The 481,780-nt window shown below is 30.1% G+C and overlaps 15 protein-coding genes and 2 long non-coding RNA genes across 46 annotated transcripts; 7 read left to right on the top strand and 10 right to left on the bottom strand.

The window, feature by feature from the left end:
- Window positions 1-3,133: 3,133 nt before the first annotated feature.
- Window positions 3,134-8,408, bottom strand: spn-F (C2H2-type zinc binding domain-containing protein spindle-F). Its single transcript, XM_088200564.1, has 2 exons — window positions 7,626-8,408; window positions 3,134-7,561 (listed from the first exon to the last, which is right to left on the bottom strand). Exons 1-2 carry the CDS (start codon window positions 8,341-8,343, stop codon window positions 7,227-7,229), a joined length of 1,053 nt encoding a protein of 350 aa, XP_088056690.1. The 5' UTR covers window positions 8,344-8,408; the 3' UTR covers window positions 3,134-7,226.
- A 3,021-nt stretch (window positions 8,409-11,429) lies between these two features.
- Window positions 11,430-53,908, top strand: LOC148227892 (uncharacterized). Of its 22 annotated transcripts, none has more exons than XM_088200532.1 (16): window positions 11,430-11,530; window positions 11,584-11,649; window positions 43,021-43,151; window positions 43,211-44,000; window positions 47,291-47,320; window positions 47,614-47,971; window positions 48,037-48,187; window positions 48,418-48,524; window positions 50,056-50,220; window positions 50,901-51,107; window positions 51,185-51,340; window positions 51,406-51,582; window positions 52,012-52,332; window positions 52,401-52,580; window positions 52,648-52,776; window positions 52,852-53,908. In XM_088200532.1, the coding sequence occupies exons 3-16, from the start codon at window positions 43,051-43,053 to the stop codon at window positions 53,019-53,021; spliced, it is 3,042 nt and encodes a 1,013-aa protein (XP_088056658.1). In that variant the 5' UTR covers window positions 11,430-11,530; window positions 11,584-11,649; window positions 43,021-43,050; the 3' UTR covers window positions 53,022-53,908. The 22 variants fall into 22 exon arrangements, with proteins under 22 accessions (XP_088056658.1, XP_088056667.1, XP_088056659.1 ...); XM_088200541.1 differs by having other exon boundaries at window positions 11,577-11,649; window positions 52,401-52,550; XM_088200533.1 differs by having other exon boundaries at window positions 11,577-11,649.
- Window positions 23,596-25,300, bottom strand: LOC148227893 (uncharacterized). Its single transcript, XR_015811718.1, has 2 exons — window positions 25,208-25,300; window positions 23,596-25,130 (listed from the first exon to the last, which is right to left on the bottom strand). It is a non-coding gene; the product is annotated as an uncharacterized LOC148227893 (long non-coding RNA).
- A 466-nt stretch (window positions 53,909-54,374) lies between the features above and the next one.
- On the bottom strand, window positions 54,375-56,976 carry Ipp (inositol polyphosphate 1-phosphatase). Its single transcript, XM_088200556.1, has 3 exons — window positions 56,396-56,976; window positions 55,384-55,540; window positions 54,375-55,320 (listed from the first exon to the last, which is right to left on the bottom strand). Exons 1-3 carry the CDS (start codon window positions 56,868-56,870, stop codon window positions 54,816-54,818), a joined length of 1,137 nt encoding a protein of 378 aa, XP_088056682.1. The 5' UTR covers window positions 56,871-56,976; the 3' UTR covers window positions 54,375-54,815.
- On the top strand, window positions 54,402-67,769 carry LOC148227890 (beta-alanine transporter). 2 transcript variants are annotated; one of them, XM_088200555.1, is made up of 9 exons: window positions 54,402-54,478; window positions 61,797-62,133; window positions 63,252-63,334; window positions 63,390-63,558; window positions 63,969-64,295; window positions 64,361-64,582; window positions 66,724-66,935; window positions 67,006-67,193; window positions 67,256-67,769. In XM_088200555.1, the coding sequence occupies exons 2-9, from the start codon at window positions 61,904-61,906 to the stop codon at window positions 67,514-67,516; spliced, it is 1,692 nt and encodes a 563-aa protein (XP_088056681.1). In that variant the 5' UTR covers window positions 54,402-54,478; window positions 61,797-61,903; the 3' UTR covers window positions 67,517-67,769. The 2 variants fall into 2 exon arrangements, with proteins under 2 accessions (XP_088056681.1, XP_088056680.1); XM_088200554.1 differs by lacking the exon at window positions 54,402-54,478 and adding an exon at window positions 61,459-61,508.
- On the bottom strand, window positions 67,517-68,768 carry LOC148227889 (RNA-binding motif protein, X-linked 2). The gene is made up of 5 exons (XM_088200557.1): window positions 68,613-68,768; window positions 68,390-68,542; window positions 68,102-68,231; window positions 67,767-68,039; window positions 67,517-67,703 (listed from the first exon to the last, which is right to left on the bottom strand). The coding sequence occupies exons 1-5, from the start codon at window positions 68,624-68,626 to the stop codon at window positions 67,569-67,571; spliced, it is 705 nt and encodes a 234-aa protein (XP_088056683.1). The 5' UTR covers window positions 68,627-68,768; the 3' UTR covers window positions 67,517-67,568.
- A 4,633-nt stretch (window positions 68,769-73,401) lies between these two features.
- LOC148227885 (acetylcholine receptor subunit alpha-like) lies at window positions 73,402-372,879 on the bottom strand. Of its 5 annotated transcripts, none has more exons than XM_088200522.1 (10): window positions 372,565-372,879; window positions 249,431-249,585; window positions 204,592-204,772; window positions 182,393-182,508; window positions 170,780-170,948; window positions 149,956-150,092; window positions 83,313-83,459; window positions 75,123-75,278; window positions 74,711-74,966; window positions 73,402-74,137 (listed from the first exon to the last, which is right to left on the bottom strand). In XM_088200522.1, exons 1-10 carry the CDS (start codon window positions 372,760-372,762, stop codon window positions 73,946-73,948), a joined length of 1,707 nt encoding a protein of 568 aa, XP_088056648.1. In that variant the 5' UTR covers window positions 372,763-372,879; the 3' UTR covers window positions 73,402-73,945. The 5 variants fall into 5 exon arrangements, with proteins under 5 accessions (XP_088056648.1, XP_088056649.1, XP_088056650.1 ...); XM_088200523.1 differs by lacking the exon at window positions 372,565-372,879 and adding an exon at window positions 364,078-364,378; XM_088200524.1 differs by lacking the exons at window positions 249,431-249,585; window positions 372,565-372,879 and adding an exon at window positions 196,551-196,731 and having other exon boundaries at window positions 204,592-204,711.
- LOC148227888 (caspase-1-like) lies at window positions 98,876-101,921 on the top strand. Of its 2 annotated transcripts, none has more exons than XM_088200529.1 (6): window positions 98,876-98,925; window positions 99,598-99,914; window positions 99,988-100,163; window positions 100,989-101,139; window positions 101,213-101,439; window positions 101,566-101,921. In XM_088200529.1, the coding sequence occupies exons 2-6, from the start codon at window positions 99,608-99,610 to the stop codon at window positions 101,791-101,793; spliced, it is 1,089 nt and encodes a 362-aa protein (XP_088056655.1). In that variant the 5' UTR covers window positions 98,876-98,925; window positions 99,598-99,607; the 3' UTR covers window positions 101,794-101,921. The 2 variants fall into 2 exon arrangements, with proteins under 2 accessions (XP_088056655.1, XP_088056656.1); XM_088200530.1 differs by lacking the exon at window positions 98,876-98,925 and adding an exon at window positions 98,949-99,074.
- On the top strand, window positions 106,618-110,294 carry LOC148227887 (caspase-7-like). Of its 2 annotated transcripts, none has more exons than XM_088200528.1 (6): window positions 106,618-106,662; window positions 107,347-107,666; window positions 107,743-107,915; window positions 108,742-108,883; window positions 108,957-109,180; window positions 109,308-110,294. In XM_088200528.1, the coding sequence occupies exons 1-6, from the start codon at window positions 106,655-106,657 to the stop codon at window positions 109,533-109,535; spliced, it is 1,095 nt and encodes a 364-aa protein (XP_088056654.1). In that variant the 5' UTR covers window positions 106,618-106,654; the 3' UTR covers window positions 109,536-110,294. The 2 variants fall into 2 exon arrangements, with proteins under 2 accessions (XP_088056654.1, XP_088056653.1); XM_088200527.1 differs by having other exon boundaries at window positions 107,740-107,915.
- On the top strand, window positions 245,702-246,667 carry LOC148227886 (uncharacterized). Its single transcript, XM_088200531.1, has 3 exons — window positions 245,702-245,793; window positions 245,854-246,372; window positions 246,437-246,667. Exons 1-3 carry the CDS (start codon window positions 245,752-245,754, stop codon window positions 246,548-246,550), a joined length of 675 nt encoding a protein of 224 aa, XP_088056657.1. The 5' UTR covers window positions 245,702-245,751; the 3' UTR covers window positions 246,551-246,667.
- A 10,051-nt stretch (window positions 372,880-382,930) lies between the features above and the next one.
- ball (nucleosomal histone kinase 1) lies at window positions 382,931-387,510 on the bottom strand. Its single transcript, XM_088199629.1, has 6 exons — window positions 387,281-387,510; window positions 387,141-387,210; window positions 386,265-386,461; window positions 384,671-384,887; window positions 384,420-384,599; window positions 382,931-383,817 (listed from the first exon to the last, which is right to left on the bottom strand). Exons 1-6 carry the CDS (start codon window positions 387,473-387,475, stop codon window positions 383,126-383,128), a joined length of 1,551 nt encoding a protein of 516 aa, XP_088055755.1. The 5' UTR covers window positions 387,476-387,510; the 3' UTR covers window positions 382,931-383,125.
- Window positions 386,015-387,706, top strand: LOC148227883 (uncharacterized). Its single transcript, XR_015811602.1, has 2 exons — window positions 386,015-386,148; window positions 386,226-387,706. It is a non-coding gene; the product is annotated as an uncharacterized LOC148227883 (long non-coding RNA).
- A 983-nt stretch (window positions 387,707-388,689) lies between these two features.
- spn-A (RAD51 recombinase homolog spn-A) lies at window positions 388,690-390,240 on the top strand. Its single transcript, XM_088199993.1, has 5 exons — window positions 388,690-389,044; window positions 389,107-389,454; window positions 389,512-389,720; window positions 389,784-389,913; window positions 389,982-390,240. The coding sequence occupies exons 1-5, from the start codon at window positions 388,958-388,960 to the stop codon at window positions 390,225-390,227; spliced, it is 1,020 nt and encodes a 339-aa protein (XP_088056119.1). The 5' UTR covers window positions 388,690-388,957; the 3' UTR covers window positions 390,228-390,240.
- A 2,191-nt stretch (window positions 390,241-392,431) lies between these two features.
- On the bottom strand, window positions 392,432-395,555 carry LOC148227881 (NAD-dependent protein deacetylase sirtuin-2-like). 2 transcript variants are annotated; one of them, XM_088199992.1, is made up of 7 exons: window positions 395,336-395,555; window positions 394,977-395,258; window positions 394,333-394,539; window positions 394,119-394,268; window positions 393,863-394,055; window positions 393,512-393,737; window positions 392,432-393,440 (listed from the first exon to the last, which is right to left on the bottom strand). In XM_088199992.1, exons 1-7 carry the CDS (start codon window positions 395,355-395,357, stop codon window positions 393,327-393,329), a joined length of 1,194 nt encoding a protein of 397 aa, XP_088056118.1. In that variant the 5' UTR covers window positions 395,358-395,555; the 3' UTR covers window positions 392,432-393,326. The 2 variants fall into 2 exon arrangements, with proteins under 2 accessions (XP_088056118.1, XP_088056117.1); XM_088199991.1 differs by having other exon boundaries at window positions 394,977-395,261; window positions 395,336-395,410.
- Window positions 395,556-396,680: 1,125 nt separating this feature from the next.
- Task7 (TWIK-related acid-sensitive K[+] channel 7) lies at window positions 396,681-400,456 on the bottom strand. Its single transcript, XM_088199127.1, has 7 exons — window positions 399,993-400,456; window positions 399,705-399,922; window positions 398,982-399,156; window positions 398,455-398,561; window positions 398,263-398,381; window positions 397,996-398,146; window positions 396,681-397,882 (listed from the first exon to the last, which is right to left on the bottom strand). Exons 1-7 carry the CDS (start codon window positions 400,159-400,161, stop codon window positions 397,724-397,726), a joined length of 1,098 nt encoding a protein of 365 aa, XP_088055253.1. The 5' UTR covers window positions 400,162-400,456; the 3' UTR covers window positions 396,681-397,723.
- Window positions 400,457-402,285: 1,829 nt separating this feature from the next.
- TTLL15 (tubulin tyrosine ligase-like 15) lies at window positions 402,286-407,322 on the bottom strand. The gene is made up of 6 exons (XM_088199126.1): window positions 407,136-407,322; window positions 406,348-407,066; window positions 406,113-406,275; window positions 403,056-403,142; window positions 402,564-402,995; window positions 402,286-402,492 (listed from the first exon to the last, which is right to left on the bottom strand). Exons 1-6 carry the CDS (start codon window positions 407,139-407,141, stop codon window positions 402,379-402,381), a joined length of 1,521 nt encoding a protein of 506 aa, XP_088055252.1. The 5' UTR covers window positions 407,142-407,322; the 3' UTR covers window positions 402,286-402,378.
- Window positions 407,323-410,328: 3,006 nt separating this feature from the next.
- On the bottom strand, window positions 410,329-476,664 carry amon (prohormone processing protease amontillado). Its single transcript, XM_088199962.1, has 14 exons — window positions 476,212-476,664; window positions 432,658-432,762; window positions 431,058-431,301; window positions 430,184-430,221; window positions 425,615-425,691; window positions 417,225-417,313; window positions 415,319-415,494; window positions 414,375-414,487; window positions 412,757-412,957; window positions 412,620-412,695; window positions 412,396-412,553; window positions 412,168-412,332; window positions 411,981-412,098; window positions 410,329-410,861 (listed from the first exon to the last, which is right to left on the bottom strand). Exons 1-14 carry the CDS (start codon window positions 476,380-476,382, stop codon window positions 410,700-410,702), a joined length of 1,893 nt encoding a protein of 630 aa, XP_088056088.1. The 5' UTR covers window positions 476,383-476,664; the 3' UTR covers window positions 410,329-410,699.
- Between the last annotated feature and the right edge of the window lie 5,116 nt (window positions 476,665-481,780).

Here is a 481,780-nt window from a genome sequence, read left to right as displayed (position 1 = left end):
CGATCAGAGGAACTAGGAAGACTCCAGCTGGATCAGTTGAAATTCCAAGTGGAGCCAAGATATCAGAGGACAGCCCCCCAGCCACCAAGCCAGAAGCCACATTCAGAGCCGTCAGCGAGCTGTCAGAGGTAAAAGAGTTGATGAGTTCGCTTATCGGACTCAAAAAACGGTTAGCAAATTGCAAATCGCAATTTGAAAAAATGGAAATCCTATTGGACTTCCTCGATAAATTAGATTAAATCTAATGGGTTTAAGCGTGGTCTTCTGGAATTCCAATGGGATTCGCCGGAAGGTGGACGAAATGATGCAGATGGTTCACAACTTGGGCGTGGATATTATAATGTTAACCGAAACCCGTCTAAAGCCGGAACATAATTTTAAAGTCGCTGGTTTTAACTGTTACCGTAACGATAGGCCTAGTGGAATCGGTGGAGGGGTCGCGATTCTTATTCGAAACGAAATCAAACACCACGAGGTGAGCATTCCCGAGACCGAGTGCCTCGAAGCGGTAGCTGTTTCGATAATTGTCGACAATAAAAAACTATTATTAATCTCAGCATACTACCCTAAACAAGGAGGACCATTTCGAAGTGATATTCGTAAAATTATCGCCTCTGGCGAACGCGTAATTGTGGCCGGTGATTTTAACGCAAGACACTCGCTGTGGAACTGCGATCGCGCAAACCAAAACGGAAATACTTTACTAGATATTTTAGGAAAACGCGATATACATGTAGAATTTCCAAACTCGCACACCTTTTATCGCAATGGTAGGCCGTCAACGCTTGACATAGCGATTTGCAAAAACTTCCCAGGCATGGCGCTTGAAACCTTGCAACAATTATCGTCAGATCACTTACCGGTTAAATTTACAATTGGTATCAATGCTGAGAAAATAGATAGAAGTTATTATGTTTTTTCAGAAGCCGACTGGCCCGGTTTTAAAGAGCATGTAAATAACAGCTTACACGTCAACGCGTCCTTGTTCTTTCGTAACAAAATCCAAATAGATGCCGGGATAAAACAATTTACCGAATCGATATGTGACGCTGTAGCTGCTCATACTCCGCGTCGGCCCTTAGACACGTTTAAATTAAAATTAACGTCAGAAATTAAGGAATTAATCGCGACAAAAAATCGTCTTCGAAAGCGCTGGCAAAAGAGCAGAGACAAGGAGTTGAAATCCCAGGTAAATTCTCTCACAGCAGCGATCGCGCGTCAAATCTCAAGTTTAAAAAATCATTCGTGGTCGCGTAAACTCGAAACCGCAAATACGCAGGATAATAGCATTTGGCGTTTATCAAAAGCCGTCCGTCGGAAAAATTGCAACATTCCACCGCTAGTTACCGCTAATGGCGATAAAGCTACGACCGACGTAGAAAAAGCCGAAATCCTCGCGAACAATTTCGAAAAATCACACGGTTTGACTAAAAACATGAAACATGCAGAAACGGATCGCTACGTCATGCAGTCCGTAGAAAATTTTCGCGAACTTGAAATTTTAGAAGAAATTCCTCTTAAGGATCTACTGATTAAACCTTATGAAATCTGCCAAGCAGCTCATAGGTGTAAGATTAGGAAAGCCCCGGGAGCTGATAAAATAGAAAATATCGTATTAAGGTACTTGCCTCAGAAGGCGCAGATTTATCTTTGCAAAATTTTAAACGGCTGTCTTAAAATTGGTTACTTTCCCGTGGCTTGGAAATCTGCCACCATTTTTCCAATTTCAAAAGCCAGGAAGGACCCCACGCAAGCTTCTAGCTACAGACCAATTAGTCTGTTATCAACTCTCAGTAAAATCTTCGAGGGTCTCATTTTAAAAAGGATTTTACCTACGATAAATAAAACAATACCAAATTTCCAATTCGGTTTTAGATCCGGCCATTCGACCGCACACCAACTCACTCGAGTTGTCGAATTTATTTCGAAAAAATTTAATATCCGTAAGGATACCGGCATGGCTCTTTTGGACATCGAGAAGGCTTTTGACACAGTTTGGCACGATGGATTAATATATAAACTTCTTAAAGCTTAAACACCACTTCCACTCGTCCGTATAATCGACGACTATCTACGTGATAGAACATTTACGGTCACCATAAAAGGTGAAAATTCAAACCCAAGAAAAGTCCCGATGGGAGTTCCGCAAGGCAGTATTCTCGGCCCTCATCTATTCTCCGTATATATTCATGACGTTCCCGTGCCACAAAATTGTCAACTCGCGCTATATGCGGATGACCTAGCGATCTATACCTGCTCATCAAGCAGAAAAATAATTGCCAGAAGACTGGAATTTGGCTTGCAAAAACTGCGAAATTTTTACAGTAAGTGGAAAATTAAAATAAATGATTCAAAAACAGAAACCATCATGTTCTCTCGCAGATCAAAAGCGGCCATGCCATCACGTATTGTAATGAATGGTGAGGCGATTCCTTGGGCAAGATCAGTAAAATACCTAGGTCTCCACTTAGATTCCCGTCTTAACTGGAAAAGACAATTAGAGAACATCAGACAAAAAGGTCTTTCAGCAATTTCAGCTCTAGCTCCCATATTTAGAAGAAGAAGTGGTCTCAGTAGTAAAAACAAACTCTTGTTGTATAAAACTATGATACGACCACTACTTACTTATGGCGCTCCCGTGTGGTCCAGTTTATCTAATAGCTCCTACAGAAAAATAGGCGTAATTCAAAATAAGTGTTTGAGAATTTCAGTAAATGCCCACCCCAGGATTAGCCTCAACCAACTTCACTTCAGAAGTGAACGTATGGAGACCATAAAGGACTTTTGCCATAGACAGACCTTTAACTTCTATAGGAATTTAAAAAACAATAAGAGCACCAACACCTGTCTCACTGATATTGGCAAATACAACCTTAATGACCTACCGTTTAGGTATAAACATAAACTACCTAAACATATCTTAAGAGATGAACCGTCCGAGAAGTTCAACCATCTGCGTCCAGGTGATTACTGCTGTGATACCTGTAAGTCCCCGGAGAGTGTAGGGGCGCCAACTGTTCGATTTCGAATTCGTGCCGGAGGCGCTCGCCGCTAACTTCGGCACTCACGATTAAACCTTTATTATATGTAAACCTCTTAAGGCGGGTACATCAACTTTCCGTTATTGAATATATTTTTGTTATTGTTAATTAGTTGTAAGCTGTTAATTTGTTAGATTGCTCGTCTAAGATTGGTGTGAAAGTTACTTTTAAATTTTTTAATTTATAATATAAAAATAAAATTCGCAAAGAGGTTTTTGTCAACTTTTCCTCTATAAATAAATGTAATAACATTGTAAAGTTAAACATAGATTATCTTGATTTTGTAGACTTGATTTCGTAATTAAGGAAATAACTAAGGTTAGGTATTTAATATTGTGTAATTGGATATTTATGTTTTTGAAAACATGTATACGAATTATGAAAATAAAGACCTTGTAAAATTAAAAAAAAAATTTTTAATGTGCCGTTATGCATTTCACCATGTTTTGATATATTTCATAAGAAATAATTTTTATTCATTTAAATATTGTAATTAAATGTAATAATTTGGAACATTTCTTAAAAGAAAAAAATTTCAAAACACAAGACGAGATAAAATCGGCCCTTTCGTCCTTTTTCGACTCTAAAGCTACAGAATTTTATAAGAAATGAATCTTTGATTAACAAACTAGATGGTGCAGTCATCGAAAATCATGGAAATTATTTTGTATAGATTAAATAAATAATTAAAAAAATGTGTCAATACCTATGGGTACCCCTAATATTAATACGTAAGAATTTAAAAGAAAAATGTTAAAAATCCCAAAATAAATAATTTAGGCACGAAAGGGTTAATTTATTCAGATCGCCACACAGTATACGATTTGACTAATCTAGGTGGACAAAAGTCTAAAATTATAATGTTCAGATATTGCTTTTTTTTAATATTACTATACCCTTGAATGTTCCCTACAACCGGTAACGTACTCCAAAACAGTTTTTGAGTCGCGATCCCTTCAATAAAAATGGACAAAGTTACCGTTTTGGATCTAGGTAGCCGCGATTAGCCGCTTAGTGCAGCTGTGAACATTGACGTTTGTGCTTGGCTTACTGTGTTTTGTGTGATTAAAGTACTTTTTAGTGATGGATTCTTCAACTAGAGGTAATTATCAAACTATCATTGCATTTTAATCCACCAAAATATTCGTGAATACTTAGGAATACTGTCTTAAAATATACCATTTTCAAAACAACAAAAAAAACACAAAAATTAACTTTGGATGGTCTTAAAGTATGTAGTCAAGTTGAGTCAAGGCATGATAAAGCTCTAAACGTATTCTCGCATCATTATAGTTTTTTAAGAACATAATTATTTTGTGCGATTATGTGCGATTCTAAAGATTTTTAATTTGTTTCATTATAAGTGCCCAAATTTCACGAAAGTTATTATTTGACTTTTGGCGTTCTATCCCTTCCAAAGGCAGATTAAACAAAGTTATTATGTTTGTAAAGTCAAGATTTGTTGATTTGCTCCTTACACAAGATCAGGAGAAGCCCTTATGGACCTTTCTGAAAAAAGAATGTGAGAAGATTCGTGTGAAATGGCTTCGTACGATTAGACTTATTTTTAAGTGTCTATGAAAAATGGTTAAATTAAGAAGTAGTGTTTTATATGTTCCACGAATAGTCACCGAAACCAAGTTTCAGTATTGGTAAACCGAAAAAGCGTTTTTAAGATAGTTGTACAAAAACGAAAAAGCGCAAAATTCAATTGGAAAAATATAACGATGCACAGCTATTTTTTGCTGCACAATTAAGTGTGCGAGCCAGTGGAAAATGAGACGTTGCTAATTTAATGGAGGAAGTATCTACAGTTTTACCAAAACGAGCTACTGGTTATAAAAAAGCTCGGAGATGAATTAGCGTGAAAAAATAACAACGGTCTTACACCCCGGAAGAAGCGTTGGCTTTATTTATTGCAAACAATTTCACTGTGCAAATGTATGCTGAAGAAGAAGAAGGATGAAATAAAGGGTAAATTCAAAGAAATCAGTCTCATAGTAGACAAAGTTAAACCAGATTTTGGTACGAGCAACGATGGGAACACCGCAAGGGCGTTTTTCACGATTTTAAAGCAACGGCTCGTATCACCAGTATCAAAGAAAATTTAATTTATCTACTATTCTTACAGTCATAGCGTCTGGCTATAAAATGGACCCGGAAAAATATTGTTTGGAAACACGAGACTTATATATCATCCTATACCAGTGGTATAACATGCCAGCTACATTGCATAAGATCCTGATACACGGAGCAGAAATAATAGAACAAATGTCTGAAGAGGCTTCAAAGGGCAAAAACAAAGAAATTAGGAAGGTCAAATTAGGTCACACATTAAAAACTTCTCGTGTTCGCACAAATTATGATTTATTTAAATATTTAATAATGTCGTCTGATCCTTACATTTATTTGTTACGGAAACTGCCTAAGAAAAGCAGCATAAAACATTTTGCTCACATAAAAACTTTGTTAAAATCCAAATAAATTTAGTAGGATTAACAAAATTGTGTTTTATTTGCTGCCACATCTCTAAATTGTAATTTGAGACCATTTAAAATCCTATACGTTTGATTCTGAGTTTTGTCCAGCTAGATTGGTCAAATCGTACACTGTGCGCCATTTTAAAGTTAATCATCGCTATAGTTTAGTAGATCCTGACACTTTAGTTCACTCAAACCATCGTGAGTAATAAACGACATAATGGAGCAATGTGCCATTATTAAAAATCGTATTCGACTGAGTATATTTGGAGACAGCAATTTGGACAATTTTGTTCACAATATATAGTTAAACCCCCGAATCCGCAATGAGAGTGACAATAATTGGCGGGTATGCATTACGATCATGGGTTAGCGGGTGAGAGATCCAACGACGCCCGCCATTTCAGACCATTTCAGAGCAGTAGCCAACCTGACCAACGACGCGACAACTATCCAAATTATATACCTTGTAACAATATATTTGCTGTGCGTGTAATGTTTCTTTATGTGTATATCTGTGTTTTAGTATTTATCATACATCAGAAGATTTGTAATCGAATATTAAAATATATCCATAGTATAAGATCTTGCATAGCGATCCCGTGTCGAAAAATATTATTTATAATTTATATATATTATCTTGCTATCAAGTTTATAGTAATGTGACAACCAGCAACAACAAACAGTTGTAAACTCTTCTTCCACATAAGAGCGTGTTTTATCAAAAAGAAAAATTTTGATTATTATTAAATCCAGTTTCTGAATTTTTATTACAGGATGAGTAAATACTTATGGTACATATTAAAATAGTCTCAGTGTAAAAACCAGGACCGTGGAGTCGGAGTCGTGGTGTTTTGGCCGGAGTCGGATTCATGAAAAATGAGCGACTCCGACCAACCGCTGAATCTGAAGACGATTTTGAATAATATCTCAATGAATAAGAAGAAATAAAACGTCCTCGTTTGAGTCCTAATATAGTAGACGAAGGGAACTCTACTTCAAAATTTGAAAATGAATTTGACGATGCATTGAAAATAGTGGAAAAAATTGATCGAGCTTATAATTTAAATGTTAAAATGGCAATACAGCGGTATCCAGAAAACGTAAAAGATTCAATGTTGACCGTTACATCATTGCCGCCAACCCAAGTATGCGTAAAGCGGTTATTTTCCACTTTTAAAATCCTCAATTCTGATTTGAGAGCTTCTACGAATACAGATTTAATAGAAGCAATGTTGTTTTTAAGAATAAATTCAAAGAAATAATTAATAAAGTTTGATCTTGTTTTATTTTCATGCCTATAACATGAAAAATTTGACTATTTGCAAAGGTAGGAAAACAACCTGATAAAATTAAACTTTTTTGAGTCGGAGTGGAGTCGTGTTGTTAGTAAATATCGGAATTGGAGTCGTGTTTTTTTTAACGACTCAATGTAAAAACATGATTCTGCGTAATTATACCTGAAGATAATTAATTTTAGGTGCATAATAAGTTTTGATTACTTCATATTACTGACAATACTATGAAAAATGTTTGTTAATTGATATAATTAGAATGTAGTCATATCTTTAAAACAATTAATAAATTATCGATCATATTCAATGTTGAATAAGACACAGGGACTTTATAAGTATTAAATTGTATTTGATGAAATTCTCGGTAGGGACTAGACTTATGCATTTACCGCTATATAAATTAAAAAAGGTCAATTAAAATTAGTGTTAATGGAATTGACGTCCTGAAAAGAGTTGTCTTGTAAGGAGGCCGCGCCGTCTTCGGTTATGAAGTGACTCTCGACGTGAAGCTCGAACTCTTGGAATGGAAGGAATTGGAAGCGAACGCCGCACATGGGACAAATTTTGCCTACCGGTATGCACTTTTTAGATTCGTTCTCCTTGACTATTTGCTTATGCCACGGCGAATTGGCGCTCTGGTCGAACACGTCGCTGACGTCCTTGATAGAATCGTTTTGAACCTCTTCTCTGCTCGATTCCACGGTTGGATTTCCTAGTTTATTACAAGTCGGACAGAGACTTTTTTCTGGAAAACAACAAACAATACATTATAATGGATTTAGGACGATATGGAATATGCCGAGGCTTACCTGTTTGTAAATCTAAATGAGTCATATATTTTTTTAAATGGATCTGCTGTTGAATAGCCGCTCTTTTGATCTCGTTCATCTTTTCCAGCTGCTTCTTTATCTCGGCCAGCGAGTCGTTGTTGCACGTTGTCGCATCGACGTTGCCGTTGCCGTTGCCGGTGGGACTCTTGGATTCGCCCATCTGCATCTCGACCATTTGCTCGTACTGATCGACGTATTCGCTCTTTTCGATCAAGAAGCTGTCGATCAACTTGAGCGACATTTCTTCCAGGCTGTTCTTGATCTCCTTTCCGTTCTCTTCGATTTCGTTGATCCTTTTGAAATTAGACGGGTACGTGAACGTCTGAGACCTGGCCAAGTTGGGTACGGGGTATTCTATTCGCTTGGGAAGCTCTTCGCTCAAGTGAGACAGCCTCGTCCACAGCTTCTTGTTTTCGTCGGACACGAGCAGAACGTGCTGGGCCAGCTGCGACTTCTCCCTCGTCAACTGGCTTACCGTTTCTCGGAGCTTTTCCGCGTCCGTCTCGCTCCCCTTACTCTTGTTCGCTTGTCCGCACTGCGCGTTCAGTTGCAGGTTCTCTTTCTCCAGGGCGTTGATCCTGATCTGCAGCAGACAGCATCTCTCTTTCACCGTTTGCAAGGCGATCCTGGTCACGTTTTGCGTCAAGGTCAGCTCCGACTCGTCGACGCTGGAACCCTTTTTCAGTTTGTACTCCATTTTGCACCGCCACTATCTCGATCGATCGGCGCGGCGTCAACCAACGGGCGAAGCGGCTGTAGAGTGATTTTCTTTTCGCCGCGTTACTCCTAAAACAGTTTTGGCTTCAACACCTTATTTTATTGTATATTATTCATTACAAATCATTCACATTAAATCATTTTTTTTAAATATTACATAAATAAAATGTTTCTTATTTATTATTTCTCACTCCAATAAATCTGTTTATTTTTAACTTTTCAACCTTTTCATTTAATTTTGCTCATAAATGCACGCCACAACTTTCAATTTTTATCCAAAAACCAAAACACAAAATTAATAATATCGTATAATAGGAGTTGACAACCAATTACATACCTTATGTATACTGTTGCGACCTATTTATCAGGACTGTGGAGTCCGGCTCCGAATTAAAACTTTCGGTAAGAAAATCCTAAAATATTAAATTTATTTTTAATTATTAAATTTATTTATTTTGATGTAAATAACAACAGGAAAGAAAGAACAAAAAATTTTTTTTTTTTTTTTGCTTACTCACATACTTAATTTAATCAATAATATTTTGGGGGTCGAGTCGTTGGTGCTGGAGCTCGTGCGTTCTAGGCGGCTGATTAGATGTCCTCGAGAGAAGTCCGGTGGATAGCGTGGTCGGCGAAAAAGGCCATGGTAGTGGCAGCGACGGGTCGACGGAGACGGCGGCGAGGGCGTCAGCGGAGACAGTAGTCGAGTCGATGCAATGTAATCGGGCCAATTGTCTCTCGGAGTTTCTGTCCGTCTATTTATATATCGTACGGGAATTGTAACAACTTATTGTTACCTGTCGCCACAATATATTCCAATATATATATATATATATATATATATATATATATATATATATATATATATATATATATATATATATATATATAATAATTTAGATTTTGTTATGGCCAAATCTTGCCGGCACTCTGGTTGCACTGGCGTAACGGATTTTTCTCTCGACTGGGAACCTACGGCTAGCTCGTACGTGGTTGCGGGCTCGCGCCCTTTATATTTATAAACAACATGTAACTGTGATTTCAAATCGTTCAATAAAACACTACTGCAGCGGCTCAATCAGTGTCTAATTGCCCGTCGCCAAAATACGTTGTTTTTATTTATTTTGTGCGAAATGGGCCGAAATAGTTATTTTTGTAGCCGGATGTAACTACGAAAAACCTTGAAATGAGCACTGCCGCTTCAACAAGAACGAGCGAGATAACAAATATTCTTATGCGCATGTATCGCTTCTCCCTCGTATACATCTGTATACTTAAACAATGTATTCACAAAAAGAATGACGATGTACTATTGTAGTGCGAATTTTTAATATATCAATTGACAGAAAACTGTCTCTCAATTTTTCAAAGGGACTTTTTGAAAATTGAAGATGAACTGCCAGTCTTCTTCTTCTACTTCATTAGAAAGTGATAGTCTTGCTGGAACGAAGCCAAAGAAAACAGCGCAAACGTGGTTTGTTTGACATTATGTTATTATAATTTGTTTGGATTATTTTCTTCTTATTAGCTAAAATTTATTTTTTATTTATTTTAATATATAATTCTGCTTTTATAAAATATGGATATACGAATATCATACGTGATGGAGTATTTCTTCTCAAATGCGTCAATTGTCATCGAATGTTCTCAAATAATTCGACGAAACCTTCATTATCTAAAAACCTCCTGTTCATCCTAGATTGGTAAACGAAGACACCGATTTCTTTAACCAGGAATATATTTCAATTAGAAATAATTTAAATACAAGTAAATCTCATATGATTAAACTATCATATATCCTTTCGAACAGAATTGCTAAATGAAAAGTTTCATACCGAATGGGATTAGATTTAGTAAAACCCTCAATTTTAGACGCTATTGGTGTAGTTTTGCCGAGCCTTCTTTAACATACAATTTTTTTGCTTGCCCTTCCGACTTTTAAAGTTTCACAGCGCGATAAAACTTTTTCATTTGCCATTGAAATTGAATTAATCAATTGATTAAAAGCAAGTCGATTATTTGCCCTTCAAATTATGCCTATGTTTGATGAACTAGTTATAAATAATAAAATAATGCATCTGATGTGTAAAGAGGATATTGTTTGATTCTGTACAAAAGGAAGTTAACTGTGCAACGACTTCTATGCATCAGACACGAAAACTAAAAAAATAATATCTAATAAAAATCACGGCCGTGATAAAAAAAATATTATCGAAAAGTAATCAAGTTAGGTTTACTCGTTTTATGAATTTGCAACTGTATTTTGAAAATAATGTTAATGTCGTCTGTTGGTTTTGATCAGCAAATGCTTTTAAAGCATGTTCAGCTAGATATTTTTGTGGAGAGGGGAAGTACTGTCCGGTCGAGATAACAAAAATATCATCGGAAACTAATCTGATATTCACTGTACGGTGACGGCGACTACACTGATTGCCATGGCACTGTCGCGATACTGATCTGTAAATCGACCTTAAATGTCACTATTCATCCTACCTTCTCAAGTGTACAGATTTCCTACCGTTGTTTCTGTCGTGCAACTCCAGACCATAACGCTTCCGCCACTAATTTGACTTTGGGTACTACGCAATCAGCTAGATATTCTTCTCCGACTCTTCGACGTAGTGTATTACACCAAGAGTGTACAAATGTTAAAAAAGTAGGATTATTTTGCGAAATTATTCCATTAGAATCTTTTTAATAAATTTAGTTTTAAATACTATTTTTATTGTAACCAATATTAGTTTAAAATTAGTTAATCTTCACCCAATCTTAAAAATATCGTTTCAGTGAAATCATATCGGAATATATTTTCACCGGTTGATATACATATACATATACATATGTATTTATACCAGTATAAATATAATTTATCTGGCAGGCGCTAGTAAAATGATATGATTTCGACTTTTCCATATACTTATCATTGTTTATTTACATGCGATGTATAAATATTACAATGAATGTAATTAATAAAAATATAATTTTTGAGAAAATACAATTTTTATTATTATTGGCCATAACGGCCGTAAACAGTGGCCATGAACGCACGGCTGACGTGTTTGGGTCAGTTCGTCGCGAAAGCTGTCGCAGTCGCGTCAGAAACGTCCAGAGCGTTCGAAGCGTCATTCTTTGTTGTTTATTCATTCGACTGACTGATCGAACGAAACGCGATCAAACAACCCGTTGGACGCCAAAATGCGGGAGTTACTTTAGTTTTTCCACAAGACTATGCTAATTAGTGTCAACAAGGAGCATCAATTGAAGCTCTTTATTGCATCTCCGAACTGTAAGTACATATAATTCAATATTTACATTTGCATCTTTGTGTTTATTTATCGAACAAAGGGAACATGTTTGCTACGTTTTGCTATCTACAATATATAAACAAACATATCTTCAGTAAACATATTTTTAGATAATATATTTGATTATTAGTATGAGTAATGCTAATGTTTTATCTTGAAATACGGGATTCAATTATAGAGGTATTTATTATCAGGTCATTAGTTCATAGTTGTTTATAAAAGCTTAATTTAAAAATGACCCGCATGTCCGTTTTGATGGATAATAAAATAGGGAGGGGGTAATACCGAACGTCATTTGTTAGTCGTTTTAAGTCGATTCTCACGAAGATAAATCATGAATGATACGTAATAATAATGCATAGTCCTATACCTATACTGAATGGCTCCGTTAGTCAAAGTCCAAGTGCAAATGACGCGCGCGCGTTTTAATGCTAATTCACAATTTGTGAAACAATTGTTCCAAACGACTTTTTAAATCGGAGATTTGTGCCAAAAATTGCCCATATGCTAAATATTACAATTAGGCGTTAACTTTTAGCGTTAACTTATAGCGTTAAAACGACTCACAATATCAATTTAATCAATTTTATTCATTTACAACAAGGATTCACAACCGGTATCTTCATGGCGAATTAAAGCTAGATTAACCTTAAGGGTCCACAGTAGTGAAAAGCAAAATAAAATCTCCTTCCTGTGATGTACATGTCGTTTTAATTGGTACGCGACAACAGGGACATAATTTAAGGGAGGGGAAGATGTGGGGCATTCCCCCTCTTAAATTTGGCATTTAATGAAATATTATGAATTTTAATGAAATTGAAATTTAAAAAAAGGCCAAATTTTACCACACCCCCCTGGAAAAAGCTGAAAAAGAAATTCTCAGGTTATCCCTTAAGAAAATCTAAAATAAACAACCCCTTTTCTGGCCAAATTCAACACCCCTTGAATTTAGCCAGAAAAATGCATGTAATTTAATTAATACTAAAAAAGCTAGAAAAAGCTGAAATTCTCGGGTTATCCTTCAAAGAAAATCTAAAAAAACAGTTAAATTTATTATTTGCAATATTATTATAAAAGTCATAGTATGAACGCTTGATTACTGAGCGTACCCATTACCAAGTTGACTGTACGATTTTATTGCTTTTTACATGCTTCATTCAATATTCATAAATATTATAATTGCCTCCTGAGTATTGAACTGAACTCAATCAATATCTATAGATATTTTTCACTCATAATTTGCCGTTTAATTTCGTTCAAAAAAGCTAACTTTAATTTAATATTTTGTACGACAAAATTAAAAATATTAGTGATATATAATATGTTAAGTAGCACACATCCTACAAAAATTCTATGAACATCACCGATTTTTTTACAAAAACATATCCTGTGTCGTTACCCTCGTTTTAAAAAATATTATTCATTGGTGAGCTATTAAAAACCATATTTATGTCATTCAAAGAAGTGTGTAAAAAATATAATAAAAATGTTAGTTTAGTTTTATAAAATAGCTTTTTGATAGCAGATATTTATATCTTCAAAACCTACAGTAAATAACGAATTGTGCAGTGAGCGATTTTATGATATTTTTTAATAAATAATAAAGTTTTAGCAAAAATGAAAAAAAAGAGACAGTAACTAGTCGGTTCACGGACATCTAATTTAATAATTAATAAAATAAATTGATGAATCGTGTACGATTTTTGCAGCCTTTTGGTTAGAAAAGTTGCTTGTTGGGTTGAGCACATTGTGAGTAACATCAATAGCCAATTTATTAGCAAGGCAAATGAAAGATCTTCATTGATTTAAATCTAGGTTTTCCTAAGACGCTCTATGTCAAATTATAACAAATGCACTTTGCGAAATAGCGAATGATTTGTATAATTGAAGGTTTACTTGAAATATTTGCAATAAGTAACCATTTTTAGAGGCATATGCAAAAGAAAGTTATTGGTTTGCACCACATTCAATTAAAAATGGAAAGTACTTAGCGTCCACAGCGAACCCACTAAGAACCACTAGCCTTACAAATTCAAAGAGTCAATGATTTGTAATGGTCTGCATAGAACAGCAACACACAAAAATATTTCAATGAAGTTGAGAAAACGTTGACAATGTACAATCAAAAGTGAAATCGATTAAATTGTGGTAAAAATATGCGCAGAATGGGCCTGTAAAAATGCAGGGTGTTCGAAGCCTGTAATCATTCAATGTATTATTCGCCAGTAGGTACTTTGTGGACAACATCTCAATTTATCATGTGTTATTGAACCAGTTGTGTCAGCGGTGAACTTAATCGTCGTCAGTTCCGAGAATTTTTTTTATCAGAATTGGAAGCCGAATATCACGACTTCCTTTACCATACAACAGTTAAATAACTCAGTCATGATAAAGTTTTTTTTAACATATAGGAGCGATATTTTTTTATTGGAAATTAGCTTTTGCTACAATTGTAGGATTTATGAACGAATTTAATTTAAAACTACAATTAAAAAAAGGGTTTATATATGAAACTTTAACTGTGGTCATTTCGACGACAACTGACGCTGATTGAGTCACTGCTTATGTTAGGCTGTTTTATGTGTTTCCTATGGTGTCAAAATTTTGAAAATAAGTTAAATTTCTATTCCCATAAAAAATTGCGGCTGATATATTTTCTTAGCTCTAGCAGCGTTTTTGTGCACAATATGTTTCAAATTTTAAAAATCCTATTGATTGTAGCATTACTTCATCTTCATTTGGAAGTGATTAATCTGCATTGTGATGAAGTACATAAAATTTCAATTTCAGGTCATCATTAACAGATGACCATTTGCAATAAATTTTGATGTATATGATAGTTTGTTAGAATGTTATCTCAAAAATAAGTGTAGCACATACATTAGCAAAGCTTATTACTAGAGACACGTATTTTGAGCAAATTACGATGGATGCCAAAATTCATAATAGATAATAATGCCAAAGCCAAGAAGATGCCAAAATTATAATTTATAAAGAAATTTTTTTGAGACTTTAATTTTTCTCTCTGGCCTGCCGAGCCTAAAATATTTACGATCTGGCCTTTTACAAAAGGAATTTGCCAACCCCTGGTATAGGGTATAAAAACATATACATATATATGGTTGGGCATCGATTTTTAACTACATAAACTAGATATTTTTTTCATAAAACTAATCTAACGAAGTTTTTTGAAACCATAGGAATATATTTTCTGTTGAGTTTATAACTGATGTTTCCATTATACTTTAATGTTGAATGAACTTATCAATATAAGTTATAAACATGGTGATTTAAAAACATATTTATAAAACACTGTATTGCTAATGAGAGTAAACTGCTATCATTTTAATTTTCGCTTACAAAATTGATAAAAACATGTAAATAATTTTATAGATAAAAAATAATTATTTTTATGAATCATCCATCGTTGGCATATCTTTGTATGTATTATAATTAAGTTTCAGACATTTTTATATATTTAAGAATATTGGAAATATTATCTGAAAGATATACTATTATCCACCGAGGGTGACAATTCCATGCCTGGTCTAAATTATTTATTGAAATAATTAAAGGATACATATCTGGCCTAGTAGTAACATTCTTAATTCCATGCGAATGAAATTAGAAAATCTTGTGCGTTGAAGTAATATTTTTGAATTTAGGTAAAATGCACAATCAAAGATTGTATTTTAAAAGCCAAATGCGTCAAGTACTAGAGCGATACGTAATCTTATTCGAGTAATCTAAAAACTGCCTTCTACGGCCGTAATAATCTCGGTGGAAGCTGACGACCTTCGATACAATGAGAAAAACTAGACAAGCTGTCACGAGTTTTATTTTTTCCGATAATTTCTGCTGAGCACTTGCGAATATTACTGCAGAATATGTCGCTTCGAACCAGCTGGTCCTTGCTGGCGTGGGTGGTTCTCAAAATACTCGTTTGTATTGCAATGCTGCATCGCAAATCGAACCGTTCTGGAGTCAGTGACCAGCCCCTCGACAGTACACAATGGAAGTGACTTAAAATAGTCCTCAGGATTGTCGCTCTGGAAGAGTTCAGTCCTCAACACCTTTTTTTATTGGATTTCTTGTACGAAATATAAAGCTAAATATTGTCACCGAGAAATCACTTATCATCTGATTGTGCAACTACTATATTTTAGCAATATTTTTATTGATTGTTTACTTTATTATTGATTGAAATTTGGCATGATTAAGTGTGTTAGTGTGTCGCGGTATTATGGACTTCAAACTTTCAACGGGTGAGAGTCCTTTCCAATGAGTCACACCGATCGAAACCTTACATTTCTCGGAACGTACTTTCATTCCAAACTGTTCAAGCGAAGCATGTCTCTCGACTTTATTATTAGATGCAGCTAATATCTATTCACGTAATAAGAAAAACAGCTCAGCATTTCAAAATAAACGTCATTAGAAAATGTGATAATATGATAGGAAGTGTTTTATGGGTTTATTTGTAGTTTGGAACCACAATCAATGGAAACTTGTATTACGATGTCTTTGTGGTGAAAATTTTGTAGTGACTAGATGTGTATTTTTAGACAATGAGCTAATTTCTCTTATGCTATCTATATGTAACTGTAGCTACATTAATGTAGCTCTCAGTTTATGAATATATTTACCTTTACCTGCGGCCTATTCCTAGTTATTCGTATTCTCACTTGACCACGATGCTATGAGAGAAGCATTCATATCTCAAATTTAGCAATCGTTTATTTTTATTGTGAATTGTAAATTAAAGTCGTTTTCACATGAAGTGAAAAGGCAAATGGGTTTGTCTTAATTACATAGGCTTTCAAGGCTTTCACAATCAACCTCGGTCCATTGCGTAGTTATGGTAGATTTAAATTCCTAAGCAGCGTGATAATTGTGCTGTGTTATCCACTTTAATTTCATGGTGTAAAATTAACGTTTTCGTCTCTGATTCTAAACCGAAAATTCTTGGGTTAATCCTTAAAAAAATCTAAAAAAACAGTATTTTTTAAAATATGTCACTTCAGCTCAAATCATACATCAATACATTTTCACTGGTAGATATATATTTTTACTAGTGAAAATATAATATTGCAGGTGCTGTAAAACTTAGATTTATACTTTTCCATGTTATTGTATAAATGTTACAGTGAATGTATATCACTAGTGAATTCAAAGTACATTTTCAATAGTAGATATATATTTTTACAATGTCTGTAAAACTCAATTTGACAGTTGCGAAACGTTCATTTGCTGTCAAACCCAAATCTAACCTAATGAAAATCTTAAAACAGTTTTACAGTTTTAGAACTAGCATTGGGTCAAGTCAAACAAACTAAGCCAACTCATCTCTCGGGGAAAATAAGCGGAAGAAGAAGTACAGACATACGTTGAATCTCGAATATTGCTTCATAGTTTGTCTGCATTTCGATATTCCACTATTTAAAAAAAAAATATGATTGCTATCCTTACCGATATTACTACGACTTCTGATATGAGAGTATTGGTCAGAGTATTCAAACCGAATTTTGGTCAATAGGAGAGCGCAAAAACAATTATCACTTCTCAGAAGTCAAAAATTCACGTCAAAAGCAATAAAATCGTGTCGGCGCCGTCGCAGTGGGAACGCTCGGTAACGAGCGTTCCCGCTGCGATGGCGGCGGCACGATTTTATTGCTTTTGACGTGGATTTTTGACTTCTGAGAAGGGATAATTGTTTTTCGCGCTCTTCTATTGGTCGAAATTTGGTTTATATGTTCCTCATTTAATTTATAATATTATTATAAAAGTCGTAGTACGAACGGTAGATTACCGAGCGTACCCACTACCACGGCGACGGCACGATTGTATTGCTTTTGATTTCCGAGAAGTGATAATTGTTTTTTGCACTCTCTTATTGCTCATTTTTAAAAATTTGGATATGCTTCATTCGATTCTCACTTATTGTAAGTCGTAATATTGATATAAAAAGTATTAATGTGAACGCCGTTTTATTTTGTTCAAAAAAGCTAACTTTAATTTAATATTTTATCTGAGAGATTATCAATCTATACCGCCTTATAAAATTTTAATGTAATTTTATTGGGCTTTTGCGGCCGAAGTTGTGTGACGTTGCAACCAAATAGGAAATAGACCATATTTTTAAGTATTGAAATTAATTACAGTATTGAAATACAGTAGAGTCTTCGCTGGTGTGTCAAGTTGTAAGCTTGCATTGCTTCTTGAACACACTTCTAAAATGTGTTCACGCCTTAAGATAAAACATCGCCCAAGTTGAGTTCGAAGAACAATGGTAATAGACGCAGGGTCGAACGTATTATCTGGCGCGCAACTTGTGGACTTGAAAATGGTGGTTGACGTCTTTGGATTCTGCTATTAGGTGTTTATGTAATATTTCCATTGTTGATGATGGTATTTTGTGGTACATATGATGTGTGAAGTCTGTTTCTGTAACGAGTTGATACTTTTTGTAGTACGAGAGATTTCTATTTTTGTAGTTTAAGTAGTCGTTATTATAACTAATGGCGCAAGTGGTTGAAAATCTTCACTGTTTTTATGCAGGCAATAGTTCAAAAAGAAAACCAGTTTCATAATATTTTATTATATTATATCTGTTGATTATCGGGTGGTCTGGTTAGTATAGAGATTTGAATTCAAAAACGTGTGTGCTTGTGTTTTTAAGTATATATTTGGTGAGACCGGCGGCGTTGGAGCCGACTGACTGTCAAACGACAAACATTTCCGGACGTCGTAAGACAGCGTTCGCGAACGCATACAACATGCAAAATATCTTACTGCGGTTCTAGATGTTATTGACCTTTGTGCTTTGTTTTGTTCATTACTGAAGCCTTTTGGTCATAAATAATAATTTATTTTAATTTTGAAAGGATTACAAAAATAAAGAGTGAAAGTAATTAAATACTCCAATTATTGTTCTCTAAACATTTAAATCACTAAATTACGCGTTATTTATGTCTTATTGTATAATAATCATAAAATATAATTTTTGCCGTGTTTTGGTTCAAATACAATTCATGATTAAAAGGTGTCTAATATTCACATATTGTTTTAACTCGGGAGTTAAATGACAAAACGATGCATATAGCAAAAAACCGTTAAGCTGGACCCTAAAATTACTAAAAAATATTGTGTATATGTAATATTAAATAATAATTTGAATAATTATATTGTGGGTTGAAAGGCATTTTTAACAAGTTTACATTTTTTTCTAATATTAATTTATTAAATATAAATCTCGAGTTATCGCATAGATTATAATTCACCATGCGGAAGCTGAATATAGTGATGATCTTATGACATTATTATCATAATTTTAGACTCATACGAGGCACTTGTTAAACACATGTCTTTATAATAATATACTATTATTCATGCATTTCAAAATTAAACCACACACGACTTAATCTTTAAATTAATGACTATTTTATATCGAGTTTTCCCGATTTCTTTAAAGACAATGGCTTATTTAGGATGTGGTTTTCTGCATCCACAAACCACTATCTAGTTGTAATTATTATTTTCTTGTGCGACTCAATAAAATAAACAGATGTTTATAAGTTTTGCGTCGCTTCGGCTGCGATCAAATTTGTCATATCATTTTTTTGGCCGGAAATTATAGCATGCTGACATTTTTTTGCTTGCTGTTTATACGTGTAATTACAATCGTCATAGCACGTGAGTACCGCGACAAGAATTTCAATCGTGTGTTCAGAAGCATATATGATAATCTTTATCGTTTGCAGAAGTCCTTTATTCCGGCGATTGGTAATGATTCATACTTTCAGGAATTATAATTGACGACATTGCACTTTTGTTTATGCATACTTGTGGTATTTGTGGATTTAAGTAGAGATAGTGTATAATGTTATTTTGAACTTGATACATAATTTTAATGAATTGTTCCACTTCCTATTATGTTTTGTAAGTATTCGTTGAACGGCTTGTTGCGGTCTTGGAGTGAGTTATTAACCCTTAGACCGCCGACCGGTAAATTCTTAATTACTCGCTGTACGCCATGCGTTTTTAGCGATATAATTTTTTGGCTACTTACTCTGTTTAACACATCATTACAGCCAAAATACTCAATTTTTATATAATATTTTAAAATTATATATGTATGATTAACACGATTTAAACATTCTAATTATATCAATAAACAAACATTTTTAGTCGTATTGTTGGAAATATGAAGTGAACAAAACTAAATCAATTGGTCGGTCCGCGTGTTGGCTCGCGTGCACACACCTACACACACATGCACGCGCGCGGCACTATACAAGCGAACGACAAGCAGGGTCATGCTCACACTGAGACAATTTTAATATATAAATCTGCAACGCATTTTTTCTTCGTCTGACCTACATCCTGTTATAAAAATTTACAAATCGACAAGATTTCTTTGATGCATACAAAATCACATATATCGTACACAAAAATAACCCTAATAACCAAACCGTTTGTTTTTGATCAATGGTGTTTGCAATTGGTTGTTGTTGAAGGTTGTCATATTTCTTTATATATAAAAATAATAAATAATAAAACTTGATAGCAAGATACGATGTTACATTTAACTATATATAATTATAAGTATAATTTATAATATATACATATTCTTCTTCTTCTTCCACGGCGCTACAACCGGTGATCGGTTTTGGCCTTTCCACCTAATTTCTTGTAGGGCTTCTAGATATATCTTGAGTTTTAGTATTTCTTCCGCTATTGTTTGCATTTTTCCTGGTTGTAATATTGCACATTCCAGCTTCCAAAATTGAAGTCCAATCGTTTTTTTAGATTTCGATCGTCTAGGTCAGTGGTCGGCAAACTTATTGGCCGAAGAGCCAAATATGTACATTACAACGAATCAAAATCGTTCTAAGAGCCAAATCTGCTTTTTAATTTAGTAAACATTTATTATAATTTTAGACATTCATTAAATTACGGGTATACTGAATAAAACTTGATTTCACACTTAATAAAGATTTATTCGTTGATAAACAATAATATGAAAGTAAGGTATCCATAAATGTAAATCATGACAATGACTGACAAACACTTAATGCAAACAATGTACTTGCATCTCCTTGGAAAGTTTCATTAAGTCAGGTATATATGTTGTCGTTTTTAATTTTAGGCATGATTCCAGGTTCTCATCAATAAGACAACTACTCAGTTTACTATTGATAAAGTTCATGCTTAAAAAGGATTGTTCGCATGAATATGTAGAACCAAAAAGGGAAAGAACAGCAAACGCAAGTTTTTTCAGCTGATCGTAAGAGTCGGGAATACTATTCCAGACGTTGAAAATGATCATGACTTCATTCTTCAGGTCTTTCAAAGCAGACCACTTGTGTTGTGAACTAAGATCACATTCGTTCTTCTCCAATATTTCCAAATCAATACAAAGACGTGGAAATTTGGAGCTCCATATTTACATGTTTTTTAAATCCTGCAATTGTATTTCAAAGTTACAATGTCAATGCCAAAAGGATAAAATTAAAAAAAAAAGTTATTATAGCATTAAGAGGAGTTTTGACGAATGCTAAAGTCGCTTTGCTGTTTTTAAGCTCCTGAAAACTAATGAGAAATGCTTCCTTCATATTTAAAATTGTTGTTTTGAAATGGTGTTTATCAAAAGCGGAATTATTTTCTTGGCGATACTTCAGCAGGCTCGGAAAGTGAAACAATGTTTCCCTTTCAAAATCTTGAGCAAAAAAGGATAATTTGTTTTCGAATAAAGTGACTTCTTCTAGCATCGAAAAAATTGTATTTCCTTTCCCTTGAGGTTTACGGTTATGCTGATTTAGATGACACGATCATGAAATGAAAGTTTTGGATCCACTGATTGTCTGTAAGTTCTGGATAGTGAACACCCTTCTCAAGGAGAAATGCTTTAATTTCTGGCAATAGGGACGCGAAACGTTTTAAAACGTTCCCTCTTGATACCCATCGAACCTTGTTATGAAGCAGAAGATCAGCGTACTCACTCTCCATTTTAACTAAAAATTCTTTGAATTGACGATGATTAAGAGCTTTAGCTACAATGGAGTTGATGATCGTGATCACTAATCCCATAACTTTACTAATTTCTTTCGGAAATGTCTGCGCACAAAGTGCTTCTTGGTGAATAATGCAATGATAAACCAATATCTCGTGATTATTTTTTTCTTTCAAAACGACAACAAACCCTTTTCTGACACCGGTCATACTTTTGGCCGGCTTTTCTGTAGCCGCCAAATACGCAGATTGACAGCTGTCATACTACTACGCTGCGTTGCGCCCCTACCGGACAAAACAGGTTCTACGTCAACGCTCACGCACACATTCAACGTTGCATGGAAAAGACACTTGACCAGAATTAGTGCCCAAGCCCGTGGATATTTGTGCCAGAGCCGCACTCAAGGAGCCAAAGAGCCGCATGCGGCTCCGGAGCCGCACTTTGCCGACCCCTGGTCTAGGTCATTATGAATCGGGGCGGATTTATTATTTCTTTGTGATTTTTTCATAACTATTTGGATTTATCCACGTTGGTTGGTTTGCTCCATGATAGAAACCCTCCTCCTTTATCCGGGCTTGGGACCGGCAAGAGTGCAACATATCTACACTCCAGGCGGAATATGTAATATATATTACACACACACACACATATATATACAATAAATAATAAACTTTTCGACCATCGTGACGCATTGGGGTAACCTGTTAGGACACGATGGTATTAATTTAATGTAAATAAATAAACATATTACAAATAAATTATAAAATAATAGAACAAGTAAAATAAAATGATTCTACGACAAGGAATCGTTTTTGTTATTATTATTATTATTTAATATTTACTAAGAGTTAATATTGATATTTTATTAATTAAATCTTATTTATATGTATTAATAAGTATTTAATAGTAATTATTATTATTTAATTATTACAAACAATAAAAACCAATCACAAAAACAGTTGACAATATTAAAACAGTCGAAATAACGTATAAATATATTCACAAGTATTTACAAATCACAATTATCACTGAAATATTGATGACATAATTTAATTTCGATTCATAAATTAAAGTATAAAAAAACGAATTTCCGCGATGCGTTTGTGCTAACCCTAAAAGTGGCCTAAAGAAGCACGATCGAAACCGCGCGCGAAATACAAACGACTAAAATTAAGGCGTGATTTATAATTATATATACCACTGTTTCATCGCAAATTCTATAAATAAAATCACTGAAATCGTTCACTAGGAACTCAAACTGATTTTTAAAACATATATTGCCAACTTTTACCTTTCCGTTTCTTTAAAAAACGAAGGTTTTAAAGAGCGCATCATATCATGCGCTTGACGTTAGACCAGCGGTTTCCAACCTTTTTGTTACTACGCCTCCCCAAAAAAAAAAATTTTTTCCGCGCCTCCCTTACCTTTTATTTTTTTAATAGATTAAATAATATAGACACGTTTTAAATAATAAAAACTTTATTACAAAAATAAACTGAAAACCACAATTAACAGAATAATAACAAGGTTTAGTTATAACATACACATACGTGTATATTTATTTTTATATATAAGTTTTTTTAAACAATTAAACCAACTACATCTATCGCATAAAATTTTAATGCGACGGTTGTTGTTGTTTATTAGCACAAAGCTTATCAAATCTTGGGGGCAATGTGGAGAGTGCCACTCGTATCTCTTTTTCGACTACTAACCTGTTGCGATATTTAGTTTTCATTGCAGCCAGTGCCGAAAAGCCCGTTTCGCATAAATACGACGTTACAAACGGTAGAAGCACTTGCATTGCTTTGCAATACAAAGATTCATACTCTCCTTTAAGATTCATCCAAAATTGAATTAAGGTTTCATTTTGAAACTTTTGTTTTAGTAGGCTATCGCATGATAACTCTATAAGTTTTTCCTTTTCAATGGTTGTCAGCTCAAATTTGTCGTTTTCATCGTCGATAAATGGATTCTGTACCCACAAAAACTTTGAGAAATCAAGGTCTTTAAAATAATTTGAAAAATGCAGCACTAGACCATCCAAGTGTTCAATAAAAAGATTCTTGCTTGTTTCAATATTGGCTGTGGCCCAGAAATCTTTTGACAGTGAAAACATGTCCAACTCATTCTTTTGTAAATTTGACTTCCATAACTTCAACTTTTTAATGAAAGCTTTTACTTTGTCTTTTTGAACAAGTGGATGCATTTGTGATCCCTGCATTGATTTATTCAAACTGCTCAATTTTCCAAAAATTTCAACTAAATAGGCAAGTTTAACAAGGAAATTATCGTTCGTCCACAAATGTGCCTCTTCGTGGTGATTTTCTTCGAGAAAGGCTGTTATTTCTTCTTTGAGTTCAAATACCCTTTGAATCGCTTTTGCACGAGATAGCCAGCGAACTTCACAATAATACAGAAGTGAGGTATAATTAGCTTCCATATCTACACACAACTTTGCAAACAGCCTAGATCTCAAAGGACTGTTCTTAATGTAGTTTATAATTTTTGTAAAAATGTTGTTAAGTTCCTCGCTCATATTTTTTGACACTAGAGCTGCTCTGTGAAGCATACAGTGCGTCCAGATAGCATGTGGTGCTTTCTTTTTAACTAATGCTTGACGACCTGCTTTGTGTCCGGACATTGAGTGAGCTCCGTCAGTACACAGTCTAATACAATTACTCCACGTTATGTCGTTTTCTTTAAAAAAACTATCCATTATATTAAAAAGTTCAATGGATGTGGTCTTTCCAGGAATGGGTTTGCAAAATAATATATCTTCTAATATATTATTTTCCACAACATATCGAACATATGCAATTAAATGGGCATCTTTAGCTATATCGGTTGCCTCATCTACTTGTATGGCGAATTTCGAAGTACGCAGCCGAGAAACTAATTGATCGCAAATATCTTCAGATATATCATTGATTCTTCTTCCGACTGTATTATCAGCAAGCGGAATTTGTTGCAACTGTTTTGCATATGATTCGCCGAACATTATTCGAACCATATCAATAGCTGCTGGTAAAATTAGAGTTTCTCCTATTGTATGTGGTTTCTTACATTTTGCGATTCGGTAAGAGACATGGTACGAAGCCAATAATGCATTTGGTGATACAGAAAGAATATTTTTGAACGTTTGCTTTTGATTATTAAGCTCATCCAATTTTCTTTCAAAATATTCTATGGACTTATCAACGTATTCAGAATGTAGAGTTTCATGGTGCCGTTTTAATTTGACTGGTCTCATACTATCTGAAGCCAAAACTTTCGAACACAACAAACACATTGGTGAATCCTAATGATAAATAGGATGAACTGTATTGTCTTTTCTTGGGAGCTTTACTTCCTTGTACTTTTTTGATTTTATTCCCACTAGTATCAGCATCAGTATCTTCATTATTGTTGACTTTTCTCTTGTAACCACTCAAAAATTTATCCATTCGTCTAAAAAATATTTTATTGATATAAATTAAAATCAATGATAGTTTAAATAAAAAAAATGAAGTTTAAAATATACTAACGATTATTTTCAAGAAGAAATCACGTCAGAAACAATTAAAAAAAACAATATCACGCCCTGCCGACACGCTTCAGTTGACACGAGTGACATTTAAATTTGAGGTTATTGTTTTATGCAACTAGCGGTCGTTTTGTGTATTACCGAAACAGAGCGTTTGCAAACGCGCCATTTTTAAATTTCTCCGCTCCAGATAATTTTTTTAATAGGAATTAAATATATGTAAATGTAAAAAAATTAACATTCATGCACTGAATTTTCACTGTTACGTTAATATATCAAGTTTTATTCATTTGTAGATATTATGGTATAAAAAATAATTCATTAAAAAATGTTGGCGCCTCCCCTGGCAATAGTCCGCGCCTCCCCTGGGAGGCGCGCCTCCCAGGTTGGAAACCGCTGCGTTAGACAGTAGATTTAGTTGCGCATCATATCATGCACTTGGCGTTGAAAGGATTAATATCCTTGATGTAGAAAACATACGTTCGCATTCTCCTCTCCAGGCTCCTCTACGATTTTGCGCTCACGATATCGCGCTTTGCGCTCGAAATCTTGTTTTTTTGTTAGTGTAACTCACAATTATTAAACTAAATTAAGTTTATTTTCTTTTTATTTTTGTGTCATGTCTGTTTACTATTACATTATACTATTTTTTATTTATTAAAATTAAGAACATCATGACCTGACAGGTTAACCTAATGCGTCATTATGGCATAAAATATATTACAATTTAAAATATACATAAAAACATCTACAGGGGTGTGACAAAATAATTGGACCACTCCAACATTTCACATATTTTAATATTTTACAAGCAATTAATGTAGGAAATAATTGTTGTGCATTATCATATTTATAGCTCGTTAGTAACCAATGATTTTTAATAAAAAAATAAGGTTGGAGATAAGATACAGTAACAGATTGAACAAAGGATACTGTATTCAGTGTACAGCAATTTGTGGTTCTGTCAAAACATTCGGATAAAATAATTACGTTTTATTATCTAATCTCTGTCTGAACTCTCACTCTTATTATAATTATCAGTAATTGATAATTTTTGAATTAATTCAATAGTATTTAAGATTATATTTAATTTTTTTGATGTAAAACAGTGTTTTTATTAAATGGTTCAAACAAAAAATATTTATGTTAAATTGAAAATTGCTTTACTTGGTAACATATTTAATGTGAAAGAGCCCAAAAATTCAACGTGCTGAGAATAAAAAAAAATGTTAGCACTTGGTCAATAAATGCACTATTATTAAAAAAACGGACCCAGCTGCAGTGACATCTATTGGTTATAAATTATATTACTTATTATTATGAGTTATGAATTTTAATCATAATTCATTTTACCTTTTCGATACTTTGCTACTCTGTATGCAGCTGTGATTTTAACAAACTTCTTGGAAGATTCCCGTGAGGGTTTTCACTAATCTCTAAATAGGTTTTGCAAAATAGAAAAAAAAATGGAGAATTTTGCTTCTTTAAAATCGTGTAACTGATGTTTAATTAATTTTTTTTAAACATTACAGGCGGCCCTCGACTTTCGAAATGTGTGCGAATGTTGAATGTTCGAAAGTAGAGGGAAGTAAAAAAAATTGAAATTGTGTGTATTTTAAAATATGTTTAAGAGGCGTTTAAGAGACATGTTTAAGTGGGGTTTGCGGGTGTTTCCTTTGAAAAGTTATCAAGAGTTAACTGTTTTCCACTATTATTTTTCTTTTCTTCATATAGTATTTTATAACATGCTATGTCTTTATTGATCGCCCTAAGCACTTGAGATATGCGTTCTCCATTGGGATCACAATCTTCCATAATATTTAAAAATTTGTCAAGATGCGTAAAGGCTTCATTAATATTTTTACTGTTAAAGAGTTTTCCAAAATAAACCTGTCTCATCTACATTAAATATTTGGCTAGAGAAATATTCTCCATCTTCAATAATTTTGGATAATTAGGAAATAAATTATTTTGCAGCATCTTTATCCGCATCAACCGATTCTCCAGTAAATTTAATATTATGAAAAGAATACCTCATTGTAAAACCAACTGTTAATTGCTTGAAAAACCGTATTAATTTTTTTAATCTATCCTTTCAATCTTTGTTCAAAATAAGAGCTTTTGCTTGAATAATTGAAATACTCAGAGGGACATCTTTTTGATGTTGGTCATCGATCCATGATGACAAAGACTTTTCCATTTCATCCACGTTTTTTTGAAAACATATCTTTTAAGATTGTGGAAATATATCTTTAATTTCCACAATTTTAAACATATTCCTTAATTATATTTTTATTTTGCAAAATTGAACATATCGTAGACCTGTTTGTATCATACGAACGTCCGATTGATGCAGAAGATTCACCGCTATCAGAACGTCTAATAATTTTCATCTTTGTCTCGAATCGTGTAAAGTTTATGAGTCCTTGATTTCTTTTTGTTCGTATCAACACTGAAATTTTCCGTCTCTCACTCATGTTTATATTTAAAAAAAAAAAAAAAAAATGTTTTTTTTTAAATGTGCGAAATAGCGAATTGTGCGAAAGTCGAGGGCCTGTATATTGAAATGAAAAGAACCGGGTATCCGTTAAAATAATCTGGTTCTCAGTTCCCTTAAAAAGCCGCGGGTACCCGGGGCCCCAGTACCGGAAGCCCTATATACAATATTAAAAAAACGCTATTTTATTAAAAAAAAAAAAAATTAAAATACACATTTATAGAGCATCTTGTGCTAATGTTTACAAACTTGTTTTTGAGGGCGGCCCGAGCCTTCTTTCTTTCTTAGCGCCGACCCTGCTAATTCATATAATGTTATGAAGAATATTCGAGTCCTTGTCAGATTGATTTTTGGTTTTCGAGAATTTTTTAGTCATAAACAACGCAGATTCCAAACGCCTTCAGTTTCCTCCCACAAGCGCAAGTAAATAATATTCCAATTTTTCGTTTCATTGATGTATAAAAATTTAATGATCGCAAAAAACATTATTAAAAAAATCAGTGCTACTGTAATGTGTAGTTTCAAGCCAATCGTTGTTGACATGTATACTTTTGTAGATATCTAGACCCATTTTTTGTAACACACAGTTTTCGGTTTTTTTTCGTATGTATCAGAATGACTAAAAAGCGACTCTTTCAACCGTTGTCTTTTAAGATGTATCCTAAATGCTAAGAAGACCTTTAACCGGTTTTTACAAAGCGCTTTAAATGGACAACAAAATCGTGAGGTGACGATAAATTAAAAGTTGCAACACAATTTCTAGCCTGCGAGAGTGTCGTTGATAATCCATATTAGCAATCAGTACTATATTTATATAAAATATTTTTGTAAAAGTAGAAGAAATGTAGCATTTGACATTTTGTAGATAAGGCTAGAACCATTGGCACTGACTATTCTAAACAGCGCAATTCTACTCATGAACAGGAGACGATGGATCGCCAACCTCACGAGCGCATCTGCCGTTAACATCTGACAATTGAGTTCCAAAATTACTCAAATTTGCTTCGACCACTTGAATCGAGTGCGTTCATTGGCTGATTGCGCCACTTCTTGAAGTTCATTGGATCCCGAGCGAATGCCCCCAGGGTTACAAGTAAGATCATCCGTCCGCTCGCGGTCGCTGCATGATGCATGCAACTCCGATGGATGGCCGATGGACAAACAATAATATTATCGCGGTCGGATTACTCACCGATTAATTGCTGTGTGTGTGAGTGAATGTTATGAAAGGGTTATGGTTATGGTGTCGTACGAGCCCCCTCCTTTTGCCGTCTAACCATCAATTACTGTGCGACCGCCGGATGAGTTTTAGGTCATCAGTGTCATTATGATTGTAATAATCGCACTATAGGCACGTATTCCGTATTATTTTAAAAATATTTTTTATATTTGACAGGACGTAAATCAGCCGTTTCATCCTTTCGGATTGTGATGAGTTTTCCATAGTTAAAGTTGAGCATTTGGATCAAAAGTCTGACTATCACTGAATTAAGATTGGATTAATCACTGGACTAGATTTTAGAACGGCTAAGAATAGATGATTTGAAAAGTTGTGCTGTACAAAGATGCTCGGCTTCTCTTAGGGAAATTATTGAGGAGCTATGTATTGCCTATATTCATTATTAATATTATTATTTTAATTATTTGGTAATAAAAAAACGAAAAAATAATTCGAGTACCGCTCACATGTTTCACCATGTTTAGTGATTAGCAAAACCCAATTATTCGGATATCACAGTTTAAGGTTTACTAAACCAAAGGCGTGTGACTTCGCAGTAAGTTAGACGTTGGTGGAAACTGGTAATAATTTATTAGATTATGATATATATATTGCGAGTACTATGATTGACGAGTAACGTTATTCTCCGAGCAGTGGTGGAGAAGCTGGCGGAGGGATGATGTTCCGTGGAATATCATCAGGAGTATTGTAGACATGGCAGCGAGATCAGTTCCTCTTGCTACGATGATCGTATTCCGGAGTCTCGTATCTCTGCCAAGTATCCCTTGGAGACCAGCCTTAAGTATTAAGAGTTGCGAAATTCGCTGAAATTTGTGATTTGTAGATATTTTTGTTTGATTATAAATTTGTTTTTATTACAGTAATGTAAAACTAAACATAATTGTCTTATTGTGTTAATTATCTTTAATCTTTAGAAGTCCAAAGTCGTGCCCAAATTTATGTCATGCCCAAAATGGTTTTACTATCTATGTCATGCCTAATATATTTTTTATTTTCTAAAGCCATTTTAAATAATTTGATGATACAATTTCCAGTATTTTATTTCATTAGTTACTCAGAGATACTTCTATAAATATATTACGGTAACAAGATTTAGTAATTCCTAACCATTTTATTTTGGAAACAATTTTTTGACCAGTGTGCCAACCGCGGTTAATAGTTCTCAATTTAAAAAGTTTTGTTTTTATATTTACGTACGTATTTTCTTTAAATAATTTAAAATACTGTTTTTAATTCAACTCAATATTAAGGCAATATATTTTGAGAGCATTAAATTCCGAATCAGTTGTCATATATTTATTATTTTGTGCCCTATTACGTCGCTTTGATTAATTAGGCTAATTGTTTTATTTTAACCGTTTGAATGCCATAAGGACGCTGGTGTCCGCTTACGAACGACGACATGAATGCCGCTAAGCCGCGGGTGTCCGTTTCTAGTTTTGTATTTTTTTTTTAAATTATGAAATTTTTTGTAAATTTACTTGTATAAACTGGATCTAATTTTGTTGTTATATTAAATAGTGGTTCACACAAAAACTGTAAATTTAAAAAAATATTTTTTTAAAATATATTTATAACATCATCTATATTTGCCAAAAATAATGCAAATTAATATAAAAAAATTGGTAGGTACTACCGGTATTTCATTTTGTAATATTGGTATTATCGAAGGTTGATTTTTGCTCCAATTACCGGTATTGCAATTCGTAGTTGCGTATACTTAAACTGATTTATCTCGAGGGGAAAACGACAATACATAAAGGTCATTCGGAAAACAAGAGGAAGAGGATATTAGTAATAAAAAATGTGATTACGATCCTAATTAAAGGACCAATAAAATTAGTAGATTAAGAATAATAACATACTTTTTTTAGTCTTGCTCATGCGTGAGAGTGACAATGGGATGTGCCTTTGTTGTAAATACTAAGAACGATATTGTTATCGAATCAGATTTTACAATCTGCGACTATGGAATAAGAGTCAATGATTCGAAACGGTCTCGCCGAATTTAATGTTCATAAAATCGTCATATGCTTTGTGCATGTTTCCGAAGAACATGATTAAAAATTCTGCGAAGTAGGCTATGACGTCATGTTCAACTCTTGAGCTTGACAATGGAAACATGCATAGTTACGCAAGTAAACATGAAACTGTTGCGGCAAATTAAAATAGCGTGCTATTTTAGATGCACTTTATTCTGCGCGCTAAGAAATTAATATATTATATGTAATGCGAAACAGTCGTAGTTAAAAAAAATCATTAAAAAACAGTTAAAATCCTCGCTGCGCTACTTAAAAAATAATAATAAAAATCTAGCTTAATTAAATTAATTTTTCTACATTTAAAAAATCTATATAATCACTAATAGAAAAATGGGTATTTCGCTTCAAATATAATTTTTTCACTAAAATATTATTTTTTATGTCATTTGTATATAACGACTTATGATATTTTACATTATTATTTAAGTTATCATTTCTTTCCGTTATGACATATGCCGTGTAGCAAAAACTCATTTTTTTTCAAAACAATTTATTTTCAAAAACTGTGTCATTATTTCAGAAAATACAATTTTATTTTTAATATATTTCTCATATCTTTAATAAATATATTGGATATCAGCTACAATAGCGACCCAAGTTAAACATCACTTCTCGTAATCTTTGTAGATTTTAATTTATTGAATATGGACCGGAATCGAGTGAGCGAGTGCGTGTATGTTAAATCTGCCCTATCGGTCTTCTATAAGGTGCTATATTGTGCATTCGATCCTATATGGTTTTTCTGCTGAGATCATTTAATTGATAAAAATAAAGCAAGCCTTTCATAAGTTATGAAAGAGATCGGGACATCCGTCTGCTGAAAGTTTTTGATAATTTCCTGTCATCGCAATTATTACAAAAGTTGCTAAAAGCAAATTATTAATGATCTTAAAGCGTTCTGGAAATTCATTAACAGTCGCCATCCGGCTTCCTTCTTAAAGCCTCTGACTTGATATAAAAAACATTTACAAAAGCTGAATAATATTGTATATAAAAAATATATAAAAAATAAATTAACAAAATTTAATAATATAAAAATGGTAAATGTTTTTATTAAAACACACAAAAAAGTAGTAAAATAAATCAAAGCAATAAAACAAATTTGGAAAAATAAACAACATTTTTGCAGTGGATATATTTTCTGAACTCGAACTGCAGTAACAGCGACGTTTTTAGAATCTTGATGCAAGTTCAGAATACATTTAGATTTTTAAAAATTCATATATCTGTACAATTGAGAAACTTTCACTTTATTTTTATTAATCTGCAAAGCAAATTCTAAATATACGCTAAAATATTCTAAAAAAATAAACTCTAAATGTATCTTTCAATTGAAGAATATGGTAAATTAGAATTATGTTTGGGGATTTATATTTATATTTAGCAGTAGTATTTAGAAGTACATAAAATTACAATTTCAAATCAGCATTAGTAATAAATTTTGATGATAGGAAGTGACGAATTTGAAGCCCCAGTTTGATGTAATGTTAATGTTAATGTCAAAAAATGCAATTACATTATTTTCAAGGGTAAAGCTTGTTACCATATACACATGTTTTGTGTATTTATAGTATGTATATGTATATATACCAGTGTCGTGCCGTCCATAGATGCGGTAGATTCAAAACGCCACCAGCATGAACGGTTGATGGCGAGCGACTCAGCCGATCACGTGTTTATATTCGCTCGTGTTTATAGTCGATCAACCGTGCATGCTGGTGGCGTTTTGAATTGACCGCATTTATGGACGGCACGCCACTGATATACATATACCAAATTTCATAATATATTCGAATTATTTTTATTTTTAAACTCAATTAAATTTAGTTTCTGGCCCGTCGAGCCTAAATATTTCCTATTCGGACCTTTACAAAAAAGTTTGGCGATCCCTGGTTAATATTAAAGTAGTAGTATTTCTGTACATTAATACTGGTCGAGTGTCGTAAACGTGAGATTGTATTTTATTTATCAAAAAAAAACACATTAGAAAGATTAATAAACTTTTTGCTACGCAGATATCTTAATTTTGATGGTTTTACATAAAAAAAAATATTGGGGAATAACTCGAAATTGATTATTGCCTTACTATAAATTTAATTTAGGAATTACAGGATAACATTGGTCCACTGTCAATAATAATTCTCATCAGATAATGTTCCACATTCGAAAGCCGTATTTGTGTCACGTATCCAAAACTCTAATTTACTGTTATAACTGCCGTAAAACATTCTTCACGCTCTGCTAGACGTCTGTAAAGCGTGAAAAAAATATAAGCGAACCAAGGTATTATTTATATATTCCATCGGCTTATTAGCAATAATGACGTCATATTTTTATTGACCGTGGCTGTTAGCGCAATTTGGCTAACGCGAAATATTTAAGTTCTGTGTAAACAAATCGAATATTATTTTGCCATCTCGAATGCGGCGTATATTATTGAAATGAACTAAAATGTAAAACATTAGGACTTATGACAACACTTTTATTTATTAATTATTTTCAAGGCAGAGAAGTTGTGTCATTTTAATTATTAAAGTGAAAAATACACGTGCTATATCATAATTAAAAACATATAAAAAATGTTTTTATGTAGTACAATTTGTTAAATATATTCAGTGATTTTTTTATCATGTAACGCAGTGGAACTGCGTTCCGGCACCATTTTTTACGGCATTTTTACTGTTTCAAAAGCAATTAATGTTACTGAATACACGTTCTTAGCGATTGACAATGCGCGAAACATTTTATTTTTTTATTTTTATAAAAATGTGACGTCACCATTTTCTTTTTCTTTATTTTTAGTGTGAAAGTTGAAAAGGGAAAGAAAATTCCAGCTACTTCTATATCGCCGGTACCACTAAAAAAGTCCAAGTTAATGGTTCTGAATATCACAAGCTAATTTTGAGGAGCAAGGCCGAACCCAAAATAATTGGCCGAATTTTTTTGATCATTAAACAAAAAAAACATTTTTGCTCAAAATATTAATGGTTAGTTGAACATACATAAAATGAAATATGACTGGACACCTTGCAGAAATGTTTGAACTCTTGGAATTGAAACGACAATGGGTATGAAAATTTCGAAATAATGGGCTAACAATGAAACCACATATTCTGGGAAAAATAGGAAGCTTTAATTGAGCTCACTTTGAAAAACAATTTCGATCACAGTTCGATATACTTAACATTACTCGTTTATATTTTGTATAAATTTATACATGTTTATATTTTGAACAAATTTATAGAAATTTAAACCATTACTATATTTTTTATATTTATCAATCAATCGGAGTAATGATAAGTATATCGAACGTATATCCATATCGTGTGTTTTAGAAAAAATAGTAGGTGGGCGTAAACCCAAACTCTCAATTATGAATAATGATGAAATAGATAGCTCTGGAACTGACTGTGTTAATGCAAATATAGTATAGTTTTTGAAGAGAGAAAAAATAATTTTGGACAGGCATTATGTATTATGAATCATTATTCCTATTGTTTAATTTTTTTATTATAATGTTATAATTTTTTTTTCCAGTAAATGTTAAAAAAATATTTTTTTGCACCTAAAAAAAGAAAAGAAAAAAAATCCGATTTTTTGAACAACTTTTGAAAAATATTTCAGGCATGAAGTGGTTAATTAAACAATAATTGACTATATTTGATACTTTATAAGCGAAACCATTGTGGTAGCTTTCTAATCATTTCAGTTTTTTCCAGAAAAGAGGCAAAAGTTGGCCAGTAGTGATCATTTTTCTTAATATTTCGATTTCATTAGGATTCATAGTATTTCAATAAATGCCCCTTTGGTCAAATTCGAGGGGGGTGGGATGCCCCTACTTACCCCCCTTCAAAATGACGTCCCTGTTTAGAATCCACATCAAAATTAATGAAATTGTACCGTCACAGTGGCAACGCTATGTTATCTAGCATTCATATTAATACTTTTTATATCAATATTACGACTTACAATAAGTGAGAATCGAATGAAGCATATCTAAATAAAAAAAAATGACCAATAAGAGTGCAAAAAACAATTATCACTTCTCAGAAGTCAAAAATCCACGTCAAAAGCAGTACAATCGTGCCGTTGCCGCGGTAGTGGGTACGCTCGTTAATCTACCGTTCATACTACGACTTTTATAATAATATACATTAAACAAGGAACATATAAATCTAATTTTGACCAATAGGAGAGCGCAAAAAACAATTATCCCTTCTCAGAAGTCAAAAATTCACGGCAAAAGCAATAAAATCGTGCCGTCACCGCAGTGGGAACGCTCGGTAACGAGCGTTCGCACTGCGGTGACGGCATGCTTTTGCCGTGAATTTTAGACTTCTGAGAAGTGATAATTGTTTTTGCGCTCTCCTATTGACCAAAATTCGGTTTGAATACACTTTGACCAATACTCTCATATCAGAAGTCGTAGTAATATCGGTAAGTATATCTATCATATTTTTAAAACATAGCGTAATATCAAAGTGCAGACAAACTATGGAGCAATATGCGAGATGCGACGTCGGTCTGTACTTCTTCTTCCGCTTATTTTCCCCTGAAAGTTGACTTGGCTAATTTTGTATTTTAGACTTGACCTAATGAACAGCAAATTTACGTTTCACAACTGTCAAATTGTGTTTCAGACATTTTAGAACAGTATATAAATTAGCGCCTAACAGTTAAATTATATTTTCGCTAGTAGAAATATATATCTACCGGTAAAAATGTATTTGGACTTTAATAGTGAAAATATAACTTCACTGAATATATCGCACGCAATTATACATCGCATGCAAATAAATATCGATAAATATATACATGTATATATTACTACGTATAGAAAAGTTGAAATCATGTAACTTTACATTATCTGCCAGATAAATTATATTTTTGCTGGTAAAAATATGTATCTACCAGTGAATATGTATTCCAATATGATTTCACTGAAATGACATATTTTTGGGATAGATTCAATACTGTTTTTTTTTTATTTTCTTTGAGGGATTACCCGAGAATTTCTGGTTTGGAATTAAAGACGTCATTTCTGCTTTTATTTTACATTTAGTCTACGGTTGTATATTTGTATTTGTTCGCTTAACTTTAGTTTGACTAGCCCTCACCCACTGGCCCATTAGTAACCCGTAGCTTCAACATAGGCTTCATATAGTTAGCTGTGCGCCAACAAATTGCTCCACCTCCGTTCTCGACTTAAGCCGTCACGTTTGACTATGACTGAAGAACTAACTAAGACTATGAAGAACCCGTTACGGCCTCCGAACGACACCGAAAATTGGGTTTTTATATACGTTGCCTTTTAATATTATAGAAAACTGCCCTTGAGAATTCGCCGGGCATAAATGATAATGCAAAAATTGAACAAAATGCACATAATAATTCTTACTTTTTCAATAAATTATATTTTACAAGTCAAGTGCAATTTTTCGTAGATAAATTGGTGCAATCAGATAACGCAAAATGACTGATTAAATTTATGTATATACATACACATATATAAATATGACTAAATCGATTAAACATATTTACTTATATTGTATGTGACATTTTTCTGTGTACGTACATATGCTATTTACTTGGTGTATTATGTAAACCACTATCTCATTTACTCTTATCTTTATATCGTTTTCAAAGAAAATTTTAGAAACTTCGCACATCAAACTTTTGAACTGTTCTTTCCAGAAAGTTCAACGATGTTCTATGAATGATTAGTCGTATTATCCACACGCACGTCATATTTATTATAACGTTTATGGATTTCTTTAATTTTCTGTAGGAAAAATATTTCAAATATTGAGCAACCATTTTACTCTGTGTATGATGTGGCACCTGTTTATTTAATCATTCTTGTTTATAAATTTTATTATAGAAGATTGTTTATTTATCGATCGTATTGTGTTTAGTGATAAGCAGAATGTTTCTTTTATAATATAAAATAAGCCTTTGTTGTAATACGATTCAATGCAATGATTACGATAAGATATCTTAATTGTTTATAAACAAGAGTATTATTTTTAAATTCAAAGCAATATGCTGAATTGAAGAACTCTACAAAAGGATAAAGTTCGATTAATATGTATAATTTCATTTTTTCCATTCGCCACTACCTGGAAGCGGGAAATATGATATGTAACAGAAGCCCATATAATACAGCGCCGGTGCATACAGCGGAGGCGTGCGTGGATTATGAATAAACAGAAGCTACTAAGTTGCTTTTTCAGAAAATTTCAATAGTTTATTTTTATAATATATTAAATCCTCAGCATATAGGATTAAACATATATTTGAGACTGTTATTGTATGTTCCGATGTCATTCAAAGTTTTTCCAAATCGATTTATCTAATTTTTTTATGTGTACTAAGCTAATATTATTTTTTTTTCTTCTAAGTGATTATTGATATCTGATAAATACTTTAATGTAGCAGTAAATAAAACAAATATATGCAAATTGTGAGATTAGTTGAATATTATTCAATATACGATATATATATCTTACGAACGAAAAGGGCGATTTTACGAACGCCGTGTGTTTTTACGAATGCAACCCGCGAAATAGCCGTTGGAATACCTTAAATCTGTAGGAGCGACATTTAGTGTAATATAAGTTAACTCAATTTATAATATCACATAAATGAAAATTGAAAAGCTTATATGAAAAAAATAAAAAAAAAACTATGCCGATACAACTTTTCTGGACGATCGATTTAAAATTACTAAAAATATTAATTTCACTACAATAAACTTTTTGAGATCCTACCAATTCATTTTTTTTTTAAATTTACCATCAGACAATAATACAGTGGAATTATAGTCGACCCCCCTATAGCGTAGTGTTTTGGTCTTTGTTATAGGTATACTACGTTATAGGGGGGAACTAGGCACCCATACCAAATTTGAGATTAGGTTCTTTCAACTGTATTTTGTGAATTTAACGAAATAAGCAAATCAATTTTTTTCCCATTGTTATGTATTAAATGATCTTGTATTTAGTTTGTAAACAAAAGCATGTTAAATAATTTTACTATAAAAAAATAGAATGGTTGAAACTCCCTGAAAAGTATTATAAAAACGTGTAGATTGATTTGCTTGATCATAATTTTTTCCGTAGCTATACAAAAATAAATATTTTCTAACTGTATTGTGATGAATATCCCTGGAATGTTATAGTGCTGTGGCGTTTCGCCTGTCACAGAATACGTCTAAGAAGTCAAAGCACATATTTTAACAAATAGTACACTATACGGGGGAACGCTATAGTAGGTACTGCCATATGCAGCAGTACCTACTATTAACCCTTTGAGTAGTGAGTTATTTTTTCGGCATATACATCGTGGGAGTGAGTTAATTTTCGTTTTTTTTTTTTTTTTAAATTCGTTTTGTTTATTTTTTTCATCGATTATTATTTTTATTTATTGTATTATATTTTTTTTGTATTATATTTATTGATAAGGCAAATTCAGTGGCTCTCAACATTTTATTATAAGATTTATATTATTTATGTATCACATTTATCAACTTATGATTATTTTATTTACATTAGAGTAAATTTTAATATATTAGTGAATTTTTATTTATTGCTAAAGAAAATTCAGTGGTTCTCAACATTTTATTGCTTTTTATTTACATTTTACTTTTATCAACTTATGATTATTTATTTACGTCTCCCTTTTATCAACTTATGATTATGATAATTTTATTTCCGTATATATTGAAGTAAATGTTGTTTTATTGATAATGTTAATTCAGTGGTTCTCAACATTTTAATTTAAGCATTTTTTATTTATTTCTCACTTTTATCAACTTATGATTATTTTATTTACAATAGTATTTTTTTATATAAGAGTAAATGTTGCTTTATTGGTAAAGTAATTCAGTGGCTCTCAACATTTTATTGTAAGTTTTTTATTTACATCTCACATTTATCAACTTATGTTTATTTTATTTATTTCTCACTTTTATCAAATTATGATTATTTTATATTTACAATAGTATTTTTTTTATATAAGAGTAAATGTTGCTTTATTGGTAAAGTAATTCAGTGGTTCTCAACATTTTATTGTAAGTTTTTTATTTACATCTCACATTTATCAACTTATGATTATTTTATTTATTTCTCAATTTTATCAAATTATGATTATCTTATTTACGTTTATATTAGAGTAAATGCTGCTTCATTGGTAAATTAATTTAGTGGTTCTCACCATTTTTTGTTTTTTTATTTACATATTACTTTTATCAACTTTTGATTATTTTATTTACGGTCTCATTGCTTTCAACTTATGATCATTTTATTCCCGTATGTATTGAAATAAATGTTGCTTTATTGATACAGTAAATTCAATGGTTCTCAACATTTTATTATAAGCATTTTTTATTTATGTCTCACTTTTATCAACTTATTATTATTTTATTTACAATTGTATTGGTTCTCAACATTTATTGTAAGTGTTTTACTTATGTCTCACTTTTATCAATTTATGAATTTTTTATTCACGTTATATTAGAGTAATTGTTGTTTTATTGATAACATAAATTAGTGGTTCTGAACATTTTATTGTCAGTTTTTTCATGTGAATAATGTATAAAAATATAAAAACAAGAGAGTAAAATATAAAAATCTATTATATATAATAATAAAGGTGTACATATAGGTAAAGTTTCATTATATAAACATAAAAAATAATCAGTTAGTTCTTCTTTCTTGCTCTGGGTCCACGAGTACTGTAATATTTTTTTCTTTGGTGTTTATCTTTTACAAGTCACGATATCTCATATGTGGAAAATTACATAGGTAGAATAACAAGAGCAACTAAAAATGTTATACAATTGGAATAAGTTTCCAAAAAACAGAAAATAAACCAAAGAAAATATCAGAGTGGAGAAACTTTACATACCCACGACTCTGCTTTCCTGTGGGAAATTTAGCATAATCTTTACGATTCGCTCTAATTGTGCCACAGGCGTGAGTTTTATTTTAGAATAAATAGTGCAATGCTGGACTCTAGTACCAGTTATCAATATATAATCGGTGCCTTTTTCCCAAATAATATGCCAGTATTGTTTTGACTACCGATCCTGAAATCCCAGTGGCTTTATCCACATCAATATCCGTCTGGCTTCCCGTGTAGACAATTATGTCAATCACAAAGCTAGTCTGTGCATCGCACAAGACAAAAATTTTTATACCGAAACGGTTTCTTTTTGATGGAATATAAATTCTGAATGACAAATGCCCCTTTTTTGTAAGCCATCATTGCTCCGGATTGTATTATCTGCAAAGTGTAGTGCTCGCAGAAGAAGAAAAAATCGGTCTTGGGAAAAAAATACTCGAAAAAATGGAGTCGAAATAATTGGATTTGTTGACCAGTATTCCTTCATAGAACTTTTACCAACCAAACTAGTCAACATTATAGTAGCTAAAAATACATACATTTCCGAAATATTTGTATCTACCCATTTTTGCAGTTTAGAATTTGCACTCATATTTATGCTTATTTGATTAGCATATTTATTTGTCTCCGTTACAATATTATTCATAATTTCAACATTGAAAAAAAGGGTGAAATAGTAAAGTTCAGTATCCCTTTGAAATGAAGACTGAATTCCAGATGATGAATTGTTGAATTCTAGTATCTGAGGGGAGAAATCACCATCTTCCCACTTTCGTTCCTCTCTTCGAGGACGTCGAGCGAGTGGCGATTCAGCCTCCTCTTCGGAGTCTGTTTCCTCATCTGAGGAATTGTTTAGATGGAGCACCAAGTCTTCTAAATCTTCCATCACATTTTCGTCTTCACTATCGATGAAAACTTTGTCTATTTCTTGATCACTCATTTTACGGGACATGCTTATAAATTTACGATTTTTACACGATACGGGAGAGAAATGAAATAATTATCGAACTAATTGTCGCAATCCGATACCAAAGCGTTCTCCGAAAAGACTAAAAAAAATCTATAAGCATTGTTGAGGGTTGATAAGAGTGAGATTTGACCAAAAATGCGAATCTCTTTTGTGTGCCTAAAAGCAATTTGTCACGTGCAAAACCTAAATTGAAATGAGAAATACATGTTGCTTGTTCTCAAAACAAACTCATTGAAGATGTTTGATATTACTATGTAAATAAATAAATATTATTATAAAATAATAATATTTTTACTTTTATTATTTTTAATTTTTTTACTTACGAACACCAGAGTTGACAAAACTGATATGATTTTTTTGAAATTTATTTCCGTAATTATTTTTAAAATCTTGAATACGATATTTACTTCCATTTTAGGCCTGGAATCTTCAAAGAACATCTGTGATCCTGATGATATCAATTCCAAGAATCACATACAATGAATTTAGATTGTGTACATCTATTATACTATTTTTTTTCACTATAAATAAATGATATCCAGATATCATTGATATCCAAATATCATTGATATGTACTACCGAGATTAATAAATAATTGATCGACATTACAAAAATCTAAAAAATATAAATAAAATAGCGCATACGTAATATTCGCAATTTTTACGATTTTTTCACATACTAAATACTAATAATTATTATAATTTTATAATTTTATTATCGAAATATTACTGATAATAAATAGTATCGTCATGATAAATAATAAATAAATCGAATTTACAAACATAAAATAAAAAAATCGAGTGAAATGGTCGTGGACGCGTATGCGCGGCGATACTCTATCTGGACCCATTGAGTGTCGCCGCATACGTGCGGCCATACTGCCCAGCGGGTTAAGCCCCCCTATAGCGTATGCGCTATAGGGGGGCTTAATGTACATTGAAATGGATAGTAGTGTCTCGAGTGATGAAGATTAATGCTATACATTTATAAAATTGTTATTGTGTTTTTCTAATAATTTTCTGCTAATTTTAATATTTTTTTCTATTTTACATGTTTTTTATTATTTATATTTAGTATTTTTAATGTATGCATGCTTGTATATATTAAATAATGTTTAACTTAAGCGGTAAATATAAGCAAATTGTAAAAAAGTATATTATAAAAATAAAATTTTGTCTGAAAAACAGCCAATGTAAAAAAATGTCCAAAGAACGAAAAGTTTCGTTGTTGGTTTTTATTTTTTTATTTCTAATATGAATTTATAATTATATTTCTAATATAAATTTATTATGTTTTAATATTTAATGTTTATATTTAAAACGTATTAAATAAAGTATTTCTTTGTAAACAAAGAAGAAAGTTAGTTTTTACTCTCTCCTGTAAAAGATGATTTTCCTGACAAAGGTTGTTCTTCAAATAAGGTCTTCAATTATTATTGTAAAATAAAAAAATTGCATTTTGCATCGAATTTTCTGATTATTTTGACAAACATGTTAAAATTTGTTGTATAGTGTAATTTAATGAGGAAAAATAAAACATTCATATTGGCTCGGCAACCTATGACCCGCGGGTCACCAAGTGACCCGTTTGATGATTAAAAGTGACCCATTTCAGTTCTGCAAATATATTTTTTTTAACGTGTTACGATGTCACAACTAGACCACATATTTGATTGTCAGGACCAAAAATATTCACTAGCCCGTCAGTCTTTATAATAGTCACATTTTAATTATTTTGACCCGCAGCCAAAAAAGGTTGCCGAGACCTGCGCTAAACCGTTTAGCGAAAATGCTTTAGACGTACATGAAAAAAAGTATTATTTTCGATTGCGATTATCCATAATCATTTTAATCTTACGTCACTAAACATTACCTAACATTTTCTTATCTTAGTATTCAACTTTATAACCAAACTTGACTAATGCCTTATTAGAGTTTGTATCGGCCATTGAAGTACGTTGTTTTTAAACACTCGTGAAGTACTACTTTATACAAATTGATTTGACCTGAAATTGCTAATATATTAGATGATTAAACTTTGACCAATTTCATTCACAATCATTGCCATAATATTTCAGCATATTTTTATTACACAATTGGAGGTTATGATTATTCGAATTAGATTTCAATGTTTATTTAACGTTTTTTCTATATTGTTTCAGATATAAATTTGTGGTACAAAATCATTAAAAATGATTCCACGAGGTATCACTTTCATCTTGCTGTTTTCGCTGAGCTTATTAGAGTTTTCCAATTGCCTTTCCGGACCCAACGTCTGCGTTGTTCAAGAAACGTAAGAATATTTTGGCTTAAATGTTCCTTTTCATAAGCTCAATGAGGTTATTGTTTCAGGTATACGACGTCAGTGCGTGTCACCGAGCAAAAACCATATCAAGTCAAGGAGTACGTCTGGTGTTTTAATATCCCACCGAAATGCTCAAAATATAAGATAGAGTACCGCACCGTCTACAACATTCAGACGATCAAGAAAGAACGTCCAGTGGAAAAATGTTGTCAAGGATACGCTCTAACGCACGACGGAGAATTATGTCAGCCTGTTTGTTCCAATCCGTGCGTTCACGGTGTTTGCGATATGCCGGATATTTGCAAGTGTGAAAGCGGATATGGCGGAATAACTTGCGATTTCTCCTGCCCCGAAGGCTTTTGGGGAGGAGATTGTAGTAAAAATTGCAACTGTAAAAACGAAGCTACTTGCGATCCAGTAACTGGGAAATGCTCCTGCCAGCGTGGCTGGAGTGGGAAGTTTTGCGAGGAAAAGTGTCCGCCCGGCACCTACGGATTGCAGTGTTCGGAAAAATGTCGGTGCGCCAGAGGTTCCACTTGCGATCAAGTGAGCGGAGAGTGCAAGTGCGCGCCCGGTTGGACCGGACCGCTCTGCGATCACGAATGTCCCGATGAAATGTGCGGAACAGAATGCCGGTGTCAAAATGGCGGATTATGCGCCGGCCCTGGTGGCAGCTGCGTGTGTCCGCGAGGATGGACAGGACCGGCTTGCGCCGAAAGCTGTCCTCCCGGTAGATGGGGAGATAGATGCACTCTTAGATGCGACTGTTTGAACGGAGCTGGATGCGATCACGTCACCGGAGAGTGTCGCTGCACTGCTGGACACACTGGTGATAGAGTGAGTATTTATCTAATTTATTCTAGTAGTACATGCTTTGATTTGTTGCACGAAAGCTCATTGGAAAAATTTGGAATCGGATATATAATGAAACGATGGTTTTGGGATCTCCTGGTGATAGTGGAAAAACTGCAAATTTGTTACATAATAGGTAGTATTCTATTGAAATAAATCTTTAAGATGTTTTTTTTTTAATTCCCCGATAAAACGAGCCGCATGCGTGAAACATGGTATAAAAGGCCAAGGCAAATATCTTTCAGTTCTGTGACACATCACTTACTCTATATATTATAATAAGATTTTATTCATTACTTGATGTGGGGAGTTGGTTGCTAAAATAATTTTAGTTTTTAGAGCCGGTTCTTAAAATAGGGAACTAGAAACAATACATAAATAATTAAATGTTTAAAGTGTTCAAAAAATAAATATCACTAGATGTGGTATTTTTTATTATGTCCGGTGATATTTACAAATTTGTTCATATCCTTCCGCGAACTGCCACATTTACTCCCACATTGTTTTCTGAAATATCATCTCTAGAGATTTCTGATCAGTGTCATTCATCAATCTGATTACATACTGTAAGTAATCAAAATTATTTGAATAAGCTATAATATTTTCATAATAATAATATAAATATTATAACAGTAGAAATGTATCGTTAACTTCAAAGTTTCGTATCTACGTTCTTCTTGAAAAATTATGAAAATTGATGAAAGCGCCATAATTGTGCTAAATGAAAATACTGTACCACTCTCATAATATCAATATGATGGCAAGTTCCCTGATTTTTAGAATCAACTCCAATATAACGCTTTTAAAAGTAAATATGATAGTTTGTTCGTAAAAGATACAAACTTGGATCCATTTATTCTGTAAAAAATATTTTTTTGGATACTATCAAGATGAGAGGACTTCATAATTCAAAAGAGTGGAAAAATTGCATTATAGACACTTTAACCAAGGCTCTCATATTTTTAAAACATCATGTAATATCCAAGTGCAGACAAACTATAGAGCAATATGCGAGATGTGACGTCTGCCTATACTTACTTATTCTTCCGCTTATTTTTCCATGAGAGGTGAGTTGGAATGAAAGTTTTAAAATTATAATTAGTTATAGAACTTTCACTAGGGCTTGGGTTTGAAAGCAAATGGACGTTTCGCAACGGTCAAATTAAGTTTCATTGACATTTTAGAGCAGCATATAATTTCACTAGCGCCCATCAGATAAATTATATTTTCAGTAGTAAAAATATATATCTGTTGGTGAAAATGTATTTGGACTTCACTAGTGAAAATATAACTTCACTGAAAAATACACATACATTAACATTTATACGTCGCATGTAAATAAATAATGAGAAATATTAAAATGTATACATTACTATTATACATATGTAAAAGTTGAAATCATATAATTTTACTAGCACCTGCCAGATAAATTATTTTTTCACTGCTAAAAATATGTATCTACCGGTGAAAATCTATTCCGATATAATTTCACTGAAATAACATATTTTAAAAAATATTTTCAGGATAGATTCGAAACTGTATTTTTTAGATTTTCTTTAAGGGATAACTCGAGAATTTCTAGTTTAGATGATTTCAGTTAGTTTTCATATTTCTATTGTAAATATTCATGGAACCTAAGTTAACATCATTCAGCTAATGATAAACGTATGCAACCTGCAACCGTAATTGATTTGATTTATATTTTTTAATTATAATAATCGAGGGGAAGGTGCGCTTTGAAGCGAGCCGGTTAATCAAATTTTAGCAGCACAATAATGGTTGTCTCTTTCCATCACTATTTGAAACATTGTTGAGATGTGCAGAAAGCAGTTTAAATAAGCTAATAAATTTTTATAAGCTATTTAATTTTCCAGCCAAGATTTTTTTGGTTCATTGTTGCTCAAATTAATCAAATATAATGAATGGGAAAATAATTGGACGCTTAGATGTCTATTTTTGGATCGGTGATCCTAGCAATATCCATTGCTATGATGGAAGAACACTCTTTTTCTATTCATATGAAGTTTTTGATAATAAGAGGAAACATTTCGAAGAGTTCTAGGTGTTTTCTCTTTTTTTACTGTACGTTATTTTTTATAAGTATGTACTCATGTCTCATTATCGGCGAAAAGAATCTTGTGGAATAGTTACAAATACTTTTTAGAAGGTTTGACTTGAATGTTGTAAAAACACATATTGCCTCTATTTTTATAGCTAATATAATTTGACTTATTTTTTAAGCTGTATCCTGTACATTTGGTACCTGCACTTGGATATTACACTATGTTTTAAAAATATGATAGCTATCCTTACCGATATTACTACGAACTTCTGATATAAGGGTACTGGTCAAAGTGTATTCAAACCGAATTTTAGTCAATAGGAGGGTGCAAAAAAATTATTACTTCTCAGAAGTCAAAAATTCACGTCAAAAGCAATAAAATCGTGCCGTCGTCGTGATTGATGATTTTGATTCTAAATATCCTAACGATATTAATTCTAATGAATTATTATCTGAAATGCTTAGTTTACTTAGTTTAAATACTATGTTTTAAAAATATGTGAGTTTGAATCACCGAAAAATTGAAAATTAAATAATCTAAAATTTTATTTGATTTTATGTAACAATACAAATATGTTTTTCAAACTTTTTGTTGTACTGTTCAACAAAATAAGCTGAAAAAATAAATATAAAAAATACTTTGAACTATTAAAAATATAATTTTAACTATAAAATAATTTAAAAAATAATATTTATTTCATTTTGTTTTTTTTTGTTGTTATGGTTGGTGTCATTTTATTTTTAATATGCCCAAAACATTATATTTTACAACTATTGTGCTATTACTGTGTTCTATGATTTTTGCTATAATATAGTTATCAAAATTTGTAATACTTAATAAAAGTAAAAAAAAATGCATAGGGGCGCAAAAAATACATTTGTACTTTTGTCTTAGGTGACAAAATGTCTAGTTCCGGCTCTGCCCTTCAGTATATTAAAAATGTATCTGATTCTTTTTTTAATGATGGCATTGGAAATTACAATTCTTGCGGAAGTAGCAAAAGCTGATTTATCGGGTTAGGTTTAAAAAATTATGTACAATTCCAATAATTTTCTGAAGAGCCCTAGAACTTTTATTTGTGTCTAGTCTGTGATATGCATTTATTTTTTATTATTTAGTAGTTTTTTTTGTCATTAATTTGTTTGTGCATGTGTGTCTATTTATGTGTTTGTTTTTTATTATTGGTTTTGTTTGTGGGTTATTGGAAAACAGATTCGCTTTCCATCGATTTTAAGATTAAAGGTAGGTACAATGCATGTATATTGCTCTTTTGTCAAAAGTGACGTAATTCGATTTTATATATTTTTTGTAAGCATTATTTTTATTAAGATTAATTATTTTATCTATTATAAAATATATTTTTCGTTTTTTCGTTTAATACAGTTTTCGATATTTCAAAAAAATTTATTAATATTTTTATTGCTCTCAATGTTTGTCAAAACAATGTTTTCGATATTCCCGTGTTGTGTCACTTTTGAAAAGACTACAGTTTTTCCTTAAAAGTGCTCTGTAAGTTAACTCGTTTGTCTTTTTAGTGCATTGAAAAATGCCCAGCGGACCGTTTCGGGGTGAACTGCCTTGGAAAATGCATGTGCGAAAACGGCGGAGTATGCAATCCGTTGAACGGTTCGTGCTTCTGCACCGACGGATGGTTAGGCAACCACTGCGAACAACGAGCATGCCCACAGACCTATTACGGACCGAACTGCAAGAAACTTTGCTTATGCGCTAATGAAACTACGGAACTATGCCATCCGTGGACGGGGCAGTGTGAATGTCGACCGGGATGGGACGGTCAATACTGCGACAGGCCGTGTCCGCTGCTCAAGTACGGCAAAGGATGTCGCAACCAATGCCAGTGCCAAAATAACGCACTGTGCTCGCCTATGAATGGTAATTCGTTAAATTTAGATTTGCGTTAATTTGGTTCGTTTTACTCATTCGGATTGTTGTTTTAGGAACGTGTTTGTGCGGACCTGGTTATCGAGGCGAACGCTGCGAATTGGAGTGTCCGAAAGGATGGTTCGGGGTCGGATGCTCGCAAGAGTGCGAGTGTCGGAATGGCGCAACATGTTTGACTGAGTTTGGAGCTTGCAATTGTACTATAGGGTGAGTGAGAAAATTTAGATCATCTGTTCAAAACATTTCAAAGACAAAGTCATGCTAATTTTATTTATATTTATTCTTATCAATTGATCTCGATCACGCATTTACTGTAACACTCTTCATTACTGCATAATATACAGCAGTTGTTTGGAACTAGCGGTCCATATCTGAGACTGAAATTTAACTCAAATAAACCCATTAGAGATGTTACTTAATCAAATTTTAATTTGCAGCTGGAATGGAACTAGATGCGATAGGCCATGTGACGGTCGTCACTATGGTTTTGGATGCCAAAAACAATGTAAATGCGAAAACAACGCCGTATGCAATCCTAAAAATGGTATGATTTAATAAAATATATTTTTAAATGTACGAAATTCGGCGGGGGCTTATATCATAACTTTTTCATTAGTTAATGTTTTAACGTTAAATTTAAATAGTTTTGTGGTGATTGTTTTTTTATATTCACAATGGTAAAATCAGTAAACGTTGAACTGTGGTTCGAGTACCAATAAAATAAAAAATAAATTTGTAGGTATTACGTAGGTATTTTAAAAATAAAAACGATATAGATTATAATAAAATGATAAAAACAACAAATATCGAACGGTGTGACCTACAATAATTTCTTTATTTTTAACACTTTACGGTCTATTTATGCGGCCATGTTAAATTTTGATACTGTTGACAGCGAAAAATGTTTCTCAGGCATATTATCAATAACAATGACCTTCTTCAGTGACTCCCTACTGGTAGTATGAGTAGGTCCAAGTATTTGCAGCAAACCTCAGCTTAGGAAATAATGAATACGTTCGAAGGCCATAAGTAATAAAAAAGTGACTCAAATTTTATCTAGAGTCATAAAAGAGATAAATTTTAATAAATCGACTGAAAATAAAATTTAATAGTGCTACCTCGGTTTTCGTCAGTTGCCTCGGATTTCGTCGGGTACGCGATCCACGCGCTGCCATTGTTTATAATTTGTCATATTATATTTTTTTTTTTTTTAATTAAATTATTAGATTAAATTAAGACCATCGTGGCCTAACAGGTTACCCCAATGCGCCACGATGGTCGAAAACAAATTTTAAATTTATAAAACATAAAAAAACGTATATATACATAAATATAACAATACTTAAACATAACAAAAAATTGTAAAATATCAAAATTAGATGATACAAACTGGATCAGATCCTCGTAGCTAACATTAAATAAGTCAATATGTAATGCCAGCGTATTAAGGAGCCGGATGGCCACAGATATAGGCGAGTCGGCAAGTGCAGATGTCCTAGCCCTAACGGCCATCAAAAGAGGTCGCGATCGTGATTCTCGATAATGTTCCGGAACCCAAAACTGGAATTCCTCGAGAATAGCTGGATTGTCGACAGCACCTCTTAGTAATTTGAAAAAAATGCTTAGCGACATACAGCTTTCTGCGAGAACTCATGGTTATTATGAATATATAATATGTGGTATATATTTATAGAAAAAAATCTGTATGTATATGTAAACACTGCCTTGAAACGTTTTTTTTTGTACCAGAGTTTTGAGCCTCTGGAATTTAAAATATCGATTTTTTAAACTATTTAAAATGCTAAATAAATACGTTACAGTAAATACACAGTATTAGATGTGTTTTTGTTAAATTAAGTTGAAATGACGAAACGCACAAATTTGTGCAGGTGGTATTCAATGTGTTAAAATGTCCGAAGTTCACTAATAAGATTGCAATCAATAAAAATAATGAGTTGTGATTTACACTAATAAATAAAGCAAAAGGTTCGAGTGCAAAGCGCGATTTTATGAGGCCGTAGCGCGAAATAGGCCTAGATTCTAGTTAACTAAATAAATGTTTTGAATTTTTTTAGGGATATGCACTTGTGCTCCTGGATTCATGGGCGAATTTTGCGATCAGAAGTGTCCCGTCTGGACCTTTGGTTCCGGTTGCCTAGAGAAATGTGAATGTGATTTTGAAAATAGCGTGGGTTGTGATTCTGCTACTGGAAAATGTTATTGCAGAAACGGCTGGAACGGTAAAAAAAATGTTTATTTATCGATTTAACTCTTATAAGTACTAGTATGTAGTTGTATTACATCTTACATTGATTGCATCCAACATATTAATGCTAAAACACAATGAGAAATCTATTTCTATTTATTAGTAAATTATTTATAATATATATTCAATCGCTAGATGTTTCTGGCAGTCCGGAACGGTGTTTCATTTTTCTATGTTGCTTGAAATTTAATTGAGAGTAAACGTTATCAATTACATGTAGTACATACAGGGTTAATGTTATCTATGTTTATGGTAAAACTCATTTAATTAATAATTGTATAATATAAATGTACAATTGTAGAAGTTAAAAAAGACCGTTTGAAACTGCAAAAGTAATTTTTATTTTCGGCCAAAACTGAATTTGCGATTTTGCTTATATAATAGGGCAACAGAACTTATTTATTGATCATTTTGGGTACAAATTCATACAAAATATACACAAAGAATTCTGCTCAAGTCAAGTTTCACCCTTGCGTTGAAAATTCTGTCGGAATATTTCGCTAAAACCGAAACTACAATAGATGTTTAGTCAGTCTCAATATTATTTTATAAATGCTGCCTTGGAATAAATATTTTATTATTTCTGTGAATTAAATGAGTTATACTATTATTTTCTGTTGCTTTCTTATTTATTTATAAACATTGTATAAAAAGGAATTCATTGCGACTCGACGTGTCCACTCGGTTTGTACGGTGATGCATGCAATTTGCAATGTCCTTGCATTAATAACAGCTCGTGCGACCGAGTGACCAGGGAGTGCACGTGCGCTCGGGGCTGGTTAGGCACCAATTGTGACCTACCGTGCCCTTCTGGAAATTTCGGGTACGGCTGCAAAGAGAAATGCCTTCCGAGCCATCCTGGTACTTTATTTTTTTCATTATTTTTGTTTATTTATTGTTATTCTTTATTTTTATTATTTTTTAATTTATTATTTTAGAAAACGGCCAATGCGATCATGTGACCGGTGAGTACAAATGCGTTTCTGGTTACACAGGTATAACGTGCGATCAGCCGTGTCCTCCCGGTACTTACGGACCGGACTGCGTCAACAAGTGCACTTGTCTGCATGGAACAGATTGCGACCACATCACCGGTATGCATTTTTTTGATGGTGACAATCTGTTTATTATATGGTTGTATTAAGAATTGTGTTTTTAGGTGCATGTCTGTGCGGTCCAGGATGGACGGGACCCACTTGCGCCATCCCCTGTTCGAAGGACAGTTGGGGACATGGATGCAGGCAGCGTTGCTCGTGTGGCGAACACGGCGTGTGTAGAGCGAGCGACGGTAGATGCAAGTGCATCGCTGGATATACAGGACCGCGTTGTAATGAGAGTATGTATCTTAATCTGCTTCTTAAGTTTTTAAATGATTTGATTAATATACATGTACTGCGAGTTAGGATTTTGTTAGTGATTGTCAAGGTCATTTAATACATAAAAATGGAAAAAAAGTTTGATTTGCTGATTTCGTTACATTCATAAAATACAATTGAAAAAACCTTACCTCAAATTTTGTATGGGTGCCTAGTCCCCTATAACGTAGTATTCCTATAACGAAGTCCCAATCTCTACGCTAAAGGGGGGTCGATTGTATATGTATATGTAACATCACAATTTATTTTCTTTTGGTATTGAAGCAAAGTAATGATTGTGTAAATTGAGAAAAGAATGACCGAGTAATGATGGATGAAGAACACAAAATAATCATAATCAGACTGTGTACGATTCCTATAAACTAAGTTGATTTTATTTATTTTTACAGTTTGCCCCGAGGGTTATTACGGAGAGCACTGCATGCTGCCGTGCAATTGTTCTTCCGAACAGTTCATTTGTCATGCGGCTTTGGGATGTGTCTGCCGAGGCGGTTTTACCGGCACTCATTGCACAGAGCTTCTCAGAGATTCGTCAATGCTCAAGAACGAGGAATCTGGAAATTCCGCAGCCGTCGCTTCCGGCATCATAGTTGGATTGCTCCTCGTGGCCGTTATCGTCGGTATAGTATTATACTACCGAAGACACGTGTCTAAGCTGAAGTCGGATCTGATACGCGTACAATACATAGCCGATCCTCATTCGCAGCCAGGTATATATTTCATGCGTGTTTATAATCTGATAATATATATATTTTTCAACGCAAAATATATATTTTAGACCGTCATCATTTCGATAATCCTGTATATTCGTATCAAGGCAGCAGAACTGACGACTCCACTGGATTGTTAAACAACGTCACCAATCACATTAGGAACAATTTAAAGCTGAAGATGAACAACACCGATTTGGAAAAGTTAAAGTCAAACGGTACGAGTTCGTCTAGCGATAATGACGAATGTAAGATTTAAGACACTATTGATGTATTGCGGGATTGGTATTATTTTAATTAAAATTGCACTTTTAGGTTGCGATACGTTGAATCGATTAAAGAATCGCAACGCCGATGCCAACAATCCGAACGTTAATTTGGACATTTATGATAATAAAGAGACTGAACACGTTTACGACGAGATCAAACAAAAGCCCGGATTAGGTAATTTGAGATTTACTGAAATTTTAATATGATTTTCTTATTGCGGTTACATTATTATTTTTATTGTAATATTAGAAATGGAATACGATCATCTAAACTACACGAGACCAGCTAGTTCTTTGAGAACGCACTATCAAAAAATGACCAACGGGCTGCAGCCTAAGTTGGACAATGACAAGGCAGCAGAGAAAGCGTCGTCGTCTGTGTCGAATCAATCGAATAACGACGACGAAAAGACGACATGAATGATTACTAAAGAATTTAAACGGAATTCTTAAACTTGATCATTTATTATATGTTTTACTGATGATTCGATGATACATCATTTATTTGTCTTATGCATTTTTAGTGATTTTTATGAAGTGAGATTAACAATGTGTGTAGTTGTATATTTAAAAAACTGGTGTAAAGTGTTGTGATAATGTTTAAAAAGATCTGATTTAATTATTAATTTTAAATCATAATTGTGTATCGCGTGAAGTGTATAATCGTGTACGTTTTCGTTATTACATTCTTAATAAGATCATGCAGTACGAACAAACTGCAGCTTACAAGACTTCGATATTTTTTGATGTGTGCTTAGACGTTTAGGTCTTGTGGTCGTCAGAAAATTTCTGAATTAGTCGTCGGCCGTTGATCTATTTTTAAATTCTAAATAATGTTTATAATCAATTTTAAATTGAGACTAATGCTCGTTATCAGTATTTAAAAGCCACGAGGCTAAGTTTTAAAAATTATATTTATTATTGCATTCATATACATTTATCGAATTTTGCATTTTTATTGTACAGTTATATATATATCATTTATTACACGTGCCAATATCGTTATCTTTAAGTAAATTTTTATGTATATCATTATTATTAAGAAAAGATTTATATATATATCAGATTCAGGTACTGTGATGTAATTTTGAAATCCTATATTTTTGTAAGTCTTATATGGATTTTTTAAATAAACGAATTGTGTAGATAGAAAAATCAAAAATTAATAGAAATAAATTTTTATTCATTATGATTTATATTATACACCATATCCTTGAAGTTTCGGTGAGAATGAAATAAATATTAGAAAAAATAATGATCATGTATTATAAAAAAATTAATTAATCAAATAAATTATTTAAGAAAAACATTCTTTCAATATTCATATATATAAAAATAATGTAAGTAATATATGGAATGCATTATAATTATGACGAAACAAGAACACATTATTCGCACAGGATTATCCGTAAGGATATTTAACTAATCCCAATTACTCAAATTGGAAGACAATGTTTAACAACACTGGTAACTAAATTAGCACATTATTTTTGTTCTTTTATCAAAGACCAACGCGTATTTGTTCGTATAATGTCACTTAAAAATCTTTTACAACAAAATGAGAATCATTATTTTGATTAGAATGTAAAATTCGAGGTAAACTGCTATAAAAATAACCGCTAAAATATTTAAATATTTATCGTCATTTATTGCTAATTTGGTCTTTGATAATAATCGATCGTCATTTTTCCTTATTGCCTAATTTTTTTATACTGATTTTATAATTTATAATTATATAATTATTCGAGAACCCGTTTCGAAAAAATACGTTCGTTTTTGTCTAGATAAAATATTCTTTTTAATGACTAGTGATGATGCTATTTAGTGCATCGGAAGAGTTCCCAATTGCAACACATGCTGATTGGATATACTGAAAGGTAAAGACTAAATTCTCTATCAACGTCTTTAACCCTTTGCCACCGATGGTATTTATAGGTACAATCATGAAAATCGCCGGTATGCATTTGGTACTTAAAAGTGCCGTAAACCTTTGAGCCTTGAAATATGGTTATTTTATATAATTCAAGGTTGAAAATTACTTTAATTTATTGAACGTGTGTCCACAATATATTATCAAAGTGTGAAATACCAGCGGCAGTCAAAGGGTTAAAACTATTAGCAGACTAATTCAATGTAAAATAAACTTTGTTATTCACAAAGTAACGATTAAAAATGTGGGAAACTTCAGATGCATTTTTAAAATTACTTCGTTTGTTAAAACACAGAGTCGTTTGACGTCAAAATATCTAATATTTTCTCAGCCGCTTCTGTATTGCGATAGGCAATGATGCCTCCTTGATTGCACTTGGTCACCGCGTCCTCGACAGTCTCGTCCTCGGACAGGTTGTACCTTATTTCGATGTTGTCGTTCTCGTCTGTGTCGTCCAACATTTTAGAAAAATCGATAATGGCACCCCTGAGCGAGTTAAGTATTGCGTGAGGACCGCAAGTGTCCCATTTGTAAGTCGTCGGCTTCGACAGGATATAGGCGTCGGCGTGACCCAATATCACCATCAGCAATTTATAACCGGCTCCCGCCGATTCTACCAGTTTATAGCCCGAGTTGATCAGTCGCTTTTTAACGTCGTCGCTTTCGCTGGAGCTGATGCAGATCGTCGGAGTCGGTTCTACGTCAGAGTTCAATATATTCTCTTTCACAGGGTTGCAGAATATTTTCTTGCCCTGGTAGCAGATGCCCCAAACGCACCTGCCTTTCGATCTGTCGGTAAATTAAAAATATATAATGGATCGAGTTTTTATTTAGTCGACGATCAAATCGTACCCATCGTAAAACGGTTGGTTGACGACGCCGATGATCGGTTGTCCTGTTTGTCTGTCGTACACTCCGATTAGAACGGTCACGCATTGTAGCCCGGATAGGCTTATGTTTCCGATGGTCTGAGATTCGATCTCTCCGCTAATGTATTCGGCTGTTGAATCTGAAATTATATTTTATATTATCATACCACAAATGAAGTGTATATGTTTCCTTGAACGAATGGGAGATAAGGCTTATTTAGACTAATGGGCGTACTGTAAAACTCTATGAAGTTTTGAAAGTCCCGCGCAGTTATCACGAGCTAATGCGCACTCCAAAAATCATCAAAACAAGCAAAATTTTTACTATTTGAATTTTCTAAAATAAAAACAAAAATAAAATTTAAAATAAACATTAACTGCGAACGCCGAGTCACCAATGCTGACTCACTATTCATTTTTGCTTATTCGCATAAAATATGTCGAGATTCGAGAGTGAGTGATGCAATTGTCACGTCTTTGCATCCTGCTTAAATTAAATATTTTATTTCAAAAAAGTTTTATAAAGAAAATGATATTGATTTGCAAAAAATGGTTATGTTCACTTCCGACGGAGCCGCTGTAATGTTAGGAAAAACAAACGATATAGCTGCACGGCTACGAGAAGAAATTGAACACTTGAATCAACAACACTGTTTGGCTCATATGGAAGATCTAGGAATAGATGATGCTTGGAAACAGGAAAACGGGAATCTTGTTTCTGAATGCTTCGGGACAAGTAAAACGTTATGTTAACCTCTGTAAAGTGGGATTTGGTGATGAAATGTAAGACATTTGTTAGTAGATTAATCCCAGATGTGACCTCCGAATAATTTTGAATTTCTAAGAGTAAAATGAAGACGATTTCAAGTTTATTTATTACTTTTTTCTCTTGACAAAACTTGAAAACATTATATTTTTATATAATGCATATGCAGTGAGTAGCATGTTAAAAATAATGTGTTTGTAATAAATAATCAATGCACGTATATGAATACCTATCGGATCGATCCAGACGGCCAAGTCTCTCGCGTTTATCTCTAGATGCAAACATCCGCTGATCTGAGCGTTGACCTCGTCGATCGTCACGTCCTTATGCACCTCTCCGGCAAGCAGATCGGCTGCCTCCTTATCTCCGTCCAACACCCGACAGAGCAATTCGGCCGTCTCCTTCTCGCTTCCTTCCACCTTCACGGTGACCGAGTCTCCCAAGGAGTTGCTGAATTGGTTGCTCTCTTCGCCGTATATGTGATCGCGCAGCTCCGGAAACGATTCGGCCAGGTCGCGACGCACCGTTTCCTGGATGAGCACGTCGGCCAGGGTCTTGAAATCGGCCTGAAAGCGAGGATTGGCTTCCGTGGTCTTTTTCTCCTGAACCAGCAGATCGGCCAGTCGTGGCTGTCGTCTGCAAGCCCTGGCCAAATTCGCGGCCTTCTCGGAGGCGCGCAGCACCGCTTGCACAACCTCGCACATCCTCGCCCTTTACCGCATCCCCAACTGTCACTTTGACTGTTCGCGACCGTAACGATCGATTATTCGGCCATTGATTTAATTGATTTAATTGATTTATATATCAGAAAAAGTAGAAATTATCAACGATTCGAATGAAAAAGTAAGCATGCCATTGTGTCAATGACAAAAAATAAGTGTTTTACTATTTTTTATTTTACCATCGGGATATATTACAAATTAACTCCGTGAATGATCCACCTTTTAACTCTGATACCCCCTATATACCCCCTCCTTAAATTAATTGTGGAACTCTAGCATTAATTAAAAATATTTTTTGATAAATTATGATAGTTTTTCTATAGCGGATTCCATAAATAATATCACAGGTTTCCCTTGATGGAGTAATTTAAAAATCCCCCCCCCCCCTTGAATTTGCCCAGAAAAATGCTTGTCATTTAATTAAATATTATGAATCTTAATGAAAAAGAAATATTAAAAAAAACTCAAATGCCGTCCCTGACTCTGACATGAGAAATTATCGGTTTATTCCTAATTTTTTTTAAATAAGAACAGTCTCGAATCTATATTGAAAATATTGTTTTAAATATATAATTTTAATAAAATCATATCGTAATACATTTTCACCGGTAGCTATTTATTGTAGTTTTGCCACTCATTTGTGCGGTGTGTGGTCTAGCGTATCGTGCAATAGAATGGGAGTGATTCATTATGATTTCATGAAACCGGGTTTATCGATCACGGCAGAAGTATATATTAACCAGCTGGACAAAATGCTAAAAAACTTGCAGAAAAACAGCCTAGATTGGTAAACCGATTAATTCACAACAACGCTGGACCGCACACCACACAAATGTCAGTGGAAAAACTACAGGATTTGGAGCTGGAAGATTTCTCTCATCCACCATACCTACCAGATCTTGCCCCCATTGACTACCGCTTCCTCCGGAATTTGGATAACTTTTTGCAATGTAAATAATTTAATTACGACAATGCTGAATACAGGCCTTACATAATATTATTGACCCTCGGTTATCAGGCTTTTACACCACCGGACTGAACAAGCTACCGCTGCAATAGCAAAAGTGAATTGACAATATGAGTGCATTCTTTAATAAATGAAACTATTCCTTGTATTCATAAAACCATTAACACACTTTATTTTTTTCTACAAATTTCATACTTAATAACCTAATATTGCTAATAACGTAAATATAATTTAACTGATAGGCGCTAGTGAAATTAAATGCTGCTCTAAAATGTCTATGAAACGCAATTTGACAGGTGTGAAACGTTCATTTGCTGTTTTAATCCAATTAAAGTTCTAAAACTAATTACAGTTCTAGAACTTTTGTTCAATCAAGTCCAAGTTATTTACAAACTAAGGCAACATATCTCTCAGGAGAAAATAAGCAGAATGAGATGTACAGATAGACGTCGCATCTCTCATATTGCTCCATAGTTTTTATAAATTTGGATATTATACTATATTTAAAAAAAATATGGTAGCTATTCTTATTGATATTACTACGGACTTCTGATATGAGAGTATTGGTCAAAGTATATTCAAACCGAATTTTGGTCAATAGAAGAGCGCAAAAACAATTATCCCTTATTAGAAGTCAAAAATTCACGTCAAAAGCAATAAAATCGCGCTAGCGCCGTCGCATTGGGAACGTAATTCGAATCACAAAAATATAAAAGGATTTAGTGATATTAGATGGTCAGAATTAGAAAATATGTGTTATAAGGGGGGAGGGGTTGAAACAAAGCTCTGAATATTTGTAAATAAATAGGCCCCCCCAGAAATTTGAAACGTCTCGGGACCCTAGTGTATAAATTCGCTATTGGTGTCGCTGCAATTTGCAAATAAACGGCATTTTAGGGGTATGGCTAGAATAAATGTTGAGGATAATAGAACACCAGTTATGAACATATATTTTTGACAAAATAATAAACGGCAAAACAGTATTTATTGTGAAGATCACTCATACTCAAAAACATCCGAGTGATTTCAGGTAATGGAATTGCAAATTCCATTGTTGCAAGATTTATGCCACTGAGAACACAAATATCAATTAAAAGAGTCGTAGTGTACTAGACTCATTTATCACTTTTTCCGTTTGTATATAAGCCTTAATGCTGCCATGAAATAATCATATCACCTCGAAATTAATTTCCACCTTAACTTCCATTAAAACTTTATGCTACATCCCTCAACTCGTATTTAGTTGAGCTTACGTTGATTAGATAAATAAGATAATGAAGTACAGAGAAAAGTAACTGATTCCACATCAATAATTCTAGTCCAGACTAGCAGCCACAGCCACAGCATCACAGCGAGACAAAATAGCAAGTATTTATTGTACAAATGGTACGGCCGCATTAAACTATTGTAATCTAAAAACATTATTCATAAAGTTTGTAATTAGAATTAAAAATAAACGCGTGTAGCATTGCTACTGCTCATATGTATATATATTCATATTTTTAAACGTGAGCAAAGAAAAAAGGGAGTTTGGAATCATAGAAAAAAGGTACATTAATACATTTATAATTTCAAATAGACGTATTAAAATATAATAAATAATTTATTATTGAAATTATATGATAAATTAAGCTTTTGTTTTTAAATTATACGTTGAATTAGTAAAATATAACAGATATAACAACGTAAAAATGCGCAATTGTATATATTTCATTTGGTTCATCTACTTGTTTGTAACAATAAAATCAACATTCGCTCGTCTTCAACTACATAGTACAGAAATATTTGATTTGCATGAAAAAATAACCTAAAACTTGTAAGTTTATTGCATTACAATTCTTCTTATAAATATTAATTTACTGTAGACCTATTTAACAAGTTAATTGAATTAAAAACCACTTATTTATTATAATTTTCTAAATTATTAATCACATATTTGCTTTTATTTATACCGTCAATAAAACTTGTTTCTTATATAAATTTATTTTTTATTTATTGCATATTGCACTGCAAAAAGCAGTTATCTTACCACATAGAAAAAACACAACTTTATTTATATGCAAATTACGCTATAAATTCCTATAAGGTATCGTGATTTTAGGAAAATACGATTTTATTTTCAAAAATGTATAGTAAAATTTATAGTATTTGTTTTGATAAAATCCAAATAAAACATTAATTGGGGAAAGCTGTAAAAATGTGTTCTTTTGCAAATATTTTAGAAGCCAAAAAATCTTTTGCTGTTGGGAGCAAAAGAAAGACACCTTAACGAACAAAAATGTCTGAGGTGACTTTTTAACTCCCACCAACATCCATAAAAGAGCAAAAATATCCGAGGTGACCTTTTGTTTTTGGCTCATTTTTAAAAATTTCATTTTGAAAACATGAATTGGTTGCTGGCCGCAAAAATAAGTTTGCGGGCCACCAGGTGGATAGCGCTTGTTTTTATTCTATTGCCATTATGTATAGATTTTTTGTTGTTAGAAGTTCTAAGACTATGATTAGTTTTAAAACTTTCATTAAGTTAGGTTTGGGTTTGACAGCAAATGGACGTTTATCAACTATCAAAATGCGTTTCATAGAACATTTTAGAGCAGCATATAAATCAGTTGAAATATATTTTCGCTAGTAAAAATACAATATATCTATTGGTGAAAATGTATTTGGACTTCACTAGTGAAAATATAACTTCATTGAAAAATACATATTCACTCATTTATGCATCGCACATTTACTAGCATCTGCTAGATAAATTATATTTTTAAATGTTAAACATATATATCTACCGGTGAAAATGTATTCTAATATTATTTCACTTAAATGATAAATTTAAAAAAATATTTTCAAGATAGGCTGTTTTTTAGATCTTCTTTGAGGGGTTTGAGAATTTTTGGTTTGAAATCAGGGACGATGTTTCAGATTTTTATAATATTTCTATTTGACTTAGATGAATAGTATGTAATTAAATGACATGCATTTTTCTGGCCAAATTAAAGGGGGGGGGGGAAATGTCCCCACCAGAACCTCTCAAATGACGTTCCTAGTTTTCTGCCTAAAATTCAGTTTTAAATGAGTCAAAATGTAAATATAGACATGGTGCGATACCAATACTTAGAATACGCATTTATAACATAAAATATAAAATATTTTATGGTTACGTATTTACGTAATAAATATGTTTTTATTAGATATAATATAAATGTATATGTAGATATAAATACTTGATGGATTGTTTGTGTGGTGGTTCTGTGACGTGATATCTCTAATTCCTTTCAAAGCTTAAGTTAACTCTTGGCGACTCAAAGTGACTAGACCTAATCTGATAATCGAAGTGGAAAGGCTGCCCAGCATTAGAGCACTATGTGGTTGTGCTAAATATCTAGGCTCTTGTGTTTTTTCAAAACATAGGTAATTGTTGACATAAACGGTAATAGTTGCCATTTTTGTGTTTTTTCAAAACGATCGGTAATCTTAATATGCAATTTGACTCATTCCCAAGTATATTTAAACTGCGTGGATCCATAATATATCCCATTTTAAAAGCTTAAATTGCGCTGATTTTTTTTTAGCATCATTTCGGTGGTCTATTGTCATCATAGTTTCTTTCCTGTGGTCCACTCAAATGCCATTATTACTACGCGGCGATTCAGTGTGTAAGTTATCTTTGGGGCAATGTTATTAAACACATAATAGCTTTCAATTCTGAGTTTTACTGAAAGTCAATTCTATTGATTGAGTTATCCCTATCCCTAAAGGGATAGTTGTTTAACTATCCCTTTGATTTACTGTCTACTAACTTTTGCGTCGCACTTGCTTAACAAAAAGAATCCGAAGCAACCTTCGCGGTGCACATAATTCGTGTTTATCTTGTTACGCAATCATAATAAAAAGTATATTATGTTAATGGTAGTGTTAATCTCGCAAGACAATTTTCTTATCAGATGCCAGCGTGAAAGCGGACTGCCGCAGTTTTGTGCTAGATATCCGCAAGGAAGGACCTAGCTGATTGATTATGATGCGTCATGACTGATTGGATCTGAAGAACGCCATGGAAGACAGTGAAATAGTGTTCGATAGACTGCTGCATTCGGTGGGAGAAGATAGTGTGTTTCACAGGAGATATAATGTGGTGTTTAATTTTTTTCTGGCATTCGCTGGTACGATGGTATACATGAGCATTTTCCTCGCCATGAGTACTCCAGAGCATTGGTGTCATGTACCTGGCAGGGAACAAACCAATTTGACCATCGAGGAGTGGAAGGCGCTGACTATACCTAGGTTTGTTTAGTGTGTTTGTTAACTGCAAGACTACGATTAAATATCTGATGATACACGAGTACTTTTATTTGCATTATTGTTGTTTTGTTACTAAGTGTGTAAAAATTATACATTTTTGCCACGAAGATATAACAACCTAATTTATTAGTATTAAATTATTTTACTTTAATATTAAATTATTAAAACTTTTACTTTTTATTTAGAATAGTTTTATTTGTGTATCAGTGCAACTAATTTTAAAGACCCGTATTTAAAGGGTCGGTATTTATTTGATTTTGGTCAGCAATTTAGATAAAACAACAGTAGTTTAAATAAATGCTCAATGTTCAATGACAATAAACTAAATGGTCAGCAATAGTATTAATAACGTGAACTCGCCACCGCGTCCGCACAGAACGAAAGTCAGTATTACAACGACGACCGTTCGAGAGTTTCTCGCTCGGTTTAAGGACACTTTTGGACATAGCAAATATTGTAATGGGCATTACATGTAATTCACAATTCATTATATGTGATATCATAAATATTATATGTGATTTTAGTATACAAATATTTTATAGTCCATTTTTAAAGAGTGATTCGTTAAATAAAAAAAATATCCATAGGAAAACTTGATCATTAATAATTTTTATAAACATGCTAGTACCAAAGCAAATTTTATGTTTCAGTAAAAATTCTCAGAAAATATTTTATTGAACAATGTAATTATTGTAAATTTGAAAAGTAAAAACATCCGAACGTATGTAATATCAAATTGAAGCTTATTTTATCGATTTGCCCAAGTCCATTCCAAGTACTAAATTTTCTTAGTTATTTTTTTGAGTTTTTATAACACAACATTAACCATAAAAATAGTCATATTTATCTTTAATAATTATTAGAAATTATATATAAGATGGTATTGGTTTTTCAAATTTTCACAACATTTGTTCACAGCTCCAATACAAAATTATGAAATGCACAATTTAGATTAAGAGGATAATGATATGTACAAGTGAATGAATTTGCATTCACAATGGAATAATTGAGAACTCAAATTATTGGGTGACTCATGATCATGAGTTTTATTGCTTTTAGAAGTATTCAACTAAACATTGACAGTAATATTCGTTTTACAGGAATAATAATTCTCAAGAGCAGGAAGCGTACAGTTCTTGCAAAATGTACAATGACACTGAAGTTAACACAAGTGATAAATTAGGTATGATCCAATCTATATATCTTTATTATAAAATTAATAACAAATGTGATTTTAGTCGTAGATTGTATAGACGGATATGATTATGATACCACATGGTTTAAAAGCACCGGTGTCACTACGTTTAATTTTGTATGCGGTAAAGAATTTTATGTACCACTATTTTTTTCTGCTACAAAAGTGTGTGAGATATTCGGCGGAATGATCCTCGGATACATTGCAGATTGGTAAGAATTTCTACATTGAATTACATTTAAGTCTTAACGAATCTTCTAAAATTATGTTTTTTTATTTAAAAACTTCCTTATTTGTTTTATTTTTTATTGTAATCTACTTATTCATTTGAACAATTTAATTCACCATTTTTTAGTTTACAATGGCCTAAAATAGACTAATTGCTTATGATGAAGTGAGTAAATTGAAAGGTGCTTGTATTACTTATATGTCGTATTGTGCGTGTTCATTACACCAGTAATTAGCACATACCTGTTTGCATCAAATGCTGGTTGTCAGCATATTATATTTGTTTGATTTTACACAGAGCAGCTTGACAATTATATCATTTTTTTGTAGTGATGACTAATAATAGTATTTATTTATTTACTGTATGTTTCTTAAGGATCTTGTTTTGTTTTAGTCTTGGACGAAGACCCGTATTCTTCATATCACTAGCTTTAATGCTGATAGGAAGATTGGTATCAGTATTTGTAATCCAATCGTTTTGGATATTCCTGGCATTTTCAATTATGGCTACATTACCATCGACTACATTAGCTCAAGCTTGTCTAGTCACAATAATGGAGATTTCTCCACCGGAAGACCGTGCAATGATTGCACAAATACAAAATTTTGGCTGGAGTCTAGGATCAGCAATGCTGCCGTGCATATTTTGGCTAGCTCGAAATTGGATCATTTACATTCTAGCTTCTACGACACCGTTGATTGTTTATCTATTTTTATCAATGTATGTTTGATCATTTTTATTTAATATTGTTCATATTTATTGTATTAATTAATGGTTGTGTTAAGATTTTTAATAGAATCTCCTAGATGGCTTTTAACTCGGGGAAGAGTGCCGGAGAGCTTGCAGCAGTTAAAAGTCATTGCAAAAGTGAACAATACTAAGATATCAGCAGAAGCAGCTCTAATGTTGCAAAACAGTATATTGAGTTCAGAAAAGACTAGCAGTATAGACAATTATAAGTCAAATTGGAGGATAGTCAAAAATATATTATTTCTGGTTCTAGTATGGTACGTTAATCAAATATTTATTTCTATATTTATGCAGAATGGTATTTAGTCACAGTTTTAATAATTTTATTAACCATTGTTCTATCGCAATCTATCAATCTCATTATGCTGTAATAACTAAAGTATAGTGCCCAATCAGTTATGCTAATACTCATTCTAATTTAATGTATAAACACAGCAACAGCAAGCGATTATTATTATGTTTAATATTAAAACTTTGCAGTTGTATATTATTGCTATAAATAAAACCTGATTTATATAGAACGTTAGTTATTTCCCCACAATATCTAATTTTTCTAGATATCGTCGAATCTATATATATTTATATTCATATATACAGTGCTGTGCTATTAAAATTTTATTAAATGGCTCGCATCTTAGCATACCCTTCCTTTCCCTTAATTTTTTTAATAACATTTTCATTTTATAATTAAAAAATTAAAAATCAAATCAATTATAAATAAATTTATTTATATTCCATACATTCATTCTTAAAAATATTTTGATTTTCATTAAATACTTTCACCGCAGCGGGTCAAAATCGTGCCATCGCCTTGGTAATGCGTACGCTCGGTAATCAAGCGTTCATACTACGACTTTTATAATAGTATCGCAAATTAAATGTAGAATATATAAACCGAATTTTGAGCAATAGGAGAACGCAAAAACAATTATCCCTTCTCAGAAGGCAAAAATCCTCGTCAAAAGCAATAAAATTGTGCCGCCGCAGTGAGAACGCTCGTTACCGTTCGTTCCCACTGTGACGGCGCCGACACGATTTTAATGCTTTTGATGTGAATTTTTGACTTCTGAGAAGTGATAATTGGTTTTGCGCCCTCCAATTGGTCAAAATTTGGTTTGAATACATTTTGACCAATACTCTCATATCAGAAGTCCGTAGTAATATCGGTAAGATAGCTATCGTATTCTCAAGACATAGTGTAATATCCATGTGCAAACAAACTATGGAATAATATGCGAGATGCGACGTCTGTCTGTACTACTTCTTCCTATCCTTTTAGTTTTTCTGACTGTTTCAGGAAGTTCATTGTTATTATTTTTTATGATATGTATTATAAACATAATAAAAGTTTTAAACAGATAGTACATTTTCTTATTAGTTAACTTCTAATTATTTCGATATTTTAAATTTACTTCTTACGTATTTATCAACCGCAATGTCATGTGTTTTATTATACTGTCGATTAACTTTTCTCAGGGGAGATATCCGTATACTACTATATTTTCTCGAAAATCAATATTTTTTATAAGAATTAGTTTTAATTATGTCTTCAACTTGGCTGTAATAAGAGCAGAGATTTTTTTTCAATTGCCAAAAGCAGATATTATTCTTAAAATTAATTGATTCGCATTAGCGAAATTTTGTGTTCTGGATTGAAGTGTATTTGACAAATATATTAATCATCAGAGCCAGGTCCCTTGAGAAACATTTATTGTTAAGACGTGAACCATTTTAGAATATGTTTCGAAAAATATTCATGCAATGCCACACAGCACAAGTTGATCGCAAGCTACAGTCACTACAATTTTTATAATTTCAATTCCAAGGTCCTTGGAAATATAAAAAAGCTCTTGATGGCTTTTATTTGATTAGTGAAATATTAAATAAATTATATCAACGAACATTTTGAAGTGATTAACTAGTATAATGTCTCTTATTCAATCATCCAACACAAGTTATAATTGATTATCAAATAATCCCAGATAATGGCATTAGGATAGTCATTTTGTTATTCTTGTGCTCACTCCTGATTTACACCCTAGAATCGTACTGGCACCATTTGAACGAAATCCAATTTAATTCTCTTTTAGGTAGTCATGATTGATTCCACAAGAGATTAATATTTTTAGTTAAACATTGTAATGTTTTGTAATGAGTCTGTCATTCTTCATCTTCAGAGACTAGCAAAGATGAAGAGTGACACTCTTCGAAACGTCAGACGCTCATTTAAAAAAAGTAAGATTGCGATGACATCCGTAGCCACTATTGATAAAAAAAATTTATATATATTAATATATATTATAATTGACAGGTTTCCCCAATGCGTCATATTGGTCTTACATACATCTATTTTACAAAGAACGATTTATTCAATATATTAATTGATGATTATTTTCAGGACGAGTTCCATAGCAAACTATTATATATTAGTATTGTTGATACCAAACCTAAGTGGAAATCCATTCTTGAACTTTCTCTTGCAAAGTTTGGTCGAAATCCCTTCATATCTTTTTGGAAGAATATTTTGTGATAGAATGGGTCGACGTTACAGCGGAATGTTGGGATTTGTTTTAAGTGTTATTGGATGTGTAATTATTATACTGACAATTGGTAATATAGATTGATTTAAATTATTACAGGAAAATATAGTAAATTATTGGTTTTTAAATTATAATTTCAGATGTAAACAACGTATCTCTTAGAATATCTATGGTTTTATTAGCGAAATTTGGCGTTTGCATTTCATATTTTGTTAGCAATTTGCAAGGTTTAGAAATAAATCCAACGAGTGTGAGGCAAAGTGCAAATTCATTGGGAATGACTGCTGGAAATTTAATGAGTTGTGTTGCTCCTTACGTAATATACTTGGTAAGTGAATTTAAAATTACTAGTGTTGTACAGTGTCAGTTATTATAATGCAATTTTTACAGGGCAACACATTAGATGAGAGGATACCATACATAATTCTAGTATCTCTTTCAACAATCGGAGCAATCGCTGAGATATTCTTGCCTGAAACTTTAAACGAGCGCTTACCGGACACTCTACACGAGGCAAAATCGTTCGGTAAATACCAGAAGTGCTGGAGCCTTCCGCGCACTAGAGAGCCATCGATCATGACGAGTATCAAATTTGTTCGAAGACAATATAGTGAAACTTGTGATCATGAACTTGAAGCAATTAGACATTAATTACATAAAAAATGTTTATTAATTGTTAAATATAATACATTTAAAAAGTGATTCATTTCTTTCTTCGCTTGCAATCGTCGCTGGAACTCTCAGAAGAACTGTCGTCACTTTCTTCGCTGCTGCTCGATGATTTGCGTTTGCGCTTTTTGTGTTTCTTTTCCTTTTTAGATTTCTTACTCGACTTTGACTGAAATTAATAGAATTTATTATAAGTTTGTTGAATCGAATTTTAATATAAACAATCACTAACCTTCTTATCTTTTTTTTTTGATTTTTTATGACTTTCCGTTTTAATAAGAATAGGTTCTTCTTTGATTGATTCAATCGGCAATCGAGGAGGTAAGCGAATATCATCTACGATTGGTTTCTCGTCCTTCTTGGTGAGCTGCTGAACAACTTTAGATGTCGGAGCGCATCCTTCCTCTCTCAAAAGCTTCGTTTCATCATCAACTGGATTCTTTTTACTCTCTTTAGGAGCTTTATAATTCTCAACATGATCTACTCTAAGTGTCCGTCCGAGAATCTAAAATAAATAATTAATACACAATGTACAACGTAATTATAGATTAAAACATTTATACGTACCTTGATGGAATTAAGATTGTCCACAGCTAATATAGTGGATCTTTGATCTTCATAACATAAAAAACAAAATCCCTTTTGTTTTCCCGTGTCTTTATCTCGTACTAAATTGATGTTGACAACTTCGCCATATCTGAAATAAATAACATAAGTAATTTTAAATAATATAAATTATATTATATTAAAATAATATTTTTAAGCCTTTAAAATCAAATGTAAATTATAGGCTAGATGAAATATTTAATTTAATATTATAAGGTTGTAATAACATAACCTAAAATGGCAACTCACTGTGAAAATATACATATGATGTCTCCTTCAGTGAGATCATATGGTAATCCTCCGATGAAAATCCAAGCGCTGTCTTTATATTGATCATGCCAGGATGATTTACCACCGAGTTTCAATTCCTGGTCACTTAATTTCTTGATGTTTTTAACGTTCCTGTTTAATAAATTCGATTAGTACTTATAATATTGAATTAAAATTAGTTGATAATGCTTAAAATACGTACGTTAACGGATTCATATTTATTATTACGACTTAAACATTGATTATAACCGTCGAGCGCCACAAGCATAAGTAACGAAATGACAGTTATCCGAACTGTCAAATGATTTTGGCCATAACATATCGGCCATGTGCTTTATGTTTGATTCTCCACAGTAGCAACATTAAATTCATTTAATATAGAATTTTGCTATTCGTTGATGGATCAACGAGAAACAAACATAATTGTTATATAAAAGTAAAGGAAATTAAGATGAAAAATTAATCATATGGCGCATCTTAAGGGCGTATAATACACATATTATTTGATTTACATAGAAGTTTTTTTTTAAAAAACCGTGCAATTAGATGCTAACTAATATTTATAATTTAATTTGCTCACAGCACAAAAATATTGTTAATAAAATAAAAAAATAACTATAAAAAGTATTAAATCTAAGATGGTTATATACCTAGTTAATTTAAGAACCACAAAAATTATAAAACTTAAAAAATTGGCAGTACGCATTAAATCCTATATGTTGGATTTCTTTTTGATTATATTATCCAGTTTAAATTATTTTTAGCAGCATTTTTATCACATGATGCAGTTTCTTACACCGTGTAAAAATAAATAATTTTTAAATTTTCAAACCATGCACTGCTTTCTAAGAAACCTTAGTTTGTGTTCTTGACGTAATTAAAAATTCCCATTGCTTTTTATTTATGGGTACCATTTATCTAAATTTTTTTTTTAGATTAAAATATTTTTATTGATTCCAAATCTGTTTTTTTGTCGATTAAAATGTAATTATTCTGACACCTGTTCACTGACTTAAGTCATGATCTTCAATCTGAGAGAGTTCAGGAACGTCATTTCAGATTTTTCCGGGGGGGGGGGGGGGGCAAAAGTTTACCATTCAGTGCTCATTCAAGATTCATACTATTTCATTAAATGTCATACATTTTTCTAGCCAAATTACGTCTCTGTGAGAGTGTATTGATGTACCGTGGCAATTCCAGTGTGTTGACGCCCGTTTCGCCTCTTGTATGCGTTCGCGAACGCCGTCTTACAGCGTTCGGAAATGTCCCCGATTTGATAGCAGTCGGCTCCGATCGTCGTTACGAAGCAATCGGATCACGCCGAGCTCAATAAAGGTTCACACACAAACCCACGTGTTTTGGATTCAGACCTATGAACTAACCAGCACGCGTATCCCTACACGCAACACAGTGGGTAAATCGTTTTTGAGTTGGTTATAATTATATCTCTCTCCAATATCTTCGCAGTTTATTCATAATAGGTATAAGAGAGACCGCATGAAACCACCGACATACCACCCTTGCGATTTGCATATCTCGTTGACTTTAACCCGAACGAAGTCGCCAGATACGCTAGACAGTAACAAATATAAAATACTAATTTTAGGCATCTTGGGAAGATAGAAATAGTATGAGCTGAAATAATAGATGTGTCGAGGTGTACTTGTCTGCCCCGATGTGACTTAGTGTCACATATGTTACATTAATCATTTGAGTTACCTCTGGCGAATCACAAATAAGGATATTTATTAAACACACATCTAAAATGTGTCCATGCCCTACTTCGGTGATCGGTGACGAGAGAGTTTGAAAAGCAATTGTATTAGACGCAGAATCTAGCGTGTTGTTTCTGACGCTCGTTAACGCTAGTTTTTTGTAGTTTCAAGATATTCCTTTTGCTATGTGTTGTATGAGGTCTTAACTTTTGTAAATGGGTTGATATTATTGTATTGTGGAGGATTTATCTTTTCGTTCTTTAAGTGGTTGTTATGGTGACCTCTTATTTGTGACAAATAGAGCATGCGTTTAAAACCCTGCGCACGCTCCTTTATTACTCCAAAACTAACAACAGGGTGCTGATTCATTTTGGGGCACGATGAAGATAGTACTGAGCCTTTATATTGCATGTCAGCCACTATGTAAGCTATTATATATAATACTGATGCAGTAAATCGTAATGATGAAAGAAATAACAATGCAAATAGTTCATAATTATTATTTTATTTCTCAACAAATAACATCGAGTTTTAAAAACTTACATTGCTAACATATTATAATTAATCCGTGAGGCAATCTAAGAACTTCAATTATTAAATTAATTCTTAACTCTTTAGAGACATTCGTAATTGGTCTATTCACGTTTTCTAACAGTAATATATTATGTATATATTTTTTCACATTATAGTTTTCTTTATAAATTTTTATTACTTACATTAGGAACTATTTATCTAATTCATTATTAGATTAATAATACTCACATAAATAAAAACAAAGCGATTTTTTATAAATATTTCATAAGGAAGATAACATTGATACTACTTTGTCTCTATAATAACATCTACGTAAATTTAATCTATTATTGCTGTAAACAAAGAAATTACACATCGAACAACTTAACAATTAAACATATCAAGACCGTGTATTTAAGATGATACATAAAAGTATAAAATATACAGGTAGGATATGCTGTGGAATTTTAGTACATGATTACAAAAAAGACAGATTACGAGAGTTAAAACAAATTAATTAGTACACGTATATAACAATATAATTGTTATAAAAATATTTACGAGCATTATGAAAATGCTCAAATGTTAAATAAGCTAAATTTTAAGTCGTTGCTTTTCCTTGAATATCTTATAATTAATATGAATTATTTGGACAATGATATTGAAATAATACTGAATGAATATCCATTTTTTTTATGATGATATTGTTAAATATATATTCATATTTATTTATATTATTCTAAAGGGACGTTTTGAGTGTTTCCGTTTTCTCATCATATGATCGTAGTCTTTCTATATATTTTTATAATATGCATTTATTTTTAATGTACATTCCATATTAACTTTCAATTTTTATTTATCAATTAAAACACGTTACTTATAAGGTTTTACCAATTTACACAAACTTTTAAAAAATTGACTCAAAGGCAATTTAATATTATGTATATATATATATATATATATATATAATTTAAATTATATACGTACATAAAATTTCACATAATAATTCATTTAAATACACCATATGTTATTTATAATACAAATCATACTCTCGTTATAAAATGTGTATCTTGGCAATAATCATTTTATATTTAGATCTATTATTTACGACGCGTCTACATTAAGTTTATACAAATTAAAAGTGTTTTACACGGTAAGTTATATATTATTGTATATTTTATAATATAAACATTATGTTACAATTAACGTTTTTCTTATGAATAGGAATATGCGGATAGAATTTAAAATATTTTATCCCTGCGTATTATCACTTCTACAGCTTTTCATCGTAATACAATCAATACAGTAAATATCTATTACACTTTGAATATGAATTGCTTATACGTATTATAGAAAGTACAATTTGTGCTATGATTTGAACTATTGTCATTGTTTTACGTTACATTTATCTCAATTATGATTCATCGGTTGTACCTTTATAATAGCATACAATTATATTTAAAGTAGGTAGGAAAGGTGTCGTATATGGAGACACGTTCATTTGTAGCAATCTTTGTTATTAACCTTCTGGTTGTTGAAAACCGATATATCAGTTTTGGTTACTTTGATTAAAAATTGACTGATACATTTTTAATGGACTTTGGTGTATTTTTTATTTTTTTCTATACAAGTTTTTTATTATTATGTATTACATCGATATTTAGATATAAATTCCAAAGGATTAACATGATATTTTTAGAAGATAAATGTGTGGATTTATAAAACAATATCCACTCAGACACAAATCTACCGAGTTATGTAAGCTGCAATTGTGTACTGCGCTATGGCAACATTATGGTAGATAGTGATTCTGTTCCAGTCTGCAGGCGAAAGGAACATCGGTAATAAATTCAATACAGTGCGATTTTATTTAAAAATGTGTGACGACCACAGATTTTATTAGTTGTATTGTTTTGTACTCTTGTTTATTATCTTCTACTAAAACCTTCTTATACGACAATACATGATTGGAATTTATAAATAGTAAAGATCAATCAAACACAGTATAAAAAAATACAAACACAGTCGTCAGATTTTTTTCTATAGATTTTGAGAGATATTATAATATATAATATATAAAACAATAAATAAAAATCACGTGTCTGTAGTGTTTTTTTTAAATTATTATTTATACTGATAAAAATATAGTGTTCAGAACTTGGTGCAAAAATAATTGTAAGTCCCATGATACGACACCTAAGGCTGTAATTGTACTGTGAACATATTCTAGTTAATGGATCTGGAGACTTTCTCATACAAACTTACATTTAGTAAAAATAGGTTTACAGTATCACCGCGGTCCACTGGCATTAAATTTAACAGGCAAAGGAAAAAGTTTGTGAAGATTTCGTTAGCGCAAGTATTTCAGTTAGTGTGTTCATATAACGTGTGATTAGTTTTTCTGCTCAAAAAACTGTTTAATTTGTAATTAAATATTTTAAATTGAAAAGATAAGTTAAGTAATAGAACGACACCCATTATAATGGTCTCCACAGAATGGCTTCTTTATTTTCTGATTTGCCAACACAGAAGCCATCCTTCTAAAATGTGCCCACAGATACTGCAACCCATAAAGTTGCACCCACGGAGAAAGTTCCCTTATATGTCTAGTCAAAAGTCGACGCAGGGTCGCCATTTTTTGGGGAAACCATTAAGGTGCTGTTTTTCCGGTGTCATATTTTTTCAAAAGAATAAATGATATCACTGTTGACAAAAAAATGATCAACAGTGGCGGAATGATTAAATCGACTTTTTAAAAATATATTTATTGTTTGTTTTGACTATTAGAATATTGTGATAAATCATAATCATATATGCTGGTGTAATGAACACTCTCATCTGTTCTTATGCACCATCCGTCAAACTGTTTCGCTTGCTTCCGATAAAATTCAGTGCCATGATAATATATTTAAACGACGCATCTAATTAACTAATCAAATGCACAACGAAAAAGGTTTTCCCAATTGACTATTGCCTGCCTAGATTAAATTAATATTAATAATTTTCAACACATGTTAAAGCTCGCAGATAAGTAATATGACATTTAAAACGTATCAAATACCACATTTATTTTGCATCTTGATCAGCCTTTTAACATTGGTGTGGTGTAAAACCTTGTATATTACCTACTAAGATTAAGTTAACTCGACGCCATGAAACTACTCGTATGAAGTGTACGACAAATGTGTAGTACTAGTAGTAGTACTTCGACTATAGTTGCAAATTTGACGCACTCAATTGGAGTTATATGTTTCAACTTTTTCCTATGGCACTTTCTTGCAGAGTTTTCGCTTATAGTTATCGATCGCTATTGCGGTGGACACCTCACCACCGTGGTGGTAGCAAATTCTGAAAACTTTTTGTCAATAGGCACACGGTCGTCGTAGAGGGTTGGAGCTTGTAGGATGATACCGGCAGTGCCGGCCAGCACGGCCAATGTGAATATCCACAGGAATAGTCGATCTAGCACCATGGCTACGTATTTCCAGTCTTCTTTAACCTGAAAAATATTTAAACAATGTTAGAATTTATATTTTTATTTTCGTTGAAAATATACATACTTGCCTAAATAACATATTAAAACATACTAGAGCCATACTTACAGACATTATTCATTATTGTGGGCAAAACTTTTATAACTGTTTGTCACCATTGAACAATGTATTGCACTCGTTGAAACTGTAAGCATTGTTTCGCTCCACAAATAGTTACTCTTATTTATATGCGTGAAGTAGCAACATCCGCTTTTCAAAGAAAGTTCACTTTTACAAATACTATTTGTCTTATAAAACTTTTTGATTAACCTGGACTCTTCTGCATTCAGCACCGCCGCCCGATAATGACACATGATTTACATATGTATATTGCTATATCAGGTTGCTCCATAATTTTTTGCGTTTTTTTAAAAATATTTTTACTTAATTTGATTCGGAAAAAAAATTATATTATTTTTCGCAAAATTAACAGCTGTAAATAAATAATTCAATAAATCTTTGAAAGCGATTGTACAAAAATGAACAATGCCAGGGAGCTATTTAATCGATGCTTTGAAAATAAAATATAAACAGCTCACCTTAGTAGAGTCTTCCAGCATTTTGGTATGCTCGGCAATGAATCTGACGCAGAAACATGTCCTATGAACAACGGGAGGGCAATGTGTGTGGGGGAACGCGGGGGGACGCAGGACTGGACTCGAAGTTCCACCGTCACACTCAGGGTCACATTCGCCGTCGACTTCGCCCCCTTGGTCACACTCGGGGGGTCCGACGGTCGGAGGTGGTCCGTGTATTTGACAGCTACCCCCGAACGGACCTCCGTCGCCCAGATTGCTGAAAAAAAAATCAGACAGAAAACTTAAACAACAGTTATGGCGGACGAGTTCTCGCAGCTGCAATAACGATCTTTATCAGTCACTGTAACTTGCTGAGTGTTTGTAAGTGTGCGCTTTTTTATTTGCGTGCTTATTCCCATGTATGGTACTTTACCTGAACTGCGTAAGATCGTCTTTAGAAGGCGATCTGCTCGGCATCCTCGGGCTGAAGATGTCGTCGTCGTCTGTTGCGGCACATTGGTACGGATAGAAGCTGGGCTGAACGTCGTTCCCTCTGACCGACCTCAGCATCACTCGACCGGAAGAATATCTGAAATGAAAGCGCAAAGATGTCACGATGAGATATACAAAACAATTGTGCGGGTGGCGGAGATTAGCTAATCTCATAGCGAAGAAAATTACCAGACCGTAGCGAAGTACCAGACGAACTTATATACTATATTATATTTATCTTGACGAGACGCCGTTCAATCAGACGTTAGGGGTATTGTGCTAAATTGAAAGCTCATGAAAGACTGTGTTGTGAGCGATAAACTCTTATTATGTTTGAAGATGTATGAACGTATTTAATGAAAAAAAAACGATTAAGAAAATAAAAGGTCTTTACGCGAAATGAAATATAACTACGACAAAATTGACTTAATTTTTTTATTACAAAATAATATTGTTCAAACGTTAAAAACACAATTATATTAAATTCAGGTATCAATATTTTTGTTAACCTTATATATAAATCCTAAGAAGATAGAAAAGCCTTTATTTTAAATTTTGATTTTAATCTGTGCATTTGAAAAAAGTAAACAGCTGCTCGAAACGTTATAGAATTAGGATTCTACTGTCCATTGTTAGAAAAAGATCATTGTAGACAAAGTATTGTGTGATATTTTTACAAAATAAATGACAAACATCTATAAATTTACTTTAAAGTTTTGTCCATATATTTAATTTTTAATCAATATAATAACGCCATAAGAAAATACTGAGTTTTTCCATATTATCCTAGGTTGTGTTTGTTTTTAATATATTATTTATTTTATTTATTTAAATTAAATTAAGACCATCGTGACCTAACAGGTTACCCCAATGCGTCACGATGGTCGAAAACAATAATTGTATTATTTCAATACACAAAAAAAAAAAAAAAATATAAAAACATTTTTTTAATCTTTTCTACTAAAAAGTAATGTTTGGTTATTCGAAGATTCTAAATTTTAGATCTCGACTATAATTTAGAAGCGAATAACTGACAGATCGTCAAAGCGAAAGGCGTTCCTCATAACAAAGCCGAGCTTCTTGAAAGATTTAGCACAGACGCCGTGTATGTGTAGAGAGAACCTCCATTTGCTTTCAAAAGTGATTCCGCGATCTTTAGTGGAAGTTTTTCTAGTCATAATGTTCCCACCAAAACCGTAAGAATAAACTGATGGCGAACGGAATCGAGAAAATGACACAGTATGGCACTTTCAGAAGCTCATCAACAGATCAAATGCATGTATACAATTTTAAGTCATCCACGTACAGAAGAAAACTTGAATTTGTAACTGCCGTATTTATGTCATTAATAAATAACATAAAAAGGAGAGGGCCCAAGTTGGACCCTTGAAGAACTCCCGAAGGGGTGAAATAGTCTTTCGGCGATCGCTCAATAATCCAAGCAACCAAGGTTCGACAATTTTTTCAATAATAACCCATCTCAAACCTTGTCAATGGCTTTCTCAAAATCTGTATATACGACGTCTACTTGAATTTCCGCATCAAGAGATTTTGTCACCGTTTTGGTGAAAGACAGAAAGTTAGTGATAGTGAAAACCCATGCTGTTGGTCTAGCAAAACTGGCCGAAAATGATTAAAGACATATCTTTGGATAATTATTTCAACACTGTGACTGGTCTATAGTTCTATATACATAATTTATCACCCTTTTTATGAATAGGGGTGACTTTTGTGCATTTCCATAAATCAGAAAATGAATGATGATCTTATTAGATTAAAAATACGTTTTAGAGGAGCAGCGAGACTGACTTCGCAACCCTTCAGAATTAAATCAGGAATCAAATCAAAAAAACACCCTATCTACAATTTATTAAAGCCGTTTTGAGTGCTCAATTTATTTGATTGTAAGATAAGAGCAAGAACAAGAAGAATGAAGCGACTGAGCAGATGGCGAAAAAATATTCCTCAAAAACAGAACGAAAATATTGCGCAAAACCGTCAGCAATATTTTGTGAACCGTTTAATGTTTTATCGTCGAAGTTAATCACTTTCGACTGAGTATCAGTAATTATTTGTTTTTGGCAACTTTTGCAACATTGCGATGACAGGAAATTGTCAAACACTTAACGCGCGCTCTTAAGAGCATCGTTTTTTTTCATTAAATGCGTTCATACATATTCAAACAAACAAATAAACGAATGTCTAGATCTCTTCCATAATTTATGAAAGGCGTGCTTTCTTTTTAGCAATGACACGATCTTAAGAGAAAACCATCACGTCAAGCACTCACAGTAGAGAACCGTTGAGAACAGTAGAGAACCTCATAAAATACCATTAGGGAAAATATAACATAAGCCCACTCGCCCATTCGATTCCAGTTCATACTTAAAAGTAAATTATTCAATAAATAAAAATCTAGACAATTTCCAAACGACCATCCGCATACACTCCCACCGCTCACGCATTCCACCTCATTCGTAATTATGCAATTTTTATTTAAATTTAACTTTATACACAGTAAGTACACTTACTGTGTACATATGTATTAGCAATATAATATAAAAAACAGAATCGCTAGTGTGTCGGCACGTATCACTCGCAAAGTACATTGTATGAGAGGATATAATGCACAACGCACACTTCACTTTCAAGAGGATTTTCCATGGATATAAGATGAATTCAAACGAGAGGTAGTAAACCATTGAATATTTCATAAATAAATGTAGTTTTTTTTTAAATTAAAGCTTAAGCATTTTAAGACAAGTAGCTCCTTATGAAACAACTAACTAATTGTAAGAGTTCTTTTTGAGAAGCTACTGCATTTATGATTATATTTATACAAATAGTACACCTATTTATATCTATACATATGTATGTATGTACACAAAAAAATGTGTAAAATTAAATTTACAAGAATGAAAATTCTACTGGCGCACACTCAAAAAATATGTTCACAAATATCGTTATACAGAAACACATTCAAAGACCCTCAGGCAAGTACATGTCAACTGACATAACGAGATATTTAGGCATTTGGAAATTTACCTGTCTTTACGTCTTTGATGTATAGTACATTATATTTTTTGTACTGTGATTAAATAATTTATTAAAGATTTTTGTTTAGTTACTAGATTTTATTTATTATATACAAATATTTTTTTATTGTGTTATACAATGTTGAACCCTCTTCCATTTCTTAGCTCATTTAGCCGGGTTAGATAACGCCCGCTTAATAATTTAAGTGCGGGCGCGCACATAAAGAAAATGGGCGGCCATTTCAAATTTCCGTTTCGCGTTACGGCCCTTTCGCCCGCCATTGCAGCAAGCAGTTGGCGAATTAAAAATTCACGACGGCCCTCCTCAGCGGTGGCGGGGTCTAATTGAATGGTTCCCGCAGGCGTTCTATCCTAACTCTAAGAAGACCGACGCTAGCTTCGGCGCTAACGTAGCGTCGATAAATTAGCGTCACCGTCGAGCTGGCAGCGCTGCATCTTCGGCAGCCGTCTGATAACGCTACAACGGCTATTCCACGCGGATCATATATTTACGAGGAGTAGTAAAAAGTTAGTGAACATATTTAAAAAAATGTTTAATGTTTGTTAATAGTAATCTTCAAAATATTAAGTTAGCGCTTACTAAATAACAGCTTGTAACTAGTTATTGCCGCAAATGCCACCTGAACGTAAAAATCGCAAAATTGAGTTAAGCATTTTTATATCTACAAGGGATGTCAGCGGTTGTTAATTTCTGACTGTTACAGTCCGACCTTCATCGTTTTAAAAAAAAAGTAATATCCAATGATGCCACCTGACCACAATGCGCACACAAAAGTCACTATTTAGACATGCAATGCTCTTTCGTGTGAATCACATAAAGATTTTTATCGCTTCATGCGGCAATTTTGATTATTAGCATACCCAGAAAGGTAGAAATGTGCCTTATCACAGAAAAAGATTTTCTTTAAAAAATCAGTATCAATTTCCTGCTGCTCTAACACTAAATCTGCGTAAATCCATTGCTGTCCATTGTCACTGTTCTACATAAAACTCTTATTATTGCCTGTTAGCAATTATGTTTTCTATGATACTTACAACTCGCCGCCACTGAATTTCGTATGGAAGTGTGCCAACTTGGTTTACCAGCGAATATCACATATAAAAGACATATCCGGTAACGCGTGGAAGCGTTTGCTTCTGTGACGTTTAAAGCTCATCACATCCGCTTCGTAGACTCCGTTTCAGTTTTGAAATGAGATGTGTCCAGGCAGATAAATTCGGTCCAAGTGATTTATAGATGCACATCACACCCGAATGCACTCGAGCTTCCTGTATGTATCAAAGCCCTCTGTCAATCGATTCGACCAAACAATAGCGAACTGGATTTCCAATGATACGTTACGGCAAGATGATGAACATTTGAGAAGCTTTCGCGTGTGGTAACGGTAGTTAATGGGCGGAAGACTGACGCTACAAACATATATCATTTGTTTTGTTACATCTAAAAAAACAGAAGTGCGTCAGAATTTTGATAGAAGGTATTTTATAAATAAGTTTTTGGGTTTAAATGCTGATTGGTGTGATTAATTCTATTTAATATATATAGTTTTTTTCACAAATTATTAGTAATATGTTGTACATCCACGCTGACGAAGCATAAGCGTGACTATCGGGCGGCACTTTATAAGCGAAACCATTGTTGTTGCTTCTTAATAACAACAAACAATAAAAATTCACTGAGTGAGACAGTGCGTATCATTTTGTGTGGATCACAAATACTTATTATTTATTTATCAATTGACAACCATGACAACTAAATAAAATATCAACAATCAAAACAAAAATATTAATAATGTTTAGTTTGAGATTATCATTGAAGTCAATGCGTATTTTTAAACGTTTTAAGTAGAGACATAACACCACAACGCAATTAACCGAAACTGCCTTTAATAACGTGGCAAGTGTTGCCAGATACTAGACCTTGATTTTCAACGAGCATATGAAATTATCGCATAATCGCAAACACCATAACCGAAATCAAAAACACCGACCGTAATCGGCCGCTTCGCCTCGTCAAGGGTTGGTATAACGACTTTTGTTGATGACATTCACATTTCGCTAATCGCATATGGGACAACAAAAAGTTCAGCCGAAGTGCCCTCGGCGAGCTTCTGCGAACTAATAGTTCATTAGCGCACGAGAAATGTACATAAATCACGAATTTCCATCATATGGAGAGCCAAGGTTTGCGGCGTCGAACTTCCGTACATTAACCGCTGTTAGATACACGCGAGAGCTTCTCAAACTGTCATCGTCTTAGAACCGTTTATTGGTTTAAGTAAACGGCACTTTATTTAATCGAGTCCATATACGAAAATTTGACACATGTTTGACACACTTGTAAATATTAATCTGCTCGCTACGAATATATTTCGCTTCCTCTGAAATAGCATTTGGGGAAAAAATTGGGATCCTATAATTTAATTTTATATATTAAAAAAAATGGACCACGTAAAAATTTCAGTTAAGTTGTTGTATTAAAATAGCGGAGATTAAATAATAAAATATAAAAAGTAAGATAAAAAGTAAGGGGATTAACCCATTCCACGCTATGCACATCATATGATCAGCAGAACTCAAAGTATGCTGAATAACAAGCCTTTTCAATATTATAAATTTTTTGTATTACATCAAAAATTATTGCACACTATGTCTATCAATAAAGAGCTTTTATAGCCAATATTACGTTTATCCACATTCTACAAAAGTGTTTTGAGATATTCATTTTAGTAAAATTTAATTTTTTTATGTCCCATACATACGAGAAAAATGCGTAGGGTGCGTGTGAGTATGTGAGTCTATATTCTCACGTGTATAGCGCTATCATATACAGTACACAGGCAGCCCTCGACTTTCGAGCGTTCGACTTTTACACAATTCGCTATTTCGCACATTTAAAAAAAAACATTTTTTTTGAAAAAACGTTCTGATGAATCTTTTGCTTCAATCGGACGTTCGTATGCTACAAACAGGCCTACGATATGTTCAATTTTGAAAAATAAAAAGATAATTAAAGAATACGTTCAAAATTGTGGAAAATAAAGATATATTTCCACAATCTTTAAAGATATGTTTCCAAAAAAACACGGCAAAAAAAACATGGATGAAATGGAAAAATCTTTGTCATAGTAGATCGATGACCAACATCAAAAAGATGTCCCTCTGAGTATTTCAATTATTCAAGCAAAAGCTCTTAGTTTGCACAAAGATTGGAAGGATAGATTAAAAAAATATTTTAACACGGTTTTTCAAGCAAGTAACGGTTGGTTTTACAATTTTAAAATGAGGTATTCTTTTCATAATATTAAATTTACTAGAGAATCGGCTGATGCAGATAAAGACGCTGAAAAAGAATTTATTTCCTAATTATCCAAAATTATTAAAGATGTAGAATATTCTTCTAGCCAAATATTTAATGTAGATGAGGAAGGTTTATTTTGGAAAACTCTTTAACAATGAAAAATATGAATGAAGCCTTCACGCACCTTTACAATTTTTTAAATATTATGGAAGATTGTGATCTCAATGGAGAACGCATATCTCAAGTGCGTTGGGCGATCAATAAAAACATAGCATGTTATAAAATACTATATGAAGAAAAGAAAAAGAATAGTGGAAAACAGTTAACTCTTGATAACTTTTCAAAGGAAACACCCGTAAACCCCACTTAAACGTGTCTCTTAAACGCCTCTTAAATATCTTATATATACTTGATAAATAATTATTTTAAAATACACACAATTTCATTTTTTTTACTTCCCTCGACTTTCGTACATTCAACATTCGCACACATTTTCAGGAACCAATTATGTGCGAAAGTCGAGGGTCGCCTGTACACTAAATAATTTTAACATTGATATTTGTATTCTGTCATATTATTTAAAATAAGGTTAAAAAATTATGTACTGATTTATTTTGATTATATAAATTGTATTTTTACATGTACTTAAAAAAAAAGTGTATGTAAAAATAAAAAAATCTCCTGATGATGCTAAGAGAATTTTGGCGAAATACATAGAGAATGAAACTCAAATAGAAAATAATATCAATGTTTTCATAGTATATGTATATACATATATTATGAAAACTAGATTACGATTTTGAACCTCGTTTCGGAAGGAAACAATCGCGTTCGGATTATCAGCGACAAATGTTTAATAACCCGAGTGGTTCGTAGCAAGAGAGCAGTAAACAAATAAATTAGGCAATATTAGATAGGATTGAACTTCCCGTGGAAGCCTTGCAGACACTATCATCGTATGTGGGCTTGCTATATATTATAGACTTGCAAACTTTCAGAATACACGCACAAAGCGGAAACCCATTAATGTGAGTTTTTCGATTGGTCAGTTGTTTTATAGTTGTGTGCATCGAAGGCTGGAGGCGAAAGAACTGAAATAACAGCCTGAAAAATGCGTTTGTTTTATGCACATATTAAATGAATAAAGCATCCCTGTTCTCTCCAACCGCTCTTCGATATGGTAAAAGATTAGTGAAGGTAGAATTTTTTTTGTTACACTTTTGTTGTTTGTTTAAAAGGGAACGAACGGCAGTTGTCAATGATCACGTCAAGAAAAAAAATCACTTTTTGGCGAGTTATATAGTCTGATAGCATTTTGGTTTATTGCGCTTTTAACCCACTACAAGTGCTCTCTAACAGTCGATGCGTATTTGCGCCAATTTTTCTTAAACTGTATGGTTGGTCCTTACAGGTTATACTTTTATTTCTTAAGTCGTCACTGTTGGGAAGAGAAAAGCTCATCCGCATAATTGTCATTTCATCAGCATTTATAACAAAAACAAATAATGTATTTTCGTCAATTACTAGAATATTTAATTAAAGCCCTAGCGGACAATTACTTCACATTATTATTTGAATAATATATTTTTCTAATCAAACAAAAAAATATTATAGTAAAAATCAGAATATATACAATTTATATATATATATATATATATATATATATATATATATATATATATATATATATATATATATATATATATATATATATATATATATATTATAATATTATATTCCTGAAAAAAAACAATATAAAATGTTTATTTTGTACCTGGTCGTGTCAAACTTGTACTGCGGCCGCTTCATGAACAGCAGCCTGGGCAGAATGTGGATGAAGACCCTCTTGACCCATGGGGCCATTCTGTGGGTCTGAGGAGATCTGAAGTGCACGTTCAAGACGACCACAGTCACGCAGATACTGAAAAATTGATACAATGTTAATACGAAGGCATACGAATATATACTAGTATTTTTATGATTTGTGTGGTGTTGTGTGTTATTTTTCAAATATTTAGTATTATGTTGTGTATGGTTATCATCTTATAAGGTCCTTAGAGAATCTGCTCTAAGGGCTCTGTGTCTATTTTATACATATTTCGACGTTTAGTGTTTATATTTCTGATGGCGGATTATGTATCGCATATAATAGAGCTGAGCGACATTTTTATACTTTATGGATCGTTGCACTATATATAGATAGTTCTATTAATGATTAATATTAAGATCTTATAAAATTTGTATCAGTGCTTTAGATTATTTTTCTTTAAGTGGTGTCACATTTTCAAAATGCTAGGCAATTTACTATGTAATAAAATCATACACACAGCCTTCTACAATATTAATATTAGATTTAATGGAAAACTGGATTTTGGTCAGAAAAGGGTTTTATCGGAAGATAAAAATTATTACGTCATTGGAATTGAATCATCTGCTATCTAACGACGATGGCATTAATATATTTTTATGCATATATTATTATTTACCAGTTTATATTGCTGCATCGCATTTAATGGCATAGTGACTAGATATATTGTATATCTAAAATACTAGATAGATTATATATCTAAAAACAATATATATATTTAAATTTAATTATATATATTGTATATATAATTTTTTTAATTAAAATCCACGTCAAAAGCAATAAAATAATACCGTCGTCATCGCAGTGGGAACGCTCGGTAATCTGACGTTCATTTTATGCCTTTTATAATAGTATAACAGATGTAATAAAGAACATATAAACCGAATTTTGTCCTATAAGAGAGTGCAATAAACAATTATCCCATCTCAGAATTCAAAAATTCACGTCAAAAGCAATAAAACCATGCCGTCGCCGTCGCAGTGGAAATACTCAGTAATTTGGCGTTCATTCTATGACTTTTTTAATAACGCTACAAACGTAACGAGGAACATATAAATATTTTTTTTTCAATAGGAGAGCGCAAAAAACAATTATCACTTCTCAGAAGTCAAAAATCCATGTCAAAATCAATAAAATCGTACCGTCGCCGTCGCAGTGAAAACGCTCGTTACACTCTCATATCAGAAATCCATAGTAATATTAGTTAGAAGGGCTACCATATTTTTTAAACATATTACTTCTAGCAATACGTACTTCTTCTTCAGCTTATTTTCTCATTAGAGAAATATTTTGAACTTGACCTGATGAAAGTTCTAAAAATATAATTAGTTTTAAAACTTTCATTAGGTTTGGTTTGGATTTAAACAGAAAATGGACGTTTCGCAACTGTCAAATTAAGTTTTATATAACATTTATAGCACTATATAATTTAACTAGCGCCTAAATTATATTTTCGACACTAGAAATATATATTTACTGGTTAATATGTATTAGGACTTCACTAGTGAAATATATAACTGTACTGAAAAATACACATTCATTTTAACATGAAAATGTTGAAATCATATAATTTAATTAGCATTTGCCAGATAAATTATATTTATTGTAAAAAATATATCTATGGATGAAAATATATTTCGATATGATTTCACTAAAATGACATATTTACAAAAATATTTTTGGGATAGATTCGAGGCTGTTTTTTAGATTTTCTTGAAGAGATAATTCGATAATTTCCATTTTAGAATCAGGGACGTTATTATATATATTTTTCTATTTCAGTAAGATTCTCGGTATTTGATCAAATGACATGGATTTTTCTGGCAAATTCAAGGGGAGGCAAATGCCCCCAGTTGCCCCATTAAATGACGTTCCTAGATAAGGTTGGCTATTGAACTTAATCAAGATTTAAGTTATATTTTTAGAATAAGAGTCACACTGATTAGATAAAACTACGGCAGTTATTGTGTCCAAAAATTTCATGATATCAATTTTATATTTAATATTTATGTACATACAGAATTGATTGTGGTTCATGAGTAATAGTTATATTTATTCGAAATCTAGCTTATATATTTTTTAATAAATCTACTATATATTTTTTATAAAGTCTATGTAGACATTATAGAAAAAAGTAGAGAGGTCAAACATATTTTATGATGTAGTAAAACAATAAAAAGCATATTTTGCGGCTTTTACCGGACAGAATTTTTAATATTGTATAAAACATAAATTTTAATAATTTGGATGGTACGGTAACTTTATCATAAATTGAATTAAAGAATTAGACCAATTTTTTTAAATTTAAATTTAAATTAATTAACTATGCGACTTATTTTAAAATGTTATTTTAATGTAACTGATTATTAATTGTATAGCATATAATAATTTACATTTGATTATCGATTTAATATTTACTTGCTGGTATTCATTACGTCGGATTGATTTACTCAGTTAGTACAGATTTGACCGTTATAACACATTGGGCTCACGCCTGTCAGGGTACGATAGAAAATTTATTAATACTAATAAAAAAATAATTAAATCAATGCGATTATTGCATTTAGTCAGTAATAAAAGCACTTGCGAATTATATTTACTGTATATTATAATATATAAAAACTCAGGTTTAATAAACAGTGTCCAGCTAAAAAATAAAAATGGTAATTGAATACACTTATCTTATAAAAAAAGATAACTTAATCATTTTCGGCCGTAAAAAGAAAATTTAATTTAGGCCTAAGCACACAAGACAAGCTATAAAAAGCGGCAAAGCAACGACAACCGAGACTACTAATTAGCGAGATTAACGTCTCAGTCTTGAGCCATGAACGTCTTAATACATTCGGTTATCTCGTCGGACGTGAGGGCCCCGTTTTCGGGTGGGGGCGCAGGCGCGGGTTAACGATGTAAGAGATAAGGGGGCGCCGTAAACATCGGGGGCGTCGGCGTCACTTCGCCGGTGCCAAATTTCATTTGGCCCCCGGGCGACTACAGGAACTGAAATATTATTCGGCCTGGCTTTATGGCACCTGAGGGTGATCCCGAAAGTCAACCCTACATTTACAAAATCGAATGAGTTGACCGACATGGATTTTTTACTTTGGACATCACCAGGCTCGAGTAAAAATCTGGTTTTGATAAGATTTGGGGAGACGAGAGCATCAAAATTGCCAAAAACAATTTCGATGGATAATTTTCAAAACAAGTGCTTAAGAATCGCCTTAAATTCCCACGCTAAAACTAACGTCAAAGGACTTTACTTGCGAAGTGAAAGTTTGGAGACAATAAAGAACTTTTGCCATAGACAGACACTACAAAAGTTTAAAAAGCAGAAAGGTAAATAACATCTATCTGACTGATCTTGGCAAATACAACCTTAACAACTAATTGATAAGGTATAATCATAAACAACTTAAACATATATTTAGAAACGAACCGTCCGAAAAGTTTATTGATCTGCATTTAGGTGCTTAGCATAAAAACAACGCCACAAATTTATTTATCATTTTTTATGCCGGTCAATGCGGACCGTAGGTGACAATAGACGAAATTAAATAAAAGCATCACAATAGTCATTCAAGACTTTCTGCAGGTATTTTTATAATGTAATAAATAAAAACACTTTAGGATCCAAAATAGTTGGTAGTGGAGATCTCACACTTATTCAAAATATTTAAACCTGTTTAAAGATAGGTTGCAGCTTATTTAAGTTTATCGCAATGGTCATAAAAGTCTCGTAAAAACAAACAAAATCTTATTACACTTCTAGATTGTCGTTATTGGTCGTGACTCGATGAAAGTGAATCAAAACTACATCGCTCTTAGGCTGGGCGTGTGTTTAAAATAAAATGATATACAGTGCCCAAATTAACAACTATTGTCTGAGACTTGTTTCCGACAATACACTTGCATTCCCTAAATTGGATACACGTAAACCGAGAGGAGCTTTCAAGCATCAGCAGACGAGATTGGGAAAGCAGCCGCTTCACTCTTCACGTCAACCCTGATCCAGCTTGATGTCCAAAATCCAGAGTAGAATCCACTTTACCGACGACTTCGGACGCAGACACGTATAAGATAATTTTGCGTATAATTATATAACTTTGCACGAAATGACTATTTTTTTTACATAAAAAAGAATTGTATACAAAAGTAACACAATAAAAAATCGCTAAGTAAGTAAAAGGACACCAGAATTGCAAAACCTAGATCGATTTATTTTATTTATTCATTATGATACACATCCATAAAATTGAGAAAAACTAAGAAAATTAAATCTGTTAAGATCAATTATAATATAACACTAGGTCTATTTATAGATATAAATAAAGAAAAAATAACAGACAATTCAATCATTCCAAGGCTGATGAATACAAATTTCGAATCAAAGAAATTCTTTATATTTATTCAGGTAAGAATCTTGTTTCCTAGGATTCCAAATCTCTAATTACGTACCTCGATCAGATCTTATTCAAAAATCAATTTAATTATATTTTAGGAACTCACTTAAAAATTAAAAAATCAGTTATAAACACTCGTAGGCAAGAGATTGTGAAAAGGGCGTTTATTTTCGTTCGAATAACCATGCAATTTGAGGAATGGGTATCAGGTATATAATCCGTTTGAGAATCTTTTTTCATTGCAGGTTTATCCAGCTTTTTCAAAGCTTTGATAATTACCATCCTCTTGAAACTCTTTTGACCCAAAGCAACCGGTCAAGCGCTTTCGATATCCAATTAATTCCTACAAAATCCTTAATCTGATTAGTCAGGGAGAAATCCTGCGCCACAAAAACACCAATGGTACTGTATCATCAATCGGCGCAACTGAGAGATTTCTATTACACAAATATATATTTTTATTACGTGACAAGCATTGTTAGTGCTATAATAAAATAGTAAAAAAAATTAAGGAAAAATATAAGCTGGAGAGAATAGAAATTAAACGAATGGCAACCTTAATTTTTTCGAACTTTCGAACACAATCTGGAGTAAAAACCACAATCGGGGATAAAGCCCCTTACCCAACCCACATAACAAACTTGTCTAGGGCTTGGGATTTTCGATAGACAAACTTTTCGATTGCTGGATCGGATAGTTTCATAGCTGTGTGCGGGAGAAATTTATTTATGCGGGATAAATTGACAGAGTCTTAGAGTTTTGATCTCGAGGATGTGACCTTAATCAAATAAGGATTAAGTTTACGCCCTTGTAGGAATATTTGATAGTAATGATCGAAAAGGGTTGTTTAAAAAAATATTATGTGTGAAAATATCAATAAAGGACATCTTATTAAAAAAAATTATTAAATTATTTTAAAATAATTTGATATATATTAAGTACACATACAAATATGTCTGTGTTACTGTTAGTTGTATAGTTATCACAAGAAATTACAGATTATTCGTGACCATGACTGAAGCATCGCAGCCGAAATATAGAAAGAAAGTATTATCTCTTATTTTGCCTATGTTAAGAATTTGGTTTTAACTTGCCGAGAAGCATCTTAGTAGTAGATAGCAATTTTTTTGTGGCTACTAATAAACCAGTATGAGCTATTTCACATTATGAAATATTGGGCTATAAATGATACAAATATGTTGCATGAAGGCCTTTTGGTAGACGTGCTAATTCTCAAAGTAACATGTCAATTAAATGGTCAGATTTTGCCAGATAATATAATCTCATAAATCGAGACGCTCATTTAAGACAAATTTCGAGGTTTTAGATATTAATTAAAATACATTTTAGAACTCTCCTTCAATAGTTGTTTATTCTTATTTAATATTTAATTGGCATTGGCATTGGGTTGGAAGCGTTAAAATTTTTCAAGAGAATTTGCATTATTATATATTCGTATATCAGTAATAAAGGACATTAAATTAGCTTCGGTTCCTCACGATAGTGAGTGTGCGAATACCGGACCCTCAACTTTTTGGGTTTTAAATATTATTTTTGCTTCATTCTGATTTTTTTAAATATATTTTAAAATTAGACATTATTATTTAGGATTTTCAACGATAGTCAAAATGGTTCAATCTATAAAAAACTACATAACATTTTCTATTCATTTGAAAATAGGTTTACAACTTGACTAAATATTTCCAGAATTTGATTTGAATGATAAATTTAAATATTGTACATCATATATGCATAGGTTTAAATCTTAGCTAGATAATAATAAATTAAACATTTTACAGTGAAATCTCAGTATAGCGAAGCTCACGGAAGCAATGAATAAATTTCGGTATACTGAAAATTCGATATATTGAATGTAAGGAAGATGATATACTTTTATTTTATTTTTAATTACCATATTACTACAGCTTCAAAATAACCTCTTATAACGTTGACAGATCGTTTTATGTCAATTTTTAAGAATACTGTATGAAACACAATAAAATTTGCGAAAAAAATGTTTTATAAAAAAAGTTTGAGGGTCAGCGAAACACCTGTAATGTTGCATTTGAACACATCTAGCACACGCCAAGTCAAGGACGAACTGTATTCGAAGAAATAATGTGGCAAGTTGAAAAGTTATTTTTAAATTCGGTTAGAAATATTTCGTTATACTGAGATCAGAAATCGTTTTTCGGAGACAAATTGAAAATTCATTATACTAAGATTTTCGTTATTTCGGTATTCGATACAAAGAGATTTCACTGTATTAATTTTTAAAATAGGTTTGCAACTTAACTTAATATTATTAAAACAAAAAATACCAAAATGTTTTCAACATAAAAAATAATATTAAAACGTAACATTTTGTATCATTTGAAAGTAGGTCTACAGTTAAATAAATACTTATTTTATTCTAAAACTTTATAATTAAAAAAAAATTAGTGTTATACAATTTTGCATAGTTTCCTTTCAAAGGGATTTTTAGAACATTATGTGTTTAGTAGTTGGTTAGTAATGAATAGTACTTATTTTGAAACTTAGCTCCTTTTTAAAAATTCTCTAAAAACTATAACCTTAAATTGCCAACGTTCGCCAAAATTTAAGTAAATCTTTTTTCTGTATAGAAAAGCTTATACATATACACATTATTTATATTATATTTTAAATCCCGTAATATAAAAAAAAACTAAACATATAAAAATTTTTTTTTTTAGAATTTGATGATTTTTATACATATTTTGATATGTTTTACAATTAAATCGATAAAATCAATTGCGTCGTTCATTTTCAAGCGCGCCAATACCCGGGATTCCCTCCGTCAGATTTGCTCCGTCAAGCGCGCGCCGGGATACAGCTTAGTGCGATTAAATAAACAGTGAAATATGTTATAATGACGGCATTTTTCTTACAAAGTGTTATTTGAAGATGATTCAAAATGGTGTAGTACTTAGAATTATAAACAATATAAACAAAAGTTTAAATTATGAGTGTGCCAGAAAGTGTTTGCTTATATGAATAATATATCACGGTTATTTTAACAAAATTACTATTGACTTTCTAGGATCTATTATTAAAAGAAAAACACCAGTGATTTGGCAATTAAAGATATACATGCCAAAGTAAATTAAACATATTACAATGCTAGTAATAATGAAAAATCTCATATTAGTGTAAACAAAAAGTTACATTTTATCTACTATGTATCGTTCACAGTTAATTTTCAGAACCAATGAGAGATCTAATAACATTTACGTATGGCAAACAATTAAATTACTCTACGGTAGCTTCCATCAATTTTGTTCTTCGGTTGTCGTTTAAATTTAATTTATGGATCATATTATTAGTAATAATATGTTCAATGTTGAACTCTTGATGAATGTCTCATTTTTTAAAATTATTTTTCAGAAGCAATGATGAAACAATTTGATGACCTATATGGCTACAGCGTAGAATTGGTATATATAAACAATGAGTTAATCTTCTCATGTTGAAGTCACTCTCAGCAAGTATTATCTTTTTATAAAGAACATACTACATAAGTTTGATGTAACTGAATATTTTGAATATGGTTATTTCTAAAGAGGAATGATGGCACAGAACAAAAATTGATTAAAAACCATGATGTATACGTACATATTTTGCCACATCAGAATTAAAAATAAGCCACTCTTAGATATTTTGGTTATCAATTATTCCAGGTATGCAATCACATATTTATAATCATTGTAAAATGTCGTCTATTAGATAAAATCCAAGAAACTACACATATGTATATTACATGTTCACATTTAAAACGTTTACGTTTTTAACGTTCGACGAAGCGATGATAATGTTTATGTAATATTATATAAAAGAAAAAACTCACTTTTCGGCTTCGGAGCCGGTCGCCGGGAATACAAAATTTGAAGATTTCATTACGAAGATTGTTTTATGATTGTTTATCTAGTTTAATCAATGTATTCTTCTAATCCTCAAAACATTATGTATATATAAAATTTGTATAGTTATAACACACTTAGTTAATTTGCAATCCGATTATTTATATTCAGTCAAATGACGAATTAACGAAAATTATTGTCGCGTAGCAAAATTTTGTTATCAAATATAATAATTATTTAAAACTGTTGCCACGTTACTGTCAGCCATCTTGTTTTATATTTGAATGCTTATTTTTCATTGGTCGAAACAACAGAATGCATTATCGGTGCCTCGGAAAGCAATGAAGCAAATTCAATATTTATTTTTATTATTGTTTAAAATTATAATTAAATATATTTCCTTTGTTTACGTGTATTATTTATTATACACCGTTCATACAAAGCGATACGATTTACAGAGTAGAGGATCGAATGAAGAATGTTTCATTTTAAGTTAAGGCTTAGAGCAATTATATAAAAGATAAGATTATTTGCTACAACGTGAGAAAATGCATACACAAAGTTGAAAGCGCATTATATTATTAGTCAGCTGTCTCGTTTTAAAATTTTCAGCGATACAATCTTGTCGCGAAGCAGTCACATAAAGTTTTATAAAGACTTTTCACGTCGGAGCGAAAGCTCAAGCTTATTTCTTACTCGGCTAGAAATCGCCACCCTTTTAAAGTTTAACGTGACAGTATATAATATAATTTCTGACTATGTATTATATGTACAGTAGCTGAGGATTCTGAGATCTTCAATATTTTGATTCAACGACCAAGTAAAATATATTTATGAGATGCTGATGCTATTTAATATATATTAAAAATCAATTATTTATTCAATTTTATATAATTTAGAACAAACATTAAATCAAATTAAAATAGTATAGAATTGTAAGAGACGGGAGTTTATGGATTATGTCATTCTATTAAAAAGTCATTGAGGTAAGTTGAAAGTTTTTAGTATTTAATTTTATACATCAGGTTGTCCCATAAGTCTGCGTATTTTTGTTTAACATTTGCAAAAATGTATAACTTTTTGTAAATTAACGATAATTTTCCTATTCATTCGGTGTTTGTTAACAGTGGTTGTATCAATGATAGTTTTTGTTTTGATTAAATTAGAATTAATGATTTTGAACTCGGGTATAATGCGACAATAGCAGTTAAAAACATCTGTAATGCCATTACATTTGGAAAGTTTAAAATGTGGTTCTAACAATTTTGTTTCGGGAATTTTGACATTGAATATCTACGTAGTGGCGCAAATTTTCGAGTTGTTAGTGAGTATATTAGGGCTGACATAAAAACAGATAACGATACAGAAACTAACACAAAAGATCAACGTGTCGCCTACATCAGTTCACAGACATTTAATAATTTTGGAAAGGTGTTAATTTGCAGAATATGGATTTCTCATAAATTGTCTGAGAAAAAAAAATTGAGTCGAATTTTACTGAAGATGAAAAGTGGATTCTTTACTTTAACATGCGATATAAAAAATAGTGATTAAGCGGCAATCATCCCCTAAGTCCAAACCCGATAGCAGGATTATACCCCAATCAGATAATGTTATGCATTTGTTTAAATATAAAGGAATTCATTATAAGATATTAAATTATAAGCAGACAATTACGACAGACACATATTGTGCTTAGCTAATTCGTTTAAAAGCGACTCAGATCATAAAAAGACATTCCCTTATAAATGAAAAAAGGGTAAATTTACACAAATGATTATTATCTATCTGTAACTGTTTTTAAGTGGAAACATATAATTTACAAAAATCGATAAAAAAAACCATATTTTTATGAATCAAATATAAAAAAATTGATTGACACTTAAAGAATAATTGAAAAAAAGGTAGGAGAATGTATAATTTAGTAAAAGTTTCGAAGAATATATAATTTATATTATACTGTGATAGACAACACTTACATAATACATATATAATGATTGCTTATCTTTACCATTTAAATGACTAATTATTACGTAAATGTATTCTGCAAGTTGTATTGAAAATCAAATTCAACTGATATGATATCATTACTTAAAACGTTAATCTTTTTAATACACATCATCGGTTATCTACTACTTCAAAAAATAAAATTATTCTCTACGTTAAATTATAAGTAGATAGTCAAATTGATAAAAACCGTATAAGTTATTATGTAACATAATATGTGCGATTTTTAAAATGTGAAATATTATAATTATCCGTTGTATGCCAAAATTTCCATCAGGTGTATTATATCTATCTCTTACAACGTTTGTCAATAGCTTATATAATTTTAAAGATATGGCTATTTGCACCTACTTAAGGTATGGGAAGGCATGCACTGCATGCTTCCCCATCTCTTTCACTCTAGTTACTAACACGCGAGCGATCGAGAGGGAAAGTATTTCACCGACCGGCACTGGTATTATTTTTATTATTTTATTTTTTAGATTAAATTAAGACCATCGTGGCCTAACAGGTTACACCAATGCGCCACGTGGTCGAAAACAAATTTTAAATTTATAAAACATAAAAAACGTAAATATACATAAATATAACAATACTTGAACATAAAAAAAAATATAAAATATCAAAATTAAATGAAACAAACTGGATCAGATCCTGATAGCTAACATTAAATAAGTCGATATGTAATGCCAGCGTATTAAGGAGCCGGATGGCCACAGCTTTAGGCGAGTCGGCAAGTGCGGATGTTCTAGCCCTAACAGCCATCAAAAGAGGTCTCGATCGTGATTCTCGAAAATGTTCCGGAACCCAAAACTGGAATTCCTCGAAAATAGCTGGATTGTCGACAGCACCTTTTAGTAATTTGAAAAAATGCTTGGCGACATACAGCTTTCTGCCAGAACTCAGCGAATCATATCCCAACGCTCCTAAAAGAAAGACGCTGGGATATAAGTTTGGATAATAACCAAATGTCCTTTTGTAAAGGTATCTTAAATACCTTTTTTGAATTTTTTCCACTAAAAGGGAATATTTGGCTATTCGGGGATTCCAAATTATAGATCCCGATTCAAGAATGCTACGAACTAAGGTGTCATAGAGGATACGAATAACTGACGGATCGTCAAAGTGAAAGGCACTCCTTATAACAGTGCCGAGCATCTTGGAATATTTATCACAGACATCGTGTATGTGTAGAGAGAACCTCCATTTGCTCTCGAAAGTGATTCCCAGATCTTTAATGGAAGTTTCTCTAGTCAAAATGCTACCACCGAGATGGTAGAAATAAGCTGATGGCGAACGGGATCGAGAATACGACACAGTATGGCACTTTCCGACACTAACAGGCAGACGGTTAATGGAAGCCGGTTAAACTCCACAGAGAGTCTAAATCACTTTGTAGAGAGAAGGAGTCCACAACAGATCGAATGCATTTATATAATTTTAAATCTTCTGCGTACAGAAGAAAAATTGAGTTTTTAATTGCTGTATTTATGTCATTAATAAATAACACAAAAAGCAGAGGTCCCAGATTGCATCCTTGAGGAACCCCCGAAGGGGTAAAATATTCTTTTGACAATCGTCCACCATAGGTTACAAACTGTCTACGATTGCTTAAATAACTCGAGAATACCCGAGTTAAATTATCTGAGCAAGCAAGCAAAGTATATGGTATATATATATATATATATATATATATATATATATATATATATATATATATATATATATATATATATATATATATATATATATATATATATATATATATATATATATATATATATATATATATATATATATATATATATATATATATATATATATATATATTATGTATGTATTTGATATATGAATTGTCCGTAACATTGGTATTGTTGTATGTAATACCTTGAAATACTAATATATACGAACTCTTATTCATCAGTTGATGATATGAATTATATTGTCTAGCGCGCTTCTTTTCCAAGCAAAGGTTAGTTTTTATGGGTCATTAACATCTCGGGATGAATGTGCCGTCAGGTGGTTATGTGAAATAGTGTGTGTGATTTTTCTTTTCAATTATTTGAAATTATCGTTAGAATGACATCTAAATTATAGCAAACTGTGCATGTGGTCGAAACCCCCACAGAACTATATATGATTAGAAGAAAACTGCTATTACGTATCGATTATAGAATGTGGGTAAAAGTATTGTTAAACCATGATATTCATATTATAATTTTAGCTTAGCTCGAATACATTAATTCCGGAATACTAAGCTATTCCTTATATGGTTCTCATATAATATGTTAACACGCATAATAAGTAGCAATAAAAAAAATATTAGAGAATTCGCGCGGAGAGAAAATCTGCCCGAAATTTTCATCTAATAAAAATTTTCACTTGCAACATTATCTCGAGAGGATCACATAAATTATGCACATCAGAATGAGATTTTTGAACAGTTTTTATTTAATCAGCAGTCCCCAAGGATCGAGTCCCCGGGAAAGATGTCTAAATTATTTACCACACTTTGAAACTTGACACAACTGCTTATCTATAATAACCGTAGAAACTATATTAGAGATTCTGCGATTATAACGTCTTGGATTGACTCACCTTCATCAAAGTTTGCCGAATCTAGCGCTACTTGAGTGACAACCTTTAAACGGAGAAGGGTACAACGCTATAAATTTCCTCGAAGCAAAACCGAAACAACTATAAATTACCTTGGACACCTTAATCGAAATTTAAAACCCAAGGAGCAATGAATATTTAGATTCGTAGTGTTATGCATTCACTAACAATAAATATATATCCACCATTAACTGTACGCAAAGTATCGATGTTGTTTAAAATTTAAAATTAAAATAAAAAAATGGTAAAATACAAATATTTTTAGATTTTAAAGAGTTATGAACTCATTTTGTTCTTGAACGATGCTTTCCATTTAGTCTAAGCGAAAGGATTACTATCGTGTCTGTGAGATCAGGGTTGCTGATTATTAGACTATAATAATTTTGATAAATTATTATGGATTAGGTTTTTAAATATTTCTCTAATCTTACGGATAAATCATTAAAATGAAATCGAGCTATTGTAGGTAGTGCAATATAATTAAAGAATAGATGTCACCCATTTAAAGACTTTGATTTCAGATTAGTGTCTCACTACTTGGTTGTTGATTGTGTTTACATTGTAACGTAAATTAGGTTGAATGTTGCAACCAAATATTTATAATTAATAAATTATAAATAAGATATTCATTTTTGATATTCACTGAAACATTGTTAGACACTTGTTAATTAGCGGAGCGCAACGCTCAAAAACCACTGGTTTTATACCCCACTTCGTGATATTATAGCATTTAGGTTAGGTTTGGCTTTTACTGACAAATATGCGCACGGTATAAAACCATTGGTTTATGGCCGTCGCGCCTTGCTAATTAAAAGTACCATTTTGTACAAAGTTTTCATAGATTAATTACTTCACTGTATTTTTTATTTAAACCTCTTCAGATTATTTAAAAAAAATTGTGTAAATAATTAAAAAATACAATTTTTACGTATCTTATTTTACCCTAAAAAATCATACGTATTTATTATTTCAAAAAAGCATGGGCCGATACATTTGCAGTTATAGATGAAATATAAAAACGGAAATGAGATTATTGCAGAGCCGCATCCGGATAAATCGGTGAATTATTGCGCCATATAGGTGGCTAAGCCGGAAGTGAGGAGTTTCCGGTCGCCACACTAATTCGCCATTTAAATCGCCTCATAAATAACGCGCGTGCGACAATAGACAATGGAGAGCAGGGGTGCCAATCGCGTGGGAAAGGGTGAACCAAAAACGTTTGTAAGTAGTACACGTAGATATTTAAAATTAATTATAATAAAAGAGAGACAATACAATATCACATCAACGTGTCTTTTAAAATATACTTATATTTAGCAATTTATTACACATATAAATTAGGTGTCATTGCCGGGTGGCGATGTTGAATTGAATAGCATCAATGATAAGATGATCTTGGTGCATCTCAAAAATAATGAGTTTTCGAGTTGAAAAGCTTTTTATCCGAAAAATGATTAAATATTGTCAGTATTTAAAAAAAAAAACAATATTCAAGAAAAACAATCGATTCCTACACATATGGTTCGACGAGTACAATACATTGTTAAGTGATGACAGACGATTATATAAGTTATAAATATTATTTTGATTTGTGGGAGGTACTTATATGCACATTTTAAATATAATATAAATAATCAACATTTAATATGAATAAATGTTTGTATTTGCTAGAATTGGTTTGTTGATGTTAGATATGTTATTGCAGCGGCTATGGATAATATCTACATATAATATTTCAGCAGTAGACTTACACTTTATTAATTAAGTTAGATTTTAAGTTTTACTTCACCTTTATACGCTACTCAGTTATATTACTATTTGAAGAAATGTATGATAGTAAATATAAATTAAAAAGTAAGAAATGGCAAACAACACTTACATTTAATTAACTATTGGTAGGTGATATTGTATTTTTTTAATATATGGACTTATTTATACTATGGAAAGTTTATACTATATTAGTTATGAGTAAATAGAAAATAACTACTAATTGATAATAAATAATAAATACAAGTTTAAATTCTATAGACACACCTAATTTTTATTTTAAATCGTTTAAAAATATGATTGATATTGTCTTATCTGATGATTTGTAACTAATAAATTTAATGTAAAATACAGATAAATAAATATATAAATTAAAAGGGTAAACTGTTAATAAATTGAATCAGTATTTTTCATAATATATTTTTCACTCTTAAATGAATTACAAGGATTTTATTAAGTATAATATTACATAAGTTTTGTGAAAAAATCAGATTATAGTATTTATATGTATATATATATATATTTATATCTGTTCATTTTTTTCATATAAATAGAAAAACTTGTATATTTTTTTAAAAATAAATTATAATATAAATATCATTAGTACGTATTAGTATATTTTCCAAAAAATGTATACTTACTTTCAATTATTATTTAGTAAGATATTCTTGTAACAGTTTTAAAACCCGTGTAATTCATATTATAAAAAATAAAGGTTATTTATCTTCAGATTACACAATTTAATTTTATCAAAAACATATAGTATATATATAAAAAGATATACATAGTGTGTGCCAGTAGATTATTTACTTCAAAGTCGTGACTACAATTTTACAAATACACGTCCGAGTAAGTCAGTTATTTTGAATTAATCAGCTTTGGGTCAGTTAATCACATTAGGGATCTTTATTTTTAATGCATCCCTTGACATTGCAGAGAAAAATAGTGATTTAAAAATGTACAGACAACCACAATGTGATTTTCGAGGCTCTAGTGATGTAATTTCTGCCATTTTCTACTCTTTTGCTACGTGTTTTAATTTAAACGGGGCGTAAAAAACACGAAAAACTTTACTTTGGTAATATGGTCTGTTAAAAGATCCAAAACAGGTGCCTATTTTGAGTTTAGTAGTTATTGCAGTCAGAATTTGTGCAATCTGCTTTCTGATTCAGATTCTTTTGATGAAAAATAGGTTAAGTTGCGACTAGAACACATTTCTAGATAGTTTGCATGTACATAAACCTTTTTGTTCAAAATTAAATCGGTTTATGAATCAGCGGTACATTAGTGGTTGGCCTTTTAATTATTTTGAAGGTTTTCCTTATGGAGTAATATGAATCCGCAGTCAATTCTTGTAGCAACTAGGAGATTTTCTTTTTGTTTATATTTTGAATAGTTCTTGTTCCAGGCTATATTAATTAATCCTTATTCATCAATTATTAAGCCGTTTTATATCGACCCGTCCATATTAAAACAAAGTATCATATGATTTAATCGTTTTAAATTTACTTATTTTTTTAGATTACCAGAAATGGAACTATTAAACTATGACAATGTACTCAAAGGAAAAGCCTACATTTTTCATCACACAAAATATAGTAATGATTTCAACAAAAATAAAATTAGCAAAATGAAAGAAAATTTACAATATGCATATACAACAGAAGAAAAAGAGAAAATACAAAAATATATAGAATATCTCACAACTAAACCAGATAACAGATATGGCAATGAATATGATTTAAAAGCGTTGAAAAAAGTACTGACGAATTTAAGTATAGACGTCGAGTCATTTCCAGATAAAACTAAGAATCAAATAATGACTATAATGAAAACAAGTAACTATTTTAATAATATATTAAAGTTACTGAGAGTTGTACGTATTTATTACTATTATTTATCTTTTTTGAGCAGTTACAAAATTGAATCGTTCAGATTTGAGTTGTTTGATTATCATTGTTATGACTCATGGAAAAGAAAATGGAGTTGTTTATGCATACGACGAAGAATACAACGTCAATATTTTGTGGGAAATTTTACAAGATTGTAAAGAATTAGAAGACTTACCAAAACTTTTCTTCATTCAGGTATTTTTATAATGCTTAAGTTTATAAATATTTTTTTAAAATTTATATGATAATATATAAATATAAATCACATGCTCACGAACTAACAACAAAAACCTCTCCGTCTGGCAAAGGACAAAAATTAAAAATCAAGATGGCACATGAAACTGAATAAAAAACATTATTTAAAAACCAGTTTTATGATCGTGTTTTCAAATTTCGTTATATCTCACAAAAATGTTAAAAAAAATGTAAAAAATACTCAGAACCAATCAAGGTTCGTATAACATCTGTATACTTATAGTAACTCTAGCACCGAGTAAAAGATTTAATGAGCTCGATTAAAAAATAGACATCTTGATAGACAAAGAACATTTGTATGAAGCAGAAAGCGAATGATTATTTCAATTTTTTCAGTACCAATTTGTTTAAACAATCTGTGATTTATTGAATTGATTCTGATTTTGTTAAAAAATGATATGATATAATACTCTATGAAAGGGTTTATTTTTTCAAATAAAAATTGACGAAAAATGACTGAATGTATAGCAAATATATTATGCACCAATTGTCTCTACTATGCGAAAAAACTCACGTTTAGCCCTACCGTCGCTAAAGCAACTATTATTCCGGGGAATTTTATTTTCAGTTTATGAATTATCGATTAAAAATTTATAGTTTATTGCATTTTTTTCAATAGCACATATTTATTTTTTTAGTAAATAAATAAACTACGATTATTTGGCCACAAATATTTATTAATTTGTATGTCAAATTAAACGCTTTTGTCAAAAGTGTCCATAACATTTTTAGTCGATTTTAGTGAAATGAATTTATTTTTAATAGGCTTGTCGGGGTGGTAAGTGTGATGAAGGTATGCTTGTACCAGACTCATGTTCAGGAACAGAAAAGAGAATGCAAGAGAATAAATACGAAAAAATGAGTTACAAATTTCCAAATAAAAAAGACTTTTGTGTAATGTGTTCTGCAATTGAAGGTAAAATCAATTTTAGGTAACTATTGTGATTTAACTGTTTTGAATTTTTATATACTATATTTTACAATTTTAGATTATATATGTGTTAGAAATAAGAATGAAGGTACATGGTTCATTCAATCTTTGTGCGATGTCTTGAAAGTTAAAGGTAAACAGTGGGACCTCATGGATATTCTTACTAGCGTTAATAGTGAGGTTGCTATACGTGAAAATTTATTTGTTAAAAATGATGGCAAAGTTATTACAATAAAACAAATGCCACAAATAACCTCGACGCTGACGAAGATATGGAAATTTAAGGTAAAGCTTTCATAGTGACATTTTCTTAATGAAATTGAATTAAGTATAAACGTGAAATGCATTAGAAGAAACAGAAAGTAGTATATAGACACTTTTAAATCAATGAATGTAATTTTTTCGTTTCAGTACAACAAAAATAGTCAAGAGTGCGGAGGAAGTCAGGAGTGTGTCGAAGATATTTCTTGCTTACAAGAAAATAGCCAATTTATAAATCAACCTCGAATTGGAAATTGGGATGCTATAAATTATACTTTGAATGCAACTATTAATAAAAACAGGGTTTTAATTCGTAACTTCTGTATTTTTTTTGTTATTATAATCGTTACTGTAATATATGTTGTGTTCAGGAAGTAAACTAGATATACTTATTCGTACACTTTAAATGTTTTTTTTATTGTTAACCAAACTCATGCATCAAAATTTAATGTTTTGTGAGCCTTTTAAACATATTTTATTGAGTTTGTTAGGTATTTTTTTTTATATTACCGCATTATTTCTATTATATTCTAATAATATGTTTTTAAATTATGTATAAAATATTTTCAAATAAATATAGGAATTGTTTTCAAAAATGTGTTTTACAAATCGGTTAAGAGTTAACGGATCGATTTTAATTTGGAACAGTTATTATTAATCACCGAAACCATGGAAGGATAAATGATGCGTAATGTCGGTCATAAATAATTTTCTCGTTTCGTCGTACTGAAAGAAGGCACAGAGGTGGAAAACTAAGGGTCGCGGTCCAGGCTCGGTCCGCCGCGCAATATAATACGACAGCTTCGAATGGCGGAATGTAATAAGTCACACTTGAGACGTTTTATTGGAGAATTTTATTTCGCCGGGAGCATTATTCACTGAGAGAAAAATAGGACATAATTTATTAGTGAAACCTTTATCAAGAAATAAAATATATACACGTTTTCATAGACGAACATTACAATAATTTTATGGTTTTTGCCACAAAAATAAAATTATATGTAAAAATTAATATATTTATTTATTTGGTAATGTTAATCGTTTTGCAACCATTTTTCTCCAATTGCTTGTAATATATAATGATACTTTTAGTTTTATATTGAGAATTTAATGTTATAAAAGGTAGTCTAGACTCTAGAACAGTGGTGTCAAACTAATATATTAATGTGGGCCGGCAAATCCATTTTAAGAGAGCCTGCAGCTTAGTAAAAAAAATGTAGCGAGCAAAAATATATTTTACTTTCATAAAAAAATCAATTTTTCTAAATAAATTAACAAAAATTGAAAAGAACTTTACAAGTTTTTACTTGTATAGTTCTTTTAAATTGAATTAATTAAGAATAACAACTTCTATATTTTTTAGCACCGTGTTGCACTGTATTTTTTATCAATTCCATTAAAATGTTACTTTTTGATTTCTCTGCGTTAAAAGAAAATTAAATACAAAATAATAAAAATTAATTTCCACTTTCTTTGATGCATTAAAACTGGTTTTTTAATTTATATAATAGCTCTTAAATATTTAAAGCATATTTGCTAAAATCACAACGATTTTTATAATTCTTAATATTTTTTGTATATAGAAAAAATAATTCACTTACAATTTTGTTTCTGATTTTTTAAATACTTTAATGTAGTCCCACATAAATGTGTTAATTTTATTTCGACTCAGAAAATTTAAATGCTACTGTCATTAACAGGTCCATCGAGCCGTTCCGGCTTAGGCGGTATATCCATCCGGGATTATCGGCAAAATATCAATCAACATTGGTGACAATAATGAATGTCTGGCCGGCCGCTGTCTGGTTCTCTTCATGTATTAGAAAAAGTCGACAAGTTAAAGATATGTATTGCGTGGCACTGACGCCTTCATATCTTACAGCAGATGACAGATGCAATTTTTTAGAAAAAAAACAGAAATTTGCGGTCGATCAAATTTAATCGTGGCCAGTAATTTATTTATTAAATGTTCGGATCTGTACTAGAAATCAAAAGCCTTAAATCGCCATTTAGATCCATTCATGGTCGATATTTTGTTTTAATGACAACTAATCTTTGAAAGCTAGTTTCACATACCTATATTTATGAGAGACTGAGAGAGTACGCGATCTGCGTCGCGTCACTTGGCACTTCATCTAAAGACTATTCTGGCTGTCTTCTACTCGCTCTTGCAGCCGTCACAAAAATAAATAAAAAAAATAATACACCATAAGCTATTTTCTAAATAAAATAATAAACAATAATAAAAAAAACAATTAACAAAAATGTTAACACAATAGAATCAAATGCGCGAGTCGGAATCGAGTACCGTTAAGCTCCGCCTATAAATTTGCAACACCTCTAATGAGGCAAAAATATTGCTTCCGGGTGACCCTTCATAAGCGAAACTATTATGGTCGTTCCCGGGTGTTGACAAAATAATTCTTATAACAATACTATTGTGTGAAAAAGACAATGACCATTGTTTCTTAGACACGTGTCAAAGATAAATAAATGTATTTAGTGCAATTCAATAGGTAGTTTTCTAAAGTTCTTGGGTGTTCCCTAATGAAAATTTTTATTGTATTTTTGTTGAGCACACAGCACCTTTGCTTAAATGTAAATACAACTGTAAATAAACTAATACGACCGTTGGTAGCAGAAAAAAAATATTCTACGTATGAATAACAGAATCGATTGAATTATTGTGCCATGTGGCTAAGACGGAAGTGAGGAGTTTAATAATTCACCATTTTAAATCACCTCATAAATAAGACAATGGGGCGAACCAAATACGCACGTAAATAATATACGTAGGTATTTAAAATTAATTATAATAAAATAGAACATATATTTAGATTAAAAATATATTTATATTTAGCAATTTGGTACAAATGTAAATCAGGTGCCATTGTCGAGCGGCGATGTCAAATGCAAAAGCGTCACTGAGAAGATAATGCTAGTGCATTTTGAAAAAAGTGAGTTTGTGAGTTTTTGAAAATATTTTGTTTTACGTTTTGTCGAATTTGAAAATTATTAAATATTGTTAAGCTCCGCTTGTCTAATATGCGTATTTCTATCATGATTATTTTTTTAAGGTGGCCAATAATTAGCTTACGCCAGCCCTTTAAATCACAATGAATAAACATAAATTAGTAAAGAAAAACAATTAATGCCTAACCATATGGTTCGAATAGTACAATACATTGTCAAGTGGTGACAAACGATTATGTAAGTTATGGCCGAGGTGATAGCGTTTTGGTACTAAGAAATACACAACCGCCCAGTATAAAATGAGTTTTCAATAAGGACAAGGCCTACCTTGGGCAGTAGCGCTATAATGATAAGATGCGCTATAGAGAACAACTCACGATGGTGAGTTGTTCTCTATTATTTGAGATAAACGGACGGTTTCTTTAGGGGTGGTCAGCAATAATGACTTGGTGGGTATACATATTTGCTTGTTGGTGTGAATTAATTGTTTCCAACGGTAACAACCCCTGGGCTCTGTCGAACGTTCAGATAATGTTTTGTCTATAAAAGAGTAAAATTCTCTTTGAAGTATAACAAAGAAATTGAATGCGTGAAAATTAAATAGTTTGCCTTCTGCTATAGGCTATAGAGCAAAATACGAGAAAAACATGTAATAACATATTACAGCTGCAATTTAAAACGAGACCATTTAAAAAAAAAAAAAAAAATTTTTATTATTATTTTTATCTATTGTAAAGGAGTTCCCAGAAATATAATATTATATATACACTGGTCGAACTATTCAATTTAAAATAAATAAAAATTAAAAAACAGCACTAAATACTATCGCGATAGCCAGCGTTTATCAAATTTCGTTAAAGCGTATCAATAGAATGAGATTATTGCAATTGCGTCCATTATTCTTGCTCTTTGCGGCCAGGACGTCAGCGCTTGAGAACGCTGTGCTCCTACAAACACAAGGAAGGTACAGAAAACAACATTATATATGTATTAAAATACCATCGCGATCACCAGTGTTAGCATAATGATGCATTGGGGAAACCTATTAAGCCACGATGGGCAAATTTGTAAAAATAAAATAAAAAAAAGAATTAAGATTTTTTGCGATTATCGCAGTAATAAAAAAATCCATTTTAATAAAAATACAATTTTGATTTGGGAGGTATTTGTATTATGTACATTTTAAATTTTACTTAACCCTTACACGCTTTTTAGTTATATTATTATGTGCTTGTTATTTAAAGAAATGTATGTTAGTAGATATAAATTAAAAAGTGAAAAATGGCAAATAACACTCACATTCAATAAACTATTGGTAGGTGATATTGGTATTTTTAATAAATATACTTATCTACACTATGATACCTTTATATTATAGAATATTACTTATCAGTAAACATTAAAGTAAGACTGATTGATATTAAATTATAAATAAAAGTCGAAAGTCCTAGCCGCACCTAATTTTTACATCAAATTGTTTAAAATATTATTGATACGGTCTTATCTGATGATTTATAACTAATCAATGTAACATACATATAGATAAATAATAATATTATTATGTATTAAAACATGAAATTCAGTTAGGTTACTCTGTGTTTGTTATTTAAAAAAATGTATGTTAGTAAATATAAATTAAAAAGTAGAAAATGGCAAATAACAGTACTACTAATTGATAATAAATAATAAATAAAAGTCTAAAGTCCTAAGCCATACCTAATTTTTATCTTTAATCGTTTAATAATATGATTGATATTGTCTTATCTGATGATTTATAACTAATAAATTTAATGTAAAATACAGATAAATAAATATATGTATTAAAAGGCTAAACTGTTGATAAACTGAATCAGTATTTTTCACTCTTAAACGAATTACAAGGATTTTATCAAGTATAATATTACATAGGTTTTGTGAAAAAATCAGATTAGAGTATTTATATATATATTTATATCTGTTAATTTTTTTCATAAAAATAGGAAAACTAGTCTATTTTTTTAAAAACAAATTAAAATATCAATATCATTAGTAGGTATTAGTATATTTTCTCAAAAATGTATACTTAATTTCAATTATTAATTAGTAAGATGTTTTTGTAACAGTTTTAAAACCCGAGTAATTCATATTAATAAAAATAGGTTTATTTATCTCTAGATTAATCAATTTAATTTTATCACAAACGTGTAGTATATATATACAAAGATATACATACGTGTTTGTCAGTAGATTATTTCCTTTAAAGTCGTGACTACAATTTTACAAATACATGTCCGAGTAAGTCAGTTATTTTGAATTAATCAGCTTTGGGTCAGTTAATCACATTAGGGATCTTTATTTTTAATGCATCCCTTGACATTGCAGAGAAAAATAGCGATTTAAAAATGTCCAGACAACCAGTATGTGGTTTTCGAGGTTCCAGTGATGTAATTTCTGCCATTTTCTACTTTTTTGCTACGTGTTTTAATTTAAACAGGGTGTAGAAAACACGAAAAAGCTTCACGTTATATGGCGTTTCTTTGAACAAATGGCCTGTTAAGAGATCCAAAACAGGTGCCTCTTTTGAGTTTAGTAGTTATTGCAGTCAGAATTTGTGTCATCTGCTTTCTGATTCAGATTCTCTCGATGAAAAATATGTTAAGTTGCTGCTAAAATACACTTTCAAGATAGTCTGCATGCACATAAACCTTTTTTCTCAAGTTTAATTCGGTTTACGAATCTGTTGGCCTTTTAATTATTTTGAAGGTTTTTCTTATGGAGTAATTTGAATCATTGTCCGCAGTCAATTCTTGTAGCAACTTGGAGATTTTATTTTTCTTTATATTTTGAATAGTTCTTGTTCCAGGTTATATTAATTCGTCCTTATTCATCAATTATTAAGCCGTTTTATATCAACCCGTCCATATTAAAACAAAGTATCATATGATTTAATCGTTTTAATAATTAATATTTTTTTTTTAGATTAACAGAAATGGAACTATTAAACTATGACAATGTACTCAAAGGAAAAGCCTACATTTTTCATCACACAAAATATAGTAATGATTTCAACAAAAATAAAATTAGCAACATGAGAGAAATATCACAACATGCAAGTACAACAGAAGAAAAAGAGAAAATACAAAAATATATAGAATATCTCGAGAAAACTAAACCAGATAACAGATATGGCAATGAATATGATTTAAAAGCGTTGATAGAAGTACTGGAGATTTTAAATATAGACGTAAAGTCATTTCCAGATAATACTGAAGAGCAAATAATGTCTATAATGAAAGAAAGTAACTATTTTTATAATATATTAAAGTTACTGAGAGTTGTACGTATTTATTACTATTATTTATCTTTTTTGAGCAGTTACAAAATTGAATCGTTCAGATTTGAGTTGTTTGATTATCATTGTTATGACTCACGGAAAATCAAATGGAGTTGTTTATGCACAAGACAAGGAATACAGCGTCAATATTTTGTGGGAAACTTTACAAGAGTGTAAAGAATTAGAAGACATACCAAAACTTTTCTTCATTCAGGTATTTTTATAATGCTTAAGTTTATAAATATTTTTTTAAAATTTATATGATAATATATAAATATAAATCACATGCTCACGAACTAACAACAAAAACATTTTCGTCTGGCAAAGGTCAAAAATTAAAAAACAAGATGGCAGATTAAACTGACTAAAAAACATTATTTAAAAACAAGTTTTATGATCGTGTTTTCAAATTTCGTTATATCTCACAAAAATGTTAAAAAAAAATGTAAAAATACTCAGAACCAATCAAGGTTCGTATAACATCTGTATACTTATAGTAACTCTAGCACCGAGTAAAAGATTTAACGAGCTCGATTCAAAAATAGACATCTTGATAGACAAGGAACATTTGTATGAAGCAGAAAGCGAATGATTATTTTAATTTCAGTACTAATTTGCTTAAACAATCTGTGATTTATTGATTTGATTCTTATTTTGTTAAAAAATGATATGATATAATGCTCAATAAAAGGGCTTAATTTTTTCAAATAAAAATTGACAAAGAACGACTGAATGTATAGCGAATATATTATGCACCGATTGTCTCTAATATGCGAAAAAAGCCACCTTTAGCCCTACCGTCGCGTCGCTGGAGCAATTATTACTCCGGGTAATTTATTTATCAGTGTATGATTATCGATTATAAATTTTTAATTTATTGCAATTTTTGAATAGCACATATTTATTTTTATACTAAATAAATAAACTACTATTATTTTGCCACAAATATTTATTAATTTGTATGTCGAATTAAACGCTTCTGTCAAAACTGTCCATAACATTTTTAGTCGATTTTAGTAAAATGAATTTCTTTTTAATAGGCTTGTCGGGGTGGTGAGTATGATTCAGGTACATCAGACACACCGTTTGAAACAAAAAACGATATGCAAGAGTTAGACGAACAAACGAGTTACAAATCTCCAAATAAGAAAGACTTTTGTGTAATGTGTTCTGGAATAGAAAGTAAAATCTATTTTATGTAACTATTGTAATACAACTGTTTTGATTTATTATATAATATATTTTACAATTTTAGATTTTGTATGTGTTAGAAATACGGGTGAAGGTACATGGTTCATTCAGTCTTTGTGTAATGTCTTGAAAAAAAGACGGTACAACTCGGACCTCATGGATATGCTTACAAGCGTTAACAGTGAGGTTGCTATACGTGAAGAAAAAATTGTTAAAAAATGTGGCGAAGTTATTATAAAACAAATGCCACAAATAATCTCGACGCTGACGAAGATATGGAAATTTAAGGTAAAACTGTTATAGTGACATTTATTTTAATGAAATTGAACTAAGTATAAACGTGCAATACATTAGAAGTAACAGAAAGTAGTATATATACACTTTTAAATCAATGAATGTATTCTTTTCGTTTTAGGTCAACAAAAATATAAATGAGTCCGGAGATAGTCAGGAGAGTATTGAAGATGATGCTTGTTTACAAGAAAGTAGGCAATTTATAAATCAACCTCAAAGTGAAATAAGGGATGATGAAAATAATAATTTTAATGTATTAAATAAAAGAATAAGTAGGTTAAATCATAACATCTTTGTTTTGAATGCAATTCTAGTCGTTGTTGGAATATATGCTGTTTGCAGAAAGTAAACTAGATTTAGTAATTTTTACACTTTAAATGTTTTTTTAATGTTACCAAAAACATGCTACAAAATTTATTTTTACGTTTTAATGTTTTGTGAGCCTTTTAAAAATATTTTTTTTAGTTTTTTAGGTACTTTTTTTATATTAACGCATTATTTTTAATATATTCTAATAATATATTTTTAAATTATGTATAATCTATTTTCAAATAAATATATTAATTGTTTTTAAAAATGCGTTTTACAAATCGGTTAAAAGTTAACATATCGATTTTAAATTGGAACAGTTATTAATAATCACCGAAACCATCAAAGGATAAATGATGTGTAATGTCAGTCATAAATAATTTTCTCGTTCGCCATACTGAAAGAAGGCACAGAGTTGGAAAACTAAGACAGCTTCGAATGGCATTAGAAGTAACAGAAAGTAGTATTTAGACACTTTCAATTAAAAGAATGTAATCTTTTCGCTGCAGGTCAATGAAAATAGCCAGAAGTGCAGAAAAGATGGTCAGGATGGCAAAGATAGTCAGGATCGTAAATTTAATAATATTAGTGACATACTTAAAAATAAATTGAAGAAACTAAGTTCAGATGAAACTAAAATGGATGATATTTTGAAAATTATTAAACCTCAAAAGTTGTACTTTGAATAATGTAGTTGATTGGTTCTACTAACCTTTTACAATCATAATAGTTGTTACTTTGTTAACAATCATGTTTATATTATTCATTGAACATACTATTTAAAATATGCTGAAGTGAACAATATGTATAATATAGATATGTAAACATTTTTTTTTATTATTGTTAACAAAAAAAGTTATGTAAACAGCTAATGCTGTCTTTGTTGCTATTTTTTAATAAAGATTGTTTTTGTTGACTTTGTCTTTTCTAAGTTATTATAAATCCGTGTTTTTCATATTTCTTATCCATAGTCTTGATTTTATCTTGAACGAATCAACTGACGATATCATATCAATGATGGTTCTCGATTTTCTTTTTAATCCTGAATTTATTTTATTAAATGTAGATGGTCTGTCAAAAATGTTAGTTTTCACAATCATTTCTTGTTTTGGAGATAGGTCACACTATCATCCTTTCTTTCTTTTAAAAAATGTTTTTATTTCGGATAATAATTCACGAAACCACTCTGCTCAACCTCCTTATTTCATTGTGTATCAGCCAATATGTGTGATGTGTGTATGCCATTCTAAAAGCTTCAAGCCCTTTGACGCAAACAAACCCCTGTTTTGGCACGGAGCGATTTCTTATTGGAATTGGGTGGTAGCATGGTCGGTGCTTAGAAATATTTTCCAGTAAGACATGCAACCTCAGACCATAACGCTTCCGCCACCATATTTGACTTTGCTACGCAATTAGCTAGATCTTCTCCGACTCTGAGACGCACGTGTACTACACCAGGGGTCCCAAAAATTTAAAAAAAAATTGATTATTTAAAAAACATTATTGCTTGCGAATTTTTTTATAGTAACTAAATTTAGTTTTTTCTTTAATGACTTTCACCCAATCTTCAGGTGTTCAATCTCGGTGTTTTCGGGCTCACTTTATTAATTTCTAAAAGCCACAGATTGTGTGGGGCTTTACAACCTCTGAGTCTCACATCGTTGAGCCTTCTTCTCATTGTCTGTGAAAATATGAATGCCTCTCCACTTGTAGAGACTTCAGCAGCCAGCTTTGAAAATATTTTTCGACGATTTTTAAGGGACTCGCGAACAAACATTCAATTTTCCTGAGAAGTTGTCTTTCGTTTTCTTCCAGCTCTTGGCTTTTATTTATAAGAACCACATTCGTTGAATCGTTGCAAAGCATTTTGGACAGCGTGTCATGAACTATTATTGTGTTTACTGATTTCCGATATATTCAGTCAAAAATATGCAATATGACTTTTTTATACTTAATTAGCGCTTTCTTGGCATTTTTTAAATGTTTATATAATATGTAAATTGGATTATTGAATAAAAAAAAATTATAATGATATAGTAGTTTTTTCTAAGAGTGCAAAATGACCGTCCTACTATAAATTGCCACATGGAACGCCAACGGTTTATTGCAACACACACAATAAATATATATTTTTTTTGAACAACGCGAAATAGATTCTGGTTTCTGAAACTCATTTTAATTAAAAAACTTACTTTAAAATATATGGATACTGTGTTTATACAAAAAAAAATAATTGTACAAAGTGGCAGTGGAAAATATTTTGAGGTGGCTATTTCAACCAGCATATTGACCAAATGATCAGAAAAAACTACCTGAATTGATTGTCTTTTGCACTGTCAAAAAATATATGTAAAACGAATTCTAGCTGAATAATGTTTCAAGCTGTCATCAGATCATTCGTCGATACTAGTAAAATTACAAACGAATTTAATCAAAATTTCCATAAAATAAAAAAATATTTTTATTTGTAATATTAAGTAAAAGTATATTATATATATCATAAACTGTTTGCTGACATTTGGAAATCGAAATCTATAAAATAGAAAGAATTTACTTTTACTAAAAATAAATATTCAGTCAGATCTCACATTGCTGTTGGCTAAAGCTTGTTAAATATAAGATGCTCTAGTAAGATTTTGTACTCAATAGAGTTTAACTATATTTCTTAAACCTCATTTGAAAATGAATAATTTGTAAGTAAATCAGTTGCTCTTTCTTTTATGCTTTAACACCACAGGTAACTATGTATATGTTATTCTATATATATACATTATTATATATACAAAGCGTATTATCTAGTATGCTATATTACAATATAATGTCTATATTTTCCTTCATATTTATTTACCCGGCAATAAGGTAGACCATAGTTAACGCGCGATATATTTATTGGCTATTTTACGGGTCAAATGCTACCGTTTCGTAGATATATCTCATTTTTAGCTTCCATAAAAAGATGTAAGTCAACCATAAACTTTCACGGCTCCTAAGCCATCGGTATTGAAAATTCATGACTAATTCTATAACTAACACGTGTAATGTATTAAAAAAAAAATGAACGATATTTTCACGAAGTCACGATTTTCATCATTAAGTTACAAACATGTTTAAAAAATGAGATAAATAATTACACTTTGATCATAATAATATTATATTTTTTGTGAAACTACACAATGAATTTAAGCTTAGCATTTTTTTCCTAATAAAATTCGATTTTTTTTTAAAGTTGTTTTGACATCAAATCATAATTGGCTCCTTAAAAGACAAAAAGAGGAGGTGGAGTTTCGTTTTTCTTAGGACTAGATAAAGAGACTTTGATTTCACCACCAGTGAATTTCAACAGATCACCAATCGTTATTATTTAATATTGTAAACAGTTTATCATACAGAAGTATCGATTTAAAGCAATTCCGAATAATTCAACATATTTTTATATAATATAATATAAACCATAACATTCAGTTAAAAACTTTTAATACGGCTAAGAAAGCCGTAGTCGTAATCACATAAAATTTCATAAACTGTACATAAATTAAATTTTATATATATATATATATATATATATATATATATATATATATATATATATATATATATATATATATATATATATATATATATATATATATATATATATATATATATATATATATATATATATATATATATATATATATATATATATATATATATATATATATATATATATATATATAATATGTATATGTATATATATATATATATATATATATATATATATATATATATATATATATATATATATATATATATATATATATATATATATATATATATATATATATATATATATATATATATATATATATATATGGTTAATATTTCTAGGAGTCGGATTACTCCGCGTACTTTTTTGATTCCGTGTGGAATCATGGTCCCTACGTTTCGGCCAGATTCGCCCGGCCATCCTCAGGGGAAAATTGAGAATATGAACATCCGGTGGGCAAAGCCCAGCATGTGGTTGTTCAGATCTGTCCTTCGTATCGCGTTCGTCTGGTCCGTTGACATTGAACGTAGCGCAAAAAAGTACGCGGAGTAATCCGACTCCTAGAAATATTAACCAAATATTTCTCCGCGAAAACGCATTCAACCACATATATATATATATATATATATATATATATATATATATATATATATATATATATATATATATATATATATATATATATATATATATATATATATATATATATATATATATATATATATATATATATATATAATATATATATATATATATATATATATATATATATATATATATATATATATATATATATATATATATATATATATATATATATATATATATATATATATATATATATATATATATATATATATATATATAATTAATGTGCATATTTGCAATATTTTAATTAGGTTTACTAGCAAAGAAAAGCTAAGTAAATATTTTAGGTTCAGCTCGTAAATGGCGATTTCGGAATTGATCTGAGCTAGGAGGACATGCCGAGTCGTTAAAGGAGGCGCCATTTTAATTACGGGCGTCGCCATTGCGCTCGTGACTAATTTCTCGGCTTCGCCATAACACCGGGCATCTTTTTAACGATGGAACTGAAAAACAATCCATTTTTATAATCAGTTTTATCTGAATAACTATTTATCATCGCCAAAAGAAATATTATTAGTCAACTGAACTAAATGTTATGTATTTTTTACATAACATTTAGTTCATATATATATATATATATATATATATATATATATATATATATATATATATATATATATATATATATATATATATATATATATATATATATATATATATATATATATATATATATCAGAAAAAAAGTCGTTCTGGGTTTTTTTTCTATTATTTAAAAATAGAGGAGCTGCATATTCCTTCTTTCTTCATTTTTTTATTTCTGCGCTTCATACATTTCTAGTTATTTTCAGACATTTTTTTACCAGTAAAAATTCTCAGATTATTGTATGTCCCAGGACATAAGACGACATGCAAGTAGGGAATTTCTGAAGACAATTTTTCAGAAATTCCCTACTTGCATTTTACAATTCTTTATATATATATATATATATATATATATATATATATATATTCATATATATATATATATATATATATATATATATATATATATATATATATATATATATATATATATATATATATAAAGAATAAATTAAGAACATTTATCAATAGTAAATTAATAAAGTTTATTTTGGTAAGAGCAGTTATTGGAGGTGTTGAGCACATTGTGAGTAACGTCAATAGACAATTTAATAGCAGATCAAACGCTTTTAGATTTTTTATTTGGTTACACTTAGTGGTTCCCAAATATTTAAATACACAACGCTCTTTTTAAATCTAGATTTTTTCAAGGCACGCTATGTCAAATTATTGCAAGTGCACTTTACGAAATAGTGAATATTTTGTATAATTGAAGGGATCAAATTTGTGAAAACTCGCTGGGACATTGCGCTGGTTTGTTGTTGTGAATCTCTTGACTCTTTAAGTATCCACAGAGAAAAAAGTCACAAGGAGTCAAGTCATGACTCCTAAAACCTCGATGCGAAATGAGTTTTTACAAATTTGAGGTTCAGATTTGAACAATGTTTGCAACGCAATGATAATGTTATTTTTAAGATATGATTTTTCTGAATGTTTACTTTAATATTATTAAAAATTAGATAAGATATATAGTTTTTTTTTAAATAATTTATTTAAATAATTTATTCAAGTTGCATTGCTACCACTAATGAACTGCTAGATATTGCAACTAACTAAAAATTAAATATTATACATAAAAATGGGAAATGAAGACGCGAATTTAATGAGTAGAGTGGTAGAATTATAAACTATCGCTATTGTAAATGGCAAATACAGACCTAAAAATAGCAAATTTTTAAGACTGCCCTGTATATTGGTAATGCTTTAGTAATTGGTTCAACTTGAGTTATTAAACACAATACAATTAAGCTTGATGTGCAAAATGGAGATTATCGAAAAACGTTTAGTGAAAAATATAATTTAATTCCTATTCGATGGGCAACGTTCTAAGGCAACATTACATTATATATTAACCTTGAAATGGATGCTCATTATAGCATCCACATTTCTGGAAGATTTATAACGGGTTCTTCAATCTAATTGAATAAGCTAATGTGTATATATATTTATCAATATAATCCATATTTTGTACTAATAATATTTATTTCATTCATCACATTGCATTCGCAAAACATTCTATGTGTGTTTTGTAAAACGCTACTTTACTATGGTTCGAAATCTGCAATGGACGATCTGAAACCAGGGGCAATTAAATTAGAAGTTTTCAAATCGTCGCCAACAAAAGACACCATGAATTATTCACCTGCTCGCTCCGGATTTAATCTCGTCGTAGCATCCGCAAACGAGAAATTTTAGCAAAGTTGCCCGACCGGATAGCAAATTCGACTTGTTTTTCTACTTGCGAGATGTAAAATGTCATGGATAAAAACTTTGAAAACCCCCGAAGAAGACACCGAAAGTAATTTTAATTCCGAAAAGGAACTGATTACTATCTTTGATTTTATTTTTAATCATAAATAGAGCATGCAATCAAAAATATTTTAATTTCTAAATAATGCTAAAATATTCTATATATTCATATTCCAGATTTTTATTTTTTTGAAAATGCTTATATAAACCTTTGAGTCCTTAACTGTCGCTTGTCGAAGACCATTGACAACAGATTTTCAATAAAGCTACTATTGATAGAAAATAAAATACTTCAGTATATTATTTTATTAAATTAATAATAAACATATTATCTGCGTAGTACGGCAAAATTAATGGAAAATATATTTCTTAGTAAAATAGGCGTGGAGTCCGATTCATGCACTCTGGCAACACTGGCGTGGCAGCAGTGAGAGCAACACGATTCCTCTGGTGATTAGTCACGGTGTTTAATTACTCGCCCCCAACAAATTTACTGGGTGCTATATAGCATTTTTTCGTTCGCGCCGACTCACTGCGTGCTAGCAAAAACATTCGCTCCACCGACCTTACCGCTTGTAGAGCAACATTCACACATTCGCCAATGCTAAAACTCTTCGCAATTAGAAATATATAAAGCTCTAGGGGGAAGAAAGGTACTATGGATGCCGATTTATGCACTTTAGCAACACTAACATGACTGTGGCGAAAGTGATGATTACTAAAGGGAACGCAATAAGAATCTGACGACTGTTAAAATTAATCTTAAAGATCAGGTTTTAGAATTTTAGTAATTGCTTAACTGAGTATATGTATATGAAGCAAATTTAAATTAAAAACTGATTTCTTGGTAATTCAGCGATTTTTTAAATTTTGAAGTGCTTGGCATTTAATGTGTAGTGAAAAAATATTTTAGATGCTAAAATGTTAATTTAGATAAAATGTGATTTTTGGTATAAGTAAAAATTATGTCGCTAATGAGATAAGATAAGTATTTTATAATTAATATTAATAAAGCACGAAGAGACTAAATGTAATTTTAATAATTTTATTTACGATTTAAATCAACTTATTATATCACAAAATATATCAGCACTATCTATATATATCAGTTGAATTTGTACAAAAAATTATATCGAACTAATTAGAAGCTGAAAATCTCCTTTTATATATTAGTTTATTGTCTACATTATCTGCATTTTTCAGGCTTAGTTTTATTTTCTACAATAACTACAGATCTTCTTGCTATTATTATCATACTTTAATAAAAGTTTTTAGTTAAACATATATTTATAGTTAAAAACATCTGTATCATCTGTACATAGATTAAATTTTCGTATGATGTCGCTTGAGATAATTCAGAGATGATTTTTTTTCAATTTCATGGTGATTGCGTAATAAATTCAAGACGTGGATTGGGGTTCTCGGTAAATCCATACCTTTAGCATTAAATGAATTCCTTATAAACTCACCCTTTGCATGAAATTAAAAAAACATTACGCAATTCAATTTGGATACAATTATTCAAGAGTCTAATTTCGAACATATTGTTATATTTTTTCCTTTTCGGTCTAAGATTTGGTCTTATTATTATTTTTTAATTCATAAATAGAATTTTAATTTTCTTTATCAGGAAGTATTTATTTCGTTCGTAGTAGTTTAATTGGAGGTAATAAGCGTTTCTTTAATAGCTCACTCAGAGATTTTGCTTTTACTTCATCTATACACTCAAAATGCAGTCATTTCAATGGTATCTTTATATGTAGAAACAGGAAAATTCGCTTTGTTATTGGTGTGAGGCGGAGTTTTCAGAGAGTTGTCTGGTTAATATTTTATCTATATTCATATAGATTAACGGTAAAATTAAATGGTCCAAAGCTTTGTATTAACCGTTTAACTTGATAGAATAAATCGTAAAGATTTATATTGTTGATAAACACTTAATCAAGAATCTTGAAATTCGGTCGAACTTGACGTGCTTTTTTGATACTATATTGTTTCGATTTCAACAGCGTCTTCATTTAACAATTGCTCAGTAATTTATTTGTTGATTTTAAGCCAATTTGTCTGCTATTCGTTTGATACTCATACTGTTATTTTAATTAATTTTAATTAATTTTTACATTTACAGTTTGGCCGCATATAACCCTTGTTATTGTCAACGTCTTAACGATCCTCTTAAAAACGTTTGTCATTATCATCATTATAATGCTCCAATTCGGGGGTAGTGGTAGAATCATACGAGAGCTTTGCTCTTTGCTCAATACTAGGGCACGCAGTGACAGTCGCACCTAATACGCACCTAATACGATGTATTTTAATATACTTGACGGCATCAGGCTCTTGATACAACTCGTTTAGTTCGTTGTAGTCCGCAGTATCCTTCGATCATGTCTTTTTTAGACGTGTTTTATAATAGTTATTTTCAATATACAGGTGCTTCTTAAGTAACTGTATATGAAAGTTTTTTTATAAAACAGCTCTTTGAGCAACTAACTATGCTGCAGAGTACAGTAAAATATATTTAAAAACAGTTGTGGGTAATCACTATATTACAACTAAAATTAATAAAATTTTAAGGAGATACTAATTGAGTAAAACTATACAGTAATTCAGTAAAATTTCTTAAAGAATTTCTCAAATAAATATGTGAAGAGATCTTAGACCAAATTTAAAAAAATATTTTCCATTATTAAGAAACACGTTTCCACAGTTTTAATATAAGGGATTATAAACAGAAAAAATCTACTGGATCTGGAATTGTGATCTATGGTTTACAATAAAAAAAGAATGTTTGAAGAATGTGCAATTAATAACGTTAAGTGAATAGAAGCACACAGTGGCTTGGCCTAATTCAGGAGCGTGTCTGTCATTAGCAGGTCCGTCGAGCCGTTCCGGTTTATCCAGTATATCCATCCGGGATTACCGGCAACATATCAATCAACTTTGGTGACAGTGATGAATGTCTGGCCGGCCGTTGTCCGGTTCTCCCCATGTATGAGAAAAAGTCGACAAGTTAAAGATATGTGTTCGTATTGCGTGGCACCGACGCCTTCATATCTCACAGCAGATGACAGATGCGATTTTTTAGAAAAAACATAAATTTGCGGTCGATCAAGTTCAGTCAGTTGTTTATTTATTAATTTATTATTTATTTAATGTTCGGATCTGCATTGGAAACAAAAAACCTTAAATCGTGATCGATATTTTGTTTTATGACAAGTAATTTTTGAAAGCCAGTTTCATATAACTATGTCTATGAGAGACTGAGAGAGTACGCGATCTGCGTCGCTTCACTTGGCACGTCACTGGCTGTCTTCTATTCACTCTCGCAGCCGTCACAAAAATATATAAAATATTTATAATATATTTTATTTTGATATTTGACTGGTAATAAATTCTTGTTCAATCAATATATTTTAAAATTAATTATATTATTTTTGATGAAACAAAGCTTATTATTTTTTTTTAATTTTGCAACAAAAAAAATACAGTTTACGCATCTTAGCTTAAATTGCAACTGTAATTAAAGCTAAGGGAAAATCTAATTGCAAAATAGGCATTCAATAAACTATGTAGAAAGCCTAAAAAAATCAAAACTACTTTTATTCAAGTCAAGTATTAAATAAATAGAATAAGTACAAGGATTGTCGTTTACTAGAATGGTCAAACGGTGATATGTTCAATCTTGAAAAGCAACTTTGTGCGAAAATTTACGATGCCATCGATCGAACTGGAGAGCATTTTCCAAACGGAAAACGGTTCCCAAGGCGTCGACCCTGTCGTCACAGTTTCATGGTTAAAATTTAACCGTCTTTCAAGTGTAGGCGACCGATATCCGCCGTTAAATACCCGTTTAACGCCGCATTCGTGTCGGCTAATAAACCCTAATAATATGGATCGTAACATAAACATAAGCTATAAATTGTACGATGTTACATATTACAAATTATGTATATTGAGCACACATCAATAAGTTTGCGCATAATTCAAGTTATGGTGTATCACGAACACAGCTTTTAAATTATTAATAATACTTAATACAAAGTTTCTCATTATCAATAAAAAATAAATTTTCAATTGATAATATAAAAAATTGTAAAGTGATAATAATATTTACTTTGATGAATAATAACAAGAATATATAAAAGTGATAATGTATTCAAATGACTAAGGATCCGTTGATATGCAACGTAATTTTAAACAGCATTTTATATTCGAAAGGCGATGTGGCCGTTGCTGTGTTAACATTTTCCCCCGTTGTTTTTTCAAGCTTTAAATTATTCGGAACTATTTATTTGCAGAGATTTTCTTTTCAGATTCCGCAACAATATAAAGGAGCTTTTCTCCCTCGCAGCCGGAAAATGCGGAAAACCCGGCAACTAATAATGAGCCAGCGACAAAGAGATATGTATGTGGGCCCCTCGATATCGCCCCTTTGAATTTTTATTACTCTTTTAATTTCGACCGAGAGGGAGACTTAGCGATTCGATATTAAAAAAGGGAAAGAGAGAAAGGAAAAGATTTTTTTATTTTACGGGAATCCCTTCCGGGAAAACTCCATCGGAATGTATAATCAGATTGATCGCTTTGTTTTCGGTCGTTACCATAACACGTTCGGAATTTTCGTAACTCGGTTACGTTTTTCTCGAACGAAAGTTAATAGCGTTTTTCTCGTGAACGGTTTCGAATGCGTTTGACCTTTGAAAGCGTAGAATTTATAATATTTGTTTGAAAATTTATTCAGTTTTTTTATTCAGAGTCTTAATACCGTCGATAATTTGTTTCAGCGATACTTAATTTAATCGGATTTGAAGCTGTCAAAGAAAATGTATATTCAAACTAAAATAAAATATGTAACATTTTTAGTAAGTTAGTTAAAAGACTAAATCAGTAATTTTAAAAGCATTTTATGATACACATTTTTTTATATAAATATATTTTTTCGTGCATATACCATCGATTAATATTTAATGGTAATGAAAAATTACTACACCTAAGCATTTCCCTGGAAAATTCACGATTTTATGCTTAAGTTAACAATCATAGATAGATAGATGAATATTCTCAATAGCCTAATATATTTCATTGTGTTTGTCAAATATGCCATAACCGACATTTTTGACGCAAGCTTTCGCTAATTTGGAATGCGTACGCTTGCTATTGAAATTAACATTTTGCTTTTGTATTCAAACGTTGAATAATGAACAGTGTACGCCATTAACGACTGATTGCGCAATCATTTTGTAATCCAAGATACAGGATGGTTATTTAAAGTTAAAAGTAATATTTATTTTATATTTATTTTTGTGTTAAATTAGCTGCTTATATATATAAAAATATATATTAATAAAAGTGTAGCTTGAATAAGATCAAAATATAGTAAAAGTTTTGAAATGCTTATATATTATAAACAAGAGTGAACATGTCTAATAAAAATATTGCTCCGTATGCATTATATAATGCAAAACCAATTTCTACGCTTGTGTGAAATACATATATTACTGTCCGGAGCATGGAATTGCTTTATTTGCGGGTGTATAAATTTCTATACCAGCGAAAATGATGCCACAAAGTGTAATAAATCTCGAGAAAAAATCTAGATATGATGTGCTATGAAGTATTTCAAAACATACCTTGGTAAAATTCCATTATTTATAATGCGTTTGGTAAAATACTCGATATAAATAAAAAATAGCCGTGAGTAAAAAAATCAATATTTTAATAATTTACTGTTGTAATATTTATATATGTATTAAAATATTAAAATAACATATATGTTTCATAAATTGAGATGTCTGTTTTTATAAAATACAACAATATTCAGTCAGTTCATGAATATTTATATTTAAGTTTGCATTATTGACATTGAAATTATACAGTGAAGTAAAAATTTCATATCTTTAAATGTTCAATACTAAATGATTTCAGGTGAGACCTATTATGTACAAATATTTTATATAAGCTCAGATTGCTTTGGTTTTTAAAATAATATTATAATATAATATACGGAATAAAAAAGGCTGTAATAATTAGGTATATTTCTGTATATGAAAGTATGTATGCAAAAAGTTTATTTTTATCAGCTTTAAAATATTTTAGATTTTTCTATAAATTTGTAAACGAATTTTTTTATCTAAAAGTTTTTTCCTTCACACCATTTCTCTAAGATTATTTTTAATGAATTATTGACTTTTTAAAATTATTAATATAATATAAAAATAACGAATTACTAAGAAATTTAGTTGATATTAATTAATTAAGTTTAATTTTGTCCTATTTAAGTTTTATTATAAAATATTTTTATTCTCGAAATTTTTTAAACGGAATTTTAAAGTTTTAAATAACAGCCATTTTGAAACTAGATGACATATTGGACTGTCTAACTAAATTAGCCAATATATTTTTTTAGAACATATCTCATGTCAATATGATTGAAACTACAACAGTTATCGTGTCTCATGTGAAATACACAAAAACGCTTTTTCAATTACAATTTATTGTTTAAAATTTACTTTTTTCTCCTAATTTCTTAACAATAATTTTTTATTGAATTTTTCGGAGAGAGCTCCTAACAGCACTCTCCACTAAGACTGCAGCCCACAGAGCTACTTCACAGATCGAGGCCCACCTTAGAGTGTCAGATATTCAAAATAATTAATTATTTGTTTGTGGTATTATCTGTGAAGGCAATGTTTATATATTACAGAGGCAGAATACTATCTACAGAGCTTTAAAATAATATAGACTGCAAAGAAAATAGGAACATATTAATGTAAGCATATCAAAATAGATATCAAACCGAAACCAACAAATATTGAATTATTAATGAAAAGGCAAAGAGGCCGACATGGAAACGTCTACTATAAAATAATTACAAATATAAATGATTTAGATACCGGTTTATATAAATATAAATTGAATAGGGTAGGGAGTGGAGGGGATAGCAGTATCAGCTACACAGTAAACAAAATGTTACCATAATGTATTACCATATATCGTATTGGATACAAATTGTATTTCGATTTCGGATGGGCGGGTCGACCCAGGATTTGACCCTTGAACACTCGCGTGTATACATACATACATATACATTATATAAAGTGTTTAGAAAAACAGAAGGGATACATCCGCAGCGTTCTAGTGCCGTCGGTTGAGCGCCGCTTATACAATTTATTTATTTATTCTGGCGTGCTTGAGCGAGGCCGATTTAGTAGATGATGCGTGAAATCTTTCGCTGATGTTAGTATACTTGATACGAGATTAAGAACGATAGATGTTTCACATAACGCTGTATACATTCAAGGTTTTAAATCATGAAAAGACTAATTTTCAGATCTTACACCGATTTAATTTAGAAAATTTGGATCTTTCGTTAAGAATTCTTTACATGAACCCATGTCACTTTTGTAAATCTCATTTTTTGTCTATTTTCGACAGTTTTATCTAATATGCGTAGGAACATTCACACACATACACACATGTTTGCTTTATACATCCCAGGCATATTTCATATTCTATCGATTTCCCATGCAATAGATACGGAATGAACGTGTTCGCTCGCCGACATGAATAATTCAGTGGAAAATTTTTATCTCGCACTATTGAATATCTACTTTACGAATTTTTTTCTTCCTTGCTCGGTTGTAAAAATGAATGCCGTCTCCTTCTTTTCGTAATTAAAATTAAGCCTGCCACCTTTCGATTCAATCCTGACTTTATCAGACACTAAGCACATTGCAAAATATCTAAAAGAACTTGTCAATAAAAAAAAATTGTATTGAAGCAGCAATAACTAAAATTTTTAAATTCCCTCGATTTTTTAAAAATATCGACCAAAAAATTTTCACAGGATACTGTTTAATTATAATATGCAAATTTATTATTAATAGCATATCGAATGCTAATAATAATAAATTTGCGCTTTTATAAATAATTCAGTAAAAAATGTTTGTCCCGCACTATTGTATGTCAACTTTGCTAAAAGCGAATGGTTGTAAAAACTAATTCTGGCTCTGTCTTCTCGCAATTAAGTCGAGGTCTGCGACCTACCGATTCGACCCTGGCGCTCTGAGTCACTTAAGCGCATAATAAAACACTGCAGATTAGGAGAGCTACGTCAATTTGTCAGGACGACGGTCGGGTCCTTTTAAAATTGTCAGCTTACAATGAAAATGGAGCGAAGTTGTCTTTATGGGGCAATTTCGGGACTTAATTAATCACTTTGTGACCTTGTCTTCTCATAATTTCCTTAATGGGGACACCTAAAAACCTATTTAAGAATCGATCGGCACGAAAGAATATAATTGCTTTTTTGCAAATGCGTATGTGTATGTGCTTTGGAAAGTAAAAACCCATTAGAATTAGCTACATATGTATATTAACTCCCTTTGAAAATAATTCTCGTTAAACTAATCGAATATTTTTTTTATAAGTAGTTATAAATATTTAAACAATAAAATAAAATTGTATTACCATAGATTATGATATATTTATGCATTTTAAAAATAAATAAAGTTAATTTTTAAATGGATAGAAAAATATATGTTATTAGTTTAATAAAAACATATATTTTATTGACTATTTTAAATTATATTATCCTTAAGATTACGTTTCTTTTAATAGCAATATTTTTTAAATTCAATACTAAAATATTTAAAACATGATAATAATTAATATATAATCGTGAACTACTATTTACAATGCAAATTAAGTACAAAAATAATTATTAACCAAGCCTAAGCGAAGAGGGGGACGTAAGTTAACAACTTTGTACATATTATAGTACAATATTTTTAATTTCTATTAATATTTAATTTATATATTATTATTTTATTAATTTATTAAGCACATATAGCTAATTGTTAATACACTAAAAATATAATTAAAACATACATCTATTAATACTTCTACAACTAGTGAATCTATTTTCATTTAAAACTACTCTCATTGCGCTATTTTGTAATTTTTGCAACATAATTTTATTTAGTTTATTAACCATATCTAATATTGTAAAAGAAAGTCAATATAATAGTATTGTAGATTATTTTTTTATGTTTATATTTAACAGCTTAACGCCAGTGGACTCGTATACGAGTCCGCGTTTTCTTTCATTAAAAAAAAAAATGGGGTACTACCAAGTTTGTCTCTATATGATAATCAAAGATGCTAGTATACTATTTCTACGTACTATCAAAAGAAAAATAAATTATATTTAATTTCAAATTTTTGTAAAAAAATTTTTTTGCAATATATGAAATTTATTTCATATAAAAAAATAATATTTTATGTATAACTTCTAACAGAAATAAATTTCAGGGTCAAAATGTCTGCCTAGGTAGACATAAAATCAATTAACAAAGTTTTTCAATCTAAAATTTTGTATGTTATTATAAAATTAAAAAGTAAAATCGCTACGCTATATGTAGATGAATTAAATAACACAGTAATCAAAGAACTTCCAAAAAATATCATCCATTAACTTACGAACATTTTTTCCGATTTTCGTTATTTTGAAATTTCTTCACCATTTGGTAAACCGCAATGATTCATAAATTAAAAAATCTGAAGAAAAAAGCTACAATTCGGATAAATTATTGCGGTATTAGTTTATTGTAAAATAATTGAAAAAATAATATTATTGCAATTAAAAGAATCTCTGAAGAATAAAATTATGAACGAATAAATACATATGTATTTTTCATTGCTAATATTTTGTGTAAATTGAAAATAGTTGCAATATTTACAAATTAGTTATTTATTATTTAATAATATGTATGTTTAAATGCTCCTATTTTTTTATGTAAACGATTTATGAAAAATATCCGTTTATAATATAATATAGTAATTTGCACTCACCAAATTTTTCGACGTCCTTTTTCTGCTTACAACTGTCACGGACACAATTATTTTCACCATTACACTTATAAACCACACTATTACACTATATCACTATATATTTTTGTTATTTACACTTTTTTTTATCTATTTTAATATTTTTTAAACCTATAAAAACATTCGTCAATATGAAGAATCTTTCCTTATTCCATGTGCAGAACAAACACGATATTTTCTTCTAACACATATCTCCACACATTTTATTTTTATTGGCTGATGGTTTTACAGTTTATCCAAAAGCCTCTCTGATGGATCGACAACACAAGCACGGTAAGATGTGGTAGAAACTGGTGAAATGTCTTCAGAATCAATAGATTCCACTGAATTCTGCATGCATCCTTTAGCCATACTCAAAAGAAAATCTTTGAATTTAATTTTGCTGTTACGATTCAAATTCTGATAGACACTGAACGAAATAAATAAGAAACAACATTCGTTTGTTTATTCCGTTGTTATTTTTTAAATATTAGGTAACTATGTATTGATCGGCATGATCAACACTTCATATATTTATTACAGTCCATTATAGATTGAGGCTTATATATTGTAAAGCGGTCGTTCTGGTTTTTTCCCGTGTCTCATCTGGCTGTTATGCAAAGTAGATATAATTTTGAAACCTCTTTTCTTATTTGTTATCCAAATTTAGATAAGACTTTTCTACCATGTTTCATTTGTAGGGGTCTTAATTTTATATTTTTGACATTCTGTCTTAATTTTATTACAAAAAGGTTGCATTTTTTTCGTCCATTTTGGGGTTATTGAAAATATTTTTTAAAATTAAAATCACAATCACTAAAGATCACTGAGAGAAGAACAATTTTCGCGATACGTTTCGGTCAATAATACTGAAGAGACTAAATTTACTGCATTCTTTTGATTATAAAATATGTGTAATTCCCGAATTCGAGGTGCGTCATATTATCTAATAGATTAATTTTCAAAAGATATATTTATGCGAAAAATCTCAATATATTTATGCAAAAAATGATAAGGAAGCTACATATTAAATTTTAGGAAATTTACTAAGAAAGATAATTGTATGTCATTATTCTGCGAAATCGCTCGGCCGCCAAGAAAAGTTCGGCAAAAACAACCCGGGCGGTAAGCTGTTAACATATTTATCAGCATATTTTTCTACTGTTTTTCAATATACAATGTTACTTAAAACTTTTTTTTATCTACAATTACTTCTAATAATATTATATAATCAACTATTTTTATTATATAGTTATCTATATATATTTTTATGTTATTATCTAACATATTTTTATAATAAATAAATATATATTTGGTTTTATTCTCATTCAGTTTAAGTACATTTTTTTAACCATCATTCTATTATATCTAATTCGTTATTCAAGTTATCTACAAATACTTTGACATTATAAAAGTGTTTTTTCTAAAAATATGTATTTTACATTTATTTATAATATTAAATATATCATAAATATATATTATATACAACCTTGATTTTAATTTTGCACACCGTGAGATATTATTTGTAATAAGCATAATTTTTTTTTTTTTTTTTTAAATAATTATTAAGCTATCTTAAAACTATTTCATTTATAGATATATTCTTAAATTTCTTTAGCATTATACTTCTGTCTATCTAGAAAGATATAAACTAATCGTTTTGAATTCCAATGTATCATTAATATAATATAATATTATAGCACTTGCAGAAAGTCTCGAACAGTCAATGTAATGCTTTTAGCTGAAACTTATATTGCTACGTACGATATGCATAGCAAAGACATCGCAACATGCCGTAATGTCGTAAATGACATTATAATTATGGCGCTTTTAACGCGTTTTGATTTGCCCCTAATCACATGTAGTCATTGATAGACTAAACGCATTAATGATACTTTAATTCAACATATAAATTAAAATTAATTATTTTTGTGTTTTGTGCTGTTAAAGTCCATCTTAATTTATTTTAAATATAGTTCATTATATTATTAAAATTGAATTTAACGCCTTATTTATATATAATTGCCTCATGAATTTAATTTTATAGACAAACTGAAAATCTTATCTTTCCTGGACAGCAAGATAAATGAATAAAAATATACAATACATTATATTATACGCTTTATTAACTGGAGAAACTTGCGCATTGTTTAACGGAAGGGAACCGCAATAAAGTGAAAACTTATTCCTCGGCTTTCAATTGAAGAAATCCACGCGGGATTAAATTCCGCCCGCGGCGCTTCCATTAAGGGACTATCCGTGAAAGGTGTTAATATTGTAATAGGTACAAAGGATTAGATTTACGGACGGCTATTGTTCTTCTTCGGCCCTATATTGCACATTCCGGGACATTGCCAGGTGCGACGTCGTTTTTGCTCTGGACGAATAATCAAAAGCTCGTTTACCGCAATTTGGAATTTGCCTAGGTGGTTAAACTTAAAATATACCCAAAGCAAAATTATTTTTAGTAGAGGTAACGTTGTACTGATCTAAAATCAGTTCTCTGAATTCATGCATAATTCATGTCACCGCTTGCACTATTTATTATAATTTAGAAGTCATTCTAACATGACAATTCAGAACAAACGAAAATATTTCACACAATGGAAGATCTTGTGACCAAACAATCGCGGTAATAATTGAGAATATTGCATGGACCACAGTTAGCGCATATGTTTTTAAACGTTAATAACCCACAAGTAGCGCTGAAAAAATACGCGTTGTTTGAAAAGGATACGCGTTAAAAAATACATTCGTTTATTTTTAAAGCGTATGCATATTTCGTTAGTGTATTCACGAAGAGATGCAATTAGCCCGCAAACATCCTAATCTGAGATTCGTAAAACTCATCATAAATAAAAAATGAAATAAAATAATAGTCAATAATCGAAATATTACAATTTTAAAATATTTATATTCGTCTTGATACTATTGTTATTATTACAATATTTAAAAATATTGCTCTCGCAAGGATTAAGGCAGTCACACTATTTGTAAAAACTATACGTAATTCACCGGGATATTATATATGAAAAAAAAAATATATAAAATCATAAGATTTCTTAAAATATGTCTTTTTAAGGGTTGATTTTTATTATATTAAGATCGCAATCGGTTTAACCGTAACGAAATTATTATTTTCATTCCCTTTAACAGCGAACGGTCACGCCAGACCTTTTACATAATTTCACTAGGTATTACCGAGAGTTTAATGAAGCGGAAAGGCTTTAAATTCCTAAATTTAATCGTCGCATCTAATCGCACTTTGAATTTTCTTTTAAAGGCTCATTAACTCTAGAATTTTCTCGCGTGCGTCGAAATTTCGTCTAAGATCATCAACCGCGTTAAGGTATGTTTTACGTAAGATTTAACGATAGCCAATTAAACGAAGCCCACATAATGTTGTGTACAGTAGCTTTAGATTTTAGTAAAGCAAAAGAAAATTGTATAGCATATTTTCCATCTTCCATATCATTTTTATTCGTATTATCCCTTTTCTATCTTTTATATATAATGCTTGTATAGGATAGACCGATATTTACGCGGCTTTATCCATTGTATTGTATTATACAATATATCTGAGAATATAGGCATATACAGTAATATATTAACTATATAGTCGATTGAGTTAGGTCAGCTGTTATATTACTTTTGGAAGCCGGTCAAAAGAGCGTGCGTCAAATGAGCGCGGTCATATAAGCGCTGCGTCATAAGAGCGTTTACCAAAGTAGCGCTGTAACAAAATAGCGTGCGTCAAATGCGCAGAGACATATGAGCGCTTTAAAAAAAAGAGCACGTCATAAGAGCGCAAAAATACTTGGAGAATATCAAGTAATGAATATTTTAGGAATCAGGAATATAAAATTCACGAAATATAGGCGGTAAAATTAGTATTTTATGTGCCAGAGCATAATGACGATTAAAATGATTAGTAAATGAAAACATTATTATTTATTAATCATTACGTAGATACGAAAGTATGGCTCCCCATCTCCATACATACGATATACATCAGTGAGATTAAGATTACTATAAATAATACTGTAAGATTTACAATATTTGACAAAATACCCTTTTTATCCATAACTAGCTTTGAATATCGCCCCAATATTTTTAGATATTATAATTTGGAAGATAAAAGTAGACATAAAATCTTGTGGTTTTTAAGAAAAATATTAAAAATAATCACTAAAATCGATTAATTAATTTTTTCGCAAAACAAGCACTACAACATTTTGAACAAATGCTCAATGAAAAGATCAAATTCCTAAAAAGACTTACCAAACTCCAATTGACAATTATACATTAATTTCAGTGGAAGAAAAAAATTGTAATTTCTTATTAGAAAACACGATACCTTGGAAATATGAAAATACTGTTATTCCCTAATGATTTTTGAAATTAAAACCATATTTGGATATACCAAAATATTTGAGAATTTATTAAAACAGTTTTTAAAAAAATAATTAAATTTATCATAAAAAATAATTACAAAAAGATTATTCTAAAACTTGAAACTTGTACACGATTTAAAATTGGTAGAAATAGTCTTAGCATAGTAAATGCTCTTGCTGCACTACCAATCCAGAAAGTGTATAAAATAAATCAAATTAAAAATGAAAATGAAAATTATATAAAAAAATTGTAGAATTTACAATTTTAAAAGGGGACCATATATACTCAAACTTATTTCTGAAACAATATTTTTATTAGGTTAAAAATAATAATAATAAACTATTATACTAATCTCTCTTAGTAAATTGATTAGTGATTTTATAAATCGATATATTATTCTATTGTTTCAGGTCTCTGGGTATCTGGACAGTAAATGGATCTCTTGGTGCAGAGGTACATATTATATTAGGCTGACAATATTTACTTCCGTCACTTCCTTAAACATCCATTATTATATCGTCATTCGAAATTATATGGATAATTTCTATAAATAAATCAATATATGTGTTTATAAATAATTAAAACACAGATTACTAATTCTGTTTAACATAACTTAGTAATTTACTAGCTCGAAAATACATCAAATGTGTAGAGACTAATATTATTATTTGAGTTGCGGCTAAAAATGTCGATACCCAAGTCGATAGTTGTCAATCGCTGATTTTTATAGTGCGAGCGAGATAGCGAGCTTTGCTTGCATCTCGCTCTTTTTTTCCGTCATACTAAAATATTTTTATTTCATAACAGACACACAATATTAAGTGAGAATTATGCACAATTAGAGCATATAATCCCGTTTCATCCCATATCATAAAAATATAGATACCTTTCGAAGGAAAAAATGAGTTTAATTGACACCGTAAATTATCGATGTCAATTATCGGTCTTAACACCACGCGAAACGACCATATTCCGATTAAAAAATTTACAATAAACTTATTATTGAGTTATTTGCATTAGTTAAAAATTGAATATTACTAAAATGTGTTTACCGGAAGTTTTTTTACCATTAATAAATTAAAATTGGCAAAATTAGCTCCAACACAAAGCCAATAAATGCATTTCAAGTTTCGTCGACGTACGAGTGCAACGCTTGGAATTCGATGTCGACCAATTGTCGAGTTACAAGCTCAAAGGATTAACTATATGACACATAAAATTAGAAAGACATTACCTTATCATTATCGTCAATCGGCGTCCCATCCCCCGCGAGCCCCGCGGGGGAAGGGACGGTTGCACATAGTAACAACATTATAAACACTAATATGAATTATACACTGCTTAAATCTAACACATACACGAAACGGATATTATTATAAAAAAATATGAACGAGAACACTTATTCGAGAAAAATGTAACAAAACAATTTATTCGACCGTTTACGACCGAGGTCGCATTCCTACTGTTATTTTATTTAAATATTTCTAGATGCATCCAGACAATTCAAGGTTACGCTTCATTAAAAATAGCAAATGTCATTCACCTCTTTGTCTATTTTTAAAATATTTATCTCTAATTCCAATTATTTGTATGCAAGTTGTTTGTTTTTTTAATGCGAGAGTGACGCGAAGGTCACCTTGGTTGTTGTTGTTGACCTACTTACAGTATTATGCCGATGATTTCAACTTTATTTATATGAAAAATATTATTTAAATCTAATTATAGTTAAAACATTAATTTTGCCGAATTCAATTTAATCATATTGTATCATTATCAAAAAGGGAGTTACTTAAGATTTTTTAAATACTAAAATTAAAATTAAAATTATGTTTACGATAATAAGACTTAAAGTAGTAATTGGTGAATCTTTATGATTCTTTTATTACTAGAGACCTAAATTTTTCGCGATTACGATTAAACTATTTTTTTGTGAATTTCGTGTTCCTTCCATCAATTTCTTAAGCCGAAGGACCCCAAAAACCAAACGCAATGCTGTGAAAATTGAATATTATATTTTATTTATCGCATATTATTAATATACCTGCCCTAGAACTGTACGCATTTATTGCTAGTCGAGTCGATAATTATTCGTCAATTTAATGAAACATTACAGAACAAATATAATGATAAATTCAAAACCAGCGTTTCGTTTTAATAAAAATATATGTATATTGTACGTATGGGGATGGGGAGCCATAGTTGAGTGTGTACGTAATAATTAATAAATAATAATGTTTTTATTGACTAATCATTTTAATAGTCATTACGCTCTGGCTCATAAAATACTAATTTTACCGCCTATATCTCGTGAATTTTTATATTTTGAAATTTCTCACAATTTACATATATTTTGTATACCTAATTCCTAAAATATTCATTACTTGATTTTCTCAAATTATTTTTGCGCTCTTATGACGGGCTCTCTTTTGTCAAACGCTCATATGGCTGTCTGCGCATTTGACGCACGCTATTTTGTTACAGCGCTACTTTGGTAAACGCTCTTATGACGCAGCGCTTATAATGCAGCGCTCTTTTGACGCACGCCCATTTGTGACGTTGCCGTTACTTTTATATGAGATTATTAATTGATTGCCAATTTTGTATGTAATTCATACATTTAATTAGCTAGAATAAGAAACTGAGCAAGAAAAACATTTTGTTAAATACGAGTGTATTTAAAAAAACATTTTAATGAATTAAAATTAGAAAATAATAATAAATAATAAACAACTATAAAAAAAAGATCAAATTTGTTTTAATTCTATGATCTAAACTTGTTTGTATGTTGTTTAAGATGCAGTGAATTTTATTTTAACTCAAATAATATATTTTTAGAAGAGTCTCATTATTTTAACACATGACACACATGTTAATATTAAAATTTTAAGTAACCAAATGACGTCTCCGTGTTAATTAAGAAAATGAATATATACGAATATTCATCATGTACATATACAGTACAAAAATTTGAGAAAATATAATTCAAGGATCCAAAACGATAAAGAATAAACCATTTCCATGTTTCACCGAAAATGCACTTCATGCAATTCTCATTGTTTTTATTTCACGATGAGGTAAAACCCACATTTATTTTTAAAATAAATAAGGTTTGCGAGAAATAAAATTAGTAAATCAATAATTTTTTATCTTTTGTACGTAATTTTTGGAACAAATTCGATGTACATATAAATCAAAGTAGTTTATCGTTTGATTTGTGCGAAATAGCATGTAAATTGAATCACCAGAATTAAGATCACCTGTGATTGAATTAATTTAACAAAAATGATGAAACATTCTAAATACACCATTTCATCGAATCTATTGTATATGCAATAGCTAAAAATTTTGTATTCATAAAAATCAGATTTGTGTCAACGTTTGTTTTATGCTAATTAAAATAATAATTAAATAACTAGAATCAAATTATTGAACTGATATAATAACTTATATCTTCAAAAAATTCTGATGTACACCTGTTTTTGAGATAAGCGTTAAACGATAATAAAATCTGGGTCTTTTCAACATGCTTTTTTCAACGAACGAATTCTGTGAATTCAGTCATTGTAGACACTCACAAACATTTTATTCAGAAATGTTTTTCGAATGCATTTAAAAGCATTTCTTGTTGAAAAAGAGCGTCTCATTGTCTCGCATTTCGAAACAAAATAAAAGCGCATAAAGGATCATGGATTTTAGAGCAACATTAGTCACTCGGGTATATTGAAAAGAATGAATACCTGTGTTACGCAAGAATACAAAATGTTTCATTCTTCGAGATTTTTTTAAAATTAGATTTATGATAGCATAAAGTAATAATATACCAATATTCGTATAGTTTAAAATCAGGCGAATAATTCGAATAATTAAATAATTTAATATTCGATTGAGAACCGTACTTGGAATATATGTACACGAGTTTATCCCGACATGGCATCCAAGTTAAGCTTTTTCTACATTGGCAAAACCAACAACTTTTAAAGCAAGAGAAAAAAGCAGCTGTATTTAAATTATTCATTTATATCTACACTTTTATCTATTTTTATTTATAATTTAGGAGAATGCATAAAGCTTACAAAAATAATTTACAAAGATATTGTATAATAAATAAAAATCACGAGAGTGAGTGAGAAGTGGGCGCGCGGAACGCATGTAACGCACACCCTTATCTCTCATTCGCTCTCGTCACTTAACACGTGAGCGAGCGAAAGAGAATATATCTCACTGTATGCACTTGATATCAATATATAATCATATTATATATTGTTGCAATTTATTAAATTATTAAAAATATATTATTAAAATTAGTATCGTTATTCTTTATTATATAAATGTGAATATATTGTTTTATTTATAATTTATGGATATGCATAGAGTTGAATAACATATTTTCAATATAATAATAAAATACATTGCAATTATTAACGATATAAAATATTAAAATAAATAAAAAATAAAAGTGTAAAAAAATATTTTTAATAAATAAATCAGAGGCGATCAATTGTAGAATCGGTGACATTTCCGGATACCCAATTTGTGTTATCAAAATAAGTAATTCAGATAAAATATTAAAATAAAATCTGTACATTTAAATTATATAAAAAATAATTCTAAAGGTTAATACTACTCTTTCATAGACTAAATTTTTTATATTTTTGTCACAACACTACCCTAAAATCCCTCAATATATTAATATGCTCAATTATAAACGAGCCAAACATTTACTTTTTGCACCAATTTAATTACTAGACTCTCTTGATGAATTCGCTATTATTTATACAGTACTTATGCCGGTATACAGTTACTACTGCCACATGCGTGCGTTCCGCGTTGAATAATAGTAGGTGTATAATTCCAAAGTGACATATTGGTGTCTGGTAATTGGTTTGCATTCTCCATTCGCTTACCTGGAGGTGGTGTATCAACAAGCCGTGTTACTACATTATAGGAGTTGGGTGCGGAGGTGTTTGTACTTGGCACACTTGGTTTTACAGCAATTTCACCTACTGAAAACGGTTTAATTGTGATATAATGGCAAAGCTAATGCGCATTATTGCACCGCGAAACTGCAACCAGTGCACGAAGAACGTGCGAAATGTATTGCGAAATCCCGCCGGTGCAGTCGTGCATTATTGCAGATGCAGTGGTGATTTACAGATGATATATGCACCAAATGGTGCAGATATATCAAAACTTACTGGAATTTTTATCATAAATTTTCATGTATATTCTCACTGGTACAAAATTGAAATGTTTATTGCAACGCCTAAAATTGGTAGTAGCCATATTGCAAATCTTGCAAAAAAGTACAATGTATGAATTAATTTAAAAAATCAACTAAATACAATTTAATTCTATATAAAACATACATTGTTTTAATGATATTTAAAATTGATCACAATAAACTAGAATAAAATATTATTATAGAAGAATAAGAAAAAAATATCTTATTTTATATGTGAGACTTAATTCAAGAATGTAGATTTTTAAGAAAATAACGTTGAAAAAATATTTTACCCTCTGGCTGACATTTGAGTTGTTTAAGACAATTAAACAAAATATAATCAATAGGAAAGGGGCGTTACGTCACAGAGCAGCTTCCGTCTCCGCTTCTTTATGTTCCGCATGCCTCGCGGGACGATGGAGATAACTTCGTTCCGGGAAAGTCTTCCATAAGTCACGCGACGGCGAATAATTGTCTTTCGCATCGCGAGTCGAATTTAATAAATTGCTTGTAGTTAAATCCCTGGTAACGCCAGAATATTTTACCTTAGCGAGATAAAGATGCAGGCTATGAGATAGTGTTGCGGTTCAAAGATTGACTGTGTTAATGGCGGCTGAAAATAGGTATCGTTGTTCCTTTGATTTGATTGAATCTGTTTACAGCGATGCTAATAAATATTATAATATATAACTAGCAACGTAATTACTATTTAAATTAATACTAATCGAACTCGCATGTTATTTTTAGTTTTATCGTACTTTTTTTTATTGCGTGAGTTTAATCTGTCAGCACAAATACCAGGTTGTTCCATTAGCCATTGCGTTTTTTTCCTTACATTTTCTATAAAGTATAACTTTTTATAAATTATCGATAATTCAACTATGATGCTATTTAGTAATGGAATATTTTTTGATTCGATATTTCAACCCTAAATAAAAAATGGCAGAAGAGATAAAATAATCTACTAAACCTACATATAATATATAAAATAAACAGAAAATACATAAAATTTTAATATTTTTCTTAATGCACGAAAGTGTTTTTTTTTTATTCCATTTAGGATAATAAATAAACATTGGAATTATTTTTTCATGCTTTATTAGTTTCAACTCAGTTGAAAAGCGACAATAGTTCCAAGAACTTTGCCATTGAATATCTACGTAAGGGTTGTTAGTGAGGTATTAGAGCTGCCATCAAAGGATGTCTGAGATTAACGATACAGAAGCTAGCACAAAAGCTCGATGAGATCGCCTACATCAGTACACAGACATTTAAAACATTAGGAAAGGTTAATATGCAGAATTCGTTTGAGAAAAACTTTTTGCAGCGAATCTCAATATGCCAATAAGTATTGATTCTAGAACAAAAATATTTGTTTTTGAGTCGTTTTGTTACTTGTATAAAGCAGTGGTTGCCGCAAGGATGTTATTTAAGCTTTTTTTATGTCATTACGATTCATAGTATTTCATTTAATGACATGCATTTTTCTGGACAAATTCAAAGGCGTCACTGCTTATAATTTACGTCAAATGCAATAAAATAGTGCTGTTGCAGTGAAAACGCTCGATTATCTAGCGTTCGTATTAAGACATTGTATAACAATATTACGACTTATAATAACTAAGAATAAAATAAAGCATATCTCAACCAAATTTTGACCAATAGGAGAACGCAAAAAACAATTATCACTTCTCAGAAGTCAAAAATCCACGTCAAAAGCAATAAAATCGCACCGTCACCATGGTAGTGGGTACGCTCGGTAAACTAGCATGCATATTACGACTTTTATAATAAATTTAATAATTAAATGAGGAACATATAAACTAAATTTTAAACTATAGAAGAGCGTAAAAAACAACTATTCTTTCCCAGGATTCAAAAATTCACACCAAAAGCAATAAAATCGTGCCTTCGCCATGGTGGTATGTACGTTCGGTAAACTAGCATTCATACTATGACTTTTATAATTATATTAAAAATTAAACGAGGAACATATAAATTGAATTTTGACTAACAGAAGAGCGCAAAAAACAATTATCCCTTCTCAGAAGTCAAAAATCTACGTCAAAAGCAATAAAATCGTGTCGTCACCGTTGTAGTGGGTACGTTCGGTAATCTAGCGTTCATATTACGATTTTTATAATATTATTAAAAATTAAAATCGTGCCGTCGCCGTTGCAGTGGTAACGCTTGTAACCGAGCGTTCCCACTGCGATGGCGCTGACACGATTTTATTGCTTTTGACGTGAATTTTTGACTTCTTAGAAGTGATAATTATTTTTGCGCCTTCCTATTGACCAAAATTCAGTTTCATTACATTTTGACCAAAAATCAATGTTTGGGCTTAAATAGCAAATGGACTTTACGCAACTGTCAAATTTAGTTTGAGAGACATTTTAGAGCAGAATATTAGCGCCTATCAATTAAATTATATTTGGACTATAATGAAAATATATCTTCACTGAAAAATACACATTCAATGTAATATTTATACATTGCATGTTGATAAATAATGATTAATATGTAAATTAATCTTATTAAAAGAAAATTCTAGAACAGTGATCGCCATTGCTTCCAATTTTTACACACATGCATTCGCTCGTGTTAGAGCCGAGTCACACGAAAATATGATTTTGTGTTGATTTTGCTTTTAACTGCACTGCAATAACGGTATCGATAATAATTTATATCGATAGAAGTCGATAATAATTTTACACGTATGATACATTATTTAAAAAAAAAAAACTTTAAACAGCTTTCTTTGGTTTCGTTCTAACATCACTTTCTTATGATGTAGAAAAAAAAGATTGCCAGCTCATTTTTAATTTTAAAAAAGTCACTATGAAAAATTATGAGAGTGCCGAGTCCAAAGACAGTTTGCTGTTAACTGATACATCAAAAATTCGTACTGCAATGATTTTGTTAATGCATTGACTACGTGTACGGATATGAGCAAATGAGAAGCGATACATGCGCGTAAGAATATTAATATATTCTCGCTTGTTCTTGTTGAAGCAGCAATGCTCATTTTAAGATTTTTCGTCTGTGTCAAATCCGGTTATAAAAATAAATATTTCGGTCCATTTCGCACAAAATAAAATATATCTAATATCACAGTAACTGTCTGTCAACTCATACAATGTGATTGTATAAGTCCAGCGTCTGAGTGTTTTGGATAAAAAGTGGAAGGTGTGATGTTCACTGTTTTAGAAGATGAATCAACATTCGCATCCGTAAAATCTCCGCCAAAATATTGATGCGGAAGAGGGAATGTAAAGAAAACTGAGCAGAGCTAAGCTCAAAAGTTTATTTTAATAAAATATTTTTAATATTTTTTTAAGTAGCGTTTAATTTTGGAGTGTGGCTTGTATTATAAACATTTGCGTCAGCTGTACATTTCGCCGTACTCGAACGTACTAAGATTTCAAGCAAAATTTTAATAGCCTATACCGCGTAAAAACTAAGTAATGCAATATTACATAAATAAACACGTATATATGTGTATATAAATAATTTAAAAAAATTAAACAATCCCAAACAATAAGACGGTAAAATAATAAAACAGTTAAAAAGTGTATTTGGCAAAAGCCGACTAATGACATGTTTTTTTAAAGAATATATTTTCACTGTGATTTGTAAATCGAAAATAATAATAATAATTTATTTAAAAGCAGAAACAATTATTAAATAAATTCGTTTTCAATTGCCCATTAAGCTCACGACTAATATGTTACAGTAGAAGATGATTAATCGTTTTACAACAAGAAATAAATTATTATGCCATTTATTAATTGGAATCTGTAAGTATGCCTACGCAACAATATATTTTGTAACGATTATTAAAGATATATGGATGTAGTAGGTACGCATATTCGAATCGTAATTTTTAACGTTTATCAAAATTGCCCGACCGTCATCAGTCAAAGTATTTTTTTCCCGTTATTATGTCAAACGCGCAAAATTTTTGTTGACCGATCATTTTGCGCAATAAATCATGTCCGATGCAAAAACATCCCATATGACACGGTCATATATTACACGCAATTCAATGGGGACAACGCATGCGAAAATTTATGGGGACCGATCGGAAAGATCTGTACCAAATGAAGGAGAGTTCTATTTGGCGCGCGTGTATCTGTTATCCAGCATAGTTGCATAGAGTGGGCCATAAAAATATACATATTAAAGTTTAGAACTGGCGATGATATAAAATATAAAAAAATAAAATTTCGCCAGGATATTTACAATAAATAGAGCTATAAATGCACATACACATATGGTAGAATATATTTATTTATACGTAACACAGTCGCGATAAAAGCAATGAAAAATTTCAAACTCGAAGTTCGATCCCCGCGAGAGATAGTAGTTGTTGGCTGACCCAGTTTGTTACTTTTTCCCGGCGGTTGTATAAGAATAGAAGGGGTTTTCACCGATAAAAGTGTACATTTACATTCGAACATATGTATATATGTATACACCTATGTGGAATATATGTGCGTTTATGAAGTGGATTCTACGGTGTGCATGGAATAGTCGACAATTAAATGAGTTCGATTTTCAAAAGCAATTTCCGAATATGTGTATGTGTATAATATAATCGAATGATAGCATTGTATCTCTCTGTATGTTTCCCAATGGACAGTTTTAATCACTTTATGGTCCACTGATGGAAAGGCGTAATGTATTCATTCGTCGGATATAAAAGGATGTGACAAATATATTGTAATATTTCAGCGCGAAAAAGCTAATGGGCAAAGTATTGTGTGTTACATTTACAATATACAACAGGATTTTGCCGCAAATATAAGATTTATATGTACAATAGGAATACATGTCAGTTATGATTTTTCAGATAATGACAACTATTTTTCTCAAAAAATATTATTTTAACATTGTGTGATAATTAAAATATTTTTTTTTATTGTACAGTTAAATTTTTTTATAGTGGAAAAAAGTATTATTTTTACAATATTTAAATAGCTACTAAACAAGTTTATCATTTACTTAATGTATTAAGCTTAATTAAATGTTGCTGACATTTATTTGTACAGATCAATTTTTTTGCAAATAGGTTTCGATAAATGAATTATTATATAAAATTTTTAATTTTCAGATAAGGTATACTTTTAATTTCGAAAAGCAAAAATTAATAAAATACACTATTAGATAAAAGTTAATATAAGTTGCTGTTTAAATATTACAATATCTACTTCTTAATTATGGTAATAACATTAAATCGCAAAATAAATATGTTGAAACATAGTCGACTTTAGGTTGCCACAATTTTTATATAAAATATGTACTTACACATGTACATATTTTAATTTTTTATCACAAATTTATCCATCATGACTTAACAGGCTTATCCAATGCGCCAAGAAGGCCACTAAATGAGCAATATTTATACAATTAAACATTACAAAAAACAGTTATGCATATCCCACATATTTTTTTCCAGCTCCTTATAAGTATTGCCTAAAACATCATTGTGTTTGGCAAGCTCGTTAAAAAACTAGATGGTTTGTAAAAGAGGAGCATTCTCAAGCACTGACGTTCTGATTGGTGCGGCGACTTTACCGCGCCGACTTTTTTCGCGCCGACATTAGCGCGCCGATATTAGCGCGCCGACGTTATTACCGCGCAATTTATTATTTTTATATTTAATGAAAAAACAAAATACAATAGTTATAAACTTAAAACATTTATTCTGCAAAATTTAAACACATACATGAAAAAGGAATCATGTAAACTATTAAATTTTTTTTAATATATACATATAACATGAAATCTCCTTATCTTATTATTATTGTGTCAACTCTACTTTCTCCAAATCACTTGCGTATTATATAAATATTTGTTCACTTCAAAACTACCTGGCAAAAGATATTCTCGTGATTTTCCATGAAAATCTAAATTGCTAACGATAAGCGGTTTGAACATCATTAAAAATTTTAATCGATAAAAAAATTATGGATGGGTTTGTACAAGTACCAGTTAATCTTAAATATGATTTTATTTTGGCAGAAAAATTACTTGTAATTGAATGGTCAGAATTTAAATCAAATTTTGGTCAAAATAAAAATTAGTTTTCGGTCAGAATTTTATTAGCAAAATGGTCAGAATAGATATTAAATGGCCAGAATAAAAATAATACACGGTCAGAATAAAAATAGTAAGCGGTCAGAATAAAAATAGTATACAGTCAGAATAAAAATAGAATAGTCAGAATAAAAATGCTGCCATAGTCACATTGTGGTACTCACATATGCGTCTTCGCCTTTTGAACAGTTAGTCATAGATTGGATGATGCTGGATAATGAGCAAGATATACCGAAATGAGAACAAATCAATACAATATCATTAAAAAAAAGGTTAGGTTGTTTGGTTCTACAGTGAAGGTCGGCGCGAGCGGTAACGAGACGCCTCCATTTTCTTATATAAATTTGTAATTATTAATAAATTAAAACCATGTTATTAAATCAATTTTGTTTTATTTTAAAATATTACACTTTGATTATTATTCACCATAGTGGTGGTCGTGGCAAAGGTCTAATAGTTAGTATTGACAAGAGCTGTTGATTCAGCGTTGGCGCGTCAGAACTGTCAAGATGTAAACGACAGACGCCGTCGAACAGTTGTACCAATCTTAAACGATAACACTATTGCCAACTGAAAAAATCGAATCTGACCATGTGTCAACTTAAATCTTATCATTTAATATTAATTCTGACCGATCCGATTTTTATTCTCACCAATTATTATAAATTATGACAATCTAATATTTATTTTGACCGCTAGTATTCAGACCATTTAATATAAATTCTGACCATAACCATGTTAAAATTCTGACCTGAAAAATACGAGCCCAGAAAAATTATCTTAGGTATGTAAATTTCTATAAATAAGTAGTCAAAAATTTAAAATAAACTTATTTTGCGCGCATATGTCCTGCGCGCTAATGTCGGGGTTGTATTGCGCGCTAATATCCCACGCGCTAATGTCGGCGCTTTAATGTCGGGGTGCCGTTTTGATTGCATAGTGCAAGAATGATGGACGCGACCGCGAATCTCTGGGGCATTCTAAAACTCGCAGCCATTGAAGGCACAAATTGAATTAAAAAAGTCAACATTAATTAAATCAAAATTTACGTCCAAATATTCACAAAAATCCTAATTCTTAATCTGCTATCAACGTTTTGTTTATTATATACTCTATCTATGATTAAAAGTACAATAAAAATAAATTTTAATTAACTGACTTTTTCTTTGATGTTTCTTCTCTTTCACACACACAAAAGCATTGTATAACATGAATATTCTGAATAAAAACCGTACTTATCAGCACTCCATCTGAGCTTTACCGTTTTTTGCTCCTTTTAAATTATTCATTTGAAGCGAAAATATCACGTAACATAAAGTTGAGCGAAACGTAAAAAATATACGTGATTATAATTGCCTTTATTTATTTTGTGTTTCATTAAATAATCACACGGAATATGAATTCGCAGAACGTGGTAATATTTTATAGAATAGGTCGTTGAGCTCACAAAAGAACAAGCCACACACTGTGCACCGTAAATATTTGAGAACTGTTACAGAAGTTTTCGCAGCGCTAAATTGCACACAGAATACGTGATTCGAACATTTAACGAGCTGCAGTTAATAATGAGACATACGGGGGTTACTGATAAAATATTTTAGTGCTGTATGAATTATGCAGAGTGTTTATCGGCGAGACGAGAGCCAATTTGCCGAACTACGACTTTGTTGTTCTTTTTCCTCGGAATTTAATCCCGTGTGACGTTTTACGGCGCACTAAAGCGAATCGCACTTTTATGGACGGAAACAAACGCTAATCGCGATTTACATATGTATACGTATAAAATATTCCATGTATGATGTTAAAAATAAACAACATTATCCACGATAAATTTTCAATTGAAAATTTGTGAGTATGAGATATTTCAAACATAAAAAACAGCCTCGCTAATGACAGCTTATAAAGCGGTGAAATAAATAAAATAGCGTATAGTGCGACAGACACAGCAATTAGTTGTTATCAATTATATAGCACAAAGCCTTCTATATATTTCACGAGAACCTCATCCACGACTTGAAGCATACGCTCGCGTAACACTGGAATGAGAAGTGGGATAGTAAGATAGATATAAATTATCTATCTCGCTGGTTTGATATCAAATATTAAATAATGTACACAATTTTTTTTTAGTAAGAAGTATACGTTCTTAATGAATTAAGAAAAACGATCCTATCAACGACATGGCAGCCGGTCAAAAGAGCGTGCGTCAAATGAGCGACGTCGTATGAGCGCTGCATTATATGCGATGCGTCATAAGAGCGTTTAGTTTTACGATATATTTATTTGCTATTTGCTTATTTGCAAATATGTACCATTCGCCGAAGTTGTAAAATTCAAGTAAAACAGTTAAACCATCTGCTGGAGAAGATCCATTATGACTAATAGGTACATATGTATATGTATACTACACACAATAATTTATTAAAATACTAAATTAACCCAACGTCTTGGCTCATTTCTGACCATAGATATGGAAATTTTCGATCATATGTGTGGGTTTAATAATATATGAATTTTCTTACAGATTAAACGATTAAAATATTAATCGTTTAATTAACAAAAATATATTATATAATATCCATAATCAGCCGACATTCACGATAGAGTGTAGTTGTCTAAAATAAATAAAAAATGGTCTGGCGTGTCATATACCTGCCCTATAACTGTACGCATTCATTGCAAGTCGAGTTGATAATTATTTGTCAATTTAATGGAACATTGCAGAACAAATCTAATGATAAATTAAAAATCAGACTTTCATTTTAGTACAAAATATATGTACATCGTACGTTTGGGGATGGGGAGCCATACTTTCATATGCACCTAATAATTAATAAATAATAATGTTTTCATTGGCTAATCATTTTAATCGTCATTACGCTCTGGCACATAAAATACTAATTTTACCGCCTTTATCTCGTGATTTATTATTCTTTGTAAATTTCTCACAATTTACATATATTTTGTATACCTAATTCCTAAAACATTCATTAATTGATTTTCTCCAAGTATTTTTGCGCTCTTATGACGTGCTCTCTTTTGTCAAACGCTCGTATGACTGTCTGCGCATTTGACGAACGCTATTTTGTTACAGCGCTACTTTGGTAAACGCTCTTATGTCGCAGCGCTTATAATACAGCGTTCTTTTGACGTACGCCCATTTGTCCGCGCTCATTTGTGACGTTGCGCAACGACATATTTATTATTTATTTATTTATGTAGATTTATTATAGTAATTAGATTTGATGTTAAAGCTAAGTCAGATTTGGGACGCTTAAGTCCAAGAGAATAGATTAACGGCCAATGGACATCAAGCGCGCGGTGAAATCAGCGTTATTTTTTTTTTCATCTAATAATTGTTTAAAAGAAGCTATAGACTTTAATTTTATTGCACTCAAATTTAGTATAATAGTTTATCCAATGCGAAAATTATTCAATATGGACAAGTTTTTTACATCTTATATAAAAAAGGAAAAAGAAATAAGTTCAAAGCATGATGTAATTTTTTTTCATTTAATATGACGAATATATTATCTCTTAAATAAATAAAAATCATTACAAAAATAATGTGCAGTACAAATTAAAAAGTTTTTGAAATACAATTTGTGCAATAAATAAATATAATGATATATATACGCGTAAGGTCATTTTATTAGATCAAGTTTTTGAAGATTTGAGGCAACTACAGTGCCGACAATGAAATAAAAGCGGCTGGTTTTATGGATTATGTGGTCATTTAATTTAAGTTAGAGTTAAAATCTCATATATAACGTAATATAAAGTTAAATTCTTAAAAGAAAAGGGAAGAGACCAGCGTCCCTACTATAAAAACACAGTTTTACACGACAGGTGTTACGTAAACAATATTCCGGTCTAAAAAAAATCTGTTCTATATGAAACCATCCTCAGTTTCAAGACAAATTCCTTTGCTGTAGATAATTAAAAAAATTTTGGAATATATAACATTATATTTAGGTATATAAAGTCAAGAAACCAGATGGATTATCTCACATTATTTATAGTTTATATAGAAAAATAATTTATCCCCTCAAGGTGAACATTGTATATATTTGCCAGTATATCATATATATATAGTTGATAGCAAAACTGATCTAGAAACCTATGCAAATACCTATTCGATCGCCATACACACTCACACTTAATGCGTGCCTGGGTCTGACTTTGATTTATGGCAACGGGTTAGAGACAAACGCGTTTCGGGATCTGGTAAGATAATGTCGACAATTTTACACGTGCCCTCGCGACCTGCTACACGTGTATCAGCACCGCGTTAATGGCCCACGGGTTTACGTGCGTATTAAATGAACGCTGGAAATTTTGGAGACGTGACGTGATGTGACGTGACGTGACACGTTCAATATCTCGAAGAGGGCCGTCAATCATGCGAGGTCGACATGAGGGCAACGTTCCGAGACGCAACTGCACAATTACGGGAACAAATTAGGCGAGTCACTCTACGCCACTGGATTGTCAAATTTCAGCGCAAAAGAATGATTTGATTTAGAATCAGATGTATGCAGGACTGGTTAGTGTGATACAACTATTTAGCTATTTGTGAGAGGAGAAAGACAATTTTGACTTAAACTAAACACTAAAAATATATTGAAGTTTAACGTGTATTATTTTATTAATTTATTTAGTTATTTTTAATACACTAAACAGATACAACCGAAACAAGTATATTAAATACAATATAAACATAAACAAAATATGAAATAAAAAAATTTAATATTATAATTTATTTCTTAATGCACGAAGGAGTTTCTTTATTTCGGTAAGAAAACCTGCTACATTTTTATTTTTGCGGATTCTCCTGGGAATATTATTATACAAATTCACATATTCACAATATTCCCCATGGCCATACTCGTTTTCTTATACCTAACTATCCTTAAATTATTTCTAATCTTAGTATGACACCTATGTATCTACATCTTTATTTCTAATTAAATTCTCTTGTAACATATTATTTTCTTAGTTATATACAATAGAAAACAAAATCATATATTGAACATACAACGATATTATATATTTAATTCAGATACGTAGAATAAATATCGGTGATCATTTTTCACAGCTTTGTGAGACAAATACTTGAAATATGGAAACATATTAAATTATCAAAAATACTCCAAAAATAAAACGAGGAAAAAAGTTTAAGTGGAGATTTTACTACACACCAAAAAAATATAGCTAATGAATTTATTTAACATTTTATCTCAGTTGAAATATTTCTAACTGATCAAATAAAAATTAACCTTGATGATAAAAACATCTTTAAAAAATATGGCTCAAATTAATAGATCTATTTATTTTGCACAAATTTAAAATACTTTGGTAACAATATATTTTCTAACTCAATACTAGTCGATCTATTTTTATTTAAAACTACTTTCATTGTCCTTTTTTCTATTTTTTGTAACATCACATTATCTAATTTGTTAAACATATTTAATATAATTAGAATGGGGCAATATAATGCGACACTAATCACTTCAACAGCAGGAACGTCATTTTAATTTTTTCAGGGTAAGGGGGGGGGAAGTTGGATAGTCAGTGGTCGTTTTTATAATATTTTTATTTCATTAAAATTCTTAATATTTCATTCAATGACATACATTTCTCTAACCAAATTCAAGGGGGTTTTTCTATAGAATCCACGCCAAAAGCAATAAAACCGTGCCGCCTCGTTAATCTAGCCTTCATACTACGATTTTTATAATAATAATACAAATGAAATGAGGAGCATGTAAACCGAATTTTGCTCAATAGAAGAGCGCAAAATTTAATTATCACTTCTCAGAAGTCAAAAATCCACGTCAAAAGCTATAAAATCGTGCCGTCACTATCGCAATGGGTACGCTCGGTAATCTAGCTTTAATACTACGATTTTTATAATAATATTATAAATTAAATGAGAAACATATAAACCGAACTTTGGCCAATAGGAGAGCGCAAAAAACAATTATCCTTGCTCAGAAGCCAAAATTCCACGTCAAAAGCAATAAAATCGTGCCGTCGCCATCGCATTAGGTACGCTTGGTAATCTAGCGTTCATACTATGACTTTTATAATTATATTACAAATTAAATGAGCAACATATAAATCATATTTTGGCTAATAAAAGAGCGCAAAAAACAATTATACTTGCTCAGAAGTCAAAAATCCATGTCAAAAGCAATAAAATCGTGCCGTCGCCATCGCAGTGGGTACGCTCGGTAATCTAGCCTTCATACTACGACTTTAATGAAGAACATATAAACCAAATTTAGGCTAGTAGGAGAGCGCAAAATATAATTATCACTTCTCAGGTAGCAAAAATTTACGTCAAAAGCAATAAAATCGTGTATGATTGTTGCAGACTTATTTTAATATATCAAGATTTCGGTGAGAACAGTCGCTAGAAGTGTTGAGAACATTGCAAGTGACATCAATAGGCAATTTCATGGCAAAGCAAACGGTTTTAAATGATTTTTTGCTTCGCTAACTTTTTTGACTCTTAACTTCCTTTTTTGCAAAACAAAGAATATTTTGTGTAATCTAAGTCTTAGTTATTTTTTTTACGGTAAGTGACTATTTTTGCAGGTTTATAAAAACAGTTAATTACTGGTTAGCACCACATTGAATTTAGAATGAAAATTATGTACTCATAAAAGTTTTGTAATAGAGGCGTCGCTATAAGGAAGCCGCAGCGTACACTTAAAGAACCATTAACTTTAAGATGTTGCTAAGAATCTGCTGTTTATTCAAAGAGTCAATATGACTGAATAATTAGCTTCTATAATTGGTATACATAGAACAAACACAGACAAAAATTAACAATCTTAAGTGATAATATATGATGATGTTAAAAATACCTACAAAATGGGGCTAGGTTTAGTTGGAAAAAAATATTATATTTATGTTCAAAGCCTCTGATTATTAATTATAGTATTCAGTAGTAAAACTTTGCGGGAAATGTCTCAATCTATCATGTGTTATTGAACCAGTTATGTCATCGGTGAGCATAACCGTCATAAATTTGTTGATTTTTTGATCAGAAATGGAAGTCGAATATTCTGACTTGACCATACAGTAATTGTATGGCTATGTCATGGTAATGTTTCATAGAGATTTTTGAAACTCAACAAAAAACTACTTAGAATAATAAACTATTTTAGAAATTATAATTTACTGCAAGTATCGTGGGTTTTTTTACAATGATTTTTACTTTTTTCGAATCTTGATGCAAATGCAAAATAGATTGAGATTTAAAAAAATGTTTTCGACTGTACAATTATTTTTATTACCCTACCTTTAATTGATAATGAATATTTGGCAATACGATGATATGCTAAAAGCTAAATTTAAAGATAAGAAATGTACAGAATTCACTAAATGTGTCTTTTATGTGTATTTAACAACATCTATGTAAAAATACATTTTTAAATATAAAAATATGTATATAAAATCACAAGTTTAGGTCAGCATTGATGACCATTTGCAATAAATTTTGAAAATACGAAGTTGCAAGCTTTAAACATCAGTTTAATGAAATGTTATTCTGAAAAAAGTCATTAGATTATTTAGAGTAAAATCCGACAAATACCAAAATTCATAATATATGTTAAAATTGTAATATTTTTTAAGCTCATTTAAATTATGTTTTATCACTCGCTAAGCCTCATTTATATTTCCAATCCGGACCTTTACAAAATTTGCTGACCCTTGACCTACACTACTAATTTATCATGTTAATTTTATTGTTCGAATGACAAATTTTCTATGTTATTTTATTGTATAGTACCGATTGGTATCTATATAGTATTTTCTTGGTTTCATATCTCTCTGGAAGAAAATTCCCAAAGGTAGGAATATATTAACTTTAATGTTTTTGCTAATTAGAATTTTAACACTTTGAAGCCTATCCTTGTATTGTTAAGACTTTAAGATAGTGGCGTAAATGCCTGGAAACATATTTAGCGGATAATTGTGCGTATTCACAAGTCGCTCGAAAATCACCTTTGTCGACGGCGAAAGTACATTTCGGACGTTTAAATGCTTAATTATTTATGGTTGTTTGCACTTTGTTCTGGCAATTAACGGAATTGTATTACACACTTTTGGCGAGGCACGTTTCGTAGTTTCAGATGCGGGGGTTAAATAAAATGTATTATATATTAGCGTCAATGACGTGGAATAGTGAAAGTTTCCTTTACGTAATACAACATATATGAAATACTACGATCTGAGATGTCACGTTAGCGGTAACATAATTGACAATGCTCACGTAGGTTTAACTACAATCTATATTGTACATATATAGGTTAGTGTGTTGTGTGTTTTATTAAATTTCATACTAACCTTATAGAAACTAATATCATGGCGAATATGAGATATTTTCCGAGCAACGGCACCACTAGCGAAGTCGGGGGGATGATTTCTACTACCAGTAAGAAGAACACATGGAGGCTAATGAGGATCGAAATGGATAGTGTGACCTGCGAACCAAAAAAGGATTACATTTTAATAATAACAAAAACACAATATTTTTTTATAATAAATTTATTATATTTTATATAGAAAATATGTTTTTTTAACTATTTTAGATTGAAAAAAATATTTGTATTTTGTCAATCCAAATTTTGCTGTTTGTATTTTGAATTAAATAAGGTTTAGGGCATTGTGTTTAAATTTAAAAAAAATAAAATTTTACTACAATATAAGTAAACTACAATATAAAGTATAATTTTTTTTGTATTTATTATAGACCCTCTTTGAAGCCTTATTCTGTAAGTTCTTAGTCTAGACTGTAAATCAATAATTTTTTTCAATGATAGCATTAATAATATTAAAATACTTTTATGTCAAAATATTTTTTTTAAATAAGGTAATATTTCTGTTGTAATAATTATTATTTTTAATGAAAATAGTATAATAAAATGAATATTTTAATATCATTTTTTCAATTAATTCTTTAGAGAAATATATCATATAAGAACTCTCAAGAACATAAACTATAACAAGCACGGAATTCAAAAAATAAAAAGTATTCACCGTAAATACAATTTATATATCCGTTTAATATCATTGATGCAGTGTTTTTTTTATAAGAAAAAAAGCACGAAACTCACATATTGAAAAATCATTTAAAAAAAAATGATATTTTGAGTTCTAAAGATAAAATTATTCTACTTTAGCATTATCTACTTTATTAATTTTTAAAGCCTAGATATTTTTTCAGAAAAAGATTTATTTGTCATTCCATAAGAGTAAAGATAATAGACTAAAAAAAAGAATACTCAAAAACAAATTACCGGTGAATTCATTCAAAAATCTTCGATACAGCATCGATCATTTAATATAAAGGTAGTGTTTTTTTCTCATTGTAGTTGATTGATTAATTATCAATTAAATTTTAATCTAGGATTAAACAATTGTTTTAACCGCAGCTTACAACTAATTATAACTTATTGCAAATTAATTTCAGTTTAATTGATTTTTTTCTACTTAACATGTAGTTCGAAAAAAAATTGCAGCTCTTATTTTTTAGTAAGATAATGACGTTAAAAATATTCTTAATAGTTATTTCTTCATTTTCAGAAAATATTTTTAATGCAGCAGATTCTTTGTGATGAATTTTATTTTTAAATCTAATTATTGCTCCATTTTTTGGAAAGTTAAATTCTTATTTTCGTTTCAACTGCAAAAAATCCAACTTTTTTTATAATGCAAATACAGAGCCATTTATTTTTTAAACAAAAATATTTTTATGATCATATTTCCAGCAATTTGTAGTTTAACTTTGCTACTAAAGATCAGATTTAAAAACGTAAAATACCCGTTTTTTCATAATTATATCGTTGTATATGTGAATATTTTGGCGTTTTTAATAATAGGACGTGGCTCAAATGTAAAATATTAAAAAAATAGAAAATTGCGTTTAATGAAAAAACATGTATTGTTGAACGAAACAATTTTAAAGGGCTACCAGGAATGCTTTATAAAAAGGACGTGAGAGTTAAAAAATACAGACCAATTAGTATTCATCAAATTCATCAAACTTATGTAGGCGACATTTAACTAATTGCTCTACTATGGACATTTCTGCATTTAACATTGACACCCGATACTGACACCTAAAATTTAAATTGTGCAATAAAATTATATAGTACTAGAACTAAATTAAAATAGATTGAATATTTAAAATAATATAGTACTAGAATAAAAAAAAATTAATTAAAATTATATACAATTATTAGAATTATTTCTTTCAAATGACTTTAATATGTGTTACAAAATAAGATGCAAAATTATTTAAAAACAAATTAAATTAAATAATTATAATTATAGTGAATAATTTACATTTTAGACTTTTTTTTATTTAATAATAGACTTTTAAGAAAACGATTATTTAATAACCTATGAACTCTTAACCAAGAATATATAATTACCAACAAAATAAATCCAATAAATCACTTCTATTTATTGACACATTTTAAATAATAATTAGCGCAAAATAAATTATGCTTAAAAAAATGTAATAAAAATATCTTTTAGTTAATATTTTTTATATATAGTACTGAGGATCCTAATCTTTAACACTTTACCGACCGGCAGTTTCACTACCAGACTTACGCTAAATACCGGCACCTTTTCGCAAATCTTCGCGAATTTTACCTTTTTTATTTAAATTTATGTATTTTTTGATACGGTCCGAATATTTAGTTGAATTTTTCTAAACATGTTAAAAATGTATCAATGCATCAATTTAAGTCATTATTAGGTGGTTCTCAACATGTGGATCGCCGGAAATAAAAATGAATTATTACATTTCCTTATTATTAGATTTTTAAAATGATTATCTTGATTTTAAAATTATAAAAATGAATAACCTAGAAATTTAAATAAAAATAATTTAAATTGAGTCATCCAGCGGTTCTCAAACTTTTTTAAATTTAAAAAAACTTTTTTCAAGCACACTTTTTTTTCGTATTGTGATATTTTGTGCAAATGATTATCTACAAAAATGAGAAATGACATTTTTACTAATATGAGTTTACTGATATATAATTCAATTGCAATAAAATATTCACTCACCATTGTAATTCGCTCCATCGTAATGCGAAATCTTCCAGGCACATACACAGATATTGTACATTGTCTTTCACGTGTAAATCACTTTTCACAATAACTATTTATATAATGCAAGTTTAAAGTGCACTCACCATTATAAATTTCTCCACACTAATACGGAATATTTCAGGTACACACTTTATTATTATTCAATGTCTTTCCCTTGTAATTCACTTTTCACAATATTTAATTCTAAAATAATACCAATACGAATTATCAAAAAAATAAAATTCAAAATTCACAAACGTTATTTTTATTATTTACCTAGTAATGTTTCTTCAAATGATACGAGGAGAAACATTCACCAACATGTAAAGCTACTTTACATTCTTTGCACATGTAAACAGAATCTTTTCTTATTTTATGTGCGATACAAACTATGCATCTTCTTCTTTTACGCTCATTAGTAGATGATATCCTGACTAATTGGTTTTAAACTGCCTGAAAGCCTTTGAAATGAGGGAGCAGTGGCGAATTTGGATGTCGGTTGTGAATTTTCAGACATTTCTGAAATTGTTGGTGTTTCTGTTTCTGGTGTTTTTTCCTCTATCCAATATTTTGCTATTTTCATTAAATAATCATAAAACTTTATATTGCTGTTTGAATTTACACTTCTATACACTGTAAATGCATTGAATAATGCACAGTTAAATAAATACATGGCCACTTTTTTCGTCCATTTTTTAGTTTTACGATATATTGGATAGTACGAAAGGTATTGATCAGCCCGATCTACTCCCTTCATGTATTTATTGTAATCAATTATACAAATTGGTTTTTTTATACGCAGCCCAGTTCTTCTGTCAGTTTTTTCAGTGTTTACAATATTTGTATTATGGATTGTTGATATCATTCGAATATCTCTACTCTTTACTGTTTTCCACAATTGTAATAAAATTTCCCCGTTTCGCTTATATTTACTTTCAAATATTCGTAGTTTAGCCTTTTTTAGAATATCCGGTAAGCCCCACATATTCTTATTTTTTTCTTGTATAATAATTTTAACTTCTTGTTTGTACTTATTCCAAGTTTGAGCACGGTATCTATTTGTTTCTTCTGCAATAATGCGGAACAGGTCATCACCGATAAATTTTTCGGCGATTTCTTCAGGGCGCGTGATATCAACATCAAAAGTTGCTCCCGACAATCCTTCAAATGGCTGGTTATGCCTAGGTGTATCAGTTTCACATCAATCTAATGGAATATCATCATCCTCAGTATCTTCTCCATCGCTAATAGGCATCATTACTCGAGGACGATTTCTTTCATGAACAATCGAATTTGTATCACTATCACTAAAGTTTTCGTTATCACTGGGAATATTTGAATCATTTCCGCGTAATTTTCCTCTACAAAACTATCTCGATTTACACGACAGCGTTAGCTAAACTGAATTATTATTCATATTTTTTTAAGTGCATCATATTATTTCTTATCTCAAAAGAAATTCCCAATTTCAAAAAAAGAGTCACTTCTGAGAATCACTTCCAGTAAATCGGTGCTATCTCGTGATAGATAAAATTCACTCAATAAAATAAACGGTCGAAATTTCCAAATTACAGGACAGAAAAAATACGATATAATCTCGCTAATCTGTCAATTTATAAATTCGGGAAACCGGTACTATCTAATAGATTAACTCACAAAAAATGTTAGTGTACTTAAAAAAATGCAAAGTAGAAAGAATTTACAAAATATATTTGATATAAATATATATTTTTTAAATGGATTTTCGAATTTGTATAGATAAACAGTACCTGATTATATTATAAGACACAAGTAAAGAAATACAAAGGCAGCTCAATTATATTTAAACTATATCTTTATTATATATGATTTTGTTGTTAATTTTTACTGATAACACTGGGAAGAAGTCGAGAATATTTGGGAGCATTTGAAGAAGAGATTGATAAAATCGAAATAACCACTAAAAAAGAGCTAATCGAGAAGGTGATTCGAGAATAGAATCATACTTTGAACCTTCAAAAATTAAACAACGTTTATAAAGTAAATTCAGGCACTTATTTAATCTAAAGAAGGACATACAAAATATTTTAAATATAGTCCCGAATTGCATAGTGAAAAATATTTTTATTTTTGTTTTGAATTAAAAAAATAGAATTTATGACTTCTCACGACTAAATTAGTTCTTTTTCAATAACTAATGCTATAAAAAATAATAAAATAGCAAAAAAACGAATTTCTGCTTTAAAAATTATAATATATAAACAAATTATAATATATAGACAAACGTGTCTAATAATAAGGCCAGGCACAGTAATTAAATATTTTTTTTCAATATCAAATGAAACTTCATACTAATATTAAATTTTTTTCAAAAAAAAATCTTAAAAAATCTCTAAGCATATATTTTTAATATGATAACGAAATCATAGCTACCGCTCACTCCATATGGCGTGCGCGGTATTTAACGTTCGGCAGGCTCGCACTCCATATGGCGTGAGCGGTCGGTAAAGTGTTAATAGCTATATTTCAGTTAAATTTTTAATAGCGTTATTTTTCTAATATATTATTAATCCGCTGCTTAATCTTACCTTTTCACGTCCACAAATTGATAAACATTATATTTATATTTTAATTCAAGTATAATCAAACACAAATAATAAACTAAACAATAAAAAATTACATAGCAACAGAAAAACAAGTGAAAGTAAATGATATACATCAATACAAAAATACGATAGCTCTTATAAAATATATAACATTATTAAATATTTTAAAGTCATATTCTACTTTTTTTAATGAATGTGTGTCGGGACTACCTGTAATCGTTGCCAAAAATTAATACGCTCATTAAGCTAATAATTGATTAAAGCATTTTTAATATTGACATTATATGAATTAATAAATATATGAGCGGATGTACATTTAACGGTGTCCATTAACAGTTTCAAAGCAATTTGAGCAGACAACAAAAAGGTGGTGCACAAATATCTTTATTAAACAGGTATAAAACCCTAAATTATATATTTAAAAAAAAATATTTTACAGGTAGTTTCAAACAAGCTCATTAACAATAACAAAAGTCTGTTTCTACCTCAAATTATCGATATTAGCCAGACAATATTTAATTTCACTCAATTTAGGTATATAAGACAGAGCACGAGCTTCATCGGTAATATATTATATTTTATTTGGGTAATTCTTCAGACAGTACTTGACACAAAAAACTTTACCTTTGACTATTATTATGTGTAATATAGTGTATAATTAATATAATTATGTCATTTTGCAGCTAGAGCCATATTAACAATTTTTTTGTTATTAATTGTGCATTAATATAAATAAAAATTCGAGTCTGCTGACGTGGCTCGATCCTGCGGCTTCTGTGTTACCATTCTGAGATCTTACAAACTACGCTATTCCAACTTAAATATAGTACAGAATGATCAGTATTGAGCTATGTAAAAAGAATTGAAAAAAAATGAAATTAAAAACGTTTTATTATCTTAATAAAGATATAATAATACAAATTAAATGATATTTAAGATATTTTTTGTTAATGATGTAATTAATTGAATCTTAGATACAAATTGCGGTTAAAAGCCACAAATTCAGGGTTATATTATATTACATTTCAATTTCTCCTTTACAACTGGGATGTTTTAGCAAGTGAAAAAATCTGATTAGAGATGTACAATTCGTATTTACATATTTATGAGTGTCTGTTTGAATAATAAGATAGAATACTCTAAGGGGGAGCTGAAGCAGGTCGATTTGAGGATTATGGCATTTCGAACCAAATTGTATAATGTTAAACATTACTTTGGATATTCTTCGGAATATATTATTTTAACTTAAAAGGCAAAAGAGTTTATTTATTTTAAAACATAATATTTTATCTCATATGATAAATAATGTAAATGATGCTATATTTTCACATGCTAGGATAATTATGTAAAATTATCATAACTCTGTAATGTAAAGATAATATTTTACAAAACATAAGTGCTGTGTAAAATTTATAACACTTAATAAATATATATTTTATGTACTTTAAAATTTATATAATTTACACTTAAAGCGAAACGCTCACTTAATTTAAAACTCACTTTTAATTTAAGTTGATAGTTTGTTTTAAAACACTGCCTTAAATTAACCAGTATAATAAATATGAAAGTATTCAATAAATATACTCGTAATTTTTTTATTGTTTATTGATAATTAAAATTCTAATAACCGATTCAATTCCACGTTCTCGAGATTACATCAGATTTAAATTTATTCTGAAAATATTTAATTATTTAATTTAATTTAAATTTAAATTGTACTATGTAAAATTTATTTAGGATTTTTTATAAATAACCAACTAAATAAATAAATAAATAAAATAATCCATATATGTATTTAAATATTACTAAAAAAAAATTTCACATGTTCTAACTGTCAAAAGTGCACAACTTTTTATAAATGGAATTTTATTACAAATATAAAATACGCTCTCATTGGATGCAATGGGCTGAAAAAATCAATGATTTACTAATTCAGATAATTAAAAATACTTTTTTTTTATACATATATATGAAGACTGTGAAGCCATTTTTTAACATGGCTTATTTAATTTTTCAAAATACAAACCATGTCCTTTTCTGTCGCGAGGACACGTCCACCCGCGATAAGGACGTCATCGTGCAATGTAATGAATGTTCGCGTATGTGTGTAATATAAAGTCCTGATTCGGATCACGTGCCGCCCCTGGCTCATGCAAATTGTAGTGTTGTGGCTGTTTATATGTGGGTCGCGTGTCGGGCCCCCCAAAGCCGGGACCCGCGTAATTAAAGGGGACCACTTGTCCCGTCAAACTTGCCGTTATGTTAATTTAATTAAAATATTTTCTCCGAGTGTTTTCCGTTAGGCGAGACACTCTGCGCTCGCTGATTATATTCCAATTACCGACGGCCAGGGACGATAAACTGGCGGCCGCGACCTAACTAAATATTTACAATTTAAACAATGGTGATAGAAAACGAAGCGCAAGCGGGAACATTTAATAATTGCTTTAAAAATTGAAAAACAGTACCATAAGCATATTTTACTGCTTATTAAGAATAAAAAACATAAATACGGACTTTTTAAATGAAATATTTCTTTATCTTAATAATTAGAAAATGATGTAAACGAAGTGTTAATTTAAATTTATTACTAGATTTTTAATTTAAAAATTTTTTTTTTTATTAAAATTTAATTATTATTTTAGTTTAGTTTAGAAAGTTTATTATTTAATATTTAATTTTTTTAATAAATTATATAGAGATATTTATATAAGAAATTAAATATTTAAAATTAATTTCATTTATTTAGTTTTTGTATTTATTTTATTTAGATTATTATATATTTTAAATTACTTGAGAAAAATATCCAGACGTTATGGACATAGGAGCTGTCAGTAATAATCAGATGCTCAATATGTGTGGACAAAGAACCGCTGTTTACAACCGCTGCAATCTTCAAAACAAGTGGTTAATATACTACTAAAAATGGGACAGCGATTTCTGATTAAATCTCTTTTGACGATATAAGTTTTATGACCGACTATAGGAATGACGAATAGTAAAAAAAGCTTTCTCAAACAATTGCCGGTCAACTAAAAATCAAGAATACAAGAATGAATACATTATTATATCTTCGATAAGGATTCGTTTGCCAGCTAAATATAACAAGAGCTATTGTTTTAATGAATCATACGATAATACATATATTATTCATTTTAATTTATATTTTATTAATTAACTATAATATTTACATACATAAATATCGACCCAAATTGTAGTAAATATAAGAACGAAGATTTTACTTGTTCAAATATATTTTTAATATGGCAAAATTCCTTGAGAATATTGCAACGGATTTCAATTTAAAACTTAAGAGATTTAATTTAAACAAATTTACAACTTACTCTAAGAGTTTCTTTAAAGGGGGCACTTTTTTTGATATTTTATTATCACACCTCAAATTTATTTTTTAATTTAATTTTTAATAATTAATATTTAATCGTTATATATTTTATTTTATTTACACAATTGATTATGCAACCAGTCGTAGAATGTAAATTCTATAAATACATATATTATAGTAAAGCACAACATTTTTTACCCGTAAAAATAAATTTTTACAGGAATTGTACCATACGGTGACTAGATAATCTGCCATCCTGACAAAAATTACTTTGAATCAGTGTCAGTGATCTTCTTCTTATCTTTTTTCGAAGGTTGTTTTTTTTTTTTAAACTATTTCTTCTATCGCGCGATACTGCTAATTCATTTTTTACGGTGGCACTTTTCTAAGGCTATAATCTAAGATACAGCCGCGATTATCTAAGATAGTCTAGTCGCAGAGAGAGAGAGAGAGAGAAAGAGAGAGAGAAAGATAAGGAGGTTCATTTGTGCGTGATGTGTGCGGTGTATAAAAGGGTAGTTTTTACCTTTCGGTGGGCGTTTTGAGTTTTTACGTTTTCTCGCGTTTAAACACGTCGTTTTATCGTTACCGCCGAGTCGTTACCTGTAACGACCGAGCGGGTCGTTACGGGTAACGGTCGATTGCAGCCTTCCGATAAGACTGCTGGAAGACTGCATCGATCATCGTGCCGAATGCGAAGGGATGACACGGTGAAAAATCGCGGTGATTAATTGCCAGCGGGCGAATGGGGCGGCTTAATTTGGGGTCGCATTTCCACTGATCAGATTTTTTAGGGTGCAGATTGGTGTTAGTCAAAACTTAGACCGCGAAGTCATTTGAAGTTTTAAAACACGTAATTTATTAATACATCCTTATCAGAGCCTTGCACTCTGCAAAGTGTTTGCAACTATCTATGTAAAGGATCAGTGTTTGGGGCACTAACATAGAAATCTTAAAGATAATAGTATTGCTTATATAATAATAAGTGGTTTTAAGCAACGAAAGAGAGATGTATCATTAAATATAAAGTAGCGCAATAAGGAATAAAAAAATCGTGTAAGACACTCAATATTGCATAGTAACCACAAACTTAAAACATATAATTTTTTATCAAGACCTTGCATCAATTAACATAATTTTTTTGACTCCCCTGATTAACGATCGATAGAATAGATGCATCTATTTCTTCTAATGAGCGTCAATACTATAAGGATATGTTTCATAAGATTACGCGATTTATTCTCAGTTATCCCCATCAGCGATTTGTCAAAGCTTTTTCGAATTATACATATAAAGACTTAAAGTGTCTTTGATCTTAACCCATTACCTTACAGATTTATTCCCGTTCTTTTTGGTGTATAGATATGAGTTGGTTTTAATTGTAAAATAGGTTCGATTATATATTTTATATATACTACTATAGTTAAATTTTCTTATTTAATCTTACTATATTTTATTGAACAGTTTATATTGCACTGTGCTAGTAACAGCAACGTTTCTATTCCTTAGCATTTTCATCAACTCTTAACTGGTAAAAAAGTAATCGAAATATAAGGAACAGTTTGATATATTATCGATTTTAGAATATTTTTCATTATGAGTGACGTGCCTGGTCCCATCTTTTGGTAATCTCCCTCGATATAATTTAGCATTGTAGCAATATCCAGTTTCGCCACCACATATTGCCCATTGCTTGAACCCAAAACGTATTGGGTTGCCATTTATTAATGGTTTGAGATAATAATGGCCATAATACCGAAACATTTGTTTATCAATATTTATATTTTTGGAATAAAAATCATAAACTATTTGTTCATATTATAAAGAAATGGACCAATTTAATTGTCTATTGCCTAATTTGACATTGTCATTGAAGTTATTTACTACTGTACTCGTCCTGGCATCAGTGAATTTGTTTCTGGGCCAATGATATCCAGTTAGCAATAAAATCCCTAAAAACTATAATATTTTAGACAGTCCTGCGAAAAATTGAAACCATAACGGTTATTTTGTAAACAAAATGTTTTAAATTCCGTTTTTAATATTAATATATCGTATTGAATGTTAATTATTAGAAATTTTCGACCCTTTTTTGCACGGCTCATATTAAAAAAACGCCGCAAAAACATAAGAGCAAACGCATCACATGCATACACAGAACAAAAATTCTCTAGTTTGTGCGTGTGCGTTTTTTAATATAGAGGGGATACCAATTCATTACATTACTCGAAAAATGAAGAATAAATGTGCAACATGCTTAAATAATTTCTGAGCAAATGCATTTTAAATTTAAAAAATAAATCTGTTGTATACCGCCATTTTAGTAATTTGGTTGTGATTTTTTAAAACCTTACCTAGACTAAATATTTAGCTAATTAATGCTATAAATTTATAAAAAAAATATTGTGTTATTTTCTAATATTGTTTTGATTTTTTTTTTAATATTTGTAATGTATACATGCATGTACAGTAGACCTCCAATAACACGGTAAATTGCGGACGTGCTATTTGGATGCCTGTTACTTATTGTGTGAGTAAGCTAAAGATCACCAGATGCGCCTGATTCGTATGTACGTATTGCAAAATAAGAGTATTTTCTAGTTCCCAAACTACACGCTCCCAAATAGCACGATCGAATTTTTTATTTAAGTTTTACGGGAGAAACAGTCAATGTAAAAATGTCTGAAAAACGATTCAAGTTGGTTTTTATTTTTTATTGTGTGTATTATTTTTATTTTTGTAACAAAGGTTGCTCTTCAAATAAGGTCTTCTATTGTAGTGACGTACGTTTACTTTGCAGCAATTTGAGAAACATTTGAAACGATACGTTTTTAGTTACTTTTTAGTATGGTAAATGTGGAGAGTCAAAAGGTGGATTTTTTGATATTATTCTAGATGATTTAATTGATAACAAGTACGAATCTAAATCCGAATGAAAAAAAAGTTCATAAAAACAGAGTCGCCTATTTTATTTTGTATTTGTATACGTTAGATTTAACTCTATTGTAAACTCTCGATATTTACCCCTAACTTTATGCAGGATAAGGATGATATGAAAATACGGGTCGTTTATTAAAATTATTTAAATACGGTTTCCAGTATGCCGTCGATAGGGGTAATATTGATATGGAAATGCGCTTCTTTATCCCGGGAAAGTTTCTTACGGGCTATTCATTCGCGAAAGCAAAAGGTCCCAAGCACTTTGCAAACCAAACAAATCGCATTTTTCATCGCCGACAATAAAATCGACGTTTGCGAAACTTCCGCTGTTTGGTGGAAGACCGGCAGCGAGTAAATCACTGTACCGACGACAGGAAAGTATGATGAATGTCCGTGTGAATATATTAAACAACACTGGATGTACGCGAAATATTGTGTATACGTATTATATAATATACGAGCATTTTTTTAAGCACAAATTTTGGCTTGAAATATTTTTTTTGTATTATAGAAGACTTTCTCATTATTTTCATGTCAACATTTCAAATATTCAAGTGATTAATAAGATTATGATTTCGTATGTTAAAATATGAGTTTGTAACATAGTACCAAAAATAATACACATATGAACTTTATTTAATTAATATTTTTTTTGTATACCTATCATATATTTATGGAAATCTAGAAAATCTAATAAAACTTAATGTAACCTATGACAATTATTGAAATTTGATTTGTATAACCACTCAGTAAATATATAGATTGAAAAAAAAAAATTAAAAAAATATTTTATAGTAATCTCATATAAACCGTAGTGTTTTTTTTATGATTTTTAGTGACAATTTTTATGAAAATAATATTTAGGAAAGTTGCTCGCGTAGAATGTGAAAAATGCATGATTAAAATTGAGCTACATTAAATGGTTCTTCAATTATATATGTGCTACTCGAAACATCTTATTATTCTTATAAAAAAATAACGCCTATAAAATTATTTTGAGATAAATCATTTTAAATACAATTATTTTATTAAAGAAAAAATGTTGTGATCATGAAGATGATCACATAATGGTCTGAACTAAAAACGAGTAGATGAAAACTAAAATAGTGCGATATTAAGAGCTTCGGGTTTATCGCTTTATATGTAAATTCTTACTTTGAGGTTGGTATAATTCATACGACGACGTATTCAATTGAGATAAACAGACAATGCTGGTTTTGTATGTGTCTAATATTTTATTATTTATACTGGACAAACAATTATTCTTTGTTAGTCGAGTGTAAAAGAGCGGTTAATATAAGGACATATACAGTAAAGCGCAATTTCCTAAGCGTTTGTTCTATTAAATTTGACGACACGTTTCTAAATGCAGAAGCAACCAAATAACTGTAGATCAAACTGTACCTTTCAGGAGATAAGAAAGGTAGACAATTTTAGAAAGTGGGTGACAAGCAAGCTACATGAAGCCAATTGCCAGCTACGAATAAATATCAACACATTCCGTTTAACATGGGGGCCGTTTCTTGACAGTATTGTGACAAGGGATATAATATGAATAACATATAATACAACAATGGATATACACTGAAAAATAAGGATAACAATCCTCTATCAACAGTGAAGGCGGATAACATAAAAAATATAGTATTGAATTGGTATATATTTGTATATGATAATATATATCCTTAAGTAGGTCAAACAAACTAATTACTATCGATTCGGCAACTAAGAAGTAAGTAAATCGATGCAATTTCATATCTACTTTGAAATATCTATAGTCTTGAAGAGTTTCTCGTAAGGATCCGTCGTCACACCGAGGTGTGTTCGATATTGCTCGTCGAAAAGTTGAAAAGGTTGCGTTGATAAGAAAACTTTTTGAATGAAAGTGAAGGGGGGTTTCGGAATGCTGAACGAAAAGGTTTCCAATATCAGTCTTTAAATAGGGGAAGTTATCACTTTCTCTGATCGTATCGGCCGAAAAGAAAGCCTTATACCCAAGGCTTTGTGCGAGATTATGCTAGTCAGAAAATATTGAATGATTATTAAAATTATTTTTTAATCTATGAAGCATATACCGTAATCGATCAAAACATATTTTTAATGGAGCAGCTAATTCATTTTATTTCTGTTTCGTATATGCGTGGGTTGTTAGAAAGACTTAAATTTAATATTTTTATAGAGTTGTGCTATTTGTGTTTATGTATATATTAGTTATATCAGCAAAGGTCAGCAATTTGTGGTTTGTAGATACCTAATGATCTGCGAAAAAATATTGTCACCTCTCGGGCTGGCCGTCTGAGGGCGCGAGGCAGTACTAATGACGAACAAAGCATAGAAGGGTAGTGCAAGCAGAGCAAAAGAATCATCAATGAGGGGAACCGAGGGCCAAGGTTGCGTCTGAAGCAACATATATACCACTCAAAGATCAGGGGGTGGTGTTGATACAAAGATAATACGCAATGCAGGTCAGCCAGCGAGAGAAAGTCTCTCTAAGCGTATGGAAGAAGCTTCAAAGGAGAGACTTCAGCAGCCAGCTTTGAAGACTTTTTCGATGATTTTAAAGGAACTCACGAATCAAGATTCGATCTTCCTGTGTACTTGTTTTTCATTTTCTTCCAGTTTTTGGTTTTAATTTGTAATAATCACATTTGTTGCACCGTTTTAAAGCATTTTGCACAGCGTGTCGTGAACAATGAACGTGTTTTCTAATTTTCGATATATTTAGTCAATAACATGTAATATGCTAATGCAATCAAATTATATTCGCCCTTTTAGCTTTACTTGAATCGCGTTTTTATTGCATTTTAAATGTTTATTAAATATTTAAAATTAATAATTAAATAATTAAATATAACAAAAAATAAAATCTAGAATCGCGCAACTAAACATAAAGTTCGTATAGACTAAAACGAAAGTCAGCAACAAAAAACGATTAACTTTTTGTTAACTTTTCAAAATTATGGCTAAAACTACCTGCAAAAATATTTCGGTCATACTAACAACTTAAGTTACACACCATTTTTATAAATGTTTCAATATTAAGGCAAGGCATTTAAAAATAAAATATAAACAAGGTTAACAAACTAAACAAAAATAAATTACAAATTTATTTAAAAAAAAAAAATTAAATGTTTTAAAAGCGGCAGTGATCGTGTTTTAAAAACATATAATTGACAAAAATGTAAGAAAAACATTTTTAAATATTTATTTTGCTTTAATTTTTATTAAAAACAGTTTTACTTTCTTTACTATTTTCTCTAAAATGTTTTTTAACGAAAATACGACTTTTTTATTTTTTTAATAGCTAGCATTTTGAAACAAATAGTGAATATAGCTGGCTAGCAAATATATCTTGAATATTGACAAGGTCTAATTTTTGGCGAAAAAATTATACTGATATAATAAAAGCAGCGGAAGTTAGCGTGTCCTTAATTTTGAGTAAATTATATTTATAAGCCTATTCTTTTTATGCAAAACGTGTTTTTATAAGGAATTAAGGCAAAATGTGTTCTTATATGCAGCCTAGGTACCTTGCACTCGTTGCACCACCCTGGTGACCGCCTCTATATGTATCTTAAGGTGTAAAGTTAAGAACATGTGTATATAATTTTTTTTTCGCCTTAACAGAAATCTTTTGAGTTAGGCTATGTTGGGTTATGCTACGACTTATCATAGCATAACCTCACTATCGTAGCACAACCTAACATAGCCTAACTCAAATGATTTTTGCTAAAGGGAAAATATATATTTATATACACGTGTTTTCAATTTTATATCTTCAGGTATACAAGGGGGCGGTTACCAGTGCGGAGCAACAGGTGCTAGGTCTTTAGGCTGCGTATTTTAAAAGGGTAAAAAAAAAATAAAACAAAAAAAAATTCGAAATTTTTTTTTAAATTGAATTTTTTTTTTATGAATTTATCTACATATAGGAGCAGTAACAGAGGCGGTGAAACAAGTTGCAGGGTGTTAGGGTTCAACAGTATAAAAAGATGCAAAAAAAAAACAATTTAAATTTTTATAAAAAAAATTTTAAATTTTTTTTTCAAGAAAAATTTTAAAATTTTTTTTAAAAAATTTTAAAATTCAAAAATTTTTTTTTTAATTTCATAAAAAAATTTTATTTTATTTTTTTCAAATTGCAAATTTTTATACTGTGGAGCCTGGGTAGTTTGCACTTGTTGCACCACTCCTGCAAGTGCCTCCACCTTTATGTGTACCTGCAGGTGTATAGTTGAAAACACGTGTACATAAATTTTTATTTTATCTTGAACATAAATCTTTTAAGTTGGGCTATGTTGGGTTATGCTACGATGTATCGTAGCATAACCTCACTATCGTAGCGTAACCTAACATAGCTTAACTCAAATGATTTTTGTTTAAGGGAAAATATAATTTTATATACACGTCTTCCTAATTTTATACCTTCAGGTACACAAGGAGGCGATTACCAGTGTGGTGCAACAGGTGTAAGGGCTCTAGGCTGCATATTATAGGGGGGTCTAATATAAAAATTAAAAAATTAAAATAAATAATTCAAATTAAAATTTTTAAATTGACCCTTTTATCTATGAATTTATCTACATATAGGATCAGTAACAGGGGCAGTGCCACAATGTGCAAGGTATTAATGTACCACAATATAAGGAGTTGCAATTTAAAAATAAACAATTTAAAATATTGATTTTCATAAAAGGTTCAAAAAAAATTTTCTTTAATTAAAAAAAAAAATTTTGCGATTGGTTTATTAAAATATATTTGTTTTCCAAAATATGCCCTTATATTATAAAATATGAAAAGATCTTACTTTGGAAAATGTCCCGTATTCGTGTATACTGAATCTGATCACCCTATTTTATCTTTCACTCACTCTCGTCCTTAAACACGCGAGTAAGCGCGAGGCATCGTACGAGACTGGTACGAATGCATATGTATTAAAAGTGTCGCGTCGCAGTGAAGCTAAACACAACAACTTTAATATTAACGTACATATGTATTTTTTTCACAGTGTTATATTTCTAATAAAATATTATCTAAGAATTGTTCTTAGATAATTTTTTAGTGCAATAAATAAATATAAATTATTTATATTTAATTTCTAAATAAAAAAATAGATTTATTGTACTAAGAAAAAAAAAAACATTGGCACATTTTGGAAATCAAATATATTTTATTGAACCCTTTCAATTTTTAATAATGTTTTTGTATTCTATTGATAAATTAAAAAAAATAGCAAAAAATCTGTGTAATTCTGTTTTCCTGTATAACGATTTCGGGCCAAATACATTTCGAATAAGCCTTAAGCGTAGAAGATTTCACCTTCTTGGGACAAATTGACAAATTCCACACAAATCGAAATTAAAAATTCCTTTCAAGACTAAGTTATGCTGGAATCAAAATCCATTTTATTAAGAATATGTTTAAACGCTAGAGTCAATTTTCTTTGAATTAAAAATAATTTATCTTCATGTTCTAGGCGATCTAAAATATTTATTTTTGTTCTAAGAAAAGATTTTTTTTAATTTGGGTTTTATTGCTGTTATTAAGCATGGCTAATAGGTTAAAATAAAATTATTAAGTATTGACAATATTTATATACAAACCTAGTATAAACCAGATTTGAAGATAATAAAAAAGCTATAAAAAAATATATTTTTACGATAATTTTATAAGTTGTTTCTCTATATTTATATCAATGCCTTTAAGCTTCATAATTCGCTGATCTTTTGCCATTTATGTCAACGTATAATTAAAATATATTTCAAAAAGTAGTATTAGTAGAAAAATATATGTAATATAATAAGTTTTGAATATTAAATTGCTTTTTGAAATATCAACATCCAACGGAATGCAATAAATAGGATGTATTATTTAAAAATGTATTCCCTAATATGAAAGTTTTATTTTGTCGACACGGAATCTCTCTGTAAATCACAAAAAAAACACAAACGCACATACTACAAGGATACGAGGGTTTAAACCGTTTTAACCCCTTTTTTATTACAAAAAACACATTTTCAAAGCCATGAGACGCGGAAAATATGCTTTATGTCGAAATACATACATGTGCCTATATTTGTATCCAACGCCAGAAAAAAGGTTAGTGTGCGTAACTGTAGTCGGGACGAGGTAACTATTGACTCAAAGGTTCCCCATTACCATATCTGACCCGAACATATTTTTACCCAAACTGCGACTCGAATACCAATGAAACTTTATTTCTAGGTACTCTTTTTTTATGTTTTTATGCAAAGTAATTATATAATTATAAAAGCAAAATTCATCTACCATCATTTATTTCGCGCGACTTGACAGTGAAAATAATAGCACTTTATTGATATATATTTTTTAATATTATTGATACTAGAAAAAATTAGTTTGATTAAAAATTTTATGTGTCATATATTAATTTTCATACACTTAGATGACATGTACACTCGATGTACATCACAGGGAGGAATAGAATAAATAAATAAAAAATACTTTGAAAAGCATGATATTTTAACCTGCTTGTAAAGCGATTAACCTGAATTTATTTTCAGCTCTATGATTTTACAAAACACTATTTGTGAAACGCTTTGTGTAAACTTATAAGATAAATTGGACGTTGAAGATATTAAATATCAATTTAATAATCGTGGGTTGATATCTTTCCTGACCCGAAAATTGTGTCTGAGAGATACCTTTTAAAAACATAATAAGAACTTTTTTATAGCCATCCTGTATTTATCTCGCACGTCTTGAATACCAATGAAAGTTTGTTTCGAGGCACTTTTTATGTTTCCGCAGAGTAATTATATCCGTGTATCGTCATAAACAAGCGGACGTCTAATGCTCGAAAGCCTCATTTTAGCGATTGAGAAAAATGTCGAGCTTTCGCCATTACATTGAAATTTATTCTCCGTTCGCACCGTTTTGTCCAGGGGCGTATCTGGGGTGAGGGCGGCGACGTCGCCATGTGTTTTCTCTTTACTTTTATGTGGCAATAATAATAATAATAATAGTAAAAAAGTTTAAATGTGAACACGTATCAATTTTCGTCTCGCTTCGACGACGTGCAAGGTAGTGTGTAATTTATTGGCAGATTTATCCAATTTTATCCATAACATTAATAATAATGAGACTGAATTCATATTATAGGATATATTATATATGTTAAGAGAAAGAATATAATTATAAAAATACTGTAAAACGAAAGTTTTCATTTGAAAATAAAATAAGGACAATAAAACTTTAATTTGCGTTTCATGTTTACTTGAATAATTTGTTTAATATAGAAAGGTATAATAATTGTTTAATTTTAGTTTCAAATACATTTAACTTTACTTGATTTAAATACAAAATAAAATGCTATTTAAGTATATTTATATACATACATATATATTTGTTAAATTAAAGTAATAACTTGTTTAGTGGCATGTAATAATTATTTAACCCACGTTAATAAAATTAAACTATATTTTTAAAAAAAATACTGAAATAATAATCATAAAGTATAAAATAAAATAAATGGAATAAAAATTTTTCAAATTTAAAATTCAATTAAAAAAAAGTTTTTCTGATTTTTTTTACATATTATTGTAAAATTAGTTTTAATCATATCAATATGAGTTTTTTTCAATAATATTTTTGACATAGTACACTAAAACCGTTAGACCTTACTTTAACAAAAAAATTAGGGTTAGTGCTTAATATATCCGCCGAGTAGGTACAGGATCCTTTAATAGCACAGTATAATAATTTTGAATATGTATTAGTAAGATGCTATTGAGGATTAGACAAAACAAAGAGTCCAATACGTACCGATCTAAATCATAGCCAGAGGACTGGCAAAGCATTTTTTTAATGGTATATAAATAAAAACACTGCCACATTCCTAAGAACTTAACCACAGAACTACCACTTTGCTCTCGACTCAGAATATCAAGAGTTTAGCTGAGCTCTCACTGAGTAGAGCTACGTCAAAAATCGACCGAAACTACCATTAAGACCAAGAAAACAGCCGCTTACCGAGTTCAACCAGATCTTATAAATGACATGAAGATTGCGTGAGTCACGCATATCTTATATATAGTTGTTATAAAAATGGGTAGTAAAGTTGTACATCTACATCCCAATTCTGTAAAAAAAAATCCTGATTATCGAGAGGTAATTTTTTGTAATGATCCGATAGTCAGGTAAAGGTACTACATGTGTCTATATAAATACGTATTAGTTCGTTGATGTGAATTAGAATATAGTGGATTTTTGAAAGTAAATTAAACAAATAATCACTTATCATTTAATGCTCTTTTTATTTGCAATACGTGAATTGAATTGTTTAAAATATTATCACGTTTTATTAAAAAAAAAAATTTATTGAGTATGATTTAATTAGCAGTGACTTTTACTTATATGTCTATGGTATTATTACAATTAAAAATATCTTTCGACTTTAAACAACAACAAATTAGGAGAATATTTCACGCTTCAACTACTTAGTCAACTTTAATTATAATTAGTTTTAAGTTTTGATCTTAAATAATTATATATATTATAAAGTTTATATTATATATTATGCTTTACTACCACTGTATACGAATCTATAGTAGAGATAAAATGTGAAAATTCTGTGAAAATATCTCGCGACATTGACGTTCGCTTTTATAGGCAGCACACGTCTACCCGATTTATTGTCTTCCAAACGACGCTAAGGGATGATTGGGGAACGAGGTCGGGACATAGGGTGCATTTTTCAAACATACTTCTCCAGACACGTCAATTTTTAATACCTTTACGAAAACTTTCACCCATATTCCGATAATAATATTATATTATATTTGAGAATTAGCCTGACCTTTTACTAGGGATCACTAAATTGGACTATAACATGAAATATATATTTTATGTATTTTTAATAAGGTACGTTCAAATTAAAATAAAGATCGCAATCTCCAATAATCCTATACATACAATATTAGCCCGTCAAACCTTATTGTTTTCACAGAATGGCCCTTACATTTAATATATATTTAGCACTTAATCCCGCTCCAAATTTCAATACCCTCGGGCTGAGTATACATTTTTAATGCCCTGTTTATAATTACCTTATATTTTGCGTTTTTAAAATACCTATAGAAACAAATTGCGAAAACACGTTTTCTTCGATTTTAATATTATTTAGGATTTAAGCTTAATTGGATAAATTTATATTTACCTTCTCTCCGCTGTCCGAAGGTAGGTAGAATGTTAACACCGTGAGAAATGAGATGCCCATGCACGGGATGATGATGTTGACTGTGTAAAAAAGTGTTTTTCTTCTCATGGTGATGTTAAAAGTGATATCTAGGTAAGGCTCGTCACAGCATGTGTAGAATTTCTCGTTCCTGTAAAATAAAATCAGTAATGTTAGTCAATAATAAAATATTTTTACCTGATATTAATTTTTGTATTGTAGTTTAAAATGTATTGCAAGATTTTTTTGATGATTTTTGATTTGAAGAAGCGTTTTCGAGCGCTGACATTTTAGAAGCTATGGTTAATAATAAGGGACGTAATCGCGAGTCGTTCAAAAAAAAAACTCTCGAAAATCTTCGATTTTGTGTTTTATGTAAGTAACTTAAATTAATACATAAAAAAAATTATCGAGATAAATAACGCGCTTTGTCTGGTCTGCGCTGACAGTTGCTGTTGCGCGCTGCGCCGCGCCACTGACCGTTTGTGACATTTATTGTTATTTATGATATAACATTTCAATAAGTAATGAAACTGTATTTAACTGCAAGAAAAGATGAAAAATGTAATTAAACTTTTACAAAGCTGAGAGAATTAAAATAATTTTTTTCTGACCAAGGTCGCAAATTTTATGTATATAAAAGTGTGTAAATTATTTTTTATATTTTTATATAATTTTAATATTTAATATATAACATATTTAACCACCGCTAATTATTCTCTAAAACTATTTTATTTGGGTTACTAATTAAAAAATATATACAATTAATAATTTCAATTCCTACGTTTATATATTTTTTTTGCTAATTATATTTTATTTACAGTTTTTAATTGAAGCTTCAATTTTTTTGATGCACTATTTTGAATAAAAATAGCGGTAAAATTTGACTATCAAATTTAGTTGAGATGTTTGCAAAAAATATTTTTAGAAAAAGTTGTATGTCGAGATGATTAAAACTACGGCAGTTATTTTGCTCTCAAATTATATATTATTATCTCACAAAAATTAAAAAAAAAAAGTGAAAACCCATTTTTTGCTCATTTCTTAGATTTTATAAATGAAGGTGAAAGTTTTTTATGCTTTAAATTGCCGCAATTTAAAAAAAATCTGTCGGATCTGACAGGAAAATAAACTTATAATCTATTTTTAAAATAAGTTTTCTGACGAAATTAAAACTACAGCAAATATCCTTTTCTTAAAAATCCATAAAAATGACAAAAATGTGAATTTTTAAAACATTAAACTCTACTTTCTTAAAAAATTTTGTAATGAAGATACGAATTATTTTAATTTTTTGAATAGCTGCTGTTTTTAAATAATTTAATATTTTTTGTAAGAGTAAATGTCTATCTAATAAATTATTTGAAAACAGTATGAACAATCAATTTTTTTATTGATAGGCGATAACAATTTTAGTAAGAAGGGAATTTTTTTGGGGAAGTCACTTTATAGCTTGTAGCTTATTGCCGAGCATCGTTGGATTGTCGACCCCTCCCCCCTTAGCAACAATAAAAATGCTTTATTGAATACATATGCTCGATCGTGTTAAAAAAATATTATTATATCATGAAGAATAACTTAATGTCAGTAAAAAGAAAAGTAAGTTTAAAACATATTCAGATATAATATTTCTTTAAATAAAATATGAACACGTGTATTATATGTATGTTTATATAGCAGTACAGACGCTATCATACAGTTCACATCATATCCAGCACACCAATCAGCATGCAATTAACCTCACCACGGGAGTAGCAGAAGCGTCCAAAACATTTTCACACAAAGCCAAAAATTTGGAATAAAACTTATCAAACGGTCTTCTGTCTCTCGTTTTATTGCTTTCAGCTCGTAAATGGTATTATTGCGGATGGACACAACAATAAGTTTTCGATGTGTTTTATTAGGGCCCCAGCAGTCGATTACGCCATTGATTGCGATTCAGATAAAAACACGAAATGTTTACGTGTATTTCCCCTAATATTATAGATAGATAGGTAAATGTATGGGTGAGAGAAAAAGAAAAATGAGAGAGCAAAAATAGATGGCCAGAACTAGAGGCGCCAATCGGTAGCACTCAGGGCGGCGAACAATATCTGGAAGTTGGCCAGAGGTGGCCAACCGTGGGGCACTGGCGCGATATAAATGTGGTCGACGTACTCTGGCTTTTCTCAGCTCAATTTGCGATTGAAAATATTTCAGTTGCACATTTTCAAAGAAGCGAGAGATTGCGAGACGTTAAGGATTTTATACATTTAAGAATGCTTCGACTAAAACTATTTTACTAGATGTTTTTTTATCTTGTGTTGGTATCTGAATAATGTAATTGGTCTAGCATTATAAAATATAGTTTTAACTATATTATATAATATTATACATTATTGATAATTAAAAATTAACATCAAGTGCATTTTGCACTTGATGTAAATATTTGCATATAAAAATAATTTATGAATATAATTTAGCTAACCCAAAACTTGTCTTTAAATGAATCTGGAATGAACTTTGCATAATATTATTATATTATGAACATTTAATTAAAAATACGAATTAAGTCTCAAGAGTTTATTTTTAAAACAACCAGCTTGACGTACAAATCAAGTTAATTTATTATGTATTGATAATAAAAAACTTTGTTCATGAGAATAAGTCTCCCATAATAGGCTAGGATATAAAAAAATATAAATCTCATCTTACCAAAGTTAGATTCCAGTGACGCCCAACAATCAACTCAAGTATTCATTAACTAGTAGACCCAATGAAAATAAAACCGGACATAATCGTAAATCGAGTTCGATAGATTATTTACACATACATAATTGATCAACTGAATAAACCAAATCGTTCCTGCGGGATCGCTCCCTGTCTTCCTTAGTCTGTAAAAAAAGCCTTTTAATCCTAGCGGATTCGTGCTTTAGGATTAAATATAAATTATGAGCGATCGTGGCTTAGGAGGATGCTTTGAGAGGCCTCTTTGTCCAGAATCAATCTTGCATTGGAAATCAGCGACGGGAAACCTTTTTAGCCGACGCTTCGAGCTGACGTAATCGATGGCCGTCCATTTACATCAAGTGCACGGCGTATAGTGTATTTATGGAATAAAATATAAACTCTATTTATTCTTTGCTGTCAAGCGCTTGAATGGGTGCATGGTGCATATTGGATATTCATGGAATATTTTACAATAAAGTAATATAATATTATATAAAAACGTAAGCGATATACATATAAGTAAAGTTTCAGCAACGCTCGTGAAACAATTGTATATATGATATTTATTTTGTAAATAAATGTGCAGAACCTACACAATATAAATATAATTAAGGACGTTGCACGAGCAACCATTAAAGGAAAATTGCATTTAAATAATGTATTTGTATTGTAAGAGGATTTAAATACCTGCGATATTAGTCATAGTTTGAAGGTCACCATAATGACCACTTGAACAATACAAATATAAATAGATCACACATTACACAACTGAAGAGAGTTCTCAGTAGCACAAAAACAACTCTTTGTATGAGAAGACACGAGCTAGTGACTGTTGCCAGAACAATAAAATATTAATCAGAACAATAAAATATTTATTAATAAATTTTTAACGGGCAAATAAGAATCATAGTAAATAGAAAACAAAAATAGCAATAGTATAATATATGTATATATGTATTATTTATTGACTTGATATTTGGATTATTAATTGATTAAGATTACATAAATTAATTGAACTATTTTTTTTAACTATTCAGCTCATTATATATGTAATAACGTATACAATTAAATTTAATTGGGCTTAATTATTAACCCGAGCGCTAAGCGTCACTGGAGTAATAAATGTCGAAGTCGAGTACGTTGATGTAACGTAACGTATACGTAAGTAAAAACTTAGTAGAATCTCTCAAAGGCATTTGCCGTCCACAAAGTGAGGCGAAATTTTATTTACGGCCCTGTTTAATTATTCATCGAATACGTTATTTAGCGCGCACTTAACGGCGCGAATGGCGACCATGGACGATGCTCGAGAATGGCGTCGATTCATGTAATGGTCGACCCAAATTATAAAGTGAAAGCGTCCATTGAAACAAATATTCGTAATTAAGTTAGGAAGGAATTTTTTACCTTGTGCAGATGAATATGCTTTATGTAATTTATTGATTATTTATTATTTTGCCGTAGAATTTATGTTGACTTTTATTATTTTCATTAGTTCTACATAAGGTCGTCTTAAACCACTAGGGTGAACTTTGAGCTAAGAGTATACAGATGAGAGTGAGCCAAGTGAAATATTTATAATATGTGGTTTTATTAACTAGTATTATTATTTATGTAGAAAAATTTTTTTCCTAACACGAGAAAGCGTACGGAACTAAAGAGGATGTCTTAATATATATATTTATAAATGAGTATTTTAATTTTAATATGTAACTTACTCTTGTAGAAAAAAAATAATTTATTTTTGCTCTGGTTGTTTAATTTTTTTTTTAATGCGACATATTTAGGTTCTTTATCGTATTTTTTTTAAGTCTATATATGTGGTATAATTAAATTTTTGCTTTTGTTGTACATTTAAGAAATCAACAGCGTATGCTTTTTATTTTACTAGAAAACATTACTAATACAGTTCGATTAGTCGAATCTTTATCGATAATTTTTAATTTATTTGTAAGTCTATCCACGGCTCAATGTATTTTTTTTATTAAAATATAAACGGTGGTGTCATTAGCGAATAATGCGGTAATATCGTATATACTGTAAAAATGTCCTTAAATAGAACCTTAAATGACGCAAGTATATACGGGTCAGGAAGTTTAAAAATAATTTTAAATTAAATTATAAAAGATTATAAAACAATTTTATTTAGTAGCTGCGGTACCTCACGATAGTGAGGGACTAGTTTATACCATATAATATTTGTGTGGCAAACGCGGTTTAAAGCTTTAACAATGTCTAAGAACACTAAGTCTGTGATTCTTTTAGCTAAGTGAATAACAACGAACCCGAACTATCTATAATATGCGAATTAATGAAAAATTTGAAGAGCTTTGATAATATCTATAAATAAAATGTCATTAAGTGATTGAAACATTTATATTTAGCATTTAAAAAATAGTAACATCTATTTTTCATGTTTTATAAATTATTATAGATGTCACTATGTAAGATCAAATATTATTTTATTGTAAATTTTTTTCACGATATTTAAAAGCAATATCAGGAAAATCTAGGAAAAGCAAATTTATACAATTTAATTCCAATTCAACAGAACGATACATTTATAATTATGAAACACTATGATCTATATAGGATTTAAACCCAGCTCCTTTAGGTATTAGTCATTGACACTAACCATTGGTTTATTGTGCTGGTCTTTATATATATAAATATGAAAAAAAATCTTAATGAATAAATCATTGTAAATAATATTATAAATACTTATCAACGTATTTTAAATCAAATTTAAAGTTCCAATTTTTTACGGTCTTATTAAAGATTTAATTGTTTAGTAAGTATAATAGTAAATTTAAAGCATCATAACAATTTGCAACATGTTGTATGCAATTTAAGACAAAATGGATCCGTGCCAAGTTTTTAATGTACTATTTAGTGGATGAATGGCAAAGCTTAAGCATTTAACAATAATAAGCTACCATAAAAATTTACTAGTTTAATTCAGTACTTTTGCTGAAATTTATAGTAATACAATAAATGGGAATTACGCAAGTAATATAATGTAAACATACATAGGAAAAGTCTTAAACTTCAATATTTATTTAAATTAAATAAATTAAAATAACCATAACTTAATAGGCTACCCAAATAGGTTACGATAGTTAAAAAATAAGCAATACATTGAATATTTACAATACACACAAAACATATTACATAATGAAAAAAAGCATAAATTATTTGAATCGGATCATTTAATTGATAAATGTGTAATAAATTTATTATGGAGCCAGATGGCAATAGCCATAGGTGAGTCGGCTAGTGCAGACGTCCTTGCTCTATTGAGCATCAGAAGAGGACGCGATCGTAATTTTTGAAGAAGCGTTTCAAAAAATATTTATTGACATACAACTTTCTGCTGAATTCCGAAAATCATAATCCAACGCTTCTTAAAGAAAGACGCTGGGATACAAGAATAGATAATAAACAAATATCCTTAAATAAAGAAATCTCAATAACCTTTTCATAACTTTTTAGATTGCGAAGGAGTATTTGTTATTTGAGGATTCCAATATGGCATTAGATATCAGAAATTAATAAACATCGTTTGAAACCGAACGAAACGGAAAATATTTTATTTAACATTTCAGCAAATATGATAAAAAAATATTTTTTGTAAATCTGTTTAGATCATATTCCAAATAACTTATTTTGTCAATTTATTTATTCTGACCATTATTACTTGAAAAATTACTATAATGCGTATAGGCATTCATACAAAATAATCTGAACATTTTATAAACATCGTTCAAAACTGAACGAAAGAGTAACTATGCAATATTTTATTTAATTAACCAGGAATAATGCAATATTTTATAATAAAAAAAATAAAAATGTATTTGTTAGTTTAGATCAAATATATAATACTAATAGCTTATTTTTTCATTTATCAATTCTGACCATTATTATTTTAAATATTACCCTAATGCATAATGGCATTTGTACATAATATTTAAAAAAAAATTATTACTATGTTTTAGAAAATAAAAAAATATTTAAAACATGATAGTGGCGCACACTTAAAGATATGTGTATCGTATCATATAATTATTTAAGCTTCTTACAACTATTGCTAAAAGCATCTATGGATAGCTTGTGTGAGGGGAGAGTTTATGAGTACTGACATTCTGGCCCCAACGATTCATAATATGGGACGTGATCGCGACTCTCTAAGGTCGCTCGAATGAGTTGTTTTCGAAAAAATGTTTACGAACAAAATAATAACGAACTTTGTCGAATAATTATTGATTTTTTTTATAAATAGCGTCGATTTGGTTTTATATTATATTAAAGTACTTTGTCACTGCTTTTTAGAAACAATAATGAGAGGTTATTGATTGTAAAACGATGATGTCGAAATCCGTGTCGATGGTGCACTAAAGCCAGTCGACAGTGATATACGTATAAATAATTATTTTAACGGTCTAAAATTTTCGATACATCAGGTGATTTTCATACAAATTAGGAAACGTGACAAAGCAAATATAATGTGCTTAGAATTTAGATCATAAGACTTCAAAACGAATGAAATATTATTTCCCACTATTTTGTGTTATTTTTAGTATCTTTGTATACAAAATTACAATTAACCCATCAAATACGACATGTACCAACATTTCGCACCGTCAAAGCTTAAGGGCTTCATATCCTTTTCTCTACTCGCACGTATAGAAAAAAGGCTCACTTTGGCACGACACCCTCAGAGGTCCCTCAGAGGGCCCGGGGCGAAATCAATACACTCGGAGTATTAAGTGTAAATGGTTTGATATTAAGCCTCGGCTGAGTCTTCGGATACGGCGGTTTTAGGTTTCCTCCTTCTCTCTTCTTGGGGCAGGGGAAGGTATAACGTGTAATGGCACCGCACAAAAGGAGGTGGAACACAGCTGGAACATAAATGGATCCCGGTGGCCATTTGCACCAAATTATAAGTACCATCTGACTGGGACCTGGACCATTGTTCGCGCTTCACGCGTTTCGTGAGCAGCGCGAATAAATTCCCGAACCCAACACTCTGTTTGGTTTCTTTAATGCTCTTCCATTACCGACATGACCCACGTGGGTATGTGCCTAGATTCGCAAACGGATATTGCCATTTATTAGTACTGTGTAAAAACTACGTGAGAATGACATCACTCAGTGTTTATGTTATTTTGAATGGCATCAGAGCATTAAACATACACATTTAATTAAATTATATTTGTAATAAATGTGATTTAAAAATCTAGAGAGTAAGTACTACGAATGTGCTTCTAGTAATTATTGTCAAGCAATGGTCCCTAAATAAATCTTAGAAGAATATCAGGCAAAAATAATTAAAAGCGAATTGAACTAGACTTAACAACATTCTGAATCATCCCTTCGCGAAAGTTGATTTTAAGGCCCCGCGTTAGGCGACTGACCGATAATTAAAAAGAATAATTTAAATAGTCAAATTTAAATTTTATCATTTTAATCTACCGTTGAAATCTAACAAGCTAAAATATAATGCGTAAATCTGTACTAGCTGTGTGAAGCAATTACACATAATAAATACAAATAAGTTGGTATTAAATACTTATTAAAAACAACTAAATTATTATAACAAATTTATGATTTTATTAAAAAGTAAAATTTTTTTTGGAATAATATCTTTCAATTTAATAAGCACAACAAACATAGTGTGTAAATAAACTGATCATAATAAAACCAGTTTCATTGCTTTGGCGTGAATTTCTGTGTGTAATTTACCATTTTAAATTAAAAAGCTCACAGCGAATCTGGGATATTACTTATGTTTGCAAAATATTTTAAATGGAGTAATAAGTGCGATAGATATCGGAAACAATAAAATAATACTGCCTTTGTCCTTACATGTGCTGGTGCATCCCTTCGGGTGATCGACCAATCACAAGCCAAAAATCTGTATATTTTTATTGTATAAAATAGTCAATCAATTTTTAACCACAAAAGTATTTGAACAATTTTTTATTTAAAATATGTCAATTATATTGCGATTATAAGTAAAAATTTTGACGTAAGAAAAAGAGACGTGAAACTAAATAACCTTATAGTAATTCAGTTATATTTATACATATAATAAATTTCTTGAAAATTAGGTATAGTAATTTGTTAGGACGATGTTTCATCATTAATTTGTTCTATTAAAAGATTTAATACAAGACACTAAAGTTTTTTAACCAGAAAAACCATACTTCAAAAAAAATACTGACAACATAAAAACATTTTTTTTTCATAAATACAGAAAGATCTTATAAAGTAAAATGGTCTTATTAAGTAAAATCCAGAAATATTTTACTAAATTGAAAATGTAAATTTAAATATTTACCCAATATGATATATTGAGTAAATATTTTTAATTTATTTATTAGCAATATAATTTATTTGTATTTAAAAAAAAAATCATTGTGCCATTAATTAGCAAAGTGGGAAAATTTCAGAAAAAATAATATTTTTTTTTGGTTAACCCTAATTAGTGTTTCTTCTCGAGAATTTCTGATTTATTTTTATATAAATCATTTTTTAATTTATAAAATTTAATTTTTATGAATATTTTTACAAGATTTAGAAGCACTGCTCTTTTTTTAACGTTGCATAAGTATAGGTTGTTTCATGCTTAATTTATAAGGGACCTGGGAATGACAAAAATTGTTTACAAATTTTTAACACTAATTTTTTTGCGATTTTCTATTACTCAAACCGGCCAGCGGCTTTATCTCTGCTTTGGTGATCTAAGACCCGCTTCGATAAGAATTAATTACGCATGGGAATTAACAGAAAATAAGATGATTAAGGACTAGGTCTTTTCAATAATCCAAACAAATAGGTTTTTTATATTTTTTTTGTGAAAAAGCAACAACAGCTGTTATTGTCAATTGTCTCACAATTATTATTGAAGGGGCCTTGAATTTTTTCTATTAAAACAATTAGAAAATATAAATTCTAAGCGTAGCTTTTAATTTCAACGGACAATTAAAGAAAAATTAAATTATGTAAGAACCAGACATTGATGTCATTAAATAAAAATTAGCATCAGTCAAAAAAACAATAATGACTTCTTTAGTTATTCCTTAAAAACTGAAATATATTAAATGGGGAAAAAAATTATGCGCAAATTATTTAATGCTTCGACGACTAAGGATTCTCGCGAATCCATTAAAAAAATTAAAATTTATCATTTGCGGAAAAATTAGAGTAAGATTTTTTTTAGCCTTACAGAGAATAGTTTAAGAAAACCAACATCTTATGGATTAATGGTGAAAGAATTTGAAATATATAAATCAACGGAGAAGAGAACAAATTATTTACAACGCCTATTTGATTTAAAACCTTGATGTTGATTAAACCAACATCAACAGAAAACGAGAGAAATTTTTCCACGGCCGAAATTTTTTTAACAAAAAAAAGAGGACGTTAGATTATATTTTAGATGGCATGCGTTTTTTTTAAATGGTGATTTTAAGAATAATATGTAATAATGTATCTGTAATATTTAACTGTATTACATACATTTTTTCATTCATCAAAATTTATCCAAAATTCTCAAGAAATTTTAAAGTGATGTCGAAAATTAAAATTTTTTGAGAAGCGAAAATTATCATGAAATTAATATGCCTAACCTTAATATAAAAAAAATATGGTTTAAATATATCCTTTGCTTTAACATATAAATTTAGCAACAATCTTCATTTAATATGGAAAACGAAAAATTCGATTATCTTGAATTATGCATGTGCTGAATTTGCCCTCTCAAAACCATGTTAAATATATACAAATGGCTTAACAATGGAAATATATTCTAAATGAATTTTGATCCTTGCGTGTGTCTAATAGTTGAATATACATTTAAGGATCGACATTGTCTCATCTCTCAATTATACATAGCACTTCAGTCTTTAGAGCACACGAGCTTAGATAAAGGGTCGGTTTCATCTGAAGCTTTCCCGGAAAGTCGCCGCATAAGTTAGATTCTAAAGCAAGTATAGCATAGCTACTGAAAAATACGTTGCTTATATACATTTTATTATAAATATATAACTAAAGGGCACGTATTACACAATAGTTTAAACGTTATTTCAATTCAACAGACGTGGTCGTTCAACTTGTTTTTTTTTTTAAACTTCACCCGACGTGAAAAAGGAAACACTCTAAACCCGCGAGCAAACTTTGAAAACAACTGACGTAACGATTGTGTCGCTAGAGGTAACGAAAACCGTTATTTAATACTTTATATACTTTTTTTGTCTTCGGAACAGATCGTGTTGAAAATATTTAACGAGTTCTTTCGTCTCGAGTTTTGTGCGTGATCAGAATTATTTTCTTTAAATTCTATTAGGTTGTTCGGAAAGTAATGACCGATTATTAAAGTATAACGTTAAAGAAAGTGTTCTTTATCGGATAAAAACGATCAAAAACTACGAATCATACCATCTTGAAAATCGAGACTTTGTTAAACAAGAAAATATGATATATGTGTAGATACAAAGAATTTTATATTGAATTTTAATGTATTGGTTTTATGAAGAAATATTTTAATTAAAAATTTCACAATTCTCAAGATATTTACATAGTCAAATGACATGTACACTCAGTGTACATCACAGGAAGGCAAATGATTACCTAAAATTTGTTTTATTATTTATTCGAAAGTATGTTAATTTTTTTTATAATAAAATTGGTGTTATAATATGCACTTAAAATAATTTGATTGTTTATTAACATAAAAAAATACGAGTTTACATATTCTAATTATTAATTTATAAATTCATAACTCCCGATACAGAAGTTTCACTGTCGTTGCTATTATTAGACCCCTTCAAGACATTACGCATATGGAGTTTTTGTGCAAATTAATAATATATTTTGGGTACCAACCTCACAGCTGGAACTTCTAGGATATCCCACTCCACCGACATGTAAAATTCAGATAGATCTACTCCAACGGCAACGACATTACTTCCGGCTTGTTCATCCATGTGCCTTAGGTCCACCTGTGCGAATGGTTAAATACTATTGAACGATTTTTTACACATGTTTTATAGATTAGAAAAATATTTATATAAATTAGAGCAAAAATATTAAGAATCAAAATTATACCTACATGTTTTGACAACTCAATTTATAGAAATGAACAAATGAACAGCTATTAATATGAATAAGTTCAAAGTTCATTGCTACAATTTTTTTGTTTGGTCTTTCTTTATCACACTGAGGATCTGTTTCAAGATTTCTCAATGAGACTATCCATGGCCTTTTATATATTATATAAAAGAGAGAAAGAGAGCAGTGTTCAAGCCATAATATTTAAAGCATATGTATTAATATACTCTTTTTAATATCACAAAGATACTACTACTATAATATATTTAATAATACCATAACAATAAATGTGTAAAAATTTAAATTAATTACTATTTAAATATATTAATAAATAAACAGATCTGATTCATAGATACAATAATTCAATTATAAAAATACAGTGGTTTAAAAAAATACAGTTGAAATAAAAACAGATGAAAATAGACTTTATTTTATTCGTATTAAAAATTTATATTTTCAGTGATATATTTAAAAAAAATTAAAGTACTACTTTTTAATAAAGTATAAAATAAATTTTATTTTTTTATATTAATATTTTTATCAAATATTAACATTAAATATATTTTTTATTTCGGATCACCTGTTATATTTCTACTGATTTTAAATGTAAAAGTTATTGCCTAATAGTAAAAAGTTACAATAAAAATAGATTTTAGAACATACTACCAAACCAATAATTTAAATACAAAATAAATATATACACATTTATGTTTTTAGTATGAAACAATTAAACATGTATTTTAATTTAATTAATAATAATATTTATATATATAAAATTTAAATAACACAGCCATTTCTCGTCTTGTCAAGAAACAGATCCTCAAAAACATTCACATGCACACATTTGCCAAATACATTTTTGGCAATTTTATTTATATATTTATGGACATGATTGACAATCATGCAATTTGTAACATTTATGCATATCATTAAGCATGCTCAAACTAAACAAACACATGCCTCAAATGCTTCTATATTATAATAAACAAACATGCAACATTAAAAAACATTTATTAAATCATGCAAATATGGCTGCACATGGCGAAGCTTTTCAAATATTTATTTATTGATTATTTTAATAAATATTAATATAATTGAAAGCGTCTTTTATGTGCAGATAAAAAATAAATTAAAAATACAAACATCTAAAGCTGCGTAAACAGTTGATCTTATATACTTTACCGATCGCAAAATCTACGTTTATTTTTTTTATTAATATGCAAATTATTTTTTAATATAAATATATTAATTACGATGATATACTACATGTCAATCTAACATCGATCAGCTACTGCAGCGCCGTACCAAAAACATTTCAAAAAACAATCCAAAAATCTCTGAAAGTGAAAAAGACATGAAAGTTTAAAAAAAAACATTAAGATTTTTTAAATAAAATAATATATAATATACAATAAATATGTAATCATTCGACAATCTGAAAACACACAGAAAATTCATTTTACATTTTATTAAATATATCTATTAGTACACACTGTATTTAGGACATACAACAAGACGTCAAGAGATTAGCTGTAAATGTTTTTTTTTAGTTATTTTTCATATTAATATTTATTTATTTATAATGTAGTTTAGCTTATATATATAATGTATTATATGAATCAAAAATGAAGTATATATATATTTATTTAATACAATGTAAAACAGAGTGTGTTGCGAATGTCGAGTGAAACTTTCATTTTAACTCTTGGCGCTCGATATACTTCATTTTTGACATGTAAACGTGTACAAACAAAAGATTTTCCTTAAGAAGTTTTGCGACTGAAACACTTTTCACCCACGAGTATACTTCGGAGTATACGTCAATGGTGGAAAAACAAATTTCCACAAGAAAAAGATAGGAGACCAGAAAAAAATAAAATAAAAACTCCCGACGTAAACGGTCGCGTCTAAGGAAAAGTTTATTGTGTTCTATTGTATTTTCAATATATATTAATCTCATATTAAACATGTGTCGATATTTCTTCACGAACGTTTCATTCGAAAGACAAACACGAGATCCGTACTGAAAACTTAGTTTTTGGGAAGATGGGGCTTTCGAAATTTAATTGGTGCCCGTCCGTTCAGAAACTCCGGGTGTAGTTTTGATTGCTCTTAGACCGACGTGCTTCAATTGACTATATCTACATATATTTTCTGAAAGTTTGTTATAACCAAACGGGAAAACTATCAAGTGATAAACTCGATTTTATGTTCTTGTGTAAAAAGAAAATGTAGAAAACAGTTGTTGAAGTTGGAATTGCAAGTTGATCGTTGAGTCGCAAACTGCGTTTAATAAAACGTACATATTCATAATAAATATTATTAGGTATTTTAACAAAAATGTATCAAATAAATGTGTTAGTTAGGGTTGTTTTAAATTGTTATTTTATTATGCGTACTAAAATTAAATCAATTTATTTATTTTATACTATTTTTAATTTTAGAATAATTAAACATTGACGCAAAAAATATTTATAAAATTTATTAAATACGTTATAAGCTCTCAAAAATTATTAAAAAAAATTATAATATTGATTGAAATATATATATACTAATTATAATTACATTAATTAATTGTATACAAATTAATAAAAAATAGTATATTATAAGTATTCTTAAATAAATTGATTTATTATTCAGTATGTGAAATCTTATGTACATACAGTTTAAAATAAAAAGTGCCGTTCCAAATATACATAATTCATATTAGTTAAAAAAAATCACACAACTACAGTGTTTGTTATTTCTGTGTCATCTTGTTTTGTATGTATGATTGTGTGTCATATATTATATATATTTTTTTGTGTCACTTCGTCGTTTCTCTACGGTAGTGGAACGTTCTCCTCTGCACATCTAGGATAACACGTAATGACGCATTCATCTGCATTAGGATAAAAGGGTTGGAGACGAGGAATGTCGGAGCGGGAGGGGGGTTTTCATAAAATTCCACCGCCAGGAGAAAAGTGACGGTGGAAGCCGAAGAGAATGATTTATTATCGTCTGAGATATCCCCTTCGAAGAGGGTGGGTTCAAAAGTCTGCCACCTCTAAGGATAAAACTCCCACGCCACGTGCCCCCTGTTCGCAGAATCCCGAAAAGGACCCACACCCGCAAGGGGTGTTATGGTGTGTCTGCGAGCGAAAGAAATCTCCGTTGCTTAGTCGTTAACTATTGACTTTTTTTTATGTCTGAAGGATTTTTTACAAAAAAAAAACCGTCCGAAACGATAATAAAATTATTTTTTATAAAGGTTTGTTAAACTATGGATTATATTACTAAAGTAATATACCATTAAAATATCCCATATACCCGTTGAAAAATTACCAATAAATATTTGCTGATATCATTGATTTTTAACACTTTTACTTTGATTAAATATTGAAATATTTTTATTAATTAAAAATGTAACACTGTGCATCTTAAAGTACTATTTTTTTCATTAACAACATATTTTCTAATATTATTTTTTTACTAATTTATTATTTATTTATTTAAAGATGTTGCACGAACGAATGTCGAATTTTGAATAGCATTAATAAATATAAATTATTATGTGTGGTGATGTTTGTTTGGATTATCTAACAACTATGATTATAGTTATAAACTATGCTTATTATTATAGACTATTTTACTGCAAATAATGTTTATTTGTAGTAAAATAGTTACCATTTTTTTATAGGTTGCTAAGAAAATTTGTGTTTTATTTCTTTTAATGAAAATATAATTTTATAGTTTGGATATAAATATAAATAAAATAATAATTTCATAGTATGTAATTTTAAAGAACGACATCACCGTAACAAAATATTTTTAAAAGCTTGTTACCATTAAGCACTGAGAACTAGTGAGAACCACCTCAAGGCAAATAGATAGCATTTATTGCCAATATGCATGAACTGTGAAAAAATACTTATCGCATCATAGAAAATTATCTAAAAATTTATACTAAATTATTCACATCAAATACTTAAAACATATTCTTAAACTACATTTTTAACATGTATCTTACAGGCGTGTACAGTAAAGTACATTCCTTTTTGCTCGCTCGCGTGTTAAGTAACAAGAGTGAGTAAGAGATAAGGGCGTACGATACATGTGTTCCGCACACCCACTTCTTCTCACTCACTCTCGTCACTTAACACGCGAGCGAGCGAAAGGGAATGAATCTCAACATACGCAGCTAGTGTCTTACAAGACTTTAAATATAAATAATCGATGCTTCTAATAAACATTACATTTTTAAAATTTTAACGGCTTAATTCAATTTTATTTACATGTCGTGAAATGTGGGTATCTGGTAAAAAGAAATTAATATCAACTATTAAATTTTCCTGTAGCAAAGATCATTAATCTTTACAGCATCAAGAGACATATGTTTAAAAATATATTTAAAATAATTGATAAAGGTAACTTTGCGAAATTTTAGATGTATTTCCATGAATTAATTTTAGCTAAAAACATATATTTTAGTGTATGTATCGAAAATAGAGTTTCCAAATATTCAAATATTTAGTAAATTTAGGCAAATCCGCCACAGTTATTTAAGGCAACCAATTTATCAATGAATTAGTCGTAAAAATACTGTATATTTAGAAACATTTTTTTTTAAGTTAAAGAACAAATAAAAAAAATCATAGTAAAGTTTAATCCCTTGAAAATAATGTATACAGAGTAAAATGAACGCTATAAAAACGCCATAAATGTGTTAATAATATTAAAAATATAAAATGAAGTATTGTACTGTAAAAATGGATTTAAAAAATCATGTTTATTACTTTAAAATTAAAAGTTATAATTAAAAGCGAAACTAAAAGTGTTCAGTGCTTTTATAATGTATCATTAACCGTAGTTTATTACTCAATTAAAATATATTGTTGTATATTTTATGGACGCCAAAATTTATAATAAAAATGTCAAAATTAAATGATACAGTTTAAGTCTAAATATAAATCTGGTTATTGTATCTTTAAGGCAAAGCTTTTATATTAAGTTTCTTCTGTAAATTTTTCATCGGAGTTTCTGTAAATCTATTTTTGTTACGCTCTTCAAGAATTGGATTGAGAAAAATATTAAATATAAATTGAAAGAATTTCTTAATAATTTATCCAAAATTGCGAATGAAAACAGCTTATAATATATAACATAAAATAAAATTCGCAAATACCCTTTTCCTCACAAATCACGAAAAATCTCCTGTATACAGCGCGTACCAAATTATCATACACTTTCAATTCGAACGGCGCAATAAATAATTATTGCATATTTATGTACGGATTCGCGTATATGCACGTCGTTTTTTGTGTTTTATGGCCAAATGGGGAGGGGATACACATATTTACATATATAAAAAGGCCAAAGCGAAGCGAAGAACTACACACTTGGTCCCGGAATAATTCACTCGCGTCGATGTTTGTGTAAAGATTTACAGAAAAATATACACAGGATAAACAGGAGAAAAAAGGCAGAGGCGCACAGTGGTTAAAATAAAATATATATATATACAAGGATTTAATAATTTGATTTATACCACATTGATACCACAATAAATAATTATCTGCGATGAGAAACAGATTATCTTAAATAACTAGAAGAAATCAAGACAATGATTAATCAGTAAATGAGCTCTAAAACATGCTCCAAAACCAAGTGTGCTTTCGAAAAAGGTATTTATCAATATAGTGCTATGCTAAAGGAATTATTAATCAATCGTTTCTTAAACTATGTAAGACTATCACAGTAGAATCATATTGTAAAGAGCATTTAAACCATGCATGAAAAATTAACCATAAATCATCAAATGTTGGTAAATATAATTTGAGCGTTAATATGAAATATTAATGCGAGATTTCACACTAATTCAATAACTCAATGTCAAAGCACTTTGAAGTTGCTAAAGGGTAGTGTCGACAACCCGGGCTGTAGAGTACCACAGAGAGTCGCGATCCCGTCCCTTATTCTTATCTGCGCTCAAGAACGCCCTTCTTAAACGAACCAAAATAAACAATAATATTTATTTGAGAAGGTAGTAAATATTATCATTGCATATTTTCGAAATGAATCATCAAAATCGCAATTTCAACTACTGTGCATTGGTAGTGGGAGTGGGAGTGAGAGTGGGCGTTCGGTTGGAATGGGGGTAAAGTATGAATAGAGCGCGGGGGCTGGCACCAAATCTAGACTACATTAGTCTCACCGTTGGGGCGGGGATGGTTGGCGTCCCCTGGGCCCTTTTCTCAAGAATCGTATTTTAAATGGTGAGTTTAACTTTCGGAGCGCCGACGTTGTGGAAGAAACGTTGATTTACTCCTAATGATGTTTCACAAACACATTTTTTTCGATTTATTTTTTATTAAACACACTTTAAAGAAACGTAGGCGACGCTGTATAAAATTATATTATTAAATATTTTATAAAGGTACACTCCTATTAACCTTTCAAAATATTAATTATTAAGCGTTAGGCTTTGCGGTTTTTTTGGGTTGACATTGGAGCCGTAGTAACTAAGTTATTTTGTAATATATGGTAAAAAATACAATTAATGTTGAATATAGTCTTATTTTAAGCAATACAATTTGTACGTGAAAAAAATGTAAAGACGCTAAAATATTTTATTACAAGTATAAATTTTAACATCAGACTGTGAATAATTTTATATTTTTATAAATATAAATTTATGAAAATTTAATTTATTTTGTTACTTTTTTGCTAAAAAAATGATAAACACATAAAGTTTACATTGATTTAAAATCGATCATTGATAACATCTTCAGATTTTTTCCTATTTATTTATTCAAAATTTTACAGCTCTTCGTAACTATCATCGAAAACATCATTGTGCTTAACAAGTTCGTTTAGATGCTAGATGGTCTGAATAAAGGGTGATCAGGTTATTGTATACACAAAAATTCTAAACATAGGCGATTGTTTGATTGTCAAATATATTTTATTTTTATTTTTGCGAATTTTTTCACTTGGCGAATAATTATCTTCAGCAAAATTAAAACCTTTTAATGGCAAAATTAGTAGCTATTTTTATTTAATGTTTTTTTGAGTTAAAAATACACATTTTATGTGGTAAAAATCATAAAATGGTATTGCTCAAATTATATCTTGCAATTTACTAGTTGATCGTAATCGACTGGTTAAGTTAAATCAATTTAAAAACTGAGACCCACGGTTGCCGGCCCCTGCTTAAGACAATAAAGTCATATTTAGGGACGCTACCAAAAATTGAAAATATATTAAATTTGTGGGAATTTCAAGTACCTGCACAATTTATTATAATTTAACCAAATTAAAGATCAATCCATGAAACCATACACACGACGGAATAGAGATTTTAATTATTGGGTCAATATTTTAAGCTAATTGACCTAATTTTAGCTCGCAACTCATAGGATAATTTATCAGCGAAGGCCACTTCTAGTATATTAATACAAAAATATACGTGACCAAAAAATTGCCTTAATAGGATATATTGCATAAACCACCTGATTTATAGAATATTTTGTAGGTGTGTCTAAGAAACGATGCAGTTAGCGCGCAAGCATTCTCATCTAAGATTCGCCTGGTCTGTCTCAAACAAGCATTACAAAATATGTGAGATTTTGTCACAGGGGAGAAACGCCACGGAGTCAAAAGAGGCGAGTTAGAAAACTTTTGTTAAATGAGATTCAAGAACAGATTACTACAGATCCCAGATGTTCCATACGGACGACAATAATACCATTCGCCAGCAAAGACGCCACCATCTAATAGCAGCATCTATATTTTTTTATATATATGATAAATTATATGTGTTATTTATACATAATTCTTAAAAAATGGTATGATTTGTGTGCGAATAATAATCATTCAGTGTCCATTAGTTATTTAACGGTAATTAATGATTATAATGGATTTATATGACAGCTAACATATTAGTCATTTATGTATAGCAATTGGCAGATGCAAAAGTTTCAATATTTTTATTATATGTATGTGTAGTAGTATTTATTGTTATGAATGTTAACGTTTATATTATTGTATTAGCTCGTACGCAGACTTCTATACGGGTGCCCAGGTTGCAAATGGGGAAAAGCTTATACGAGTCAGCTATTGTAGCGATGCGATAGCCCCGGACAAGAAGCACCGAGACCAGAGCTCGTAGCAATGCTTTCTTTATAAAATGTCACATTGCTATGACGATTTTGGGACAGCGGCGAATATGTGCTATCGCTCTAAAATAAGCATATCTCGATATAAAACGAACATATAAACTAATTGTCAGTTTTGGTGCGTCACATAGAAAAAGATAACTCTGAAATTGTTTTGTAAGTCTTGGCAAACAACTAATCTAAGAGAAGATATCTCTGAAAATAAATCTGGGGAGATAAGCTTCATAAACATTGCAAGGTAACTCCGAGATCAAATCTCTGATAGGAAGCCGCAGCGCTAATCAGTACTATCTCAATGATGAAGATGATCGACATCGATAATAATTGGAAAGACATTCACAGGCGGAGTTTTGTAAAAACGTAAGAGCAAAACACTGAATATCCACCCTAAGTGGTCGCTAGCTTCTGGAATCGGACATAACATTAGAAGAAGATAAATATGTATAATTTATATAATATCGTATCTAAAAAATATCAACGATTAAAAATTTTCAAAGTAAAAGTGTTGAAATTAGCAATGATAAAAAACACATTTTTAAACCACTTTGTAGTTACAAAATCGTTTTGTACAGTTTTTTTTATAACATAAGTTGTAATATCAAATATTGCAACTAATAGAATAAAATTTGGTTAAAGTAAATGCATAATTGCAGCATTTTCTTAATAGAAATAGAAACAAAGATAGCTGTTTTAAAGTATTTTATTAAAAATATATTTCGTTCCACACCCTGAAATTAATATTTTGGTATATCAAAGATAAAAAAAATTTGGAGTAATGTATCTCAGCTTTTAATTACATAAACAAGAATAGAGATGAACCTTTACAAAATATTTTGTTACATTTTTTTTATTAACAAATAAGAGTAGTTGTGTTGAGAATTTTATTATGTTCTGATTTATCTTGTTACAGTTTATTGTTATGAGTTAAAAAAAAAAGTTTTTTTTTATGGTTAAATCATAAAAGGTGAACGGCAAACATGCATAAAGAAGCTCGTAAAACAAATAAAGATAACGGAAATAAAAACGAATGAATAATAAACGTGAATAAAAAATAAATGAGACATTCCAACATTCATGATGTAACTCAAAAATAATACAGAATACATTCACTATCATTTTAAAAATAAATAAATAAAACACATGCATGAGTTTTAAGTTAAATAAAAATAAATATATAATATGCGCTAAGTAAAAATAAATTTAAAACATATTTTTCAATGCACTCAAGTGTGATAAAATGCACTCAAATATGCACGTAAACTTGCATTGTGCAAAGCATGCTTCGTGCATCGAAAATGCAAACATTTAACGTAAAAATATAACATTCTGTCATGCAATCGAATGCGACGTGCATTTGTATGGGATTCACGTAAAATAAACGCATACAACATCAACGTGCGTCATGCTGAAAAAATATGTATAGTCAAACCGCTTCAGCTATGTACTTTAGACCAATCGAACACCGGTACATAGTTAAAGGCATGCAAAATGATACGTCATGCATTGAACACAAATCAAAAATAAAATAAAAACATTCACGTGCAATTTGGGGTTTTTGAGATCATAATACAATCAAATACGCATCACACTATTGTATATATTCAATATACAAAATAAACAGATTTTACATGTGTGTATAAAATATAATATATATACAGTAATACAAAGTTTATAGTGGAAAAAATGTTTATTTTGTTCGTTGTGATTTTTGTGTTGGATAGGCAGATTGAAAGAAGATGTAACACAAAAAATAATAAAAAATCTTCTCTTTATCATTTGGTTTTCACTTAAGTTGATCGATCGGCCTGTTTATTATTTTTTTGGAGGACATGGATCTATAAGTAACATCGACACAATCTACCCAATTAATAATAATAATAATTAAATCTAATAATAATAGTAGGACACATTAATCCACATCGAATTGCACTATGCGTGAACTAGGCAAGCTCTATTATATCGGTTCTTCGTGTCGCCAGTGTTGTAATTTTTTTATATGTATTATGACGATTTTTCCCATTTTGGGAAAGGTATAAAATTTACAAATAATGATAAATAAACATAATATAATATAGCTCGACAGAAGGAAAAGGCGCCTCTTAATTTATACATCCTTTTGAGAATGGAGACATTGTCAGAGAATCCCGACGTCGCCGCTTTTATATAATTTAAACGATAAGATTTTTCATCTTGAAAAGCCATTGTGTTTTTACGTTGCGCGTGGTTGAGGTGTTGATAATTTTAATACAATATTTTTGGCACGAATGTGTTATTTCTTGTGTGTACATGTAAGGAATAATTTATAATATTTTTTTCTACTAAAAAACATTGGTGGTACTAGAAAGAAATCTATTTATTTTAAATAATAATTAGTATTATATAAGATCATTTAAATTAAAATTAATACATAAAGCCAATAAAACTTTAAAAATATAAAATAAATATTTTTCATTCAAGCAATCTTCAATTATGAATTGTAGGAGATATATCTTAAAAAGAGTCAGTTCTGCTTGTTAGTTTCTTCGTTAAAATGGAACACCACAGTGAAAAACATTTAACTGATTAGGTGACAAAGTACGCGAAAGAAACTATTAAGAATTAAAATATCCGTTGATTTAAAAAAAAATTAAAGCTTGTATTCGGGATTTCCTTTTAAACGGCCGTTTATAATCTGATCTTACGGGCAATGAAAATTTTTCGTTACACCAAAAAGGAGCGATAAGCAAATCTTTTATACTTTTTCAGAGACTTATTCTATAGGCATTTACATTTGAAACACCACCGGGAGTTAATGGTACATAAACTTCAAACTTAGACTTCAACCAAGAGGAACCCGATACAATTACAAACCATCAAATTTCGCAAAAGCCGCTGCTTCTCTTTTCACATCAGGGCCGGCCCTAGGTAAAAACTAAATTTTTTCCCCCTCCCCCAATTAATACTTTAATAACTCGTTACATGAACTCAAAAATATTGTTCAAATTAAAGTAATCTAATATTATATTTGACACGATACACTTTTTTTGAAATTGTGTAACTACTAAAATAAATAATACCCCTTTGATGAATTAGGGCGACATCGTACATTTTCACAAATACAGGAAGACGACTTTTCAAGTAATCAAATATGCACTTTCAGGAGTAATATTTTAAAATTAAATTAGGAAACATGTCTGCACCAAAAGAGCATTTTACATTTCATATTTATGAAAGACGTATTTTAAACCTAACTTTTAATTACTTCAATGTTGTAAAATTGTATGTTATATTTGGAGTGCCGAATAAGAATTATGCATATATAAATCATGCAATCTATGGCTATGGTTTTAACGATATTTTATATTAATTATTTTTACTAAAATATTTATATAGTTTGTGGGGGTCACTTTTTTGGCTACTCAAGAGTTTCGCGGTGCGTTGGCAACATTTGGTTAGTCAGCGGGACGGGAAAACGTAACATTTATTTTTTAACAATGTAATTATTAAAACAACAAATATTACTTCTGCCCTGCTAATAACTACTTTTTGGTCATGCCTGAGCTAAGTCGGAAATTTGTATTTTGTGAATTGTCAACTCAAAAATTAGCGAATTCCTCAATAAAATTATCAATGTATTTTAAAAAATTGAAATTGACGGATATTTAAAAAAAAATTACAACGGCTGCATTTTTTATTATATGTGTCATACATTTTTGAGTCATTTAGAAAAAAAGTACTGTGACCAGGAAGTGGTTAAAGGCGTATAACAATGATAATAATAGTATCGTGCGCATGTGAATCTCGACTACAACTTTTATATTTCAAACTATATATTTAACATGTTTTGATATTTATTATAGAAAACAATTTTTAATTTAACTCTTTCACAGTTTAATTAAATATTACTGGATTTAAATTGAAGCATTCGTTGAAATAAAAATGCTACTGTGGTTGAAATTACATAAAATTGTAAAAAAACTTACCAATTAAGATGATCAAATGTATAAAAGATGAAAAAATCATATATAACTTGAATTCGAGACTACCTACACAAACACAAATAATCTATGAGAAATTAACACCACAAAAGAACAATGATCGAAAGTACTGTTTGATATATACATCTCGTTATAAACTGTAAAACGATTTTTTATATAAAACAAATGTATATTAAAATAAACATACAGAAAATATATCATTTGTCTTTTTTATTTAAAATAAAAATACGTTATTGTTATCGTTAAAATTACACGCGTGCTTGTTTTATGGCCAACTTTTAAATAATTTAAATTAAATAATAATAAAAATGATCATTTCGCGTGTATTATTTGAACGGCTTACGTTTAATATACAAGTAAATTAAACTAATTTAAAAAATATATTATGTATTGCAGACATTTTAAGTTATAAGTATAAATGAAAATCGAGCTGCTGCACAAGGAACTCAAACAAAGTTAAAAATAGACTTCTTTCCAGTACCACAAATAATTCATGTAACCGACAATGGTCGCGAATCCTAGCGTTAAGACAGTTCTCCGACATTTGACGTTTGATTCCAACGTTGCCGCTCTGTGCACCGCTTCCGCAAGAGCTAACTCGATATCTTCGAGCGCTAAAATTAACAACGGCATATAAAACAAATTAAGAAGCTTCAACGTCAAATAAAATGTAAACAACATGATAAGACTTTTGCTTCTGATATTTTTTTAAATAAAAACAATCACATACACGTGTTTACTTATTGCAAATTTTATACCTTTCCCATGTCGGTCGCCGCTATTTTTTGTATTTTTTTAATTAATAGAAACAAATCATTTAAATATAATAAAATTGTGTGTATTAATATATTTTTAATTTAAGATCTAGATATATAGATTTTGATATACAACAACGGAGACGCACTTTAACGAATCAACACGAGTCTAAGAACAAACAATCACAAGGCATCATTATCATCACCATCATCATCATCATCACGCAATCATATTAATTTCGATACGTGTTATCAGTACGCATATCGTTAATGCCTAGCGACAAAAAAATGTGTTGACTGTTATTAGAGCTGTTATGACCAAAACTTTTATAACCACTTAAATGCCAATCATAACCGAGCGTTCTCATTATAACAGGTGCGGAACGATTTTATTGCTTTTGAGTTATTTTGCGCTTTCTCAATAGACGAAATACGTGAAAAAGTTCTTAGTATTTTTAAGTCGTAAAATCGTTAGACGAATGTCATAGTGTTAACAATTGGTAAGGATTAAAAAACTGAATTTTATTGTAAAATATTTAAAAAATATATTCAAATACATATAGTATAGTACTCACTCATTGAATTAGAACCACCTGGTTTTTAAAAATATGTTTATTAGATATGTAGGATATTCATATGTAAATACAATCAATCAATATAAAAATTTACGCTACTAATCTATGACGATAGTCCAATATTAAAAGTCGAAACGTTGGAAAATAATTTAACAAGTAAAATATACATTTTTATAATTAAAAAAGTGGTTAATGGGTGAGTTGGTGGTATTGCACGTTTCAATTGACTATTAAAAGTTTATTCTGTTATATATTTACTTTTTAAATCAACACATTTTCTTGTCAATGCGGACACGTATATATGTAAATATAAGAATAACATACATGATACAAATGAGCACAACCATCGATCATAAGTCATTATAATTAATTAATATGAATCAAAAACAGTCACATTGTTATCAAAACGAAATAAATATCCGTCATAGAACGGAGCCAGCAAGCTGTGGGCGTTTTTTGGTGTTGTTCACCTTAAAGCCGTCATATGTCCAGCTGCCTAGTTTCAACACACAGGTTTGGACGTCGTAGGGAAAAAATTCGACGTCTATAGAGCAGGAAGATTTATAGACGGCCGGCGGCTGCCACACGACCATCCCGTTGTAGTACACGGTGGCCTTGGTCATCAGGGTCACTTCGTAGTTACCGTCGGCGCTGCAAGGCAAGAACAAAAAGGGAAACACGTTGGGATGCTTCTAGTTCTACCCTCCAGACGAACCGGTGTTCTCCAATCGAAACAAATTACAAAAAGTTCGATTTGACAGCATATTTTTTTTGGACTCTTTACAGTCTTTAGGTTGCTTTAACCTAAGATGGGTTCTTGTAAAGTAAAAATCAACCAGTCGTAGAATGACGCGTTATCACTGTGTAAACACAAGGCTTATAATACTAAACCGATCAACAGCTGGAAAGGCAATAAATATATATATATATAAATATATATATTTTTTAAATCTCGGGATTCATCACGATTTTTGCTTATTTGTATTCTATATTTTGAGCGTGATTGCTGCGAATAATTCGTGATCATGGCCGGAAAATCACGGCCGAAATATAAAGTATAAGTAAGCAAAAATCGCGATGAATCCCGAGACTTCACAACTAATTATACTCGTGAAAATCTAAAAATCCATCTATATATATATATATATATATATATATATATATATATATATATATATATATATATATATATATATATATATATATATATATATCCATACTACTGCTGAACAATCTAAACTATAGCATAAATATAGTTTTGTGCTATTATATTTATAAATACGCGTCATCCTACGATGAACTGGTTGTGATTGCAAAATTTTAAGCCGATAAACCTTAGCTTATAACAGTAATCGGCTATTTATAGCAAAGACCATATATGACATGTAATGAAATAAAAAATATATTTTTTAAATAAAAACGATTACAACTTTTATATTTCAGTATACATATTTTTTTATTAAAAAATCTAAAACGTCACAAACACATTATGTAAAAAAATATGAATATAATTATAAAATAGAAAATAAATATACAATAAAACATGATTTTTATGAAATATGGGAATACAACTTTGATGGGAATACAACTTTGAAAAGTTGTATTCCCATCATTAAAACCTTATAATATTTACACTTGTTAAGTATCAATTTGTTAAAATCTCTAAAATCGCAATATGAAAATTCTCATTATGATAGGCATCAGACGATTTTATTGCTTTTGTCATGAATTCTTGACTTCCTAGAAGTTTTCTTATTAGACAAAATTAAATTTTGCTATACAAATTAAACGGGATGAGAGAAGAGGGAAGGTGCCTAAAAATATAACTTTTTGGAAGAAGTCGTAAAATCTTGTCCGGTCCCTGTCATGGTGTGAATGATCAGTAAGATGTTGAAAATAAATTTTAAATAATATATAAATCTGAAAAAATTAAAATAGGATAACACATATTTTATAAATGAAAAATATCTGTATCCTAAAAAACTAAAATTTAATTTCCTATAGTAGTGTGGGTTTTGACGTGAGTTTTTGACTTCCTAGAAGTGGGAAATTATATGATTTTTTAGACATAGTTTAGTTCATTATCTAATTGGAGAGCACAAAATCACTTCTCGGAAGTCGCAAAATCATCCTGTCCTGGTCCTAATTTGAACGATCAATAAGTTTTTTAAAATTATTTGCAATCAGAGCATTCTCATTATAGCAAGCACTAAACCATTTTATTGCCATTGACGTGAATGCTTGACTAAAAGTAAAAAAAATTGCGCTCTTTCACTATAAGAAATTTAGTTTTAATTTACTTTATCTAATTATAACGCAAAAATCTTCATTCATAGTGTAATCAATTTTAAAATTTAATCTTATTTTTCAATAAAATGAAAAATAAATAAAAAGTTTTAACACATACTTATTGAATTAAAATTAACCATATTTAAAAACTAATTATAATCAAATCCGATAGCAAAGTAAAAAAATACGTATAAGTCTTAAAATATGTTATAAAAATCTTTAAAAAACAACCAGCTGATCGTTCTTAATATAGTAAGCACCGAATTGGTTTTGACGTGAATGCTTCATTTTCAAGAAGTAAAAAATTGCGTTTTTAAAATATTATAAATTAAAATTGAATGTGCTTTATATACATATGTATATAACATAAAAATATAACTTTTTGTAAGTTGTATTGTGAACGACCAGTAAGATTAAAAACAAAAAAATAATTCAAACTTTAATTAAAAAAATATATAACAAAAGACATTTACAAATATAAATATTTAATAAATATAAACTTATGAGTAAATAAATTTTGATATTATTGTAAAACTAATTTAATATTTATTTCCTACCCTAAATTTAAATAATTACGCCTAATGCAAGTTCTCATATTGTTATTTTTTCATCAGATCTTTCATTATTGTTAATAATAAATAAATAAATTAGTAAATCAGAAAAACACAGACTAGATTCATGTACTTTGAATAGCTTTTAACTTAAATATATGAGTTTAGCAATGATTATTTTAGTTATAAAATTTGATGGTTGATCTAAAGAATTCTTTATTAGTCTGTACATAGAGAATCAAGCTTTAATTAGAATATAAAAAGTTTTAAATTAAATTTTATTTAAGCATATCTTTTTTGTATAAGCTTTTTGATTATCAAATATAAAGATAATTGAAAACATATTTTAAAAATATATCATATTAAATTTATTCAAAATTATTGAAAATAAAGTCAAATTTATTTTAGGATCACTTACAATCTTACAACAAAAAATGTTTAAAACATAAAATAATAAAAAATTTTTTAAAGAATGCTTAAAAATATTAAAATAAATATATTTTTTAATATAATACAATTAAATAATAAAAAAAGCAATAAAATACAAATGTTAATATTAACTATTTTACAGTATTTATATTTTGATTTGACATTTTTATTAACCTCACTTAATATAATGAAACCATTACACATAGAATTCTTTTAAATCACATGTTAACCAAAAACTGTAATTTTTCTTTTCCTATGTAATAAAGTTTTATAGACAGATTTATTTCCATCAATAAAACATTTTATTACAATAATGAAACTAAGAAATTATACTTACAAATACTTATACTTTTTTTAAATGATTGTATTAATAATAATTATTAATTTAATTTAATTTAATTTAATATAATTGCTCCCATTTATTTTGTTATTTTTTAATCAATTTATTATTTCCGCGATAAAAACACGTTTAATCAATTATTTTACGTTTCATATTATATATTGTTAGAATAAAAAAAATATCATCCGCTCATACCAATATTTTAAAAAGTTGTTGGTTCAGACGTTTCAGGGGGAGAATATGGGGTGGGGGAGGGAGAAGTGCTTTTCTAAAATTATCAGACTCTTGGCAATACTATTAAATATAATACAGAAATTTAATAGCCAAAACTGTGCTTAGACACAGTTTTATATATTATATTTGTTATGAAAGTTAGTTCAAAAATAGATTTATGAAGTTCTTATACTAAACTAAATTATATATTTTTTATTAATTTATAAATATAAATATTATATTTCATATAATATATAATAAAAATTGATTAGATTAAAATATTCATTGAATTTAATAACACGTTTGGTCGCTTATTTATATTTTTTTCCAAATAAATATAATAATAAAAAATAAAATTATCGCTTAGTACAAATATTAGAAGGAAAAGTTTTTGGTTCGGGCAAAGTTTTAGGGAGAGATGTAGGAGCTGGGAAGGGGGCGGCGCCCTTCTAAATTTATCAGATTTTCTCTTTCAGTAATATTTAACATAAATATGAAAATGATAAAATAAAATATTGAAAACCTAATACGGAAGTAAAGAGGCATAAGCTTTGTGTAAAATAGATTATTTTTATTGAAAATATAAGCACCTATTTTTTTTTAGATTTATATAGCTAGCTAGTTATATAGTAAATACATATCTTTGATGTAGATTGGCTATGCTAACTAATCTGTTATTTACATATAGGTAATAATTTACATATTTGGCAAAATTATATTAAGCTAGTGAATTTAAAATTAATCAATGACTAAATTTGTTTCTGTAGCTACTCCCTATTTTACAACTGAATAATGGAAATTATATAAGTACTGTATTTAAAATATATCTTGCGGGTTCTAAGATTCAACAACTATTAGTAGTATTGATTTATATTGTAATAACCACAAAAGATTTTTGATCAATTTGCGCAATAAATTAATGACTGCGTAAACCCTTTAAAATGTCCACCCTATCTATTCATGAGTTAAAAAAATTATATTTTTCAGCAGAATTCTAATACGAAATTATGCCGAAAATCGGGAAGCAATGACCGGAAGTAACTCGCATCGTAATTTGCCCAGGAAAACTCGACAAAAGCCAAATTGATCCGTCACGTTTGATGTTTTATCGCAAAAACCCATTGAGCAATTATATTCTATTAAATTATCGCAATTTTAATGAAAATTGATGATGCCACATCAACACATTGTACAATGCATTGCATTGAAACATACACACAACATAGGCAAACGAGACAGGAGGGGGAGGCGCACTTAAGCAGATTCCTGTCAGCCTTTGGATGTTGGGTTGAGGGAGCGTTTCGAGGCGGGGGTGGTTGGAGAGCTTACTCAGGATAAACGAAGAAAGTGCCGCTAACAAACATTGAAAATCCATTTCGGTAATGTGTAACTCACGCCCTCAGATTTGAAATTGTTTTAACAACGGTTCGACATACGTTAATTTATAATAATGCGAAAAGTCGCCGGTATCTATCGATCACGTCTGGACCTGCAATGTAAAGCTTTGCGTAGATTTCATAAATAAATATACACAATAACAATATATAAGAATCAACCAAATCAAAACCAAGCAAGCTTTTTATAAGCTATGTGATGAAAATGAATATTTCGAATGAAATCTAACGTGCATTTACATATATTATACGGATGAAAGAGTGAGTAATTTTGTATTTAATTTGATCTTGTAATATAACTGAATATTAAAATATATACATTTTAAATTATTTCTTTAATAAATATCAAATATAACATTACTACTCTTTAATCAAAATCAATCAATATACATCTGATTAATAGTATAATAGGTACGGTAACGTGGCGCAGCGAGCTTTAAACGTACACAAAAAACTTAGATAAAACAATCTTAGCTACATATTTATAATTTAAATTGTGTTGTAAAAAATATATACTTAAATTTCATTTGTGTTAGTTGTTTTTCTGAGATTTAAAAAAAACGGCTTGATAATATGGGGTACAACAAATCCTTATGGGGTAAAACAATAATAAAATATATAAATATATTTGACATTTTTATTTCTAGATTTTTTTTTAATGAAGCTACAAATTTGTAATTTTTTTATAACTTGCCATTTTGAAACAAATAGGATTTTTTTAAATTTGGATTTTTTTGAGATTTTATTTAATTTTTATTTATATTTAAAAAAGTTTTTGACTTTTAAATTTTTCTCTCTATGATGTTTTTTTAATAAAGTCAAAGTTTTGATATTTTAAATAGCGGCCATTTTAAAACAAGGTTGCAGATCAGGCTAGTTGTTGAACTAAGTCGAGATATTAATAAGACCTTTTATTCAAACCAGTTTTATATTAAAGTGTTAAAGCTACGGCAGTTTTATCGCGTCTTCAGAAAAAATAACATTTTAATTTATTTCCATTTCTATTCAAATTTTTTTTAGATTCTTGATTTTTCTTTTTAGGATGTTGTTCTAAAAAAGCTAAAATAATTATAAATTTAAGAGCGGCTAGTAGCTAACAAATTTAGTCGATATATTTTTTTTAATAAGTTTAATATTAAAAATGGCAAATTAAATGACAAAAAAACATTCTTTTTTTAGTTCCTTTTTATTTTTATCTAAAAAAAAATTCTCCTTTTTTACTTAGTAAAACGGCCATTTTTAAAAATATGGCGAATTAGGTTAACTAATAATTTTTTTTGAAACAATGTTACGGTTTTTACATTTTGAATAGCGGCCATTTTGAAACAATATAAAGAGTCAAATTAAATTATGAACTTGGTTATTATATCTACAAAATCTTTTTTTTATTTTTTATAACTCGCCATTTTGAAACAAATAGGCTTTTTTTTATCATTTGTTTATAATTTTATTTAATTTTTATATATATTTAAAAAAGTTTTTGACCCTTAAATTTTTTTTTCTAGGATGTTTTTTTAACAAAGTCAAAGTTTTTATATTTTAAATAGCGACCATATTATATTGAAGAGGGGCTAGCTAGCTGACAAACTTAATAGATATCTTTTTGAATAAGTTTAATTTTAAAAATGGCGAATTAAATGGCAAAAAAACATTATTTTTTTAGTTCAATTTTATTTTTATATAAAAAAATTTGACTTTTTTAATAATATTTTTTTGTAACAATGTTACGACTTTTACATTATAAATAGCGAATATTTTGAAACAATATAAAGAATTAAATTAAATTATGAACTTGGTCGTTATATTTACAAAATCTATTTTTTAAACCAGTTTAATGTTATGTTTAAGCTTATGGTAACTATAAGTATGTATTCCTAAGATATGGATCAAATAATTGTGTTGCTATTTATCACATAAGTAATAACAACATAATTTTTACCAATTATTTTGTAATTTTGCAACCAAAAAATTTTTTTTGATTTTTTTAATAACGACATTACTAAAAATAATTATTTGAGCAAAATACAAATAGGGATTTAGCTTCAAAAGAGGTTTTTAAACTCAACGAGAGAACATTTGTGTCAATTATGTTTATCAATAAAAATAATAAAGTATATTAATTATATTTAACAATACGACTGACAAAAGTTTTTTAACATGATCAAAAAGTTTTTTAATGTATGACACACGAAATAAATTGAAAATCTTTATAAAAAATTAAAATTCATTATGAAAAGATATATATTTTAAGAAAATAAAGTTAGTATTAAAAAATAGTATTATATTTATTATTTAAATGGAATACTACTATTTTTAGTAATTGGTTGTAGCGCAGATTTGTTGTAAAAATATGTATTTAAATCAGATTTTAATAAAAAAATTATATAGATCTTGCTAATTTATTTATTTTATTAATGTATTTAGCTTAATAGCTAATTTTTACATCAAAAATATTTTCAACTTAACATATAACATAAAAAAAATAAAGCTAAATTATTCATTAACGATAATTATATATGTATACGAAAATCTGGTAAGATTGGAAAAATAGCATATACTATGAGCTTCAGATACCAAGCCGTTCCACTAAGTACTGCTCACAATCAACAGATTGCGTTGGAAAAAGGCGTTGTCATTTAATGAAAATGCCATATAAATAAAACATTTAAAAAATTATTGCAACTTGACTAGGATGTTTTAGTGCATCCAACATATAATACAGACCTTGCTCATTTAATATTATTTTATTAAAAGCTCTTTAGAAAGCTTTAATTTTAATAAATTTAAACTACTGCCAAAACGAATTGCAACCAAGCTTTTAAAATGGTACAACACAATATACGGGTTAAAAAATATTTTAATGTGATATAAAAAAAAACGAATAATAATAATAATAGAAAAGAGGTATTTATTATTTTAAAAGGCTTTGTAAGACTACTTATTATTGGGGAAAATGGAGTATATTGAAGAAAAACTTACTTTTATTTAAATACAATAAAATTATTGAAATTGAAAACTAACATTTAAGATCGTTTTATCTCAGATACACCATATAATTGCTCGCTTCGCTCCGCCACCGCAGCTAAAACATAATGATTTAAATCAAACGCACATAAATGATCAAATGATTTTATTTAAATGATACACGATTGGGTGACGTTTATATATTAATTTATGTACACAAGTGTTATGTTAAAAAAGTGTTACTAATAGGGCTCTCGGTTCATTATATATAATATATAGTAATTTTTGAAAAGCATTCCCCATGAGCCTGTGTGCCTGATGTTGGCCTCACCTTAAATCCGTCGTAAGTCCAACTACCGAACTTGAGCACGCAGGTCTGTTCGTCGAATGGGAAATACTCGACGTCTATCTCACAAGACGATTTGTAGATGGCCGGTGGTTTCCATTCCACCAGCCCTTGGTGGTAGATGGTTGCTTTGGTTGCGAGCGTTACTTCGAAGTTACCGTCCGCGCTGTAAGACAATATGTTTCTACTATGCTCTATCTAACTATTTGCCCGAGGACATTCATATCCGCATTCATACTATGATCGATATATACATTGTATTATTACATTATTGTCATATTATAAGTTATTTTTTATATATAAAGTACATAAAAAATGTATAATTTCGTTTGAATATCTACAACACAGTATCAAAAGAGATTATATAGGATTAGGGACGATGGGACATTTTCCGGTTGGGTTTTACCCCAACAAAATGTTCTAGTTTAAAGTTTCTTGTAATGGTATTTGTATGGATTATCCAACTATATAAATACTTTGAATATGTTATTTATTTCTAAATCAAATCAATAATTTATGTTACTATGAAAATATTTATTATAAAAATACAATTAATATTTTTTTGTTAATTAAGATAAATCGACATATTAGTTCGTTGTAAACTGAGTACGGACCATACACTTTGATTTGACTGGAATTGAATCAATTAATACTGTGACATAAAAATGATTATATTATATTTAATATGTCTATATAAAAAAAAAAAATTAATAAATAAATTTATTAACTTCTTAATGATAGCATAAGAAATATAATATATTGTGCTACGTAAACGTCTTTAAATATTACACTTTTTTAGCGATATTTACATACATACATTAATTAAAATTACTCGAACTTAAAATTAGCATAAAACATTTCCTTTAATCTATTTCGCCTCAGGCAACATCTGGTTTTTATTATTAAACCGCGGTGAAAATTCGGCCGGAATTACTCTTAGGAAATAATTTATAAAAGTGATGTATTCGCTTTTGAGAACACTTATCTCCCTTCCGTCGCGCGATTTCTGCCTCACATTCATAATGGCGACTAATATTGTATTTTTCTCCTCTCGCGAAAAGCTATTCGCCGCGAGAATATTAAATTTGGCCCGCAGAAGAAGAAAACTTTTTTCCAGTTTTGTCCAACAATAACGACCTCAAACGCTGCCTCCGGCGGAAACTGTCCACGCCGAATGAGCACGAAAATAAAAACGTTTGGATTTTGGACGAAAATAAAAATATAATAAACGATTCGAGGCCGCACGCCACTGGCGAAATTGCCTGCGAATTAAGCCAACGATTTCGCTGTAGTTTTTTTTTATATTTTCACCAAAGGCTGGTTTATTTCCCCTTTCTTAGACAGTGCCTCAATGAAGTGATCAATGGGCCGACTCGAAAAAATATTGAAAGATCGTAGCATTTCCAAAGCGAGTAAGAAGCACTTAGCCCGAGTCCTAATATTCTCCATCTTTTTCATTAAGGAGAAAAGACAAACGACGGAAGAATAATAACATTATACAACAAATTTACTATAAAGACGAAATAACTTAATTTATATACAATATTAAAATACATATAGGTTAAGGATGAATCATAACTTTTAAATTAAGACCTTACATAACGATAAAAACATTTCAGACAATATATGCTATTGTAAGAGCACATTTTTTTATAATTTATTAGTAATTATTTCGAACAAGCGAAAATATAAATTAACACGGCTCTTAAGTTCACACGCAGTATTTCACACAATAATGGAAGAGAGATCTTGTGACTACAAAGTTAAATATGGAACACCTTATAGCACATCCGTCTCAAAATGTAAATCACACATAAGTACCGCTAAAAGCCACTCTTCGTTTGAAAATGCCGTGCGATATTTAAATAATGTATTATATTACTATTTTTTTTTATCTTTTGATTAATGATCGCCAAAGCAGCCATCTAAATCGTTACCATTTTAAGGCATGAGTTCAAAAAGCGATGCAATTATTCGCAAACATCCTCATCTGCGATTCGCCAGAGACGTCTGAATTCAGTATATCAAAAATGTGACCCTTGGTGATGCAAGAGGGAGATGAAACTAAGATATCATGAAATCATAGCAGCAAAGACAAGCCAATGACACACATCGATCCGCTGATGTCTATAGATCCGACGGTCTAAGCTCTATTTGCGTTAACACAATCAGTACGAGAGCAATCCATTTTATAATTATTCTACTATAAGCTCTAAAATACACGATACGGATATACGTTTATTATACTTATCAATACTCTGATTGATTGATAAATATAAAAAATATAGTAATGATTTTAATTTTTATAAATTTGTTTAAAATATAAACAAGAATAGTGATAAGTATATCGAACGTATATCCGTATCGTGTGATTTATAGCTAATAAATAGTAGGGGCATTAATCAAAATTTGCCATCTCTTTCTCAATTATGAATATGATGAAATAGATAGCTCTCGAACTGACTGTGTTAACGCAAATAAATGTCTAGATCTGCTGATGCGAGAACATATCACGTCAATCTCAGCTGTTTTACTGAAAACACAGCTGACAATTATACAACTCGACCCGCCAGTAAAAACTGTCTGATTACCAAAACCTGCTATTTTAGGTCCACCGCATAGTAGCGGCATCATATGACTTAAAGTTCTCAACTTTTATCTTAGCCTACTCGAAATACACCAAGTCATTTACTATCTCCACAGCTTGTTGTTTTATGTTTTAGAGCGGAAATTAACTTCTATCGAAAATTATGGCTCATGTGTTTTAAGGCATTTCTTAAATAAAATAGACATCATAATAACCCTTATAGTTTCCAACACATATTTTTTAGTTTATTATTATTCGCTAAAATAACTCAACCCTGTGCAACAGAAAATGAGTAAGTTACTTGAGTTAAACCCAAAGTTAGCAATTTTGAACACGTTCCGGCAATGCGTTCGAATTAAACCGATAAATAAGCGAGGAAGTTATAAATATTTCTGCGGTTAACCCAATGCGTCGATACACTTTCAATTTATTTATAGATTCAATTTATTTCGGTTTCCGACGCATGAGTGATTAATACAATCGCGTGCGAGTTTTATTATAAATTCCCTCGTGTCCTTATATTTATTTTTTTCGGCATAAAAATCGAGTAGAATTCGCGAATATTTTTTTACTTCATATATATGTATATATGAACAGAATGCGTCGAATCGTAAAGATTTTCCACAGCGAAAATTTTGTTCAACACACAATGGCGAACAATTAATTGTTGATACAATGGAAAACAGACTAGCAATATCATCGCGAAACGAAGCCCAGTTTTTTTCGATATTTCAGTTGTATTTAAATATTTTTATAGAGTATTTATTAGCTATCGATTAATTTTATGCAAAATAAATGTATGTACATATTGTGTAAATTTAACTATACGTTTAGTATGTTGATCCAAGAGCTATAAAAATCTCACATTATCACTGAAAAAAAATATTTTTTTTAAATATCGTAATGTTATTATCTAAGGAGAAAATTGTCAATAAAAACAGGGCAAAAGCTTATTATTGCTTTTATTAAATAAATAGTTAAGCTTAGCAGTTCTTTGACTTTAATTTTAAAGTTTTATTCATAGATTTAGATTGAAACAATACAAGTTTATGGAAATTATTTGCAATATTTTTTTACATCATTAAAAATGTTAGGTAAGCTAATAATATATTTTCAGGATAATATTATCTAGAGGTAATTGAAAATTTTATTATAGGAAATTATTTCTACATACTATAAACATATATCATAAAAAGCGTCTCAATAAGTACATTGTCACTACTAGTATTTCAAAAGATGTTACTAATATTTTATTCCAACCAATTAATATTTGATCAGCACGAGACACGAGACCTGGGTTTAAATTCTATATATTTCTATCGTGTCTGGGAGATCAAAATTATTGATTAATATATAATTATAATTTTAATCCATCATCATAGATTACATATTCTCGGAATTTATTAATCTCACTTAATGGTATTAGTTTATAAATAATACCTAATCAAGTGGTATTATTTTTATGGTGTTAAGGAGTTGGAATTAGTGATTATCATATAATTAGACATACGGTCGATTATTGCAAATTAGGTTTTCCTAGATTTTGCTAAACTCATAGACGAGTATCGTGATAATTGATTCAAATTAAGCTAGTTCAGGTTTAATTTATAAATAATAAACTATTTCTGCTAATAGAGAATATTATATACGTATAGAAAAAAATGATTTGGTTTAGTTTGTACTTTAGTTCTTTAATAATATGAGTGAGATATTGAAGCATATTTCACAGTACTGCTCGTTTTTTGTTAAATGTAATATTCGTAATTGACGTACTTCTAAAATTTAAGCATACGTCTATAGATCCGCATTTTACAAGTATTTTTTATGCATTAATTCTTTATTTAACTTTTATAACAAAATATTTATCATTTATAATTTATATTTTTGATTTAATGTGATGTAAACCAGTCCCTCACTAAGTAACTAAATGTTTGAATTACCCTCTAAAAACAGTTTTTTTTAAAATTTTATTTTTAACTTGCCTTTTCGTTAAGTGCACTTATTATAATTTGACAAAACGCGCTAGGGCGTTAAGAGGCATATCATGCTTAGAAACGACTGAGTAATGGCAAAAAAATATTATAAAATCGTTTACTTTGCTGTTAAATTGGCTATTGATGTCATTCACAATGTGCTCAAAACTTCTAGTGACAGTTTTCACCAAACGCGCGAGGGCGTTAAGAAGCATAAAATGTTTAGAAACGACTGGGTAATGCCAAAAAAAATATTATAAAATCGTTTATTTTATTATTAAATTGGCTATTGATGTCATTCACAATGTGCTTTACACTTCTAGTGACTGTTTTCACTGAAAGTCTAATAATTAAAACAAGGCTGTGATAATTATACAAGACTTTATTAATTTACCATCGGGAAACGGCTTTATTTTATTTGAAAAATAAATTAAATACTCAGTAGCTGAGTTGTAGTCTCATTTTTTATGTTTTATTTTAGGAAAAAATGTCTTGTAATAAACAAAATACACTGAAATTTTAAATTTTTTTATCGTTGCTTTTTTGCAAGTTGTGAATATCGTTTAGAGTGCTCAATCTGGTAAAGATGACACATGTTATTTAATTTAAGTACAGACATAATGTCATCGCATAATAAACATAATGCTTTGTCATCTAATTCGATAACAAAATAATCTAAGCTTCCCTTGCTTTAAAAGCACGACATTCGAAATCTACTATTTTCATATTTTTTGGCTTTGACAATAACAAGCTATATCCATGGGTAATTTAATGAGAAAAATATCAAAAAAAGCGCTACACAACGCATTGAAGATGCAGTCGAATTATAATTGCGCGACGTGACTGCGGAATGCGAAGCAATGGGAGCACCACATACAGTCATATCTCACAACTCTTAACTGTTTCGTTATATTACTCCCAACTCGCGGGGCATATTTGTAGCCTAGTTTAGTATATTTCTCTTTTTATTTTGTCTGAACAAAATAAATATCATAATGTAATGTAAACACATATATCGCATTATTAAATATATAAGAGTTGCTTCTTCGGACGGTACATTAGTATCTAAATAAATTACTTAAAAAGCACAGAAAAACCACCATACTTTAAGTGAGATTGCGGGAAATGCTAAAAAATAATAACATAAAACGGAACACAAGCACATGTTTGTTTGTAACTGCATACGGCAGGAACGGGGAAATATAATAAAACATGCCATTTTATGGTTGTCGTATTTCACCCGCTTATTTTTCTCGGCTTTTCATTTTTTACAACCTTTCTCGATTTTCACGTCGTGACGTCGGGTTTTTTTTATCTCGCTTCTTCTCTTATTCCTATCCGTTTTATCTCTGAAAGCTCCGACGTATCACTCGTTCATCACCCGCACAATAAACATTTTATTATAATACCGCGCATAATTTGCATTATCAAGTTTCACCGGCAAATATACATAGAATGTGTGTGTCTTTGAAAGTAGTAAAAGGTAGACAGACAGAGCGTATCAGAGATAGCACAAAAAGTATTGTCAGAGTTGAAAAGTATGGAAAGGTTCCGGAGCGGAAGCGGAAACATACTTTCGTATGTGGGTCAAATCATCGCCGTGTACCGGAAACGGAAACTCTGCAAGTTATGATGCAGAATTTCAACGTCCACGTTTTTATTTGTGCCTTTTTTGGGCTTTGGATAAGAAGAAAATAAATAAAAATCTGCGTACACCGGACACGCCTGCTTACATAATTTGGGCAAGTAATGTTTTAAATTGCTGCTCTTGACAAATATAAGATGAATAAATATTATATATAAGACAGTTTCACTTCCTCTATATAATCTTGATTATACAGGCAAAGATTTTCGGGTTTTGATACCGAATGAGTGTGACTTTGCAGCCAAAATAGACGTTGAAAAATCTTATACCATTTTATTTTTATTATGTACAATTTACCACAGAAAAATAGTGTCAAGTTATATTACATAGACTGCGGATTTTTTTCGGCAGTCTGCTGTCTGAGCTCATTTCTGATCATCTCTGACCCTCTAATCTCGAATCGGTTGGTCGTTTGACGATGTAATAAAGCAGCATATTTATTATACTCTTGATTAGAGACAGATTTTGTGAATCACAGATGCAGATGTAAATAAGGCATTTACATCGTTTGATTATTTAAGCAACAAAATATAGTCACGCATTAAATAATTTAAACTACAGGGTGAAATTTTTTAAAGTCGTTATTGAAGAAGATAATGACAATAGAGGTTTTTACGCAGGAGAGACGCATTGTCTATCACGTATCCTAAGCCACAGAAGTATAATTTTTCTGGTGTTTACAAATAGATAATGTGCTGGCGGGTAGATGATCTGTGAAATTGCGTAATTTTGGTTATAAATATTATTTAATTGTAATTAACCTTTTGTCAAAACGAGTTGCTAATTTCCTGTTCCTAAGTTTGAAATATGAATTACCATTATTTGACAAGGCGGATCAGACTCAGTCAAGATATTTACAAGATATATTTTTAATCCTAATCTTAATTGAGCAAAAAAAATGTAAAAAAAATATTTTTAATATTTTGACATTTTTATTTTTTCCTTGAAAATTTTTTCAAGGAAAACAGAATTTAATTTGATTTTTTAATTATTAATAAGTTTAATAATTCAATTAAAAAAAGTTGTTTTTAAATTTTTTTATTAATTTATAATAAACAAATGTTTGTTTAATATTATTATTTTAAATTAAATTTAGCTAATAAGTAATTTTAAACATGAAAATAGTTATAAACCAGTAACATGATATTATATATAATTATTTATATTATTAAAATAAATGTATTTATAAAAAATGTCGCTATGAAATGAGTCTATAAATTAGTTACATATATTTTAATAATAATAGTTTACAACGAATATATGTCATTATGCATAACTTAGCTCGATTTTATTATAATTAAATATCACGATATTTAATTATAATAAAATGTGATTTTTAAAATCAAGAAATATATGTTTATTTAATAATCCACCAGATACGATAGCAATTTAAAAGCATTTTTTTTATGATTTTTGTGATCAACAGAAAGTGACCACAATAGTTTCGCTATAAAGTGCCACACAGCAGACATTTTCAAACTTCGCTACTATGGCAAAGTTTGACGATACGATCTAATTGGACTGCATAGACTTTTTACCTATTTTTTTAGAACTAATGCCCCTTGTTTACACTAAAAAAGCAGACAAAAATACATTGACTTCGATACATAATTATACATTTGAAGAGATACAAACGTGAGCTCTTCAATAAATTCAACAATTATTCTGTATCGGACTGTACTGTCTATAACAACCTTTTGATTAAGCTGCAATTTTTCACATTTGACACAGTAATAATTTGTTTCTCGCTGTATAAGTCACACATTTTTTTATTATAGTAATAATGGCAAATCTTAAAATTTGTATTACATTAATTTATAGCCTGTTAGAACATTAGTAAAGAACGATAATTAAGCGCTTGTCAATCTTAATGAAACTAATTAAGCTCGAAATAAATCACACGAGCATAACAGCGAAGCGGTTAATATCCACACCAGACACTAAACAGAAGTTTATCAATCAAGACAAAGTTTCAAACCGCTGGAAGTCTTGGTAAGTTATTCGGTATTATATCTACGATATAAATATATCAATACAATCTATAAGAGTGGTATATTTTTTTAGCTATTAAGATCAACGCTAAAGTTAACTATTATAAAAGGCAGACTCTGGTAATCTAACGGTTATCTTTGCTTAAGAATCTTAAAGTTTACTTGAGTTATTACGATATTATTGTATATGTGTTATATAGTGGAAAGGTAAAGGGAGCTGCTTGTGCGAGATAAGATGAGTGAAATAGGATGAACCCGGGTTAAGTCTATATATGTATGATACATTTAAGAGAATTATTTGGGGTTCACCATGTAATGGGTATACACAAACGTACATGTTTGTGTGGGGTTTTTTATATCCAAAAAGCATATTTAGGACGTGTCATTTCTCAAAGCTGATTGATGGTCGGTCGTCATTTTCCACCAGCCGATCATCGCAAAACATATCGTATATATGTATGTACTTACAGTAGGGAATTTTTTCTCAAATACAACTGAGAATTTCCGAAAAGTACAACAATGCTGAAATGTCGCGCTGCTTGTGTCTGTCTCATAAATATTTTAGGGGATCACGCTTTGTTGTTACGTTCGCTACGACGTGAAGTCTTTATTCATAACCACGTACACGTAAATGTGTATAAGCATGAATACGTTCTCGGTGGATGCGTTAAAGCATTATTTATATTATAATAACATTGTTGTCATCCCGGCTTCTTACAATCTCTCAAAAATGTACGCTTCATGAAGTGGGATTATGTTAGCGTTTAACAAAAAATAATATTGTGATGCTTTTTTCTAAATAGTTAATAATACGCCAATTCAAAATATGTGTGTGATTTTATATACACGTAGAATAGAATACACAAAGAAGACAAATAGAAGAAAAAATCTTTACAAATTTGCTGAAAGTCATTAAATCTAAAATTATGGAAAATTACCCAGTAAGGAATTAATAACAATGAAAGTATACCGTATTTAAAAAAATAATTAAAAAAATAGATGCGAGATTTAGATAAAAAATACATGATAATAGAAAAATCTTAATTGGACTTACAATGAAATAATTTATTTATTTAGATTAAATATTTTTTTTTATTAAGACTGTATCAATATAAAAAAAAATATTGTAGCATTGTATTATTATCACGATTTTCAGTGTTTTAATATAATTAATATTGAAGCTATTCTAAAGCAGCTATGATTACAATAGATGTTTAATTAGCATCTCGATTTGAATTACACAAATATATTTTTGTAGCATCTTAATTAATTATAAAGACTGACGTTAATATAAATAGTTTTACATAATAGGTACACATTATTTTAAAATGATTTAAAGCATTATTATTCCGATCACGAAAAATATTAGAGAATACCTTTCTCTCGTTGGATTTAATTAAATTCCGGAATATTGTCTCACTTAATCGAATCTTCAAAATTGCTCAAATACAATAATTTGTGTCAAACAAACCCTATTATATCAAAGCACTAAAATAAATATTTGTTTTTTAATTAACAATACCAAAGTATTATTAAAACGCCTTATCAATTTGTTGTGATGATAAAAATATGGTAATTAATCACAATCAACCGACGGATACTGGATATTCTCCGGTTGTATGAAAATTCGGTAATTAATCGCGAATTAAATGTGAAAAAATTAATAACGAGAAGGAAGATGAGAATTAATTATGCTTTTTTCATTCGGAAAGAATAATGGAAATGGGTCGTTTTAATACACCTGTAATTAATCAAAGTTATCTTTTGAATACTTTGATACTCTTCGCTGAAAAGAGTTTCAAAATAAATGTGCAGGTTAGCTAATTATTTGGGATTATTTTAAAGAATGGTTAAATATTATGGATTAAGCAAAATCCATAATAAACTAAAATATGATTGATTAATTATTTTAACATATTATTATGTATATTTTTGCATGAAAATTATTTATTAATCCTACTTTGATTTAATCATTATAAATAAATAAATTATAATAAAGGCATGTATCATAAAAAAGGTACATTATCACTGCTTTAAACAATTAATGTTTATGTTGCTATACGTTTTTTATAGTAAAAATATAAATCGTTTGGCCAATGATTGAAACAAAGATTTTTTATCAGTAATTCGTTCATCTTGGCAAAGTGAGATTTTAAAGCATTGAATTATAAGATAAAAATGAGGATTCCCATGTGATTTGTATTCCGCATTCTTCTCCCATTTACCACCATCGCCTGGAAATAACGTAAAAAGCCATCACCATCAGGTGGAAGACGTAAATCGAACTCTACCGTGATGCTCCCTCCGATCGAATAATACCACGCCATTTGTCCGTTTTGTAGGTACTAGCCACTGCCCTTCTCCCCTCTCACGTCCCTGGGTAACTGCCAGTCTTCCGGGAATATATAAAAACGGGGTCCCCCGTAAAATGAGTGTAACTACACCGTGCGGGTCATTTGGCGAGAATTCGACCCCGCGGTCAAATGGTCCAAAGAAGCTTTGTAATCGCTCGATATTTTCCTGCTCTCCTGAAAGTAATGCCTGTTTATTTTATATATATTATTAAACGTTGGATTTATATCGTCGCTTAGGGCTCGATTGTGTATGAAAAATATTGAGAATGATTGTACGCGAAAGCCAAATCGTACGAAAGTTGTGTGATAAAAAGTGATTTATGCTCATCGGAGATGATTTGGCAACATTTTGCCGTTGTGTAGCGACGGCATTGTTTTTGGAATGAGGATGACTCTTATAATCAAATTTCGTATAATGTAAATTTTGATTGATTATTTTTTGACAAGCTTTATATATTTACACTGTATAAAAAATAACTTTGCAAACTAAATTTGACACAACTCAATACGACCTAATTGACTTAAAACAGAGTTATGAGGGTCATTGATTTTAAACAAAAAAGTGTCTTGTTTCAGTTTAAAAATTCACCCTTAACCTTTTCAAGATGTTGGGACCACTACTTGAATAAAAACCACCCAAGAATGCAATGAGAAAAAATATGTTTCGCTCTACCTTGTAAATAGTATTAAGTTGTTTCTGATTTGGAATAAACTGTCTAACGGAGCTATGACGAAATGACCATTTAAACCCTGAGAAAAAAGGCAATTTAGATCTGATCTCGCTATGCAATATAGATCCTAGAACGATTCAATTTTCGAGATGACTTAAAAATAAGCAAGCAAGAAAATAAGCTACAGCAAAAAAACACATACACCTATATCCAATCACAAAAATATTTTTTAATTAAAACTTCGTATTTTATATTTTAAAACGTCAATAAATGGGTCAAACCATTTTCATTTATAGCTTTTCATATGTCGTTTTGAATGTATCGGTATAAATAAATGTTAATATTGCAGAATATTACACAAATTCGCGATTGAATAAAATCAAAAGCCTTGTAAAATATCAATTTACTATTGAAGTTTGTTAATTTGAATAATTTTTGCCTGATGTGGTTTTATATAAAAATGCAAATTGATCATTTTGCATACATATATTATGGAAATACAATTGAAAATATTTTAATTTCCTGTGAAACTCAAATAATGCTTATTTGACACACAAAATTAAAATTATTCTTTTGATATATTATGATTCACGCTGTTGATAATCCGATTCGGTCCTTTTTCCATAAACTATGCAAACTTTTGAATGTAATTTCATAGAATTACATTGAAGCAAATATGTTGTGTATTATAATTTCTTGTAATCTATGTAATATGATTAACTGGGGTTGTTTCGCGCTTAGAGTGGTTTAGTTATTAAATAAACCCTTTCACGTTGTGTGTTTTATTTATGTTGTTTATAGATAAATAATGGAATGTAAGCCATAAATATAGATTATATCAGCGGTTTCGAAATAATATATCACGGCGAGAAAAAGTATCGAGCGACGTGAATAGCGTCTAAAGTTGAGGGTTTGATTCTTTTTTGATAACTCGAATTATCAGGAAATTTATAGTCAGTGAAATTTTTATAACATGACAAAACTATCCAATATGTATTAAAATTATTATATTGTGAATTTTAATTTAAGGAGTGAAGAGCTAATTATATATTATCTTGACAAAAAGCTTTTAACCCACTCTAGTGTATATTAGCAATTTATAAAAAAAAAACGTATTTCACTTTTCAGTATATGACGGTTATAATATTTAGAAGCTTGTTAGTGTTTTATTTAAATTAATTAAATATATTGCATATAAATCATATTTTTTATGGTTTTACAATATTCGTGAAATATTAATAATTTTATTAATTTTTTTTAAGGATACTCTTTTTAATTAATTTATTAGAGTATAAGTCTAAGCATATAGAAATTAGTATGACAACTTTTTTATCAAGACTTGACCTACTTTCTGAGAATAATTATCGAATACAGTTGAACTAAAAGGAGTTAGGAGCTTAAAGTTCTAGTCGTATATTAAAGCGATTTTTTAATGAGTTAGATGAAAACTTATAACGAGCTGCGAAATAACTTTTAAGTGCCATTATGAATTTTAAAATATGCACTTATTTTATTAAATTAAAAATTCGATTACGTATTGATTTATTAAACACTTTTACAATATTACAATTAGGGATTCCAATCCCGGGATCCCGGGATCCCGAACGATTTTCAATACCCAATGAGTCACGGGATTATAAAACATAATCCCGAATTTTTTGGATTGATTGATTTATCAAGCACAATCGAATTATTATTGACAAAATCGTTATATTTCGTATACAAACTTGCGCGAGTTGCACGTGTCATCTGTGAATCTTTGAGGCTGTGAGTCTGAACGTGCTTTTTCAGCTGCAGGCTGCTTAGGAACCAAAATCAGATCAATGATGAAACGCTTGATGCTTTGATGTTACTTCGTGAGTTTTTTCCAAAATAATGTTTTCCACTAATTGTGTCTATGAATGTACATATGTGCATACATTGTCAAAAGTTCAATTTTTATCTTCTCAAATAAATAAATAAGACCTTCCCTTTTTTATTTTTAATATATTATTTTCTATTTTAAGTCCAAGACTAAAATTATACGTACTTTAAACATTGTACGTTATAAAAAACGGATGTAAAAAAATATTGTATTATTCATTTTAAATTATTTTTATCAATAAAATAACATGAAAATTATCCCGGGACTGGTCCCGGGATCCCGGGATCGACTAATTGCAATACCGAAATCCCGGGATCAAAATTTTGGCCCGGGATTGGAATCCCTAATTACAATAATTATTATAGTTAAAAGTGAAATGCTGTTTTTTATTTAAATATTAATTTTTATAAAACCTTCATAGATTTATATATCTGAATAATTATTGAGTTATTAGGATTAATGATTTTTTCTAATGGCAAAATGCTTATTTTATACATATGTATTAAAACAGAACTGACAGATTGTAAATACACAATCAATTAAAAAAATTTAAAACTACGATTTTAAAACTTTTGCTTTGATATATTAAAAATTATTTGTTTATAATTAATATTTCTTTAGAGACGTAGCAGAAAAAAAAATACTGAAATTATTTGACAAAAACGGTAAAATTGTACATATGATAAAGAATAAGAATTAAGAATTCAGTTTGTTTTACATTTTTGATAATTTTTGTGGGTTTTTGAGGACATGATAACTGCTGAATTTTTTATTGATATCATCATAAAACTTATTTAAAAAATAGATCTTGTAAATATATCGCTAAATTTGTTAGCGTGTCTGATTTATTATATTTTTTAAATACCAGTTATTCAAAACATAAAAAAAGTAAAATTGTAAGAGAAAATCGTAGTGAAGTTGAAAAATTATTAAAATAGAAATTTCCTAAAAAAATTAAATAATTTTTTTTTACATTTTTTGCTCGTAAAAACGGGATATAAAAAATTTTAATGACACGACACAGTTTTAAAAAATCAATAAAAACTTGATTTAAAAATATATCTTAAAAGTTGAAATTTGTTTAGTGTAAAAATTACCTATATTACGCTAAATAAATTAATAAAACAAATAAAATAAAAATAATTAAATATATAAGTATCTCTACTAATATCGTTCAAGAGTTTAATCTACCATTTTTATTACAAAATGGCGGTTATTTAAAACACAAAAAATGTTACTCGTCTTAAAAAAATATGAAAAAACGCTCAGAATAGAAATTTAATTTATATAAAATGTTTTCTTTTTTACATTTTTGTGAGATAAAATGAAATTTAATATATCCCACAAAAATTACTATAATTTTTTTACTTAAATTAAATTTCTATTCTGTGAATTTAACTTAATTATTTTTTTAAATATTTTTTTAAGGAGAGTAAATTTTTTTGTATTTTAAGTAACCGCCATTTTGTAATAAAAATGGTAGATCAAACTCTTCAACGATATTAGTAGAGATACTTATAATTTAAATTATTTTAATTTTATTAATTTATAACAGCCATAGCTCTTGTAAATAGCTTAGTGTTTTAGTCAACCTAATACCCTTTCATATTTTAAAATAATGGCTATACAAAAAAAATAAGGAATTGTATCTTCATAATAAAAAAAAAATTTTTTTTATATGTTATATAATTATTAATAATATTTTCATAAAATTTATTTTAAGAATAGATATTGTAAATTTCTTGACCAAGTCTGACAAAATTGTGGTTCTTTTAAGAGAAATAAAAATTCAGTAAAAATGATTTTTTTTACACACTTTTGTTATGTGATATGACAAAATTTGAGGGCTCGATAACTGTTGTAGTACATGAAACCTTTTTTAAATATAGTTTCTGTAAATATCGCGACTAAGATCTGCTTTTTTATTTTAACCCTTTATGTGCTAGGTGCGGATAAATCTGTATCCCACGCTCAATAAAAAATTTAAATGCTAAATAAGTTTTATTAAAAAGTCACGTAATCAATCAATTATACAGTAAAACATAAAATTAAAGATTTGATCTGCATCTTGCACATAAAGGTTCAAAATGGCACATTTTCAAAAAAGAAATAAAACTTTGCTAAAAAAATAATATCAAGGATAAAAAAACATTTTTTAAATGGTAAATAAAAATATATAAAATAATTTTTTTAAAAAAAAATCATAGAGAAAAAGTAAATAAGTTAAAAATATTTTATGTACAGTATATCAAAATTGTATAAAAATATTTTTTTTACACACTTTTATTCACAAAAATCTACCTTATTCTTGCGGCTTTACTAAACGGACTTTTTATATATTTCATTTAAAAGTGTTTTTTTTTTATTGTTTATGTTATTAATTCGTGTATTATTTAATCTAAATTAATACAAATTTCTTGTATCATAATCTACAAAATCAATATTTACAGTCTGTGAATTGTCGTAATAAAGAATTAGTTAAAACTCTTGAATGTTTATCTATTACATCCTGATTCAATCTCTTAAAGTATATAAAACTAACCTCTGCGGTAATTGTTTTACCCGGTTTTAAGAACACAAAGTGAATTATACTATAAACATCTCAAATGGACAGAAAAAACCTTTCATAGCGTTAACCCTCACGTAGGGGTTTGAAATCAATGTTTCACTAACCGAAAGTAATGTTTTCTGTGCCTTACATTGTGAACCATTTACTTTTATCGCAAATTACGATTTTACAACAGAAAAGCGCACGCCTTCGCATGCTCTTTTTATTATTCGATGATTCGTGCGGCACCCAAACAAATATTCTGCCCACTTTATCAAAGTTCCTTTGAACCATAGATATTCTGCGATACTTATATTTATATATTTTGTGTCTGACGCGTTCTTTATTAGTTTCCGAGTAATTATTATTGCGTTGAAATTAGTTGAGCAAATGTTGTTGAAATGATCTAAAAAATAATAGATTTGTGTCCCTCAAACTAATTTTAATTTTTTGTTGGCGTAGCAAAAAAAATCTCAGATAGCTAATAATTAAGTTTGAATTAATAATACAGCTTTTATTATAACCGTTGGACCCCACTTTAACAAAAAAAATCTGATATTATCTGTATTTAATAAAGAATCTAGTTTTACCCCGAATAATCTATCTTGAAAAAATCTATTAATCGTTTTTATAGCGAGCTTACTATGTAACATTTACTTTATAACTGCTATTGTTACATACTAAAAATAAAAATAATGTCAATATTAGCCTTTTTTGTTTCGCCTTCAATACACACTCTGGCTATTTTATTTTATCATACACGAAAAGTTAATGTTTACTTCGTAGTCACGCTGTTTATTATATATTCGCAAATTAGATCAATCACACCCGACCAATGTTGACAAACACACTTCGGAGGCGCTAATGGGATTTCTGTCGCCGCTCCAAAGTGACATAAGGGCAAATAGAACGCCCTTCGCTCGACACCTGACAAATAAAGGGGCACCAATTAACATCTTGGCCCGGCGCTGGCAAAACTCGATCTTGTTAGCGCAGATTTCGACAGAGAGCAAGGTGTCTGATTGCCCCCGGGGCTAAACAAAAGGCAAAAATAAATAACTTCGACGACACACACAATAATAAAGGGCGTTAATGGAAGGAGCCCCTGTAAAAGCGGATGATTTGTGCTTAATAGAGCGAGAGCTTTTAGCGAATACAAAAAGATCTGTTCGATTTGCACGAGATAAAATCGCAGAACGCGTTCGATGGAAATCTTCGATGGCGTGTGAAGGAAGATTGTGGTGTTCAAAGACGCATTTGCCCATTGTGGCGAACTAGTATCATTGTTAGTAAGTATATTTTTCAACAACAATTTTGCTTTAGTTTTGACATATAAATTAAATTAAATATCAGTCTAGGTAAGTACAAATTTACTCATAAATTAAAAATGCTGAAACACATTTGGCATTGCAACGAGAAAATTTTGGATATTTCACTATTAAACTAAGATTTTATATTCATACATTTGGCAGCGCATCGTGATTTTTTTTTTGAGATAACTATTATTTTATTTAAAAATATGTCTGTTTACGCATCTTTAATTTTGCACAAGATTGTGTCACGCCTGAGATATTTTACTTACAGTTTATACCAATTTAAGAAATACACTCTGGATTTAATTTATCAGATTTTTAATATTTTCGCAATACTTTTAACATTTCTATGGGGTCTTCCCTTATATCATTTAATCAAAACTTTTCAGACGAATCGCTGGCAGTACAAATTTGAATATTTGTTTGTGATAAAATTCGATCTCGAGACCTTTCAGTTTCGAGGCCGAATCCTTATGAATTATATACCGGTCACTGTGTGTGTATACTGTGCGTATATTGTTTGTAAGTAAGGGGTGTATCGATAATGAAATATACCGAGGGTCGGGGTCCAATTTCATGGGGACGTTGCAAATCACTTTCGCCCCAGATCATTCGAAAGGACACACTTAGCAAATCCTCCGCGCCGCCTTTTTGCGGCAACCTTAATTATCTCGAGGGGTCATAATGAGCTAGCTGATATAATTCATCGACCTATCCTTATAACTTTTTCGATCGAATGACCATTCATTTAAAGAGAAAAATGTTGCAAACCTCGTCGTTTTGGGCCCAGATCTTTAAAACTATATTTCGTGTAATAATTATAATTAATATTATGTTCATAAGTCTGACATTACTTTCTATCTAAAAAGCTAATGTATATATTATTTTCTGTGAACATATTATTTATAATAGTTTTTTTATTTAATAAAAAAATAATAGCGAGCTATCTATTTTATAGGCTTTACTTTTTTTCTTTCATCGACCACTTGTTATTTTTTTACGATTATTACAAATTTTTATGATCAAAAATATTATGACCGCATAAAGGTTGACGATAAAATTATTTTTAATTGTTCTTATACTATTAACGCGTTGTATAACAATGACCATACAAAATATACCAATGGAAAATTCCTTCACTTTAAACAGTCGCTTATTAAATACCAATATTTCATTAAAATGGAGGTCATTTAGGAACAATTGCCCTCTCTTAAATTTGGACAGAAAAATACATGCCATATAATAAAATCAAAATATTAAAGAAAACGACTACTGAGTAGGCAACTATCCTGAAAAAAAAAAAAATGACGCCCCTCGGGTTATCATTAAATAAATGTAAAAAAAGTGTTGAATCTATCCCGAAAATATTTTTTTTAAATATGTGATTTTAGTAAAATCTTATTGGAATACATTTTCATCAGTAGATATATTTTTACCAGTGAAAATATAATTTATATGGCTGGTGCTAGTAACAATATATGAGTTGAACTTTTCCATACATTTACATACTTATCATTATTATTTATTTACATGTTAAGTTCAAATATATTTTCATGAATAAATATATATTTCTACTGAACTAAAATATAATTTTAATGATTGGCGCTACTTAAATTATATGACGCTCGAAACGTCCATTTGCTGTTCAAACCCAAACCTAACCTAATGAAATTTCTAAAACTAAGCATAGTTTTAGAACTATTTATAGGTTTTAAATTATCGTTTAATTGATATTGGCATTATTTGAGCACCTAGGTGAATCTCCTACAACTTCAACCAGAGCAGTACAACTTGGACTAACTAACTTCGTACAAACTCGAATTAAAAGTAGCCACCAAACAAAACAGATGTAGATTGTCTGGATTATTCAGACGCTTACACTTTACTTAAACATATAAAAATATGACCATAATCTGTTTTGAAACAAAATAAATTTTGGCTATTTTATAATAATAAGTATTAATAACACATTTTAACAAATAATAATGTCTTTGTTGTTTAACTTTGTTTTAAATTGATTTTTTTTTCAATAATTATTTTTTTATGTATAATAAAAAAATCACAAAAACTTTGAAAATATCCAAAGTATATATTGCAAATGATTTATGTACTAAATACTGTACATTTACCATGTGTGTTTTTTCAATTTATAATATACGCAGTAAGCAGCTTAACTAATAAAATAAATATTCATATGAAAGAGTTATTGGGTTTGCATGTTATTAAATACTTAAATAAAATATATTCGACCTCTACGCGTGCGACCTTTATAAATATGATTGAACCCAATTTTATATCGATGTATAAAAATATTAGAGCAAAAAGCGCGTTCCAATTTATATTTATTAGTTTTAGAAAGTTCCTTTTTATTTATCCCTCTCGCGTATATAAATTTCGATCCGCACACAAACACTACTATTAAGTGGAAAAACTGGTATCCGTGACAAATGGTAAATAATGATAGTATTGTAAATTACAAGTCCGAAACAAAACAAAGGGTTGACAGGGGCCGCTCTCAAGGATAACACGTTAGCGCCCCGAACAGAAAGGAAATTCGACGGCAGTTTCTCGCATCGGACGCACTGCGGCCCACAAAAAAGTCCACGGGCCGAGAGGAATAGTAGACATAAATCTCTGACCTGAGCCACATTCGATTATAAATGCCAGTGGAAAGTCGTTGGAGAAATCTGATCTCGATCCCTTGCCGTAACAAACGGTAATCGCTTGCGGTTAGATTTAGCCATGGTAGGCTTACTATTTACAACAATTGCTATAATATATTATTTATTTATTATTATTAATTAGTGTAAGAAGCATTATACATTAGTTGAGTATTTGCGTTTAAAATCCTATTAGGAATCAACAACAGAATGACCCTTAACAGTAGTCAAATAAAAGAAACGATCGGCGGTTAAATTTTAATGCATCAGAGTTTGCGTCTACCGCCTAAAGACGCAGCACCAGACAGACGGCAGGTCGACTGAACGCCCCGGACATCTCATGATCCATTCCTCAATATCCAGTGAAGCTAAAAAATCCATTTACCCCGAACTTAAAAAAATATTTGAGCTCATCTTTTAACACACATACTGACATGGTTTAATTTATTTTTAAAAGCCATTAAATGGACGGTAAAAAATAATTGATTTAAAAGTCATTAGTAAGAGCACACTTTTTCACTAAATATACAATTTTAATTGTTTGATTTTGCAAGACTTTCCCTCATGAAGCTAGAAATATTTTTAATGCCACTGCCTGAAGATAGATCATACAATGAATGCTATTAATTCTTATAGCTGGATATTTCACATAAACTTGTAATAAACTTACAAACCTTAACGGCAAAAACAAATACGTATCTTACGTCCATTTTTGAAACTGACATATGATCAAAAATTTAAAATGTTATGATAATGTTTAACATAAATTAAAATTTGACGTACACAGAAAAAAGCTTAATACTACCTTAGATTTTAATTCTACGCAGTCATAAATGTATGTTAAGAATATTTAACCTCGCAGAACACTGTCGATATTTGGTATAGTTCTAGATAATAAAAGCTTTAAAGAACGTGCGAACGACGCCGTTGCAGTTAAATCGAATGTGATTCGGTCCATAATGGTCTCTGGCCATGGCCTTAAAGTCAATACGTAAAATATAAAAAAATGAAAATTTAATCAATATATACATATATTATTAAAAAATTTTAAAATTGTAAGAATAAATATTGTTGTCATATCTAAATTAATCGGTTTTTACTAATGTGAAAATATGTTTTTTTGCAAAGGTTGTGAAAAAATATTATTTATTTGCATACTTTAAAAAATATACTTTTAGATCTACTGGGATTATGTAGTGTCAGTTTCAGTTTTATTTAGTAAATTGGCTTCAACTATGTTTATGTGTGGAATTGGTTATGCGCGACGAGACGGAACGACCCCTTTAGAAGACCGTGGCATATTTTAAACCCCTTCCCAAGTTTAGGGTATATAAAGACCGAAAATGTTTACCGGAACATTTTTTTTATTAATATAATATAATTTATTATATACTCGAAGAATAGTATTTGATTTACCAATTTACACAAATTATTAAAGAGTAAATGTTCATGTATTATTAAATAGCACTTTATATATTATTTTAGGTATTTTAATAATTAAAAAAAATATGTGGATGACCTTTGAAGGGTTGAAATTATATTTTAAATAATGTCACTTACATTTTAAACGAGGCGAGCTTTCGAAATAATTAGCAAAGCTCTAAGTGGATTATTAGGGCAAAACAAGGAAGCTAAGGTATTCTTAAACCGACGTCTTAAATTTTTCAGCCAAGCGACATCCTTCTTCTCGCGACATTCCTCTGTCCCTTAATTTTCCCATAAATTATCGCGTAGTACCTTTCCCCGCATTACGAAGCGCTAAAGAAATTCTCTGAGCGTATTTATGTAAAGCTAAATAAATAAAAGCGAACAAAAAAGTAACGATTTAAACAAATAGACGATTAATCACAGTTTTTTCTTCGTTCGTGATTTATTTTTATTTTTTCACACTTCACGCGAGTTTCTAAACACGAATCGGAACAGGAAAAACTCGCCTCATTTTCGTTCGTTGTTCGAGCATTGTTCGTATAACGCGTCGTTTTGCGTTATCTCGACAGTTAATTTGCATAATTTTGCCGCCGCGGTCGTAAAACATCGAACTCTCTTTTATTACGTAACAAAATTTTACGTTAAAGTTTAATGTGTTTTACGCTATGATTAAATTTTGGTAATTTGATAAATTAAAAATATGCACCAATACTAGTGGTCACTTGAAATCTTCTATCAGAAGATAAAAAATCTCTGAGAGAATACGTATTAATAGTTAAGTTATGGAATTCCTAATATATCGATGTTTTATGCTTAATAACTATAACTATTAAGTGGCAGAAATTCACAATATAAAAATACAGATATACAGACAAAATCAAAACAACAAAAAACACTCCCAGTAAAAGACGAAACAAGAGCGATTATATTTGTATAATATAGTTCCAAAATATCCGATCTTACTGCTGCATAATTAATCAAGAAATTTTATCAACAAAATTATTAATATATCTACAAGTCATAAAAAAGTCCAAAGTAAAAGGACGATCAAACCAAACTATTACCATAATTGACTAAAAAAGTTTAGCGTCTATTTTGATCAAACGAAAACACTCCTCAAAAGTAAGGCTAACAATAAAACAATATAATTAATAATTAGAAATGATAAAAGGACATTTAAAAGCGCAGTTAATTACCCAAAAATACGGTTCAAAAACTATTATTTTTTTGTAAAGGATGCGCGATAGACAATAAGTTATAACCTAAGCATAATACTATTGTTCTTCTTCCCCTGGTTACCGATCGCCAAAGTGGCCATCCGGACCGTTTTTCTTTTAAGACAAACACATTTCGTAGGTGTGTTTAGGAAGCAATGAAATTACCTCGCAAACATCCTCATCTGTAATTTGCTAGAACTGTCTTGAATCAGAATTATAAAATATGTTTTGACACTTAATAAAAAAAACAACAAAAAGTCACAGTGGCAGGATATACAAGCCAGGATAGGAGACACATCATAAAATTGCCCAGCAACATCACGATTAAGCCTATCTGCTCCAAAAAATCACAGCCGTCAATAATTCAACTCGACATGCCAGCTCTTTGACTTTTAATTCCACTGCCTGATAACGGCATCCATATATTTTATTTATAATGTAAATTATATTTATTTATAAAATAAATTGTAACCAGTTTTCATTGTGTTTATTTGACTAGAACGTAACACATTTTTGTCCTCAAAACCCAAAAAAGATTTGCCAAAAATTATTTTCTTCACCATTTCCCCCAAACCTTATTCTTTTATACTATAATTTATTTTTGCGCTTTGAATGGCGCAAAAGCGTAAAATAAAATGATTTTAATTGTATGAGATTTATCTGTTAGAATATCAAAGTAAAATAATATTATCGCTTTTAGTCTAAGAGATATAGTTCTTAAAATTTAAATTAATATGTTCGATATTTTATTATTTTTGCATTTTATCGACGTGTCCACATAAAATAAATCTATTTGCTTTATCTCAAGGAAATCTAGTACCTAGCAGTTATTAATCTCAGTAATTCTGTAATGTAACAGAAAAATGACCGTGCCTTTTTTTCTGATAGGGATGGCTGGCGAAGTGAAAATTAAAGCAGGTATTACATATACGAAATTCTTTCTACTATTTGTCGATTTTTGTCTACTTTTAAACATATTTTTACGCAAAATAGTCTATGGGACATGCTTTACTAAACAATAATTATATTTAAATATAAAACGTATTTGAAAAAATTAGCAAAAAAGTATTTTTTTTAAAAAATTACTTGTTATTTTTTTGCTCTGTCACCAACTAAATATATATTTTACTAGACGAAATAATTAAAATAATTAATTTAAAAATAATAAAATCGTACCCTCTTAAATTTAGCCAGAAAAATGCATGTTGTTTAATGAAATACTACAAATCCTCATGACATGGAAGTGTTAAAAAACATTTTCCCTTCCTGGAAAAAGCTGAAATGACGTTCATCTTAATTTGTATTATATAATTAAATTCTCAATCTCTTAAATTTTTATTAAGCATTATTCCTAATAAAACTCAAATTTTAATATACATAGATTATAATAAAAAAAAACGATTTTTAAGAAAATTAAATATCCAATACTGCTAAAATATTCATAACCGATTTAAACTATAAAACCACATGAATATTCACCTCTAGGCGAATTGTCATGAATTGAGCAAAATGTACAAAAATGCACGATCTGAACCTCATCAATATGCACAGAGAGTAATCTAGTTTTTGTTTTCGCGCTTCCGAACCGAGTTTTGAGTTATTCTCATAAAATATTCATCCATCAACATCCATCAAGGGTTTTTTCATTAAACCATCGCACTAAAAGCCTGCTCGCGTTCTTGCGAAACTAACCGAATCGAATTTGATAAACCCTGGATTTAGATGAGCCGATTCCCATTGGTGAGGCCTTAACCGTTAAAGAGCGGATATCCGGTGGCGAAAGGGTGGAACCTTCATCGGTTTATACAAGACCTTGGATATGAGCCGGTGATTTTAATAGTGGGCTAAGTCATATATTTATCGCTTTCAGATAAATCGACTTACTAGTTCGCGTGTTTTGAAAATAATTTCTTTATTACACAACAAAATATTACTTAATATAATGTTACTATTTTCTGTTACTATAATTTCCTAATTTTCTAAAAAATAATACATAGCATTATTACAATATCAAAACATAATATAAAGTATATATGAAAAAGTTATGCAATATTAAAATAAATTATACAAAACGGATCAGCTTCTCGTAGCTGAAATTGTATATATATATCAATGTACAACGCTTGCGTATTAAGGTTTTTGGATGACGACAGTCATAAGCGAGTTGGTTAATACGGACGTCCCAGCCCTAACCTTAAAAGAGGACGCGATTGTGATTCTCGAAAAAAAAATATATAAGTTCCGGAACTAAAAACTTGAATTCCTCGAGAAAATACATAATTGCTAGTCAACAAAATTTATTACTAGTTTAAAAAATGCTTAGCAGCATAGAACTACGAGAACTAAATGAATCGTATCCCAACACTCGTAAAACTAAGGTACTGGGGATACAAGAACGAATAAAAAGCAAACCATTCCAGACCTTGGCGACCACCTCAGAGTTACATTCTCCTATATAAATTACCTTCCAAGTTTGACGAGGCGTATCTTTTCAGATTTTTATCTTTTCTTAGATAGGTTGCCCTTTTTAATCATTGATTTCAATGACATTTTTTTACTAACTTTGCGGTTAATATGGCTGAGGAACTGCGGTACAAAAGGCAAAAGGAAGCCACTGCTCTGATCTCCCAAGAAATAATTTGAATTAATTAGCGTTTGTTAATATTTTTAAGTTGATTCAAACACAAACTATTAAATATCTCAATGTGTCAATAATGGACTTAAACCACTTTCAAAAACAACGGATAAAGTATTCCTACACTTAAGTGTAATCTTGCTAACACCATATTCGCTATTAGCATATTTAAAAAAATAAAATTTTGAGTCTGCTGCCTTGGCTCGAACCTTCGGCCTCTGGGTTACCAGTCTTGACTTCACAGACTACGCAATTCCGCTCTTGAAAACAAACTTATGTGATAATCCATATCTCTCATACGTATATCGAGAATAAATAATAATGCAACGATTTAAGATAACGTTCGTAAAAGCAAGTGCCAATTTATAACGAGTCACGTGCAATTTCTCAGCATAACCCAACGACTATAATATTCCAAAAGTCAATTTGGAGTACGACGCTTTTAGTGAAGCCATCAAGATTAATAGACGAAATAAACACCGGCACGTATAGTAAGTGTATGCAATACATCATGCGGGGGTATTGCAGTGCAAATGTTTGTCGCCATGTATTATTATTGAAGATGGACGAGTTTACGAGCGCAAAGACACCCTTCGGGGGCATTCTGAATATGATATTCGCTCGTCGTCTGGAATTAACAATGTTACGCTCGCGAAAAGGGTTACTGCCCTGAAGGGACCCTGGCACGTAATCCTCTAACCTTATCTTCCTGCCGGGCGTTGCTTTTTTTTGGGACATGTTATACATTCGCTACTTGTGTTATGAAACATGTGATCATACTAACATCAGATGAGATTTTAATAAATATAAGGCTGAAAATCCAATACGATCTAGGTCAGAGATAATGAACTCGGATTTTTTATGAACATCAGTTTACTTTAAAAAAATCAGTACCTTTATCAGAGGCATAAACTGTAAACTTGTCATTTTCATTAATAACCTTAATGTAAAAAAGGTTTGTTGAGAGCAGCTTGAGAAAATAAGAAAATATTTATATAAACTAAATAAGAGTATTTCTCTAAGGTGGCCATTTATAAATGAATATACTGTAGTGAGCTTTCACTCCCTTTACATGAATTATTAATATTATTAATTACTGAGAATAACGATGTAAATACTTTTGAATTACACGTTTCAATAAGTACAATACATTATTAATGGTAACGAACTAGTATTTTTGGTCTGATTTATTCCGTTCATTTTTAAACCGTATTTGTTCAAATAACCCTTTCTAACAGAGATATATGTAGTGTCCCTTACAACTTTATATGAAACAGTTTTATTACCTAGTTTTACCAGTGATTCAAATTCATTATTGCTTAATTATAATTACTATTATTTATATAATTGATATTATAAAAATTTTAGAAGTAATTGTAATAAAATAATTAGAAAATTACATATATAATCCAGAATGATAAATATGTTTAAATTAAATAAATATAAACACAAAAAAATTACAATAGTATTATATTGCCCCATTTTAATTATTGTGCAACTATATTAAATATGTTTATTAAATTGGAAAACGTTGCAAGAATTACAAAATAGAGTAATAAGAGTAGTAAAAATGTTTAAAAATAAAATATGATTTTATTTTATTAATGTGGAATATAAAGAAATTTAAAAACGAAACATGTTCTAAAAATAGATCTAGTAAATATAACCAGAAAGTTTGTCAATCTGATCCGTCATATTATTTTAAAATGGCGATAAAATTCAAAGCATTGAAAAATTTGTAATTCTATTTAAAATCTTAAAGAAAAAATAAAAAAATAATTTCACATTTTTTGGGTTTTATCAAAATTTAGTGACATTAACTTCCGTAGTTTTAAATATATCGACATGAACTTATTAAAAAAATGTATGTTTTGAATATATTGATTAAGTTTGTTAGCCAGATTGATCTAGTATCATGTTTCAAAATAGCGACTAATTAAAAAAAAATTAAAAATTCGTAACTTGTTAAAAGAAAATCTAAATGATAAAAGTAAAAAAAATGCTTATTAGTAAAAATTTAAAAAAGTGGAATTTTAAAAAAATATTAAGACTTCAAGAGTTCAACTCGCTCTGTGAAACGACTTGAACAATATCTGTAATATAATTTACACACTTGAAAATAATAAGTCAGGTACACTTAAAAAACATAACTATTAGAACAATATAGTCCTTTCGCTCTTTTTATTAACACTTTAACCCTTAAATGCATGGTGTTGCAAAGCTGCAACAGTTTATTTAATCGCTTATAACTCAGTCTACGTTCAATAAAGGAACTCTATTGCATAGTGCTACATATGTGTAACAAACACCGAGCCATTGTGTTTTCAAATTATTCCAATAGATGTCTCTGTACGCGTGATATTGCCATTTAAAAAAAATCGTTGGGTGCAGATGTGTCACATTCTTTGGAATTTCAACATCAGTTTTTATTGGTGCTAGTAGATATAAAACGAAATAAAATAATTTATATTTTCCAAAAAGGTTAATCTACCATTGTTTATTTATTTTTGATTTCTATTTTTTGTAATAGTTGCATAAAATAAACAAAGCATGCAGTTGTAGACACTGGCCCATATTGACCAAAAGGAATAAAAGCAAAATGCCAAAATGCAATGGAATTTCACAAACAATGTGTAAAAAATGTGGCGTGGTCTTATGTTTTAATAAGAAAAAAAATCCTTTAAGAATTTACAGTTATACATATTTTTCGTATGTTTTTAATTTATTATATTTGGTCGCATTTTATATTACTATAATCCACAAATAAGCCTAAATATTTTTTAAATTATTTTGTCCGTCATTTTTAGCCTAATTTTAGTATAAAAACATTTTTATTTTTGAATTTGGAAAAATCAAGCATTTAAGGGTTAAAAAAGCGATTATGTAATATCTGACTCTTGCTTTTTGAACTAGTACTATTACCTGCTTAATTATGTTTATCCGAACCTTCAATTAATTACTCAACCAATTTACTAAAGCCGCAAATATAGGCGCGCAATCATTTGTATGCACACACATCTTCCGAGGGTGAGATTTTCTTCAGGCAACGGTAGCAGACAACTTTTGAAAGCACATAACGAGATTATCTCTTTGAAAATTTCGCGCCGAGTTGTAGCAATAAAGGCTTTGAAGAAGTCCGCCCGGATAAGTCCCGGAAAAGCCCCGTAGGCCGGGAATCGTAACACGATAACGCGACTTTGCGGAGTGACGAAAGCAAAGCCTCGTCCGCCCCTGCCCCAAATAATAATTGGGTTTCGAGAGTAGTGACCGGGCCACAAAGGGCGATAGCCCACGGGCGCCCAGATTAAAGGGGCTCTACGTGCATCCGCTTTTGATTCGATTACGAAAATCTAGCCGGTTAATGGCCGGCGACGGCTGTCGCGAATCTATTTCGGATGACCTTGCCCGAAAATTTGGGCCATTTAAGGAGTCCTGAAGGAAAAAAACACACATAGGTCGTAAACGTATAAATTTTACTTAATCGTTAATGCGTCCGTTTTATGGTGGGTTATCAGAATGGAATCAAAAGTGTAATTTCAGAGATCGTAAAAAGAGTTATTCGTTTATGTACAGATTTTATGTTCGGAATTTGAATGAGAGCTTCCGTCTTTTATGTCGGTTTGAATATAAACCGTAAAGGGAAAGTGTATTAGATGTGGATGATTATTGTAATAAATATTTTGGAAAATATTATACAATTCATTCTTAGAAATAACCTTAAAGCTAGCGTGTCTGATAAAATATATATATATATATATGAAAAAAAAATATTTAAAAAAATCGTTATATATATTATATACAGAGATAATATATTTTCCAGCTACGAGCTCTCGAGTGTCCTAGAAAGTTGCGATTGCGTCCCTTATTCTTGTCCGTCTCGTAAAAAAAATATTGCTATTAAAAAGTTTATATTATTATAAGTAACATAATATTTTTAAATTGTCAATTTACAAAGAGCTTGTCTAAGATAAAAAATATAATAAAAACTACATATACATATAAGAATCGCTGTAAATACAGATAATGTAATAATTTTACTTTTCCTCAATAGAGACGTGATTCATAAAAATGATAAAAATACACTGGCTAGGTATAAAGCACTTTTTAAAATTTATGCATTCACCGTGAAAAAAAGTCTAGTCGCGTAGCAACAGTTTAGTTTTTTTCAAACAAACAGTACTAGATTGCACTGATAAACACAGTTACGCAAATATTCTATAATAATAACAAAAATTATAGAAATAAACAAATCTTACTATTTTACCAGCACGACATACGAGTGATATAAGTTTCTGACTATCGATCTGATTTGGGTTCGAATCCCGATACGGACCTTAGTATTTCTAAATTTCAATCGTGTCTGGTAAATTAGTGATTATTATAATACAAATACTATACCGATCGATCATCACAGATTAGGTTTACCTAGATTTTCATAATCTCACAGATGAATATCGTGATGATTAATTAAAAAAAATCGAGCTAGGTCGTATATATATGATATTAAAAAAACTCATAGAGATTATTTTATACATATGTATTAAAAATAAAAAAATAAAAAGTCACACACCCAAATATTCGTAATCGGCCATTACGTCAAAAACTTTCATAAGCACTTCTATTTGGAATTCTCTTTTGTTAACACTTTCGACAAGAACTTTAACAGTTACTCCCGACTTGAGACACATAAGAGTTCATATATCGTGCAAAGTAAAGCTACGCTGACCATTGACGGAAGCTTAAAATATTGACAAGGCGGCCGCTTCTCTCTTCACGTCACTCTGGTGCGGTTACGACACCCGAAATCCAAAGTTAAACCCAATTTTTGAAGATGACTAGATTACGAGACGCAGACAAGACTACGAAAACAGCAGGTACATATTATAAATATGTACGCAAACTGTAAATTAACACAAAAATATTATTTTTAACAAAATAACTTGGCTCTACAAAAAAATAAACCTAAGTCAAAACCACGTAAATTCACAAATGCAAATTTATATTAGAAAAGTATATTTTTTTAAATAGAATTATTTAAAAAATAATATATTACATTATATATAAATTTATAAAACAAATATGTTTACAAAATAAGGTTATTATATAAAAAAAAAGCATTGCGCTTAATATGTTTTATGTACAAAATTGAAATGAAAAAGCTCTGCAATATTAGGTTTACTTTCCCTATGGATTTCAAATGAAATCTTAAAATTGCTCCCTCGCAGTAATTCAATTTGAATCTCTTCTACCGAAAAGTTAAACTGCTAATTTGACAGGTTTTAATATTATATTCTTTAAAAACTATATTAATATTATTTTTATTGCTATGCTAGAAACTTGACATATGATGTGTAAAATGTATTATACTGCTAACGCATACAAAAGGGGTAGTTTATAAATAAAATATTATGTACGTGCATAATCTATTTTAACCCTTCTTGGTTTAAACATGACTTAGCTCACGATGACGCTGCATTTTGCATCATTTTATACATCAACACGATTTTAAATGTGGTTAAAATATAGTAGTTCCAACATATAAGTAAGAATAAGTTTTTTGGAAAAGCTTACGTGTCTTTTATCGATTTAGGTATATTTGATGTGTGGCTATGCGCCAGCAACGTATTAGCAATGGGGGAAGAAAATATGGGGTAGGAAAAGCCAAGGGAGGCAAAGTGTCTTTTCTTCTCGTTCGCGATTCTTATTTCTTCTCGGTAAGCGCAGATCGCAGAGTCAATAGTTGCTCAAGTAAGTGAAGAAAGCTCTTTGATATGTCGGACCGGCGGGGGCAAAAGTAAATATTTACAGTAGTCCGTTTCGCGGATAACTTTTCCATAGTTACACAAGAGCGACTGTGTGCCCAAAATGAAAATTGGAAAATTGCGATTGGTTACTTATTTGGATTAACTATGAAATTTTGATCGGTTCTTGTGAACATCAATAATAAAGATATATTCTTAATCTTCTGATATTTAGCTATGTATTCTACACGAGAATTTTAAAAATGGACTAATAATAAAATAAACTAGCCTAAAAAAGATTACTTGCCTATTGATTTTAATTTAATTAATTAATCAGAGTACAAAAGGCAATTATATGTATGATAAGGTTATTTAATTAATATGTAGAATAAAAAATTATATATTAATACCTGAGTATACGCCTCGATTTTTGAAGAACTAGTATTCAATAGCCCGGTAACAACATAGTATTATTTTAATATATATATAATTAATAATAATAACATTATAACATATGCTTGCTAGGTGAGGAGTAACATTAGTAAAACTTTTTTCTCAGATGTAAAGCATGAAAAAATATTTTAAGATACACGTATCTATACAAATCATAAAACAACTTAATAATAGGAAATTTAATATATAATAACAATTAATAAAATAATATTTTCACAATAAATTGAACCCAAAAAAATAAAAACAATATTGAGCTAAATATTTATTCCTTTGTTTATTTATGTGCGATAGAAATGATATTTTTTGAATTTATTGAAAGCAAATTTGCCGTCTAATTGCACTCCGGTATTAATATTATTAAAAAATTCTAATCTTAAAACATCATTAAAAAATATGAAAAATCAACTAGATACCTGACGCGTGTGAAAATTTATTAAAATTTAGTTTAAAATTATTTTAAATTTTAGCTTTGATGTCATTAAAAAGCGGTAGATACAAAGATTGCTTTCGTATTATTCTGAAATGAGCACATTATGTTTAATCTTTAAGAGTGAACTTTACGAAAAAGAGACTCGCTCGGTCTTAAATGCTAGGAGAAGTTGTTAAATTAGCTAGAAACCCGGCATTAGCAAAAAAAGTAATTAGCAAGCCCAGAGGGGGATTGGGAAAGTTTTCTTCAAAAAATGAATGCACCTTCTGGAGAGATTCTCTCGAAGAAATATTATTAGAAGCACGATTCAATGATTCAACGATGCTGGTTGACCACAGGGTTTCGTAATTAATATGCATCTGCAAAATTAATAACTACCCCCGTCTCTCTAGAGGGGGTTGGTTAGGGGTTGCGGAAGCTCGAGCGCAATTCTTCATACTGAACTTTGGCCTCGTGCATGCTTAATTGCGCCAAATTGCAAGTTTTTACCGGGTATCCCTATAATGCTCTGGCAACTTTATATGAATTTACGTCGTAACCGGTAAAGGTTTTGCATTAATTCAATTAGAATGGAAGTAGTTTGTAGTAAAGTTGCAGAATTGAATTTGTTCGATTGTAAATTGTACTGAGAATCGTTTGAAATTAGTTTATCCTAAATAAATAATATATAAGCACAATTATATCTAAATTTGTAGTACATTAAAAATATATAAATCTAGGGTGTTTTTTTTTTAATTGCTAGAAAATTAATACTGAAGAAATAATTACACAGTTATAGTCTTAAAATTTTGATAAATAAATTTTGTATTGTTCGATATTAAGTAAACTGATTTAATTTTTTTTAATGGTTAGTTAATATTAATTTGCACATAGTCTTATATTATATATGTTAAAATAATTAAAACTAATTAGAAGAACGGCCAAGGCTTTGAAATAAATAAAAATAAGGATAAGAAACAAAATAACTAATAAACTAACTTCTGTATTATATAGATAATATTGTGAAAAAAATATTTAAAAATTTAAATTTAAACTAAAAAAATGTATTTTTTCCTATTTAAATCTAAAATCTTAAAAACTTTAATAATTATTTGCTTAGCTTTGCTCTAGGACCCTGAAAAAAATACAGTCACACACTTTATAATTTTTATGTTTGAAATAAACGACGCGTTAAAATTTATAGATTTTTAGTTTCTATGCACCATTAAATTTTTTACCTTTTTTGCGGTATGACGCTAAAAAAATTATGGCGCAATTTTTTTTGTTGAATACATACAAAATATTCTCTATAAAGAGCTTTTAATACATAAGACGACCTATCATGATTTTAAAAATCATCACGATAATTATCCGTGAGATTAGAAAAATTTAGGTAAACTTTATCTGTGACGATCGACCGAAATTATAAATATATAATTATCAATAATTTTGATCTACCAAACACGATTGAAATTTAAAATAAGCACCACGGTATATATGAGATTCGAGCTCGGGTATTTTATTTCAGAAACTTAAACGTCACTAAGTGTCGTGAGTGTCACAATTTAAATAAAGAAGGAACGTGTTTTTTTAAATATAACCAATCATTTTTTAACTACATAAAAGTATTCAGTATGTACCCTATTGTCAAGCAAGATGCTTTGAACTTCTAGCGATAAATTGTTAATAAGATAAGAATAAGATTTGTATACTTCGCAAGTTACATAGAATTGGTCAAGACGAGTCTTTTGATATTTTCAAGAATATTGATTCTCAGTCATATACCTCTCAAAATACATAGAAAATTGTATACTTCTCAAATTACATAAAATTGATCAAGAAGTTTTTTAATATCCTCCAGAATATTGATTCTCAATTATATATCAAATTTCAGATTGAGCTGACCACCAGTGGAGTTGACACCAAATCGACACATACCAGCAAAAACATCTGACGCTATAACGTGTAGCGCTAAACAGTATTAATATAATAATGGCATTTCAAAACTTTCAAAAACACATATAATTGCTAAAAGTGAATTTTATGATATACTCGAAAATATTACTTCTGTTCATTACTTGACTTTTAACTTTGAAATACACAAAAGTGCAGCCCTGTGCTGGCCATCAGTGAAGCTCACACCAAATCGACACAGACGATCCAGCAAGAGCATAAACTTTCAGTATAATACAATAGAAATTCGGACAAAACAAACTTTCTACAGTCGCTTATTTATTAATTTATTAATTTGTTCTTTTTTTACGGACTGGTTTTATATGAACATAATTTTGAAATACTATTGTGTTCTATATTTTAATTAGACAATACATAAACTTGTATGGAACTATGTTTAAATGTATATTTTAAAAATAATTGAGACTCACAGTAACGAGATATATCGTTATCCAATAACGACATTACATCCCACTATCAAATCCCAGAACCAACCGCATTTAAGCTTGATTAAGCATTGTTTTTTTACTGCTAAGACCCTATAACAAATCCCCGGAACGTGTGCAAAAACGTTTTCGAATCCTCCAGAATCTTTGTCATTTGTCTTGCTTTGGATTCGGCAATATCTCACTAGACGCCCGAATATGACGTTAAACAAATCCGATCAGATCAGAGGTGACAAACTATCCAATCGCGGGGGCGGATCCATCATCTCAGATTGCTAATTCATATAGGGGATTCAGCTCGTTATTGTTTCTGGCAGAGGCGCAATATTCTACGGGCGTTTCGGTGATATATACATTATTTTGCAGTAAAGCCTTATAAAGCCCCAATGACCCAGGTACGGGGCGCAGTTTGGGATTGTGTCTCGGTAAAAGGTTATTTACGGAGCAGACGTATGAATTTTCCTTACTCCGAGCGACGAAAGCTCTGTTTTATTATTGCAATTGCATCGAGCGAGGGTTTCACTACAATTGGATGCTATTTGTGAAATACAGAGATACTCTTGTAAAGGTTTTTTTAAATTTATGGATGTATATTATTCTTTTAAACAAGAAAAATATTAAAAGTTTATTATGTTTAATAAACCTTAATCACAGTGAAAGCAATCAATAATTATTTAATGCGTTCAATAAGTTTATTAATTTATTTTTATCACTCTCAATCAAATCAGACTAATTTAAAATTTTGAGTAACAATCGGTGTTTTTTTATACTCATAGCACTTCTCATACATATTTAACTGAAAAAATGTAATGTGTTTTTAATGAGTACACTCATTAGTAACCTTTAGTATCTAGTAGAATATAAGGGATTCACTTAAAATAAACAACAAGGCAATCAAAATCTAATACAATTGAATATTCTGAAGATACAATAATCATGCAATGAATAAATTAATAATGTAAATGCAATTGCTTTTTTATTTGTGTAATCTGTAACGATAAAGAAAATTAAGTCATCAACGTTACTGCTATTAGAGTTTTTGATACAAATATTTTGTTTAAAAGATATTGTTTTTGCTTTTGAAAAATACGAAAATTGTCAGATGATATTAAAAGAAAGTCGTTATTTTGCATAATTAAACAATTATGCATGCGATCTACAGAACAATACTTTAAAATAAATGATTTAGATATATTTTATTAGGAATATTGAATATATTTGTCATAAAATACAAAGGAGGTTAGCGATTGAGGAACAGGCGAGAGTAAAATCATGCTGTTGGCTTATCAAAGAAACAGAAAACGTACCTATGGATAACATATTAAATTATTTAGCAGAAGCTGAATTTTTTTTTTTTAATAAATATGGGTGATTTTTGTGCATTTCAAAAGATCAAATCGAAAATTATATGAACTAAATTAGTCCCAGAAGAATGTCTTCTCTGCAATTTTAAAAAAATATACATAAGATCTAAACGCTTAATGGCCTTGATGGTCAATACTTAAGATTAAGTACAAAAATAAACGACTGAGTCAAAGATAAAAAATATATGAAATATATTAAACGTTTTGCTCTGGCGGCCAATATGCCCAGAGCTTCCTCGGGACAATCAGGCTCCCAGAGGATCTGCCCTAACATGCACATCACCAGAGGGTCGGCACACATTCAGATACTGCGCCCCCTAATTTCAGCACAATAATGTTACATCAATTTAATAAATACCTTTAAATTTAAAAGCTGGAATTGCATTTTTACAAAGTTGGCAAAAGTTCTAAATGTAGTAATAAATATTAGTGGACAATAATAATTTGTGGCCAAAATTAGATAGATTTATTATTATCGTTATTTTCAAATAAGATGGCGGATCAAGCCGGCTAACAAACGAGGCGAGATATTTAAAAGATCTATTTTTAAAATGGGTTTTATGTCAATATAATTAACAATACGGTAGTTATTGTGTTCTTAAATTATGTTATATTCTACATTAAAGCAAAACCGTTTCATTTTCATTTTAATTTTTTTTAAATAAAATTAGCAAACAAACACAGGTTATATATGATATATACAATATATATTTTTAGAATAGGTTTTATGTCAATATAATGAACCCTTCGAGGAATATCGCCGTACATGTACGGTAGTCGATCTTTCACTGTTTTGATGTACATACATATACATATATAACTGAAGAATTCATAGATGAAAAACACTATAATTAAATAAAAAAATTGAAATTTTATTAAATGGTATAATAAATAAAGAATATTATATTTATAAAAAAAAAATTTAAATTTGCTTTCATATAAATAATTTCTATAGAAAATAACACAAATATATTAAAGAGTACAAACTTAATGAATACAACAAAAAAATATTTTATATTAATTTTAATAAAAATATTGAGAGCCTCTGAATTGATAAAAAAAATCACAAAAGTCGAATAATATATTAAATAGTTTAACAAAATTTAATAAAACAAAAAATGTTCAAATAAATTATTAAAACATACATTAGTATGTTTTAATAATTTAAAAAGTATTTAAAAAAAGCAGTGAAATAAATTAAAGCAATAAGACGTGGAAAGGCACTAATTTGTTTCTATAATTCACTATAAAATCAATAATTATGGAAAATCACAAACATATATAAATTCATTACTCAAAGGGTTAACACTGCGGCAAAAAAAATCATTAAAAAAAAACACATTTTTCAATTTTTTGCACGTTTTTACATCTTTCGATTTTTAAATAGGATTTTTTAACGGAGCTTCATATTTTAATTTTTTGATTAGTCGCTATTTTGAAACAAGATGGCGTATCAGCTGGCTAACAAGCAGTATTTAGAATAAGATTTAATGTCGATTTATTCAAAACTACGGCAGTTATCGTTTCCTCTATCCAATAAAAGTAAATTCATTTTCAATATATCTTATTTCCTTTGGTTTTAGAATTAAATTTAAAATTTTAACGGCCGCCATTTTTAAACAAAATAGCGGATCAGACTGGGAAACAAACTTAGCTAAGATATTTACACTGTATATTTTTAAATAAGCTACGGCAGCTATAGTACTAAAAACCTTACCCGAAAGGCAAAATTTTATTTTTTATATTTTGTAGAAATATTTTTTTAGTTTCTTTCATATTTTTTTTAATTTTAATTTTCATTTCGAAACGCTTTTTACCAGATTTTTACCAGAGTTTTGATTTTTCTTTTACAAGATGGCAGATTGGGTTAGCTAACGAACTTAGCTGAAATATATACAATTTATATGTTTACTATAAGTTTTATATCCATATAAATTACGACAGTTATAGTGTCCTTAAAAGCCCATACGAATTACAAAAAAATGTAAAAAACCACCATTTTGAAATAAGATGGAAAATCAGATTGCCTAAGGAACTTAGCTAGTTTTTTGTATTACTCATTATTTGTAAATTCTTACTCATTTTCCTTTCAAACAAAGTGAATGCTATTTAACAAGAGCTGTCACATTTTTTTCAATCCAATCTTTATATAACATGGATAGCTGTTATTTTGAAACAAGATGGCGGATCAGACTGGCTAGCACACTTAGCTGAGATATTTATAAAAAAAGTTTAATGTCAATATGAGTAATATCACATCTGTTTAAAAATCAATGTGAATAACAAGAAATGTAAAAAAAGTATATTTTTTTAAAAGAAAATATTTTATTTTTTACGGTATTTACACTGACATGTTTATAATCGAATTTGGATTTTTTTTAAATTATTTGAATGATTTTTTAAAACAAAATATTGGATCAAGCTGACTAACAAACATTGAGATGGATGAAAAAAGATTTACATTTTTTTCGTAACTATATTTTTTCATTTTTTGACTAGTGGCCATTTTGAGACAATAAGGCGTATCAGTTGAATAACAAACACAGGCATTTTTAATTTAGTTTTTTTTCAATATAATAAAAGCAACGATAGTTATTGTGTTTTAAAATTAATATATAAAGACGCGTCATGAGTTCCACTACAATAAGCATTTTTCTTAAAAAAATCAACCAAAGAGAAAAACATGAAACAATTAATTAAAATGCTCGAAATCAAGAACCGTTAGATTTAAAAATTTGTGGCAAATTATGCAAACTATTACATTAATAATTCATCAATAAATGCAAAATAAAATTAGCATATTTTGATAAAATGTTACATAAATCCTGAATTTTTCCCAATGTGAACATAATGCAAAAATGGCACGGACAATGAATCCGAAAAGGTCCGATAATGTCGGTAGGATTTGCATTAAATCAGAGCATTCGCAAGGCTTTTTCTATCTCGATTATCCTTCGGTAAATTTCAAACTATGAATTTATACGCGTCTTTTTATGCCTTTACGATCCTCTTAAACGGGGCAATAAAGTGAACCGACCGATACACTATCTTACCGCATAAATATTGAACATTTTGTTATACTGAATTTAGTATGTTACGACAAACAAATTTATACACAAAATATACATACATTCATGTTCGCCATTTCATTAAAAAAATGTATTTTTTACATATAAAACATTCTTCAAGGACAGTAATACAATTGCAAATTAATTTGCGAGGTTAAATTAGTTCAGGTGTAGTGTGGCATTCATGTTTTAATATATTCCTCTATTATACTGACTTGATATACGTCGTATTTTTAAGTATAGAAAAAAATTAGTAATATTTAAAATAAAAATAAAAATATAACAAACATGTGTCATAGAAAATCATTTTAGTAATTAATTAAATCTAAAAAAATATTGCTTTATTGCTTTTACATTTTTTTTAGTTAAGAAAAAGTACAATTTACCGACTATATACGATAGAGAATTTGTTAATACCGAATGTTTCTCATATTACCACAAATCAAGTGTAGTTGCGCTTTAAAAATTCATTACTGCTTTGAACCACGTATTATTGCCTCTCAGCGAAAGAAGCAAAGACAAACAATTCCCTGGCGCGCCATTATATAGTTTCCCATTGTTGTTCGAGTCCCATTGTATCGGGAAAAGGTTGTAAAATGCGCCGATGCACCGTTTGAGCTTTCGCTTCTGCAAGTTGCGCTACCGAATTTCCCACAAACTTTCGCATGGAAATTCTAATGGAGCAGTTTCTACAAAGTAATAAACCGCCACGGTCAATGTAGTCTGAAAACCTAACACATTGTCCAATGCAAATTTTCTTTATGCGGCGGTTGTAAAGTGATACCAATAAAATTTTCACCCACATTCAATTGCGCCCTAGCGCTTTTTTGATACTTAAACGGCCACTTGATTTATTCCAGAGCTTTAAAAATGGCTAGCACCTTCCGCGAAACGAGCGCTTATTTTCTTTATCTTCATCTATGTACGTGTTTATGCTTTGCTTTAACATTGTGGTGGATTTACTATTAATAAGCTAGTATAATTAATTTTGCGGCAGGGATTTATATACATCTTGGGAATACGATCTATTCCCTCAAATACAGGTATCCAAGAAACTCTTTTGAATATTGCATATATTAAATTTATTAAATAAAACCATAAATACATTTTGATTTAAAATTAGATATAGGATCACACTGTTATATGTAGATTTAGATAGTTTTAGTAAACCTATTACTGTTTATCGCTGATACGTGTTATGTATAACAATTCCTAGAAAACTGGTGCTTTTATCTCAGGAAAATTATATTTAAGTATATTTTAATGAGAAAATTTATTTAAACTCCTACGTGATTTATGTATATTTTTATAATCTTGCGTCAAAAATGTTTTGATTTGTGACGCAAAATGCGAAGCACCTCAACAATAAAGTCACGCTTCATATTTTATATGCCACATTGGTGTTTAGCATATTATAAAACGGAATCTCAGTACATATTCCGTATTATTAGAAGTATACAAAGAAAATTCCTAAGATGTTTGTATCTGGAAGAATCTGAATATTTTTCGTTTGAAAATTCAGGTAAGTTTATCTTAAAGAGGCTTCATGTATTTACAAAAAGGTTCATTGCCTTGTACATAAAAGTATAATATATGTACAGTAAAAATGATATTAAATCAACAAAAAAAACTGTACCATATAATACTTAATCAAATATTGTAATGTTTACACATATCATTTAAATTTATGAGATAAAAAAAAAACATATTTTATAAATATTGTTTATATTCAAAAACACTAGGACTTGTATGTATGATAGTTATTGAATCAAACAACTGATCTATGTAATGGTCTAAGAAAGCAAAAAATATTTTCCGAATAATGTTGTTTCACAGAACGAGATAAGCTTTTAAAAAAAAATTAGAAGACATGTGACGTATTAAAATATTTTTTTCTCAATAGCCTAGCTCCAAGGATATCAAAGGTTCTTAACCACACCTCATGACAATATATTTAAAGTCGTTCTCTCTTGGCTTATGGGGTCTCTATTAAATGGCTAAAAGCATTATATTTGTTCCTCATGAGGACTACGATGGTGCGTCGCCGAGGGTCTGCGCCCCCAGATAATGTGCCTTGTAATGAGTGACGGAAATGATTAGTTTTTTTATGTGTTTAAGCTATACTTTTTTTCTAATATAATTATGTTCTACTGTAATATAACGTTTGATAAAAAAAAAAGTATTCTAACCAAAATTCGTAGAGAAACATTTCACAAAAATATGCTTCTATTTCATCAAATAAGATCAAATTTGACTTCAACGCACTTGTCTTATTCACTGGGTTATCGTAGACATGTTTATGTAATGAAACATTTTTACGGGGTAACATAAAGCGGGATCGTACTGTGTCTTTTATTACTTGGCGAGTACATTTTCATGAGAGAAACCGACAATTGCAGTCAAACAAGCCAAATTATGAGATTAATCAAGTGTACGAGTTTAACTTCTTTAGATATTATTTAAATAAATCATATATAACTCTGTATTTTACGATCAGATTTAATCGAAAATGTATTATAATTAAGTACGGATAAATTAAAACATCATCTGAACAAATTATGTTTTCCACGAACTGTAAGATGTCATTGATAAGACGAATCTAATATGCAGTAATCCATATATGGGATATAAATAACGTCGTTGTTTTAATTTACTCTGTAATTTATTAATACATGTACAGAAACGTATGTTACGGATATACGTCATATAGAATTATACTAACAATACTTGCTAATTAAGCTGATCAAACATTAACATTTATTGACTCACATTTCTCTCATTTATGTTAGTATTTTCAGACACATTATATTGAACACTCGTTTAATATGAAGTTAACTGTGATAGTTCTGTGCTACGTGTTTGCAAAGGTAACTTTTAAACACTATTTAAAAATATAAAAAAATATAAAATAAGCCTATGTTATCCAGGTACAATCCATAGACGGTGATAGAATCAGAACAAAAGTGTTCAATAAAATATCAGCTCTTAAAAGATTCGACCACTTTGCAGAAACTGTTGCAGGCTATTTTTCAAACCTCACTAATAAAATTCCACATGATGGAATCGAACAAATCGGCACTGTCAAAGATTCATTTTCTAGAGTAAATTTAACGACGTTGGACAAAGACAGACCGGACGTTAACAAGACTGTTTCAGACATCGGTTCTGCAATTTCAAACGCCATAGAGAACTCAATTAGTACCGTTAACGTTGCCGTGAACGATCTGATATCTACTGCCATAGCCAGAGCCAACGGACTTCCTTGGTTTAAAAGAATCCTTTATATAGAATGCATAGCTAAAAATATGAATCTGGTTAAAGACGTATTTGATTCGTTGGGCGAGTTGGTCGGTGAGGTTATTTCGACTTATAACGGAACGGTTAAAGATTTAACCGACTGTATAGCTAGCAGAGAGAATACAAATATATTCGGCTGTGTTTTAAAAGTAAGATTTTTTATTTAATTAAATATTTTTTTTTTATGTAAATTTACGTTTTTTAACGTTATAGCATTTCAATTTTATGGAGAGCGACGTGGCGAAGAAGGGAGAAGAAATCAATTCAAAAACTTTGACGTGTATCCAAAAAGTTCAATCCTTGATGGAAGATATTAAAAATTGTTAAATATAATTTAAAAAAAATAAAATTGCTACTAGTTGATATTTTTAACATATTTTTTACAATGTAATTTTATTTTAAAATATTACTATATTTATTCGTTTAATAAACAACACTTTTTTCCATGAAAAGATTTTTTTTAATAATTTTTATAAACTACTAAAAATTATATTTTCCAATGACAGTTTGTATATTATTATTCTTGTTATAAAAAGAAAATAATACATAGCTATCTTTACTTAAAGTACAAATATTTTATAATAATGTCATTTAAATAGTGCCAGATTGTTTTTAGTACGGTTTTGTTTTGGTAGCAATATCAAAATCTAAAAAAAATAAGTCACAACTTCTAAAATATCTGAACCGATTTTTTTTGCAAAATTTTTACTAATATTTAAGGATGTAAATTAAAATCATAGTAATTTAAATATAAAGAAGTGGAAAATTATTTATTATTAATTTTAATATATTAGTAGATATATAATCACACATTTTTCTTAACACTTTACCTACCGCTCACGCTAATTGGCGTCCTGAGTGTGCCGAAAGTTAAACACCGCAGACGCCAATTGGCGTCCTGTGCATGTTTTCGTTTCCATGTCAAATTAAAAATATATGTTTAGTGTTTTATTTGCTTTTTTTTAAGAGATGACTAAATAAATGTATGAATTTTCATTTTATTTTAATATTTTTTTTTTTAATTATATTTAGACAAATGCGAAGGTTTTATAAATATATTTTATATTTCTTTCATCAGGCAGTTTCACTACCAGACAAACTTATGTATCTTTTGATGTGGTCCGAATATTTTAACAAATTTTTCTAGACATGTTATAAATGTAACAATGCATCAATTCAAGCCATTATTAAGTGGTTCTCAACATGTGGTTCGCCGGAAATAGTAATTAATTATTACATTATATTAGATTTTAAAATTGATTGATGATTTTAAAATTATAAAAGCAAGTAATCTAGGAATTTAAATAAAAATAATTTAAATTGAGTTAACCAGCAGTTCTCAAACTTTTTCAAATTTCTAAAAACTTTTATCCAGCACACTTTTTTTTCGGACGGTGTAAAAAAAGAAAAAAATATGATATTTTATACACAAACATATTTAAAAATAATTTATTGGGTAAATGGGTTTATTTAGAAATAAAGTCAAATTACATAAAATTAAAAAATACGATGTACATATATAAAAAGTACAAGACACTAAAAATTTATCATATCATTAACCATTAGATAGTATTGGATTACTGAGAATCTCAAGATTGTCAGATTAGTAAGATTCTGCGCAATTTTTGTTTGCGCAGTAATCCACCCATAACAGTGTAGTCTTATATTACTAAAGTAAACATAAGCAGATTAGAGTAGTTGAGAAAATCGTAAACAATTTTTTGCCATTAAAATTAAACCTAACTTCTACAAATTTTTTTAACAAATTGTGCATATTTACAAATATCTGGCACGGACCCATCCTTTCTTATGCACCTCTTGCTAAATATTTAAAAATATTCGTACAAATTCAATTTTTTACAAAAAAGGCGTTGAAAATTCTAGATTTTCTTGAGAAATTTTCAAGAAAAAACAATATTCACAACCAGGCTGGAGATAATGGCATGCGTTACATGCATTACGCATGCTCTTATTTCTCACTCACTCTCGTGACTTAACATGCGAGCGAGCGAAAGGGAATGTATGTCACCGTACGCGCCTGGTCACAACCAAAGAGAGATTAGTAGTGACTGTACTAAAAGTAATTACATTGTTAAACATTTTTATTACAAATATTAGATTCATTTTTTCTTCAAGTCTCTTTTTTAAGCTATTATCGATTTTATAATGAAAATTTGTATTACTGTATTAACCCTAAAACTCAAAATTGTACTTTAATTGCATTTCCCAAATTTATTAAAATCAAGTATAATTATTTAATTTAGTTGCATTAGCTTTGAAATATAATTGAGATATAATAAAAAAATGTTAAAATCGATACAAACTTTGTATATGTAATGTTTATTTATGTAACAATCTGAAAGTAATATAACTTAATAGCTTTTTAACTTCAACTCCTTAAAAATACTAATCTATGGATCTTAAAAAAAATAGCGAGAAAACAATATATATACAATTTCCTATTTTAAATAGCATGATTATTAAAATAACTAAAAGTCAAGAAATGAACATATTTTTTATGTTTTTAATTATAAAATAAAAACTAATGCTATATAAAATTAATAATAAATAGATAATTATTATACTTAAGAATAAGCATTTTTATGAATGGATAATATATTTATTTAAATTAATCAGTAATTAAATATTTTTTTGTATTAAAAGTAAGTAATGTTTTATGCTATTAAAGAGATAATACAAAAACTTATTTTCCTATTATTTATTACCTTTATAATTCAATTTTTAATATTATTACTATAACTATAATAGAACCCCAAACCTTATAGACTCGATAACTCTTATAAAATCCATAAATCTAAAACAATTGGCCATTTTATTACCACATGCCGTTTTATCGTAATAAAAATGTATAATAACAATAATAACGTCGCATATCTTATACATACGTATATATCGATAGCTCATACGTCTCCTTTTACACAATGGGCACATATTGTTCGAATAAAACATATCATAATTAGTTTTTAAAAAAACAAAAAAAAAACACATCGATTTGCAAGCACAGGTTGATAATAATGCATGAAGGCCACAAATTAAACTGAAGTGATATTAGTTTAGGATGTAATATATAATATTTTTGTAAATAAATAGACATAACCAGTGAGTATACATTAATATTTCGATTGATTATTGGGGGAGGGGGTGGAAAAAAGTGAGCAAAACGAGGAAATTCGAGGAAAGCCTTACTTGTTATAGAGAACGATGTCCGGTCTCCAGATGTGATCGGATGGCACGTGCAGCATGTGGACTCCTCCGTATTCCTTGGGCTCCCATCTCAGTTTGTAGTCGTACCATGACTGCTCCACCCACAGATTAGTTGTCATAATCTGGTTCTTGAGGTTCTGTGAAACATAAAAAAAGTATCGTTATTGACCTATAAATCATGTAATTTGAATATAATATGAAAAACAGTATAGCTTAGATATTTAACTATTGTAAATGCAACGAAAAACCACCACGTTGAAAAACAATATATAATATAAAGCAGTAACAAACCAAAAGAGGTTTTGCGGACAAGAAAAATATGGTTATGGACTTTGGATTTGTAAAAGTGTGCTTTTGAGAGAGAGAGAGAGAGAGGCACGCGCGCTATTCCCGGGTGGTGTATCATCTTACGTGCTATATGATACAAAGGGATTTTCAATGCGAAAACAACGACGGCTTTGTGTATATGAAATTCCAGAAGAGCCACTCCAGAGGCCTTATCATGGCTGCCGAAGGCTCTCGGGAGCGCGTAATCGAATTTGGAAAATCTTCAACTTTTTCATATTTCCGACGAGATGTAAGGTGAGACGTTATGGAGAAACGGATTGCTAATCACAAACTTCATAAGAACCCGAAACACGTTCTTGCTATTTACAGAATCCCAACAATTTGCTTTACTTTTTCACGATAAATCGTTATTTTTCAAAGTAAGAAATACTCCATGACTTTTAAAATAAATAATATACAATATACCTCATTAGCATAATTATACCAAAAAATACTATAAAAAATATTAAACGAGACTAGGTATTTTGGTTTTCCGAAGCTTTAAATTTTTTGAGAATTGAGAATCTCATTTTCACTTCTTAATTTTCTCTAGCAATAAATTAATAATAAGCGAATAATCGAAATTATCAGAACAAATCGATTTATTGATTATAAAATGAATAAATTTAGGGCTCTCATATTTATACTTGTATCGTAGAGAAAAGTATCCATTACTAATTTTACTTTTTTAAGCAAATACTTATTTGGATTATTGAAAAAACATGATTTAAGTGAGCTTATAGGCAAAAAAAGGCATACGGAGAAATTTTCCCATTTTTATTGTAGTTCTTAGATTACCAAAGCTAAGATAAAAAAGTATTTTTTAACAATTTTTTGCCATTTAAATACTTGAAAATACCGACCACTGTTGAAAGCTCAGTTTCAATCATTTGGCATGGACTTGCTCTTTTTTATGCAGCAGTATAAAAAAATACAGCGGATGTAAAACATTTTAACATGTTCGTACTAACTAAATGTTTATCAAGAAAAGATCTACAAAAATTCTCTAAAAATCAGTAAGATTTTCTTCTTCTTGAAAAATAATTAATTTATAATTTTTCTTAAATTATTTTTATTTTATTTTATTTTATTATTTTATTTTTTTCGATTAAATTAAGACCATCGTGGCCTAACAGGTTACCCCAATGCGCCACGATGGTCGAAAGCAAATTATAAATTTATAAAACATAAAAAAACGTATATATATAAATAAATATAACAATACTTAAACATAACAAAAAAAATTATAAAATATTAAAATTAAAAGATATAAACCGGATCAGATCCTCGTAGCTAACATTAAATAAATCAATTTTCAATGCCAGCGTATTAAGGAGCCGTATGGCCACAGCTATAGGCGAGTCGGCAAGTGCGGATGTCCTAGCCCTAACTGCCATCAAAAGAGGTCTCGATCGTGATTCTCGAAAATGTTCTGGAACCCAAAACTGGAATTCCTCGAGAATAGCTGGATTGTCGACAGCACCTTTTAGTAGTTTGAAAAAATGCTTAGCGACATACAGCTTTCTGCGAGAATTCAGCGAATCATATCCCAACGCTCCTAAAAGAAAGGCGCTGGGATATAAGTACGGATAATAACCAAATGCCCTTTTGTAAAGGTATCTTAAATACCTTTTTTGAATTTTTTCCACTAAAAGGGTATATTTGGCTATTCGGGGATTCCAAATTATAGATCCCGATTCAAGAATGCTACGAACTAAGGTGTCATAGAGGATGCGAATAACTGACGGATCGTCAAAGTGAAAGGCATTCCTCATAACAAAGCCGAGCATCTTGGAAGATTTATCACAGACGTCGTGTATGTGTAGAGAGACCTCCATTTGCTCTCGAAAGTGATTCCGAGATCTTTAATGGAAGTTTCTCTAGTCAAAATGTTACCACCGAGATGGTAGAAATAAGCTGATGGCGAACGGGATCGAGAAAATGACACAGTATGGCACTTTCCGACACTAAAGGGCAGACGGTTAACGGAAGCCCATCTCCACAGAGAGTCTAAATCACTTTGTAGAGAGAAGGAGTCAGCAACAGATCGAATGCATTTATATAATTTTAAATCATCTGCGTACAGAAGAAAACTTGAATTTTTAATTGCTGTATTTATGTCATTAATAAATAACACAAAAAGCAGAGGTCCCAGATTGGATCCTTGAGGAACCCCCGAAAATAATTCTTGAGAAGAAACACAAAAATTGGTGACAGCAAAAAAATATCTAACCTCAATTTATATATAAATATAGTATGACTAAATATATCCTGCTTTAAAGGTTATAATTTATTTATTTAAAATTGTTAGGTGAGGTTAGGTTACAATTATATTTAGATTAATTTATGAAATTATTAATTTAAGCGCATTTTTTTTTATTGAGGTTTGTATTATATATTTTTTCCATAATTTATATAACTATTTTTTTTAGTTTTCCGAGGTAAACAAAAAATGGTAATTACCTTATATATTGTAAATAATAATTTTATTGATTTTTTTTTAAGGTATGATTATGACTTTAATAATTCTAATAATTAATCTATCTTTTTTTTATTTATTTTTTTAATCTATTATATAATATATAGGAGTGATATTATAGATTGTTAAATTATTAGCAAAAAGAATTTCTAACGTAATTTATTCATAAATAGAGTATATTTTAATCAACAAAATTGTGGTGAAAAATAATTGGGAGTTTTACATCTCACAAAAAAATAGTACATTTTATACGAAACAACCAAATATAATATATGCAAACAATTTAATGATAGTGTAAAATAAAAAAGTAAGTGATGTTACTATGGTAACAAAAAATGATTTTAACTCTTTTAATAAAGAAATAGGGTTCAATGTTTACTAAATTTTATTGATTCATGAGTTTGGTATAAAGGAAAAATTTTATACAAAAGTTTTGTACTGAAAAGTAATATAATCGACAAATTAAGGAAAAAGCTTATTTCAAAAATATTAAAATAGCCAAGTATTGTAGATATGTATTTATTAAAATTTTATATTTATTAGCTGTATGTATTTATTTTAAATATTTGTAGCTATATATATTTCAAGTGAAATTTAAATCAAAGAATTTGTTATTCTAAATATGCTTTTGATACAATTGCTACTTTCATTAAGCATTACTCTTTGCTTTGCTATTTGAATTTATATGTATGTATGTATACATTCAAATTTAAGAAATGCTAAAAATATTTTTATGGGTTTACTTGTAAATTTTATATACATATACAATATATATATTTTTTGCGCCCCTATGAAATGTCAACGGCGGCATTAAATATTTATTGTAGCGTTCGTAACTCTCGGTACTGTACAAAAATTGATTTATGTTGGCCGTATGCAAATACGGCCCAAAGGATTCGAAAAACTTGAACCCTACACCTCGTACTCTTGTTGTTGTTGAATCCACTACATAGCGGCAATAAATCTTGTGAGCGCGATCAAATTTGCTTAAACACGAGCTTTCGCGCTTATTCATATTCGTCAAGGGCGGGACTCTTGATGAATTTATTTGTGTTTGCAGACGAAGCAGGAAATCCAGAGATTAAGACGTTAGGATTTCAAGAAACAATGAGAATGAAAATCGAAATACTTTGTTAAAATTTGCGAATGTCATAACATAAATAAAAATAAGTTAGTTAATGGTTGAAATGTACTGATAAAATTAAAACTGAAATCCAGATGTTTTGATAAATATTTACAGATTTACAATTTTTTATGCAGTCCTTTCTTAAAAGTTTCTTTTAGATAACTGAGAAAATATGATGAGAAATATAATTCATTAGAAAAAAATTTCAAGTGGTTCTATGGACCGTGGTATAAAAATTAATAAAGCACCTAGAAGAGCTCGTTTAAAGACACAGATATCATAGATTTATTGTTCCAAAAGAAAAATAGTTAATCGCCTGATTTTTCGAAAATATTTTCTTAATATTAATAAAAGTGGTTTTTTAAAAAAATAATTTTTATTTAAAATATTTTAAAATTAAAACAATAGTTACATTAAATTTATTAAAATAATTAAATAATGTCATTATCAATAATACCGGTATTAAATGTTTTTTTCTTGGTAATACTAGTAATGAAAATTGTAGTATAATTGAAATCCCTACTAGATAACTATTTTCGGCGATCATCCACAATGAGATAAAATAACAATAGTATTTTTGGACAGGATAAAATGCATTGATTATCGCGTATCCTTTCCAAACAAATATTAGCTTATGAGTGAATAACATTTATGAACATAAGTGCTTAACCCCGAAATCTTTTAATGTGCAATGTAAGTTTTTTTCTTACAGTTAATACGTCAATTTCAATAAGAGCTTGATATTGCAAGTAATTTACTAATTTTTAGTTATAATATTTCATATTAAAATATAATAAAAAATAATGTTTAATAAAGGTTAATTTCAACGACTTGTGTAATTGTAATGTAACATTCTAAAGCAAGACTGACAGATTCTGTATAATCTCGGGAGCATTTTTGTAAAAGGAACATTTAACAAAGGATCTTGACATTTTGCTTAATGAAAATTTGAAAATTAACTCTTGCGTAGTCTGTTTTAATTTTTAATAAGGTATCAAAATGCTGGGTTTTGCGACAATGTAGTTTATAAAGCAAATTTCTGCCTAGCATATTCAAATACATATATACATATATAGATAATTTGAGTCAGATAAAATATGTATTATGTTATAGAAGAAATACAAGAAAATGTTTTAAGAGTATAATATTAATCTTGATTAAATGAGTTTTTGCAGAAGTGTATATGTAATCAACGTACAAACTATAATACTAACATTATGTATTGTCCATCTACACATATGAAATTTCGTAGTAAAATAATTGCATATGGAATTATGCACATTCAATTTAATTATCGTTTTACTGTATCTACCAGCTCGTTATACACATGTTCGTCGAAATTAAACCGAGCGTCTGTTTGCTTCAGTTATCGATTGCAAACAAAGTAACATACAACAACCGAGAGTTTGATTGCATATTAAATTCCAGACAAACCACAACTTTGGCAATACCATAGCGACAAAATCTTTCAGTCCACAATATATACTTGCTTGTCTTGCTACTTTAAAAATAAAAATACAAAGAATATATTTTTATAAATTCATCTTCCGCTTTTAGAAGCGATCGATAAAATATTTTAAATTTTTTTTTGGTAAATGAAAACTGTTTTTTATTAGGAGAAAAGTCTTCTTTGATCAATATTTAAAATAAGACCGGAAATCAAAGAAGGAACCTGCACCAAAACGATCATTCGAAAGTCGTAAAATAATAATAAACACCAGGCGTGACATGTCCCGTGAGAAAAACGTGACGTCCTGCAGCCGCATCCCGTAAATCTAGTTCCGGGAAACATTATTGAGTCCCCGAGTTTTTGGGTCATTCCGCCGGAATGACCGTGGATCGTAAATCAAAAGGCACCAGCGCCATCTGACGGCGCACCTCCTGCATAATAAACACATTCGTCCATGCACGTAGTACACAAATCCCACCCCACTTTAAAACTACAACCCCCACCACTTTTCTCACCGGGGGTTGCAGGTTGCGATCGATGGGTGGAGTCTGACTAATCGAGTTAATGCGATCCCAATGCGTGGGATAATAATGCAATTAATTAACATAAAATATTTCCCCCATTCAGCTCTGGGCGATTAAATTGGAAATTGGATAATAAATTGCGGGTTGGTTGTAAATTAGGGTTAAGCGTCGCGAATGGATGTCATCTAAAAATCTAATAGGTTTGAGCTATGAATTTAGTCATAATACCTTCCATAATGACTTTGTTCGTGGTGTTGAGGGTCAATCACAAACACTTATCACCATACTCGGCAGATAAAGCAAATATAACAGTACAAAATTTGTGCTACAAAAATAAGATATTTGTAGCATATCAAATGCATTCAAAATAAAATATGTTTATAAATCTTTATGATATACAACACATTTTTTATGATGTTTGTCTTAAAACTTAGTTATATGTATTATTTTAAATTAAAAATCAATATACAAATTGCAATATTTTTTTTACAATATAAGCACTGATTTTAAATCTGCATAACTTTATTTAGGATGTATAAATGTCAGATAATAACTTTTTTATAGTGACGTAGTTTGAATGGCAGACCGCCCCGGGCTGCACTTGCCTAGGGGCGGCATTTTCGCGATGGAAGTGTGGTTCTCAAACCGAATGTGCTAGAAAATATATAATCATGAAGTTGAATATAAGAGAACAATAAGCAATGGCTCAAAAATGCTGATTTTATGACCTGATTCCAATAGATAATAATAATTTTGGCCTGTTCGAAAATTTTGATAGTTTCTTAGAATCGATAAAATTTTCCTTATGTTTGTTTGAGTCGTGTGCTTAAGTAATGATTTTATATATATATATATATATATATATATATATATATATATATATATATATATATATATATATATATATATATATATATATATATATATATATATATATATATATATATATCATTATTTAAGCATAAAAAATAAAGGGTAAGCAGCGTAGCTGGGGTAGGGACGTTAAAAGGGGCCGCATGCTCCAGAGAGTTTTGCCAAATTGAAGACATGCATTAAGTATCAGATTTTGTATTAGATAATTATATGGGAGGGGGGGGGGGCGAAAAAGTTAAGAATCGCACACTCTATCTACACCACTGATTCTTGCAAAATTTCGTAAATTTAAAAAAAATTGAATCCAATCGTTTTTGCTAATTTTACGTGACAAGCGGGAGGAGTCGAAAAATGTTAATTATTTAACAGATTTATTTTAGCGTTTATCGGTGATAATATTTAAGACGTCGTGTTTCGTACATTTGAGATTAATATTATTAAATTAAAATATTGGTTATATTTATTTTTTAAAACACATTTTCAAAACATTCAAAATATTCACAGGGCAATAAGATTAACATATAGCTATCAATATTGCGTTCAACAACTGCGAGTATCTGAATGAGAGCAAATAAATACTATTTGACATGAGGTTCAAAAGTCAGATATCTGTGCTTATTGGGGAGTTTTCCACAACAGGTAATTAAGTGGCATATAAAAACTAGCTTTTTTCAGAATTTCCAGAGTGCCAATCATTTGCACAATTAACCGTTATAATGTTAAGCGCCACATACGGGGCTCAGTCACTACGCGACCGTAATGCCAAGAGTCAAATACTGGGCATTTATAAAATCTATTACTTATGCTAAGAAATAATATTACAAGATTGGAGCTGTTTAAAAAATGTGTAAAATAATGTGCTTCTTTACTACCACTAGTCAATTGAGCCTTTGTATTATATAAAACGAAATATTTAATAAAAAATAATAATTAGTGTAGCACTATTTTTATTTCTCAAAGGATAACACAAAGTCAGTTTGGGGTATCTCTACAGTTTGCGCTTTTGTAATATTATGCAAAGGTGGTATGCAAAAAATGTCAAAAAGGTTTTTTATTATTGTTATATTGCCGATTTATATTTCATAAAATATATCTATTTCTTACTTTGTATAAAAATGATAATTGCTATTAAAGCAAAAATTAATTCAATATTGTTTTATTGTGACAACCCCATTACTTCGATTTTTAAACGACTTCCGGAGAATCCCATTGCGTATTAAGAGTTCTTCACAAGTCGTTAACACTTGACATATATATTTTTAAAAATAACTGGCATTGGAGTCGTGTTTTACGAAATCGACTGTTGCATAAAGATGGTTAGGGGCATTCAAATGACAATTTGCAACAAATGAAAATGAATATCAATTCGTCTCGAAAATAATGCCAATAATGAAAGAGAGTGAGAATGGGGCTAAGCAATTGTATTATTAATTGTTAATATTTCACGAATCACTTATAAAAACATCCGTCCCGAGACTTATGATTTATGCGCGTATCGCAACAAACACTTTTATTGTGTTTTGTCTGTATTCATTTAAAAATTAACACTTCTGTAAAAACGCACATTATTATATATTTAAAAAATAAACAATATTACTGTTTTTGCTGATGAAGGTCATGAAGTGACATTTTCTTATGCAAAATAATGATAAATTAGCGAATGATCACGCACAAGTTCTATACAATTCTCGCGTTGCAGATAGCCTTAACTGTCAATATTAAAATTTTCTTACAATAACAAAAATATAACATAAACAGTTGAATTAATATTTTTTTATTTAAAAATTCATTAATATATTCAAATATTTAAAAATGATATTTAAATCGTATTTTAATACTATATATAGTATAATACTATTCTATAATAATAGAAATAAAATTATACTAAAATATTTTGTCATTGCAAAACTATTGATAAAAAAACATTTTAGTATATTTTTTTCATATTAATGATTTTCATTTTATTTTTTACTCTTTCTGTAAAAGTTTGAACTAAATTATTTCTGCAATAATTAGATGAAACTATTTAACAGAAAAGCAGCAGTTAATTAAAAATGTCTTTAACTACCATAAAACATATACTAAATATAATATATACAATATCTTTATAAAAATTTCATGCAATAGTCAAATTTATATCGCTAAAAGTATATATAAAACTTTGCTTATTAACAAATGTTTTAATATGTTCCAGTAAAGATATTGTAGTTATCATACTTATAAAATGAACTGCAGACAAATTATAGAGCAATATGTGAGATGCGACATCTGTCTGAACTTCTTCTCCCGCTTATTTTCCCCTGAGAAATGAGTTGCCTTAGTTTGTATTTTGGACTTGACCTCATGAAAATTCTAAATCTATAATTAGTTTTAGAATTTTCATTAGGTTAAATTTGTGTTTGAACAGCAAATGAACGTTTCGCAACTGTCAAATTGCATTATATAGACATTTAGACACAGAGAAGTAAATTAAATTTTCGCTAGTAAAAATATAACTTCACTTAAAAATACACATTTATACATCGTATGTAAATAAATAATGATAAATATATAAATGTATATATATTACTACTTATGAAAAAAAAATTTATTTAATTTTACTAGCACTTGCCAGATAAATTATGTTTTTATTGGTAAAAATATATATATATATCTACCGGTGAAAATGTATTTCGATATGAGTTTACTAAAATGACATGGTTAAAAAAATATTTTTGGGATAGATTCGAGACTGTTTTTTTATATTTTCATTTAGGACAACCCGAGAATTTCTGGTGCAAAATTAGGAACGTTATTCCAGATTTTTTTACCTTTTTTAAAATATAACTTCATATAACTTCATTATAACATTTTTACATCGCATGTAAATACAAATTGATACGTTTTTAAATTGACGAAAATAGGGCAATAAGTCCTTAAAAAATCTAAGAGATGGCGCTAGTAAATTTTCAACAACTTTGTTTCTAAAAAGTACCATCCGTCAAAAGAATGCTGTCAAATTGTCAGTCATTTCCATTGCGTCCTTTTATTTTTACAATCGAATGAAGCAAACAACCTTTGTTATTTCAAAACAACTGAAAAAAACGAGTAGTGATTAAACACTTTAATTTGCAAAGCTAAACACCGAAAGAAATCAAAGCCGAGTTGGATGAAGTTGATGGCACATTTGCACTAGAGTTTAAACGTAATGGTACATTTACAAGTGATGAACAGCGTTCGGTATGTCTACTTGAGGTGACTACGCCAGAAATGATCGACAAAATCTACGATATGGTCTTGAGTGATCATCTTGAGTGTTACGGCCACAGGCATATCTATAGCTCAGTGGTTTTGATATTGCATGAATAATTGTGTGTGACAAAAACATCAGCAAGATGGGTGCCGCGTTTGCTTAAAGTACAGAATAAACGCAATCATGTAGTCGATTCAATAGCTGATTTGTCGCTTTTCAGTGGCAATTCTAACGAGTCCCTGCATCGATTCATAACATGGATCTACCACTATGCTAGATTTGGCACCCAGCGACTTGTTCCTGTTTTTGAACATAAAGAAATGACTCGATGGAAAAAGATTCACGTCGACCGAAGAGATCATCGCCAAAACAATTAAATTTGGAAAAAGTCTGGGCAGTATTGAGCTAAAAGGAGACTATTAAGAAATATACCCTACGACATTCATTATTATCCTATTTTTATGTTTGATTTGAATTGCGACGGTTTCTATGTTAGTTGTGTTAGTATTTATGCGCGCTTGTTTTATTGATTTATTTACAAATATTGCGACTTCTCCATCAGGTCTTGAGGTTATGTGTAATATATTTTATAACCAATAGTTGTCACTGCAGCTGTGACCGTTTTTTTTTAATAATAGCGCATTTTTTATTAATAAAAAATTGAGTGACGCTGCTGGGGCTGGAACCCGTAACCTGAGAGTTACTAATCTGAGACTTTACGGACTATGCTATTCTGTCCTTGCTATTTTACTTTTTTCTAGAGTTCCGTTGGATTTCATCTTTCATATAAATTTGGCAATATTTTTTATGTTGTATGCTTATTTTTATTTATTTAAAATAATGAAAAAATAAGGATAAAGTGACAAAGATAGTTTGATCTGTCGCGTGCTTCAGCCGCATCTCGGAAGTCGTAAATTCCGGAAGGATTATCTAAGAAATTTATAGAAATTAAAAACGTAGCTTTATTTACCGGAAGTGGCGTTATTCGCAAATTTATGCCCAGCGCCGGAAAAGTTTGCCCGCATACATAAAGCGAAACCGTAACGACGCGGAATATTAAGGCGTAAGGGAGGATACGGGGGGTAAAAAAAATGCGAAATAAAACTTCGCCGCGTTTCATAACCGCAATAAATTGCCAGAGTTCAAACAAACCATTGTTTTTTTCTGGGCAATTTTTTCGATCTCTTTATGGTGTTTATTGTCGCGTTCCGAGCGATTTAGTACTTCGGAGGAATTCCCCATGTCATTGTTTTGGTCGATGACACCAATTTTTTTCTGTCGTGTTTCGTTTTTTTTTTATTTATCTTTATGGCTCAATCTTGAAAACCAATCTGCGGATTGGGTCGTAAAGTTTAGAATGTAATTTAAATAGGGATCTGTGTATTTTGTGCTTATTCACAGTCGGATCTGGCATGTAACCAGTAGAAATACGAGCATCGAAAGGAAAGGAAGCGCTTTGTGCAATAAAGGAAACAGCCAACTAGTAACAGTTTAGTTATTTCAGTCGTTGCATTCATTTTTCAGCATAAATGTTCACAAATAAAAATAAGAAGCGCCTTTTTTAATAAACATATATTTTAAACATTTAATATTATAATAAAAATGACTTAATTAATTTAATAATCAAGGATCAATTTTTATTATATTTATATTTAAAAAATATATTCAATTTTTTATTATTTAATGATTTTCGTGATTTTCCAAGCAACCTGTTTTACAGAAACTCTCGTAACTGCTTAACGCCGCAGTAAAGCGTATAGTCTTTAAGCACTCGAATGTAAAATAACATCTTCACATGCATATTTTCCTTGCAAGAATAAAGTGGTTTCGGCATAAACATGACTTGCTAACTTTTCTAATAATTATAAGGGAGACGTGACGTATTCGGTCGCATCACACTTTCATTTTTTTAAGGGATGAACTTTGATCCGATGGGATCCCTTTGTTGTTCCGGCGTAAACCGGGTCACATCGTAAAATTCTTGCGATCGTATATATTAAATATGAAATTTTGAATGTGTCACAGGGGGTCGTAAAAAATCTGATCGTGCAACGTAGCGTACTAACATAAATAACGCAAGAAAGAAGTTTCTTTGCAGCAACGGCAAAAAGTTTCGATAAAACGTTGACATTGGGCAGATTAATGTCGACAATAATTTGCATACAAATTGATTAGATTAAGTTTCCTAGTTTAACTTTGTATAAACAAAGCAATTTAACACAAGCCCTCGAAACTATTTAGGGTCAAACGCTTTTTTATATCACTTTAAGGGATGCCGCAATTCTCAATATTAAATACTTAATCGCTTAAGTTAGTATCGAACGATATTTCGAAGTTTCGTATAGACTGTAAACTAATTATATTTAATCGCGGCCAGTTCAAACAAACGGTCATTCTGCAGAATATGAAATTTGGCTTATGCTCTCTCTATTCGACCCTAAATGTATAATATTGTGTGCGCGCGTATGTATAATGGGCCAAAAACAGATTCCGCCCTTCAAAGGGCTTCTATTTACATTCGTACTTAGGCTTTCGTGACTTAAGCCCGCTGCTCTACCTCCGGGGCTTAACTTAACTTAACATTGATCCCACTATGGAATTGCGCGAGCACCGAAACAACACCTCTGCGACAAATTGAGCTAGTTGTGTCTTAGAATACTTGAACTTCTGTACACTGAGGAATTGAATCCACTTCAAATTTTCAACACATCATACCCTATAGCTAATAACCTTTTTGAAATTATATAAATAAATAGAAAACACTATTTTATTAAGTGAACAGTAATTATAAGCATCTTAAAATATGTACCTTTAATTTCATAAAATTTTAAATTAATAAAAATCTGTTTTTACCGAACACGGTAAGCGAGCAGTCTCCACTGACCTAAAAGAATTGTGTTCGAGTCCCATATGAACCATAGTTTTTAATTTCTATTGGGTCTGAGAGATAGGAATTAATTATTAATATTTATTTAATTGCTTTATTTATTTAATTTTGGCGATGGAAGATGTTGGATGGCAATTATATACAGATTGAGCAGCTGCAGTAGTATTTTTATTGAACTATAAAGTTGTTTACCATATAAACAGTTTAATCCGTTACGCCAGTGCTACCAGAGTGCCGCCAAGTTTGGCCATAATGAAATCTGAATAAGTAGATATATATATTTATAACAAAAATATAATTTAACAGATAAGTTCTAATTAAATTATATGCCACTCTAAAAAGTCGATTAAACTTAATTTGACAATTGCGAAACATCCATTTTCTGTTTACCTCCAAACCTAACCTAATGAAAATTTTTAAACTAATTATAGTTTTAGAACACGTATTGAATAATTAAAATAATTTTCATTAAACAGTAATTTATTTTTATTTAAATAATATTTAACAGACAATTTATTGTTTTTTTTTGTACTAATTAGCTAAATAAAAAAAATATCGGTAAAAACAGAGAAATAAAATTCCGAATATATTCGAATCTTATTCCAATTTTATTTAATATTCGAATAGTTAAAAAAATACGAATAATTACAACCCTATTCGATAGAAAACCTAATTATTTGGTTTTAAAATACACATTAAAATTTTTTTTAAATATCATCACTCTCCTAAAAAAAACTTAGTGATAAATGTAAAAGTAGAAAAATAATTAAAATGATAAATTAAAAAGGCCAGATAAAGAGTAAGGTTTGTAACAAAGAATTACTTTAATTTATATTTTTATTTATACATACATATATATGTAGTCAAATATGTTGATTTATGACATAGCAATGTTTTGATTTATGCAAGAAAAATCGAATTTATACCACCAGAGAAAAACACCCATCGCCCACCATAAAAGCTTGAATCGCCCATAAGTGGGAGGTATGTACCGCTAATCTCAGATCAGAATTTTAATATTTTTTGTTTGTTTTGTCGCAATAGCATACTCATGTTACCGTAACAGGCAACAGCGCAACGAGTACTTAAATTGTACAGGGGACATTTACAGAACATACATAAATTTACAACAATTTTAGCCAATACATTGGACATGATTTATCACATATTGTAAAAATATGAAAGTTTCTTAGGGAGAAAAAAAAAACAGAAAAACGTAACAAAAAAATTGACAAAAAAGTCACATGACACCTAATCTAAATTATTTTAAAGCAATTTAAAAAAATAGAATAAAAAACGATGCATCGGAACAGATAAAATTACTTGACTTTAGATGATGATCCCAACATTGGAGGTCGAAACGTCGAGAAGAGTGATATAAAGAAAAGCTATGTTTAGGGTGATTTACCCATGATAGGATAAATAGAATCCTGATTACAAAAGTTAAAAACGTATTTATAAACCGCAACCCTGTTCACCCTTATCAACAACAATCTTTACCAAACGCAGAGAATCACACAACAAACAAACGAAAAGAGGACTCGTGTCCGGTTTTGTGTTTTTGCTTTCGTTTTGTTTGCGAGAGGGTAGCCGAGTGGAAAAGCGTTAACGAACCGGCAGCTGCAAGAGCAACAGCCCGTGAAAACTCCACTATTTTCCTAATCCGAGCTAAATTGCGCCAAACCACATACGCTACTGTTCGATTAATCCAAACTTACTATATATTGCGAAAAGCGGTTGCTTGATTAAAAAATATATGTCAAGCGCGTACGGTAGATGAGTAACTATATAATATAAATAGCAAAGTAGGGTCTATAAATAAAATAAAAATGTTTAAAAAAATTGTCGGATGAACTGCCTGTAGAATCGCAACCTACAGAATATACACGCGCACGAACATGAAAAACTTTAATTTTTGAACGTTTTATGTCTTGCGTAATTTTATTACTATTATATTTTAATAAGTCTGTAACTCCCGATTATGAGCGAAAACAGTCATTTGATTATACTAAGCTTTTACATACATACACACATGTAAAGCACACGTTTTTTTAATGTTTGTCTCTCGTTGAAGTTTTATGCGATTTTAATTACACATTAATGTTACACATCTGTCACATTTAATGAGATATTTTCGCAGAGAAGGGGGCCGTTAAGAAATTACGTGACAACACTGGGAATATATGTTAATTAAATCCGTTTAACGTTGTTTTCCGGCACGTCGGTACATTAGACGAACTTTATCGAAATTCGACCGAAACCTCCGGAATTTCCGGAGAATTGCTCAGATAAGGCATCGGCTCTTTCGGAGATTTGTTTCAATTTAAATATTATTTTCCGCTTTGTAAATGTATAGACAGACAATCACTAACAGCATAAATTTATTGATTTCTAATTGAGAAATCGATGCTATCATAACAATTTAAAATAATCTGTAGATTGTTTCTACATGATATCGAAAAAATCTATGACATTACAAATAATATTCACTAGCAATATCGATAGTTCAAGATTTTATCACGATCGTACAATAACAATTTAGCAAAATCTAATAGCAATTTTCCTCTGATTTACTATTGACCCTTGAATGTATATCTATCGGACCCTTTTGGTGCGTAGTCATTAGTCCTTTTTGGAGTATCCTCGCGGGAATAAAAACGACTATTGGTTTTCTTAATCTATATTTTGACTAGCTCAACGTGTTTTTAATAGGAGTATCAAATAATACGATAGTGTCCCGCGAGATCGGCTTCGTTAGAAGTTCTATTCTCTATTGAGAAAACTTATGGGAAATTTAATGAAAGGCAACATTAAGATAGCATATCTAATAGCTATTACGGTGAAGCAAATTATTGTTTAAGGCAAAATCTATTCTCTAGGCAAATAACTGTGCTTTATTTTAACATTAAATTTATTATTATATATTATCCTACATTATTCGTTAAATCGTTATATTATTACTCGTGAGCAATAACCATAATAGACTTTCAAAAACCATACACATTAACTTTACTATATTTAACAATACATTAATTATTTTTCTCAATAATTCTCATTTTTTTATTTTTGTTATATTTAGGAAAAATAGTCACATAAAAAATCAGAGTTTGAACCTACAGCCCAATTGGTAAAAATAATAGTTTATCTTATTCATGCATATAAAAAAGTTGATATTTGCAGAGAAATATGAAAAAGACTTATTTCGACACACACACACATTAGAGACACCAACAATCAGCACTTTCACTTAAAGAACTACTTGCAATAACTGTTTGATTAGCATGGACTCTTCCGAATTCAACACTGCCACCCGATACTGAGACCTAATTTACAGTTATAAATAATAACTTGTGCATTAAAATATTTATTAAAAATATCTACCTAGTATCCTATCGCTAAAATGTATTTGTATCATTTAAGAATATCAACAATTTACAGCTTTGTAAACTACTAAAAAAAATCTCTAACCCCCACCACGAGTGAAATGTGTGAAAATAAATTCATTAAGAATTGGTGCATCAGAAAGTACCTTTTAAGCATACTACTTTATATCTAGATCTCAATTAAAATAGAGCCAATGATAGTAACCGTATTTAAGAAAAGATTATAAATTATTTCTGAATTCATAAACCTTTTTTAAATATCTTCTAATAAATACTAATAAAAATATGTACATATTTGTGCATCAAATATTAGGATAATATTTTGTTGTGTTTATCATTTCAACCGCTAATCTATTCACAATTAAAGGGTTTAACTTATGATATTAAGTCATAAAAAAGCAATTTGGTCTGTGCTAAAGCATTACCACCGATATCACCATGAGAAATATATTGAAAGCTCAATTTACACGCTATAAATCAGAAAGGATTAAAATGTACATTTGGGTTTATTTTTAAAACGACCGTTCGTAATGTTTTGCTGATAATTTCCTCTCAGACATTTCGTCTGAGAACCTCTGAGCTTAAGAACCTTCCACTTCGGAGCTTAAGGACCGTTTAACTTGGATTACAACCAACAAAAGGTCGAATTAACTTCGGACCAGCGAAGATCGCAAAAGCCGCCGCTTCTCTCTTCGCATCTACTGGTCCAACCCCATCGCACGAAATACAAAGCAAACCCACTTTAGAAACCCGCAGCTTACGACTACACTTCTCAAATGTTGCGTAATATATTTAATATTTAATAATAAAAAAAATTTTGCCTAGGCAAGAAATCGCTGACATAAAAATAAGAACAATTTTATGAAATAAAAAATAAAATATTCAATAAATATGAGAAATAATGACGTAATATTTACAACTTGTATTTGAACATATGTTTCTAAAATATCTATATAATTAACATTTTTAAAATTAAAATTTGAGTCTACTGCCGTGACTTGAACCCGCTACTTCTGAATTACTAGTCTAAGTTTTACAAATTGAACCTTATATATGTATATGGTATCTAAAGTTTTTCTAATATATATATATAAATAAGCAGGATATTTTTAAACAATAAAAAATACTGTTATACAGTATATTTGATTCAAAAATTCACTATAATAAATAAATTTAGATACTTAATGATAATATAAAAAAAATCTCATTTATGACACAAAATAAAATATTTGCATTTTTTTATTAATTTTAATATTAAGTTATTGAAATATATTATTAATGTGTAAAAGTTTAAAAAAAAATTTTTTTTTTAAAAAATTAAAAAAAAATATAATCAAGAAATATTTTCAGATAAGTTTAGAACCATTGATAAAACATGTATTATTTCACTCGTAGCTAACATCGTGCGTTTCCCACAGATATCCGTGTTTAATAAATAAATTACATACGGTCGTGCTTTCGTTTACCTTCAAAATTCTTAAGAACACTACTTATGATTCCCATCACGTACATTCAATACTTTTCCTCTATTCGTCATATTACATCAAAGCTACTACATTTCTGCCTCATATTCTATTAATAATCAACGTGTAACATAAATAAAACTCATCAATGTAATACTATGAAAGGGTTGATTTAATAAGTAAAGCTGCTCTAACCGCGAAACAACCTTGGCTAATCTTGTTAGACGGATTACAGGGCGTATTATAACTTAGAAATGTGTGTGCAGTATTAATGGATCTGTTTAAGAAAATTTGCATATTAATCCTCATAAAAATATTTATTAATCTTCTAAGAGAGTGCTACTAAAAACTTTGTGGACTTAACAAGTTATATATATACATAAAAAAATAAATATTAAGCATCGCATGATATATAATAATATATATTGAATAAGCGTTTATATATATATAATATCTCATGTGTATGAAAAATTAGCAAATAATTTAATTTTTATTTATAATAACAACATGTATTTTTATAGAATATATAATAGAAAAAGTATTATGATTAAATTATACTTTTCATGGGTATTAAATATATATAACTAGTTTATAATATATGCTTAATGTTAATTTTTCAACAAGTGTGATAATAGTAAATATTTTATTTGTTAATGCTAAATTAATTTTGATTTATATTAATTATATATATTTTTATATAGCTATTTATGACGTATCACTAAAACACATTCATCTGAAATTTTTTAACTATGGCTGGAGTATCACAGCCGAAATATCGAACGGTTTTAAATAATATTAATACTCGCGAAGTGTGTTTTTACACAGCTTAAACTACTACAATAAAACATGGCAAATATCCGTTTTTAATCCTTCCATTTGAGTAACTGAAAAAGCAATTTAATTATTTAAATGTACAGTTAAGCTGCTATTCTTGCTGTTGAACTAAGTGGCGATTATTTTTTTTTAATAACTCGTTAAGCATCGTTTGAGTTATTATTAATTAAATAAAATTATTTATAAGACCTGAATCACATCTTCTACTCTTCTGTAATATAAATGCTTGTATTAAATATAAGTCAGCAATAATTAATGTTATTCAATCGATAAGAACGTATTACAATAGAACATAGCATCATAACAGTAAGCTTATTGCTTATGTATTTAAAATAAAATATAAAATCAAAGTACTACAGTTTCCTAACCCATTATAAAAAAGGTGTTTTAATTGTTATTTAAAACAAGTAATCATATTTTTTTCATCATGAACAATTAATGCACAGATGTTTTTTAAATGTAAATTGCTATACTTTAAGATAATATGACTTAATAATGCCACTTGGATAGTGTCATATAATTATAAAAAATAACAGGATTTTTAATTGTAATGTTTTTAATTAATTAAAGTGAACCACAGTTATTTTATCCAAATAATTTATATTTAAGTTTATATGATCATAATATATGTATATTTCATTAATACGCTATATCGTACAATATCACATAATAGTAGTCACATAATTTTGTAACTTTTCCTTAGTTATCGTCAAAGGTACAGTAACTAGTAGTTTTAGTTAACTTATCAGGTAAAACTTGATGTGTACAAGAGCGAGACTTTATTTAAAACGTTTCAGATGGTCTTAAACTATTGCAATTTAGGAAGACCTGAAGCCACATTGCTTCAATTACCTTGTTGATTCGCTTAACTTATATTTCTATGAAACACTGTGAATAAATAATTTATTTTAGTATTGACTTAAACTTTGGAACATTATTTTAGAAAGTCTGTCAGTCGAATTAGCTGAATAAATAAAACGATAACACGTTTGCTCGTTAGAATAGCGTTGTGTTTTCACATATTAAATTTCCAATCGATGATCAATTATCTTTCGCATTCGCTGTTAATTTACGTTTTTTAATTTTCCAACTATCAAATGCACCTTTTCACGCCATTTCATTACTCACAAAAAACTATATACATTACATAAATCCTTTTTCAAACATAAAATCCTTTGGTGTTATATATTTTATTTTAAACCCTTTTAAAAGTGGTTTTATCTATGATGTTTTATAATAGATGCATTTTTAAGTCAATATTTGGACTGCGATAAATTATCCAATCATTGAATTATTTTCCCAAACAATTAATCAGAAATATAAATGTGTATTTTTAACAAATATTATAGAAATATAAATGATGTCTAAGTGGAATATCACACCAAAATTTAAAGACGAATAAAGATTTATAAGCAATTTTGTGTAATATAAATCATTTTTAAATTAAGTAAACCATTTACTACTTGGCTGACCACTTGGACACAAGGTGCAAGAATAAGGGACGCAATCGCAACTTTCTGGCACACTCAAAGATTTTCAACTTGATTTCTCAACAACTTTAATAAATATATTGAGAATATAATTCGGATACGGTTCGTGCTCTTTCTTGAAGAGATATCTCAATTTTTTTTCTGAATCTTCTGAGTCTTAAACGACAAGAAGTAATTTGTTTAGAACGCTACGAACTAACGTATTGTACAGAATGCGAATCGCCATTAGACATCATAACGTACTTCGTATAACAAAGCCGAAAAAACTTTGACGGTATACATATTAAATATTTTCGGCTAAAAACTTTCGCCTAAACAATAAAGGATTTTGCCTGGCAAGGAGATCTGTGAAATGTAAGAACGTGGCACTTGACAATACTGAGTGATAACTGATTGTTTCAACTTCTACTTTAGATATTTTTTTAAAAGTATTGAATCTGCGTTTGCGATCATATTTTAAAACGCATTATATTATCATCATACAACATATTAATAAATCTTGATTGCCACTTGTGACATCCATAGAAAAAAAAGAGTAGCGTACACAAATTGCATCTCTGAAGTACTGCAGAATGAGTTGATGACAGCAAGTTAAGTTACCTGAGAAATAGCTAATAACACCGTTGCTTTATTTCTTAAGAGAAGAAAGCTTTTTTAATGTCATTATAGCTTACTTAATCATGGATTTTAGTATCAAAAGATATTGCACCGCCTTATTATTAGAGGTAAGTTAGAGCCCATGAAATAACGATGTTTTTGGTCCACTAAAGCTTATCGACAATGTATATAAATGTACATTAAGAATAAAATGAAACAAATTAGCATATGCCAAAATAACAGAGATTGGCCTAAATTTTCGATACAATATTTTTGTAGTGACTTTTATATATCTTTTCATTAAGTTTTAAGTGATACATTAAAAATAAATTGAATATAGCAAGAAAATAAACTTTGAAATCTTATAATAATGTCAGGTTTTTGCAATATATGAATGTACCAGGGGCAGAGGTGAAACACATTCCCTTTCAATCGCTCGCGTGTTAAGTAACGAGAGTGAATGAAAGATAAGAGCATCTGACCGCATGCTTTTATCCCTCACTCACTCTCGTCACTTGGCACGCGAGCGATCGAGAGAGCAATTATCTCGCTGCCATTCAATAAAACGTTCTTTAAAGAATATAATAATTTATAAGTGAAATATCCACATAATAAATAAAAACAGCAATTTAAAAAAACCTTCGCGAAAGATTAACTTTTTCAATTTTATTTAAATTAAAAAAAATATCTGTATGAAACAGCATTTCTCACTTATGATCCCGATATAAAACGAGCTATAACATATAAATATATAAACAAAACAACAAAGAAGCGAAAAACAAATACCCTACTAACAAGAGATTCATAACAAACAAAAGTCTTTACACATTAGACGTGTCAGACATATATAGCGATGAAGGATATATTTGTCCTGTCTGCCATAAACGAGGGCGTATATTATCAGGTAGTGATGAATAGTATATATTATTTTTTTTTCTTAATTAAAATACATATACACGAACAATATTATTTATTAGGTTTTCATTATTACATTTTTAAAACGATTTTCTATAACACAATTTATTTTATTCAAATAACACGGTTTTATAAATTTAGCGAAGCAACCTTTAATTTTTCTATGTATTCTATAACTTTTTTACACTGTTTTTAGTGGAAAGTATCTATCGTGTAAAAAAATAATTGGGTGTATATCACCATGATTTATTTATTACAATATTTATCCGTAAGATTAAAAAAATTTAGGAGAACCTAATCTATTATGATTTAAATTAGAACTAATTACGACCTAGAAATAAGTAATAATTATAAAAAAAATCAATAAAATGTAATATATTGCCGGGTTAATATAATTGCACTACTTTTTATGTACACAGTGGACCATCTGATAAAGTGATTAAATCGGCAGATTAAAAAACGATTTAATATTATTTACAGGCGTGAGAATCCAAAAAAAATATTATGCTATTAAATTATAAAAACTGGCGACAAAACCGATATTTGCATGTATATGCTTTTTTAAAAATGGGAAACCACCGTGAGAAATTATTTTTAAGATTAAGTCAAAGTACCCTTAATGAAGCATTGCCGCATCCGCCAGTATATAATTAAAAACCATATTTTTAATTATCTCCATCATCAAATCGAGTTAAAGCACAATATTATTAATGTCTTATATCTTTAAAATCGACACATTTTATTAAAATGTAATTACCATATAGATACATATGGTTAAAACCTATTCTTATCCGATTTATATTCAAATAAGAAGATTTGACACACGTCGAATAAAACCCATTACAAATAAAGCGCTGAGGTAACTATATATTGTTACAATTTACGGCCACACTGTACCAACATATGATATTTCGTCGCGTATTCACAGTGATTTATAGTGGTCTAGCGACACGTGCGTTTGCCGTTTTCGAACGTGCTAAATTCAGAACTCCACGGTAAACACAAATGATTTGTATCCATCGGTTTGATGGATTGTCGTTGCGTGGATAAATGATTAATCAGTTTTTATTGCATGTACTGTATCTACTACTTTTTCGGTCGACACTCGGCATAGTGTCATGCGGCTCCGTGTACAAAGGGAAAAGGGGGCTTTAAACGAGAAACAAAGCAAGAATTTATGGTGTCATTTCCTGCATGTTCATCCATAGACATAGTAACCGTTAGAGCTTCAAAGAACAATGGGCGAAACTGGAGCTGTGTTTTTTTACACATCGTACTATTCACGCTGAATTGGACTGGTGATTTTTTAAAACGACTATATATCATTTGCCTTTTAACATCTTTTAGTTAAGTATAATGGGTGAAATTAATTTATATATATATTTTAGCATTTAAATAATTTAAGAATAAGGTTGAAAATACGTAGCAGTAGAGACAAATAACAGCTGTAATGCCAAGTTCACATCTGTCAAGATAACCGTCGCTGTGATAATGAGTACACTCAGTAATCGAGCTTTCATACTACGACTTTTTTTAATAATATTGCAAATCAAATGAGGCACATATAAATCGAATTTTGACTAATAGAGGAGTGCAAAAAACAATTATTTTTTCTAAGAAGTCAAAAATTTACGTCAAAATAAAATCATGCCATCGCCATGGTAATACGTACGCTCGTTAATCTATCGTTCTTACTACGACTCTTATGATAATATTGTAAATTAAATGAGGAACATATAAACTGATTTTTGACCAATAGGAGAGCGCAAAAAACAATTATCACTTCTCAGAAGTCAAAAATCCACGTCAAAAGCAATAAAATCGTACCGTCGCCGTGATAGTGGGTACGCTAGGTAATCTAGTGTGCATACTACGATTTTTATAATAATATTACAAATTAAATGAGGAACATAAAAACCGAATTTTGACCAATAGGAGAGCGTAAAAAACAATTAACCCTTCTCAGAAGTCAAAAATTTACGTCAAAAGCAATAAAATCGTGGCGTCGCAGTTGCAGTGGGAACGCTCGACTGCGACGGCGCCGGCGCCGACATGATTTTATTACTTTTGACGTGAATTTTTGACTTCTGAGAAATGATAATTGTTTTTGCGCCCTTCTATTGTCCAATATTCGGTTTAAATACACTTTGATCAATACTCTTATATCAGAAGTATGTTGTATTATCGGTAAATATAGCGATTTTTAAAATAGTTTAATATTCAAGTGCAGGCAAACTATGGAGCATTATGCGAAATGCGTCGTCTGTCTGTATTTCTTTTTCCGCTTATTTTCCTCTGAGAGATATGATTTGCCTTAGTTCGTATTTTGAATATAATTAGTTTGAGAACTTTCCTGAGGTAAGGTTTGGGTTTGAACAGGAAATAGTGATTTCGCAACTGTCAAATTGCGTTTTATAGACATTTTAGCACAGCATATAATTTCACTAGCGCATATCAGCTAAATTATATTTTTGATGGAAATATAGTATATCTACTCATGAAAATTAACTTGGGCTTCAATAGCAATAATATAACTTTACCGAAAAATACACATTCACTGTAATATTAACAAGTTTATAAATGTGTATGAAAAAGTTAAAATTATATATTTGTACTAGCACCTGCCAGATAAATTATATTTTAACTAGTGAAAATATATATCTTTCGATGAAAATGTATTTCGATATGATTTTACTGAAATTATAAATTTAAAATATATTTTCGGGATTGATTCGACTGTTTTTTATTAGATTTTCTTTGATGGTAACCCAATAATTTTTGGATTAATTCATTCAGCAAAAGTTGGAGAGTCAGTGGTGTTTTTTTAATATTTCGGTATCATCAAGATGTATAATATTTTATTAAATGACATGCATTTAATAAGTTATTCCCTGATTTAACAACTACAACTACTAGTGAGACACCGGATTGAAAGCAATAATTGTAAATTAACAATAATTATTTTAATTGTGAGGTATTATTATTTAAGTGTGATCATTCGTAATAATTTGGATGAATTAGACAATATAATGTAAAGGTTGAGACCACAAAAAAGCCTACATTACGTCTAGAAGAAAAGTGCTTACAATAATAACACGCAATTATTTTTCGATGCATTGAAAGAATATTTCTTTTGTTGCAAAACGGTCAAAGAAAACAATATATCACCGGAAGACAAATTACGTCGTTAAGTCACAATATTCCCGTTGCACAATTCGACCTCGGAAAGATATTCATCAAACTAATGTCACTTTTAAAGGCGTATACATATTTCGTTGTTCTTAGAAACGAGTGCAACAATTGACTGAATGATCGCTGCATGATTCGTCAGCAAGACGAGAGTGAGTGAGAAGAAGTGGGCATGCGGAACGCATGTAACGCACGCCCTTATCTCTCACTCATTTCCGTCACTTAGCACGCGAGCGAGCGAAAGGAAATGTATCTCACCGTACGCGCCTGATCCCAACGCTCTTAAAAGAAACCAAATATTCTCGTATAGTATCTCAAGAACTTTTCTGAACGTTACCGATTAAGAGTGTTTGATTATTCAGAATTATAAAGTATAGATCCCGATTTAAGAATGCTGCAAGCCATATGTGTCATAGAAAACACGAATTACTAAAAAATCATCAAAGTAGAACGCGTTCCTCATAACAATTCTGAGCATATGTTGTTTACGTGTAAAAAAAACCTCCCTAGCTCTCAAAAATTAAACCGAGTTCTTTAATCAAAATAATTTCACTAGGATCGTAGGAAAAATCTGAAGGGTAACGAGATCTAAAAAATGACATAGAATGGCACTTTTCGACACTAAAGAGCAGACGGCTTACGTAAGCCCACCTATATTGAGAATTTAAATCATGTAGAGCAGTGTTTCCTAATATTTTTTACCCAAGCCCCACCAAAGCATCTCTAAAACACTAATGTCCCTCCATGAGAGAAAAAACATAGCATCTATAAAAAAAAGGAAAGGACATTTTAAGTACTAAGAAAGAAATCATATTGCTATTGTTAATTGATAACTATACGAAGTGATATTAAAAACAGCAAATATAGTTGCAAAATCTATGAAAATAAAATAAATTATTTTGATCAAGGCTTTTCATTAAGTTTAAGTTTTCTAAATTCTACTTTTTTTAACGTTTTAAAATTATCATACTGTTATAGTTAACAAGTTCTAAAAAATATTATGGTTGGTTTAAATAAACAATACACATATAAAAATTTATTTTTAACTTGACTTTTGTAAGTTTTTTTTAATAACATAATATTCAACAAGTAACCTCAAATTTAAAGTTATTAAGTACTTCACCTAAGTAATTACCTTAATATAAACATGTTAATTTTAATTATTAATTAAACTTAGTTATGTAGTCAAGATGTTTATTTAAAGAGAAAAAGTTTTTTACGCGTACTTTATTTTTATATTTCTATTATTAATTTAGTATATTTTTACATCAGTCTCGACGAGTCGTTAAGGAAAAGCAACTTCAAACTAATTAACAATATTTATATACAAAAGAGAAAAATTTGATGAACTTCTCCGAAATGGTTTACGTAAATAAAAATGTATTTATATGTACAACTCAAAATAAAATATCATGCAAATTAGTTCCACCCTTGTGGTACTAATTTGGTCAATTTTAATTTGTGATACATAAATCATTTACAGCGCTAATTTGTATGTTCAGTATAGAAAACTCTAGAACAATTTTTATTTTATTTATTTTTTGCGTTTTTATTTATTTATATCTAACTTATATACAAATACTAATATATAGAACCACAAGAAAATTGATTTTTAACGTGTTTTCCTTTGAAACTGGGAATCGATATATGCTTTCATATTTTTTGTATCGAATATAATATATAAATAAATAAATAAACCATATAGAAACCTCTCGTAGCGTTACGTAACACGCCTCCTACATATAGGTGTTTACGTAAGAACGAGTCAAGAATTTGTAGAAACTTATTTTGGCAGGGCACAGTCTCTACACCAGAGCATCAATTTATTTCTGACAACTTGCGAAAATTCGGCCAAAAGGATTTGGCAATAACTGTCGTTATCTGCCGTGCAATACGCGTGTCAGCGAATTTCCACCCAAAGACCTACTTTCGCAAAGCGTATTTTTTCGGGTGACCCTAGATTAAAATCATATAAAAAAACTTTTAAAACCCAGCCACGACATTTTTTTTAATAAAAAAATATGTATATTTTATAAATATAACATATACCCATATGCATTTATATGCAGGCTAAAGCAAAACAGTTTGACCTACGAGGAAAGCAGTTACAGGATGTAATAAATTGTGTCGCAAAAATTCACATTCAATACAAAAAAATCCGCACAGCAAATGCTTCAAAAACTAGGTAGATTTCTATATATAAAAGTGTGCAAAAAAGCTTTTCATTTTATCTTATTTTTTAGTAAAAAACATTTATAGCCTCTAAAAGAGGCAAAAACTATTTTGTCTAAATTTCCGTGATATTTTGATGAATGGATTGTATTGTTTTTTACGGCTTTTGTGAATAATATATATCCGAGAATGATTATATGCATCACATATACATATATAAATTACTATATGTTACAGTGAATGTATTATATTACCATATTGTATAGCATTTCAATGAAAGCATAGCGGAATACAGTTTTATCAACAGATATATAGTTTTATTAGTTAAAATGTAATTTACAGTGAAATTGTATGCTGCTTTTAGGATAATGGTAGTAATTAAAAATATTTGTGTGAAGCAAAAATGTCATTTCTAATCTTATAAATGCAGTCAATTATTGACAAAATATGTATGTGATTTGTACCTCATGATTATATTAAAATGTAACTTTTTAATATAATTTAATATATTAGCTAAATAAATTAATAAAATAAAACACTTTATTCTGGCACTTTAGTCTATACTTTTCAATCTTTAACTCTAATCTGACAGGTGTAAACCCTATGAGTTGGGAATTTTTGACATTTATAAAAATGTATGAAAATTTTCAATCAATAGATGTCACTTTCTAGCTGAAACCGGTTTTTAATATTGGTGCATTTTCATCTGCTGCCGGGGCCCGAGCCCGTAGTCTCTAGGTTACTAGTCTAGGCCCTTCGGACTACGCTATTCCTTATAATTTCAAAGAAAAATATTTTTTCTAACTAACTTATAATCTCGAAGAGCTTATCTTATCGCATCATAGTGAAAAGAGCACAGTACGTATTTATATTATAATATTAATTTATACCCATATTTCAATTTTTTAGTATATCAATATCAATATTGATGGTATTATTGGCTAACGGACTTTATTAAAAAATACATAGTTAACTTATTAAATACGTCTTTAATTCTATGAATATTATACACCTATGGGTTCTTTACATGCACCGGTCGTAGCTTATCATTTCATAGAAGACCTATAAACGGCAAAGCTAAATGCAAAGTTAAGCTACTATATGAATATGACGTGTTTCTGGAGTGGAAACATGAAAGAGATAATTTAGAGAGTTCTTGGAACATTTGAAGTATTTACATAATAACATAAATCGCTCATTTTCATTAATATTGAACCGAACTGTTTTATTGAACATAGCAGAAAAAATGTATATACTTAAAAACGATTTTAAGGTTCATAAAATGCTTACAAAAATAAGTTAATACATTAAGATGGATTACATCTGACTATTTGCTACCTATTAAAAAAAATATTAATATGCCAAGATTAGATCCTTGAAGAATTCCTCAGAGGAATGTGAAAAGATGATTTATGTAACCATATTGAACATATTGACGACGATGTGTAAGCCGGTTTCATGCGAAAAATACGCACATACCTCTTTTCACGAATTCGTTTCGAGGGTTGAAAAGTGGTACTATGGAATTGAATAAATAAAATCTCACCCTCAGTGAAACGGTTATTAGACAAAAGCTCCCCTTTTTCTGCGGCGCCGCGAAAATTATTTTTACGACTCTTTCACGGCATCTCCGGATGCTGAAAATTTTTCAATTCTCATTTTCATAGATACGTACGCAGTTATAGAGGGAGAGTAAAAAATGTAACAAGGGTTGAGAACGAAAAAGTTCATAATCCCAAGAAAAATATAGCAATTTAAACGTGACCATTCGGACAGATTTTTAAGTAAATTGCTCGGCTACGTATAAATGACACATTACCCTAATTTTTTATAATTGGAATGGATATTACTTATGTTTTATTATATTTTTGTTATAAAATAAAACTCGTTACGGTCCGTTTGTCCTTTTGGACATATAAATCGATGCTTATTCAATTTCTCATTGATTGCACACAGCGCAGTCAGCTAAAAGTGGAACAATGCCATTTTAACGTGGAATTGCTAGTTTTTATCAAATGTGATATATTAAACGTTTATTATTAATAACGATGAAATTAACTAAGGCCGGTATAAGAGCAGCAAAACTGCAGCACTTCAAGATAAATTACAATATAAAAAAGTATCATTGCATCATTTTAAAAAAAATATTTTGCCTTACACCCTAAGGTTTTGTCGTTTTTTTTTTGATAAATTTGTAAATATCTGAATTATTACACAATCAAAAAAACTTTGACTTAAAAATGCATTAGGTATGCTAAAATTTCTTATACTAAAAATAATTCGGTGACTATTACCAAAAATGTTTTACAATTTTTATCGTATCTGAAATATCAAAATCAATAAATTGTTATAATTATTATTTCTACAGACTATTACTATTATTTTTGAAATCTCGGGATTCATCGCGATTTTTGCTTACTTGTATTCTATATTTCGGCCGTGATTTTCCGGCCATGATCACGAATTATTTGCATATCTGACGAGTATATATGACAAGGTCATGGACAAGAGCGGCAGTTGCAAGTAATTCGTGATTATGGCCAGAAAATCACGGCCGAAATATAGAATACAAGTAAGCAAAAATTGCGATGAATCGCAAGATTTCAAAAATAATTATACTCGCGAAAATCTAAAAATCCATACTACTATTATTATTATTTCTGCATTAGGTTTTCCTCGATTTTTCAAATCTCACGGATAAATATTGTAATGACTAATTATATTTAAGCTAGATATTCGTTAATAGGTAGTAGATATTAAAAAAAAATCTAATGATAAATTACTTCAACTCATAGAGAATATCTTATATGTAATAAAAAACATAATAAATACTTAACAAATTAGGCAAATATAATTATAAAAAAAATTTAATAGAAAAATAAAATAAATTGACTTATAAGTATATTTAAACACTAATTTTAAATATCATCAGCTTACTAATAATTTAAAAATATTTTTTGATTTTTTCAACTACTTTATAAAGACATCATATATGAGTACAAAAGTTTTTTTTTAATATTAGTTCACTTTTTTCCTATATTTACAAAATATATAAAATATATAAGCAAAGAAATTTAGATCTTATAATAGTTTTAAACCTCTAAAAATTTTTTTAAAAAAAATCTAATAATGAATAAAATAATAATTTACCATTGCATTATTTGTAAAAATTATAATGTCCCTCAAATTTGAAATATTTATTTTAAATTGCGAATTTATATTATTTTTTAAATTTAAAATAATTTTAGGATATATTAAAAACTAATAGAATGCAAAATCTTAAAAACTAACGATGTTGCTGAGGTATAAAATAAATCATATCTGTAAGTAATCTAAAAAAACCAGCAGCGTTTTTTTTGTTAACAATATTTTACAAGCGATTTGCTGCAAAATATTTTTAATTATAAAATAAAATATAAAATAAACTGGACTGGATATTAGAATACTAAGGAATGCAATATTAGTAAAAAATTATTTCCCAATATAAATTGAGACAGAACTATTTGAGATAATTTTTAATGTAAAATAAAAACTAGATCATATTTTGATTAAGAATACTTAATTGAATCATATTTAATAAACATAAAGTAAAGATAAAGTCATTCTTAAACAAGATGGCGGATAAAACTGGCCTTCAAATTTTAATAAATAATAAGGGATCTAACTTTAACTATAGCATTTATAGTGTCTTTAAAAAAACTGCATAAATGAAAAAATATAGCATTTTTTGCAAAAAAATGTTTTTTTTTAATCTATACTATTTTGGTTTTTTTTTCGATTTTGGAATATCTTTTTCACAAAGTCACAATATTTTATATATTTGAAAAGCATGCATTTAATAATAAGATGGCGTATCATGCTAGCTAATAAACTTAGTCGATATATTTACAAGATCTATTAATCAAACATTTTTTTTTAATTAATTTTATTTTACATTTTTCACCTCTTATATTCTATCGAAGATTTTTTTTACTTGGATTGCAAAAGATACGATTGCTAATTTGAAACAATGGCAGATTAGCGAAAAATATATAAACAAGATCTATTTTTAAAACATTTATTTTAATTTAAACTAAACTTTTATTTATGTTTCAAATTATTTTTTACCACTTTTTAATTTTATTTTAATATGTTTTAAATCAGACTGACTAACAAATTAAATCAAAAAATTACAAACATCAATAATTATTTAGGAATATATTTAATTAATTTTTGCTTTTTTTGCTACACAGAATTGTATCAAATAGAATATGATTTATGTTTTCAGACACCACGCACTCACTACCTGTTTTCTATGCAGCTGTGAATTTATCAAATTTTGCCCACAATTATTTTTTAAAATTACAGTGATTATAAACCATTTAGATATTCGAATTTTTTTTATTAAAAAAACATTGTCATGCGTATTTTAAAACATTTTTCCAATAAATTCTAAGAAAATAATTTTCGAAAAGAAGCGACTATAAACTGTATTAACGTAATTTACCATAGCTACGTATTAACACGTGTATTAAGCATATCACAACTGCGTTGAAAGCAGCTCATTTACCTCACTCATACATATTGAAATATATAGGTGCATAAACAACCCTTGGGGGTTTAAATGGCAGGATGCATTTTTGATTACCCGCTCAGTCTCCTCCGGGGTATTATGAAATCATTTACCGCGATATTACACCACTTTGACGCAGTAATAATAATAACGACTGCCTGCCAAATGTGGCGCGGTCGAGAAATGTTCACCCCCTTCTCTGTTATTGTTTTGTACGTGTAAATTAATCTCAATTTATGTGCGTAATTGATCAATTGTTGATTGTTCAAGAAACAATACCTAAAGGAAGGTAGCTTCTACATCGTCCAATTAGTGCGCTATCAGACGCGCTTTATATGCCAGAGTTTGATTTTACATTAAATTAACCTGTCTGCCGCAGGAATCTGACCGATACTAATTCGTCCCTAAATGTGTCTATATTTCATATCGTTTATTGTCAAACTATTATTTTGACTTATATTAAAGATAGTGATTATACAGAATCTTTTCATAAGCACAAACTATCTATATCTCTCAATGCTCTGGAAAATTATATACCGTTCTGCTAAACTAAAAAGATTGAAAAGCTCTGTTCAACATTAGTTAATAATATATTCCTATTTTGCAAAATTCAGAAAGGGGGGCTAAGAATAGACGTAGGCGTATAAATAAGTGTCTTTTGTAGAAACAAGAAAAGTAATTTCGAGTTTAATTTATAAAGTCAAACCAGACTCTTTTAGATTGTGAAAGTAATCCATTTATATCCCGAATAACACTTTTACAAGCAAAAAAGACCATAACGCCATTATCTTTGATAAAAGGTTATTTAATTACGTCGCGAACACTTTTTTAACACTTTAAACGCCACCAGTCCCGCGTAATGCAAAAAAGACGACCTAATGGGCAATAAAAACCTTTTTAGGGGTCGTCTCCCACACGTACGCAATATATAATACAATATGTACGTGTGTGTAAATCTTATATTAACCAGGGAGTTTTCCATGCGATTTTTCCGCATTTTGAGACAATTTTCCGCGGTTCGGTGCAACGCATTTTTCCGGTCTGCTTCTCGAAAAGTATCATAGCATCGGACGTAATTTCGCTAATGCAGCAACGATTTATTTTTCCAATTTAAAATATTCCAAGCAGAGACACAAAGCTGCTAGATAGAATCTCAAATTGAACTCGCGCTTAGGATATAGCAAACGTTTGAACGTATAAGCGTTTACCGGGGGATTTTAAACGGCGTAGCATACGTGTTAAGAAGAACCCTTAACGCTAACAAATAAAGTGACTTTTTAGTTAAATTATAAATTACGATCGATAAAAGTTTTCGGTTGGGTCGGTAGATTTTTTTTGTCATTGGTCGCGAGCGTCGAGTGTTTCAGTCGAGTGGCCAGTCGTATCCCCGCTACGTACGTTGGGTGGATTCCCAAGGTCACAGGCGTACGTCTCAATGGCGACTAAGACAGCGGGAAAAAATAACAGCCAATTCAAGAATAAGTCACTGGTATTTAAATAGAAAAAACTTATATTGATAAGTATTAGTAGTGACTACTACTTCTGCTCTCTAAATATTTACTCCCATTCATGAAACTAGAGAACGTTTGGCACATGGAAACATTTAAAACAAAAAAATCAGACAAAAATTAGGATACAGTCTTCTTGAATTTTCTAAACCTTAGATGTTTTCATTATTATTAAAAATGTCATACCAATATTAAAACCTATTGATGAGGATAGGTAATACAAATCTGTTACGATCAAGATCTTGATAGTGAGAACTTTAAATATATAAAGAATATTGTCACTTTTATAAAAAGCACAATTGTCATATTTTAGATGTTATAATAAGATCTTAACCAAAGAGAAAAATCATAATTCATTTTATAATATGAATGAAAAGCAAGACACATAAAATAATAAAGAAGAAAAAGAGTAACTCCCAATACTTGAATTAACTGTCGATTCACAAATAAACATTTGTATGTATACAATGGTATCGTATGCAGAGCTTAAAAGCTTAATGCAAATGTGTTCTGCAAATAAAAACAATTACTGAAAATTAAAGTATATTAATACAATATTACGAGAGAGAATTAACAAAATAAACACACGCTTTACGTAAATGATTTTAAAACCGACATTAATATTTTAACTAATTGGTTTATAAATAACAACATGAATGCTAGTATCTATTTCATAATGTTGTTTGTACTTATTTTATTAGATGATACTAGAGTTTGATATAAGTGATTTTTTTACTTTAATATGATAATACCCATTATAGAGATAATATTATTAATAATATAAATCAAAAATGGGAAAAAATCTACAGTAACAGTATATTCATTGCTATAATTTTTTCATAGAATAACACAATTAGATTCGTTCTAAAAGTATAAAATAATTCCAATTCTCTTTATTCATTAAAGATATATTACAGAAGAGTAAATCATAAAGTTAATATTATCTATGTATATCTAAAATAAAATTATTTTAATAAAATCCCCATAAGAATATTTGTTTATCCTTTTTAATATTAAGAAATATTTCATCTCACTGGGGTTCAATATTATAAAGAAATATTCCAATATGATAAACATCAATGTGTTACATAAAAATATATTTGGGTCACAATAAGGGATTTTCAATATACACATGAAAAGATCCTCGATATTTGTATTTAAATCGATTGCTTAGAATAATACAATCAGGATAGTAATAACGTACATTATGCTCCAGTAGTTCCCAATCGAATTTTCTTTAATTCGTGTATTTCCTGATTGCCTCATTCGCTTTTTTTCCAAATATGCGTTATCCTAATGGAAAATTGCTTTAGATTTACAGGTATAAAAATAAACTATCATATCGTACAAATTAATTTACTAAAATATACATAAACTGTATTCAAGGCTGCAAAATATTAATATTACTTTCATCGATTAATTTATCTTAAAATAGGACCTTTCTTTGAAAATATTTTAAGGGTCTTCATATACTTGGTAATGCGTATTTTTAATTAGATAACAAATTCGGTATATTGATTAAATTTTTCCTCGGAAGCATCGCTCGTGCTTTTACTGAAAATATTTCTCAAATTGAATAATTCTCTCGAGTGCCTTATATTTTATTCAATTTATCTTCTTTAAACATTGGATATAATATGTACATACATACATAATATTAAAATTTATATAAATTTACGAAAAAACCTATATAACTACACTATGAAATTTGTTTAGCACTAAAAAAATAGCATGTAAAAGCAAAATAATTTTTTTTTTAAATACTATGATAAACTCTCTTAGCTCAACAAAACTCACATTTTTATCTGCAGAAGCAAATAGCATAGTATGTACACATGTACATTTTAAATGCCAATTTTCCATAATATGAAACAGTTTTTAAGACACCGTCTTTTACTTTTACAAAATTTTATCTCTATCTTTGCTGCATACGGCATTATAAAAGCTTACATAAAAATATTAAAAAATAAAAAACGGACTAAAAGTATAGTAGTTTTTTATAGCTAAGCGTTAATAATTGGAAGTCAATACAATGCGACAATTAATTCAAGGACTGGATAACTGATCTTACGGAATATTTAATAATTATTGCTACTCAATGCAATGTATTTTATAATCTATTTAAAATATAAGATTTGATACACATCGAAGTGACTCTAGGGATTTATGTACTATAATATCTGTGATGAATTGTTAAGTGAGCATATTTTTGTCACATATATCCTAATGTATTATTTTAACTTTAATCGATCATATGATAGTCAGTTGGATTCAGGGCTTTAAATTTGTCCTTGAATTATTTTGAAGGTCAAACCCCAAAGTGGGTTTTTATCTTTTTGGTTTCGTAATCTGTTTGCTGGATGGACCGGTGATTATTGGGAAATAATTATCCAATTATTTGTTTTAATCAATTGCCCAAATAAAATAGTTTAAGAACGATGGATACAAAGCAATTATTCCTACGATCTTACTGGAAGCATTATGGTTAGAAAAAAATTCGCTAGTGATCTCGGAATTACTTTAAAAGAACCTCTAAGTGAAGGTTCTTACTACACTTAAACAAAATCTGTGATAAATATTCCAAGATTCTTGGCTTTGTTATGAGGAATGCAAATCACTTTGATGTTTCTACAGTTATTCGTGTCCTTATTAGTTCGCATCATTCTTGAATCAGAATATATATTTTGAAATCCTAAATAACCAAATACTCCTTTTTAAATAAAAAGTTCTCGAGATACTTTTATAAAATATATATGGTTATTATCCGTTATTGTATCCTAGCGCTTTTACACAAAAGTTGTATGTCGCTAAGCATTTCTCTAAGCTATGAAAGGGTGCTGTCAATAATCAAATTATTCCTGAGGAACATCAGTTTTACGTTCGAAGACCGTTTGAAGCCGGTCCAGTACTCAGTACAGAACCAGCAATTTCTGTACGAATTCCTTCATACTGAAAATCTGATCGTCATAAGCTTATGAGATTTTTTTGTAATTATAATTTTAATCACATAAACACAAGCAATATATCTGTTATTTTCTATATTTTATAACTCAAAATTATTAATAAAAATATTGAATGCTTTTTAACCAAAAAAATACTGCGTATAAGTGAATATTCATATAAAGCACAGAGCTTTCACGAGCTCTTAACAACAATCTAATTTTAAAATATAGACTTCTTTGAAATCTGAACGTTACAAATATCACAAAGGTTAACACAAAACGATGGTTTATTCAGAAGCACACCTTCGCTTATATAACTTACCACATTTGCTCTTACCCAAACACTACAACATCGTATATCAATTGTTAGGCGAAGAAAGGGCTCCTGGATAAAGTGACTGGTCGTAAAAATATGCGAAAGTCTGATAAAACGGGACAGCGAAGAAAGACCACCTGACTTTATGACAGGTGTGAAGGGGCACCACTTTCGCCATGGAGTGGTCGTAAAAATAACTTGCCCACATTCGCCTGTGACACATCTCGAAACGTGACTACTCGGATGGAGCTACTTTTCTAAGACATTTTTAATAGGATTATTTGCTTTATGAACTTCATTTCTTTACACTTTTTAATCGTGTTTATTCCCGTCACAGCCATAAAAAAAAAAAAATTCAAAGCGCAATCTAACGCTTTGAGCAAACTTCTCAAGATCCAGTCGTTAAGCCTTCATTTGTATGCGGCAATTTATTCCTCGGCACCGTCAGTGCTGCGAAAATGCAATTTGTCCGGTTTAAAGAAAATCCACTCTTTCTCTTATAAACCTAAGTGCTTGTGTATGGGTTAGGCACAAATGGGTTAACTGAAGTGATAGCTGAGATTTCCCAATTTACGATACTACAAAGCGTTTTGGATTAGGCAACCACATCATTGTGCCACTGTTTTTCAATCACAATTGCACTATCAATCCCAAATCAATTAATATAGTAGATAAATAATAGCAACTATACAATCTAATCACAAAAGTTATAAACTATTTTAAATAATGTATAGCTCAAAGTAAATGAGTCATAAATAATGATATTTTTCATTTATTTTGATGAATTAGTAAGGGTTTTACTATTCCAACATAAAATAAAAATTATATAATATATAAATAATAAATCTTTAAAGATTTTAACATGCATATGTTGTAATTATAACAAAGGACAATAAATTGCCTCAAATCAGAGGCGAGAAACTTTTGTGCCAGAAGAGTTAAATATAAGTATCACAACGCATGTCTATTATTGCAGGATTTTTGTGTATAAGCAGTGTATAGTCTTTGTATTTCAACTGCAAATAAAGTCCCCTTTATAGTAGGCTTGACTGGCCAAGGGCGGAGCCCTGACGGTGAACCCACGTGTTAGCTTTTAAAAACCAAAAAACCAACCTCACGTGGGGCGCAAAAGTGTAAATTATTTTTGTGGTGCGCATCTCATATATATGTTCTTAGCGACAACTATCACAATTGTGAATTTAGGACCGTTATCGCCTGTCCCTTAGCGTTCCTAAAACGAAAAATTTACAGATATGGATGATACAATTTTTCATTGCTAAAATATTCTTGATTACTTCGCGCCTACAAATTTAGGTATATTTTTATTTTGTACATTACACGTGACCGCCACAAAGTTTTGTTTAGCCGATTAAGAAATCAAATAAATACAATTTGCATCAAAGATATTTAAATTGTTATTGTTGTATATTTTTAAAATATATTTTTTGATTTGTTATGTGGAAGCTCTATTGCGTGTTCATAATCACGCCGTTGGTTACAATTTAAGCGAATGACAGGTTTCCAATAAGACACTGATTCACTGTCGCGTTACGTTATATTATGACAGTGCCGATTCTTTCCGTCGCGTTATCAAAACAAATGCTGCCATTTTGTGCGTCTTACTAATGTAACGCATTAGCTCCAGAGTAGCCAACTAAAATCGGCTCCTATGTGTATTATTAATTACATTATTTTTACAAAAATTTTTGCTAGCATTTAATCTAACCTAACCTAAGCTACTCTTAAACTTAAATAAAATAAAAAAAATAGAAGCATCTACGGTAGATAATAATTTATAATAATTCGCAAAATATTTTGACGATAATTTTAAATGTCATTAAAAGTCCTAGAATTGACAGATTATATAACACGTCAATGAAACGCTTTTCTATAATATACATTCATTATTAAACTAGCATATTTAACGCCTGTCTATATTTTGGATATTTCCCAATCAATTAGAAAACCGCTGAAATTTATTCGATAAAAAACGCGTTAATGTTCCTACAATTCTGATTAAATATTACCTCGTTAGTTTATTACATAAAATTTATTGTTATTTCAACCATTTTTTAAATATTAAAATATTATCTAGCTGATATCTTATATAATTTATTAGGATTATATTATATATGCATACTCAAATTTGTTTCGCACTTCAAAGTTTGTGTTTCATTCTAGTCTTCAATCACATTTTTTGAGATACAATACTTAAAGATTAACATGGAAAAATCGTACACTTCTTCATTTGAAAGCGTCAACTAAACAAATGTGTTTTGCAAACAAATATCCGAGAGAAATTGTCATAATTAGAACCTCTAAGAACGACGGCAGTAGTAACCGCGACAGACTTTTGAAAACCATAAACATGTAACTAAAATTGCTTAACCGTTTATCACCACTTATACAAAGTATTGTGATTTTCAAAACATGAGTCGAAACAAAACACAGTATAGCTAAGCGAATAGTTACTGCCATTCATTATACTTTATCAGGGCCGACCTAAGGGACAAGCAGTACAGGCGATCGCCTGGGGAGCTAGATCTTGTGGGGCGCCATGTTATCAAATAAAGGCGCAATATTCACTTAAAATTATCAAACAATATTGTTAAAAAATATATTTTAATATTAATGGCCGCGCTGGTGCGCCGATCTAAACGATTCTTTGTAAATCAATAAAACATGTACATATTACTTTTATTTGATGCGAATTCAAGATGGTGGAAGCCGTGAAGTTGGGATGTTAAAAGATTAACAGTATGGAGAGGATACACCGACGGTGAATATATATATATATATAGATTAAGTTCGCTATTAAACGACTAAACTTTAAATATACCATTGATTGATTGGTTATGTACACTATTCCATCTTTTTCTATTTTATGTAAATCGAGCATCGTCAACTTTATATAAACCAAATATTCACCAGTTACAATCATATTTTTCTTTCACTTTGTTCCTGGAGTCTTCCAACTCTAATAAAGGTAAAGACACTCTTGTTGGAAGAGGTTGTAGAGCTCCAAAATGTTTCGTATACACCACTCGTTGCTCTTACCTAATTAATATTACCAAGTGAATATAAAAATATATTATTTCATATAATATACTTTCGAAATCAGAGCTTAGCTACGCCCGACTAAGTCTGTGTTTTATTTAATTTATTACACTGTATATATAAATATTTGACACGGTTTTGACATATGTGATGATGAAAGTATATGATGTCATTATGCCAGGAATTTGAGATACATTGAGCATCTTAAGTTTAATTTATGGGTTGTGTGTTTTTATTGCTTTATATCAAATCACTTAAGTCTGCGCATCAACGTCGACTTTAAAATTTTTTAAATACTTTAAGCTGCAGCAGAGATCGCGTCTTAAAAGCAAATATTTGACAAAAACGTAAAAAAGAGCATTTTTTCATTTTTATTATGCTTTAATTTTTAATACAAAACATTTTTACTCTCTTTACTTTTTTCTCTAAAATGAATTTTAACGAAGATACAATTTTTTATATTTTTTTGCATAGGTACCATTTTGAAACAGAATAGTGAAAATAGCTGGCTAACATATATATCTGATATGTTTACATGGTCTATTTTTTTGCAAAAAAATTATGCTGATATAATAAAAGCAGCGGAAGTTATCGTGTCCTTAATTTTGTGTAAATTCCATATATTAACCTATTATTTTCAGGAAAAACGTGTTTTTATAAGAAATTAAGTTAGGTTGAGTTAGGTTATGCTACGATTCATCGTAGCATAACCTCACTATCGTAGCATAGCCTAACATAGCCTAACTCAAAAGATTTTTGCTTAAGAGAAAATATAAATTTATGTACACGTGTTCTCAATTTTATAGCATCAGATACACAAAAAGGCGGTCACCAGTGTGGTGCAACGGGTTCAAGGTACCCAGGCTGGTTATAATATAAGGAGGTCCAATTTAAAAAAAATTTAAACCTTTTATAAAAATTATTATTTTAATTGTTTTTTTTAAACTGCTCGTACTTTCTATGAATTTATCTACATATAAAAAAGAGAACAGACCGTGCAACAAGGTGCAAGCTACCAAGCTTCCACAGTATAAGAAGTTGCAATTAAAAAAAAAAAAAAAATTCGATTTTTATAAAAAATTCAAAATTTTTTTTAAAAATTTGTTTTTTCAAATAAAAAAAATGAAAAAAAAATTTTTATTTAAAAAAAAAAAAATTATTTTTCATAATTTTTTTTCTTTTTGAAATTGCAATTTATTATACTGTAAGATCTTTGTACCTTGCACTTGTTGCACCGCCTTTGTTACTGCCCTATATGTAGATAAATTTATAGAAAAAAAAATTTTAATATTAGCATAATTTTTTTACCAAAAAAATAGACATTGTGTACCTCTTATTTATTTGTTAGCCAGATATATCGATCAATTCGTTTTAAAATGGTAGCTAATCAAAAAATTAAAAAAATCATATCTTCGTTAAAAAACATTTTATAAAAAAAAGTAAAGAGAGTAAAAAGGTTTTATATTAAAAATAAAAGCAAAATAAAAATTAAAAAAAATGCTTTTCCTACATTTTTGACAATTATTTGTTTATAAGACACGGTCACGGCTGCAGTTCTTAACATTTAAATTTTTTTCTAAAAATAAATTTCGAATTTAATTTTGCTCAGTTTGTTACCCATGTTTGTGTTTTTCATTTTTTAAACGAAAATTGCAACGCCTCTTATAATATGGAGCCTAGGTGCCTTGCCTTAATAATGGTGCACCCTTTAAAATGGTGCATAGCTCTTCGAAAGTTGTAGCAGGTAGTTTAAGCCGTAATTTTGAAAACTAAACAAAATAATTTTTTGTGTTTTATTGCTCACTCGAGTTTTAAAATAAGATTCCAGGTCTTATTGTTCAGTCTCGCGCTTGCAACCGGTTCACCGGTTAGGTTAAGTTCACTATCTCACTTGGCATTTGACATTTCTTATTGGAGACTAGTTTTTTTGGTACACCCTACTGTGTACTCTGTAGATTATTCCACGTGTAAAAAACTGCTACGAGAAAAAACTACAAATTCTTTAATACCCACAATTGCAGAAAAAAATATCGTCTAAAGTTTATTATTAGTTTACTTTAACTTGAATTATTATTTGGAGCTTATGTAATGAGTTATTAAAGTATAATTAGGGAGGGGGAGCTTTTGCCTGGGGCGCTAAATAACCTAAGGCTGGATTTGTATTTTGTCGTTCTCAGTGATTTAACTTATTAGGAGTGTGGAAAGTAAACAGTAGCATTGGTGTAAATAATATTTTTTCTATATGTCCAAGCTACTGGGAAAAGTATTTAAAAGGCTTGACACTTGCAGCAAACAGTTTACTACTAGACATACTTTACTACTTTATTTCAAGTCTGCCACTATAAAAATGAATCTATTAGACCCGACTGATTATTTTGAGTAATCTAGATTATTTCGCATTTGACACTGCTCCCCGATACTGACACCTAAATTATATCTATATATTAGTATAAGGCATTCTGTGTAGAGACAACCAGGGAATTCAAAGATTTCTTGTCGTCTCGAATTCCGGAAATTTAAAAAAAAAACCGGGACTCGAGACTTTCTGATTAAAATATTATTTAATATAAGGTACATTTATTTTTATCATAGTCTAAAGTGCTTTATGCCCAGTTTGTATACAAACAGATAGCATGCAAATAATTACAGGAAAAATGATCTTTCACATTTACCAATCAAGGAAAAATATTGTGAAGAAAACAGATAAAGATTCATTAAAACGAGAAATTATGTCGTAATAAAATTTTCATCGTTATTGGTAAGATATCACTTTAAAAAAAATTTACTTTTTTTTAAGTACAATACTTTTTGGCATGTAACTACAAATACGATGCACGTGTTATTCATAGAATAGTTTGAAAGAATTCTCCTCAAATTGATTTTATTTGTTGAAAGTATTAGTTCGTTTTTTGACTTTAGCCAATTACGTTCTTTTCATACTTATGGTTCCTGTTGCTTTATCTTTTTTACATTTATTACTTGCAGTACGTAAAGTAACATTTTTATTATATAACTATTTACTTTGTTAATTATATTTTTTCATAATTGATAAAAATCAATCCAAAGTGTGAAAACATTTCAAGAAACTCACACAAAAGGAGTCAGCCCAATGTATCTACTGTCCAAAGCAAATCTCTTGTAAGGGGTCAAACACAAGTAGATTGGGAAGACACTTAGAAAGAACTAATCAAATTCACATCGACAAAAAACTCTGGTATCAACCCATACAGAATGGTTAAAGAGTGCGAAGAGAATCAAAATAAGTCAGCGATCATTATCATATTAATTTTAAAAAAAATCACTTTCTGAAATTGTTTTCTGGCCAACTGCTGAAGATGGTATTTCAGTCAAAACTATTACAAATAGTGTTTTTATTCGTAAGTCTATCAAACAAAAGGGTTTCACACTGCCGATGAATCAGTCGGATACTAGAAAATTAACTTTAAATTTTAACGAAGACATAAAAAAGAGATTATTAGCAAAACATAAATTTTATACAAATATATGATGTTTTACAATTTTATTTTACATTTAGTATTTATATGCATATTTGTATTTGTTTGTTTAACTTTAGATTTTACATGTCTTAAGTAAAGATAAAAATATGATAAATTTTGTTTAATTTTTTATGCGCTTCGTGGCATAAGAAAAGCTGCTTTAAATTTAATTTATATGATATTTGAATATAATATTCTGCAGTAAAAAGTTTAACAAGAAGTAAGCTATGGCACTTTTTTGTTAAAAAAAATCCCTTGTATATATCTCAACATATTTTTTTTCATCAAAAATCGAGATTTCAAAATTTCTAATTGGTAAAACAATATCAAATAGTTCACTCTTAATCTACTTGCAACGCATTCTTTAGTTCCTCAGAAAGCATACAAATTAAAGTGGAAAGAGATAGAGTCAAGTTGTTTCCAAGAAAGCGTCGGAGTGGGTTGGTAAGACAGTTGACGGATCATCTTGATCACATAAGTAATTCCAAGATTCTCGGCGCATGTTTGTAGGGGTAGGGCGCGAAGGGGTTAAAGCGCCACCCTCGACAATAGTCCGCGTGTCAATGGGGGTGGATATATAAAGTTGTGAGTGGTTGCACCGTCGCCAAGAAGTTTCGGTCTCCTAAAATTGAACCCAGCCTAGGCACGTGAGACGGGTGGCAATATGGAGAGACTCGAGAATTCCTTTTCACGGGATGAGCCTTAATAAGTTTTTAACTTTGACGCGAGCTACGGCACGTACCGGCATTAATTGCATCAAATTTGGTCTTCAGAAACAATTTTCTCCTTTGACGGTGGCGAGCGGCTTTCATTTGCACAAAACTAATTTGACTTGTTGTGTTGCTTAAGAGGTTGTCGATTTTACACCAAATTAATACTTAGATCTTCGGCGGATGTCCTAGCAAACTTTTTTAGAAAAACTAATTTGTAACAAGAGATTCGTGATCTCTAGTCGTTCTTGTTAATCCAACTGTAAACCTAATTTGATATTGATTTTTTTTCTGCATCCTAAAGGTAAAGACCACAAATTTTTGACTGTATGTTCCATATACGATTTACATTAAATCACACGTAATCTAGAACTGGAACAGAATTTCTATGGAGGATTTCAACACTCAAATATATGATCTCTAAACAGCATGTGAAAGGATAATAAAAGGCAAATATTAGCATAAAACAGATCGTTCTATGCATATGAGCGCTTATTAAAATCCAGGGTAGAAAGTAAATAATCAAAAATGCTTACATATAATACCAGTATATGACTTTTAGTTACATGTGGTTGTAAAACCTGAAGCGTGATTAAAAGAAAACATATTTATTGCTGTAATTAATCAAGCATATGATTGAGAATGAATATTAATAGTATATCTGTATTTTTAAGTTAAGATATATTTTTAAGTATTGCAAATTATTTGTTTTTGTCGATCTACTATGTCTTAATGTAATGTTTTAAAAACGAAGGATGCTAAACTCGTTTAAATTTTAATAGAAATGAGCCGTTGATTTTGAAAGTGGGGCAAGTCCATATAATGTTATTGTTAGATAATTAATGGTTTGCGTTTGAACTGATCTAAAAATATTAGTAAGCAATAATAAGTTATTTTATATTGTTTACGATCTTTTTTATATGAATTTCATAAGCAATAATTATATTCGCGTTATTTAAGTAAAACACATGTTTTTAATAAAGCGCAATGGACTGAGCTCACAAATGTTGAATAACTGTTTTCAAGAGTTTAATTGTAATAAGAAATAATAGAATAACATATTGTGTAAAACCATTCCTCGTAACTAAAAAAACTTACTAACATAGCACGCTTTTCAATTTTTATTAAAATTATTATATTTTTAGTAGACTTGCCTCACTTTCAAAATCAATAAACAATTACTATCATTGACCAAAATAAATTACAAATAAAAAAAATTACACTGCTATTTATAGATATGATTATGAATCGATTAAAAACAGAAATTTTAAGATAATTTTAAAATAACTCTTTTTTTAACAAAATAGACTTGCCCCACTTTCAAAATCAACGGCTCATATTAAACTTATAAACATTTTCTTCCACTGTTTTTTTCTAGCTTTAATATTTTGCTACATCACAAGATCACGTGAACAATTTGATAGCGAGTTACGTGAATGTGTGGGCCCTTGAGACGAGTCTCATTGTTAGGTAGGACCTTTTTGGGTGTAAGGAGCTTTTGCGTTTAAAACGGGGGCACTTCCAGACGCCGACAACATATCGCAGGACTTACGAGCGAATCTACATACATACACACACACACGCGTATTCATAAAGAGCGCACACACACAAAGGCATTTGTCAGGGCCGCACTCGACATGGAAAACACGTAACCGGGGCAGAATTCGGCAACGGAAGACCCCACATCGATCTTTTCTGAAACCGAGCGTGAACATACGTTCTTATTGATCAATTACAAACAATATATTTTCCATGACTTCTTTAGCTATCAAGAATAAATTCACAGCATAATTTTTAAATTAACAAAAGGAACAAGTACTAACTAAATAAATGTAAATATAATTAAAGGGAAATACAAAAATGATATTATATTATTTAGTAAATAAAGCACTGTTCGAAAGAGATATAACTAATTATTTTAATATTGCTACTATAAAACAGTAAAAAAAGAATAAGGTGACGGAAAAAGTAGTAACAAACGGGATTCAGAGAAAAACATTTCACTAAGACTGCATTACAAGTAGTTATAAAAGATTGGTTGTTAGCGAAGGATACAAACAAAATCATTAGAGTAGTTTTCTTTGATTTCAAGAGAGCTTTCGAAACAATATACAAAATAATTTATGTTGAATAAATTATAGAATATTGGTATAAGTGTAATATTTTTAAGATGGTTCAATATTTATAAAATATATATTGCGTATTCCAAAGAGAAAATAATATCTCATGGTGTATCACAGAGGTCAAAATTAGGACCATTACTGTTTATATTATATATTAATGATATAATTAATAATATAAAAAAATGTAAAATACATCTGTTTGAGGACGATATTTTAATAAATTGCATAGGTGATAATGTTAGAGAAGCTGTAGATAATTAAAATAATTATTTAAGAATAATAGAAATATGGTTAATAAATAATGTACTTGAACTAAATGTAACTTTATTATTTATAAATATTTGTTAGTTATTAATATGCGAATAGTTGATAATATTTCTTATTATTAAAGTGAAATTTAAAGGAACATATTAAAAATAGGTATATTATCCAATAAATATTGAAAATGAATATTTTAGTATTTATTTACAAGTTATAAAATAATATGTTACCAGAGTGTTTTAATAAGTATTTAATAGAAAATAAAGATGTACATAGATTTAATACTAAAAATAGACAAGTTAAAGATAGTTATGTATAATAAAACGAGTACGGCCAGGGGAATATGTACGAAGATGTAAATTTGATAAGATAATCTGAGAAAATAAAAATGTAGCAGATTTCCTAGATGGATTAAAGAAACACATTCGTGCATTTAAAAATAAATATCAAGTATTTTTTTATTTTTCACTTATGTTTGTGCTAAAATTTGTTTAGTCTAAAAATTAGCTACATTAGCTAAATAGATTTGCGATTCTTACAAATATTACTACGGACTTCTGAGAGTATTGATCAAAGTGTATTTAACCGAATTTTGATCAATAGGAGCACGCATCACTTCTCGCTAAAATGTTTTTATAATATGTACATAACTTAAAACGAGATAATATTTTTAAATAATTTATCTTCGTCGCTACTGTATTTTAATCTAACCTGTTGTTGCCATAGAATTGTCTGAAAATCATTATTTAATAAGGGTAGAAACGTTACAGTATAATTAATACTGTAAATTAGATAACACAGTAATCAAAGAACTTCCAAAAAATCATCCATTAACTTAGGAACATTTTTATGGGTGTTTGTTATTTTAAATTTTCCTCACCATTTGGAAAACCGCAATGATTCACAGATTAAGAAACTAGGGAAAAAAGCTACAATTCGGATAAATTATCACCGTATTAGTTTATTCCTATCATTAAGTTAAATATTAAAAAAAAATATTACGCCTAAAAGAATCTCTGAGGAATAAAATCATGAACGAAAAAATACGTATTTTTCATTCCTAATATTTTGTGTAAATTAAAAATGGCTGCAATGGTTAAGAACCAGTTATTTGCAATTTGATAATATATATGTTTAAATGCTTCTATAATTTTTTGTATAAACGATTTATGAAAATATACCTAATATAATATAATTTGCACTCACCAAATTTTTCGGCGTCAATTTTCTGCTTGCAACTTTGACACACACATTTATTTTTATAATTACACTTATAAACCACACTATATCCTTATTTATATTTATTTTTAATATTTACACTTTTTTATCTATTTTGATATATTTTGATACGTATAAAAACATTCGTCAATATGATGCACATATATGCTGTATCTTTCCTTATTCCACGTGCAGAATAAGCACGACATTTTCTTCTCACATATTTCTTCGCAAATTTTATTTTTATTGGCTGATGATTTTTCACCTTTCCGAAAGCCTTTCTGGTGGAGCAACAGCACAGTAATATGTCGTAGAAACTGGTGAAATGTCTTCAGAATCGATAGATTTCACTGAATTCTGCATCGATTCTTTGCCTTACTCGAGAGAAAATCTTTGAATTTAATTTTGCTGTTACGATTCAAATTTTGATAGACACGAAACAAAATAAACAATGCGCATTTAAATAAATAACAAACAACCTTTTTTGTTTATTCCATTGTTTTTCAAAATATTAGGTAACTATGTATTGATATTGCAAATTAATTATTAAAATATAATTAAAAATCTAAATAAACTATTTAATGCGTGTTCAAATAACAAACACATTATATTATTTTCTAATTTTGCAAAATAATAAATTATATATTAATATTTATATGCGAATGCATCTTTGCAAAAAAACTTAATAATATAAAAAAATTTAAGTCATTGATAGTTTGTGAAAGTGAAAACGAGAGGTTTGCTCAATGTTATTCCTAGAGTCGGTCATAACACGGATTTCGTCCGCGTTTTTTCATGTTCACTAACCATATGTGCCTTTTATGATGCACTGGGAAGACCTGTCAGATTTGTAATATTTTATTTTAATAAAACTTATTTTGTTAAACAGTGAATTGCTAGGAAATATCTGTATTTTTCTCACTAGCTACTCTAAATTAAGCGAATTTTTTAAATCATTTAAAATAATTCGTATAAATCAATTAAAAAAAAACATTTTATGAAAATCTTTTCACTATATTTTATTTAATTTTTTTAAGAAATGAAAAAACATCCCTATGCATTGTTCTAATAAAGAAACACTATCCACAACAAATCCAGATATTTTTGTAGAGTGAATTCACATTTATGCAAATACGTTATAACACTTTTATGTCATCAACATTTAATAAAGATTCTAAGCTCTCAACAATTGGATCTCCACGGTAGTCCAAAATGAACTAAATTCTCGTTAAAGCAAAGAGTACTATAGCTAACATACATATTTTTTATTAGATTTTAGAATCAAAGGACTTTAAGAGGCATTAAATGTTTGTACCCGTAAAACCACTAAAACAAAAACCATCTTTAAGGTCCATTGTGATTATGGACATATTTGTAAATAATTATATTAAACATTTAAAAACGTGCAAAAATAACTGAGGTATTAGATATTTTTCGAAATTCAATTTATCGGGTTGCCATTTTTATTTTTTATCGTAATAAAATATGTTTAATGCTATACATTAGCAATATGCAAAAGCTTAATCAAAAAAATTGAACCATAAATGCTATAATTTTCTATTTAAAAAATTCACTGCTTGCATCGATCGTGAGTTTACACATACAAAGCTATGATATAGGTCAAGAATTTTAAAGTAATTTATTATTTTTTATATTTTTACAGTATGGTACATAAACCGCTTACGTGCCAACTGATCGTCAATAAAAAAATTTTAACCGATACTATCTGAAGAAATATTAAACACGTCAACGTTTTTTCTCTTGCAGTAGTGCCTGCGCCATTTGTGGTTATATTTTCAATTTAAAATTATCACCTGCTTTGTTTTTCTTTCGATTTTTTCATTTGTAAAAACGTGGTATCGAAAAGTTGTCTTTCGCTAGCAACGCAAAGTTTCCTCTCCCCACGTTTCGCGCACTTTTCTTCGTTTTTCCATTTCGCTCCCCTCGGCGCGCCTCGTTTTCCAATATTTCACACTAGGGAAAAACTATGGCACTTTATTCCGTTACGCAAAATTGTTGTTATAAATTCGACTGCAAACACACGAGACAATTTTAACAAGATTTTCTCGAAGGACTAACTCGATTTTCCCTTTAAAGGAGAAAATCCCACGGTCGCTTTCCAGAACAATCGTTTATATAACCTAGTTTTCTTATGTGTGGTATCACATAGATACTTTAGATATCAATCGAAGTTATAAATAGCATCTTATCAACCTCACCTCATACATTATATAAAACGTTACTCTATTTTAACAGCGTAAAAAAATATCTTGGTATATTTGACTGAGCAGCGACTATTTTTTTTACTGAAAGACATACATATGTCTTATTAGATTTTTACAAAAAATATAACTATTATCATATTTTTTTAATACAATATTAAAATATATTAAATAATACTACACACCATCTTTGACTTTTCGCACATTGTTGCGATTTGATGCAAAAAGCCTGAAAATCAAGGCAAACAAGCAAAAATCCGTCCATGAAAAAAGGCACATTCTCACCAGTCTAGTGAAATAATACTATATTACCATAAGCAGATAGTGTTAAATAAATGGGGACGATATACAAAAGACTCACATGGAATACTTTTAAAAATTTGGTTTAAAAAAATACTAAAATCTAGCACCTTACCACTAGCAAAGGTATTTCGGGATATTTAAAAAAAATATAATAAAATCTATTCACGATTTTAATTAATAAGGGATAATGATAATGACAAAAAAATATTAAATGGTTACTTACAACGTATTACAGTTTAAAAATCGATTGTTAGCACTTACTTTATTTTCAGAATCTAAGTGATAGATGCTACATCAGCGAGTACAGAGTGTATGTACAACCTTAAACGCCTTATAATATTTTACGTCACGCTCCGAATTAAACTTCAACATACCACACCCATTCGCGTTAATCCGGCTAATATCACCCTCACTTCTTCTACCCCCGCTACGTTGATATATGCGCTCCGAATTTAATTATCCAATCCTTGTAGTAGTTGTGGCGGCTCCGAAGAAATATCTCAGGAACGATTCCTTTAGACTCTATTAGCATATGGCTCGGAGCCGTCGAGAAAGATTTCCCACGCGTTTTGGGAGTAATTGAATTCGATCTTTTTTAACCCCTACTCCTGTTAAACTTTTTGATAAGGGCACGCTTGGTAATGAACGGCGACGAGCACACGTCACACGCGCGAGTGTGAAATTTTCCCAAAGCCCTTTTCCGGCAAGGGTGATAGGGGCATATCCGCATTCAAATTTTCAGACATAAAAGGCAAGCGAAAAAATGTGTCACGTTTAGGGCTGAGCCAAGGGGCGTAGCGGTTTCGAGACAAAGGTATCGGAGCTGTCGCGCCCGCTTATTAACCCTTTGCACTCGTATCGCTTTTTATGGTCGAACGATTTCGCAGCCGGGATTTTGTGTAATTCCAAGTAATGTAACATATTACAATGAATGACATACAAAAATTTATATGACCCAATAGCTTACAAGAATATATTCTAATAGATACGGGGTGAATCCTATATTAAATTACTTAGCATATTCACTATGTACAACAATAAAAAATCTTAAAAAAAAATTGTATTACAATAACAAATCTTCAATTTATCCCTGATAAACTTTCATTCAAAATGTTTTCATTGTAACGAAGATTGATCTCAGTATAACGAAATAATTTGATCCGATGAATAATTTAAGAATGACGCTACAATTTGACACAATATTTCTCTGAATTCAGTCGTCTTTGACTTGGCGTGTGCCGAATGTGTTCACAAGTGACATTCAAGGTGTTTCGCCGACCCTCAAACTTTTTTAATACAACATTTTTTTAACAAATTTTATTGTGCTCATTAGTCTCCTTAAAAATAGGCTAAAAATGATCTGTAAATCCTGTAAGAAGTTATTTTGATGCTGTAGTAATATGGTTATTAAAAATAAAAAAAATATATCATCTTCCTTACATTTAATATAACGAATTTTCAGGTCCCGTAAGCTTCGCAATACTGAGATTTCACTGTAAAGTATATTTTAAAAAAACATTACTTATTTCTCAAAAAAAAAAAAAAAAAATTTGCATAGTCAATATTTTAATACAAGATTATTAACAAACTCAAACAAGATATGTATAGAACTATTTTTAAAACAAGTTTCATATCAATATGAATAAAACTATAACAGTTTTTGTGTCCTCAAATTTCGTTATATCCCACAAAATGTTTTTTACATTTTTAATTTTAAGATTTTTGTATAGTTAAAATAGCCTTCATTTTAAAAAAATAATGATGGATCAGACTGACCAACGAACTTATTCGAGATATTTACAAGATTTACCTTTAAAATAATTTTTATGACGATACTAGTTATACATAAATGACAAAAATATATACAAAAAAATATTTCAATATAATTTTATTTTAACAAAGATTTTTTATAATTTTATTAGTCGTTATTTATTTTACAAGAAGCGGATCAGATTGGCTAACTTATGGCTAATTATGACAAGGTCAAATTTTAAAAACAAAATCATGTCGATATAATATTAATGTATATACACCTACCTAAAAAGCACAGGATTAGCGATGCTAGATATAGAAAAAGCATTTGATAAAACCACTGATTATCTCATAGCTTTCACAAACATCACAATTATTTAAATTGCGTTTTTATCAATATTATCAGCTCTATTTTTAGTATATAAATATTTAAGTATCAGTAAATTGAAAATAGAAGCACCCACGTATTATTTTTTGATCATATTTATCCTCCGCGCAAATAAAGCAGGTAGATAAATATAAACGTAACGCACGCACAAACGTCACGGAGAAAAATAACACAAACGGGCACGCACGACAGGCGAGAAATTTAATATCGAGTCTCACGAGAATTCTCGGCGTTAAATCGTAAACAAACATCGAGAGTTTTCCCAGGAAAATTTGTAATCGCAGACCAATTTACACATGACGTTGCACGCCGTTGGCGCGGAAAAGTGCTCTTGGCGAAAAAATTTCTACAAACAAAATCTTCGCAGAAGTAGGAGCGAATGCATCCGTCTGCGAAAATGCGATCGGAAAGCGTGATTTTACGGCTGTGGCGGCGAAAAATGTGACTAGAGGCGGAAAAATCCTTACAGATACCGAGAAATAATCAATTTTTAGAATTATGACATTTTTCATCTAAGTATCTCATAACTTTAAAACTCAATCTGTCATAAACTTCTGACTTACAATAATCGTTTATAGTATTCCAACAAATTCAGATAATAAAAACATGTTTTATATTTATTTTATAAGATCTTAAGTGTTATACCAAAATAATAGATAAATTTGATTGGATTTAACGAAAGGGTAGATTGAAAAGATTTTAAAGAAGAAACTTGAAACTGTTCCTAAAATAAATTATATGAAAATCCTCGATCGTTTAATTTATTTTCAATTTATTGAATAAATAATATATATAACATAGCTTTATATATATATATAAATATATAACGATTAAAACAGAAATAACATGTACTTATGCTACACTTGAGATGTTAACAATGTTGATACGTATTATATTTTCCATGAGCACAAACAATTTGTTCATGGAAATGACGTTTCCACTTCAATTAGGCGAGCCACCGAAATCCGAAAGGATACTCGACAGTATCCAGCATCCTTCCGAATTTAGCCTTTGTTTCGCCCTCCATTTTCCGCGAAACCGTTAATGGAGTGTTTTTCAACCCTTCACAGGCAAGTACTCCAATTTTTTTCATTCATTGCCGAATAAGGGTAGCGTCAAAGGGGCGAAAGTTAACGCCGCTTTTTTGTATGAGGTCTATGAAAGAAAACTCGATATACACCGAGTCACGTAACAACTGTATACGAGATCATCGCTCGGAGAGCTTTGAATACGTTAATTACATTAATAATAATAAAAAAAGGTAATAAAATATACCGCAATTCTAGATTGCTTTTAAAAAAAAGCATTACAATATTACATTATTTAATTTTATAATATTCATATTTACATATTTATTTTTAGTAACATCGATTTTCATGTTTTTAAATGTATATATTTTACAATGTTGTAGATAAACGTGTTAGGACTACAACCACCTGCACAATTCGGTATAATTCATTTTAACGACTATTTTGAACAATGGAAAAGGTATTTCGTAATTTAACAACCGCGTTAATAGTTGGAAATATTGCACAAACTACATTATGTAATTCACCAATAAGTATCGCAAAAAAAATACTCTTTGGTTACAGATCGCTGAAGTTTCCATCTGAAATGTTTCTCTTTTAAGGCATAAACCGATTCAATTGGCTCGCAAACATCCTCATCTAAGATTCGCCAGAGTTGTCTCGAACGGCTGTTCGGTGCTCAAGCACAAAATAATAATATTACATTATCAAGGCCAACAGCAAGTGGAATGTGTTACCTGAAAAGACAAGTCTTGCCAAATATTTACAAATGTAATAAGAAAGACAACAAATTTGATTTCACTCCCAAATCTTTGAAAGTAATGAATGCGTCGAGGAGAGATCAAAGAGTTCAAAGAAACATCCTCTGTCTTGACTAAACATATATAAGCCCATTATTAATTTTCAACGAAATCTTTGAAGAACTTACACCAGTTACTTACAAGAAAGTAGACTAGCATCGAGTGAAACATAAAAGACTGAGAAAGCAGCCGCTTCCCTTTTCACGTCAACCCTAATCCAAGTCTGAGTTCAGAGACGACGTGATTATACAAAAACATCACGTATTATATTTAGTTATCACACAAATTATACGCGATTCAAAAAATGTTTTCACATTGATAATTATTATTTAAACTAAATAACTTCTATTAAAAAAATGCGTACCGCTAAGTCAGCAAAATAAAAAATCACAGTTCCTAAGATTATTTTGCGAATCAATTTCTTGATGATTTTCGAAAAGCTTTAAAGAAAATGCCTTTTAGATAGCATTGATCAGTAACAGATAATTATTAATTTAAATAATTAAATGATACACACCTAATGAATATTACTATGTTTTAATAAAAGTGTTATAAAAGTAAAGAACATAGTAAAATTCACTATGTTTCACAAATTAATTTTAAATCTTCTCTTGCAACAATCGAAGTGAAAGCAGCTGCTTTTCTTGGGATTTTAAAAGAGGTTTCTGAATTATTGTATATTCCAAATCGTAAGCGAAGTGATTTGAAATCATTGCAACATGACAGGCGATAGTCCGATGCGTTACAATAAAAAACTACTAAGTAAGAAGTGACACACCAGACTGAAATCAGTCTTTAATTTAAGTCCATAAAAATCACTGATATCTATTTTAATAATTATTACAACTGACTCAAATTTTGAAATATTATTATTTAATCTGTGGTGATCTATCAGTATTATAATTATATATTAATCATTTATCTCCCAGACATGATCAAAATTAAGAGCAGTATGGTGCATATTAGATTCAAACCCATGTCTATTAGGTATTAGCTAATGGTCTATCGCACTGGTTAGATAATAATAATAATAAAAAATATAATTACAGTATCGAGGTATATTTAATACAATAAATCCCAGCATTATAGCTGTTTTATTATGATCATGCGATAGTAAAAATATAAATTATGCTCAAAGAAAATCCTTGGTTGTATCGCAGCGTTAGCTTTCTAGAAAGTGCTACTACATGACATTTATCAATTCTGAACACAATAATGTCGCCAGCTACTTTTTAAATGAAAGCATTGTAATGCTAGTCGACACTAGAAACTTGGCAACAAAATTTTAAGCATCGCAAGAAGAAAATATATTCAAGTAAAAACCAGTGCTTCAAATTAGGTTAGGTGGAATCGCCACAAAAATCAGTGTACATTATTCGAACACACCGAGCATATATTTTTCCATGGTAACAAAACAGACGTTAAAGGTTTTAATTGTGGGCGAAACGACCGTTGCGGTAACCTCACAGAATTACAGCTACAAATTGAGGTTAGTTAAAACGAAACCTCTCAAAAACACTCCCCCAAAACACGTTAGACCCTCGATATTTGCCCAGTGTTAATTATAAAACAAATTACACACACAATACGCATATTATATATGTTTGTGTAGTGTATGATGATTCATCTTAGACTAGAGATTAGGAGAATGAGTTCAACCAAAACACGTTAAACTAATAATATTAAGAAAAGAAAAATAAAAACATATATCCTCAATGATTCTACATCATTTTTATTTTTAGTATTATAAATTAAAAATTGTATAAAAAGGAAGAAATTCATTACCACTTTTTGTGTAAGTCAAAAATATTGCTTATTTTTTTTATATATTTAAAATTATGGTAATGGTATTAAAATGTCATGTTTAATTTATTTTATTTCAAAGCAATAAGTTTTGATTCTAATATTTTAGTCAAACGTTATTTGCTGTAAATTAATAGTTTATTTACATTAGTTAAAAATTTACTATTAAAATACTATTTTCTCTAAAAGGTAATATTAATAATCCAGCTATTTTTTAGTAACGTTTAATTCAAAATTAAAATTACAAAAATATACCACATTATATACATTGAAATAAAGTACAAGCTACTGCTTCAAAACTATTTTTAGTGTATAAGAGATAAAATAAAAGTTGAATATTCATGGTGTAAAATATACCCATTTAAACAACAAAACAATTCAACAGCGAATGTTATTATTATTTTATTATTTATTTATTTTTTAGATTAAATTAAGACCATCGTGGTCTAACAGGTTACCCCAATGCGCCACGATGGTCAAAAACAAATTTTAAATTTATAAAACATAAAAAAAAACGTATATATACATAAATATAACAATACTTAAACATAACAAAAAATTATAAAATATTGCAATTAAATAATACAAACTGGATCAGATCCTCGTAGCTAACATTAAATAAATCAATATGTAATGCCAGCGTATTAAGGAGCCGGATGGCCACAGCTATAGGCGAGTCGGAAAGTGCGGACGTCCTAGCCCTAACGGGCATCAAAAGAGGACGCGATCGTGATTCTCGAAAATGTTCCGGAGCCCAAAACTGGAATTCCTCGAGAATAGCTGGATTGTCGACAGTAATTTGAAAAAATGCTTAGCGACATACAACTGCGAGAACTCAGCGAATCGTATCCCAACGCTCCTAAAAGAAAGGCGCTGGGATATATGTACGGATAATAAACAAATGTCCTTTTGTAAAGGTATCTTAAATACCTTTTTTTGAATTTTTTCCGCTAAAAGGGAATATTTGGCTATTTGGGGATTCCAAATTATAGATCCCGATTCAAGAATGCTACGAACTAAGGTGTCATAGAGGATGCGAATAACTGACGGATCGTCAAAGTGAAAGGCATTCCTCATAACAAAGCCGAGCATCTTGAAAGATTTATCACAGACGTCGTGTGTGTGTAGAATCTCCATTTGCTCTCGAAAGTGATTCCGAGATCTTTAGTGGAAGTTTCTTTAGTCAAAATGTTACCACCGAGATGGTAGAAATAAGCTGATGGCGAACGGGATTGAGAAAATGACACAGTATGGCACTTTCCGACACTAAAGGGCAGACGGTTAATGGAAGCCCAACTCCACAGAGAGTCTAAATCACTTTGTAGAGAGAAGGAGTCCGCAACAGATCGAATGCATTTATATAATTTTAAATCATCTGCGTACAGAATAAAACTTGAATTTTTAATGGCTGTATGTATGTCATTAATAAATAACACAAAAAGCAGAGGTCCCAGATTGGATCCTTGAGGAACCCCCGAAGGAGTAAAATATTCTTTTGACAATCGTCCACCATAGGTTACAAACTGTCTACGATTGCTTAAGTAACTCGAGAATAACCGAGTTAAATTATCTGAGCAACCGAGGTTCAACAATTTATTTAATAATAACCTATGACAAACTTTGTCAAATGCTTTTTAAAAATCTGTATACACGACGTCTACTTGAATTCCCGCATCGAGAGAAGTTGTCACCGTTTTGGTGAACGACAGAAGGTTAGTAACAGTGGAATGGGCAGGACGAGCCCCGTGCTGTTGGTCTAACAAAACTTGCCGAAAGTGATTATAGAGATATTTATGAATAATTATTTCAAATAATTTAGCAGGAGCTGACAACACTGCGACTGGTCTATAATTCTTTATATATAATTTGTCACCCCTTTTATGAATAGGGGTGACTTTTGTGCATTTCCATAGATCAGGAAATGATGATGTTTTGAGAATCAGATCATAAATACATTTTAGAGGTGCAGCGAGACTGACTTCGCAACCCTTCAAAATAAAATCGGGAATTAAATCAGGTCCAGAAGAACGCCCTGTCTTTAATTTATTAAATCCGTATTTAAGATCTGAGTGCTCAGTTTCTTTGATGGTCAGTACTGAAGACCAAGAACATGAAGAAAGAAGCGACTGAGCAGAAAGTGAAAAATATTCCTCGAAAACAGAACGAAAATATTGCGCAAAACTGTCAGCAATTTTTTTTGAACCGTCCAATGTTTTATCGTTGAGGTTCATCACTTTCGTTATGATATTTATTATAAAAGCGGGGCTTTATTCGTGAATATACCAAGCATTCTAAATTTAGACAATCAACATATAGAAGCAGAAAATTCAATATCGAACGACAAAACACAAAGAGTTTCTTTTATGGCAAAGCATCTGAGATTTGTCCCTGACGCACAGTTTTAGCTGATCGACTCGTAATCTAACAAGCTTGCTACCAAATCCAATATGCGTACGTAGGCATTTGATTATGTATATTTGAGTACTATTTCCAGGAAAGAGAACCTTTGGATAGATAGCATCAGTGATGTATAAGTCAATGACTAATAACCTAAATAAATGGTTTTAAAAGCCATCTAAACACTTGAAAAATAAAATTGTAACATTCACATAAATTAAACGAATTTTGTGCGACGTTATAAAAATGATACTCATGTTTTGTACAAAAGTACATAAATAAATTATTGTTTTACTGGCGTTGTAAATTCACTTTTCCATTTTAAAAGTCGTTTCGCTATCCGGAAACCGATCGTAAAAATGACTCTGGTCGTTAATCGCGAATTGCCAATTTTCAATTTGATCTCGATGAAAATTAGACGAGACCGCAGCATCGCGGTCCGGCCATCGTAAAATCTGCAAATTGATTCGAGTTTGACGCACCTGGTGCCAGCGAGCGTTTGGCGCACGCTGGGGGAATTTACCCGAACACTCCCGAAAAAATCATTATTAATTTTTATTCGCGATTCAATCGCCGAGGATAATTTGACCGTAATAGATAACGGAGATTATATCGTTAGGTCGGGTGGATAGATCTGTTTTGTCGCGGCTCAGGGAGGATTAAAGGCCCAAATTAAAATTTTAAATTCGTTTGGCTTAACAGCGCTAATCCTTTTCGCAAAGAGACGGAAATGATAAATATCTGAGCTGGTGTCGTTGTAATATGCCCCGCGAAGGGTTGGATTGCTGGATATAAACTACGAGAGAAAATCTTTTAATACAACAGCGAAATCTGAGGTGATTTCTGACTTTAAGTGCTATAAGTATGTTTTGATAAATTAATTTGCAAGGGGTTTCATATACATATTTTTAATCCTGTGAATACATATCGTTATTATTTTTTGCAAATATTATAATAAATATGTAATAAATACATAGTCATACTAATATCTAGAGTTTACGTATTTTTTAAAACAAACTAACAGTAGCTTTAGAATTATTATAATAAAAAAACTACTAATATATATCAAAACTAATTGAAACATATAATATAATTAAGTATTGCTCTTTAGAAAATATAATTTAAAATAGTAAACATAAAATGGCCACTAAACGATTATTTAATCTTGTTTTGATCATAGATACAAAAGTACTATTTTACTGGTTACTGAACTGTAAAATAATAAGAACTATTTTTTTTGCTTTTTAAATAATTACCCTAAATATAAAAAAAATAATATAATAATTTCTTCGGGTTCAATAGGAAGCATACTAATTTATTTACTTATAGTTTTTTTTAAATCATTGTCCTTATTATTATAATAACCAAATTTCGATATACTAAGATATATTTTTCGACTTTAAAAGCTTGTATTTCAATACACTATATTTTTATTAATAATCAGTAAACAAAAACAAATTTATGCAAAGTTCAACTAATAACTGTTTTTGTTGCCATTTTAATAATTTCCCTAAATAAAAAAAATAAGATTGTATATAATTTATTTAGGTTCCTTAACAAATAAATATATTAATTCTTTTGTACTTAATTTTCGAGATCGCCTAGATTAATCTGACATTAAAAAATAACGGATATCGTTAGGTCCGATAAATCTATTTTATTCTAAAAACATATAAAGGACGGAATAGCGTAGTCCGTAGCGTCTCAAACTAGTAACAAACTAGTTGCGGGTTCGAGTCCTGGCAGCGGCACTCAAATTTTTATTTATAAAAATGCGCTATTAATAAAAAAACTGGCCACACTCATTGCTTATAAATTATATTACACATAGTAATTTACAATTATTAAATAAGAGCTACATTTACTACCTTAACCCACCCTTTGTGACGATTATATTTCTTATTTAAATAGGTGACGTAGTAATATTTTTTGCATTTATAAAAAAAATAGTAAAATAAGGATTGGATAACATTTCCATTATATATGAATTTAATGAAAATCCGTAGGTATTTTTCAATGGCGTTTAATTAATGTTGCGCCTTTTTTGCGGTCGCTCGGACAAAGGGCCGCTTGATTTACGTTGCGGAATCAGATTTAACGATTATAAATTGGATAGTATTTGCCATTGATCGACGACAATCGAGGCCTAATTCAATACCGAAGTGAATGGAAGTCCGTGAAAGCTGTACACCATTGAACCGAAGCCTTTCAACGGACGACTTTATGCCGTTTGACGTTTTTCCAATACTTCACTTGAATTCGACGGCTGAACCTCCATTAACAAAGCGCCAGCCTCTAGCCCGATGACGTGACGCAATAATAAGATTCGTGATTATGCAACAACAGTGTCACTAAGTTCTCATAATAAGGATTCGAGACGGTTGATCCTCGGAAACTTTCAATAGAAGTTCTCTCTTCTGTCGCACGCACTTAAATTTCGCTGTTTGAAACCTTTGACATTTTGTATTACATATTATATCATATTATCACTACTGTTTCATTACGTTAAATTCAAAGCAAAGTTAAATTTTACTGAATATACAGAATGACTCAAATAAATTATATACCAATCATAAATATAAATGAAATCGAAAAAAAATGATAAAAATATTTAAGGTCGATATTCAAAATAGATTGCAATACATTAGGTCTAGACTAGTAAAACTGGAGACCGCGGGTTCGAGTTACGGCAGCAGACTCAAATTTTTATTTATAAAAATGCGCTTTTAATAAAAACCGGCACCAGCTACAAAATGATATATATATTGATTATATATTTTGTAACACATAATAATTTATAATTAATTATATAGATGTCACTTATTGATAATCTGAAGTCATATGACTAACACTTACTTGTAGATATTCATTATGTATCATTGATTTATGCAGTTGGTACAGACTTACGCATTAGGCCTACGCCTGTCCAGTGACAACAGAAGATTTAAAACAAAAAAAAAAACAAAAAACAGACTTTTGCTAAAAATATAATACAAAGCTCATTGCAAATATGTTTTTTTTCTATATTGTCGAAACTATAATATAATTACTTGTTTGATTAGAAAATATTTTTAATTTGCATTTTTGTTACATTATGACATAATAAAAAAAAATATAAGAGTTTTATGCTCGAGATTACAGTAAAAAATTTGTAGTTTAAAAAAAGCTACGTAAACATAGAAAAGGTATTATTTTTGCTATATTGATAAAGTAGAGATTTATTCTTTTTTAATCTTATGTTTTTAATCGCTACAAAGCGCTATAATTAAATTGCTGTTTTAAAAATATAGTATTTACTGATAGAAATTTTGAAGTGAGAGTCAAAATTTATATGAATTTAGACTAGACGCCAGATATTCAAAACATAACATGACAATAGAGTTTTAAATTGAATCGTAGTCGTGGAAGGACCACGACTATGCTCTAGGGCTCGACGCCGGGGCTTTGCCCTTGGCTTGTCGAGAGTCCACTGAATACCTCACAGTAGCGACTAGTCGGGTCTAGAGCAAATTTCTCATCAGTATTTATTTTAAGTTGACTTTTAATATATAAATTATATTTATGGACTTTTAAAACTCTAAAATTTTTGTTATACAAATCACACTAAAACGATAATAGTGCTTTTATTTTTTAAATATATAAAGCATTTATAACTAAAAAATATAATCAAGTTAAGTCCCATTTGTATTTGTAACATTTATAAAAATATATACAAAAGGGGCAATTTATTTAGTCACAAGCTAGGCGTCACTCTGGCAACACTGCGGCGGCACATTCTTTGATGTCGATCTCATTCATAACATTCAATGCCTATGAAACTAGTAAAACTATACTTCATTAAATACTATTGAAGCTCCCTAATCTGTGTATTTTTGCCAACAATCCACCTGTCTGCCAAACTAATAAAAAACATAATAATACTAAGAAATTTATAAGTTGCATGGTGTCAGAAACACGCATAATTGTCGCGTTGTATTTAATTGTGCAAGATCCATTACAATAGCCATAAAAACTAATGGGTTTGTGTCTTTCGCATTAACGGCTTTACAAACGTAACACAGGACAATAGAACACCAGCTATGCATATTTTTACAGAAAGCAATTTACGCTAAATCAGAATCTAAAATGCAGACACAAATAATTAAAATGTGCACTTTTAAAAAACCGTAATCAAAAGTAAAATCTGCGAATGAGCAGGTACAAGTTCTGCCCTAATCATTAAAATTATTTAAAACCGATTATATAAGCTATGTTTTGCGGAACATTAATGTTCCGCGAACAAAATAGTGTTTGTCTTAACAGACGAGCGAAAATAAGGACTATTTTTTCAAACCCAGTGTGCTCAAAAGAAACTGTCATTAGTCTGTCGACAGTTGCCTGGATTATTAATTTGATTTACTGTGCTGATAAATTTGTAGACAAATTAAAGTCGTAATGTTTGTGAAATCCTCAGTAGAGGGATCGAAAGATAAGAGGGACATTAGTCTGTTCCCTTTTCCTTAAAAAATAGCCTTACTTTAATTTTTCATTTGTATTTTATAATAACTATATAATAACTAGTTATGTATAGCAATCGTCACTCTGATGAGTATTTTGCTGATTCTGGAGTACCCTAAAAACTCTATTTATAAAATACATGCAGCAATTTAAAACTTGATTTTTATTATATGCTAATGATATAAATGTGTTAAAGAATATTCGCACGCATTTGGATTCACTATCTTTACAAAAAGATCTGGATTTTTTTTCACTTTCAAAAGGTAGTACGGGTAGTATTCGTATTTGTTTCTTAGTGATTTTTTACTAGGAGCATTGGGATACAATTCATCGCATTTTAGCGTAGCGTCTACTTAATGAAACACTTAAAAGTGTCCAAGGGGTGGTGTCGACAACCCGGCAATGCTTAGTGACTTTTGCCTGCGAGCTTTAGAGTACCCTAAAGAGTCGCGATTTTTGACGTTGCGGCGTCATAACTTGACAAGCATGTTTTGGCGATAACTATAAAGATTTTTTTGTAGAATGGTACTCATATATTTTAGGTGTGCGCCAAAATTTTTATTTAAATATTTTTTTCAAATATTCAAGACGCATCAGGGAAATCTGTTAAGTGATGACAATCAGATTTTTAATTAAAAAATAAAAAAATAAGTTATTATTTTAATTAAAAATAAAAATGTTCAAGTCTTTCTGTACTACGTGACTTTAATTTATTTTTTACTTATTATTAAGGTCTCATCTTAATACTCATATTTTGGAATAGAAACATATTTCCTGTAACAAAAATATATGGTACTAGTTGCTCCTTGAAAAATATTTATTTAAGGTATTATTTATAGTCCGCTGTATGACTAATAATGCACAGGCATAATTAGTCATACAGTAAAATAATTTAAAAAAAGAATTTACCTTTGCATTTCAATCGGTGGTGATGTTGTTAAAATAAATAATGACAAAGGCAATTTATAACACAAACATAGCCTTGTAACACAAGAGAAACAACTCCAACGCCAGTTTTATTTACAATGCAAAAACTAATTAGTCCATGCAAACATATACCGCACACTGCTTAACTTCCGAGAAAATTCATCAAGTTAAATTTAACAGCTGCAAATATCAAGATTTGGCAAATTTTCTAATTGGCACCGAGCCATTTATTGATACGCCGTAAACTGTTTACATATTATGTATTGAGACTTTGAGGATCGAGTTAAGTTGAAAAGTTGGGAAGTTCTCGCAGGAAACGTAAGAATCGGCCGTAAAAACAAAACTGTAAACAGTGTATGGTGCTCTGCGTTAGTGAATATACTATACTGCGTTATACACGTGTATAAACCGGAGGCTGCCTTTGTTCCGTGATACAAAAAGACCTTTTGTTCACTAGGAAGACTCGCTTGTAATGACTGAAACGCCGGAACCGGGATACGGTTATGTGCACTCTATAGAAAAGAAATCATTATTTTTTTTTGAATATGAAAAAAGTTACGAAAACCGATTCAACCTAGAATTATAAAATTTGCTTCTATACTGTGGTTTAAATTTGGGAATCTTGAATTCAAAACTTTAGATCCGATTTGGCGTAATCCGTAAGATTTTAAATTTATACATCTAGCAGAATCAAATATAAAATGTATCTTAAGATTGAAAGCAATATTATAATTAATTATATTTTTCAACTTTTGTTTGAATTTAATGTTTTAAATAACTATTCATAATTTTCTAAAAACACTATAATAAGCACAGAATTTCAATCATTTGAAATAATTTAATAAGAGATTTATATATAAGTTAGTAGGTAGTAGTAGTAGTAGGTAGAAATAAAAATTATATGAGTATTTAATAGTACCCCAAACACGTCCCCAATTTACTGTGTTACTGAGAGGAGGTCTTCAAATTAATAAAATAAATTAAACGTTTCAAATTAAAAAAATCAGTTATACATAGAAATAATAATAAAAATATTAATAATAATAAAAATCAATGATACATAGTAAAATTTAAAAAAATATTTAAAAAAATCAGTGATACATAGTGAAAACATATAATTATTAAACAACACTTTAAATACAGCAGAACATTATTTTTACACTAAAAACGATCAAGTAGAGAGATTAAAAATGAAAAAGACGTAAGTCTTCTCTAAATAATTGAAAATTCATGTTTTTATCTATTATATATTAAAAAATAATATAGATTTTATAGATACTATTATTTAATTCGGGGAGTTAAACGCCACCTATATTTTCTATTATTACTTAATGAGATCAATTAATTAAATATATTTATGTTCACAACAGAATGTAAAGAAAAGTTTTTTATTTTATTTGTAATGTTCTTAAAATATTTGCTATAAAAATGCTTTTTTAACAGAGTTAATACTACTATTTTTACCAAAATTTACTTTATTAAAAAATTCTTTAGGGTTTATAATAAAACTACGGTAGTTATATTCTACGCAAAAACACATATGACAAAAATATATAAAAAAGTAAATTTTATTAAAAAAAATATATATTTTTATACGTTTTTAACCTCTTTCAGATTACCGATATTTTAAAACAAGCTTGCTGGTTAACAAAATTAACTGAGATTTTTACCATGTATATTTTTATATTTTTTTTTATGCCACTATAATAAAAAGCCTTCATATATATTTAGACAAAAATTTTAACTAAGGGTGAGGATGAAAATTTTGGTCTGGATGATCTGCTGGTATTTTTTTTAAACCACGCCATGTGATTAAATAATTACCATAAACAACACATAGTTTACAATGAATTTAGCAGCAATTTGTAATTTAAATTTAAACACACATTGTAACAAGTGTATTTTAAGTTTCTCCACGTTATGCGTATCCTAACAAAAACAGCAAAATCTCTACATTCAGAATATCCTTCGTAGATCTTATTAGCATTTATATAAGTTATAGAAAGGTACCTATTTGCAACGTATTACTCTAACTTATATTATAGTACAGTGATAGATTTACAGTAATAACAATAACTGTCAGTTTTTAGGGCGAGAGGTAAAAAAGTATTTCTTTATGAATTGATTTTAAATCAGATAAAACAAAGGCGAGAGTCCTCTTGAGAGTTTACATTCAGCGTATACCCTTTATCGTTTACTCGCAATGTTTTACTTTTCGCCTTTAATATTGAATGATACTCGGCGATGGGGGAGAGAAAGTAAAGTTTCTTCTCCAACAATGCTTATCACTTAGTACCTCTCTGGCACAAGATTAAGTAACACAACTCACAGCAGACATTTGCATATATACACAAACGCTGTGACGACAATTTTAATAACTATTTTCATTATGTCTATCATATAAAAGGACGGTTAACGGCTCATAACGTTTTTAATGCACAACGACCGGTGAAAGCTGTAGTAAATTATTTATTAACGCCAGATATAACTGTTTTCCTGACAGAGACCGGAAAAATTCCGGGCGATAAATTTCCATTATCTTTTCATTAACCCCCCCCCCCTCCCTCCCACACTACTACCACCATCTACACCAGTCTTGTCCTTGATGTTTTTCGCGGAACTCGTGTCCATAAATTTAATTTGCACTCAAAGTGTGCAAGATTTTTTTGTAGTGTTTCTCTCTAACATTTTTGGCTTGATAAATTTAAATATTCATGGAAAGAGACTTTCTCTTCATAATTTAATTTGTAAATGTTCTGGGGCGTAGTTTTGTAAAATAACTAAAAAGTTTGATTCAAGTTGATATTACATTATCAGGAATTGAAAATAAGAAAAACATATTTGACGAAAGAGCAAAAGGCAAGGATTTGCTATTTTGAGTTTAAATCATATTGATCCGAACACATAACAGTAACCATGCTATTTAGCCACTCTAAAAAATATATAGACTTAGGTTATTATTATTTTTTATATATTTTTAATCTTGCGTTGTAGCTGTGAGGCGAACGCCCAATACGTAACAACGAAGTAAATCTGTAATGCCTGCACTAGACTCTCTGGAAGTTGGCCAAGATTGGCCAAGGACGGAGAATATATTGGGTTACTTTGGTCGAGTTCGGTTCTGCCCGCTCTAAAATCTCTCGGAAGTTCTCCGAGGTTACCGAGAACGGGAGGTAAAGTGGGGGTAATTCAGTCGACTTGGCCAGCTTCGAGCGCTTCCAATCATTGTCGGCAAAAGGACCGAAGTCAAAGGGACCGAAATTGGAGTGCTCTTTCAATCGCGAGCGGTGAGATACTTCTCCTTTCGCTTTCTCGCGTGTTAAGTGATGTTAGTGAGAGAGATAATGATATGGTGTTTTGCAAACTGAGGTAGAGCGAGTAACTCGGTTCAATTTCAGTATGCGCGTAGGCGTCCTATGGTCAACACGCATGTCGAGCGCTGCATCGTGGTCAGGTGGGCAAGTTATAATACCACATGCTTATCGGGGACTTCAACAGACTCTCACTGACATCTTTGAATATTTTAGGGCACCAAAAGGGATTAATTATATTTTTGATAGTATATTCTTGATAACAGATATCGTTATTATATTTTTTTTTATATAAAATTAAATTATTAAAAAATTGTTTCGAATATCCTTATGTATTTTCTTAGATATGTTAATATAAATTTCACACCATAACGAATTCTTATTTAGAATCGATGGCGACAAATTCTAGAATAGTCACAGATATGATGTTCGTATTCAAAGTATCATTTTTATGCTTTATGGCATTTTGCAAAAGCCGACAAAGATTTTGCGTAAATTGAATATTTACGACCGAAAATAGTGTACTGATATTGTATTGGTGAGTGCCCACACAAACTTTTACAATTATCAGTAGTGTAATTTGAATAATATGACAATTTAAAAATTGCGATTATTTGGCACATTTTTCGATCGCGCGCAAATATGCCAGCTGTACATGACAGCAGCCGCTATGCGGACATCATTCACGCCCGTCGTTCGAACGGCATATGAAATTTGTGGCAGTGTGGCCGCTACTCGGAAGTCGGCGACCTCAGCTGTCTTCAGTTGAACTTCCGTTCGGACAACTTCCAGAGAGTGTAGTGGAAGCATAACAACTGAGTAAGTCAATTAAACGTAATGAACCAGCAATAAAGGTTTAACTACCTTCTTAGTCTATGAATATGTACTTAATCATTAATTATTATGTGTAATATAATTTATATTCAAAAGATGTTACATTGCAGATAGGTCAATTTTTAATAATAACGCATTTTTATAAATTAAAATTTGAGTCGAACCCGCGGCCTCTGTGTTACTAATCTAGACCTTACGGACTATGCAATTTCGATCTTGATGTTTTAATACTATCAATATTTAATACAACTCACTTATAACGCTTTTAAACAACACGTGTTTATAAAAATATATTTTACGTTAATAATTGTTGTGCTACAACCCTTACAGCATTGTTAATTATTACCAAACGCGTTTATGTGTGCTTGTATCCATAATAAAGAATAAGTGTGAAAGAAGCACGAAGCACGGTTTGTTTATCCCTAGGTTCTTGCTTCGCGTATTCTAGATTAAGAATCGAGGGAAATAGGTCAAGTGGTATTACGTAATCCTGAAACGGATAAGGGTCAACGCCGGAACTCCAGAGACAACAAAATAATAAAGAATATAAAAATAAATGGCTAATCATTAGCCGGGCGTAAAGGTGTGTGATGATATTTTTATTACATATGTGAACGTGTGTGGGGTAATTAAATAATATCTCCATTTATTTCTCGATAAAAATAAAAATAATTTCACACAATAAGGTGAGATTCGTCATTTTTAAATCCTTTCTAAATACTTATACATAAATATATACAGTAAAATAATTTGTTGTAGATTTAAAAATATACTATAAAATATATTAATGTTTATTTATCGATTTATGCCTCTTTTTTTAAGAGAAACTTTTTACATCGAGTTGAAAACTAGCTCGAGTGTCATTTTTTTATAAACGCGTTTGCTTTATTATTCATAGTAATAATTATAAAAGATATATATAAGATAATGAAGATCGGCTATATATTTTTTTCAAAAAGCTCATTTGCTCTAGGCGTTTAATTTACCACAAGGTAAAAATAACGTATGGATATTTATATAGACAGACCAGTTATAATAGTTAATATTATATAAATAAATCTAACCGAATACAATGAAAACATTGCTATTACATTAATACCCTAGCCTTGTAATATTAGGCATAATTTCAAATTGAAAATCAACAGCATATCTTTAACAATAATACTGTATACGATCTATGAACGAGATGTATTAATTATACGTCTTATTTACATAAACAATAAAGCTGTTTACAACAAAGCACAATTGAGCAACGCTATTAAATTATTTAGCCTTTTCGACATATCATAGATCTAATTTCAATTTCATTAATGCAAAAAGCTCAGCCTTCTCTTTCTATTACTAAACTTACTTTTCAATATCGAGGCGGATAAATCGGAAAGCTGCCCAAAAGCTTATTGCTCGAGACACTCTCCTCGAGCTTTTATTTTCACTTCCTCAAAATTCTCCGATATATATTGACCCGGCTTTTACAAAGTTCGGATAATGTAAATTCGCTTGCTATCTATCATCAGCCGATTGCTGAAATAATTTTGAACATTTTTTACAAATAAACTATGATTATATTGATATGTAGAATATATGAGCCGTTAATTTTGAAAGTAAGGCAAGTCCATCTTGTTTAAAAAGAATTACAGCTAATTGTCATTAAATTCAACTTTTAATTTGTTTTTAATCAATTTACAATCATATCTATAAATAACAGTGTAAATTTTTACTAGTAATTTATTTTTTTCAGTTATATTAATTGTATATAAAAATTTAATTTGAATTAAAATTTAAATTGATATACTTATTGCATATAAAAAAATTATAAACAAATAAAATAAGTATAATATTGCTTATTATTATTTTTAAAAAAGTTCAAACGCAAACCATTAATTATCCATCAATGTCTTAATACGGACTTGCCCCACATTCAAAATCAACGGCTCATATTTCGTATTTTATTAACATGTAATATTTTGTTATGTATGATACATATTTAATTTATAAACAATGCTATGTTTTATATTTTTAAATATATTTGGCAAAATTACCAAAAATCGTCGCATTGCAAATATAGTAACAAAGTCATTTAAAGGATCATAAAAATGAATGAACTTAATGTTCTTACATTTACAAAGAAACCGAGAAAGTATATTAATTTGTAATGGTTTCAACTACCTGCACAATTTGTAATAATTTAAAGGTCGTTTTAACGACCACATTGAGCAAATCAAGAGAGAAATCAACTCAGAAGTACAGCTGCAAGCAGAATTTCACATACATATGAAAGAAATATCTCGTAACCAAACAATTTGAAATATTTCACCAATCATCTAATACAGGGCTTCTTAAACTTTTTTCATTCACGACCCCATTTTATGATTGTGGGTTTCTCCGCGACCCCAGATAAATAAAAAATAATGATATATAAATATTTTGTGCTGATTTATCGATTAAGTAACAATATACATACATATGAAAAAATATAATTTTAGAATTTGCTTAGAAACATACAAAAATATAAAATAATTAAAAATTGCACAAAAAATTGTAAAATTGTATTTTATAGTTACAAAAATTATATGCCGTATTTTTCATCAAACCTGCATTTTTTGCAATAACATAAATAAAAGAGAATATTGAGCAAAATATATCGTCGCTGGCATATATTGGAGCCCGGGCATTTTGGTCATCTTAGTCCGTTCGAATATATTCGAGTGCAGTTGTAAAGTGGTTAAGTACACAAAAATTAAAGGTAAAAATCGTTTTTTAATGAGACGGATGTGCTTGTAAATGAAAATAAAAATGAAAAAAAAAAATTGTGCAAAAAAGTTACTGCATAACAAATTAAATCTTGGTGCAATATTTGACACTGCTGTACGTAAAATCTAGCTATGAACGATATTGGGATTTAATATGTGTTAAAGCTGAAAATGTAATTTCACATAAATATATGGTGTTCAATGGCAGAAGAACCCGTAATGTCATATCGGAGATTGTAAAAAATTCAGTTCTAGTTCCGATCCAGAATTCAGTCAAGGGCTTTTTTGGAAAATCTAGTTTTAAGTTTGAGACACTCGAAAGCTCAGCAAATTCCTCTTGAGCTTTATATATCAGGTGATCAATCTCACTTAAGCCAATAAAAATGGTTTTTGAATCCAAAATAACTTTTTGAAATCAATATTTGATATAAAATATTTACGAAACTGTGTTTCTAGCGCTTTTAAGTGACCTATAATAATTTTTGCGATAAAAGTTTTACAATGATTTTTCTCGATTATAAAATTGTCGATACTAGAACACATTTCGAACGAATTCTTTTCTAATCTACTTTTCCAAATGTTGATCTCAGCTTGGATAGCCATAGGTAATTTTGAAAAAATAGCAGTAAGATCATATTTTTGTTCGGGTAAAAATATCTTGATTTCGTCCTTTAATAACAACAATCTTTCAATAAACAACTTTGACCTTTTGATATCCATCTGCATGTAATAATAAATTTGTATAGTGGAAATCCGTATTTTTATAGAGATTTAAAAATAAGCGGCTATTAAAGGCATGGCTCTTAATAAAATGTATAATCTTAACAGCATCCTGAAGCACATTGTTCAATTCTGGTGCTATTTTTTTTGCTGCAAGGGTCTCTCGATCAATAAGGCAGTGAGTATAAGTTATATGATAATAATGAGCAGATTAAAAAAAATGATTTAAAACATGTAATTTTAATTTATGTATTTATATATTTTACAATAAAATCTCGCGACCCCAAGATTTCGCTAAGCGACCCCATTTGGGGTCGGGACCCATAGTTTAAGAAGCCCTGATCTAATAGTTCATTTGTCTTAAGACGTCAAGTAACACTAAAAAAATATTATTTTTGTAGAAAAAACTAAATACGTTAATTAAAAAATATATATTTAAAATTAACTATAAGCAAATACAAAATAAAATTTTTAAATTTTAAATTTTTTGAAAATGTCAATAACTTAATAAATAAAACTAAAACCACTACAAGTAAAAGAATATATAAAACCTTGACAAAAATTTCAGGTAATCAAAATATAGGCAACGTTCCATGGTTTAATGAGCATCTAAATAACTTGATTAAAAATATAAATGTTTGTCATTACAAATGATAGCTAGAAGTTGTTTATTAACCCAGTTAGAAATGCAAATAATTGTAAATAAATAAAAATTTATACTAAAATAAAATATTTAATGAAGCTAATAAAAACCAATTTAAAATATGGAAAAATAATTTAAAAAATGAGCAAAATTAATACAGAATAAAAAAAATAGCCGATGAATGAACACGTCACGAAAATCACAGCTGATAATAATACAGCTCGACACGCCAGCGAAGACTCTCTGACTTTTAAGACCTGCCATTTCAACTCCACCGCCAATTAGCGGCATCTACATTTTTTTATATATGTGGTAATTTTTATATATTTAGCGGCTATTTTGGCTGCACAATTCCTTTCACAGCCCTTCGACTTTAAAACACAAAAATATAAAATAATTAATAAAATATTAATTATTTCACTGGCTGCTAACTTGAAAGCGTTCTATGCAGGTCTGGGTGTTTCTTACATTTATTAGTTTACGAATGAGGGGTCATCGTTACTTTTAATGACAAGGCGGAATATTGTGTAACATTCTGACGCTATAGCTTCGAAAACCAAAGGGCGAACGTAATTAAAGTGACCGCATTTGCATGTGACAAGCGAAAGTTTTGCTCCGACACTGAGTTTCGTATTATCTCCGAGGGGAAGTTACGCCCATTAACCCGACGCTTGTGTATATGTAATACGTGCACGACGTACACTATAAAGATATACACGATAAAATGTACATATAGTGTATGATAAATCAGATTATGAGAAGTCTAGTCATATTAACCGTGGTTAACCGCAGACAAGAATGGTCGTTTCATTAAGTTATTCTCATCTTTGAGAGGCGTATCGAGCTATAAATATCATGATATATTTAGGTTGGACTGATGTTTTATTTGCTATTAATAATAAAATTTCTTTAATAAAAATCATATTGCTTTTAGTAGTAATGGTAATCCAAATTCTGGCGTATATACTATTGAGAAATGAGAGGAATCTAACCACCTTTCTAGTCCTGGATCATTTGAATAATGCAGATAATATTTGGAGTTGATAAATTTCTACCCCCCCCCCCCCTCTTAAATCGGGCCTGAAAAATGCATGCTATATAATTCAGTACTATGAATCTTAATGAAAACGAAATATTTAAAAAAGCTAGAAAAAGTTAAATCAATGTTTATAATTCTAAATCAGAAATTCTCGAGATATACCTCAAAAAAAAATCTATAAAAATGCTTCGAATCTATCCCGAAAATATTTTTTAAAATATGTCATTTCAATGAAATCTTGTTGGAATATATTTTCAGCGGTAGATTTATATGTTGACCAGTGAAAATATAATTTATCTGGCAGGTGCAAGTAAAATTATATAATTTCAACTGTCACATATATATATATATATATTTTCATACTTTATTTTTTATTTCCAAATATAAATGTTACAGTAAATGTATATTTTTAGGTGAAGTTATATTTTTACTAGTGAAGACCAAATACATTTTCATATACATAGATATATACTGATTGAATGATTAAATGAAATATATCCTGCTTTAAAAAGTCTATGCAACTCAATTTTCTATTCAAACCCAAACCTAATCTAATGCAAGTTCTAAAACTATAATTAGTTTTAAAACTTTTATTTAAACAAGTCAAAAATATTTATCTAAATGGAAAATAAACGGAAGAAGAAGTACAGACATACGTCGCATCCCGCATATTGCTCCATAGTTAGTCTGCATTTATACAAAAATATGCTAGCTATTCTCACCAATATTACTACGGACTTCTGATACGAAAGTATTGATTAAAATGTATTCAAACCGAATTTTGGTCAATAGGAGGGCGCAAAAACAATTATCACTTCTCAGAAGTCAAAAATTTACGGCAAAAGCAATAAAATCGTGTCGGTGCCGTTGCAGTGGGAACGCTCGGTAACGAGCGTTTCCACTGCAACGGCGACGGCACGATTTTATTGCTTTTGGCGTGAATTTTTGACTTCTGAGAAGTGATAATTGTTTTTTGCGCTCTACTATTGGGCAAAATTTGGTTTATATGTTTCCCATTTAATTTTTTACATTATTATAAAACTCCTAGTATGGACGCTAAATTACCGATCGTTCACACTGCAACGGCGCCGACACGATGTTATCGCTTTTGCCGTGAATTTTTGACTTTTGAGAAGTGATAATTGTTTTTTGCGCTCTACTATTAGGCAAATTCGATTTATATGTTTCCTCATTAAATTTGTTGCATTTTTATAAAACTCATAGTATGGACGCTAAATTACCGATCGTTCCCAATACTACGGCGAAGGCACGATTTTATTGCTTTTGGCGTGAATTTTTGATTTCTGAGAGAGAATAATTGTTAATTATGCTTCATTGGATTCTCACATATTGTAAGTCGTAATATTGATAAAAAAAATTAAAATATCACGGCGACGGCACGATTTTATTGCCTTTGACGTGAAATCTAAACAGGGACACCTTAAATTTGGCTAGAAAAATAGATGTCATATAATGAATTAACATGAATCCTAATAAAATCTAAATATTAAAAAAACGACCACGGACTAGCCAATCTCCCCCCCTCCCTTCTGAAAAAAGCTAAAATGACGTTCTTATTTAAAAAAAAATATTGCCATATTGCTTACTGATAAGTTATAGTATGTGGGGATATACCCAGAAAGCATTTTTTGTTCAGACACGTTGACCGTGAGAAGAGGACTTGCTGCATATACGCGTTAAAAGCGCAATACACAAAAAAATCTTAACGTCGTGACATTTATATTTATTAATTATAAATTAATATGTGCTATACAATTTTTACCGGTTTTTTAATACAGGTTTTTTTTTAATAATAATGCATTTTTTATAAATAAAAATTCGAGTGCTGCTGCCTGCGCTCGAACCCGCAAACTTTGAGTTACTAGTCTGATATGTTACGAGCTACGTTATTCCGTCTTTATAATTATCAAACTTTAGTTTCTGCTCTCTTTTGACTTATTCTGTTAAATAAAATGCAGTATCAAAACGTTTTTACTAAAATATGTATCCGATATATATATTTTATTTTTATAAGGAGAGACAGAAAGCTTCCCATTCATACTTATGTTTTTAATTAAATAAATTATAATATACTTTTATGCAAAGCACGTAAGAGTTAATCTGTGTATCTATTTAAAAATAAACATATAATGATTTTGTTGAAGGGATCCTGACCTACATTTATTTTCAGCTCTCTGGATCTTATCTCTATGTCTGTTTAAAATTAGTTGTATTTAAAATGTATCTAAAGTTAAATACTTTCTCGATTAATAATCAGATGCTTTTTACATAAGATTCAGTGCTTTTTATACTTTAATATAATTTCAATGATTTTAAAAGTTAATTTTTAGATTTAATATCATATGATTAAATAAAGTCATATATCAAACACCGTATTGTTAGGTATTTTTGGACTAAGACTAATGTTAAAGCTTTTTCATCATACCATAAATTCAGTCAGTTCCTTCTTCTTTACTTGTCTTTTTAAAAATCAATAAGCTCACACACATGTCAGCTTTCGCTCATATGAAAGTGTTTAGTAGTTGTTTTATAATATTAAAACAGAACCGCATATATTGTCGCTAAATATCCTTACAGATTTTTTTGCTTTACTATATCACAATTTATCGAATAAAATTTTATAAATAGAATATTTATCGCTCAGTGGCTTTCATGCCTTTATTATGTCTGACATTTTCATGGAAATTTCGTATTTGTCTAAACATTAGCCCACATATTCTATTTGTTGTTCTGATCCTTCAAAATATGTTAGTCTAACCTTAATTATATAATATCTTGTAGCTACATTACTATTTTTGAGAGTTGATTGAAATACGTCTACTCTAATTATCGCTTCTATTTATCAACTAAATTATTTTATATGAAATATATTTTTTAATCTTAGAAATCATTGAAATGTATATTATTAAATAACATATAATTAAAAATGTTTAGTCAAGTTTTTGAATTGCTTTTGACGTGATTATTTAAAGTATTTTTTTTAATTTAGTACCATTTCTAGTATTCATTTACATTTATCGAAACCACAATCGTTTATTTCTCGATCTATGCAGTTTATATCTTATACATCTGATTGTATATGCAGTTGAATCGGAAGAAGCGCTGTTGTGCATTTAATTACGCTAGATTACGATTCCCGCAGAGCGCAGCCACTAAATTAGACTAACTTAATTTATGTTCCCATTGTGCGCGTCGCAATTTAGAGTTTAAGCACCAAATCAAACGGCAGAATTATGCAATTCGATGTTTCACGTTTCATCACGTCATTAATTGACTACATAACGATTAGGACGTACGTTCAAAATATAACGGACAATACCGTTTACACAACTACAACTACAAATATTATAAATTAATTTTAAATTCACACGCTACCTCCCCATGTCCTCGCCGTCTCACTTCAAAGCGTGTATATTAAAAAATAATGTTTGATCCATTTCCTGGAATGACTTTTTCATCTGTCATAGAATATTTTTATTATATTTAGATTGACTGTATCAAATTTCATACGCTTGTATATATTTTTATAACATTGAAATTGATCTTCTTGATTTATTTATTTTAATTAAAATTTAAGGTATATTTTTACATAGATAATACCAATTTAAAAGTGGTTTAAATCGTATTTTAATATTTAATACATCAAGATCAAAATACTGATTTTCTCATGGATCTTATAAAACAAGAAAAATGTAAAAGTTTGTTTTCATAATTTAAATATGTTATACCAAGTACAAAGTTTATATGACTATTTATTTACATATTATTTATTTAAAAAATATTATTTTAGACAACAACACAGAATACAGTTAATCTAACAAATAGTTTAAAAATATTTTATAACCAATGTTTTAAGTACTTAAAAGCACAAGTCTGGTGCTCAGAATATAAAGTTTAAGTGTATATTTTAATTTTAATATATTTCATTTTTTTATGAAACCTAACAGGCGTAGGCCCAATGCGTTACAACAGGAAAATCAGTACCAACTAAGTAAGTCAATCAGACATAATGAATAGAAGTAAGTATTAACCACCAGACTGAAAGTCTGGAAATCGGTGACATCTATATTTATTAATTATAAATTATTATATGCTATGCAATTTATAATCAATATATGTCACTGCAGATGGGGCCGGTTGTTTTAATAATAGCGCATTTTTTATAAATAAAAATTCGAGTGCCGCTGCCAGGGCTCGAACCCGCAACCTCAAAGTTATTAGTCTAAGATATTACGGACTACGCTATTCCGTCCTTAATTGATGAATATATCAAAAATGGTATTAAAAATCTCTCAAAATCACTTCAAAATTTTAAATATGCAATATAATTACTACAGTTTTCATTTTAAAATAATACATTATTTTTTTTGCCACGAAACGGCCTTTGTAAAAATGCTTTTAGCCAATCTCTTTATTATTGTCACGTATAGTATATACTTTTCAACATTTATGACGCTTTTAACGCGTAAAATGTGATATTTTTTCTCGTGGACTTTGCTTTATATGCTCGCCAAATATAAAGAAAATTGTAAAAAAATATTCCACAGTACTAGTGGTATATAACAAAAAAAATGGAAATATTTTTGCTTCCACCGCATAAAATGTACTCTATTTTCACAAACAATGACAATATTTTTTCTAGTGGTATTGCCGTACATGTACGGCGGTCGATATTTCACTGTTTTAAGGTACCCCAGATAGTCATATATTTACATATATAACTGAAGAACAAATAAAAAAAATAAGGAGTACGTAAAAGAACATAACAAGAAATATGTTATATTAATTTTATAAAAAAATATTGAGTCTCTAATTTGCTATAAAAATATTCCAAAAAAGCCGAAAAGTATATAAAAAATATGTTAAATAAATTTAATATTAGAGAAATGTTAAAATAAATTATTAATAAATACTAATACAAAAAAGTAGTGAAAGCAATCAAAGTAAATAAACGTATGAAACACTAATTTTTTTCAATAATTTACTATAAATGTACTATAAATAATAATTAACAAATTAACTCATTACTAAAAAGATTAAATGTATAATTTTAGAACTTTACAATTTTTTTATAAATGTTTGTTTACATAATATATTATTTAATTATTTATTGATAAAATTAAACTGCCGAGATCACTCATGCTTGTTGCGTTAAAATTAATAAAATTTGTAGCCCACATATTTACTAAGATTTAGAGCGGTTTTTGACTTTCAAGAAAATAATTAAAAATATCAAATAACAAAAAAATTCCCTAACGTTAACCTTGAATATTTTTACTAGGCAGGTACTATAATATTAATATTTTTAGGTTTATTGATTATTGCCAAATTTACACAATTTCGAACCAATCTATTTCATTGGATCAAATATTTTTATTAAATATGTAAAACACAAAAACATAGATTTTAGTTCTGCTTTAAATCTCTTGCATTGCTCAAATAATCGATCACTATAAAATTCTTTCATACTAATATACTTCACATTCATTTTAAGCTTATAAATACCAATATATATCAGTGACTAATATCTGAAAATCATAGGTTTGATTTGAAGCAAAGCTACGGCGAATCGACTGAGACAACCCTGAAATATCATTTTCACGTTGACTGTCCAAAATGGTCCAGTCAATCTAGTTATTTCTGCCATATTATGGTCCAAAAAGAATGCATATAAACGTTTCTATTATAAATTAACACAAGCACAAATCTTTTGCTAGCAAATATACACATTGAATATTTTTTGGCACTAATTAACAAATATGTACAAGGATATTTATTTGCCACGCGGTCGGTAAATACGTATTAATTTTCACAGCCCCCAGAGAGCGTAACGTGTCACAACCCCTATTTTGCACATCACTGATTTATATACATAACTATTAAAAGCCTGTTTTAGCTGTGTTACCCTAACGAGTTATATAACTTTACCTTCACGCGAACCGCTTGTTAAAAATATTCTCTATTTGTCGATCGTACACGGTTCCAGAGCATACATATATCACAAATTTAATAATACCCACACACATCCATAGAATGTTAACCCTTTGAGTGGCACAGACAATTAAGCTCCACGCAAACGCCTCTTTAATTTCGATCGTTACGAAATTGAGTTTTATTACCATTGAAATTTATACACAATGGTATATTTGATTAATATTGCGGTGTTTCTTGCGAAAGGAAATGGTTCACTTTTATTAACTCAGAAGTCACAATAAGAAAGGAAAAAAAAATTTTTTATTGCGCTTAACAGTTATTAAACTGCGGTCCGTTAGCAAATTTAACAAAATATATTAGGAGTAAGACCATATTCTTACTAAGACACTTTCTTTATATAAAATTGGGTAATAAATAAATATATTTTTCGTTACAGTTCGTTGAATGGAAGCCATCTTACAATTAATAGTGTATGACAGATTTATATATTTTTAATATAAAGAAAAGTGTATCCTATGTTTTTCATGCTTATTGCTCTTATGTAGAATTGCATTATATACAGCGTGTTACTTAAACTGTCAATAATAATATTTTTTGCTACAATTTAACGAGATCCATTTTATCAATATATACCAGAAAAATATTCATAATTGATCATTTATTTGCGACCCATTGGTCGATTATTGGTAATAAGAATTAAAAATATAATAATTTAAAGTGATCTGAATAACAATATTTATTAACAAATATTTTAAAACGAGAATACTCTGCTTCCTATAACATTTTTAAAAATGTATATATTTTATAATATTATAAAATTGATAAAAAAATACTTATTATTTATAATGAATATATTTAATGTTAAATTCAATGAAATTATTAGTTGTCAGTTTAAAACACACAAAGAAGAGCTTAATGCTGCGGTTAAAGCTGCACATGAGCTGTCTCAATTTAGTCTTAAAGCTTCTCTAAAATTCTGAAAAGTACTAATTAATAAACTACAATATCTTGCATTTATTAATTCCAAATAATCTTTATTTTTTACAGTTTCAAAATAAAAAAATATCAAAGAATAGATTATTAAAAAGGAGAATATGTTTATATAAACTCGCTTATTCATTGATAAATTGATGATTTGGCAAGTCTGAAAAATTAAATTTTTAAATTAAAGCGTATTTTATTAAGTTTAAATTATATTTTGTTCTTAAATGTCTATGAAATTTTATGAAAGTGCAAAAATTTTTGCTTAGTTTTATAAAATTCTTCAGCTTAGATCTGAGCTTGATGTTTATTATTTGTAACAGTGAAGTTATATTTTAAATAGTATGAATATAATTTTACTAACTGGTTCAGTTAAAATGTATCAAGCAATTGATTCACAATTCTACTAGACAATAATTGTATTAATTTACTGTGCGGATGGTAAAAATAACACCTTATATGTGTATTAACTGGCGATAAAATATGCTAGCGATCATTTCTAGGCTATAAATTGCTTATGCGAAGAATTGACGCAGCGATTAATTGCTGGCGGTGAATTGCAGGCAATAAATTTGTTTGGACCTTGCACCAATAGCGACAATTTGAAGGTAAGATTTTTTTATTATTTATTTATTCATTAAAATTATGACCGTCGTAACCAGACAGGTTAACCTAATGCGTCACGATTGCCAAAAATATAAAATATATTACAATTTTAAAATACATACAAATATATACATATATACGTATGCATACATACAAATTCATATATGCACACACACACACACACACATACATACATATATAAGTAAAAACATGAAAACAAGATAAAATAACAGACACAAATCATCATGCATTGTCCCACACACACGAATGGAACCAAAACCCAATATGTCCATGAGAAAATGTCAATATCTCAATGCAAAGTATTGAGCAGATGAACGGCCTTTGCCAAAAAGAGTTGGCAAGTGTTCCAGCTCTAGACTTTACAAGCAAGAACAGTGGACGCGACCGAAAACTATAACGACCTTCCGGAACCCACATTTGGAGCTGCTTGTCTATGATGCCTTTGAGCAATTTCCAGACGTGTTTAATTATATTATATAAACACTTCTGTGAGTTGACAAAGAAACGTATCAAAGCACTCCTAGAATAAAATCACTAGGAAAAAAGTACGGATGATACCCGTATTTCTTCAAGTTTAAATATCAAAGGAATTTACGCTGTATTTTTTCAGCTTCAATTCATTACATTGACTCGTTACGCCTCAAATTCAAATAAAAGAGCTAGTTTTTAGTATACTGCGGATAGAGCATCATAAAGAGTGTGCAAATATAGAGACTTTAGACACAAGAGAGTTCATCTACGCCAACAATCGACCGAGAATGCAGCCGCTTCTCTCTCTACGTCAACATTGATCCAGTTTTGACGTCCAAAATCCATAATTCAACCAGATCTTCGGAAACAACGTGTTATGATAAAAAATCTCTGTTATATTATGATCTGAATTCTCAAGAATATCATCTGATTTTATAATGCAAATAAATAAATATAATAATATGTATTTAATTGTGATTTTTTTGTCGCATCATTTAACATTACTGTATATTATAATGAATTATTATATACTGTCGTATATTATAATTATTTATTATATACTGATTTATTATCGCCGCCACGCAACTATATTTTCCTTTCTAATTTACCCTTTATGATTTTTTGTAAAAGCCATAAACCATAAATTAAATGTTCAAAGTACTTTATTTTATGCTGGGTATCTCACAAAGTAGCGCAATAAAGAAGCAACAAATAAAAACACGAGAAAAATAGTCATATTTGAAACCCATAAAAATGACTTAATTTTAAACGTTATTCACTGTTATGAAAACTGAGTTACAATGTATTTGTGATATTCTAAAATAATACACATTTTTTCGATCAACGATTGCTATTTGTTTTACCTTGAATTGTTTTGATAAATCTTGACTCTAAAAATTATTGTGTTGATAACGATTTTTTATAGGTTATATGTTTATTATATTAACTATGGTTTAATTATCTTTCAAACTCAAAGAATAGTTAGGTTTGAATTTGACATTCATGCATTTACTTTATATATATTAAAATGCTTTAAGCGCTCTTTGTGTCTGAGATAGAACCTTCCGAAAGACGCCATGGTAAAGGTAAGAATCAGAAAAATTAAAAGCGTCCCGACGGAGCGAACCAGATCGATGCAAAATGGCGCCTAGGAGAGATAATTCAATAGGAACAGGATATTCGAGCGAGCGATTAAACGTAGCGATCCTTCTCTCTTTCCTCTCGATGGATTATTTAATCCGACAGGCGAAAAGATACAGCGCAAATTGATTATGTCGTTTCGACTTGACGTTTTCCAAATTTAATAATAGGCGTCGCGACGCTTCGCTTTCAAATTCGATCAGTTACGAGCCGGTAACAATTGAATCACGCCAAAAAAATGTTGACGATCGCTGAAATACAAAAATATGTCACATTCGAATGCATAATATATGATGTTTGATCGAAAGTGGTATTAAAAATGATAAGAATTTTTATTAGCCCTCGAGCGTTATGAAAAATAATTAATTTTATTTCAGTTCCCCGTTGTTACGAGTCTCAGATTAAAATCAAATTAAATTCGGCGAGCAGTAATTGCGTTTTGAGAAAGTTGAGAAAAAGTTGTTACAATTCTGGATTAGGTATGCATAGTGAACGTTTCGGCGCAATAATTTCCCCGTCGTGGATTATCTCTCGGCAAGGGATGCGCTCATTGGCAAATATGGCCAAGCCAAACGGTCAACTTCATGTTTAATTCAGGACTTTTCTGGCGCAGGCCGGGGCCCGGGGTCCGAACTTTACGAGACGCAAATTGGACCTCTATTAAGCTGCCCGGGTCACACCGATATTTACATATAAAAACTTAGCCGACAAAAATCTCACGACGAAAAAACACCCCTAATTGATACATAATTACGTATGAGCCGCATTTCGATTATACGTTAACCCTTTGGACGCGTTAATCAAAAATAAATATAATTTTTTTTTTTTTTAATTCAAATTTTCTTTGGTTTTGTGTTTAAATGTTCTGATTTTTTCATTTTTATTTATTTAAAATGATATTTTATGTTTATTCACAAAAAAAACTTTTTTCTTAAAAACATTTTTTTTTACTGATTTTTGCGTAAAGAGATAAAAAAATCAATTGAGCGACTGTAGTCGACTATCGCGTCCAAAGGGTTAAGCAATAATGAACATTTTTAAACCGATAAAATAAAAATAATAATGAGAATTATATATACGTACTTTTTCCGAATATGTATTACTAGCGTCGAAGTCAATGAAAATCAACTGACAGCTCTCATTACGACTAGAACTAAAGAGTTCTCTCATAAATAACACGAAAGGATTCTCCGGTGTATTGAATTAAAATTTATTTGGTATGAAATGGTCACGGGAAACAATATAGCACCGTAAGGCCCAACAATCTATTACACAATTCGCGGAGATATCCATCAAACAAATGTCACTTTCTAAAGGCGTATACTTATTTCGTGGCTGGATTAAAAATGTTTGTTAAAATAAATTTGAATAAAATTAAATTTTTAAAATATACAATAAAAATTCATAGCACTGTTTAAAAATGTCTAAAGAAAAAAATAGGTGGTAAAACCGATCTAAAATATATAATAAATAAACTTTTTACTCACATTTTTATAAACCGAAATCCACTTAATTTTTCATTATATCTTATTATTTTGTGGGAGAAAAATAGTATAAAAAAATTATTTGATAAAGATCGTCCACTCTATATATTACTAGAATAGATATAAAATATGGGCGTTTAAAACTAGCAAATGAGGCGTGTGGAGAGTAATTTACAAGTCAAATGTTGGTGCGTCGTTTGGAAGTTTAAAGGGGATGGAAAATAATTGAAATCGTCACATATATAGACAGTGTGTGTTGATGTTATATGTATGTACCTATACAGTAGATATAAATTGGCGACGGGAATCAAGTCGACGTTGGTGCATATTAATGGACCAAACCGACCGATGGATGCTGAAACGAGTTGGAAGAGAATGCAATCGGACACTGATGGCAGCGGAAATTAAAAATGCTATATTGCTTCAAGTAATGCAACTTTATAAAAGATTTAATGTCAACGCAATTCTATAAAGGACCAAAAGCCCGTGATTGTTTTACGCTACGCGCACTAAAACTCGCGCTTTGCTTCGAAACACTACGCTAAGGTTCTTCTGTATTAAAACTACGATGGAATTATTTACAATTGGACAGATTTAGCCACAAGTTGATGATTAAATAAGCCAGTAATTCTTCATCATGAGTTGATCTGGGACTTAATATATGGAATACATATTAAGAAATAAATTTAATAATATGAACGATGTATACATAAATATTAATATTTTAAAACGAAGCTTGCGAAAAAAATATAATGTATGGGACAGGTTTGTTTGCAATTTTTTAACCACAGTGTATATATTTATTTATACTAAGGCTGAGATTTTTATTTTTTGTGTATATGAAAAGTTGTACATTCGCACATAGCGACAGAACACGAAACCGATGTAAAGTAATTATTTTTCTAAACGCGACGAGGCGACAGCTTTCAATTTTCAATTTGCGAACTGATTTCGCTGGAAGTAGTTATGGAAATATCCGAAGCGTGTAGGCGTTTAATTAAAAACGAGTGTAGCCCTTCAAAAAACCTAGTACTGAATAAACTTTTTGTTTACTCTTTCGCAGGGGTAAAATTTAAATAAACAAATGTTTATTAAAAACTCACCCCTTGCCCGGTGAACTTTTTCGTTTTATTGTGTTTGTTTTCGATTATGGTAATTTGCCAAAAATAAATATTGTAATAGAGAAATAAAACGGTAAAAATAAAAATAATTTCCCAAGTTGGGAAGCGCCGACGCGAGATTAATGAACTCTTAGTTAAACTTGCCATAAAAAGTTTGCGCCGTAAAAACGCGGCTCACCATAAATTCGAAAATTTCACTTGTATGAGAAAGAGTTAAGAAACTCTGATTCTGAGTTAACAAATTTTATATTATATAAACATATTTCTTACGTTTGAAAGTTTCGTTTTAACTGCGGTCGTTAATTTTTATATGCACGTATTACAAGTAACATTGATTTAACTTTTCGAATAAATTAATGTAGCAGCTAATAATAAATGTGAACTCAAAAGAACTACTGTTGAAACAATAGCTGATTTACGCGCATGCGCAATAGCTAATTTAAATTAAACCTACATTTCTTCTATAACCATACCTCTATGAATATGGTTCTTAAGTTTCTCTTAGGTACGAATTTTAACGATTATTTAACCTTTAGAAGCCCAAAGACATATATCATGCTCAATATATTTTATATTATTAAAGCCATTTTATATGACTTGATGATAAAATTTTCAGTATTTTATTTCATTAATTACTCAGAGATACTTCTATCAATATATTACGGTAACAAGATTTAATGATACTTAACCATTTTACATAGAATTGGTAAATTACTATACTAAATCTTACCGTAAAATCTGTTAAACTATCGATGGATTTAATACTTATTTAATATTATAAAAAATAAATTGGATTTGTAATAATAAATGACTTCTTTACATGTCAATATCGTAATCAAAAAAATTTTTTTTATGTATAGACAGATTATAAATAAATAAATAAAAAAAATATTAAATTTGTTGTGTTGCCAGTGGATGCGTCCTCCAGGCGTTTCTGAGTTTCGGACACATCGACCAGGACTAGTGGATGCGAAGAGAGAAGCAGTAGATGGTCTGATATAAAGTTAGCCTCCTTTTTGATAAAATCCAAGTTATAATGTTAGTAAAATAAGTCTAATAAAACGTTTCAGAAGGATTTTCAAATTTGAGTTTTAGAAAGAAGTACTCAAATTAATTATTTAAGGAGATAAAGTAATTTTTGCTCGCCCGTTTTCCCGTATTAATATCCATAGTCCTTACTATTGGAATTTTTTCGGCCGCCTCTTTTTGGTAGAACGACCAATTATAGAAGGACAGATGCTGTCAGCTATGATTATAAACGGCCGTTTTGAGTGAAAATCCTAATGCACATGCTAATATTTTACAAGGTGGTGGATATTTTAAACCTTGTTGATTTATAACATATACCTTGCAACTTAAGCTGTTAAAAGGTTTCTCGCGGTGGTGTCCCATTTTAACGCTTTACCACAAGTAGAATTGGCCTTATTATGATTTAATAGCATGACTAAATCCCTTTAATTGTAAATTAATGAACCATACAGTTAAATAAAGGCATTCAAAAAATGATTTTAATTACAAATAACATATACCTCAAAATTTACATATTATCATAAAATCGCCACTAATTCTTACATATCGTTTGTAACTCAACTGTGTTCTATAATTTGTCTGTATATAAACTAGAATAAATAATATTAGCAGAGTATTTTAGTGGATATTTAAAAGCAACAAATTAAATAGTCAGAATGTATGTCAACTTTGGGTCAGAATTTTAACAACAGCCTGGTCATCATTATATTATTTAGGATCAAATTATTAGAATAAAAATAGCATACAGTAAGAAAAAATATATGGAACGATCAGAATATATTTAAAGGTTAGAATTAAAATAGTATACAGCCATAATAAAAAATATATGATAATCATATCAATTAAAAAAGTATATTATAACATTTATAAATATAAATGGGCCATAAATTATTTATTTTAGAAATATCTTATAAAATATTTCACTCACTTGGTCACACCTAAGCATGAATAGCTTGCAACAAATCTTTTTAATTGTATGTAGGACGAGAAGGTATTCAGGGTATGATAAATATTATTATTATTATTATGTCACTAAAAAAGAGCAAAAAGAGCAGAGGACCCAGATTTAAATCCTGTGGTACTCCAGAATATTTGTCAGAGCGACGATTACCATAGTTCACATATTAATTGCAGCGATTTAAGTAGCTCTAAAAATTTAAAAAGACCGTTCAACTTAACTTCTGAAAAAGCAGCTCAATATAAACTTTGTCGAATGCTTTTTGAAAGTATAATTTAATATAATATCACTAATGGGTGCCTAAAATAATCAACTGTATATTGATTATTATAAAAATATTTTATTACATAGCGCAGTTTGAGAAACTGGTGATCTGTTTTGATTGCATCGGGGCGGACGCGCCGCACCGGTTTAAAATAAATACCACCATTCAGCCTGCGAGCGCGACCCATACATCTGGGCGTTTATAGATATTATATTTAATAACATCGATTAATAAAAACCTTTGTTACGCATAAGATTCAAGCCTGTCCCTAGACAGTAATATATTTACTATTTAAAATAAATATAGTACCGTTGGGTGTTTCAAATTAACATTGTTAAGTTTCATTAAATATAAAGTTGTTAATAACGTCAAACTAAATTAACAACTCGCTTTGCCTTTGTAACTGGAAGATTAAATTAATTGAAATTTACTAACGTTCCAGCGCCACTAGATTGATTTGTTTAATTTAACGACAATAATTAAATAGCTTGTACATTAATTAATTAAATTCGCGAGTATTTTATTTAAAAGCTGGCAACACAGCACGGCGTCTTCAAAGTTTTTAATTTAATCACAGCCGTGCCTCAACAATCCGCTCGGCTTTTATTCTGGTGTATTAGATTAAAATTCTGTAAAATTTTAATTAGAATGATAATTATGCTCTATAAAGCTAGCGACGGGGAAAGACGGAAACTCGCACATGCTAACACGTTCCTATATACATATGTACGTTTAAACCATTACAAGCACATTCTTTTTAATTTTACTATATAGCATGTCTTCAGCTGGAAAAATATAGAAAAATATCAAGTACTAACACTAGTTCAATCGGGAGAGAAGCATTCAACAGCCACATAACTAATTTAATGTAATTTAATATAAAAATAAAATATCGGTGTGTCTTTTGAGTTTTAAAACGGCATTTTAAATCATATATTCTTTTTCCCATATATCATAATATTTTTGCTATGAGTACAATGTGAGTATGATCACAACTTAATTAATTGTTTCCTTATATTTTCATGAAGTTGACTCATGTTTTTAATAATAAATATTTTTTTTTGGAATCCGTTGACCAGTATGTGAATTTTCCAGTTAAAAGGATCTCACAGTCATTTATACGGATAGCTTTAAGGAGTTCCGTGCCTTTGTTAGTGATCAATTTTGACCCCCAATAGTTATGTTTCACATTGAAATCTCCACCGAATATAAAACGATTTCCAAGTAGTTTTATTATTTATGAATAATCTCTACACTTTCTGTTCGAATTTTATATCTTTATGATGGTAAATATTTTTTTATTAATAAAATACCACTTCTCTTCTTTGCACGGTTACTATTGTAATAAGCATGATATATTTCGTATCCTTTTAATCTGCATATTTCGTGTGGCATGTGTTTCAGATATAAAACATATATCTATATTGTTTATTCCTAGGATTATCTGAAATTCGTTGCGTTTGTGCATTATTCCATTGGCATTCCAAGTCATTATAGTTAGATTATTAATGACTGATTCTTAACTTTCTGCCCTGGAGTGGGATGGCTTCCGATTTTCTTCAATCGCTGATATATTTATTATTATTGGTTTTAGTCTGATCATGTTTTTTTTAAACATGTTTTCCATTTGATTTGCTACGGGTGTACTTTGTTTTATTATGTTTGCATAACTCATCTTCAACCACATTCTCTGTATTTTGGTATCTGTTTTGTTCTTCGAACTCTTTCAAAATTATGGAAACAAATTCTGTTGTATTTTTTCTGTGTTTGTTTGTTGCATATTGCTTGCAATTCCACGATAGCTTACAGAGTGATCTCCTTCACGCATTTTTGAGCTTTTTGCACTAGCCTTGGGTGGGTCCAAAAGCTTGACATTTTTTACTCTGGAGGATCATTTTAGAGTCCTTCATTAAGCGTATTTTAATTTTGGTATTAAGAATATCTGTAGTTTTGTAAAAGATTACTACATTTTCAGTGTGTATGTTAGGACAAACATATCAATTTATATTTTTACTAATATAAATATAATTTTACTTTCTTTCACAGTGAAATTATATCCAAATACATTTTCACATGTATATATTAATATTTGCTGTTCAAACCCAAACCTAACTTAATAAAAGTACTAAAACTAATTATAGTTTTAGAACTCTCTTTATATCAAGAAGATGTACAGACAAACTTTCATTAATTCAAGTCCAAAACATAGACTAAGCTAACTCATCTCTCAAGTGGAAATAAGGGAAAGCTTTTTTCAAGTACAGACAGACGTCGCATCTCGCATATTGCTCCATAGTTTGTCAGCACTTTGATATTACATTATGTTTTACAAATATTATAGCTATCCTTATTGATATTAGTACGTATTTATAATATAAGAAGGTTGGTCAAAGTATATTCAAACCAAATTTTAGTCAATAAGAGGGCGCAAAAACAATAATAAAAAAATATATTTTTTAGATTAATAATAAAATAATATATTTATTTTAATATAAAATTTAACTTAATATTGAGAATTTGTAAATAAAATTCTATATTTTTTTGTTGTTATAAAAACTTATTTATATAACTTTAAAAAAATAGTAAAAACAATTATAACAACATATTTCTTTAATATATTAGAGCCATGGCTCGAACCCGTAGCCTCTGGTGTTAATAGTCTAGACATTACGAGCTACGCTATTCCGACATTTATATGAATAGATATCTATTCTATACTAAAATTAATATAATAAAAATATAAAAATAAATAATGATTGAAAAACATCATATTGTACTAAAACTTGATATAAAAAGCAACAAACCAAATTTTTGCGTTAAAACAGTATTAAAAAGCAAAATCTCTATAGGGAATAAAATAAAAAGGTTTATTACCAAAATGTCAATCATTTAAGAGTTTAAATCGAGGGTATACAAATCTAAAATGACCTTAAGCTGAATAAATAAAAGCTTTATATGTACCTTAATGTCAATAAAAGCTTAAAGTTACACTAAGGAATAAATAAAATCGAAATATAAATTGGAAAACGTATACAGCGATAAAATCTATTTTTATTTATTTTAATAAATTATTCAATATATTTTTAAATAAAAGCTTTCAATATTCTATATTTAGAAAGAATTTTAAGTAAGGAATGTGTATTTTGATCAAATATTCAACATTTCGTAAATATTTACCAACCAATTGCTAGTCGTAAATAAACACCACTGTTGCAGATCAATACCAGCGCACATATTTTATTTATTTTATTAAATAAAATTTACAACAAGTGCATTTATCAACAGCTGGGTCTTGAGCATATTTACCAGCTTATGAAATTTTGGATTGGTTCCAAGAGCAATATTTGAATATAATGAAGGTTCAGAAACAATCTCTAAGATTATATTTCATAATATTTTGTCGTATAATTATGCGCTGATATGCATATTTTTATTAGTACTTAAATAAAATATGAAATAGCAAAACTGCATATTTTAAATTTTAAACGACTTAAAAGAATTCTTAGGAAAAAAATAACTATAGATTTAGACCATACGTAACCACAATAATAAAAATAATCATGTAAAAAATTAGCGAGCACCTATAAATGACTTAAATCACACACATCATTGTAAAGCTATGAGTATTTCGCTCATTCTGAAATACCACAGGAATCTAATCTGGGTTCTCTACACATTTTGCTCATCATTAACGACATACATGCGGAAATTAATAACTCGAAATGTGTATTATATGCTAATGAAATCAAAGTGTTTTTTACAAATTCGAATTCACGAGAGTTCCCACTGCAACGGCGCTGTCACGATTTTATTGCTTTTGACGTGGATTTTTGACTTCTAAGAAGTGATAACTCTCTTATTGGGAAAATTCCATTTAATTTGTAATATTACAAGAATCGTAATATAAACGTTAGGTTACCGAGCGGACACGTTGTTATTGCTTTTGACGTAAATTCTTAACTTCTGAGAAGTGATAATTGGAAAAAAAATGGATTATATGTTCCTCGTTTAATTTTTAATAATATTGTAAAAGTCGTAATATGAACTTAAGAATACTGAGCGTACCCTCTACGATGTTGTCAGCGCGATTTTATTGCTTTTGACGCGAATTTTTTACTTCTGTTTTTTGTGCTCTCTTTTTGGTCAAAATACGGTTTAGCAGCTCTTGCTTAAAAATATATGAGCGAGGAACTAGACAAAAATTTTACAAGAGGTGCGAAAGTGATATGCTACGTAAAAAACATTCTTTTAAATGGTAGTTTATTTGCAAATCTGTGTAAATATACATCACTTCAACACTATTTAGAAGTTTACTAGTTAGTCAAAAGCTGTTTGAATCAAAGATAAAATGGCAATTTTTCTTGATTAAAATCATAATGAATAAGCAAATTTGTTCAGGAACGAACGTTTGATTTCTAAACTAGCTTATTTTATTGATTTTTCTGGAAAATTGAGTGTTTTGGATAAAAAATGCAAGGACCACAAATGCATCCATTTGTCGATGAATAAGCTGATAAATTTGGATTGACTACTATTAAAAAGGAAAAAGTGATTATGTGGTACATTTTTTTAAAGTGAAGCCCTAGCTTAATTTTGGTTGAATCAAGAGAAGAATATAATATATTGCCAAGCAAAGCAATGCAAGTACTACTGCCATTTGAAATATCATATTTATGCAAAACAGGATTTTTTGCATTAGCTGCAATGAAATCCAAATATCGGGGTACGGGAAGCTTCATAAGATTCCCATGTCATCTGGACGAAGTACCGTTACACGAAAGAGCATGCTTTATCTCTTTCTTCGTTGCATGCGACACCACTCCCACTTTTATTTCTAGGGGATCGGTGTCAGTTCTGGATTGTTAAATTAATAAATTTGATTAACCTACAATACCACTAACTTCATTCTATAATTTTACTACTTATGTATCTGATATTTTTAAATTTTGTGCAGAATTTTAACGATATTTTAAATAAATATAATTATTATAGTCATTATTAAATGTATTCCTACTATTTTTGTTTCCAAAAGCAATAAAATATTTATATTTATTATAAGAAAAGAGCATTATTATATAATAAAAATAAAATGGTAAATATTTCTTTAGAAGCGCAGGGTAACACCCCCACGGAGTATGGCTGAGAGGCAAATAGTAGTGGATTCTAACTAGAATGTAACGGTAAACCGTCGAGCTCGATAGGGAATCTCCTGAAAAACTATATGCTAATACCCAAGCTGATCCATTGCAATAAAGCAAATTAATTTTTAAATCAGCTTTTTAACAAGCTTGCCAAACATAATGAAGCTAAAAAATAAATGTGAGGTAGTGCTTATCTATTTTAGGTTTACATCATAACTGATATTTTTTAAATGTTTATTTGTAAAAATATTTTTTGTGTAATGACCATCATGACGGATTAAGAAAACCTGGGGGGAAAAATATTACAATGTGATCCTATTTATAAATCGAGATATAAAATATGTTGTATATTAAATGTGATATTGACACAACAATGTCTTAAAATTTTGAGAACCATCATTTCACACATATCCATAAGATCAAAGAGAAAATTTTCGCTCGCATCCACAAGGGAGCGCTCGCATTATTAAAAACGAGCACGAATCGTGCGATTTGCGCAAATTTTCCGCGGTTCATATCTTTAGCTGCGAATATATGTATATATACATACATTCACGCGCGGTCCTAAAATTTTATACGCTTATCGTAAACACACCCTCAGCGTGTGATATTTTATCTCAGGGGCTTCTCTTTTTCGTTTTTTCTCTTTTTCATTTCGGACATAATTAGCTCCATTAGGATGTTGTGTCCCTGGCGCTTTCTTCTGTGATGAAGTCGCCTTTGGTAGAAAGAAAAAAGTTTAACCGTGTTAGGATTTCACTTCATCTAATGGAACAGACTGCGATCCTTGTATATCCATTATTTTACTTCGCTAGCAACGCAGTTATATAAAGAAAATGGACGTAGTAATACGAAATAAATTAAATACGATGAAATATTTGTAGGTGTGTGTCATGAGGAAATATTCTAGAAGCAAATAGGAAATATTCACTTGAAATTTCTATTGTCAACCAGCACGTCATTACTCCCAAAAAAAGCGTTATAAAACATTCTTTCGAATGAAGTCCCACAAATATTTTTTCCACACTCCACGACACTCCCTTTGCGAATCACTGGCGTAAAACACATGCCGAGTATTGGACGTTTGTTTTTATATTAAAAAACACCCTACGGGTACGTTATCGCCATTCTACACCCACTCTCCTTAGTTATTATATATCTCGCTTTTATATTGAACCACAGAAACTGCAAAATTTTCACGCAGATCTCTCTCGTTTTCTTAGCCTCGTTGATTTTATTCGCATTCAATATTCCGAAGGAATGCTAACTTTTGATGATGTTCGGCCCTGAAACTTCTGCTTTCGAAGTAATGTATAGATATATACAAGAATAACGGACTTTTGCCGTAATTATTATTCGGAACGTTTATATTAAGTTACCCATACTAGGCCGAAAACAAAACGAACCGAAAGAATAAATAATGGCAAAAGAAAAAAATGTTTTTCCAAAGCGCAAAATAATACAATCTCAATAGCTATTTGTTTATTTGAAGACCAGTACATTTAGAAACTTTGTTGTGGAATTAGTATAAAGGTGTATTATAAATTGTGTTACACAAAACTAATAATCTAACATATACCTATATACTGCTTAAACAAATTTTAAATGCATATTACATTTTTTCGGAACATTTTGCTGGAAAATTCGTATTATCTGTAAATTTCCAGTTTATTTTTTAGCGAATAAATAATTATTTATTTGCCAAAACATTAAGCGTTAATTAATATCGACAAATCTTGGTAAATTTTTACAAATGTGATCAACTCTAATACAGACATACAATATTTCAACAAAGACTTTGCAAGAACAAACAGTTAAATACTATATTATCATATATGTAAAAAAAATTAACAAAGATCATTTTTAATAAATGTATTGCTTTGTCCAACAAAAATGAATACTAATCCCTGCACTACACTCTCTGGAAGTTGGTCAAGGTTGGCCAAGGACGGAGAATATAGTGGGTTACTTCGGTCGAGTTCGGTTCTGCCCGCTCTAAAATCTCTCGGAAGTTGTCCGAGGTTACCGAGAACGGGAGGTAAAGTGGGGGTAATTCAGTTGACATGGCCAGCATTGAGCGCTTTTGAATTTGTCGGCAAAACAACCGAAATCAAAGCTGCTCTTTCGAGTGCGAATGCTGAGATACTTTCGCTCTTTCGCGTTTTAAGTGACGACAGTGAGAGAGATAATGATATGGTGTTTTGCAAACTGAGATAGAACAAGTAGCTCGGTTCAATTTCAATATGCGCGTAGACGTCTTATGGTTAACACGCATGTCGAGCGCTGCATCGTGGTCACGTGGTCAAGTTATAATACCACATTCTAATTGGGGACTTCAACAGACTCTTACTGACATCATTGAATATTTTAGGGCACCAAAATAGATTAACTATAATATTGATAGTATATTCTTTTAAAATATATCGTTATTATATTTTTTTTTATATAAAATTAAATAATTAAAAAATAATTAGTAGTACTTGATTTTGTTAAAAAAATCGTTTCGAATATCCTTATGTATTTTTCTAGATCGGTTTATATAAATGTCACACCATAACGAATTCCTATTTAGAATCGATAGCGACAAATTCTAGGATAGTCATAGATGTGGTGCTCGTATTCTAAAGTATCATTTTTATACCTTATGGCATTTTGCAAAAGCCGACAAAGATTTTGCGTAAATTGAATATTTACGACCAAAAAATTTTCACTGATATTGTGTTGGTGAGTGCCCACACAAACTTTTATAATTATCAGTAGCGTAATTTTAATAATATGACAATTTAAAAATTGCGATTATCTGGCACATTTTTCGATCGCGCGCAAATATGCCAGCTGTACATGACAGCAGCCACCGTGCGGACGTCATTCACGCCCGCCGTCCGAATGGCATATGAAATTTGCGACAGTGTGGTCGCTTACTCGAAGTCGTAGGTCTCGGCCGACTTTAATTGTAACTTCGGTTCAGACAACTTCCAGAGAGTGTAGTGCAGGCATAACAAATTAACAAAGGGTTAAATAAAATATTTTGTTATAAATGCTACCATAAGAATACCGACTTTCAAGGGCGGCTTATTCCTATCACCGCGCACGAGCGCGCTTGTTTCTGAAAACACAATAGCGAAAGTTTCCCACATAAATTTGAAATCGGCTACCATAAACCGTATGGTCTTCACTGGTAACACAGAGGTTCAAATCATGGCAGCAGACTCGAATTCTTATTTAAAAAAATGCGATATTCTTAAAAACCGTAACATTTATTGATCATAAATTAAAACACATAATAATTTATAATTTACTATATAGTCACTGATTTTCAGACTAAAAAGCCTAGTAATTTTAATTCTTAATTGTATATATTCAATATTTTTGTAACGTATTAGGTTACAAAAATATTGAATATATACATATAACAAATCAGAATAAATAGGAAAAAAATTTTGTTTACCAATATAGCTACATATGTAAATCGGGTATCATTATCGGGCGACGTTGCTGAATGCGGAATAGTCCAGTTAAATCAAAAAATAAAATTACAGCAAAATGGCTTATTTAGCGTTCTATTCATATAAAGTAAATGTTATTTATATTTATAAATGATATTTTTTTACAATATTATAAATATTATGTTATGTTTAAATAAATATTTTCAGCCTATAGTGTATTTTTATTTTTAGTTTTGGCGCAGTCAACACTGGTTTAGACTAATTAGACCATATGGTCAAACTCCACAAATTTTTTCCACAAATGCCACCCCTTTTTAAACGATTTTTTTATGGTTGCTTCTCAATGGCCACAATCACAAATAAGAAGAAATATTTGTAAAGCGAAATAATGGCTGTTGTTTCGGCGATACATTGTTTAGTCGTAACAAATGGTTATAGAAGTTTAAAATACTGCGGTTAAAATTCATGTTTTTGTTATATAAGTCTGACTTTTGAGTGTTTCATCATGACGATTTCTTTCAAGGATTTGTTCGTGAAGCACCTTTTTTTAAATAACGCTTTTCATTGAACGATTTCCGAATCCTACATATTTAGAATCTAGCTTTTGTTTAAGATGTTATTGTAAAATATTATCTTAAGATTTTCCTAATCAATAAAATAAATGGATAAATAATTAAAATAAAATCTAGCTAGGTCATACAGATATTGCTGATTTAGAGACTTTGATATCAGTCTCACTACTCGTTAAGTGGTTGTTAATTGTGTTAGCTTAGTTGTAGCGCAATAGACAATCGCCTATTATATAATTATAATTCCGATCGATTATCACAAATTAGATATTTTCTAGATTATTTTATTATTATGGATAAATTTACAATGAATTGTAAACTGTTAAAATACTTTATTAATAATATAATATATATCACTGGTTTAAAAAACATTTTAATGAAAAGGGCTAACGCTTTTTTAGTTGCAACGGAAGATGACGACACTGATTTTATTTGTAATTTTTACAAAAATTTCTATTTAATTGTTGTATATTGGACATTATTTTGAATGTGGGCTATAAGTTGATTGTATGTTATATTATTTTGGAGATGTAAGCGCTAACGAGTAGATACCGAAGCGCAGTCTTGATTTATGAGCGTCGGTTTCAGGGTCTCTGCTGCATATTGTCGAGCGCTCGTATATCATTGTGTGGAATTAATCAGCGCTAACGAAACATCCGAGACGGGCGATCATCATCACTTGAGCAGGGATAAAAAACATCTCCATCGTCTGTCACGGCGTTAAATAAAGAAGAAGAAGAAGAGCCGCGAAAATGGCACGAGAAAGTAAGATTTACCTCGGTGTACAACAATAAGATGGATGTGTGGGGGGGGCCCGCACAATGGGGATCCTGTAATGGTCTTCGGGATAATCCAACCCCCACCACTCTCGGCCGGGGAGGTCGTAATGAGTGGTCCTCAGACTCTTCCGTCGCCAGAAACGCTCCCCCGGCGCCGCATTGTTAAAAAAAATACAAAGTCTTCCATGGTTGTGTCGCTGTAATTAACGTATGAATTACACAATCGACACCGGCTGTGCAGGGAAAGCACTCGAACGCCGATTGTTGTCGTATGGCAACACTGAGCGGCATTAACCTAAGATTCATATAAAACGGATCTTATAGTAAATATTTAAAATAAATAAAATAGCAAAATTATACCAAAATTGAAAAATATTTTTGACAAAATTAAGTGGATACGTATACCTATATATCGAATGTACGACCTATACCTAGAACTTCTATTAGTTATTTCTAGCTTGAGATACAAAAGAACCCGCATACAAAGCATTGACTTAGAAGAGCAAAAAAGCAGCCGCTTCCCTCTTCACGGCAATACAGCTGCAACGTCCAGCCTGATTTTTTAGAGAAGACTAGATTTAATAAACGCAGATAAGGCTATGGAAATATGGTGTATTTATCGTAAATATACTAAAAAATGATTACATAATTATAATAATTTATTACTAAAAAAAATTTTCTTATATAAAAATAAACTCACGAACAATGAAGTGTATAATATAAATTTACTTATAGGTAAACGTGTTACATATATGTGATAACATAACAGGTTATACAAAATTATGCATAAGCACATACTAATGTACAATATTTTTTTATTTATAAAAATATATATGTATGTATTTTAATTACATATTATAGATTGTTAATAATATAAAATCAGTAAGTTTAATTTATTACCTTTTTATTTTTATTTAATTTTGTTCTAAGATTTAAGTTGTTTATTTGTTGTAAGTTGTTAAGTATTGCTTTAACAAATATGTACAAGAAAGCTCATTAGAAGTACTTTTTAATTTTTCAAGAAAATATTTGTTTTACTTAGTCTATTCTAAGACGACAACTTTAATAAAAAATTGTGACTGTTATATTTGATCCTGTTTTATTTTATTTTAGATGTGAAGATACATTGACCCCATTATGTAGTACACCAAATGTTAAACTTTTATAAAGTTTCTTATAAAACTCAAAGTTTAAATTGATTTAATATTCCCTTTGCCTTACTCGAAAGAGCGTTAAAAACTTTATAGATAAGAAACGCAATAAGCATGACAATCGTCAACGCGTTAATCAATTTATTGACGATAGCCAGCCGAAAGGACTGTCTGAATTTACTAAAGTTTAAATGTAAAAAAAACGTGTCGTCTGCTCGGCACAAAGGACGTTCACGTGAAAGAGCTTTGAGTCTGAGCGAAGATATCGAGTCTTGTTTACCGTGAAACTTATACCACCGATGAAAATGTATACGAACCGCAGAATAGAGATAGTGATCTAGATTCTGGCGCATGAAAATCTCCCCATGTTATGCCCTTTATCTTTGTCGCCGGTGGAATGAACCTTAACGGTTTTATTGACGTTTTGCGAGTGGGAGAAAAATTTATTTTCGTCTTTAATCGTAAAAGCTTTTAGTAATAAATTAAATACCTAATATATTAAATAAAAATTGTTTTAAACTGTACTTATTTTATGTAAGGATGAGTCTGTCAATATTATCTGTAAAAATAAGCAGTGTGATCTGGCTGTTATTCAATAGTAAAAAAATATTACTCGGGAGACTTATTTTAATAATATTTTTTTATAACAAAATTTCGATAGACTAAAAGCTTTTATTAAAATTTCGATGTTACAATTTAGAATCGATAACTAAATTAATATCATTATTTAAAATAATAAAGGTCGTCGGTATTATATCAGATTTAATTAATTCCACGAACGCCAAATAATAAAGTACCGGTTTTGTTGTTCGACGCGCTTTCAGCTTGTCGGCAAATATAAAATAAAAAGCAATTTAATTATATTAAATAGAAAGAAATTTAATTTCGCAACAGGATTTAATAAAAAAAAGTGGCTTCTATCATGGCGCAACGCAATGGACCCCACGCCGGGCACAAAACAAGGCCCCATATGGAGGCTCCATTGTGAGAACGTTTATATTTTTGCGCCGAAATACGTTCGAGTAAGCAAAATTGGGATATTAATTTCGAACTTCGCGACACTCCGAAAATGAACCGAGGGACGAGGGACGCAATATAACACGAGCATATACTACGTATATTATTGAGGATAGGGGAAAGTAAACGGTTTCGTGCGAAAACATCTCCTTATGAAACCGTCGACTTTTTATTTTTACTAAGGTGTGTCGCTAAGGATCTGGAAATGGAAATCAAGTATAATATTTCACTACCACGCCAGACCACATCCTAATCTTTTCACATAAAATACGTTTATTGGGCTTACGTGTTGTTTAAAGTTTTTGAATGCATTCTCTGAATGTGTATATTTTTTACTTGGCACTAGCTTTCGTCCACAATGTGGCGAACATTCTCAGATGCAGAGCAAATGAATGTCTTATTTTTTGTAGTAGCAGTATTTCTTATTTATCTTACTAAACAGCTATCCTTATTTTTTTGGGTGCCAGTCCACCACACTCACGCTATCCATCAGTATGGGAGAGCAACCCTTCTTGGGTTAAAATCCAAACCCTTGAGGAGAAGTGACCTCTCGGGCGTACCGTCTGAGGTAGAGCGCGAGGCATGCATTGCAATGCATGAACATGTCTCCCTGGGCGCTCGGGAGAAACACTAATGCATCTCCAATAATATACTTAGTACTACGGGGAGTGGGGGACCCACTCACTCGGCCGTCACAAGCTGGGTACCCACCCCTAAGGGTTGGACTCGTAGGGCCAGCGGTGTTAAAGTAAAATTCTATTTGAAAATTGCGCTTATACTTTTGACTTGTAAGAGGTCTCTATAAAATATATCATTTAATGAAACAATGGTTTTATTCATTCTTGTGAATATTAATATTTTTTTAATTAAAAATTATACGAATTTAATGTGAGGTTTGTGCATGATTTTTTTCTATGTTAAAATCTGTATGGAAAATCGTAAGCCGTATAAATCCAATCAACACGTCACATGTGTTGATTGTCTGGCAGACTGAGAGAGTACGCAATTTGCATCGCATCGCTTGGCTATTGAGGCTGTATTATGTTTGCTCCTACAGTCGTCACAAAAATTAATATAATTTTTATTTACATTATTTTAATAAATTTCTTCCTTGTGTTTTTTTAAACCCATGTTTTTGTAATACTGCTCTAAAGCACTACAACCTGCAGCTATAAAAGTTGAATTGTCGACACTATCCTCAGCAACAAAAATATATTCATTATATTGAGAAATATTTAATCACATTTTTTTCGAACGCTATGAACGAGCAATTTATATATAACAAAAATCGTCAATTTATTGCTTAAGTGACTTTTGCAAAGTATTCATGATTTTTCAGGAACGAATTTATTTTAGAAATTCACGTGCTAATTTCCGGGCAGTCGCTAAGAGATGCGATTTGCGTCGCGTCGCGTCGCTTGGCACTTTATATCCATCTGGAAACTATGGCAATTAATATGGTAAATAAATTTCTTTAAATTTAGCGATCCCAAAAAAGTTTTTTTCTGTGTTTTTTAAACATATTCTAAGGCACTACAGCTTGCAGCTGAAAATGTCGAATTGTCGACACCACCCCTCAGACTCTTTAAAAAATAATCAATTCACATTATGCCAAGAAATATATAATCGAGGATATAAACACGTAAATGATTTTTACCTCTTATAGAAATTTTTCAAATCGCCAATATATTGTTAAAGTGACACGCGCTCCGCATACCAAAACGGAGCATCTTTGACTTTCTTGTCATGCATACTCGACTCTTTGATATGGGTACTTTTAGTTCAAACTCTTTCACAGAAACTATAAGAAAAAATCGCAATACTAAAAGTAGCTGGTGTGAAATTTCGGTGCAAATACTAAGTTTTTTAACAAGTCTTAGTTGGACCTAGGGTTAGAGCAAAGCGAGCGAGACAACCGCCTTAGGCCCCGCACTTTAAGGTAATTTTTTTAACAAATATTTTTATGAATTATATTCTAAAAATAAAACAAGTTAAGCGACTTTCTCGACAAAAAATCGTAACGCGCGTCTAAGCGCACCTCGTCTGGATACAATAAGGAGTCTTTTATATTTACAATCCATTTTTATTTCTTGAGATTTTGCAAGGTCGCTTTGCACGAAAATTCGTGCAGTTATTTCTGTAATTTTCCAAGTAAAAATATTTATATATTGGTTGCGAACGGCGCAGATGTTTATTTACTGTCTATCATTTCTTGGCTATGGACGTCATTACCAAAGGGGGGCTAGACAGGGGGCATGTGTCCCGGGCACCGAATCAGGGAAGGGGGCAAAATAGGCGCCGAATACTTTTTTCAATAATCAATTATTTTCCAAAAATCAATCATTATATTTCTACACTACCATATTTTATCCCAATATTTACGGCAAATTAAAATTTTAATTAGAATTTGTATTTCAAAATGAATTACAACGACGGCTTAAAATATTGTTTGTCACAAAACTACTATGGTTGATAAATTTATGAGACTTAAAATATTCGTAGAATAACGGATAAAAAATTTGATAAACCGCATATTAAATTAATCTAATTTAAAAAAAAAATTATCTAAGAAAGATTTAATTTTAGTCATAATATATAAATTTTTAAGTTCACTTACAAGATGCAATTCTGTAATGAAAGCAAAGTAAGATGGAGATAAAATAGCAAAGAAATATTTTGGAACTATTCTTGTTTTGTTTTTGTCTGTGAGCTTCGGATAATTTTAATATATGAATTTACTAATCGTAAAAACACGGGAAAGAACTCACTCGTCCCAATATATTATTGACAGCAAAAATGTGTTTCTACTATGAGTCAAAGGATTAACAGAAACAATATTAAGTGAATATCGTTGGCAACTCTCGCGGATTATAAACTTGAAAGCATCATTAATGATCATATTAAAATCTTGTATTTATAAATCAAGCAGAATTTGCTCTTTTCATATTTCCAAAAGTGAATAATGAATATTTAGATTACTTTTAAATCGATAATGAATATTAATTAATTAATAGTAATTAATATCAAATTTGCATTGAAGTATTTAAAAAAAGCTGTTTACATCCCTTGCTAGAGAGCTATCCATCAACCAATGGATAACAAGCGATCAAGACTAACGATCATAAAACATTGACGGTAAATAATTACAATAAATGCTGTGTTTGTGTATACCCTGTGTATTTTAAGCAAATACTCGCAAATATTTATTTTGTTAAACCGCAAATGTTTGAAGATGCCAGATTAAGCAAATTGTTAAATAAGGATTTCCTGTCCCTTATCGATACACCACTTTCACTACCCACTCAATCTCTAAATGGGTTTTGAAAAATAGAAGAATAGCCGGAGAATTTTGCATCTTGAAAATTGTGTGAGTTATATTTTTCATATGGAGAAATTAAATATTATATTGAAATTAAAATATCCGGATACCGGTCAAAAATAAGAGGGTACTCTTTTCTTTTTAAAACGCGCGGGTAACCTGGTACCCGGTTCCATATATATCCGGATATAAGCCCTAGCTGGAGTGTACCCAGTCAGAGCTATGTATGAAGAATTTGAAGAACTGCTAGGGCTGCTGGAAAGCATATCAGAAGAGCTATCAATGAGCTCTGAAACCAGAAGTGACGCAGTACAGTTGTTTTCGAGCATACCACATTTTAAATTTATAGTTTTACTGGAATACTGAAACACTATTTAGTTAACCGAATTCAGAAACGGTTGCAGGATCCTACGATAATTTTTAGAAAAGCAGCAGCTGATATTGAAACCGTGAAACGAAGTGAACGAAAACCATGTTGTTGGCTCACTAAAACCCATCGACAGTGATTATAAATATGCTTGTAAAGAATGATACCATTTTAATATTTTACTAAAATTTAAGCAAAAAATTGGTTAAAAAATTTCGATAAGAAAGGAATATATTTAAAACGTGAATAGGTTATGTGAGAAAGAATTAAAGTAAAGCATACAGTTAGGTTAAATTGGATTAAGATATTATTATACTCGAGTGTAAGTCTTATTTTATAATGCGAGAAAACAGACAAACTTTTTAATTTAAGTTGATACTAACAAACTTTTATTTTCTTTCACTAACTAGCTATTTAAAAATGTTACAAACAAAATTGTTCTTAAATTACATCTTCTATATTATAATAAATGTGTTTAATCTTTTACTTAATAAACAAAAAGTTTAGGTACTACATGTTGCTGATTATTGATAAATATTACAAACTAATTAATAAACATTTTTAACACCATAAAATAGTATTTTGTGATATTTGATAACCTGATTTTTTTAAGGGTTTATGTTTAATATAAATAATAATAGTAGCAACCTAGATCAAAGAACGATACTTGATTTTTAATAAGATAAACGTAGGGATGAGTTATGTAAGCATATAGGTAGGATGGATGGGTATTTTGAAGGAAGGTGATTGAAAATATTAATGAGAAAAATATACCGTTGAAGTAAAAAATAAATTAAAATCACTGAGCGAAAATGACGTCATTGAACGGTGAACGTTGCTTTCACAACGGGAAAATTTTAATTTTCTACTCGACGACGTCTTTTTCTTCTGCTCATTGTAACCGACGTACATTTGTAAATACTTCTGAGTGCCATCAATAAAATGAACAAAGGGAAGAAGAAACTTCAGATCAGCGATTCACAAAACGTATGGCATTGAAAGGTGCAGCAGTTTTTGTTTAGGAACTTTTCGTATGTTTACTTGTTTAAACCACCACTGTAAATAAGCCGTGACATATTTTGCGTTAAAAAAATATAGCAGAATTAATTTATAAATAATTAAGTTATATTTTCTTTGCGACGCTAAAAACTAATTTAATCAAAACTTCATGAAAGTACCAAGTGCTAAAAACTTTCAAAAATTATGTAATAATTTTGCATAGTGAATTGAAAGACTATAAACACATGGATAAAAAGCGTGCCATAACCTAAATTTAATGGTCATTCTGAATTATTTAGGTTATACTCGTTACAAATGTCGTTATGGCTATAAGATATTAAAGCAAAGCAATTATAACAGAAAATATTTTTACTTGTTTTAGTCAACATTTGTGCACGTAAAAATATCGGTTCTTGTTATATTTAACCAAAAAATTAAATATTGTTAAAGATTTTTTATTATAACTATACCTAACTCATACATTCACATTTTTATTTCTGACTGACAAATATTTAAGGAAGTAAAAACAAAATGTTTGCGAAGTGCTAATTAAAAATCCCTGTCTCTTCTCTTACTACCTGCTTAAAATGCAGCTGTGAATTTATCAGATTTTTTAAAAAATAGTTTAGTTTATTTAGGTTTTTAACTATTAAAAATATTCGTATAAATTTAATTCAAAGACAAAATCGAGAAATGCATTTTTCTGTAAAAATAATATTCAATGAGAAACAATAATTCTAAGCAATACTTAATTAGGTTATGAAGATATTAATACACTATGAATTTTCTAGTTACAGAATTAACATACTTGTTAGTTAAAGAAGCAACACGAATTTTGAGTGTTGAGCATAGAACTAAAGCAATTTCAAATCAAAGTGTATTTTTAGTCCACATATTATAATGAATATTCACAAATGTACCAAAAAATTTCGACAAACGAAAATAATTTAGGTGAGTCATTCTACACTAAAAATGTGTCCCAGTTAATTCGGAAAAAACGTAAAAAATGATTTTATGGTTTAACAACGTGATACTCCGAATGTTTTTTAAAAAAAAATCAGGTATTTTACATAATAATTTTATGTTCCGAAAACGTTTTTTTTTTTATTTAAAAACGAATTTCAAATTTTACAAATTTATCTGAAAAAACAACTTGAAACCTATTGAAAAACTAATAAATTTTAATTGTGATCAAGTATAGCCAGGCGCAAACAGTGAACGCCAACAAAAAAGCAAAATATATAGAATACTAATTAAAAAAAAAATATAAAAAAGAAGCTGAAAAACCCCTCACTTCAAATAAGATATGCGATATTTGTAAAATCTGGGAAACAGTGAAAAATTTTGTGTAAGATCACCACCCAAATAAGACAATAAGCACTACGAACCGTGAATTTATTCTATGACAATGCAATGTGACATTTTCGCCATATCCCCGTTAGGAGACAAAAGGAAATAGAATGGTTCCTAGTAAAAATTTCACAAAATAAAAAAGATTTCCTTGAGCTGTCGAGTACATTAACTAACGCATATTATCATAAAAAAGTGCCAGTTTCACTTGCGATAAAAGCATTTTTTACCGTTATAGAAAAAAATAGTTTCTATATTTAAAAATAATCACCGTTAGGAGACCATTTAACGGATTAAATACGCGCCATAAATCATACTGAGTTAAAAATCGAATAGCAAACGCAAATCTTAATTCCAAGCATAATTATTGAGTGCCCGTGTACAAAAAAAACTACCGTTATCGCGGCCGACCAAAACACTGGTGCAAAAAAATGGACAATAATAACCTAAAATGGCAAACAGTGACAACAAACAATAAAAAAATACCAAGAAGTCCAGAGCATCTAGTCCAAACAAAAAATATAATTACTGGCTCGGGGAAGCACAAACAAAAAACAGATACAATTGACTCGAAGAAGACAACGGAACAAATATACCAGAGATGAACTAAAACCACCACCGATCTTCTAAGCGGGGATCAAAGATATTAAGCCCTTAATAAACTCGATAACTATCGAATATTTAATCATGACAACTAACAATGAAGAGGTTAAAATTCAACTTAAAACTAGCGATAAATAAAGAACATATTGTAAGAAATATCTCCAATATTTTACAAAAAAAAAACACTATCACTGTTTTACATCGATCTGTAACCTAAACAAAATAGTAAAGATATATATAATATAAGATACAATTATTAATAAATATAGTTTTAAAATTTTTAGCTCCACTCATTAAAAAATAAATACCTCAATGTATGAAATGCCAAACATACTGTCAAACCAAAATTATTGTAATAAATCACTAAGGTGTGTCAAGTGTGCAAGAATGCATTTAACTATCGAATGTCAAAGGAAAGACAAAACTAACTACATAAAATGTGGCAAATTATAGAGGTTGTCGGTATATAAGCAACTCCAACAAAAACAGCATCCAACCAACCAATGCAAATACAACATAGTCAACAAAGAACAAACCAACGTATGCACAAAAAGTTAGAAATGACACAACGCATCCGACCAAAATTTTAGAAAAAAATAGTGACTAATATAAGAATAATGATATTCCGAAATAAAAAAATGATGGAAGAGTTGAAGCATAAAATGAGTACCTACTATGCTAAATCAACTAAACGTAGTTGTTTCTAAAATTGCAAAATGACCGTCTTATTAGATATTTCCATATGGAATGCCAATGGTCTATTGCAACACATACAAGAAATAAAAAAAATTCTCGAACAACACAAAATAGACGTCTTGCTGGTCGCCGAAACTCATTTCAAGAAAAAAACTATGTTTTTCAAAATTCAAGACACCCAGAGGGAACTGCACACGGAGACACAGCAGTAATAATTAAAAACAATATTATTATTATACTCAAAATAATCACTGGCAAGTCAGATGCGAGGCCTTTTGTATTCTTTTTTAAGTAACGTTTCAGTCACCCTGTATTGAATCGACATTCGATTAATAAGATTGATCATAAAGACCTTTGATACATAATGCTGATAATGTAATTATGGCTGTCGATCCATCATGTAAGCCAGCCATTCCTTCACCTCTGCAGACCCTTTTTTGGACATTTGTCCGATAAGTCCTTGCCCGTACAATGCCACGTAAAATTTAATCAAACAAAGCCGCCTTTTATTGAAAAAAAGGGCCTTGTACGACAAAATGAAACAATTGTCTTTCTTATCTTGCACACCGAATGGTTTCGCCGTTGGTCCAACTCAGCACGCGCCACGGCGAGAGCGTGCAGATGAAAAGTTTCTGGGGTCTGGCATACAATAAAATGTAATGAGGGTCGTCTGAAAAACTTTTCGTGATCCATTGCTTTTTACGAGTGGACTGCCACATTCAATCTTGGCGCGTGCACGAATATTTTCGCCAATATCGAGACGCCAAAGTGTAAGTGCCCATCAAATGCCTGAAATAAAACATACTTTTGTCGGATTGGTTTCTCATATAAACCTCCCCCTTCCCGCTTCGACCCTCACGTCCTTCATAGTATTATGTCTTCTTGTCTCGTATAAAATTTTGTTAAAATATGACCGCATAAAATGCGACACCAAACGCTCGTAGTCGTATAGATCTGGTATCAACTCTAAAATAAAAGTTTTATAGATACTGACATGTCTCGCGTGAATGGAAATGGATTCTAAGAAAACGCTCTCACAGATTCTATTTTGGGAGGACCTCAAAAATAAATTGGTGTATTTCAACAAATAACATATACAGGGAGGTCCAAATATAAAAATATAAACAAACAAATCATGATAAAAATTTTAAGAGATATTTTGTTCGTGAGTCAAATCTTTATATATTTATTTTTTTAAATATGGATATTTCATAATATCATTACCACAGCAAAGCGGTACATCAAATTCAAAGGTTGAGTTTACAGGTATTTTTGGACTATTATTGACTACATAAGGATTCAAATTAAAATTTTTGTTAAGCAAAATTCTTATATCTTTTGTGGAATTTTCCCTTTTGAGGCTGCTTAAATTGCGAGCTGCTGTTTAATTCATTTAAAAGCCTTAATTTTCAGCGAACACTCGATTATTATTATTTTTATTCGAGGGCACTTTAGCGTCGTGCGCTTTATACTAATTTATATAAGACACTCCCGATATAACACTCTGAAGTTGGTCGCGATTAAAGTTTTTTTAAATTAGCTTTTTCAACAAATTTAATCTTTATAATAAAATTTAATTTACGTTTGTACATGTCTCTACCTGTGAGAAAACATTTTTTTATTAATAATACTAACTATATAAATACAAGTGACTTGTTTTTAAAAAAAAAATGACTAGACATAGAAGTCAAAGAAGTTTTTATTAAATTTATTACACTTTATTTAATAAAAAGTCGGACTTGCTTAGTCCAAAGGTCTAGACTGGTAACTCGGAGGTCATGGGTTCGAGTTACGGCAGCAGACTCGTATTTATATTTATAAAAATACGATATTATTAAAAAGTGGGTCCAGCTTTAAAATCTAATCTATTATTAATAAATTATAATACATATAATAATTTATATTAAATTTCTAATCTGGTGTTTCATTACGTCTGATTGATATACCTGATTGCTATAAATTTACCTCAATGTGACTAACGCATTGGGCTTCGCCTTTCAGGTTAAAAGAGGATATTTAAAAAAAGGAAAAAATTCAATACTGGTATTCCAGTGTTGTATTTTAATAATGACAAATCACAGAATTGAGAATATACCATATACTATGTATTAAAATACTTCAATCAATATTCATGAATTTTATTACATTTATTTTATTTTTAATTAGTTAATTATTGTATTCAAAATGCGTTTTTAAAAGTACCAGCAAAATATTTATATGTACAAATACTATTGCGTTGAAAAAATAGTCAAAGACTTTTTCAAATGCGTGCATAATTAATTTAAAGGTCATTCTAACTAGCATTTTGAACAAATAAAATGAAAAATCAATTCGCCTTGAAATTAAAGCCTAAGAATGGAGGAGAGATTGAGGAACTAAGAATTGATAATTATTAATATTTCATGGATCATTGTTTCGAGACGTTATTTACTCATAAACCGGAAAAACTATTTTTTTGTAGTAAGGGTGCGCCATAGACAATGAGCTATACTCTGCACAAAATACTATTGTTCTTTTAGCCCCTTGCGAACGATCGCCGGAATGTGAGCTAAGATTGTAATAACCAAGCTCTTTGGAGGTAAAACCCAGCAGATGTAAGTTAATTTATGCTAGCATCAATAATATATATATAAATAATTATAATATAATATTAATAATAAAATATATAATAAAAATAGCCGACAGTAGCGGACTTAATGACGCCTAAATTTAAAATAAATTCCGCTAAGAAATTTAATATAAAAGACAATGATATAATATCTAGTAAAAATGTTTTATCAAAGAAAAGAAAATATTATAAATAATGCATTAAAAATCATTGTTCAAAAAGACAATTAGCTATATTATCAAAAAAAAATAATAAAAAATTAACACGTTTCGTGGGGGCGTGTGCAAGAAGCGATGCAATTGGCCCGCTAACATTCTTATCTGCAATTCGCCAAAGCTGTTTTAATCCAGCACTATAAAATATGTGATACTTGGTTACAAAGGAGCAGACAGGCAGTCAGACAGACAAGGCGACAGAGAGGCGGGCAGCTGCGGTGCAGACAAACGGATTGGTATCACAGCACGAGATAGTGACATCTCATGTGGTAATTTATACATGCTATCAAAAATTGCATTTCCAGCGCGTTTTCCGGCTTTAAAGTCTCACCCCTTGTAACCCGAAAGTCAAGAGCTTAGAATTTTATATAATATAAACATAATCGTTCCTGTGTTTGACAATAGAAATTTATACAATCATTAGTGACACACGATAGCCAATCAAACACGTCACGTTTTATATACGCTTATCGACACGCGTTTCACACAGTAGCGATATCGTAATTATAAAAACGTTTACGGTTTTGGGTGTATTTTACGACGCCATTCGCCCGTAGGGATCCACCCTCATCATGGGAAATTTGTCTAAAAGGATCCGAGTGTAGCGCGCATGCCATGATCGAGATAAAATATCTCCAAGAATGTTATTCATAATAGTGATTTATGACGAGAGCGACGAACGATCGCGTTTTTCTTCACGTTTTTACGCGATGAAGACGCCGAGGGCTAAAGGACGACAATAATTCAAAAGCGTCGGGTGCTGGGATGGTTACTATATTATTTATTAATAAAACGATAACATGTCAGTCAAGCATAGGTATGACTAAAATAATACACTTATATATGAAGAAACAGTGCCACTTCCCAAAATATGTTATGTAAGTAGGGTTTACGGATAAAACACACCCGAGCCTGATAATTTTGCTTTTAAATCTATATTTTATTATATTTACTATTCTACAACTATAAGATCTTTGTGCGTTTATTAAAAATAATATAAATATGATTGTGTTTTTGATCGATACTATTTGTTAAAAGATCTCTTTGAAATTAATATATGTAATGTTAGCATAAGAAAATGAAATATTATAAAAAAATAACATAATAGAAAAAAAATGATTTGTCATGTTTATTTGCATAATTTATTACTTTGGATAAATAAATTGTAAAAGACTCAATTATGTTTCCCAGACTTCTTCGTTCATTAATCTTCAATCGGGAAATTGGCGCAGTTAAAATATTTCCAGTACGTAATTAGGTTACACCGTCTTTCGACAAAATTAAAATTGTCTGAATTGTTCATCATCCATCATCCCAATCTCAGCTCAAGTTTCGCCTACGCAAAAACCGGTTATCTCCCTCCTCCTCTTCATCAAAATTGCACGTTCAATCAGCTTAACACTGATGTGAAAATATCTTCCATAAAGCAGTCGCTTCATCAGAATTCTACGAATACAACTTGCGTAACAATATCTGTTTTGAGAGAGAGACTTTGTAAATATTTACTAGACACTCTATATTAATAAATTATTGAGAAGTCGACTACAATTTCATTCATAAAACCCCTGGAGTCGAAAACAATGTATCCAAAATTGCCACGTGATCCTTCGAAGGCAAAAAATACAGTTGAATTTAAATACATTTAAAACCTTATGAATATCTATCTTTTTAAATACTATCGTATCGTATTCGGGAGTCTCAGGTCGAATCTGCACGTCTCTCTGCCATGTTTTGTTATTGTGTCTGCAAGTGTCTTCTAGTGTCTGTCGGTGTCTGCCCTCTCCTCATTGAAAACCAGGCTTAAGTATTGTTGACGAATCACAATCATGCAACGATCATCCAGCCAATCGTTGCACTCACTTCTTAGAACATGAGATTTGCTTGATGGACATCTCTGAGGCCGAATTGTGCAACGGGAATATTGTGACCTTACGGTGCTTTTTGTTTTTCGGTGATATATTGTTTTCGTTAACCGTTTCACAACAAATAAATATTCTGTCACCGCATCGGAATACACGTTTTTCTAGTCGTAACAAGGGCCTTTGTGTGGTGTCATCCTTTACACTATTGTCTATTTTATTCTTATTGATAAATGATCATTGATCCCCCACAATTTATATAAATTACGTCCTTTCTATCAATGAAGCTATATCCGTTTAATTAAAAATAATATCATTACACCAGGTGTAGGTATATTTTCAGGCCAGCGTCATACTAGGGTTAAATTGTCCCGCCGGCCGAAATTTATAGTACACAAGCGTCAAGTAGGTGGGTATTATCATGATTTACTTTCGACGGCACACGCACTCGGCCGTAGCATTATTATGAATTTATCGTCGAATTTCGGCCGCGAAGCAAAATTCCTCCTGTCCGTCGCCGGCGTCAAGTGTTAAGGCAGTTTTCCGGTCGTTGTAATGTGCTATATAGTAGTCATCTGCAATGCGCTCTAATAAAGCAGGACCCCGGGCCAGGGATGGCCAACCGAGGCCACTTATCCGATCCGTGGCACGCGAACCGCATTCCAATTACGTGCGCCACCCCTGAGCGCATAAATTAATTTCGGAAAATCGCAACGGCCCGAACCTCTCTCGGATGTAATGCTTTTCCAATTTGTTTCATTTGGCTTTATTCTGATTGATTCCGTTCTGAATTTCGATAAGTGTCACGATTTGACGAGCGCCATGACGATTGGATAAATATTTTTTAATTGCAATTAAATAAATATTTAAGAGCGCAAGAGAAATGTCAATGGATAAATTTAGAATGCGCGCAACAATAAGGACATATTTAATTTATTATATATATATATATAAAAACTAGATACTTAGTAGAGCAATGTAAACACAAACATCAGTATTACATTGACCCATATATTTGTATTCAATTTTGCTATAATGAAATGAATAATGTATTAGTATAATATAGGAAGATGGCACTGGTATGACATGTTTTGTTTCTTAGTTAGCAATTTGCGTTTTTATTTTTTTAGGATAATTGCACTGTATAACTATTTTGCCATAAAGATTATTCAACGTAGCACTGTCTAAATAAATTTCGCAAATAATAATAAAATAATGTTTTTCAGAAAAAAATTTGAATGAGATTTAATTGAATAATGATAGAAATACCAATATGAATATATTTCAATAAAAATACCATCACATTTATTCTCAAAAGTCAGTGGAAAAATAGAAATAGACGCAAAATTCACGTGATCTCTAAGTACAGGACAAAATTAGAACAAATAAAAAACGCTAATGATTTTACAAAACATAAAGCGATAATTAATTGCACTTTAGTTAAATTCATATTAACTTTGATAAAAATAATTTGCACTATGAAATACATGGCACAAAAAATAAATTATTCCATTATAATTATATTGACTTAATATTTAAAAAATATTTTCACATTGAGCAAACTATGCACACAAGAAAAAATATTATCATTATCAATAATGCACACAATAAAAAATAGTATCATAAAGTATATATAACTATGTTATTATTTAATTTCAGAAAAAAGCCATTTTCATAATAATTTCCCTTCTATTTTTCTGTGATAATAATCGGGCGCAAAACTTATTAGCAATTTTTGCATATACATTTCTATGTTTTCCTTGTTGTTGATGAAAATTCCAAGAAAATTCCTGAGCTAACTTCACAAGATGAAACACGGGTATGTTTTTACTAGGAGCGTTGATATACAATTCATTACATTTTCGGCGCAGCGTCTGCTCAATGGGACACTTTTTAGAGTTGCTGAGGGGCGGTGTCGACAACCCTCTGCAAACTTTAGAGTGCCCTAGAGAGTCACGACTGCGCTCCTTATTCATGCCCACCAGGACGTCATTGCTTAAGAACACTTCTCTTACACGAGCCATCACAGCTCATCAACAAGCTTGTCAACCACAAGGATGTTTTCAGCGATAGTTATGAGGAGCTAGAAAAATATATGTGCGATGGTGCTCATATATTTTAAGGCGGCCGGTCAAAAGAGCGTGCGTCATATGAGCGCTTCTTTATAAGAGCGTTTACTAAAGTAGCGCTGTAACAAAATAGCGTACGTCAAATGCACAGACAATTATATGAGCGCTTGACAAAAGAGAGCACGTCATAAGAGCGCAAAAATTCTTGGAGAAAATCAAGTAATGAATATTTAAGGAATTAGGTATACAAAATATAAGTAAATTGTGAGAAATTTACAAAGAATAAAAATTCACGAGATATAGGCGGTAAAATTAGTATTTTATGTGCCAGAGCGTAATGACGATTAAAATGATTAGACAATGAAAATATTATTATTTATTAATTATTACGTACATACTCAAGTATGGCTCCCCATCCCCATACACACGATATACATCAGTGAAATTAAGATTACTATAAATAATATTGTAAGATTTACAATATTCGACAAAATATCCTTTTTATCCATAACTAGCTTTGAATATCGCCCCAGTATTTTTAGGCATTATAATTTGGATAATAAAAATAGACATAAAATCTTGTGGTTTTTAAGAAAAATATAAAAAATAATCAATGAAAAGATCAAATCTCTTAAAAAGACCAATTGACAGTTACTCATTAATTTCAGTGGACGACAAAAAATGTAATTTCTTATTAGAAAACCCGATACCTTAGAAATATGAAAATACTGTTATTCACTAATGATATTTGAAATTAAAACCATATTTGGACATACCAAAATATTTAGGAATTTATTAAAACAGTTTTTTTAAAGGTTATTCTAAAACTTGAAACTTGTACAAGATTTAAAATTGGTAGAAATAGTCTTAGCATACTAAATACCCTTGCTGCACTATCAATCCAGAAAGTGTATAAAATAAATCAAATTAAAAATAAAAAAAATGTAGAATTTACAATTTTAAAAGGGGACCATATATAGACTTGTTTTAGAAACAATATTCTTATTAGCTTACAAATAATAATAATAAACTAATCTCCCTTAGTAAATTGATTAGTGTTTTTATAAATCGATATATTATTTTATAGTTTCGGGTAAATGGATCTCTTGGTGCAGAGCTATTATATTGTATTAGGTTAACAATATTTACTTGGCGCACCATACCAATTAGTTGTCATAATATTTAAGATTAAAATAAGATTATTGGCATAATCCATCTTTTTTTAAGTAGTTAGATATCATTTCTACTACTATTACTGTCACAGTAATAACATTATTATATCGTCATTCGTAATTATATGAATAATTTGTAAAAATAAATCAATATATGTATTTATAAATAATTAATATTATTATTTGAGTTGTCGATAGTTGTCAATCGGTGATTTGAATAGTGCGAGCGAAATAGCGAGCTCTGCTTGCATCTCGCTCTTTTTTTCTAATCGTTTTTATTTGATAATAGACACACAATATTAAGTAAGAAGTATGCACAATTAGAGCATATAATCCAATATCATAAAAATATAGATACCCTTTGAAGGAAAAAATCAGTTTAAGACCAATAATTGAATCGCGTATGTATCGCGTCGTTATGCGGTCTTAAAACCGCAACCGTCCGGCCATGTTCCGGTGAAAATTTTTACAATAAACTTACACTCGTAAATTGAACATTATTCAGTTATTTGCATAAGTTGAAAATTCAATATTACTAAAATGTGTTTACCGGAAGTTTTTTTTACCATTAATAAATTGAAATTGGCAAAATTAGCTCCAACACACATTGAAAGTTTTGAGTGCAACGCTTGGAATACGATGTTGAGTTACTAGCACAAAGGGTTAAGTATATGACACAAAAAATTACAAAGACATTACCTTGTCAACTGCACGATGCCTAGAATTGCCAATTGTCAATCGGCGTCTCTTCCCCCGCGAGGCCCGCGAGGCCCGCGGGGGAAGGGGACGGTTGCACGCAGTGGAAAAATACTGGTGCAACGGCGCCTTGCATAGTAACAATATTATTAACACTAATTTGAATTATACACTGCTTAATTCTAACACATACACTATCACTTTATAATTAAAAACATCGAAACGGATATTATTATAAAAAAATATGAACGAGAACACTTATTCGAGAAAAATGTAACAAAACAATTTATTCGACCGTTTACGACCGCGGTCGCATTCCTACTGGTGTTTTTTTAAATATTTCTAGATGCATTCAGACAATTCAAGGTTATGCTTCATTAAAAATAACAAATGTCATTCACCTCTTTGTCTATTTTTAAAATATTTATCTCTAATTCCAATTATTTTAATGCAAGTTGTTTGTTTTCGAGAGTGACGCGAAGGTCACCTTGCTGTTGTTGTTGACCTATTTAAAGTATAATGTCGAAGATTTCAAGTTTATTATTATGAAAAATATTATTAAAATCTAATTATAGGTAAAACATTCATTTTGCCGAATTCAATTTAATTATCAAAAAGGGAGTTACTTACGATTTTTTAAATACTAAAATTAAAATTAAAATTATGTCTACGATAATTAGACTTAAAGTAGTAATTAGTCAATCTTTATGATTCTTTTATTAGTCTGATATTTAGTTTTAATGTGTTATTACTAGAGACCTAAATTTTTCGCGATTACGATTAAATTATTTTTTTGTGAATTTCGTGTTCTTTCCATAAATTTCTTAAGTCGAAGGAACCCAAAAACCAACCGCGATGCTGTGAAAATTGAATATTATATTTTATTTATCGCAAATAATTAATATGCCTGCCCTATAACTGTACGCATTTATTGCTAGTCGATTCGACAATTATTTGTCAATTTAATGAAACATTGCAGAACAAATCTAATGATAAATTCAAAATCAGCGTTTCATTGTAATAAAAATATATGTATATCTTACGTTTGGGGATGGGGAGCCATATTTTTGTATGTACGTAATAATTAATAAATAATAATATTTTCATTGACTAATCATTTTAATAGTCATAACGCTCTGGCACATAAAAAACTACTTTTACCGCCTATATCTCGTAAATTTTTATTCTTTGTAAATTTCTTACAATTTACTTATATAATATTTTTTATACCTAATTCCTAAGATATTCATTACTTGAGTATTTTTGCGCTCTTATGGCGCGCTATTTTTTGACAAGCGCTCTTATGACTGTGCGCATTTGACATGCGCTATTTTGTTATAGCGCTACTTTGGTTAACGCTCTTATGATCCAGCGCTTATAAAGCAGCGTTCTTTAGACGCATGCTTATTTGTCCGCGCTCATTTGTGACGTTGCCATATTTTAAGTGTGCACCATAAATGTGTATTATTATTTGCACTATGCTCATCTTGACACATCGGTAAAACATATCAAGGCATAATATCCCGATTTATATTAAATTTTTAAAATAAAAATGTTTTAAAAATAGAATAATAATTTTTATAACCGTATCTAAAAAACAATAAACTGATACTGCCCTGTGTGTTTGATATAAATACTACTTATTGCATGATTTCATGACAAAAAAATAAATGAAGTTTTTTTCACAATTACCAAAAGACACTAAATCCACTTTTAGTATATATGTTAAGACGGTTTTAGAACAGATTTTTTAAAAATTAACCTTGTAAATATTTTAATTAAGTTTGTAAAAAAATGTAGCACCGCTAAAAATCTACAGAAAAAATGCTCAAAGGTAAAGGAAATTTAGGTAGATTTCTGTATATATGTATGTGTGTAAAATAGTATTTAAAATAAATTTTATATTATTTTACCATCCATTATAATAGTTTTTTAAAAAAATATTTTTAAATATAATTTGTTTTTAATATTTACTTTTAATTTATTTTTAATACGTTTTTTATGACCTTCTATTTTTCTATAAGATTTTATTAGCAAAGTTACATTTTTTATTTGTTTATTAACTGAGATTAGTAATACAAGGTTTTAAAGAAATGTTATGGCAGTTATTGTGCCCTCGAATTTCGTTGTATCTATACTATAAAACATGAAATACATGTGTCTGCCTGACACAAGAACTCCTGCCAAACGACACTCAAACAAGTCATTTTTAAATTTGAACTTTTAAGTTGAAAGCTTAAACTTGAACTGAACAGCTATGTACTGACGACCGATTACGTGCTACTGCAATACGTGATGATGAGACACTAAAAATATTGTATATAGCTAAGTTTTGAAATAAATAAGTAATAACAGGGTGAATAAAATGAATTAATATGAATAAATAACTAGTTTTAATCTACTCTGGAGTTTGAATCTATTGTATTACTAAATAATAAAACTAGTTTTCTTGAAAATCTTATTAAATAATAAAGCTAGTCTTATAAAAAAGAACTTCCATAAATGCTGATATACTAGAAGCAATTATATTTTTAAGATCTAATTCAATTTATATTACGAATAAAAAATATATATATATACAGTCAACATGGCAAAATAAAACCAACTAAACAAACTTTTTCCCTTGCAAGTATAATTAATAAATTTGTTATTTATATTTATTTTAATGTATATATTTTATTTTACTCAGGGTATATTATATCAATGTCACCAAATTTAAACATGTGCTTGTTTTTATGAAACACAACAATAATTGTAAAAATTTAAAAATGTTTTATTCATATTGCCTCTGAAAGTGTCGTATTTTTTTCACCCAGTCCGTTCGTACACAGCATGACTTAATTATCGGTTTCACATGCAATTTCCGATAATCCGTACAAAATGCAGTGGCGGATTGGACGCACTTCTGGTCGACAGGAAACGTTCAGGTTCGACTCTCGGGGCATTTCCTCGGAGCGTGCACAGTTTTCTCCTTTCGAACATTTACCCTTGCATTCTCGGAGAGCTTGGAATATTCGTCGAATGCTCGGACAGAATACGTAAACTGTTGTGCATGTTCAGACAACCTTTTTACAAGCGGGTCGAATTGTACGAAAAATAAAATAATAAAAAGAGTACGAATGTAAAGTAGCCAACGATTTACGCTGCAGTGTTAACCCCTTCGATATCACCGAGTAATATTGCTACTGAGGAGAAAATTTTCGATTTTGCCTCGAAAATTGCCTTCAGCAAAAATATCAAACCGTCCGAGAATTTATCAAATCTAAAACTCTGGAATAAAAATATAAAATGACGACAAATCGAAACTGTTACTATGTCTATAGATAATATGTGTATATACATGGAAAGGCTTGATTTATTTTACTGTAATGAAATGTCGATAAGTCCCTTTTTCCCTTGAACCCTAACCCATACCATATAAGTAGCAAATTCATCGCTTATCAGCGCCAAACTCCCGTCAAGTGTAGTAGGGTTACAGTTTCCCCGGAATTCCCGGCCAAGTCGGAGCTCATCAAGATATCCGGATTTTCCGGTATCCACAACAACCCCTCTTCAAACATTGGTTACCCCGTGGCCGCATTACTCGGATTATTAACCTTATACCGCGAGGGATGAATGCATCTTCGCGATATAATGGGATTACTGGAAGGATTTGATTTCGAAAGATTGCTTTCGACCCGACCCCACCCGGTAATTGAATTCGTCACTTAATTAACTATCTACCTTTCACCCTCTATCTATCTATATCTCTTTTTCTTCAAATAATGTTTTTTGCTGTTGAAAAAATAATGAATGAATGACTACCATCCGACAATAACTGGAAACGATTATTTATCGGGACTATAAATCTGAATCCGCGAAAAGGGTATAGGGGAAAACAACACATTTTGCAAATTAAATTTTTGCGGAAGCGAGTCGAAAAGTTTGGGGTTTTTTTACCTCGTTTTATTTGCGTGATATGTTTATTTATAAGCACGAAATTTAAGCTTAAAATATAAAAAAAGTTTTTCCTGTACTTAATGATTCTGGTATATTAATAATAAATTTCACCAACGAGATAAATTATAAACTTCAATACCTGTATGCTTATATTATAATTACGGCTTTCAATTACGAAATATATTTGTATTAATATTTATTAATTATAATACAAATTGCACATATATTAAAACTCTATATAATTAAATAATAAGTCTTTTAATGACAATTGTAATCAGTAATGTTTCCCAAAACGAAAAACTTCTAGTTTATAACATAAATATAAAATTAAATTATTTTAATCCTAAGCAATAATTGTATTGTACAGCAGTAGATTTACAATAATAATATTTAATTGTACAAAAAAGTTTTAATAGGACAAACTCGAAAGGAAATTTAACTATGTGCCAAAATACTTGCAATACAAGTGTAATAATTTTAACAAATGTTTAATGACGCACCTAAAAGTAGAAAGGGTATCCAAAATGTTACAAAGGGTGATGCTAAAGAAGTTCCATAATCCCAAACGAAGGGATTATTCGGAAAAGAGCTTTAAAGTCTTACATAACAATTAACTTAACAGAGAGTATTAAATATTAAACTCACAAAAAAGTATATTACAGACATTCGGAAAAACACTTCAATTAAAATGAATTACCACACAGAAAGAAATTTCGAAATTATAAAAAAGCAAACTTTTCATGTTTTCAGAAAGTTCATAAAAAAATGTTCATACTTATAGTTTCTGATTTTATATTAAAAAACATAATTGGGAAATTATTTTAGTTTCTCATATTTTTTGTAGTCCGCAGATGTAAAACATTGAGAAACACTGGCCTAGACAAATGGCAATCATATTTTCGCGAGCAGTTACTGTCCGGTGATAGAACCCCTGTGCCACATTTTCGTCAAATATTAATAGTCTATGGGAATTATTTATTCAAATTATTTTTTCGAACATTTTTTAATCAATTCTAGAAACAAGTTTTTGTCGTCTGGCATATAAAGTGTTAATAATATTATTTTAAAAATCATGAAAACTTAATCTAAAACTTCTAAATAACAATAAAAGGTTTTTTTATAGCTACGACGTCGATGAAAACAAATCTTTTTAAGCAGAACTATAAATATCAAAGCTATTTTACAGCATATCTTATCGATTTATTTTATATTAAAGATCTTATATTAAAGATAAAAACAAGAAGTTTTATTACTTTTGCCAAATTCTAAAATAACTAATAATACATCAAATATATACATATGTCATTTTAATGTTATTAATAGATGTAAAATACTGATGGTTATAAAAATAACCACTGTGCTAAACAATCTATAGTCGTAACTAGTGCTTAAGATAAAGTAATATACTTATTATTTACGAATCTTTCCAAATAATATACTTAAAATGTAGTATTAAGTACTATGTATAAAATATCACTATATAAAGATGTGATATCAATATTTATGAAGCAATGTATGTATGTGTATTCATTGTTCTTTGAGTGCTTCAATCCTTTGAGCATTCGTTTTATCTTTGATAGAGACAGACTATTTAAATGCTAAATTTATTAATGAGTCAGATAGAAAAATATGTGACGTCACAAATGCTACTATCAAACGAATCGTAAACCTTAAAAAGCAATAAAAAAATATCTTATGCTTTTAAAGATCAATAAAAAAACTGATTTGGTTACTCTAAAAATCATAGATTGTATCACAAAAAAAGTTGTGGAAATGTAACAAATTAAAAATCATTAAATATAACATTATACAGTCAAAATATTTTTTGTGATAAAGTCTATAAAACTATTGACCTGAAGGACTTAGATTTGAATCTCATATGGAACTTAGTGTTTTTTATTTCTTAATTAGTGACTATTATATCACTTTCATTCTGATCGATCATTACAGATTAGGTTTACCTAGATATTTCTAATCTCACGAATAAATATCGTAATGATTAATTAAAAACTAGGGCGTACATATTAGCTCAAAGGGAATTTTTGTATGTATTCAACAACATTAAAATTGAACTTCAGAGACAAACATTTCACGGAGACTGTATTAAAAGTAGGGATTTTAATAATACCGGATTTTTAATATTAAATACAGTCAATACCGGTATTACCGGTATTTCGTTTTATAAAACCGGTAGTATCGAAAGTCGATTTTTGCCCCAATACTACCGGTATTGCAATCCCAAATTATAAGTAGTAATAAATGATAAATAATAGTAGCCAAGAATTTCAAGAAAGTTTTTAAGCCCTTAGATATATAATGTCATAGTAATTTAAGAGTACATGTACAAGTAAAAGTTTCACATTTTTAAAAAAATATAAAGCAAAAGTTTTGAATAAATTATAACAGTTATATATCACTTGAAATATTACTAGGAATTTCGATACCGGTATTAACGAGATAGAAAAAGTCAATACCGGTATTAACTACTTCTAAATCATGTCAATACCGGTATCGACATTATTATTATTTTTATTAATTGGTAATAAAAGGAGTGAAAAAATAATGTTCATTCATTCAAGTTGTATCGAATGCTTTATTGCTAAGTATGCTTTAATATATTGTTGAATGTCGATACATGCTTGCGAATTTTGCGGAAAAATCCGAGAATTCAAGAGTCGGAACATTTTCTATGAAGATATTGAATGAAGACGTAGTATTTATTATCGTTTATATATATTTTGGAAATATAATAAACAAGCAGGTCAAATTTCAACTTTAGTTACTGATATTTATGACCTATTATCCGTCTGGCAGTTAATACATATTTCGTGTTACAAACAATAAGAAGACTTAAACAATCTTCCTTACATTCAGGTACTTCAAAAAATACTTTATACTCTGATCTTATATTGTGTTGTCTACGAGTTATAATAAAAATCGATAAGATGACTATGTAATACAAAAACCTTTTAGTCCCATTTTTTCTTTATTTTTATTAATCATCAAGATATCGTTTTTAGCAGTACAGACGTTTTTGTTCAAACTTGAAATTTTTTTCATTTTGTAATACCGGTACTGCCGAATGTCGATTTATGCCCCAATACCGATAATACTGCTAGTTGATTGCGTAGTACCCAAAGTCAAATATAATGGCGGAAGCGCTATGATCTAGAGTTGCATCGCAGTAGCAGGGGTGGAAAACCTGTATACTTGCGAGGGTAGTATGAATAGTGGCATTTATATTTCAATGTTGAAATTCACTTTAATGGACTCCTACAGAAAAATATTTCCAAGCACATCCGATTCCAACGAGACAGTGCTCCGTGCCATACTTCGCGACAAAGCAGAAGTTGATTTGCGTCAAAGAGTTTGACGCTTTTAGAATGGCCTGCACAGCCACCATGCCTAAATCCTATAGAGCATTTATGGACATAATTAAAAATTTGTCAAACACAGTTGCAAATCCAAAATTGAGCTGCGAGAAAAATTGTAGATGAAATGAATAAAATTGACCTGCAAATCATTAGTTGACAGTATGCCAAAAAGGGTTGCAGCTGCAATTAAAGCTAAGCGTGAGTCTATTAAATATTAAAAATAAGCGTAAAATAAACACTTTTTTATTTATATTTCTACTATTTTTTAAGATATAACATTTATTGGGGTACCACATTATTGTGGCCAAAATAAATTTTAAAGAACATTATAATTATATAATCACACAATGAGAAATAAAGTGTAAATAAAATTTAGATCTTCAACAATAATATACATGCTGAATAGATCAGAAAAGACGATGCTATAAAAATCACAATGTATAACAATGGGAGTAGTTTTAAATAAAGAATAAATGTAGTAGTTGTGGAACTATGATTGAAAAATTGGAATGGCTGGATGCTCTAGCAATTTTTTCATAACAATTCAATAATAAATAAGGATGTACATATATTTAATAATAGAAATAGCGATAACATGCGAGTGTATGTATATTATACATAAGTATAAAAAAAAACGAGTTCGCCTAACAGAATATTGTACGAATATGTGAATTTGTATAATACTATTCCTAGGACAACCCTTAAAATATAAATTAAGTTGGTTTTCTGAATCGAATAAAAAATACCTTCTTTCTAGATTTTATTATTATAATATATTTAAGATTTATTTATATATCAATAATAAATAGAATAGTATTAATTGCTAGTTTTTCATTTTAAACGACACTAAAAAAGTCTCGAATGAGTTGAAGTGTATTATATTTTCATAATTGAGAAAATATTAATAGTAAATTTTGAATTTAAACAAGAAGCTTAAAATAATATATCATTAAAGAGTTGAATGTATAATATTATATTTAAAACGACCGTTAAAATAACAATGTATCAACGATTAAATTTACGTCCATACAAAAGTCACAAAGATATGATTTTTGCAAGATTTACACATCCTAATTCGATTAGCTCGTTAAGACCGAAGAGTGGAAGAGAAGGGCAGAGATGGATTTTTTTAGACGATAGCGAAATAGTGTCATTGCGTAACAAAAGAAAGACTCACCACGTCGATGAGCTGCGACAGCTTGAGCTTGATGCACACTCTGAGTACGTCCGTCGTGTTGACCACCGGCCTGACCAGCTTGTTGTAGTTGCTGAGCAGGTCGTCGTAGAGCCGCTTGGCGTCGGGGTTTCCGGCCAGCGCCAGCCTGAACGCCAGGCTGGCCATCACCAGACGCAACGCCATATCACTCGAGCCCATGTCCGGTCAACAGTTCGAATTCCGCGCGCCACTGCGAGGCGCCGGCGCCCCTTCGCCGTCAGCGCTGCGGCACCGCATCGCGACGACCGCGGACCTCGGAGATCCGGAGCGCACTGAGAGGCGGCTCCGCCCCCCAGCGCCACCTCCGACCCTCCTTTCGGCTTGTTGTTATTACTTGCACTCGCTGCGATACTTTTTATCGAATTGCTTTCTTATCTGTCTATAGTTGAGATCGGAGCTTTCAATACCTGAATCTGAAAACGCGTTATATAACAGCGCTGTAAGTCTTTAGTCAACTAACATCCAAAACAACTTAAGTAGATCATTGTAAAGACTATGGCAAAATGGTGTCTTTTATACGTTTGATTATGACAAGACTTTTGACAAAGTCCGTTGGAAGAGAATGTGTGATTTTTTAATTTAAAATTATTTAGCCAATATAGCTTATTATTTATACTTTAATATTATAATTTATTTTTTTAATTATTTCATTGAGGAAACCTACTACATTTTTATATCTGCGAATTGTCCTAAGAATATTATAATAACTATCCTTAAATTGTTTTTAATTATAGTATTAAATCTATATACATTATTATTTCAATGGCGTCGCACATTGGGGCGAATCGCTCTCAATCATCTCAAAATTCAGTAGCTCTCAAACTAATGAGATTATCAATATAAAATTTGATCCAAAAGTTGATGAACATATATATTTATAATTTAATAAAATCATAACATAAAACATAATAAAAATATGAGTTTTAATACATTGAAAATACATTTTATAAATATAATTTTTCTCAGAAATTCAATAATAAAACAGCATTAGTCGTTTGTATAAAACAAAATACACAATATTGAATATTGCAAGTAATACTTTTATTGTGCGTATTATAATGTGCTGTCGACAATCCAGCTATTCTCCAGGAATTCCAGTTTTGGGTTCCGGAACATTTGATCGCGACCTCTTTTGATGGCCGTTGGGGCTAGGACATCCGCACTTGCCGACTCGCCTATAGCTGTGGCCATCCGGCTCCTTAATACGCTGGCAATACATATTGACTTATTTAATGTTAGCTACGAAGATCTGATCCAGTTTGTATCATTTAATTTTGATATTTTATAATTTTTTGTTATGTTTAAGTATTGTTGTATTTATCTATATATACGTTTTTTTGTGTTTTATAAATTTAAAATTTGTTTTCGACCATCGTGGCGCATTGGGGTAACCTGTTAGGCCACGATGGTCTTAATTTAATCTAAAAAATAAAATAATATAATATAATCATAAAAAAACACTGTAAAATTCACATTAAATAAAAGTCTTTAACTATTATTTAAAATAGTTATTATTTATATAGTTATTATTATTTCATATCAGATAATAATTTGCATTAATAGTTATTTTTAAATTAGCAATAAAACGCAGGAAATTGAGGTAAGCTATTTACATAATTATTATCATTATTAATAGTTATATTTTAACCCTCTACCACAATAACAAGTTCAAAACATTTTGCACCCATTAATAAAACGTAATTTTGTGGCACAGTTCAATTTCAGTGTCTTCAAATGTAAATTCGAGAGCTTCACAATTAAAATAATTGAGCACAAATTTTCGAATAAAAATATTTAAATAAATATGCAATAAGTAATTTTTATATTTTTAATAAACAATAGTTCTTTATTTGTGATTTATTTAGTTCAATTATCTTGAATTATTTCTTTGAAATTACATTTTGCATAATTAAATTTATTTTCATAAAAAAATATCATACAAGTTAATTGATTTTTTTACTAAGATTTATTATATATTTTGTCACTTTTATTTTTATATTTATCACTTACCATACATATTTTTCTTCACTCCTTACTGCGATAAAAATGGGCATTATGTGCGTGAGCCCCGCTCCCGACCGCTGGAACGTGGTTACTTTATCGTAAAAATATAAACAAACGTTTCTATAATTATTCAATTATTTATTTGTTACCATGGAAAATAATGCAGAGGAAGCAGCATTTCCATATATTATATGGACGCATCTTCGCGTATATAAAGAGATAGGTATGAGAAGATAAAATGTTTCTGTTATTATGTACTTCAAACTGAAACTTTCATAATTTTGTCAGCGATTATACGTTATTAAGCCTGCATATAAATAGTAAATGAGTTCATTACACGCTTCATAAGTAATCTGCGCAGAAAATATGCTTATTCTTCAAATATACAAGTTTTGCGATTTTACCAAAATACGCTATCTGAATTAAGAAACATAACTTAAGTGTAAAATGTTAACGATCAATAGTGTAAATGTAATTTACACGCAAGTATGCCTCAATAAGTATGTATATATATGTGGTGAGAAAACATCTAATAGCCATTTTGGTACGTTGTATTAACAAGGGTGTGACTGACACTTCCTTAGAATAGAAACGCCATGAAGCAAAGACATGTTAGCAGTTACGAAATTCACACAATTACACGTGATGTGAACCAACTTTTATTGTGTATCATTTCTCTTGACTACTATATTTTCGTAGTTTCGCAAAAGAAGCCCGAGATATTTTAATATAAGAATTTTCCTCGAAATCTTAATAACAAACTTTTCAAGTGCTTTACTTTTCGTGCGTGTATCGTACTTTCGTTCATATTTTGTTTACACAACTTTGTATTTCTTCTTATAACGAAATAATATAACAAAGTTATAAAATTTTAGATCAATAGGTTTAATATATGTTCTTAATATAATTGTTTCTGTTCTTACTATTGTTAATCATTACCACACAATAATAGAAAAAAATCGGAAAACGAATTCCATTATTTTGAGAAGACGTTTATTTTAAATATATGTTAATAAACGCCTGTAAATTACGAAATATATATGATGAAATATGTAGTTACTCATTTTTTAATCACAGCAATACAATTGTATTGACTTAAGAGTGTCATAAATTGACAATTTCATAAACTGAAAAGTAAGACTCGCAGAAATTTAATATACCCCAAATCAATCAACATCGCGTTGTCAATTTCTCACTGAATTAATTTCTTTATATATATAAAATTTCTTTAATTGTATAACCTTTCTTTCCATCGTGTTTTTTAAGACATATATGGTCATCCTATAAGTCAATCCTTTATCGAATAAATAATTCTTATAGACAAAACTTAGAGCACAATTTATGTAAGATTATTTTTAATTCACTTAATCGGGACACATTGGGCCTCAAACAGTTTGTCCCAAATAAGCGTCTGGCTCTAATAAGCGAAGTTTATTAGAGCAATTAATATAAAATTTTAAACAACAAAAATAATAACTAATTATTATCTACACATATGAACATAAAAAATAAAATAATCATAATATTAAAAAAATAAACAATTATAGTGACATTCGTCAAAAAAATATACATTTAAGCAATAACAAAAATATTTCTGCAAGAACTCATCAATTGTAACCTGTCTTGTATTTAGAGACGTCATTTCAGATTTTTTCAGGGGGGTGGAGGCAAAAGTTGGTTATTTTCTTAGTATTTGCATTTTATTAAGATTCATTAAATGCTATCACTTAATTAAAATCCATGTCAAAATCCATAAAATCGTGCCGTCGCTGTCGCAGTGACTTTTATAATAATCTTTCAAATTAAATGAGGAACACTTTTTGCCTAATTTGAAAGCGCAAAAAACAATTATCACTCCTCAGAAGTAAAAAATCCACGTCAAAAGCAATAAATCCGTGTCGTCGCCGTCGCAGTAGGAACACTCAATAATCAAGCATTAATATTAGGATATTTATAATAGTCTTGAAAATTAAATGAGGAACATATAAACCGAATTTTGCCCAATAGAAGAGCGCAAAAAACAATTATCACTCCTCAGAAGTCAAAAATCCACGTCAAAAGCAATAAAATTGTGTCGGCGCCTTCGCGGTGGGAACGCTCGTTACCGAGCGTTCCCACCGCGAAGGCGCCGACACAATTTTATTGCTTTTGCCGTGAATTTTTGACTTCTGAGAAGTGATAATTGTTTTTGCGCCCTCCTATTGACCAAAATTCGGTTTGAATATACTTTGATATACTCTTATATCAAAAGTTCGTAGTAATATCAGTAAGGATAGCTATATATTATTCCATGAGAGATAAGTCAACTATGTTTGTATTTTGAACTCGACTTAATGAAAGTATTTTGGACTTAACTATAATTAGTTTCAGAACTTTCATTAGGTTAGGCTTAGATTTGAACATCAAATGAAAATGTACTTGGACTTCACTAGTGAAAATATAACTTTATTGAATAATACATATTCAATGGGTTACATTACATGTAAATAAATAACAATAAGTATGTAAATTTATATATTACTACGTACGGAAAAAATGAAAACATATAATTTTACTAGCACCTGCCAGATAAATATTTTTTCTGGTAAAAATATATATCTACCGGTGAAAATGTATTCTGATATGACTTTACTTATATTATATTTTCGGGATTATTTATTTATTTTATTAATTTATTTAGCTAATATGGTTAATTTTAACATTTTTAAATAAATTAAAATTAAACATGCATAATGTAAACATAAATAGAAAATACTTAATATTTTAATATATTTCTTAATGCACAAAGTTGTATCTTTATAATTTTTAGGAAGCCCGCTAAATTTTTATTTTTGCGGATTTCATCAATGTTTTTTAGAGTAGGATTATTTTTTTTTTTTATTGTTTTCTGCTTCTTTTTTGGGTCATTTTTTATTTCATCTATCGACTTTTCATTCCATTTTTTGAGCTATTTTAAATGCTTTGACTGACATATTTCTACATTGTGAGTATATTGTCCATTTTATTTAAGACTTTATTTTCTACTCTTTTGCTTTAAGACTGTTTTATTACATTTTCTTTGAAGGATAACTCAATAATTTCTGATATAAATGTGTAGAACTGCAATTGTACAAAATCAGCACAGGTATTCAGTGCGGATGTTACATGCATAAAATAACGTTATTATCCGGTGATACATTTTTTACATCCTGGTTAGTCACACTAACAAGGGGATATTCATAATCACTATCGTCGTCTTCGCTTCGTATTAATGCTTCGAATGACTTCGACAATTGCATCTACACCGTCTTTATTTTCATTGTAACATGTTAAATTGCCATCTATTGTCAAAAAATTCGGAAAATTAACAATTGGAGCTTACAAAACTTTTTCCTTATTCAAATTTACTGTCCTAATTAGACGAAATGGTGCCATAGATAATCGAAGTAAATTACTATTAGTTCCCTTATTTGATTTTTGTTCCTTAGGATATGGCCCAAATTACCGGCAGTCCCGATAAACCAGTGATCCAATTAAGCGGAATCGACAGTATACCATAATAATATAATAAAAAAAATAGGAAAAGGCACTGATGAAAGTTTTAGAGAGATAACGCGTACCATCCAACGTCGTGTCTGCCTTAGTTACAACGTAACATTGTTAAACTAAAAGCCGGCTTCCGTTCATTTTGTTGTTCCAACTCTGTCTAAAACTGATACAGCGGCTGTCACGTCGCATAGCATATTATTTTTACGCCATTACAAAATTGAAATCGTGATGCATGGGTACGAAAAGTTTCGCTTCGAGTAGATAAATCAATTATACATTGTGCGGTGCTCCGCGAGCGGAAACCTTTGATATACCCCCGAGAGGAGTACACGTCAAAATGTGTTGATCCAATTCATAAACACCAGTTAACAATGCGACGTGTTACTGACAGTCGAAATTAAACCGAACCATTTCGGCTTAACTGACCTATTAATCATATTCGTTTTTTGCTAGTTTACAAAATATGGTATACTAGCTTAGAACCCGTTGAAAAATTACTCTAGCTAAAGGTGAATTTAACAGCGTGTTAATTTCGCAAATATAAATTAAAACATAAGCGAAATTGCAAACAAGGTCGCACGAGCCTGTTCCGGAGCAAAAAAACTAGAGTTAGGAAAAAATATATAACACTGAGTACTTCAGCTCGAAAAAACGTATTTTTTTAAATACATAATATTAATATTTAGTTACAATATCGGTAGTACCGAAAATATTTTTTTATTTTCTTTTGAAATCTTATTTGTTGAAAACGATATATTCATTGCTTGAAAGCAAAAGCGTAAAATAAAATGATGCTCATTGTAGAATAGTTTTATCGGGGTAGGATAATATAATCCTTTTTAGTCCAAGATAAATCTACCTATGCGTAAAATCCCACCGGCTAGTATTTCGGCATAGATTCGATATTTTTGTATAAGCGCGATGTGTTAACGTAAAAATAATACATTTGCTTTATCTCAGATAAATCTAACTGTACATATACCTAGCAGCTACTAATAATTATGTTATGTAACAAAGAAATGAACGTGCCTATTTTTATGATAGGGATGGCTGGCGAAGTGAAAACAATAGCAGGTATTGCTTAAGACGAAATTCTTTCCACTATTTATACATTTTTATCTGCATTCAGGCATATTTTTACCTATGTAGTTCATTAAATATGCTTCACTAAACATTGGTATTAAACATTAGCAATAAGTGAGTCTCAATAATTATATTTAAATAAATTGCGCGATATGTATGTTATTTTAAAAATAAGTTTTTTCATTGGAAAAAATGTAATGTTATTTTTTCTGTTACCAACTAAAGATAGGTTGTACTAGACGATATAATTATACTAAGTTATAATTGAAATATGTTGCCGGGTGTATTTAAAATCAAACTTGATTAATTACTAAAATAAACTAATACAAAAAAGTAGTGAACACAGATTTTTTCTATAATTTACTTTAAATGCAACTTAAAATAATAATAAATAAATAACAACAGCAATAATTATGGCGAACTTGCCCTCCCACCCCCACCCCCCTCTGGAAACATCTGAAATTACGTTCCTGTTTGCAACGACGTCCTTCATCGGACATCCGTTCCAATATCTATACTTGTTTTTTTCTTACTGCAACAAAAAATAAAGCTTGTCTCTTAGATTAACTAGAGACAGGAATTTATTAATTTTGTGACTCTTTTAGCGAGTCTTTCGCTACTAATCTGACGATTATAATTGTCCCGGCAATATATTCTTGAAATTTCACGCAACAAACTTTTCTTAAATATTATTTTAACAAATATACTGCTATTTATATATGTATTTATTTAAGTTTTATTATTGCCAAAACTTGACGGCACTCTGGTAACACTAGTGTAATGGACACGCTTTCTCTTGGCGACTCGGCGGACTCACACGGCCAGTGCGGGCCCAGCGCACCGTCACCATAAATAATATAACTTCAAATCTTAAATAAAATACTACTGCAGCGACTCAGTCTGTGTCTAATTGCCACCTGTCACCTCCCGTCGCGAAAATAACACTCACAAAAAAGAAATTAATATAATAGGAGGAATAAAATAGCATTATAATTGTATTTTTATTTTAACCTACCTGATTGTTGCAATTTAACACAACACTTAACTTCACTATCACCCCAATTCAACCAGAAAAAACAAGAATAGATTTCATATGAAATATTAGATTGCATGGTCGAGAAAATATCTTTTAAATATAACTTCGCTTATCAGAAAACACAGAGAAATGAGTAAAAAAAATAATAATGCATAAAGAAGTATCGGATATGCTAACTGAGCATGATTGTTTAAATATGTACTTATAGCTAAAATAAGCTGCAGGTATAATAAAAAGCAGACTAATAATTATATCACAATCTACTGATTATGAGCAATGTTTGAGTATCTTACAATCGGAAGTTGAAAATTAAATTCATCAAGATTAATGAAAGAATCTAAATGGACTGGATAAAACTATATTAAAATTTATTCAGCTGCTATATGATTACGCAATATATAAACTGACACAACAATTTAATTTAGGTGAACTTACTTGGATTGTATCGAATGTTATTTATGATCTTCGCCAATGTGTAACCAAAGCCTCGAGCGTTTCATTGAACTTTGAATATAGTACAAAGAGCATCAGAGATTTTTCTCAATGCTTAGTAGCCCTGCAATATTGAATAATTACCAAGTACACAATTGTATCAAAGAGAAACTATTTGTGTTAACAAGCTCAATGCTCAAAAATTAACGCATCAGTTTCAGTTTCAGAGCGTCAGATTTTAACTTTCTCGGCTGCGGTTTCGAAACAGTTTCGAAACTCCAATTTTATCATAATGCATTTGTGGTGATTTGTCGGTAAAGTTAAAAGGAGATTCGTTTTTGCTCTCGAGTTTCGTTTCGAGTTTTAGCGCCCGGGGCGATCTAATTTATCTGACCCCAAGACGTCTCGGTTCTAAATATGTGTTTTATCCGAAAACTGAGGCTCGCGACGATCCGAGCCGAAATTTTCGCCAGTATAATAATTTATTGTTATAATCAACACGAGCTAACTGTTCGTTGTAAACGAGATTTATTATCGCGCTTCGAAAATCGATAACAACTCTCGCGTAAGTGGAGTAAATTCGTGGAATGACCCAAATACGCAATTTTCGGGTATAATTCAAGTAAATATTTAAGTTATATGTATGTTTTTAGCGCTGGGTAATGTCAATTAAATATTTAATGAAATATTTTATTTACATATAAACTAAATACATATTATGAAAGTTAAACATTTACTTGAATTTCGTGAAAAGGAGATGGTAGACACCTGGCGGAGGTTTTCCTAAATTAAAAAATATTTTAATGCTTTTTAGTATAAATTTTTACACATAGATGGCAATAGTACAAAAGATTTATCTCTCGTATAAGTAAAGTTAATTAAATATTAGTTATAAATGTTTATACTATATTATAGATTAAAAGATACGTAAATTGTACTGCATAATATTATCATTATGTCATATGGGGGGGGGGGGGGGGTCAGAATTTCGCCAGAAAAATGCATGTCATTTAATCGAACACTATTAATCTTGATAAAATCGAAATATTAAAAACGGCGACGGCACGACTTTATTGCTTTTGATGTGGATTTTTGACTTCTGAGAAGTGATAATTGTTTTTTGCGCTCTCCTACTGGACAAAATTCGGTTTATATGTTCCTCATTTAATTCTTAATATTATTTTAAGTCGTAATATGAACGCTAAATAACCGAGCATTCCCACTGCGACAACGCCCAATGCTGCTTAACTTCAGTCGTTCGCTACCTAAGCGCTAATGCGCAGTTTATATCTTTTAATGCACACTACTAATAAAATGTTGCTCAATCTATGCATTTATTTAATGCTCATTTCTAATTATAATAATGCATAATTAGTTTTATGAACAAAGTATTTATTTAAATACTAAATCTCTTAAAAAATTACCTGATAAATAGCACCTTATAATATATTATAAATCATGTAAAGTTTGTCTGAGTGAAATTGTAAATATATTATTAATTTATTAATGTTTTTCATAAATGTCGTAACATGAGTAACAAAATTTTAATTATTTCATTTAATTTTGATAGTAGATTCATGTAAATAATATGCGAATATTTTATCTTATCTCAAAAATCATATTCTACATTTTAACGAGCTACGCAACATTGACTTCAATAGCACATGTTAAATAATGGCAAGAGAACTCGATGTTCCCTGATAATCCCACCCAGTTCCTACGGGCGTGTGTAAGCCCTTACCTATCGGCTCATTAAAGACCCATACTAAAGCATATTTGCGACGTTTCACTGCCAGACCTTAACCTAAATCAGCCACGATAGATCACCGAGGTTGGTTTTTCGGTCTGGAGTTACTGCTATCCCGGCATCATTATATTTTGTATGAGAAGGAATGAAAGGAGCCAGTCGCCTTCTATTATATATCCTTGTCTCAAATAGAGATGTGTAACTACACAATTTTAGGCGCGAGTCTGCGGAAAAGGAGGGAGGAGATGCGCAAAACATATACGAGCACAAAATTGTACATATTCATGATTTGTACCATCACAATATGTCCAGTTTTAACGTTAATTGTTGCTAAAATGAGATGAACAGCCAGTCCTTTATTGTCTGAACAGGCCTTTTAGCAAGGTCTCTAAAACGTCATTTCGTTGTAAATCGACGGAAAATTGCAAGGTGACAATTATGTGTGGTTGCTCATGTTAATGTTAATCGGGCTATGGAGATAAAAATAACTGTTCTTATTCAGAATTAAAAAATTTATTGTATTACAATTTAAAACTATTTGTTCACATTTCCAACCACAATATGGAAAAACTCATGATCAACATAAATGTGCTCAAAACAATAAACATAATTTAAATTCAACATTAATTCAGTCCATGCGAAGAGCGCTTAACAAAAAAAATTACTATAAAATGAAAGCAAAACATAGAAATTTAAGTGGAGCCTTTATCAACTTTAACCGACCTTCCGTTCAACACCGTAGGACATTTCCTCCAACTCCTCGTCTCTTCTTTCACCATACCGCTCTTTTTCTTCACGGTCGTGTGAACCGTGACTTCTTCGTCGGTGCTATATTCTACCAGAAATTTCTTAGTGTGCTTCCGCTTAGTTCCCCTCTTCGGCGGAGACTCTATGCAAGAGTCATCAAATATATCGACACTATCAGCGGTTTCGTTAATTATGGACGTATTACTCCGCAAAATCCTATCTGACATATTCGCATCTGCAATTAGCACTTCAGAAGACGATGTAACGCTTGTATCGCCGACGATCGTATCTTTTGAATCATTTTTAGTTACTTTCTTCCTAGTAACTTTCTGTTTTGGAACTGTAACTTTCTCGGTCACTTCTTTCGATAATAGTTTCCTCTTCTTGTTTGGCTTTTTATCTTCGTCGCTGTTCTCTAACATTTTTTCAAAATCTGAAGAATTACTCTGAGCGTTCGTCGCTAGTTTTTTAATTGGAGTTTTAGCTAAGCCTTTGAGTGGAGTAAAGTCCAAATTGCAGGTGAGAGAATAACCCAACGTTTTAAGGCCGGATTCAAAAAACTGTCGGCAAGCTTTGTAATCTGGCGTATCGTCATATTCCATTTTGCTGACGTATTGTAAATATGATGTTACAGCACCTAAAAAAAAAACAACTTCTGTGTAAATAAATGATTACATGTGTATCAGTAGCAGTTTCCATATTAGCATTGACTCAATAAATACACCAAACTTATATTTAGTATAGAAACTTGTTTAAAGATCCTCTACAACATAATATTTTTTCTTAAGTTTAGTAGTTTATACTTGTATGAAAATATTTTTAATCCCTTGAACCAGGTAAACCATGTGTCTGAAACCTGAACGGCTGGTTTATCTGCTTCAATATCTATTATCATCACCCTATGGTCTAGTTTCTGCCCTGCAAATTAAGTGATTTTATAATAGGCAAGACAGTAGCAAAATATGCTAGGTGTCTATTACTAGATGTGTAACATTCTAAGATTGAATTCTATCAATAAATTGATTTTTATTGTTTCAACCTATTATATTATTTTTATACGCAATAAATATTTTTTATCGTTACCCTAAATTACATAAAAACTAAAAGTTTTTAAATTAAAAATTTCATTTTTGTCAAAAATTACTCAGAGGATCAATAGTATTCTAAAGATATATGGTGTAAAAATGTAATTTGACTATGCATATGAAAACTAGATAAATATAATGATATTTATATTACATGGTGGTGCTGTTTTGGTAAACGTTTTCTTCAAAAAGCTCGGAATATCCGCCATGTACTTTTCTTTCTGAGTCTGAACATTAGCCGGATGCCTTAAATCCGTTTCCCATGGTAGCGAGCCTGTCAACCAATGCACTATGTTGTAGCCTAATATTTCCATGTCGCCTCTTCTAGTAGGAACTGTGATATAAACAGAACGACGAGAATGACTTAATCAGATATTTAAATAACCGAAAAGAACGAAACAATACCTCCATTGTGAGCGTCTCTGCTAGTATACTCGATGGTTCCATTGTGTGCCTTTTTGGGATCTCTTTTGAATTCTTTGATCGAGTAATGTGAAGCGAGACCGAAATCTAATAAATACGTCTGATTTTCGGTACCTTTTTTCAAACCAAACAAAATATTAGCACCCTTGAGATCGGCGTGGACATACGTCCTGCTGTGTATGTATTGATAGACATCCAGCTAAAAGAAATGCATACATTAAAGTTATGATACAACAAAAATAATATAACTCGATTTATATGTAAAATTATCTAGAATAGGGTAATATTATTGGTTTCGCGACCTGAGAATAATAATTGTATTACAATAAGCCCCCCTATAGTGTTCCCCCATATAGCATAGTTTTTGTCCCTTAATTTCGCCAGATGTATTCTGTGACGGGCGAAACGCCGCCGCGCTATAACATTCCAGGGATATTCATCACATACAGTAAGAAAATATTTATTTTTGTATGGCTATGGAAAAATTATGATCAAGCAAATCAATGTGCACGTTTTTTTAATGCATTATGAACACAATTTTTAGTGGGTTTCGACCATTCTAATTTTTGATAATAGAACTATTTAATTATGTAATAAATATCTATTACAAATTTAAAAAAGTATTAATGAATCATAAGATATATTTAAATATATGCTATAAGATACTTTATATCCAACATTCAAATTTTAGTGCATTTAAAATAATACGTAATCTTTCTAAACTTAGCTAATTTTTTATTTCAAAATTTAAATGCGAAACCCATGTATAATATAATAATTTAATCAATACGATTGTTCCACAGATTGATCTTTGTAGGCTTACTTTAAAAATATTACTCAAAAAACTGTTGCATTTGACCCCCCTGGTAATCGCAAAATCAGACATTCTTAAATATAAGGTCATTTAATACATAAAAATGGGAAAAAAGCTTGATTTGCTGATTTCGTTAAATTCACAAAATACAGTTGAAAGAACCTAACCTCAAATTTTGTATGGGTTCCTAGTCCCCTATAGCGTAGTAGTTATATTATATAACGAAGTCCCAATCTACACGCTGTAGGGGGTTCAACTGTATATTTATTTGATAATCAATTTGATTTTTGATTGTAACTCTCTTATTAATTTCGACTAGAATACACACAAAGACTAAAGGCTGATATATACGGGGCCAGTCGAGGTTGCCAGTCACTGGATGCCAGCAACTAGCACCGTGTAAACGTTAACGCGTCACTGGAGAAGCCAGTGCGCCACTGGCACGCCAGCAGAAGAAATACTTTTGTTTCAATGGCACGCCAGCTCCCCCTTCTACCACACTACTGTACTGACGCAAAGTGAGTAGCACTTTTTCGCAACAATAATTCTTTCAGTTGCTGGCACTGTGTAACCGGTAAGGCGCCAGTGGACTCGAATGCCAGTCATCGCGTGCCAGTGACCCGCCACACGCATACAGAAGATTAGGGTTTGGCTGCTTTTTTTACAGTTCGTTAAGTGATGTTATTTACACATAAATTGAGTTTTTTTATCTTTGTTTTGTAGTGTAATGCATAATAATATAGCTCGAAATCTGATCCATACCATCTGTAAAGCGATCCTGAAGACAGTGTGTGCGGGGAAAAGTTTTCCGCTCTCCAAGAATCGATGCCAGAGATCTTTGCCATAACGTTCCATGATCACGAAGCGATACTTCTTGTCGTTGTATTCGTGAGATCCGGAACCTACATACTCGGGCATTCCCAGCGTTTTTAATTGATGAGCTTTCTTGAAATCGTCGACTAGAATTTGAGAAACAACTGTGTAAATAAAAGAGCGTTGAACTCGAACATACGAAAAAAATATATTTGCTAATGAAAATAGTGATGAATTTAGCTTTATAAATGTATACGGCAATTGCTGATTTGATGAATTGTTAGAAAATAAAATAAAAAAATGAAATTATAAAAGAATCGTTATAAAAATAATTATCATCAATAGTTACGGCTGAACATTGGCAGATTGTTCTAATTGTTCAAGTTGAAAAAATGAAAAAGACATGTTGGCCAAATTATTATATCATAATAATTATTTTTTGGAAGCAATAAGATGACCTTACACAGAAATGGAACCACATTTGTTCGAGATGAAAGATAGTATCCCCAAATTAATATTTGATCGACATTAACTTTCAATCCTCATACACTAAACATATGTTGCATGCTCACGTTTAAAACGTAATAATTATATTGAGTCAAATGTAACGAATATAATAGAAAGAATAGCAAAAGCAATAATATTTTTGGACCAAACTGAAAATGTATATTACATTATGTATATATTTCATTTTCATAGATTATTTACATATATTGAGTCAAATGTCTAGGAGAAAAGAATTCGTTAATTAAATGTAATTGGCAATTAGCTACTGGTACGGTTGATATAAATTATTTTTTTCAACTAAAAAACAAAAGCAGTTACTGTCGGCTTTCTTGGCGTTGCGCATGTAGAAGTGCATCTCGACGAAAAGGGGGCCATTGCCGTGTGGCTCCTGCAACAGAAGACGGTGAGCGGTGAGTGGTTAGTGAATAGAGATTAGATTAGAGTTAGAGATTACTCACAATTTTGACGACAAACGGATAGTCCTTGGAGGCGGAGGCCTCGTCTTTGGCCGAGTAGATGTCACCGAAGCCGCCGGAGCCCACGGGGGGACCGAGTTTCCATCTGCGGCGGCCGCTGCCTACGCCGGCCTCTACCGTGGTCCCCTCGGGAAGTCTCTCCGGCTTCTCGTAACCTTTGGCGCCGCGAGGAGCCATGGCCGATTGTCGAATGCCGAGCGCTGATTTCGAACGTTCAAAATGTCCAGTGTTGCCAATTTATTCCCAATCCGGGGTAATGTCGAACACGCGCTATTATGTTGCATTCTCACTTTCACCAATTTTTTATATTTGCCAGAACCGACTTTTTGTTTTAGACCACGCTATGGCGTTTTGTCACTGTTTCCTACTCATTACGTCAAACACGCGCGGCTTCTCAAACGTTAGCAATATTTTTTTTAATATTTTTACTTCACAAATAATAATAATAAATAAATAATAAAAATTACATCTCAATTACTTTAAGTAAAACACGCATTTATAAACATATAACACGCAAAAATAAGCAATTATGCGTTTGACACAACTCTGTGACAAACAAAACACGATACTACATCTTCGGAGGCAAAAGTCTTCACGAATAATTCTATAGCTGACTTTTGCGGTTTATGCGAATAAACTTTCTCTTATCGTTCAATTGCACTTTTTTTAAATCTACTGATAGGAAGCGTATAAATATTTTCAACGGCATCGATCATTGAATCGCTTCTCCTAATATTTATGGATCCACCTTATTAGCATTGAAAGCCATAATATCAATGCGTTCCATAAATATTCTGAATGGACACCTCCCGTACGCTAGATTATTCACGAATCTATTATAAAAAAATTGAATCTATTATAAAGAAATGAAGATTTGGAAAGATTGTTGATAATTTATAAAAAAATTAAGCCTCTGGCCATCATCGACGATAATAAAAAAATAAACACATAAAGAATTAAAAAAAATAATAACGCCCCGAAGATCAGGGGCCGGGACAGATGATGTTTATACTCCGAAGAGTTGGAACTTTCAATATCTTCGTTTTTTGGATAAATTCGAGCGACGCCGAGTATTTTATTTTCAAATAAAAACGCTTAAAATTTATTAAAACGAATACAACATAACCTAACAAATAAATACAGTCAAATGTTTATTATTAATTCTTGCGAATATCCAATATAACCACGTTATTGAAATAGTGACAAAAATTTTCTCTTGTCAAAATTTTTACATCGTTTGGTGAATTTCGAGTGCTAATGGGCTCCAAATCAAATAATTCATTTCCATCTTGTTTTGTGATTTTCCAATTCGATGCCAAATAAAGTCGTGGTTGGGCCAAATAATTATATAAATAACAGCACGTCGTTTTATTTTTTTCCGCGGAAAACGTATCACCCGAAAGCGTTCTCAAAAAGACGGATCGTGTAATATCGTCCGTCAGTCTATCAGCCCGCTATCAGTATTTTTACGATCAAGATCACAGACTGAACTGATGGCAGACTGAAAGTGTAACCTACGCCTATGAATGAATTTTTTTGCTGTGATTGTTTGTCACCGTGCTAAACTATCGTGTGTTATCAACCAAGTAAATGGCCGAAGTGCGATCGCTTAAGGCCACCCGGAGGGAAAAGATGGCAGTTTGAGTATTGTGGAAGAAAATGTCGGCCGCCGCTAGCACCGCTCCTCTGCAAACAGAGCTAGACGAGGCCGAAGAATGCGGCCACCAGCTCATCACGAAGCTAGAGGTTGTAGAGAAGTTGTTCGGTCGTTTTGCTCTCGGCTGACTGGCTGACTGACTGACTTGCAGGGAAACGGAATCACCGCAGGAGACGTGAAGAGGCTCCAGGAATCCGGATACCACACCGTCGAGTCCGTCGCGTTCGCTCCCAAGAAGCACCTGTTGGCCATCAAGGGCATATCGGAGGCCAAGGCCGATAAGATCCTGGCGGAGGCGGCCAAGTCGGTTCCCATGGGCTTCACCACCGCCACCGAGTTCCACCAGAAGAGGTCTGAGATTATTCAACTGACGACCGGCTCCAAAGAGCTGGACAGATTGCTCGGCGGCGGAATCGAAACGGGCTCCATCACCGAGATATTCGGCGAATTCAGAACTGGAAAGACTCAACTGTGCCACATGATCGCCGTCACTTGTCAGGTATTCCATTGCATTGCAACGCATTTATTATATCTACTTTATATTGTGTCGTGTCAGCTACCCATCGAACAAGGTGGAGGCGAAGGTAAATGCTTATACATAGACACGGAAGGCACCTTCCGACCCGAAAGATTGCTGGCCTCCGCATCTCGCTACGGAATGCAAGGAACTGCCGTCTTAGACAACGTAGCTTGCGCTCGCGCTTACAACTCTGATCATCAAGTCAAACTATTACTTCTCGCGTCAGCGATGATGGCTCAATCCAGGTATACTAACTCGTTTAACTGTTATGCGTCGCGTCGTTTAACTATATTCCGCTGGCGTTCCAGGTATGCCGTTTTAATCGTGGACAGTGCCACGGCTCTGTTTCGCACCGACTATATCGGTCGCGGCGAATTAGCAGCCAGACAGAATAATCTAGGTCAATTTTTAAGAATGCTGTTGCGACTCGCCGACGAGGTAGACTAACGATAACCGTCGTAACCTTTGCGCGTTACATATTTTACGTTTTTTACACATTTTTTCAGTTCGGCGTGGCGGTCGTGATCACCAATCAAGTAGTGGCTCAAGTGGACGGCGCGGGCGTCTTCACGGCCGATCCCAAGAAACCTATCGGCGGACACATAATGGCTCACGCTTCCACCACCCGTCTCTACTTGAGAAAAGGACGCGGAGACACTAGAATTTGTAAAATTTACGACAGCCCCTGCCTGCCGGAATCGGAAGCCATGTTCACAATCGGAGCCGAGGGAATATCTGACGCTAAAGAATAAATCGTTAACAATTTTAATATTTTTAATTATCTAATTAATAAACTATTATAATTATTTTATTACAATATAAAACATTGCTTAATCTTTCATATTCCTGCCAATTCTACTTTTGTGTAACAGCTATCCATTTCTGCACAATTAAAAATCGTCTTAATAATTAAAAAATGGTATCACTGATTAATCTGGACACCCTGTTTTTGGGCTAAATCCCAAGGAACAGAAAGCAAATGAGGGAACTAATAGTCATTTATTTTATTCGTATGCCCATGGGTACATAATTTGAGGAAGGTGTGTCGAAAGCGAACCCGAGCCCTGGGAAAATAACGATTTTGGGCTCCATGACAAAAAAGGCATTTTATAACTTCTTGAATAAATATTAATCTCGAGAATTCTCGACAAATTTCAATAATTTCTCACTTTTCGACAAATTGAAAACATTGAGAAGAAACATTAGCTTACACTTTTTTATTTTGAAGCCTGCATTCATTTATCTGATTCAACATGAGCTGCCAACCTCTCCCTAATGTATATTTTATTTTAAAAATCTATTAATAAAAAATCACAAAATTATAAATTACTATTTATTGTAAAAAAAACAGAATACTGAAAATCACAGGAATGTTATACATTTTTAAAGAAATTATATTATATTATATATTAATTTTATGTACGGAACATTTTTAATACAAGAATTTAGTCCAATCCAATTTAATCTCAATTTTTTAAACTCTCTCTCGGTCATCCAGACACATATCTACAAGAAACACATAATAAAGTATTATACATTCTTAATTAAAAATATTTGTTAATGTTTAAAATAGGAATAGGTTATTGCTTTTATTATATTATTATGATTTTATTTGCTTTTTTATCACTTAAATCACAAAGCTCGATTTATGGGCAAAAGTTTGTTGAATAGTTCCCTCAATAAAATAGAATAGTTAATGAAATATTTAATATTTCGAAAAACCAAATGTAAAAATATTTTTTATACTTAAGTTCAACAGATTTCACTATTAAAGATAATTTAAAGAATTTGAAACAAAAAAATCGAAAACAAGAGTTTTTTTTCTATTTTTTCAATTTTTAATCCCTTTCTAAAAGTTCGTATTTTTAAATATAATAAATTCGTATCTTATAATATATTGAAAATTTTATTTTCTTAGAATCCATCATGAGTGGCAGAGATAGAGATCATGGAAAAAAATAATGTATGGCAGCGAAAAATTGAAAAACAAGAAGAAGCAACAGAATGTTTTCAAGGGATTTTTGTAGTTTGGAATAGGTTTAAGACCATTAGTACTAGTTAAGATTGCAGTGTCGTCAGCGTAAATTGAGTATTTTTAGGATTGGAATATCATTAGTACATAGAATAAAGAGAAACGGTCCAAGTATACTTCTGTGAGGTACACCAGCTGGTATTTTACACGTAAATTTATTATTTAGTGAAACAACATAGCTTCAATTCTTCAAGTATGACTAAAAGGTGAATAATATAATAAAGAGTTCTGTATTTTAAAAGATTATACATTAATCCATTATGCAGTACTGTATCAAAGGTCTTTTCTCCACCCAGCATAAAAGACCAGAACTGTAAACAATTTCGTGTAATAATATTTATTGAATATTAGTATTCATTGTATCAACTGCATTCCGTATTTTTGTTAATTGATCTAAATCAACAGGAGTGCTATTTGCAAAATAAAGCATTTCGATCAATATATCGAAGGAATTTCTGCTCATTATATTTAGATGTTGAAATGGAATCTTTTAGCTCCTATATAGTTGAATTTTATTAAAAATTCGTTAATGGCCCAGCTCAAATTTTACTTGGCAGGTAAAGTGCTCGATAGTTGAGAAAAATCTGGTGACTGTCTCGCCACCCTAAGGGAGATAACAATGTTTTTCGGAACCACAATAGGAATCACGATAAGACCTCTCTAAAAAATATAAAAATCGTCGTCTTATCGTACGATTCCGAGAAAGCCCGTCCCTCTGCTGGGTGCCGGATATATCGACAATTTGAGCCCTCAATTGGCCAGTCGAAAAGATCAGAGCAAGGTGCACTTCGTAATTGTTCAACCTGATGCCAGTATTATTGACCTTCAGTTTTTCGGACCCCTTCGTTGAAGGCCTCTTAACAGACCGACAAATTATAAAATTTGTACACAAGATCCCGTAAGAGTATTTAAAGTAAATTGAAATATTTGATAATAATTTTATTTCTCTCAAGTCATGATGATACAACAAATTACCTCAGAATAATAAATATCAACGTGTATGATGTGTATTACAATTCTTATTAGTGTATACTCTATCCGGAATGCGGAGTCTGTTTTACGCAGCGTATTCATTATTTAATAAGCATTTATTAATATATTTTCTGAGAATCGATAGCTTGAAATATTGTAGCAATAGTTATTTAGATAAATATATGCAAAAGATCTCTCGAGTTGCACGACTGAAAAAACTCATATTGACAATTGCTAGTTTTGTATTGACTCGACGTTCCAGACAGACGTAGTGTACAGTTTACTATAATATTCAAAACGGGGGTTTTAATTAGTTTATATACAATATTTGAGTAACGATACATATATAAAATAAATAAAGTCACATTGATAATAGTAGACGTTGACAATTCATTAGAGAACGAGACGCAAATTTATCCATAAACAATATAAAAATATATAATACATAACATCGAGTATTTCCCTATCCGATAATAATGAAAGCACCAGCGTTCATATTTATAATTAATTAAAAAGTAACAATAATCGCCAATAAGCACCGATTATTAAATGTACAGAAAAATCAAATGGCACTGATTTAATTATTGCATTAATTGATTTTGATATATATACACAAGGCGGCACTGTTTATTAATTAATTAAATTTATAATAATAAAAAAAATATCGTTTATTACTACTATTTCAATGAACTGTAAAGAAGTCGCGTACGTTCCGCTCGTTAGATAATTTATTTAATGTAAAAATATAATCATACGACACAATTGCGATGTTATATTATCGACTACGCGACTTCTCAATTTCGAGGAATTATTAACGACCTAACCTAATTTTTTTAGCCTAACACGTTCACAACGCTTTAGGTGGCTGGAAATCGACGACGGATAATGCCGACGTCGACGCCGTCGCTTCCGAGAGATCCAACATTTCGTGCTCGGTCTTTATCATCTGCCGCAGCTCGTCCTGTGAATATCGAAAATTGCGATAATGAAAATACTGCGCTTTTCTTATGGCATGGAATAAAAAACACTCACTCCCCATCCGAGACTATCGGCCAGCGTATGTATAACGTCGTCGCAGTTTCCTAATAAACTGACATCTCTGATGTTCGAGGGCGAATCGAACTGAAGTCCTCCGAGAAGTCGGGGAATTTGTTCGATTTCGATGGTTTCTGCGATAGCGGCTAGAAGACTTGCCGTTTTGGAATCGAAGCCGACGAGTTCTCTGTTGATCAAAACTCTCGGGCACCAGGCGGGCACTCTAAAATTTTGCCACAAAGATAAATTAACTAGATTTGTGAATTAAATTACATGTTTAGTTTTTTTAATTATCAAATTCATTCTCATTCTCAAAAATTAGCTTATCGTATATAAATTAAGTCGAACCTTTCGATCAACGACGCAAACGGTTGAACTTCCAATGAAGAACCCATAATTATCAACAAGTCGCATTTGTCGAAATCCTCTGCCAAGCACTCGTGAAACCGATCCGGTAACTTTTCGCCAAACAGCACAATATCCGGCTTGATCACATTGGGACATTCCGTACACGTCGGAATTTCATATCCGGCCGCAAAATCTAATAGAAAAAACAAAATATTTGTTATCACTAGAATAGTATTATAAGCAGTGATATATTTACGTTTTTTCCAGTCGATGTCATATTCCTTTTTGCAGACTACGCAATGCGAAGAATGGAACGAGCCGTGCGCTTCTATCAACATCTCGTCAGGCAAACCAGCTAGACGTTCCAGAGTATCAATGTTTTGAGTGTAATGTCTTAGTAGCAAACCTGAATTAGGTTACCAAAATGTTACAATTTGTACTGGAAATTTAAATATTATTTTCAGTTTTACCTTTCTCGTGCAGAAGCTTTATGAAGTAATGAGACGGCGTCGGTTTATACGATCCTTGGTACAACTCCTTAGCTAGCATGAAGAACGGTTTAGGATTTTGCAAAAAGTATCTTATATCAAATATAGACTGCGGATCGGGCAGGTTGTACTTTTGCAAGTTATGATACAGTCCAGATCCTGGACTCCTAAAATCAGGTATTCCAGCGGCTGTAACAATTTAATTTTAATTTAAGCAAGTATATGGAAAACATAAATACAGTAAAGAAAATAATAGCATTCTAATTTTATTTATTTATTTAGCTAATTTTTTTGCAAACACAATTTGAATTGCGAAATTGAATTTGAAGTAATTTTATGAAATACATTACACATCCTCCTCCTCCTCATAAGATATTCTCCCATTGGCTCGCTCACACATAAAGTAACGGGCACCCAAATAGCACGTCCTCAATTTACGGTGTTATTGAAATGGAAATATAATTTAAAGCCAAGCCCCGGTCAAAAGGTTACCATTTGAGTTATAGTATATAGTTTTCATAATAATTATTTAATATTTTTCTTCTTTTTCATTGAAAATTTTATATTGTAAGTTGAGTCCTCGACTTATATTTGCGCACTCTACGATGCGAATATGACGCACTCACATGTGGATATGCCCGCCCCTGCCAGAGTGACGATGTTCTTGCATCGTCCGGACAAGATGTATTCGACTACTCCGTCAGCGGTGAGATCGTCTAGCACTTTTACCCGCCGCTCGGCCTCCTGGGATTCGATGAAGCGCAACTTGTGGGCGAAGAAGCGGCGGATCTTGTCGATGCGGTCTTCGTTGGGGGCGGAGTCCGAAGAGTCGCTGTCGCCGCTGCCGGCGGCCTCCGCCGCCACCACCGCCGCCGCCGCCGCGGGAACGGGCACCTGCTCGTCCGGAGCTTCTGAAACGACACGCGGACGTTTTAGATTGTCTTTCATATTAAATAGACTCTCGTTTCGCGATAAAATGAAATACCCGAAGTTCCCGGCGACGACATCGTAGCTGTCAAAAAAATAATGTTGCCACGTTCGAAATTTCTCTATGACAGTCTTTGTTCTCGTTGCGGGCGGAAAAAACAACAAAATATAAATATTTTTTCAGCAAATAATAATTATTAAAGCAATTTATTGTTATTACAAAATCTTTCTTATAAAATTAATTAATCCGACCATTTCTCCTATGCACCATGACACATATTATATCATGTTGTTCCATTAGTATTTGCGTTTATTAATGTGTTTAATAAGTCTAAAAATAAAATTTGTAGTACTTTTATTAAATTATATATTTTCCATCTTTTTCTACAATTATTCTCACGTGTTAATCATATTTATATAGCTGATTCAAAAATAATGTATTTTTGGAAGTATTCAATTATTTAATGTCTTTGGATATACATATCCGTTTTTGTAAATATTTTTTGACTTAAAAGCTGTTTCAGGTATATAAATTTATGATAGTCATTTGGATAGGGTAACCATTCGTTCTGGATCCTGCGGGACAGTGCCGGGTTCTAACTCCATATCCCGTACGAATATATGTCCCGGAATTAGAGATTCGTATATTATCAAAATTAATTTTGTACCCCCCAACTTCTATTCATTATTTACTAGTTTATGACTTTGTTACATCTAAAAATTTACCTATTCGTCGAGATGGAGATTTTCAATTTCTCTGCAATTGTTTTTGATATTTCAATAAAAGTTTTAATGGTTGTGTTTAAGAGATATGTAAAACTTCGAAGGATGTGCTAGTATTTATATAATTCTTTATTCAATATAAATATATAATTGTCTCTTACTCTAGCGTAGACCCTTCTATTCACTGTTAACACCAAAAATGAATTTTAATATTGAACTGATAACAGATTTTGGCGTAGTATTTTGTAATTGCGAATCTAGATGATTTGTAAGATACAATAGAGAGATGGCTTCTGCAGTATTATCCTATTTCCTCACTTAACAAATTAAAATTGCTGGGGAGAAACACGTGGGACTAAAATTATACAATTTTATTAATTTGCTTATTACTATCAGTATGTCTTTTTCCAGTATCATATTATATATTTATCTATTGAGTTGTGATTTATGTTGACTTTTGAAGTAACGAATGATTTTTTTAGTTTTGCGTATCCATTCAAGATATCAAGAACAAAACTATTGTAATTTTGTTACAGCACTCGAGAGAATAAAGCCTGATTTGTATTACATGGAGAAAAATATCTAATAACCTCTATGGACTAATAGAAATTTGCAAACCGGTTAGCATGGAATTATAGGTTAGTTTTATTTTAAACTATTTAATATGAAAAATAGAAGAATTTGTTTATAAAAGTGCATTTTTTATTGACACATGTTTAACACGAAAAAAATACATATAGTCAGTTTACGAGCAGAATTGGCCGAGTTCTTGTATATAGAAAATAGACACACGATAATTTGTTTAATGATATCTCATGCTGAAGAATAAAGTGTAATGTTAAGCTTTCGTTTATGTACTAACTTAATATTGATCCAAGTAATAGACGAAGATTGATAAAATTATACAAAAATATAGAATACCACGTGTAGAAAAATACTTAAATTGAAAATAATGTACTATAAAAAAGCTTATGCTATTTGAAAGTCACATCGATAACAACATCAATTTAATTAGTACTATTTATTAATTAACCCTTATCTATTTATCTTGTGGAATTTCTCAGGGTGTCTATAAAAACGTTTATTCCTCTTACGTATAGATCAGGATACAATATATGCGAGGTTTGATCATTGAATGACTAAATAAGTTCTATAAAAATCTTATAGACGAGAAAATAAAGGGTCTATCATAAAAAACATTACTATTATAGCCGGACAACCGTTTGAATGAGTTTAAAGTTATTATGGTAACACTTAGTTTCAGTCTGCATTCAAAATAAAGGACAGAAAATTTCTTGCATTATTCTGGTAAAGAATACACAAGAAGTACATACTTTATATAGTCACAAATATGTATGTCTTAATTTTAGGACTGAATTGTGAACACCAATTAAATATTTTAAAATATGTGTCGGTTATTCCGGCGAGTATAAAAAGACTACACCTAAGGTTATTTAATAACCACACCTCGCAACTTACAATCTAAATTTATCTACTACTGAGTTTACATTCAATGTGAAAATAATTGAAGCACCTTATTCCCGAATATTATGATATTGATATTTCAACTCTTCTCACAATCGTCTTTTGTAAAAAATAGTCTTCAACGCTAGATGCGTTTTAAACTCGGCCATTCCGCTCTTGTGCGCCGACGACATTTATTTTCCTTCATTGGAAGACATAAAAACATTTAAGAGATAAAATTTTAATATTATTAGTATAATTAGATTGAAGCTCTTTTTCCCTGATTGAGTAAAAGAACGAGAGAGGAACGTTGCCTCGGAGGCGGTTCCTCCCGTTCTTCGCACGGACCGCTGTTCGAGCCCATCAGCAACTCTTGAGGACTGTAGTGTTTGCTGCCGAGGCAGTTGCAAGAGCAAACCTAAAATAAATGATAAATATATCAGATTATGGCGATAAAAATTTAAGACACAGGAAATTCATTTAGGAAAACCTAATTTACCGTTTACAATAAAATTATTTATTTATAATTACCGAAGTCTGATCTTCGTCTAAGATTATCCTCATGTTACCGTGACCGGCGAGTAGTTTTCCGTTTATCGACATCACTTCTCCGTCCAACGTCAACACGTGATGAGAAGAAGATTGCATTTCATTGTCTTCTCGTTTGGTATCCTCGGCGTTCCTGCATTATAATTTAATATTTGAAACAAAAGTAATGCATAAAAGGGTAATAAGAAATTTAAAAAGTTTAATAGATGTTGCCTTTACTTTTATGCCATTTATAAAAGTTGTACTCACATTGTCATGAAACGAAGAACTAATAGATTAATACTGGCAGCAACGACTGCTAATCCGAACAAGATAAAAACTAAACTCAACGCTACATATCCTGGTTTACTAGTCAACGCTTGATCGTTCTGAAACATTAAGTAATAAATTAGATTGAAACCTCCTATATGAGATCAGATATTTATATTAAAATTAATTTACTTGTAAAGCGACATAATCACCGAATCCGATTGTCGTCAGAGTTACAAAGCAATAGTAAAAACTATCAAAGTAACTCCAGCCTTCGTAACGTGAAAACACGGCAGCACCTTAAATAAATATATACTATAAGAGAGCTTTCGAGACAATAGTAGAACAATGTTGAAGAAATTAGAGAATATCGGTATAAATGAAATAGTTTTAAGATGGTTTATTTATTAATTAAAAAAAATAAAGCAAAAAGGTAAAATAAATTATGTGTATTCCAAAGAGAAAATATTGCACGGTATTTGTATAATAATATTCCTAGGACAATCTGCAAAAATATAAATGTAGCGGATTTCCTAAAAGGAATAAAGAAAGACCTACATGCACTAAGAAATAAATTATAATATTAAGTATTTTTTTCTTCTGTTTATTCTTATATTATGTAATATATGTATGTTTAGTTAAAATTTGTTTAGTGTTAAAATTAGCTATATTAGCTAAAAAAATTAATAATATAAAAATGAATAAGTAAAATAACATACCAGTTGTAATTATGACAGAAGATAAAAGACCAGTAGCTAACATGAGATTCATTTCAGTCGCTTCTGTAGTATTGCATCTGAGATAACATTTTGCTCTTCTTATCACCACTGATGCAAATTTATTCAACCTCTCTCCGATACTTTGGAACATGACTAATCCTAATGGTATTCCTACCTGTAAATAACAAAAAGTATGCATTTATGTATAAAAAAAGCACTCTTTATGTAATCTTACACTATTTGCAGGATCTAAATCAATTTCATAGTTACTCTTTAGAAACCTGCTCAAAATGTAAACAAATAATATTGAATATAATGTATATTTATATCGAATTAACATACATATGTATTACATTGGCTATAATTTGTATAATTGCGCTCTAGGAACAGGGACGTCATTTGAGGGGGAGGGGAATTTGTTTCTTAAATTTGGCAAATACATGTCATTGAATGAAATATTATGATTACCACTATTAAAAAAACTACCACTGACTGGCCAACTTTTACCCTGGACCCTGAGGAAAATATAATTACTCTATGTGACCTTACATAACGAGGAAACGTGTCGCTGTGTTATATAAATTGAAAATTGCTTTGCCACCTGTATATATAAATGCAAAATCCTTCTCAAACTAATCATAGATATATTTGTATATGAAGGATATAAGTCATCTTTACATTATAAAATGGAATTAATATAAAAAAATCTGACATTGATCTTACCATCGCATAAGCCATACAAAAAGCTTTCCCTCCTATAGTGACCGGAGTAGAATGTCCATATCCGATCACCGCTATCACTACAGTTGCAAAATAAAACGCTCCAGCAAACTTCCATTGAGGTCCTGCTTTATGAGGCTTGTTTTCAATTATCACAATCTCAATCATATGATAATCTTCTGGCGTTATGTTGTATTTACGCACCAATCCATTCTTTATATCTGAAAATATAAAAAAATTCAATGCAATTGTGATGAATAATGATTGAAGCAAATATTGATTCAATCTCACCTGATAACATTTCCCATCTTCGTCTTTCAGTATCGGACTCCAAAGCGTCAAACACAGCGGCTCCGATGAGCAGATAAGTGAAGGTACACACGACCAGGGATAACGTACGAACGTTTTGCTTCTTCATTACGCTACTGATATTTAGTCCCAGCCAAGTCTCAATATGCATGAAAGTCTTCGACCCCTCAATATGTTATTCGATCGAAAACATATTGTAAATTCACAATGAAAACCAACGAAAACGCCGATTTCATATTGTTGATAAACATTTGCGTAAAAAGGATATGTAGAGTGGTATTTTAAGATTACACTAAGTTTGTAGGTTGATAATTGTCAGTTTTCGTACTGAAATATCGCGAAAACACATCGAAATAGATCTTTTGTTAGGGACGATTGTGGATATTTGACAAGGCTCTGACCTATTTACACCCCATCCCCTTTTGCATCCCTTCCCAAACGTTGTGACAGGATAAACTTATCTCCTCTTCTATATAAAATCATTATTTTAAATTAAATAATAAAAATGTAATCGAAATATATTAAGTCAAATAAATATTATCAAAGTACTACCTATAAATATTAATATTGTACAATATACCTTTTAATAATTATAATTAATTATCAAATTAAAAACAGCACTTTAATCATTTTTATTGTATAATAAACGGTATTTTTCAGTTAGGTTCGCTGTTTTTCAACATACTAATAACTATTACTTACAGTAAGCTAAGGTGACCAGATTTTAAAAATATCAAAGGACACTAAAAATAAAAAGGTAATATATATGGTGACAAGGCGTCCTCCTTTGTTCTACTTTAACAAAAAAATCTAAAATGACCTTTTTTTAGCTCCCATAGCAATTTCTGCTCCTCGAAAATATTTCGGAGACGGATTTGAACAAAGAATTTTTTGAGCTCTCATAGCAATTTCTCCTCTTTAAAATTATTTCAAAGTAGACCTTTGAACAAAAATTTTCGAATTTTTTTTTAATTAATGTAATCATTTTTCCTCTTCTTCTTGAAAAAAATGTTGAGATGGTCTTTAAGCAAAAAAAATTGAAATGAAATTTTTTGCACTCCCATAGTAATTTCTCTTCCTCAAAGATATTTCGAAGATGTCCTTTGAACAATTTTTTTTATTTTTTTAGCTGTACAAGGCGAGAGGGGCGCGCGGTCGCCCGGAACGCTAGCCACAAAAGGGGTGGCAATTATTCTAAATGGGAGCGCCATTTGCTTCTATTTCACACATATCTATATCTCCTCGATTCCTCGAAAATATTTTTGGGGATGGTATTTCTAAATCACCTTTTTCAACTCCTGCAGCAATTTATTCTCATCAAATAAAAAACAAAAAAAGTTTCTTATGAATATGTCCTCCTCATAAAAAAATCCGAGATAGTTTTTTTAACAAATATTTCCATAATGACTTTTTTTAAGCAAAAATATATGTGATGACCTTTTAGTTTACCTAAGGAAAAAATCTTAAATGATTTTAAGCTGAATATTCGCGGGCTGGCCCTGCCTCCGTAGCAATATTTCCTTAAAAAAATTCAGAGATGGTTTTTTAAAAAGAAGTCGAAATGACCTTTTTTTAGAGACCATAGCAATTTGGCCTTTTTATTTTTAGTGTCCTTCCTTAATTTTTGTGTCGAGCATTTGGTGTAAATTGTAAAAAAACGTTCTGCCTATCTATCTATCATTGGATAGACCAATAATTATTTGAAAACCTTTAATTTTAATATATTAACAAATGAAGAAGTGTCGTTGGATAGTGTTTCTATTTTCCGTTCAAGCAATTTTCAACCTTAAAATATATGAAATAACTGTAATATAAGGTTCAAAATTTGATGGCTATGACTGTCATTCGCGTCTGGGGCTTGTACGCCATGACGGCTGGAGCCGTCAAACGCGGCGAAAGGGTTAAATGAAGCTAAAAAATGTCATTTCGTCTGGTTAACTTAAGTAAACATAACCTATACATTATTATGTATCTGTTTATTAATATTTTTATTATTTTGAGTGAGTGGTTTAATAGGTTAGGTTCACGTTTTTCATATATTTAATATTACTTTCAATGCAAATTGTAAGAAGTTTAAATAAATGAAAATTTTAGAAAGCAAAACAAAGTATTTTGAGAAGCTGTGATGGTGCGCGCGCAGTTCAAAATGGCGGATGCTGGCGGTATATTCGAATAAAATAATAGACCAATAATGACGAAAAATTGACTCTGTATGTTATTTATCAATATTGAAAATGATAAACATTAGACACCAAAAAAGAAACAATGGTAGTAATTAATTTACTATTAGCTATAAAATATTTATTTTTCCTATGTTATACTATCACATTTTTATCATTTGCAATACTATATTTTTAAAATCAGTCATTCAATTGCACCATGTTACGTCTTGATTGCATTTTCCCTGTAGCCATAAATGCATAAGATAATTATTTTGACTCAAGTTCTCCTCCGAAACATCTTCAGGTTTGACTCCTTGCACCTAAAAGTTATTTTATTCATTACTAAACATTCATATGTTATATTATTGTATATATTTTTAAAATAGATTACCATAGGCGCAGGATAAACTCTTTTACAGTCGTTTCTATTTAGCTGTTCCAGAACAGTCTGAGTGAAAGTTTGTCTCATATGAGGAGTTAAACAATGTCTACAAGTCTCGCATATTCCTTCGCATTCGTCTCGACAGTCTTCACTCTGACAACGATTGGCCCAAACGCCTAAATTCTTATCAGTCACTCGCATACGAGCCTCCGCTGTATCTCGGTCAGCTGTCGAAGTACTGTGGGTGTATTTTCCTATTCCGACTAAAGCCAGAGTGCTGAAGAGTACTTGTTCATACAGCAGTTGGTTCGGAGGATAGTGAGCCGAGCTTAGATTCGGAGACATATTCGCTTCTAACGCGTATAGGTTTAGATCTTCGTCTATTACAAAGTCGAAACGCATCATTTCAAAGAAATTTGTACCACTCTTGTAGTTTTTCAACTGAAATCAATCGTCACATTGAAAATCACGTAATGAAATGTAAATGTATTCATAACTTACGCCGGCTATGATATGATGTTCTTTCTTCAAAAATATTTCACCTAAAAACTCGTCGACTTGTTTCCATATTATAGACGGATCTTTTCCCTAAAATTAATATATAAAAATACAATTGATCTAAATATATATATTATAAACATCAATGTATAACATTTTTGGCACAAATTTAATAGCCAGTAACTTTCTTATAATTTTATATGTCACTGCGACTAAAGACAACGTACAGAATAAAGAAATTTATATTTCAAATTGTTAAACTAATGATAAATGTAAGATTTCTTTAGTGGACTATATGGATTTCAATGTTATAATATTATAGAATTCATAGTTATTAAATAGCATCATCTTACACATTTCTTTTGATTAGTAGAAGATTCTGGATTTTAAAAATATTTAATTAATCACATTAATGTCCTGTCTCTTTGCTTGTTTATTTATTTTTAATTTACCAGTTGAAATTTTGAGCTTAGCTCTGAATCAATGTTTTATTATTGTTTCAACAAAAATTTTAAAGAACCTTTGTAGTTTTTAGATTACAAAAATTATAGTAGTTAGGTAAAAACAATTTTTTGCCATTCAAATAATTCTGATCTCTAATAAAAGCTTCTGAGAAAGCATGCATATTTTCAAAATCTGGCACAGACCCACCTTCTCTTATGCAGATTTTGTAAAAAATTTAAAAATAAAATCGAGAAATGAAAATTCTGGATTTGGCATTTTTTTAAAAAATAATTTATAAAATATTGCTGTAAATAAGACAAGTTGAAGTTAGAAATTGTAAAATTATATATTAAAATTAATTACAGTAACTTTGAATAATACAAATACCATTAAAAATACAACTAATGAAAAGGATAAACCTGATGCTATAAATTTTTTGACATTCCGCTTTACTATGGTAAGAAATGTTTTTAAGTCGCCTTGATTAGCTATTTGTAGTCAGTTTATTTTTTTAGTTTACAGATTTGTGACCGCACCAGGGCCGGCCCGAGGGGCAGGCAGTACAAGCGATCGCCTGGGGCGCTAGATCTTGTGGGGCGCCGTGATACCAAATAAAGGCGCAATATTCACTTAAAATTATCAAACAATATTGTTAAAGAATATAATCTGATATTATTTTTTTGTATACACTACTGTGCGCTCTTTAGATTATTTCACGAGCAAAAAATTGCGACGAAAATAAAACTACAAATTCTTAAATACCCACAATCTCAAAAAATAGTATGGTGTCAAATATAATATTAAATTACTTTAATTTGAATTATATTTTTGTGCTCATGTAATGAGTTATTAAAGTATTAATAGGGGGGGGGGGGGGCGCAAATTTAGTTTTTGCCTGGGGCGCCAAATAACCTAGGGCCGGCCCTGGACTGCACTAATAAACTATATATTACAATCCAAGATATAATGTAGGTATCTGCTTTTGCAGCCATTTTTGTAAAATTTAAATGCCTCATTTGTAGTTATTTCTATCAGTTATTCCTGCAACATTGAAGATTCTTTTGCGATTGTACTTAAAAATTATACAGAACCCAGTCAGACGTTGATTTTAAGAATAGATTTAAATCGTCTGAAGTTTGAAGTAAGAGCCTACCTAGTACTGACAATATGTAAGTTTTCGTCATGTTTTTATACTATTTATAAATCAGAAAATTGGCCTAATTCGTCGCAATTCAGTTTAGTACAAAAGAAGTTTTGCCATAAGCACATAAATAACAGTGTTTGTTTTGATTACATATAATTCATCGTCTTTGAGTTGAAATTTTTTCATTAAATTTCTTATACTAGTCTGTAAAATACAGAGTGTCATTTCTGAAGTCAATTAAATTGGCTCGTAATGCATCGTCTTTGTTTTTTAAGAACTTGAGCAATCAAACAGTTTATAAAACCGATCCAAATAGACACCTTTTGATAGCCAACAAACTTCTGTATGAAGCAACAAGCGATTGAATTCTTCACCTTTGTCAATACAAAATCGTTCAAATAATCTTAACTCGGATATTTGTATTTTGTGAATACTCATCTCAAAAATCTGTTTATTTTATTCAAAAATAAAATTTGTACGAATATTTTTAAATGTTTTACAACAGTTGCCATATTTTTATACCGCTGCATAGGAGGGGGTGGGTCCATGCAAAAAGTTTTTGAGTAATTTAAAAATTAGTATTATGACTGGGAAATGGTTAAATAACATACTGTAATGATCTTAGGGATGTCATTTGAGGGGGGGGGGGCATTCGACTGCTCTTGAATTTGGCCAGAAAAATGCATGTCATTTAATGAAATATAATGAAAATAAACACACGATTAATTTTAAATTTATTTTGAATAACTTCGAAATCTAAATATTGTCGCGGGCCGGCTTATCCCCACCACTGTGAAATTAAATTAATTTAATGTAAATGATATCTATAGAAAATAATAACAATAAATTAAAGAGTATGAATTCACAAAAGCTGAATAATATATAAAAACTATGTATAATAAACTAACGAAATTTAATCATAAGAAAATTATTAAAATAAATTATTAAAACATACTGATACAAAAAAGTAGTAAAATAAATCAAAGCGATAAAACGTTGAGGAACAATGGTTTTTTTCATCATAAGTTAGTTATATTCTAATCGTATGTTGATATTATTACAAGATTTTAAGTATAGCTAGATATATAAAAGAAAAAGCCAAATATAATCCTTTGAATAGTATTGTTAGTATGTATGTAATAAAACAAAATTTGTTTCACTATTGTCGCTGACCGGTTAGCTACAATTGGAGCTTTACTGATTATTTGTCAAAAAGTTATAGTATAATTATAATATTACTGATTGTTTTATTTAGAAGTTTTTGACTGTTTAATTAATAAAAAAGTAACCAACTAATTTGTTGCCTTTAAATAATATGTAATAAAAGATAAAATCAATTGATTACAGAAATACATTTTAATGATTTTTTAGTTTTTCTAATTGGAAAATCTTAATTTTTTAATATAAATAGCAAAAAAAGCTGAAATTGATATTTGTGGCAATTTATATAATGGAAAAATAATCTAACTAACTTGTTTTGTTACATAAGCCTCGAACGAATCTCTCATTCCATATCCCATCGCGGTATAAAGAGGAGCTAGTGACGGTACTTCCCAAGTCGGTAAATAATCATCGCCGATTACGTACTTATCAATGTCCGTCGAATCGAAAGGGTAGTATTTCGAAGGACAATATCTATAAAAGTATAAAAGTGATTTTTAAATTAACTTGTTTTAGTTCAATTATAACCGATTAATGTAAAAATACCTGAAAAGGATATCTCCTTTATAAATATAAACCCTCAAAGGATCCACAGACGTGATTATAGTATAAACTCCTATGTCAAATTTATGGCCGTCCACCAAGAACGGTTTCTTTACGTATTCCTGTACAAAATTTTCGCCTCCGTCCAGATCGATTTGGCTAATGTTCTTTATCGTCACGTGCCGATGTTGATTGTGTTTCTGCACAAACAACGCTTGGGGATTCTCCTCAGCGTATGCTTTAAATTTTTCTTTATCCTCCGGTATCTTAAAAGCTTTGGGTATAAACTTAGACTCGGACGTGGCAAAGTCAACTTTGTTAGTTATAAATCCAGTCCCCGGAAAGTGATTGACTCTCTGATGCTTCTTCAACGCTCTTATCTGAGGATATATCGCCCTGAATGGAAAATCATGAGACCACAACAAATCCCAGTCCGATTCGTTAGTACCGTGGACGAATCCCAATCTATCCAATACTATATGGACGTGTTTTAAAATACCGCTCCTATCGTTGACGTTCGAAGATTGGCTAAAGACCCAATATGACGGTTTTTTTGCATTTTTTGTGATAATAGTTTCGTTGCATTTAGTGTCAACTTTATCTTTACTCATATTAGATCCGATTATGGCACTTAAAATCACAGCACATAGTAATACTACTACGTGCCAACTAATTTTAGACTTTTCCGATGACTGTTCATCTCTCCTACTTGATTCGGAATCCTAAAACGAGTTTTATATACATCAATACATCAAGAGTTAATATAAAAGTTGATATTATATTGAACTTACAGACATAATGTATGTTTTCCAATATTCTTATACCAGTCACAAAAGTTAAATTAGGTTATGTTTCATTAAATATAAACTAACTCGGCTCACATATGCCATATGAGCATCCGATCTCACAAAGTACCGCTATGTCCAAAGCAAAAGTTGCGCTTTCACTTTTGCTCATAAATATAACTTTGGCCATAACGGCTGATTTTGGGACCTTAACATACATTTTCCTGTCAAACGTAAAAATAAATTAGTAAAACTTAAAAATATTAAATTATCTCTTAAAGTAAATATTTCAATGATTAATAATTAAAAATATAATTTTAAAGTTTATTTTCAGGGCATATATTATTTTATATGTAGCATAAACATAAAATATTTATATATAACAATCTAAATTTATTACACTGCAACATTTATCTTACAATATTCTTCTACATTTATTATAAAACAGTCAATGTCATTTTATTGTTGCTGCACGCCGAAAAAAATTTAGCTTTTTGAAGGGAAGGAGGGGCAAAAGTTGGACAGTCATTGGTCATTTTTTTAAACATTTTAATTTAATTTAAAGTGACATGCATTTTTTTTGACCAAATTTAATGTTGTAAGGGGGGAGCGAATGCCCCCACCTGTCTCTCTCAAATGACATCCCTGTGTCCAACAACTTTTTATCGTTTTTTAATTGGGGCATATTTTTGGACTAGGGCTTATTTTCGAAGTAGATTTTCACGAAAACACGGTAATATTGTCATATTACAGGAGTAGCCAAGCAAACCAAGTAAGTCCCCCGCTGCCGCTCGGCCTCGGTGCTGCCCGTGTAGCTCCAGGGTTGCCAATTCTATCGGCCCCTTGTGGAAATAGATTTTTATAAAACACTACTTATTTTTTGTTTTGTATATTTTTTTATAATTTAATAATAATTTTGTAAATAATAACTAATACTTTTGTAAGATTTAATGGACAAAGTTTTTTTACGAATTAATTATTTTCATATTAAAATATTTTATAAATTAAGTATTATTATATGTGATATTTGTTACTGCTTTGCGTTACGAGCTTATTATTTCACATTTTGCAACTACACCTACTTTTCACGTTCTTGTATTAAATATGTATTTTTTTACGTTTAAATTATTATATCAAGTTGATATACTTACATCACAATACTTTTTTAAATACATTAGCACCTCTGAAAACAGCAGATTACTAGTTAATGTAATGTAGTATATTATTAATAAGCTATATTTGAACAGCTGATTTTTCAATCACAAATTTTAAGTATGTGTCATATTAAATATTACCTTAAAATCTTACATCTTGTCTTTTAAATTGGTGTATTGATATTATGTTTGTATTTTATATGTATATCGTGGTAATTGAAATAATCAATCGTTACGAACATATTTATTTAAAGGAATATTTTGTGGAAATTAAATAAATAACAAGGAGACAATTCATTTTGCTGCATATACTTATTTTACTATAACGATATGATAAATAAATTCATCTATCACCTTAATAATAATTCAATAATAAATTATAAATATATGTGTATTAATATTTATATAAATATTTTATTTATTTAACTTTTACTTACATTGTTTATACGTTACGTATGCACTTATGTTACATACGATTTTGTGTATATGTTTGTATGCATGTACGTAGACATAAAACGATATCTGTTAATTAAATAAAATTTAATGATAAAGTAAATAAATTCAGCGTATTTGTCATTGAAAGGGCATCGTTTGCTTAGGAAATACTCATTTTAACAGATATCGTTTCGATGCCTAACATTTATATGTATAATAAAAACACACACATACATAGATATACATATTAAAAAATAAAAATTTAATATTATATAGTGTCTAATGTAATATTTATTGTAACACCTACGAGAACTGGACTAGACATTCAAATATTTGATAAAATAGCCATTAATAATTTTTTTTCAATATATATGTATATATTCTATTTCTTAACACTATATAATATATTCAGATATATATTTTTATAAAAATGTTTTATATATTTGATGAATTATTAATACTTATTTGATATATCAAAATATATCCAATTGAAAAATTTACAAATAATATTATACACAAAATAAAATAATATCTGTTTTGTGTAGTTCGTGTATGATAAACATTGTTTTATATATATGTATATATAACATATTATATATGATTTTTATTAAATATAAATGTATAATTAACACTATACATAAAACAAGTAATAATTCATTGATTTGATGGAATTCGGATTCATTATTATTCAATATAATTTATACTATGGGAAGTAAAAGAATCTTACAAAAAGGACGAATTAGGATATATAATATATATAAACTGTTTTATTGATAAGTTAAAACATATAGTAGCAGCCCGTTGGATCGGTCGCTAAAGAGAAGCAATTTACGCTTCATATCAATTGATATGAAATGAAAATATGATAATATATATGTACATATCAACGATAGAAGCGTTTCAAACAAATTCTTATATTATAAACAAATTTTGTTAATTTATAACGATTTTTATGTAATCATGTGGCTGGTTAAGATCTCATAAAAATCATGAAAATTAACAATTTTATATAAAATAATAGTCAAGATACATAAATTATTGTATATTTTTGATTTCATAATAGAGTAAACAATCAATAAAACATTTTTGGCATTTCTTTTATTTTGGAGTAGAAACCACTAGAAAGCATTTTTGTTCATATAGAAGACACAATAATAACATATTTATACCCGTATTATATAAATATAATATGTTTATATCTATCATCCTCCGATCGTCTGCGACACAATAAAAAAATAGCGAAAAATGATCACGATTATTTCTACACATACGTATGATATCTCCGTACCCTTTTATTATTTAGCCATTGTCTTTAAATTTTCAAAATCAAACGCCTTTTCGCAAATATTTATCATATATACATACAGAGCGATCGTTGTTGTTTTAAATCATAGACGAAAGAAGAAAAAATTATAGACGCCTCTCTAAAATAGGCGCACAGGGCGCGCGCCCAGATTGCCTATAGCGCTAACTCTGTACGTATATATCGTTGTTTATAATTACACAAGTAAAGAATAAATAAATATATATATATTTATATAAAATAACGAATGTAAATAATTTTGCTTGTATTTTTTTTCATATAAGAGTTACATAAGTAATAACAAGGCTTTTTATGTATGCTTATTTTTATTTCAATTTGGTCCATTATTACGTTGCAAAATAAAGAATATTTCAGAATTTTTCACGTTTTGTAAAGTTAAAATATATATTTTGTACTACAACTTTCATGAAGACACGATATAAGTAATCTATGAAAAATAATCGAATGAACAAAGCTAACTCATTTACTATAAATTTTAACTGCATAAAGCGAATAAATTTAATAATAAATAATTCAAGAAAACACTATGTTAAGTTGTGAGTTATTTTCAATAAAATAAAACTCTTCTCTGGAACAGATTTGCTTTTAATAAAATTTAAATTCAATTTTAACAAATTTAAATGAATCCAAGGTCATGAAAATCAACATCAGAAATTTCTAAACCACTGCTCGTTCTTCGTGTGCTTTTTTAACTATTGCCAACTTTGAATGAGGATCCGCAGCTCGAAGTCCTTCGTACGGAGGTTCTCGAGTTCCATGTAGCACCAAAGACCATTCCCTCAACCAACCTTTTTGTGGTGCTTTAGAGTTAAAACTTGCCTGTAAAACAGAGAAAGAAGAATATTTAAAAGTCCAATGGCATCTATGTCATTTCAATGAAATTATATCGGAATACATTTTCACCAGTAGATACATATTTTTACCAGTGAAAATATAATTTATCTGGCGGGTGCTACTAAAATGATATGATTTCAACTTTTCTATATGTAGTAATATATATTTATTTATATGTAATGTATAAAGGTAGCAGTTAATGTGTATTTTTTAGTGAAGTTATATTTTCACTAGTGAACTACAAATATAATTTCACCAGTAGATATATATTTCTACTAGCAATAATAGAATTTAACTGATAATTATATGCTGCACTAAAATGTCTATGTAACTCAATTTGACGGTTTCAAAACGTCCATTTGCTGTTCAAATCCAAACCTAACCTAAAACTCTAAAGCTAATTATGGTTTTAAAACTTTCATTACGTCAATTACAAAATACAAACTAAGCCGACTCATCTCTCAGGAGAAAATTATCAGAAAAAGAAGTAAAGACAGATGTTGCATCTAGCATATTGCTCTATAGTTTGTCTGCACTATTTTTTTAAATATGATAGCTATCCTTATATGAGATTATTGCTCATCCTAATATGAGATTATTGGTCAAAGTATATTCCAACCAAATTTTGACCAATATAATAGCGCCAAAAACAATTATCACTTCTCAGAAGTCAAAAATTCACGTCAAAAGCAATAAAATCGTGTCGGCGCCGTCGCAGTGGGAACGCTCGTTACCGAGCGTTCCCACTGCGACGGCGCCGACACGATTTTATTGCTTTTGACGTGAATTTTTGACTTCTGAGAAGTGATAATTGTTTTTGGCGCTCTTCTATTGGTTTAAATTCGGTTTATATGTTCCTCATTTAATTCATATTTATAATATAAAAGTCGTAGCTTAATAAACTTAGGTCTTCGCAACCATTTTAAGTAAATATTTCATCTCCATTATGATCTATTGAGTTATGAAGTATCCATTTAATTGTTGAACACAAAACCATAGTGCATAACACTGCACAATATCTTACGATATTCAAATACTGAATGGTAAAGTACTATGATAATATTATTTTCTCTAAGCAAACAAAGTTATTTATATTATTATTACCTCTAATAACCACACTCCTTGAGGATATTCTCCCCACGTATGGGTGGTCATAAAAGGCCATTTTGTGAAACCATCTCGGCTATCATCGTCATTGGCTCTCCTGCTCAAAATCATCGATCTACAACAACAACAGAAATTAACCCTAAATCCGCTTCAATACCTCATTGTATATATAATAAAATCCCACCTCGTTCCCATTGGACTCGTGAGGAAGAGTTCCAAATCTCCCCTTCTTGTCGCATTGGCTGTAATCACTGCTTGAACGTGCTCCAAATATCGGACTTCAGTATCTTTCCCGAGACACGCCTCGGTTTTTATCTTCAACAGGAGAGACCTTCCAGATGGAATCTCACTATAAAATATACATTAAAACGAGAGCAATATAAATATTTAACTTTATTTCAACTCAACTTACTGTTGTTCTAGTACAGATCCTGCTTCACAGTGATACCTGGCTGGAACCGTTTTCCATGGTTTCGCTAGAGCTACCATTGCTCCAGCATCCAAGACCCCAAAACCAAAGAGATGATTGAATTCCAGTCCAACTCCATTCATCGTCCAATGGAAGCGTCCCTGAACAATGTCAAAACATTAATAATTAAATTGTTATCTTCATTAAAAATAGATCATTAAAATTACTTTAGCATCAAACAGAGAGTTTCTCTTTGATGTGAGCACCGTCAGATGTTGAATGTCTCTCCACGTTAGACTCGGTCTGTAATATAGATTATCATACTAGATTTATTCAAACATATGTTAGAAGTTTCGATGCGTACTTTGCTTCCAATGCTAATGCGAATACTCCAGCGGCTTCAGGAGCAGCAGCGCTGGTGCCGGAATGCGTGGTGGTACATTTTCCGTATAAATCCGTGGTGGCAACTCCAGTGGCAGGATCTTTGGCGCCGTTGCTGAACGTGCTGGCTAAAGTGCTGGAGCAAGATTCGTCGTAGTGTGCGTTCTGACCGTCGTTAATGGCGCTGGAGAGTAAGAAGTAACGGTTGGTATCAATTAAGTAAACAAAGAGAGGTCCATCGCTAGACCGTGAAAAATAACTTATCACGCGTTAAAAGCGCCATAAATCAATTCGTTAGTTTTTATAACACAGCAGGCATTTTTTATGCATACCGCACATGGGGATTGGCTAAAAACATCACAACGGCTGTTGGTTGTATAGGTTGCCGCATCGCTTCTTTTTCAAACTTTAACGGTTAGGTAATACAAAAAAACAGACAGATAATAACAAATATAATTACCCCCCCCCCCTCATCAAATCTTTGTATATACTCGTTGCAGCAAAAAGTGAGCGAACATCAAACCTGTGTATAAAGGCATTCATATACAGAGCGCCTAAATTGACACTTCCGTTCGGAACTCGCTTTCGCCAACAACTGAGCTTCCCTCCCTAACTTGAACACAACTGGTAATACGGGTATTGGGGCAAAAATCGACATTCGGTACTATCGGTATTACAAAATGAAATATCAGTAATACAATTTTTTTTTTGCTAAAAACTAAATCTTAATGGCTTAGAACTACAAAAACGACGATTCCTATATTGTGTGAATAAAAAAAACTCATTGTAAGGGATCAACCTAAATAGTGCTATCGACTTAAGATGTAAATGTAAAAATTTGTTATGCAGTATTTATGTATTTACGTATTCTATAATATTTACCTAAACATTTATAGTTAAATAAAATTTATGTTACTTTTAACATAAGTAGAAATATATAAGTATGCGAGACATATATCTTTCGAAAATAAAAATCATTAAGATATTCCAAAAGAAATATGAAACGTGCAAGAATTAAAATAAAATTATATAAACAAATATGTTGCATTTGAAACAGATTTACAATTTTCTATGCACTACTTTCTCATATGGTTCTTTCGGAAAATCGTAACTAATCGTAATTGGAATAAATTGCCGAGTGGCGCTCTAGCCCCTGGTATAAAAATTTAGGAGGCTTATTGAGACTTAGTGTTCCAAAAGAATAGCTCCCATATTTAAAATAATATTTTTCCGACAATATAGTAAATGAATAAAAGTGAAAAAATAAATAGCACAAAAAGGTTTTTGGTAACAGTAAAATTATTGATTTTTATTCGTACTCGTTGACAACACAATAGAGGATCAGCGTATAAAGTATTTTTAAAAGTACCTGAATGTAAGGAAGATTGCCCTTGATTTTTAAAAGTACCTGAATGTAAGGAAGATTGATGTCGGCAATTTATGTCGAGAATTGACCTGCTTGTTTATATATTTCCAATTTACACATACATAAAACAGATATTCTCTAATTTAATATATTTATTTTTATTGAATTTTCAAAAAAGCAAAAAAGAGTTGTAGTTAATAAATATATTTAAAGTAATATTAAGAGAAATCTATACCTGTTGATTGAGACGGTCCACATGGAAGCTGCATATCCATCACAGTTACAGTCGTCGTCTTCTCCGCCGTCACCGCTCGCCCAAACGTATATGTTGCCAAGACCGTTTCGTCCCTGAAAATTGGAAACTCTGTTCAGGCGAGTCAAAATATTTAACCCTCGGGTGTCGGGTGGTTAATTTGCGGCTCATTATGCAATTACGCCGAGCTTGCGAATAATTAAACGAGTCTTGGAGGCATAAATATAAACAAAAAAGGGATACCACTACACTTTAAAGTACGACAATAAATTGCTTTACAAAGACATTTAAAATATTCCAGGCACGTTCCGGGATCAATCCGAGAGACAGGGTAAGCCGTTTATGAATTTTAATGTCCAGAAATAAACGAAACGTAATGGACGTATTATTTTTGTATTATTCATGCCAATTTTTTCTCGGAATATTTTACTGCGTAATATATTATCCCATCTCTTTAGAGGTTTGTCATTATATGTTTATATTTTTCTTCGTAATTAATTATGAAATTCATCTTCGGATCATATTCAGGGAGGCATTCATTTTAAAGATAAGAGCTCGCCGAGATAATCTCTCTGTTTTTTTTTTAATTTCCTGCGGAGTAAGTTTTATCAATTTCTAAAGAAACTTTTGCCTTTGCGGAAGACCTAGTAATTAAAGTATTTCATTGACCGCAGATTAACGCTGTAATTAAAACTGCCTCATAATACTTTTTATATACACTTTGGATTAAGGTTAATTTGCTGGTTTTCCTTAATATGATTATGTTTCAGTGGAACTTCATTTAAAACTTACTTAAATTGATATTTACTAAAAACACATATTTCATATAATTAAATCCAGATATGTAGCATTGGAACGATCGGTAAATGGTCATATAGCCTTAAACAGCGTATAGCCATGTTAACTGGTATAATAAAATCACTCACCTCATTTACACCTCTGACGATGGCCCTCATCGTAGCATTTCTGGGTCCATCTACAGTTTTCCCGTCGTCCGTCGGACCCCACGAAGCGCTATAAATATCAATTTTATGGGGTTCGTGTCCCATAGAGTTCGCTTCGATCAAGTCTGTCATGTATGGCTGGTCGAGCATTCTGATTCCTAAAAAAATACACGTAGCTTTGAGTTTTTTACGATCTTTGCTTGAAACTTTTGCGTATTACATTGTATTACATTATCGATGTTAAGACACAGGGACGTTATTTGGGAGGAAGACGGATGGGGTAATTTTCCCCCCCTTTATTTTGGCCAGAAAAATGCATGTCATTTAATGATCTTAATAAAATAGAAATATTAAATAAAACTACTAGCAAACTTTTGTCCCCATCCTAAAAAAAAGCTGAAATTTCGTCTCTGATTTTAAACCAAAAATACTTGGGTTATCCCTCAAATAAAATCTAAGAAAACAGTCTCAAATATTTTTAAAATATGCCAATTTAATGAAATCATATCGGAATACATTTTTACCGATATAAATACATATATTTTTACTAGTGTAAATATAATTTATTTGGCAGGTGCTAGTAAAATTATATGATTTCAATTTTTATTTTTTTATTTACGATCTGTTTATGTATGAACCATAAGTATTATTATTATGATATTAGTATGTAAAAATAAGAACCATTGGATCCATCTCCAAAATTTAATTTACTATTTTACATTTATTATTTGTCTGTCAGATACAAAGTGTGATCAAAAAGTACGGTGAATTAATTTTTATAACAGCAACTCCGTTGAGATAGTCAGTATCAAGTTTGAACAAATTGTGACTTGTTACCCAGATTTTAGAGTGAGGTTGTGTTTACCGTGTCTGTCGCGCATCATGGATTTCAAACAAAAAATATTTCATGCGTGCGTTGCGATAGAACATTGGCGTTCCATATGGCAATATGGAACGCCAATGTTCTAACAGCACGATTTTATTGCTTTTGACGTGGGTTTTTGAGTTCTGAGAAGTGGATCGGTAGTCATAATATGAACGCAAGATTACCGAGCGTACTCACTGCGGCGGTAACGACACGATTTCATTGCTTTTGACGTGGATTTTTGACTTCTGAGAACGGATAATTATTTTTTGCGTTCTCCTATAGGCAAAATACAGTTTATGTGCTTAATTTAATTCTCATTTATTGTAAGTTGTAATATTGGCTTAAAATGTTTTAATATGAACGCTACATAACCGAGCGTTTTCAGTACGACGGCACGATTTTATTGCTTTTGCCGTGGATTCTAAACAATTTGACCAAAAAAATGTGTCATTTAATGAAATATAATGCATTTTAATGAAATGCAAATATTAAAAATACGACCACTGATTTTGCCCCCCAGGAAAAATCCTAAATGACGTCCCTGCTACGACAAATTAAATTTGGATTTTTTTAAACGTATTTTAGGCGAATATTTTTGACAAATTGCATTTACTGTTCCTGCGATATTGACTTATAGTATCAAAATAAGACAGACGGAAAATTCAAGGAAGTTTATTGTCCCTTTTTCTTTATAAATCATGTATGTACAGAAAAAAAAACTTCGCGAGTAGCAAGATCAAGTATTCTTTTCAATGATCGAGGCTTTTATGACAAGATACTAAAAATACACGACGCGACTTATAAAATATACATAAGAGGTTCGGTCATTGTTTGAACGAGCTGTAGGGTTGAAAAATTGTGGCTAATCTGACAAGTGAGGTCAAATTTTACGTCGGTCCCGGCGGCTATTGAAATCGGATCTCTTTCGCTCTCTCGGATTTCACCCGAGAGAGCGTGGGGTAGTAGTATAATGAACGTTAAAACTCAAATATGTTTTTCAGAGGCACACATCATACGCACCGGCTATTTTGGAATCGTATGCCACTCCCACACCACACACGCCGTTATCCCTTGCGGCCGCTACTTCGCCGGCACATCTAGTTCCGTGGCTGAAATCAAATAAAAATGCTTAACAATTAAATATGCGTGAGTTGGTAAAATGAGGGCTTCTAATACAGTACAAACGTATGTTATATTTTTATCTTAGCACAATGTAGGACGCACGTAAACGTAGCATAGGGGTGGTGTCGCTGGACAATAACGGAAACATGACACACACGCTGAGCCATCGGCCGTGAACGATTGTCCAGGTCAAGACACACATGTTGTGTCATCGGCCTGTGTAGTGTTAATATGGTGGTTATATTATAAAAGACACCTAAAAAATGCATTGCCCTATTAAAATAACATATATCTATTTTCTATTTTTTTACGCTGCATATGAGTCTGAATATTAAATTTATAAAAAATATAGACAATAGACAATAGTTATTGATACTTTAGCGACAATATGTATTAAAAATTCTCGCTCACTCGTGAGCGAGCGAAAGGGAATGTATCTCACCGTACGCGCCTGCTATATAAACTTCTTCAAAAATCTAACCAAAACATATATAGTGAAAATCTGCAAATTCTTTACAACAGTATATAGAGTAAATTACACATAATACATAATTTTAGTACCGGGTTTTCCGTTAAAAAGCTCATGGGCTTGTATATATTTTTTATGTTTTCATGTTGTCCCTAAATTGAAACCCATGGGTTTCTTAACGGAAACAGTTTTTTTTGAAATAATATTTATTTGATTAATAAAAGGTTATTTTTATTTTATATATTGCACTAATAGAAAATTTTTATTATCTTAAAAATATATTAATATATATTATAAGACAAATAATAATTGCAAGAAGAGAATTATTTACATTAGGAATTTTCATTCATATTATTTGTCCCTAATAAATAAATACCCGTGGTCTTTTATTTGGAAAAGAAAATCCTAATATAGGCTCTATTTGAGTGGGCCTCTTAACGGAAAAACCCGGTACATATTTATATATGTTGAAAATAATTTTTTTTTGTTACGCACTGATTGTTGAATATTTTGAATATCACCTATCTGCCTAGCCTAATCCAAGTTTTTTACACCTACAAGCCGTCAAATCAGTTATTGAAAATGATACCTTTATAGTATCTCTCGTTTCGAGTCCATTCGAGCGCAATTTTCCATTTCATTTCCCATCATAGGCGCATAGTCGGAAATTTAAAATCTTCTCAGTTGAACGACTATTGCTTTCAGACCCGACATCAAATAATCCCTCGTACGTTTGTCAACATTTTATATTGCGGGCACGGCATAAAACGTTGATGGTGTTTACACTGTTTTTATCAGGCCTCGAACAACGAAACCCCCTCGAGCATTGTAGATTGCCCAAAATTAGTTTCCATTTACTTATCGGATTTAAACAGTGAGCGGCATTTTATATTTGGATCCTTAACCTTTTATGTGCTGAATTCATTTTCATAAAAAAGTCATGTAATTTGTCAATTAAACAGTAAAAAATAAATTTAAAAATTTAATTACGTTTTTTTTTATGTTATAACGTGACGTTTGATGCAATCCATTATTGACAAAAATTTTATTATTGCCAAAAAAATTAAAATAATTATTATAAATAATCAAAAATCTATCATAAAAAAATAACAAAAAATTAGAAATATATATTTAAAATTATTAATAATAAATGAACAAATCATAAAAAAACATAAAAAAAAATTAACGGATTTTATCTGAAAATAAAATAAAAACATATAATATAAACGTTTTTTATTGAACTTGGGATAATTCTGAATTTCACACTATAGTATTATCCGCACCTAGCACATAAAGGGTTAAGACTGAAATATTTCATTTATAATAATTTAATTTAATTATTAACTTCCTGCTTAAGTTCTGCGTAATAGTATAAGAGAACCTACAATCCAATTACTTATAGTAAGCCGTCTCTAGAATCGCTAAGAGCGGTCCTAGATTTCTAGATATTTATCTAAGGTTGTAGTCCCACACTTGAACGACCTCAATCGAGAGAATCTAAAATAAATACACTGAATACGTACAAGAATAATAATACAATATATACTTCAGCATCAAACGATTTAATAATGAGGTAAACAAACAATATATTTATATAAAAAAACATCGAATTTATTTATTTTTAAATATAAATATATAATTATTTTGGGAACAGGCGCTAACAGATTTTAACGTGTATTACAATATGATTTTCCAGGAATGTTGCTATCTACTGTTTATCATTTACAGAAATTAAAAAAAAAACAATTTGCATGTATGACGCAATATTATATTATAGATTTTTCAACAACATTAATATACCATATAATATAAATATTGTATTACTTTTAGAATATCATAGAAACTTGATATTGTAAACGTGTGAGAAATGTGATATATGTTACAAATAGCAGTTATTTCATGGAAACATTATCTCTATAATATTATATTTTAATATATAGGTATTATATATAAAATAAACGCACACGAATCTATATAGTATTTAACTATATTAAGAATTGAAAGCTAAGTTTGAGCAATTATGCGTATATTTGATATATAACTTTATCTTGAATTGTAAATTGAAAGTTTTCCACTTCACCATATCTATTCAGCCATTCGGCGTTCATATTTGATTATATATACAATTACGAACCAGACTCAAAGTAACTGAATTAACCGAAAGACTGATTATCTATGTATATCTACTTGAATAAATTTTATTTTATTTATAGCAAATATATCTAAACTTGTGGCCTGACTCATTTATTAAATATTTTATACGAATATTCATATAAATTTAATTTATTTTTTATTTATATGTGTTTTTGCTTTAATTTAATCATAATTAACAGGAATTCAAGTAAACGTAATATATATCGATTTCGACAAGGTTTGTCATAGGTTATTAAAAAATTGTCGGACCTCGGTTGCTCGGATGATTTAACTCGGTTATTCTCGAGTTACGTGAGCGATCGTAGACAGTTTGTAACTTATGGCGGCCAATTGTAAAAATAATATTTCACCCCTTCGATGTTTTAAGGGATTTCTACCCTTCGCGTTTATTGTTCATTATTACTTTTGTCAGCACATAATTAAAATTTTAATTTTGTATTTTTTTATATTAAAATATACATATTGAATCAAGGCTTATTGGATAAAGTAAAAATATTGTACTCTTAAGTAAAATTAAACTAGCTATTGAAACAGATTATAAAATCAAAATCTGCTTATCAACAAAATGAAAGTAAGAGTGGATAATAAATTAAAACAATTTGATGAAATCCCCAAAGACCAACATTAAGTGGAGTCGGAAGGCACATATAAAACGAGTGGCTAACAATGTGACGTGCCCTATATTAGTCAAACGGGAAGATCGATTAAAGTGAAGCCAGAGGAGCACGAAAGGGCACAAGCACATAAATTTCATCGGCCAACATACGTTCTAATATATTATATAACATTCTGGGCATCTGGATATTAAATAAAACGACTATATATTTACCAAGAGGTAGTTTGTTCGTGAATATTGCTTTTGTTTTATGTATGTTCAAAGTATACTTTTTATGACTACAATACGAAAATAGTAACAAACTTTGTTTACAATATAATAGCATACAAACTTTATTTTATCAACTTGGACAGTTTTCAAGTTGCTTCTATGCACAATTATTATGTATATTTTAATGTAAAAACAAGCACATAGAAAACATGTGACCTCACATGAATCAACAATGTAGCTATCGCAACATTTTTGTGTCTAGCGAGTTCATTCAGGAGCTGGAAAATTGTGGAAGAGACTGCGAGCGCTGTCGTTTTGGCCGTGACGTTTAGAATAAGGGACGTAAATGAAACTTTATAAAGCAAGAATAGAAAAATACCCTCTTATTAAAAACATTTTAATTTATTATTGTAAGACCTGTATTTATTTGGTCAGTAGTTTTAATAATAGTGTCAGTTATTATATCATATGGTAAGTACTTATAATAAAGGGCTATTTTTTATTTTGATTGGTTGGTTAAAGAAAACTATTGAACCTGTTAGTTTACAATCGAATACAAATGCTATAGGTTTTAGTTGATGATAAAATATACTTAGGTGCTAGCATTTTTCAGAAAAAAACCGCCAATAGCAATAAAATTATACTACTGGTTTAAGTGAAATGATTTTTATATTAATTATTTTTTTTAATTTAAAAAAAATAGCAATATTTTAAGATTGTTTTATTTGATAAATTAATTTATTTAAAAAAACTATTTTATTTCGATGCAGGTTTAGCTTTTAAACGTTTTTTATTAAGCAAACTTTTTTGTAGGATTTTATCCAACGAAGTTATGAATGCTTAAGTTTTTAAATTTGTCACCATTTTGCAAAAGAGTGACATATTTTATTTTTCTAGTAAATATTACAGGGGTGTTCAAGAATTCTATATTATGACAAAAATCAAGTCTTACTCGGTAAAACAAAAAAATTACCAGCCATAAAAAATTGCAAGTCTTATAAAAGTTTGTATGGAGGGCCGCTCGATTTATAATACTTAGCTTGTTTTGAAGCAAAAAACTATTTTTATGGGATACTTTATTTTTTTAACGTATATTATAAGGGTCATAAAGAGTTCTATTCTATAACAACTATGCAACTTTTAATCTTCAAAACAAAGGAATTAACAATCTTAAGAAAAGTTTCATAAAAGCTTGTATGGGGGTCCGGTAAATTTAACATAAAACTTATTTTGAAGCAAAAAACTATTTTTTTATAATTTATATCGCTTTAAAACAAGTTTTTTTAAATGAAAAATAATTCCCAATTTTTCAAGAAATTTGGACATCTGAATAAATACTTAAAGATAAATATTCATGAAAGTCTAAATGTTTGCTAATCGTAATACCTAGAGTTGATCATAAAACTAAAAATTTTAATTAATATTTTTAGAGTGTTAAATGGAAATCTTTGTCTCTTTTTGTACTACCTGCTTTAAATGCAGCTGTGAATTCAGCGTATTAAGACCGCTTTTACTCGCAAAATTGCAGCGACTGTAAAACATTTATATAAGTATATTTTATAACTAAAAACCAATTTATATTTTTTTTTTAAAAAATCTTAATGTCGCATTTTTCTTGAGAAATTCTCAAGAAGAAACGCTTCTCATTAACATTACATCTTCGCTTGTCTTTAAAAACTGATATTTTGCTTAGACCCTAACTTAATTGATTCCTTATTATATATATATTTAAACTATTACTTAGTTTTTTATTAATAAAATTATTATTATTAAATTGTAGTATTAAAATAATTTAAAACGGTTCATATTTTGATTTTTTTTTCTTTAAAAATAATTAAGCAATGTCACTAATTCGTGTACCTAAACAAAGGCAACACATCATAATCCACTATATTTTTGTTCATAAGCATAGTCAATGATATAAGCTGTTTTTATAAATAATTAGAATAAGCCTTATTCCCGCAGGCTACCGAAAAAAACTTCACGGTCGACGTTTTGGTTTAATCGATATGTCTCCCCTGGTTTACCATCGCAAAGTTAAATCTAATTTTTATGGCATTTCCACGTAAATTATTCGCTTATTATTCTACAAGATTGTGTCATTAGATAATAAATTTCTTAGTAAAAATGTGAAAATACATTACAAGAAAATTATATTGCGTTCTTATATTGTAATTATAGTAAAACATAAAGTGTTTATTATATAGTCTCAGTTTTTCTATATATATATATATTTATATTAGATATACATCTATAACTTTTGCTACGGGTCATTCTTCTGATATAAAAACATAATGAAATTTAAGATGAGGAAAAGATTGCTTAGTTCTCTCATACAATAACTATGTAATTGGGTATACAAATTATTTTGCGTCACCAGCAAAATTGTGTAAGTAAATATCATAAATAAAATAAATATGCTGACAGGATTATTGCGCAAACAAAAATTGCGCATATGAAAATTCCACACAGCGAAAATTCTGAACATATGTGATTATTTGAATGTCAAATATAACTACTTTATATTTTTATTAATTTTTAAATGCAAATTTGTATAAATATAGAAAGTATAAGTGTTTCCTACAAATGTAAATTAATAATATAATTGTAAAATATTTTTAAAAGATTATTTTTTTTATATAGATTTACGTATTCTTAAATAAACATGTGTATATAGATCATCTATGATTCGTGTGCGTAATAATCACAGAACCAATACAAACATATACATATATATATACATACATGAAATTAGGAAAACAGATGTATGCAATGACTAATTTGTATATTTTTTATCATATTATCGACGAATAACAACAGCCTTTTATTGTATTATCAAATTTTTATGATCAATATTGTATTGAGTTTATGCAAAAATATCGATCATTTCTATTCGAATAAAACTGAATTGCAGTGCGAAAATTACATTAAACCTGTACGTTATTGGCAAATAAACGAAAATTGCATTTTCCCATATTTAACCTAGTTCCTACGAGTTTCGTACAATTGTGATATTTTTTACTTCTAAAATGATTTTATAATTATATATATTTTAAAACTTTATTTCTTTAAATAATATCTGTAAAATATACTAAATGAGAAATTTATCTGGTTAAGATACACATAAATATTAGTTATATAAGTGTTTTTATACTTAAAAACTGGTCTATATGACCAACAATTAATTTTGCTCTATATTTAATAATTGAACAACAGCGTACTAATGCATAATCACAAACACTAAACAAGTATCAGTAATAATAACTAGATTAGTTCGAAGGGCTTAGCCTTCTTGAGTTTTTTTTTCAAGTTGTATATATTGAGGAGATTGTCTGCTGTGATATTGACGTGCTTTCAGAGCCTCGTTTCGTGTAAAGCAGCAAATCGTCTCTATTGCAAATATACCAAGGAGTATTCACAATGTTTTATATCACTTTTATCTTTCAGACATTCTAATTTGGCACATCCCCGTTATACAAATAATATAAAATATATGTATTGTATATTCCTACAAGAGAAAATGCATCCATATATAAGTATATTCCCTAAATATCCAACCGGCACAACAAATATATAAAAAGCATAAGGATTTTACTGCAAATTATTGAGAAATAAATTGAGTGACTTTTCATGTTATTGAAGGGCAGTCGGTTATTAAAAGCCCACTTTCGTAAAGAATTGAGATCCTTTTGCATTTAGAGAGCATCTTCATTCGATTGAAAAATATATTCATCCGCATATAATTGAAAAATAATAATTTATTGCCGTTTCTATGTCATTAATTATCGATAGAAACATCATCGGACGCAAGTTGCATCCTTGCGGTACTCCAGCAGAGGTAATCTATCGTTCTAAAAATGAGTTTTAATACCTGATCGGTCAAGTAATTTAAGAATAACATCGTGAGAACTTCATAAAATCCTAAATTAATAAAAAAAATTAAAATATGTGTACTATATAATGCTTACTTGTACACTAGAGTCTAGTAATATAAGAACGAAGGGATTACAAACCAGTGATCTGAAATATATACGTCAATTTGTCAAGTTTCAGCACAAAGACACTACTGAATATGTTTTGTAATAACGATACAATAATAAACTAATAACACTACATTAATGATATGAAAATTATATTAATGAAGAAAGCTTTATCTTATTAATACTCGAGATAATTAAAGAAAATAATGAAATATTATAGGAAGTGGATGAAAATAGTTTTAACTTCCTCAGTTCCATGGCACATTGAGTTTTAACCTTCTCAGTTCCAGTGCACATTGCAATGTACAATAACTTTTGCTTGTTTTTGAAGCAATGAAGCAACCATATTATATCATAATACAAACAAATATTTTTTATGCACCTAATAAAAAAAAAATGTTATGTCTCTTTAATAAAATAATTTAACAAAAATATTTTTTTCACGAAAAGGATGTATAAATTTTAAAAATACTGAAATATTAATATTGAAAGTCATACTATAAAAGTATTAATTTTTATGCTTTAGATTCAAGCATTAAAATTTCTTTAAAGGATCGCTTAGGGAATGTAGACAAGCAATATTAACAAAAAAATATTATAGTATTTTTACATTCGGTTAAAATATAGTATATGTACGTCATTCGAGCGAGAATGAAAGGTTGCGTCTAGCATTAAACACGTCATACATAAATTATTTATATATGATTTTTACGTCGCCATTCTCCTTTATCGCAAGCTTTTCATGAGGTTTTTCTACATTGAATCTGGGCGAAATGTAATTAATACCATGTGTGATATAAATCTTATTACGTGCGCCATAAAGAATTATTTTCAGACGTATATAAAAATAATAACATACCTGTTAAACCAATCGTCTGTGTATCGAGGATAAGGGAACGGATCGTTACTGCTGAAATCGTAAGAAGCTTCTGCGTTCTGAAAAGAAAAAGCGATAAAAATAATTAATTCATATTATTGTGAGTATCACACCGCTCAGTCATTACAAATATTGCGCATCCATCAATCGATTCGTTCACGATGACTGCTTTCTATATTTTAATTTATATTAAAATAACCTTAATACCCAACTCGACACTTTTTTTGTATTAGTTTAGTTTTTCTAGTAAATGTGTTTTTTGTAATAGTCTGTAAAACATTATGTTCCTATGTCTGATTTACATAAAATGTTTTGTTCATTATTTAAATAAAATGAAATTAGTTTGTGAGCTTGTGTTTAACATTGATATATCTTAGAATATTGTATTTTTTATGGAATGTAAAGGGTTAAAATAAACATAGAACACTCGTCTCTCAATTGCGATTCTTCTTCTCGCGCATGACGAACTATTTACAAATAATATTTAACAATAAAATTTCATTTAAAATAAGCACACCCAAGATGTATGAGAGTTTATAAATATTTTAACGGTTCACTCACACCGAGTTCGTGAACTTTGCAATGCCGTTTTAAATTAACAAACAATTATACAAGTAAAAGCAGAATACCTAAAAACGAATAATTCTCAGACGTCACGCAAATTTCAGGCAAAATAAATTGAGAGTAACGTAATTTAATATTTATAAGCTTTCGGGTCGAATTACCGATGAATCGACGAATAAAGGGGCAATTTACGCATCGACGATATAGAGACGTCATTCCAATTTTTACCAAGGAGAGGAGGAGCAAACGATGGATTTTTTTATTATTTCTATTTCCTTAAGATTTGTAGTATTTCATTAAATCACATGCATTTTTCTGGCCAAATTCAAGGAAGTGCCTGTTTAAAATCCACGTCAAAAGCAATAAAATCGTGCCGTCCAAGTCGCAGTGGGAATCATATTATGACTTTTTATATTAATATTATGACTAACAATTAGTAAGACTCAAATTAAGTCACGCCAAACCAAATCAATAGGAGAGCGCATAAAACAATTATTCCTTCTCAGAAGTCAAAAATCCACGTCAAAAGCAATAAAATCGTGCCGACGCCGTCGCAGTGGAAGCGTACCCACTGTGACGGCACCCCAGATGCTTGAAAATATACATACTTTCTCGTAAGATCGAAAGTATTTGAATGACCAACAACTTTTTGCGATTTTTTATTACTCAAACCGGCCGGCGGTTTTATTTTGGCTTTGGTGATCTAAGAGCCTGCTTCTATTAAAAAAAATACGCAGGAGAATCGGCATAATGCATAATGATTTAGGGCTATTTCGATTTTTTAATATTCCAAAAAAGTTTTTTTTTTTTTTGTAAAGTAGCTACAGCTGATATTGGAAATTGTCCCACGATTATTATTGACAGTTGGAGGGTTCATAATTTTTTTGTTAAAACAATCGAAGAAACTAGACATTGATGTCATTAATTAAGCATTTGAAAAATCCAGAATCTTTCGCCTCCCAAAAAATGATGACTTCTTTAGTTATTCTTAAAAAACAGAAATATGTAAAATTGTAAAATAAATTGTAGTTAAATTGAAATTATATAATTTTACTAGCAACTGCCAGATAAATTATATTAATACTGGTAAAAATATATATCTACCGGTGAAAATGTATTCCGATATGATTTCACTAAAATGACATATTTTCATTTTTTTGCAGGATAGACCTAGTAATTCTGTTTTAGAATCAGGTAAGTCATTTCAGCTTTTGGACTTCACGGCAAAACTTGGCCAATCTGTATTATTTTTTTAGTTTATCAATGTAATTAAGATTCATAATATTTTAATAAATTACATGCCTCAAGGGTGGGGGCAAATGCCCAACCTGCCCCCCCCCCACCCAAATGGCGTCTCTGCGACAATATTGCGCTATAAAATTATAGAGAGACGAGGACACTGTAATGCAACGCAGTGTTAATGTCAACAATATATATTACTTCCTTTAATAACGTTGCTGCGTATTCAATGTGATTCAGTCGACTTAAGATTAATTGAATCAAATCGTTCTTGAAATCGTATTATTCGATAGAAACGGAACGTTAAACTGACCCAACCACTGAAATCAGATATTGAATGAGGGAGAGAGGTTTCACAAAAGCACTATCTATATTTAAAATCTGGTGTGAAGATATCGATTAGTGACGTCACGACAGTCGTGGTTATTCTCATTTTTTTAACCAAAAAATATCGTAAGACGCAAAAGCAAGCATTTGCATTAATTTAAGGTCAAAATAAGAGACTTACTTATTTAGGGATATAAACGCATTAAAAGTATTAATAAGTATATATTTTAATAAATAGCAAATATAAAATGAGAAAGAATGTAATTGTATTCTAGTGCATTTTTTCTTTAAGCGTCGGGATACAAGTAGCGTCAGTCAATGAAGCACTTTTTGATATTGCTACAGGCAGGTGTCGACAATCTGACAATGCTCGGTGATTTTTACCTACGAGTTTTAGAATGTCTCAAAGTAGGGGTCAGCAATCAACGGCCCGCTGCATATTTTAATCCGTCCCGCGAGCATTTATGTATTGTATAATTTATTTATTTACAATCTGTTTTATATGTAACAACAAGCATATTTTTAATTACAATATTGACATATAAAAAAACTCTATTCAGATTTATTTATAAAAAATCTAATTTATTTATTTGCCATGTCTAGCAGTCGTCTGGTATCGTCAAATCTAAAGTGTGTTTTTCTCAGAGGTTTGTTTTTCGAATTGGCAACAAAATCGCTTGTGCTCAGTTTGCTTTGCCATTTCACCATGAATAGACTTACGCCAGAATAACGCTTGCGAATTTTGTAAATTTATTTATAAAATCATGGTTCAGTTCACGAAATGTCCATTTTACGATCGACAAAAAATCATCCAGCTAAAACGTTCGTTACCGAGCGTTCCCTTTATTGCTTTTCACATAGATTTTTTACTTCTGAGAAGGATTAATTATTTATTGCTCTCTCCCCTTGGGTGAAATTCGATTTAGATAGATTTAGAGAGATCCTACTGTGCAATTACAAATAATAATTCATTGAATGTAATTAAATTTGTTTTAATGTAATATTAAAAATATTTTTTGTCAGAAATAATCAGTGTCCAAAAAAATCTTGTCCGGAAAGTTCTTGTCCGCAAAATTCATGTCTGGAAAAATCACCGAGCCCACAATTCATGTGTATCTGTCATGATGGAAACAAAATTGTCTTAAAAATATAGACAAATTAAGTTATTTTTAAACGCACTTTTGCTTTTTGACCTTTATAAAAAAAAGTTTGCTGACCCCTGACCTGGAGAGTCGCGATCACGTCCCTTATTCTTAACCGATTTTATAAGCATTGATGTAAACTTATCACACACTTATTTACAATATAAATAAATATATTATTAATATATTTATTGGCGTACGAACAAGAGGATTTATACATCAGACTGCTTTAGTTTTAGTGTAATTATTTTGATGACACGCGCTGCGCATTGTATGAATTTATAAACTTGACTAGCACATAAAGTATGCAGGGCCGGCCCGAGGGGCATGTCGCATAGTAAATTGCCTGGGGCGGCAAAAATAAAAATAAAGGCGTAACATAATTTTTTTTTTAAAATTGCAAACATTACTGCTAAAAAATCTAAAATTGCTTAGTGATCGTATATGCGAAAGCGTGCACGCGATCAGAGACCATTGAGAATTAGAGAAAAAGCAAAAATATTTTGTAGTGCTAGCGCTAAAATAACCTTTATTTATTTAAGCTTATAAATGTTATAACACACCTATTTTTTATGTTGACCTTACTTATAAATTATTTTCGACAATATTTCAAATGCACTGGGGTCCTAAAAACGCTATTTAATTTAATGATTGAAACTGCAAAATATATTATAATATTTTAAATAAATAAATATATATAAATATTAATTTCAACTTCACTTGAAAGGGGTTGCATTAAAATGTAATGGTATATCTTAATGTTAGCATAACAAAGGGATAAAATTTTTATTTATTTTCCCTAGTCTTATGGTAACCATATACAGTAGACCCCTAATAACACGGTAAATTGGGATGTACTATTTGGGTGTGAGCGAGCCAAAAGGAGAATATCTCATTACACGCGCCTGATTCGTATTGCAAAAAATTGTGTGAGTATTTTTTAGTCCCTAAACTAAATATAACGTCCTCAATTTACCGTGTTATTGGGGGGTCTCTCTGCATCTCGTTGCTCTTTTATGCACACATTGGTTAACTAACATTAAAATGTTACCATACAGTTGTTTTCACCGCTGTATTTCAGCGTTGATCTACTATTTTTTACTTCTTTAAATTTATTAAATAATTATATTACAATAAACAATTATTATGTAGTTATTTTGTTTGACTATAAATTTTAAAATGCTTGTAGTTAATTTGAATTACTATAAATTTTAAATGTGAAGGAGAAGCAACTAAGTTTTGCTAGTATGCTGCTAGTAAATAATTTAAATATACTTACATAGTTGTACTTCAGATCTGGATGCATGTAATCGACACCTGTAACAAAATTAATTGTGTTAAAAAATCGTATAGCCTTCAGGTCTCACGAATGTATATATCCGCATAAGGGTTAAGAAAAAAACCTGGTACAATGACGATCCAATTTATATTTCGTATATATTTTACCTTTTTGACATTTGATAGACATTTTCTTTTGTAGATAATCTGAAAGGTTTCGAAATTGAATCGTAGGCACTGAACCCGTCACTCATTAATAAACTACCATTCCAATATAAACGCAATAAGGTCAGCATATAAAGATAATCTAGTGATAGATGTATTGGTTATTATAGCCCTCCTTCTGATTTTCACCACATTTATATATACCCGGGATATATTCAAACTTATTTTTTATTCAATATAATTGGTTTTATTCATCATGTTATTATAAATTTATTTCATTTTTACCTTTTGTCTTCGCGTATTCACGTCAGCACGTCGCTGTGCACGTTTAAATTTAAAGTTAAAAATAGCGCAGTTAATCTAGAAATGGCAGCTAGAATGACATGTGCAAATGTCACGTCGCTAATGTTCAGTTCTTGCAACAAACATAATGTATTTTCTGTTTTATAGTATAAATAATCAAATATGGCCTATAATTAATGTAAGAGAGAATCTTTTAAATATACCAGCTAAAAAATATAAATATGTATATGATTTAAAAGGATCAGAGTTAAATGAAATTATCGATAGAAGTAGGATAAGAACATCGTCAGATTTATTATGTGAAACGATGCGATATTAATATTTAGAATAGTATTGAGAGATGCTGACAGAGAAGGTACAAAGAAAACAGTTTTAAATATGGACAGAGTTAAAGATATTAATCTCACCATCGTCCATGATAGCAGTGGTGACGTTCTTCCCAGTGACTCCCTGCGCCCAAGCGGCTTCCACGTTGAGGTCCAAGCGAGCCTTTCCCCCATTTTGACCCGTGTTTTTCAAGTACCATTGAAGCGGAAAGTAGGGGTCCGACGGCGGGGGCATAGGCATGGGACCAACTTCTAGCTTCGTGCCTAGAGGTCTATATCCACGCTTCACTCGAGTAAATCCAGGCTGCTGAACCGCTGAATGCACCTGAAACAATATGTTATGAGATGGATGTAATATTAACCGTTTGAATGCCGTAAAGACGCCGGGGTTCACTTACGAGCGACATTTTTATATGACAAAAAATGCTTGGTAATCTTAGCATACACCGCCAATTTCGCTTGGCACTAAAAAGGTTAATAAATATCGGTTATGTAATTTATTTATTTTTATTTAAATTAATTTAAGAACCCCATGACCCAATAAGTCATGATTGTCGAAAATGTTACATTGTATTATTTCAATACACGAAAAATAATAAATAGAAAGAAGCAAAAAATATTAAAATAAATTAAACAAACTGGAGCAGCTTCTCATAGCTGACATTAAACAGGTCAATGTGCAATGCCAGCGTATTAAGGAGCTGGATGGCGACAGCCATAGGCGATTCGAAAAGTAATCTTGCATAAGTTGTGTTATCGAGCAAATAAAGTACATTGTTCGTGGGTTGAGAAATCAAGAAAAGTACTGCGAATAAATTAGGTTAATTAAAAAATAATTAGAGAACATGGGCTCTGTGTTCGCAAAATACTTCAGATAAAACAACAAGATGTATTTCTAACAAAAGTGAATTAAAAGATTTGAAAATAACAAACATTAAAGGCATTATCAAACAACGACTTCAACGTACAATTTAAATTTCCATGAATCGAGTAATATTGTACGCCTCTTTTTATTGCTACGTATTATTTTTTAACTGACTCTTTTAATTTTTTTTCTCGGACAGTATTTTAACCCTTTGTAGTCCAATATTTTTTTAATAAGTGTCGCCCCAAATCCAAGCCATTTTGAATGAACATAGAATAAAAAAATACTTATTATAAAATATTATTATATCAATATAAAAAACATATAATTTTTATTTTAAATTATATTAATTTATTTATCTATTACTAGAATATTGTTTTAATTGAAAATTAATTTTTATAATTGCTTTTAATTTAAGAAATGTAATAATATTAATCTTATTATATTGTAAAAGTTTATTATTTAAAACAATTGTTTTATTCATTTATTTTTTTCTTATATTACATAGAGATATTTATATAACAAATGAAATATTTAAAATACATTTTATTTATTTATTTTAAGTAAAATATTATTAATTTTAAGATATAAATTTAAATACCTTTAGAAAATACAGATGTCCAATTCGTGTACACAAAGGACTCCAAAGGGTTAAGGATAAAGAGGGGAAAATAATAAAAAAATGATGTCAGATATAGATTAGATTGTGATCCTTTGAGTTTTGCCTTTGAATCGAATTTCATTATGAAATTGTTAGGCTTGGTTTAATTTTTACACCTCAATAAAAACAACGTAATTAAAAAAAAATATTTTTACCTCAGGGTCCTTCTTTAGCAATCTCATGTGCGATATACTCCTTCGCGTCCTGGCATGTGGCAGAGCTCTATGCGTAAAGTGAAACTCAGAATCAGATCCTAAAACCTGCAGACAAATAAAATTTATTTTATTAGTATTATTAATAAAAAATATATGCTGTTTTTGATATCAATAAGGACGTCGCCAAGCAATCGTCGCTTGGGAGGAGATAAGGAGGGGGGAGGATCTTTGACCTACCCTTTTTTAATTTGGTCATTTAATTAAATAATATAATTTACAATCTGTTTATACATGAAAAATAGGTATTTTATATTATTATGATATTTGTATTATATTTAAAAAATTAATCTTAATGCAATAAAAATATTGTGTCGGCAACGTCATGATTTTATTGCTTTTGTCGTAAATTTTTGATTTCTGAGAAGGGATAATTGTTTTTTGCGTTCTCCTATTGTTTATATGTTCCTCTTTTAATTTGTAATATTATTATAAAAGTCGTAGTTTAAACGCTAGTTTACCTTGCGTTCCCACTGCGACGACGATGGCACGTTTTTATTACTTTTTACGTTCCATGTCATTTAATGAAATAGTATGAATCTTAATGAAATGGAATTACTAAAAGACGAATATTGACTAGCCAACTTTTACCCTCTTAGAAAAATCTTATATAACAAACTGATCTTATATACAAAATATAAATACTGACTAGATAATATATTATATTTTATCAGTAAGATATTTGCCTTTATTGTTTTATTAATATTTTCGAACGTTAGCGGCTATTATATTAAACTCAAACGTACCAGCGCATGAATATATTGGTATATAAATAGTTTTATAGATAAGCGGCTCAAAGAGCGTCACAAATTAAATTTTAAACTTTGACACTAACTTTTGAGGCGTGTTTGAGAAATTTCATTAAAAACAATTTGCCAGCGGCGAAATCTCGGAACTTTCGCACACTCACTCAAATTCCCTCTAGAGTGCTTTGCAAACAGTAATTATTGAATAATATTTTCGCTCGGTAAATATGTTTGAGCACCCACAAGCGTTTTTTTTCTCTTTCTCCTTGAACTGTCGCGTCTCGATTGATCGTTTTTCAGCGAAATTACGAAAATTCAGCAAGAAAAAATCCCAACAGACTCGTTTGTTTTTCGCGTAAACAATTTTCACCTCGTACATTCTTTGAAAGAACGTGTGAAAAAAAATTCTACGAAAAAAAAGTAATTTTGGAGTTTTCCCCAACTATTGCAGACGCAGCGCCGAGTCGTGCTTATTTTTTGCTCATCAACTCTAAATCACTCATACTTCGTTCATGAATTAGCAAATAAAAAAGTTATAGAGGAAACGGAGTCGGAAGAAATAGCTGCAATAATGCGTTAAATTTTCCATTTTCCTCCTCTTTTAATATATTTTCTTCTTACATATATTTTTTTTGTTTTCAATAAAAAAACTTTAATATCTGGCTTTTTTACTATACATATTTTTTAAGTACAAATTATATACATATCACAATACTGATTTTGTGAGGTTTTTAGCTCTTTTTAAAAAATCACTCCATTACAATAAATACTTCACTACACTATAAATTTCAATACCGAATACCTCTATTGTCTCAATATATCATATTATTATACATATGTTACGAATTTAACATAGTTTCAATATATAGCGGAATATTTTTGTAACGCAGCTGTTTAACTAGTAATTAAATACGACAAAATCATTTTAACTTTATACATCTAAATATGGGGTGGCAACCCGCGGCCCGCAAGCCGCATGCGGCCCGCCTTGAAAATTTTTCCGGCCCGTGAGATTCATCACACTATTACAAAATATATTTATTTTATAATCGCCAATACACTATAGACAATTTTTCACTCCAAAAATGTCTATAGTGACTCACCTGTGAGTCAATTGTTGATTTTTTTTTTAAAACAATAAAGATTATTGTATCAGCTTCATTTATCAGTAAATCAAGAATTGATTATTTATTTTCCGAAAAAGATGCTCATTAATTAGTCGCTGGCATTTAAAATGTAAATGCAAAGTTTGTTGCCATTTAATTTTTGTGCATTAATTGATATCGTCACGTACAGTTTATCTGTAGGTATGCATCTGTAGGTATTATACGTCTCCAAAGTGAGTTTGGATTCCGGACGTTAATCTAGACCAGATAACGCAAAGAGAGAAGCGGCGGCTTCTGTGATCTTCGATGGTATGAAGTTGGGTCGGTCTCTTCTTGATCGAAGATTGATTGATTGAGCTTCCGAGGAAGTGTTGGTCGATCTTCGGCCGCATTCCATTATTTTAATTTTGATATTTTAGTTTTCGCCCCTTTCAGTTGAACGGCCAATTACAAATTTTTTTAATCAGATTACCGTTGCCTATTTTTAGTTTGGATAGCAATCCTGAATCCACGTATTATCTTTTTACAAGGCGTTTGCCATGAACACTTTGACTTAATCTGCAAAAATGTTTCTCATGGTGGTGGCATATTTTAGTATATAAGCCATTTTTAAGTCTTAAGCGTTTAAAATACACATTGAAACTGCTTTTATTACCATATTTTATGATTTAATAGCATTGTATTTTTTTCTCAAAGCTTTTTGACTGTTTTTAGACTTGCCGATTTAACCAATCTATTAGGTGGTCTAATTGTTGAAATATTTATTAAAAGTGACTCACACACAATTTTACAAATCAGTAATTTGTAAGCCATAGGGCAACTTTCTTTCAAAAAATCTGTGTATTTAACAAATTTGTTAAGAATACTGTAAAATTTATCGTACCAAATTTTATGATGATTTTTTTGTATTAATTTTATATTGCGATATTAAAATTGAGTACAATTTAGAATTAATTTAAGCAATGACGTTTAAAATATGAATAATATTATATATTATTCACATTTTTTATACATATGTTTTGTATTAAAAAATGGGCTTGTGTAACTATAAAAAAAATTAAAATAAATACTCTCTTTAGAATATCTACTAATTGAGAAAATATAAAATATTTATTCTGTATTTTTGAAATATTTTTTGTAGTATATAAATATATATAAAACTGAAATGGTTCAAGACAAGCAAGACTTTCTTTTTATTTTTAAGAGTATATATTTTCTTTGATTTTAAATTGATCATATAACAACGCTTGTTATATAACAGATTCATATGACAATATAACTTTACATAAGTACATCATTACGTATTATACGTCTGATGCTTTTCATACGATTTTCACACACAAAAGCTTCCTTTGTTCGCAAAACAAGGACATTTCCTTTTTGCCAGAACGTACTTTAAAATTATATGAGATAAAATAAAAAGAATCTACGCGAAACGAGTGAGAGATTTGCATATTTGAATGCAACCACTTTACTAGATTTTTATTTCCTAATTTACAACAACGACATAAAAAATAAACATTTGTTTTCTAATTTAAAAAATTCAACAAATACTTTTATGGATTATAAAAATGAGAGTTGATTATATTGAAGTAATAAAGAATTACAAGCTTAATCCTGCGATACCCATTGTATTAACTAACTGTACATATTTATGTATCTTAAATCCATTTTATTAATGTTAAAAATATGAATATATTTCATCCACTGTATATATTTAAATTAATTAATTAAAAAAAGCGCAGAGTAGAATACTTAATACGACATTATTTAAATAAGGATTATTAAAATGTTGGATTAATATTCTGTTTCATTTTTATTACATTAATTAGCTCTTAAGCAGGGTACGCATATAAATAAAAATATTTTATTATTTAAAATAATAATTCTACATAATAGCGTTCTCCTTTGATGATAAAAAATATATATTAAGTCATCCCACGCGTGTATTTGGCAAGACCGAAAAAATATAAATTTGTTTCGGTCTATTACTTATGCGAAATTGAAGGTCTAACGTGATCAAAATAATATATGCATTGAATTATTAAAAATAAAAAGATTGACGTAGAGTGTAGTATAATAATAAAGGCGAAAATATTTTATAGTCAATATTTTTATCGATTCAACATCGATTATTATTAATTTATCAGACGTGTAATATATCTAAAGTGGCAATAATAGTTTATGATCAATTGCTTTTATAAGTGTATTTCAGCAAAATAATGGTCTTAAACTCATTTTAAATTTTCAATATTTTTCTTATAGTTTTCTTTATTACAGGCATGGTACTATAATCATCATATAAAAAATATGTTAGTGCCTCTAAGCCATGTAATATAATATGATAATATACCCTTTGCGTATATGATAATGCCATAATACGCGAAATCTCACTATCTAGTTATTTGGATTTGGTTTTATACCCCTCATATGTATGCACATAATAAGTTGTAGTGAAAATCCACATACGGTACGCCGAACTAACAACTTTATTACGCATTTATAATGAAAAACGATCCTTTTCAAAGGACTTACAAAGCTTTTCTTCTTTATCGCGAAAGCTTAAGCACCGCGAATGGACTATTGTATAGTGAAAAGCGACGAAATAAGGAGCTTTAATGAAAGCTCGTGGGCAACAACGATAATATGGACCATTATTGCCTTCGCTTTTCATCCAAAGCCCATAATTATGTTTTAGAAAATATTTTTTGTCCGGCTTCAAATAATACTTCACGCCGAAAATACGGCGAGAAATATTATTTCTGAAACGATAATAAAACAAAAGCCGTTTCATGGCTCTCCAATATGTTTCCAATAAGGTTATTGATAGTGAAAATAGTATTCTGAAATAATATTAATATAACACACACGCACATCATTTGATAATACATAATCTTTTCTACATCGATAAGTATATGTATATGTGAAAGAAAGTCAATTTTCTCACTTGTTTGTATGTCTGCTATTATTACTAAAACGGATAATAAGATTTCAAGAGGTATTTTTACATTAACCTTTACCAGACAAAAACTTTTCTTATTGAATCCATTGCGGTCCAATTTATTTAATCACAAAAGTAAGGCTTCTTACCTTTTATTTATTTATATATAGTCGCAGTGGAAACGTTCGTTACCGACATTTTCAACAGTACATATATATTTCTACTAGCGAAATACATTTTCACTAGTAGATATATATTTCTACTAGCGAAAATATAATTTAACTGATAGGCGCAGGTGAAATCAAACGCCGCTAACTCGATTGACAGTAGCGAAACCTAAGTTCTAAGACTAATTAAAGTTTTATATTTAATTAAAATTTTAGTTTTTCTATCTCAACCGATATTACTACGGACTACTGATAATAAGAGAATTGGTCGAAGTGTATTCAAACTGAATTTTGGTCAATAGGAGGGCGCAAAAACAATTATCACTTCTCAGAAGTCAAAAATTCACGGCAAAAGCAATAAAATCGTGTCGGAGCCGTCGCAGTGGGAACGCTCGGTAACGAGCGTTCCCACTGCGACGGCGACGGCACGATTTTATTGCTTTTGGCGTGGATTTTTGACTTCTGAGAAGTGATAATTGTTTTTTGCGCTCTCCTATTGGTCAAAATTCGGTTTATATGTTCCTCGTTTAACCCTTCCTGGGCGAAAAGGGGGCCAAAAAATACCCCAAGAAGTTGTTTTTCACTGTAACTTTTTAATTACTACCATTAATAGACCCACATTTTATGTAATCCTGTAATTAAGGATTATACATAGGTAAAAGTTGTTTAGAGTCAATTTCGAAATCGTATAACGGTTTAAACAATAAATTTGCGGTAAAATATCTATTATTTGTGAGTGACCGTCAGTTTTGCAATTCCAAGAAGGGCAGGTATAGAGGATAACATTTGGGTTCACTCGCACTCGAAAGTTATGAATGTGTCGATGGTCGGTTTCCACAATGAGTTAGAACGAGAAAGCTATATGCTGTTGGTATACCATCACCTTCTCAGAAGAATCATTGTCTGGAGTAAGCCACGTGCTTGCAAATCAGTGTCTCCCAAACTTTTGCCGTGTTTCATTGTTTGCAAAGCTGATTTATTATTTTTATTTTTGTAATTCCATCATCTTATACCTTTTATTTCATGTAGGAAGTATTATTATACACTTTGTTATTTTCTGTATATTATATTATACGTATTTGGTGATTTTTTTGCGGTATAAATTGTGATAAAATATTGGGATATGTCGTCCAGACAAGATACAGAAAGACTTTTAGACGAATGTGAAGATGATGTCAATGTCGATGAATCTTTTGACAGTGATATCGACTTTGAAGAGTTGGATTCAGATGCCACCGACGTAAATGATGTAATCGATAACGAAGCTGACGATTCTTCATCAAAAGATGAAGAAACCGAAGATGATGAATTCACACCAGAAGACACCACGTTCATGTCAAGATCTGGTCTAGAATGGCATTCAACTCCATGATACAATTCCAGAACGCGAATCCAGAATATCGTAACATCTTCTTCAGGACTTGAAACAGAGGCTAGCAATGTGACTACAATCAAGGAAACCTTTGCTCTCTTCATGACTGCAGCGATGATTCAAGAAATAAGTAGTAGTGGAGACTTATCGGGTCTCTAGAAATGACAATCAAGAGCACACCAACCAACCGGAAATAGAATCATTCATCAGCGTATTGATAGCATTTGGAAGATGCAATGGCCGTAAACTACCACTAAAGGAAATATGGACATTTAACCAGCTTTTTAAGGAATTCTTTTTTTCTACGGTCATTTCAAGGGACAGATTCGTATATTTATACAGTAAAATTCACTTTGATGACATAAACACCAGACAATTACGATTTCAACAATCGCAAGATAAATTTGAATCACTACGCTCGATATTTAATAAATTTAAAGCAGCCTGTTTGAATAATTACTCTCCTAGATCGCATATCACGGTTGACGAAAGACTGGCTACGTATCGAGGGAGATGCCCATTTCGCGCTTTTATCAAAAGTAAGCCCGGCAGATATGGAATAAAAATATGGGTTGCTGCTGATGTAGAGACGTCATATATTTTAAATATACAACCATACATGGGAAAGCAGCAAGTACGAGAGAGAAACCAAGGTGAAAGGGTAGTGACTGATCTAATTAGTCCTTATATTGGAACTGGACGTGGTGTCATTACTGACAACTTCTTTGCGTCAGTGCCCCTTGCTCAAAGACTTTTGGAAGACAGCATTAACAGGAACAATTATAAAAAATAAGCATGAAATACCGCAAGAATTTTTGCGTTTACGCCAGCAAGAGGAATTATCTAGTCGTTTTGGCTTTACCGATGACATCACATTGGTTTCATATGTTCCGAAAAAAAAAACAATCGGTCACACTGTTGTCAACAGATTTAGCCATGGAATTTGCCGGAGAACATAAATTTGCGAAAAATAGTGGGATATCGTTTCATAAACATATTCAATATGGTTTCACACTTTATGATCAAGCAACTAACGTTGAAACTGTTACTCCACTGACAATACTCCCTGAAAATCGCGTTGAAGAGGTTAGGAGAAATAGGTGCAGCTTTTGCCCTAGAAATTAGGATAGAAAGATTCGATTTTTTTGCACCACCTGCAAAAAAAGCGATATGTACGGTTCACAAGCACCAGTTGAAAATATTGTCATGTCCAAATTGTTTACAAGATACACGCGTAGAATAAATGAAATATTTATATTATTATCCTAAATATAAATATATTATTTTTGTTATTTTATATTATAAACACATTATTTTTAAAAAAATGTGAATTATTTGTATTTCTTTTGCAATTATTATTTTTAACAATAATAAGTTATATATAAATAATATAATGTTTTACTAATTTTTTAATTGATTTAATTTGTTGAAAATTTAATCGATTCATAAATAATTAAATAATAATAATTTTATTAGTCAGTGTTTGAGAAACGCTGCAACAAGCATCGACAAGTAAACGCATGTAGACGCCCCTCAATCGCCGATCGTTCTTTGGCCAGAAATGTCGCCGAAAAATATTACTATAATTTGCAAAAAATGCTAATAAAAAGAGATTTTATTCGTTTTATGAAAGTAAATATGTATGGAAACACATGTTAGATGATTAGGTTAACAATTTTCTGTTGAAAAAGTATCATAATTTCGAGAATAGTCTGGGGGACAAAATGAACCCCGGTTCGGAACGCTCGCGATTTTTCTACCTTCCGTACGGGATGGGTTAATATGTATCATTATTATAAGCGTCGTAATATAAACACTAGATTACGATGACGGCACGATTTTATTGCTTTTGTCAAAAATTCGGTTTGAATACACTTTAAAAGTCAATATATTAATGCAATGACATTAAGATTCTGCTTATGTATTTAGCGTACCGCGTACCGTCGTCCACCACAAGAAATATTATTAATAAGTAAATAACATATTAATATATTTGCATACAAATGTAGATCTCTAGCTGTTTATACGTTATTCATATGACTGTGTGTCTTTACAAATTACATATGTACGAATGTATGCGTATGTATTTATTTGGCTAACCCCTTTACAGAACGAGCTCTCTTGGGTAAATTATTATGCAATATTACATTAAATGTGGAGACTGTGTGTATCAGATTTGATGTAAAAGAGTAAATATTATATATATATATTCAAGGCTGTGTATATAAAGAGAAAAATAAAGCTCGTAATAAATATTCATTGAAATTTCTCGAAGCGGTTAGTTTCAAAGGAATTGTAATATTTGAATAAAAAAATATAACAAATGAAATAAATAATAAATATAAAAATATAACGGTAATTAAGGTTTGAATTGACAAATAAAATAATTATCTTATAACAACATATTGAATTTTTATATTTATTTTAATTTAATTGAATGCGCTGTTAAATTATCAAAATTTCTAAGGAAAATACTGTATTGAATATATTATCTACAAATTGCTTTTATATTTTCGATTTTGAGGAGCCAGGTCGGACTGATGCGACTGGCACGACCTCCTACCTAAGCTGTCGCGAGTCACTGCCACAGTAATTTTTTTTGTGTTCTAAATAAAATAAAAATATTTTTTTATTTAAATATTTATTATTTACTTGAAAAAAGAGAAGCAAATATTGTCGTTTTTTTAAGGTATGAAATGGTTAAGCAATTTAAGGAGACGGTTGAGAGCGGTAGGCGGCGGTAAGTCGCGCTCCGCGTAGCCATGTCAATATATTGCGTACTCCTATCTGCTTATCTTATCGGTATAGACAATCATTTTTCTATTATGTATTAATTTAATATCTAATTGATAAATGGAAAACATATAACGTAACCTTGATTTTATGTGTTTTTCATACCAAAAGCTATTATATAAAAGTGCTATTGTTTTTATAAAAATAATTTTCTCAAGTACGCACTGTTTATGTAATTATTAAAAATGTGTTTTTAAACGTGAGTCTGTAAGGTTAAAAAATAATTAATTATCAGAATAATAGTTAATTAAAACAATTTACTCAAATTAATTATTTCTGATTTAATTCCCACGCCATTTGGCCTTCGTCGATAAATTGCACCACTGCAGTTTTAATTGAAAATTTACTGCAAATTATCTGACAAATAACTTTAAAGGGCTTCTAAATTGTTATATGGCTCGGAAAACCCTGAGTTTATTGCCTCTCGGTCTATAAATTATAGCCTCTCTCCAAAAGCAATCACGGGGATAATAATTATGAGCGAAATTCGATTCAGCCGCCGAAGCCTTCAATTTGTGACCGATAACTCTTAATAACGCAATATAAGCACTTTAGCATCCAATTTCTAATTTATATTAGCTAATATTTATTCCTAAACCAGATGTGATCATAAAACTTAAGAGTGATATAATTTATTTTTTATTTGTAAGCAGACATGTATTTTTTTTTCAATTGCTAATCGTATATATGCGATTTGCCGTGATATTTCGGCGCTCGCGTGCCAATGTTTGCTCTTGTCTGTAAACGAATTTCGGATGAACAAACAAGCGTCCGGATTAATTGTTGTACCTCTGAAATCCGGAACGGCCCGTATTTGCGCAAGCTCTGGATTAAAAAAATGAGCAACACTCCCAGTATATGACGTAACCAAATTTTAATTAAAGGATTATCCCTACGACGTAGTGACACTCGTCCAATTTTGTACAACTAATTATTATTTGGTATAGCTTTTCCTAATCTCACAGTTGACAAGTCTCAAAACTCATAAAATATAAAATAAACTAAAAAAGACTTTAATATTCCGGCTCTTCAAATATATATTAATAATGACAAAATATTGGTATTTTTATATTTATATGTATATGTATTTTTATCAGAAGTGAAACAGAGTCAATATTGATATTTCGATATTAAAAAAATAATCGAAATACCAAAAAACTTATTTAATGCTAGTAATATATTATAATATAAAAATGATAAGCTATATATAGTATTATATAATTAACATTTATTATTTATGAATATAGCATTGCATTTTTTTTTATAATAATATTAATTTATTAGTAAATCATATTAGTTTTAAACCAAGAAAAAAATATGAATCTAACCTACGACATATTGTTTTTTATGGTGTAAAGCGCTCAAAAAACACTTAAATAATGCGAAATAAGCTAAGCTCAAATTGCAATATGGCGAATTATTAAATTCGCATTTCGCTAATGAATCATCTGCTGCCACAGATAAGGTTCATATTGCACATTATAAAGTATCGATCCGGCGTATAAGCCAAGCCTAGTCAAAGTGGTATCGGATGTCTGCTAACTGAGCACTTTTTGAAGCATCTGAAACACACTATCTATTTTATATACCCACTCAATCGATGCTGCTATATATTTAGAATTCCAACTTAAAACCACAAGCTTTTATTATTACATAAAAGTACGTCATAAAATGTTTTAGCTAGTTTTTAACCGCATAACTTAAATGTACAAGAGACGGCAACTATGTACATGACTAAAAAGCAAATGTTTGTTTAATCTCTTCAAAGTGCATAGGAGTCAACATTTGAAGAGCTTAACTCAAAAGAAAACACTAACCGTCGCTATTAAATAAATATATAATATATATATAGTGACGTCACTCGTAGACAACATAAATAGACACAGTTCATCCCAGTCAGCTTATGGATTATCAATGGTCCTATCTACTCATATCGACCCACACATGCGTTACTCATGCGAAACGAATTCATGGGTTCATACGTGGCAGTCACGATGAATGCAATAGGGAACGAGATAAGATGAATATATGGTTGCGTTGCTAGAACTTCAAATAACGGAGCATACGGAATAGAGTTATTGGATTTTTTAAAGATGAAATATTTTACATGCAATATAAAATATTAAAAATCTCCAGCAAAGAGTTCGGGTGAGAAAAACCGAAAGAGGCTCTAAAAAATGAGACACCTTCAACCTTCAACATTTAAGTTTTAATACACAAACCTTAACGGTAGAAAATTTTATATTTATATTATAAAACATTTTTGAATTTTTCCTTTAAAATTTTTATAACAGAGCTACGATTTTTATTAAATATTTATATAATATATAAGTTTTTTTATTGTATTTTTAATAGCCGCCATTTTGAACGAAAGAGAGCGGTTCAGGTTGACTAACTTTTAGAACATGTTTCATGTGGTTTCGTGATTTTTCCGTAAATGAATATTCCGGATATGAGGTTTGCGGACAGGAACTTTCCGGACACTGATTTTTCCGGACAGAGATATTGCGGACACTGATTATTTCGGACATTGATTATTCCGGATAAAAAAATATTTTGAATATTTTATTAAAAAAATAAGGTAAATATTTGGATTGTTTAATTTTTTGTCACTATATATATTTATTTAATAACTATCGAGTTTAATGTGGTAATCAAAATCTAATGAATCAATATATTTATTTCGTAAAAAAGCGTTTTATCTGTTTATATATCCGAAATAAACAGTGTCCGGAAAATTTCTGTCCGCAAAATTCGTGTCCGGAAAAATCCGAGCACCGTTTTATTTCAATTTAATTATCGTGTTCTCTAATTTTATTATACCCCATATCTGTAAATGACAGAAAATATAAAAAAGTATATTAATATTAAATATTTTTTAGCTTTAATACACAAAGCTTAACAGTACAAAATATTATATATTATAAAATATTTTTGAATTTTTTTTTTAATATTATTTTATTTTCATTTTATTTTAACCCATTTATTAAATTTTTTTTCAATAGTCGCCATTTTGAAGCGGTTCAGATTGACTAAATTTAAAACAAGTTTCATGTGGTTCGGTGATTTTTCCGGACACTGATTATTTCGGACAAAAAATGTTTTAAATATTTTATTGAAAAAAAATAAGGTGAATAATTGGATTGTTGATTTTTTAACTACCGAGTTCAATTTAGTAATCAACTTGAATTTAATCCAATGTAACAATATTTTTACTTCGTGAAAAAACGTTTTATCAGTTAATATGTCCGAAATAATCAGTGTCCGCCAAAATAAATGTCCGGAAAGTTCCTGTCCGCAAATTTCGTGTCCGGAATGATCTTGTCCGGAAAAATCCGAGCACCGTTTCATGTCTATCTGATTATCATGTGTTCTAATTATGTTTTACCCCAAATAAAAATTATAAAAATGTATAATATAATTAAACATTTTTTATTTTTAGTATGGCTGCCATTTTGAAACAAGATGGCCGATAGGACTAGCTTATGAATTCCAAAATGTTTTTAATGCAAATTACGTTATATCTGATTTATTCATAAACAAATAATTCTACGTTATAAAAAAAACTAAAAATAATAGCTATTATGTGTTTTAAAATATCAATCAATACGAAGTTTTTTTTTTCAATAAAGATATTTTTTATAAGGAAAATTATCTTATATTCAGATAAGTTTCAATGCTAAGTATAATATTTACAATCTATCTCGATTTAATTAATTATTACAATATTTATTCATTAAATTAGAAAAATCTAGGTGGTCGATCGAAATTATAATTACATAATATTTACTAATTTCGATTTCCCAGACACGATCTAATAAATTAAAAAAACACACAAATAATAACATAATAAATTACTTTGGATTGATTTAAAATTGAACATTATTTGTATCGATTAAAAAGAGATATAAAATTCAATACCAGCTACTGTAAAATTTTACAGCTTTTCAATTATAAAGTGAATATGAAGAAACGGAAAATACAGTTTGAATAATTAATACAGGTAAAAGTACAGTTTGCATAATTAATATATACATACATATAAATAGTAACATTAAAACATGTCTATTTATTTTAATTAAAAAATAATAGAGCAATAAGTTTTTTATAGCATATATCAGTACGAAGTTTTATTTGAAAAATACTAAAACCTAATGCCAAAAATACCAAAATATAGCATGCTTAAGAAAATATTAACATAAAAAATAACTTTAGACAAACTTTAAATTTAATATTATTCATATTAATTTAAATATATGAGAAAATTCAATACAAGCCATTGAAAAAGTACACAGTTGCACTAAATCAACTCAGAAATACGAGTAATTTTGGGAATTTCAGCAATTACAACCTTTTTACAGCTATTAGTTGTTTTTCTCATGGTTGTTCTTAGTAACATAAAGATAAGAAAACGAATTTCGCATAAAAAATGGCACGACTGGGCGCATGGAAGAAAAAACTGACTACTTCAAAATATAAATAATAACTATACGAATAATTAGTATTTATAACGAAGATTTAATTAATGTTTCTTTTTACATGAGTTGAAATAAATATGTATACGATAGATAAATTTTATTGTGATATTCTAAAATTTATAATAAATATATAATAATTAAAATAAAATAATATAATATAAATAAATCACATAATCTACAACTTTCTCATTAAGCTTTTTGGATAATCGTAACTGATAATTATGAATAATATATTTTATTGGAATAAATTGGGTAGTAATCTGGCCCCTGGTATGAAAATTTAGGAGGCATTCAGAAGGGCCTCCATATTTTTGAAAAGTGTTTTAATTGAAATAATTTATACTTTAAATATGAAATATATAGAAACAATTTGAATGTTTGGTTTTGCTAGGTAATAAACATAGTAAATCATGCGTGCGGTATTCGGATTATTTTTTCGGTCAATTAATTATAATAATAATACCAATATCAATGCCGATAATACCGGTATTATTGCAATCCGTAGATACGAATTGTCCTTTTTTAATTGAAGTAAAAGTTATTATAATACTTATGATAAAATTTTATTAAAATTATACAATTTTTGGGGTTAAAATATACCCCCGCTTAGGGATTGAAAAGTTAATATAATAATATTTTATTAGGAATAAATAATCTCGTTTATAGGAACAATTAAGTAAACAAAACGATAAAATAATTCTATTAAATAAAATTTGTTTTATCGCTCAATAAAGAGCATTTTTATTTTCACTCAACGCGTATGCTTTATTTAGCACACTAGCTTTCACAGCGTTTCTACTATACCTATCCATCTATGATAGTATCCCACTGGGAAAATAACGTGTTCGCTCTGACCGATTCTTATTTATGTTCCATTAAATAAAAAATCACAAATCCACTCTACCGTGCACATATTTAAGGCTCATAAAAATTAAAAACGTATTACGTCCCATACAGTTATACACTAAAAACACTAATCGAAACTCGCTTATGTGGCGTAAAAAAATATTCGCAGAATATGCGCAGATGTTATAAATTCTCTCTGAACACACACAGTAATGTGTGTGTACATATCCCGGGAAACCTCACATTGTTGAAGCGGAGTTTTATTGTGTAATTTTTCATTTGAACTATACGAAATGCCTTTCGTGTTATACTAGGTTTTATTGCGCCGCTCCTTTATAAAGTATAAAATTTGTAATATAATTAAACAAATAACTCGCGAAATTAGGAAAAACATTGGATTTTTATTAATATTGCGTAATTAGAAGGATATGACAAAATTTAATTTATTTTCAGCTCGTTGAATAAGATAAAAATATAATATCAGCATATTTAAGACTGTAAAAATATAGTATAAAAATATATATTATTAAAAATTAAAGACCCTGAAATGAAGAATAATCTTTTTATCTAAAAAAACAGTAGACAAAATCAGGCTGTATTTTTTAGATTTATATCACTGTAAAACTGAGAGATACAATAGTTATTTAGTTTTAAAAAATAAGTTGTTCTATCAAGGAGATGTTATTTAAATTCGCACTAAAATAATTATTTAACATTTACAGTACATACAGAGCAAGGATGTTGAGAAGTTCAAAGTATGTCAAATTATAATAGTGTTTTGGATGTGATGGAAGCCTTGTTGGTTACATGTGTATTATACAAAGTACGCTTAACATATAGTTGTACTGTAGATTATTATTCAATTGACAAGAGAAGCACCTGCGTAAGATAGAAACTTTGATGATTTATAACATAAACAACAAGTGCTTCATACCTACGGCGTTATAATTATTGTTTAATTTGCTCCCATGTTTCATTAATCCTCCTACGGCGAACACTGTATAATGAAACGACAGTCCTTCGAACAAATTACTTATTAGGATAGGTGTAATTACGCTAACGTCGTAATGAAAATAACTCACCATCTTTATACGCATCATAAAGGTTGAAGCCTCCGATGCGTAATTAGTTTTTAGTTTAGTCAAAACACTCTGGACTGTAAATACGATATAAATGTGTCAAGGGTTTATTTTCTAAACGGCTCAAGGCCTCGAATAATATCTATAAATAATCAATATCGGCTGTAGGTGTGTGATAATAAGTAGGCATTGTTTTTCAACCTACATCAAGACTATTCACGTACACTACGCAGAGATTCAAACCATTTTTAGGTCATAAAGTGTATCGGCTAACTCCCTGTTAACCCTTTAAACGTCAGCAACTTTTTAGTTTGTCACATGTTACTACACGGGTCAGTATCTTTTTAGATAAATAAATTATAAATAATTCGTTAACTTTTTTTAAAAAAATAATTTGCAAAAAAAATAAACTTTTTTCAAATAAAATTTAATTTTTATTTCCACTAAAAATATTTTGCCTTCTTTATTTTTTTCAACAAAGATACGATTTTTATACTTAAATGGCGTCCTTTTTAATTTTTTTTTTGATTTCCTATATATTTTTAAACGTTTTTTCTTTCTAACTATTCTTTCTAGGGTTTATTTTAACAGAGTTAAAATTTTTAATATCTGCTATTTTAAAACAAGATGGCGGGTTAGCCGAGTCTATTTTTAAAAAATGTTTCTAGTCGATGTAATGTTTTTTTTTAAGTTGCGTGTTGTTTTATTCCTTCCAATACCTAACTTATTTTATGTATATTCTCAAAGCAGTATACTTAAAATATGTTATATATTGTAAGGAACGTCAATTGGGAGGGACAGGTGAGGGCATTTTCTCACCCTCTTGAATTTTGCCAGAAAATGTATTTAAATACTGTGAATATAAACAAAATATAAATATTATATAAAACTCAAATTACGTCCCTGATTCTAAATCAGAAATTATCGAGTTATTCCTTAAAGAAAATCTAAAAAAAACAATCTCAAATCAGGGTTATCAAATACTTAAATAAAAAACGGATATTTGTAATTTTTTTTGTTTTTACCGAAATCAATATACTGTTTAAGCAATACATTTTCGATAAATATTATATTATTCAAATAAAAAATAATTATTGTTTGGTAATAATTATTTTATTTATGTAAAATATGCATAGCACAATGCTGTGTTTTAAGGGCGTAAAAAGGTAAATGCTTAATTTATTGTTTTGCTTGACACCCCGACAAAGCCGCGCAGGACAATCTCGCGCTGACTAAGCCGCACCGTCATAGCCGCGCCGACATAGTCGCGCAAAGTCTAAACAAAATTCATTTTATAACATGGTTTTTATTTATAATAATTACAAATATATATAGGAAAAGGGAGGCGTCTCGCTGCCGCTCGCGCCGACTTTCACTGTAGAACCAAACAACCTAACCTTTTTTTAATGACATTGTATTGATTTATTTTCATTTCGGTATATTTTGTAACTGTCCAGCATCATCCAATCTATGACTAACTGTTCAAAAAGCGAATCACTAGTGATAGAGCTGTCCACAAAACAAAATAATTAGAATTAAAAAAATCATTTTCTTTTATTTTATTCAATTTTTTAATTTTGATTTGCGCGGCAATTTCGTCGCGGCTTTATCGTCGCGGCAATGTCGGGGTTGTATTGCGCGGGATTGTCTTGCGCGGCTATGTTGGGGCGGCTTAGTCGACGCGGGATTGTCCGGCGCGGCTTTGTCGGGTCCCCGTTTTGCTTACTTTTGCTCAGAGACGTCATTTCAGCTGCGATTGAATTAATTCAGTAAACTTATTAAATACATAATTTTATCAAATATATTGTATGTCTATACAATAGCTGATAATCTTAGGAACGAATATGATTTGCAGATTAATTAAATAACTAGAAATCGCGATCGAATTATTGAACTGATTAAAATATATTTTTTGCGTCTTGAAACAACAAATACAAAAACCAAAAAAAAACTTCACAAAAATTCGCAATACACACTCATTTCTGGTATAAACGATAATAAAAGGTGCGCTTTTTCAACATTTTGTTTCGTTCTACGAACAAATTCTGCGAATTTCGGTCACAGTAGATACTGCGGATAAACATTTAATTCACAAATATTTTTCGAAGCCGTAAAAGCATTATTTTAAAGTTAGGGTATTATTATTATTATTAATATATAATGTAATGACACCAAACAACTATTATATAGTATTATACAAGATACATATTATATAATATGTTGCTTTAAAACACAATACACCACTCATGTTATTTAATATCTATAATATAAAACTGAAAATACACGTGTCTGTCTGTCTGTCACAAGAACGAACAGTAGCGACGTGATATTTGTACATGGCATTTTTAGGCCAATATGCTATTTTCAAATTTTAAGTTGAAAGCTAAAGGAGGAAAATTGTAATGAACAGCGACGTGCTGAGGATAAAACGGCGCAACGTATACATATAAAAATAAATAAAAACACGAAAATATAAAAATATTTTTTTATATGCATTGCGCTGTTTTGTCACTGCGCCATTTTAAATTGGGCTATTTTATTGCTGTGCATTTTTTACGGGACACCCGTACTGACGACCAATTACGTGTTATATGTGCCAATGAAACCGCTAAATAAACTGAACAACGACGTACTGATGGCTGATTACGTGCTACTGCAAGCGTCTAAAAATGTTGTATATAGATAAATATTAAATTTGTAAGAACAAGATGAATTCAATTAAGTTTAAGTCTATCATGAGCGAAGCAGGGTAATACAGCTGGTATTATATATGTATATGTGTAATAAGCATTTCGTTACATAGCAAAATTTATAATTTAATATGCCATAATAGCATGTATATATTACATTTCATGTTTTAACACACGAAGAGGCACCTGTTGATGGTTTTAGTTTCAAAGATGTATTACTATTACTTGTGCCAAATGGTCACTTATTATATAGTTGTTATAATTTTGCATAAATATGTTTGATAATTATCTCAAGCCTTACATATGAAAATATAATTGAACGTTCTCTCCAATCCACAAAAACGTATCTTACCAAGAAGATAAACGACAGAACTACAAACCTAACTGGATGATATATAATTTAGAAGAAGCACATACTGAAGATTAATTGGCGTTCAGGTTTACTTTTCGTTAGAGTCGAGCTTTTCCTACCCTCTTAAGTGCTCGTAATGCCATATAAAAACATTACCAGTGATCTTAAACCTTTGACCTTTACCTCTTATAATTTCGATGTAAAAGAAATATATTTTTTTATATATGTATTTTAGGGTCTAACATAAATTCAATATAAATATAATAACACTGTACAAAGTGAAAGTGTGTCTAAGAATATGTTTTTTGGAATCTTAATTTATTGTTTAATTTTTTAAATTACAAATTTTAAATTTAAAAAATACTAGATTACAATGCATTGTTCGCAATATATTATTTTTTACACTGCAATTTGTACTCTGCAAATAAAATATTCTCTCCGTAGCCCATAATAAATGTTCGGCCGTTATCAAGGCAATTTAACCATCTTGTTAATTTTTTACTCGAGTAATTCCGTTCTTAGACATCACTCATAATTTTTTACCTACCAACCCCTCGAGATTTATAACGCATATTTTTTCACCCTCAAAGGTTGAGCGTGATACTTTATTTTAGGTTATGAAATGAATCATGAAAATGACTTTTTCGATTAAATTCTGGTATCGCCAGCCCAGACACATAATATATGGCATACGGGTAATATTTTGTCGTCAATCAGCTGTCGTGTGTGTGCAAAACGGTACGTGATCGATTCACAAATAGGCTGACGTTATAGCTACAGAATGATCAAAAAGGAATAACATGTTTTCGTTTATTCAGTAAATTTAAAATAAAATATGTAAATATAATACTGAATATATCAATCTTTTTCGGTAATTTTTAAACGTTTTTATCATTAAGCACAATTGCGATTTCTTCAAAAGTTTTTATTTATGTAGTACTTTATTACTGTAAATCTTATAATATAGATTTGAATATAGTGCATATAAGAATCAGTATATTTCTACTCTTGTCACTAGAATTTTAGTTAAGCTATTATAATAGAATACACATTTTCCATTATGTTTTTAATTGCATACCAAATTTTGCTTAGAGTATATTTAAAGATACTTAAAATTTAATACATATATGACTTTAATAAATAAATGTTATATTTAATTGACTTCTAAACACTACAAATCAAACATTTTTCTAACATAAAAAACTTATAATATAGTAATCAAAAGATAAGAAGATTAAATTTATTCAGTATATTATATATTGTATTAAAATGTTTCTCTGCAGAATGATCGACTCAAATTTGGATACTAGTATAACATTATATATAATATTTGATAATTTTATTTTTTGTATGTATTAATAATACTATATGTTATTTTTTTACCATCGTGACGCATTGGAATATCATGTTACATAAAAAAATAGATTTTAGTATATAAATATTTATCTAATCAATCTATTTTAATTTGATTATATATAAATTAAAGTATATCAATTTAATCAACAAATATTGATAACTAAAGTATATTAAGTTTTGCAAACAAATTATTAATTGAGAAATACACAACGTTAAGCGATAATCGATAAGTGTTAAAAAAAATTGACTGGCCTAAATATATATTTTTCATTGTTCTCTTAAAATAGCACACTTCTATATTCTAGAAACAAGTAATAATGACTGAACGTGTTGATCTACATCCATATCGCTCAAGTGGGTCACGATCACAAGACACGAAACATTTTATTTAATTTAATTTAACTTATTAAGGACCCAATTGCTCCACGATTAGGGTTTCCAATCGTGTATTCGAATAATTGATCAATATCGAATGAAATTTAAAATAATCCTAAAATGAAACATTTTATATACTCGAGCAACAGGAGTATTCGTATTCTTCTGTCAATATGCCCGAGTGACTAGTGCCACTCTAAAAGCCACGGTCCTATATGCGCCTTTAGTTTGTATCAAAATGCGAGACAATGAAACGCTTCTTTTCAACAAAAAAATGCTTTTACACCTCCGAGAATCATTTATAAATATAATGTTTATCAACGTCTATACTATGACCGAAATTCGCGGAACGCGTTCGTTGAACGAAATAAAATGTTAGAAAAGCTCACTTTTATTTTCTTTATTTTTATTTTAATGGCAATTGAATATTTTTTTGGACTTACTGGTAAAAAGAAAAAATCGGTAAAAACCGAGATAAAATTTACGAATAAATTCGAATACATCATAAATTTTTTATTCAATATTCGAAGAGTTGAAAACTAATAATAATTAAAAACCCTTATCATGATGGTCAAAATATAATACAATGTATTTTTGTAATACACAAAAAAATATGATACGAACCAAACCAGCTCCTCAAAAATGATATTTAATGGAGCATTTAATGCCAGCGTATTAAGGAGCTGGATGACAAAAGCCACAGGCGAGTTGACTAGTGCCGACATCCTGACTCTAATTACCATCAAAAGAGGATGCGATCGAGATTCTCGAAAACGTTTCGGAACCCAAAACTGGAATTTCTCGAGAATAGTTTTGAAAACTTAGTGAATCGTATCCAAACGCTCCAAAAAGAAAAACGCTGGAATACAAGAACGAATAATAAACAAATATTATCTTTTAAATGAATCTAGAACCTTTTCTAAACTTTTCAAATTAAAAATTAGTATTTGCTTATTCGAAGATTTTATATTATAGATCTCGATTCAAGAATGCTACAAACTAAAGTGTCAATGTTTCAACTTAGGGGTTTTTTTCTTCCCAAACGCAGGGATGTCATTTCAACTTTTTCTCAAAAGTCAAAAATCCACGTCAAAAGCAATTAAAACGTGCCATTACCGCCGCAGTGTGAATGCTCTGTAATCTAGAGTTCATATTACGACTTTTATGTTAATATTACAAATTAAATTCGAAGCATATAGCAATAGTAAATCGCAAAAAAAAACAATTATCCTTTCTCAGAAGTCATAAATCCACGTCAAAAGCAATAAAATCATGCCGTTGTTGTCGCAGTGAGAACGCTCGGTAATCTGGTGTTCACACTACGACTTTTATAATAATATTACAAATTGAATGAAGCACATCTAAACCGAATTTTGACCAATAGGAGAGCGCAAAAAACAATTATTTATTCTCAGAAGTCAAAAATCTACGTCAAAAGCAATAATATCGTGCTGACGCCGTCACGATTGTATTGCTTTTGACGTGAATTTTTGGCTTCTGAGAAGTAATATTTGTTTTTGCGCCCTCCTATTGGCCAAAATTCGGTTTGTATATACTTTAATCATTACTCTCGTACTAGAATTCCGTGGTAATATTGGTACACGTTCCTCATAATAAAGCCAAGCATATGCTTCCGAGATCTAGCCAAAATGTTAAAGGAATAATCTGATGACGAATGGTATTGAAAAAATTGCACAGTACACCCATCCCTTGATTTACGCGGCAGATACGTTCCAGAAAACATCGCTTTAATCGAGGCGAAGATCAAAATTGTAATAAAATGATCGAATTGTATTCATGTGTACTTTTTAATATGTTTTTATTTAAAAAGTAAACGAGCAAAATCTTCAGTGACACACGTGCACTCGAAAAAGTAGGAAACACTGCATGTGCAGTGAGAGAGGCTCCAGATGTAGGTCAAGTGCAAGAAGTGAAAGTAAATCATGCGTTTGTATTATACATTATCACGCTACACATGTGAAAAGAAATATGATTTGGGATATTAAAAAATGTTTTTTTCTCAGCCGTGTAAATCGAGTATATTGAACTTTTCGACATTCACTCTGTAGTTTAAAACAGATCAAACACATCTAAGTAATTTAAATTATCTAAATACAGAAGTAAACTAGAAGATATTTAAATAATATAATTGGTAAATAATAATAATATATTTTAAAAACAAAAACAGAAACAAATATTTGCTCAAAATATACATATGAATTTTATATATAAAATCCTAAAATAACTGAGTTCGTAAGTCCTAACTAGAGTGTTAAAAATAAATGTGTTTGAAAAGTAATTTTCGAATGTTTAAAAGTGAGTAAAAAAAGTTATATTGCTTTTTTTATTATATATAAAGCTAAAAAGTTTTTTAATGTAAATCGATGGGCATGATGTCCATTTAGTTCAACGTTCCAAGCCTTCCAAGAATAAAAAGAGCTGTATATTCTCGGCCAAATTTTTTGAGCAAATTTATAGTTTCAACGCAATGTTATAATAAATATTAAATATTATTAATGATTCTGATTTTGTGTGTGTGAAATATGCAAATCAAAACTACTAGGCTTTATGAGTAATTAATTGTTTTTTTGTATACACACTGTAGCGTGTCAATCGACCAAAAATGCACGATGGAAAGCAGGTGGTGTACTAGTATGATATATCGTTTAACGTATAATGACCGGATTATAGCTTGTTTTCATGTTGGCGAATATGATTATGCAAATACTGATATTATATAATAGATATTTATAAACTGGCGCGCCTGCCATCCTTGAGATGACCGACCCTTTACTGTCGTGGAATTCAAGGCTCTGTGGTTATATTAAGGTATGGCGGGATTTGTGGTATATATTTACATAATATTATAATGAGATAACGAAGCGATAGAAGCTTGTATAAGCAACTGGTGTCGTATCCGTTGAAAAATCAACGGAGTGTACATAAATGATATATGGATTAACTTCCCTATAACAGAATTTGTATATATATATATATATATACTATATTATATGAAGCAATAAAAATAAAATGTATTTATGATATATAATTTACGCTAAAAATAAAGGTATTATAATTATTCATATTAAAAAAAAATAGTTAAAAAATATTATGTTGTATTTTTTAAAATACAAGAGCTCACTTTTTTGTAATGTAACGGTTATTTGAACGCTTAGGTATACGAATCTTTTTAAGAAACAGATATGTTAATAAAATGTGGGGAAGACATTTCTTGAACATATTTACATTTTTTTAATCACGATTCTAATCAATTTTATATAGCAATTAATTGTTGCAATTGATGAACATATATTTATTTCGATTGTAACTGAACTTTTAATTTACTGTATAGCTTAAAACTTATTATAAAATAAGTTAAAGTTGAGTTATATTATGCGTCAATTATAAAAATTGAATTTGATAAATCATAAATCATGTTGAACAATTTTTTAGTTATGCGTGACACCAATTGACATCTACAATTTGACAGCAACTGTTGCTTCTTTATTCAATTTACCATGTAAACGTTAATTGATTGACGTTAAAAATTGTGAAAAATCACTATAAAATACATAGAGGTTTATAGAATAATTTTTAACTTATGTATATAAGGCAGGTGACGAATGGTTCTATTACATACCCAAATAACAATGGATCACTCTATATTTGACATTTTAATACCTCTTTGATGTCGATAAAATTGTTATCAGGAATACGTACATATATTTGAACCTACGCATCCAATAATATATCAAAGAGTATTCCAGGAATATCAGATGGGATATAAAACGATAAGGATGTGACAAAAAGCTAAATAACACATCAGTTATGATTACAATGGTTATACGTCAAAAACGAGCTCACACCCAATGAAACGCCATTCACGTTTACATTCAACGTAATTTATCGTCTGATACGCAATTTAATTAAAATTCAACAAACTATAGACTCTTGTATGATACGTGTTTTGGTTTGAAATATACGGAAATACAATATTCTTTAATTAAATAAGAGTCCTTAAATTCCGCAAAAAAAGTCTTTCGAAAAAACATACTATACAGAAATCTCCTCTGAAATAATAACTTAATCGACAGTAAAATAAAACACATGGCATTGAGGTTGATGAATACGCAAGAAGTTAACTTAAAATATCGAAACAACTATAAGTTAACTGAATAAAATGCGTAGTATATTTTAAAAATTTGAACCGACTATCTGAAAAGTAGATGAAATTGTTAAAGAAAATATTAGCAATCTAAGTGAAATATTTAATTAAAATATAAATGTAAATCATTTTAAAGATTATGTTGATAATATCATAAAAAATATTAACAAATAAGTTTCTGAAACGGTCAGAAAAGCTAAAAACATTATCAATAAAAATGCAATAAACTCTGCTCTGAGGATTTTTGCACACATATTGGGAGAAATCATTTGTAAGGGGAGCATTTTCCCCTTTGAATTTGGCCAGAAAAATGCATGTCCTTTAATGAAATATTATGAATCTTAATGAAATCGAAATATCAAAAAAAGCGACCACTAACTGATCAAATTTTGGCCACCCCCACTTGAAAAAGCTGAAATGACGTTCCTGATTCTAAACCAAAAATTCTCGAGTTATCCATCAAAAAAAAAATATTTCAGTGAAATTATATCGAAATACATTTTCACCGGTAAATATATATTTTTACAAATGAAAATATAGTTTATCTAAAAAATATAATTTCAACTTTTTCATACGTAGCAATATATTCATAAAATGCTACAGTAAATATGTTATTTTCGGTGAAGTTATATTTTCACTAGTAAAGTCCTAATACATTTTTACCAGTAGATATATATTTATACTAGCGAAATGATAGGCGCTAATGAAATTATATCCTGCTCTAAAATGCATATAAAACTGACAGTTGCGAAACGTTGCGAAACCTAACCTAACCTAATAAAAGTTCTAAAATAATAATAAAATAATTCTCACAGGGAAAAATAAGCGAAAGAAGAACAGCTCTCGCATATTGCACCATAGTTGGTCTGCACTTAGATATAACACAATGTTTTAAAAATATTATAGCTATTCTTACTGATATTAATACGGAATTCTGATATGACAGTGTTGGTCAAAGTATATTCAAACCGAATTTTGGTCAATAGGAGGGCGAAAAAAACAATTATCACTTCTCAGAAGTCGAAAATTCACGGCAAAAGCAATAAAATCGTGTCGGCAACGTCGCAGTGGGAACGCTCGGTAACGAGCGTTCCCACTGCGACGGCGACGGCACGATTTTATTGCTTTTGACGTGGATTTTTGACTTCTGAGAAGTGATAATTGTTTTTTCGCCCTCCTATTGGTCAAAATTTGGTTTATATGTTCCTCATTTAATAAATAGTAAAGATTAATATGAAGCACAGTAAATAGAATTTTTAAGGTAATGATTTGCAAAAAAAATAATCAAGAATAATAGCGAAGAAATTGGAAAATATTTTTTTGATGAATTTATGTAACTTTAATGAAATAAAATTAAGTCAATAAATAATACATATATCATATCTTAATACTATTATTATTTTTTTTCATGAACTATGCTTCTTACTTGTTCTTTTAAAATTCAATAATAAATATTTTGAGTTTTCAACTTAGTTTTTTTTTCTAAATGTATACTTTTTTTCTAAATGTATACTACAGAATGAGTTAATTCTTACTCATTCGAAATTACGTAAATACCGAAATCACATAAAAATTTGCCATAATTTAATATTTATTTTAATGCTCGTAAAAATTATGTTGTGATATTTATTTTAGTTTTGATTAGTATTTCGCTTATTGTGGAGTACTACAAGGATGCAAATTAAGTACTCGAAATATTTATTATATGCCGATGAAAGTATTTTAAAGTATTCTTACAAATTCGAATTCAAATACTTTACATAAAGACCTGGAGATTGTCGATCGACAATCACATGTCACGTTGTGACATTTTCCAGATCCTTTGTCCTGAGGAATTCTCTTACAATTTAGTCAGAGGTGTTTTGAACAGAAATACTTTTGTCGATGATTTGAGAGTGAATTTTTATCCAAAAAAAAATTCTATTATTATAAACTGGTCTCAAAAGTGAAATTATATTATATATAATAATTCATAAGTAACTACATAAATATTATTAATTCAAAGGCAAATATTTAAGTACTTGTAGGTATTCACTATGTCTAATTGACTTACTTTGTAACGCATTGGGCTACAATGGAAGAAAAAAATTATGTTTTCAGTGATAGCTATGAGGGACTGGAAAAATATGTATGATGGTGTTAATCTATTTTAAGTATGCATCATATTTTTTTATGTATTATATATATATCATTACCATCATGTCAAATAAGATAAACCTGACAAATTATGTTTCTTAGATATGTAATAAAAATTAAAAAAAATGATAAAATAATAATTTTTATGGTATAATTATACAATTTAAATTAAAAATCTAATGTCTTTCACGAATCTAAAAAAAATACCGACTACTGTATTTTTTACGCCTAATCCAAAATTATGGTTTCTACAATAGAATAATATTACGAATTCTTCATAATATATGTATAGCTATAATAATATCGTACCCGTTGAATAATCAACGAAGAGCCAACCTTCACCGGCGATAAACTATATATATATATATATAAAACAAAACCTAACCGACAATTCATCATGATGTTTAAGTAATCTCTTTGAAATTTCTCTAGCTTAAGGGGATCGGTTACATTATTTGGCTCAACATCGCAGAAGCTTTATTGCAATAAATTTGTTGATGTAATATGTAATCCGTTCGAAAAGAAAACCCAAAATGATTACTAAATCAGAGCGATAAAGCGCGTTACTACAGAAAAAAATATAAATTTTAAATTTATAATGACTTTCTTGATATTAATAATAAATAAAATAAATATTAACATCATAATAAAAATATCTGACTTATGTATGTATATAATTTAAACGTACATAAAGTACGCGTCGTTATAATCATAGGTTCAGCACTTTCGACACATGTAATGCTATTATTTTGCTAAAATGTTTTCTGAAGCCGGAAAAGCGTTTTTCATCACACAAATCGGCGATACAATTTTCTTTTCGACGAAAATAGAAAATAAAACATTTGAATTGCTAAAAACCCGTATGAGAATTTTTGATTTTACGTGACCAATTTTCCTGTTTGATTTTTTACAAATACCTATATATTATATTTGGCTGTAGGTAATGAAAAACGTCGATGTTCAATTTTCTCCCGAAGATTTTGTAGGTACTCTCGAATATTATATCTATATATATATATATATTTTTATATGGAAGACTGTTTTTATATTATATAAAATAAACTTTATGACTTGCTACATTAATATGCACAATTTGTAACATATTGTTGAATTTTTCAGAAATTTAATATTGGATATTAGACATTTATGTAATTGTATTTTTACTAACATATAGTGAATCATCTAACCATATCGAACACGCTCAATAGAATATGAAGATTTTTTTATTAAAATCCGGGATTCACGAACGCGTATATCAGTTTTTAATATATACTCAGATGCACGAATTTGACAAATTTACACTCTCATATTTACATATATTGCTCATCTCTGACTATGAAGCCAACAGATGTTAAGCTATGCTTGTCCATAAGGAGATGATATTTATTTTTTTATTAACTGAAGCTACCAGACCCAAAATATTTAGGGTGGTATTATAAAATCAATTTTAACAATCACTAATGTTTAGGCTACGTGCTTTAAATGTACAAGTCTTTATCTAATTTAGTTATTTCAAAGTACTTGAAACATACTTAATTGATATTAAAAGCATAGGTAATCCTTGAAATTATATTAAAAGCAGATTTCTACGAAACCTTAGACCATTAAGTGATACAAAATATTTTGCTGTAAATTTAATTCTACATATTTATATTACTACTATTATCTAGCAAGAGAGAAAAAGACCAATTGTTTATTTTAGCCAAATCAAGTGATTCTTTAAAAATCATCAGAAAGTTTTTTTTTAATATATGCTATAGTAACTCATTATTAAAAAAATACTATTTATAAATGAGATAACTCGATTTTAATAAATAATTACGATATCGATCCGTAAAAATAAGAATCGGAATTTTAATTACATAATAATCACAAATTCCGATATTTCAAAAACGATAAAAATTAAAAAACACTAAGATCCATATGAGATTTTCACATAGTCTTTTGTGTAATAATCACAGACTTTTCATTACACTTGTTGAATGCTTATTACCATATAATTAAAATATACTACATGTTTGAATTCATGTTTTATATTTGTTTTGATTTTTTACTTGAAAGAGAAAGGGTTTTAGGTGCTAATATATTTTACCCGCAGCTTCCCCCTACTACACGCACCGTCACGCACCGTCACTAACAAACACGCTTAATTGTAAATAACGTTATAAATTAGCTGCGAGTTAAATAAAAAATATAAATCGAATTATGTGATTATTTTATATTCGTTATGCTGTTTTTTCAACGTATAGTTTTAAACAATGGTTCATTTCATTGCCTTTTACGTTTGTATAATCAATGTATATTTCAATTTGTCTTACGATTTCTCTGGGGTGTACTCGGTCGTTTGAGCCTTAAAAGCCTATAAAATCTCAAAACGTTTTTATACAATTTTCTTGTTGCCCTGTATATATGTATATATATTATGAAAATTTCATAGCGGTGAATAATAAATTCTCACATTGTTTTATTAAAAAATAAATTACTTTCGACGCGAGTTTACGAGAATAAGCAAAGAAATTTTATTTTAAAGATGTATGCTTTTTATTGTACAATTTAAAACTTTACAAGCAGACAATGAACGTACAAACCAGACTGAGAAATTAAACTGTACAAATTTTTCGCCACAAAGATAAAATAAATAATTTATATGTAACGCTATTAGCGATAATTAAAGTTGCTCGAGCATTTCTGAAAAATTGCGTGATCAGATTTTAAAATGACGGAAATCTATCAGATTCTTGCGGCCAGTACCAGGCAATGTGTCATTTATTTATTATCGATTTTAAAATTACATGTTCTTTGACAAAATATTCGAAAACTATTTTTTATTGATATGACGCGTAATACATATTCACATAAGAATTGTTTAATATTTATTTAATATTATGTTGTGATGTATCATATATTTTAGTTCCGATGAGTATTTTGCTCAATCTAGAGCACTACAGGGATCAAATCTGGGTCCTCTGCTCTTTTGGCTCTAAATTATTAATGACATAGATGTGAACTTAAGAATATTTATTACATGCTGATGCCCCGGAAGTGTTTCAGAGTACTTGCACTCTCTTTACAAAAAAACTTTGTGAAGGTGTAATCTGAAGTTAATTACATTGAAACTAAAAAGAGCTGGAAAATATTACTATTTTAAGTGTGCATCATATTTTTTTCATAATTTTTTAATTTAATGGTTTAATTATTGTTTGCAGAATTTTACATTATGACGCATTGGGAAAATCTGTCAAATATTGAGTATCAGATTTGTAATAATAATAATAAAAATACTAACACGATGCCTAAAACATTATTATATAATAATAATTCTAATCGATCGTCACAAATACGGTTTTACTAGATTTTCCATCTCATGGATGAGTATCGTGAATATTAGGTATAAAAAATTCCCTAATGATGAGAAATTTATAAATGTATAAAAAACAAATATAATTCACAACCGTAAATATTTTTGCAAACATGTATTCTTTTTTATTTGGATCACGTATATAAAATAATTATTTCACTGGAATTTTATTATTTTTTGTTAAAAAAATTATAAATTTATGTGCTGCTTTTAAACATGTTTTATTAGTTTTTTTATATAAAAATATATATTTGTTATTTAATTCAGATAATAAAACATTATAGTATTTATTAAAATAAAACTTCATGTGCTCAATTAATTAACACTAATCTAATTCTAGAAAAATGCATACAATGCTTATGGCTGTACCATAAAAAAATTACAGTAATATATTACTGCGATGATTTTTTTTAGAAAAAATAAATTCCGTTTTAATCTTTCAGGCGTAAGCCCAATGCGTTACAACGAATTAAATCTGTAACATTTGAATGAGTCAATCAGACATAATGTCATAATTAACCACCAGACTTTTCAGTCTATTGTAAATAAAAAATGATAAATTATTATATGTATTATAATTTACAATCAATAGATGTTACTATGCAACTGTGATTTATTAATAGCGCATTTTTATAAATAAAAACTTTACTATGCAGTCGCGGCTCGAACCCGTGGTCTTTAAATTACCAATCTAGTCTATGCGGACTACGCTATTCCGACCATAAATATAATGTCTTAATGTATATCCTATAATATATTCTGAACAATCATAAATATTTTGTTGAAAAAATATCTAATGATACTACTAAAGTTAGTGTTCAATTTCATGCATACATGACACCTTTATGTGCCCAATGCATACTGGCTATTTTCTTGATGACTACTATAGGTGTCATCCGCGATCAAAGGGTTAAAAGATAACCTAAAAAGCCCTATTCTACTCATTGTTTATATACGTACAATATTATAGAAAAAAAAACAATGTTATATTGAATGATGCAAATTCAGGGGTATTTGGGGGGGGGGCGTGGTGGCATTCCCCCTGAAAATCTACTTTATTGCAGCTTACATAGATCAATATTTTCGTATTATATTAACTAATATTAAATATAATTTTTTTATAAATAAAACATATAAGAAAACAGCTGCGAGAAAATCTAATAAGATTAAATACTATAATAAATACTTAATCTATATTTTAATGAATTAATACTGATATTTGGGAATTAAAAAACTAATTTAAAGAGGAATAAGAAGTAATACTTAATTTACGTAAATAACTTTCCCTAGATACCGCAAGCGCCCGCGAGCATTGTAATTAACTCTGGCCCGAAAGCCTGCTCAGATCCGTACAGCAAATTGGAATGTTTTCATTTTTTTGACGCACTTTGACCTACCCTCCGGCTCCCTTAAAATATTCCTTTGTGTCGCGATAACAATTTGAGAAGCCCCTTTGCGGTTCAAAGTTCAAAGGCGCTCCGAGCTAAGCGAATTACTCCGTCTCTCTCGTACCTAACCCCCGCACTACTGCAGAATGAAAAACTGCCACCAGATAATAAAGGTTTCTTTTATAATCTTTATCTATTCAATTAAGCGGCCAATCTGATACAATATGGTCCAATTAAACGCTCGTTTAACACTATAAATCAACCACGGCTTCGAGCGCTTGCTAGTTAACTAGTGATGTACGATAGCACATTAGCATAGACATGTTCTGTGTTCATATCGGAAAAAAATATTATAAAAAAATAATTTGTATCACAACTATGCAATATGAAAAAAATGTTGAAAAGATTTTAAATGTACTTTTTTTTATTTTAATGAATATGTATATTTGGCGGGTGGATGATGAGAATTTTTATTATACACAGATTGGGCTGCTTTGCAATTATTGCATAGATAATAGTAACATATTTATTAAATGGTATGAATGAGATCAGCGGACGAGGCACCGCCGGTCGTTGTACGGTCAACCAAAGAATGTATTGCCAAAGTTTAATACAAAATTAAAAAATACTTTGTTTATTTTATATTTAATATATTTAGAAGAAAAATTTGTCTCTCAATGATGTGAGGTAATAAAAATCAATTATACTTCGTTGTTACAACAATAAAAAAATATGGAAGTATTTGCTATATTGATTGATTTAAAAAAACACACGACAACAACTTATCTTAATTAAATCTATTTTTAGTTACAGAAAAAAACTTTGCATTATTTTCTAATAAAACGTACTTTTCACGCAATTTTTTCAACTACATTTTTTATTTAAATATAATTTATGTGACTTCCTTATTACTAATATTAACACCAATTTAATTAAAGCATATTTCGTAAACTATTTGGGTGAAAATACGTCTGAGTGGAGATAAAAATATACAAATAGTAGAAAGAATTTCGTGTATGCAATATCTGTTTTTATTTTCACTTCGCCAGATAACCCTATCATAAAAAAGATCGCGGTCATTTCTCTATTATATAACAGAATTACTGAGGACTGCTTTGTACCGCTATATATTCATATACAAAATAATACAAATATATCGAATATGATTAGATATTTTTTTTTACATTTCCTCTGTAAATATTTCGGCTCTCTTTGATTTAAAGGGATAATATTATTCTACTTTGATATCCTACCCGGATAAAACTACTTAATGGTAATTCCCTAAAATGAGCATCATTTTATTCTACGCTTTTGCTGGCATCGTCATTTTCTCAGTTCTAAGCCATGAATATATATTTTTTAATAAATAAGATGTACGTATTTAAAAAATTAAAAAAAAATATTTTTGGTACTACCGATATTTAATTTTATAATACCGGTAGTACCAAAGGTCAATTTTTGCCACAATACCGGTATTGCAATTCCTATTCCTGTTCAATCAAAATACTTTGAAAAAACGACATCTGCGGTTTCTTTATTCATGCTGTTGAAAAATAAAACGTTTTGATGCTTACAACAAAGTTTATATATGGTTTATACAAATATGCTTATAGAAAGACTATATATATGTTTATACATATGTATATATAATACAATACAAAGAACCGCCTTCTGATATATGTATGTAACACAAATTAATTACAGATTTATTTAGGTAAATGTTAATTACGAGTAACATCAGGTGTGTATATGTATATGTATGTGGCAGATCCTAACGAAGAGATCGTAAAATTTCTCGCTACGATCGCCCCTCGGGGGGTCAAAAAGTTAATTACCCACTAATGTATGTAGGTCGAATAAATCTAACTGAGCTGAAAAATCTGCTATAATTTCACAATAAAAAATAACAAACAAAATTGTATTAATCTTAAAAATAAAAATAAAAATTACAATTTTTTTCGCAATTTTCAAATTTTAAAAACTAGAGTTTGTCTATAGATAAATTAAGCAAATATGCAAAAACACTATTAAGATTTTTATTAAATTTAATTATTTACAAAAGTAGAAGAAATCCTTGAAATAGTGTTGTTTTCTGAAGAAATTTATCCAGTTCCTAATATTTATTCTAAGCACGTTTAAAAATATCTACGTCATGACTGTAATCATATTTGCCTCGGTGCTGTATAAATATTTTAATTTATGATGTTCTACCCCACCCCCACCGACGCCTACGTTACTTATGTTTTACTTCGAAGAATATTTTTTAATAATAATAAATTTTGTAAATAATATCAACAGCCATTTTCCTTCGAAAATTATTAAAACTTAAAAAAGTACCTTCATATTTTAATTAATGAATATTAATTAATTATAATTAATCAGCGTTATACTTGTAAATAATATATTCGAGATTCTAATAATAGGCTCAGACAACTCACTTGGGATGACGCGTTTGTGGGCGTTTTCAAATCGATGATTAACATGTCAATTTGCAACTGACCGGTCGTGAACGTACCATCTAAAAATATATCTAATGTACGCTTAGCACAGATGTCGCATAAACGAAAGGAGGTAGCGTTGTATTGGTAAGGACTCATAAGAAATGCGACCTGTCGCTATCACCGCACATTTTGAGTCCAATCATTTGATAAATACTTGTCCGTGAGACATATATAATCTACTATTAAATCTGCAAAATTATGAGCGAATATATAGTACATAAATAATAATTTAATCAATCCATACATTTTTTATAAACGGCTAAAAGTATTTTATAAATTATATACAATATATTGTACCCTTTTATATAAAGTTGTTTATAACAAAAGGCGAATTAATATTTAATAAAACACATTAACCCTTTGCATTTTTAATGGGATCCTCTCGTTTACCAGCTTGGTTTTAAAATACAATAAACATATTTATATTATGTTAATAATTATTATTATTATAGAAAATAAGAAATTTATTTATTCGACTGAAAATATCCAATAAAATTTTATATTTTTCATTGCTTTTTTTAAATAATAAATAAATTTGAAACAGATTTTTTAACTTAATTGTCAATTATTAAATATGTATAAAAAATAATCATACTGCGTAAAAAAATATATTCAGGCTGATGACTTTATCTAATGTCTATATTTTTTGTAAAGTAAAATACATTGATTTTTCTCGCAACTTTTTCGATGGTTATATATAAACCTCTTTCGCCCGGGCAATAAATAGGCATCTCCATAAAATCTACATAAATAGATAATGACCCTGGACATCTTGAGGTTATTCGATAGAATAAATTTTCGGAAATATAATTAAATTAGGGCGAGAATATGTAGTGCGGTAAGTGGGCGTGTGACGTCATCACGAGTCGTTACAATTTTTTTACTTATTATTCCACACAGCGAAATAATTGTCGTTTTATTTTTACAACAAATATAACAAATAATTTTTTTATTAAATATAATTTCGAATTTAATTTGGCTAGTGAAAAAACTTTTCTTTGAGCTTTCACATTTCAGTAACGTGATTTTTTTTGCGACGATTAATTAATTTCTTTGTGTCGAAAATTAAGCTTATGTAATGACGGTGAGCTTTAAAATTTTGCTTAGTAACAAATTTAAAATAAAACCTCCAGACGCGACAGTTTCGCGAACAATAAACTTTGTCTGTTTTAGTTGGTTTGAGTTTGATTCAAGTGTGATATCGAAACTTTGTTATTAAACTGAAAGCGGTGTCGCTAGTGTTACACTCGAACAATTTCCTACAATGACAATATATTTATTATATAATTAGGCTCTGTGTAACATAAGAGAAAATGAATCATTGTTTTGTCTTCGAACATAAAAAAATATTATTGTATTAAATTGAAAAGTATCTCTGAGGAAACAATAACATTTTCAAAGTGTTGTAAAGTATTCCATTGTGCGCTTTGAATACAATTAAATATTTCAACTTTCGAGTTACAATACATAATTCATACAAATCCAGATTTATAATACAATAAATTAAATAATAAGAAATATTAAGAATATAAACATAAGCTTAATTTTAATTAAATAATTTTCTATATGGATTTAGAATAAATGCTATGAATCTTATTGAAATAGAAATGGCGTCCCGGATTCTAAACCAGAAATCTTGGTTTATAGCCCAAGAAAATCTAAAAAACAGTCTCGAATCTATCCCGAAAATATTGTTTAAGATATGTAATTTTAGTGAAATCATATTGAAATACTTTTTCACCGGTAAATGTATATTTTAAAAGTGAAACTTTTCTATTCGTAGTATTATATACATATACATTATTTATATATGTAGAGCAAGTTATATTTTCACTGTCCAAATACATTTTCACCAGTAGATATATATTTCTACTAGCAAAAATATAATTCAATTGACAGGCGCAGGTGAAATTATACGCTGCGAAACAGCGAAACCTAACAAAATTAAATTTCTATGACTAATTTTAGTTTTATATTTAATTATAATTTTAGTTTTTCTATCCCAACCGATATTACTACATACTATTGATAATAAGAGGATTGGTCAAAGTGTATTCAAACCGAATTTTGGTCAATAGAAGAGCGACAAAAACAATTATCACTTCTCAGAAGTCAAAAATCCACGTCAAAAGCAATAAAATCGTGTCGGTGCCGTCGCAGTGGGAACGCTCGGTAACGAGCGTTCCCACTGCGACGGCGACGGCACGATTTTATTGCTTTTGACGTGGATTTTTGACTTCTGAGAAGTGATAATTGTTTTTGTCGCTCTTCTATTGGTCAAAGTTCGGTGTATATGTTCCTCATTTAAATTAAGTGTATGTTCCTCATTTAGATTTAGAAGTAAATGAAATTATCAAGCGTACCGATAGTTACTACACAAAAATTTCGCGCTTTTTTTCTGTATTACGATTTATTTACATATCAGTTTTGTAAATATAATTACAAAATATTGAAAAATCTTTTTTTTGCACATTTTTATATTTGGTAATAAAAGACCATGTTACATGGTAAATAATACATATAAATCTGAATTTAGCGCTTTAAAAAAATACAGAAAAAAAATATGGTTTTTCTCGTTATTTTGCCTATTTTTTGTAAAAAATGTGTAATCAGATTAAATTGTGATGAAATAATGCATAATAATAAAATCTACTATACTAATAATCTGTATATATAAACTGAAAACTAATTAAAGAAAATCTTTTTTGTTTCACTTATCCATAATGTAATATAAAACAACTAAAAAAACTAACCACATGAATGTATCACTAAGTTAAAAAAAACGTCTTAGTTATTTTATTTCAGAATATTTATTTTTTAATACTATTATTATAACATATGTATTAAGTTTAAAGTTTATAAATTCTAAATGTACTACGTAACATATTACTTAAAATAAACCATAAGTATTAAAAAAAACTAAATTTTGCAGGAGATAAAATAATATTTTATAAATTTTCTAATATATATAAAAATAAATGTATTACACAAATTATTAGGGATCCTACAAAAAAATAATACAGCGTGTATTTCCACAAATAACTCGAGCTTTTTTTATTATAGTGTACACCTAGGGTAAACCATAAAATTTTGTAACTAAATATAATATATGGAGCATTTTGTGCATTTAACTATTATGGTTTAAGGTAATGATTTTCCAATATTTTTTATGAATAGAGTATAACATATAATATAAATATAAGATAATCTCGAAATTAATATCATTTATTTAATGATGAAGCAAAAAAAATCTCTATAATATTTTAATGATTCAAAATATAATTTTATTATAATTATCCCAATTCTCGGTCAATTTTTTAAGGGAAATGTTAATTTAACTGCACTATAAATTTAATAGTTTCCCCTATAAATTTGATACTTAACTTTTATATACTTTGCATTATAAATTTAATAATTATTACTATAAATTTGATACCTTTCACTTAAATTCTTTGCAATATAAATTTAATACTTTACACTATAAAAATAAATGCAAAATATTTCGATAGCCTTGTTTCACACATCGTCTGTATTTTGATTTTTATTTCCCATCTATTAAGTGTTGTATCAATCGAAAAAAATCAGAATGAGCAAGTTCTGGAAAATAATGTGGTTGAGATTAAATTTATTTCAAACCTAGTCAATTTCGTCATTGTCGTGTTGTAGAACTATTCGATTTTTGTTGACAAGTGCAGGCTTTTTTTCACTCCATTACCTCGTGCTTGTGCACGAAAAAATAAAAAATGCCTGTAGAATCGTGCTTGTGCACGAAAAAGTAAAAAATGCGCAATAGAATTTTGCTGTTATCATTGCTTGCCCAACTTTAAGAGTTTCGTAATGCACAATTTCTTTGCAATCCCACAATACGCAAAATATATGTTTCTGCAATGTTATATATGCTATAAGTATTTATTGTCATAGCGTATATATTTTACGAAACAAAATAGGGTGCAATTAAGCTTTAGATAACACAGCGATACATGAAAAAAGTGACTACCTGCGCTGTTATAATACACTGTGGATTTGTTATAATTTAGAAGTCATTCTAATGACAATTTCTACAGGTAGGCAAAAGTTGGCCAGCTAGTCGTCAATTTTCTTAATATTTATTATATACCATATCATTAATATTCTTAGTGTTTCATTAAATGCCATGGATCTTTCTGGCAAAATTCAAGGGAGTCAAAAAGCAATAAAATCGTGTCGTCACAGACACACTGGGAACACTCGGTAACGAGCATTGAAACTATGACTTTTATAATAATATTACGAATTAAATATGGAACATATAATAGAAGAGCGCAAGAAACGATTATCCTTTCTCAGTAGTCAAAAATCCACGTCAAAAGCAATAAAATCGTGCCGTCGCCGTCGCAGTGGGAACGCTATGGATACGCGACGGCGCAGACACGATTTTATTGCTTTTGATGTGAATTTTTGACTTCTGAGAAATCTTCTATTAAACAAAATTCGGTTTGAATACAATTTGACCAATACTCGTAGAAATATCGGTAAGTATAGCTATCATGTTTTTAAAACTTAGTATACAATCCAAGTGTAAACAAACTATGGAGCAATACGCGAGATGCGACGTCTATTTGTATTTTTCTTTTGTTTATCAGTTAAATTATATTTTCGCTAATATAAATATGTATTTACTGATAAAAATGTATTTGAGCTTCACTAGTGAAAATATAATTATACTAATAAATATGATAAGTATGTAAATAAATATATTATATTACTACATATGGAATGTTGAAATCATAATTTTACTAGCGCCTATCACATAAATTACATTTTCACTAGTAAAAATATACATGCGTTAATCAACTATAAGTACCGCTTAAAAAACTGCTCTTTGCTTGGAAAGGATGCGCGGATGATATTGTATCATATTTTTTGAAATTTATAATTTTTCACTTCAAATATGAATGAATAGTTTGATAAATTTTAGAATAACGAATACGCTTATCCTGCAGTGTACGCGTTATAAAAATACATTTTTTTTAAATACTCTAAATCGAACATATTTAGTTTTATGCGTGTAGCACGTCGATGTACTAACGGATAAGTCAATGGCTTGCACTTGACCTACATCTGAAACCTCTCCCACTGCCCATGCAGTATGTCCTGAGTTGCTTTTTAGATTTTGCTTTTACTTTATGATTAAAATAAATATTAATACGATTCGATCTGGAACGTATCTATAATATAAATTGATGGATGAGTGTAGTTTAAGAACGAGACAATATATTCGATAATCGGATATTCGGATTTGAAACTCTAATAGTGTTATTCTTAATATAACTATGCCCATAATAAAATACGTGTTTAGAATATTTATGTCGGCGTACAAGGTTAAAAGTTTAACAAAAGAAAACTTTTAATGGAAGGTTCAACTATTGAATAACCAATGTCACGTTTGAAAAAAAAACATGTATTTATGAAAAAACATTTTTTTAACCCAAAACGTGATACTCTCTAGCAGTTGGACTAACAAAAATTGTTTGAACAAAATATACAAAGCATATAGCGCACTTAAGATATTAAAATATATGAAGGTGGGTTTTTTTATATGATTAAAATAATAACCTAACTTTGCATAAAATATCAACTAGATAAGATCCACAGTAATTGTTGTGTTGTATGGTACATAAAATATTTTAATAATATGTATAATTGCAATTTATTATTAAAATATAGTTTGTATGTCTATAGTTTGTGATTTATAATATGTTTATTATTATTATTTTTTTATATTGCGTATGAAAAAAGTGCGTTAATATTATTATTATTTTTCACATGAATTAGATGAAAAACAACTAAAACGAAATATTTCAATCAATTAAATTAAGCTGCAATTGTTAGTGACACACAATATGTATGAAAACTGAAAGAAAACAATAAAAAAAAACGTCAGCTAGATATATTAAGACAGATTAGGTTTACATTCGAATGTGGCGACAAATAAATCTCTAGCCTCCTGAGACAGTGATAATCCATAATAAAAAAAAACAGAAAAAAATATCTACTAAATATTAATTAATATAAACAGAAAAGTTTATTGGAGCTGTGGGGGAACATATTGTAAAAATCAATGTGCTACGTGGCATATACTGAACAACGTAATACCATTAGGGATACTTTATAATAAGTTAAATATGCTATTACGGAATATTGTGTCATAAGTAAAAAATAGTATGATCGATTATGACACATGTGTACAAAAATATAGATATTAAAAAATTTAAGTAGAAACGTAGTTTTTCGACATTTTTATATACTACTTTTTAATCGTTGAAATCGTTGTAAAAAAACATGTTCTTTGAAGAAACAAAAACTATCGTACGGTGAGCTCCTGCGTCATGAAATTTGCACAGCTATATAATGTCTGAAATTTCTAGGTCAACGAAGCTGTTCTCAACTCGCAACATGGAAATATCCATTAAACTGTCAAAGACAATATTATGTTAAAATCCTGCACGGTGTTACTTTATAAAAAAAGATACAATAAAAACGTCTAAACATAATACCTTATGTTTTCATTGAAACTTGATAATTAAGAATCACCGCATAATTTTACATACCAATTAAATCATTGAATCTTTAAGGCAAAAGTTGAAATAAGTACAGAGAAGTAATTTGGGGGAGGTATATACCCCCCTTTGAATATGGTCAGAAAAATGCGTGTCATTTAATTAAATACTATGAATCTTATTGAAATAGAAATGGCGTCCCGGATTCTAAGCCAGAAATCTAGGTTTATAGCCCGAAGAAAATCTAAAAAACAGTCTCGAATCTATCCCGAAAATATTGTTTAAGATATGTAATTTTAGTGATATCATATTGAAATACATTTTCACCGGTAGATGTATATTTTTACAAATGAAACTTTTCTATTCGTAGTATTATATACATTTACATACATCATTATTTATTTATATATGAAGAGAAAGTTATATTTTCACTATTGAAGTCCAAATACATTTTCACCAGTAGATATATATTTCTACTAGTGAAAATATAATTTAACTGATAGGCGCAGGTGAAATCAAACGCTGCTAACTCGATTGACAGTTGCGAAACCTAACCAAATGAAAGTTAATTTGACTAATTTTAGTTTTATATTTAATTATAATTTTAGTTTTTCTATCCCAACCAATATTACTACGGACTACTGATAATAAGATTATTAGTCGAAATGTATTTAAACCGAATTTTGGTCAATAGGAGGGCGCAAAAACAATTATCACTTCTCAGAAGTCAAAAATTCACGGCAAAAGCAATAAAATCGTGTCGGCGACGGCACGATTTTATTGCTTTTGACGTGGATTTTTGACTTCTGAGAAGTGATAATTGTTTTTGTCGCTCTTCTATTGGTCAAAGTTCGGTTTATATGTTCCTCATTTTTTTTAGATTTAATATGAACGCTAGATAACCGAGCGTTTCCAATGCGACGGCGACTGCACTATTTTATTGCTTTTGACGTGGATTCTAAACATTTAATGAAATATTATGAGTCTTAATGAAATCAAATTATTAAAAAAAACGACCACTGACTGGCCAATTTTATGAAATGACATTATTCTTAGAAAAGCTTTTTTTTATTTTCGAAAGTTAAATGAGAAACGAAATTTCAGGTTATTATCTAAGTGTACGTACTAGCAACTAGCAATTTGGAAACCATATTATTTAAATAAAAACGTGTATAGAATTATAAGTAAGAATGAAAACGTGTATAGAATTATAAGTAAGAATTATAAGTAAGAATGTAATTTACAAAATTTTGTACTAACTGCAAATATAAACAAAAGTAGATCGTCATAAACTAATGAGATTTTTTTTATTATATTCTTTATCACATAAACATAGCTGTTATTTTCACATTTTGATATCAATACTGTTAATAAAAATATGGATTCTCACTTATTGTAAGTCGTAATATTATTATGAAAAGTCCTAATATGAACGCTACATAATCTAGTGATTCCAATGCGACGGAGACGGCACAATTTTATTGCTTTTGCCGTGAAAATTCACCAGAAAATGCATGTCATTTAATGAAATACTATGAATCCCAAAGAAATGGAAATATTAATAAAATATAATTTACAAACTATTATACAATAGTTACAAATTCCTACAAACTGAAAATATGATCGAGATTTTTTTTCTTATTATATTTTTTATCACATAAACACAAACAATATAGTTGTTATTCGATATATTATTTTTAAATCAATACTAATAATAAAAATATTAATTCTCACTTATTGTAAGTCGTAATATGTAGTCATATTATATTTACTATTGTGCAACAATATTCGATATGTTTAATAAATTAGATAAAATGATGTTACAAAAATCACAAAATAGGGAAATGAGAGTAGTTTTAAATAAATGTATATTTACTAGTTGTCGAAGTATGATTGATAGATTGGAATGGTTAAATGTGCAAGAAATATTGAAGATAAAGGTCTTAATATTTATATATAAGTTAAAAAATAATATGTTGCTCTAGTATTTTAATAAGTATTTAATAATAAATAAAGATGTACCTAAATTTAATATTAGAAATAGAGAGAATTTAATGATAGTTAGGTATAAGAAAACGAGTACGGCCAAGGGAATAATGTACGGTGGTGAGAATATGTATAATAATATTCCTAGGACAATCCACAAATATAAAAATATAGCGGATTTCCTAAATGGAATAAAGAAACACATTCGTGCATTAAGAAATAAATTATAATATTTAGTTTTTTTTGTATTTTCTGTTTATGTTTAATTAATTTATTATGTGTTTTATTGAAAAAAATTTAGTTTAAAAATTAGCTATGTTAGCTAAATAAATTAATGCATAACCGCTACATAACCGAGCCTTTTCAATGCGACGACGACGGTACGATTTTATTGCTTTTGACGTGGATTATAAACAATAACCTCCATGAATTTGCCCAAAAAAATTCATGCCATTTAATTATATATTAAGAATCTTAATGAAATGGAAATAATAATAAAACGACCACTGACTAGGCAAGTCTTGCCCCCCCCCCCCCCGAATAAGTCACACATCAGTATATAAAATGAATTTAACAGAAAAAATACATATGCTAGCGAAAAACTAGCCATCTGACCATCGTGACACATTGGGTTAATCAGTTATGTAACGATTTTCTTTATTCAAATAAATAAATTAATTATTTTCATAAGTAGAATAGAATATTAAAAAAAATTTAGATTTTAAAATGTGTATTTATAATATAAATAGATAGATCTTAAATTTCAAATTATTTTTTTAAATTTGGAATGGACTTTATAAAAATATATATCCACAAGTAATTAAGCTTAAAGATGCTAAAAATTTGAAATATTGCACCTTCGATACGCACGTATGTCGTAATGCAGAAACGATTCGAACCGAAGACGATCGGCGTCGCGCGGATTCAAAAGCGAGCGTAAACGTTTTAAAGAAACCGTTTAAGTAAACGTAAACATACGAGACAGCTGAACTTATTAAAAGCCAACGTGCGAATAAAACATGCGGAAAATGCGGCACTTCGAGACCAAAACATTTCACCATATGCACGCGAGAAAAAACGCTCGCCGTGTGTCGGACGCATAGGATTGTAAGGTCGCACTCACCGGTCCCAAGTAGTCGAAGCCGGTCCTGCTGGCGACGCTGGCCGCGAGCGTCGGCCCCCCGGCCCTCTTCAAGCGCACCAGGAACGAGTTGGTGAAGGTGGACGACTTGGGTTTGTGCTGGCCCGCGGCGAGGGCGGCGAGCGCCAGATACGCCAGGGCGCGCCACCACATCGTCGGCAGCCGACTGACTGACAACTACACCATTCACCCGTCGAGCGGTGGTGACGTCACGCCCGGGAAGCCTCTTCCCCGCGGCCGCGTATCGATTTTCCGCGCGGCGCATGCGCTGGCTGCCTTCGCGCCGGATCTGGCTAACTTCACTCTCAGTGACGATCTGTCGCGGAGTAACTGCCCTGCGTGAAGATGCTTTTCAATGGGGTGGTGCACTGAATATGGTAATTAGATAGCACCTAAGAACAAAGGTGGAGCGCATTTTCTATCCAAGATTGAACCCTGGAAAGATCCAGAAAATTTAATGAACACACATTCATATGTACTTCTAAAACAATTTAAAAACATAATAATATATAGCTGAAAACATCTAAGTCATTCACAAAAGTAACTGACATATATAGCTTAAATAAGTTTAGATTAGAAAACGACTAAAAATTCCATTTACTAAATCACAAAAAGAAACAAAGAACTATTTACCTGTACAGAAACAATAGAGTTTCGCCGAAAGGTGTAATAAAACCAGGGACGTCATTTGGGGAGGGAGCATTTGACCAGAAAAGTGAATTTTAATGAAATTGAAATATTAAAATAAACGACCACTGACTGGCCATCTTTTGCCTCCCCTCTGGAAAAATCTGAAATGACCTCCCAGATTCTTGATTTATTCCTCAAAGGGAATCTAAAAATTTTAAAATGTAATTTTAGTAAAATTATATTGGAGTACATTTCCACTGGTAGATATATATTTTTACTAAAAAAAATATAATTTATCTGGCAGGTGCTAGTAAACTTATATAATTTCAACTTTTCCATATGTACTTACATATACATACCTATTAGCTACGTATCATTACTTATTTACAAGAAATGTATAAATGTTACAGTAAATGTGTATTTTTCGGTATAATATACATCCTTGGCCATAATTATGGGGCACCCTTGAAAATGGTGTGTAGCTCTTTACAAGTGCATAGTCTGACCGAAATATTTTAGCAGGTAGATTCAGTCATAAAACTAAACAAAGGAATTTGTCGTTTTTTATTGCTCACTTAAATTTTAAAATGAGATTGAAAGTCTTTTTGTTCAATCTCTTATTTCTTTATTTCAGGTTATATATATTTTTTTTATTTAATAATTTATTTTAAAAATTAAATAAACATTTTAAAAACGCGATTTAAGTGAAGCTAATTTTATTGCATTCGCATATATTGAAAATTAGAAAACACATTAATCGTTCACGACACACTGTTCAAAATTGATACGGTTTAAAGAATGTGATTCTTACAGATCAAAGCAAAAAACTAGAAGAAAACGAAGAAATGTTCTTCAAAAAAAGAGGGCCATCCATTTCTTCGCAGACGGTGAGAAGAAGGGTTTTAAAGCCCGACACAATCTTTCAGAAATAAATGAAACTCAAAGGTTAGAGTATGCCCGAAAACACCAAGATTGCACATCTGAAGATTGGGCGAATGTCTTTTGACCGTTGAATCCAACTTAATTTATTTTAAAATTTTTAAAGCAATATTTTTTTTAAATAATCATACTTTTTTAAACAATTTTTTGGAACACCTAGTGTAGTATACGTGCATCGAAGAATCGGAGAATAATATATAGCTGATTGCGTAATACCCAAAGTCAAATATAGTGGCGGAAGCGTCATTAGGTCAAGTACAAAATATTTCTCTCAGGGGAAAATAGCTGGAAAAATAAGTACAGACAGACGTTGCATTTCGCATATTGCTCCACAGTTTGTCTGCACTTCGATATCACACTATTTCAAAAATATGATAGCTATCCTTACCGATATTACAACGGACTTCTTATATGAGAGTACTAGCGGACCCGGCAATACTTGATTTGAGTATATATGTATATGAACTAAATAAATATATTTTTTTCTCCTTCTTTAGATTAAGCGCCATCTGGATATTTTAAGAAAACAATAAAATGTACAATGTTAATTTTATTTGAATTAAATAAATTTAAATTAATGAATTATTTATCTTCAGGATCTTTTCAATCAGCGTTTCTAAGAAGAATGATAGGAACACCAATCTTTAAATTTATGACGTGTGGTGGCAAGCGAATTCAATAATTCAGTTGGATAATTTACTGCTCCATATTGATTCATAACAGTATCTACCGATTTATAAGTATATGTTTCGCATGGTAAAACATGTTGAATAATGATGTTAATAACATTTACATCCACGTTTTTTGCAGCTATGACTTTTGTAATGTGTGATATCTTGAAATACGCATTGAATCATTTGCTTTTGAGTGTGTGATACTATAAAAATATATTGGTATGCAACCTGTTAATTCATCAATCGTAATTTTGCCATTTCCGATAATTGTTTTGCAAAACGTTCTGCTGAAGCATCGTTTTGCAATTGAACACGCATGCTTGTCGTCAGTGTAAATTTATTAACGTGTCTCCACAAATTTGTTGCCTTTAAACAGCTGGTGTTGAACGAAGTATAACAGGTAATGTCTAACTAGCCTGCTGTTTGTTTCCACGTAAATCTTGCAATGTTCGATCCAGTGCAATTGAAATTTTTCCGACGATCAATATTTTATCATGGCATTGCTATGCAACAACAATAACAACAACAAAACAGTCTAAAATCAATAATAAAAATTATAATTAAACAATTGAATAGCAAAAAAATGTATTATTTCATAAAATATATTTTCGAAAACGGAGTTCAGCTTCGCCCGACTGGCTAAGTGTTTCTGTGTTTTATTTGATTTATTACACCGTATTTATACATATTTTACATCGTGACGACGAAAGTGTATGATGTCATTATACCAGGAATTTGAGATACATTTAAATCATAATTAGAACAGTGGCGAGCATCTAAAACTTAATTTATGGATCATACGTGACAGGATGCGAGTATTTAATATTAAATTAAGATATGTTTAAATGAAGAAAATACGACATCGGCGATGTGACATCATGATATGACGTCAAAATTATAGAACGGTGGCGAACATCTAAAACTCAATTTATGGGTTATAAAGAAAAATATGACGGCGGCGGTGTGAATCATATTGCGAGCGCGCTTGAGCCCATTAAAAGCAACAGCTTTACCTATCGGATTTCATTCTAACTGCTCTCTAAACACTTCTGGCACTATTAACAGCAAGCTGTGAAATTTTCAGTGAAATCGGCTTAGTAGTTTTTGAGTCTATAGAGTACACACATACGAACATTGCCTTTTATTTATATAGATTAATCAAAGTATATTCAAACCGAATTTTGGTAAATATGATGCTACAACGACGGCGACGGCACGGTTTTATTGCTTTTGACGTGGATTTTTGACTTCTGAAAAGTGATAATTGTTTTTTGCGCTCTCCTATTGGACAAAATTACTCATTTAATTTGTTATGTTATTATAAGTCGTAATATGAACGCTAGATAACCGGGCATACCAACGACAACGGCAAAAACACAATTTTATTATTTTTGACGTATATATATATAAATATAAAAATATAATTTAGCTGATAAGCGCTAGTGAAATTATATGCTGCTCTAAAATGTCTATGAAACTCAATTTGACAGTTACGAAACGTTTTTTTGTCTTAAACGAATTGACAAAACCCAACTTGATCTAATGATAAAAGTAAATATAGTTTTTGAATTTTCATACTATAAGCTTACTAAAACATAATGCTTAATAAATTACTCAAACACGTTAATAATAATAAAATCTTGTCTAAAGCTCAATAAGGATTTAGATGTACGCATTCCAAACTGACCGACTATATAGAATTGTAAGACACATCCTCGAGGAACTCGACAGGAGAATGTATACTGAAACAGTGTTTTTCGTATTTGCGAAAGCTATCGATCGCGTTTGGAACATTAAAATTTTATTTTCTCGCTATGATATTTTTCTTCAGTATCGTTAGTCAAATTAAAATTAAGTGGTTCAATTTTTTAATTAAAAATTGTAAGCTCAAGAAAAAATATATATATTTGTTATCTAAGATTGTTGAGTCCAGTGGTGTAATTAGTTTTTTATATGGGTCTACGTTTAACCTTTACAGTCGATTTCATCGGAAAAAACTGAAGGAAATATTTGCGCAAAGATTACGCAATATATTTCTGAAGCTCGCTAACAAACCTAACATAATATGTATAACAGTTCATACAAATTTTGCTTCAACGATAGTATAATACTATTCATATATAAAATTTCATTCTGATTTTTCTCTATATGATATTACATTATAAAATAAAACTCTGGGATAGAACCAATAATGCAACTGAATTCAGCATGAAGAAGTGCAAAATTATTGTACAGTATGATTTATTAAATTGTATATAGTAATATATTAAATTGTATTAGTTCTGTAATTATTAGGTATATTTTTTTCAGACTAATCTGTCTTTCAGAGTATGCATATAAGTAAGGGTAACTTTTACCCTGACTTCCTATATCGGTCATTACTCCCTATATATTAGAGATATATGCGCAAGAAATTATTAGAATTTTTAAAAAATACATGAGATAGGAAAATATTTTTCAAGTATTTTGTAATGGATTGCACCGACAATTTTTTGGATACAATTTAAAACGTTTGGGTTCTTAAAACAATAAATGATTACAAGCACCATCATTAGCAAAACATGTATGTTTAATGAAATTTAAATTAAATTAACTATGATCGGCCTATAATACAATTATGCTTTGAAGCCTGCGAAAAGAAGACTGACAAATATATCTTAAAACGGTTTTGGATTAACATTATCTCACTAAGCGTTTAACCAGAAATAAACAACGTGGCATCAAAATTATTACGAAAATATATGTACATCCTATGGCTACATCAGACAATTTATAAATAGTAATGCACAATATAAGGATTGCTAATTGCGTTAAACACAATAAAGGAGAAAAATTTATAAGCGAGTGATAAATTTATATTTATCATTCGAAAAAACAGTTGACATTTCCTCGTTGAAGGAAGAATAATAACCCAAAGGTAGGGCAGTAACCCAAAGGCAACTTTTTTATCTAAATAATGTTGAATACCGGATCAGGTCAAAAGCTACAAATTTATTTTTTCTGTAATCCGTATTCAAATGGAGATAGATAATTCAGATCATTGAAATACACTATTACTGTCACAACATTTTGTTATAAGATTATTAGTAAGACTTATATTGATGTTGAAATTATAATTCTGAAAATATATCGAGCATCTCATCATTGATTTAAAATCCCTATATAACGTTAATGTCGTGAATATTAGCCAAACTTTAGCTTTCTAATATAAAGTTAATTAAACTTGAAATTTAAATACTACAGATATATTTTAATAATTGTTTAATAACACAAGTAACACAATAAATAAATTTGTAGCATTTCACACT

Source organism: Plectrocnemia conspersa, unplaced genomic scaffold, assembly GCF_051122295.1.
Source record: "Plectrocnemia conspersa isolate PC_06_02 unplaced genomic scaffold, ASM5112229v1 ptg000012l, whole genome shotgun sequence".
Lineage (NCBI taxonomy): Eukaryota > Metazoa > Arthropoda > Insecta > Trichoptera > Polycentropodidae > Plectrocnemia > Plectrocnemia conspersa.
Note: the sequence above shows the minus strand (reverse complement) of the source record. Positions and strands in the feature narration are given on the sequence as shown.

Bases quoted from the DNA above. Each gene is read 5' to 3' on its own strand.
- spn-F (XM_088200564.1), bottom strand. From the start codon at position 8,343: ATGGAGTACAAACTGAAAAAGGGTTCCAGCGTCGACGAGTCGGAGCTG. The intron at 7,562-7,625 runs GTAAGCCTCGGC...GTTGTTTTCCAG, and splicing joins TCATTTAGATTTACAAACAG to AAAAAAGTCTCTGTCCGACT.
- LOC148227892 (XM_088200532.1), top strand. From the start codon at position 43,051: ATGATTCCACGAGGTATCACTTTCATCTTGCTGTTTTCGCTGAGCTTA. The intron at 43,152-43,210 runs GTAAGAATATTT...TTATTGTTTCAG, and splicing joins GTCTGCGTTGTTCAAGAAAC to GTATACGACGTCAGTGCGTG. The intron at 48,525-50,055 runs GTATGATTTAAT...GAATTTTTTTAG, and splicing joins CGTATGCAATCCTAAAAATG to GGATATGCACTTGTGCTCCT.
- Ipp (XM_088200556.1), bottom strand. From the start codon at position 56,870: ATGTGCGAGGTTGTGCAAGCGGTGCTGCGCGCCTCCGAGAAGGCCGCG. The intron at 55,541-56,395 runs GTATTCATATAC...ATATAATTTCAG, and splicing joins CGTCTGGATCGATCCGATAG to ATTCAACAGCCGAATACATT. The intron at 55,321-55,383 runs GTACGATTTGAT...ATTTACCGACAG, and splicing joins AACCAACCGTTTTACGATGG to ATCGAAAGGCAGGTGCGTTT.
- LOC148227890 (XM_088200555.1), top strand. From the start codon at position 61,904: ATGGAAGACAGTGAAATAGTGTTCGATAGACTGCTGCATTCGGTGGGA. The intron at 63,559-63,968 runs GTAAGAATTTCT...GTTTTGTTTTAG, and splicing joins CTCGGATACATTGCAGATTG to TCTTGGACGAAGACCCGTAT. The intron at 64,583-66,723 runs GTACGTTAATCA...GATTATTTTCAG, and splicing joins TTATTTCTGGTTCTAGTATG to GACGAGTTCCATAGCAAACT.
- LOC148227889 (XM_088200557.1), bottom strand. The intron at 68,040-68,101 runs GTACGTATAAAT...TATTTATTTTAG, and splicing joins ACAATCTTAATTCCATCAAG to ATTCTCGGACGGACACTTAG. The intron at 67,704-67,766 runs GTTAGTGATTGT...TATTAATTTCAG, and splicing joins CAAAAAAAAAAGATAAGAAG to TCAAAGTCGAGTAAGAAATC.
- LOC148227888 (XM_088200529.1), top strand. From the start codon at position 99,608: ATGGAACTATTAAACTATGACAATGTACTCAAAGGAAAAGCCTACATT. The intron at 100,164-100,988 runs GTATTTTTATAA...TATTTTTAATAG, and splicing joins CAAAACTTTTCTTCATTCAG to GCTTGTCGGGGTGGTAAGTG. The intron at 101,440-101,565 runs GTAAAGCTTTCA...TTTTCGTTTCAG, and splicing joins CGAAGATATGGAAATTTAAG to TACAACAAAAATAGTCAAGA.
- LOC148227887 (XM_088200527.1), top strand. The intron at 107,667-107,739 runs GTAACTATTTTT...ATCTTTTTTGAG, and splicing joins AATGTCTATAATGAAAGAAA to CAGTTACAAAATTGAATCGT. The intron at 109,181-109,307 runs GTAAAACTGTTA...TTTTCGTTTTAG, and splicing joins CGAAGATATGGAAATTTAAG to GTCAACAAAAATATAAATGA.
- LOC148227886 (XM_088200531.1), top strand. From the start codon at position 245,752: ATGAAGTTAACTGTGATAGTTCTGTGCTACGTGTTTGCAAAG. The intron at 245,794-245,853 runs GTAACTTTTAAA...TATGTTATCCAG, and splicing joins TGTGCTACGTGTTTGCAAAG to GTACAATCCATAGACGGTGA. The intron at 246,373-246,436 runs GTAAGATTTTTT...TTAACGTTATAG, and splicing joins TATTCGGCTGTGTTTTAAAA to CATTTCAATTTTATGGAGAG.
- LOC148227885 (XM_088200522.1), bottom strand. From the start codon at position 372,762: ATGGGCTCGAGTGATATGGCGTTGCGTCTGGTGATGGCCAGCCTGGCG. The intron at 170,949-182,392 runs GTTGGTACCCAA...TTTATTTTACAG, and splicing joins CTAGAAGTTCCAGCTGTGAG to GAACGAGAAATTCTACACAT. The intron at 150,093-170,779 runs GTAAATATAAAT...TTTGGTTCGCAG, and splicing joins CTTCGGACAGCGGAGAGAAG to GTCACACTATCCATTTCGAT.
- ball (XM_088199629.1), bottom strand. From the start codon at position 387,475: ATGGCTCCTCGCGGCGCCAAAGGTTACGAGAAGCCGGAGAGACTTCCC. The intron at 384,888-386,264 runs GTATGGATCAGA...CATTTCTTTTAG, and splicing joins TCAGGATCGCTTTACAGATG to CTGGATGTCTATCAATACAT. The intron at 384,600-384,670 runs GTATTGTTTCGT...TTTATATCACAG, and splicing joins CAGAGACGCTCACAATGGAG to TTCCTACTAGAAGAGGCGAC.
- spn-A (XM_088199993.1), top strand. From the start codon at position 388,958: ATGTCGGCCGCCGCTAGCACCGCTCCTCTGCAAACAGAGCTAGACGAG. The intron at 389,045-389,106 runs GTTGTAGAGAAG...ACTGACTTGCAG, and splicing joins AGCTCATCACGAAGCTAGAG to GGAAACGGAATCACCGCAGG. The intron at 389,914-389,981 runs GTAGACTAACGA...ACATTTTTTCAG, and splicing joins TGTTGCGACTCGCCGACGAG to TTCGGCGTGGCGGTCGTGAT.
- LOC148227881 (XM_088199991.1), bottom strand. From the start codon at position 395,357: ATGTCGTCGCCGGGAACTTCGG. The intron at 393,738-393,862 runs GTTCGACTTAAT...GCAAAATTTTAG, and splicing joins TTTGCGTCGTTGATCGAAAG to AGTGCCCGCCTGGTGCCCGA. The intron at 393,441-393,511 runs GTGAGTGTTTTT...CGATATTCACAG, and splicing joins CCGATAGTCTCGGATGGGGA to GACGAGCTGCGGCAGATGAT.
- Task7 (XM_088199127.1), bottom strand. From the start codon at position 400,161: ATGCATATTGAGACTTGGCTGGGACTAAATATCAGTAGCGTAATGAAG. The intron at 398,562-398,981 runs GTATGTTATTTT...TATTTATTTAAG, and splicing joins TTCTGTCATAATTACAACTG to GTGCTGCCGTGTTTTCACGT. The intron at 397,883-397,995 runs GTAATTATAAAT...CATTTATTTTAG, and splicing joins TAGACGAAGATCAGACTTCG to GTTTGCTCTTGCAACTGCCT.
- TTLL15 (XM_088199126.1), bottom strand. The intron at 403,143-406,112 runs GTTAGTTAGATT...TATTAATTTTAG, and splicing joins AGGCTTATGTAACAAAACAA to GGAAAAGATCCGTCTATAAT. The intron at 402,996-403,055 runs GTAAGTTATGAA...GATTGATTTCAG, and splicing joins AACATCATATCATAGCCGGC to TTGAAAAACTACAAGAGTGG.
- amon (XM_088199962.1), bottom strand. From the start codon at position 476,382: ATGTGGTGGCGCGCCCTGGCGTATCTGGCGCTCGCCGCCCTCGCCGCG. The intron at 412,554-412,619 runs GTAATTTTAATG...GACATTGTTCAG, and splicing joins ACTCTCTGTTTGATGCTAAA to GGACGCTTCCATTGGACGAT. The intron at 410,862-411,980 runs GTAATAATAATA...TCTGTTTTACAG, and splicing joins AAGGAGTGTGGTTATTAGAG to GCAAGTTTTAACTCTAAAGC.